Source organism: Schistocerca piceifrons, chromosome 3 (genome assembly GCF_021461385.2).
Source record: "Schistocerca piceifrons isolate TAMUIC-IGC-003096 chromosome 3, iqSchPice1.1, whole genome shotgun sequence".
In the NCBI taxonomy this organism is placed as follows: Eukaryota; Metazoa; Arthropoda; class Insecta; order Orthoptera; family Acrididae; genus Schistocerca; species Schistocerca piceifrons.
The window spans coordinates 344,202,555-344,779,270 of record NC_060140.1 but is presented as its reverse complement, the minus strand read 5'-3'; the positions used below and the strand labels follow the sequence as shown (position 1 = coordinate 344,779,270).

At 42.6% G+C, this 576,716-nt stretch overlaps 1 protein-coding gene and 3 non-coding genes across 4 annotated transcripts; 3 read left to right on the top strand and 1 right to left on the bottom strand.

Moving 5' to 3' along the window:
* Nucleotides 1-208,826: 208,826 nt before the first annotated feature.
* Nucleotides 208,827-487,340, top strand: LOC124788647 (heparan sulfate 2-O-sulfotransferase pipe). The gene is made up of 9 exons (XM_047255922.1): nt 208,827-209,011; nt 296,730-296,872; nt 389,493-389,548; nt 420,098-420,298; nt 439,953-440,032; nt 455,851-456,007; nt 464,643-464,767; nt 469,623-469,777; nt 484,358-487,340. The coding sequence occupies exons 1-9, from the start codon at nt 208,827-208,829 to the stop codon at nt 484,522-484,524; spliced, it is 1,269 nt and encodes a 422-aa protein (XP_047111878.1). The 3' UTR covers nt 484,525-487,340.
* On the bottom strand, nt 222,988-223,062 carry Trnat-cgu. The gene has a single exon. It is a non-coding gene; the product is annotated as a tRNA-Thr (tRNA).
* Trnat-ugu lies at nt 263,606-263,680 on the top strand. The gene has a single exon. It is a non-coding gene; the product is annotated as a tRNA-Thr (tRNA).
* On the top strand, nt 264,954-265,028 carry Trnar-gcg. Its single transcript has one exon. It is a non-coding gene; the product is annotated as a tRNA-Arg (tRNA).
* Nucleotides 487,341-576,716: the final 89,376 nt, after the last annotated feature.

Below are 576,716 nucleotides of genomic sequence, written 5' to 3'. Positions count from 1 at the left end.
AGACTAATTACTGCACGCAGAGAGGTATCTAAACATTCTTCCCGCTCTCCATACGTATACTGAATCGGAAAAAGCCCTAATAACTGGTACAAAAGGACACACTCACTGCCCCGCACATCACAGCGGTTTGCAGAGTACAGATGTAGATGTAGATTTATGTCTGGATACAGAAAAAGAAATTATATCTTGGATGTAGTTTCACAGAGGTGTCGCTTGTGCCTCTTTCGTTTAAAGGTATTCATTTATTCAAATGTAATACTATGATAGTCTACGAAACCGCCCTTCACTGAAACTGCAATATAGCTAAATCTGCAGTTAACTACATTGTGAGATACTAAGGAAAATATCTCTTCGCCGGCTGGAGTGCCCGTGCGGTTCTAGGCGCTACAGTCTGGAACCGCGCGACCGCTACGGTCGCAGGTTCGAATTCTGCCTCGGGCATGGATGTGTGTGATGCACTTTAGTTAGTTAGGTTTAACTAGTTCCAAGTTCTAGGCGATTGATGACCTCAAAAGTTAAGTCACATAGTGCTCAGAGCCATTTTGAACCAATATCTCTGCGGCTACGACAGGTTCAACTTAAGTGTTGACACAATTCAGATAATTTCTTACATAGGTGTGTAAAAGGTGCCAAATTTTAATGCAAACTTTCTCTACTGGCTTGAAAACGGCAGAATGTCCTACCTCAAGTGAAATTGCGACTGTTTTCGTTTCATTCATATTTGGTAGGTATGTGGAAAACCATCATTTACAGCATAATAAATGTTAAGTAAACTACTGTAGTCTTTAAAATATTCTGACTTTTCTTACTTTAGTGTTACGGCTAATTTCGCATCAGGTGTTACTGGATGCATGCATCTATTTGATGCATTGTTCTCGAAAGCTTCTTTGGCCAAATCTAGGAAATAAACTGGGAAAAATTTAACCGGCAGAACTCACAGAACTTTGTCTTCGTTTAATAAATGACGATTGATAAGTGCCGTACATGAAACTTTTGTCAAACCTTGTCTTAAAGATGGGGATATATTTCAACTTTCCCTTTATGCTGCTGTTGGAGAAGAATGTCTTTCATAATTTTCTTCGAACAGTGAGTACAATAATAATTCGCGATCACTAATTTAGAAAGGTGCGTTTATTTCCATGAAATGTTTATGACTGAGCTGCAGGCTATGGTTCTTGCCCGTGGTGCGCTCTGGCAGCGCGCTCGGCGCCAGCGCGCATAGGTAAAGTACTGTAACTTCTATTTTCCAGTAGTGCAGAGAGATATGGCTGTCGTTCCAACTTTTCTGGGTACTCGCGGGGTTCGTACACGATATTAGGCAGGTGTAACAGATTCTTTGGCTCTTCAGTGTACGTTGATTGTTGGTTAAACTATTGCATTACAATTCTGCATTTACTTTTTTATTGCTCGACAAGGCAATAGTTGTGCACTGTAATGGCCACATATGCAAAAAAATAATCCTCCGTCAGCTACTTCAGCAAATGACCACAGAAATGGATGCTACATTACTGCGGAAGGTAAACTGATTGTTAGATTTTTTTTCTTTGCTTCTCACTATGTTTCGGTTGCAGTATCGAGGCCTTACATGAATAAAGAGAAAAAAGGACAGCCTGTTCGCATTACTACGGAATAATTTGTCGCCGCGCATTAATGTAAGAATATTTTGCACTCTTAAGCTGTGGTCTGACGCTGCGGCAAATTCCATCAAAATCAGTCAACTTAATATTGGTGTACGAGCACTTCACTGTAGACGTGTACTTGAGCTCGTCCGGAAAACTCTGCATACAAGATAAAAAACAAAAGAAACGAGGCTGACGCAGCAAATTTGTGTTTTTACTAAGTAGGTTCAATAGGGCTCGTTAGAGTCCATTCACATCTGTGTGTCGTTAACAACGAGGCTGCGTGTCTCTTGCCGTCCATCGATATGGGTGATGCAGAGGCCTACGGAGAGAGTGTACATACGTTCCTTTCAATTAGCCGATCAGGAGAATGCGTAACAATTAAATATCTATTGACACTGATATTTGGCAACAACATGGTACGTTGTCGCTATTTCAGCTTTCAGCATTCGTTCACTGTGTAATACGGGAATCAGCACCTCATATAAGCAAACTACTGGCCGTTTGCGCACTGCTATTTTATTGTTTCACCGTCATCAGTACTACTATCACCAGTCATTAGACATCCATTTCACTCCATGTGCCTTGACTAGTTTGGTTTCTTGACTATCCCGATAATTTTCAGAATGCTTGTCTCCATTACTGGTTGCGTAACCTTCGCTTTTTGATTGGTTTCCTCGTTTAAAGTCCATGTCTCACTGACACTCAAGTGGGAATCTTAGTTTCTTGTCTGAAGCCTATCCGACATATTAACTGCTTTAAAGGTTCTGGAGCGTTGCGTCAGATGAAATTGTCCAAACCGTACAAAATTTATAAGAGATTTGCGGCTATGCCCAGCTGTTGAGGCTCATCAATTGAAAGGTCCTCGGATGTTGTGTAGGATGGTATTGTGGAAACTACACAATATTTCTACGAGAAAGCTATTCGTGTCTTCACCTAAGTGCAAAATCAGTGCTTTTTTCATGTTTATTTACTTATATTTATATATAGCAGCCGAGGTTTGGCATTTCCTTTCTGTCCCAGTGAACTGATGTGCATCAGATGAATTCGCTTCAGGAACCTAGGTCCAGAAACTTCACATAAAATTTAAAAATGCTATACGTGTTAATTAAATAAAAACTCGTGATATATCGTATATTTGCATACCATGATCATGAAAAGAAACATTGTGTGTAATAAAATCAGTTGAAATCTACAATTGTGATTTCACAATACGTGTATACACATTCAAACTTATATCTCTGAATTATTAGTAAGTTATCAATATCGTGCATTACATTACGTAGTAAATTGGCATTTGTGGTTTCCAGTTAATCCAGCGAATGCTATAACTAACACAGCGTGCTTCGTTTAGTTTTTCCTTTCAATAGTAGCGTGTCTTGGTTTCATGTAACGTAAATTAACTCTATTCTCTAGTTTGATAGTGCACATAACCTCAAAAAAGTTTCAGGAAATCAGTAACTTTCAGCCCAGGTTTTTCTGTTGCCTTAGTAGAAATCTCGTTTTGCGTATTAACTGCTTCATTTTTAGGTAAACAGATCCAGACATTAAAACAGGAACCGCGAGCATACAGTTATTTGTTTGCTAATCTGCAAAACATTGCACCAGCCACAGTGCAGCCTCGCTGCTAATGTTATTTTCGGGTACGGAGTGAATTATTTGATGTTCATGAGCAGCCTGAAATCGCCCTGACTACTGTCAAACGATTGGAAGCTCATGTGAATAGGTGTGCTGAGAGGGCTACTGAGAGTCATGTACCTCAAACAGCACCATTTGTTGCCGACCCTGTCTCCTCTACAGTTAATATGGGATCTATCACCTAGTACGGGATCTATCATTGGACTAGGGGCCAGTGCAATGGAGACAGAGACCAGGAAGAACTCAGCACGTTATACTCTCTTCCATAACCAACACAATCATGGTGCTGTCTTCCATTGAAACCGAAACTGAGCCAATGAGACTTAGGCCTCCTTCACCTGTGGGGAAAACCACAGACCCAAGCAGTCACGCAGATGCAGTGCTTATTGACTTCAGTAAAGCATTTGACTCAGTAACACAAGTACGAATGTATATGGTACCAAAGGAAATTTCTGACTGGATTGAGGATTTCTCGGCAGGGAGGCCGTAGCGTGTTATCTTGGACGACAGATGTTGAAGTAACTTCAGGCGTGCGCCATGGGAGTACGTTGGAATGTTGCTGTTCATGTTGTGTATTAATGATTTGTGTATAATATTAACAGTAAATCCGACTTTTCACAGACGATGCGGTTATCTGTAATAAAGTAGTGTCTTAATAAAAGCTACATAGCTATTAAATCGGATCTTTGTAAGGAACATTAATAGTAAGTTCATATTGTTCGCAGCCAGTGCAGTTATCTAGACGATGTGGTTAACTATACTGTCTGAAAGAAGCTACTTACGTATTCAGTCAAGTCATGACAAAATTTCAAAGTATTTCAAAGACTGGCAACTTGCTTTAAATGCTTAGAAATATAAAATTGTTCATTTCACGAAAAAAGCGTAATGTTCTTCGACTACAGTATCAACGAGTCACATCTGAAATCGATCAACTCTTACAAATACATAGGTGCAAAACATTGTACAGATATGAAGTGGAACAATCACATAGACTCAGTCGTAGGTAAAGCAGGTGGCAGACTTCGGTTGACTGGTAGAACACTAGCGAAACGCAAAGAGGCTACAAAGGAAATTGTGTAGAAAATACTCGTGCGACCCAAGCTACATTACTGCTTAAGTGTGAGGGAGCCGGACCGGATGGGATTAACAGGGGATTTGAACGTATACAAGGAAAGGGAACATCACGTAGATGCCGAGGAACCCAATCCGGCAAATGCCTGAGGATAGTCGCAAACTATCCACAGAAAGCCTACGTACTAATTTTCAAGAACCAGCTTTAAGTGAAGAATCTAGGAATACATTACAACGCCATACGTATCGCCCCAGTTTGGCTCGCAAGAAGATTACAGTGCGCCCAGAGTCGTTTAAGCAGGCATTCCTCCCTCGCTCCATACGTGAGTGGAACGGACGTAACTGGTACAACGGGAAATATCCTGTCATGCACTTCACTGTGGTCTGCAGAGTGTGGATGTATACCGTCCATTAACATTAGTGTGACCAGCTGACCACCGCCTATGTTCGACTTCAACGTGCAATAACCACTCACAGACGACAGGTTTTCAGTACTAGCAGTGGGGGGTGTATAATGCATTTCAGGGAGACGCGGAAAACGTTGCAGTAGTTATCACAATGCGGAAACAGAGCGATTTATTTGACGTCCAAAAGGGCTCGTTCATTGGCTTTAGGGCGAATGGTGGAAGCAATTGCGAAACGGATAAGTTTGTAAACTGTTCGCGTGCCACCGTGGTTAAAGTACAGCATGCATGGCAAAATGGTACTATTCAAAACTGGCACAGAGGCAGCTGTGGCACACCACTTCTGCCGCTGCGAGAACAAGCTGTGTTGGCAGCTGCCGTCTGTTAACTGGCCAGCTAGTGCGACGACCACATGCATGTGCCGCAGCGAGCGGCTGGTGCTTTCAACACGGAGGCAACAGAACCTGAGTCGCAAGACAGTACTATCCTTCACCGGAGTGCAACACTGAAATCTATTTAGCAGTATCCTGTTTCATCTAATGCCAACGGCCTTGCCGTAGTGGTAACACCGGTTCCCGTCAGATCATCGAAGTTAAGCGCTGTCGGGCTGGGCTAACACTTGGATGGGTGACCTTCCGGTCTGCCGAACGCTGCTGGCAAGCGAGGTGCACTCAGCCCTTGTGAGGCAAACTGAGGAGCTACTTGATTGAGAAGTAGCGGCTCCGGTCTCGGAAACTGACATACAGCCGAGAGAGATGTGTGCGGACCACATGCCCCTCCGCATCCAGTGACATCTGTGGTCTTAGGATGACATGGCGGCCGGTCGGTACCTTTGGGCCTTCATGGCCTGTTCGGGAGGAGTTATTTCATCTAACTGATTAAGGGTTATGCCAGAGATGTTCTCCAAAGCGCAAGGCCCATACAAAAGTTTCCCTCCTGTTCGTGCTAACAAACAAGTTCAGACAGGTGGAGTGTAAAATATCATGTAAAGAGGGAGAGAAACTATTAGACCAAGACTTCTTGACGCAGCTCGATTATAAAAGGTCGACTCTTTCATGTACGAACCCCAATACATCGAATATTCAAATAACTCGATCAAGTGGTCCGGTCTCTTGAAAAAATCGATATAAATTAGAGAAATTCTGTATCGTTTTTACATTCGATAAATCGAAGCGAGAATGATGACAGATCGCCCTCAAACATCCTTAATTCGATGTCAGAGGCTATCCAATACTCAGTGTTTGTAATTTTTTCGGTGACTGTTTCGTCAGTCAACTCTTCGTGAACTCATTTCTTTAAGAATACATCACCTTCTACATACCATAAATGAGTTGTAACAATGAATTTAAAGCAATGTATCTGTTGGATCTCGCAGAAAAGGAGCAGGTTTTTCGGGCACTGAAATGTGGACGAAAGGAAAAGATGTAGTGAAAACTTTCGGGACCTTGTCACGCAAAGTTTTCGCCAATCGCAAGTAGAAATATAGATTTGCTGAAAACGTATCATACGGGAGTAGGAAGCGTACACGCCAGTGGGAATTCCCGCGTCTTCAAGAATGCTTATTGAAATGGATTAATCAGTTCAGAGGATAAAACATAGTTTTAGAAGGTTATTTGCTTCAAGGAAACGCAAAGCCATTCTCTGATATTCCAAACAATGGAGTGTTCATCATTAGTAAAGGATATTTCCGACTTTGGACACAATGGAAACTCTTTTTCAAATGTTCGAATGTGTGTGAATTCCTAAGGGACCAAACTGCTGGGGTTATCGGTCCCTAGACTTACGCACTACTTAAACTAACTTATGCTAAGAACAACACACACACCCATGCCCAAGGCAGGACTCGAAATTCCGGCGGGAAGGGCCGCGCAATCCGTGACATGGCGCCTCAAACCAAGCGGCTGTTTTCCACCAAGCACACTAGAGGTCGCTAAAGCACAAAAAGATCACTTGCTTCTATGCAAAATGTTACGCATTTTCCGAGACTTGTTTATGACTTTCGTGTGACACTTTAAGGTTAGTAAAATTGATAAAAATTAATTTTCCTTAGGTTCAGTTGTTACTTTTCGCTTGCCTTTGTAAGAAAACAAAAATGTTTTTGAAACTATAGTACCGTCTTTTATCTACATTTGTGTAGGTGATGTCTACATTTCGGATTTTTCTTGATTGCGTCTTCAGCACTAGAACTTTCGTTAAATATATCTGTTACTAGAACTTTTTCTGAGATCCCTTGACCTTCTAATTATACCTGGGGGCCTTTGAAGAAAACTTCTTTGTGATCAAGTTGGTCATTGCTTCATTCTCCGTTACTTAAAGCTGCTACGTCTTCCCAGTGGACTATCAAAGAGTGAGTGAGGCAAGCTCTTTTGGCCTCTTAAATAATTATGATCTTGTCGGCTTCTTCTGCCTCTCGTGAGGCAAAATAACACCCCATGCAGCTTCTCTGCAGAATAAATAAATACAAAAATTCTAAGATGCGACTCCTGTTACAATTACTGTCCGTTTAACATTCGTAATTCCAAAAATTTGAAAAGAGAAGCCCACACGGCCGTCCTTTGTAGCGATCGATGCCACTGATAGTAAATCAGCTTCCAGTGAACTATGAACAACTTAAAGGCAATAATTAAGCGAAATCAGTCCACTTGCTAAGTATTCTGATGTTGACGTTCTTTGCTCTTCTTAAACATCCACAAATTCACAACTGAAATCCAAATGGTTATTAAAGCCGTAAAACAAAATTTAACTACTTCGCTACTTAAGAGCTGTGCAAAAGCTTTACTTTGTGTAATGAATGGATGATTTCTTTCAATGTGGATAAATGAAAGGTAATTCCACACAACAAAAGAATTGTAACTATTTTTTAAGGAATTGTTCTGGAATATGGTTGTGGTTTAAACAACAGTGTTACAGACAGGACTCTTCTCCTAGTCTTGTGGTCAGTCGTCTTATCCGCATAGCTGTAACGGATCGTGCAGCCACGTCTCGATCCCTGAGTCAACAGATGGGGACGTTTTCAAGACAACAACCATTTCCACGAATAGTTCGACGACGTTTGCAGCAGCATGGACTATCAGCTCGGAGACCATGGCTACGGTTACCCTTGACGCTGCATCACAGTCAGGAGCGCCTGCGATGGTGTACTCAACGACGAACTTGGGTGCACGAATGGCAAAACGTCATTTTTTCGGATGAATCCAGGTTCTGTTTACAGCATCATGATGGTCGCATCCGTGTTTGGCGACATCGCGGTGAACGCACTTCGGAAGCGTGTATTCGTCATCGCCATACTGGCGTATCACCCGGCGTGATGGTATGGGGTGCCATTGGTTACACGTCTCGGCCACCTCTTGTTCGCATTGACGGCACTTTGAACAGTGGACGTTACATTTAAGATGTATTCCGACCCGTGGCTGTACCCTTCATTCGATCCTTGCGAAACCCTACATTTCAGCAGGATAATGCACGACCGCATGTAGCAGGTCTTTTACGGGCCTTTCTGGATACAGAAAATGTTCGACTGCTGCCCTGGCCAGCACATTCTCCAGATCTCTCACCAATTGAAAACGTCTGGTCAATGGTGGCCGAGCAACTGGCTCGTCACAATACGCCAGTCACTACTATTGATGTACTGTGGTATCGTGTTGAAGCTGCATGGGCAGCTGTACCTGTACACGCCATCCAAGCTCTGTTTGACTGAATGCCCAAGGGTATCAAGGCCGTTATTACAGCCAGAGGTGGTTGTTCTGGGTACTGATTTCTCAGGATCTATGCACCCAAATTGCGTGAAAATGTAATCACATGTCAGTTCTAGTATAATATATTTGTCCAATGAATACCCGCTTATCATCTGCATTTCTTCTTGGTGTAGCAATTTTAATGGCCAGTAGTGTATGTTTCAGATATCGATCCGGATGAAACTCTATGTCATAGAATGGAGTATAAGCCTCTCGCTGTGTTGTATACTATGATATTTCGAATGTTTTTAATGTATCTGGCTCCGGTAACCAAGAAAATCCCTGAAATAACATGACAGTTTTGATATGAGGCTTATCTGTTTCTCTTCTGTGAAATATTTATTCTGAGCCGTTTTCCACTGCAGACTGTAATAGTCGACTTCTTGTAGCTCGCACTCACTCAGCGCCGAGTTGCATCTAAAGATTGTGTAGATCCTTACACGGTTCATGTTTGCTATGTTATTGGCAGAAATCATAATCCAGAATATTAATTTTAACAATAAAATTTATTTAAGCCAAATGCTCACGAACATTATTTAAGGGGGAACATATATTAAATTGACCTAAAATGTCAATTTTTAGTTTACTTTTTATTTATTAGTAGAACTCATGGACAATAAGTTCCCTCTTTCAGTGATTGAAATCGCATCCGAAGTGCCTGAAAAACATCGAAATGTGTAAATGACCTCCCTGCGACGACCACTTTCTGAAGCAACACTTCAATATTAGCTCTGTGAATAATGATTCCTTGGATTACTTTCAAGAAAACTTGCATGGGATACATGTAGAAGGTTGTGATATATATACTCGTTGGTTTTATAGATCTCTGACTATTCCTTATCTTGTTAACAAACAAACCTGCTTTGTTTATGAAGAAGCACTTGTCGTTTTGCCATATTTCCATCTGTTACATTTGTCAGAACTGCAGCTTATGATGAAGTTCTTTTATTTAATGGTGGTAACGTAGGGTGAATGAATGTATTAGACAGAACTGACTTTAAAATAAGAAAGTTTACATCCTGAGAAAAATAGATTTACAGCGCCTCTCTACGCATGGAAGTTCAGGTGAAGACCTGGTAAAGGAAAGAAGGCAGACAACAAGAAACCAGAAGAGGAGCTTCAAAGGGAAATTCGCCCTTCAGCACAAATATAGGGCTTTCTGAAGAGATGAAACGAGAAAAAACATTAGGTTGAACTTTAATGAGAATTATGTTATTTTAAAGTTTGATAATACAAGCAACTTAACAGGAAACGTGTTAATTTCGTGTAAAGCATGGTACAAAATTTCATTGTGTTTCTTCAGAATTGTGGATTTGGTGCATCTCTTAAATAGTGTGTGGTTTTCATGAACGGTCCCCTTAACGGATGTACTGGATTCGACTAGACACTCGTTATCAGTAGACAAGAAACACTTCTTGACAGGTGGTTGAGTCGAAACATTCTAGGAATCAACGTTTCCTTGAGGTACCTGCTACCGAACTACAATTTTGTACACGCAGTTCCGACACCCAGGTAAGCCCCCTGAGTGCCAGCGAAGCACACAGAAATGATGTCGTCGATCGGAGCCCGTAGCGTCACGCTGGGCTGTACGAGTCGTGGGAACACAATGAGGAGCGTGTCGTTCCCGTTAAAAAGGAAGGATGGTCGTGCGTGGGCGGTGGCGGCGGCCCGTGGGCGGCACGCTTGTGCTTTCTCCGCTACATAGCCTTTCGCCGTGACAACGACGAAGAGCGTTGGAAAGGACAGCTGAGCTCTAAGGTGCCAGTCCTTGCTGAACTTGGTGGCAACGGGTCCTTCGATGTAAAACATTCTCTCGTCAGAGATAATTTGTTCCTATTATTTTGAAGCTGTCTTCAACCCAAAAGCTGTTTTCAACACCATTTGCTTTACTAGAAGTGGATCCTCTAGACCAGAATGACCTGACGTTCCGGAAGATCGGGAATGTCCTGGTTTTTCATCACAATATACGGTGTCCCAAAAAATTGTTTCAAGACACTTAAAAATCCCAGAGTTCAGTTTTTAAATACATATTTAATGAAATTCTGTAAATTTCAGAGATTTCGATCGATTAAACGGAATACGACACAATAAATTGATAAATGTTAGCTTATTTCTCTAACCTCCTTTCAAAGTATCAAAGATGATACACTGGAACAGTAATTTATTCTGAGCAGTACTGTAGCTGGAGAGTAATATTATTAGCATTTCCAGCCGCTGGGAAAATTTGGGAACGGGGATATCCATTCGAACCCGGTTGGTAGTGTCCTGGTTATCTCCGAAAACAATTTGGTGACCCTGTGCTAGAGGTAGTAAGCTCTTGCTTCACTTTAGAACGCTTACCTAATCAGAATTCGCGCGATCTACAGTTTACGACAGACTACATATCACAGTTCAAAAATGCATTTTTCACGTAAATGCATCACCACCAGAGGTGAAAGAAAAATATTATTGTGTGTTCCATAGGTCATTTGAGCGATTCCTGTATTGAAATGTTGTTGAACGAGTCAGTATACACAATAAGTATGCATGATTACTGTTAACATTAGTGAAGAGATTATTTTTTAATCCTACTCACTCCACTAGACTTATGAAATAGGTCTTTTTTTCTCACAAGCTACCAGTTTTACAACAGAAATTCGTCCTTGGAATGAGTGTTGTCCAGGAGAAATCATATTAGGTTAGATTTAAAACTTGCTTTGCTACCTGTAAGATATTTTATGATACTGGGCAAAAGATCAAATATTTTAAATGCTGCATATTGAGCTTCTTCCTGAACCACTGACAGCTTTAATAACGCAAAAGATTGGTCATTTTTTCTGCTAGTATTGTAAGTGTGGACATCACTAGTTCTCTCAAAGTGTATTCGATTATCTATGTCGATTTCATTAGTCAGTAAAGTATGTATTGTGATAATGCAGTAAATAGCCTAACTCTTTGAAGAGGTACCTCCATGACAACCACGGGTGAACACCACGCATTTTTCTTACTGCTCGCTTTGAGAAGAGATTACTTAGTGTAAACACGCACTATACACTGACACAAAAAAATCGCAACGCCAAAAAATAATTTATAGTAAGGAAATTTCAGGAATACATTTGTCTAGGCAACATATTTAACTGATTAACATTTCAAGACCACAGATTAATCTAAGTGTGAGATAAGCCATTGCAAATGTGAAATGGCGGTACATTAATAACCGGTGCAACGGCCAGAATGTTGAATGGAAGCAAGCAAACCTATCTGAATTGCATACCACACGTGCCCGATGTCAGATTGTGGGATGGAGTTCCATGCCAACTGCACTTCCTCGTCAATACAGGGAATGTTAATGTTCTTTTTGGATGATGCTGGAGTTGTCGTCCGATGATGTCCCTTAAACACTCGACTGGAGACAAATGGTGACCGAGCAGGCCAAGGCAGCGTGTCGACATTCTGTACAGCATGTTGGGTTACAACAGCCGTATGTGGGTGAGCGTTATACTGTTGGAGAATACCCCCTGGAATGCGTTCATGTATGGCAGCTCAGCAGGTTGAACAACCGGAGTAACGTACAGATTTGCAGTCAGGGAGCGTAGGATAACAGCGAGAACGCTCCTCCTGTCATACGAAATCGCACCGCAGACCTTCTCCAGGTGTAGGCCCAGTGTGTCTAGCACGCTACCAGATTGGTTGCAAGCCCTGAACTGGTCTCCTCCTAACCAACACGGCTATCACTGGCACCAAGCCAGAATCACCTTTCATCATAAAACACAACAGACCTCCATTCTGTCCTCCAGTAACCTATCGCTTGACACCACTGAAGTCGCAAATGGTTGTGGTTTAGGGTCAATGGAATGCACACTACTGGGCTTCTCCCTCGGAGCTGCCCTTGAAATAACCGATCGGTAACTGTTCGTGGAGTCACTGTGGTTCCAACTGCTGCTCAAACTGCTGTTGCACATGCAGTATGACGCGTCAGTGCTATATCCCGAACACGATGATCTTTCCTCCCGCTAGTGCTACGTGGTCGTCCGAAACCCGGTCTTCTTACGACCGTACATTATCGTGATATTTGCTGCCAGCAGTTATGTACAGCGGCTACATTCCTGCCAAGTCTTTCCGCAATATCACAGAAGGAACATTCAGCTTCTCGTATTCCTATTAGCCGACCCGATTCAAACGCAGTAAGGCGTTGATAATGGCGCCTTTGTCGCCTTAAAGACATTTATGATTAACACCAACTCACTATGTCCAGTCTCAAAGGTAATTAACGCTCACGACTGTTTCACCGTATATTTAAAAAAAAAAAACCTGATTTGCATCTTTATAGTGGCGCTATTAGCACCACTCTTATGCGAAATTTGAACAGACATCATCTTTCAGATGTAGAAACAAGCCTCCCATCTCTAGTTTACGTTGCAGAACTCCTTGGTTTTGCGATTTTTTCCATCAGTGTATGTCAGGAAGTTGATTCGTTTGATATCAAGAGCAGCAGTTATAGGAACAACAAAATTCGCTGAAGTTAATTGTTTTAGGGGCTCAGTAATATGCATATTCCAGTTTAGATTTTCATCACTACGTACACGCAAAAATTTCGAGCATTCTACCCTACTTACGGACTGCTGTTCATGTGCTACGTCAGTTGTTGGTATGACTACTTGTTATACAGAACTGAACATAGTTTTTTCAAACACAAGAAAGAGTGCATTTTCAGAGGACCACTTAATAAATCTTTGAAAAAGCCACTAACACTCTTCTGTTGCTTTCTCTCCAATGGGATTAATTATAACACTGGGATCGTCTGCACTAAGTATCAATTCAGCTTGTTGAATGTTAAATAGGTCATTCACATACATAAGGAATAGAAGTAGACGCCAAAATGAACCCTTTTAAAATCTCTTTGTGTGATTTCTCCCACGTTACAAAATGTTTTCTACCTTTCCAACGTAGTTTAAATCATTCAGCTTAAAGTTTTGCATTCTGTTTGTTAAGTAAGCTGCAAGCAAGTTGTGTGTAAAGCCATCAATTCCATAATACTTAAAATTTTCTAGGAGTGTAACATGATCTGCACGATCAAATGCCTTCGAAAGAAATACCAGCTGGTGATACTTTATTATTTAAGCCTTTTAGTATTTTGCGGATGAATGTATAAACAGAATTCTCAGCAGAGTGACCCTTCTGGAAGCCATACGGTGATATGCTAGGTAAATTGTTTCCACCTAAACGTAAAACTACCCTTGATTACCCCCCCCCCCCCCCCCCCCCCCCTGCGGGTTCAGGGGTTAGAATAGGCCCGCGGTATTCCTGCCTGTCGTAAGAGGCGACTAAAAGGAGTCTCAAATGTTTCGGCCTTATGTGATGGTCCCCTCTCGGGTTTGACCTCCATCTTTCTAAATTATTCTGAAGAGCGAGCCAATTGGGGAAGGGCGCCTTACATGGTGCACTGTATCCGTCGTGCATTGAGACCTTTAGCCGGCTTTTTCGTCGTTGCAATGGTGTCCCGCTCGTTTTCCATCTCTTGGGCGAGGATACGTCCCTGGGTGCGATTACCACGCTGCACTCTGCAGTGTTGCTTTTAACTGCGACGACGACCTTGGACATTTTTGTACCTAAGATCCAGCACAGTAGCCAGTCTGTTGTGGTGGGGCCGCCATGTACCCTGTTGGTTGTAGCCCCCTGACAACACAGGGATCGCTCTACTGATGCCTGCGCCGTTAAATCCCCACGTATGCCAAGGAGTAGACGCCCATCTCCCTGGGGCATCAGGACTCCAGGCAATGGCCATCCTGCCAGGTGGCTATTGCTGCGGCTGGATGGCGCCCGTGGGGAGGGCCCTTGGTCGGAGTAGGTGGCATCAGGGCGGATGACCCGCAATGAAGCGTGGTACATCATCTCTCGCTGGCAGCCAGCCCCCAGCAGTCTCTAAGCGTTCGAGGGCTCATTTTAAAGCTAACGTTTATGACCCCAAATCGTTCCCATCCCTGGCCACACCATGGGAGGAAGGAAAGGCAATGAATGACAGTGACGTGTATTCGCCCAGGTATCTCGTCTGTACCAGAGCTGATGGGGACTCGTTTCTATCCGTGACGCCTCAGTTCTTTGTAGAGCATTTAGAGGACAAGTTTGGGGAGGTGGAGGGCTTTTCCAAAATGCGCTCTGGGTCAGTTTTGATAAAAAACGGCATCCTCTGCCCAGTCACGCAGGTTACTTGCTTGTGACAAGTTGGGGGATGTTCACGTTACCATCACCCCACATAAGAGTTTAAATATGGTCCAGGGTGTTATTTTCCATAGGGACCTCCTTTTGCAGTCTGATGACGAGCTGCGCGCCAGTTTAGAGCGCCGAGGTGTACATTTCGTCCGGCGTGTTCATCGGGGTCCGAGGGACAATCAGGTAGCTACCGGTGCCTTCATCTTGGCCTTCGAAGGTGATACCTTACCAGAGAAGGTCAAGGTGATGGTCTACCAGTGTGACGTCAAACTCTATATCCCTCCCCCGATGCGGTGCTTTAAGTGCTGGAAGTTCGGTCACATGTCCTCTCGCTGTACTTCTAGCCACACATGTCGAGATTGTGGACGCCCATCTCATCCCGATACTCCATGTGCTCCGCCTCCCGTCTGTGTCAACTGTGGAGAGCCTCATTCCCCTTGCTCGCCAGACTGCAGTATCTTACAGAAAGAACGCAAAATCATGGAATATAAGACCCTGGACCGACTGACTTACACCGAGGCTAAGCAGAAATTTGAACGGCTACATCCCGTACGCATGATGTCATCTTATGCCTCCACTGTCACTCCTGCTCCAGCTCCTTCAGCTGCAAGATATACAGTCAGCTCTCAGAGTCACAGGACCTCACCTGCCCCCTTGACGATGGGGGCCCCTTCTCCCGCTGTTGCTCCCACACCATCTACCTCGGGAGCAGCACCCACTAAACCACCGGGGACACCAGTCCCCACTTCTAAGCCAGAGAAGCGTAAGTCTTCTTCGGCTTCTCTCGCTCGGAAGGGATCCCTTGGGTCACTCCCTTCCCAGATTCCTACCAGCGGCACAGCAGACACCAACCAGTGGCTGAAGAAGCCACAGGCCACTGGTCAACGGGCTTCGCGATCCTCGTCGGTCCCAGAGACTGACTCCAATAAGCCCTCTCAACAACAGCAACCAAAGGAACAGTGAGAGAAAACGACTTTGAAGACCCGTAAGTCCAAGACACCTGCGGTGGCACCTACTCCACCGCTACCTAAAAGCTCTGCGTCTGAGGATGAGGTGGAGATCCTTGCGTCCGCTGAGGACCTCGATCTCGCTGATCCCTCAGACGCAATGGATAGCACTTGCACGGGTGCTCCATCAGAGGCAGCAGGTGACCCAGCGGCTTAATCTGCCTTCCCAGTCCCGTCACGCCTTTCTCCGCAGTGGACAATACCATCCTCCAGTGGAACTGCAGCGGTTTCTTCCACCATCTAGCTGAGCTCCGCCAACTTATCAGCCTTCATCCTTTCCTTTGCATTGCTCTGCAGGAAACTTGGTTTCCAGCAATGCGAACCCCCGCCCTCCGTGGCTATCGGGGTTATTATAAGAACCGGGCAGCATATGAAAGGGTGTCTGGTGGCGTCTGCCTCTATGTCCTCCACACTCTCCACAGCGAGTCTGTCCCTCTCCAAACACCTTTAGAGGCTGTCGCTGTTCGGGTGTGGACGCCACAGGCTGTTACCGTCTGCAGTCTTTACCTTCCACCGGATGGTGATGTCTCGCAGCATGTCCTGGCTGCGCTGATAGCCCAATTGCCGCCACATTTCTTGCTATTGGGCGACTTCAACGCCCATAACCCTCTGTGGGGTGGGTTAGTGGCAACAGGTCGAGGCGCCACCGTTGAGCATTTATTGTCGCAGCTCGATCTCTCGATTTTAAATGATGGTGCCTTCACACACTTCAGTGTGGCGCATGGCACATACTCTGCCATTGACCTTTCAATCTGTAGCCCTGGCCTCTTACCATCTGTCCAATGGAGTGTGCATGACGACCTGTGTGGTAGTGACCACTTTCCGATATTTCTGTCACTACCACAGCATCACTCTTCTGGGCGCCCTAGCAGATGGGCTATGAATAAGGCTGACTGGGACTTGTTCTCCTCCACTGCCGCTCTTGAGCCTCTCTCTACTGATGACATTGATGCGGTGGTTCAATTGGTCACCACCGGCATCGTTACTGCCGCCGAATCTGCCATTCCCCGCTCCTCTGGGTCCCCTCGGCGGCGGACTGTGCCTTGGTGGTCGCCTGCGATCGCTGCAGCGATTACAGATCGCCGGCGGGCGCTACAGCGTCACAAGCGACATCCCTGCATTGAACACCTGATCACCTTCAAACGGCTGCGTGCGCAGGCCCGCCGCCTTATCCGCCAAAGCAAGCAGGAGTGCTGGGAGCGGTATGTGTCCACTATTGGCCTCCATGTCACTCCATCGCAGGTCTGGGCCAAGATTCGACGCGTCTACGGCTATCGGACACCTATCAGCGTCCCTTCGCTCTCACTGAATGGAGCAGTTTGTACTGACTCCGACGTCATTGCAAACCACTTAGCAGAGCATTTTGCTACGAGTTCCGCTTCTGCGAATTACCCCCAGGCCTTCCGCTCCATTAAAGAGCGGATGGAACGTCGGAGCCTTTCTTTACGCACCCACACTTCTGAATCCTACAACACTCCATTCAGTGAGTGGGAATTTCACAGTGCCCTTGCCGCTTGCCCTGATACCGCTCCCGGGCCAGATAGCATCCACTGTCAGATGTTCTAAACACCTTTCAGTAGACTGCAAGCGACGCCTCCTCGACCTGTACAACTGTCTCTGGGTCGATGGTGAGTTTCCGTCGCAATGGCGAGAGAGCATTGTCATCCCCGTTTTGAAACCGGGCAAGAGCCCTTTGGAGGTGGACAGCTACCGCCCCATTAGCCTCACCAACGTTCTTTGCAAGCTTCTCGAATGGATGGTGAGCCGGCGCTTGCATTGGGTACTGGAGTCTCGGGGCCTCCTGGCTCCGTCTCAGGGTGGGTTCCGTAAAGGCCGCTCCGCCGCCGATAATCTGGTGAGCCTGGAGTCGGCCATCCGTACTGCCTTTGCCCGCCGTCAGCACCTGGTCTTTTTCGACATGCGGAAGGCGTACGATACGACATGGCGTCATCACATCCTTTCTACGCTTCATGGATGGGTCTTCGGGGCCCTCTGCCGATCTTTATCCGCAATTTCCTGTTGTATCGTACCTTCCGCGTGCAAGTCGCAGCCTCATATAGTTCCTCCCACGTCCAGGAGAACGGCGTCCCACAGGGTTCTGTTTTAAGTGTCTGCCTGTTTTTAATAGCCATTAACGGGCTCGCTGCAGCCGTGGGAAATTCTGTCTCCACTTCCCTGTATGCTGACGACTTCTGCCTATACTACAGCTCTATTGGCATTGCAGCTGCTGAACGTCAGCTACAGGGCGCAATCCGCAAGGCGCAGTCTTGGGCTGCAGCGCATGGTTTTCAGTTTTTGGCTGCCAAGACCCGCGTTGTGCATTTCTGCCGGCGCCGAACGGTCCATCCTGAGCCATGGCTTTCTCTTGACAACGAACTTCTTCCTGTGGTGGAGACCCACAGGTTTTTGGGGGTGGTTTTCAATGCCCGGTTGACTTGGCTGCCTCATATCCGGCAGCTTAAACAGACGTGTTGACGGCTCCTAAACGCTCTGAGATGCTTGAGCCACACCCACTGGGACGCCGACCGATCTACCCTGTTGTGGCTCTACCAGGCGTTAATCCAGTCCCGTCTGGATTATGGGAGCCTGGCTTATGGCTCAGCATCCCCATCTGCGTTGCGGGTGCTGGACCCAATTCTCCACGGCGGGATATGCCTTGCCACTGGTGCTTTCCGCACCAGCCCTGTGGACAGCGTACTAGTGGAGGCAGGTGTCCCTCCACTGCGGTTACGACGCCAACGTTTACTGGCCGCTTATGCTGCCCATGTTTTAAGCTTGCCTGGGCATCCAAACTATCGTCTCCTTTTCCCGCGATCGGTCGTCCATCTGCCAGAACGTCGGCCCCAGTCTGGTTGTACAATCGCGGTCCGTGTCAAAGAGCTTCTCTCTAGTCTTCGGGTTTTCACTGTTCCACCTCCTTTCCGGGCCACTTTGCATACACCCCCATGGTGTGTTCCTCGCCCTTGCCTTCGGATCGACTTGGCACAGGGCCCGAAGGACTCAGTCCCTCCAGAGGCCTTCCGCCGCCGCTTTTATTCCATCCTGGCCATGTATCAGGGCTCTGGCATTGTTTACACTGACGGTTCGATGGTTGCTGGTCGTGTTGGGTATGCGATCACTCTAGGGGACCATTCCGAACAACGTTCCTTGCAGGATGGCTGCAGCGTTTACACTGCTGAGCTGGTCGCCATCTTTCGTGCCCTAGAGTATATCTGCTCCTGCTCAGGTGAGTCCTTCGTTATCTGTAGCGATTCCCTGAGCAGTTTACGAGCTCTCGACCAGTGTTTCCCTCGTTCTCGTCTGGTGATGGCTATCCAAGAGTCCCTGCATACTCTTGCCCGTTGCGGCCGCTCTGTGGTCTTTGTGTGGACCCCCGATCATGTCGGTATCCCGGGCAATGAACATGTTGACTGCCTGGCGAAAGAGGCCACGAGTAAACCATCTCTGGATGTTGGCCTCCCAGAGACTGAATTGCGGGCAGTCCTCCGCCGAAAAGTTTTTTCACTTTGGGATGCTGAGTGGCGCGATCGGATCACGCCCAATAAACTCCGTGCCATTAAGGAGACGACGACTGTGTGGCGGTCATCCATGCGAGCCAACCGCAAGGACTCAGTCATCCTTTGTCGGCTCCGCATTGGCCACTCCCGGCTGACACACAGTTATTTATTGCGCCGGGAGGACCCTCCTCTATGTCACAGCGGGGCGGCTTTGACAGTGGCCCACATTTTGTTGGCCTGCCCCCTTTTAGCTGTGGTCAGGCAGACATTTGCGCTGCCTGATACGCTCCCTGCCCTTTTATCTGATGACCCTGTTATGGCTGGCTTAGTTTTACGTTTTATTCAGGCAGGGGGTTTTTATCGTTTACTCTGAGTGTTTGTTCTGTTATTTTGTGTTAATTCTGGCCATTGGCCTACGATTTTACACTGAGTTATTAATGTGTTCTTGGTAGTTGGCTTTTCCTTTTTATCTCTATGGTCGGCCAACCACCGTCACACTCTGTGTGATTTTAATTTGTTTTGTCTCATCTCTGTAGGAGTATTTCTTGTCCTGTGTCGTCTGACGTCTTTCCTGCTGTTCGTTTTTATTCTCTTTGGGTGGTTTTAATTTTTTGGAAAAAGGGACCGATGACCGTCACAGTCTGGTCCCTTTAATCCCCCAAACCAACCAACCAACCAACTCTTGATTACATTTCTTTTTCGAATATTTTCGAAAAATATGTCACTAATGAATTTGGACAATAGTTATTTGACTTGAAAAATTGTGTATACCAGTGATGCAATACATACATATTCTGAGTACATTACTTATTATGTTGGAGCAAATTTTCTGAGTTCTGTATGAATTCCAATAACACCATTTGAGATTTTGTTTTTTAGAATTTTTATAAGTTTGTGAATCTGAGTGACAGATGTTGGTGCTACTTCTAGCTGCTTAACCTTTTGAGCAATGACATTTTTAATATACTTTCTTCCTTCTTCAATTGAGAGGTTTAATACTATTTTTGTTGCTACATTTAGAAAGTTATTATTAAAAATACTCGCTATTTTTGAATTATCAGTCACAACATTATCATTTAGTTGAATTGTTGTGGTGCCTTGTACACTGACTGGTCGTCCTATCTCCCATTTGACAATATCGCATTTAGTTTTAATTTTACTGTCTGCAATATTTATTAATGTCAGGATGTGCATCATGCTTTTGAACATTTAATAACTTTCCTTAGTTTACAACAACATTTTATGTGTATGCAAGTAATGTCGGATCTTGACTTCCTCTGGCCTTTATACAAATTTCCCTCTTCCTCATACATGAGATTTTAATTTCTACTTATCTACGGCTTACTTGTTATTCAATGGATTTTCTGGATAACTCTTTAGGAAATCTACTTTCAAATATTGACACAAATTCACTAAGAAATAAATTGAATTTGACATTAACATATCTTCCTGTACAGAATGTCTCGAACCTTTTGAGTCAGTTTGAAACAGGTGATAGTCAATCCGCAACCAATTATACTGAGATCGTTAAACAATAGTCGGAATGCATATTTATTGTGTTACCAACATTCACAGTGTACACCGCATGATGACAATGTAGATCGCAGTAATTGTTCAAAGCGACGACCGCCTGCCTGAATGCATATGTTGCAACGCGGCATGCAGTTCTGCTGCACTATCGCAAAGCTTCCATGTGTCTGTTGTGCACTGGAACAGGCAGCGAGTGATAATCAGTGTACATACCTGACCACGAAACAGGTATACGTAGCTCATAGCATGTGTGTCATGTAAAGACAGCACGCATCTCACTGGTATCGCACGCACATCACTAACCCTGGTGTCAGTTGTCCATTGCATCAATCAAGTTGTATGTCCCTGTCGAGGTGTGTTACTGACTACAGAGCATGGTGTATAGTCAAAGATGGAACGCTACTCGTCACAACATTTAGGTGACATGCATCTAATGTATGGTGCGGCAGATTGTAGTGCCCATACAACAGCGCGACTTTACAGAGAACGGTTTCCCAACAGGCGTCATCCAAATTGTGAGAATTTTCCCGGATACCACCTTACGACTGATGGGATCGTTCACATCACAGAGAGCCGGCCAAGGTTCCCCCCAAAGACTTGTCCAAAAACCAGACTTTGAAGAGATGATGTTGGATCGTGTGGCGTCACCACACAGCTGTAAGCATCCGCCAACTTGCTCGTGAAACTTCAAAGGGTACGGTGTTGAGTGTGCAGGTGTAACAGGTATTACACCCCTAGCGTAAAGAAAGTTTGCAAGCACTGGCACCACAGGATTTTGAGTCCTGCGTTAACTTCTGTCAATGGATTATCCACTGCAGTGCTGTAGTGCCGAACATCGTAGAATTTACATTGTTCACGGATGAGGCCTCATTCACCCATATTGTGTCTTCAACAGCCGCAACAGCCATATCTGGAATGAGGACAAGTCCCACGCCACCCATAACGATGGCTACCAACAACGATTCTCCGTCAGGGTATGGACGGACATTGTCGAAGATCATCTAATAGGACCTTATTTGTTGTTTCCCTGGTCACGTTACCTGGTGTTCCTGCGAGATGTGCTGCCACAGTTCTTGGAGACTGTGCCTGTTGCTGTACGCGAAATGATGTGCTTTGAACACGACGGTGCACCAACCCACTTCAATGTTGAAGTATGCGAGCACCTGGAAAACAGGTGCCGTCATCGCTGGATTGGAAGGGAAGGTCCTGCTCCATGGCTAGGCTATTGCTGAGTCTCACAAGTCTTGACTTTTGCCTCTGGGGCTACTTCAAGGCGTTAGTGTACGAAAACACCAGTAGAAATGGATGAAGACCCGATTGCTAGGTTCCAAGCTGCCTGTCTCCTCATACAACAGATACCAGGGATCTTTGAGAGAATGTGGTAGAGTTTCATGGGCCGTTGCCTTGCGTGCACTGAGACTGGCAGTCACAAATACACGATTCTAGATACTGACCTACATAAATACTGTCACTTTCTATGTTCCTAACTAACTGTTACATATTGTGCAACTCCTCCTTTTTCCATTTTAACTCTTCATGAAGATGATGCTAGTCTTTAATCCCTGATATTGAACTTCTCCATCGTTGTGATTACAAGGCTTTTAGAGAGGCATAGAACGTCTGTCACTTCAGAATTTGCACATGTTCTAGACGTACAAAAAGTTCATCTATCTTGTTTTTTCGGCCCTCTAATAGGTGAAGAAACAAATTAATTTTACTTTTCTGGATACTATTAAATAATTGTGGTCGTTTACTGTTAGAACTTTTTTCAGAATTGTCTGTCTATAACCTGACTCTAATCTAAAAAATGTGAGTCTCTGACTCAGTAATCACGAAGATTCTCTCTTGTGGCGTGTACACCCCCGCCCCCCAACCCCTCTTACACTTTCTGCAAGATGCCTGGTTAATCTGTCCTTCTCTCTCCTATTCAGGCGCAGGTCATGATTTGTGCATCCTCACCTCACAACTGTAGCAACAGATACGACACGGATATGAGAGTTCGTTTCAGTCGAAAGCAACCCATCTCTGTTTACGTGACTGACAGCTGTATTAACTCACGGCTGGACATACCACTGTTAAGTGTTAGGAAAGCCCTTGTAGTGTCTGGGAACTGAATCCATAACCTTTAGATCATTAATGTGATACCCTTACAGACACCGAGTCAGTAGTTGCTGTACGTAGCCTACATAATATGCCAGTAACATGAGGCTATGACCGAGCGTGGTGGCGCATTGATTAACACACTGGACTCGCATTCGAGAGTGTGACCGTTCAAACACGCGTCCGGCCATCCAGCTTTAGGTTTTCCGCGATTTCTTTAAATCGCTCTATGCAAATGCCGCGATGGCTCCCTCGAAAGCGCACTGCCGATTTCCTTCCCCATCCTTGACACCATCCGAGCTAGTGTTCCGTCTCTATGAACCCGATGTCGACGGCGCGTTGAACCCAGTCTTCTTTCCTTCTTGCATGAGGCGATGCTTGGGTCACTAATTAGACGCGGAGCTAGCGTTTTGGCCGCCAGAGATTGCTGCTGGCTATGTTGCTGAAATGTGTCACTGGCAATCGGTTTCAGACACGAAGGGAATTGTTGCTCCTAGGCAATGCTGATTCATCTCAATCAGTTTCCTAGTGCATCTTACGATGTGAACTGCAAGAAATGGACATATGGAGTCGGTTGCCTCGCCAAACGCCATTGGTTACAGTGCTACATAAAGCTATACGCCTTTAATGGCCAGAAATACCGGACTAGACAGTAGTTGGCTAGAGACGTGTACAGTGGTCGGGCGAATCCAGATTTTTGCCTTTTTTAAATGACACAAGGCGTCGAATGTACCGTTAATCCATTGACGAATCTAACCTGCAGTGAGTGGAGGGTGTTGTTCAGGCCGAAGGTGGTTCTGTGATCATTTGCGAGTCGGACCTATTCATAAAGGTTGTTGCGAACATGAACTAGAATGATTATTTCCACATCCTCGGTGACGAAATGTTGCCCCTTAGTTGAAACGTTCAAGATCAGTATGCTGTGTACACTTCCATCTTCCAAAATGAGAACACGCGTTTCCACTGGGCTTCACAGACACGTTCCTGGTTTGAGGAATACTCGGGAATCCTATCGGATCTCAAGTGACTCGTCTAATCACGGCATGTTAATAAGGTAGAAAATGCCTGCAACTATTTGGAACGGCAATTTAAACGTAGCAATGAAGGAAAACAGCGATTTATCATCTCTGTGGGATTTAACCACCAATGATTAGATTCAGCTGGATATGATGTACCTGAGTAAATTTAAGGACTATCTTTCTTCCCGGATTGTGGTTGCTATCAAGGTTAGAGGCCGTGTTACCTTCTGGGAATGACTAACGTTTTGTCCGGTTTACTTAACCTCATTCTAGCCTGTTACACGTTCAAGAAAAGTAAGAGGTAACGTAGGCAAGCACCTAAATTAGTGCACACCATTACACTGTAGGTATTTGGAAGCACAGATTTCCCAAAACGTAGTTTTCAACTTGACATAAGAACATGACCTCTAACAAAATGAATGAAAAAGTTATTGGCGCATTATGTCAAAAGACATTTGTTTGTTGAAGGTAACTGAAATTGAGTGAATAGTGTTATCACAAGAGGAAACTTAATATGCGATGTGAGCCATTAAAACCAGAACAGACGAAATAAAGGCAATACAGGATCACTTCTCGGTTGTTAAATATGTCACTGCTTGGAGCGATGCAAATATCATTGGTAATGGATCGTCTTATTTTATTCCACTTTAGAAGTGATATTTGTAGGAGTCTCCGTAGACTCGTCACTATTATTTAATAATCACAAGTCCACAAAGCATTCCAAAATTATTACATCCGAAGTGCAGTCAAGCAAAATGATCCCTTACCAATGACATTCGTACTGCTAAGGAATTGTTCCCAACTTGTGGATAACTCCTGAGCGGTAAAATGAAATTGTCAGGTACTTAGTTACATGTTCCATAGATCATTTGAACGATTCTTTCACTGAAATCATGTGGAACGACTCAGTTTACATGATACGTATACATGATTAATATTAGCATTGAAGAACACATCATTTTAGTCCTACTCATGCAACTACACTTTAAAAAAAAACGTTCTTTTTACTGGGTACCAGTTTTTATGTAGAAATTCATCAGTGGAGAAGAGTAAATTGTCCAGGAAAAATGATTTTTAGATTTAGAACTTGGTTTGCTAAGTGTCAGATATTTTTTGTTATTGGCCAGTTTTTGTTGCTGCCTACTAAACTCCTTTCTGAGCCACTGACAGCTTTAATAACGTGCAATAAAGGTCATTTTTCCCAGTAGTGTTGTAGGTACGGATATCACCGATCTTTTCAAACTGTCGTGGACTATTCACGACGAATTTCACTAGCGCTTATATGTATTGTGACGGTGTAGTAAAAATGCCTACCTCCTTGACGACATTTTAGTAATTACATTTTAGTAATGACTCTAAATTATTTTTTCGAAAGTAATATCAATTACCATTTTTTCAATAGACTCTAGTATTTATTAGATCATCTTCATCAACAAAATCGTCATAATCAGTTGTTCACATCCAATGTTGGACAAAGTCTTTACTAGACTTTTCCATATATTGCGGTTCTCACCGATGCGCAGTCGTGCTGCTCCTTGACTTTTACTAAAGGCATCCACCTACCTTTCATTATGTTCTATACTTTGTATTTTCTTATATCTTGGAATATAGAAAAGAATTTACTTGGCCCATCTACCATTCACTCACCTGGTTACAGGTCTCACCCACCTCAATCTAATTTTCATTAAAATCATAATTATATCTTCAACCCCATTCTTTTCACTGATTCATTTGTTTGTTTTCCTCCTTTCCTAGTAATTCCCGACATGCCTCTCCCCAGTGGTACTTGACGAAACCTCTGTTTTTATAAGGATTTCGTGTTAAAAGTCCGTGTCTCGCTGCCATTAATCAAAACAGTACTTTCAGATACATTGCGAGCTTCGGTCTGAAATCTTAATTAGTTTACCAAAACAGTGCCAGACCATTTTTGTTCTTCTGTCCATTTCTATTATTGTTCACTCATTGTTAGTAGTCATTAGTAACATATTCTGATAGAAACTATTTTCATGGTTTGCACTACGCAAAAGCAGCCACTAATAACAGATTCTGCGCACTATTTCAGCGGAAGTTCAGTGGCTGGTACCAATTGTTACAGGAAAAATGTTTTACAACTACTGCAGGCTAACAGCTGTGAAAGAAGACCTTCGCCTATGTTAAGAGAGAAAGTAAAACTGAGGAACGAAATGATGTTGAATCTACCATGTGCATTGGCCGACGCCAAATACAATTTGTAAAAGATTGTTAACAACAGGCGCCACCAACCGACTGACTGTCTCAAAATACCTTGGTTTAACAAAAGTAAAAAAAATCGTTAGTTTCATTCATTTCGGTACCGATCTGTCTGCACTCACCACAGACCACTGAGAGACTAAATGGGTATACCTAAAAGCTAAACGACTCATGCGCTTACAACATCCACGTGTTATCGCTGCTGATGTAATACCCCTGCCAGCTACGACTCACAGAGAGGTATAATGGTTACGCTGTCGGAAACAAGCCACAACATCTCATCAGAGATATCTACAGCTGCCTTCAAGGTGTGATAATATCTACCACTACATCCGGTAGTTCACAACAAAGCGAAGAGGTGGATATTATTTACATCTTTTCTTTTCTCCGGCATGCAAGGGAGAATGTGCTCACCTAATACAAAACTTGCTCCTTTAAGCTCCTCTTTGTTATTAGGTTGTAACAAAGAGGAGAAAGGAATATACTGTGGCAGAAGCGCACACCGTTTTCTAAGCAAGCAGCAGTACATACAGTAATACCGTTTCATAAACAGTCAAAATAATCTTTCTTATAAACTCAGTGCCATATTTTCAAAATGGTTCAAATAGGCCGGGCGGAGTGGCCGTGCGGTTCTAGGCACTACAGTCTGGAACCGCGAGACCGCTACGGTCGTAGGTTAGAATCCTGCCTCGGGCATGGATGTATGTGATGTCATTAGGTTGGTTAGGTTTAAGTAGTTCTACGTTCTAAGGGACTGATGATCTCAGAAGTTGAGTCCCATAGTGCTCAGAGCACTTACAAGGGAACCTCCCCATCGCACCCCCCTCAGATTTAGTTATAAGTTGGCACAGTGGATAGACCTTGATAAACTGAACACAGATAAATTGAGAAAACAGGAAGTAGTTGTGTGGAACTGTGAAAAAATAAGCAAAATATACAAACTGAGTAGTGCGTGGGCCACATAGGCAACATCAAGAAGAATGTAAGCTCAGGCGCTCCGTGGTCCCGTGGTAGCGTGAGCGGCTGCAGAAGGAGAGGTCCTTGGTTCAAGTCTTCCCTCGAGTGAACATTTTACTTTCTTTATTTTTGCATAGTTATTATCTGTCCGTTCGTTCATTGACGTCTCTGTTCACTGTAATAAGTTTAGTGTCTGTGTTTTGCGACCGCATCGCAAATCCGTGCGATTAGTAGACGAAAGGACGTGCCTCTCCAATGGGAACCGAAAACGTTTCATCGCAAGGTCATAGGTCAACCGATTCCTCCACAGGAAAACACATCTGATGTATTCTATGCGACACTGGTGACGGCATGTGCGTCACATGACAGGAATATGATGTCGACCCACCTAACTTGTACACTTGGCGAATGGGTAAAAAGATTCTTCTACCTTGCCCGATTTAGGTTTTCTTGTGGATGTGATAATCACTCCCAAAAAAGTGATGAAAACATGAGTTTGTCACATAAACTGAAAATAAAAAATTAAACTTTTCACTCGATGGAAGATTCGAACCAAGGACCTTTCGTTCCGCACCTGCGCACGTTACCACGAGACCACGGCGCTCCTGCGTTCCCAATGTCCTTGATGTTGCATATCTTCGCATGACCTACTCAGTTTGTATACTTTTGCTTATTTTTTCACAGTTCCACACAACTTCTTCCTGTTTTCTCAATTGATCTGTGTTCAGTTTTTCAAGGCCTATCCACTGTGCCAACTTATAACTAAATCTGAGGGGGGTGCGATGGGGAGGTTCCCTTGTTAGAAGTACTTAAACCTAACTAACCTAAGGGCATCACAGACATCCATGCCCGAGGCAGGATTCGAACTTGCGACCGTAGCAGCCGCGTGGTCACGGACTGAGGCGTCTATAACCGCTCGACCACAGCGACCTGCACCATATTTTAATCAGTTTGTAATAAACTAGGCAAGTAATACAACTATTTTTGTTAATTATAAACTCAGTAATTCCAACAATTCATAAAAAAAATCACTACCTATAACCCAAGGAACTTAAGAACGATAGTAAGAAAAATGGCAAGGGACCTACAGCTAAACACTGATGAGTCTAAGACAAGCGGACATCATTATCTATAATCCACAAGACACTTTACTGGGTGTGACCTGAGTGTACAGTGACTCAAAAGTCCATTAATATTTGAAAATTCAATGTTTCGCGGAATAATGTAGTCTGAGACATAAAAATTGACACACATGCTTGAAATGACACTAGGTTTTATTGAAACGAAAAAAAAGTGCTCTAAATGATCAACTGATGGCGGTTAATATGATAAAAAATCAATAATTAGCATCACAGTTGATTTTTAGCAAAGACGATACTCTTAATAACGAATGCTCAGCATGTCGGCCGTCATTAATTAAAAATACCTATAGTCGAGGGACAATTTTGTGAACAGCACTGTACAGCATAGCAGTGGGTATGGCGAGAAAGTGCCGTCGGATATTGCCTTTTAGCATCCCTAATGAGGTCGGGCGGTCGCAGTAGACTTGCAGCTCCAGGTAACCCCACAACCAATAATCACACGGATACCTTCTGTGGGACCCGTACCAGATATGACTAACAGGGGATACTGAACGCATACAGATAAGGGCAGTAATAATGGTCACTAAGATACTGAAGGAACTATACTGGCAAACTCTTGAAGACAGACGTAAACAATCCCGAGAAAGTCTATCAACAAAGTTTCAAGAACCGGCTCTAAACGATTACTCTAGGGTTATACTACAACCTCCTACGTATCGTTCAATGGGGATCGTGAGGATAAGATTAGAATAATTATTGTATGCACAGAGGCATTCAAACAATCATTCTTTCCGCGCTCCACACGTGGATGGAACAGGAAGAAACGCTAATAACCGGTACAATGGGACGTGGTTTGCAACATATAGATGTAGGAAGGCCAAGCATAACATACACGATACTTATCACGTGATCCTTATCAGGTGTGCGCATGAGATCTTTCGCACGTGTAGCAATATCGGTTGGGGCCGCATTCCACATAAAAGTCGTATCTTTCAGCAGCTGTTTATCAGCCATGCTAGGTATGAAATGGTTCCCTCGCTCACTGCAACTCAAATTATACGCGATACTCATGCGATGCCCCTGGCGTGTTGCTGCTCAGTGTTATCTGTTGGCCAGTTTTTCTTCTCGTTTTCGGTTTCAATAAAGCCTCATGTCATTTCAGACATGTATGTCAATTTTCATCTCTCTGCTTAAATTAATCCATGAAGTAGTGCATTTTCAAACGAACTTTCGGGTCACTATATACTTCTACGTTCACTGTCCACTCCACGCCCTTTCATGAACTGCACTTTCCAGGAACAACTGTCGAGAAGTCTCCGTACGAGCTCTAATTCCTAATTCCTTTGATTTTATCGTCCTGTGTGCAAGGCAGTATTATCTTCACAGACTCTTCTTGGAACGACGCCCTATAGCCTCAGGAAACTTCAAGCATATCTCCACATTCCTAAGTACTTCCGTATCGCATATCCTTGCGTATTGATTCGTCCTGACTAGTCTCTTAAACTTCAGCCTACTCTTCATTACTAATGAATTGTGATCTGCGTCTACATCTACATCTACATTTACACAGACATTCTGCAAGCCAACGTACGGTGCGTGGCGGAGGTTACTGTGTACAACTACTAGTCATTTCCTGTTCCACACGCAAATTGAGCGAGGGAAAAACGACTCTCTATATGCCTCCGTATGACCCATAATTGGGTTGGGTTGTTTTGGGGAAGGAGACCAGACAGCGAGGTCATCGGTCTCATCGGATTAGGGAAGGACGGGGAAGGAAGTCGGCCGTGCCCTTTGAAAGGAACGATCCCGGCATTTGCCTGGAGCGATTTAGGGAAATCACGGAAAACCTAAATCAGGATGGCTGGACGCGGGATTGAACCGTCGTCCTCCCGAATGCGAGTCCAGTGCCTAACCACTGCGCCACCTCGCTCGGTGAGCCATAATTTCTCGTATGTTCGTGGTCCTTACGCGCAATGCAGAATCGTTCGGTATTCAGCTTCAAATGCTGGTTCTCTAAGTCGCCTTCCCTCCAAGGATTCCCATTTGAGTTCCTGAAGCATCTCCGCAACACTTACGTGTTGTTCGAAGCTAGCAGTAACAAATCTAGCAGCCCGTCTCTGAATTGCTTCGATGTCCTCCTTCAATCCAACCTGGTACGGATCCCAAACACCTCAGTAGTATTCAAGAATAGGTCGTGACAGCACCCTACATGCAGTCTCCTTTACAGGTGAACAACTATTTCCTAAAATTCTTCCAATAAACCGAAGTCGACCATTCGCCTTCCCCGCCACAGTTCTCACATGCTCGTTCAATCCCATATCGCTTTGCAACGTTACGCTCAGATATTTAAGCGGCATGACTGTGTCAAGCAGTACAGTAGTAATGCTGTATCCGAACATACAGATTTTATCTTCCTACTCAGCCGGATTAACTCACATTGTTCCGCATTTAGGACTAGCTACCGTTCATCACACCAACCGAAACTTTGTGTCTTTCTACGTCTGCTCCTGGGTACACCTTACGTTGTGAAATATAGAGACATCAGCCGTGATCAAACGTTATTCACGAGTTCAGCAAGTAACAAAGCTTTTGAAACATTACTGCTGAACACCATCTCGTGCCCAAGTGACATTTCAATAAGAAAACACCTAGTTTGCGTTACTTGGTGAGGCATTTGTTTCTATTTTTTCACCTAGGCGGAAGTTTAAATATGCTGCTTTGTAGTCGTCTTGCACCCAATGAAGACTAACATGACCATATTCTCGGAACACGCTATTAGTTCCCCTACATGAAGAGATATACACTGATCAGGTAGAACAATATGATAATAAACCTAATAGCCTGACGTTCACCTTTGTCACAAATAACAGCGGCGACGCGTCATGGCATGGAAGCAACGAGGCCTTAGTAGGCCGCTAGTGGGAACTGGCACCATATCTGCACTCACAAGTCGCCTAACTCCCATAAATTCGGGTAGTGGGGCAATTAGCTCTGATATCACGTTCAGTCACATCCCAGATGAGCCCACCCGGCTAGCCGCGAGGTCCAACGCGCTGCTTCCCGAGCGGGAAGGTGTGCCGGTCCCCGGCAGGAATCCTCCCGGCAGATTAGTGTCGAGGTCCGGTGTGCCGGACAGACTGTGGATGGTTTTTAAGGCGATTTTTCATGTGCCTCGGCGTCCGCCCCTGGTAGCTGAGTGGTCGGCACGACGGAACGTCATACATAACGGCCAGGGTTCGATTCCCGACTGGGTCGGAGATTTTCTCCGGTGAGAGACTGGGTGTTGTGTTGTCCTTATAATTATTTCATCCGCATCGACACGCAAGTCGCCGAAGTGGCATCAACTCGAAAGACTTGCACCTGGCGAACAGTCTACCCGATGGGAGGCCCTAACCACACGGCATTTTCCATCTGCCTCGGTGAATGCGGGATGGTTACCCTCATTCTGCCTCAGTTACACTATGTCGGCGATTGCTGCGCACACACTGTCTCCATATATGCATGCACCATAATTACACTACCACGCAAACATCTGGGGTTACGCTCGTCTGGTACGAGACGTTCCCGGGGGAGGAGGAGGGGGTCCACTGGCGGCCGAACCGCACAGTAACCGTGGGGCCGGTGGTGGGGTGGGTGGATTGCTGTGGGCTGTTGTGGGGTTGTGAACCACTGAGGGCTACGGCGGGATGAAGCCTCTCCGTCGTTTCTAGGTCCTGGATACAATACACACACATCCCAGATGTGTTCGATCGGGTTCATATTGGTGACCTGGTGGGTCAGCACATGAGTAGGAACTCTTCACTGTGTTCCTCGAACCACTCCCTCTCACTCCTGGCCTTGTGACATGGCGCATTATCTTGTCGGAAAATACCACTGCTATCGGAAAATATGATTTTCATGAAGGGATGTAAGTGGTCTGCAACAAGTGTACGATACTCTTTGGCCGTCATGTTGCCTTGCACGAGCTCCACTGGACCCACGGATGCCCACATGAATGTTCCCAGAGCATAATGGAGCCTCCGCCAACTTGTCTCTGTATCATGGAGTTGTTGCCCTGAAAGACGACGGATTCGCGCCCTCCCATGGGCATGATGAAGAAGGTATCGGGATTCATCAGACCGTGCAACGCTCTGCTACTGCGGCAATGTCCAGTGCTGATGTTCACGTGCCCATTTCAGTGGTAGTTTCCGATGTCGTGGTGTTAACATTGGCACAATCTGCGACGGCCTGTCGTTAAGAGTGTTCGGTGATCTGTGTACTCAGACACACTTTTAATCAGCTTAGCTTTAAAGTCTAAATTTGGTTCCGCCACAGTTCGCCGCCTGTCCTATTTTATCAGTCTGCCCAGTTTACAAGGTCCGGTACCTGTAATGAGGGGTAGCCGTCCAACCCCACGACGTCTGGACGTGGTTTTACCTTGGTTGAAGACACTCACCACAGCACTCCTCAGACACTCAAGTCGTGCAGTTCCCAAAATGCTCGTGCCCTCGGTTAAACTCACAGGTCACGCGCCTTCCTCATTCTACACACGGACAGCACACTTACTGATACTATATGCACCGCGTGTGTGTCTGACCAGCAGTCTTTCCCCGCGAGTTGGCGCTGATATTGCTTGGGCGGGTTATATCGATAGTAGGTCGGTTGTCATCATGTTCTGGCTGATCAATGTAGATTAATTTTAGTCAATCATTAACAGGAGATCACAATATTTACGTCGATGTATTTATCATTACAAGTTGTAGGTAATTCATCTCGCGATAAATTATTTGCAATAAAATTTTAATGTGTGTTTTGCAAGCCCAATGCAAATGGGTAGATAGACGAGTCCGTAATTGAGTGGCCAATGCGACTGACTGCTTTGTGGAGGACCTGGATTCGATTCCCGCTACGGCCGGGGAGTTTTCCTTCGCGAAAAGATTGGAACGGAGTGCACTCACTCTCGTGATGCTAACTCAGGAGCTACTTGATCGAATAATAGCGGCTCCAGGTCACGAAAACTGACAATGGTCGGGAGAGCGGTGCGCCGAGCCCGTGCCCCGCCATACCACATCGAATAGCGCCACTGGGGGAGGATGACACGGCGATAGTTTACGACTTGGTGAAGTTATTATCGATCATTATCGATCGCTGTTTAAATTCGGAGAGTAATCTTACATCTCTTAATTGCATTCCGAGCTACTGACGTCGTCACTGAGACGAGGATAAGGATAATTTTCAGAAGACGTTCCGAAGTCTATAGGAGCTGGGTTATTTCTTATCGGCAGTTGTAGGAGGATGCAAGTTCTCTTTCAGATCTGCCCGCATTAGAACACTGGAGAAAGTTCTCACGGTGCACGTATTCATTTAGTTTCTCGTAGCGTCGCGGAAAATTTACTGTTTATTAGTTGACAGTATCCATGAGACTGTTCGATGACGTTTCTGTATCTATACGAAGGTTGCAAAGCAAGAAGTTATAGAGAATTGGAGGAAGAAGTATAAAGGGAGAACAATTGAACGAACTGGTGTATGGCCGGCCGCCGTCGACGAGCGGTTCTAGGCGCTGCAGTTCGGAACTGCGCTGCTGCTACGGTCGTAGGTTCGAATCCTGCCTCGGGCAGGGATGTGTGTGATGTCCTTAGGTTAGTTAGGTTTAAGTAATTCTAAGTCTAGGGGGCTGATGACCTCAGATGTTAAGTCCCATAGTGGTTAGAGTAATTTGAACCATTTGAACTGGCGGATGATACCGTGAATGTAAGTAAATGTAACGTATTGGTTATAAACAAGCGAAGAGATCCCATTCTACTCCATTATACTGCCCTTACTAGGTCCGATTAATAGAAGAAATAGAGAAGATTCATCCACGAGGTGGGCATTTCGTCAGGGACCGTTTAGTCGTTGAGAGTGTTGCGGTTTTAACAAATTACAGTGACAGACGCCACAAGACAGGCTCAACGTTAGCAATGTTTTTTGCTGTAGGTCCTTTATCATTTTTATTATATTTCTTGAGAATAATCACTGAGAAGTTTATTGTTGAAATTCCGAGGGCGTCGTCCTAAGGGACCAAACTGCTGGAGTCATCGGTCCCTAGACTTATACACTACTTTATTTAAACTATCTTGCGCTAAGGACAACACACACACCCATGCCCTAGGGAGGACTCGAACCTCCGGCTGGAGGCGGTTCTAACCGCGCGGCCCATGAAAAAAGGAAAGAAATCGGAATAGAAATGTTTGTCGGAAGAATGGACTCAGCACATACAAAAGTCAAAACAGCTTTGGGTGAAATTAAAAGCAAGGGTGGTAACATTAAGAGTGAAATGATAATTCCACTGTTAATTGCAGAGAAGAGAGTGGATTGGTGGAAAGAATACATAGGAGGCCTCTTTGAGGGAGAAGACTTGTCTGATGTGATAGAAGAAGAAACTGGAGTCGATATGGAAGAAATAGGGACTTCAATATTAGAATCATAATTTAAAAGTGCTTTGGAAGGCTTAAGATCAAATAGGCGGAAGGTATAGATAACATTACTTCACAATTTATAAAATCGTGGGGGAAGTGGCAAAAAAAAAGACTATTCACGTTGGTGTAAAGAATGTATGAGCCTGGTGACATACCATCTGACTTTCGGAAAAATATCATCCACTCTTTTCCGAAGATTGCAAGAGCTGTCAAGTGAGAGAATTATCGCACAGTCAGCTTAAAAAGCTCATGCACCCAAGTTGCTGGCGAGAATAACTCATAGAAGAATGGAAAACAAAATTCAGAATCTATTAGATGACGATCAGGTCGGATTTAGGAAAGGAAAAGGCATGAGAGAGGCAATTATGACATTGTGGTTAATGATGGAAGCAAGACTAAAGAAAAATCAAGACACGTTCATAGGATTTGTCGACCTGGAAAAAGCGTTCGACAATGTCAAATGGTACAATATGTTAAAACGTCTGAGGAAAATAGGGGTAGGCGGGTAATATACAACACGTACAATAAACAAGAGGAAGTAATAGGAAGCGGAAGGCCAAGAACGAAGTGCCCGGATTAAAAAGTGTACGACAGGGATGCAGTGTTTCGTCCCTAGGTTCAATCTGTACATAGAAGAAGAGGAGGTTCAAGAGCGGAATTAAAATTCAAGGTGAAAGGATATCAATGATACGATTCGCTGATGATATTGCTGTCTTTTTTTGAGTGAAAGTGAAGAGGAATTACATGATCTGCTGAAAGGAATGAACAGTCTAATGAGTACATAATATGGATTGAGAGTAAACCGATGAAAGACGAAATTAATGAGAAGTAGCAGAAATGAGAACTGTGAGAAACTCAACATCAGGATTAATGGTTATGAAGTAGACGAAGTTAAAGAATTCAGCTACCTAGGCAGTAGTAAAACAACTACTAACGCACGGAGAAAGGAGGACATCAAAAGCAGACTAGCAATGGCGGAAAGGGCATTCTTGGTCAAGAGAAGTCTGCTAGTATCAAACATTGGCCTTAATTTGAGGAACAAATTCCTGAGAAGGTACGTTTTTGGAGCTCGCATTGTCTGGTAGTGAAATATGGACAGTGGGAAAACCGGAACAAAAGACAATCGAAGCGTTTGAGATGCGGTGCTGCAGCAGAATGTTGAAAAGTAGGTGGACTGAGAGTAAAGAAGGAGGAGGTTCTGTGTAGAATCGGAGAGGAAAGGAATATATGGAAAACAGTGACAAGAAGAAGGGACTGTGTGACTGGACACCTGTAAAGACATCAGAGAATAACTTCCATGGTACTAGAGGGAGCTGTAGAGAGCAAAATCTGTACTGTAAGACAGGCATTGGAAAACATCCAGCAAATAATTGATACGTAGGTTGCAAAGAGTTGCTCTGAGATGAAAAGGTTGGCACAGGAGAGGAATTCGTGCTGGACGGCACGAATTAATTAGTCAGAGGACTAATTACTCAAGGGGAGAAAAATCTGATTCCTTAAAAGCACACATTAATTCCCTTTACAACTAAGTTACATGCCTCCCACTCCAGTAATCTCCACGTCAACGGGACGTTAATCTCCAAGGTTTATTTTATTATTTTTTTTATTGAAGGATTATCAGATTCAAGCGGTCTAAGGCGCTGCAGTCATGGACTGTGCTGCCGGTCCGGCGGAGGTTCGAGTCCATCCTCGGGAATGGGTGTATGTGTTTGTCCTTAGGATAATTTAGGTTAAGTAGTGTGTGAGCTTCGGGACTGATGGCCTTAGCAGTTAAGTCCCATGAGATTTCACACACATTTGATTATCACATTCGGCCAGAATCTTGCACTGAAGGTCGCAATTAGTTAACAAAACAGGGAATTTATATCAGGAAATGAAGTTTGATTACATTGGACATCATGAAGGCAGTCTGCAGGATACAGAAAGTTGTCGATGGCAATAAATGCGTCATAAAAAGTATTCCTTTCTCGCTTATCTCAGTTGAGAAAGTGTTTGCTGGCGCATTGCCCCCTGAGTTGGTATTACGACGTGAAGGCACGCTACGAACTACGTTGTCAAGTGAAGTACTAAAGCTCTCCAACCACCTCTCTCGTTCAGTGGTAATCAAACTGTAATGTCAACACGGCGCCGTTGAAGGTTTAAGCCTTTACGGCCGTAAACTTCGGCTATAAAGGAGACAATGTAATGGAGCCTCCTAAGCCTACTGTCACGTCCTTTACGAATATGTTTCGCCATTCATTAGCACACTGTGTGTAACTTTGAACATTCTGAACACTCGCACAAGACAGTTTATTGACACAGCAATGAAATGTCTGTTAAACAAAATTAGTGTAATTTCCAAGCCTCGCGAGTTATCACTACTCGAGCAGCTATAACTAACATAACCATTACATCGTAAGCTAAAAAATGGCTCTGAGCACTATGGGACTTAACATCTATGGTCATCAGTCCCCTAGAACTTAGAACTACTTAAACCTAACTAACCTAAGGACAGCACACAACACCCAGCCATCACGAGGCAGAGAAAATCCCTGACCCCGCCGGGAATCGAACCCGGGAACCCGGGCGTGGGAAGCGAGAACGCCACCGCACGACCACGAGATGCGGGCACATCGTAAGCAATCCATATTACAATAAACTAAAGTGATGTCTGTAATAACACAGAGATGAACAGAAAAGAGTCTACAGTTGATTTCACATTGACATGCAATTTTTGAGTGTTTACAAAATCCAAACGTCGTCGCAAGGTCGTATTCTTATGGAGACAGTACTTTCAGTTACCTACTTCTGGAGAGAATAGTGAAGAAATTCACAAGAAAATTTGCACTTGCACCATTTAAGACACAATCTGTGGCTTAACAGGAGCTACTTGTCGATAATTCATCGTTCTGCCATCTTTCCAATCTCTAATGTGGAGCCGGCTGGAGTGGCCGAGCGGTTCTAGGCGCTACAGTCTGGAACCGCGTGACCGCTACGGTCGCAGGTTAGAATCCTGCCTCGGGCATGGATGTGCGTGATGTCCTTAGGTTAGTTAGGTTTAAGTAGTTCTAAATTCTAGGGGACTGATGACCTCAGATGCTAAGTCCCATAGTGTTCAGAGCCATTTGAACCAATTTTTTTTTTTTTTCTAATGTGGAGGAAAGTAGGTAAACGAAGACGACCATTTCCATCCGACATTTCTCCATTCCATGAGTACCATTCTAACATTCTTTTGCGTTTAGCCTTTCCATTTTGTACTGTTCGCATCACTTCTAATCCAGTACTGTCTACCGTAGTTGCCGGCTTTGAGTCACCAGAATTTGATGGACGAGAGGAGAGACGGCAGTAAACAGTTCTTGACCACCACTCTTTTCCATAAGTGTCCGTCAAAAGGTCACACCCGTTCCCTGCAGTCCGACCACCTTGTAGCTTTGGTGCCGCATGTTAACAGAGCAGGTACACGCCATCTAAATGTTCTGCTTTTCCGTGCGATCTCGTGTCTTCACGTGCTGTTTGTCTTCTGTGTGTCTGGTAGTAAGAGAAATGCAGGATCATGGGCCTACGTGTTGTGTTACTCAAGTCGGTGTGCGTGAAGGCATTTGAAAAAAATCTAACATTATCGTATCGAACGTACTGAAGATTTTTTACTGATCCGGCCAACAGTGAAGATGCCAGGAATAATATTAATTTCGCTCAAGTTCATAAAATGATAAAACCTCGTGGTTTTTGGATCTACAGTATTCCATATTAACGGTGCAGTAACTTCGGCAGAATTTCTAGATGTGAGCACCGTTTTTATTCTCCAAAAAAGGGATATATATGAAAGTGGAAATTACGAAATTTGACGATTTTGAAAACAAGTTAGTGCGTAGAACCGTACGTCGATACTACGACAGAGGAGAGTGTCCGATGGATAGAAAAATACAGAGTGATCTCCGCGAAAATATTTCTTCTGGCTCAAAAATCTCCGTTCTTTGTCTTCTCAACACACTTGGTTTTTGGTTATAATGATGGACAAAAAATTTTAATGGGATGCAGAAGCAGTGCAAGAGCAATAATGAAGTTTCGCGTAAAATACCCTTACTGTGTGCTGAGGACAGTAGCCTTGTAATGTAATTCGATACAACTTGGGTTTCACAAAACGATGGACATTTCATAAATAATACACAGGTTGGTATTACTGTGGATTGTGTGATGCAACAATAATGAAAACTACGTCATGCGTAGTTGGGAGCTTGAGGAAGCAGCACAGGTTTTTGTGCTTTCGGTGTTGGACATAAAAAAAATGGCGATAGGCAGAAATGGACCTTGCATGGGTCTCGGGTACTGTCACTGTTGAATACCAGAGGTCGTACATCAAGATCGAAATTGGACACGGCAAAAGCCCGACAGAAATCCACAGTGCGATAAGCGAAGTTTGTGGTGAGTTTTCAGTGGTTCATGGTACAGTTTCACGTTGGCTTAATCGTTTTAGTGGTGGTCGTATGAGCATAGAAGACAATCCAAGACCACGAAGGCCAAAAACGTCAACAGAAGAACGTGAACTGTGAAACTTGCGGCTGATGCTGCTGAAGGATATCGCAGTGCGACTTGTGGGGAACTCTCTGAAGCCACGGGAATTCCCCCATCATCAGTACTCCGTATTCTGAAAAATGATTTGAAAAAGAGAAAAAAATATGAGATGGATCCCACACTGTTTGACTGCCGTAGAAAGGCAGAAACGCTAGGGCACTGCAACTATGCTCAAACAAAGGTTCGACCGTGGAGGTGAAGGATTCTTCTGTCGAATTGTTGCTATTGATGAAACGTGGATTAGAGACTTTGAACAGGAGTTGAAAAACATAGTCGAATAAGTGGAGAGCTTCAGATTCTCCACATCCAAAAAAAAAAATTTCGAGCCGCTCAATCAAAGCTCAAGCAAATGATGATTTTTGCTTGTAATCACCAAGGAATCATCATGACTGATAGTCTCATGTGAAACAAGTGTCATAGCAGTGTATTACCACCGAGTGAAGCGGCTCAGTGCTTAGCACACTGGACTCGCATTCGGGAGGACGACGGCTATCCTGATTTAGGTTTCCGTGATCTCCCTAAATGGCTTCAGGCAAATGCCGGGTTGGTTCTTGTTCTTCTAAAAGGGCAAGACCGATTTCCTTCCCCATCCTTCCCTAACACAAGTTTGTGCTCTGTCTCTAATTACCTCGTTGTCGACGAACGTTAAACACTAATCTTCCTCCTGTTCCTCCTCCAGTGTATTATCGTAACTTCATGCAAAACCTGCGCAGAAAAATACACAAAACCCGACCTCAGTTGCTCGAGGCTGGGCCACTCATACTCCACGACAATGCTCGCCCGCATATTGGTAATGTTGTAGCCCAAAAACTGTGTGAATTCGAACGGGAAGTGTTGCCGTATCTTGCTCGGAAATGAGTACACCAGGCTGATTTCGTCCCGAAGTTGAAAAAATATATGGATGGACGTCATCATGTTTCTCTAGAAGAGCTTTCTACCACCGTTACACGAGCCATTCGACAGATGAACGGAAGTTGTGTCCTGGCTGGAATAATGTAGCTTCAGAGACGTTGGGATTCAGTGATAGAGAAGCAAGGAGACTTTATTGGAGGACTGTAAAGAGACATTGAAAAAAAAAGTGTAAGTAAAAAAAAATATTGTGCATTATTTATGAAATGTCCCTTGTATTTTGCATGACTTCTACGGAAATATTGTCCTGAAATTACCTACAGTTTTGCTTATCCACTACGGATATTTTAGAACCGTGACTGTATACTGAATGTAAATAAGTTATACAAATCTGAAACCAGTCACTTTTTTGAATAATTATGTTTTATTCCATGAACCTGTTTTCGAACCTTTTCAGGTTCGTCTTCAGATGGTTTCAGGAGCTTACATCATACTGTCGGAAGCCAGCACCCAGCATTATGCTAGCAATAATGATGTAAGCTCCTGAAACCATCTGAAGATGAACCTGAAAAGATTCGAAAACCAGTTCATGGAATAAAACATAATCATTCAAAAAAGTGCTGGTTGCAGATCTGTATAACTTATTTACATACTTACAGTTACTTTTGTACAGCGTATATCAGCTATTTGGGTGATGGGTGCAGTGACGAAAGGTCCGTACGAGCTGCAAATAGGAAGTTTTCGGGAGGTACGGAATATTCTCCGTCGCATTTAAGCTATCTAAGTGCGCCGTCTGAACTAAAATCCTGGTGGCGTTATATAAGTACTCGCGCGCTGTCGCGCGCGGAGTCTCTCCTAAATAAAATGCGCTCATACTTGATACGATACAGTAATGACGTCTGAGATGTTAACAAAATTAATTTTATGGTTTTCTTAACAGCTTTTTCACTGGAAGGTGCTACTAGTTCCACAGAACGCAAATTCTTGAGCGACGACATTTCACGTTACACAGGTGAAACAATTTCACACTTCTTATGGTATTTAATTTTTTATCTCTGAATACTTTTATATGTTGACGATAAAGTATGTATCACAACCATCGATAAACATTGAGAATGTTCATATATTATTTTCAGTCCAACTATGTCGATGGTTCTATTTCTTCCGCTGGTTTAAGTAAAAAATATTTTTCTTCAAAATTTCTCGTAACGTTTCTTCTTAGCAACTGGCAAGAACTTTCTTTCAGAAATGATTCTGTCATGTTCTAAACTAAAAATAAATATGTTTAATATTTTTTTCTGAACTTTTACTGACATTTGAAAACATCATTAGCTGACAATGCTGTAGGACGGTGAGATGACCTTGAGGTGCCTATTTTCATCAAGGCCGCTATAGCATTTATCAAACCCAGTAAGAGGTCCGCTTCTTGAGGATTTGGTAAATTTAATATTATTATTTAACTTCGCGGTCCGATGCCCTTCCTGAGGCCACAGCTGTCACGGTAACTCAGGGAGGGAAATTGCGTATCCACCTGCCCGTGAATCGTGTAAACTTTTCTCTGTCATTGTAACTTCAACTATTCTTTTGTTGGTCCGTGTCTGCGTAAAACGTTATGGAATTGTTGGTCTGCCTTGATGAAAACATTTTTATTTAATTCCTGAAACTAACTTCGGCTAGCCGCGTGGAGTGGCCATGCGGTTTGAGGCGGGACGCGGACTACGCGGCCGCTCCCGCCGGAGGTTCGAGTCCTCCCTCAGGCATGGGTGTTTCTGTTGTTCTTAGCATAAGTTAGTTTAAATAGTGTGTAAGTCTAAGGACCGATGACCTAAGCAGTTTGGTCCCTCAGGAATTCATACATATTTGAACATTTAGCTTCGGTTAAATACCGCCATCACCAGTAGGTTTCTTTTTCTTAAACACGCAAAATTAGCATCGTTACAATACGTTACGGAAAAACATTATATATTGTACTGTTTGGATCCAGATATTGTATGAATAATTTTATAGTACCTTTTTATTTTAAAGTCATTGCATAATTTCTACGTTTGTTACAATCTTTTCAGCATACAGCATGTCATCTGGAGAGGCTTGAGCGGCCGTCATTATTGTCATATCCTAGCCAGTAATGCCACCCGAGCCCGCTGCCAAAAGGTTGGCAGCATCAAAGTCCGGACGCCGTCCGCATAAGCAGCGCCAGCGAGACAGGAAATCGCCGCAAGTCTGCGCGCGCCACCGCTGGCTTCTGGGTTCTTAAGCGCTGGAGTCGCGAGCGCTAGGACAGTTCTGTATTCGCCGCTCAGTTGTATACTCGCCACCGAATTGTGTACTTGCTAGTCAGTTGTGTGTTCATTGCAGCAGAGTTGTTGTTGTCGTCAGCCGACGCTGACCTAGCCGCTCCGACTCGAACTAGACAGATTTCTGTAGACACGGAGTTCACTACTGTGTTTCTGTATCTTCGTTAATAAAGATAAGTACCGACTTTTATTTAATCAGAGTGTTTGGGTTTTCATCTTTCTGTTCACTGTTCCAGCGGACAGGTCGGCCCGCTATTAAAAGTGTGGCGGTGACTTCGTAAGCCGTTTCTACAGCGAATTGCTTGTCGCTACGAACGCCGCCACAAAACTGGCGACGAGGACTTCCGAACTCGTGTGCAGGGCTGGTTCAACTTGTTTCTGGTTATACTAATTATAGCGATAAAATTTTGGGGGCTTGTTTAATTTGTGTTCACTATGTCTGCCGAATTACAACAGTTGATCTTGTTACAGAGTCAGCAAATACAAAGTTTGGTGGAAGCAATCGCCAAACAAGCGGCTAATCCTCCAACACAAAAGGAACAAGCACAGGCAGCACCACCTTTCCGTGCTTTTGATGCATCAAGAGAAGAATGGCGAGAATATTTCGCGCAGTTGCAGGCGCACAAGACAGTCTACAAAATCACGGGTACTGAGCGGCAGCTTTATTTAATTTCCACTGCAGGCGTGGAAGTCTATCGACTACTTTGTAAGTTGTTCCCGGAATCCAAGCCAGAAGCTTTAGACTATGACGTTGTTGTTAACAAGCTTGCTGAGTATTTCGAGTCGCGAGTTCATGTGGCAGCAGCCAGATTCAAGTTCTTCAGATTAAAGAAACTGCCACATCAATCTAATAAACAGTGGTTAACAGATTTACGGGGCCTCACCCGTCAGTGCCGATTTAATTGTGTGTGTGGAGCTTCCTACAGTGATGTCATGTTACGAGACGCTATTACTCAAAACATTGCAGATTCTCGTATTCGTGCTGCTATCTTAAAGTTGCCTGACCCGTCATTGGAGACTGTGATGAACATCATTGAAGCCCAAGATACTTTTGACTATGCTGAGTGTGAGTTAGATCAGCCGTGTATTTCTCAAATTGCCTGTGCTAAGCAAGTTATGTCACGCCCGCGGCCCCATCGGCAGAGTCAGACTGTAAACACTAGCCGGCCGCGTCATGTTAAACACATTCGTCAGCCGCGTGTGCAAAATGATAGAGTTAAGTCTTGCCCTAAGTGTGTTCTTGCTCATCCTCGTGAACGTTGTCCGTTGAGAAACGCGGTTTGTCACTTTTGTCAAAGGAAAGGACACATCCAGACTGTTTGTTTGCGTAAACGCAAGAACAATTCTAGTGCTGCCCAGCCCATGGATATTCATGTTCTTTAAAGCCAGCCCGCCCAGAAGGTCGCGTTTAAAGACTCTTCCACGGTTCGTGTGGGTAATAAACTTGTTCGCAATAAGCCGCCCACCCAGCCCTCTGCTATGCGACCCAAGCGTAATTCAAACGCTGTAAAACGTAATGTACAGACTGCAAGTGAAGCGGGAGTTGTTGTTCCACCCGCCCAACCCACGAGTTGTCGTAAGCAGCGAACACGCGCTAAACGCGCTGATTTTGTCTTCCGCCTCCACTGCACCGATCCAGAGACAGTGTAATAAACTATTTGTGAAGCTACGCATCCAGGATAAGACCTTCAATTTTCAATTAGACACTGATGCGTCTGTGACTCTCATAAATAGTGCTACGTATGCGGCTATCGGCCGCCCTAAACTTTCAGTGGCAAAACATTCTTTGGCTACTTATAGTGGAGAACAAATTCCTGTGTTAGGTGTATGTAGCGAGCCAGCCACATTTCGTCGCAATACAAAAACAGTTTCATTCACAGTGCTCCGCGCTACGGACAGTGTAAACATTTTCGGATTAGACTGTTTTGACTTGTTTGGCCTGTCTATCCAAGACAATGTGTTGCAAATTAATTCTGTTGTTGTTCCTCAAGACAGCATAACCGATTTGTGTAAACGATACAGTGACATATTTAAAGATGAACTAGGTTGTGCTGCGAACTTTGCCGCTCATATTACGTTAAAAGATAATGCTCAGCCTCGATTTTTTCGTGCTCGTCCAGTGCCTCACGCCCTCCGGGCACCTGTAGCAGATGAACTTCGTCGTTGGCAAAACAACGGTGTTATTCAACCCGTTTCAGCGAGCCAGTGGGCTTCTCCCTTAGTTATTATAAAGAAGCCGTCTGGCAAGTTACGTTTGTGTGCTGATTTTAAGTCGACAGTTAATCCTCAGACTGTCATTGATTCTTTTCCTTTGCCTAGACCAGACGAGCTGATGGATAAGTTAGGGGAAGCTCGTTTCTTTTCCAAAATTGATCTCCGTGAAGCATATTTGCAATTGCCCCTCGACGAGCAATCACAACAGTATTTTGTCATAAACACGTCGTTGGGGTTGTTCCGTTTTCTGCGTTTGCCTTTTGGTTGTGCGTCAGCTCCAGCTGTTTTTCAGCGTTTTTTGTCACAACTTCTGGCTAATGTGCCATCGTGTTGCAACTATTTAGACGATATTGTTGTGTCCGGTCGGACGCCTGCTGAACATTTCCGTAATTTGGAGTGTTTGTTTACAGTGTTGTCTCAGGCAGGGCTACGTTGCAACATCGATAAATGTTCATTTTTCCTTACGGAGATGGAGTATCTGGGACATGTTATTAATGCTCAAGGCATTCATCCCTCCCAGTCACATTTAGCAGCTATTCGTGATTTGCCCACCCCTCGCAATCTGCATGAATTGCAAGCAGTTCTTGGCAAATTGACATATTATATTAGGTTTATACCTAATGCATCACAGATTGCTGCACCGTTGCATCGTCTCCGCCGTAAGAATGTTCCGTTTGTGTGGTCAGCTGATTGCCAATCAGCCTTTCAGCAGCTTAAAGAGGCTTTATTGAATGATCGTTGTCTGGTCCATTACGACCCTAACAAGCCTCTGGTGTTAGCTTGTGATGCCTCTTCTTTCGGCCTCGGTGCTGTGTTGTCTCACCGAGTCGGTAACACCGAACGTCCTATTGCGTTCGCATCTAAATTGCTAAACAAAGCTCAGTGTAATTATAGCCAATTGGACAAGGAAGCGTTGGCTATTGTGTTCGGTGTCACAAAATTCCATCACTACCTCTATGGTAGACCATTCTATTTAGTAACAGATCACAAGCCCCTGACGTCACTGTTTCATCCGTCTAAACCAGTTCCTCAGCGGACAGCTCAGAGACTACAACGTTGGGCTCTTTTGTTATCACAATACCAGTATGAGATACTGTATCGCCCAACAGCTCAGCATGCAAACGCTGACGCGCTTTCTAGATTGCCGGTTGCTGCGGATGATGTCTTCGATTCCTCTGACGACTCTTGCCATCAGATTGACGCCGATGAGCATCAATCCCTCCGGGATTTTCCGATTGATTATCGTCAGGTGGCACGTGAGACAGCTACGGATCCTCATCTGAGTTTACTATTACGTTTTGTTCAACGTGGTTGGCCGTCCACGGCAAAGGACATATCGGATCCTGTGGTTCATCGCTATTATCCGCAACGTCATCTGTTGTCTGTTTCGCACGGAGTTTTGCTGTTACGCACCGAGAATGACCAGCTTCGTGTAGTGGTTCCCCAAGTGCTCCAATCCAAGGTCCTCGACTTGTTGCATCAAGGTCATTGGGGAGTGGTCCGCACCAAGCAGCTTGCCCGCCGTCATTGTACATGGATCGGCATTGATAAGAAGATTACGCAGATGTCTACAGATTGTTCGACGTGTGCCGAACACCAAGCTGCTCCGCCTCAACGCTATTTTGAGTGGGCACGCCCTTCCGGTCCCTGGCAGCGAGTACATATTGATTTCGCTGGTCCATATTGGCATTCTCGTTGGCTCATCGTGATAGATGCATTTAGTAATTTTCCGTTTGTTGTGCCCATGCAGTCTACAACGTCTGCACAAACTGTACAGGCGTTGACTTCAATTTTTTGTATTGAGGGTCTTCCAGAAGTTTTAGTGTCTGACAATGGTCCACAATTTACCTCTGCTGAATTTGAAAGTTTTTGTTCTGCCAATGGCATTCGCCATGTTCTTACTCCGCCGTTCCACCCTCAATCGAATGGTGCAGCGGAACGTTTTGTACGCACATTCAAGGATCATATGGACCGCCTTCGTGCTACGCACTCTCGTCAGCAGGCCCTCATCACGTTCCTGTCGTCGTACCGGACCACGCCACGCGACGGCCCTTCGCCTGCGGAGCTTCTCCACGGCCGTCGTCATCGCACCCTACTACGGTTGTTGCACCCCCCGGATAGACCCGCCGCTTCTGAGCATCGCACGCGTTTTCAACGCAACGACGCCGTTTTTTTCAGAGTTTATCACGGTCGCCGTCGTTGGGAACGTGGTACCGTGATAAGTGTCCAGGGTCGCGGTTTTTATACTGTTCAAGGTGCTACTGGGGTGAACAGGAGGCATCAGAACCAGTTGCGCCGCGCTGGCCGCCCGGATTCTGCCGCTCGTTCTTTGTCCACAGATTTGGTCCGCGGCGGGTTCCAGCCGCGCCTTCCGACTTCGCTGCCGCCCCCAGGGTAGCAGCAGCAGCCGTCGCCGCTACCACGCCGACAGCCCGTCCCGTTGATGCCTCCCGCGCAGCTTCATCCGGGAGCGCCCCAGGTGGTCGCTCCGGCGCCTGCGGCCCCTCTTCAGTCGCCACCGCCTTCGGAGCTGATGGACGTCGACCCCTCAGCCGGGCCGCCTTCCCCAGGGGTGGCTGTGCAGCCTGTCCTGCAGCCGCTTTTCTTGGGCACCCCCAAGGAGTCTGACACCGCAGCGCCTTGTCCGGCGCCCACTCAGCAGCCGTCGACGCAGCGTCAGGAGACGCTGCCTCTCTTCGTGGGTCTCGACGCCTCGTCGCGTCCAGTACCAGAAGCTGCGCCCGTGGTCACAGCCGTGCACCCTGACCTCGGTTTTCAGTCGGTGTTTCCCGAGGCCCCGCCCACCCAATGCTGGGGTGCGGATCGGGGACTGCCACCGACAACAGTCTCCGCCCCGGTCTCTTCTGCTACGCCTGCGGCCAGACCCCTCCCCCGCCGTCGACGCTCGCCACGTCATTATTCAACGACGGTGCGGCGATTTGGGGGGGGAGGAGTGTTATATCCTAGCCAGTAATGCCACCCGAGCCCGCTGCCAAAAGGTTGGCAGCATCAAAGTCCGGACGCCGTCCGCATAAGCAGCGCCAGCGAGACAGGAAATCGCCGCAAGTCTGCGCGCGCCACCGCTGGCTTCTGGGTTCTTAAGCGCTGGAGTTGCGAGCGCTAGGACAGTTCTGTATTCGCCGCTCAGTTGTATACTCGCCACCGAATTGTGTACTTGCTAGTCAGTTGTGTGTTCATCGCAGCAGAGTTGTTGTTTGTCGTCAGCCGACGCTGACCTAGCCGCTCCGACTCGAACTAGACAGATTTCTGTAGACACGGAGTTCACTACTGTGTTTCTGTATCTTCGTTAATGAAGATAAGTACCGACTTTTATTTAATCAGAGTGTTTGGGTTTTCATCTTTCTGTTCACTGTTCCAGCGGACCGGTCGGCCCGCTATTAAAAGTGTGGCGGTGACTTCGTAAGCCGTTTCTACAGCGAATTGCTTGTCGCTACGAACGCCGCCACAAAAATTATCAAAATATAAAAATAAGAACTTGAAAACGTTTTGGTATTGCAAACAGAATTTGGGATTGTATGATGCGCATACTAATTTGTAACGCATGACAAGTTCTATGGTGAAAAAGCGGCAACAACACACACAAATTATGCAGTGGCCTTAATTTAGAAAGACATTATAAAATTATTCATACGAAATCTGGAACCAAAAAGTACAACATATAATACAAAAACCCACTGATAATGGCGGTATTTAGCAGAAACTTGTTTGAGGAATTAAATAAGCAAAATTGGTTGCATCAAGACGGATTTCTTCTGATTTTACTTGTATGTGTATCGGATTCTCTGACAGTGAGTAGGAATTCGGGAGCTACCCCAGTATTTGCCTGCAGGGGTACGGTAAACCGCAAAAAACGCACACTCAAGATGAACAGTACCAGTTCACCCTCTCTGCTTGACAAGCAACGGCGCTGTGCGTTTCGCTGTACGAGCAGTACCTGGTCTTCTTGCTGTGTACCTAATTTTAAGTCGAATTTTTACTTACTGACAGCGTTTTAGTGAATAAGGGCACGATGCACTGTTGTTGGTGATGCGTCCACCGGAAAAAGATTGAAATTCCGTCGGTTCCTTCGGAGCTATTGGAAAGAAATAAGTTATAAGATTTACGTCTGACGCCTATGATAAGCAGCAAACAACATGAGAACGGCGTTGTACTTTGCCAAATAAACGAGTAAATGAAGACAGGACGATTAGGGTTTAAGGTCTCATCGACGATGACGCCATTAGAGGTGAAGCACACGCACCGGTTACAGAATGATGCAGAAGGATACAGGCCGTACCTTTTTCAAGCACCACCCCAATATTCACTCTAATTGAAATACGTACAACTCTGAAAACCCAAATCTTGGTGGCCAGGCAGGAATTTGATCTCATGCTTGTTACTGTACCACCTCAGTGCTACAGTCTTCTCAGTTTATAGTTATCCTTAAACGACAAGGTTTATTCAAGCAGAAATGCCAATGCGCGTGAGTGTACGGAACAATTCAATGGCCGTTCCGCTTCTCTGTTTATGTGGACGGCGGCTCTCAGCCGCTGCAAACCGTCTACCATCGAGATGTAACTTGACGTCCCGCCTTAGTGCTTCCAACCCAAGCAGCCAGGTAGAGATCACTACGTGGCCCTCTTCCCGATTAAAGAAATTCTAAGACACTCTTATTTCAACCGCTTTCTTAATTACACTGTCCCATAAACCAGTCACTGGATACATAATCAGCTCCTCTTCATAATCGAATGTGTGCTCCGTATTACCATATGATTAGAAAAGAGCTTTTTAATTGTTATAACGTAATGAAGCACCTGAATGAAACTGTAGGACGCAATTACTTGTTTGCCTGAGTCTCAAAATCTTTTAGCAAGCTTTTGACCCATGTTAAACAGTTTCTGGGACAAAAATCTACCAGAAACACGGTATTAATTGAACTACGGTAAGGTCGGCTGAATAGCGTCAAAATTTGTTAAAGTCTACATAAAACACATATTTTCACGTGAACAAATTGTCATTGTAAATACTTAAGAACTGCTTCCTTTTGCCTACAAATTCTAATACGTAACACTATATAAATGTTCATAGCTTCACAAAAATAACGAGAAGAATTAGCTGTGTGACCCTCTTCGTCTTCAAGTAAGGTGAAGCGGGTCATAAGTCCAGCAAATAGTCAGTACAAAGATATATACATTACATTAAAATTGCAACACATTTTCCATAAGCAGATCCCTTCTTCCAAACTGCACCAACAAAATTCCATTCACTGCCATCGCCTTGACACCGAATCCAGTCGCCAAGTGTCGCTGTCACCGGAACGCCATATTTAATCCATCAGAGGTCACAAAATGTATCATTATTTTCATTTGTTTCTTCACAGGATTTTGATGAACCGTTCTGTGATGATTCATGCTGTGAGTATTGTCTGTGCTTGATGTTTATTCAAACTGCTGGGCTACGGAAACCTTTATTTCTTTTCCAACTCTCTCTCTTTTCATTTATTTTATGGGGATGTAAGAACTTTGTTGAGTTATATTGGCTTGACGATGTACAAACCGGCGAGAACACATGTTCAGTCACTGCGTTTTCATTGAACGGAAAAGCGCCAATTAAACGAAATCCATTTTCTACAATCGCTGGTGTTGACTCTCTCATCCATGCAGCATTGAAATTGTTTTCAAATATGCCTACGAGTTCTTTGCTCCTTTTGTGTTGCGCCTGAAGTTCATACATTCATTGTCGTAATATGTTAGTGGCTTAAAAATTGCCTGTATAATGGCTGCATTCAGTGAGCTGTGTTGCTTGGTAGGCATATCATACTTAGGTGATTTTCTTCTCAAAATTGGAGAGCCTGTAAAGTTTTTGAGACGCATGAACATCCACAAGTAAAATGCAGTGCCCAGGAATCTGGCGAAACTAAAATGTTTCGGCAATTTGAGGAATTCTTCTTCATTACTTTATTCGGAATCTGCCATAGTCATCATGGACCCATTCGGAGAACCATCACGAAACACAGGTAAACGTTTGTATCTTTAAATATGCTGGAATAACGTTTCCTACGGCAATAGCGCAAGGTAAGATCTTTAATGATTCTTACTCCCCAAAATTGGTTACAATCAGTAAGCCGCCAGAAACACAGGCTACACGACCGATTTTACAACGCAATAAGACAAGCTCTCCTTTTGCTACTGAAGTCTGTGCGTAAACAGCTTTGCTTCCTTTTTTAACAAAAACTTTTCTTGTGGGCTTGTCGTTCGTTTGGCAGCCTGATTCATTTGCATCATAAATCAGCTGAGGTTTTTCCGGTAAATCAAGATCTTCCATGGTTTTCCTCAACAAGGAAAGAAATCTTTTATTAAAATCATTGCATCTGGTTACGCAAAGCTCTTCCGCTTTTCCCAAAGAACTCGTAGGCAGCCCTCCTTGCCTAATTTTAATCTATTGATAAGCCACGTGCACATAACTGCAGAATTCTTGAAACGAATTCTTTTTCTTGCCCCTAACTAAATATTGACAACATTTTACCTTCTCTGGAAAATTTTTTCTACTTTGCAGTCATCTTTGCCGACAGAATGCGACACTCCAAACAATTCCGTAGTGTGGTGCTGACTTTTACCCTCCCAGTAAGCTGTAATTGCAATTTACGTGTCATCCTCGGTCTAAAAAGACACATTTTTTCATATGTATTTTCCCATCTGCAATACAAAACGAAATAAAAATTATACATAACGAAAACATTATAATAATTGCAATAAACTGAAATAAAAGTATTGACCATTTCACCCACACTGTACTGATTCGGTTCAGTGGAAATCCAGAAATTTTTTTTTCCTACATTGTTAGTGCGCAAGCATATTCACATGCCGGTTGCACCACACCTCTTCTGCAGTATATAAAGTTTTTGTGTAACGAATACCGGTGCTTAACAAATTACTAAACGAATTATAGAGATAAATTAATTTGAATCTAAAGCTATTTCACACACTAGAATGTTTTCAGAACTTACCACAAACAGCACAGCCTTCCACAAACTTTAACACAACAACGAACACACCTGACAACGTTTTCCACTTTCCAACTTACATACCGAGTTCCAACAGTCACCGCTATGTGGCAACACTTCCTATATAACTTCGTATGAGACTGTCAGAAGAAAATTTTTAAAATGGATCCGATTCATCTTCCGACTCCGGCCGACCTTAAGCTGTTGTGTGTTTGTAGCTGAGTGTGTTTTGGGGATTTGTGACCTTTATTTGATGATGTGATTATAATGTTGATGATAATGAGTAGACATAAATTGTTAAGCTCGACTCTGTATCACGTCTCTTCGGTAAATAAAATACGTCTCTCACTGCTGCACTTCCTTCCTTCCCCCACATGGCTCCTGTATGAAATGATCCCCTTCCCCCATCTCCTCCTGTTCCTCCAACGTCTCCGCATCCTTTACATTGTCCGCAGGCTTGATCCACCCCACCCTCTGGTTTCCTCCTTCCTCTCCACCCCCACCCGTTGCCGTGCCTCTATCGCTGTATCCCTCCCTCTCTCCACCTCCACACCCTCCATCTCCTTCATCAGGGCAATTTCCAACGCCTCCCCCTCCCGGATGACGAACTTCGCCGTGACATCTACCCTTCCTTCCAACTATAACCTGGCCTTGTTTCCCCCCCCCCCCTCCCCAGGGCCCCCTTTTTTCCTCTTCCCTCCTTCTCCCAGAGCGGATTTTCCTCCTTCCCCCCACCTCCCCTGAGACCCTGCACCCCATACTTGCCTCTTTCATTCCCACATCCCTCCCTACCTGGCCCTCTTCAGCGTGCCCCCCACTCATCTCCCTCATCTCTTCCCCTTCCTCCCTTCTTCCAGTCTCCCTCATTTCCTTGCGCCTGGCAGATCCTCTGTTTTGATCATCGTCAGCGTGCCACATCAGTGTTGTGTTTAGTGCTGTTTCTCCTGTGCGTCAAGAGGTGTGATTTTAATTGTGTACTGCCTTGAGCTTCGCCGGCAGTGTTTGCTATGTGCTACGCTGTCGATACCTTTTATGCTCCAGTCATACTGTGCCTTGTGTTCTTTTAATTGTCACAGTGTGTGGCTTTTTGTGTGTGCCACTTTTAAACAGTTTTAAGTTTTTTATCTCCATTTTACGGTCACCCCGTTTTTTGTCTATTGCCTTCCATGATGTTCCCCCTTTTTTATATCTATGTTCACCATATTCTCTCCTTTGTTATTTTTAAATGTCTTCTATTGTTTGTTCTATGTCTTTCGGCTGAAGAGCAGCGCATATGCTGCTGCCAGCCCGCCTCGATGGGGAATTGAAATACAATAAAGAAGAAAAAAAAAGCTGCACTTCCATCCATGATGTTTCTTCATCCATTGTTGTCGATTACTTCCGTATCGTATTGTTAATGGAATACAATCTGAATCGAGACGGTGCTTTCCAGTCAGCTTCGAAGGCTCTCTGTAGCAGAGTAGCAATTTGACACCTATTTCAGTGAGTACTGAGAAAGAGGGAGAAATCATGCGTGTTAATAGCTCTTCTCAAGACCTCCCACTGCTCTGGGACGAGAAAACGGTAGTGAAATTGCGCTTTAAGACACACCAATAGCATTTGGTACCTCACGTTGTGAGCGCCCACAAAATGGCTACCAGTGGCCCAATATGACATAGATTCTGATAAATCATAATTCTATAGTACACAATCTCGTATATCTTAGAACTTATTCTAAGCTCAAACGTATCGAGGTATCTCAGACTGAATGACCTCCTACAGCTTTCCACCAGGAATTCCACAGATGATATGAAACTGAACTTGCATTTTTCTCACATGATATCCTGAAAGCCATAAATCAAACAAGTCAAGTATAAGGAGTATTTCTTGTTTTCCAAATAACTTTCGGCTCCATACAACACCTATGTTTATTATTGAAAGTAGGATCGTATGGGATATCAAGCGAAATTTGTGACTGGACAGGGGATTTCTTAGTAGGAAGGACGCAGCATGTTATCTTGGATAGAGTGTCAGCGACAAATTAAATAACTTCAGCTGTGCTCCTGAGAAGTGCGCTGGGAACGTTGCTGTTCATGTTGTATGTTATTGACCCTGTAGATAATATTAACAGTAGCCTCAGACTTCTTGCAGATGATGTCGTCTACATCTACACCACACTCTGGAAACGACATTGAATTGCATGGCAGAGAACACTTCGCGTTTTATCAGTTGCAGTGCTTACAGTGCTATTTCCCGTCCCAGTCATACTGGAGTGCGGAAAGAAATCCTCTGTGGGCCATGCAGTTAGTTTAATTTTGTCTTTACAATACCTATGACAACGAGACATAAGGTGATATAATACATTCCTAGATTCATCACTTAATGCTGTTTCTGGAAACTCTGTATGTGGGCTTTCGTGCGAAATCTGGCATCTGCTTCCAAGCATTTGTCAACTCAGGTTTTGCAGCATCCCGGGACACTCTCCCGTCGGTCAAAGAAACTTGTAACCATCCGTACTGTCCTCCTTTGTATGCATTCAATATCCCCTGTTAGTCGCATTCGGCAGTTTCCGAATACCTGATCAACGTTCTAGAATGTTTGATAGGTAACATCCTTGACAGACTCTTTCCATTTCCCTGTACGAGCCGAAGCCAGTCACCTAACTTACCTACGATTGAGACTACGTGAGCGAACGCTCATGCATCAACAAATTTTTACTCTGAGGTATTTGTATGAGTTGACCGATTCCAGTTGCGACACGTTGATATTGTAGTCAAACGATACCACGGTCTTTTTTTTGTGTGAAATGCGCAGCTTTACACTTCGCTATATTAAAAATATGTTGCCACTCTTGAAATCTGAAACTCTACAAAAATCCGATCGAATCTCTGTACAGCTTTTTTGAGACAGAACTTCGTTATACGTAACTGCAACATCTGCGAAAAGTTTCTAGTTACTATTTCTTGTTACTATTAGTATTTTATGTAAAGTCATTAACATGTAACATGAACATCAAGGGTCAAAACACACTTTTCTAAGGCACACCTAAATTTATTCTCCATTCAGGATAACTTTCTGCGTTCTCCCTCCCCAAACAATCCTCAATCCAGACACAAATTCTGCTTGTTAGTCCATACGTTCGTAATAAGCGTAGGTCTGGTTCATAGGCAAATGCTCTCTGAAACTGCTCTCATCCATAGCTTTCAAGGTGTCTTGTAAGTAAAACGCGAGTTGGACTGGACATGGTAGATGTTTTCGGATTCCTTGCTGGATAACATTGAGTGGTATTTCTGTTGCAGGGACGTAACAGATTTGAGCTCATAATATGTTCTAAACATGTACAAATATGTCAAGATTTTGCAACGGTACTTTTGTGTATCACTTCTGATCCTTTCTTGTAGTCGGTTGTGATATGCGTCTCACCCGAAGTACTGTGCATGGGTTTTATTCGAAGGATTTACGTGTGTTGCGGATAAAAATGAGGTCAAATCAGCCCCAGATTCAATTCAGAATGTGATAGGTATTTGATCTGACCCTGGAACTTTCTTCAGTTTTAATGAGTTCGCCAGTTTCTCAAGGCAACTAATACAAAAATTTATTTCACTCTTCTTTTCAGTGATACGCTAATTAAATTGGGGCAGTATTCCAGAATTTGCCTTTGTAAAAGAACATTTGAAAACGGAGTGCAGCATTTCTATTTTTACTTTATCTTTCATTTCAGTTCCGGCCTCGTCCATGAGTGTCTGGACACTAATTTTGGTCTGTAATGAACTCCTGTTTAGAAAAAAACTGCACATATTTAGTCTCTATCGGGCTTGAGAGTGGAGCAAAGACTGGCAACTTGCTTTACTTGTTCACAAATGTAAAATTGTGCTCTTCACAAAAACGCAGATAAGTAGTATTGCATGGCTACAATATCAACGAGATCTCAACTGGAATCGGTCAACTAATACAAATACATCGTTGTAACAAATTGCGGTAACATGAGAAATGGAACGATTATATGGGGTGAGTCGTATTAAGGCACGTGACATACTTCGGTTCATTGGTATAACACTTGGGAAGTATAGTCAGTCTACAAAGGAGATTGCTTACTAAACACTCGCGTGTTCAGGTGTGCGAGACTTGTATGAAATGTGACTAAAAAGGAAAATTAAACGTACACAAGGAAGTGCAACATGAATGGTACACGGGTCTGTTTGACTCACGGAAGAACGTCTCGGAAAAGCTGACATCTTCAGCTGATTGATGCTTTTAGATATGCGCCAATTATCTCGAAAAACCGGTGTTACAAAATTTTAAGAACCGACATTAAATAATATACATGTGTGCGAAACCACCTATCACTGCTGTAGCGATGCCACGGTTAACGCATTGAGGCAACCGTTTGTCCGTTACTCCTTACGTGAGGAGGACAGGAAGAAACCCTCTTACGCACATCTACATCCACAATGAGCAAACCACTGTGAATTGCATACGTACAACATACCCAGTGACATCTACTTGACACGGGTTCCCCATACCTGAACAGAATTGTAAAATGGGTGACACGAGAGTTTTTTAATCAGTCCCCTAATTGTTACTGTGCGAGAATTCCCGTAAACCTCAGTATCCGTAGACCAACGACCAGAGCACAAGAGAATCCGCTGTGGGGCCGCCTATATCGACGTTTCTCCAGCGTGTGTCGTAATGTTAGAGAGCCATGCGGGCCATGGTTGTGAGAGATAGCACCCGCAGTTTGTGTCTGCCCTGCGTGTTGTTGAGGTTACCTCACATCGCGGAAGGGGAAGCTATGGAGACGGGAGCTGGTCCACTGTTGAGACACCGTTGGGACTATGCACAAGTGGGCGGCAAGTGCAACTGCGGGCCGGTGACCCCGATATGCGACAGACAGAAGTAATTTCTCAATGATTCAGTAAGTTACAGAGGGTCAAAACCTTTGGGGATCAAATTATGCATGTGGAGGTGCGTTCTAGACTACGTAGTTTGCCCTAGCTTGCGTGTCAGGATGCGGACCGAATCCATGTGGTGGTTAAGCGATAGTTAGTCTGCTACTCCAGCCGGTTCTCCACGCTCTTTTAGAAAACACAACGCGAACAAAGTTTACATGTTTCACAGACAGGGAGCGTACACGACATTTCTCCGTTAATGTGCATCCACAACATGTCTTTTTTTCTGTTTAAGTTTGCGCACGTCTTTACATTTCCAACAGCGGCAGCACGTTTTCGTATTTGTGCGGGCGTATTGAGTTCTAATTTGGCGGATGGGCGTCATAGCGCATTGCTTCTCGTGTTTCATGGGAATCTCATATGATATTTATTAGACGACATGCATTTGGTACCGTTGTAAGTCACGTTGTGTACTGTATTTCAGTTATGCTTGAAGGTAATTTATGTTCAGCGATGTCTGTTGACTCTAAAGAAATACGCTGAAAATTATAGATGAAGTAATACGGAAATCCAATTTCTAAATATCATTTGAACAAAAATATCATTTTGTCCTGCGTGCCAAGTATGGACTTGACTTGGCGGGAACTCAAGAGCATCCTACAAATTTATGAAAACTACTAGTATGGGTGATTATTTATGATTTGTCTATTTAACAGGACAATAATTGAAGAGACTAACATCTGAACAACTGAAAAAGACGGCAAACTGGGGAAACTAAATAAACTACTATAAATTAAAAGGAAGGTTGTTTATTGATACAAATAGTAGAAATTTGGAAAAGATGTGAGATGTGGTATCTACGGTCTATGACATTCCCAAATTTATTGAGTGAACTTACATAAACTTTTTTTTATCAAATAACATAATGGAAGACAGTAAGTCTATATTTTACATTTCTACAAAAATTAAATGTCTAGATCGCCCTTTAATTCTTCAAATGGATAACGCGTTTCACTGCCATCATCAGATTTACATAACTTTTAGATATGATAAGAAAACATACAAGTGAGGTAAGGAAAGCCAACAAACTTTCGTATAACCACTAAGAACAAACCTTAAATATTTTCCAGCTTCAGAAACACTCACTCAAATGCTTTATTTAAAAACGCAAAACAAATAGCTCAGACGGGTAGACGACTGTGAAGTTCTCGGCTTGGCAAGCAGAAAATCAAAATCTTACTGTGACATTCTTCTGAAATTTTCAAACAAAATGTTCTGTCAGTTTCTACTTCTCGCATAGTATCTGTTTTTTTTTTTATACTATTTGACCCACAGAGGCATTTCATCCAATAAACGCAGGAGAAACTGCGAGCTAAGAAGCAGATGCTTAGCAGCCTACCAGAATAATGACGCAACGTGTGAATACGACAGCGTGTCATGTCGGCGCCTTCAAAATTCCCGTCCGAATGACAGAAAAGAAGTGCTTGTCGGTGTCTGAACAGTATTCCGTCACACGCCGCCTCACCAATGAGCTTTACATAGACCACGCTACTTGCTGAGGATAAGTGTATTCGCACTAGCACGTCATGCCAGATTTTTACCTAATCCCGTAAATAATGTTTCATCTCGTAAGCCTTCGATCGAGCATATTCGTTAGGAAAACTAGATTTCAGTGTCTATTTGCGGAAGGACAAGGCCATGATTCGTTCCATGCTTCGCCGCTTTACACCGCTACCCACTTAGCGTAAACACCTCGCGCGCTACACGTGCTGCAGGGACGTAAATACCTTCAGAACTAATGCGACGCCAAAGATAGACCGTATACATGCATGTCCAAAGGAACATTTCTGAACAACACAGGCACTGCAATATCGTATTTATCCTCCGACACGAGGTGAGCGACTTTCAATTAAAATGTCCCCCCAGTATGGGAATGTACTTAATGTATACACCAGCGCAGGCTGTAGACACAAGGCTGACGACACATCGAAGTTTGGATCTGGCCGTGAGGCGTACTCAGATAACCTAATGGTAAAGGTTCAAATGGCTCTGAGCACTATGGGACTTAACAGCTGAGGTCATCAGTCCCCTAGAACTTAGAACTACTTAAACCTAACTAACCTAAGGACATCACAAACATCCATGCCCCAGGCAGGATTCGAACGTGCGACCGTAGTGGTCGCGCGGTTCCAGACTGAAGCGCCTAGAAACGCTCGGCCACTCCTGCTGGTACCTAATGGTAAGGCGACAGCTCGCGATAAGCGTGAAATCCGGGTACGAGTTCAGGTCCAGTACAAATTTTCATTTTCGTCATTACATTATATAGCTAAATGTTGTATATATTCGCAAGTGGGAAGATATTTCATATACTCGTAAATCTATTATTTGTTTCTCAATTTTAGACAAAACTTTTCAACATTTTATTTCCCAAAATTTTTACTTCAAAATTATTCTGTTGTCAGTTAAGTATGCCTCCAAACCAAATTTTTTTGCCTCGAAGAAATGAACTTTTTGGCAGTTCATGAACATAGCTAGCAAGAAATGGACGTGAAATGTTTCAGTTATCCTCCAAATTGTGAATTTAGTTTCTCTTAATTATCCTGAATACTTTTTTGATTACTTTGATACCTCATTAGTACATCTGTCACTCTTCGTTTAGCCAAAAAAATTCTGGTATAGATCCATTGCGAAATTTCTATGGAGTCTTGTTTTCGCCCCACTAAAACTTTTGGGCAAGGTGCCTCTCTATCTACTATCATTTTCCTAAAACCTCATTTCGATATTTTGAACTGTTCACAAATAAAACAGGTGCAAGTTTTAGGTGCCTCACCTTGTATGCAGCATGTTACAGGAGGAACAGTAAATATTCCTGGAAGCCGTAGTATTGACTAATTCGAATAAAATATCCCATATAACATATGTGCAACGTTTATTAGTTATAGAGACACAGCTAGTTGCAAATACAACTTTTCATTTCGCATGTTGCTATTTCAGTTGCTATGTGTTGATGTGTTTATTTATCGAGGGTTTTTTATGTCCAACTTGTGAAGCTGTGCTTGAGCTTACATAATTGAATTTTTCAGCTCTGATTGTGATTTGTTGCCTAAATCTACCGTATCGTTTAAGCAAAGCCGCGCTTTCTTCGGCATGCTCATAAGGTATTTGTGTACGGATTTGCAATGGAAACTCTGTGATCGCTTGTAGAGAATACGGTAGACGACTTCCCAACCACAGAATACCAGATTCAAGAGTGTTTACTGGTGTATTCTTTAAACAACGTGAGACTGTTGCAGTGCCAAACATCCATATTTTATCCGAAAGCGCAAGTGAACAGAGTGTTGATGACGTTCAAGGTATTGCTCAGTTGGCGGAAGGCTTTCCTTCAACAAGCACACGCAGAGCTTCAGCACATATCGGTATTCCACATACAAGAATATGGCGGACTTCGCACATGCACGGCGTCTATCCATATTGTTTACTGTGGGTTCATGATCTTCGAGAGGAGATCAACGTGGACGGTTGGAATTTCGTCGCTGACTAATTGCAAATCTTCGAGTAATGCCGCTGTTTACCGATGAAGCGATCCGAAGAAAATCCACATGTCATTGCGGAGACACGTCCTACAACGTCTCTCTGTAAACGTGTGATATACCACGATAAACAATCAGATGACTGGTCCTGTTGTGTTATAGTATCACCGTACAGGGGCCGGCCGAAGTGGCTGTGCGGTTAAAGGCGCTGCAGTCTGGAACCGCAAGACCGCTACGGTCGCAGGTTCGAATCCTGCCTCGGGCATGGATGTTTGTGATGTCCTTAGGTTAGTTAGGTTTAACTAGTTCTAAGTTCTAGGGGACTAATGACCTCAGCAATTGAGTCCCATAGTGCTCAGAGCCATTTGAACCATTTGAACCACCGTACAGGGTCCCGTTATCTAGACTTTCTCTAGAACAAGTTTCCATAATTACTGGAAGAGGTTATTCCTTTGGCTACAAGGATGGGTATGTTCTTTCAGCGTAACGTGGTTCCTGCACATATAATCGTCAGATCTCACATCAACTAAAGCTAACATTTCCCGTAAGATTGCTCGAACGATATGGTCACGTTTGTTGGTCACTGAGACCCTCAGTCCTTGAAATTTTTGTCTGTGTAGATGGTTGAAAAGCGAGTCTATAAAGGAAAAGTAAACACGAGAGAAGTATTGATCATTCGGATCACGAATAATGCCAATACGATTTGAGTGGTGTTCTCAAGAGAATTCTAAAATGCATTGAAGTCGCAGGTGGAATTTATGAAAATCAAATTTCAACTTAAATTATTTGCCTTTGCTTGAAGCCCTCTCTGAGGACTTGCTTGGGTTTGTTTCGAAGATGTGTATATCTGGAACCAATAAAAATTTGACACTTGTTATTTGGAATGTTTAATTCGAATTTGTCTGTACTACCTCCCTGGTGTTAGATGGGCACATATTTATTCCAGACTTTTATTAGTCCACCTCCTCCTTCCCCTTCTCTATGCCTATCTCCTTCTTCCCCATTCCCTGGCTATCTCCTCCACCCCCCTCTCCGTCTATCTCCTCCACTCTCTCTCTTTCTCTCTCTATGTATGTCTACCAACTCCACCCTCCATTCTCTGTCCAACTCCACATGCCCCTTTCTCTGTCCATCTCCTTCTGCCTTATCTCTGTCTATCTGCTCCTCTGGCCTTGTCTATCTCCTCCTTCCCCCCTCCATCCATTTACTCCTCTACCACTCCAACTCTATCTCCTCCTCCCCGTTCTCTTTGTCCACGTCTTCCTCCCCTTCTCTTTGTCCATCTTCTCCTCCCTTACTCTCTGTCTACCTCCTCCTCCCCTACTAGCTGTTCATCACTTTCTCCCCCTTTTCTCTGTCCATCTGTTTCTTCCCCTGTCTGTCCACCACCTCCTTTTTCCTTTCTCTGTCCACCTTCTCCTCTTTCCTTTTTCTGTCTACCACTCCTCTCCCGTCTCTTTCTCCATTCCCCCTCCCCACTCTATGTTCATTTCCTCCTCTCCCTCTGTTTGTGTCCCACATTCTCCTTCCCCCTCTTTGTCTGCCCATTCTTCCTGTCCCCATCAATCTCCATGTTATCACCTCCGTTACAGGAGGAGTCTCTTGGTTCTTACCCCCACGGTATTTATTTGCAGATCGCATGTAACATCTGCACAAAATTTGATTGAAATCGTTCCAAGAGTATAGGATGAGCTTTTTATCCGTGGATTGGCCCGAGTACACACATGTCAAATATGTGTCACATGTAATTGTACACATGTTTCATCTGTATCTGTTACGAATTTCGCTTTGAAGTTTCATTTTCACGTAGCTCAATGTTTACAACGTCGTATCTCCAGAACTATGTGTCGTACAATGATATAAATTTGTAGGTGCACCCAGAGGTATATTTTTCCATTGTGAGCGGGATGCGTTGTGAACAGTTAGTAGTAAAGAAGTAATAAATTAAAATGTCGTGCATGATGCGGCATCTCAGTATTTGACGACATATCTTATAAAAAAATTTGTAGTACAGTGCTACACTTTTGTGGGTACATTCAGTGGTGTATGTGAATACTGTGTGCGAAATGCCTTGTGAATACAACTAGTAGTAAAGAAGTAATAAATCCAAATGTCGCGCCTCACGCACCAGCAGGAAGCGATAAACATTTTTGAGTTCATAATTTTGTGGAGATTGTCAGTGGGAAAAAGATTCGTAAAGGTTTGAAATTATTTATAAAGTTTTCTGCAAGTAACTAAGTGCTCTCACTCTCAAATACTGGGTGAATAAAGTAAGTGTATTCGCGTGTCGTGTGTTACAATGCTTTTTCACCCCAACCCTTTGAAAAGTAGTTGGTTCTATCCCCACAGCTACTTTTTCCAGACAGTAAATGATATGCGCACCATGTTTGGTTGAAATCGGTCCAGCGGTTTACGAGTAGATGTGGAACATACATACATAACGTACATACACTGCTGGCCACCGTAAATGCAACACCAAGAAAGACAAGAGGTAGCACAACAAAATTTATTTTGTAGATAACATGTTGACCAAGTATCAAATGATTACGTTTTCAGACGTCTGTGACATGTGGTTCCTGCCAGAATCAGTAGCCAGAGTAGCCGCCATTGTTGGAGATCACCGCTGCCACACGCCTCGGCATTGAGTCAAAGAGACGTTGGATGTGTTCCTGGGGTACAGCAGCCCAAGCAGCTTCCACACGTTGCCAAAGATCTGGTGTGGCAGCTGGGGATGTAATCTGGGTCACTCGTTGAGCAACCATGGACCACATGTTTTCTATCGGCGAAAGATCCGGAGAGCGAGCCGGCCAGGGAAGCAATTCAATCTGGTTGTTGACGAAGAACCTTTGGACAATGCGTGCCACGTGTGGCCGCGCATTATCCTGTTGAAATATGGCTGTGGCCGAGCCCTGAAGGTAAGGAAGGACACCTGGCTCCAGCACCTCGGAAATGTAGCGCCGGCTATTTAAAGTACCGGCAATGCGTACTAGAGGCGTGCGAGAGTAATATCCAATACCGCCCCATACCATAATACCCGGTGCAAGACCAGTGTGGCGGTGCATAATGCAGCTGTCCAGCATCCTCTCTCCACGGTGTCTCCACACTCGAATCCGACCATCGTGGTGCTGCAGACAGAAGCGTGCCTCGTCAGTAAAGACAACGTCATTCCATTCTGCCGCCACATCCGTCTGTCATCACACCATTGGCGACGGAGACGTCTGTGGTTCTGCGTCAATGGTAGACGAAGCAATGGACGTCTTGCGAACAGACCACTCTGCTGTAAACGGCGTCGAATGGTACGCGCAGACACTGGGTGATGCGTTACAGAGGCAATGTGCTGTGCTATGGTTCGGGATGTCACTGAGCGATCCGTCACTGCCATGCGCACAATTTGCCTATCAGCACGTGCAGTGGTGCACCGAGGTGAATGCGATCGACCACGTCGGTCCGTCGTACCCTCCTGCATCCAACGGTCACATATCCGCATTACAGTTGTTTGGTTTCGTCCAACACGACTAGCGATTTCTCTGTATGATAATCCACAATCTCGGTAAGCCACTATCCTTCCTCTGTCGAACTCGGATGCTTGATCAAAAGATGTTCGCTGTTGTCTACGAGGCATAACTGATCGTCTTGTGAAACAACCACAAGGTAAACACACGTGCCGAACGTACACTCGTCGAAATCGCCAAGCCTTAAATGGCGCTATGAGGTGGCGCCACAAGCGCGCGTGATGTGCGTCTGCGCTGAAATTCTAATCAGTTGCATATCTCATCGGTGCAAACTCATGGTGTAAATTTCACTTGATTCGGATGCTTCCTTCAGGGTGTTGCATTTACGGTGGCCAGCAGTGTACATGCATACTTATACACACACACACACACATACACAGATCAGCCAGAACATTATGACTACCGACCAACTATCGATATAAACCCGTCCAGGCGAGAACTGCGTCACCTGAAGAAGAATGACTGCTGGGCAGGGTACAAATGTGTCTCAACACACAGTGCACAGAACACTCCTAACGATGGGCCTCCGCAGCCGACGACCAATGCGTGTGCCAATGTTAACATCACGACGTCGGCATCTACGACTGAAACGGGCACGTGACTATCGACACTGGGTGTTGGTGAAGTGACAGTGTGTTGCATGATCTATTGAATACCGATACTTTCTTCATAGTGCGCGAATCCGTCTTCTTCCAGGGGAAGCTCCTTGACATCTGTACTCCGGGACGGAGACAAGACGGCGGCGGCTCCGTTATGCTCTGAGGAACATTCACGTGGGCATCCACAGGTTCAGTGGAGCTCGTGAAGGTCACCACGACGGCTAAGGAGTATGGTACCACATAAACCTCTTCATGACGATCATGTTTCCCCACAGCAGTGGCACTTTTCAGCAAGATAATGTACTATGTCACAAGGCTAGGAGTGTGATAGAGTGGTTCGAGGAACACAGTGGCGAGTTCCAATTGATGTGCTGGCCCGCCAACTCACCAATCTGAACCCAATCGAACACATCTCTGATGTGATTGAACGTGTTCATCGCCCCCCCTCCCCGGAATTCACGGGTATTAGGTGAGTCGTACGTGCAGATGTGAGGCCATCTCCCTCCTGCGACCTACAAAGGCCTCACTGCTCTCGTGCCAACACTTGTCGCTGCTGTTATCCGTGCCAAAAATAGAAATAACGGCTATTAGGCAGGTGGTCATAATGTTCTGGAGGACCAGTGTACGTACGTGCATCCATTTTAACAACGTATGGATTCATTCTGAAACACCCTGTACACCAGACTATCGCATTGATTACGGAGTAACTATGCATCTATTGAGCGTGCCACCGAGGTACTTTGTAGAAGACACAGCATCGCTACAGACTAACTGCAGGCTAGAGGACAGCTGAAAAGAGGAGAACCTCAAGTAGTCAGAACCGGCTGCGAACTCAGAACCACACGCAAATCCGCTGCCTAGTCGACACTCAGCACTTTGTCAGACTGAGCGTGGAGCGGCTCTGTGTGCACTGCTAGCCGCCAGATGGCGGGTCGTCCTCTCACTACTGGCTAACTAGCATGTGCGTGTTATTTCAGAATGTCGCGTGCGCAGATTACATGCGAGATGTCTGACTGCACTGCGCGAAACGTAGTTATTAACTAACAAAGTAAGGAAAGTGTACGTTTATTACCAACTGCACATAACAGCTCTTCTGCTCGACAGAAGTTGCGCTGCTACTGTTACGCTCGCTGAGGTCTGTTTCGAGGTGATTCTCTATCCCACACAGAATTGCCAAGCTTGCGCCCACCCTCCTCCCCCTCCCTCCCCCTTCCACGTTCAACTTACAAATTCTATAATTTTGTTAGTACTTACACTAAAAATAAAACACTATCGAAAAATATTACTTAAAGGAATTATACGAACGAAAAATATTAAACACAAAAAACTAAATGTATTGAAAATAATTACTAAGTATGTGAACTTTCTAAAAAATGAAAGTAAAAAGAAACTACACTGAAGTGCCAAAGAAACTGGTATATTCATGCGCATTCAAATACAAGCAGATCGGGGTGGCCGAATGGTTCTAGGTGCTACAGTCTGGAACCACACGACCGCTACGGTCGCAGGTTCGAATCCTGCCTTGGGCATTGATCTGTGTGACCTCCTTAGGTTAGTTAGGTTTAAGTAGTTCTAAGTTCTAGGGAACTCATGACCTTAGAGGTTAAGTCCCATAGTGCTCAGAACCATTTGACCCATTCAAATACAAAGAGATGTAAACAGGCAGAGCGATGGGACGCAGCATCTCCGAGATAGCGAGGACGTGGGGATTTTCCCGTACGACCATTTAACGAGTGTACCGTGAATATCAGGAATCCGGTAAAACATCAAATCTCCCACATCGCTGCGGCCGGAAGAAGATCTTGCAAGAGCGGCACCAACGACGATTGAAGAGAGTTTTTCAACGTGACAGAAGTGCGACCTTCCCGCAAATTGCTGCATATTTCAGTGCTGGGCCATCAACAAGTGTCAGCGTGCGAACCATTGAACGAACCATCATCGATATGGGTTCTCGGAGCCGAAGGCGGACGAGCATCGTTTCAAATTGTATCGAGCAGATAGACATGTCCGGCCATGGATACAACCTCATGAATCCATTTCAGCAGAGGCTCTGTAATGGTGTGGAGCGTGTGCAGTTGGAGTGATATGGGACCCCTGATACGTCTACTCGTAGATACGACTCTGACAGGTGACATGTACTTTAGCACAATGTTTGATCACCAGCATCCATTCATATCCATTGTGCATTCCGACGAACTTGGGCAATTACAGCAGCACGATGCGACATCCCACATGTCCAGAATTGCTACAAAATGGCTCCAGGAGCACTTTTCTGAGTTTAAACATTTACGCTGGCCACCAAACTCCTCAGATACGAACATTATTGAGCATGTTTCCATTATTGAGCATGTCTGGGATGGCTTGCAACGTGCGGTTCAGAAGAGATCTCCACCCTGTCCTACTCTTACGGATTTATGGACAGCCCTGCAGGATTCATGGTGTCAGTTCCCTCCAGCACTACTTACAACATTAGCCGAATCCATGCCATGTCGTGTTGCAGCACGTCTGCGTGCTCGCGGAGGCCTTGCACGATATGATGCAGATGTACCAGTGCCTTTGCCTCTTCAGTGCATATCATACTGTTTGTGGCACCTACTTTGTATTGGCATATCCTAATGAGAAGTCATGTCAATGCCCATCATCAGCTTTTTCACTGGAACTTGAAAGCAGTTAGTTCCACTGTCCCTATACCTCTGTTATAATTGGCGCCAAAATCAGCTGCACACTTGTAAGACAATTTTTGTTTAAGGCGTTTTGTAACAGTAAATTCACATCGGATGAAATTGTACGATATATGCATTTCGCTTATTGTTCTATAAAATACTTTGAAGCATCCAAGCACAAAATTTCTCCGTACATGTTTTCTTAGACGAGGGGTCAACTTAGATGAACCGAGTATAGATGTTCTTCGACACAATGGGCCGGCCGCGGTGGCCGTGGGGTTCTAGACGCTTCAGTCCGGAACCACGCGACTGCTACAGTCGCAGGTTCCAATCCTGCCTCGGGCATGGATGTGTGTGATGTCCTTAGGTTAGTTGGGTTTACGTAGTTCTAAGTTCTAGGGGACTGATGACCTCCGATGTTAAGTCCCATAGTTCTCAGAGCCATTTGAACCATCTTTAGACACAATGGCTACCATACAACTCCAGTTACATTATTAATCAGCCTTGGAAGGCTCAACAACTCCTGCTAGGTTATTAATCAGCCACGGAAAGCTGATTCTTAAATTCTTTTATATTTACACAGCAGATCATACTAACCGAAACTTGTGAGCAGCAGAAGTACTCACTGGAAGGGCGAGTAAATTATATATCGTCTACATCTTTTTTTGCTTGCTTAATCAACCGTCGCGCTCCAGTCCTCGGTCGGCAGAATTAGATAAAAATTGGAAGTCCTCGGTCAGGCAACATGTTTATCTGCTTCGGCAATGAGCCGCCGCAGCGGCAAGAATTGCATTGTTGAATATGAGCGAGCTTGTGAACGAAGCGCACTTTGGCCACGTGAGCAATGTTAGTGATAGACATTTCGTCGGTGCCAGCTGATTCTCTATGATGCTATTTGGATGAAATGATACTGTAGAGGTGACACGATGACGACGGCGTGTGTTTACAGTCGCGGGCTGGGGGAAACGTTTCTTCTCGTAGACAGAAGAGAAGCCAGGGGCCTGGAGAAAGTACGTACCTCTCATGGATAACTGTAAACTGTCTTCCTTCTTTGTTTTGTAAATATGTCATCTTATTAATTAATTGCTCGACAAAACCTGCTTTGTGACAGTATTTAATTTCACCGAACTAGTTTCTGGTATCACCTATCATCAGCGGATCCGTATTACAGAAAAGACACGTTTTTCTTACAATAAGTTACTTATAGTGTATATTGTAGTGTTCTATGTAAATGTGATTTCTCAGTCCATTGCAATTCGACTTGCCTTATGTGATCTTGTCTGGTGTATCCGAATGACAATTTTTTGTAATGTTCACGTAATAATACCGACTCAGTTAAAAATTAAATCATATGATGAATCAAATCTACGTATATGATAATCAACATACAATGAAAAAACTCAGTCGACTTGATACAACAAATTAAAGATGTTCGTATCTCAGAGAATGCAATATTTATTTCCTTAGATATAACCAACATGTACACTAACGTAATAGTTAACGAAACTATTGAAATTATCGAACATAATTTACATGCACATGGTAAAATGCGCACAACTGAAATAGAAGAATTTATAACTGTATTAAAAGTGACACTCTCTCATAACTGTTTTAAATCCAGCCACCAACTACACATACAAGGACACAATTTTGGAAAAGGAAATTGCCTTGCCGGTATATTAGGTAATATTTTTCTTCTCCATAACGACAAAAAATATAAAAAACATCCTGAACGGTCTAATAAAAATCAGTACTACCGCAGTAATGTAGATGACACATTAATTTTATTTGAAGGAACAGTAAACGAAATGGACATCCTCCACTGATAATAAAAGAAACTTTCTTGATCTCAAAATCACAAAAAATGGAACAATGCACAAACTCGGCATTCACTGAAAACAAATAATTACAGGCTGTATACTACATAATAGCTCCTGTCATCCAAAAGCACACAAAGAAGCATGTTTTCGAACGTGTATAGAGAGACTGATAAAGTATCCAAGGCTAAAGAAAACCTAACATCCGAATTAAAGAAACTAAGAAGAATAGCAAAAAATAATGGTCACCAACCCACCATAGTCGACAAAATTTATAAAATAAAATTACACACAATTGAAAAGATAACAGACCGAATTACCTTAACAAGAACAAATTACAGCAAACATGCAATATTCTCTATGGAGGAATTTCGGATAAAATCAATCTTGCACTCCAGAAAAGCAACCTAAAATAGGCTTCAGAACACACAATACACTGTGACCTCAGATTTGTTGAAACGTAGAACAGTTCCGTAAAGTTGCACGTTCGAGTGTTTGTAAGTTAAAATGAGAACTGTGAGAAAATTTGCACGGGACAAATTGGAAGCAGTTTGAGAATAAGTTTGAAAGAACAACTGGACACAACTGACACGAACCTGTCTTCGTTTAGAACACACTTAAAAGAACAAAACCGCAAGCCAGTGATTTAGGTTAAGTGAGCTAGAGAACATCTGATGATGGACAACATCCAAAACTAGTCCGCTGAAATAAATACTACCACAAAGCATTTTTCTTTGAATTATTAATGAATAAGATTACAATTAGAGTTTCTGCAAGCTACGAAGCACCAAACGTACAAGATGCTCTTTTTTGTTTTTCTTTTTCTGGTCAGTTTTTACGTCTCCTCTGTGCCTTCGCCCTTGGCGGGAGCCTATCTCGCCATGGCTTCGGTGCGCCCCTATGCATGCTAGGTTCTTACGATTACACACGATAACAATGAAATGTCAGTTTACTGTACTTTCCAAATGTGCATCGTGCGCTGCAGAAAGACATCTTACAAATACATGCCTTCAGTACCCTAACCAGAAGCGCACACCAGATACTCAAAGAAAAGGAAGATTAGGGTTAATCTCGTAGTCTGATTGGCTAGGAAAAAGTGTGTGTACTTAAGGGACAAGTGGATCACGCCTGGCTCGTAACTGAATTTCAAAGGAATAGTTAAGTAAATTTTCCAAGAAGAAACACTCATAGGTTCACAGTCGGTCAGCTTTTTAATTTTTTTAAGATCTTAAATAAGTTGTATGCTAGAATAGTAGGCATGAAACTGTTTCAGTAGTTGGACAAGGGCAAACAAACTGCATGCAGCTTATTTATTTCCCAAATAATTGGGAAAAGAAGAAAATTTAACCGACAGACACAAATAGTTTTATATACTTTCCCAAGGCTTTTGACAATATCAGCAGAAGCAATCTCCGGTCGCGGTCGATAATGGCACGTATTGGATAGTCTAGACAATTTATAAAATTCATAAAACACAGGAGAAACACAGACTGAAGAAATTTTAGCGAACAAGGCTGTGCGACAAGGGCACGCAGTATTAGGTACACCTTTTAATGTATACGTAGGAGACATAAAACAAAACTGGAGGCACTATGTAAAATGGAAATCAGATTACCACGAGGAAATTGTTCGAAATACTTTAATCTAAGTAGAGTTTTGCAAGAAAGGAAATATTATTTACTACGTGCAATGAACCATTTAAATCATACGTGTAGATAATACGATATTAAGATTTGTAAAGAAAAGACTAAAATAGTAGCTTCTGGGATAACAATTCATTAAGAACTAAAATTGTCTCAGATAAAATTGGAACTTGCTTCATTCTTCAGCTGCCTATGTTCGGTTATTTTGCGTCTAATACTATAGCAACTAAGTTACTCAATTAATTTGTAAGTATAATGCTGTAATGTCCATTGCAAGTTAAAGGCTAAACCATATGGGACACAAGAATGAAATTTCATAAATTTTATAAAATTTTGGCTCTTCCAGTCTTTCTACATCGCAGCGAGTTCAGGGTCGCAAGAGCAGAACAACGAATAGAATACAAAGGTCAGAAATTAAATTCTTGAGAAGAAAAAGAGGTAACTCTAGAGCATATAATATAAAAAACAAAACTTTTTGTCAATAACTGAAAGCAGAGACAAGTGGATGCTTAATAAATATGCAGTGTAACATTTGATATGAACGCGTACAAGGAATACACACCATAAATTTTACGATACTGGTGATAAATTACAAACCAAATAGAAGACTATGGGAAGACCGAAACAGAGGTGGAGGGATGATTTGTAATGACCGAACAAGTCGCAAGGCACAAAATGATGTGCCGAATTCAGTGTGTAAGCTTCGTTTTCACCTGTTGTATCCTGCCATAGGACCAATGACAGAAATAAAAGAAAGATTCTAGAGTAGGATTAAAATTCAAAATGAAAGTTTATCAAGTATGAGATTCGCTGATGACATTGCTATTCTCAGGGAAAACGAAGAATAATGATAGGATTTGTTGAATGAAGTCTGACAAGTACAGAATATGGTTTGAGAGTAAATCGAAGAAAGATGAAAGTAATGAGAAGTAGCAGACGCGGGAGCAGCGATAAACTTAACATCAGAATTCGGGCTCACGAAGCGACCAAGTTAAGAAAATCTGCTACCTAGGCAGCAAAACAACCCATGACGGATGGAGCAAAGAGGACGTCAAAAGTACACTAGCATTGGAAAAAGGACATTTCTGGCCAAGAGAAGCCTACTAGTATCAAACAGTCTTAATTTGAGGAAGAAATTTCTGAGAATATACGTACGGAGCACAGCACTGTATATTATTGAAACATAGACTGAAGATGTGGTGCTACAGAAGAATGTTGAAAATTAAGTGGACTGGTAAAATAAGGAAAAGAAGGCTCTCCGCAGATTCGAAGAGGAAAGGAATATATGGAAAACACAAGAAGAAGGAAAAAAGGTTCAAATGTGTGTGAATTCTTAAGGGACCAAATTGCTGAGGTTATCGTTCCCTAGACTTACACACTACTTAAACTAACTTAGCCTAACGTATCCTGTGAACAACACACGCACACCCATGCCCGAGGGAGGACTCGAACTTCCGGCGGGAGGGGCAGCGCAGTCAGTGACATGGCGCCTCTTAACTGCGCGGCCACTCCGCGTGGCCAAGAAAAGACAGCATGGTAGTACATTTGTTAAGATATCAGAGAATAGCACCTATGGTACCGAGACACAGGCAGAGGTCAAAGACTGTAGAGAAATACAGGGCTTGGAATTCATCTAGCAAAATAAATGAGTATGTAAGGTTGCAATTGCTACTCTGAGATAAAAAGGGTGGCACAGGAGAAGAATAGGTGGTGGTACGCATGGACCATTCAGAATACTGACGACTCAAAGAATATCTTGCCGTACATAAGGACGGACACTGACAGCGAACAATGGAAACTTTTACAGGGTATTACGGGAATGAGATGTAAATTTCTCAGCTTTCACAGACATAGTGTTAATATCAATGACACTTCGTATTTATACGTGCAAAGGCTACCACTACCAGCGAAACGACATGTAAAGAGCGAAAGGGAAATCTGTATGCCATAGCTGCTGTAGGCATTGAAATAATTCAACAGCTGCACTTGAAAATTTGTGCCGCACCAGGACTCCAAACCAGATGCTCCGTTTCTTTAGAACGGTTGCCTTAACCGCATCGGCCATTCGAAGACGCTTCCCTCCCGATCCAAATTCCAAAGTGCTGCTCATCACTGATTTGGTGACCCTGTTCATTTTCCCTCTTTGTTTGAAGCCTCATTGTATTCCCGCATGGGGACGAACGTTGGTATGCATCAGCATTGAAACAGCTGTGTGCTCATTGAGGCGGAGACCACACATACAACAGTAAGCAAAGAGCTATTTTTGTCACCAGTCTTCTGAATGGTTAGATGCTGCTAGACACAATTTCCTGTCCTGCGTCAATCTCTTCGTGTCCTCCATTATTTACTGTATACATCGCAAGGTCTGTCTTCCTCTACGGTGTGGTGATGTAGTGATCCAGTAGATGAACGGTAGAGTGCCCAGGTGTTCGTCGAACGAGGAATGTAAATCACCCGCCCTGTGAACATAGCTGTTGTCATGTTCCCAGACATGAGTCGCAGTAGCATACTTATCATCAGTATTTAGGAGAAAGGGTAACATTTGGTCGCCAAGAACGTTGAAATAAACATCCTGGTTCACGTCGATAGCAACGTGAATGGACCCAAGCCACAAAACATCACAGAACCACCTGTAACCTGAAAGTACCCTCCATAGACAGTAGGTTAAACACTTTTCTGAGCCGTCGATGGACGTGACGCCTTGCATCATTTGAGAAGAGCAAAATCATTACTCGCGCATTGCGCTACATCTCTCCAATTACCTACTGCCCAACTTCTGTACTGTTTGGCCCATTGAAGACATACAACTACGTAGGGTGTAACACACGTTGTGCCTTAATATGTACACACAGAGTGTTGCTTGTTTTTCCCTGCGTCGAACAGTCTTTCCACAAATACATCACAAACTGATGTTTTGTGCATGGCCGTACCTGGGTCGCGAAGTGAATGACGCCTGGCAGTATAGATTAACGGTTTTGTCTTCAGGCATCCACACTTAAACACCTGACCTGCTGTCCAGCTGAAAAGAACCATTAATGCCTTGCTTGTGACATGCATACATGGAGGTAATATCCAACCTAAAAATATACGACTTGTAGTAGCCATAATTATTAGTCTCCAAATGACATTAATGGTGATATAATATTGTTCAGTACACCGTCCTCAATCATCAATGGAAATATTCGCACTTATATCCGTTACACACTCTATGTGCCACTATGGGGGAATGGCCTCTAGCGAGGTGCCAGACCCCAAATGTCCACTGCATGCAGTTCCCTTCGCAGTGTTTGCTACTAATGCGATTGAGATGGACTTGCATTCACTGACAACTGTAACACCTGTCAGATAGGAAACAGATGGCACTGACAAGGCATGACACTTGTCTCTATTCACTGTCGGTCAGAATCTTTTTAAGGCACTGTTCTCTTGCCGTGCGAATAGTGTGCAATTCCTTGTATACATGCTGAGTAATATATGCTGGTACAGCAGTAAATCGGGAACTTCATTCTCGGCACCGTCACGAACTCGTCCAAACACAGCTAATTCCATATAACCGAGTGGCACGTACATATGATTTCACTGCCATGGCTTACGTCACCAGTGAAGGGCCACATGACTGCCTGGTACCAGTTCTAAACCATCTATGGAGCTCCAAAGCGGCCAGTGTACTCTTCTAATGGAACGACTACTACTTTGAGAGATGAGTTTTGGTAACATAGAATTTACATGTGTTACAATGTACACTCCCAGAAAAAGGATAAGAACAGTCTTTTGGGGGCTTCAGTTCACTCAAGATTTGTAGTTGCAGCAGTGCATATGGAGTACATGAAAAGATTACATTTTTAGATCAACAACATAGGCGATTCTGAGGTGCCAAGTGTTCACCCATGCAGGAACACCCATATTAGTACCTGGTGTAGCCTGCATGAGCGGCAATGCAGTCGCTGAATCTGGCATTCAGTCGATCATTCAGATAGTGAGTATTGCCCTAGGATTTGTTATGCTACGCCTGCTCGACTTGTCCACGCAGTTCTGTAAGAATTGTTGGTTGATGAGTCGCACAAGTCACTTCTCCCCCCACTATATCCCGCACGCGCTCGGTTGGAGACAAATTTGGAGATCGTGCTGGCCAGAGAAGATGCTGCACGCCTTGCAGAGCACGTAGGTGAGCATTATCCTGTTGCAACAACACATCACTTCCATGTTGCAAGAACGGCAAAAGAGCGGTCTAGCAACACTCTGTATATACCGAGCGCTGGTTAGAGACCATAACGCATGGGGTGGGGCCAATGTGTTCAAATGGCTCTGAGCACTATGGGACTTAACGTCTGAGGTCATCAGTCCCCTCGAACTTAGAACTACTTAAACTTAACTAACCTAAGGACATCACACACATCCATGCCCGAGGCAGGATTCGAACCTGCGACCATAGCGGTCGCGCGGTTCCAAACTGAAGCGCCTAGAACAGCTCGGCCACAAAGGCCGGCGGCCAATGTGTCTTGCACGTATGCATTTTGCAAGACAACGCTCACCAAGTCTATGTTGTAAGTACAAATGATCGCCACTTGCAAGCAGACAGAATCTGCTTTCATTGCTGAAGGCCAGAGCACGACATTCCATCTACCATCATCAGTCGAGCTGTGGACGTTGATGCTGTGCGGCGTGAGTGAAAGATTGACTAGAGGTGTGTGTGCCGGTAGTCTCACTGCTAATAACCAGTTCACAACAGTTTGGATTGACACGATTGAGCTCACAAGTTCTGTGGTCTCTGTACGATCTGCCGCTACTGCGCTTACAATACGACGATTCTGGTGGGTGTCTTGCCGCGTGGACGTTGAGAACCTCGTCTACAGATGTGAGAATGCTCATTAAAGGGTAGACACAGATAAGGCTCTGATAACTATGTCACTACGCTATCTTTTGCGGGCGACGTTGAACAGCTATCAGTAGATCTGCTATCCCCCACATGACATATGCCATCATAGGATCAAAATCGGCGACGTCTTTCCAGTTATACTATTTTTTCCGGCAATGTATTTCCTTAAAAGTTTCATCTGGAGTGTAGCCTTATACGGAAGCGAAACATTTCAGGTGAGAAATTAGACAAGAAAAGAGTAGATTCTTTTGAAACGTCGTGCTACAGAAGAATGGTGACGATTAGATGCGTAGATCGAATGAGGTGCTGAATCGAATCGCAAAAACAAATAATTTTATGTCGTAAGTTGACGAAAAGGAGAGAGAGAGAGAGAGAGAGAGAGAGAGAGAGGGGATTGAATTCAGTGAAGTGGGTCCAAGTGAATGTAGGCTGCCGCAGATACGCAGTGATGGAGGTACTTCCAGTTCTCCACACTGATCTACCTTACACATCAAACCATTCTACGAAGCGAAGGCTACAATTGTTCTTTTGGTATTCTCACAATCCATGGTTCACATCCATGCAACGCTATGTTCCAGGGGTACATTCTCCGAAATGTGTTGCTCAAGTTAAGGTTATATTTGGTACTAGTAGCGATCCTTTGAGCAAGAATGTTCTTCTTGCCTGAGTTACTTAGGTGCTCTTTGGTTCGTTCGTCTTGCGCTTTTCCATATACACTCCTGGAAATTGAAATAAGAACACCGTGAATTCATTGTCCCAGGAAGGGGAAACTTTATTGACACATTCCTGGGGTCAGATACATCACATGATCACACTGACAGAACCACAGGCACATAGACACAGGCAACAGAGCATGCACAATGTCGGCACTAGTACAGTGTATATCCACCTTTCGCAGCAATGCAGGCTGCTATTCTCCCATGGAGACGATCGTAGAGATGCTGGATGTAGTCCTGTGGAACGGCTTGCCTTGCCATTTCCACCTGGCGCCTCAGTTGGACCAGCGTTCGTGCTGGACGTGCAGACCGCGTGAGACGACGCTTCATCCGGTCCCAAACATGCTCAATGGGGGACAGATCCGGAGATCTTGCTGGCCAGGGTAGTTGACTTACACCTTATAGAGCACGTTGGGTGGCACGGGATACATGCGGACGTGCATTGTCCTGTTGGAACAGCAAGTTCCCTTGCCGGTCTAGGAATGGTAGAACGATGGGTTCGATGACGGTTTGGATGTACCGTGCACTATTCAGTGTCCCCTCGACGATCACCAGTGGTGTACGGCCAGTGTAGGAGATTGCTCCCCACACCATGATGCCGGGTGTTGGCCCTGTGTGCCTCGGTCGTATGCAGTCCTGATTGTGGCGCTCACCTGCACGGCGCCAAACACGCATACGACCATCATTGGCACCAAGGCAGAAGCGACTCTCATCGCTGAAGACGACACGTCTCCATTCGTCCCTCCATTCACGCCTGTCGCGACACCACCGGAGGCGGGCTGCACGATGTTGGGGCGTGAGCGGAAGACGGCCTAACGGTGTGCGGGACCGTAGCCCAGCTTCATGGAGACGGTTGCGAATGGTCCTCGCCGATACCCCAGGAGCAACAGTGTCCCTAATTTGCTGGGAAGTGGCGGTGCGGTCCCCTACGGCACTGCGTAGGATCCTACGGTCTTGGCGTGCATCCGTGCGTCACTGCGGTCCGATCCCAGGTCGACGGGCACGTGCACCTTCCGCCGACCACTGGCGACAACATCGATGTACTGTGGAGACCTCACGCCCCACATGTTGAGCAATTCGGCGGTACGTCCACCCGGCCTCCCGCATGCCCACTATACGCCCTCGCTCAAAGTCCGTCAACTGCACATACGGTTCACGTCCACGCTGTCGCGGCATGCTACCAGTGTTAAAGACTGCGATGGAGCTCCGTATGCCACGGCAAACTGGCTGACACTGACGGCGGCGGTGCACAAATGCTGCGCAGCTAGCGCCATTCGACGGCCAACACCGCGATTCCTGGTGTGTCCGCTGTGCCGTGCGTGTGATCATTGCTTGTACAGCCCTCTCGCAGTATCCGGAGCAAGTATGGTGGGTCTGACACACCGGTGTCAATGTGTTCTTTTTTTCCATTTCCAGGAGTGTATATATTTTCCTTGGAAGGTAGCAACATCTCTTCACAATAAGTCGTTAATTCTGTGGCTAATCCCACTTTTGCTACTGCTCAGTAGTAATGTCTTCCGTCGGTTTCCGCTCTCTCCACGATCTGTCGTCCGTAGGATGATTATTCCATTCAACGGATCACGTCATTCTTCCTTCTTTTTAAAGAGAATAGCAATATCACCAGCGAATTTTATCATTCATACATTTTCATCCTAGACCTCAATCCAACTTTTAAGCCTTTCTTTATTTCCTTGTAAGAGACACCCGACTGAAAGGCCTAGTCCAGCAGTTCCGCATCTCAATCTTGCGTTTTCATATTGACCTGTTACTTAGGACCGCGACGTGTGTTAGACTCTTTTTCTTATCCCTTCCATGGTCGTAAGCAGCTTCACCCAGACTTCCTACTTGTGCCTGAATTAAATTATATTTTAATCTGCACAAACCTGGACTCTAAGTGTTATACACTTCCTGAGATATCTTTCCTATTGATATTACCATTGCGTTTATAATCTCTAACGCTTCGTGATACAGCTGTGGTAGTAATGCATCAAGGAGCACAGCACAACGATCTGTATAAATAGGAAGACTTGGCGGTTTACGAGAACGTACTCTGTTGTATCCATATTGTAGCAATCTTTTCCTGTGCTTCCAAACAAATGCCGTCAGACAACTGATCGTTATCAGCGGAAGAGGGACAGGATTGAGGCACCGAAATACGGCTTTTCTGCTAAATATAAAAAAATTATGATGGATTGTATTTGCAAACTTCTAGAAAAATATTTAATTGAAATAGTTTATATAATGAAAATAAAACTGAAACAGCTACTCACTCAGCGAAAGATAATCAGTATTCATCGATTGGAGCAGGTGTCTACGGAGTTGTGATCGAGTGTGTATTGGACTTACGTCAACAAATAACCGAATATGGCAGACTATGTAAACAATAGAGCATTACTACAGTGTTGAATGCTAATTTTAGAAAGTGTGTTGTCGAATGTCTTACGAATCTGTGGATCGTTGTAAGAAGGAACTAATTCATGCAGCGTTTTGCTGGAGTACATGAGACGTGAATCTACTGTTTCACCCCACAAACGAACCAGTACCGTATTCAGATGGTGAAGTTGATATTAAGTTCCAGTAACGTTATGGGCAGTTTTCTCGGATGTAAATGAGATTAGTTTTAATGATTACTTCGCAGGGGGAAACAATATAGCTGAAGTCATCTGGAGCAAATGTAGGCTGAAATTCAAAATAAAATTTAAAAAATAATAAAGTTTACAATACATGAACGTAATGTCTCTGTAAAATGAGAAGGGTTTGAAGTATTCGTTGCTGGAATATCTCTTAACAGATTTAGTATCATTAGAAATCTAGCTATATCGACTTCTAAACGTATTTGCGGAAGGAAAACGATTTGAGTCCACAGGAGAGACTGGTAACTATAGATTGGTAGCTCACAAGCCTTGCAGAATCACACTTTAGTCATGTAATCTGCTTACTGGACAAACATCGGAGGAAATGTATTGACCTACGAGATGCAAATGGTGAAAACGTTATGAGGTACTACATTTTAGGTAAAAAAATAGATGTTTCTTTTACCTAAAAAGTGCAGTTTCTCACCGCCAAGCCGAGAGTTTTCCATCCTGTCTTCGTAATTCTCGTACAGAAATTGTACTAATAATAACAGACATCCCTGAGAAACGAAGGTATTATCAGCCTTATTTATATAGCTCTCTAACGTAATGGAAGAACCCATTATGTCATTACCACCACCAAGATGTATCTTACTGCGTTACAGCTGAGTTTAACGGAATTAAGAACATTAAAAATGAAGTATATGTTATTCCATCAACCTCCTGTACTTTCTAATTACAAAACACAGGAACACAAATCATTTATAGAAATAACCGAGTATCTTATTATTTTTTAAAAAAAATTTACATGCTAAGTCCAAAGTGAGAAATGAGCAAAGCTGACCACAAAGTGTCTCAGTGCTTAATCCAATACGCTTTTAAACTTGCACGTTGTATTAAGTCACAGTTATTCAATATAATCTTGGTGTCTTATTGTTTATTTTAAAATACGCCTTACCTACAGTTTTTTTAACAATACACAACCAATGTAAATTTTGATTGCAAAATAAATATGTCCGTTTGATGGATTACACCAGACACTGGAGTTCGTCTAGACACGCAAAATATTGCAACGCTGAAAACCACAAGCGCCGTCATAAAAACCTTAGACTCTTCTAAGCATGTTATATATACTCGCAGTTATCAGCATTAAAATCAATTATAGAATCATATATAATTCACGAGCCCCCTCTGTTCTATAGAAATATGTATTTAAATATTAATTTAACTTCACTGTAAGTATAAATGCTAGGAATTCAGGCAGCTGATCAACATGTAACATTATATATACTGGAATGATATACTACCTGTATAAAACAGGTCACACATTTCGTACCATACAGAAATCTAACATAATCCATGGGACACTGAAATAATTAACTAGGGATCACAATTTACATCGCTGCCGAAATTCCCCAATCAATATGAACAGTGTGTGACCCAGGATCGCTAACTCCGACAAAGTGCAACTTCCAGATTTTCTCCAATAAAATTTTTATTTCCTGTTTAGTTACCTCTCCAAATTCATCATCAACTAAGACACATCAGATGCGGAATTTCCCACGATAATTAGGAGAAATACTTTGGAATGGTTTTCTACCTTCTGATAACAGTGCTTTCAACTGTGTGCGCGAACTCCGTCACTCCCAGCCAAGATGCCCAGCAGAGAACCCACCAATAAAGCCGAACATCACTGTGACGGTGGGTACGGGACGACAGCTGCGATACAGTGCCATGTTTTTCAATACACACACTTCCCCAGTTGGGACGTGAGTCACAATCAGAATATCTGATTTCAAACCACACGTTTTCTAGCTTCCATTACACGGTGTTCACTTTGTTTTCAGGTTTGGCACATTTATATGGCCTAAATTCGGTGCTTCCAAGGAAATGAATTGTGTGTCATGAACCAAATGACGTCCAGTCCTCTGACTGGTTTGGTACGGCCCGCCACGAATTTCTCTTTTCTGCCACCTTCTACATCTCACTGTGCCACCTGCACCCAGTGTCCTCAATCATTTGTTGGATGTGTTCCAATCTCTGTCTTCTTCTACAGTTTTTACCTTCTACGTCTTCCTCTGGTACCATAGAAGTTATTCCCTTTCATCTTGTCAACTTCCGGGAAAGGTTCCGTCAATGTGTAAACAATGAAGGACAACATTTACCGGACATGCTTTTAAAACCAGCTAATGTAAAATGGCATCATATTTGTTGTTCACAACTACAAATATTTTCTCTGTATCTTTGTACCTTTGTTTGTAATTACCTTTTGAAGTAAGCAAGGTATTTTTGCGAAGACCGTGTATGATCGTTATGTTCCAGGATTTTCCTTTCAGCTTTCGTAAGACAACTAGATTTCTCAGGTCATCATATTGGCACCGCTCTTCGATGTTTCTTATGAAAACTAGTGGTAGTGTGAGCTGATGTTCTTTCGAATAAAATCTGTCGTTTTTTTACCAATCCAGTAGTTCTTATTAAGAGGGTACGTTAGTTTCGTTAACGTCTCACCAACGGCAAGGTAACTGGAGTAGGAGTACAAGCGCAATCGGAGAAAAAGGAGGGACAAATGGCTGTGAATGAATCGAAGCCTTCAACTTTCGATTTGTTAAAGTGAAATTATGAAATTTATGAAGGTCGAATGGGAATTTGAAGCGTGTTTCTCCCGTATGAGGTTCCAAAACCAGAACCACTGCACCAACACGGTCGCTCTGAACAAGTTCATGAACAATGTCGTTCAGTGTTGTTCTCCTTACTTTCGCTTCTGGTTCTTCGATCCAGGACAACATCCCTGCTTTGAAAAATAACGGTAACATTTCCGCGGTGTAACTACACTCATGAAATTTATTAAACGTGCAGGTTGAATTTCATATTTCCAGAAATAAATGTGCCTGTTGAAATATGTGTATAAAACTTGTTTCTCCGCTAAAAGCATCTTTCTTTTCGATCACAATCAAGGGTATCTGGTAACCACAGAGGCCAGCCACATGAGCTTCTTCTGCAGCCCAGCTCTCGGGTTGAGTGACCGTAGTGAAAGGCAGTCGTCGTGACCCAGTAAGGTCCGGTGTAGCCGCTCACCAAGTGCAAACTTAGCTAAGTTCTCATTTCTCTGGATACTACAACCCCAGTCCGCAGTGTGGACGTAAAGCCCACTGCTTATGCAGAAAGTGAATATCGTTGCTACCTTTCACTTGATATCAGTTTGGCCTTCAGTCTCTCCGCTTGACCACGATCATGTTTGGAAGCGCTAATCGATATGTTGGTGTGAGGTCCGATCTGAAATCTCCATGACTGGAGTGGTTGTGTCTGACGGGACTCGGTGAAGGATGATAAAGTGATGGTGAACAGCTCCAGTTCGTTCACAAATGTACGTGTGTTAATCATTCATTTTTATTGTCACCTAGGAAATAAGAGTATACGTAACTGCTGTTTTGTTTATTTTCAGGCACATGTCTGCAGTCCTGGTAAACAATGAAATCCCCGCGACACAGTACCGTACCACACCGATTGAGGGACCAAAAAAAGTGGCGCAGTCCACCATCTCCACTTTATTTGTGGACCGCGCCATTTCTTTTCGGTTCTTGTAGTGGCGGGATACGGTCATGTGTTGCCTGGATTTCGCCTATTACGAGCATCGAGTACGTATATCTAAGCAGCAAGCATAGGCTACTGCGCATCTTCTCAACGTCAAACCGGACTAGTCACGTAATTATGGGACGACGCTGCTTGTCTACAATTTACAGTAATAGCGAAACGTTAGTATTACGTGTATTACATGTATTCGCCGTGTTTTATAGACTTTTCTGCACATTTGAGTTTTGGTATCAGCTATGCTACAGTACTGTCGTTGCTAAGGATGTAAAGATAAGTATGAGAAAGGAGAACCAGTTACTTTACATGGATATGTGCAACAAATGTATAACTTTCAATGTCATCTGGATATAAGGCATTAATATACGGTATGGCATTTATTAGCCGGGATATCCCCTTCGGGATTCGGCAGCCGTATTGCAAGTCTTTTTAGTGGACGCCACTTCGGTGACTTGCGTGTCATTAATATATGGTTAAAAATATCGAAACACGGTTTCATAAAGTCTTGCATTGTAGGGATGATTTCTGCGATATTATGGCCATGTGCTTACGAGAAAAGCGCTAGATAAATGTGCAAGTGTGTTTGAGTAAACTGCCAGTCAGTGTATACATACCGGTGCTATTGTTACACGCAAATAAGATATATACATGACTGTCTGATTAATTTCTTTCAATTTATATAGGTTCTCATACCACTGTGTGTACGTAAGTAATTATGCATGAGAAACTATTATAAAGAGTCATTGTAACATAATTAATTAAAACAGATTCGACAGTATGAATCAGTACAATGAAACGAAATGCCGTGTGGCTAGGGCCTCCAGTCGGGTAGGCTGGTTGCCTGGTGGAAGTCTTTTGAGTTGACGCCACTTCGGCGACTTGCGTGTCGAGGGGGCTGAGATGAAGATGATGATTAGGACAATATAACACCCAGTCCCTGAGCGGAGAAAATCTCCGACCCAGCCGGGAATCGAACCCAGGCCCCTTGGTATGACAGTCCGTCGCGCTTACCTCTTAGCTATCGGGGCATACAATCAATGCAGTAAACAACCTAAAAAGTATTGTTAACTGTCACTTCTTTTATTACACCAAAATTCGAGCCCTGTATTTTCTATTTTATTGTATGTAGCGTATGGTTTTACTTTTCTGATGAGATGGCGAAAAATATTATAGGTATTTTACTTGCCTGTAAAAATCAGAGAAGTAAATAAAGGAGGAGTAAATAAGTTTCAGATCATCGTTTCTTCATGACACTTCGGCGCCGTCTACAGTGTCATTCTAACGTAATTAATTCGAACAGACTTTCGACAATATAAATAAGTGCAAGAGAAAACAAAAATATATTGTTGGCTGTCAATTCTTATCCCGCTACCAATAAAATGAAAATATAATGGTTGGTTCAAATGGTTCTGAGCGCTATGGGACTTAACATCTGAGGTCATCAGTCCCCTAGAACTTAGAAATACTTTAACCTAACTAACCTAAGGACATTACACACATCCATGCCCGAGACAGGATTCGAACCTGCGACCGTAGCGGTCACGCGGTTCCAGACTGTAGCGCCTCGAACCGCACGGCCACTCCGGCTGCCAAAAATAAAATGGAATATGAGCTATGATACTGTGGTGACAAAGCACAATCTCATTGCTGTTCACATCTTTATGCCAACTTCAGTTCCTAGTATCAAACTGTTAAGAGGTTTGTAAAATGTGTATACAAAGTTTCAAGGTACTCCTGAAGGTGATCGATCTGTTGTAGTGCAGTGTTAACACTCAAAATACGATAAGTGCTATACGGGCTAAAATGCGCCGTACCAAAATCACGTGACTTGAGCTGCTGGAGATGTTGGATATCTGAATGTTCTCTCCATTGATATTTATACACTATGATTACGAGGACTGCAACCATATGCCTACAAACAAACAAACAAAGCAGCAGTTACGTAAATCTCAAATTTCAAGGAGATAATTAAAACTGTATAACTAACTCATATTGTATTCAATTAGAATCTCGGAATGTAGCTGGATACAGGTACCATCATTTTCTATTCCACTTCGGCTTTCCCAAGACATTTACTCTTAATTAAAACAACTAAACACCTGATTTGTACAAACAGGATGCTAAAAATGGATTTAAAGTTCGTCGATCTTTGATGCTGAGCAGCGGATGTTTAGCTCTTACTGTTTTCAAACGTCATGAAGTCCATCCAGCCATATTTTGCTTCTAATGTATTGTCGCAGGAAAACGGAATAAGATTTTCTTCTCCTCAAGACGTAAAGTCATTTGAAGTTTTGGTTCTAAATGGATCTTGAATCCATGCATATGTCGATATTACGGGCTTAAAAGCATTTTTCCGAATATTTCAAAAGCTATCATAGATGATCTTGAAACACAGAGTTTATATTGCAAACAGTCAGATTTATTGGAGATTACAAACTGGTAGAACAACGGAAAACAATTATTGACATCATCTTCACTCTTTTCCATAGCTCTCGATTAATTTTAAAGTGTTCTTGTTGTGCCACTGCAATGAGATATTTAACTTTTCAAAGATGTCACTCAAATATACACATTTGAAAATTGCTAGACAACCAGAATTATAGCGTAAAAGAAACGCGTTTGTTGCATCAGTAATTTGTGTGCGTGTTTTTCACATTTGTTAACAATTCATTTTCTTTGGTGTGCTTTCTTCCGGGCAAATATGTTCAATTTCTTCATCATAATGCTACTGTTCTACAAGCGTCTCGTTCGTTTGGCCCTAAAGGTGGTTTTCATTAATTTTTGCTTCACAACTAACCACAGATTCTCAAATGCATTTATTTTTGGGATGTTTCTAGGTCATGCAGAAGTTTTTACACAGTTTTCAGAGTTTTCAGCCAAGAGTTGTATGATTGACTAGGCTCTATGACATGGTGCTCCAGCGTACACATAATTGTCAGCAAACGACTCATTTAAGGTTTTTTTCTGGAACATGTTTATATTGATTTTGTTTCACTGACTTTAAATAAAATAGAAACTATCTGTTCCAAGACAAGAATTAATGCTGCACACCATAACACAAGCTTGATGCTTCATAGTTTGAGCTGAACATGATAGAAAAATTGTCATCTGTTGCTCTACAAACGTACAGCTCCCTTCATTCACATATGGAGAACATGGACTCGTCTTAAAAGCAAACCTGTAATAACACGGAAATAGCTTTTAGACGGTTGTCTGAATGGATGCTGCAATTCACTCTATTTTTAGTGGTCTCTTGAAGGAAATGTGTATAGATCTTAGAAAAATTTTAATGCTGAGAACGTTCTGAAGTTATAACCTTTAACAATTTATGTGAGTCTGCATTCAGTTCTTGGATTTTTCTCTTTTGCCGACATCTTTGTCGAGTATGAGTGTTATGTCAGTTATTTAATGACTTACTTAGAAGCTTTACGGTTTTAAAAAAAATCAACTATTTTCGTCAGTGAACATTGTTACTCTGGTAATCAGATTCTTGCAATATCAACTTTTCTAGGTGAAAGGTCACCTTGTTCTCCTCTTACCGTTGAAAATCTAAAAGTACGTAAATTCTGTCACAGTCTATCTAAGAAATGGAAACGAAAAGGTAGAGGTTGTGGACAACTTACAGTAGGCCTACTTGGTAGAGTTGTATTTTTGAATAACACAAAACATCAAGATATTTCCAACAGAAAAAAAAACTTCCATGTTTCTACCGTGTACTATAGCAAATATCTAAAAAAATATTTTAAGTTTATTCTGACGTGTGGTTTGGAGCCAGCAATAATTAGATAATCAGCAAAGATAACAGTAATTAAATTTCTTCATTCTTGACCGAACATGTCAAAAATAAATAAAATCAGCTGGAACTGAAACGACGCCTGATGGAGATCCTTTAAGTAAAACCATTAAAGTGTTATAGCCTAGTACTATGCAGACGTTGGTTCCCCACAGAATCCCTCGAGTTAACACTGACCAAAACGTTCCTGGGATGAGACCAAGAGGAAGACTTAGTCTTGGCTAGGGGAAGTAGATCTTGAAAAATCTGAGACTACGCCCAGGGCTAAATATATGAAGAATAACTGTGGATGGACAAAGCATTATGAACGAGGCTCCTGCAGAGCCGTTCCCGTAACGTTAGAGAAAAAGACAATGCTGCTGATGTAGTATGAGTGTTATATCGAATATAACACTGAGACAATTTGAGTCTAACTGCACCTGGCTTCGTGAACTGTATCGAAATTGACTTGGAATGTGGAAATAAAATTGGTCATACTGATGCCACCTCTTAACAAAAAAGAGTTTCTTATAATTTATTCAAGTATTTGAGAGAAATGCACTGATTAACCAAAACATTATAATGACCTGCTTAATAGAGTATTGGTTCAGCTTTCGAAAGCAATACAGCAGCGATTTTGCCTGGCATGGATTCCACGGGTCCTTGGTAATTTTTCGGAGGTACGTGACGCCAGATGCCTACGTACGGGTCATGCAATTACCACAATTACTGGTCAGTAGTTCAGGGCCTGGAACTGGCGCTCAGTTCAATCTCGATGATCCCGTGCCTACTGCAATCGTAACTGACGATGTCGCGTTGGGTCAACATGGGAAAATCTATGTGTCGTATGCTGCGGAGAGCCACGTTCAACAATGTACACTGAACAGTGTGGACCTAAAGACTTGTGCCTGCACCAACATTGTACTCTGTCGTGAGATCTGCCACAGATCGCCGTCCATCCTGCATTACAGAGATGCGTAGACGTACAGGCGCGCACGTCCAACACCTCGTCACCCGCTCGTGGTTTCGCTGTGTATCAACCACTTTCAATTGACGCTCACGACGGTAGCACGAGAACAACCAGCCAGCGTCACCCTTTCCGAGCTGCTCTCACCCAGTCACTGGCTCATAACACTCTGCCCTTTTCCGAAGTCGCTATGTCGGTTTATTTTTCCATTTGCGGCCTGTATCGTCGCCAGAATGGTTCACCATTCGTCTTTGCTCTTCTCCTGTGACGCCACGAGACGGGTTCAGTCAAGCACTGGGCAGTGGTCATGTAGTTTTGGCTAATTAGTGTAGTTTGAAATCCTGATGTTTCGGAATGACACTAAGATTTCCTTAGTACATCCATCCTACCTATGGTACATCCGTTACAACGGTTAACCATATGCTGAATTACAATGGCAAGAGGACAGGTCTACAGGGTAATTCCTTACTGAGAATGGGTCAGTTGCATTTACCTCCTGTTGGAATATTCAGATTCCTTGTAGTACAGCAGTATGTTGACGAGGCTGTACAAGGAACTTGCGTGATACTTACGAAATTCGGGTTAAGGACAACACGTGGCTATAAACACCACACTCGCGCGAAGAACTGCTTCTTGAAGAGGAAACAGCCATTCCCCTTTTGCAATGTAGGTAGTACCAATACACCCTGCTGCTTACATGGTCTATTGACTAAAATTATTTGTCTCCCTCAATCTCATTCAATTACTAGATATTAAATATTAACCGTTGCCCTACTTTTTACGTTGTTCGGTTAGAACTTCCTTGTGGACCTCCTTCTGGAGATACCCATTAAAGCTAGGCTCAATGTGTCAGTTATGCACAGACTGCTATAGCCAGTTGCACTGAAGATGTTGAACACAGTACCAGTATTGGTTCGTCGACGCCGTAGCGTTAATTTGTAATGCTTCAGTTTCGGTATGTGCACAGTTCTGTGAGACAGATGCTACTGACACATCAGTATAAAGTGCTAACAGGCGCCTTGAATTTCCTGGGATTCTTTGCGAGGCCGTTCCTAATACGACTAATTCAGCTAAAACCAATATGCCACCTCCCGACGTACGAAAAGCGAGCCTCAGCGCACGTGGTCACCACAGCATACCTCTCCGGTATTTGCTTCCACTTGGTTACTATGAGAAAGTCTGCACTATTCTTTTCGACATAAACCGGACGAAATAGCAGTAACAGTAATATGAGAGAACTTGCAGCTGACGGAGGACTGCAATAGCCGCTGTTTCCTCGCACCATTCGCTACACGCCATAAGATGGCTTACGTAGTTCAACTGTACATGCAGGTAGATTTATATAGCCTACCGCTTCTCGTAGTAGATGTACATCCAAGATGCGCTTTGGTGTGTTACAAGTTTCCACGTTGTATCAGATGCATGTTTTCGACTTTACTCTGATACGGTATGGAACTTATGATGGTAGGCATGTGGTCCCTTAATAATTTTATTCGTCGTGTGCCGCGAGAAGACTATTTCCTACATTCTTGGCAGAGAAGGAAACAGTAAAGGCTTAATGAGAAGGTTTCAGTGCTGTGAAGGGCCGGACACCACTAAGAGACCGTAAACTGGATATTTTGTTGTAATGGTATCGCGCTTCGCATCGCGTCACACACTTAAGACGTCGGCGGAGCGAGACCCACTTCTCACGGCGCCGTGGCCTGCCTCGCCTTGTGAAGTTTTGCTGCGAGTTAGCGAGCTACACACAAAGAACCGCGCTGCCATGTTAACGAGCCGTCCCAGCGTGGCCCGTGTCCGAGAAAGCTGCTCGCGCTTCGACCAGCGAAGCCCGCTTGTAAGAACTCCACTTTTCTCTCACTTTTTCGAGCAATGAATCATTCTAAATCAACTTCAACTACAAATTACCTGAACGTGACACACACGTGGTTAAATTTAACGGAGCTAAACTTCTAACTGTTGTTATTTATAGATCCCCAGACTCCGATTTCACAACATTTTTGTTAAAGCTAGAGGAGGTTCTTGGTTCACTTTATAGGAAATACAAAAAGTTAGTTATATTTGGTGACTTCAGTATTAATTGTATAAGTGATTGTGCAAGGAAGAGGATGCTGGTAGACCTCTTTAATTCATATGATCTTATGCAAACCGTATTCTTTCCAACGATAGTGCAAGGGAACAATAGAACAACCATAGACAACATTTTTGTTCATTCCTCATTACTAGAAGGGCATTCTGTTAGCAAAAAGGTGAATGGCCTTTCAGATCATGATGCACAGATTTTAACTTTAAAAGATTTTTGTGCTGCAACACGTGTTAAATATAGTCATCAGCTGTTCAGGAAAGCTGATCCAGTTGCTGTAGAGACCTTTGTAAACCTTATAAAGGGACAAGAGTGGCAAGATGTTTATAGCGCTGATACAGTAGACGATAAATATAATGCTTTTCTCAAGACTTTTCTCATGCTCTTTGAAAGTTTCTTTCCGTTAGAACGTTTAAAACAGGGTACTAGCACAAACAGGCAGCATGGGTGGCTGACCAGAGGGATAAGAATATCTTGTAGAACAAAGTGGCAATTATATGAAAACGTTAGAAACAGTCAAAATCTAAATGCAGCAGTCCATTACAAACAGTATTGTAAGGTGCTTAAAAATGTTATTCGGAAGGCAAAAAGTATGTGGTATGCAGATAGAATAGCTAAGTCTCAGGATAAAATTAAAACCATATGGTCAGTCGTAAAGGAAGTTGCTGGTCTACAGAGACAGGTCGAGGATATAGAATCAGTTCGTAGTGGGAATGTCCGTGTTACTGATAAGTCGCATATATGTACAGTATTTAATAATCACTTTCTGAATGTAGCAGGTGAACTGAATAGAAACCTAGTCCCAACCGGGAATCATATAGCGCTCTTAGAAAAAAGTGTTCCGAGACTGTTACCTGAAATGCTCCTCCATGATACTGACAAGAGGGAGATTGAGTTAATAATTAAATAACTAAAGACCAAGAACTCTCATGGATATGACGGGGTATCTAGCAGAATACTGAAGTATTGTTCTATGTATGTTAGCCCAGTTCTCAGCCATATCTGTAACTTTTCCTTTGGGAGTGGTCGGTTTTCTGACCTATTAAAGTACTCGGTAGTGAAGCCACTTTATAAAAAGGGAGACATTGATAATGTTGACAATTTTAGACCTATTTCTTTGCCATCGGTGTTTGCTAAAGTTATCGAGAAGGTTGTATATACAAGGTTACTGCAGCATTTAAATTCACATAATTTGCTATCAAATGTTCAGTTTGGTTTTAGAAATGGTTTAACAACTGAAAATGCTATATTCTCTTTTCTCTGTGAGGTTTTGGACGGATTAAATAAAAGCTTGCGAACGCTAGGTGTTTTCTTTGATTTAACGAAGGCTTTTGACTGTGTTGACTACAAAATATTACTGCAGAAGTTGGACCATTATGGAGTAAGGGGAGTAACTTACAATTGGTTCGCCTCCTACTTTAAGAACAGAAAGTAGAGAATAATTCTCCGCAGTAGTGATGGTAGTGATGTTCAGTCCCAATCGGGCACTGTTAAGTGGGGCGTTCCCCAAGGGTCGCTGCTGGGGCCACTGCTGTTTCTTATTTATATAAATGATATGCCTTCTAGTATACAGGTGATTCAAAAATATTTCTGTTTGCTGATGACACCAGCTTGATAGTGAAGGATCTTGTGTGTAATATTGAAACAGTAATAAATAATGTAGTTCATGAAATAAGTTCGTGGCTTGTGGAAAATAATTTGATGCTTAATCACAGTAAGACTCAGTTTTTACAGTTTCTAACTCACAATTCAACAAGAACCGATATTTTTATCAGACAGAATAGGCATATTATAAGCGAGACGGAACAGTTCAAGTTCCTAGGCGTTCGGATAGATAGTAAGCTGTTGTGGAAAGCCCATGTCCAGGATCTTGTTCAGAAGCTAAATGCTGCTTTATTTACCATTAGAACAGTATCTGAAATATGTGACACTTCAACACGAAAAGTAGTCTACTTCGCATATTTTCATACGCTTATGTCGTATGGTATTATTTTTTGGGGTAATTCTTCTGATTCAAAAAGGGTATTTTTGGCTCAAAAACGGGCTGTTCGAGCTATATGTGATGTAGGTTCGAGAACGTCTTGTCGACCCCTATTCAAAAATCTGGGAATTGTGACATTGCCCTCACAGTATATATTTTCTTTAATGTCGTTTGTTGTTAGCAATATTAGCCTATTCCCAAGAGTTAGCAGCTTTCACTCAGTTAATACTAGGCAGAAATCAAATCTGCATGTAGAATGCACTTCCTTGACTCTTGTGCAGAAAGGAGTGCAGTATTCTGCTGCATCCATTTTCAATAAGCCACCGCAAGAACTCAAAAATCTTAGCAGTAGCCCAAACTCTTTTATGTCTAAACTGAAGAGTTTCCTCATGGCTCACTCCTTCTATTCTGTCGAGGAGCTCCTGGAAGAGCTAAAAAATTAAGCAAATTCCAGTGTTACATTGTTGATTTTCTTCATTTAAACTTACGACTTGTCACCTGAATATGTTTTTATATATTTCATTTTATCTGTTTCTAATATCGTGTTATAATTTCATGTATTGACTCGTGCCAAGACCATGGAGACTTCTCCTTAATTCGGTCCCACGGAACAACAAAAAAATAAATAAATAAATAAATAAATTTTTATTTCCACTACGTTTCCGAGAGTTACAAACCCTTCAGATGGATCTATGCCAGTTAATAAGGCATGGACGTATTGTATGTACGACTTTTGTGTTACCTTTGCCTATGTCTTTCATTAGTTACAGCCTCCTTTTTTGGACGTGATTACATCACATCCACAACAGAAATAATAAATTGTGAATTGTTACAGTAAACTGTACTTTCCATTCATTTTCACAGCTGTCACGATTCAATAACTCTGGGTTCGGTGTGGGGCGGCGGTGAGGTGGGTGGACTGCTGTGGCCTGTTGTGGGATTGTGAATCACTGAGGGCTACGGCGCGACGAAGTCTCTTTGTCGTTTCTAGGTCCCCGGTTTCTTTTTTTAAAAAAAAAAAAAAAAACATACACACACACACACACACTCATAGACAGACAGCATGAAGCCTAACCTAAAATGTTCCCATAAATTATTGTTCAGTAAAATGACGGATATTTAAGAGAGATATCAAAGATGTGACATTTCATGGACTTTCTCCAATATCTAAGCTGTTCGTTGTTTCCTCATCACGTGACATTTTCTTTCAAACGTTTCCAGGAACGCAGAAGGGTGAAATCCTTGAACTCATGACTTCGAGTGATAACAATGTGGCGAATCTCTAACAATTCTCTTTATAAAGTGTGAACATAGCTTACTTGCAACTTTCTTCCCCAAATGTGGTGTACCATGTATCAAAAGCTGTCAGTTGTGGATGATAAAATGTTTTGTGCTTCTGTATGCAGTGTTGTGACTGAGCTGTTACGATTGCCTATCGAAATGAAGTTAGTTTCTTAGCTTTATGTTCCACAAATCATTCATGTAATTAATCTTAAGGATGTGTAATGAGTCATTTTACATTTATTTTGCACGTTCATATGTTAATATAACTACATGCTGGCCATTTACAAAATACTGTTGTGAATTATTAATTCCTGGACACCACGATTTACGCATTTCATAAATAGAAATTCCTCTATGGAATTGAAACAACTGTCAAAGAGAAATATTTTCAGTTTGTTTTCAATTTCAGCTTCATTGTTTGTCAGAGATTTAATACGTTTGGGTAAGTGACAAAACATTTTCGTGGCAACATTGTGCACCGTTTCCTGCACAAAGTCAACGGTATTGTTCCTTGAACTGCCGTGCGTTATTATTGCGAGCTTCACGTGGAAGTAAATACAGGATCTCCCAGGAGGAATGGTCAGTATTCTGGAATGTCACAGAAACGATCACTTTAAGCAAAAAAGTTTATTAAACATGGGCTCTAAAATGCATACCTTAAGCGTTATGGGTACTTGTTCATCTTCGAGACTGTGAAACAAATCTCTTCTAATGGAAGCTCTTTGTTTTCCGTATTTTGGAAGGAAGTAGTATGGACCAAAACAAGAAAAAATTCTAGTAAACATGGGCTCACAAAAGCATACCTTAAGAGCTAGAAGTTCTCGTTTAACAGAAGAGATGTTTCACCGTAGCGAAGATGAACACGTCCCCACAGCTTTTAAAGCATGCACTTTAGAGCCAACGGCGTCGTTGGATGCGGTATGGAGGAGCGTGGAGACACCACACAGCTCTCCTGGCCGCTGTCAGTTTTTGTGATCTGGAGCCGCTACTATTGGGTCCAGTAGCTTCTCAACTGGCATCACGACGTTGAGTGCACCTCGTACCAGGCCTCCCATCAAGCAAAGTCTCTGGCAGTATCGGAACTCGAATTCAGGTCCTCCGCATTTTGGGTCATTGGTGTCAAAAAATGGTGGATTTTGTTTTTTTTTCTTTTTCGGCGTATTTCTAACTTATTTATTTATTTCAGTATGAAGGGTTTTCTCTGCCATTTCACAATTTTTCGACTAGTACTTGTTACTCTCAATTCGAATCAGCATCAGGTCGTCTCTAACACACGTTTCCTGTAGTGAGCAAATGTTCTCTGACAGTTGAGATCCTCTGACCTAAGAAGCTGATGATGTCTATCAGACTATAAGGCCAACTAAAGTAATGTTTTGGAAGTGTAGTTTCTGTAACATTAGTGTCTTTCATCCAAATATAACTCTAGTTATACCAATTTAGTTACTTTTTCTAAGATGGGTATTGCGGGTTTGATGAATTCAGTATAATTTGCCTGCGTCGTTCATTGAAAATTACCCAAATGCTTTGTAACAAACGCGAAGTTCGTTTTTTATATTATGCTAAACTAAAAAGTACATGCCTGAAAGCAGAAGCTTTTCTTTCATACTACGCTTTGTTCGCTCTTCGTTGTATACCACCAGCCACTGAGCCATATTTTTTCCTATTTCAGTCAACTTTTTCCGTAAATTTAGAAAGCCTGTACACTGGAAATGGCCTCAAGTTCTTAGCACATATATCCACACGCTTGTCAGCCACTACGTCATTGTCCTCTTGAAATATTTATGAAGTGAGTAAACTGCTGATCAAATTGACAGGCATGTCGTAACATACTCTAGGTTCCTGAATGAGTGCTTAGTAACTTTTTATACAATTTCCATTGCGGGATACCTACCGATTTATTTGAAGCTACCTTATATAAAAACTTAAACTTTTCTCTCGCAGGACTTGGGCTCTGTTTTGTGAATGATATATATTCAAATGGTTCAAATGGCTCTAAGCACTATGGGACTTAACATCTGCGGTCATCAGTCCGCTAGAACTTAGAACTATTTAAACCTAACTAACCTAAGACATCACACACATACATGCCGGAGGCAGGATTCGAACCTGTGACCGTAGCAGCATCGCGATTCCGGACTGAAGCGCCTAGAACCGCTCGGCCAAAGATATACCGGGTGATCAAAAAGTCATTATAAATTTGAAAACTGAATAAATCACGGAATAATGTAGGTAGAGAGGTACAAATTGACACACATGCTTGGAATGACATGGGGTTTTATTAGAGCCATAAAAATACAGACGTTCATAAATGTTCGACAGATAGCGCTTCATCTGATCACAATAGCAATAATTAGAATACCAAAGTAAGACAAAGCAAAGATGATGTTCTTTACAGGAAATGCTCAATATGTCCACCATCATTCCTCAACCGTAACTGTAGTTGAGGAATAATGTTGTGAACAGCTTTGTAAAGCATGTCCGAAGTAAATGAAATGTCGTGTGGCTAGGGCCTCCCGTCGGGTAGACCGTTCGCCTGGTGCAGGTCTTTTGATTTGACGCCACTTCGGCGACCTGCGCGTCGATGGGGATGAAATGATGATTAGGACAACACAACACCCAGTCCCTGAGCGGAGAAAATCTCCGACCCAGCCGGGAATCGAGCCCGGGCCCTTTGGATTGACAGTCTGTCACGCTGACCACTCAGCTACCAGGGGCATGTCCGAAGTTATGGTGAGGCATTGGCGTCGGATGTTGTCTTTCAGCATCCCTAGAGATGTCGGTCGATCACGACATACTTGTGACTTCAGGTAACCCCAAAGCCAATAATGGTACGGACTGAGGTCTGGGGACGTGGGAGGCTAAGCATGACGAAAGTGGCGGCTGAGCACACGATCACCACCAAACGACGCGCGCAAGAGATCTTTCACGCGTCTAGCAATATGTGATGGAGCGCCATCCTGCATAAACATCGTACGTTCCAGCAGGCGTTTGTCAGCCAGGCTGGGGATGATGCGATTCTGTAACATATCGGCGTACCTCTCGCCCGTCACGGTAGCAGTTTTTCTGCTGTCCAGCGCCATCTGTCGGACATTTTGTGAACTTCGTTTTTTTTGTGTTCTAATAAAACCCCATGTCATCCAAGCATGTGTGTCAATTTTTAACTCTCTATCTACATTATTCCGTGGTTTATTAAGTTTTCATATTTATACTGAGTTTTTGATCACTCTGTCAAGTTCCTTTAGGTTTGGTTTGTTCGTTTTGCTGTTCCAACCGTTCTGGTAAAGGAACTGTCGTGAAACTGCAATACCCAAACATATACCTGGCTAGTCATGTTGGATTGATGGCGCAACCTGCTGTCAGGTGCAGCGGGCTGGAAGGTCTCACGGAACTCGTCAGGCTTCGGGAACCCAAGCTGGCCTGCGTTAACGACTGTGCTCTAGTATAAGTGCACTCTTGTGTCACTATTGTAGCGGGTCGAACTACTTTAACGGTTGCGGTGGAGAGAGAGCTACGCAGGCTAGAAGATTATTGAAGCATGTGGTTCAAATTATGCAAATTTGACCTTTGTTACTTGCCACTTTCATTTTGGTCCAGTTTCAGTGTTCACCATTGCATCTTTCGCAGGTACTGACAGTGAATCAAGCTGCATGACGTAGCTGTATAATTCTGCACAGACGATGGACCTCTCGGGCACTAGACGGTTGGGACCGATGAACTCCTGCCTGGTGTACGGGTCCGACGCGATAGCTGCCACGAGTCAGCCGCTCTGAAATGTGAGGCGAGAACCTCACAGGCAGCGGCCGGCTGAATGTGTGCCGTCGTGGCCCCGGCTCGGTCACGGCCAGGGAGGCCCCGAGGTCGACAGCCGGCCTGTGTCGACACGGCGAAAGCAACCGCGAGGCCGGCGCTCCTCGTCTGCGGAACATCTCCCCACCCCCTGACCTCCGCGGCCAGCTCGCCAGCAATTCGCTGCCTATAAACGGGGCTGCTGCCCCATATCTATCAAGTCCGCATCCGTGGGAAATCTAGAAACTGCGCTAAATCAATTTGTTCATCAAAGCTCAGCAAACCCACATGTGATTGTTGCTCGAACACAATTTAAACGATAATGTTAGGTCGGAGTATAACTTCGTAGCGTTTCTGTTTTGCACGTTGCTATCCTGATTGCTATGGGTCTATTTATCGATTGTCAATTTTTCTTTGTACTTCACTGTTACTATTCGAGTGTACATATTGTCATTTTGTCAATGGGCGATAGTTCGTGGAGCTGTGGACGCTAGAAAATGGGGTGCCAAGTGGAGAAATCTGAACATTTCCGACATTTTCTCTTCTTTCAGTTCAGTAGTGGAGAGACAGCATCGGAGGGAGCCAGCAGCATTTCCAATGTCTACAAGGATAATGCCATTAAACAGAGAACGCCAAGCAAATGATTCTTTTTAAGCAGGATCGTTTCGACATTAGTGACCCTCCACGTTCAGGAAGACCATCGAGGTTTGATGAAGATCGTTTAAACGCATTTATACACGGCGATTCATGTCACTCTACTTTAGAACTGGCAAACGTTATGAACTCTGATCATTTCACCATCGTGCGACATTTGCATGCAATGAGCAAGGTTTAAAGGTCGAGTATATGGGTACCGCATGCTCTAAGCCAAAATCACAGAAATCAATGGGCGACCATATGTGCATCTCTGCTTGTTTGTCATCAATTGGCTCGTGAACAACACCGACCCTTCCCACCCTGTATCGTTAATGGTGACGATAAATGGTGTCTTTATGCTAACAGAAGGAAAAGAAGGGAACGGTCGAGCAGAAACAATACAGCAACTCCCTAAACGAAGGCCTGCGCGCATCCAAAGAAGATAATGTTATGCTTCTGGAGGAACAGTGACAGTGTGTTGCACTACGAACTGTTTTCCCGAGGTTTAACCGTCACTCCTTACATTTATGGTCAACAACTGAGACGTCTTGCAGTCGTAGTTCAAGAACAACGATCAGAAAGACTACGTGAAGTGATGCTACATCACGATAACGCCCGTCCGCATTCTTTTAGACTGACAAAAAACGCTATACTGGGGTTGGGAATTCATTCCTCACCCACTTTATCCACCCGATCTTGAGCCCTCAGATTTTCATCTATTACGCTCTCTGTCAAACAAACTTCAAGGAACTCCCTTCTGGGACAAAAATGCGCTCCGATCGTGGCTCAACGAGTTCTTCGCCTGAAAACCACGTGATTTCTACAGCCGCTGAATCGAAAAGTTAATCCACCGTTGAGAGACTGTTGTAAGTACTCAAGGCGTTACGTGTATCTATTGTGTTTATTAAAATTACGAAAAAACGCTACGAACTTATGCGCCAACCTAATACAATCTCCTGGTGATAAGAGATGCTAGCGACATTATTATGCCATGTGAAAGAGAGAGAGAGAGAGAGAGAGAGAAGGGTGGGACCTGCTGAACGGAATGGACAGTCTAACGAACACAGAATATTGATTCAGGATTAACCAAAGAAACACAAAATAAACTAACCAGAAATGTTAATCATCCGCTTAAACGAGCACGCTGGTCGTCTTGGTGCGCTCTAAATGGTGACGAACTGGTACCAGACGGTCGTGTGACCCTTCACTGCGGAAGTAAGAATCGCAATGAAGTGATGTGTATGTTCCAGTCGGTTCAGTGGAGTCAGCACAGTAGGACGTGTCGACGTGCAGTCGTGACTAAGCGGCAGAAAGGAGATATTACGTTCGGATGTGCCCGCGAACTCACCGTGAATGCAGTTGCTTGGTGTGTTGGTTTATCAACGCGGACTTTCCAAAGTGTTGATTCTCACTTATCCTCTCTCCTCCCCTCCCCCTTCCCCCTTGGGGTGGACAGGAAAGGGCAATATCACTATACCACAATCTTACTAGGGAGAAACGGCGTGATGGACTAGGCGAATTTACGTAGACGTTGCACTTTTCATTAAACATTCATTTCAAAATACTCGAACGGCATTAACCTGAAGGCAATTTTGATAAATATATTCTTCCTTTGTTAAGACACAATGCAATAATTTAACACGTAAACAACACCCAGAGGTCTTAACATCTGCGCAACTAAAGTCAACTAACAAACAAGAAACAGTTGTTAAAACACAGGATCATTTAATCCTAATGTCAGCTAACATGTACTATTTTCGATATTTAGCACAATAATCACCAGTTCTGTAAAATATCTTGTTATGTACAGTTATTAAAATCTTTAGAAATTCAAATTCTTGTAGAATATCAAATAGTTCAAAAACTGAGAGACATCTCCGACATCTCCACTGTGGCCTCCACATAAATACGAACAAATTCTGATCACTGCCATCCATGGTGCACTGCCAAAGACGTTGATCAAAACTTCAATACCATTCAGTCTCCTTGTTCTGTTCCGTTCAGTAATCAATTTCTAAGAAAGGCAAGGCAGATTAACATGTAGATGCAAATCAGAAAATAAACAAGTATTAATTTCGTGCAGCGGTAATATAAATTTGTTATTTACATTAAGTCTCACAGAAGACAGCTTTTAGTCTACACAGCTGATGTCTCCTGTGTGCACTAACATTTAGCGCGCCCACGTAATATGATAGTTTACAAACTACAATACAACCAACTCTACTTAAAAATTCGTCAGGGAGGTTTTGTAATATTTTGTTAAATAACCAGTTATCGTGATGTAGCATCACTGCACGTAATACTCCTGGCCGTTGTTCTTGGACTACGTTTGGAAGACGTCTCAGTTGTTGACCATAAATGTCAGGAGTGATTGTTAAACCTCGGTAAAACAGTTCGTAGCCGGCCGTGGTGGCCGAGCGGTTCTAGGCGCTACAGTCTGGAACTGCGCGACCGCTACGGTCGCAGGATCGAATCCTGTCTCGGGCATGGATGTGTGTGATGTCCATAGGTTAGTTAGTTTTAAGTAGTTCTACGTTCTAGGGGACTGATGACTTTAGAAGTTAAGTCCCATAGTGCTCAGAGCCATTTGAACCATTGTTGAACAGTTCGTAGCACAACACACTGTCACTCTTCCACCAGACGCATAACATTATCTTTGTTGGATGAGCGCAGGCCTTCGTTTAGGGAGTTGCTGCCTTGTTTCTGCTCGACCATTCCCTTCTTTTCGTTATGTTAGCGTACAGACACCATTTGTCGTCAGCACTAACGATACAGGATGGGAATGGTTGGTGTTGTTCACGAGCCAATTGATGACTAGCAAGCAGAGATGCACATTTGGCCACTCACTGATTTCTGTGATTTTGGCTTAGAGCATGCGGTACCCATACACTCTATCTTTGAATCTTTCCCATTGCATGCAAATGTCGCACGATGGTGAAATGATCAGAGTGCATAACGTTTACCAGTTCTAAAGTAGAGTGACATGAATCACTGTGTATTAATGCGTTTAAACGATCTTCATAAAACCCCGAGGGTCTTCCTGAACGTGGAGGGTCACTAATGTCAAAACGATCCTCAAACCGTTAGTGCCACACAACTGCACATGCAGCGTACAACGTCGCCAAGGGCAAATACATTCGGTAAATTGAGAAGTGCGTAATAACCTTCCAATCATAATGTGTTTGCAAAATAAATTATGCACAAATCACTCCTGTGGCTTAATACCCTAATAACATGTTGCATCGTACACCAAGTCTCTAATACATCGCATTACCGGTAGTATGGGTACATTAAACTCCGAACGACTGCAGTCAGCAACCGTTTTTCGATACAGAATTCAAGACGTCGACTTCACTTACGGAAAGTAAAGTATAATAGCAGTTCAATAACATGTAATTTGTAGCCGGAGAATACACCAAATGCCCCATATTTCTTAAGACGTCAACCACAATAAGTACAACAATGTCTTACTCTGGCTCCAGTATCAATAAATCATTCAGTCAATATAATATGGCCGAAACGTTCCTCTTTTCACACACTGGCCACTCTCAGCATCTACAGTATAAACATTAATTGCTACCACACCAAGTTTCAGTTGCTACCCTCCAAAGAAAGTTGCAAACCGCCTCCAAGAACTGGCTCTTTTCAGAAACTCATGACCACTGTCTCCAGTCCGCAGTACACTGGACAAGCCCCATTAGACACACACACACACACACACACACACACACACACACACACACACACACACACACACACACCAGGACCCTTTTACACGTTTCCACTCACAAGAGAGAAGGATCCTTTATTGTATGAGTATATGATAGCGGAACAATCATTGGTAGCAGTTACTTCTGTAAAATATCTGGGAGTATGCGTGCGGAACGATCTGAAGTGGAATGATCATATAAAATTAATTGTTGGTAAGGCGGGTACCAGGTTGAGATTCATTGGGAGAGTCCTTAGAAAATGTAGTCCATCAACAAAGGAGGTGGCTTACAAAACACTCGTTCGACCTATACTTGAGTATTGCTCATCAGTGTGGGATCCGTACCAGATCGGGTCGACGGAGGAGATAGAGAAGATTCAAAGAAGAGCGGCGCGTTTCGTCACAGGGTTATTTGGTAACCGTGATAGCGTTACGGAGATGTTTAACAAACTCAATTGGCAGACTCTACAAGAGAGGCGCTCTGCATCGCGGTGTAGCTTGCTCGCCAGGTTTCGAGAGGGTGCGTTTCTGGATGAGGTATCGAATATATTGCTTCCCCCTACTTATACCTCCCGAGGAGATCACGAATGTAAAATTAGAGAGATTCGAGCGCGCACGGAGGCTTTCAGACTGTCGTTTTTCCCGCGAACCATACGCGACTGGAACAGGAAAGGGAGGTAATGACAGTGGCATGTAAAGTGCCCTCCGCCACACACCGTTGGGTGGCTTGCGGAGAATAAATGTAGATGTAGATGTAGATGTTGTTCCTATACGCGTACGTCAGTTTTTGGTAGATGGCGCGGTACGCCCTTCTCTCTGACTACAGAACCAGCAGCAGATTCGAAATTTGCGGACAACTGGCACAGTGCCTACATGGAATGGTATACCACTTGTAGGCGTCTAACATGGTATAAGAACAGTGTTAGTAAAAATACCCAACGAACACTAACCAAAGACTGTCTTGCGGAGGAACAGCGCCTTGGATCGCGCCTGTTTAAATTGGCCAGCAGACAGCAGACAACTTCACACGTGAGTCATGGTTCCAGCATGACAGATGTGCTTCTGATCCAGCAGCAGTTTTAAGTAGTTTCAGACGGATTTAAACCATACGTAGTTAAACCAGTATATTGTAGAAAAGAAAGTCTATCTTTTGTGAATATCAACTCTTCTGTTAATTATTGCTAACATAATAAATTTAATTATTGGGGTGAATAATGGTGGGAATGGAAAGTAATGTACTAAATTAATATTATTGTGTCAACTGAATATAAGTTAGCGTGAGAACTGTATCTGTACCGAATGAATCCTAGTTTCAGGGGAAATTTGTAAGGTGCAGTTAGTCAGTTTAAGCGACTGGGGAAACAAACATTTTACGATCATATTTGTATTTAAAGAGAGAGTATACGTTGATGATTGTGGATATTCTAAATTTGTTCATTTAATAAATTGTTGATAAAAACTATCAGCTTGTGACGGGTCAAAGGTAAAAAAGCCTAGTATAATATCGGATTGGCTATGACCCACATCAGCCAATGAGAGGACGGTACGTTCCCGCTTATTTTGTGGGCTAAGAGGATTGCTTTGGGAAGACTAGATTACGTGGGTGCTCAGCCATCATAATGTTCGGACACGTACATTAGGATCTCTGAACAGATGTGACAATTTCGCAGAATAATGAGTTAAACTTGATCTTCAAGTGCCGCAAAGTGACCTAGAACGTGAGAGGAAGATGCACGCCCAAATTTCAGATTTTTGTATGTAAACTGTGACTTTTATATTAACTAAAAACCGCGTGACGTATTGTGCAAGTGTGGACCGAGACTGAACGTTCAGAGACATTTATTTGGATAATACTCGTATTAGATGGAGCATTCTGTCAGAGATAATCCGTTTTGCAATTTTTTCTGATTTAAGTTTTGGTTCGATACCATAAGCTGGCTGCTTCGAGTGACTTACTGCGTATGAATGTCGAAACTGTAACTTACGATTAGGACGGGCTTGGCAATGTTTTTGTATCAAACAAGTGATAATTTATCGAAGTTTCCACTCACAAACTACCTTTCAATTTGTCGCTCAGTTAACCTGATATAAGAAAATATTTTATGTAACTTGTAGGGATGTGTAGTGCGGCTTGTTTCCGCTGTAGCTTTCTCTAGCCGACGAACATTACTTATTTTCTAACAGGTAGGGGGTGTGGACAGGACTGCAGAAGAAGAAATCACCGAAAGGTGAGCGGACATTTACTGTAGGACGGACAATTTAAAACCGCGCCGTTGCAACGTGTTGCCGATGACAATCGGTTTCAAGCCCGACAAGAATTGGTGCTTTCAAAGCTCAACCAGTTTCCAAGCAACTATTTTGAAGGGAACTGCACACAGCGAAAATTTCGAGTCAGGAACATCGCTAAGGGCCATTGCTCACAGAGGGACATCAAAGCTCCACGTCTTTAAAGATGCAAACAACACAGAAACTGGATCGTAGTTAACTGGAGGAGTAGAGTGTGATTCACGTATCTTTTCAAATCACAAAAGGAGACTAGTCCACTACTGAGACGTTTAACAAGCAGTATGTGGAAGGTGTAGTTCATGCCAGTCATTCTGTGATCTTTTTAATAAAGTATCGTTCGTACCCAATCATTCAAGTTACACTCAACCTGAAGCAGGTTTATTTAAACATTATCAGTGACCACGCGTTGCCCTTTCTTCTGTATCTTCATGATGAGTATACTCTGTAGACTCCCGTCTACAAGGATGACAGCAGTCGTGTTCAAATGTCTCCAGGTACACATTCCTAGATTGAGGAACACGTAACACTCTATCTCACCTCGACTGGACGGCTAAATTACCCGACCTTAATCCCACAGAAAAGTTCTAGTATTATTTGGAACGGTGGGTGAATAGCAATAAACATTCCCGCAATTCGATAGCTCTACGGAAACTAAGGACCAATAAGTTATTTCAGCTGAACACAGTATACCTGCAGAAACTTGGAAACTTTCTTTCTCGCCATATTGAGGTCATTATCAACGCTGGAGCGTGTTAACACGGGATCAGCACGATGCTTCCCAAGGATGACTAACTTTTTGTCGCGTGCTTATTAAGCAGCGCTTGAATAATAGATGAACTGAAGAAATTACATTACCTTGCGAGCAAAATAACGCAAGGCGAAGTAAGGAGGGTATGAAATGCAGACCAGCACAGGCGAAGGAAGCATTGATCGACAAATGAAGTCCAAAGTATCAACGTAGGCCATTGCTTGAGAAAGAATGTACTGCACGTCTGGAAAACAGTATTGTATGGAAGTCAACAATGAACCGTGCATGTCGTGGGATATGGTGTTTCAGAAGGCCGCTAAAAACTGATTGACATGATTAGAAATGATGGTGTCAGCAGAAGAGGAAAGGAACGTATGGAATAGAAATGTTAGGACGACAGGACGTTTTTAAAGACATCAGGGAGTAACTCGCATGGTACCAGAAGATGCCGCAGTGGGCAAAAACTGTAGGGGAACTGAGTATGTTGACTGTAATCGTTACATTGTAATGAAGAGATCGACACAGGAGAAGACATAGTACTTTCCGCATCAGACCAATCATAAGACTGATAACCCTAAAAGAAGTGTCTTACTCCAGCTAGAAGACATCTCATTTGCTAAGTCGGAGAGCTGAGATGTAGAACACCGCACTTTAAAAGAAGGGAGGAAATGAAATTCCTTCACCACAGAAGACGAAGTAAAGTTTCCAGAATTCGAATCAAGAACAACTGCCAACAGACTTAAAAGTAGATACTCTAGATGCAGTGAAACAGCGCAAATCACTTATAAAGTCAAGTCCTCCGGTCCAGACTTTAGGAGTATGCTCATACAATAGCTCCATATACATAGCGATCGTGTACAACTGCTCGCTCGTCGAAATATTCGTACCTAAAGACTGGAAAGTTGCACAAGTCACACTAATGTCCAAGAAAGGAAATATGAATAATCCGCTGAATTAGAGATCGATATCACTAACGTCGACCTGCAAAAGGATTTTGGAGCATTATGAATCACGTCGAAGAAAACGATTTATTGACGAATAGCCAACACGGATTCAACAAATACTTTTTCTTGTGAACTAGCTCAGACTGTCGTATCCAAGTGAAAAACCAATAAGCCTGAAGAGAGCTGTCGAGGATTTCAGTACTGACCTGTGTGCACTATCAAAATGGGCACAGAATATAGTGTTACAGTTCAACCTATTCAAAAACAAACTGGTGCTGGTTGGTCATTCTAGACTCATTAGCCCTAAATATCAAGAATTCCTGCAGTCTTTAATACTAAATGGGACAAATACCAACTTCTCTCCATCAGCAGATAGTCTAGGAGTAATAATAGACGAAAATCTAAATTCGACTGAGCACGTAATTACAATGTGCAAGAAGGCATCAGCATCTCCTCATGCCCTGCAAAATGGACTTGAAAATGGAACTTGTACAAACACTTGTACTTGCAGTTATTGATTACAGCAATGTTATCTAGCAAGGTATTTCTCAGAAAAGTTCACGGCGCTTGGAACCTGTTATCACTGTCTGTGCTCGTTGTATCTATGATGTTCGACTCTTGGATTGTATTTTACCACACACACAGCTTGCCTGGCTGCGTGCAGAAGAACGCAGAGGTTTCAGTACACTCTCTCTCCTTTATTGCCTTATCAACGGACATTGTCCCGCATATCTGTCCTCAACCTTAATACTCTTGTCAGAACAGCATGACAGAAACATCCGTTCCCATCAGAGCAAAATACTTTCTGTCCCACTTCATCACGCAGGTACTTTCTCGAAGGACTTTTCAGTAGCAGAAACCTGACTCTGGAATAATCTCCCTCATTATATTAGAGAACTGAACAACATCTACTGTTTCAAAAGGCAGTAATGACGTGGCTACTGAAGTAACAATAATGACCACCATTGTTTCTGGCGTACTCGTTGCACCTTTAATTCCTTCTTTCCAGCCAGATCTTCCTCATTTCCGAATGTTCTTAGCTGGTGTATTCTCCTTAAATTATCCTTCCCCGGTACTCGCCGTACCAGAAAGTATTTTGTATACCTATCAGTTTTTTTCTTTCTGACTCTACTATTACTATCATCAGAAAGTTGATAATTTTATCGATTTTCCCCATTACCTTCATTGTGAAGACCTGCACTAAGTAACTATCACTGTCACTGTTCACAAAACAACAGTAAACAGTGATAGTGAAAGTTATTTAGTGCAGGCCTTCATGATAATGGGGAAACCAGATAAAAATGACAAACTGTGAAAGGAAACAACTGCAATCAGAAACATAAAAATCCAGGAAAACCACAGCATGTGGTAACAAGATAATAAAAGCCAACTGATGATGTTGAAACTTCGAGGAAACCTGTCTGGGAAATAAAGGGAAACATAAAAATTGTTTTGCTCAAAGCGGACCCTCTCAAAAATAAACGATTTGTAAGCAAACACGGACAGAAGAGTTTCAACGTCAAGACGATCATAACAGCTACTTTCTTTAGTATAAGTCTAGATGCCGTATAAGAAGCATTAGCGCGTATTTGCATCAAAAAGAGAACTATATGGTATTATCAGGATTTATCTTCTGGTGAAAGCCTTCATACTATTATCAGGATTTCTTTCCAATTTAAACAATTCCAATAATCAACACACCCAACATTAATCCTCTATAGGTGAGCACTTGGCAGAATACTCGTGTGCTCGTTCACCAACCATTTAGCGAATTATACGGAGTGTATTAAGTAAAAACATAAATAAAAGTAACATTTTGGAACCATCTAATATTGTCTCTGGCATTTGAATATATTTTTCGTACAAAAGATAAAGATCCCATGTATCCTTGACATTTTGCTCTCACAAAGTGACAGAGCGTTGTATGACCGTTTCTATGAGAAATTCATATAACTTGACCTACAGAGATCTCAAATATAGCAACATAGGTTCCCGTAATTTCATATAAATATTCGTGGTACAAATAGTTTCATCTCACACCAACCAACTGACTCATTCATAAATTTGGGTTAAAAGCATTATTACACCGAAGCGCCAAAGAAACTGTTATAGGCATGCAGAGATATGTAGACATGGACGATACGGCACTGCGCTCGACAACGCCAATGTAAGACAAGAGTCTGGCGCAATTGTTAGATCGGTTACCGCTGCTACAATGGCAGGTTATCAAGATTTAAGTGAGTTTCAACGTGGTGTTAAAGCCTGCACACGAGCGACGGTACACAGGATCTCCAAGGTAGCGATGAGTGGGGATTTTCCTGCATGACCATTTCACGACTGACCCGCGAATATCATGAATCCGGCTAAACATCAATCTCCGACATCGCTGCGGCCGGAAAAAGAGCCTGCAAGAACGGGACCAACGCCGACTGAAGAGAACCGTTCAACGTGATAGAAGTGCAACCCTTCTGCAAATTACTGCATATTTCAATGCTGGGCCATGAAGAGTCAGCGTTCGAACCATTCAACGAAACATCTTCGATGTGGGCTTTCGGAGCCGAATGCCCACTCGTGTAATCTTGATGAATGCACGACACAAAGCTTTACGCCTCGCCTGGGTACGTCAACTCCGACACTGGACTGTTGATGAATAGAAACATGTTGCCTGGTCGGACGAGTCTCATTTCAAATTGTATAAAGCGGATGGATGTGTACGGGTATGGAGATAACCTCATGAATCCATGGACTTACGGCTCAGAATGGGACTGTTCAAGCTGGTGGCGGCTCAATAATGGTGTGGGGCGTGTGCAGTTGGAGCGATATGGAACGCCTGATACGTCTAGGTACGACTCTGACAGGTGACACGTACGTAAGCATCCTGTCTCATCACCTGCATCCATTTATGTCCATTGTGCATTCCGACGGACTTGGGCAATCCCGGCAGCACAATGCGACATCCCTCACGTCCAAAATTGCTACCGAGTGGCTCCAGGAACACTCTAAGTTTAAACACTTCCGCTGGCCACCAAACTCCCCAGACATGAACATTATTGAGCATACCAGAGATGCCTTGAAACGTGCTGTTCAGAAGAGATCTCCGCCCCCTCGTACTCTTACGGAATTTTGAACAGCCCTGCACGATTAATGGTGTCAATTCCCTCCAACACTACTTCAGACAATAATCGAGTCCATGCCACGTCGTGTTGCGGCACTTCTGCGTTCTCGCGGGGCTCTACATGATATTAAGCAGATGTGCCAGTTTCTTTGGCTCTTCAGTGTGCTTAGTCACTGTTCATCTTTAAGCAATTAAAAAACCAAAGAAGCACCAATTAAGTTTACAGAAACATATTCCGTTAATAATCACATATCGAATGAAATATATGCAACACTAACTGATGATACAAAAATTTTGCAATTTATAATGATAGCTACATGCAAATAATTGCTCATCACTTCGCTACGAAGGCGGTCGTGATTATCTTCTGATAAACCCACTTTACTGTTCACACACGGTTATCCTTAGCTGACTCTAATTTGGTTTTTACTGTAGGGTGCAGAATTACGTCATAAGTGAGTTGATTAGATTTATTTTCTCCCGAAGAATGTGCTGACTTGGCTGTAGTTTATTTGAATAGAGATCCTAATTGTTTGAGAAAACTGTTAGTATTATCTATCAACATTTATATTCATTCTGGCAAAAAATTGTTTTTTTTATTTGAGTTAATAATTTTCATAACCACACAAAATTTCAGTCATTAAAACAAAAAAATGTGTCAAATAAGTATGTCTGTAATGTTCATTTGGTAAGAACATTGCAAATCTGTTGAAAATAACACGAAATAGTCCTTTTAGTCCGGTTTCATGGGGTACCAAAAACAGAATAGTTAGAAGAATATGTAAAACAAAAGTTATGAGATAGAAAAGACAGCAGATTATATCCAGTCTCTGTACGTTGAGGAATTTCGAAACCAATTATCAAATGCATTATACATACATACCAGAATACTCCAGAGCACTTTAATCATCTACTGATGATAATGACTTTAATAAAACAGTCCCAAAAGAATAGGGACAAAAAACGACCTACGCCAACGTATAAAAATTAAAAAAGTTTACTGCCAATGCTTGCAGTGTTCTAATGAATGGAGGATGAAATTGAATCGAAACAGTTGGCCTGGAATCCGAACCATGATTCTGCCATGATTGACAAACATACCGACGTGACGTGAAACACAGAAATAATTAAGATCACGATCGCCCAGGCCAGCTTTACCGCTGAATTATCGTAGCTCCGCATTAGGTTGGTTTCATGCCGGTAACCAATTAACGCAGCGGAATGGTTTTGTCTCATTTGTAGGGACAGCTGCGCACGTTTAATTTCACACCCTGGGACTGTCTGCAACTGACCGTTCACGTATTGCGACGCACGAAAACTTGAAAGGTGAGATGTCATTGGTGAGATTGCTCGGCGGGCACACGTACCCTCCTCTGCTCACGCTTTCTCCTTTCGCTCTGGTATACTGCCCGCTATGTGGATGATGGCCATTTAATGGATTTAACGATGGCGGTCCGGTAGTTATGCAAGACTCATAACGGTGTACAAACTCTTACTGTGAGCAGCTCTCTGATTAAGAAATGCGACGACCTTCTAAAAAAATACGACCCGGGCATCCACTCTCTAAAGATACGAATCAAGTGCACTTGCTCCGGGTGCAGGAGAGAAATTCAGCCTTACGTAACGCAGGGTTTCTGCATCTAAAACACTTTTACGAAAGTGTCATGATAAACAGGTACAACAGCTTCGAGTTTTATAATGAACAATTTACAACAGTATGAGGTAGTCTTTTCCTTTATGACAGAGTAAAAAAGTGAGGTTCCGTTAACCACCTTAGAATCCTTATCGAGTAGGCATGACACTAGACATCGAGAGCATTTTAGAGACGCGCTGCTAGGATGTTAACAGGACGGTATGGCCCATATATATAACAATATCGTTTTAAATAAATTAGAATATTATAGTGTAACAGGAAATGCTGCAAAATGGTTCAAATCTTATATCTCTGGCAGGAAACAAAGGGTTTTATTAGGAAAGAGACATGTATCAAGCTATCAGGCATCATCCAACTGGGAACTAATTACATGTGGGGTTCCACAAGGTTCCATTTTGGAGCCCTTACTTTTTCTTGTGTATATCAATGACCTTTCATCAGTAACATTACCAGATGCCAAGTTCGTTTTGTTTGCCGATTATACAAACATTGCAATAAATAGCAAATCAAGAGTATTCTTCGAAAGATCAGCTAATAAAATATTTGTGTGCCAATTCTTTGTCATTAAACTTCGAAAAAACACACTACATGCAGTTCAGAACTTGTAAAGGGTGTCCCACGAGTATATGCCTGACATATGATGACAAGCAGATAGAAGAAGTGGACAGTGTTAAATTCTTGGGATTACAGCTTGATAATAAATTCATCTGGGAAGAGCACACCACAGAACTGCTGAAGCGTCTTCACAAATCTCTATTTGCAATGCGAATTGTGTCAGACATAGGGGATATAAAAATGAAAAAGCTGGCATACTATGCTTACTTTCATTTCATAATGTCATATGGGATTATTTTTGGGGCCAATTCATTGAGCCAAGCTAAAGTTTTCCAGGCACAAAAACGTGCAGTAAGAGTTATATGTGGTGTGAACTCAAGAACATCCTGCAGAAGCCTGTTTAGGGAACTAGGGACTAGGGACTACTGCTTCCCAATATATTTATTCCTTAATGAAATTTGTCATTAAAAATATCACTTTTTCAAACCAACAGCTCAGTTTATGGAATCAATACTAGAAATAAAAATAATCTTCACAAGGATTTAAAGTCACTTAGTCTTGTACAAAAAAGTGTGCATTATTCAGGAACACACATTTTTAATAACTTGCCAGCAGCCATAAAAGCTTAACAACCAATGAAATTTATCTGATTTGATCCATTATAAATGGTTTATGAAATTTAGTTTAAGAGAAGCCTAAAGGATTTATTGGTGGCGAGCTCCTTCTACTCCATTGATGAATTTCTCAGTAAAACCAACTGATTTGTGTGTGTGTGTGTGTGTGTGTGTAAGTATTATAGTAGTTTTATTACACGTTTATTACCTTATAACTAAATAAAATACTTTTTTATTTTAAATTCGGTGTATTAGTATTCGTAAAATGACTCCTTCTTTCATATAGTGTTCATTAAAAACTGACACTCATTCCACTTGGGACCTGTGGAATGGTACATTAGCTTATTTGTTTTAGTTGTAAATAAGTGCAATGTACTGTTGTTTTTCTGACATGTTCCACATCCTGGAGGACCTCCTCACTACGGATCAAATGGCTAATCTAATATGAAAGTTTAACAAACATGCTCGGGGAACTGAAATGGGAATCCTTGGAAGAAAGACGACGTAGTTTCCACGAAACACTCTGGGTAGATTTAGAAATCAGTTATTCGAGAAACAATGTACGACCAGTATGCTGCCACCAAAGTGCGTCTGCCTTTGGGATCACGAGAATAAGATAGATTATGCGGCTTACAGACGTATATTGAGGGTCAATTTAAGCTCGCCCTTTGCGTGAATGGAATAGGAGAGGGAGTCGCTAATATTGGTACGAGATACTGCTATGCACTGTACAGAGGTTTGCAGAGTATTCACTGAGGATGCAAAACATTAAGTGCGTTGGTCCACATTTGGAGCACAAGACAGCAATGATTTTGCGTGCCACCGGTGTGGCAAGTCCGGAGGAGGTATGTGGTACCAGGCATCTACTCAGAGGTCACGCAATTCCTGTCAGTTATAGGCCTCTGATTTGTGGGTGCAGAACTGTTCCATAGGGTTCACACCAAGTACATTTAGTGCGCAAGACGTCAACCTGAGTTCACTATTACGATCCTCAATCCATTGTTACGCGGTTCTGGTCTTATGACACGGACAGAAATCCTGCTGGAAGATTCCATTGCAGTGCTGTAGGTAGTCCGCAATAATAGTCTTGTAGTTCACAGGTCTCATGATGCCTTAGCTTACTACCACAGATCCCGTGAATGTCCACCATAACATAATACTGTCCCATCAGGTCTGCGTCCGTGGCACGGTGCATGTTCCCAGGAGTCGTTCCCTTGGACATCGGTGTATCTGGACACGATCATCGGCCTGGTGTACCCAGAAACGTGATTCATCGGACAAAGCGACACACGTCCATTCGTTCATGGTCCAATCTCGACGATTCCGTGCCCACTGTGGTCACAATAGACGATGCCGTTGGATGAAATCGAGAACACGTAGGGGCTGTCTACTGAAGAACTCCATGTTCTACAGCTACATCTACATACATACTCCGCAATCCACCGTACGGTGCGTGGCGGAGGGTACCTCGTACCACAACTAGCATCTTCTCTCCCTCTTCCACTCCCAAACAGAACGAGGGAAAATGACTACCTATATGCCTTCTTACGAGCCCTAATCTCTCTTATCTTATCTTTGTGGTCTTTCCGCAAAATATAAGTTGGCGACAGTAAAATTGTACTGCAGTCAGCCTCAAATGCTGGTTCTCTAAATTTCCTCAGTAGCGATTCACGAAAAGAACGCCTCCTTTCCTCCAGAGACTCCCACCCGAGTCCCTGAAGCATTTCCGTAACACTCGCGTGATGAACAAACCTACCAGTAACAAATCTAGCAGCCCGCCTCTGAATTGCTTCTATGTCCTCCCTCAACCCGACCTGATAGGGATCCCAAACGCTCGAGCAGTACTCAAGAATAGGTCATATTAGTGTTTTATAAGCGGTCTCCTTTACAGATGAACCACATCTTCCCAAAATTCTACCAATGAACCGAAGACGACTATCCGCCTTCCCCACAACTGCCATTACATGCTTGTCCCACTTCATATCGCTCTGCAATGTTACGCCCAAATATTTAATCGACGTGACTGTGTCAAGCGCTACAATACTAATGGAGTATTCAAACATTACGGGATTATTTTTCCTATTCATCTGCATTAATTTACATTCATCTATATTTAGAGTTAGCTGCCATTGTTTACACCAATCACAAATCCTGTCGAAGTCATCTTGTGTCCTCCTACAGTCACTCAACGACGACACCTTCCCGTACACCACAGCATCATGAGCAACAGCCGCACATTGCTATCCACGCTATCCAAAAGATCATTTATGTAGATAGAAAACACCAGCGGACCTACCACACTTCCCTGGGGCACTCCAGATGATACCCTCACTTCCGATGAACACTCACCATCGAGGACAACGTAGTGGATTCTATTACTTAAGAAGTCTTCGAGCCACTCACATATTTGGGAACCAATCCCATATGCTCGTACCTTAGTTAGGAGCCTGCAGTGGGACACCGAGTCAAACGCTTTCCGGAAGTCAAGGAATATGGCATCCGTCTGATACCCTTCATCCATGGTTCGCAAGATATCATGTGAAATGTGCTCTGAACGGTGTGTCCCGTAACACTTCTGCCTGCCATAAGCCCTGTTTGGTCAAATCTGCCAGACCCTGCTTCACGGAGCAGACAAGCCTGCAGCCTCCGCTTTCTGTGATGTTACGTGGACGTCCAGCATCTCGTCACCTGCTTGTCGTTTCACGGCCCTCCTCAAGACTGGCACGAGTACAGACAACCAGCTTTTCCATTCCTGAGATGCTCTTTTCGTGACGCCGGCACATAAGTCTCCAACTGCAATCCGTATCGTCGGTTCCCCATTCGCCGCTACTCGGCTATTATACGGGTGTTCAAAAAGTCTTTCCGCAGTGCCGTATGGTTGTTAGCCACGCGTGCCGTGTACCACAGTGAATATACCGAAATGAAGCTCAGTGAAAATGGCTCTGTGCACTATGGGACTTAACATCTGAGGTCATCAGTCCCCTAGAACAGGGGTTCCCAATAAAATTTTCTCGATGACCCCCTCATCGAGCATGATTGGTACCTTGTCATATCACAGTACCAAGTACCTAAAAAGCCAAATTAGGAGTCTTTTTATACGTTTTCTATTTTTGGTACTTAGAAAAAACATTGACATATTCATTATTAACAAAATATTGAGCATAAAACTTTTTCAATTTAGCCATCATTGTTATTGTTAAGTTTCTGATTATTGCTCAAAATCTTTGTCCTCAAATCTGGGTGTTTAGTATAACAAACTCGTTAAAAGAATGAAAATTGAGTAGGAACTGAAGGAAGACGCTAGACGCAGCAGTTAGCGTTCGCTAAAGCTCTGCTCATGCAGGAAGCGGCCAAAACAAAAAATCTGTTATACGAAATATATTTAATATATATTTTTATTCTAATAGCACCTTGTGGACCCCTCTGGCATAGCTCTCGGACCCCTGGTGGTCCGCGGACCACCTGTTGGGAATCACTGCCCTAGACCTTAGAACTACTTACAACCTAATGACATCACACACATCCACGCCCGAGGCAGGATTCGAAGTTGCGACCGTAGCAGTAGCGCCGTTCCTGACTGAAGCGACTTCAACCACTCGGCCATCGCTGCCGGCTGAAGCTCAGTGAAATACAAGTTATTAATTTATTGAATATTCATTTTTACTTACAAATTTTCACATTAAATGTTGAAGGTGTCCCCCCCCCCCCCCCCCCTGTTGTTGAATACACAATTCAATTCGTCTAATCACATTTCCAAACACAAGCTGTAGCATTTCTACTGTAATAGGAGCAGTGAAAGTGGATATTGCAGTTTCCAATTAATCGATGGATTTTGGACGGTTTTTATAGCCAGTTGCTTTCGCTGCACCCCAGAAGAAGAAGTCAGGTGGTGTTGGCCAGGCGATCGTGGAGGCCAAGGTCCCTGTGAAACTATGCGATCACCAAAAACATCAGCAAGCAGTGATACTGAAACGCGAGCTGTATGCACGGTTGCCCATCTTGTTGAAAATAACCGTTCATTATTTCACTTAACACAAGTTCTCCTATGAATGAGTACAGAATATCACTGTAGTATCGTGTGCGTTTATTGTTTCGTTGAAAAACCCAGGCAGGCGAACAATCATACGGCACGCGTGGCTAACAATCATACGGCACGCGTGGCTAACAATCATACGGCACTGCGGAGAGGCTTTTTGAACACACCGTACTTTCCTTAGCGCGTTACGTCCCCGCAACGCCAACAGGCAGCATTCTATCTCGCGGAGGACAGTGATCATAATGTTTTAGCGCATCAGCGTGTATACACCTGCAGCTGTTCATGTACGAGGGGCGTTCAATAAGTAGCGCAACACATTTTTTTCTGAAAGTAGGTTGGTTTTATTTGGGATTCCAATACACCATATTATTCCCCACTCTTCTGGCTACAAAACCCTATTTTTCATCTTCGTTCAATGCGACGGCCTTACGCCACCTTAGGGGTAGGGCTGTATGCCCGCATGACACCACTTTACTGGTCAACATCGGAGCCACCGTCTTGCTGAATCAATAACTTACCTGTTATACACTTACTGCTTCCCCCATAGCGAATCCTTCATTGGAACAAGCAGATGGAAGTCGGACTGTGCGAGATCCGGACTGAAGGTGAATGAGAAAGAGTTGTGTGAGACCTTGCGTTGTCATGTTTGTGGCGACGAACACGCTGAAGTCGTTTCCTCAGTTCCCCGAGGGTAGCGCAGTATACTTCAGAGTTGATCATTGCACCATGAGGGAGGAAATCAAAGAGAATAACCCCTTCAGAGTCCCAGAAGACCATCGATGACTAAACAGGCTGAGGATGCGGCTGTGCACTTCTTTTTGGAGGAGAGGTGGTGTGGCGCCACTCCATGGCTTGCCCTTTTGTTTCCGGTTCGAACTGATGTACCCATGTTTCATCGCCTGTGACTATGTTCGACAAAAAATGGTTACGATCAGCCTCGTTGGGCCTATCCCGCACAGATGATCCTTCGATGCTCTTAATGGTCTTCTGTTTGGCAGTGAGGACCCCAGCAAGCACAAACTATGCGTACTCTAACTGGTGGACGACTGTGCCAGCTCTACCAACAGAGATGTCTACGTGAGCAGCGACGTGATTGATTGCGATCCGCAGATCACTTCGATGAGAGTGTCCACACGCTCCAAAACTGCAGGAGTTCCAGCTGTGTGCAGCCGGCCAGCAAGCGGGAGATGGGACAGGTTTGCGCGACCTCGTTGCAATGATGACAGAGGCCTTGCCGCAACGACTCACCGTGCTTTTGTTCACTGCTAGGTCTCCGTAGACATTCTACAAGCACCCATGAATATCTGCGACGCTGTGGTTTTCCGCCAAAAGAAACTAAATGACAGTTCTCTGCTTGGCACGCTCCTCCGTTACAGACGCCATTTTGAAGGCTACGTACTGCGCCACCACTATCTGAACTTCATGAAACTACAGAGGCTGACGCGGGAATATTCCCCATATTCTGCAACAAATCCGGCATTCTTTTAACGGAAATACGCCGAGAAAAGATGTTACATAATTTTTGAACGCCTTTCGTATGATGCAATCATGTGAAGATGGGCGCCCTACTTATGCTGTCACACACAGTCAATCTATGATAATGTACGGAGGGACCTTGATTTCAGCCTAGCGTAATGCATACAGACTGCTGATCTGCGGAGAGTGGCCACGCAATGGATAAGACACTATTATCGTGTTCTGGATGACCACGTGCAAATCTCCATCGGACCGTTCTTATTTGGATTTACCTCAGTTTCCCCAAATTAATTAAGGTAACATTCAGTAGTGTTTCTTTGAAGAGGCACGACCAATGAAAATATCCTTCCTTGTCAGTATTCGAACCTGAACACCTGCGGCGGCACTGCCGCTGCACTTTTACACTTCAACATTCCCTTCGTGAAATTTAACGTTTCACTCCAAATATGATATCCCACAGGTAACGAATAGGTAGTAATGTTTTCTAGACACCTCATTCTTAAGATGTAAAACAGAAAGATGTAAAAAAATGCTTCCGTAGTCACACGAGGGAATGTACTATGACTCTCCAGAGGTTATTGGCTCAGCACGTGCTGATTCTCCACCCAAGGTAGCACAGTGTTCTGCGTCCGGTCGCTTCCCAAAAAACGAACAGTGCTAGCACATAAATTGGCGTTGGAAGATTAGAGGCCGATGGCCTGGAGCATCGACAATGGCCGTCATTTGCATGTTCAGAACCTGTTCTGCTTCCGCATCAACGACCACCCGGAAGAAGTTTTGGCAGTTTACCTCAGAGTCATCTGCATGACCCAGGAGGCTCAGCAGTCCTATCAACAATAATACAACAGGTGTCGTGTACCGACATCGTCACTGAAAATATAGCTAAGCAGAGGCAATCATAAGCCATAAACCAGAACTTCCCCTCCTAGCGTTTTTTCGTTTTAGCTGGGTCTGCCGTTTTGGATCCAGGAATGTATTTTTCTCGGTCTATTTTATCTTCTGAACGGAAGCCAAGTTTCTTCATGAGAAATATTCGCTGCATTAAATGGGAATTACATTTCGGATTCGTGTTAATAGCACATAATAATAACAATAAAGGTAGAATCCGTAGATGTAATAATATTAATGGAATTGGTGGTAGTATTTGCGGTAGCTACAGTGTTGGTAATATTAATAATAACTTTTCTGTGTTTTTAATCGTATAATTTTCCTTAAACTGTATGTGTAAATGTAACTGTGGGTAAAATACGAACTATTGACAAATATTTGGTTCAAATGGCTCTGAGGTATGGGACTTAACATCTGAGGTTATCAGTCCCCTAGAAGTTAGAACTACTTAAACCTAACTAACCTAAGGACATCACACACATCCATGCCCGAGTCAGGATTCGAACCTGCGACCGTAGCGGTCGCGCGGTTCCAGACTGAAGCGCCTAGAACCGCTCAGCCACTCCGGCCGGCCGACAAATTCTTGATAATAGGCTATAATGTAGAGTAAGTAAATAAATTAATTAATTACAAAGTATTTATGTCATTTAGTTGTCTCTGCTTAGATTGTGCTCATAGTTGCCCAGCATATTGTCTGCCTTCTACGCAGTTCCAATGAAAATCGGAGGCGTAGTTCTCACATTTGGGAAATACAGGATGGTTATAACTAAAGAATCACTACTTGAGCCACTGTAGACAAATACCTGTTTACCGTACGGTAATAAATTTATAGAAATGTTCAGACTGTGTGCTGCAGGATTTGCGTTCTTATTTGTGTTCGTGTCATGACTTGCTGTTAGGCACCGATACTGATATGGCGACGTACTGGATAAGCAGAAGCATCAGTGTGCATTACAGTGGCAGACAGTCAACGTGCGTCTGGATGGCGCTACAGCCTGGAACCGCGCGACAGCTACGGTCGCAGGTTCGGATCCTGCCTCGGGCATGGATGTGTGTGATGTCCTTAGGTTAGTTAGGTTTACGTAGTTCTAAGTTCTAGGGGACTGATGACCTTAGAAATTAAGTCCCACAGGGCTCAGAGCCATTTGAATCATTTTTTGCGTCTGGATGGCGTGAACATAGCTTTACTCGTCAACTTGTTTTATCAAAACTACAGCAATACTGCTGCTGCTCTTGGTAAGGTACTGGTATGCGACGCAGTGGGAAGCAGAAACATCAGTAAGCATTACAATTGCAGGCAGTCAAAGTGGATCTGACAGGACTCATAAACCAGTTTTGTCAAAACTGCAGGAATAGTGCTGCTGCTTTTCGTGAGTATCGACACATTAAAGGAATACAGAGAGGTTGAACATGATTCGGAAGCTTTTATCTGACGATCTGGAAATTGCTCCTGGGAGAGATCGAGAGCCAGTTACGCTATAAATTGTTGAAGAGTTTACTGTAGCCATGACTGAGAATGCTGGACGCTATGTGCCATCATCAAGCGGTGCACGAGCTGTGTCACGACAGCTGAACATTCCATAATGCAACATTGTTTCGGGCAGCAGTAAAAAAGTCTCTAGCGCGGTTCCAGTCTGTCGTGGATGCATACGTCGTCACACTGAGCAACATTTGCAGCCTGGAACGTAAACATGGTTCGCCGATAAGAAATGTTGCCCTCTCACGTGGAAATTAAATTGTCTTTCATTCAACTGTTTTATCGTTATTTCTCTTCCGCATATCCTTACAAATGTTACCGCAAAGTTTCATTAGCCTACGATCACTCGTTTTTCATGGGGGTTCTCTCAAGTAAGTAGCAAAACCGTAATTATAACCAGGCTGTATACCAAATCTCTGCAAGATATTCTCGTAGAGGACATGGGCAAACAGCGAAATTTGGATTATTTAACATAGCATTTGCATTCCTTTAAAATGGCCTTGGCTTTTGTTGGCCAATGTTATTTGGCATCACATAGTGCCATTAACGTTGTAGAGCGAAGCGACTGTCTTTGTGCTTCGGCATTTTTTGCGGCTCAGCAGCTGGTGAAATCGCGACATCGCATCCAGTTTGCTTACCGTCACAGAAACAAAATAAGAGAATTCGGATGATGGCTCTTGGTAACGTCTCTTCAACGAACCATGACAAGTTTATTTGCAGATGTTGAATCCGCTTCATTTCCTGCAGTAACAGATTCACGTACAAGGTTATTTTAAAAATAAATCAAGGACTGCACACCAATCAGATGTGATAAAATCAACTCAAACTTCATAGAAAATACCTCACTCAGAGTTTAAAAAAATGGTTCAAATGGCTCTGAGCACTATGGGACTCAACATCTTAGGTCATAAGTCCCCTAGAACTTAGAACTACTTAAACCTAACTAACCTAAGGACATCACACACACCCATGCCCGAGGAAGGATTCGAACCTGCGTCCGTAGCAGTACTCAGAATTTAAGTTAATTCATAGCAGTAGTTGTTTCCGTTGCCATTTTTAGTCCGAAGATCAGTTCGATACAATTTTTCATGATAATCTATCCCGTGTAACCTCCTTCGTGTGTGCAAAAATCTCTAAACCTACATCCACCTGTCCAGTTAACTATCGCTACGCCTTCGTCCCATTTCCCCCCTCCAACTCAAAACCGTTTCACTTCCCTCTATAATCAAACTGATGATTTCTTGATGTTGCAGGATGTGTCCTGTCAAATTATTCCTTCTTTTATTCAAGATTTACTATAAATTTGTTTTTATCCCATTTCAGTTGTTACCTCTTAATTAATTGTTTGATTTTCCCATCTAATCTTCAGCATTCTTCTGAAGTGCCACATTTCAAACGCTTCTCTTTTCGTCTTGTTTACACTATTTACCGTTCAAGTGTCACTCCCATATAAGGCTACATTCCGCATAAATAATTTCAGAAGAACCTTCCTAATACTTAAATTTATATTAGGTTGTAAAACATTTCTCTTTTTTCAGAACAGCTTATCTTGCTATTACCAGTCTGCATATTTTACCCTCTATCGCGCCCATCACCAGTTATCTTGCTGCTCAGGTAGCAAAAACTGTCTACTAATTTTGTGTCTTATTTCCTATTCTAATTACCTCAATAGCAACTGACTTAATTGTGCAACGCTCCTATATCCTAGATTTATTTTTGTTGACGTTCATTTTATAATCTCTTTTCAAGACGCCAACCATTCCGTTAAACTGATTTTCCAAGTTAATGGCAGAATTACATTGTCATCGGTAGACCTCAAATATTAATTTCTTCTCCCTGAACTTAAATTTCTTTTCGAAATTTCTGTTCGATTTCCTTTACTGCTTGCTCAATGTGCAGTCTGAATGACATGGCGAATGGGCTGCAACCCTGTCTCACTCCTTTCTCAATTAGTGACGCCCATTATGTTCTTCGACTCTTTCTGGTTTCTGTACAATTCGTAATTTACCTTTAGGTCGCCGTATTTTATCCCTGACACCATCATGATTTCAAAGAGTGTATTCGAATCATAGTTGACGAAAGCATTTATGCGTACATGACGTAATGTTCCAGTTCGCCGCTGGGTAGCCTCTATGCTGGATGCAGAGTGCCATCCTGGCGGATATGGAAGCATACAGATAGAAAATGATAGCCCTTCTATATATGCTGAAACTATGTTCAAAAATTGCGTAAGGTATAACGTCACTGAAACGTCCTATGTGATGCTATACGTGTTCTAAGAGCGGCAGGTTGGACAATCTACCACGTTACGAAGACATTGTTAAGATATCCTTGCTAGGCGTAGTGATAACTGCCTTGCTAGAAAATACCTGTTGTAAGCCCTTCGATAAGATACAACACATGCTGCTGCAGGATGCTCTGCACGCACCGCTGCGCCGACAGCATCTTTCTTATCACGACTAGGGGTGACCGCGTGCGGTATGTCACAGTCGCACAGACCTGCACGCTGGTACTTCAAACAGACGCAGGCAGCCGTTCTCACTGCCGGAATGCATCATCGCTAAACACTAACTACAGGTCTTCCCTGGCTAACGTATTGTTTTAAATCACACCTAAGTAGAGGCAACAGAAGGCGTACGCCAATGGTGATAAGCGCAGTATACGCAAGGGTAATAAGTTTACTTCTAGAAAAAAAATGTTCAAATGTGTGTAAAATCTTATGAGACTTAACTGCTAAGGTCATCAGTCCCTAAGCTTACACACTTCATAACCTAAATTATCCTAAGAACAAACACACACACATGTCAGAGGGAGGACTCGAACCTCCGCCGGGACCAGCCGCACAGTCCATGACTGCAGCGCCTAAGACCACTCGGCTAATCCCGCGGGGCTTACTTCTAGAAAGCACCTGTCAATGAAAACGTTAGAATATTGAGGCCTGTGGCGATGTTGTCAAGTTCCCATTAGTTCTCAAACGTTCCTTTTCGAAGGAACAATCCACGAGTATGGCCCCGTTTATTCTCGCACTACTGTAAAGGTGAGTGGCATGGGTATCGTCTGTGGCGCTGCGATACAGCTGAAGGCAATAAAACCGAACCATGTTCCAGGGCCTGATGGAATTTCTATTAAATTCCAAACAGAATTTATGGCTGAATAGCATAAGGTATGGTAGATCCAACGAACAAAAAACAGCACCAAGAAATTGCAAGAAAGCACGCTTCACACGCGTCTACAAGAAGAATAACAAACTTGATCCATAAAATTACCGTCTAGTATCCTTGACAGCCGTTAGCGTAGGTACAACATAACCTCAGTTCAAAGAAAATGGGATATCTAGAACAAAATGACCCCCTGCACGCAACCCAGCATGGATTCCGAAAAAAATGGATCCTGTGAACGGCATTTCATAAATTTCTCACATGACATCCTGGCGGTCTTGAATCCAGTCAGTCAGGTACATGCACTATTTCTTGGCTCCTGGAAAGTATTTGGCTCAGTACTAGATCTGAGTTTATTATGGAAAATACTAACGTGTGGGTTATCAAGCGAAATTTCTGACTGGACTGAGGATTTCTCGGAAAGGAGGACTCAGCCTGTTTTCTTGGATAGACGTCGACAGTAGTATAAGTAACACCAGGTGTGTTCCGTAGAAGTGTGTTGAATCCCTTCCTACTTACGTTATATTTTAATGACGTGAACGCGTTATTAATAACAACTTTATAGTTTTTACAGATAAGGCATAAGTCTATAATGAAGTACCGTCTTATAAAAGCTGCGCTAATAGTAGTCATACCTTAGTAAGATTGCAAAATGAAACAAAGACTGGCAGCTCCCTTTAAACACATACAAATTTAAATTGTGCTCTTCACAAAAACGAGAGACGTTGTATCCTGTGACTGCAGTGTGAATGGCTCAAAATTACAGTCAATTTACACAAATACACTACTGGCCATTAAAATTGTTACACCAAGAAGAAATGCAGATGCTAAACGGGTATTCATTGGACAAATATATTATACTAGAACTGACATGTGATCACATTTTCAGGCAATTTGGGTGCATAGATCCTGAGAAATCAGTACCCAGAACAACAACCTCTGGCCAGTTCGGCGCTAGCGGCCGTGCGAAGCGCAGGTCCACAGAAAAATTACATTACGATTCAATTTCTGCAAAGACTACGAACGACCAAAGGCTTTAGCAGTGGAACGATTCGTTCGAGAGGAAGTCAAGATACTGCCTAACGATATTGTCGGAATTCACCTGTCCATCATTAGTCCCATGGTGTATGTTAAGATGGTAAATGACGCGGCGTGTGAGAGAATTCTACAGGCGACAAAAGCAGGTCTCCGATTTTGCCATAGTGACGGGAATGTCGGCACGGTAACTGTAGAACATGCTGGTCTGGGTGTACGGACGATACGTGCTTTTGAGCTGCCATTTGAGCTCCCGGCTGAACAAGTTATCGAGGCTTTTAAGCCATACGGCACGGTACATGTTCACACGGCAGAACGCTAGACATAATTCGCCACGCACCCCGTTCTTAACGGAGTGCGACAGATCACTATTGAGCTTCAGAGACATGTACCGTCCTATCTGACAATTGGTGGTTGTCGGGCGGTGGCGATTTACGATGGTCAACCAGGTACATGTTCTGGCTGTGGCCAGGAGTGACACCGCAGGTCGAACTGTATGCAACGGCGGATTACGCAGCTGCCTTCAGATGTGCAGGAGCCGTCGCCGGCGATGACAGTACTGCCGATAACCTATAGCAAAGCCCTCACTGCTTCCGCTGATGAACAAAAGGACACAGCCCCGGTGGAAGATCACGATGGCACTCTCCGAAACCTTGTCGCAGACGTCGGGATGACAGAGGATGCTGCTCCATCGAGCATACAATCTACGGCGACAACATCAGATGAGACCGAACTCCCACCAAGCACACCGATAGTACACGAAGCAGTTCCAGCCACTACAGATGCTGTTCCGTCTGGAACGCGCTCTGTGACGACATCAGTTTCGACCGAACTCCCGCCAAGTACAACGATGGGACTCGAAACACTTCCAGTTCCTACGGATGCTTTTCTGTCGGGCAGCCGTGATTCCCTACAATCTGAGGACACGGAAGGAAGATGACGCAGACATCGTTCCCCGAAAAGGAGGAAACGCCGGCGTCGCACGACATCTCCTCGGGATGACTCCCCTTGCCCCGACGACGATGTGCCTGTGGACCAAGACGACACAACAGCCTCTACGAAACAGGATGAGGCAATGGGAACTGTTCGATCAGACCCACAGCGGTCTGTCACATTGACGGTACCGGGACGTGGTGATGCTGAAGAGGAATCGCAGCCAGTTGGCTCTCCAGACGCAGATACTGTGGCTATGGACACGAATATATCACTGCCTGAAAAGATGTGGTATGACGATATTTTGGAGGCGGCGGGCGTCATACAGAGGCAGCAGGCACTCACGAAGACGGTCTAATAATTACTGAAGGGAAAGGGAGAGGGGCGAGAGAACGTCTTCTATCTCAGCCCCCAGCGCCAATGCAGGGAGATGTTGTTGCGCCTCGACAGAGTGGGATTCAACGCCATGCGAACCGTATTGCGACATTAAATATAAATGACGTGCGTTCACCGGCCAAAATACACCTACTGAAGGAAACGATTTGGGCATCTGATGTGGATATTGCTTTGCTGCACTCCCATACATCGCAGGCTACCAATCCTATTCGTCACATGGAGATCACAATGGCAGTGGGGTGGCAGTTTACGTGCGAGATAGCTTCCCAGTGGAAAACGTGTGTTATCTTCCGTCGGCCAGGGGAATGGCATTCACGAGTTTTGGGACACGCATCATCAATCTTTATGCACCGTCAGGAAATAATCGGCGGTGGGAAAGGGCGCGATTTTATGCAGAAGACATTGCCCCACTATTCCATGGACGTTATGAATGTGTAATAATTGGTGGAGATTTAAACTGTGTTCTCAGCCAGAAAGACGAATGGCCGCAAGCAAACATCAGCCAGAAGCTGCGAATCATTGTCAAAGACCTTGTACTTGGTGACACGTGGGAATTACGACATGGAGATGCACCAGGATACACCTATGTGACAAGTCATTCGGCGAGCAGATTAGATCGCATTTATATCTCACGGGCTCATGCAAATGATGTCCAGGACGCGGAACGCTAGCCATTTGCATTTTCCGATCACAGCGCTTACATCTGTACGGTGCTTCTTCCCCGTAGAGAGGTGTGGAACAGTAAGGTCCCGTGGAAACTAAACATTCAACATCTACATGATACTGAATGCCATCAACGGATCCTTGAGACATGGACGATGTGCGAGCGAAGGGTTGGAAGGTATACCACGATGCTTGGTTGGTGGCTGACTTGATCTAAACCGGCGCTTCGCCGTACGTTCATCTCATATAGCAGGGAGATGGTAGAATGGCGCCGCCGTACGACCGACTTTTACTTTGCAGCACTGCGCGACCTGGATATTGGTCCGCCGGGACAGGACATCTGGATCGAACGCAAAAGGATAAAAGCTAAACTAGTGGCTTTAGCTCGGAAACATCTTCAGGGAACCATGGTACGCGCCAGATGTCACGATACGATAAGGCACGAGATTCCTTCCATGCACCACGTCGTGAATGAACGAAAGCACCGACGACGCGTTTTGGTACGGGAATTAATTACCCACGAAGACCGAAGAGTGACGCGTCAAGTGGACATTGTCTCTGCATTCGTCGACCATTACCAACACATCTATCGGGAAGAAGCAGCCCCTGTCGATGACCTCGACCGTATAGCCACGTAAGTCTCCCGTACACTGACGGTGGAAGCCGCGGGAACCTTACTGGAAGCCATTAGCTGTGAGGAAGAACATGATGCGATCGCACAAGGTGCGTTGAATCGGTCCCCAGGCATTGATGGGCTTCCTGCTGAATTTTATCGAGAATTTCGCAACGAAATTACACCACGATGGACGGAAATATACAACGCGATGTTAAATACCGATGCGCCTATTGCACCGGCTTTTATGGAAGGCGCTACGGTTGCAGGTTCGAATCCTGCCTCGGGCATGGATGTTTGTGATGTCCTTAGGTTAGTTAGGTTTAACTAGTTCTAAGTTCTAGGGGACTAATGACCTCAGCAGTTGAGTCCCATAGTGCTCAGAACCATTTTTTTTTTTTATGGAAGGCGTCTTGGTGCCAGTACATAAACCGAAGCCAGGAATTACGGTCACACATTATCGCCCCATCACCCTGCTTAACGCCGACTATAATATCTTTGCACAGTTGCTAGCGTCCCGATGTCGTATGTTAATTCGTAGCGTTCTCTTTCCAGAACAGACGACACCGGGTGGATCGATGAATGTGCAAACAGCTACTGGTGAAAGCCGTGATGTGACAGCGCTGGCGGAGGAGTGCCGGCTTAAACCGGCTATGGTGGCGGTTGATTTTGACAGTGCTTTTGATAAGGTGCGCCACAACTATCTGTACGCTGTACTGGAACAAATGGGATTTCCAGACCGTTTTATTGGTCTCATTAGAAGGATTTACGGGGGCGCACAATCCTTGGTACAGGTTAATGGGCGTATAGCAGGGCCCATTCAAATTCGACCATCCATTCGCCAGGGCTGCCCTCTTTCGATGCTGCTGTTCGCGATAGTGTTGGAACCATTAATTGGGAGGCTAACCAATTCTCTTTCTGGGATGGAACTACAGGGCTACACCTTCAAATGTCGTGCCTATGCGGACGACATCCTGCTGCTCGTTCGTTCGTTCTGAGGAAGAGGTGAAGACGGTCCTTGAACTGTTGTTGGACCACAGTGTGACGGCGGGTAGTGCAGTGGACATGAACAAATGGGCGGCAATGCCCGTTGGAAGGGGCCTTACGCCGGAAGAAATCAGCCCGTTTCCTTATGTGCAACGATTCCGCTATCTCGGCATAGACTTTACCTCATCTGTAAAACATACTGCGGCAGTTAACTACCGACGTATTTTACAGACAACACGTACCATGGTCCGACAACATCTCCTACGGCGCCTTGATCCTTTGCAGCGAGTCGAGTATCTGAACACTTATGTGGTTTCTCGAATGGTGCATATTTCCCAGATCATGCTCCTACCACTCACGCTCTGACGTCGACTTCAATCAGCACTAGGCTATTTTGTGATGATTGGATCGCCCCTCAAGACGCGATACGAAACGCTCACACTCCCTACGGACAAGGGGGCACTCGGACTTACGAATGTTCACTGCCGAGCGACGGCGCTCCTTCTAGCCACGATGTACAGTCGTGCTCAAAAGTATCCGAACGACCTGAATTGCATTTCGCCTGATTCGCATGCAACCCACATAACGCAGCTGTCCAGCAGGTCCTCTAATCGCTCCTTGGTACAGTCGTTTGACTATTGAAAATGGTTCCAACAAGTCCCACTAGGAAACACTGCTCTGTATCGCAATAACTCAAGATGTAACGTAATACTACGATACTACAAATATCAGGGAACACCTTTTCACAGGTAAGACTGTCCTTAAGGCTTGCAAGATCACATTTATTACAATAAAGGACATAGCTGAAATGTTACCACTCTCATTATTACGTCAGATAGGTAATGCACGTAGTAAGTTCGTCGTATTCATGATTTCCTCTTCAAGGTAACATACCGTATTTATTATTTAACACAAAATGACATTAAAAATTTAATTTATTCACGAGCAGCTAGTTGAGAATATGTATGAACTTCAAATGACACGACGAACCGTCTCGTTCTGCATATGCATTCAAACCCAGGTCATGCAGACTAAGCAAAGATTTCGTGACTGACGGAAACTAACAGTCACTCCTGATTAGGCATACAGAGAGTGATATACCTCGATTTTAGACAGTATCAGTTAGCAAATATCAACTTTAAATTACATAACGAAAACATTTTTAACGGACGCGAATTCCTACCCAGCACCTATTGTCCCTGTTAACGAACTACGAGAGATGTTAAATATTGCTTCTTAACAAGTAACTTACTTGAAATGCCGTGAGGTAAAGCTTTGTGTGGGGCAGGGATTCGAACCCAGAACCAAATAAGGTAGATATCGAAGCACAATCAATTGTGACGTATCGCATTTTCTTGGCAGTAGCTGGATGTTTTAACTGAAATGACGAGAGGAAACATTAAATTTTTTCTTCCCAGGACTGCAACCCATCACCTATCACTGTTATATTCTAGAGAAAACGAACGTTAAATACGGGATTGTTGCACCAGCAGCGACATGTGAGCATGTTTGAACTACAAATAATATGACGAAGAATTCGGTGCTGACTGGGAATAGAACTCCACACACATCGTTGTTGACTACACACAAAGAGACGTCAGCTACCGAATTTTTCTCCACTAGCAGCTCGGAATAACGTCTTGAGCTTACAGTGATCTCGCAAATAGTTCTGCCTCACTGTGAGTCAAAAAAGACAAATATCGTTAGTGTTGACAACGAATGATAATACATTACAAATCGAAATTATTATCCACCAGCAGATAGGTGTTCTCATGGTAGATCTTGATAATACATAATGAAATCTGTAGTGCCGGGCCAGGATTCGAACCCATTCACGCGCAATATGTGGAGATGTTGAGGAATCTGCAGTTTTAAACAAACAACAACTTGTAGCCGAGCTGTATTGTCACGAGGGGATCAAATTCCGCGTTAAGGGCGGTCTGAACTGCATTCCCAGTTCAGAACCAATTTTATCGACATACACAGAAGCTCAGATAAAAGATGGAACAAATGTCCTCTGAGCCTACGTAGCGTTTGTTTCGTCACTAGAAAAAAGTAACTAATATAAGAAAGGTTACTGGTGATAGAGTTTCTACATGTCGCCGCTCCAGACTTTATTGTGGCTCAACCTAACGTCTATTTGGTAGAGAAGGAATATCATTTTTAATGTGCATTTCAGACCACAATGCCATTATATCTTCTTCACTTGGTGTAGCCAGAAGAGAATGGAATCTGTCTCTCCCTATCTAAAATCACTGACCGCAGTTAGAATCGAACCCAGACCATAGATATATATGAACCTCTCATCAGCCCAACAGACCACCAAATCCTCCTCTCACCGGCTCGGTTTTCTATCATAACGCCGTTGTGCTACACTTGCTGAGCATTCTGACACACAGTCTCCCTGTATCAATTTGCAGCATGTTCAGTAAATTCATTTACTTGGTTGACCGAATCACCATAAACTAGCTGCCTCGGCTACCCAGTGCATACATTCAACTTTACTTTGTAATCACCGAAATAAAATCACGTAACTACCACCTACACAGAACTGCCAACAGTGTAGGATGCAGAAATTTAAATAGGTAGTGTTCCTTTCCACTTGAGCTACTCTATTGCGCTATCTGTTTGTTGAAAACGTCGTGCAGTGCAAAAGAAAAGGTATAACAGTTTGTCTCTCATAAGTATTGACCTAGCCATATGCATTATCCCACAGCGCTGTGGAATGCAGTAGTTCTGGAGGAATTGTTGTTGACTTCTGGAGCTATCATAGAGACGTGTCAGCTAGTAGCGTAATGGTAAGTATCGCGCACGGTAGATAAGACGTCGCCAGCTCGAGTACATTCGCTGCTATATTTTTTAAAACGCAAATCTGCTGTCTGTTAAAGTTATCAATCTTATTTAACTTGTAACACAATTCCCTTCACTTCTCAATCCAAAATAGTCGTATGTGCAAAAAGGGCCAACTTCTGCGACATTTTGTTCATTTCAGGTTTAACAGACAGCCAGACGGTAGATGCATCTCTAAACTTTTGTACCATGTATGGGTAGAGCGCATCGTGCCAAAATACGTCGGAAAATTATTTTCTACATTAGCTGTCGTCTGGTAGTGGCATTTTATTCTTCTTCAAACCTTGTTTGAGAGCTTTAACTCCGAACAAGTTTTCTACATGCATGTAATCAATAAACCGCATGTGCATTTTCAGACTGTTATAGGTAACATCAGAGAATTCGCATATATCGTTGATAATTAATTTCTCTCCCATGTTTACTATTGTTTTAACAACATTAAAGGAAACCTCACGAAAATTGTGAATTGTATTATAAAAAATGAAATCAAACTACCCACTATAACCTTACGACGAAAGTCTATTTTAATAAAACTGAGTATCTGTACACAAGAGTGCCTCTATCGTCACGAATTGGTAAAATGCTACTCACTTAGTATTTGATTGGGTCTGTGTTTAATTGGTATGCTGTGTCATACTCAAGATGTATGCAAATGTGGCATTTCATAAATAAAGTTATGTATTCCTAGAAACCCAAAATTTGCTTGTCAGCAGCGGAAAGGGGCGTTACCTGTTGTGCAGCATTGTAAGTTTTTCACCATGAGCCGAAAGTATTTTCTTGAGATTTCCTTATCGATGTTTGATCTGACTGCTTGTAGCTCTTTCACAGAAGGGATAAAAAAACGCTACACTCAGAGATACTGGAACTGCGAACCTTAACAGAAGCTTTTTCACAGGTCAGCACGTTACCACAGAGCTGGCGAAGAAGTATGTGTCTTAGCTTCCTCTTAAGAGACCAAGTGGCTAGAACTCGTAAACCGCTATTTGAAGGACGAGATTAGCTGCGATTTCCATGTGCAACGACTTTCCTGGGCTGAAAACCGTAAATTTACAATCTTTTGTTACACCTCAAGCGATAATAACTCAGATTATTCAATGGAAATGACAGGTAAAATCAAGTGAACTTTGAGGCATAATTCTGTGCACACCAGGAAGTAAGTCGTCGATCACAGAGTTGCCAAACGTACATTGTCTTGTTGCCAAATCTCAGTTACAATACCAGCAGGAAGAAGACGAACCGATGTGATCTTACAGCGGGCTGGGGAGTGACCATAGCTGGTGTCTCCAAGTCGCGGCTACTACGGCCTGGAATACGTAATGCGTCTGATTCGCGTTTCTGTAACTAGGTTTAGGGACTGGAGCTTAGTTACTAATAATACTCAGTACTGACTGCAAACTAAGCATCATAAATCAGTAACTCTCATAGTTCTTTTTTATGTTTCTTTCGTAAGTGTACTCTAAATTAAGAAACTCATTCACAGACGTTTTCGTACCTCGCCGATAGTCGAGCACAACAAACAAATAAAAATAAAAAAAGAATATATATATATATATATATATATATATATATATATATATATATATATAGTGTGTGTGTGTGTGTGTGTGTGTGTGTGTGTGTTAGAAAGAAAGAGAGAGAGTAAAAAATTGTAAAGAAATTGAATCGTGGTATGTAAAGAAATCATTCATTAAAATGACACGTTCCACATCATTCCGAAATATCGTATTCATGATCTATGAAACAAGGATTAATCTAATCTAATCTAATCATATAATATTGATGACTAGCCATGAAGAGTCATGAATTATCGACATTTTTGCTAATACCAGTAACCAAATCTAAACTTGAAAATAAGACGACAATTTTTGTAATAAACCGGGATATCTGTCAAGACCCTGTTAATTAGCCACGATAAGTGTCTGATATACCTCTATTCTGAAGTACCAAAGTGTGATTGCATTTAAAGATGAAGTGTATGATGTGAAGTTCTGTGACGGAGTTACGAACCCAACACGGCTCTTTCCCTGTCTACGGAATCCTTTTCATGTTAATATCAAACATCAGCAATTACTCGTAGATTTCATTAAAATTAAAGTAATTGATGAAGACGTTACTTGATAGCAAAAACGCGCTGCCTTTCTTTATTTACTTGCGCCTAAAAATGGCTATCGAGTACTGCCAAACAAAAAGGCAAGAGTCCTTACCGTCTTCCGATATACGTCGCTGTCAGTTCCTCCATATGATTTGGTCGACATGACCTTTTTCAAGTTGTCTATGACAGACAATGTTTTAGAAAATCAACTGTTTTCCTTTGCAATATACAGAAAAATTTTCATTTTAAGCTATCCAAGTACAAAATTTTCACAGTATTAGTTCAAATTTAATATTCGCTACTATAATGTAGGGAAGTATTTCACAGTTGCAAACCTCGCATCCGACTCATTGACCTTACACTTAGTCGCTGACCATAAATTCTAGCTCAGAGTGACACCAGTTTAAGTAACCTAATGTAGCGAAGAATGTTTGTCAGTGCTCTTTCTCACCTGAATATACGCAGTTCACTCATTGGGCTCCACAAGTACACTGTAACAGTAATTTCTGTGTGTATGCAATGCATACGGATTCGAAATTAGTGGTGCTCTCTCTTCCACTACTGCATACAATATGCCTGATCTAAACGGGCCCTTTATCATTACAGGCCCTGAGGCAGTGCAACATCATACGATGTTGGCGTTGACGACGCTGCTGGCGCAATTGAGATTGGTACGACGGGGTCCTGTGCAACCTTGGCGTAGGTGATGGGTAAGGACGTGACCGTCGAAGCGCGGGTCTCTTCACGTAACGGCGTCTGTATTAAACGGCTGTGTAAGCATTCGGAACGTACATGTCCCTCCTGGCCACATCCTGCGTACGTTCGTGGTTGTCCATCGTACATGACGATGGCCCTCACATCGCCAATCAGCAGGTACGATGGGACATGTTTCGTCAGCTCAATTTTTATTTGCCGGACGCCATTTAATACGGGGTAGGTCGTAAATGTTTGCCACTTCTCCGCGACGTGACCCAAGACGGTGCCATATGGTTGGAAGGCGGCAATGACCACATCCTGAGGCACCTCTAACGGGAGCTCAAACACCCGCAATGTCCGGAGACCGAATCCAGCATGGGCGACTGTCACAACACCCATATGTCCATCAGAGTGTTTAAATTTCAGTCCGGTGGCATGACGGTGAATTATGTCATTGGAAATTTCTTCCGTCGACATCTTGATGTAGACAACACTTCCAGTGATGGAAAAATGTATGCCGATTGCGTCCTGGGGGTTCAAACGTAGATCCTCACGTATGAACTATTCGACTTCGAAAGCTCTGGGTCGTGGATGTTCGGCCTGATACGTTACTTTGATCGTTGCACGGCGGTACGAGTGCGCCATGGTGTATGTTAGTGCTGGACTCGATAGACATACACACCGCGACGCGGAAGTAAACACCACCGAGAGCGGAGCGTCGGACGGCGCGCGGAGCAGCTCCGCACGGTAAACACGGCTGCGAGCCGACTCTGATACCACTAGGCAACGGACACGCTGCTGCCTGTGCGCCACTCTCATCATGGTGTAGTGTCACGATGTAAGTTTTGTATAAATGATTTTCTTTTGACATATGACCATGTGCAGACTTCGTCACCAACGTCAGTTACAAAACACTTCAAAATTATTTAAACTCTTTTTTAAAGTTGTCGCTGAATGGTTCTTGAACGAAACTGTAATTAAAACATCATTTGAGTCGTATGCGTAGAATTACGTCACTCAGTCCAATTGGTTTGCGCAAACTTTTTTCAATTTAGATGTCGTTTGTTTCTTCTCAGAAATTATAGTAATGCAAGTTATCTGCTTTAATAAATATTAAAACCACATTGAATAAACTTTCAAGACTCAAACTCGCGAAGACCGTTGTCAAAAATTAATAATCTTGTCAAATAAATTAGTAATACTTCTTCCTTAACATAATTCTTCATATATAAATTCTCAGAACACGTATTTAAACTTTTGTAGTATACACTAGTTTATTATCTTCCTATATACTACATATAGACGTGAACCTGAGCCTTGACAAGATAGGACTGAACATTTACAACATGATTAAACTTTCTATGATGTCATTGTTGTAGAAACATTACAAATTCTTATTTTTTCAGTTTTTAGAAGCACGACGCAACAACTCGGTTTCAGGATCTTTTGTTGCTCTTTGGCTGTCGACCCTCGACGTGTAGTGGCCAGCAATTTTCTCTCTGGTCCCGGCAGTGAAGATGCTGTCTCCGTTCGTTGCGCCGCCCTCTCCGTACATGAAACATAGAAATAAATACAAAACTTTAGGTAATTCACAACCATTACAAATATTACAAAATACATAAACAAAACACTAAATTAAACTTATATTCACCTGCAAACTGGGCTGACACTGGTGGATGGGTGACGTTTCAATTTCGCGCCCCACTACAATGGTATTTGTCGCTCAGCCTCATAACGCATCGTGAAAGATGATAAAAGTTGTCACTTATGTGAAGAATAGCATTTCTTTAGGCAAAAAATTGAATTTTCTGTCTCAATGTCTTAGTTTACATGAGGATTATGTGGAAAGGGAATATCAAGCGAATTTAGCGAGTCAGTTCAGTACCGTAAGCGGAAGTGATTGCACTGTCACATTGTTGCCTAACGGTTGTGACGGTGTTGCCAATTCTCAGCTGTGCTAGGAACAGCTCTGTAGCGGTATGCGAGGAGAATCCCGTGCTCGTGTCATAGGAGGATATGGAGAGGAGACGCGGGGTTTGGTTAATATGCAGCGTTTTCTCCTACCAGTTGTGTCAAACATTCAGGTGTACAATCTTCCATCACGATTACAGTTTCCTACAAAATATATACGAATAAAGCACTTACCTTGTTACTTTGTGGCAAAACATTATTTCAATACAATAAAATGTCTTTGGAAATCACTTATGCCCACTGTAACGAACCTGTTACTACGGGTTATTACGTTATTATTGGGAATGGAAATACTTATTGCTTATGAAATTAACGTGAGAAGATTAGGGTCGCCACCGACTCTAACCATACAACTAATCACAGATTTGGTCGAGTCGGAAAATAAATTGATCACAGACCAAAAACTCACAAAAATGCATACGTTGTGATGTCTCTCATAGGGGATACGATGTAATTAATAGTGTTCCCCGTGCGCTGTTCACGACGATCAAACATTTATAATAAAATAGCACATGCAAGAACACTGTGCAGAAGATGAGCTCCCAGCAACACACCTGAAAATAAGACTTAATCTAAAGCATTTGTTATAAAATACAAAGGGAGACTAACCACTGGGCCTGTGCGTAAGGAAACGCATTGGATGTGCTAACGGGAAAGCTACGAGGTGAGTGGCTTAGGTGCAAAAACCTAATCTCGGAACACAAGACAAAATTGTGGATAAAATCATTTATTCCTAAGATAAGGATGTGAGGCATGTACACGATTCCTGATAACACGTGCTTTGTGGAGACACAATTTCTAGGTATAGTGCCAAATTCCAACAATATCACATCACACAATCATGTTAACATTATCTAAAACAAACATGCGATCGGACAATTAGTGATGACCGTAGCCCAACAAAACTTTAATGTTCAACCACGTGGTCGGCTCCCCACGGACGAAAGATACATTAAGCAAGGAAAATTTACGAAAAGGCAAAGCTATTAATATTTGGAAAAATGAAAGCTTATACAGGCACAGCTGAAGGCAAACAGACATTCATACAGAAGCGAGTGCTCACTTCTTATCGACACCTTTGTGTGGCGCTCTTCCGGTGGATCCAAGTCTGCTATAGAAATTTACTAAGTGAAACATCTGCCGAAGTTTTGCATTCCTTGCTGCGACAAGGCAATGCAATCTTTGGGAGTTGAAAAGCGAGACCAAAAGCTAACAGCTCTCCCCTCGCCAAGTAACATCGCGCCACGCGGTCAGTCTAAAAACTCGCCCTTCTGCGACTGGAGCACAGCTGTGGACGCTTCCCGTACCGGGGGCAGACTGCCCTCCCGCTTCTTCTCCAGCCTCTTCCACGCTCCGCGTGGCCCGGAAAACCCAAAGATGCCATTTCCACCACCAACCTAACGCAGGTGGATTTCTCACAAGTAGAGAAAACCTCTTTGCCGACTTGACCACTACGAGAGTTGGCTATTCTGTGCAGCTGCTGCTGAATCTGTACGACTATCCCAGACTTTCTGCAGCAGACTACGCCACCGTCTAGCAACGTGACACACAACCACATTCATTCAATCACGCCACTATGAGAGAAAAGAGAAACAAGGAAAAGAAAGAGAAATGGTAACGAAAATGGGCTACCGGACTAATGAAAGGTCGCTACAGGACCCTTTCACCACTTGTCACAAAAGTAAGATAACAAACACTTTGCACCTCGAAATCGATTGCACCTATGTGCAGTCTTGTGACGTTTAAATAAATCGTCCTAACGGCACTAAATCCTGGTTTATGAATCATTTGCCGGCCGTACTCTGCCGCATTTCACAGGTTGGAAGGCAAAAAGCTTACTGACAAAATTCACAGGAGGAGAATGGGGACGAAATGTCTCCAACTAGAAGGTCATGTTTTATTTAAATGATTACAAAATCAGGTAAAACGAACAGTCAGGTTGTCAGTATAAGCACATTACTGTTGTCAGTATGATGTTGCACTGCTCAGGGCCTGTAATGATAAAGGGCCCGATTAGGTCAGGCATATTGTATGCAGTAGTGGAAGAGAGAGCACCACTAAATTCTAATTCGTATGCATTGCATACACACAGAAATTACTGTCACAGTGTACTTGTGGAGCCCAATGAGTGAACTGCGTACATTCAGGTGAGAAAGAGCACTGACAAACATTCTTCGCTACATTAGGTTACTTAAACTGGTGTCACTCTGAGCTAGAATTTATGGTCAGCGACTAAGTGTAAGGTTCTGGTATGATTTTTTTTTCCTAGTAATTTAATTGAAAGCTTTGTTGCTTTGGTAAAAATAAAATTGGTTCTTTTTGTCGTGACAGAATAAATTACTATTAATCACACCAGATTTGTCGGAGAACAGCAGCAACATGTGTAATTGACCCAGCTTTAAGAAATTCTATTACCTTTTAGGGAAAATTTGTGCGGTACTCTCCGACGTTAGAAAAGTCGTGGTGTTCCGTTCGGAGCAGGAGGCGGCTGTCTTTTCTCCTTCGCGATATCGAAAATTACTAAAAAAAATGAACAGAAATTTTTTTTCGGAGGAAGATCGCGCGGAGAAAACAGACGGAAGTTACATGAAAGAAACCTAAGGGACCAACTAATTGGATTTGTACGAACATATAAACGGAACTGAAAGAACTTGAAATAAATACTATAACGATGTCGTCACGACAGCCTCCTGTTCCGACAGAACACACGCTGGATCATAAGCTGCATAAATCTTTTAAACAGAAAAGATTATCACAAGTATAATTAATGAAAATAAGGTTGAGAGATTTTCTTTGAAATTAAATAAACTTCAAGGCTTCAAGTATTATATTATGAAACGGAAACTTACATTAACATGGCCACCCATTGTGGCGATGGAGCGAATTTTCACGATACACATTCTCGCTTGTTTGTGGCTACATATATTTTTAATCACTTAAACTCTTAAATTTACAATACAATGATTATATCAGTATGGAGCACAATACTTTTGCGTCCGACTCGCAACACATTCACAGAACAGCTAGACAGCGGCGCGGCTCCCTGAAGAAGTAAAAATTGGCAATTGTTATTTTGAAACATAGGTGCATCGGTTTTTTTTTTTTTTTTTTTTTTTTTTTTTTTACTGATCGATAGCAGCGTATAACAGTTTATAGCTATCGTGATATTCTGCGCTTTTCAGGAGCGCGGCAAAGATATCTGGTTACAACATTCATTCATTGGTATATGTTAGAAGTTCGCACATACTGACGCAAATACAGAAAAAAAAACTTTTACATATTAAAAATCGCAGTGATAAAGGCTGTAATGTCACAATGCCTCCCATGTGAGGCATGATGATTCCGGAAGGATCATCAGGACTCACATGTAGTTTCAAGACATTACTGTGTTTTATCATCTGTTTACTTTAGTTCTAACATAAAATTGGAATGAGTTTGTCATCTAGTTATTTTATGCTTCCAGTACAGTTATGAAAACAAATGTCTTTCAGTGTCTTTTGTGCACTTTGGCACTTCTCTCAGTTCATTGTAATGTGTCCTTGCACTGTCATCTTAATTGCTGTTACTGTGAAACAAAATATGACAAAAAACAATCTTAAGTCTAACACACACAAAGATAAATGAATAATACTCTATATAGGAAACAAAACATGTCAGTAGACAAACATACACAGATACATTGAAATAATTACTTAAGCAGTCCTCTAAAATTGTCTGTGACCTGTTTGATCTCGTAATGTTTTTTATCCGTTTCATTAGATTCTTTTAGAATGTCGTTGTTAATCAGGACGTTTCACTTGACACTACACTGTACACTTTTTTATTTGTCACGCGCTCACTTAACCCGTAACTGGTACACCTGGGTCCCAGGGACCCGAGCGAAATTTCTTTTTTCCAGCTCCGTGATGTGTGTGGTAGCACTGACTTCCCTCTCCCTGTACTCTCCTAACAATCAACTGGCTACCAGCCCACAACATTGTTGCAGGCGTTTCTTTGTTAGTTTTGTTTCTATAAAGGTGATCGGGTCCCGTGGACCCAGGTGTACCGTTAGTGAAAGTTTTCTTTTCGTGGCATTATTTCCGGTATCTTGGATTTACGGTGTAGTGCTTCAGAAAAATGAGCGAGGAAGATACTACAGATAATCTGAACGAACCATTGGACAGTGATATTGAAGACATAAGTGGAAGCGACAGTGACTATGAAATTAGTGAACATGAAACTGGAAGTGATGAAAGTGATGATGGAGACAGTAACAACGAACAATCTGGAACTAATTATATCTATGGAAGAAACAGATTCAAGTGGTCAACAACACCCAGCATACGTGGAAGAACCTCTCAAACCAACATCATTGCTCCAATTCACTTTCCTGGCATACGTAATGCAGCTAGACAGGTAACAGAAAAGACCCCTCTAGCATTTTGGGAACTACTTTTCAGCAAAGAAATGATTGCAGAGGTAGTACTCAGAACCAATGAAAAGATTATGTCATTGCCACCTGAGTCAAAAAAGAATTCTTTTTCAAATCTAACAGACAGTACTGAAATAAAAGCTGTCATAGGTCTTTGTTATTTGTGGGGAGCCTTCAAGTCAAACAACGAAGATCTGAATGGTTTATATGCTACAAACGGCACTGGTAGACCAATTTTTAGGGCAACTATGCCCTTGAAACGTTTGCTGTTTTTATTACGTTGCCTTCGTTTTGATGATGCAGCAACCCGTGACGCAAGGAAACTCACAGATAAACTGTACCACATCTCTTGGCTCTTCAATTCATTGATAGAAGCTTGTCAAGAAAACTATTCAGTCGGAGAGTACGTCACTGTTGACGAAATGCTTGTAGGATTCCGTGGTAGATGTCCATTTAGGATGTACATTCCATCCAAGCCACGGAAATACGGTATAAAAATATTTATTCTAGCTGATGCCAAAATGCACTACTGTTTGAATGCAGAGATATATTCGGGAAAATCAGCTGTAGCCATCCCGCGCCGTGTCCTCTTACCAACAGCTGTTGTCATGCGGTTGGTTGAACCAATCAAGGGAAGTAACAGAAATGTGACAGGGGACAACTGGTTCTCAAGTGTGGAGTTGGTCAATGAGTTGTCGAACTGTAATTTGACTTATATTGGCACCATGAGAAAGAACAAGGCTGAGCTACCACCAAGCTTTTCAACAGCAAAGGGCAGAAATGTGTCTTCTTCAATCTACGGATACTCTGGTTCTGTAACAATACTTTCACACGTCCCCAAAAAGAACAAGGTTGTCAACCTGATATCGACAATGCACCATGGAGAATGTATGGTGGAAAATAAGCCTGAAATAATCCATGACTACAATAAAACAAAAGGTGGAGTTGACGCACTTGACGAAAAGACGCATAATTACACGACTTCTAGAAGAACAAGGCGGTGGCCTATGGCAGTCTTCTACACTATGCTAGATATAGCAGGTGTAAATGCTTTTGTTTTGTACCATGGGAAAGAAGATACTGATGATGTGACACGCAGAGAATTCCTCATTGAACTAGGTACACAACTCATAAGTGATTGTATGAAAAGAAGATTGGATTCTCCATTTTTGAGAAAAGATATCCGAAATTCCATTTGTGATATTCTAGGCATGACCCCCTCCAAGGCATCAGGAACATCCCAGGTTCACAGTGAAGCTGGTGCTACTAAATCGAAGAGGAAAAGATGCTCAGTGTGCCCATCTAAAAAAGACAGGAAAGCATCCCGGGCGTGTGCCAGATGTCGAACACCATTATGTTTGGAATGTTCCACTGCTTTATGTCCAAACTGTTTCGGTAGTCTGGATGAATGAAATAACTGAAATGGACTGGTGAAGATGCTGTATAATTGAAACCTAATATTTTGTCATAATTTCTGCTATTTTCAAAGATCACATAGTCATTTAGCTGAGAAATGTACTAAAATTTATCCAAAAGTTGTGCCTGCAGAAATTTTTATATTGATTTTGAACTTTTCTTCTGGCTTACTGTTGTGAAGCATAGTACATTTTGTGTTTAAACGTGAAGTTTCAGTTGTCTATCTTACTATTTGTAACTGATGTGCAGGACTTTCCAAAAGTATATTTTTCACATTTCGTATTTTATGCAGTTTATTGTCCTTTTTTGTAACATCTTTAAGGTATGACCATAAATGAGGAATGTGGTTTTAAAACATTAGTAACAAAACATTAATAAAAGTTTCATATTTAAATTTCATTTAAATGTGTTTTTTTTACCAAAATATACTCAAAACTTGGGTGGGTCCCGAGGACCCAGATGTACCTTATGTGTTACAATTTATAGGTGTACCAGTTACGGGTTAACCGGAGTCTGCAACGTCTATTCTCGTTCGGTGAGCGGCGTCGTCCGAGAGGTCACGACCCCGGGTAGCGTCATTTTTGTGTTCGCTCGTGTTGCCTCTCTAGTGTCTCGCATCAAGCGTCATGTCGTTTACATGCAAATAAACAGAAAGAAACCTGTGTTAGGTTCGTGCTATAATGTAGGCTTACAGGTAAAGGTTTTATAGGATTCTGGACAGGATTGATAACCTTCCCCTCCAGTTAACGTTTCAGTGCTCAGTAATGCCTTGTCTTTATTTAACTATCTATCGCAAAATACCCGACGTGACTGATTAAATGGAAATTAATTTGAAGCTAAAACTTCTCTTTTTACAGAATAAATAAAGTTCATAATTAAGTTTCACTGTGATAGCTTTAGCAATGTCTCTTGCGTAGTTGTGAGACGGAAAACATTCTAAGGTCAATGACACGCCTCCACAGCGCGCGCGTCGGTTGTGTTTCAAATGTTAATTGTTGAGTCCAACTGCAAGCAGCTCCGAGCTGTTGCCGGTTACTAGTCCAGTGCAACACGCGCTCGTGTATGCTCGTATGAAGTTTAACGTGTGTCACTCGCGCTCTGCTAAAATGAGAACACGCGGAAAACACACGTCTAGTGTCCTTTCTCCATCGTCGATCGGCGAATCGAAAACTTGGGTAGAAAATACCACCGTCTGTTTCGAGGATTTCACACGACAGTCCCTGCGACCTGCCATGCTGCTTACACACAGGTCAGTGAAGCCAACGTTTTACATATAGTTTGCAAAATGTTTTGCTGTGATCGCTGTCACTACCTGCACTTGCGTGTACACATGTCACTGCACACGTATTTTGTACACTTTATCACTCGCATTTTGTTTAGAACGTCTTAGAGTGTCTGCAAATTCACATCTCCCATCTCACATTGTGATTTCACAGTTCAAGTTACTCACAGGTAAATACATTACAAGATTAAACAATGTCCATAAATTACATACATACATACATACATACATACATTTCTTAAGTTTGCTTCCAGTCACAAAATTCTGTTAACCTTTTCAGTCACGCCACGCCGGATTAGCGTATTGAATACCACTACTTGTGCATCAAGGCACGATTATTTCGGTTATTCTCTCCCCCTTTTACAAAGGTAAAAAAATTTTTTTTTAAACAAATCTTTTAAGCAGCTTGTTATTTCGTTTCTCTTCAAAATTTAGTGTCACTGTTTATGTAGAGCACAGATTGAACAAATTCTGTCTCTACTGGTCGACCATACTCATGCATTTCTCTCCGGAAGATTCATGCTTCATAAAGTTACTGGCTGCAAGTACTACTCGCGGAATGTATTATAATCTCTCAACATTGCTACTCGCGATACGCGATTAGAGCAAAACTTTCGCTACCGGATCTCTCCCACAAATTTAGTTTCCACTTCAACCGTCTAAAGAGCACTCAGATGAGCCTGTCAAATTCTAATCCTCACTTCTTTTTAATGGGATAGGATGGGGAAGTGGAAGAGGAGAGGATCAAATATGAACATAAATACACTATATAGATACATATACAAATTCTAGCACAACTACACTAGGATTTTTTTTTTTTTTTTTTTTTTTTTTTTTTTTACCTCAGATGCATGACATGCGTCACGTGTGCGTTCAAGTGGCTATTCTTTAATCTAATATCAGATCTTAGTTTTATTATTATAATGTGAGTCATATCTGGTGACAGCTTTCTAGTTTATCACGCTTCCTTCTGGGCGCTTGTCGGGCTTGGCTGTGAAATAACTAATTACTTTAGTGCACCTTACATGTTTAAAGAAGAAACGTTTACCATCAGGAATACTTCAGGCTTGTCAGTACGACGTATATGTTTCGATGTAGTGGCACTCTCGACTACATGACCTAACAGCTGTTGTAAAACACAATAAAGGAAATGCTTTGTTGCTTAGCTATTAAATCTTTATGAGGCTTACTGTTCGTAGGTGATACTTTGAATCTGAGATTGAATCTCCTGAAAACTATGAAATACTGCTTTTGACAGATCAAACACTTGGCTACACAAATCTGTTTAATTCTAAAGATCGCGCTAACAAAAGGTGTAGTTCATGGCGGTGTTACAATAACGCACAGTTTACACGCAATAGGCTGTAGTCTGTACACTTAAAGACTAACATTCCATCTTGAGGGCTGAAAAAGAAATTGCTTAACCTAATATTTCACATACATATATATTCATTGGAGTTGGAAGGTGGCAATCTGCTACTTCCTTCCGTATCTCCTTTCACCAATAACGGCATTTCTCAATGCCGACAGCCAACTTGGACTGCTTACACCTATGACTAACTTAAAACTAACTGAGAATCTGTCCTCTCAAATGGAATGTGCTTTCTTTTTCGTACGCCATAATAAATCAAATCTTCAATTACCTCCATATTTTTTCGCGAAAGTGTGAGTACTCCTATTGGTGTGTTTGAATACCGAAGTGTTTCACAGGTTAAACCTTAGGCTAATGTTCCTTTGCTTGTTACTTTGCCTCGTTATACTTCTTGAGATCCTGGTGGTGATACAATCCTTTAATTCTGCCAGATGCTGGATCCGCTATTAGATAACATCCTGTATGTGGTTTTCTAATTACTACAAATGGTCCGTCGTACAATAGCCTCCATTTCCGATTTCTCTTCAACTTCGATGGCTTAAAATGTGTCCGTAAAAGCACCTTTAGTTTTCCACTTTCTTGTGATGCGACTGATTTGATTCTTCTGTCACATCACTTGACCATTCTCGCTGGTTTTTTACCCATTGTGTGTGTTGATTTGTATCAAACCCTTGTTGGTACTGCACTTGATTACCAGGCTGAAAAATCGGTACATTACTTGCCTGCGTAAAATATACCGGTGGATTGTATTGTTTTCTTGGTTTATTGTTATTGTACCTAAAGTCCTGTTGTGGTGGCGTGTACTGTTGTTGCATGAATGGTTGTTGCTGAGGCGTGTATTGCTGGTGTTGTGGCTGCCCATAGGGTTGTGGTGGAGGTAGCTGACCTCCGCAATTTTGATTGTTGCAACGTTTACCCTTGTATTTGTTCCCATTCTGGTAGAAGTTACTACCGTTATTGTTTGATTGGTATGGGGCATTCCCGTAATACTGTTATTGCGTGTTGTATACTGGATTGTACCGTTGGTTGCCGTAATGCTTGTTTTTGTGTTTACCATTACGGTAACCATTGTTTCGGCCTCTATTGCGGTTATTGTACTGTTTGTTTCCGTATTGTGTTTCGTGTGAACCATTTCCATTACTACCGTTTCCATTCGAATACGTGCCTGCGTTGTTGTTCTTACGGTTAGCATTCGCACGCGCGTCTTCGTGTATAAGATCGAGCGAATCAAGGACGGATAAAAATGCGTCCTGATCTTCCTCTGACACGTTCACTAATTTTTCGCGTATGGAAATGGGTAGTTTTGACTTAAGGATCATAATAACATCTTTTGTTGTTATGGGAGTGTCCCAATATTGTATCTTTCTCAAGTACTTTTCAAAGTACCGGCGAAGTCCGCCACTGTTCGAATGGAAAGGTTCGGCGTTATAGACCTCTTTGCGTAGGCGTTGCTGAACACCTGCGCTCCAAAATTTGCTTAAAAAGTTTTTCTCAAACTCGCTAAATGTTTTGCACTTATCAACCATCTCGGTTCCCCATATAGCACTTTCTCCTTGTATGTATCCGGTAATGAATTGTATTCTCTGTTTGTCATTCCAGGCAGCTGGAAAGACTCCTGAAAAGTTCTTTAGGAAAACGACTGGATGAATATTTCGCTTTTCCGGTTGGAATGGTTGAAAAACTCTGTGTTTCAATACTCTCTCCTCTTTCATGAGGGTTGTGAGTGTCAATTGTTCAGTGTTGTTGTTGTGTGAATCGTTAAATTCATTTTTCAGTCGCGGAATGTACTGTGGTGTGTTGTGTTGTCTGGTATTGTTGTTCATCTGGCTCAGAAGGTAGTGAGTGTTTCCCGTCGCTCTGGTTATCATACTGTAGTGTTTGAATTTGCTGTTTCAGGTCGGATATCTCATCTGTTACTTGCTTCCGCCATTCCGGCAAATCCCGGGTAAACACTCGTCTAATTTGGCCTAGTTCAGTACAAACAGTGTCTCCTGAACTGCCGGGTGCAGATAATATGTCTAAGGTTGCGGATTTAACAACATCTTTCAAGTCACGTGTAACCTTCTCCTCAACTAGCTTCTCTTGTACATCAATCCATTCTTTGTAATGTTCGGTAAGTGCTTTAGTGTGCGAAGCAACACTACTGTTAACTCTTTCGTCAATAGTTCGGTCCGAAATGTCATTCGCCATTGCACTTACTTTTGATTCTACAGTGGCTACCGCTGTCGCTAACTCGTCTACCTGTCGTGCAACTGTTTTATACGCAAGTTTTACCGAATTGGTTTCTTTGCGACACGCTTCGATTTGAGTTGTGAGATTCTGACCAATGTTATCAATTTTGTTATTCAGAGTGCTTATCTGGGTTGTCAAAGTGGTTACTTGCTCCGTGACGTCACCCTTAACCGAATCTATCTGTGCCGTGACGTCACCCTTAACCGAATCTATCTGTGCTGTGAGAGAGCCTACTTGCGTAGTGAGGGTACCTACTTTCGCATCAATGATGGTATTTACGTCATTCCTAACTGAGTCAATCTGTGTTGTCATATCCGTTTTCAGCTCTGATAAAAACTTGTCTCTGTCTTTCTCACGTTGTTCGCGATCACGTTCGCGCTGTTCCCTCTCCTGTCTGTCTAGTATCAATTCCTGTAACATTTTGACAATGTCAACTGATACCGTTATCGGGGAGGTGGGTGTTTCCTGCTGAGTGTCGTCCACATTAGCTACCTCTTGTCTGTCGTCTGTCCTGGCCGTCGTTCCGCGTGAGCGGAGTCGGTAATGTTTGTTAACAGTGCCGTCGCTTTCGTCTGCAGAGTTCGCGCTCGATTGTCCGTCCGCCATAATGAAATTCAACTATTGCCAACTGAAATTCTGATTGTCAATTATTCTTGCCGCGCAAGTTAAAGTCGCGGCGCGTTCGTCAAATGTCTAATGTTACGTGGGTAATAACTGACACACGTCTGTAGCAAAAAGACAAGATGGAGTCAACGCCGTTGAAACAATTGATTGCCAACGCTGTTACACAGAAAAGACTGAAATGGCATCCATCTTGAACTTACACGAGAATACTAACTACAGTATAAAACAAATAGGCCAAGCAAAAGGTTACAGAAAATGTTCAAATATTTACGTAAAAAAAAAGTAGTTTTTTTTTTTACGTTAAGCTACAGAAAGGATAGAGTGAGGTCGAATTTGAAGGTCAACGAGCTACTCTTTAGACAGAACTATGGCGAACGAAAATTTGGTACTCACTCGGCGTTGTCTTCAAAACTGCAAATCTGCGTCTTATTAAATCCCAAGATATTTGTGTACATACCGCGTCCTTCAAGATTGCGTACATTTATTGCTCATCCGTAATTTTATGCAGCATTGGGCTCCAAAGAGCGATACATGAAATAAGACAATCATATATTAGTACCGTGACACTTTCAATATTTTAGTCAAGTCCCTGTTCGGGCGCCAGATCTGGTATGTTTTTTTTTCCTAGTAATTTAATTGAAAGCTTTGTTGCTTTGGTAAAAATAAAATTGGTTCTTTTTGTCGTGACAGAATAAATTACTATTAATCACACCAGATTTGTCGGAGAACAGCAGCAACATGTGTAATTGACCCAGCTTTAAGAAATTCTATTACCTTTTAGCGGAAAATTTGTGCGGTACTCTCCGACGTTAGAAAAGTCGTGGTGTTCCGTTCGGAGCAGGAGGCGGCTGTCTTTTCTCCTTCGCGATATCGAAAATTACAAAAAAAAATGAACAGAAATTTTTTTCGGAGGAAGATCGCGCGGAGAAAACAGACGGGAGTTACATGAAAGAAACCTAAGGGACCAACTAATTGGATTTGTACGAACATATAAACGGAACTGAAAGAACTTGGAATAAATACTATAACGATGTCGTCACGACAGCCTCCTGTTCCGACAGAACACACGCTGGATCATAAGCTGCATAAATCTTTTAAACAGAAAAGATTATCACAAGTATAATTAATGAAAATAAGGTTGAGAGATTTTCTTTGAAATTAAATAAACTTCAAGGCTTCAAGTATTATATTATGAAACGGAAACTTACATTAACATGGCCACCCATTGTGGCGATGGAGCGAATTTTCACGATACACATTCTCGCTTGTTTGTGGCTACATATATTTTTAATCACTTAAACTCTTAAATTTACAATACAATGATTATATCAGTATGGAGCACAATACTTTTGCGTCCGACTCGCAACACATTCACAGAACAGCTAGACAGCGGCGCGGCTCCCTGAAGAAGTAAAAATTGGCAATTGTTATTTTGAAACATAGGTGCATCGGTTTTTTTTTTTTTTTTTTTTTTTTTTTTTTTTTTTTTTTACTGATCGATAGCAGCGTATAACAGTTTATAGCTATCGTGATATTCTGCGCTTTTCAGGAGCGCGGCAAAGATATCTGGTTACAACATTCATTGGTATACGTTAGAAGTTCGCACATACTGACGCAAATACAGAAAAAAAAACTTTTACATATTAAAAACCGCAGTGATAAAGGCTGTAATGTCACAAGGTCAATGAGTCGGATGCGAGGTTTGCAACTGTGAAACACTTCCCTACATTATAGTAGCGAATATTAAATTTGAACTAATATTGTGAAAATTTTGTACTTGGATAGCTTAAAATGAAAATTTTTCTGTATATTGCAAAGGAAAACAGTTGATTTTCTAAAACATTGTCTGTCATAGACAACTTGAAAAAGGTCATGTCGACCAAATCATATGGAGGAACTGACAGCGACGTATATCGGAAGACGGTAAGGACTCTTGCCTTTTTGTTTGGCAGTACTCGATAGCCATTTTTAGGCGCAAGTAAATAAAGAAAGGCAGCGCGTTTTTGCTATCAAGTAACGTCTTCATCAATTACTTTAATTTTAATGAAATCTACGAGTAATTGCTGATGTTTGATATTAACATGAAAAGGATTCCGTAGACAGGGAAAGAGCCGTGTTGGGTTCGTAACTCCGTCACAGAACTTCACATCATACACTTCATCTTTAAATGCAATCACACTTTGGTACTTCAGAATAGAGGTATATCAGACACTTATCGTGGCTAATTAACAGGGTCTTGACAGATATCCCGGTTTATTACAAAAATTGTCGTCTTATTTTCAAGTTTAGATTTGGTTACTGGTATTAGCAAAAATGTCGATAATTCATGACTCTTCATGGCTAGTCATCAATATTATATGATTAGATTAGATTAATCCTTGTTTCATAGATCATGAATACGATATTTCGTAATGATGTGGAACGTGTCATTTTAATGAATGATTTCTTTACATACCACGATTCAATTTCTTTACAATTTTTTTCTCTCTTTCTTTCTAACACACACACACACACACACACACACACACACACTATATATATATATATATATATATATATATATATATATTCTTTTTTTATTTTTATTTGTTTGTTGTGCTCGACTATCGGCGAGGTACGAAAACGTCTGTGAATGAGTTTCTTAATTTAGAGTACACTTACGAAAGAAACATAAAAAAGAACTATGAGAGTTACTGATTTATGATGCTTAGTTTGCAGTCAGTACTGAGTATTATTAGTAACTAAGCTCCAGTCCCTAAACCTAGTTACAGAAACGCGAATCAGACGCATTACGTATTCCAGGCCGTAGTAGCCGCGACTTGGAGACACCAGCTATGGTCACTCCCCAGCCCGCTGTAAGATCACATCGGTTCGTCTTCTTCCTGCTGGTATTGTAACTGAGATTTGGCAACAAGACAATGTACGTTTGGCAACTCTGTGATCGACGACTTACTTCCTGGTGTGCACAGAATTATGCCTCAAAGTTCACTTGATTTTACCTGTCATTTCCATTGAATAATCTGAGTTATTATCGCTTGAGGTGTAACAAAAGATTGTAAATTTACGGTTTTCAGCCCAGGAAAGTCGTTGCACATGGAAATCGCAGCTAATCTCGTCCTTCAAATAGCGGTTTACGAGTTCTAGCCACTTGGTCTCTTAAGAGGAAGCTAAGACACATACTTCTTCGCCAGCTCTGTGGTAACGTGCTGACCTGTGAAAAAGCTTCTGTTAAGGTTCGCAGTTCCAGTATCTCTGAGTGTAGCGTTTTTTTATCCCTTCTGTGAAAGAGCTACAAGCAGTCAGATCAAACATCGATAAGGAAATCTCAAGAAAATACTTTCGGCTCATGGTGAAAAACTTACAATGCTGCACAACAGGTAACGCCCCTTTCCGCTGCTGACAAGCAAATTTTGGGTTTCTAGGAATACATAACTTTATTTATGAAATGCCACATTTGCATACATCTTGAGTATGACACAGCATACCAATTAAACACAGACCCAATCAAATACTAAGTGAGTAGCATTTTACCAATTCGTGACGATAGAGGCACTCTTGTGTACAGATACTCAGTTTTATTAAAATAGACTTTCGTCGTAAGGTTATAGTGGGTAGTTTGATTTCATTTTTTATAATACAATTCACAATTTTCGTGAGGTTTCCTTTAATGTTGTTAAAACAATAGTAAACATGGGAGAGAAATTAATTATCAACGATATATGCGAATTCTCTGATGTTACCTATAACAGTCTGAAAATGCACATGCGGTTTATTGATTACATGCATGTAGAAAACTTGTTCGGAGTTAAAGCTCTCAAACAAGGTTTGAAGAAGAATAAAATGCCACTACCAGACGACAGCTAATGTAGAAAATAATTTTCCGACGTATTTTGGCACGATGCGCTCTACCCATACATGGTACAAAAGTTTAGAGATGCATCTACCGTCTGGCTGTCTGTTAAACCTGAAATGAACAAAATGTCGCAGAAGTTGGCCCTTTTTGCACATACGACTATTTTGGATTGAGAAGTGAAGGGAATTGTGTTACAAGTTAAATAAGATTGATAACTTTAACAGACAGCAGATTTGCGTTTTAAAAAATATAGCAGCGAATGTACTCGAGCTGGCGACGTCTTATCTACCGTGCGCGATACTTACCACTACGCTACTAGCTGACACGTCTCTATGATAGCTCCAGAAGTCAACAACAATTCCTCCAGAACTACTGCATTCCACAGCGCTGTGGGATAATGCATATGGCTAGGTCAATACTTATGAGAGACAAACTGTTATACCTTTTCTTTTGCACTGCACGACGTTTTCAACAAACAGATAGCGCAATAGAGTAGCTCAAGTGGAAAGGAACACTACCTATTTAAATTTCTGCATCCTACACTGTTGGCAGTTCTGTGTAGGTGGTAGTTACGTGATTTTATTTCGGTGATTACAAAGTAAAGTTGAATGTATGCACTGGGTAGCCGAGGCAGCTAGTTTATGGTGATTCGGTCAACCAAGTAAATGAATTTACTGAACATGCTGCAAATTGATACAGGGAGACTGTGTGTCAGAATGCTCAGCAAGTGTAGCACAACGGCGTTATGATAGAAAACCGAGCCGGTGAGAGGAGGATTTGGTGGTCTGTTGGGCTGATGAGAGGTTCATATATATCTATGGTCTGGGTTCGATTCTAACTGCGGTCAGTGATTTTAGATAGGGAGAGACAGATTCCATTCTCTTCTGGCTACACCAAGTGAAGAAGATATAATGGCATTGTGGTCTGAAATGCACATTAAAAATGATATTCCTTCTCTACCAAATAGACGTTAGGTTGAGCCACAATAAAGTCTGGAGCGGCGACATGTAGAAACTCTATCACCAGTAACCTTTCTTATATTAGTTACTTTTTTCTAGTGACGAAACAAACGCTACGTAGGCTCAGAGGACATTTGTTCCATCTTTTATCTGAGCTTCTGTGTATGTCGATAAAATTGGTTCTGAACTGGGAATGCAGTTCAGACCGCCCTTAACGCGGAATTTGATCCCCTCGTGACAATACAGCTCGGCTACAAGTTGTTGTTTGTTTAAAACTGCAGATTCCTCAACATCTCCACATATTGCGCGTGAATGGGTTCGAATCCTGGCCCGGCACTACAGATTTCATTATGTATTATCAAGATCTACCATGAGAACACCTATCTGCTGGTGGATAATAATTTCGATTTGTAATGTATTATCATTCGTTGTCAACACTAACGATATTTGTCTTTTTTGACTCACAGTGAGGCAGAACTATTTGCGAGATCACTGTAAGCTCAAGACGTTATTCCGAGCTGCTAGTGGAGAAAAATTCGGTAGCTGACGTCTCTTTGTGTGTAGTCAACAACGATGTGTGTGGAGTTCTATTCCCAGTCAGCACCGAATTCTTCGTCATATTATTTGTAGTTCAAACATGCTCACATGTCGCTGCTGGTGCAACAATCCCGTATTTAACGTTCGTTTTCTCTAGAATATAACAGTGATAGGTGATGGGTTGCAGTCCTGGGAAGAAAAAATTTAATGTTTCCTCTCGTCATTTCAGTTAAAACATCCAGCTACTGCCAAGAAAATGCGATACGTCACAATTGATTGTGCTTCGATATCTACCTTATTTGGTTCTGGGTTCGAATCCCTGCCCCACACAAAGCTTTACCTCACGGCATTTCAAGTAAGTTACTTGTTAAGAAGCAATATTTAACATCTCTCGTAGTTCGTTAACAGGGACAATAGGTGCTGGGTAGGAATTCGCGTCCGTTAAAAATGTTTTCGTTATGTAATTTAAAGTTGATATTTGCTAACTGATACTGTCTAAAATCGAGGTATATCACTCTCTGTATGCCTAATCAGGAGTGACTGTTAGTTTCCGTCAGTCACGAAATCTTTGCTTAGTCTGCATGACCTGGGTTTGAATGCATATGCAGAACGAGACGGTTCGTCGTGTCATTTGAAGTTCATACATATTCTCAACTAGCTGCTCGTGAATAAATTAAATTTTTAATGTCATTTTGTGTTAAATAATAAATACGGTATGTTACCTTGAAGAGGAAATCATGAATACGACGAACTTACTACGTGCATTACCTATCTGACGTAATAATGAGAGTGGTAACATTTCAGCTATGTCCTTTATTGTAATAAATGTGATCTTGCAAGCCTTAAGGACAGTCTTACCTGTGAAAAGGTGTTCCCTGATATTTGTAGTATCGTAGTATTACGTTACATCTTGAGTTATTGCGATACATAGCAGTGTTTCCTAGTGGGACTTGTTGGAACCATTTTCAATAGTCAAACGACTGTACCAAGGAGCGATTAGAGGACCTGCTGGACAGCTGCGTTATGTGGGTTGCATGCGAATCAGGCGAAATGCAATTCAGGTCGTTCGGATACTTTTGAGCACGACTGTACATCGTGGCTAGAAGGAGCGCCGTCGCTCGGCAGTGAACATTCGTAAGTCCGAGTGCCCCCTTGTCCGTAGGGAGTGTGAGCGTTTCGTATCGCGTCTTGAGGGGCGATCCAATCATCACAAAATAGCCTAGTGCTGATTGAAGTCGACGTCAGAGCGTGAGTGGTAGGAGCATGATCTGGGAAATATGCACCATTCGAGAAACCACATAAGTGTTCAGATACTCGACTCGCTGCAAAGGATCAAGGCGCCGTAGGAGATGTTGTCGGACCATGGTACGTGTTGTCTGTAAAATACGTCGGTAGTTAACTGCCGCAGTATGTTTTACAGATGAGGTAAAGTCTATGCCGAGATAGGGGAATCGTTGCACATAAGGAAACGGACTGATTTCTTCTCCATGCAATTGGACTAGTGGATACTGCACTCAGCCCGAAATGTCGCCAAGTGGATGACGACCATCACCGCTTAACTTGTATTGCGGTGTACGACGTCTGGCTCCTAGGAAGAGAGATGGTGGCTTGCTACCTCCGTGTGATCCCGCAACATATTACACCCGCTTCCTTCTTACATCCGGAGAGTGACTACTTTCCGGCGACTAAATCACAGTCGATCATCTGGGTCAAAGGTTGGACGATCGTGTACCTCTATGGGGATGCTGCCAAGTCGCGACTTGACTTATGGTATTTCTTGCAGCAACCCACAATGAGGTTCACAGATTATCACACTATCGGAAAACCTTTGCCAACGATCTTCAGGCATTCTCCCTCGACCCCCCACGCAGTTGGGATGTGCCGAGTGCAGTCGGTGTGCACCTTTGACAGCTGATAATGAACCTCACGCTTCTCTCAGCACTCAATATGTAATGCACATACTATACGATGAGATGATCTGCATGTTCCTTTTAACAGAGTGATCTTCATTGAAAATAAATTTAAAAGAACAAGATGGTAGGGCACTTGCCCGCGAGACGCAAAGGTACCGAGTTCGAGTCTCGGTCTCGCACACAGTTTTGATCTGTCAGGAAGTTTCATATCGGCATGCCGGTTGTTTGCCAAAGTAATGCTGGATACGAACGTGGTCAAAATTTCAAAGGACAGTTACAAAAAGTTAAACCTTCAGAACGTAAAGAAACTGTCAGTTACCGGATTCACAATGTAAGAGGTGGGTGGCCGCCTTGCACAGTTCAACGAAACTCCAGACAACTGGTTTGTGCTGAGGTGCTCATTGTCTTACCACAGGATGGTGAGCCTGTAACCCTCCTGCTCCTATAGCCAGCCAATGGTGCACGATCGTTCTAGTACATAGTACAACCACCACTTTAAATCTAAAATGTCCCCCACTCTCTCACATTCCCCCATGCCTCACAGATAAATGGCTTCTCGGAAAGGAGGAAGACAAGCATAGAACCTGTGTCCAGATGTAACATTTAAACAATAGGAACGCTACGCCACCGGCACAAGGAACAGGATTGCTTGTTGACTGGGGCATAATGTTGCTATCATCTCGTTTTGTAGTCAGACATAGCATTTTGATATCTTCACCCTCATTTTAGCTGAACCCAAACTCGTCCCACCTCCATATCAGAAGGTTCCATGCGATTAGCACCAGCACAGCTCTACCACCTATCAGCAACGCTGTCTCCAAGTTGTCGTGCTGCTGTTTTAAAGCGTCACTGAGCCATTCTCTACTTGATTTTGCTGTGTTAGCTAACTATCTTACACTTCTCACACATTATCTCACGCGTGCCCACACTATTACAACAGGTTCTCGTAAGTGCTATTTATTATAGCCACTCTAATCGCACAGACAGCCGTCGTTAGCATTAGCTCGTAAAAGTACTGATGTTTCAACTGGGTTCAAATGGCTCTGAGCACTACGGGACTCAACTGCTGTGGTTATCAGTCCCCTAGAACTGAGAACTACTTAAACCTAACTAACCTAAGGACATCACACACATCCATGCCCGAGGCAGGATTCGAACCTGCGACCGTAGCAGTCGCACGGCTCCGGACTGCGCGCCTAGAACCACGAGACCACCGCGGCCGGCGTTTCAACTGGGTATTCCTTTTAATTGTTTAGTCAGTGTGGTGTGCGTACTGTAAGACCTTTGGTACACACACCATCAGATTATTTGACTTGTCGCTCTAACGAAGTAGGCGAGTGTTAGCAATATGTCTCGTGGTCTTATCGTGGAGTGTTTATCTTCTGCCGTTAGGTCAGAAGATAGAAATGCCACTTGCACGCTTAGAGTAGCAGATTGACGGTGACCAACTTTAACAGAACTTGATTAATTTTCACACACATTTATTAAAATAATAAAAATCATAGAAATTACTTAACTATATTCTGGATGCTGTTTACAATTGACAATCTGAAGTTCCTTTAGTCTTGTTACGTTAATTTTATTCTCACATACCTCTAATACTTGACAAAGTGTCTATACATTTCTCTTCATGGCTATGTACAGGAATATGGTAATCTTATTAGGCGAAGACTGAAACTTGACTATAGACTAATGCAGACTGACTAATCGGAGGTCTGTACACTCGTTATAATACCTCGCGCGTTCAGGTATCACTGCGCGAGTGTGATCCGCGAGGAGAAAAGGTTCTACGTTAGCAGCAATCTCATTGGCTGCGTTACATGTTAATACGCGGATCGGCGGAAGCAGAATTTGGTCCGTCTCTATGACAGCGCCCTCTCGTAGTGCGGAGAGGGACGAGCGCTGCGCCTGCGCTGTTGTGCTTAGCGGGGCGCGCTCTAGTGGGAAAGTTGTGTACGCGCTGACTACGCGGAACTATGTACACAAGTCAGCATGTACATAATCGTTGATATTTTGGAGTACGGTGCACTTCAGTGTAGCATAAAATATTTCAGAAAAGAACATTCTTGCTGGAATACAGATTTATTACCTTTCAACTACGAAAGAACACGTGTATGTGAATATCAGGGACCATCATCTGCTACACGTACGAGGGCTATTTGGAAAGTTAGTTCCGATCGGTCGCAAAATGGAAACCACTGTGAAAATCAAAAATGTTTTGTTTGCAATAGTAAGCTACACCTCGCAGCTGCTTCTCTACACAGTCGTCCCTACGACTTTGACATCTGTCGTAGCGTTGCACCCCTTTCCTATGCGTAGTGATGACTGGGTGATGTGTGATGTCCTTAGGTTAGTTAGGTTTAAGTAGTTCTATGTTTTAGGAGACTGATGACGATAGATGTTAAGTCCCATAGTGCTCAGAGCCATTTGAACCATTTGAACCGCTTTCCTATACCCTCGACAATTCTCTACGCGCGTACAGCTCGTTGTCTGTGCCAAATTGTTGTCTTCACAGCCAGCGGTTCATGTGAGCAGAGATGAAACTCAGGACGAGCCAATTACCGGTTGTGTTGTGGGTGATTAAACACCGCCCATCGAAACGCTGCAGGAGCATCCTCACTGCCCCTGCAGAGTGCGGCCGTGAACTATTATGAAGAACGAAACGCACGACAGTTATATTTTTCCATTTAGCGACGGAGAGGAACTTACTTTCCGAATAGTCCTCGTCATATATTCCGGTGGTGAAATCATTAATTTTTTGGTTGCGACAGAGGCGCAGTCCCTTTTAACTCTTTATTTATATTCGAAAAATGAAACACACAGAAATTATGTTACGGTATTCTGAAAGTGACAACAAAATGACCATGACTTGGTTGCCAGGTTTACGAGTACCCAGAAAACGAATATACTGATAAGGAACACAGATGAGGCGGTATTTTAATGCTGTTGAAACGATTTGTCGTTGATACTTAGGTCATACTGAACCTAAGACATCAACTGCGTCGATTGTTATTCTCACTTTTACGACTGAGCAATTGACCGTGTACTCTTCAAAACAGAACGAATAGCACTTAAATGAGTGTCTGTATGATGCCCAAAAGATTGAAGATTCAATGTCTAAAATGCCTTGCGCCTCCGAGGCTGAGAAAGCCCCTATAACCTGTTGTCGAGGCAAGTACTGGGGCTTTCCAGCTGGGTCAAAGGCCAGATGGGTGGAGCGCATCTCTCTCCTCCCACCCCCCCCCCACCCCCCCCGCTCCACGCCCCTCTCTCGTCACCACTCATCCGCTACATCTCATAACTAGTGGCCAGCACCACACAGCGTTCGTGACCACGAACAGGTCACTACTCTTTCTTTTCGCAGTGGTCTTCAAACAGGCAGTAACAGCCCTTTTTCTTTACCTTCCAAGCTATAATTTAAAGCATATTTTTAAAGTTCTTCGCTCTTTAGACAGAAAACATCAAACGTATGCTTACGCTAAGCTTTCATAACGCATTTTTTTTTTTTTTTTTTTTTTTTTTTTTTTTTTTTTTTTTTTTTTTTTTTTTTTTTTTGCAGTGATAAAGGCGTACTGAATTGTATAAGAGTGATGCCCCTTCTTACCATCTAGTTAAAAGCTGGCGACATGATTGCTCTCTTGGATGACAATCCAGTAACAAAATTCCTGAAAATCCATATACATTCAAGACAATGGTAGTCTCTACGTGAATTCGTTATAAATGGCAGAAGCGCACCTCTGTGAAATTACGTGAGGTTGTGGACGTAACAGAAAGCTCTGTAATGACTTACCTACGAACACTTTAAGTGGAGAAATTCGTCTGCTTCGTTGTTATCACTTGTATTACGCCTTGATAGGGCAATATTTTGTACATTGGAAATATTAACACCGAAACTTCCTTTTGTCACGTTCTCAGAGCTTCCGTGGAGTTGGGCGAAGTATTGCTCCTCAGATTTACTTTGAAACGTTTATTGACAAACTCAGACTGATTCTCCGTACAGCTACACTCTTAAGTCTAAATTAGCTCGCCGCAAGACAGCATTAAGACTCCCACTATCCTCGTATCACTAAAAAGTACCCTGGAGTATTTTAACTATTCCCTGAAAGACCCCAAGATCGAACCACTGTATTGGCAAACATAGTAGGAAAACAGTCACTACATCGCTTTCATTTGGCTCCTACCAGCTCCTGCCGACTAAGCAGAAATACTATTCAAAGTTAGTTCGTCAAAACAAACACAAAAACAGTACATTTCAAGTTTAAACGGAAACAAAAGGAAGACATAGGCTTCAGTTGGCCCTCGCCACGTTCACATCGTTCGTCGAACATCACCTCCACAAACTACTTTGCTCCACAATGTGATAAGAGGCCTCTGCCTAAACAGCAAGTGCACGCCACATTCGCCGAAAAAACCTAAAAAAATAACCGAAATTCAACGCTGTAAAACGGCAGCAGTGTTCTTGGAAATACCATTCCCCATTATAAGGACTGCTCGTTATTCAGTTTAGAGAGACTATACACAAAACAAAATGTGTTTTGGAGTTTAGATAGTCAGGGAGATTCCGTGATAATATTACAGACTTTCAGGGATAATGTAAAAGGGTAAATGTATCAATCTGAGATAAGAAACGCTGGTCCGAAAACGATCGAGTCGAAATTTATAAGCGAAAATCGTTCTAGTACCTCTGACAGTGGATACATGTACCAGAACTGTTGTCACTAAATGCAACATTCAGAGTTGGTATTATGGACAAAACAAAAAGTCTAGTAACAAGGGCTCTAAAATGCGTACCTCAAGAGCTATAACCACTGTTGATCTTCGCTACTGTCAAACACATCTCGTCTAGTGAACAATTTCTCATATGTCTTAAGATATGCATTTTAGACCCCATGTTTATTAGACATTTCTTCTGGTTTTGTCACATACCAGAACCTCTGAAAGTTGCCTACCCTACAGTCTTAGCAACAACAATACCAATCTGTTAGAAGTATCAGAACGGTTTTCGCTTATAACTTTCGACTATGTCATTCGGGAACCAGGGTCCCGCACCTCAGATTGACAGTTTTACTCCTCGTCATCATCCCTTAAAGTTCGTAATATCATCACGGATTCACACTGTTTTCAATTATTGCCAAGAGAATTTTTCAGATTACGTTTTTTGGAATTAATTTTCTTTCTCGTTCCTGCTATGGCGTAATTACAACGTATAGCGTAGTGAATACGCGCGCGACGCACTACGGCCACAGTCCCTTCCGTTACAGCCCAGTGGAGAAAAGGACCATTTCAGTGGTTGACACGTGGGTAGTGGAACAGGTACGTTCGTTAACTGCTTAAAGGCCGCTGTAATGTGCCAATAACCGAGAGTATAGACAGAGAAGGTCATCTGCGCAGGTGGCGGGCCGAAAGTAGATCGTGTTCCCCGCGGTCAGGTTTTCGCGTGTGAGCGCCGGTGGCGGGGAAACGGCCAGACCGCCAGATGAGCCGGCTGCCGCTGGAAGTGGGGCTCCGGCAACGAGACCACACGGCCTCTCAGCCGACCCCCATTACGGAAATATACTCCTAACCGTAAGACCGCTACTTGCCGCGGAACACTGCTGCTAAATTGAGCTCGGCCTCTGCGGTTCAGAGTATGGCATCCCCAAGGAACAAGCGGCACTGTCTTGGATAACAACCTAAGATCCTATTCTTTTACAACCCACATCTAGACTGCTGGTCACAAAATTTTCTACAGCATGAAGACGACATAAGACAAACATTTAATTGGAAAGAACTGTACTATATACTTGGTACGCATATGATTAATACACTACTGGCCATTAAAATTGCTACACCAAGAAGAAATGCAGATGATAAACGGGTATTCATTGGACAAATATATTATACTAGAATTGACATGTGATTCAATTTTCGTGCATTTGGGTGCATAGATCCTGAGAAATCAGTACCCAGAACAACCACCTCTGGCAGTAATAACGGTCTTGATACGCCTGGGCATTCAGTCAAACAGAGCTTGGATGGCGTGTACAGGTACAGCTGCCCATGCAGCTTCAACACGATACCACAGAGCACATCAAGAGTAGTGACTGGCGTATTGTGACGAGCCAGTTGCTCGGCCACCATTGACCAGACGTTTTCAATTGGTGAGAGATATGGAGAGTGTGTTGGCCAGGGCAGCAGTCGAACTTTTTCTGCATCCAGAAAGGTCCGTACAGGACCTGCAACATGCGGTCGTGCATTATCCTGCTGAAATTTATGGTTTCACAGGGATCGAATGAAGGGTAGAGCCACGGGTCGTAACACATCTGAAATGTAACGTCCATTGTTCAAAGTGCCGTCAATGCGAACAAGAGGTGACCGAGACGTGTAACCAATGGCACCCCATACCATCACGCCGGGTGATAAGCCAGTATGGCAATGACGAATACACGCTTCCAATGTGCGTTCACCGCGATGTCGCCAAACACGGATGAGACCATCATGATGCTGTAAACAGAACCTGGATTCATCCGAGAAAATGGCGTTTTGCCATTCGTGCACCCAGGTTCGTCGTTGAGCACACCATCGCAGGCGCTCCTGTCTGTGATGCAGCGTCAAGGGTAACGGCAGCCATGGTCTCCGACCTGATAGTCCATGCTGCTGCAAAGGTCGTCGAACTGTTCGTGCAGATGGTTGTTGTCTTCCGAACGTCCCCATTTGTTGACTCAGGGATCGAGACGTGGCTGCACGATCCGTTACAGCCATGCGGATAAGATGCCTGTCATCTCGAGTGCTAGTGATACGAGGCCGTTGGAATCCAGCATGGCGTTCCGTATTACCCCCCTGAACCCACCGATTCCATATTCTGCTAACAGTCATTGTATCTCGACCAACGCGAGCAGCAATGTCGCGATATGATAAACCCCAATCGCCATCGGCTATAATCCGACCTTTATCAAAGTCGGAAACGTGATGGTACGCATTTCTCCTCCTTACACGAGGCATCACAACAACGTTTCACCAGGCAACGCCTGTCAACTGCTGTTTGTGTATGAGAAATCGATTGGAAACTTTCGTCATGTCATCACGTTGTAGGTGTCGCCACCGGCGCCAACCTTGTGTGAATGCTCTGAAAAGCTAATCATTTGCATATCACAGCATCTTCTTCCTGTCTGTTAAATTTCGCGTCTGTAGCACGTCATCTTCGTGGAGTAGCAATTTTAATGGCCAGTAGTGTATTTCAGCGCTGTCACACGAAACAGGTAAAGTAACACCATTCACATTTTATGTATCAGGTAAGTCAACGCAGTGGGTTTCTCATTCATAAATCTCATTGCATTGTTTGAGCTAATTTTACCTTCATGGTATTTCAGAAGGAATCAATAGATTGATTGGCTCTTCTAGGGATGTACGCTCTCGGAGATTTAATAGTAAATCACATCGCGAGGCACAACGCCAGTGTTGCAGCGTTTGCTAGTGAATGTGAATGAACATCTACTTGAGATTTACTAAACTAACCTATAACGAAACGCGCTACTCGTCTTTGAATAGTCTTTATTTCCTCTATCAATCGCATTTGACACGTATCCCAGACTGACGAGCACTACTGAAATACCGATACTTCGAGGGTTTTATAGCTACCCCCTTCGTGTGTAAACTAGTCTTTCTTAGGCTACATCCAATGAATCTCAGTTTGGATCCTACCTCTCCAACATTATTTTTGTAGGGTCGTTCCACTTTAAATCCCATCGTACACTTGGTCCAACGTATTGAATGGATATGACAGCTTCTAGTAGCTGTTCAGCAACTGCGTAAACATACAATAACAGATCTCTCGGTGTAGTGATGTGCAGTACGCTTGTTCATGTTGAGAATCACCTGCCAATCCCTGCACCAAGCACTGATCCTCTCTATGGCAGTCTGCATTTCGCTATAATTATCTGGAGTTTGCGACTACTTAGCATACAACAGCATGACCTGCGAACAACGTCAAAGAGCTTCCTATGTTATACACTGAGTATAACTTGATTATAACGTCCTGTCGAAGGCGACGTTATTGGAGACGAGGCATAAGCGCGGATTGTGGAGGGATTAACAAGAAATCGGTAGTGCACTTTCAATGTAACGATCTCGAAATTTGCCGTGAACGCGTGATCAGTCTTTCAACGGTTGTCCCCCGGATGCGAATCAAGTGTCATACCAATCCGCCCTCTCTTTCGGTGCCTTTTACTGTAACACTCTCTGCCGACAAGAGGACTTTGATTCGGAACTGGATGAGAATCTACGAGGATTATTAACGAAAATCTGAAGTCTAGTATTTTCTGATTTTCTGCAGACCAAAATACAGCTACAAAAATTGGAGCCATAACTTCAAGCAAATGTCATCGATCATTACAAGGAAATTTCAAATCATCAAACGCGTTCAGATATTTATCTCACTGGAACACGAGACGATCAGTTGCTATTTCCTTGAATGCGATCGACCGCTGACGGATCCACAGCCGTACACACTCTTGCGCTTCTCTGTCAGACTGAAACCGACGTCCACGCATGTCTTTCTTCAGGTCAACAAAAATGTGAAAATCACACGGCGAAAGAACCAGGCTGTTCGAAGTAAGCTGCAGTGTAGCCTTCGTCCGACTGGCAGTGTGGGGGCGTCTTATCGTGCAACAGGAAGATTCGGTCCGACAGCATTCCGGCAGCCAGAGGGCAGTCGGCAAAGTCAACAGTGGAAACAACCCGCATGTCTCCCGCCCAAGGAATCCACACGTTCCGGTAAGGCCATGATGACCTCCTCTTTTGACTACAGGGGCCCTCTGCTCTTCGAGTTCCTCGAGTGTGGAACCACAATCAACTAGCAGCGCTGTGAAGGCACTTCACAAAAGCTGCGACGCCCAGGTATGCTGTCGGACTGAATCATCCGGTTGTACGATAACCAGTACCTACCCCTCCTCCCCCCAACAAACACACTCACACACACACCGAGCGAGGTGGCGCAGTGGTTAGCACACTGGACTCGCATTCGGGAGGACGACGGTTCAATCCCGCATCCGGCCATCCTGATTTAGATTTTCCGTGATTTCCCTAAATCGCTTCAGGCGCTGGCCGAGCGGTTCTAGGCGGTACAGTCTGGAAAACGCGCGGTCGATACGGTCGCAGGCTCGAATCCTGCCTCCGGCATGGATGTGTGCGATGTCCTTAGGTTAGTTAGGTTTAAGTAGTTCTAAGTTCTAGAGGACTGATACCCTCAGAAGTTAATTCCCAAAATGGTCAGAGCCATTTGAACCATTTTTCGCTTCAGGCAAATGCCGGGATGGTTCCTTTGAAAGGCCACGGCCGGCTTCTTTCCCTGTTCTCCCCTAACCCGATGAGACCGATGACCTCGCTGTCTGGTCTCCTCCCCCAAACAACCACAACCCAACACTCACACAATACACACAGTGCCAATTGGACGAAGGCTATACTTCAACAATTTGGTTGGGAAACACTGCAACTTCCTCTGTAAGGTCCGGATCTTTCATCGTGTGATTTTTACATGTTTGTCGACCTAAAGAGAGACATTCGTGGACGTCGGTTTCAGTCGGACGAGGTAGAGCAAGAGTGAATGTGGTTGTGGATTCGTCAGTGGCCTACCCCGTTCTACGAAACAGGAATGGACTGTCTCGTCTCTCAACGGAATAAATGTCTTAACGCGTATGATGCTGACTAACTGTTTCATGGTCCCGTTGTGGTGAGTTTTCGATTTTCATTTGACTGTCAGTTTATCATACAAGGAAGTCACAAATGAAACTGGAAGAAAATTTTCTTGCAATGAAAGACCAGTCGCATCTGTAAGAGAAAATGTCATTCCGTTGAAAGTAGCTGTTAAAATCTCAACATGAGGGAAGCTGATGCCATCACGCCTCTACCGATTAACTACACACATCACACAAAGTTTTGCATCACCCCGGTTCCCAGAACTCCTGAAGATAGACGTTGACTGTTCAGAGATGTCACTAAACCCGCCCAAAGATGTAAACAACCTTGCATGAGAAACGCCTATTAGACGGAGGGGGTCCGACAGCCGATCAGTTTCAGTCATTCCACGAAGAAAGAAGTACACGGCTCGTGTAGTCTGTAGCTCAACCGTGCCTAGGCGGTCAATACCGCGGTTCGATCGCATCCGCATTGTTAATTTGTGCCAGGAAGGGCTCTCAACAAGGAAAGTGTCCAGACGTCTCCGAGTGAATCAAACCGATGTTGTTCCGACATGGAGGAGATACAGAGAGACAGGAACTGTCGATGATATGACTCGGTCAGGTCGTCCTATGGCTACTACTGCAGTGGATGGCCGTTACCTATGGATTACGGCTCGAAGGAACCCTGACAGCAACGCCACCATGTTGAATAATGCTTTTCGTGCATCCACAAGACGTCATGTTACGACTCAAACTGTGTGCAATAGGCTGCATGATTCGCAACTTCACTCCCGACGTCCATGGCGAGTTCCATCTTCGCAACCACGAAACCATGCATCGTGGTACAGATGGGCCCAACAACATGCCGAATGGACCGGTCAGGATTGGATTCACGTTTTCTTCACCGATGAGTGTCGCATACGCCTTCAACCAGACAATCGTAGGAGACGTGTTTGGAGGCAACGCAGTCAGGCTGAACGCCTTAGACACACTGTCCAGCGAGTGCAGCAAGGAGGAGTATCCATGCTGTTTTGGGGTGGCATTATGTGGGGCCGACGTACGCCGCTGGTGGTCATAGAAGGCGCCGTAACGGCTGAAGGATACGTGAATGCCATCCTCCGACCAATAGTGCAACCATATTGGCAGTATATTGGCGAGGCATTCGTCTTCATGGACGACAATTTGCGACCTCATCGTGTACGTCTTGTGAATGACTTCCTTCAGGATAACGACATCGCTCGACTAGAGTGACCAGCATGTTCTCCAGACATGAACCCCATCGAACATGCCTGGGATAGATTGGAAAGGGCTGTTTATGAACGACGTGACCCACCAACCACGCCGAATCGCCGTTGAGGAGTGGGGCAATCTAGACCAACATTGACTTGATTAACTTGTGGATAGTATGCCTCGACGAATACAAGCACGCATCAATGCAAGAGGACGTGCAACTGGGTATTAGAGGTACCGGTGCGTACAGCAATCTGGACCACTACCTCTGAAGGTCTCGCTGTATGGTGGTACAACATGCAATGTATGGTTTTCATGAGCAAATAAAAAGGGCGGAAATTAAGGTTTATGTTGAGCTCTATTCCAGTTTTCTGTACAAGTTCAATAACTCTCGGAACCAAAGTGATGCAAAACTTTTTTTGATGTGTGTACAAGAGGAAGCTAATTACTACTAGATTTTAGTTTATGATTTGTTCTGTTATTAATGATAGGACTGATGATTTAGAAATATATTATTAAAGTGAATAATAATAGTTGTAATTTAACTTAAATGTTGTACATTTTTAATTATCAATTGTTGCTTATTTATTTTAATGTGTAACTATTCTGAGGCCTACTCCCCACACTGATTTTTAACGTAGAAGCTTATGGAGGAGACTATAAAGAAATGTAGTTTATTACTTATAATCAGAGTACATCTTCCTAGAAGGCACATTATAGCCTAACAAAATGACAGAGGCCCTGAAAGAATAGGCCACATCTATGCAAGATGCGAGGTAACCTCTGCCTTTGGCGTAGCGGATACACAGACATGAGCACTGCAAACAATTTATTCCACTCTCGTGGTTTCCTATTTAATTCTTTGGTGGACGAGAACTTGTGAGGCCCGTGCACGACAGCCTGGACCATCTAGACGACAATCATAACGAGAAGTCGAGGAAAGAAATTAGACTGTCACTCGCGCACGCGCACGCACGCACGCACGCACGCACACACACACACACACACACACACACACACAATCACATTTTCCCAGAAAAAATCTATACGTAGTTCCAATCCCACAGTTTTTACCTATGTTTTCCGAAGATTTCCCTTGGTTATAAGATGAATGCAAGGCCTGGAATTGCCCCCACCCCTCCCCGCTCCACCCAAATCTTCTCAATCTGGAATACCTTTGTCTGGTTACCAGACCTACTGGTTCGATTGACACAGCTAACTGCAAAGAGCACCGCTCTTAGTACAGTTGGATGTGAAATGAAGGGGAGAGATAAATGAATGTTTCCTTTGGATCTTTAACACTGAAAATGACTATTAACTGAATGTAAGTGCACTGTCTCTTAAAGATGTAATAGTATCTATGTGGACTGTCTAGCTATAACGTCAGTATCTGTTACGGTGAACATGAATTCTAAGTTTTCGGAAGATTTGCATCGCTTATCGTCAGATATTCTAATTGTTATCGCCTAAAATTTTAGTACAAATCACGTTGGGTGGCGGCTCTAGGGCTGATTGTTGGCGGTGACAGAAAGGGAGGAAACCCCTCCCCCAGGCTGTCCATATATCATCCTTCTCTGGCAATAATGTGGAGGCTTTTCGGCACATACTTGGACGCAAAAAAAAGAAAAAAAATGGGTTCAAATGGCTTTAAGCACTATGGGACTTAACGTCTGAGGTCATCAGTCCCATATACTTAGAACTACTTAAACCTAAGGACATCACACACATCCATGCTCGAGGCAGGTTCGAACCTGCAACCGTAGCAGCAACTTGGTCTCATACGGTCACTTTATATGAAGTGTTAATGACTACAAGAATCAGTGAAATCATATCGCTGTTAACTCTGGAGGAGAGTAACGTCCAGCGTTGCCCACGGCAAGGTGTCTGGAAATAAACTCTCTCATTAGCCGGCAGTTGATGGAGGTAAAAGCTTAGGACATTTCAATATTAGATTGTCTACCGACTTCGAATGCACTTCAGGTAACATATACACCTACCTTAGTTGTATATAATCGTATAGCTTCCCTTTATCTCATCGTTATTTCTTAACGAAAGACTACCAAAGGATTCACCCATTAGTGGTCTGTTAGCCAATATATTCACGAGGAACTTAGAGATCAAGGTTATTACCCACATACTGAAATCAAAAATACACAAAGTTACACTGCCTGACAAAGAAAGTGAAGCATCCAGAAGGAAAGCAAGGAACGAAATGAATTTTTACGCATTGAGGGGGTAAGTGATGATATTCCAGTGACTACAAAATCGACTCAAATTCCCAAAAAACTTGGCAGTGTGAGTCGACATATCAGCAGGTCTTAGACCCATCTGTCCCGGATGCATGCACATATTCGGTTGGAATGGTGCCAAAATCCCGTTCTATCTTCTACCGAGGAAAGCTGGTCCACAACCGTTATGACTGGTCCTTGATATCCTGGATACTGTAACTTGGCCGGAGGTCGCGTCCGAGGTGGTCCCGATTTTCTATCAGGGACAGACCTGGGGTCTAGCTGGCCACAGGATCATGCAAACAGTTCATAGAGACACATGACATGTGTGTACGAGCATTGGCCAGTTGAAAAATGGCATCAAAGTACTGCCACATGAGAGGTAACACATCAGGGCGACGTATTTGTGTGACGTGTTGTTGCGCCGTTGGTGTTTCCCCGATCCCCAGTCGTGACACGAAGTCATGCTCGATGGCTCTTCACGCTACGACGCCAGGAGTAACACCGCTGTGCTTCTCAAAATGATTGGAAGATTGGGACCTTTCTCCAGATCTCCACCATACTCACATACAACAGTATCCGGCGTAGTGCAGAACCGCAGTTAATCAATGGACACGATGCGACACCATTCATCAGTAGTACGTGCTACCTGGTCATGGTACCATTCCAAATACAGCCAGTTACGGTGCAGTGTTAACGGCAGCGTACGCGTGAGAGAGTAATTACCTAGCCCGGTTGCTGCAATTTTCCGCCCAACGGTATGGGATGATAGAGAATGTTACAGGGAGTCCATTACTTGTCCTCAGAGGTGAGGGGTTACAATGTTCTTGATGCGTAACAAGCGATCCTCTCTTGTAGTGGTCAGATGTGGTGGACCGAAACCTTGAAAACGAGTACGCGTGGCCTCACATTCCCGTGCAGCCCAACACTGGACCACAGTCGTGTCTGAATGCCCCACAAATCTGGATACAGCATGACTCGACCAACCAGCCAGAGACCCACAATGCGTCCCCTTCCAAACTATCGGTTGCTGACAGCGGTGTCTCATACGAGTATGCGGCATATCCGCTATCTTCGTTGGGATCACTCAATATCTGGGCCTGTTCTGCAGAGTTTCCTTAATCACCAGTCGTGACGCGAAGTCATATTCGATGACTCCCCTGCATACCTGATCAGTTGAACTTCGCTGCGTCTGTTTCCTGTGTTCCGAGATTTTTTTACGTTGCTTTGTCTGTTCTGCATCCTATTTGGAGTATCTGTCTCCCTAAAATGTCTGTTCTGTAAACTATTTTATTATTGTGAGCGCTTATGTGTCATTTTGTTGTGTGCATGGATTATTTTTCTGTTGTGTCCTTATGTGAAGTGAATTATAGTTTTGTTGGTGCTGGGAGTGACAAGATATCCTGTGAAACATTGCTATATGACTTCTCTGAAAACTACCCAGAATAGATGACTCAGAATGCTACCCATGATGGAACTGTATGAGACCTAATGGCAACAAATAAGCCTGAACTCTTTGAGGATGTGCATCTTCACATTTCCGCGGCGCTTCTCTCATTGCTCTCCTAATTTTCACATCGTTCGATTTTTGTTTGTCAGCTAGGTTTTGACTTCTCTTGAACCTTTGATGAAGCTCTCTTTGTTTACGTAGCAGTTTTCGAACACGGCTACTAAACCACGGCGGGTCTTAACCACGCCTTAAGATCTCCCTCGAAACAACTTTCTAAGGCTTCCTGAACGATGCTTATTTTTTTTTTCCATTTCTGCTCCACATCATCGTCATCAGCACTGTATATTCGATGTTGACTACTCAGATACTTTGCTATTTGTGCCCTGCCGCTCTTGCTAAGCAAAAATATTTTCCTACCTTTCTTAACTTTCCTCGTAAAGCCCGCAGTCGTAGGTGCTATGATCACTGACAAGCCTTTCGCCTATAGTGTTTTAGCAAGTCCGCAGAAAACCCAAACATGGATGGCTGGGCAGGAGTTTGAACTCCGTTTCCCTAATCCAGTGTCTCAACCATAGCGCCACGCCTACCGCTTACAAGGAAGAACTGCTTCCGACGCGAAGAGTCGGTAAATTCAAGACTACAAAGTAACAGGGCCTTTGCAGTGACCAGGAAGCAAAAAGCTGGCAGCTGCGTGTGATGGAACGCGCATTTTGCGAGCGAAGAACGTCCTACATTCAACTACCGGTTCCACTTCAGTGGTTTCCACTTTCCTTAGTTGCTGCACCAGAATGTGGATTACTTCCTGCTCGCAGAGCAGGTTGAAGCCAATTTCTACTTAGTCCATTAAAGAAACAACAAAGCATCTAGGAAACTACGTTTGAATTATTGTATAACTCGCTTTGGTTCCCTATTAGCACCTATTCAACTCCTGTCCATCTGCGTCTACATACACACCGAAGCGCCAAAGAAACTGGTATAGGCCTGCGTATTCAAATACAGAGATATGTAAACAGGCAGAATACGGCACTGTGGTCAGCAACGCCTATATAAGAGAACAAGTGTCTGGCGCAGTTGTCAGATCGGTTACTGCTTCTACAATGAGAGGTTATCAAAATGTAAGTATTACAGTCGGCACACGAGTGATGGGAAACAGTTTCTCCGAGGTAGCAAAGAAGTGGGATTTTCCTGTACGGCCATTTCACGAGTGTTACCGTGAATATACAGGAATCCGGTAAAACATCAAATCTCGACATCGCTGCGGCCGGAAAAAGAGCCTGCAAGAACGGGACCAACGACGACTGAAGAGAATCGTTCAACGTGACAGAAGTGCAACCCTTCCGCAAATTACTGTAGATTTCGATGTTGGGCCATCAGTAAGTGTCAGCGTGCGAACCATTCAACGAAACATCATCGATATGGGCTTTCGGAGCCGAAAGCCCACCCGTGTAACCTTGACGACTGCACGACACGAAGCTTTACTCCTTGCCTGGGCCGGTCAACATCGACATTGGACTGTTGGTGACTGGAAACATGTTGCCTGGTCAAACGAGTCTCGTTTCAAATTGTATCGAGTGGATGGACGTGTACGGGTATGAAGGCAACCTCATGAATCCATGGACCGTGCACGTCAGCACGGAACTGTTCAAGCTGGTGGAGGCTCTGTAGTGGTGTGGGGCTTGTGCAGTTGGAGTGATATTGTAGGCCTGATACATCTAGATACGACTCTGACAGGTGACACGTACGTAAGCACCCTGTCTCATCACCTGCATCCATTCATGTCCATTGTGCATTCAGACGGACTTGGGCAATTCCAGCAGGACAATGCAACACCCCACACGTCCAGAATTGCTAGAGTGGCTCCAGGAACACTGAGTTTACACGCTTCCTCTGGCCACCAAACTCCCCAGACATAACATTATTGAGTATATCTGGGATGCCTTGCAACGTGCTGTTCAGAAGAGATTTCCACTCCCTCGTGCTCTTAGGGATTTATGGGCAGCCCTGCAGGATTTATGGTGTCAATTCCTTCCAGCACTACTTCAGACGTTAGTCGAGTCCATGCTATGTCGTGTCGCAGCACTTTAGCGTGCTCGCGAGGGTTCTGCTCGATATTAGGCAGGTGTACCATTTTCTTTGGCTCTTCAGTGTTTATACTCAGTATGTCTCTGTACAATATATGGTGACGGACATTTCACGACGGTCTTAGCGATTTCTTGTCTTGTTGCTTTCGCGTTCTGGGATTATACTTATCGGTATGAGCGCTAATCTCTCTTATTCCCATGAACCCTACAAGAGATACGCGATGATCCCATTAGAATTACCACACCATCTTTCTCGAATACTTCTCTAAATTTGCCCACTAGTGTTTCGAGAGAACTACATTTCCTTTCTTGCAAATATTGCTTGTTAGGTTCCTTGGGGAACTATGATACCATTTCGTATGGCATATGCCTACCAGTTCCGACCCTAGAGCTCGTTTCTGGATAATTTCGATCTTCAATGACGTGGCTACTTGAAGGGAGCTCGAAACATTGTAACACTACTCAAGTTTCTTGGATGCCATTTCCTTTACAGGTGCGTTTCAGTTCCCCAGAACCCATCTAACAAACTGATGTTTCCCCAACGCTTTTCCTCTCTTTCAGTAAGTAAATGCATTACATCACACTTAAATATGAAGGAGTTATGAATCAGTTTATGTATCACGTTTCCAATTAGCCCATTACCACCTACGTGTGATTTGTAGCAATAAAATAACGTTCACGAAATCAGGTAAGGAAAAGGGTGTGGTTACATCCTGTGCTGGCCCGGCGACTTACGCTGCATTTACACTTGTTCCTACGTGTCCTTCGTGGTACGGCTGCAACTGTCTCTCTTCTTGTTCCACTTTACAATTCTACGGTTCACTATAGGAAAAACCGAGCGAGGTGTCGCAGTAGTTAGCACATTGGGCTCGCATTCGGGAGGACGACGGTTCAAATCCGCGTCCGTCCATCCAGATTTAGGTTTTCCGTGTTATTCCTACATCGCTCCAGGCAAATACCGGTATGGTTCATTTGAAATGGCACCGCCGATTTCTTTCCCCATCTTTGTCACAAGCCGAGGTTGTGGTCAGTCTCTAAAGACCTCGATGTCGACGGGACGTTAAACCCAGTCTTCCTTTTCACTATTTGCAACACAAAGAGACACGGAATTATGACGAAACACAATCAGTTTGACCGGATTCTAACCGGCGCTCGGTGCTCCTACACAGCAAATAGACCTACGTTTGCCCTCGGAACCGAAGGTGCGGCGGTTAATGTACTCGATTGTCATCGGAAAAATGACGATACAAACCCTTGTGAGGTCACCTAGACTTAAATTCTCAGTTCTTTTCCTGAATCGGTTAAGACAAATCCCGAGATGTTTCCTCTGAAAAGGGTATGGCAGAGTTCCTTTCCTATTCCTGCTCAATCTGAGCTTGTGATCGTCGCTAATGAACTTGTCATCGACAGGTCGTTAAAACGTAACCTTCCTTTCTTTGCTGCCCGCTGCGCCAGCTCACTCTATAAGTACACAAGAACTTAACAGATGCTTGCAAGAACTCTCTCCACTCGTACTTCACCTCCAGAAATGCCTCAGTTTAGCTGGTGAGTCCGTAGATGGTGGTATAAGGGGCGTACAGTATAACTGGTCACGCCTTGAGTCCCACGTTTTGCGATAATTAAGCCAGTCCGTACTTGACCAGAGTGAGCCGGCGCGTAGGACTTCTTCCTACCTGTTATGCGGAGATGCTCTCTTAGTTTTATGTCCCCTTGTGGAGCCGTTTCAGCGCTTTCGGATTCTGAAAGTGCAATACTACTGTCTACGTAATGAAACGGGGAGAACTCTTTTTTGTGCAAATAGTTTTTACACGGGGTGTCATTATTAAGCGTTTATTTAAGAAGTACCGTAAAATGAACCTGCTCACACTGATTATAAGCTAACTGTTAACGGTGCGAAAGCATGGTCTACCGCACAACTAGATTGAAAGGCATCCTAACGACGACTGCTGATTGTGGCGCACAGTCTGTAACTTGAGCGTACAATCGTAATAGTTCGTATAATATCGTACATCTTCGATTACGCCAAAGTTATTCATTTATTTATAAATATCAACCTTTCCTGTCATTCCAAAATTACTGGAAGATAGTATTTATGATCCGTAGACTTCTCCTAATGCCTGAGTGGCAAACGACAACTTTTGTTAGCTAATGTTTATTAATAATAATTACTTGATTTGTGCAAAAATAAATGTCCTTTCCCTACGTATCGCTTTGCTAGCATCACGAGAGATTTCTGCGTCGGAACCTCATCCCACTGGCTCTGAAAGCGCCGGATGGCCAACCGCCTCTGCTAACCAGTGTGGGAACCTACTGCTCGCTCCTTACTCCGTAGTTACTGCAGCATTCATACATCCACTTCACGTATGTGAAGCAGCAAACGTGGAAATAAAGCAAAATAATCTTATCTGCAAATAATGGGTACTTTACATGCTATCGAACCTGTAAGTCGTTTGACTCAAGATGAAAGCACAAATTTCTCTAACATTCCTCACAAACTGGCTGATCGCAGAAGGCGAATACGAATAGATATAGTCTTCGTCCTCTCATAACCAGGTCTCATACACCATCTTAGAACATAATCGCGTAAAGTGAGATCTGTGAAATTATTATATCGATATTTTTGTAATTTTTTCCTTTAGAGGTGATTTTTTTTCACTGGGTGCAACGATAAGAAACTACAGCTTATACTGCTGCAGATTTCCACGAATGATTTTAAATGTCTTCTCAGATCAGGAGCATTTCAACAAGGACTACCGCACCGAGAGAATCTTAGTAGAAATGTTAAAATTAAATTCAAAAGTTAAACTCCCGAATGTAGTTCATCTTTTTAAGACTGATGTGCGATTCTTTATCTGTTGTTGTTGTTTTACCTATATGCGTGAAATTCGAACAGTAGTTAACTCAGGACGTCCGATAAGCACATACAATTTTATGAAATGTTTCCCACATGCTGCCATCTCTTCGGATATTTACTGGCGCTGCTAAATAGCAGTACGTTGTCAACGTATACTGAGGTTAGTAATTTATGCATCGCAGGCAGCAGAAAATGCACAAAATTATCCAAATTCCTCTCCAGCGTTTGTGGCATAGTATTACATAGAAATTAATTCCATAAATTGCATATCGAGTACATAACCTACACTCAAGTATGTATTTGCGGGATATTTATAAAGACAAAAAATTCCTTTAGCACTTGTGTGCTCTTTTCTACACCGAAGAACGAGCCCATTATTCTGAAAACTAGAGTCTTTAGTTCTGTTTGTGTGTGCGTGTCGGCCGTACTGGGAGTAGCGCCTCCTGAGGATAAATACATCAAACTGAAATGAAACTTTCAGCAATTTAAATGATTTTACGGAATTAGTGTTTCCATAATCGTAACTGAAGAGGCAGAAGTTTAATGAAAGGAACAGTGAAAGGACAAGGTACCTCGAAGTACTGTGTGCATGGAAAATCGTGCTGTCATATGAAGACAAGAATGGGTGAAAACCTGTGGGGCCATCTTTTATCATATGTACGTAGTAAATGTATGGCATACAGCACAATTCGTAATACTCCGGCTACATTGAACGAAAATTAAAACTGATTCTGAAATTTAACGTAAAACAGGCCATGAACATGTAAGTAGTACACCGGGTGTCCCAAAAACCCTACTAGCCTTAGGGACAGGTTCCTTACAGCAAAACAGAAAAAATGTCAAGTAATCGGACATGCAACAAAGCTACGACACCCCTTGAAAATGTCCTTCGCAGATGGGGACGAAACGTCGGGTTTTAAAGTGAAATCCCTTCGACCACGGCATAAAATCACGGAATATTGTATTAAATGCCAAGTAAACATAGGGTCTAAAATGCATCCCTTAAGACTTATGAGCACTTGCTCATCTTCGATAATTTGAAACAGATCTTTTCTACTGTAAGTACTTTGCTTTCCATATTTTGGGAGAAGGTAGTACGGAAAAAATCAAGAGAAAAATTCCATTAAACATGGGCTCTAAAATGCACACTTTAAGAGCTATGAGCACTTGTTCGTTTTCGCTAGTGTGAAACACTTTCCTTCTACTGAACAGGTGCTCATAGCTCTTAATCCATGCATTTTAGAGCCCAAGAATAACATATAATTTTTCTTATTTTGATGCAAGGAACCTCTCCCTAAACCTTGTCCGTGTCTTTTTGGGACGCTGTCTACATAGTTACTTATTAATGACAACTGCCACGATGGGTAGCCGCGCGGTCTGAGGCGTGTTGTCACGGTTCGCGCGGCTCCCTCCGTCGGAGGTTCGAGTCCTCCCACGGGCGTGGGTGTGTGTGTTATTGATGTGATCATCTACCTCTAACGTTTTTACACTCGCTCATTCCACAACAAATAAAATAAATATCACATTACTACTGCTAAAAACCACCACAAATTCCATTACTATTAAGCAGAGAGTGCATGTACTAATTTTAAGAGACAGAATGTGAACTAATTAACATGTGGACGCATAAAGCACAAGGCATACAAGGAACATCCCGGTTATATGTTCGTTAAAATTTGCAAAACATGTCAAGCATGCAAATGAACCACGAACGCTGAAGGCGTAGGCGTTTACCGAGAATTTCATGAGAGGTTGTTTGTTGTGTTCCGTTAACTCACTTGTCCCTCAAAGTGCAATGTAGTGGCATTTTGCAAACCAGACGGTCAGTTTGTCCAGTATAATCCGCTTCCTGTCAGGAAATATTGTAACTGTGTGTGTGTGTGTGTGTGTGTGTGTGTGTGTGTGTGTGTGTGTGCGGATCTGGACTTTGCAGGTACTTTGTTCGGGTAGGTACTGCCGAGCATCCGTTGACAGCGGATGCCTTAGGTAGCCTCGAGACAGTGCAGCGAACAGACGTACGTCTCCAACAGCCGGAACAAAGTATATTAACATAAAGGTTGTGTTTTGTCTCATCTTTGCGGAGTGGAAATAACGGGAGGACAGAGAGTCCTCTCGTACTACACACTCCAAGTGAACTGCGTACAACGCTTTAAATGTGATCACATACCACAAATTGCAAAAATACTTTATACTGGTCAACTGCCGAAATACCAAATAATTTAGTCTTCAAATATACACTGAAGAACCAAAGAAACTAGCACATCTGCCTAATATCGTGCAGAGCCCCCGCGAGAACGCAGAACTGCTGCAACACGACGTGACATGGACTCGAGTAACGTCTGAAGTAGTGTTAGAAGGAACTGTCACCATGAATCCTGCAAAACTGTTCATAAATCCCTAAGAGCACGAGGAGGGGGAGAATCCTTCTGAACAGCACCTTGCAAGGCATCTCAGATAGGATCAATAATGTTCAAGTCTGGGGAGTTTGGGAGCCAGTGACAATGTTTAAACTCAGGGGAGTGTTCTGTAGCAATTATAGACGTGTGGGGTGTCGCACTGTCCTGTTGGAATTGCCCAAGTCCATCGGAATGCACAATGGACATGAATGGATGCAGGTGATCAGACAGGATGCTTAGGTACGTGTCACCTGTCAGAGTCGTATCTAGACGTATCAGGGGCTCCACGTCACTCCAGCTCCACACGCCCCACACCATCACAGAGCCTCCACCAGCTTGAACAGTCCCCTGCTGACATGCAGGGTCCATTGATTCATGAGGTCTCCATACCCGTACACGTCCATCCGCTCGATACAACTTAAAACGAGACTCGCCCGACCAGACAATATGTTTCCTCTCATCAACAGTTCAATGTCGGTGATAACGGACCCAAGCGAGGCGAAAGCTTTGTGTTGTGCTGTCATCAAGGATACATGAGTGGGCCTTCGGCTCCGAAAGCCCAGATCGATGATGTTTCGGTAAACGGTTCGCACGCTGACATTTTTTGATGGACAAGCACTGAAATCTGCAGCAATTTGCGGAAGGGTTTCACTTCTGTCACGTTGAACGATTCTCTTCAGTCGTCGTTTGTCCCATACTTACAGGATCTTTATCCGCCCGCAGCGACGTCGGATATTCACGTTGCCTTCTTGAAATGGTCGTACGGGAAAATCCCCACATCATCGCTACCTCGGAGATGCTGTGCGCTAGTGCGCCGCTTGTAACACCACATTCAAACTCTCTTTAAGCTTATTAACCTGACATCGTAGCAGCAGTACCCGTTCTAACAACTGCACCAGACACTTGTTTCATATAGGCGTTGCCGACCGCAGTGCCGTATTCTGCCTGTTTACACACATCTGTTTTTGAATTTGCATGCCTATGCCAGTTTCTTTGGCTCTTCAGTGTATAACATATTACGGCTTGAGTAAATTATTTTATTGACACTTGATTCAATCCCTGAAACCCATAATGAAAGAACATCGGTTTACAACGGAAATTTCAATAATATTTAAAAATGAGTTTCGTACAGTACTCGCGCACTGAAGACGTACACATTTACTATGAGTTACCAAAGAATGGTCACATATTCCACCATCAATCAAATGGCAGTGTGGCTGTACGAAGCCACAGACTTTCAAGTTCCAAACTTGAGAACTAATTGAAATTCAAACTCGAGGTTCTCACAGTTCGTTTGATAAATTTACTCTATATTTTTAGAATGAATACACTACCATAGCGGTCTGCGAAACCAAGTCTCTTTTGTTCTACCACACATTTGGAATACAGTTCTTTCACGCACACAGCATTCTTACCAGAATTTAAGAAATGAGACTGCAATTTCACACGAAGTTTATTTCCACGCTAACTAATATGCTTACCCTTGATTCCATAAGAAACTGCATTGAAACGACTGAAAATTCGCACCTTAAATATTTCAAACTTCACCATCCGTGGGATAACTGCAGATCGGTCCACACTCACCAAAATGTAGAGCGAACATTACGCTGAAGTATATTAGTATACGTCTGAAATCCGTGTTATATTGTGTTGGTGCATAAGTTTGTTGCAAGTTTCGTAAACAACAGATACACATTAGAGACTTTTGTCATCAATAATGTATTCTCCTTCTCAGTTTACAACAGTCTCCCAATCCTGGAATATCTTTTTGACTCCCCAATTGTAGAAATCACGTGGTTTTCAGGCGAAGAACTCGTCCAGCCATGTTCGGAGCGCATTTTCATCCGGAAAAAAAGTTCCGTGAAGGTTGTTCGATATAGAGCAGAAAACGTGGTAACCTGTGGGTGAAAGATCAGGTGAATAAAGTAGATGTGGACTGACTTCCCAACTTAACTCCTGTACAGTGCTTTTTGTCAGTCTAGGACAATGTGTTACTTTGGGGTAGCATTTCATACTTTATTCAATCTTCTGGCTCGTTGTTCTCGGATCGTGTTTGCAAGACGTCTCAGTTGTTGACAATGAATGTCGGCAGCGACGATTACACCTCGGGGAAGCAATTAGTAGTACACTATACGGTCGGGTTCCACCAGATGCATAACATTATCTTTTGTAGATGGGTGCAGGTCTTTGTACGGGCAGTTACTGCTTTGCTTGGGTTCAGCCATTCCTTCCTTTTCCTAATTTTAGCATAAAGACACAATTTCTCGTTACCAGTAACGATACAGGATAGGAACGGGCCAATTGATGACAAGCAAGCAGAGATGCACATATGACCACCCGTTGATTTCTGTCATTTTGGCTTAGACCATGTGGTGGTCATAGACCCGATCTTTGAACCTTCACCACTGCGTGCAAATGTCGCAAGATGGTGGAATGATCACAGCTCATCACCCCTGTCAATTCTCGAGTACACTGATGTGGACCACTGTGCATTAATACGTTTGAACGATCTTCATCAAGCCCCGAAGGTCTTACTGATCGTGGAGAGTCACTAATGTCAAATCGATCTCCTTGAAACGGGAAAACTATTTTCTTGTCGTCCTCTATCCAGTGGCATTATCTCCAGACGTGACGCAAATGTTTCTGGTTGCCTGAGCTGCTGTCAGCCCTATATTGAACTCAAATAGAAGATTACGTCGTAAATTTTGCGATTTCTCCTATTGGCACTCCATTTTCTAGAGGCCGAAGCTCCGCTCACTACTTCCGAATGATAAAATGACACTATGTAAACTCAAATAGCAACAATGAACTACAAATAAAAAATGACAGTTGATAAATCGGTAGCAACCGGGATACCAACATGCAAAACAAAAACGTTGCGAACTTATGCACCTACCTAATATATTACTTTCTTTTAATGTCTTCAAAATCCATGGAGAGTTCCTGACTATGAATGTATGGGACAACTAACGTATCTAATCTTCGTAATAAGCGCAGCAGACAATCACCCCCTCTCGAACTGAGACATCACACTAATACCGTGTAACACCGCCTCTAGTCTTGTTAACGGCCTCAGTTTGGCGAAGAATGGAGTTCGCAGTTTTCTTCAGTGATACATATTGAGGTGAAGTTAGTCTTCGATGATTCGATTCCGTATAGCTACCAAACTGTGGGGATGCTGATTGATATGTTTCACTCGCTGTTCCATATAGTCACAGACATTTTCTATGGCGATAAGAGTGGATGATTCAGTGGGTCATTCGAAATCCGTTAGGATGAGTCAATGTTCATTAAACCAGGAACGTATACGTGCAATCCTGCGAACAATATTATCATCTTGGGAGGCGTGAGCGTCCACAGCATATTCATCATGAAAATGCAGCAGAAAGGACAACAAGTGGTCACGGAGAATGTTCAAGTAAACATCATGCGTTATATTCACGGTAACTTGAATGAGCGACTGGTAAAAAGCGCAGGTGACTACTGTATATAAGCAGGATACAAGAACAGTCCCGCAAAATTTCAGATCAATATCCCTAACACTTCGGTTTTCTGCAGTATTCTAGAAAATATTCTGAGCTGTAAAATAATACATTTCCTAGAGACCGATAAGTTATGTCAATAGATCAGCACGGTTTTAGAAAGCGTAGCTGGTGCGAAACTTAGCTTTCCGTTTTCTCACATCATATGCTGCGAACCATGGATGAAAGGCAAGAGGCAAATTCCATGTTTCTACGTTTCCGGAAAGCGTTTGACACGTTGGCCCATCGCAGGCTGTTAAAGAAAGTACGATCATATGGAATAAGTTCATAGGTTTGTGAGTGGCTCGAAGAGTTCTTGAGCAGCTGAACCCAGTTTGTTATCCTGGAAGCTGTCAGTTCATCAGAGACGAGGTTATAGTCAGGATTGCCCCAGGGAGGTATCTTAGGACCGCTCTTATTTTCTGTGTACAGAATTGATGACGTGGAGAGGGTGGGCACCAATCTAGTGTTGCTTACTGATGGTGCTGTGGTGTATAGGAAGGTGTCGAAGTTGAGTGACTGTAGGAGGATACAGGATGTCTTAGACAATTTTTCCTTGTTGGCACAATGAAAGGCAGCTAGCTCTAAATGTAGAGAAATTTAAGTCAAAGCAGATGAGTGGGAAAAATAAAAACCCATAATGTTCAAATACAGTATTAGTAGTGTCCTGTTAGACACAGTCACGTCGTTTAAATATCTGGGCGCAACGTTGCAAAGCGATATGAAATGGAACGAGCACGTGATGACTGTGGTAGGGAAGGTGGATGGTCGACTTCGGTTTACGAGGTGAATGTTATAAAAGTGTGGTTCGTCTGTAAAGGAAACCCCGTATAGTACGCTGGTGCGACCTATCTTTGAGTACTGCTCGAGTGTTTGGGATCCATACTAGGTCGGATTAAGGGTAGGCAGGCCCACCCGGTTAGCCGAGCGGCCGGCAAGGTAGCTAGGCGTGTTTGGTCAGAGGGTTACGTGCCCTCTGTAATAAAAAAACTGAGTCAATCGATCAACAACGAACATAAATGGATGTATTACGAGGTCCGCCCAGAGCAGATGCAACGAACAAAACCGAAAAAAAATTAGATTAAAAAAAAAAAGCGCTCTAACGCACGGCTTTCCGGAGCGGGAAGGAGAGCCTGGTCTCCGGCACGAATCCGCCCGTCGGACTTGTGTCGAGGACCGGTGAGCCGGCCAGTCTGTGGATGGGTTTTAGGCGGTTTTTCATCTGCCTCGGCGAATGCTGGCTGGTTTCCGTTATTCCACCTCAGCTGCACTATGTCGGCGATTGCTGAGCAAACAAGTTCTCCTCGTATGTGTACACCACCATTACTCTACAACGCAAACATCGGGGTTAAACGCGTCTGGTGTGAGACATTGGCGCAGCGTGGGGGGGGGGGGGGGGGGTCCACTTAGGTGCGGAACCACACTATACTGCGGTAGTCGTCTTGGGGTTGTGCACCAATGCGGCTGCGGCGGGGACGGAGCCACTTCGTCGTTTTTAGGTCCCCGGTTAGCATACAACGTACAAGGGTAGGCATCTAAGCAACTCAGAGGCGGGCTGCTAGATTTGTTAGCGGTAGGTTCGAAGAACACGCGAGTGTTACGGAGATGATTCCAGAACTCAAATTGGAATGCCTGGAAGGAAGGCAACACACTTTTCGAAGAACCGTATTGAGAAAACTTAGGGAACTGGCATTATTTGAATCTGACTGCAAAACGATTCTACTGCCACCACGTACATTTCACCTAAGGATCACGGAGATAAAATACAAGAAATTAGGGTTCATACGGAGGCATATAGACAGTCGTTTTTTCCGTCGCTCTGTTTAAGTGTGGAACAGGAAAGGAAATGACTAGTAGTGGTACAGAGTACACACCGCCACGCACCTTGCGATTGGCTGCGGAAAATGTATGTAGATGTAGAAGTGTGGTGAAAAAAAATCCAAAAAATCGTTAAGAGCAAACTCTGGCCCACTATGCACTCCTCACACTGCGGGTTAAAAGCCTTATTCGGTGGTCGGTGCACTCGATGCCTTACATCATTCAAAAAGATGCGAATTCGATATTTCTCGGATCTCACTAGACACCTCGAGTCTGCTAATGTCCTGTTTCTGTGTTTGTCTCAATAAAGACTTATATCTTTATGCACTGCATGCAGTTCTCTTTGCAGTGTTCTCTCGGAAGGTTACTGAGATGGACTTACAGTCACTAGCAGCAGCAGTTCCTGTCGGGTTTGATCATCCTTACAAGGCATTACACTCGTCTCCCGTCCGTGTCGGTTAACGTGTTTTTACGCTTACTGTACTTATGCCGTGTTACATACTGGGGAGCACACCGTTCTGTGTAGACATGCCGGACAGTCAGCACTGATACACCAACAATCGGGTATCTTCATTCTCCATGTAATCACGCACATGTGCAAACATACACTACTGGCCATTAAAATTGATACAGCACGAAGATGATGTGCTACAGACGTGAAATTTAACCGACAGGAAGAAGATGCTGTGATATGCAAATGATTAGCTTTTCAAAGTATTCACACAAGGTTGGCGCCGGTGGCGACACCTGCAAGGTGCTGACAAGAGGAAAGTTTCCAACCGATTTCTCATACACAAACAGCAGTTGACCGGCGTTGCCTGGTGAAACATTGTTGTGATGCCTCGTGTAAGGAGGAGAAATGCGTACCATCAGGTCGGATTGTAGCCTATTGCGATTGCGGTTTATCGTATCGCGACATTGTTGTTCGCGTTGGTCGAGATCCAATGACTGTTAGCAGAATATGGAATCGGTGGGTTCAGGAGGATGATACGGAACGCCGTGCTGGATTCCAATGGCCTCGTATCACTAACACTCGAGATGACAGGCATCTTTTCGGCATGGCTGTAACGGATAGTGCAGCCACGTCTCGATCCCTGAGTCAACAGATGGGGACGTTTGCAAGACAACAACCATCTGCACGAACAGTTCGACGACCTTTGCAGCAGCATGGACTATCACCTCGGAGACCATGGCTGCTGTTACCCTTGACGCTGCATCACAGACAGGAGCGCCTGCGATGATGTACTCAACGACGACCCTGGGTGCATGAATGATAAAACGTCATTTTTTCGGATGAATCCAGGTTCTGTTTACAGCATCATGATGGTCGCATCCGTGTTTGACGACATTGCGGTAAACGCACATTGGAAGCGTGTATTCGTCATCACCATACTGGCGTGCGACCCGGCGTGATGGTATGGAGTACCATTGGTAACACGTCTCGGTCACCTCTTGCTCGCATTGACGGCACTTTGAACAGTGGGCGTTACATTTCAGATGTGTTACGACCCGTGGCTCTACCCTCCATTCAATCCCTGCGAAACCCTACAATTCAACAGGATACTGCACGACCGCATGTTGCAGGTCCTGTACGTGCCTCTCTGGATACAGAAAATGTTCGACTGCTGCCCTGGCCACCACATTCTCCATATATCTCACCAATTGAAAACGTCTGATCAATGGTGGCCGAGCAACTGGCTCGTCATAATACGCCAGTCACTACTCTTGATGAACGGTGGTATCATGCTGAAGCTGCAAGGGCAGCTGTACCTGTAAGTTCCATCCAAGCTCTGTTTGACTCAATGCCCAGGCGTATCAAGGCCGTTATTACGGCCAGAGTTGGCTGTTCTGGGTACTGATTTCTCAGGATCGATGCACCCAAATTGCGTGCAAATGTAATCATATGTCAGTTCTAGTACAATATTTCTGTCCAATGAATGCCCGTTTATCATCTGCAATTCTTCTTGGTGTAGCAGTTTTAATATCCAGTAGTGTATAACTCCTTTCTGTCATTCTGCCACTTTTTCAAGCCGACCCGCCGTACTGCTCTTATTCCATATAGCAAATGGCACATACACCCCACTTACGCCAGTGGTGGAGCGTCGTATGACCTAGTACCAGTTATGCACCATCCACAGAGCTCCCTAGTGACCAGAATGCTCTTTTAAGAGGGTGTCCCTGAAAGGTATTCGCAGTTGGACAATCATCAGCTGTATAATGGAATGACGAAAATAAATATTTGTGCCACACTGGGACTCGAACCCGGATTTCCCGCTTATCGGCGAGCAGTCTCCTTACCATTATGGTATCTAAGAATGACTCACGGCCAAACTTCCATATGTCGTCAATCATGTGTCTACAACCTGCATTCGTACATCCGTTTTAACTCAAAGTCGTTTGCCCAGTGAGTGCGGTTAAATACGATACCGCATGGGCTGTGTTACTCAGAAGTACGATGCAATGTTCTTTCGGACATGCATGCGTGTCCTGAGGAACACTGCATCGTAATACTGAACAACACAGGCACTGAAATATAGTAATATTGTGTCCGTCGAGTTTATACGGAAATGCAGAGAAGCGACTTCGATACTCAGAAGCTCCGTGTGTAAGTAGGCTGTTTAGGTTTTTATGTTGGTAACGTCACTTAGCGCTCTGTATGAAAATCATTGGCTGTGCTGTGTGCAGTCTGTAGGTGGTTGGCATTGTTGGAATATTCGCTATTGTAGTGTTGGGCAGTTGGATGTGAACAGCGCGTAGCGTTGCGCGGTTGGAGGTGAGCCGCCAGCAGTGGTGGATGTGGGAGAGAGATGGCAAAATTTTGAGAGCGGACGATCTGGATGTGTTTCCATCAGAAAGAGTAAATTTGTAATACTGGATATCATGAAGGTAAATACATTGTTTGTTCTCTATCAAAATCTTTCATTTGCATGAAAAGTATTATTGTTAGTCAGGGCCATTCTATTGTAGGGATAATTGAAAGTCAGATTGCGTTGCGCTAAAAATATTGTGTGTCAGTTTAGTGTTGATCAGAATAAGTAAAGAGAGAAATGTCGGAGTACGTTCAGTTCTGCTCAGCTGTTTGAAAATCAAATAACTAAGAAGTTTATCAGCACAGTAACTCACTAATTTTTCTAAGGGGACGTTTCACGCTCATTATTCTTCGTTTCTTCGCTGTAGCAAAAATAATTGTGGCTAAATAAATGTGCCAACAAAGGAATCGACCGCTGTTATTAAGAGAATTGACAAAATGCTCGAAACTGTTTCTCTATGTAAAGAGCTCGTCCTGGAAAAGAAAAATGGGTTGCCAGTATTCAAGAACACAGCGACTGCAGGCAGAGCTGTGCTCGTGTTTAGAGCTCTCACAGAAGTCGTGAGCACCACCAAACACAAGCAACAGTCGCGGCTGCTGACCTCGGGGCAGTATCGAAATTCGTCTGAGATGGCCCGCGGTGCGACCCAGTTAGAACCAGACATCTTATCGCGCTCCTTGGTTCTCTATTTAGTAACCATGCTACGCTGTCCGGTCTTTCGACGAACAGCAGCATATATACTTTACAACACTACCAAACAGATCAAATTATTCTCATAAAATATACAAATAGGCATCCGATTCGTTAAAATCGCTCCAGTTATGGATATCTACGAATTGCATTACACACATCTTATTTCATCACGCGTATTTATGACAGTCCTTGAATTTATTGTAATCGTTGGTGACATTTTAAAAATCCATTCAGTACGTCATCTTCAATTAAATAACCGAGGAAGGACATCGCAGTATTCAGACCAACAACAAAAAATATCGCTAGGTGCAATGTTGCCTTGTCAAGTAAACAACTTGCAAACCATACATCTCTTTTAGGAATTTCTTACCTGATAAACAATACACCAAGAAACTACTTAGCAAAACCACTCAGCCCTATGGACTTTCACATTCACGTCTCAAATTACAATTTTGTTAGTGTGACCTATTATCAAAACACGCTAGAGAGACAGCTTCTGTGCGGCTGATCCCGGCGGAGGTTCGAGTCCTCCCTCGGGCATGGGTGTGTGTGTTTGTCCTTAGGATAATTTAGGTTAAGTAGTGTGTAAGCTTAGGGACTGATGACCTTAGCAGTTAAGTCCCATAAGGTTTCACACACATTTGAACATTTTTTAAGGCAGGTTTCCTGCTACAGATCAATATGAAGTTGGAAACGTTGTTTGGAGATCTTGTCAATCTCCTTCTCAAGAGAGAGAGAAAGAGAGAGAGAGATTGAGCAAACTTAAGTATAAATCACCATCCCTTAGAAAAGTAGTTGGCACAATCAGGTAATTAGTCAACTACTGCCATATTTTTTGCTGATAAAGTGTAGGCACCGAGAGACATCAATTATGATCTGCGGAGCATGCAAATAACTTATAAACACTACAGCAGGAACCAGAAACGGAAATGTTTCAGGACTATAGTGACTCACCTAAATGGAACACTGAAAAACGTGGCTTCCTAATCTTCTGAAGTTCGTTGACATCAAAATCGAAATGTAGATTTGAAGATACAGTAATTTCGTGCACTATGAGTACAATATGTACGGGGTGTTTCATTATTGTATAATAACCCGTCAAGACCAGTTTCATTTGGATTAACGTAAATAGGGAAACAAGTATCTAATATAGGATTATGGGATCATACAGTTAAATACAACGCAAACGGAATGTTAGAAGCAGTTCCAGACATGTGGACCACCCATTTCCTCACATTAAAGTTGGTTCGAGGTTGGTTCCTCCAAGTAATATAATTTCTTTTACGTTGATTGTTACTTTGCAGAAGGTTTAAAAGCGAAAGCGATATTGAAAAAGGAAGCTACAGGAAGGCTGGAGGTAATGCCAAGTCGGTAACGAAGCCACTGGCCACGGAACGCAAGCTCGAATTGAGGAAAGTTTGAGGAGGAAACCGGGCGTGTGGTTTTTGAAGTTGCCAACCCGGTATTTCCTTCAAGTGAGTTAGGAGGACCAAAGAAATCATAAATCTGGAAAGTTGTTCGGGGTAATGCACAGTGCCTTTGCTAACAGCACGACATCGCAGCGCCTCTTCTGGAGTCGTGACCATATCGGTTAGACCCTAGACGAATGGAAAACAATGGCTGATTACGTGAGTCCCGATTTCAGTTTTAAAATCTGGTGCAGATCCCAAGAAGCCATGGACCCAAGTTGTCAACTAGGCTCTGTGCAAGCTGATGGTGGCTCCATAATGGTGTGAACTCTGTTAGATGGAATGGACTAGGTCCTCTTGTCCAACTGAAGTGATCATTGACTGGAAATGGTTATGTTCGGCTACTGTAAGACTATTTGTAGTCATTCATAGATTTCATGTTCCCAAACAACGATGGAATTTTTATGGATGAAGATGTGCCATGTCACTGGGTCACAACTGTTCGCGATTGGCTTGAAGAACATTCTGGACAATGCGAGCAAATGATTTGGTAATCCAGATCTCCCGGCATAAATCCCATCGAACATATATGGGACATAATGGAGATGGCAGTTCGTGCACAAAATCCTGTATCGGCAACACTTTTGCAATTACGATGCGACTGTAGAGGCGGCATGGCTTAATATTTCTGATTATGCTCACGTCTGACAAAGGAAAACGGTAACTGTGACACAAAGTATGCGACTTTTGGCTGTTTTATCTGAAAATTACTGACTACACAAATTAAAACGTCTATGGTATGATAGAATTAAATTAGATGTAAGACTAAATAAAATTTTGTCGAATATTTTACAACATTGAATAATTTAGAAAATGGTGACATCCAGACATTACTAAGTGACAGAAATTAAACAACGAAATACTAAATCAAAATCTCCCAATAAATGAATGTAATTTTCTATACTTGAAAACCGAAAAGTTAACTTATTTTTAAAAGATAGATCTTGTCAGACCAGAGACAGAATGTAACGCTGTCGTTAATCCTATATATGAAGTAACATTGTTTTGTCGTAGCAGATCCCAAAGGTAATTTTCCTAACGATTTTTTGTTGTTGTTGGTAAACTGGACAATACAAAGAACTTGTATTTGATTGAAGTCACTAACCTATAAGAGGAAACCCCTATTACACAATTCAGCGGAGAAGTTTGCGGTCGAAAAGAAACGTTTGTTTTCAGAACTACTAAGAATTTACGTCTGTACACATCAGTCAGTATTAAAGCTTCAATCTGTGATATACGAGAAAGAAACTACTTGTGACTGTCATGTGTGTATTATTAAGGAACTCTGTTTCTACGGTCTAATTAAATATTTCACCCTATCATCTAGTATTGCAGAGAACATCTGGCAAATGTTAGCCGTTGGAGCAACGTGCATTGCAGAATCTGCCTGTAACTACAGTGGCTGATATATCGCGCAAGACATTAAAAAAACCTCTGACTGCCTGATAAATTAAGCATCCCAGCATTTGCAACCTATTTAAATCCCTTCTTTTCGGTGAATGTGTGACAATTGTTGTTCCTACGTCTGCTTCCAGTATGTTGTACCGTACCTTTCATTTCGGGTAAGTAAATTATGTAGCACACAGTAACGACAGTACCTAGAATTTAGCAACGTGCACTTGTTTTCATAAAGTGTAATTTAGACCCACACTTAAAGCAATGGCAACAAAATTTTCTGCGTGTGTACCAGAAAATCAGCTACCAACATTCATGTTTCTCATTATTTACTGTACAAAAGGCATGAGATCACAGTCACATGAACAAAATTGTAGCGGAAGAGTGATCAAGACGGTAGAGAGCCTTCAGAGCCGTTCAGAGTGAGCGAGCACTTACACTTTGTAAAGAAACATAAAGATAGTAAATAAAAACTTTGTGACACAGAATACTTAGGCATCGCGTTTTCTGTCACACAGACTGAGGGAGTGACATAACTTCCTGTTACCACGGCTTGGAGGATGCACTGCGGAGCTCTTATGCTTATGTAGCCTGCTGTGCATGTCGTCCTCACAATGGAAAGCTCACTTCTACCGGGAAAGGACCACTCCCATTTCCTGCTCCAGGCGGCGCTCTTCTCCTTATCTTTAGTCAGACAGTGCTGTAGATCTAGCGCGCAAAGAACCCGCTAGACACAGAGTATAACTTTCAAGATCCCATCGTCGACGCAACGATACACCCAAATGACAAAATGTTAAGGTAGTAATGGATGAGTCTCATTGAGGTACATAACATTGCTGTCCGATTTTAAGAATTTTTTCCGTAATTTATGAAAACCAGTGTAGTTAAAATATCTGTAGAAAATCTCGGTGGATTCGTTAGAAAATTTCTGCGAAGCACAGGAAAAAATGTAGATTAAAACTTTTGGTGGCAACCTACACTCCTCAAACCGAATTGTAACCTAATACCAGGAAATAAGTAAAATCGTCCCATATTATTTGACTGCTCTATTGCAGGCGAATATCCTAAATGAAATATCTAGACTTATCCTTTCTGAGCGGCACACGCTTGAAGTTCGTATAACTCCAATTGTGGGAAGGATGGACACCAAAAAGAGATTCATTTCAAACATCGTAAATGACTTATTCATTCAGGAAGGAGAACTGGTGAAATGGCTGGTCTTCTTTGATATTGGTCACCAGCGTGAAGTTCGTATGAAGGTGGAAGAAGAAATATAGATAGACAATATTCTAAGAATCGTTGCGCTATTACGCAGTTTAGTTGTAGTTGCTGCCAGACCATCACAAAATGATCGACAGCCTCCATCAACAAAGCATTACAACAAAGATGTATATCACGGCATGGCTCACTCTTCATATTTGGAGGGTTAAGTTTGCAGACGAGTCGCGAAACAAAGTGCTTCCTCCCCCTCAGCCTTATAGGGATGCATACAATAAGTCACTCCAACTCGCGCGTTCCACGAAGGGAAAAAGGAGCGAAAACAATATTGATACACCATGTAGAGTCCGCGACATTTCGTTCAGGGCGCAGCGAGTACTTATTTTGAAGCAGGCCCTACACGTAGAAATAGCCACAGAGGTTTGAAGAGTGACTACCTAGGTCTCGGTGTTCGGTGTCTATTGATTTCGCGAGGTAATGAAGGCGACATCGACAGGCTTTTGTAACTTAACATAAATTTGCCCGTTTCTGTGTAATGAACTAATGACGATCTTACACATAAAACTGTTATGTTCTTTAACTTTAAAGGTACGACATGAAGTCATGTAAGAGGCATACGGCCGATACGTAAAATTGAATTTTTATCCACTGCTGAATATGTCACTAAATATTTACTTACTTTTCTGTTCATAGTGATTTATTGGCGCGTTTCGGGCTCTGCCCACCATCAGAAATATAAAAAATTAGAACAGAATCTTCACATAGAGTATGTAGTCATGTGCATCATCCATCATTTAAGTTTGGATGCTGATGGGTGATTCACATGGCTCCATGGCTTGTATGAAGATTTTTTTTTCTGATTTTTTATGTTTCTGATGGTGGACAGAGCCAGAAACGCGCCAGTAAAGCACTTCTGAATACAAAGTGAATAATTATTTAGCGACATATTCAACAGTGGATAAAGATTCAATTTTACATATCGGCCGTATGCCTCTTACATGACTAGTCGGCATAATTCGTGATTATTACAAAAAGACTTGTTCCCTGATCATAAAGCGAGATAATGACTGATTTGTCTAAGGGATGAGTAGAGACTAAACGTGATACCCAGATGGCTGCGGAAGACAAAATGTTTTAGTGATTAAAATTCTTCTTGGTATTATGCCGCGTCATTGCTAAAAACTAACAACAATAATAAACGAAAACCGACGTTTCGGCCGAATTGAAACGGCCTTCCTGAGTCTCTGAGTCGTGCCCTGAGGAAGGCCGTTGCAATTCGGCCGAAACGTCAGTTTTAGTTTATTATTGTTGTTAGTTTTTAGCAATGACGCGGCATAATACCAAGAAGAATTTTAATCACTATGACACCGGCCGCGGAAGCCTACGTTCTTACTCAGTTTGCCGGCCGAAGTGGCCGTGCGGTTAAAGGCGCTGCAGTCTGGAACCGCAAGACCGCTACGGTCGCAGGTTCGAATCCTGCCTCGGGCATGGATGTTTGTGATGTCCTTAGGTTAGTTAGGTTTAACTAGTTCTAAGTTCTAGGGGACTAATGACCTCAGCAGTTGAGTCCCATAGTGCTCAGAGCCATCTTACTCAGTCAAAATGGTTCAAATGGCTCTAAGCACTATGCGACTTAACTTCTGAGGTCATCAGTCGCCTAGAACTTAGAACTAATTAAACCTAACTAACCAAAGTACATCACACACATCCATGCCCGAGGCAGGATTCGAGCCTGCGACCGTAGCGGTCACTCGGCTCCAGACTGTAGCGCCTAGAACTGCACGGTCAGTCAAAATGTTTCAAAATGATTCAAATGGCTCTGAGCACTATGGGACTTAACTGCTGTGGTCATCAGTCCCCTAGAACTTAGAACTACTTAAACCTAACTAACTTAAGGACATCACACACATCCATGCCCGAGGCAGGATTTGAACCTGCGACCGTAGCGGTCTCGCGGTTCCAGACTGTAGCGCCTAGTCAAAATGTTTTTTCGCACAAACAATTGCTAAGTCCCGCTGAACACAACAAACCATCCACCCACAATTACTTTTCGTTGTAAGCCGTAAATCAAATATGATTAGAAAAAATTGCCTCTAGTTACAGGGGCTGGAATGGTTCTGTTACGATTTGCAAACTTCTGTTTTATTTGCAGTGGACTACAATCACCACTACACAAGTCTAAAGAATATGCAGGAAATCAGCTATTACAACACAAAAAGATGGAAAACTAATGCTTGTCCTGCAGACAGACATATCTGCGTTCGCTGCATTAAATTAGTTTTACTGTTTTAATATATCAGTGATATAAGATAAACTAAAATAAGTATACATTGAAGAGTGAATCTGCGCACAGTCAATTTGAACAAAACTCTTTTAGCATGACTGGAAATTGACGTCGTCAACAGTGAGCTAATCAGGAAGTAAGTGTACAGCAATAATAATGGGACTGCGATGGTATATTTATGGCAGGAACACATACAAATGGAGCTCGCCGAAGTATTAGTCACACACAACAAAGAGGTCGCTTGGAGCCTAAAGGACTACTGTACGAGCCGAACACAGCAAAATAGGACGGTACAGAGTTTCGCACAACTCCAAGTACAGCCTTTTCTTCACGTAACATGGTCAGTGCAAGTTGTCCGCAGCTGTATACAGGGTGATTCTGTGATGTTACAAACTTTCAAGGAATGATGAAGAAGGGTAAATGTATCAATCTGAGGCAAGGGTGCCTAGCCCGGAAACGACCGAATCGAAAAGTATAAGTGAAAATTTACTCAAGTTCCGCCTTATCCTAGCGCAACGCTCTTATTAAGGGCCCCATTTTGGCAATGCTGGTCATGAGGCCAAATACCGACTGCGCTTTGTGTGGCCAACGCAGTAAGTAAGTGTCCCTGTCCCTGTTACTCGCTGCAGTGTGTCACTATCTCAGCTTGGCAAGTGCTATGGAAATGTGATCGGCTGGCCAATTTCCTAACTTACTCTAAACATTAATAAACCAACTTTGGCAACAAGAGAGTGGAGACGGTCAAAAAGTGCAAAGCCGCACGTCATATTGGCCGATGCCCGTAAAGTGCTGGTGGATTGATGGACCAACTATAGGAAGAGAGAAATAGTGCGCCGTCCAATTCTTTAAAAAAACAGGCTTTTGTGTACAAAGGAGTTCTCAGTCAGATCGTTGAGACGGCAACCCCGAGCCGCTCGTCGCCAGCCTCCGTGAAGTCTTTCCTTCTCTCTTCCACTGCTGCTCTCAATGTATGCGCGTTACAATGCTACTTGTGACTGATACTTTTGTTAGGCCTCACCACGGAGTCTCAGACACTGACTCTCATTGTGTAACCAGTTGCATCACTTGCTTTTTCTAATGTTTGGAATTATCCTTCAGTGTTGTAGTTGGTCTGAATCCAAATAGTGTTATTCAGACCCCTGAGTTCCTTGAGCTCCTGCTGCGAGTATCCTATCGAGTCCCAGAATCGGCACCTCTCGTAGGTTCCCTGTGACAGTGTTTGGCGCTGATACAAGTAATCAGCCTCCCATCACTGGAAGTCTGTCTTTCTGAATTTGCTGCTAAACGCTCAGGAATTACAGACTGATATGTGAGCCACTTTTTTTCCTCTCCCCTATGCTAGGAAACAACAGTGTGACTGCCATGCGAAGAGTGTAGTTTCGGCTCCCAGTACTGCTAGAGGCTTTCCCCTGTTCTGAGTGCTGGAATGGTATGCACCTTTGGCAGATGATGACACAGCTGTCAGTCAGTAGCGTGCAGAGCTTCATCGTGGAGCTAATTTAGTTCGTGATAAATAATGATACGGAAAGCCTCAATAAAATCAGATTTTATAAGCAAAAGGTTTTCTCAAAATTGACAGAAAAACATTAAAACATGCTATATCGCGCAAAAATTACAAGTCTCCTTTTCTCACTCGTCAACCTCCGTAGCTGAGTGATACCGACTCTTGCTCGTCGTGTTTGATCAGAGCACTGGTCACTCTATGTAATTATAAAAAATAAACACTATGTGAAGTTCTCATAGATGGAATTCGAAAGATGTCATCCGCACTGCCTATAAAACGACGAAGAAACAAAAGAGAAAAAAGTGGGAAGCTGAAAATGAAATGAAATGTGTGGCGAGGGCCTCCCGACGGGTAGACCCGATCGCCTGGTGCAAGTCTTTTTTTGAGGTGACGCCACCTCGGCGACTTGCGCGTCGATGAGGATGAAATGATGATGGTGAAGACGATACAAACACCCAGTACCTGAGCGGAGAAAATCTCCAACCCAGCCGGGAATCGAAACCTGGTGCAGCTGTCCTCGGCATTGGAGTTAGCATGGCTCCACATCCCTGTCAGTACATTTCAAACATAACTGACTCCCTTCCTGCTCTTTTCGAAGCTACCCTTGCTGCAAAATGCGTTTATTCAGGGTTCTGACAGATGGTCAGATTAATGTGACTGGACAGCGTATAAAGGATAAGATGGGGAATAGATTACAACCGTATCACACTTCACTCTCAAAGGACGTGACTTGCTGTAGGATCCTGCACCTCGGAGTGAACAGTATGCGAGGGCTGGATAAAAAATAGTGGCAATACTTCCGTTAGATGAATAATATGCGTCTCTGTTACAGACTCAGTTTCATGTTCTGCGTACCGATAAATAAATAAGACCGATACAAAGTCGCAATGAGTCCGCAGCAGTGATGACGCTAGAGTTCCAATTCAGAAATATGTGCTTAATTTTTAAGCGTTTAATTTACTTCCGAATAACATGTGCATGTAACGCATTATCAGGTGCCACGCAAATTGCTTTTTAACCATTATCGGTGCAACATAATCAACATTTCTCAAGAAACTAAAACAAAAACATCACAGACAATTCTTATTAGATCCTGAGGGTGTTTTAGAACAGGATAATTCTCGCCCACATACCGCTTAGTCAGCAACATGCTCTGCAGGGTGTCGCCATGTTGCCTTTGACTGCTCTATCAAGAAGTCTGTCTCCAGTCGACCACATTGGGACATCATCGGACGACAACTCATCCGCAAGCAGCATTAACCACCCCGCTATTTGTCGACCAAGTGCAACATGTGTGAAACTCCATTCCACAAGCCGACATCCGGCACCTGTATGACACAATGCATGCACTTTTACGTGCATACATTCAACATTCTGGCAGTTCCACCGATTATTAATGTACCAGCATTTCACAAATGTAATGACTTTTCTCGCGCTTACATTAACCTCTGATCTTGCAAAATTAAGCAAACAGACAAATGCATTCTCGAAATTCCATTACTTTACATTAATAATTTCTTGAGGTTGGGATTTTTTGCGCCAGTGTATGTAGAAATGAATTAAAACCTAACACTCGTACTATAAAGGCACAAGTTAAAAGAACAAAAAACAGGATCACGTAGTTAGTACTAAGTGAATCAAAATTTTCACTAACCTTAGCTGTCAGACTTCGGAAGTATTCTGATCATCCGACAGTTTCAGTGAGTAGGCTATGTCGCATGTCGCGAGGGTGTATCTACAATGTTTGCCATTAAAAGAGAAACTTCGGAAAAGGTTGCAAATAACAAAATTTTACTTAGTGTGTGTATGTCGTGTGTTAGTCAATCCTCCAGTCGAACACTCTCCGTATCGTTGTAGGTCAGAGCAGCGCGGGCAATATGTGGTCTTGCGTTATGTTATTCAAAGATTACGTCACAGATACCTTGAAGGTAGGACACACCCCCTGGCCTTTAACGTCAGAACTGTATCGGCTAGTGACTAAATTACCGGCTATGCGATCATAGCTGATGATATTGTGTATCCTGTGGCACTACATACTATCACACGAGATGCTGGGTCCGCATGACGACAAAGAAAGCAATCTTCAACGTTCGTTCTCCTTGGAAACACCACACACGTCCATAGTGCTACTGTACGCGAAACTGGGAACGTCTAAAACGACGAAATGGCGTCACTTTTGTCTCTGGTGTTGTACGGCGCGTCGCTTTCTGCGCGCCTCTCTCTGTTGCCGCATCAAGGAAAACCGCAGCAATGTTCATCTTGCTAACAGCCGTGGTATACTAGATGTCGTCCCATTGTCCGTTTGAATACTTACTTGCTACAAACAAGTCCATTTCCTGATACAACGGACGTGACTTCGTCGCAGGATCCTGCACCTCGAAGTGAACAGTACACGAGGATAAAAAACAGTGGAAATACTGCCGTTAGATGAATGATTTGCGTCAAATGGCATGCCGACTGTTATAGCTGAAATAGTGCAGTGAGCGGCGACGGGTATGTCTGAGACAATTGCAGTGTGTACTGTCTGAGAGTTAGGACGGCCAGTTCAAGCGCCCTAACAGTAAGCTTACGAAAAATGTGCTTGGATCAGCACTGAAGTGACACGTGGACGGGGCCCACAGCAATGTTTTAGGGACTGCGGAGACATAGGGTGACGCACTACCGCCATATCGTACGGTGGCCAGATGGGTGACAGGTTTCCGGGATGGCAGGGATGTCATTTAAGATCAGCCCTGCGGTGGAAACATTGAGTAAAATGTTGACAATTGACAGTTGATGGTTGGAGAGACGCCATCACGGTTACGAGGAGTCTGCGTAAACCGGTTCTTTTAGCCACTGTCGCATCATATATATGGATCAGCATCAACTAAGGGCTGAAGACGGTGCATAGAAAGCGCCGAAACTGGTAGCTACACAATAAATTACATCTTAAGGACGGCTGTAGATGTTTCATTCTCTTAAAACAGTGAACGGCCGTAGTGACCCAGACATCCAAGGATGGACGTACAAAAACTTGAATAAAAAGTTATCGGATTTCCAACCGCTTCAAGTAATTAAAATTGCACGAGCTTTCGGCCAAGTGCTCCTTGGTCATTATCAAGAGGTATGACTGCTCCCCCCCCCTCCCCCCTCCACCCCTCGGACAACATGACAACTGAGCTCCTTGCCTCCCTGTTCTGGTCTTGCATACCATGATCCTTCTTGACAATGCACGATGCAACATGCAACACTTCGAAAATCGTGCAGGATCTCTTATATACATGGGAATTCACGCGGTATGAATACGTGCGATTACGTCCCCCAAAACGATGGAAGCTCTTCGTGGCACGCGCTACAACACAAGAGAAGACGTCATCCGCGCCATAGGACGGTCCTTGTGAGACATCGACAGAGGCGGACTCGCTGACTGTGTACGACACCTACCACCTGCGTGGGGGCGACTACACTGAGGGCATGTAATACGATGAATGTCTGTTAATAAAATGTTGTAGAAATTATCGGGTGGTTATAATTAAACTTTCCCTATTTAACACGTTATAACACGGAAACCAATTACAGTACGAGTACCAAACATGATAGCATTAATGTCCAAAGCATGGGGTGCATGACTTCCGTGCGTCACAGCGCCACCGTCCTGTTCCAACCATGGCCACCAAGTGCTGTGATCAGTCATCGTGATTCATAGTCTCACACACCTAACCAGTCGCAGTGCACTTGTTGACGTGTCAACATGAGCTTGGACGAAATGAGCATGGCATTATTGGTGAAGCTCTATTATCAAAACAACAGTAATGCTGCAGCTGCACTTCGAGAATATCGCAGGCTGAAAGGATTACGGAAGGGTCTTCTTTCTCCACCTGCTGTGCGAAGCATGATGAAGCAGTTCGAATCAACTGGAGAACTGGGCGCCGCTCCGGGAAGAGGCAGACAACTGGTTCACCACAGGTGGTTGATGAAATCGCTGTTGCTATGGCAGACAACGCTGTGTACAATTACCGATCGTCAGGCAGTGCGCATGCCATGTTACGACATTTAAACATCCCGTGGTCCACTGTACGGAAAGTGCGTCAAACCATTCTCACATCTTATCCGTACAAGACCGATATCGTACAGCAGCTTGCACCACGGGAAACACAACGACATGTTGACTTCGTTCTCTACTTTCCTGCAAGGGTTGAAGTTGACGAGGGCTGCCCCTGGACCATCCTATGGACAGGCGAAGCTCATTTTTCTCCAACGGGTGACGTGAGCACACAGAATTAGCGAGTGTGGGAATCTTCATCTCCAGTCACTGCTCATGAAGTACCTCTCTATGGTGAACGTGTCACCTTATGATGTGGCTCCACGGCTACGTTCATCATTGGTCGAGTATTTTTTGAACAGGTTGGCGCTCAAGAACCAAAGACGTGCTGTGTGATTCGCCAGCATGTCATACCCGCCCTACAGGAGAGAGACACATTGAACTCAACGGTTTTCATGCAAGATAGGGCCCCGCGGCACATCGCTCACGAAATTCACCTGCTTCTCCGAAACAAATTAGGGAACGATCGAATTGTCAGCCGATCGTTCCCACTCCTTGTAATTTCTGGTTCTGGAGCTACCTAATGGACGGAGATTAGCAGGGAGACATTGACATATGTGGTGATCTGAAGCGCAGCATACCAAGAGAGTTAGCCAGCATACATACGGAGGCGCTTCGCTCTACTGTGCAGAATGCAGTCCTGCGCTTTCAGACTCTTCTGGACACTGATGGGCGCCTTATTGAGCTCCTTTTGTAGCAATATAATGGTATGATGTACGGTTGCAGCACATTAAAAGCGTTTCATTTCAATTGATTCTGCATTTTTTTTCTCTTCCCAATGTCCTTGACATGTGTGATGCTGGCCGGCCGGTGTGGCCGAGCGGTTCTAGGCGCTTCAGTCTGGAACCGCGCAACCGCTACGGTCGCAGGTTCTAATCCTGCCTCGGGCATAGATGTGTGTGATGGCCTTAGGTTGGTTAGGTTTAAGTAGTTCGAAGTTCTAGGGGACTGATGACCTCAGATGTTAAATATCATACTGCTCAGAGCCATTTGAATTTGATTAATGATACCAAGTTTGTTCTGGTGCGGTAACTAGTTTCCGTGCTATAATGTGTTAAATAGGGAAAGTTTAATTATAAACGCCCGGTATAATAGCGTTACCGCTAGTTTTTATCCAACTCATGTATCTGTCCTTCCGGGCGCTAGTAGCGTGGAGCCGACAAGACCCGTCATGGCGTTGAATAAGTTCCTCGTGAAACTACACATTCGCTTGACAATCATTGGATCCCCACCAATGCGAGTCGCAATATCGCGCTGTCGCGATACATCACTATCCTGCCACTGTAGAATACCGAGACGTTCTGGTAGACGTTTCTCCTTCTTATGCGCCGGCCGGTGTGGCCGTGCGGTTCTAGGCGCTACAGTCTGGACCCGCGTGGCCGCTACGGTCGCAGGTTCGAATCTTGCCTCGGACATGGATGTGTGTGATGTCAATAGGTTAGTTAGGTTTAAGTAGTTCTAAGTTCTAGGGGACTCATGACCGCAGATGTTAAGTCCCATAGAGCTAGAGCCATTTGAATTTTCCTTCTTACGCGACGCATAACAAGATCGCGTCGCCAACGAACAACATTTAAACAGTATTTCTGAATGAGAAATCTGCTCCCTGATCTTTGCTTGTATAAAGAATATACAAAGCATTACTCATAACTAGTTTGTGGGGTTGCACATCAAGCGGCTGGTCCCGGCGGAGGTTCGAGTCCTCCCTCGGGCATGGATGTGTGTAAGCTTAGGGACTCATGACCTTAGCAGTTAAGTCCCATAAGATTTCACACACATTTTGAACATTTTTTGCACATCCAAGCACACAATACCCTTAATTTCACTTCATCTATCTTCATGGTATGAAAATTTGAATGGACAGCAATTTACATAGATTTTTAGGTGAGCTTTGTTAACAATGAAACGTTGTTAAGTAACATATCAGTTTCTAGCCGCGATCGTCATCTAATGGCGGTCGCTATCATGAATTCCAGCACCGGTTTTCGAGTTTTCTTGGGGGATGGGGGCTAGTCTCCACCTCCAGCCTGGACATAATGGGCCGACTTTTAACCCAGCTATATGGTGGGGGTCGGTGTTTACTACAAAGGGTGTTCAAAACGTTTTGCACAGTCGTCTTTAATTTTTTTAATTTTTCAGGAGGAGAATGAATTTTTTGTGAACATACTTAGAACATTTAGCTATACATTGAGCCTACTCACTGTAGCCTCCATCAGTTGTGATGCGTCTGGCCCAACGTTATTACTATAATGTAAATGCACTTAGGTAAAATCCTGTGGATTGACTTTTGCACCATCGCTTGACACAGGCTATGGCTCTGAGCACTATGGGACTCAACTGCTGTGGTCATAAGTCCCCTAGAACTTACAACTACTTAAACCTAACTAACCTAAGAACATCACACACATCCATGCCCGAGGCAGGATTCGAACCTGCGACCGTAGCGGTCGTGCGGTTCCAGACTGTAGCGCCTTTAACCGCTCGGCCACTCCGGCCGGCGCTTGACACAGGGAATAAGGTCTTTCTCAGTATTAAATGTTTTACCGCGTAGGTGGGCCTTCAGACGTCCAGAGAGGTAAAAATCAGACGGAGCCAAGTCTGGACTGTAGAGAGGATGAGGAACAATTGTCCAACCCATTTTCCTGATTTTCTCCTGCGTCATAAGGGCTGTATGGGGTTTGGCATTGTCATGGTGTAATCGGATGAGCTGATCCTGAAGCTCTGGTCTGTTGGTCTTGATGGCACGCCGCAGCTTGTCCAACGACAAACAGTAACGGTCCCGGTTAATTGTGAAGCCAGGTTCCAAAAAGTCAATGAAAATGACACCACACTGATCCCAGAAGAGGGAGACCATCACCTTTCGGCCTGCTGTTCGTGAAAGCCTTGGTTTCTTCTTCCGAGGGGAACCCAGATGACGCCACTTCATGGATTGGGTTTTGCTCTCAGGTTCGGACAAAAACAACCATGTTTCATTCTGGGTAATGACGCCGCCAAAATACTGTTTCCACTCTTCAGTGAAGGTCTTCATGAGACCCTCGCGCACATTACTCCTCATCGTTTTCATTTATCTTGTCAATAATCTAGGCACCCAACGTGCACAGATTTTTCTGTACCCTAGTGGCTGTACCAGTGATACCACACTGCCCAATGACAAATGAGTCATTTCAGCAAGCTGTTGTGTTGTCACACATTTTGGATGATTTGATCAATGGTCTCCTTATTCACATCACTCACATCACTTATTTTGGGTTATGTAGTCAATGGTCTCCTTATTCACATCACTCTCTGCCGTCTATGGTCTACCGCATCGTGAATTGTCAAGTAGAGAGAAATCACCTTCTTTAAACCTCTGCAATCACCGCGGGATACTGCTGCGATCCACTATAAAGAGATGGGGCCCCTCCACGCCCGCACGAACGTGGTGACCAGACCGAAAGTACAACTGTCACCTCCGTCAACATGTTAGTTATCTAATAGGTGGATCACAGGATGCTGGGCTGTGATGTTATCTGTGCATCTGGGTAAGACTACGCATTAACACGGTCCATCAGGTGATAGGTAGTGAACGAAACGCGAATGAGGGTAGCAATTTGAAGAGCAGAGGGAAAAAAAGTGCCTGCGATCCACTGTGTCCTCCCCATAAACAGGGAGCAACTTCCTGTGAATCGATGAGGCAGAGTCATGGCCGGTTTTGAAGAGGACTCCATCACCGACCGTTGTCGCAGCCTGACATCTACTTCACGGTTAATTATGGCTCACCTGTAAATAAAAGAAAATACTTTTATACAGAAACTTATAGCTAAATCTTCCAAGTATGTTCACACAAAATTTCATTCTCCTCCTGCAAAAAATAAAAGAAAATTAGAGACGACTGTGCAAAACTTTTTGAACGTCCTTTGTAATACCCTTTGGAAAAGAAACTTCCCAGAGGGTTGGCAAGAAGCAGCATCGTACGGCAAGTACTTCGAGCGTTGGCAGCAAATGGTAACTGAAGTTCTTGAGGCTGATAGGTGTGCACGTTAAAATAATTTCGAGGGTTTGTTAGCTCGTGAAGTCGGCAGTCAGCTACAAGCCCTCGCGAGGGTAGGAAGATAGTCGTGGTCTCCGTGAGGCGGAGCTGAGATTTGAAAAGTTGAAAGGTGGCTACAGTGAGTCACAGCGCCAGAGACTGCGCCAAAGATTATTATTCCGCCGCCTCCACTGGTGCAGTAGTAGTTCAGAGAATGTCGAGGGCAGTTGTTCTGTTGGGCGAGGGAGTAGATGCTGTTCGGTTGGTGTAATGTAGAGATGGAAGAAGTTGAATTGTCAGAGTGTATTTGAGGAGATGGGCTTCTGATTTATGATGCTGGTGTAATGGAAAATTTTAGTCAATATATAATGAGGTTGTGGTGTGCGTACTGTAAGACCTTCGGTACACACACCATCAGATTATTTGACTTGTCGCTCTAGCGAAGTAGGCGAGCGCCATCTCGTAGTGCGGAGACGGACGAGCGCTGCGCCTGCGCTGTTGTGCTTAGCGGGGCGCGCTCTAGTGGGAAACTTGTGTACGCGCTGACTACGTGGAACTATGAACACAACAGAGGTAAAAAGGTATTACAGTTTTCTTTAATGACAATGCCTCTTGCTCACAGGCACAGTCAACAAAGCATCTGGCTCATGTTCATTTATTAGACTTGTAATTCTGGTTTCTATGTGCAATTATAGTATTTCTGGTTTTCCAATTAGTTCATTGTAAATGGTGTTTAAAATATTTTGTCGTATTGAGAAAGAACCGAGCAAGGTACATGTACGTTGAGTCACACTATCACACACAGAAAGTTACACTTGTGCTTTGTTGTTTCGTAGCTTTTATAGTTGCAGGGGACTTAATTAAACAATTATGTTAGTGCGAATTCCTTGTCATTCTTTATTTTTATTTTACGCAGTCAGATTGCGTGCTAATACTAGTCAGGGCCAACTGGTTACGAGACTTCGTAACCGGTCACACAGCTACTAAAATTATTGCATTTATTCATTAATATTTTTAATTAAGTCCCTATGCAAAGTATGAAGCCGGGAGTGAGAGATCTCCAGTGGTCAATAAAGTACTTTTCTTGGTTTTGCGAGAAAAGGAGTGACTTAGTGAGTGATCATTTGCTAGGTGAACAGATGTGTCACATTAGAATGTGGGCGACATCAGGAAGCTGGAGGTAGTGTTTGATAGCAACGAGGCGCACTTGGCGAGGTCTTATATAAGAAAATAAATCCTGTTTGTTCCATTGGTTTCTTCGGTGTTTTGTGTGTGTCCTTCTCTCTTTCAACTTTAGATTGTAATCCTGTTTTATGTGCGGAGGCGATGCTGTAAACCGATTGTAGACGCTGCAGTGACTGTCAGCGGTGCTCCTTTTCCAGTCCAATGGTCGGATCAGAGTGTCTATGCTTCATTGCTACAAGGCACCTATTAGTGGTACAGATGCGAGGCTAAGAGGCATGGACTGTAGTCGCGGCAGCGTGTGGGTCTTCGCCAGGCGCTACGGAAGCGAGGTGACAGACCAGAAGACACGTTTCAATTATTTCTGTTGACAATACTGTGTTACAAGTTCGTAATAAACCACAGTAGACCATAACAGAAAAGAATATATAAATAAAACTCCAAAAAACTACCCTGTCAATTTGTAACATGTAAATTGCGATCTCGTAAAATAGAATTCCGTCGAATGAATTCTTCCAACGTTCGAAAATACACTTTTTGTCACTGATCTATTATTCCCAGTGCTTCACAAATACCGCACAATCGTGCGCACAAAATCCTAAACAGTGTTATTATTTCCATATCAAAACTTCTAACGGTTAGTTTTCCCGCGAAACAATACCAGTGCTGTGCGGGACTCCTTACTGAGCGAGATTTGTAGTATGTGCTATAAGGATAAACCCCCTTTGCGTATACGGCGGCGCAAAAGTAATTACACACTTAGTATGTCGATATCGTTAGTAGTAAATAGGAAATGACACGACGTGTTAACAAACGAATAGTAACCATAGGAACATAGTCTTAACTACCAAATAAAAGTTTTCACAAAATGTTACGAAAAGAAAAAAATGTTCTCAGTGAAGACCGCTTACCAACGCAGTGTTAAGTGCTATACTGAAAGAATGGAGCGAACATTCGAGTGAAAGCCACCATCATGTACGGCTACCTAGAATTTAATTCATAAATTTTAAAATGAACTTTCTGTTTTGTATGCAACTCACAGTGAGCAACTTAGGACAGAAAACCTGACGACAATGAGCTCACTATCTGTTTGGCTGTTATAATTAGTCCAAAGAAGTTCAGAAGACGATTGGCGGCAGAGTTTACAGAAATATCATGTCGGTAAACAAAGGATATCACTCGTATATTAGCAGAACTTCAAAGTTTACTTTCCATGCCTGATACAGGGGTTGCTGGAAGATGATGCAGCCAAGCCACTAAAACTTTCTGAAATTACACTCTATCAGTATCGAGTTAACCAGAATTTCTTTGGTAACATTTTGTGGTCTGATGTGGGCCACATTCAAACTGTCGGGAGAAGTAAACCGCCATAACAGACCTCAGCGGTACACGGGAAACCACCACGTTGTTTAGGAGCAACAGCTAAACCAACACTGTGTAAATGTGTGGATCGCAACATCATCACGTTATCTAATTGAGACGTACGTTATTGACTTAAATCTCACTGAAGACAAGTACTTGGCCCTACTTCAAGATGTTACACCAGTAATCATTACGCGTGTAGAATGCTCCGCACAACATAAGGACGACATAGGTGAAGCAATATAACATATGAACAACTGACATTAAATGTATTTGCAGTTGTGAATACGGACAACCGTCAGCTGTAGAATGAAATGACGACAATCAAAATTTTTGCAGACCTGAACTCGAACTCATATTTCTCGCTTATCGCATGCGGTCGCCTTACCATTTCGCCATCCGTGCTCGACTTACGGCCAGACCCAAACAACCATATGTAATCTACAACCTGTAGTCGTCCATCCTTTGTATATTCCCGTACAGGTGAGACACTACTGGGAAGTTGCTTCCCCGGTGTCGGCGGATAAAAACGATATTGCAGTACTTGTGTTGTTGACATGCATGCATACATACCCGAAGGATCTTCACATCCTAATTCGGAATAACACAGGCACTGCGATATCTTATTTATCCGTCAACACCGCGCAAATGACATTCAAGTAAAATATGAAGATGGTATCTATTCTTTCAGACATGTCGGGAAGAACAGATACCATCTTCGTATAGTTAAGGCTAACCGGCCATTGACCTTCTTCTGTGCTGGATGCACACACATTGCCCGAACTCTTACGGGACTCGGTAGGATTGTCTACCGCGAGTGATGAGTGTAATGGGCAGGGCCACTACGCATGCAGTGTTCAAAAAATGGTTCAGATGGCTCTGAGCACTATAGAACTTAACATCTGAGGTCATCAGTCCCCTTGAACTTAGAACTACTTAAACCTAACTAACTAAGGACATCACACACATCCATGTCCGAGGCAGGATTCGAACCTGCGACCGTAGCAGTCGCGAGTTTCCGGTCTGAAGCGCCTAGAACCGCTCTACCACCGCGGCCGGCGAATGCAGTGTGTGCACATTAAGTTGGGAATGTGGCTTTCACGGGGTGCGTGCAAGGGACTACTTAAACCTAACTAACCTAAGGACATCACACACATCCATGCCCGAGGCAGGATTCGAACCTGCGACCGTAGCGGTGGCGCGGATCAAGACTGAAGCGCCTAGAACCGCACGGCCACTCCGGCCGGTCCCAGATCCGGCACAAATATTCATTGTCGTCATTGCATTCTGCAGCTGATGGTTGTTCATATTCGCAATTCCGAAAACATTTAACCTATTTCATAACTGTTATAGTCAAATGCATGGCCAAAGGAATTTTGCACCCTAATTCAGAATAAAACAGGCACTGCGATATCGTATTAACAAGTAGGTCAAAATGAATGAAAGTGTCGGAGCATGTTGTGACAGAACGTTGGATGTGACATGGCGTGAGTTCAGCATCGTTATAGTGCCAAATGTAGATGACCCCGCAAAACGAGGAATGCGAAAAGACAGTATGTATCAGTGAGCGAGCAAATGCTGTGCAATGTAGTGGTGTTCGTCATTACAACGTGGCGGGGAACAACATCTAGATGACTTCCCTCGGAGAAAAAAAATCATTGGTTGACTGAAAGAAGGACGAAGTGTCACGAGTGCAGTCCAGTAGGTTGGTATTGCTCACAGCATTGTTTGAAGTGTGTGGGAAGCGTTCGGAAGCGAAGGTACTGCTCTCCAAAGGAGGGGAGGCCGTCGACTAGGTCAACTGCAACAGCAGATGATTGTTACATCGTGCAACAGACAAGAAGGAACCTATGTCAAACAGCGGGTGCAAAAGCAAACACATTTAACAGGTTCCAAGGCACGCAGTCTCACGCTAGATAGTGGCACGGGGACTGCTTGGCGGTGGTGTCTTTGCCCTACGACCGGTACGTCGCGTTGTGGCAGCACCGTTGGCGATGGTGCCAAGAGCGCAGGAACGGGCCAAGGAGGAGCGGGCTCATGTGCTTTTCTCGGATGAGAGCAGATTCAGTACGAGTAGTGATTCTAGACGTACCCTCACATGGCGAGAGGCAGGAACACGTATTACACTCTGGAACATTGTCGAACATGATCATTTTGTAGGTCCAGGTGTTATGGTGCGGATAGACATGACGTTGCGTGGGCTTATTGTTCTCTAAATCTTTGAACACCGCGCACACTCCTTTCAACGCTATGGCGACGCTGTACTCCTTGCCCATTTGTGTGTGCAGGGATGCATTTGGCCCTGACTTTCTTTTTATGGATGACAATGCGCTATCGCATCGAATAGTGCAGGTGGGTGAGCTCCTGGAACGACAGGATATTTGGCGAATCAGCTGGCCTATCAGTTCCCCCGTCTTAAATTGCGTCGACCAGACTGGTGTAGAAATGTAACACCCTACAAATAGAACTGTTGACCAACATTATTACCAGCACGGCATCACCTTGCAGAACATGCATTGCCGTCCACGGTGGTCACACGCGCTAATAAGAGCGATTACCCGTCTTTTGTAAAGTCCTGGGGACCATCATAAATCACAGTGACTTCAGTGTAATTTCTGTCTTTGAATGAAAGTGTCGTTTCTATTCGTCTTATTCCGTATTTCTCTCAGTTACCTTTCTTCTATCTGTGTACGGTCCACGTTCCACTCAGCTATGTTACTTGGCACCAACAGTGAGAAAGTTACTTTCGACCGTAGCCTCTGCACACTAGTGTATGACAAACTCTGCTTACAGCATGATCTAGCTCCTGTGCATTACGCATTATATTACTGCAGTGTTTGTATTTGACAATGTCTGCAATGTTCCTTCGGAAGTGCATGCTTGTCCGAAAGAACATTGCATCGAACTTTACAGACACTGTTGTTGTTGTTTCTGGGGGAGGAGACCAGACAGCGAGGTCATCGGTCACATTAGGGAAGGAAGGGGAAGGAAGTCGGCCGTGCCTTTTCAAAGGAACCATCCCGGCATTTGCCTGGAGCGATTTAGGGGAAATCACGGAAAACCTGAATCAGGATGGCCGGACGCGGGACTGAACCGTCGTCCTCCAGAGCGCGAGTCCAGTGTGTACACACACTGTCCAACACAAACACTGCACTAACGTGTTTCATGCCAAATCCAAGGAAATCTGACGAGAAAACCAAATAAGTCTCTCCCTGTGCAGGAATCACATAATTGTCCGAGCACTAGGGGAAGCAGACACTGGGAAATATGGAAGTTTGGATCTGTCTGTGAAGCATGCTTGGTATCCTAAGCGCTTAAGGGAACAGCTCGCGTAAAGCGGCTAACCCGGATATGATTTGCGGTCCGGCACGAATTTTCATTCGATTCCAGTAAATTTTACAGGGTGAATCCCCTAAAACTAGCAGCGCAAATATCGCGGAAATGGAAAGTAATTTTGATGTTCGGTTTTCACAGAATGGATTGGTAGTCAGGGGCTCGTATTGACAGCCAGCAAACGGATTGTAATCATACTTACAAGGGAACCTCCCCATCGCACCCCCCTCACATTTAGTTATAAGTTGGCACAGTGGATAGGCCTTGAAAAACTGAACACAGATCAATCGAGAAAACAGGAAGAAGTTGTGTGGAACTATGAAAAAAATAAGCAAAATATACAAACCGAGTAGTCCATGAGTAAGATAGGCAACATCAAGGAGAGTCTGAGCTCAGGAGCGCCGTGGTCCCGTGGTTAGCGTGAACAGCTGCGGAACGAGAGGACCTTGGTTCAAGTCTTCCCCCGAGTGAAATGTTTAATTTCTTATTTTCAGACAATTATCAAAGTTCAGGCACTCACACATAATCAACTTCGCTTTTCAAAATTCCAGGACATGTTCAGATTTGCTTGGACATATGCAGTATTAGACGGTCTACACAAGGAAAAATTTGAAAACGTATAAAACATACGTTTTGACAGACCACAGGGAAAACTGTGCGACTGTGAAACGGTTGCATTCATTTGTTGCAGTTTATGTGACAAGTTCTTATGTTTTCATCACTTTTTTGGGAGTGATTATCACATCCACAAGAAAACCTAAATCAGGCAAGGTAGAAAAATCTTTTTACCCATTCGCCAAGTGTACAAGTTAGGTGGGTCGACAACATATTCCTGTCATGTGACGTACATGCCGTCACCAGTGTCGTATAGAATATATCAGACGTGTTTTCCTCTGGAGGAGTCGGTTGACCTACGACCTTGCGGTCAAACGTTTTCGGTTCAATTGGAGAGGCACGTCCTTTCGTCTACTAATCTCATGGTTTTGCGGTGCGGTCGCAAAACGCAGACACTAAACTTATTACAGTGAACAGAGACGTCAATGAACGAACGGACAGATCATAACTTTGCGAAAATAAAGAAAGTAAACTTTTCACTCGAGGGAAGACTTGAACGAAGGACATCTCGTTCCGCAGTTGCTCACGCTAACCACGGGAGCACATCGCTCCTGAGCTCAGACCATCCTTGATGTTGCTTATCTTGTGCATGGACTACTCAGTCTGGATATTTTGCTTATTTTTTTCATAGTTCAACATAACTTCTTCCTGTTTTCTCGATTGATCTGTGTTCGGTTTTTCAAGGCCTATCCACTGTGCCAACTTATAACTAAATCTGAGGGGGGTGCGATGGGGAGGTTCCCTTGTTAGAAAGATTATTTTCTGTGGAAACATAATTTTTTAAATGAAACGATGCCCATTGATACTAATAAACTAAAAGTAGAGTAAATTAGAATGTCAGTGGTGTTTGTTGCAGGAGTCTAGTGCGAGTCCTTTACGAGATATCGTAAACCACACTTACGTAATACCTTTGGTAGCATACACTAAATAACAGTACAAAAATGGTTCAAATGGCTCCGAGCACTATTGGACTTAACATCTGATGTCATCAGTCCCCTTGAACTCAGAACTACCTAAACCTAACTAACCTAAGGACATCACACACATCCATGCCCGCGGTTCCAGACTGAAGCGCCCAGAACCGCTCGGCCACAGCGGCCAGCAAGAACAACACAAATGCATATATTAGTCATGGGGATTCTGACCAGTAACGAGACCACTATCACAGGTTGTGTCGAAAATGACTACCGGCAGTGCCAATACACGTTCCAGTCTGGTATGGAACGACTGCTGCTGTTCGCGTGCTAGCATCTCAGAGAAGATGTCCGAGCTACACTAATACGTCGTTGCTTAGTGAGAATTTCAGCCTGCAGTGGAGTGTGCACTGATATGAAACTTCCTGGCAGATTAAAACTGTGTGCCGGACCGAGATTCGAACTTGAGACCTTTGCCTTTCGCGGGCAAGTACTCTACCAACTGAGCTACCCAAGCACGACTCACGACGCCTCCTCAAAGCTTCAATTCCGCCAGTACCTCGTCTCCTACCTTCAAAACTTCACAGGAGCTCTTCTGCGAGTTCGAGACTCGGTCCGCCACACAGTTCTAATCTGCCAGGAAGTTTCACATCGTTGCATGTCATCGGGTGTAGTCCGAATGTCCTTGTAGACAGCGACTTTCAGCTTTTCCCACAGGAAAAAGTCTACAGGCGTCAAATGCAGGGAAAGGACAGAACAAAGCACAGGTCCTCTTCGTCCAACCCGACGGTTTGAAACAATTCGTGAAGACATGCTGTAGTACTTCCGGCACTATCGGCTGGAAAGCCGTCATGTTGGCACTACAGGTTCCTACTACTCTGCAGAGGAACGTCTTCTAGTATCCGCTGAAGATGGTCTGTTAGCAGGCTGCGATACTTGTGCGCGTTCAGTGTTCTATCTATAAAAGACGGGCCTGTGAGCTGATGGTTCACTATCCCACACCACACGTTTACACTCCAAGGACGCTGACATTCCAACTGAGAAGGCAACTGGGATTGTCAACAGACCAATAGTGCATGTTCCGGCGGTTTGCCCGGCCGTTACTGCTATATGTGACTTCATCACTAAACAAGATACATGATACCCCTGGAGTGTCCTGTCTTAACGCCGATGTACAGAAGTGATTCTCATAATCGATGGAACCTATGTCGATGGAGAACGAGCAAGACACTTGCCGACTCATGTCGCTTACCCGTGCGATTTCGCTGTAGATAACGTTCTTGTCAACTGCAAAAGCAGCGAGAACATTCATTTCCTCTTCTTCTGTCATCACTTGTTTTTTCTGCTACGCTGTCTAGGTCTTACACTACTGCTTTCACGTAACTGGTTGAAGACGTTGATAAATCACTGCCGAGATGGTTGACGTCTATCGGGATATCTTGCCGCATACACCGTACAAAGAACAAACTGTATTCTTCCTACGTTATCCATACACCATGAGCATATCGGCTTCTTCTACATTTCTAAATCCCACCGTCCACCGTCCACTCACGACCTAGTGCTTGGACTGTCACACGCTGACTAGCAAGTCCCATTGCACTCAAGGAACATATTGTACGTGTTTGTATGTGCACCCTGTAACCCTAGCAAGTAGCAACTACACAGGTTGAATGGCGCAAACAAGTGAAGTGTGGAATCTTAAAAAAAAAAAATTACTGTATATCGTAAACGGCTGGCACTACAATCCTGCAAAAAACACCATTGACATTCTAATTTATCCTAATTTTAGTCTGTTAATGTCAACAGGCACTCTTCTTCTTCTTCTTTATCGTCGCCTCGTCCCACATCACGCAGCGTCGGCGTTGCTCTTCCGGATCCTTCTCCTCCATAGTTCTCTATCCATTGCCACTTCCTTCTTCCATCCTTTCTCCCTTAGGTCCCCGGATATCTTATCCTTCCACCTCATCTTCGGTTTTCCTCTCCTTCTTGTTCCTTCAATCTTTATATCTTCAACTCTGTTTCCGATATACTCTTCCCCTTTTCTCTGTAAGTGTCCGTACCGCCTTAGTCTGCTCTCTAGTATCTTTTTTCCCATGGGTCCCACTTTCACAGCTCCTCTAACAAATTCATTTCTAATCCTGTCCTTCCTTGTTACCCCACTCATCCACCTCAGCATCCTCATTTCCGCCACTTCCATCTTCCTTTCCTGGGCTACTGTGATTGGCCATGTCTCTGCGTCGTATATCATAACAGGCCTTACTACCGACTTTTACTCTTTCCCTTCCAACCCAATGATCACCTTCTTGTCACACAACACTCCACTCATTTTCCTCCAGTTGTTCCAACCGCAATTTATTCGGTGTTGTATCTCGCTTTCCAGTCCTCCGTCCCTCTGTAAGTACGACCCCAGGTATTTAAATTTGCATGCCGATTTCGGCTCATCATCCTGGATCTTGCAAGACCTCATCTGCATATTCAGTGCTAAATATTCTGACTTTGTCCTGCTAATTTTCATCCCTCTTTCTTCTAGTGTCTTCCTCCAATCCTCCAGCTTTTACTCAAGTCTGTTAATGTCAATAGGCACTGTTCCATTTACAAAAGTTTGTTTGCACAAAAACATTTCTGCAATATCTACGGTGCAGTTTCAGGTGGTTTATCTTGTGTAACTTTGTTGGTAGCGTATTGGCAATTTTCGAATACATTTCATCATTATGTATTAGATTGTAGGGCGTGCCTTGTACCGTAAATAGTAAAGATACATCAGCCGCTGCAACTGGCAGTGACCGCTGAAGCAAAATCCGTACCGTGTAAAAATGGCCTGAGTAACGCGCGTATCAATGGGGAGGTAGCCGGAAGCGAAGGCCGGCCGCGACGGTCCGTGGCCGGGAGGAGTGGTCTGGCCAAAACAAGGGCGCGATGCGGCTCTGCGCGGTAGCGGGTCACGGGAGCGGCGACTGTCGCTCGCGCATGCGCAGTCCCGTTCCCTGGCAGAAGCGGCGGTGGCGGTGGCGGCTGCGGCCCGGCCGCAGTGTGTGCGCGATGGTCGACACCGCCGGTTCGTTGCGGCCGCGCCGCTTGCTGCAGCTCCACGTGCCCCGCCGGTGAGTGCGCACGCGGCTACACTCGCCAGCCTTCTGCGAATGTCCTCGGCAAGCCACTGCACAGTGCATGGCAGAGGCTAATTCTGACTCACCTTTGCCCCTCTTCTACACATCGCGGCCAAAAATGAGCCTTTATCCCTCTGTACATGCTACGATCTCATCTTGTGCTTACGGTCCTTCTGGAACACACAGTGTGTTTGTGTGTTGACGAGACAAGCCCCTAAGGATGTTGAACACATACAAATGCATCATTTTGATGGAATAAGTAATTTTCATATTTTGGATTCATTCGTCACTTCTTGGGAGAACAATTTCAATGTATTATTTGTTGGCAAACAAATAAACTGCCTTTTTGTTCTGCTAGTACTTATTTCGAACCGGTCTTCGACTTACTGGGCCATCGTCAGGAAAGAATTGAATGGAGGAAATGGAAAACGTTCTAACTGGAATTTTTTCACAAAACGCGTCTTCAGTGCTGTTGCTTTCCCGGTACTCCGTTGCATGTCGCTACACTTGATCCAAGTGCCATACCATGCACAGAATGTTTCAAATCATTACTAGCTCACGTCTGGTCCTTATGTCACGCAATGGTACCCAATTGAGCCCGAGACGATTTCAAGACACAAGTTTCTGGTGAGTGGGCACAGATTTTTGAGTTGCGACGGGATTTTCCAATTGCTAGGAGACGAAGAATCAGAGGTAAGGCTTTTCTTTGTTCCACAAGATTTGCACAAAATTGTTGACTCAGCTACCGCTATGAACCCACTCCACGCAATGCCACTGCAAACAACTGTCGTCTTTTGTTTTAAGGGTGCTGCCGAAATTTGTAGTCATTGCAAGAGTGTAAGATTTCCAAATGCTGTATGATCGAAGTGTGTCGTACTCTTTTCAAATAGCTAGAAAAAATTCTTAATCCAAACAGAAGACTAGAAAAAATGTCAATGTATTCAAAAGAGGAAAGACCATGAGTCATGTATGCCATACCGTACTTCGTCTGAAAGACCAGCCACGTTTATGAAATACGAAACAGAAAGACCTCTTAATGATGTTGCCATTTCTTCCTCAACGGCACAGGGAGTTTTGCAGTAAACTTTGCACCATCTAAACCCAAGAATGGAGTTTTGTATGAAACAGAAGTCAATACTGAGACTTCTTTTCCTGGATTTGTTTTTGTTACTCCCTTCTAAAAAATTTGAAAGAAATGAGACATAGTTGTTGTTGGCTACATTTCTAATAGTAAAATATTACTGCTGTATTTCTGTACTTGTATTATCCAACTAAAAGGTGGTACCTCTGTATTACACATGAAATAAAACTTCTTACTGGCACTAGGAACCAGTCAGTTCCTCGGTATGGCACCTAGAACATTCTTAATAAATTATTTATTTTCTAATTTGCCTCATTATTTTTACAGTAATGAGATGGGCTTGGTGATTCTATTATGTCAGAATACCTTCTCAGTTTCTTTGACACAAACAAGTTATACACAAGAAGGGATACCGTACATTGTTCCTTGATTCTCCTGACAAATGTGAGATTTGGCACTTTGAACTTTTTCCATTTACTCTTCAACTACCTGTCGTTCACAAGAGACACTAGTGTGTGGGAAACCAAACGTTACAAACAAAGATGCTGCCAATACACATAGGCATTAAGCACGTTATTCTACAATTTAAAACTGTAATTTAACACGCCTAACGCACAACATGAGAGAATAACTTTCGATTTGACATCTCTCACATCACGACACGACCGAAGATTCTGTTATGTTGACAATATCTTTGTCTCTAATGCTTGGTTTCCTACATATTAGTGTCTTTCTTGAGCGCTAGTCAGCTGTTTCCTAACGGTGGCCCAACTAGTAGGAAACAGGCTCGAAATAAAGAAATATTAGTGGGACAAAAACGCAGTTTGCTTTTTTTGTTCAACATTTAATAAATGATTTCCCTACCAGAGATTGCTTTCGCTTGAAATAGACAATTTACTTCATTTCATCTGCGCTTAGTCACTGTCGGCCCTTTGGGCACTATCAAGTGACTTCAGACAGTTAAGAAAAAGTAGTATGACACTGTTCGCTAGGACAGACGGAGGCCTTGTTCAGCCACCTTATCGGAAAGGGTTTCCTTTTACAGCGAATAGTGGCCACTCTTTGCCTTCTGTGCGAGAGTAGTGTCTTAAGTGCATTTACTGAGTGTTCGTGATGGTAACGGGTGTTTATAGTGTGGTCTTACGTTTGTCTTTTTCGATGATGAGAGAAGGGAGAGGGGAATATCCGGTGTCGGCTTAGCCTCCCGAGCAGCACCAAGTGAACTGCCGGGTTCTTCTTCCTTGTCCGACGGACAGATCACCATCAATAGTATCGCTTGTCCTCACTTTACGAGGCACTGCGCAGAGATCTGAAAATAAATCAGGACCTTGGTGGAAACTGGTTGTTAGCAACTTTAATCTTAAACCTATCCTCCCCTTGTGGCGAAATACTGACAATGAAAATTTCAACTACCACCAGTATTTGAACTGGCTACCTCCGAGTCGAGCACCACTGGATAGGCGTAAGCTAGCGACCTCGGCTACGTTTGCGACATCAGGAAAAGAGTTTAACATATACATAAGCTTTCTTATTATGGACGGCAATACGAGTTGTTCGTTTCACACTGCTTGCTACGTGCAGCATTAAATGCTATAAGCACGTATGTAATTTCTGTGATCTCGCATGATAAGCCAAAGCGGCAAAATTGGTTAATCTCAGATCAAATGAAATTAAATAAATCCTACATTCCAAATTTTAAAAAGATCTTCACGCAGGAGCTTGACTTCGTTCAAGAAATTTAATACTGCTTTGGGCCCAAGAATAAAAGAAGACAACTGATACATCAATTTGAGATTTTCATGTTCGCCATTAGTTTGCTGGAGACGCTAAAACTGCATGCAGACGCACATTTTTAAAGCTTAATTACCTGAGCAAGGTGCTGTATTCATTGCAGTTCACCAACGTGACGTAACCCTTTTCAGTGCAGACATTACACAGACGCACGAATTTATGTACGACTCGTCGTATCTGGTGGAGTAATGATGAAGCGTGTGCCTGGAAAACGAAAGGCCTTGCCAACAAACCCCGCTCGTACCAGAGAATATGTCGGTCTACCTTTAACTAAATCTTCTGTTCTCAATTATGCGAAGATGCGCTACGAAGGATACGTGGTTTCGCATTAAACTGTAGATGCCCTTTCCCCTGTTGGACTATTGGGGTGGGTTAGGGATACGAAATTCGCCAAAGTGGCGTCCATTCGAAAGAATTACACGAATGAATTGAGACACACGTAATTCATATGTTTTGCTCGTTCGAATGACCGCGGTGTCCTTCGAACAATATCGTCGGCAGCGAGAGCCCCTTCTGTCTCGAAAGGTCTCTCGCAGATAATACTTTACATTTAAATCCACTAGAAAAACGCAAGTGGGGCCAGATGAGAATAACCTAGCCACGCAACAGAACTTCACCTTCATATCCACACTTTAAGGAAAATCTGACTCAGGTGTTTGAGAACAAAATGTGCGGAATAAGCTGGTGCTTTATCATATTGGACTATGCAAGTGCATGGGAATCAAGAAGAATATCTCCGAATCGCAAACTGAGTGCATCTGTCTGTATGAAGAAGAGAGTACACTGAAACTGTTTAAACGTGGAGGAAGCACAGACAAGGCCACAGATAGCCTATTACGCAGTCTATCACTATTTCCGTCAGCAGGTTCAAGGAAAATCAAAGGAAAAACACCACGACAAATTGCAGAATGCATGGGAGATTAAAACTACCAACATACGCATAATGTGGGAAAGAAAACAAATAAAACTCGTACAGACAGCACAGGAAGTGCTGAAACATGTTTGAGTACAGGAAAACTAATCAAGCTGTATTTCGCAAAAAGCGGAATTCACCCCCAATTTTTCTTAGCAAGCACGGAAAATAAGGAGGGCTGCAACATCTATAAGCTTATTACACAATGTCTTCCCAAAAAGTTCCGAGACGGATTTTATGACTGGCGTAAAAGCGACATCATCGCAGTAACTGCGGTGGTAGCTTGAACTAACAAGTTTAAACAACAATTGTGAAATCGATCAGCCCCCATCAGTTGTGAGCAAGCAGTGTTGCGTAGTGCACGTGCGGAGATAGTGTGTCAACGTTGGTGTGTCACAAATCGCAATGGAGCAACAGTTTTAAATCAAGTGTTCAGGACATTCCACATTCTCCAGAACGTTTTGAAGAAGAGAAAAGTGTGTCCAAAGTTTGTCCCTCACACCTTGTCTCCCGAACAAGCGTGGATACGTTCCGAGACTTGACTGAAATTCTGTTCTAGAACCAATGATCAAACTTAACAAGATCTGGCATTATCAATATTAACCCACCGCAAAACGTCAAAGTGCAAAAATTCATATGATGGGTCAATGCTCTGACGACATAACCGACATTCAAGCTAACGTGACGAGCGAGATGAACAACATCCCAAAGGATAATTTTTTCTGACAGCTTCACGTGGTTATATGCTTGTTCTGTGCCTCGTGCTCAAGTTTTCTTTTCTATATTCTTTTGTTTATCCCGTCTTGAAACTCATTTGGACCGTCAAGCGCCGCCATTGCCGTAGACGCTACTATCAGCTCCAGGAATCACTTGTCGTGAGTTTGCATCTGCTGAGCACTCGTGATATTTTTTCAAGTCTGTGAAAGAACAAGAGGTGCTCTAAGATAATTAAACGCTGCGAAGACAGGTGGGTCATAGGAGCCAGTAATACAGTTGGAGGAATTACGTTATACGATTTTATTGAGGGTTCAAATGGCTCTGAGCACTATGAGTCTTGACATCTGAGGCCACCAGTCCCCTAGAACTTAGAACTACACTACTGGCCATTAAAATTGCTACACCACGAAGATGGCGTGCTACAGACGCGATATTTAACCGACAGGAAGAAGATGTTGTGATATGCAAATGATTAGCGTTTCAGAGCATTCACATAAGGTTGGCGCCAGTGGCGACACCTACAACGTGCTGACATGAGGAAAGTTTTCAAACGATTTCTCATACACAAACAGCAGTTGGCCGGCGTTGCCTGGTGAAACGTTGTTGTGATGCCTCGTGTAAGGAGGAGAAATGCGTACCATTACGTTTTCGACTTTGATGAAGGTCGGATTGTAGCCTATCGCCATTGCGGTTTATCGTATCGCGACATTGCTGCTCGCGTTGGTCGAGATCCAATGACTGTTAGCACAATATGGAATCGGTGGGTTCAGGAGGGTGCTGGATCCCAACGGCCTCGTATCACTAGCAGTCGAGATGACAGGCATCTTATCCGCATAGCTGTAACGGATCGTGCAGCCACGTCTCGATCCTTGAGTCAACAGACGGGGACGTTTGCAAGACAACAACCATCTGCACGAACAGTTCGACGACGTTTGCAGCAGCATGGACTATCAGCTCGGAGACCATGGCTGCGGTTAGCCTTGACGCTGCATCGCAGACAGGAGCGCCTGCGATGGTGTACTCAACGACGAACCTGGGTGCACGAATGGGAAAATGTCATTTTTTCGGATGAATCCAGGTTCTGTTTACAGCATCATGATGGTCGCATCGGTGTTTGGCGACATCGCGGTGAACGTACATTGGAAGCGTGTATTCGTCATCGCCATACTGGCGTATCACCTGGCGTGATGGTATGGGGCGCCATTAGTTACACGTCTCGGTCACCTCTTGCTCGCATTGACGGCACTTTGAACAGCGGACGTTACATTTCAGATGTGTTACCACCCGTGGCTGTACCCTTCATTCGATCCCTGCTAAACCCTACATTTCAGCAGGATAATACACGACCGCATATTGCAGGTACTGTAAGGGCCTTTCTGGATAGAGAAAATGTTTGACTGCTGCCCTGGCCAGCACATTCTCCAGATCTCTCACCAACTGAAAACGTCTGGTCAATGGTGGCCGAGCAACTGGCTCGTCACAATACGCCAGTCACTACTCTTGATGAACTGTGGTATCGTGTTGAAGCTGCATGGGCAGCTGTAACTGTACACACCATCCAAACATGATGCTGCTGTGCTTCAGGCCCAAAAAATATACTGTGATTTGTCGTCTGCAGATGCTCTATATTTTTTGTTCTTCGAGGTCACAGCAGTGAACTCATAAACACACTTCACATCTCTCGTGGTAATAATGTGTGGAAGACGGCAGCAGACGTAAGTAGACCGGCAGCGGTTAAGTGTGGTGGCGTGCGTGATCAATCAAAGGTGCTTTATGGCTTATGCAGTGCTGTTAGGTCTTTTGCGCTATCTATGCACCCAAATTGCGTGAAAATGTAATCACATATCAGTTCTAGTACAATATATTTGTCCAACGAATACCCGTTTATCATCTGCATTTGTTCTTGGTGTAGCAATTGTAGTGGCCAGTAGCGTACTTAAACCTAACTAACCTAAGGAAATCATAGACATCCAGGCCCGAGGCAGGACTCGGACCTGCGACCGTAGCAGTTGCGCGGTTCCGGACTGAAGCGCCTAGAACCGCTCGGCCACAGGGGCCGGCTTCATTGAGGGAACCATGCTACCATTGTGCTATAATGTTTTACGCAGGAAAACTGAAAGATTTTGACTGGACGGGTATCTGAACCTTGTTCCTCTCAAAAAAAGTAACTTTTTGATCACTGTGCAATGTTGCCCATTTCGTCACTCCCCCTTTCCCCACCCAACCCCGCGCCATTCTTTCTTCTTGCAGATTTTGTTAAAAATTCTTTTCCTTTTGATCTTCTTATCTTTTTCGTCACTTGCTTATAGATCTTTAGTTACGTTCAGTGATAAGTTAGTTATACTTTTTTTGGGATCATGGAAAAAGGAAACGAGATTCTATGAAATGTTTCCAAAGGTTGTTTACCGTTTACCAGGAATACCCTCTGCTCACGGGATGTACAAAAAGCGATCTCAGACCACGTGGGAGAGGGTGATAAATAAATGATATTTGATTTACTTAACGCTACTTTTGCATCAAAAACAAATTGCATAGTATAGGGGGTCACACCCGTGTCAATAAAACTTGTCAGTACTGGTTCGTAACTAAACTCTAATTTGTTTGTGATCTTGGTGGTCTCAAAATCGCATGAATTTTTAACGACTTGACTCTCACTGAAGTAAGTGAAATTTCAATATGTAATCTGCTTTGCTGCCACTTCCTTCGGAATACGAAACGAAATTGCTTTTAAAATGATTATTGACATACGAGGATATATAGTTTTAATCCCCCAGTAAATGCGCATATATTTATGATGACTAACAGAGTAATAGGTTAACTTCACTCCCACGGAACTGATTTCAATGATGAATTTACATATGCTAAAGAAAAAATGACCATATTAATAATACGTCATAGCAGTTATATGAGTTTGCAGAAATCTTAAGAAATGTGAAAATTAAATTTGTCTTCGTCAAATGCGACGAAAAATGGGTAGTTAATAATGTACTACAAACATTACACATTCACTTCGGCAGTTAAATTTTTGACATCTATAGGGTTATGAAGCCGGTAGTCATAGCACTGGCGTAGCTTACGATTACGGCGACAGACACTAACACTAAACTTTGAGCGCTACACTGAAGCCCATCTGTTCGCCCCGCCAAGTAATCATACGATGTAGTGGCAGGATCAGTCTACAAAAGCATGACTATGGCTTCACCATTTGGGCAGCAGATGTCTGTCTTTTTCATCTGCCTTTTGCATGACGTGCTTCAGTACGCCGACAGCAAACGGTGTAAGTGACGATAGCGCAAAAGACCTAACAGCACTGCATAAGCCATAAAGCACCTTTGATTGATCACGCACGCCACCACACTTAACCGCTGCCGGTCTACTTACGTCTGCTGCCGTCTTCCACACATTATAACCACGAGAGATGTGAAGTGTGTTTATGAGTTCACTGCTGTGACCTCGAAGAACAAAAAATATAGAGCATCTGCAGACGACAAACCACAGTATATTTTTTGGGCCTGAAGCACAGCAGCATCATGTTTCCTACATCAGACCTGCTATCCGCGCATTAGCGTGGTGGGGCCCTTCGTTTGACTCCTACAAAACCGAGCGAGGTGGCGCAGTGGTTAGCACACTGGACTCGCATTCGGGAGGACGACGGTTCAATCCCGTCTCCGGCCATCCTGATTTAGGTTTTCCGTGATTTCCCTAAATCTTTTCAGGCAAATGCCGGGATGGTTCCTTTGAAAGGGCACGGCCGATTTCCTTCCCAATCCTTCCCTAACCCGAGCTTGCGCTCCGTCTCTAATGACCTCGTTGTCGACGGGACGTTAAACACTAACCACCACCACCACCACCACTCCTACAAACTCTAGATCACGCAACACAAATTTAGTTTTCGTGCCGTTTTCTTCACTATCCGAGTGAATGTACGCATCTTCATTATTGAGGACATAACTCTCCAGTATAGTGATGCTCGACGCGGAGACTGTCGCTACGAATCCAGCTGATTTTCCTCACGAATGCTTGAATGGCGAGGGGAGAAGACACATTGACTTAAAGTTTCCGGTCGCAGACTGAGCCAAACTCATGTGTTAAATACCAAATCTCTCTGCATCGAATAAGGTTATGTGGTTCGCCCACAAGATGCAGACGTTAGTCTCAAAGGGTCACTCGTCCACAATTTCTTTGCGTGCTATTCGAAAGGCGCAGGTTACGTGCTCGCACTGGGTGTCACCCTTTCTCCGTCGCCTCTCGTCGTCAACAACGACATAAACTTGAGCCTCTACAAAAGCTCATCAAAGTCATCTGCCCTCAATAGACAAACAAAATGCTCAGAAATCACGTTTTGGAAAGGAAGTCATTGTGTGTGATGAAAGAAAACGTTACCAGTTAGGTGGCTGGAGGCACCACACTATGCTTCCCGATCAACAATTTCATCTTTTAAAATAATTTTCACTCAAATTCGTGGAAAAGTTGATCCTCTTAGGATCTGAGCAATTGTTTCTCATCTGTTATTCGCACAATCTGTCCATAGGTTGCCCGTCCGTGACCATATGTCGTACCGCAGTGATCGACCACTGATCGCTCATATGTCCCAAGTAACTCGACGAATCGCCGAAGATCGTGTGTGGCAACGTGGCTGCTAGCTGCGATACATTGGTTTAGCTATTAAGTGGTTCTGGAGTTTTGTTTTGTTTCGCCATGGCCCTTTGAAGGAAGGATTTTCCGTTTGAATTTATAGAGTTATTCAGGAATCACGGGCCACTGAAAACTGAAGACGAATGAGGAGTTGCCATTTACATTAATAAGGGATACAAAATTTAAAACAAAACCATGTTCAGATCTTACAATGATTACCATCCTGAAATTTATGTCGTAGGTTCGAATCCTGCCTCGGGCATGGATGTGTCTGATGTCCTTAGGTTAGTTACGTTTAAGTAGTTGTAATTACTAGGGGACTGATGACCACAGATGTTAAGTCCCATAGTGCTCAGAGCCATTTGAACCATTTGTGTCGTAGACTAGTGGAAAGTTAATAGTAATAATCAAAACATATAGGCCTCCAGATGGTATTAATGAACAACTTGACGCTTTATTCAACTTTTTAACATCTAAACCGAAGTAGCTAATATTAACTGAGAAAGCTGAGTCAAATTTTTAAAGGTGTGCAGTAGCTACTGCAGAGATAACTTTCGTTTTCTCGCCGTTTCATATAATTTCTCTCTCCGTCACATTAATTACAATAAGTGTTACGGAAACCATAAATACTGTGATTGTTAGAATTTTTATACACACATTGAGATCACAGAAACATAGCGTAAATGCTTGTGGTTACACGACATGAATAATAAATGAGAAAGGAATCGAGGATTTTAAGGTATATTTACAAAATATTACCTTAAAGATAGGCCGGCCGGTGTGGCCGTGCGGTTCTAAGCGCTTCAGTTTGGAACCGCGTGACCGCTACGGTCGCAGGTTCGAATCCTGCCTCGGGCATGGATGTTTGTGATGTCCTTAGGTTAGTTAGGTTTAAGTAGTTCTAAGTTCTAGGGGACTGATGACCTCAGAAGTTAAGTCCCATAGTGCTCAGAGCCATTTGAACCTTAAAGATATTCACAACACACTTGGCGTCCACGAAAAATGTAATATATTCTGTAACATAACCCACAACGTCAAAACGAGTTTGATAAAATGAACTCGCATTTCTTTTATTTTTGTTGCAATTATTAGTCTGTGTACGGATCTCCCCCTAAGTATAACAGTTGATTTTCTATACCGCTTAATGGGTCATCGATATTTGAAATACTGGTTGAAACTGTTTGATACATCGCTCGTGTGTAGCAGGGTGGAAGCGACCGACGGACTGCAGGCGATATCGTTACTGTAATGGCTAGTGATACATCGATCGTTTATGGGCCTTTAGTGATAGTAAACACTTTTCTGTTACCGTTAAATGCAGTCTAGAAGAAATATTGAACAGGAGAGGGTATCTCCCAAATAATTTGAATGAACAAAACATAGTAACTGTGAATACTGTGAGGTTTAGAGGGATGCGGTAATGAGACTGACGGCGCATACGAATCTTAATATGGGACAAAAGTACGTGGAGAATTTGTGTAACGAATTGATGCAACCCTGAGATCGGATTGAGCAGTTCCATAATTACGACCTAACACACCATGTGCAAATATGATTGATGCACAAACAGAATTGTAAACTCACCGAGTTTACATTGTGACCTCCACTTGGTGTTACGAGTACAATGTCTTGACACAATGGTGACAAAACAACGAAACACTTTTTATGTGTTGGAATATGATAGATTTTTATCTGTTACAAGAGTGCAGAACGAATTCAGATGGAATTATGAAAAAGAACCGCCAAGTAAACAGACCACTGTGCGTTGATATCGACAATTGTGGGACACTGATTCTCTGTAAACAGAAAAGTACTGATCGACTAAGTTTTTAGATGCAGCCATGGAAAGGGTGAGTGAAAATTTCGTACGTGTCCAAACCGCAGCAAATTATGTGGAAGATTTTGGGACGGCGGTCACAGTTCAAACCGTACCATCTGCAGGTCATGTAACAATTAAAGTTCGAAGGTTATGGCTGGCGCCTTCAGTTTTGCATCACAATCCAGGAAGCACTTGAGGATGAAAATTTCGTCACCAAGCTTATATTCAGAGACGAAGTAGCCTTCGATTTATTTGGAATGGTTAAAAGCCACACTGTGAGAGTATGGGGCACTGAAAAGCCTAATGGAATTGTAGCGCATAAACGAGAATCGCGGAAGGTTAATGTCAGAGATGAAGCTGTACGGGCCGTTTTTCTGATCTGAGAAGACTGAAACGGTGCAAAATGCAAACTTGGTGAGCATACGGTTCTATTCATGTATCAATCATATTTGCAAATGTAATATTTTGGAAAATATAGAGCTTTGAAAACGAAATAATTATGTACAGTAGCCACCTTATTAAAAAACTGGACCCACGCTAGAAGTGTCTCACCAGTGACGCATTTGCGTGTAAAGTGCTGGAAAATGTGTGTTTCTGAGTACAACTCTTATCACTGTTTTGTAAATTGCACACGACACTGCCAAATTAAGATATTCACTAAGCCTTAGTTAATTTATCGGGTTACGTTGTATGCCTGGTGTACAACAAATAGGAAGTGGCTCGTGGTAATTAGAGTTAAAGGTAGCAGAGTTTGTTATAGCAGTACCACAACAGTGAAGAGTAAGTCACGTTAAGAAGTATGAGTAATATAAGCTGATGAGCCAAAGGAACTGATACACCTGCTTAATATCGCGTAGGGTCCTCGAGAGCACGCAGAAGTGCCGCAACGCAACGTAGCATCGATTCGACTAATGTCTGAAGTAGTGCTGGAAGGAACTGACACCATGAATCCTGCAGGGCTATCCATAAATCCGTAAGAATACGACGGGGTGGAGATCTCTTTTGAACAGCATGTTGCAAAACATCCCAGATATGCTCAATAATGTCCATGTCTGGCGAGTATGGTGGCCAACGGAAGTGTTTACACTCAGAAGAGTATTCCTGGAGCCACTCTATAGCAACTATGGACGTGTGGGTTGTCGCATTGTTCTGTTGGAATTGCCAAAGTCCGTCGTAATACACAGTGCACATGAATGAATGCAGGTGATCAGACAGGATGCTTTAGTACGTGTCACCTGTCAGAGTCGTATCTAGACGTATCAGGGATACCATATCACTCCAACTGCACACGCCCCACACCATTACAGAGCCTCCACCAGCTTGAACAGTCCACTGCTAACATGCAGGGTCCACTGATTCATGAGTTGTCTCCATAGCATTTCACGTCCATCCGCTCGATACAATTTCAAACGAGACTCGTCCGACCAGACAACATGTTTTCAGTCATCAACAGCCAATACCGGTGCTGACGGGCCCAGGAGAAGCGTAAAGCTTTGTGCTGTGCAGTCATCAAGGGTACACGAGCGGGTCTTCGGCTCCAAAAGCCCATTTCGATGTAAGTTCCGTTCAATGGTCCGCACGCTGACACTTGTTGATGGCCCAGCACTGAAATCTGCAGCAATTTGCTGAAGGGTTGCACTTCTGTCAGTTGAACTGTTCTCTTCAATCGACGTTGGTCCCGTTCTTGCAGGATCTTTCTCTAGGCGCAGCGTTGTCGGAGATTTGATGTTTTACCTGATTCCTGATATTCACGGTACACTCATGAAATGGTTGTACAGGAAAATCCCCACTTCATCGCTACCTCGGAAATGTTGTGTCCCATCGCTGGTGCGCCGACTAAACCACCACGTTCAAACTCACTTAAATCTTGATAACCTGCCATTGTAGCAGCAGTAACCGAACTGCGCCAGATACTTGTTGTCTTATATAGGAGTTGCCGACCGCAGCGCTGTATTCTGCCTGCTTACATATTTCTGTATTTGATTAGGCATACCTATTCCAGTTTCTTTCGCGCTTCAGTGCAGCCTATATCTGCAGTCATTTCCATTAAATAGAACACAATTCATAGAAGTCCGGCGAAGCACAAACAAAGCACAACAAAATAAGCAGAACAAAATGTGTATGAAGTATTGGTGCAGGCTTCACGCTACGGAAGTTGCATTTTGAAAGTGAAAGCAAACGGTAGCGTGGGTGTGATTATATACGTTACATAATTTGCAGGACATGCGGGTGCTACGTTATACCCATATGAAATGCTGCTGTGGGTGGAGGACTTTCGATATTTAATATGGCCAGTGGTATACAAAAACAAAGTTTCTAGTAATGAGTGAATCAGCGATTGATATCTATTTGTACAGTGAAATCTCTTGCGTAAAGTGATATACTAATTGCTGATCGCGTACGGCAGTCCGCCACTTTCGAGCATGCTCACTTCTTGTAAATCAGACGCCCTAGTAGAGTACAACAGTTTGTCAGTGAACTTATTATTATTGTTATTACCGTACGACATACAGAAAATTCACAAGTATTTACTTGTTAAGGTTTACATTTGGTAACGAGAGGTTACCATGTGGTATCACTTCATCCAAACCGTTCAGAGCACCTTTAAATGCATGGAATAGACAGTTCTCTTATTGAGATTTCCTTTCCACAACAGTTATATTCAGAACTTTAACAGCAAGCCCCCTTCTTCAGGTTGCGGACATACCTTCCTCTTCAGTTCGGAAGCTGTTGAGTCTCGACCATTCACCGCAGGGAAGATCAAATCCTGTTAGCTAATTTGTTGAATTTTGAAAGAGGTGGAAGTTGTGGCTGATTGCTTGTTCCGGCATTCTTTCCAATTTCTCTGATATCTAAACGATATGAACCCCCAATTTCGAACCATTACGGTTTCCGTAACTTGAGGTGCGTGCCTGGTGGATTATGGAAAACGCTATTTAGAACTCACAATGAAATGAATACCCTTAGCTGCATACAGGAGTTGATATAAGTCAACGGGGACAGTTGAAAATGTGTGCCCCGACCGGGACTCGAACCCGGGATCTCCTGCTTACGTGGCAGACGCTCTATCCATCTGAGCCACCAAGGGCACAGATGATAGTGCGACTCCAAGGACTACCTCGCACACACCTCCCACGAGACCCACATTCTCACCTTATATGTCCACACCCTACATTCATAGTGTCCCTACCCAACACACTGCCGGCCGCTGTGGTAGAGCGGTTCTAGGCGCTTCCGTCCGGAACCGCGCTGCTGCTAAGGCCGCAAGTTCTAATCCTGACTCGGGCATGGATGTATGTGTTGTCCTTAGGTTAATTAGGTTTATGTAGTTCTAAGTCTAGGGGACTGATGACCTCAGATGTCAGGCGCTTCAGTCCGGAACCGCGGAACTTCTACGGTCGCAGGTTCGAATCCTGCCTCGGGCATGGATGTGTGTGATGTTCTTAGGTTAGTTAGGTTTAAGTAGTTCTAAGTTCTAGGGGACTGATGACCTAAGATGTTAAGTCCCATAGTACTCAGAGCCACCTCAGATGTTAAGTCCCATAGTGCTTAGAGCCATTTTAACCCACTATACTCATTACTCGTGGAAGACATTCTTACCAAGTCCCATGAAAGATCTGGAAATATGTGTGCATCCACACAGAAGAGGAAGGTCATGGACGGTATTGCCAAAACTATATACTTATATGGATATGGTGTCTGTTCTTCCGGACATGCCCGAAAGAACAGATACCATCTTCAGATATATATATATATATATATATATATATATATATATATATATATATATATATATATATATATATATTAAGGCTCACCGGCCATTTGACCATATTCTTCTGTGCGGATGCACAAACAGTGCCCGAACTCTTACGGGAATCGGCAGTAAAGCCACGAGTAATTAGTATGAAGGGCAGCGTCACTTTTAATATAGTGCAGGACAATAAGTTGCGAATGTGGGGTCTCATGTGAGGCGTGCCAGAGATAAGTCCCTGCAGTCGCACTATCCTCTGTGTCCTTGGTGGCTCAGATGGATAGAGCGTCTGGCATGTAAGCAGGAGGTCTCGGATTCGAGTCCCGTCGGGGCACACATTTTCAACTGTCCCCGTTGACTTATATCAGCGCCTGTATGCAGCTAAGGGTATTGATTTCATTTCATTGTCAACCAGGGGCTGAACCGCACAATAACGCTGAAAGAGTGGTTCGGTGTGGTCGGTGGAGGGATGCAGTGGACTGCGGTAGTCGTCGTGGGGTTGTGGACGTTTCTAGGCCCCCTGTTTACATACAATACAATACATACTATACAATGGTGAGTTGTACGGAAATGCTACATACAAGGTAACTCTTCTAAACGTTTAAGAAACCCTGAAGCTACGTAGATGGCGCTGAGACAAGTTATTTAGTAGAAGGCACATGGAGCCGCAAATGTCGGGAAACAAACCAAAAGTGCTTGACAAGTACTGAACATGTGACTTCATCAGACGACGTACCCAGCCGCACGTGCAGTGACTCGGCTTGTCGATCCTCCCTCGCCGGTAGGGGGCAGTGACACGCACGCTCCGATAGGCTACTCCGTTTCCGAACACTCTTTGTAGATGTGATCTGTTGTAAACGTAGAAGTTACAAAATTACTGTCCTCGCTGCAACCAATCAAAAGCTGTTCTAATTCTATGTTTCTTCCTTTTGTCCCCTCTTTTTTTTTGTTTCTAGACTTCGTTTAGTAAAGAACACATAGGTCATTTACTGTACTGTACTTTGCAGTTAATCAGCAGAGTTCGTGAGACCGGCAAATAAAATAATAAATCTTATCTCCATGTAAAAACGTGATTCCTTAATGCAATGCAAAGAAATACTGTCTGCCAGACGCAAGACTAGATCCGCGACTCCCGTGCGCTAAAGTCGCGGCTGTATGCCCGGGGCCACACCGAGGTGAAAACTTTACTTGAGTTGGGATGATGAGCTGCGACAGACTTACAGGTGCCACTGCTGCACGTGCAGCGAGCTACGTCATCCGGTGACATCACATGTTCAACATCTGTCATACACTTCTGGCGTATCGCCGGCCATTGTGGCCGAGCGGTTCTAGGCGCTTCAGTCCGGAACCGTGCTGCTGCTACGGTCGCAGGTTCGAATCCTGCCTCGGGCATGGATGTGTGTGATGTCCTTAGGTTAGTTAGGTTTAAGTCGTTCTAAGTTCTAGGGGACTGATGACCTCAGCAGTTAAGTCCCATAGTGCTTAGAGCCATTTGAACCGTTTTTCGGGGTATTTCTCGACATTTGTGGCCCTGCGTGCCTTGTATTCAGTTATTTGTCTCAGTGTCCTCTAAGTCGCTTCGGGGTTTCTTAAACATTAATATGAATCACCCTGTATATTAAGTCGCAACATACAGATTTCAAAATAAGACATGTATTTTCCCTGACAATTAAGCTTCGCAAAGTCACTGTGATCAGTATCTACAAACCTTTGGGACAGTCCTTTCAGTAAGGTCTTAAAGTCAGGCACTACCATATATTGGGAAGCCTCTGCGAGACTGTATAGAACTGACCGATTTCCACCTAGTCTACAATGCTAAACATGCAGATCATTTAGATCTGCTAAATGGCAAAAGAATTAGTCTTCCGATATCTGGATAATGTCTTCATCAACGTACAACACCCGCGTCCGGCCATCCTGATTTAGGTTTTCCGTGATTTCCCTAAATCGCTCCAGGCAAATGCCGGGATGGTTCCTTTCAAAGGGCACGGCCGACTTCCTTCCCTGTCCTTCCCTAATCCGATGAGACCGATGACCTCGCTGTCTGGTCTCCTTCCCCGAAACAACCAACCAACCAACCAACGTACAACAATGAAAGTGTGACACCAAGAAAACTTCTCAAATCATTCCCACACAATCAGTTCAGACCAGCCATCATTCAGTATGGAGTAAACGTTCCACTTATTACCTCAGTGTGTGAGACAAATTTTGTCGATGAATATTGGCAGCGATGGAATTACAATTACCATTCTGCATAAGAGACACACAAAAATTCGTTATTTTGTTTAGGAAGATTCGCCATCTGTATTTAAATATGTGTTATTAAGAGTAATGAGAGATGTAAATAAGGATGAATGTAATCGAAAGGACCGCCGCATGCTATTCGTAGTCTGAACAGTCGAAACATGAAAATCACATCAGGTCAGTTGCGACGAACTACGTGGCATGGGTTAGTGAAGGTGTTTTAATCAGAAGGGTAGTTTGAACACCGCAGTAAGCATTGTTCTGTCGAAGTGGTATGCTCCTGTGGAGTACCTACCAAGATCGCTCTTCTGATACGCAATAGACACGAATGTGTATGTAGTGGTGTTCTTTATGTTAACGACCATTTATATTTCAGTTTTAATGGAAAGAGATATCCGTATTTTTCGACGTGTTCTACATTGAATAGGTAGTTGTCCTTCCGAGAGGTTTCTTATAATGATGATTAAAACATAAGTATGGGATTGAAATCACCCTAAAATCACCCTGATGCTCGCGCATCAAAATAACATTCTTGGACAAATGCGTAAAAAAGAATCATAATCTCTTTCAAGGAAGCTACACCACAGGAAAAAGTTCTTTGATACCTGTCTCAATTAATACGTATTGGGACCATGATAAAACATTCCTTCGTTATTAATGTACCTTTTGTTTCACTGTGACAGCCGCTGCTGTATAGCCAAGAGTTGAGTTTGGCAGTTACGACTGATATGCTTCAAAAGCAGCGAAGAGAACATTCTAACGCTATTATTCGTTCCTTTGTTTTAATCTTCAATGGATCACCAATCTGTTTATGCTGCTATGTAAACTTTCCCAAGAGACTTCCACAAAAAGTACGTTCTTTCCTCTAGTAATTTCCGTGCATGTACCCTTAACAGGTCACTTACAGCTTCAGCACCATACCTAAGATTCTCTATCAGTTACTGGACATTGGAAATATACCAAAACCTTGAGTGTTACCCAATAATAGGTTTCTTTAGTCTTAAACGAGGTTTTAAAGCGTAGGCCTACTAGAGTTACCATAATTCTAGAAATAAATTTTATTTGAAATATTAAAAAACTAAATAACAACTGTGGTTGAGAGAAGACATGAAAAGTAAGAAAAAGTAATCAAGAGGACACCAGGTGGTGAAAACACGTTATCACAGAGGAAGGCAAAATGGGAAGAATAGCCTCGAGTGGCCAAATGACAAAACATGGAAGAGAAAGCCAAAACCTCCACATAGCATAATATTGGGGAACATTTCTAGATTGATAAACAGAAAACACAGGGGGCACACTTCGACTGGGCCTTCTAGTTTCGGTTTTCTCTGTGTTTCTTATATGATAACAGGAGGATGTATGGATGCTAGTTTCGGCAAGATTGTTTCCCTTCCCTGTCCTAATCAAACAGAGGCAGATCTCTATGGTCACACCGTTGTAATAAAATGCTGCTAACATTTCTGCCTTCCGGAAGGCTTACGTGCAGAATATTAGCTCCGAAAAGCAAATGTCTGATTGCGACTACCAGTCCAATACACAAAATTGACTTTCTCCAACATGGCCACTATTGCCCTGATCCCCTGAGATCTGCGATTTTACTGAAAAACTGGTTTAAACTGTATGTATTTGCCATTTATTTTAATGTGGATGTAATACGGCTGGACGAGTAGATTATTAGTAAGTACTTGACGGTAGTGTACAATTTCGTCTGGAATATATAAGGCTCGTTTTGAATTGTAGTCACCATATTCATACTGTACTTAAATACATTCATTATGTACAACGCAATAAGAGCTCGTCGAATGATATTCCTAAATGGGCGCTGAGCAAAGTCAACTTGTTCAATGTAATATGTTGGAATGTTAACTGCTATCATGCCAGTCGTGTGATTACGTAATAAAGCAGCAATAAATATCAGTGTCCTGTCTACGACTTGGAAGTCAACAATAAAATTTTCCAAGGTCTGGCGACATGATTCGTGCACAAGCGTAGAGTACTAGTCAGTGTGTTAGCGGTAAGACCAATACGAAATACCGTGATTCAAAGGAAGAAATAGCATCTTCTCAGCAGTAATCAATACGAATCGTGCTGCTTTTGATTAAAAATGTGGTGCTGGTTCCAGTGTTCGCCAGATTTTGTAGTTGCTGCGTCTTAAGAGAGACTACTAGCTGGCCGCTGGTGCCTGTTTTCAATGAGTGCTCGTCCTTCACGCGTTATCGCGTCGGTCTCTTTTTTTGTCCATTAGTTAGCAGGGAAGCTATGCCTACCAGCTGAACTGTAAGACATTAGGCGGTAGCAGAAGGCTTGTGGAAGGCAATTCCTATTTCGGCTATTTCGGTCTACATACAGCCTCAGTAAAGAGGAAGTTGAAAATAAGAAAGCTACGCTAAATAAGACTCAAACAGCATTAAGTATTTGTGACTTATTAACTTGGTGTACATTTATAACGCATCGTTACTTATTAATTAATAAAATCAGCGTAGCATCAAGACTTTCAAAAGAATTCTAACATTGTAGAACTACTCCTCTTGTTCTCAAACACTCTGCTACCGTTCCTCCGACTGTTGTCGGGAAAAAGGTTTTTCAGCTACGCGTGCTGCCAATTCAGTTACCACTTGAAACTCGCTCAATGTTAGATATGATTTGTTTAATTCGATGCGAACATTCGTAGCCGAAGCAGTGCGACAACTCCTACGCTACACCCAAACAACAGTTCTGTAACCTAGTAAATGAATAAGTTCTCACCGTTCCAAGGCAAGAATTGCTCCTCAGCACCCCTTACAAAATTAGCGTCCGTGTTCTGCGGTAAAAAGTTGAAGATTCATTTTTCTTCGAATATGAATGCGTGTGTAACCATTCTTTTAAGTATCGGTATTCTCGGGTAAGACTGAGCTATCAAACTTCCGTCTGCAGTTCAATAAATGGATATAGAAATTTTCACATTAGCTTCGTACATGACTACAGACATTCTTTCTCTCACTGTCTATTCATAAAACACTCCAGCGGACAATTGCATAAAAAAGAGACGATTTGCACAGGCCCCTCTTTAATATCTGTTGTGCAGCAAGGGGATAACGAAAAATAATGAGCCCCTCCATTGTATAATCATTTCCAATTTGAATTCTATTCGATATGCAACGGAGGAAAGGGATTTATGTTTACAATCAAAATGGATTGTTATTTTATTTAAAAATAGTCTGTGACCCGGAAACGCAGTTCCACAGTTTGCAGTTTCGTATATTTGCTTGGCAATAACTGACGCTTCGATGTTTCTGACGCTGCCTTAAAAAAAAGTCCCTCTCTATCCACTGTCTATGGTGCAGGAGGGTGTAAAGCCTAGAAAGTAAACGAATGAACACAGACAATTTTCACAATATGCCTCATACTAATTGGAAGAAATCTGTCACCATGCTTAGAAACCACGAGAAACTGGCTCGTTCAAACTACAGAGTGCTCGCCAAGGTTCTCAACAAAGATTTGTTTGTGTAATAGACTTTAAGTATGGAAGAATATGCATTAACAAACACTTGTTCACATCGGGTTCCTCACTTTCAACAGATGCTGTGAACTTTAGTGGTCTTATAATGTGTAAATTGTCTGTGTCAGTAAATCTAAATATCCTTATAATTTTGTTCACTATGGACAGTGCTGTTGCAGTAATCGTGTTGCTTTCGTAAAATTGTAAGACAACGATCTGCCGTCTGTCAGTAGTCGTGATTTTCTTCCGATGCACGATGCATTTCGGGCCCTGGGTCCTCATCTTCAAGTGTCTGTCATCAATTTTCCATCATTGTTTCAAAATATGTTAACACTGATCCTTTTAAGTGTACGTGGGCAAATTGCGATGTGATATACACTAAGGTGCCAAAAGTCATGAAATAGTGATATGAAATTATAGAGATGGCGGTAGTAACGCGCGCACAAAGTATAAAAGGGCAGTGCATTGGCGGAGCTGCCATCTGTACTCATGTGATAGATTTCCGACGTGGTTATTGCCGCACGACGGGAATAAATACACTTTGAACGTGGAATGGTTGTTGGAGCTAGACGCATGAGACATTGCCTTCCGGAAATCGTTAGGGAGTTCTATACTGCGACATCCACAGTGTCAAGAGCGTGCCGAGAATACCAAATTTCAGGCACAACGGACAACGCTGTGGCCGACGGCCTTCACTTAACGACCGAGAGCAAAGCGTTTGCTTAGAGTTGTCAGTGCTAACACACAAGCAACACTTCGTGAAATAACCACAGAAATCTATGTGGGACGTACGACGAACGAATCCGTTAGGACTATGTTGTAAAATTTGGCGTTAATAAGCTACGACAGGAGACGACTGACGTGAGTGCCTTCGCTAACAGCAAGACATCGCCTGCAGCGCCTCTCCTGGGCTAGAGATCATACCGGTTGGACCCTAGGCGATTGGAATTCCGTGGCCTGGTCAAATGAATCCCGATTTCAGTTGGTAAGAGCTGATGGTGGGGTTCGAGTGTGGTGCAGACCGCACGAAGCCTTGGACCCAAGTTATCAACAAGGCACTGTGCAAGACGGTGGTGGCTCCATAATGGTGTTGGCCGTGTTGACATGGAATGGACTGGGTCCTCAGGTCCTACTGAACCTTTCATTAACTAGAAATGGTCATGTTCGGCTACTTGGAGACCGTTTGTAGCCTCTCATGAACTTCATGTTCTCAAACAACGATGTCATAACACGGGCACAACGGTTCGCGAGTGGTTTGAAGAACATTCTCGACAATCCGAACGAATGATTTGGCCATCCAAATTGCCCGACAATGAATCCTAATCGAACATTTATGGGACGTAATCGGAGATCAGTTCATGCACATAATTTCCTAAAGCAATTTAAAAAATACCCTTTGAAGATTAGAAGACATACCAGCGCTGTAAAGTACAAAACATTTGATACTTATTAATGGACTCGTTGGTAGTTCAGGATGTGTAATAGGATTGTAATCTGTAAGTCGATAGTTTGAATCTCGCTACTAGCACGTTTTTTTTAAATCTTTTTTGAACTCTGTATTTATTAAGCATGGAAATGTTAATTAATAAATAATGAATTTTAATTTTCAACAAAAATAAAATAGTATTATTTTTAATTACTATTCCCATGAAAATGGAAATAACTCGAAATTTGGTACAAAAATGAGAAACGTCGAATATAAAACCAAATAGTTTTTTATTCCCAGGGATTGAACAGTCTTATTTATGTATACATTTCTTCTCCTTAAACAAAAATAATATCGCTTTCCGGATCAAATTTTAATTTGTTTCTATACCACCAGTAGTTGTGCTTCAGTATTTGTTATTTAACATTTCTATTTGTTAATAAATGTGGAATTTAAAAAAGTGTGCTGTACGGAGATTGGAACCAGTGGTTTTATGACTGTAATTCTATTACGTTATATGCTTCTTTTCTTTTAACACTCAGACCAGTCATCATGACGTTTAAGCTGTAGGTCAATGTTCAATGTTTGGCACTCTAAAGTACGTTTCTATGGTTTAATTGGTTTTTATCTTTCACGTTATCCGAAAACGCAAAAAAATGCGTTATAATAAAGGTTCCATGCGTAATCCCAACTAAACTTCTGAACTTAGTTGCTGAAGAATTCGTTAAGGAAGTCCAAATGTTTTGTAGATAACATCGCTCAGAAATATTACAGTCATCAAATATGATTTTTATTTTTTAGTTTTTTTGTGGGGGACGGGAGATTGTATCGGATTACTTTGGAAACGTTTAAATGCTATAAGTATGAAGAGGGCCAGTCTGTAAAGTCCCATTGTGTTGTAAATGTAGCTGCAATTCTTTAAAAAACTAAGATAAAAAGTAATATTATTTACTGTTCCAGCATTGGTGATGTCGTTTCTAGGTACAGTATGTGTAAAAATATTTACATACATTGAAATAATTTTACCTTCACAGCACATTTTCACAATATTTAAACAAGTCGAAGAGTATCTGAATGTAAAGATGTCACATTTTTATCTTTACACAAATGATACTTGCAACACGAATTTTTTTCCCGCAGATATCAGATGTGACTATGTTGCAAAATGAATAGTTATCACTGTTAAATTCTGGCTTCGTTACATCGTAAGTAACATCTGATAGTAGAAAAAAAATCTGTTTTGCAAGCATCTGTATACAGATAAAATTGTCATATCTTTACATCAAAACACACACACACAGAAATTATAGAGATACCCTTTAACTACTTTAAATTTTGTGCAAACGTGCTGTGAAACCAAAACTGTTTCTACTCGAAACTATATAACTTTTAACAGAAGCAATAAGTAATTCACTTTTAGTTTTGTAAAAGATTGTAACTACATTACATAATTGTACAGCCTTAACAGCACCTGTGGTAACCTGCTTTCAAACAATTATGTTAAACTCGTGGTGACTACCTTAAAGCGACTTTTTGTAAATATTAATTTCCGACCATAGTTTCTTACCTCAACGTACTCAGTTTACAAGCCTCCTCAATGCGCTCAGTTTACAATCCTTCGCCGTCCGTAGAACTTTCAATATAAAATCATAGAACATTCCCAACCCATTTCAAATCGAAATGGCACTCTGTTAAATTTGTTCGTTTTATAGCACACTACTTTACGGTGGCATCATAACTGAGCACTAACTAAATTAAGGTGCTAGCTTTTTCTGGAACTTATACCGACGGATCTTTTATGTGGTATGGAGTCGTTCTGGCATAATATTCAGTAATGATAATGGAAAAATATAAGTTTCCGAAACCGACCAGCAAATAAATTTCAAAAAAATAATTGTAGCTGTTGGTGGAGCTTCTGGTACAAAGCGGATTATGCAGCTCCGGATCCAATCCAAGCATCCATCATGCGGAAACGCATCAGGCAAATCGTATGGCTTGAGACTCGATCAATTACTGCCATCACTACTCATCGATTCGCTTCGCCTATCGTGTATGCGAGTCAGCAAACACGGGTGCGATGCGGCTTGCATACTGGACGTGCGCGTTACCTGCTGCTACCGGTAATGAGCACAGATGTGGAAGGAAGGCCGACTGATATTGTCTGGATGCAGTATGGAATATTATGAAAATAACTCTTCCCTGCGAAATATTTTTAATACCCCATGCGCAACTCTTTTAGTTCAAAGTTATCGAAACAAGAACCTCTAAACTTCACGCGGGAACAGACTTTGCCTGTCCAAAGTGGACAGCGACATATAAAGGTGAGAAACTATATTCGTGTCCTGGCTCTACATAACACATTAACACGAGTTCTTTTCGAAGCTGTTTTTGTTTTTAAATAGTTCCAACAGTTTAGGACCCTCGATTATCAATAGAAGGAAATTTCTTTTCTATCTAAGCGACTCGTGGTCACGAAAAGTGACCTCCGGAATTGCGTCATTACTAGAAACATACGATTGGTATCCCAGGCACCAGTGCTCTATGAAAAATTCCATCAAACTAAGTGCACTTCGCATTCTAGAAACACACCAAGGCGTACATATTGCTTTTCTTGCACACACAGTTCATTTCTCATTGTTTTCAACCGAACAGTATGCGAAGCGATTTTTAATCGTCTCGCAGAGGCAGAGATGCGAGAATAATTCCGTAAAAATGGAAACTTTGGTGGAATAACATATGCGAACCACACCTAGATATTGTGACACTGCGCTGTATTTGTACCAACAATGCAAACATTATCTGCTGCATGGAAATACGCGTAATATTAGCAATAAAAGAGCTGATGAGAAACCATGGCATTATGTTATTTGTAGTAGTGATCAAATTGCGTTCATACCTCACTGAAAAAGTAGCACAGTAGAGAACTTGAAGAATGCAAGTTCTTACATTCATCTGCGATAGATTTCGTTGCCACCGCGTATGGAGCCGAACTTTTCTGGGTTGCTGCGCCAGTGAAAGCGTCAAGTCGCGTGATGTAACTGCACTGGGCAACATTCTCAGCTGGCTAAATGATGTGCCCTCCATCTACAGCCAATTTCCGCATTGAACCAGTAGAACTACTAGCTAGAGCTAGCTCTGTTCGAAAGAAGGCTACGGTTAACCTCCCATCGACATTAGAAACGGAAAAATACCTAAGTTGGATACAACAACTGTAGGAGGAAGGGCGAAGGGAAGGCGGTAAGTCAAGTTAGTTTCACCGTGGATGACAAAGTTTTGATATTTAACGACATAAAACTCTGGGTACACTTGCTTAGTCAGTACCCGTTACATATTCTGGCGTTCTTCAAACTAATACTGAAGTGATACGTCTGTTTGTTTGCCGGCGCAGGATGCAAGATCGAAACCACCACGAATTAACTGGAACTAATATACTGGAATACGCATTATCAGAATAAGAGGTTGGTGATTTGAACCCGTACTGCAGAACTTCGCCCATCAGGAGGAATCAAAGATATAAGATCAGTGGAAAATTGTTTTGATGAGAAACCATGGCATTATGTCATTTGTAGTATTGGTCAAATTGCGCTCATACCACACTTAAATAGTAGCACAGCAGACCACTTGAAGAATGGAAGTTCTTACTTCTCTCACACTTCTTCTGGGTCACTTATTATTTCAACTGCTTTCTTTTAATGTTATGCTGTTTTATTCACAATGTTTTGCTTTTTCCCACAGTCTTTGTAGATTATGTTCTGGGCTGTTTTACTAACACAAGAAACTGTTTTGATAAATGAAGCAAGAAAAATAGAGAAGCGGAACACAAGATCAGACTGGACAACGATGCAGAAGGAAATCGTTAGTCTGCTACTCAAATGACGCACCCCTGCGTCGGTTTAAGCGATGTCAATACACCACCGATGCAAATTTAGCTGGTTAGACGGACACTTGAGCCCATTCCTTCCGGAAGCGAGCGCTTTAATCACTGCGCAAACACACTCGGCAGTTGTCAAAATATCTAAGAACTGATTTGTAAATTAAGCTTTAGAGTTCTACGGATTCTCAGTTACTGTAGCTCACCAGAGCGGTGATTGGCTTTAAGGCTTCTGTCTAGTTTCTACTACACAAGAATGTCGCATCGACTCTTATTGGTTACGTGTAGCTCCTGTTACATCTCTCTGGCAACATTTTCGACCTTTTGGACTTCTGCGATTCTGCCATGTTCTCACGCATGCAGTTATCTCATATGACAGACAAAACTTTCGTTTGCTTATGGTTATGGTTAGATTCTAAATGATAGTTAACAATCCATCTTACTCAGATACACTTCTGCTACTAGTGAGTGAAGCCCATAATTCATATACGTAAAGAGTTCATCTTATAGCCCTGGAATTACAGCCCTGAAATGAATTAACAGCCAAAAACAATCTCTCTATACATTTGTCCCGCATCTCGTAGACTCATACAGGTATAAACTTACCTCAAACGCCGAATGGCATGTTATTTGTGTACTCGTATGTGCAAGGTACATAATCTATAACAAAACGGTGATGTTGTAAGCATATCAAAGATAAGTTGAGGATTACGGAAGCTTATACAGAGGATATGTCAAATAGGTAATAAAGTCTACGAATAAATCTCTATTCAGACGAAAATAGCAACTGCAGTGGGGGACCTCCAATAACAATGTAAGCGCATGGATGACCAAATACTAAAAGCACGTAATGTCTGACCACGTGTTACCCGCTGTGTACACCTCGCAAACTCTTATGATGATGATAATTATAAAAATTCTTTGAAAGAAACAACGCAATGGGATTCGGAATTAGTGAATCTAAAGAACGAAAATGGGAAGCAAGAATGTCTGTGTGTTACAGAACATGTGTAGAATTACCGATTCGTCGTAGTTGCACGTTAAGATTCTCAAAAACCGACTTATCGAAATTCTGCGGCTAAAACCTGCCCAGAATGTGGATTTAATTTTGACTGATCGCACAAGCAACAGGAGTGATAAGAATCATTTCGCTAAACATATATATAAGGATAATGGAGATTTCCTTACCTACTACTTGCAGCGCACCTCATCAGGAGTGAGTCCTCTTTGCCTCTACCCATACAAAGTTTACACGGAAGCATTTGTCACATTCTCCGACCAACTTAACAAATATGGGCGTGTTTCTTGCACCCAAAGAGTTTGCTGCTTCAGAAATATTGATACTGACGGGGGTATCTTCGCTTCAGCAGTTATTTCGTCTGCTGAAGGCTGACTGCTGGAACTGTTGTAACTGAATGTAACTATTAATTCAGCCCAAACATCCACGGTAGAAGGAAAGTAATTCGTATTATTGTTGCATAAAATAAATGGCAATTTTCACGCTAGTATTATTAATTAAACGCTTTCTTGACAGGGCAACAGTAGATCAGAAATGTGGCAAAACAGTAAAAAATAGCCAACAACACTTGTTAAGGGTATTTTACGAAACTTTATTTAAAATGGTAACAGTTTGATGTGTGGCACTGGATGTCTATACCCAATACAATGAAATCTTGGCAGTCTATGATTTTGTCACTATGATTAAAAATAATTATGCAGTCTCTCGTTTCACTGTCCTGTAGGAGGAGTCACGAACGATGGCGATCGAGATTAGACTTGTTCTGCGTACCTACGTCACGCGTTCTCCAACAGCCAACGAGCGTTCAATAGTGTTGTCAGCGCTCTGCTGCGAATATCGTAGCCAAAGCGAGCATTAAACGTGATCGTAGCAAATTATTCGGCGAATTTGTATTCCATTCGTTGCGAATCGTCATGGCTGACGGTGATGGTAAGCGACAAATTCTGCACAAGTAAGCGAGAGAGATAATTTGCGGACCCGCGCTTTCTTCAAGCCCAGAGCGTATCTCCGTACTTACCGCAACCGTCGCTTGGAACCGGCAACAATGCAATCCCCGTCCGCGTCTCGAGCTGCGCGAACCGCTATCGTTCGTGGATCGGACTACAGTTCTCCGTAAATAGTGGCTGGTAAGTTAGAAGTATCGTCCTTTGAACGGAACTAGTGGAACTGTGCTCCAAAGCGTAACTGCGGGAAATGTTAGCATCGTCTGTGCTAGGCGAACAGCAGGAACTGTCTGAGCTGGGTTCAGGCATTGAACTGTATCCTCTGATTGTGGGATCTGAGCTCTCAATGCGTCCGCGCCCCTCGTCGTCTTTTCTAACTGTCGATGGATGGATCACCATCTCCGCCAGCACTACGGGGAAGCAGAACAGTCCCCGGTTGACAACGCTCTCTTTGGCAGCTGGCAACACTATTGGTGGACGAATACGACGCTCAGATGGACGCGGCGCGGAACCAGAAAGATAGTCCCAGTTGGCGAGTGCCATTGCGTGCTGATGCTTGAAACTGAGAAGGAGCGAACGGAGTGGTTGTGACTGTATGGGTAGCAACATCTTGTAGTATTGTTGTGTACCTCTTGAGCTATGTACACAACACTGTCGAAATACTAGAAATGTGGTAAGAACGTATTATGGTTAATGTTTAGTGGCGTAAATATAGTCAACCCAGCCAACTTTACACGATGGTAAAATGTAAATTTGTGAAGCTGGCGCATTCTCTTTAATTGGCAGCAGCTGGAAAAATGGTAAAGGATTCTAACCTGAATACTTTGAGATAAGGAACTAATGGACGGAAATCAATATTTGGTTTTCATTGACATAAATAAATTAGTCCTTGTATTTACAAAATTATCCAATGACACAGAATTACCCGTCAGCTTTAGCCTACGGCGCTAATGCACTGCTTCCTGGACTCGGGAACGCGCGCCGGCGCCGGTTCGAATCCGCTCGGCGGACTAACGACGAGGGCCGGTATGCCGGCCAGCCCGGATGTGGTTTTTAGGCGGTTTTCCACATCCCACTAGGTGAATACTGGGCTGTTCCCTACGGCCAGCCTCAGTTACACGACTCGCAGACATTTGAAAAACGTTCGCATTTCTTCATGGCTTACACTAGATGCAAACAGCTGGGGTACACTAATTCCGTTCCGGGGAGTACGGGGTAGCGAGTGGAAGGGCATCTGGCCACCCTATGCACTCACATCGCCAAACCTGTAGTAACACGACCGATCCCGTGTTGAAGTGGGACAAAGGCCCAAAGAAAATGATGATGATCCAATGACACAGAATTCTGTCATGGTACAGCACTGCCCTTAAGTTACCTCGACAAGGACGAAGGCCTCTGTTATCTGTACATGTCATTGGCCCAAAATCTGACTGACCCATATCCCTGCCGAACCAGTGAACTGCATGCCCGAGAAAAGCATTGTCGCACGGCCTGGACTCGTCGACAAGGAAAACCATGTGCCACTGATCCAAGTCCATTATCAGGTAATGCATTACCTGCAATTTTCGTGTATCTCTGCGCCGGGGAGAGGGGAGTTTGTACTGTTGTTCATACTGAACGCCTTGAAGCCAAATGCATTGTGTGCAACGGTTTAATACTGTCTCATTCGACACAACGTTCCCATTTACTTCCAGAAAGGCAGCGAGCAAGCTGGCCGCGGTGGCCGAGCGTTTCTAGGCGCTTCAGTCTGGAACCGCGCGACCGCTACGGTCGCAGGTTCGAATCCTGCCTCGGGCATGGATGTGTGTGATGTCCTTAGTTAGGTTTAAGTAGTTCTAAGTTCTAGGGGACTGATGACCTCAGATGTTAAGTCCCATAGTGCTCAGAGTCATTTGAACCATTTTTTTGCAACGAGAAATTCTCTTGTATTTTCTTAGGTGTACGTGCGAGTCATAATTTGTAGGGAGCGTTTACAAGCTGGTGTTGTTAGCTGTGGACGACCACTACGAGGCAGCTCTTCAGCGTTTCTAGTATGATAAAAAAAATTAAATATTGATATTTTTCAATTTTTTCAATTTTAATCTAATACTTATAAAGGTGTTGTGTTTCATACTAGAATGTCGTGTTCCCAGATGGCACAGCTTTGCCACGGAAACACGAAATAGGCCGAAGACGTCCGTCTTCTGGTCGGCTCCAGATCGTTGTCAGGAGGAGGCTTTTTTTGATTACGCAAAGGCTCCTATTATTTGGAAGAGAACAACCCGGATTCCTTTACGTAATCAGTATGAATTTTATAATTACCTAAGGGACCTTTAACAATGAACAATAAAAATTGCATTTGCAAATGAAATCATTAATAAATGGGGCGGCTATGAGTTGTATGGAAAACAAGGAATGGCCTTCTGTCTACAACCAGGATGCCGCAGTATTCTCTGTTACAGTAAAGGCTGATTGACATTTATAAAAATAATGTGACATGGAGGTTAAAAAAGGAAAAGAATAGAATAAGAATTTTGGTAAACACTAAATATATTCAAATAATTCTGACCAGCAATTAGGGCTTATTTATAAACAGTATAACTTACATAAGTAATTTTCTGACTATGTTGGTGCGATAAGATTTCAGCTTGTCCTGTGTTCGCTTCTTGGTTCGCGTCTGTATCACAAATTACGCTCATTATCTTTCTGTTTCTTTCGATGCAATTCTTTCACTGTTTAACACTTTTATAACAATAACTTGTCGATTTACGGTATCGAACATAAATTACTTGAATTTTACAAATTAATAACTGTTGTCTGCACGCTGGCAAGACAGCTCATTTTTATGGCTCACAATCGACCTTTTTTAACCTTTCACATTACAAGAAGTAGTGCGATAAAATCTGAAGATCTACAAAAGTTTTTTACTGTCATAGTTTTTTTTAATTTAGATCGAAGCGGAATGCTCAGTTCAGCTTCTGTTAAAATATTTCTCTGACAGCGCAGTCGATGTATTAGCGTTTGCGCTAGATGCGCATCTTTACAGTTACGTAAATTATATAAACCAAATGTCTTTCAAAGACTAGGTCTCATCTTATAAGTTGATCATTTAATACGTAGCTTGGTGAATGCCTTTCCAAGGTTAGTTATAGCTTTCATACGACGGAAAGCGCAAAAATATTACACTTTTATGTCTCATGATAGCGATGGAATCTTCGACTGATGTCGCTGTGTTGTACGCCACTTCGGCCGGCAACTTCCCGCACTGACAAGTCTTCCTCCAGCCCATGACAATGCGCACATAGTATTTTTCTTCTTCATTCTAGCCTTGTACAGTTTGATTACGGGGTCTGCGTTGTTATACGGGTTTTGGAAATGATAGAGACAGTAGGTGACCACCTGACACTACTACACCCGCAGACGGAATTTGTGTAACACCCCCACTCCCCTCCCTGTTTGTGTCTAGCGTAAAGCTGATGTTCAAGAGGGAGATCATTTTCTAAATGGTTGCTTAATGTATCTGAGGCGGGACATGGGAACTAGCCCGGTATTTACCAATTAGGATGTGGGAAACGGACTAAAATCCACATCCACGTTGGTTGGCATGCCGACCTTCGTTGTTAATCCGCCGGGCGGATTCGACCCGGGACTATCGTGTCTCCCCAAATCCTGGAAGTGGCGAATTAATGCACTCAGCTGGTTGGGCGCGTCAATACGTGTACAGTCTGAACACGAAATTTTGAGACTTGACTGTTTGGGCAGTGTACACAAGCCGTATTGTCTCCTTAACTTTGGAGACAGCGTGATCTACTGAAGGGCATTGAGAATGTAGGTTTACCCTTTACTTCCATGACACGGGTGGCTCTACGTAACAATTTCTCGTGGTCAAAACGATATTGCGATGGTTTCCAAAGAAAAGAAAACAAACATCATACAGCCTTGAGTTTAGAACGGAACGCCAAATAAAACATCTTTCAGCCGTCTAATTTCCAAACTGTTATTTTATTGGGCTGCCAATTTCGGCGATTTATTACGCCGTCTTCAGGCTCCCTGACCGACCTGTAGAAAGATTCCAACCTCAGTTCCGGTTGAAATAGGGGGCAGCATTCAAAGATTGATATCTGCAGATTTCTGCTTGATACAGCGATAACTTTAAACATCATCTGCTGACTGTTAGATAAACTTTGAAACGAACCAGTCAAAGATGGATATGATGTTTGAAGTGATGGCTGTATCAAGCAGAAATCTACAGATACCAATCTTTGAATGCTTCCCCCTATTTCAACCGGAACTGAGGTTGGAATCTTCCTAAACGTCGTACACGGGGTCTAAAGATGGGGTAATAAACCGCCGAAACTGCTATCCCAATAAAATAACGGTTTGGAAATTAGACGGCTGAAAGGTGTTTCATTTGACATTCTTTACTGAACAGTCGAGTCCCGCAACCATCACTGAAACGATGGACATACAGAGCCATCCGTTTGATACCAACCTTTTCTCAAGCAGTTTCGTTTTCGTCAGATGCGCTTCAGACGTAACATAACCTTGTGCAGCACCCCGGAAGGCCTCGCAGACACGCCCCCTCGAACGCGCTACTTGTTACGCAATGCGTGGGGGAACGCGGCCATTAGGGATTCTGCAGAACAGGAAGTGCCGGGCCGCAGCGGGGAGCGCGCTCCCAGACCGGTCGCCCGTGACCGCGAACCGCCGCCTCGTTCCTTGAACTCTGCGGGCCGCGCCAACACGGGTACTCGCTCACCCACCAATCATTACGGCGTCGCCGCACCCCACCTGAATCCTCAGCGACCTGCAATAATTCACCTCCGCGCAACCGTTAGGAGCCTCCACGCGAGTGGCTCTACGCCTTCGCACTCCTCAGGCGGAGATCGCCATACAGCAAACAGCACTTCAGCATTACACTTACGGGTGGAACTCATAATGCTGCTGTTTCAATACTTTCACATACAATACAGTTTTAAACGTGGCGTGGCTGTATTTCACCTTGTCTGGTGCCACAGTTCTCTGGTGTTGCTACCTTCTTAGACATCCGCGTCATCCGTGATCGGTTTTAAGGAGTTTCCGACGTCATCTACTAGAACATTTATATATATTGTAAACAATGTCGGTCCTATCACACTTTCTTGGGATACTCCTGAAATGTCCTTTAAATCGGTAGATCTTTTACACTCAAGTTCAGCGTGTTGAATTCTATCTTCGTGGCAGTCTTAAACCCAGACTCAAATCTGGTTCGCTCCTTGACCATTAACAGGAGCAATTGGAGCAATAGTCCTAGTATCAGAATTAGCAAAATGATTTCACCTATTTAACATTAACTTATTTATAATTGGATTCGGAATTACCCTACTAACTATAATTCAATGATGACTCGGTAAGCTCGTATTTTTTCACCAAACAGCAACAGCACTGCGGTCTGTGTCAGATGCCTTTCTGAAGTCTAAGAACATGGAATCAACCTGAGCGACGACACCTACCGCACTTTGTATCTCATGTACAAACAGAGCAAGCTGAGTCACGCAAGATCTCTCTTTGCGGAATCCATGTCAAATTTTATACAGGAGATTTTCTTTCTCCAAAAACGCCGTAATACGTGAGCGTAAAAAGTGTTCCATGATTCTACAACAGATTGATGCCATATAGGAATGTAGTTACGCATATCTGTCCTATGACCCATCTTGTAAACGGGAATAACCTGCACTCTTTATCCAGTCACAAGGTACCTTTGATGTCTCGCGACCTACGATAAACTGTTGCTACAAGGGGAGAAAGTTATTTCGCATAATCTTTGCAGAATCTTATAGATAGGTCATCTGGTACAGATGCCTTTCCCCTGCTAAGCGACTGTAGTTGCTTTTCTATTCCGCAACCAGTTATTTCAATTTCCGCCATTTCGGCGTTCGTGCAGTCATTGAAAGGGGGGATAGTATTACAATATTCTGCGGTGAAACGATTTCGGAAGACCGAATTCTGTATTTCGGCCTTTTCTCTGTCATCTTCCGTTTTGGTGCCGGTATAGTCACTGAATTACTGCATACATGATTTCGAACGGCTTGTTGTGTTTACGTAAGACCAAAACCTCTTAATTTGTATAACGAGATCGGTTGGCAAAATTTTGGTTGCAGAGCTTCCGGTGTTTCGCGTGAGATAAATTACGTATTTTTTTGCATTGCTACTCATGTACTATCGATCTGCACAAGGGTCGCTAGCCCCGCTTTGTCCCTCGAGTCGGGGTTAAAATTCTCATTTCTATAGAATTAATCAGTGCCCTGTAGCAGTCCAATTACTTTCAAAAGAGTCTCAAATCCGGTGAATGAATTGGAAAACAAGCATCGCAGGTAGCCACAACACCTTCTCAAACCAGTTTCTAGCCTCTCCCGTCGATAATCTCCTCCATAAACAAAACAGGATATCATTCCAAAGTTAGAAAGCAGAGCACACACGAAAACGCCACACTTCAAATTTCCTCTGGGACAAACCAAAATACATAATGTCTTTTAGCAGATGCCTCCAAGTCCTCGTTCGGTAAACTACGCATTCCGCTATTTAATGGCTCCGCGCTCTCCTATGCAGCCTCTTCCTGCTGCATACGCATACGCCCACTAAACTGCCCTGAAGACTGGCAATGATTAGCCGTAGTAAAATGCCTGTGCAGAAGAACGCACTGGGGATCTCTTTCGAAATTTCCCACACAGGGAGAACATTTTACTGGTCACTGAGTATCACTGACTATCGACTGCTGAAACACACTCCGTAACATCACCTCCACCACGAAGGGACAAAACTTACCTCCTACATCCCACGAGGGCACGCTGTACGACTTCTTTTCGCCAGCTCCAAAAACCGCGACACGAAATGATTTTAACAATCAGTGATTTCGGGAAATTAGGCTCAGAACGAGAATTAAAACATTTCCATTTGCCATTTCCAACTTCCACTAACCCATAAATGTTTTCCAAAGTTTTTTTTCCAACCAGTGCTGGAAAATCGGTCATCTTTGGAGATGAGGGTAGTCGACCGAGATCACCACCCTGTTACCAAGTTTGGGGAAAACGGGCCCGTTCTATCGAGGCAGGATAAAAATGATTCAAATGGCTCTGAGCACTATGGACATAACATCTGTGGTCATCAGTCCCCTAGAACTTAGAACTACTTAAACCTAACTAACCTATGGACATCACACACACCCATGCCCCAGGCAGGATTCGAACCTGCGACCGTAGCAGTCGCGCGGTTCCGGACTGAGCGCCTAGAACCGCTAGACCACCGCGGCTGGCACATGATAAAAGCTTCCTTCCCTCACATTTCGAAAAGCACCCCTCTCACATATGATAGCCACAGGACAGACACCTACGTGCGGCCAGGAAATGATATGCAACACTCTCCGCTGGCCTTCGTGAATTCACTGGGTTTTCGTTGATAATCTCACCACTCATCCCCGTTTCCGCCTGCGCATTGATGCCTTTCCTGAATACAGCCACCTTGTTAGGAGTGACGTGTCGTAGAGGAGGCGGGATAGATGTTACTAGGATAAGTTGTTTCAGTGTGTTTTACGTGAAGGTATCTTCGAGCACCACTCATCGTGCAATTTAAGAAGACACTCGGTGAAATGGCTGATGGCAGTAGTGAATCGAGAAACATTGCAAGAGCGTTTACTATTTAAGCCTGGTATTAAAGTGTTTCGGGTCGTTACCAAAGTTAACATGTTACGCAGAGTAAACTGATAGTGTTGTCGCCGTTTTATGTTGTGTTTGCAATTCATGGTTTTGTGTCGTGTGTCGTTAACTCGGCGGGCCACGTCTGCTTTCATACACAAAAGCAGACGATAAGATAAACTCAGCGCTGTCTGCTAGCGAAATCAGGCTAGGGTGGCAGAGAGTGAAAGCTATCATTGCCAGTCAGTCATATTCAGTTTGTATCGATTGAGTTAGCTCTCATCACAGACCGCACCGACAATTTTCAGAGAGTGCGCGAATAGTACTTTACGAGTAAGACAGTCACGAAATTATAATTGTTTCCGTCCTCCCCAGTTCCCACAACGCTATGGTATTACAGCGTGTCTTACAACAAGGCCGCTAGCTGCAGAACTTCCTGAACAAGGCAGAGTAACGTGACTGTCATTGTGGCCAACCTCCACAATTCCCGCGGTGTAATTGCCATACAGAAAAATTTTAAATTGTGCTGTCTGCGTTAGATACTTTGTCTTACAGAGCATCCTGTAGCTCCAAGCCGTTACAGACAGCAGTATATATCTAAACAGCAGCAGTATTCTAAACCTATCCTGGAATTGTGTAGTAACGATAGCGCCGGCCGAAGTGGCCGTGCGGTTAAAGGCGCTGCAGTCTGGAACCGCAAGACCGCTACGGTCGCAGGTTCGAATCCTGCCTCGGGCATGGATGTTTGTGATGTCCTTAGGTTAGTTAGGTTTAACTAGTTCTAAGTTCTAGGGGACTAATGACCTCAGCAGTTGAGTCCCATAGTGCACAGAGCAATAGTAACGATAGTGCCACAAAGTGGCGCATATTGCTTCAGTTGACTCTCTGTTCTAATGGAGAGCGGACTGTTACAGGATTAAGACGTCTCGATGTTACACACTCCGTAAGATCTACGTTCACAGCCCAAAGCCAAAGGGCACTGAAAAGCAACTAACCGGAGAATAATGTAATCAACAGTTTTGACTATCTCTCCGATGAAAACAGTGATAGACGCACAGCAATCTAACCGGAAAACTAAAGTACTTCCTGCAAACAACCCGAACTAAAGAAAAACACATCAAAAAAGTGAATCAAAAGCACGTTACCCAAGAAGAACGCATATAGAATTACTTCCTGCAAACGACCAGAACTAAGAGTTCCTTTATTCTCAAAGTAATAAGAACTTGAGAATTACACAGAGTAATGTGTGCCCAAAGTGCCTGAAGCCTTGGCCGGAATCATTGAGTGATCAGTGGGTGCAGTGTACGACGTTCAACAATGCCAATGTGCGAAGAATGACTGTCGAGGCATCAACAGCTCCTGATCGCTATGATATACTGTTTTGTCCCATAAACCAGTTGACGTAGCATGATTTCATAAGTATTCCTGATAATATCAGTCGCAGTTATCGACCCTTGCGATTATGAATGCAACTCGTTCAGTGTATTATGTAGCGTGCCGTCCTCTGTGATTTCATTACTTAGTGGTATCGAACAGGTCGGGTAATCAATAAGTTACGCAATTCATGTCAGACGGAATCAGGTCTTCTAATCTTTGCCTGTGTCCGTGTCCGCAAAATGCTTTAAATCGTCGCTAAGAACCAGATAGTTTTCATTTACATGCGGCATCACTGATGAGAGCGCAAACAAACACAAATCTTCATCTTTCTACAGAGATGTCGTTTGACGTTACTCTTTGCATACGCGTTGATACTATCAGTTAAACATTCATCCAAGCAGACGGGAAGGAACATGTATAATTAAAAGCTCGTAGCTGGCTTGGTACTCCTTCAGATTCCGTGCTACTGCTACTAACTCGACACTGTTGTTTCTAGTATTCAGTCTTATTCAGCATCGCACGATTGTGTATGAAGTTTTTTACTTTCTTGACAGGAAAAGAGTTCAGAAGCCATTCGCGTACCAAGATAAAGTGCTCATACGAAATAAGAATGGAACGCTGTCTCATCACCATGTAGGCTACAAAGTGACAATTATTGAACTATATGAAAAAAAAACCGTAAATTGGTTACAAACTATGGCGTGCACACACTTTATTCAACATGTAAACATCACTAAAGGCATTCGGATTTAGCTTATGACATGTTCGATATTCCAACCATCATTGGCTATATGTGACGCAGACGAATAGCGAAACACTGCATGATCCACTGAAATGTCGGAACATCGATGCTGTCGAAGACCTCCTGACTGGCTGTTTCCAGATCAGCAATGGTTTTGTGGTTATTGCTATACACTTTGTATTCAAATATCCGGAGAATATGGTGGCAAATTGAGGCCCATGTCAGTGGCCTCTGGGTACCCCGGAGCCAGAATGTGGTCTCCAAAGTGCTCCTCCAGGACATCAAACACTCTCCTGCTGCGATGGGGTCGAGCTCCGTCTTGCATAAACCACATCTTGTCGAAATCAGGGTTACTTTAGATAATGGGGATAAATCGTCTCCCAAAACATTCACGTACCGTTCGGCAGTCACCATGCCATCAAGGAATATCGCATCGATTATTCTGTGAGTGGACACTGCACTCTTCATAGTGACCCATTGAGGGTGAAGAGACTTCTCGATCGCGAAACGCGGATTTTCAGTCCCCCAAATGTCCCAATTTTACTTATTAACGAACCCATCCAAATGAAAGTGGGCTCGTAGCTAAACCAAACGGTACAGCGCATACCAATTCCCATCACGCCCCGCGTCCTGACTCAAACCGTTCAGAACTTATTACGATGTCATTTCATATAGTTCAGTAACTGTCACTCTGTTTGTTAACTACGTAGTCCCGACTATCTGCTGCTACGCTTCTCACCAGTTTTGGGTGTCCAGCAATCGAAGTTTGCACGATATTGATGCTTCATAACGAAACAAAGCCGTACACTTCTGCAATAGACAGGGAGAAAATTGAAAGCGCTACACGGACAGGTTTAAGTAACAGCTACCCTCTCTCACATTCAATGTCGTCCACCTCTGACACCGTGCCCTCCCCCCTCCATCCATCCCAACCCCCGCTCTCTCTCTCTCTCTCTCTCTCTCTCTGTCTCACACACACACACACACACACACACACACAACCCGCACGAGGCAAGATGGGATAAAGATACGTGCATAACTTAACACTACAAATAAATTATTTACATAATGTTTTATCTATTTTCAGTCAGTAGTGAGTTTTCTCTGATCACCCTAGTACTAATATATATTGGTAAATGTTATTTTTAGATAAAATTTCCAGAACTAGCTTTATTGGGTGTTCGTATACTTCTCACCGTCCCACGTCTCCTTTGCTCATTCAAAACCTGCTTCCATAATCACCCTGTACAAAAGTGTTGGACAAAATTATGGAAATACTAGAAACCCAACACATTACCATACCTAATACTGTTTAGGGAACCCGTTGTCGTTCAAAACACCTTCTAGTCGTCTCGTAATGTATAAGTACATGCGCTGTATGGTTTTCAAGGAAAAATTTTGCCTTTCTTACAGCATAATAGCGGCAAGTAGGTGACGATGATGGAGGTGGCTAGCGATCACGCGCCCTTCTCTCCAAAGTACACCACAAGGGCTGAATAGTACTGAGATGTGGTGACTGTGGTTGCCAGGGAAGAGGCCTCGTGCTCACAAGACGAGTCCTGGAGGATGCTAGCTATGGGAACAGGGCCCCTGTCTTCTCGGAATAAAGCATCACCATTGGGGAACGCACATTGTCACGTTGTACCATGGGATGGACCTGATCAACCAATATGCTCACATAAACCTTGGCAGAAATGCAACCTTGCGTGGTAGCCATGACGCCCATAGAAAGCGACGATATGGCTCCCAAACCATCATCAAAGCCCCGTCCTGTTTCCTGAATAATCACCTTTTGCAGCGTTTGCAGAGTTACTCACGTTCTGGAAGGTACTGATAGGGATGCTGACCAATGCCGATTTTAGTGCCGTGGCCAGGGGCACTAGGTTTCTCAGTTGAGGATCCATGGCGCGAGCAGCCTGATCGTAGTGGTCCGACAAATACTCGATTGGGTTTAAATCGGAGTGTGGTTCAAATGGTTTAAATGGCTCTGAGCACTATGGGACTTAAGGACTTAACATCTGAGGTCATCAGTCTCCTAGCACTTAGAACTACTTAAACCTAACTAACCTAGGGACATCACACACATCCATGCCCGAGGCAGGATTCGAACCTGCGACCGTAGCAGTCGCGCGGTTCCAGACTGAAGCGCCTAGAACCGCTCGGCCATACCGGCCAGGAGGGGGGTTGGGGGGGGGAGTATAGTAAACTCATCCTGGTGCTCTTCGAACCACGTACACAGCGAGCTTGTCCGGCTGCTAGATGACACGCTGCCGCTGAAAAACAAATTGAATGTAGCGGTTTAACATGATCCACAAGGAATGCCACAAAAACATTTCCCAGATCATAACGCTCCCTCATTCGCCCTGGACCCTTCCAATGATTGTTGTAGAGTGTTTGCTTTCAGATCTTTCACGCCGTGCACGCCAATGGCCATGTCTTCGATGGAGCATAAAACGTGATTCACCTAAAAAGTTCACCTGTCATCACCCAGTGGCCGTCCAACTGCGGTACTAGAGTGCAAGTTACAGACTTCGCAGCCGATGAACAGCAGTCACCATGGGTTCATGAATCAGGCGCCTGCTGGAAAGGCCCATATGAAGCAATATTCGCTGAACGGTCATTGAGGAGACACTGTTGATGTTCTGACGTAACGAAGAAGAAGAACACAAGACCAGAGAAGGCGGTGAAACGAAGTTGGCCAATGGTGTGCTGATTAGGACCGCACCACGATAGGAGCGGCATCTAGCCGAAGCAAATATAAGCACCACTCCTGCCAGCCTCGGCCAGACATTACTGGACAGCATTAGCGCTGCCTAGCAGAGAGTGCTACGAGTCCAGTTATTAGTGGTCCACAAACGGTGTGACAAACTTGCATGAACTCTGACCTAGTTGCATGTCGCCCATCGCTGGCGACACCTTTGTAAATACAAGTTAAGTTAATGGTATTTGCTTGTTGTATAGCATTCCGAGAACGCAATATGCCTTAGGCATCCTATATGACACTAGTGGACAGGACCCCACATTTGGCGACAGGGACTCAACAGTTGGTAGTCCCTTGATTCATCCGGGTGGTCAGTTGCTCAACGGTTGCACTTCTATTCGCGGGTAAACATCTCCGCTGCCATCATTCACCCCCGTCATCTGTGGCCGGCCGCAGTCGCTGAGCGGTTCTAGGCGCTTTAGTCTAGAACCGCGCGACCGCTACGGTCGCAGGTTCGTATCCTGCCTCGGGCATGGATGTGTGTGATGTTCTTAGGTTAGTTAGGTTTAAGTAGTTCTAAGTTATAGGGAACTGATGACTTTAGAAGTTAAGTCCCATAGCGCTCAGAGCCATTTGAGCCATTTTCGTCATCTGTGTTCCGTGGTACACCCAACTGCCTCGGCGTCCGTTTTGGATAGCGCCATTTTTCCATGCAAGGTACAATTTAATCACGGCGGCAAGCGACCGGTTCAAAAATTTCGCGGTTTCTGAAATGCTTCCACCCTTGGCCCGAAAGCTGATGATAATTCCCTTTTGGACGTCAGGTAAGTCCCTCCGTTTTCGCTTTACGACAACGACTGCAGTGTTTACCCGGTAACCCGACACGCTTTATAGACCCTCCTCTGCTGATGCCGTCTCCTGCCGTCCGAGTGGTTGTTGCATGTTGACTTCGAACATAGGCGGTGATCACATTAACGTGACTGGACTGTGTATTGCTCCACTCTCCAGGTGTTACAGCTTCGGCACATCGTTTTCCTGTCAGGGGCATTTGCATTACTGCTGAATAGTTTTCGGGTTCCAGCTCACCCTGCCATTCCCTGTTTATGGTATTCCCTCCGCGATGTTTTGGTGCTCACAGGCTTCGCAAATACGACATTCAGTTCTGCAGTTACTTTTGCAGCTGTCGTCCTCTGTATTTTTCGTCAGAGTCCTGTTCAATGACCGTCTGTCACGACCACACAACACACACACATTCGTTTGCATTGTGACTTAGCGGATGATGTTTTTCCGCTTTCTCTGCATACGCTATAAATCTTCTATATGGTGCTTCTTGTACACTTCAGGTACCTTTGTTGCGGAAGGGTCCACATACGAGTACCAATAATGTGCTCACTTTCGAATTCGCTTAGCACCGACATAATGCACTCACAATTACACGGAGCAATGTTCCGACGACACGCGGATGCTGCGGTCGCAGGTTCGAAGCCTAGCTCGAGCATGGATGTGTGTGATTTCCATAGGTTAGTTAGGTGTAAGTAGCTCTAAGTCTACGGGACTGATGACCTCAAATGTTGTCTCGTAGTGGTTAGAGCCATTTGAACCATTATCCGACGACAACTCACACTTGCAACGTATTGAGGACACTGCACGGGCGGTAGTTCGTTGTCAAATACAACAGCGCAACCTGCAGGCTTGGCTAGCATCAGCATTTATGATCAAGCATGCATTTCTCGCGATGTTTTCATATTTTTGTCCAAACCTTGTGCTTATGGACAGTATGTAAATGTTGACAAACAAAGATGCTAATACACTGATGAAGTATTGACATACCTGCAAAGCCACATCGGGTATGGTGGCTCAATAGTAAGACAGTGAACTTGCATTCTGGAGGATGGTAGTTGAAATCCTCGTCCGGCCATACGGATTTAGGTGTCCCATTGTTTTCCTGAATCTTGTACGGCAAACACCGGGATGGATTCTTTGAGAAATATCTAGCTGATCTTCTTCTCTATTCTTTCACAATCTGAGCTCCTGCTTCGACTCTAATAATCACTTTGTCCACGGGTAGTTAAATCTTAGTCTTCCTTTTCTTTCTTAGTATACAGGGTGGTCCACTGATAGTGACCGGACCAAATATCTCACGAAATAAGCATCAAACGAAATAACTGCAAGGAACGAAACTCGTCTAGCTTGAAGGGGGAACCAGATGGCGCTATGGTTGGCCTGCTAGATGGCGCTGCCATAGGTCAAACTGATATCAACTGCGTTTTTTTTTTAAATAGGAACCCCAATTTTTATTACATATTCGTGTAGCACGTAAAGAAATACGAATGTTTTAGTTGATCCACTTTCTTCGCTTTGTGATAGATGGCGCTGTAATAGTAACAAACATATACGTACGTGGTATCACGTAACATTCCGCCAGTGCGGACGGTATTTGCTTCGTGATACATTACCCGCGTTAAAATGGACCGTTTGCCAATTGCGGAAAAGGTCGATATCGTGTTGATGTATGGATATTGTGATCAAAATGCCCAACGGGCGTGTGTTATGTATGCTGCTCGGTATCCTGGACGACATCATCCAAGTGTCCGGACCGTTCGCCGGATAGTTACGTTATTTAAGGAAACACGAAGTGTTCAGCCACATGTGAAACGTCAACCACGACCTGCAACAAATGATGATGCCCAAGTAGGTGGTTTAGCTGCTGTCACGGCTAATTCGCACATCAGTAGCAGACAAACTGCGCGAGAATTCTGGAATCTCAAAACGTCGGTGTTCAGAATGATACATCAACATCGATTGCACTCGTACCATATTTCTATGCACCAGGAATTGCATGGCGACGACTCTGAACGTTGTGTACAGTTCTGCCACGGGGCACATGATAAATTACGGGACGAAGACCGATTTTTTGCACGCGTTCTATTTAGCGACGAAGCGTCATTCACCAACAGCGGTAACGTAAACCGGCATAATGTGCACTATTGGGCAACGAAAAATCCACGATGGCTGCGACGAGTGAAACATCAGCGACCTTGGCGGGTTATGTATGGTGTGGCATTATGGGAGGAAGGATAATTGGCCCCCATTTTATCGATGGCAATCTAAATGGTGCAATGCATGCTGATTTCTTACGTAATGTTTTACCGATGTTACTACAAGATGATTCACTGTATGACAGAATGGCGATGTACATCCAACATGATGGATGTCCGGCACACAGCTCGCGTGCGGTTGAAGCGGTATTGAATAGCATATTTCATGACAGGTGGATTGGTCGTCGAAGCACCATACCATGGTCCGCACGTTCACCGGATCTGACGTCCCAGCGCATTGTCAATGCACATTGCGAACATTACGGAAGGCGAACTACTCGCTGTTGAGAGGAATGTCGTTACACGTATTGCCAAATGCATTGAGGTTGACGGATATCATTTTGAGCATTTATTGGATTAATGTGGTATTTACAGGTAATCACGCTGTAAGAGCATGCGTTCTCAGGTATTATAAGTTCACAAAGGTACATGTATCACATTGGAACAACCGAAATAAAATGTTCAAACGTACCTACGTTCTGTATTTTAATTTAAAAAACCTACCTGTTACCAACTGTTGGTGTAAAATGTGAGCCATATGTTTGTTACTATTACAGCGCCATCTATCACAAAGTGAAAAAAGTGGTCCAACTAAAACATTCATATTTCTTTACGTACTACACGAATATGTAATAAAAATGGGGTTTCCTTTTTTTAAAAAACACAGTTGATATCCGTTTGACCTATGGCAGCGCCATCTAGCGGGCCAACCATAGCGCCATCTGGTTTCCCCCTTCAAGCTAGACGAGTTCCGATCTTTGTAGTTTTTTCGTTTGATGCTTATTTCGTGAGACATTTGGCCCGGTCACGATCAGTGGACCACCCTGCATACAACAAATTGACAGAGTGTAATAAACAACAAGAAAATGCGGAGAAAATAATAATAATAAAAAACGAAATTGTCAGTTCAGAAGAAAAAGGGGAAGAAGAAGAAAATTAATTTGTCAGTTTTATCAGCAAAGACTCTTCAGCGAAAAATTACTTCTTAGCCTTCCTCCTTATGTGGCCAGTGAAGCAGTAAAATTATTTACGAACCAACGTCTGACTTTTATATGGAAAAATTATGCGGCGGCCGACTAGAGCAGGCAGTATTCAGCAACTACTTGGGGTAGGCTTGCCGGAAGTCGTGCCTTAGATTTGCGAAAGCACGTTTGTCTGCGTCGCGATGTGCGTCGTTAATTCGATATCGCGCTGCGAGTGGGATCGCGGTAACGGTGCCCGCCGGACAACACGGCTATTGCTTTAACCGCCGGCTGCAGAAAAGGACCAACAAGCTGCGCATCCTGCGGGAAGTCCCATGAGTCTTGCAAACGAGTTACGAGCGGCCTGTTTCATGTCGTGGTAAGTAGCCGCGCGACTAAGGACATCCGCAGTAGATTAAGGGCAGAACAGCCGTCGAGCCACGACGCATATACACTCCCTGCCAGTTGAAGATGGGATTCAGGTCGCAGTTGGCCACCGACAGTTTAAAAAGAAAAAAGTTAAATTCTCCATTATGTGTCATTACCGTCCGGGACTAAGTAGGAATACACAGGGTGTTTCAAAAACGACTTTACAATTTTAAAAATTCGTATAAATTTATTGAAAGAAGATATAGAGCTGGGTTTAGCGTTATTTTGTAGGGAAACACATTAAGTTTTTTATCTTAGACTAAAATTGTTCTATGTGGCTTCCATTGGTTATCCTGCACACAGCCCATCGGATGTCAATTCCTCGCCAACTTCCCCGTAGCATTGCCGGTATAACTTGTCAGTGTCGGCGTAAATTCTTGCTCTAAGTTCAGGTAGACAAGCCAGTACAGGAGATACAAACACGATATCCTTGATGAATCCCCGTAAAAAAATGAAAAATAAAAAAATAAAAGCCAGTGGTCTCAGGTCTGGGGAACGTTGGGCCATGCAATTGGCGCGTCACAGCCAACCATTGACCTGGAAAGCTGTTATTGAGAAAATCCCAGACGTCGGCCAGGTAGTGGGGTGGTGCACCAACTTGTATTAAGTAAACATTTCGTTCTTGGTCATCCTCATCGAACTGTGGTATCAAAAATTGTTGTAACACATCCAGGTACACTATCCCACTGATGGTTCTCTTACAGAAAATGCGCAAAAAGTGTCCAGTTTAGGGCTATCATGATTATGTTGCAATGTTCCATGTGGATCTTCACTTCCCTAAATCCTACAGTTATGTGTGTTGGCCTTGCCACTTAAGTGAAAAGTCGATTCACCAGAAAAGATGATTTTGTCCAAGAAATGTTTTTCCTCATGTAGTCGATTTAACACATCCGCACAGAAGTTCTTGAAAGCAATTTTATCAGTGTCTTTTATTGCTTGTACGATCTTCAATCTGTACGGCTTCAAATGCAAACGGTTTCTCAACACACGCCAAACAGTCGTATGTGGGATTTGAAGTTCGTGAGATGCACGCTGGGTCGATTTCGTGGGGCTGTTGACAAAACGTTGGCTCAATCGCTCAACGACGTCATCAGATGTGCTTGGACGACCTGATGATTTCCCCTGTTTTACTGAGCGCCCAGTTTCTACCAAACATTTGTGCCACACATAAACTACTAGGAGGTTCGTTAGCGTACTTGGTACGGAAATAACGAAGAACTGTTCTCGCCGACTTCGATTCTTCAAACCAAAACACACAGCTAGCACGCTTAGAGCCAGTGAAGACAGCCATCTCAGACGTAACTGCCGCTAGCGCACATTACGGTGTAATTCGGCACTAGCGAACTACACGAGACAATACCTAATGTATGAGAGTCATATTTCCCTACAAATAGACACTACAATCACCTCTGTAGGTTGTATGAATTAATTTATATGAATTTTCGAAGTTGTAAAGTCCATTTTCAACAGCCTATAGCATTCTGTTCCGAGAAGTCAGTTTTATTGAGTCTGACACCTACCCGTCACGGAAGTGGGAAAGTGTAGTGTACGTAGCCGAGAGTCGTGTGTTTGGGTATAGTGTCATTTAGCTGCTGTAAATGACTGTCCACTGAACAAGAGGGATGACAAAACTGTTTCATTTCCCTACAATTTACATACAGGATGACGAAACGTTTTATGTTATTCCATCAATCCTCCTGAAAAAAAGAAGCAGTAAACTGCCCAGATTGATATCCTGTCATAAAGCAGGATCACTGCCAATACAGTATTATAACCAAAATTAATACACTTGAGAATGATACTTAACTCTGTCAGAATTGATCGTGAAAATAAAGTTACAAATGAATACTGTAACCTCATTTCATAGGGCCTTATGGAAAGAGCTACCAGTTTATTCAACATTCTCCTTTATTTATGATTTGACGTTCAGGAATTGTACGCCTGTATATCGTTTTCATTCACTGCGTAAGTTCCATTCGTATGACTTTCATCATTGTCTATAATCGTACTGTTTATCCTATGTGCGAAGTGTGTGAGGAAAGTGAGGAGGCTCATTTTTTATCTACCAAAGTTTCTTTCTTTTCTCTTTTTCCCCTTCAAACAACTGCATTGTCCCTTTCAAAGTAGTTCCCTTCGGCAGCTATACATCGGAGTAGTGGTTGTTGCCAGTCTTGGTAGCAGCGCTGAAAGGCCTCAACAGTCAGTGCCTTTTAACATTACTGTCACATTCTTTTGTGTGTTATCTAGAGTACCAAAATGATGTCTTTCAAGACATTTTTCAATTTCGGGACAAAGCAAAAAGTCACAAGGACTCTGGTCAAGTTAATAGGGGGCTGTGGAACAACAGGAATGCCTTCTGAGGTCAAAAATTCGGTGACTGAAGTGGCCCTGTGACACAGGTCATTGTCCTGATGCAGTATCCAGCTGTCTGCAGCGTCTAGTCTCCCTCGATTCATCCTTTTCCTGAGCCTTTCAAGGACATGTTTGTAAAACAATACGTTGACATTTTCTCCTGGGGGAGCAAATTCTTTATGCACGGTACCCCTACTGACAAAAAAGCATATCAGCGTTGTTTTCATCTTTGATTTGCTCATTCAAACTTTTTTCGGTCGAGGAGATTTCTCATTGTACCACTCCTCTCTTCGCCACTTTGTCTCAGGCTCGTACTCCAAATCCCAGGATTCATAGCCTGTGATTACACAACTGAACCATTCGTGGTCATTGGCAATCCTCGCAAGAAGATAAACGCACACATTTCTTCGATTGTCCTTCCGCTTAGTTGTGAGGTTTTACGCCACCATTTTTGCACGAACCTTTCGCATATGCAAATATTTGGTCAAAATTTGATCTTCGGAGAAAGTGTTTAACAGATCACCCATCACCCTCATTGTTAAACTTCGGTCTGATCCCGCAGGAGCACGCACACGTTATTCAAGTTAAAGGTCTCCCTGAGGGAGGCTTATCTTCGACGTGTTCTCGGCCATCCAAAATATATTTGTGCCAGCAAAAAACTTGAGCTCTTGATAATGACTATCCCCCAGGCCTCTTTCAACTTTTCAACTCGGATTCCACAGGTTTAACACAAAACTTGATTGCATAGCGTTGCTCTAAATTCCATTAAATTCCCGCAATACACAACAAGAACACAACTCCACTGACGGTGCTCTCAAAAATCACATGATGGCTGTACAGAATTGAAATTCAGACTGAGCGGCTGGAAGAGATGAACACATCTGTTTACACGAGTAGATTGTCAGATAGCCCGCAGTGTTGCCAGTTTCATTACTTTTCTCACTCAATTCGTATGAGCCATAGATTTACTCATTACAACAATGAAATGCATTCAAGTGAATATACGACTGTGATATTAATAATATTGCCTTCTCTAATTATTTCTTGGAAGCTGATGCCACAACAGACCTTCCAACGAGCGTGCAACTGTGTTCAGGTGTGTTCCCATGAAGAAAGGTATTGTTTGATACAAATACATAACAAGTGGAATCGGATTCGTACACCTTCCAAGGGAACGTTTTTCTCTAAGAATATATACTAAATAAAATCACGTACTAATACTTATTACAAACTAAAGCAGTTATGACCGTAGTCACCAATGCAAACCATTCTTCTAAGGGTTTCTTGAGATTACAACAACAAGTCGCCTTTTGTTTTGTTCCTCAATTTTATTATCCCATTACCGGTTTCAAAAAGCCTAGCAATTCATTTATTGTCTACGGCCGTTGGTGGCGTGGTGTAGCTGTCGAAATATGTATGAACGAAACATGTAGGCACTGAGTGTGGCGAGAATTATTCACATTAGGACATCAAATTTGTTGCGCTATTTACAGTTATTAGTATCCGTTGGTTGGTTGTTGGTGCACACAGTATCCTGGAAAACGTGATGAATATTTTCCAGTGACGTCAATTTTACAGCACTTCACATCCTTAGACAAAGGTAAAACATTCCACGTGCTTTACCAAACGTGTTACTTGTGGCTCAGTGTGTGAAGTGAAGTAAAATTAACGTAACTGGAAGATATTCATTATGTTTGCATAATACTGTGTGCACCAACAACCAGCCAACGGATGCTAATAACTGTAAGTAACGCAACAAAATCGATCTCATAATGTGAATAATTCTCGCCACATTCTCCGCTTACATGGTTCTTTTATACATATTTCCACAGTTACACGACCCCCACACTGCTGCAGACAATCAATAAATATGTACCATCTGATGTTGGATCGCTACGCGGTTCGAAACCGCTAATTGGATAACAAAATTGAAGAACAAAACAAAAGGCGACTGGTTGCAGCAATTCCAAGAAACCTTTAGTCATCACAGTCGCAGCTATCCTCATCCATAATGGATAAAAGTTCCAGTCTTCTTCTTCTTCTTTTTCTGGCCGTATTCAGTAACTTTACGGGGTCGGTGCGTTAATCAAATTTGGCAATGTGAGTGGTAGATGGTGGCCAGATATCTTCCATGTCACCTCTCCTAAGCATTCTTTTTTATCGGTTAAGCCCCTGCGGCACTGTGGGGTATAGGCAGTCTGAGGCATATGTGTGCCTCGTATGTTGCCTAATATCCAGCCATCTGTTTAGTATGAAAATCCTCAGCACAATTAAAGATCCTGATTCTCTTCTATAATGTCTTTCTCCACTTAGACCCACTCATTCTTAAAATTTTGTTGTTAAAAATCATTCTGTCAGTTTACCAGGGTAGGTAGTACGCAGCACACTTCATTAGTGGACCCTGTCAGTTCGGTGAAACCTCTTCGTCCCAGGGCTCGTGAATACTACTTGAAGCACAACGTCGCCGGAAAGCGGGGGAACGCTTTTTCGGTTCCCATGACGTTTTCTATCACCTCTGTACGTTTAATGCAAGGACTTTGAAACATCCTGTATACTTCAACACCTTCATCAGTGTGTTCAATAAATGCCTCTTTAAAGTCTAGACTAATCAGTGAATTAATGTTTTCAGCTATGAGCGTCCATGCTGTTGCGGCGTATTTTCAATTTGCGTTAGGTAGTTGCCCTATTAAGGCATAGTTTTAAATTTTAGACTACCGTAATCCACAAGTGCATTAAAATTATGTGGTTCAGAATAAGAAATCAGAAATCTTTCGGCTACAGTTATTAACTATGCCTCGAAGTCTGCCGGCTGGCGTGGCCGAGCGGTTCTAGGCGCTTCAGTCTGGAACCGCGCGACCGCTACGGTCGCAGGTTCGAATCCTGCCTCGGCCATGGATGTCTGATATCCTTACGTTAGTTAAGTTTATGTAGTTCTAAGTTCTAGGGGACGGATGACCTCAGAAGTCCCATAGTGCTCAGAGCCATTTGAGCCTCGAAGTCTGCATGAAATGAACTCTGCTATTGTGTAAGGGGAAACCATTGTGTGGTCGATTTCTGCCCTAGAAAGGAGTCAGTTTTACTCTGCAGGCCTAACGTCTGTTGTTGTGCACGAGTCCGTTTTGTAGCTCCCACAATAGGCCTGCGCAAGTAAGGCGTATATCTGAACGAATTGTGATGATTTCTGTTACTGCTTGAGTAGCGGTACTACCGTGCCATCTATATTCCTCACTCTTTTGTATTCATTCACCACAGAGGAGAATAATGCAGGCTGTAAAAGCTTATGTCTCGGCTATAGTTTCATTTTCTCTGAGTACATGTATAGTCAGTCTCATCTGCATTCGTCGCCAGCCTTACTAATCGTTCTAATCTGGATGTATATTAACAGTAATTTTTACTGTTGATATCATGACGATCAGCAAGTTGATCTGGTGACTAAAAGGGAAAAAAACTAACTAAATCGGTGTAGGCCACGGCCCAGAGCGTTCAAAAATGGTTCAAATGGCTCTGAGCACTATGGGACTTAACTTCAGAGGTCTTTAGTCCCCTAGAACTTAGAACTACTTAACCCTAACTAACCTAAGAACATCACACACATCCATGCCCGAGGCAGGATTCGAACCTGCGACCGTAGCGGTCGCGCGGTTCCAGACTGTAGCGCGTAGAACCGCTCGGTGACTCAGGCCGGCGCCCAGAGCGTGTCAAGGACCTGAGCTGTGAAGGAGACGTAGACAACTTCTTTCAGTTTCAGGAAGAATAATGAAATAGTTTTGGGATTTTACGTCGAATGATTGTTGGTCTCATTACGTGTTCTGGTTTTCATTAAACTGATAATTAATACATTTGTGTGCTTCATGGGTCAAGGTGCGATTTCGGTTTGCGAACGGGCAAGAGGAGGGAGGGGAAATGCCCTCACTATGCCCCTGGGCTGCAGTCTATTAGCTATCTCTTAGTTTCTGATAGAGGAAGAGTGAGGACCATTCGTTTCCTTTGACTGGAAGAACACGGCAGGTTTCATAACCCGATTTCCCAGAAATTTCTGCCAGTGGAAGAGAGGTCAAAATAAGCGAACACGTTTCTCAGCTTATGCGTAGATACTCGAGCGTTTTTGAGAAAACGGCGGTCAAAGTTGTCGAGGTACTGTATGTGCTTTTGACCTAGGGAATGGTTCAACTGAAGCGGTGGCACAGTTTTGCGTGCCGTGCTCTAATCCAGAATATTATTTTTTATTTTTCGTTTATCTACCCATGTCCGTAAAAGATTACTACACGTATATTTTCCGATGTACACTATGTGATCAAAAGTTCCGGACATCTGGCTGAAAATGACTTACAAGTTCGTGACGCCCTCCATCGGTAATGTTGGAATTCAATATGGTTTTGGCCCACCCTTAGCCTTCATGATAGCTTCCACTCTCGCAGGCATACGTACAATCAGGTGCTGGAAGGTTTCTTGGGGAATGGCAGCCCATTCTTCACGGAGTGCTACACTGAGGAGAGGTATCGATGTCGGCCGGTGAGGCCTGGCACGAAGTCGGCGTTCCAAAACATCCCAAAGGTATTCAATAGGATTCAGGTCAGGACTCTGTGCAAACCAGTCCATTACATGAATGTTATTGTCGTGTAACCTCTCCGTCACAGGCCATGCACTATGAACAGGTACTCGATCGTGTTGAAAGATGCAGTCGCCATCCCCGAATTGCTCTTCGACAGTTGCACATTACGACTCTCTTCAACTATCAGCGGTCTGTCAGTCAATAGACGAGGTCGGCCTGTTCACTTTTGTGCTGTACGTGTCCCTTCACGTTTCCACTTCACTATCACATCGGAAAGAGTGGACCTAGGGATGTTTAGGAGTGTGGAAATCTCGCATACAGACGTATGACACAAGTGGCACCGAATCACCTGACCACGTTCGTAGTCTGTTAGTTCCGCGGAGCGCCCCTCACGATGTCTAATGACTACCGAGGTCGCTGATATGAAGTACCTGAGATTATCGACCGCTAAAACACATCTACATTACATCGAATACTTTGACGGTCGTTTTCTCAGAAGCGATCTAGTATCTACGGATAAGCCGAAAGACGTGCTCGCTTATTTTGCCTCCTCTTCCATTGAGCGAAGTTTCTGTGAAATCAGGTTATGACACTTGGTGCGTTCTCCTCGAGATTTTAACTAAATCCTATGAAGCGCTTCGCGAGACAGCGGTGCGATTTTCACAAACTGTACCCAGGAAGTACGGTCCCTTGCTGCTACAAAGTACCTCGCACGTGACCTCTGTGGACCTTCCGTCTCAATTGTGCGGAATCACAGTGACTGGCTCGTGGACGCGGCCATATTTAAGTGACGGAAGTGCCGTAATACTGTTGCCAAGATTTTATTTGTGTACTGCAACCGCTAACAGCGGCGGACAATGAGCTTGTCAAGCTGTGGACAGCGCAGAGTGGAGAGAGATAAATTTGCAGTGTTGACATCCGCGACTGTGGTTCAGCAACCTCGGCAACAAACCTGTAATGAAGACTGACTAACAGCGGCTACACAGTTTTCATTGATTTGGCTGTGCAAGTCTTTTAAGTGATGTTCGCAAGTTGGATTCTTCAGAAATCTTCAATTTATTCTTTTTAGAGTTCTCTACCTCAATTAGTAAAAATCGACTGCTTATCACTCCGTCGTCGTCTATATGTCCTTCTGTTAAGACCCTTTGTTCTCACAAACGGGTAGAGGCATCAAGTTGAAATTTGTGTCAAATACTAAGGGCTACGGTCAATTGGTGTCGTAAAAAATTTGTAGGGTACTTCCCGTTGACACCGTATCATGAAATTTGGCGAGAAGAAAGGCTTCACCATACAAATAAAGGAAAAATTCCGAAAATTGTTAATTTGTAATTACGTCTCATAAAAAATATTTTTCGCCATTTGTTGTCAGTCTGTCTGTCGATCCTTTTTCTCGTGAACGGGTAAAGGAATCAAATTTAAATTCATATCAATAGAAACGTCTATGGTTCCTTGCTGGCGTAAAACATTTAAGCCTCTCAGCCAAAGCACTCAGAAGATACGGCCATTCATGCTACACACAGGTATTCTGACACATTTATATCTACATCCATACTCTGCAAGCTATTATAAAAAGCGTGTCAGAGGGCACGTTCCATTGTGTCAGTTACTACAGCTTTTTCCCATTCCATTCACGTATGGAGCACATTTACTCATCAAAACCTAAAAACGAAGTAGCGATATACATAATTAAGTTTGCACCTGTACTGACTTGCTAAACCACCCGATGTTACCCCGTTAGAATTCGTATGGAACTACATTGACGAAAAAAATTGCAACACCAAAAAATAATTAATGTCGAGTAATGAAATTTACATATTTAAGTGATTAACATGGCAGGCCCACAGGTTAATGTAAGCACGAGATAAGTCATCGCATATGTGAAATGGTAGCACATTAATAACCGGTGTAGCCGCCCGATTGTTGAATGAAAGCATGCAAATGTGCACGATTGTGTTGTAACGTGCCGAATGTCCGTTTGTGCTATGGAGTTCCGTGCCCATTGCGCCTAATCGTCAGTACGGGGAAGGTTAATGCTGTTTGTGGATGACTCTGGAGTTGTCGTCCGATGATGTCCCAAATGTGCTCGATCGCAGATTGTTTTGGTAATCGAAAAGGCCATAGCAACATGTCGATAGTCTATACAGCATGTTGGGTTACAACAGCGGTATGTGGGCGAACGTTATACTGTTGGAAAACACACCATCGAATGCTTGGCACCATAACAAGTCGAATCACCAGATTGACTTACAAATTTTGAGTCATTGAGCGTGGGATAATCATATAAAATCGCATCCCAGGCCATGACTTCAGGGGTAGTTGCAGTGTGTCTAGCACGCAGACACGTTGTTTGCAGGCCCTCAACTGGCATTCTTCTAATCAACAAACGGGCGTTCCTGGCACCGAGGCAGAACCAGCCTACATCTGACAACACAACAGACCTCCATCCTGCTCTCCAATGAGCTCTCGCGTGACACCACTGAAGTCGCAAATGGCGGTGGTTCGCAACAGGGCATCTAGCTCGGAGTTATCCTTGAAGTAACCAATTTGTAACAGTTAGTTGTGTCACTGTGGTGCTAAGTAGTGCTGAAATTGCTGCTGCAGATGCAGTACGATGCTCCAGAGCCCCTTACATGCCCACTCACTGCATTCGTAGTGTCCCTACCCAACACACTCATTACTCGTGGAAGAGCTTCTTACGAAGTCCCGTAAGAGTTCGGGTAATACGTGTGCATCCGTACAGAAGGAGGAGGTCATGGCCGATATTGCCAGAACTACATACTTATATGGATATGGTGTCCGAAAGAACAGACACCATTGATGACCTGCAGCCGCCTAGAACGAAATTAGAATTATATTAATACCGTCAGCTGCCGACGGGCGTTGATATATATCAACGGGGACAGGTGAAAGTGTGTGCCCCGACCAGGACTCGAACCGGGGATCTTCTGCTTACATGGCAGACGCTCTATCCATCTGAGTCACTGAGGGCACAGAGGATAGCGCGACTGCAGGGACTATCACGGGCACGCCTCTGTGCCCTCGGTGGCTCAGATGGATAGAGCGTCTGCCATGTAAGCACGAGATCCCGGGTTCGAGTCCCGGTCGGGGCACAGTGGTGTCTGTTCTTTCGGACATATCCGAAAGAACAGACACCATATGCATATAAGTATATAACTTTCGTTTATGCCGCACAACTCCTTGGTGCTGTGGTTTTTTTTTCCCGTCAGTGCATCTGGAACAGCGGTGAAACGTAGCAGTAAACATCCCCGCATACGAGCAGCTCTGCGGGATGCAATGATCAATGAATGATTTCATCTGTATGCAGCATACCTGAAGAATCTTATGGACTCTCTTCCTCGCCGATTTGAGGTCATTATCAAAGCTACAGGCGGCGTTGCACGGTGTACCGTGACGTGAGTAACGTTTTGCTCGGTGTGCGGAATTACAGACTGCAACTTAGGTAACTACTCGAATGTATTTTTTTTAATGTGAGGCCCGTCGTTCTCTGGTCTAAGGAGGCGAGTAACGAGCTCTCAGAGGTCGACAGCCGGTGTACTGTCTCTGGAGCGGAAAGAATATTCTTAATTAAATCTTAAGCTGCAGCAAACGACGAGGAGGCAGAGTAATGCAGCGGTGCCCTTCCATTGTCGCGACGGCCGTCACGGAGCAGCTTATTACGTGCCGCAGGGCGTGTAATCAGAGCTGCGCCGCAGCCAGACACCGGTAATTACTCGTCCCACCTAAGCGCTGTTCCCAGGCGTCGGGCTCTGCAACACGACTTCAACTTGATCCTGGTCTGGAAAGGGTGCCACGAATGAGACATAAGTTGTACGTAGTGTTTCCAAGATGACGGGGCAAGCTTCAAAGACGATACAAGCGAACTGCTATACGGAACCTCCTTCAGGAAACATTCCACTCATAAGTCGTATACCAAAATAGTACGAGAATTGCCTCTTAAGATCTTACAAGGGTCTGTTACGTAGCACTAATGGGATGTGACATTACTGCAATTTTTTAATCTGTCTCTTACTGTTCTTCAAACAGTACCAGCTTAGTAATGCAGGGAGTAGTTTGTTTACGAGGGTGGGTCAGACTGCTCTACCAGAGCTGGATACAGTCAGCTGCCAGACTATCTGACGACTTCCCTATTAAAACTTTCCTGGCAGATTAAAACTGTGTGCCAGACCGAGACTCGAACTCGCTGTAGAGTGAAAATTTCATTACAGAAACATCCCCCAGGCTGTGGCTTAGCCATGTCTCCGCGATATCCTTTCTTCCAGGAGTGCTAGTTCTGCAGGTTCGCAGGAGAGCTTCTGTTAAGTTTGGAAGGTAGGAGATGGGGTACTGGCGAAATTAAAGCTGTGAGGACGGGGTGTGAGTCATGTTTGGGTAGCTCAGTTGGTAGAGCACTTGCCTGCGAAATGCAAAGGTCCCGAGTTCGAGTCTCGGTCCGGCACACAGTTTTAATCTGCCAGGAAAGTTTCATATCAGCGCACACTCCGCTGTAGCGTGAAAATTTGATTCTAGATAAAAATGTCCAAATGTGTGTGAAATCTTATGGGACTTAACTGCTAAGGTCATCAGTCCCTAAGCTTACACACTACTTAACCTAAATTATCCTAAGGACAAACATGCACACCCATGCCCGAGGGAGGACTCGAACCTCCGCCGGGACCAGCCGCACAGTCCAAGAATGCAGCGCTTCAGATCGCTCGGCTAATCCCGCGCGGCTTCATTCTAGAGATTTCCCTACTTCCTTGGGAGTTCTTCAAGGATCTGCTCTCTCAACGCTCGTATTTAACATTGTCATGGGTACCGTCACAAGAAACCTGCAGAAAACCTCACCCTGGACGTTACTGTATGCTTATGATGTGCTATTGGCCAGTGAAGATAAGAATGATCTAAAACTTCAAGTCCAACAATGGAATGACCGTCTTGCAGATGTAGGATGTTGGCTCAATGTGTTGAAAACATATTATCTTTCCATATATTTTAATGACTCTGTAACCAACAGAATCAATGGTGTTGACCCCCGAACAACAAGGACTTTTAATTACCTGGGCTTCACAATTGCTGCCGATGGAAATCTCAATGCAGAAATCTCCAACCGCCTTAGCAGCACGTGGCTCAAATGGCATTCCGTTACTGGAGTACTGCGCGACAAGAAAATTCCAAACAGGCTCAGATCAAAAGTATACCGATCGGTAACCCGTTCAGTTGCACTGTGGGGATGAATGCTGGCCTTCAACAAAGGAAGCAGAGCAAAGACTTGCTGTTATGGAGACGATGCATAGGTGGAGATCGGGATTACCATTGCATGACCACGTCACAAATAATGAAGTCCGCAGGCTACACGGTAGGCAGTAGACAAAATCAGGGAAAGTCGTCTACGTTGGTACGGGCATGTACTTAGACCACACGAGACAACAGTGTCAAAGGCTAGTTTCGACCTAAATATAAATGGAAAACGGCCAGCAGGGTGCCCAAGGCAGCAGTGGCTTGAGACCCTGCATGAAGACCTCAAGAACTCAGGCCTTCACCCTGATCAGGCATAAGATCGCAAGAAGTGGCGACAACGAGCCAAAACAGCGGTCCCCGCCAGCACACGGGACAAACGCTAAGGAAGAAGTAGTTAAAAAACAATATAGATGTACACTATATGATTAAAAGAATCCAGGCACCTATTATTACACGTCTTTATGGTGGCTTGAACTCTGCTGGGGACACCTTCAATAAGGTTTCTCAATGTCTCTGGAGGAATGGCAGCCCATTCTTCCTAAAGAGCCGAAATCAGAGAAGGTAGTGATGTTGGATGTTGGGATCTGGAGTGAAGACGTCGATGTTGTAACTTATCCCGAGGACGTTCCGTGCGTCCAGGTTGAGACTCTGGGCAGACCAGCTCCATTTGAGGAACGTTATTGTACACGGACCGTTGTCTCTCAGATGCTGCTCCGTGACAGGGTGGGTTGTCATGCTGGTGCAAACAAGTATCGTTTCCGAATTGTTCCCCTACGAATACAGAAAAGAAGGCTATACACTGTGCTCACATCCTTTCGCATTTAGCGTTTTTTAAACCCAATACAGATATCACACGCTAACCACAAAACACTCGCCCACAGTATAACACCATTAGCGTCGTACCACACGGTTGGCGCTACACATGATGACAGACAACATTCTCCAGGTATTCACCACACTCGAACCATTCCATAGGATTGCCGTACGATGTAGCGTGATTCATCAACGCGAATCACTTGTTCCCAGTCACCCACTGTCCAGTGCCGACGATCTTTTCACCAACTCAATCACTGATTAGCACTGACTACAGAAGTATGTGGCTTGTGAGGAGCTGCTCGATCATTTTACCCCGTACTTTTTAACTTCCTACGCACAGTCACTGTGTTAGATGGACTGTTGGTAGCAGTTTGCAACTCTCAAGTAATTCCTTCCGCTGATTTCATCCGACTTCTTACAAACATCTTCCGTAAACCCAGACTTCCCAGCCCGTCAGTGCATAAGGTCTGCCTGGTGTTGATTTAACTGTGATTGTGGTTCAAAATGGTTCAAATGGCCCTGAGCACTATGGGACTTAACAGCTGAGGTCATCAGTCCCCTAGAACTTAGAACTACCTAAACCTAACTAACCTAAGGACATCACACACATCCATGCCCGAGGCAGGATTCGAACCTGCGACCGTAGCGGTCGCGCGGTTTCAGACTGAAGCGCCTAGAACCGCTCGGCCACTCCGGCCGGCAACTGTGATTGCGGCTTTGCGTTTACACTTCATAACCACATCACCAACTGTCGACTTCGGCAGCTTTAGAAGGGTTCAAATGCCGCGCGGGATTAGCCGAGCGGTCTGAAGCGCTTCAGTCATGGACTGTGCGGCTGGTCCCGGCGGAGGTTCGAGTCCTCCCTCGGGCATGGGTGTGTGTGTTTGTCCTTAGGATAATTTAGGTTAAGTAGTGTGTAAGCTTAGGGACTGATGACCTTAGCAGTTAAGTCCCATAAGATTTCACACACATTTGAACAAGGGTTCAAATGTCCCTGATGAATCTGTTACTCAGGTGACATCCGGTGACTAGTCCACATTCGAAGTCGCTGAGCACTCGTGACCGACGCGTTCTGCTATTTACCTCTACTGTACTGACTCGCAGTACGCCCCGACTCAAAGATGGGTCCGCCTGTCGTAAGATCTAGTGCTTAATTCCACATTACATAGGGGTGTCCAGATACTTTTGATGAGAAAGCGTATGTGTAGATTTAATTGATGTTTTTTACTCTTTTCGCAAATCCCTGATTCAAGATTAATGCGATGAAACTTTTTGTTCAGCTTTTGGTAACTACGCACCTGCTGAAGAGGCTGTTTACAACTGGCTCGTAGAATTTTGCCACTGTTCCGCTGCCGTCGCCAAAATATGCTGTTGGCCTGAGAGACTTCCGCTGGTATATGCGCCTAGAACCGCACGGCCACTAAAGGCCGGCTCCAGTTGGCTCGTATGGGCTACAACGCTAAGCTTCACTTTGTTTTTCCCCTCCGAATGCAAGTCCAGCGCATTATCTATCGCGCCAGACCGTGGTTCAGTTTGGTATTGTCCGTTGCATAAGCTACTTCTCAGTCCCGCCGTTCTGGTTAGTGGATTTCGATACTTTATTGTACTTGGACTTTCGTATTCCAGTTATTGGTTTTCACTTGATGTTCGGCTGTCGACCAATTTGAATTTCTTTGTGGATTACTCCGTCGGACTGTGAGCCGACACAATATAATACAGGTGGTTTTATTTCTGTGCTATTTGAGACTTTTACAACGTAGTAACTGCTTCAGTGGTTCACGGCCGTCGCGTCGGATAATGTCGTGAAAGCTACACAATATGTCTACGAGACAGTTGCTTGTTATCTTCAGGACGTATTGCTGCAGTGGCTCGCCAATATACGCGCTGGCTCGCTAGTAAAGCGCACGCGCCAAGGTGTGCAGTTATAATGACATCATAGACAGAACATAGAGGACGCTGACATACAGTACCCCACGCCAGAGAAACGGGCAACGGCTTTCGCATTCGCGCCACGAGAAAAGCGCTCAGTTTAAGTGTTGGCACTCCTATTTCCCATTCGTATTGTTAACATCGAGTATAGATCTGAGTATCAGGAAGTCGTTTATGAAAGTATTTGTATGGAGTGTAGCCATGTATGGAAATGAAACGTGGACGATAAATAGTTTAGACAAGAAGAGAATAGAAGCTTTCGAAATGTGGTGCTACAGAAGAATGCTGAAGATTAGATGGGTAGATCACATAACTAATGAGGAAGTATTGAATAGGATTGGGGAGAAGAGAAGTTTGTGGCACAACTTGACAAGAAGAAGGGATCGGTTGGTACGAAATATTCTGAGGCATCGAGGGATCACAGATTTAGTATTGGAGGGCAGCGTGGAGGGTAAAAATCGTAGAGGGAGACCAAGAGATGAATACACTAAGCAGATTCAGATGGATGTAGGTTGCAGTAAATACTGGGAGATGAAGAAGCTTGCACAGGATAGAGTAGCATGGAGAGCTACATCAAACCAGTCTCAGGACTGAAGACCACAACAACAACAATTGACTTGCTGGATTCATTTTTTGTGGCCGACGGTGCCTTAGTACCGCCAATGCTGGTTCCCAAGCCTCACTAAGTTGAAATCACGTGTGTCTGTTGATCAGGTCCTTTCTTATGCGTCTGTGATGATCGAGCCCCATACGCGCAGGCAGACGAAAAGATCTTTGCCTCTCCACAGTTTATGCGATGTGCCATGTCAAGACAGCGCTCAGAAACAGCAGACTTTTCTGCCTCCAAGTACTGAGACTCGATCGTTAAAGAAGCAGTCTAAATATATATAATTAACGGCCTGATCAATGGAGACACGGAATTTCGACCCAGCAAGGCATAGGAAGCAGCACTGGCGGTACTAAGGCATTATCGGCCGCAGACTAACGAAACCGAGTCAACATAGACTGCACACTTAAACTGGGCGCCAACACTCCGACCGCGCGCCCTGGGCCGCGATGTACGGCCGCCCTTTTCCCGCGCCGCGCATGCGAAGACCGTAGCCTGTTTCTCCGACAAAGAGCTCTGGATGTCAACGTCATGTACGGTTCGTTTATGATGGCATTATACCCCACACATTAGCGTCTGCGCTTTTCTATCGAGCCAGCGTATATATTGGCGAGCCATTCCAGCAACTCATCAGTAAGCACGTGAAATGACGAGCAGCTGCGCCGTTGAAATATTGTGCAGCTTTCACAATATTATCCGACGCGACATCCATGAACCACTTTTATTTCTGTTCACTGATAGCGTATTGTTCACTTCCATACATCTTCTCCAACGCCCAATTGACACATCGGTGTCGACGAGAGTCATCTCTCCACACGACACGTCCAACGTCAAAGGCCTTGAATCAGCAGGCTGGTGGAGCGGCGTGTGAGTCACGACTCTTCCACCGCGAGCCGAGCACTCGCGGACTGCGGTATGTGTGGCTTAGTCGGCCAGGCTGTGCGGGGTCACGACCGGCCACAATGCCGCCCCGGCCTCCGCCGCCGCTATTAGCCATTTCAAGGCGCTCACCTGCGGACGAGGTAGCAGCCTAGACGGCCGTCTGTGTTTCATTGAGGTGCGAAGCACTGCACGCTTCTCTACTGCGGTCTTCCTCTCGTGTCCAATGCCGTCGTTACCTGTGTCGTACCGTGATGGCTACCGTTATTGAAGTAACCACGTTAACAGTTCAGAGAAATGGAGGTTGGGATGGAACCAGTAATCTTCCGATTCTTCAAACAATCGAACTTTCGTTTGTAAAACAGCTTCAACTTCTGATTACCTTACAATCGAGTTGAATGAGTTGAACTTAAGCACGTAAGCGAGAAAAAGTTTATAAAATCTTTGAAATTATGTTTAAAGTTTGCTGGAAGTCGCTATGAGCTCCCATTCTCAAATACTAGCTCGATATAGTCTGGGTAATTTGCGCGCCGCCAGTTACGATTCCTCAAAACATATACAAAGTTACAAACCTTTAACGTAAGATTATACCTCTTAGTGAGAAAATTATGAAATTAATTAGATTAATACATTACTGGACATTAAAATTGCTACACCACTAAGATGGCGTGCTACAGACGCGAAATTTAACCGACGGGAAGAAGATGCTGTGATATGCAAATGATTAGCTGTTTAGAGCATTCACACAAGGTTGACGCCGGTGGCTACACCTACAACGTGCTGACATGAGGAAAGTTTCCAACCGATTTCTCAAACACAAACACCAGTTGACCGGCGTTGCCTGGTGAAACGTTGTTGTGATGCCTCGTGTAAGGAGGAGAAATGCGTACCATTACGTTTCCGACTTTGATAAAGGTCGGATTGTAGCCTATCGCCATTGCGGTTAATCGTATCGCGACATTGCTGCTCGCGTTGGTCGAGATCCAATGACTGTTAGCACAATATGGAATCGGTGGGTTCAGGAGGGTAATACGGAACGCCGTGATGGATCCCAACGGCCTCGTATCACTAGCAGTCGAGACGACGGGCATCTTATCCGCATGGCTGTAGCGGATCGTGCAGCCACGTCTCGAGTCCTGAGTCAACAGATGGGGACGTTTGCAAGACAACAACCATCTGCACGAACAGTTCGACGACTATCAGCTCGGAGACCATGGCTGCGGTTACCCTTGACGCTGCATCACAGACAGGAGCGCCTGCGATGGTGTACTCAACGACAATCCCTGGGTGCACGAATGGCAAAACGTCATTTTTTCGGATGGATCCAGGTTCTGTTCACAGCATCATGATGGTCGCATCGGTGTTTGGCGACGTCGCGGTGAACGCACATTGGATGCGTATATTCGTCATCGCCATAATGGCGTATCACCCGGCGTGATGGTATGGGGTGCCATTGGTTACACATCTCGGTCACCTCTCGTTCGCATTGACGGCACTGAACAGTGGATGTTACATTTCAGATGTGTTGCGACCCGTGGCTCTACCCTTCATTCGATCCCTGCGAAACCCTACATTTCAGCAGGATAATGCACTACCGCATGTTGCAGGTCCTGTACGGGCCTTTCTGGATACAGAAAATGTTCGACTGCTGCCCTGGCCAGCACATTCTGCAGATCTCTCACCAATTGAAAACGTCTGGTCAATGGTGGCCAAGCAGCTGGCTCGTCGCAATACGCCAGTCACTACTCTTGATGAACTGTGGTATCGTGTTGAAGCTGCATAGGCAGCTGTACCTGTACACGCCATCCAAGCTCTGTTTGACTCAATGCCCAGGCGTATCAAGGCCGTTATTACGGCCAGAGCTGGTTGTTCTGGTCACTGATTTCTCAGGATCTATGCATCCAAATTGCATGAAAATGTAATCATATGTCAGTTCTAGTATAATATATTTGTCCAATGAATACCCGTTTATCATCTGCATTTCTTCTTCGTGTAGCAATTTTAATGACCAGTAGTGTAATTTGTTGGAAATAATCAATAACCAGTAGCACGGAAGATACTTTATCCCTGTACCAGTTTCAGGCACCTAGTTCAGTTTTTTAATTTAAAATCATCGCATTATTTGCGAACCGTTAAAGGAAGAGATGGTTCTAACTCTGTCGACTGAGTGTAAGGAAAGGTAATTAATTCACTTTTGCACTTGTCACAATGACAGCAAATTTCTTGAAGGAATACATTTCACCACAAGTGTTAAAATTTTTGCTTTCCATGACTCGCCAGTATCCACAGAAAATGAAAAAAAAAGCCCATACTATCGACAGTGAAGCCTAACAAGATCTTCTGCAACTGTGAACGTGTGGCACGTAACTTTTGCCTGAAATAACGTGTATAATGAAAATATCGGAGACCCAAAACTACCATTTTGCTAGGAGCGATATATCGATCAGTCGCAAAACTGACGCCAAAATGAAAATCAGATGAAGCTTTGCGCAGAAGTATTGCGCAGTGTCCCTAGTGTACCTGTAGATCGCATCGCCTCGAACTTTTCAGTTCTGAGCGCACAGTGAGCGCCTAAAGATGTCTAGAAAATAGTCTCCCACCGAGTGTGGAGCTCACTTCAGGGGTTCCTCCTGATTTCATGCACCCCATATAAAGTAACTGTCATTCGTTTCCTTCTTCACGACATTTCTCGGCCGCACACTACAGCTGCAACGACGCTCCTGCAGCGTTTTATTCATCTCACTGTAAGGGAAACGAGTCTTAAATTCTGTATGGTAAATAATTATTTTGCGGAGAGATCAAGCTTAACAATTTCCAAGAAATCAGAAAGAAAAAATAATATAAGACAAATTACTTTTACTGAGCTACGTTTGGGCGACGAAACAAAACTCAGTTAATGTTTTCATTCATTGATTTTCCAGAATCAGTGTTCAGAGCGAGTTCAGTTGCACTAAGACAACTGTAACAAGCTGTTAATATTAGTTCACAATCAGTGAGATATGCCAAACAAACTTATTCTAGAAAAGCGAGGCAACTGCTTAAAAAAATCTCACTTCATGATTTACTGTAATTGCCTCATGAGTATTATGTATCAGCTCTGAGATTATAAATCTGATTAGATAACTGAGCAAAGTTTGGTTGCGTTCACAGTTTATACTATGTAGCTTCAAAATTAATTTAGCTGTAAAATCTCTTATTTGCGCTCAACGGCCTTCCTACCGGAGGTTCAAGTCCTCCCTCGGGCATCGGTGTGTGTGTTCTTGTTAATATACGTTAGTTTAAGTTAATTTAAGTAGTATCTAGGGACCGGTGACCTCAGCAGTTTGGTCCCTTAGGAATTCAAACAGCACTCAACGGCTACCCATATTATGCATGTCTACGAAGTTCTGTACAAACACAGCTGCTAGTCGTACTGCTAAATACAGTTTGCTGACGAGAGGATGTTGGGATAGCAAGTTTATCAACTGGGAATCGTGATATCCGTTGAATGATGCATGAGATCCGTTTGTTAAACAGGAATAGGACTTTAATGATATAAATGGCAGACCAAGTTTATGCAGGCTATGTAAATATTTTAACCGGTTACAAATGGTCGAATTAAAGGTAAGAAAAGTTCTTTTTTTTTCCCTTCTACTCGTCACGTCACATGATGCGAATCCATCAACAGATATGAAGCAAATTACATTTTCCACAAATCAAAAGATCCTTTCTCCTTCGAGATCTTAGTGACCAATCGAGCCGTCCACTATGTCCGAGCGGTTCTAGGAGCTTCAGTCCGGAGCCGCGCTGCTGCTACGGTCGCAGGTTCGAATTCTGCCTCGGGCATAGATGTATGTGATGTCCTTAGGTTAGTCAGGTTTAAGTAGGTCTAAGTTCAAGGGAACCGAACACTATGGGACTCAAAAATTTTTCATTTTGACGTAAATTTCGTCCAGTTGCTGGATATCGTATCTTCTTTTAGCATACATTACAAGCAATTTCTGAAAGACTGCCCCGTATACTCGTTGAAAGCTCTAACTCTATTGCAGGGTGGAGAAAAACAACCTGACGATGAGGAAAGACCAGGGTAAGAGGCGTCGAATCGAGCAAAGTTATCTTGACAACCATAGGTCGGGAATGAGCGCTGGGGAGCTACGCCAATAAAATCACGTATAAGTTTGTCCGGTAGGCGAACGTTTTCTGGGCGTGTCTAGCAGTGCAACTAATTATCTTCACTAATTAATTACGTTAAGGAACTTTTTAGCGTCGTTGATATAATAATATAGCTTAATCCAGAAACATCACGGAAAATTCGCGGCTAACGTAACGAGCCATGAATACGAATTTAAAGTTTCTCTAGCTTTAACTGTTCAGCTGGAACACACTCTTTCGCGCGGTCGTCGCTGATTGGCTACCGTTTTATGGACGTAACTCCACAACCATGTGCTTCCGACCTTATGGCTTCGTGCAAAGTTTTATCCCTTACTTTCACCATATTATGAGGGTGTTTTCCTCCACTCTACATAAGCAGCCGAGAGCCATTCATTTTCTAGCTGCGTATAGTTGGCATATATGTAACCAACGTAACAAGTTATTAGTGTATTATGCCTCTTGGCAACTATTGTGTGTCCACATCTCATAAAGTACGCCGTAACCAAAGGAAAAGTTACGAGTGAACCAATCTGGACACCGAAAGCGACTCGCTGAATTGTATTCGGGAGAAAATCCTACCTCGCTCGCCAGAGTGCGTGGGGGCCAATTACGGGAGAGAGCTCGTAAATCCGCAGGTAACAAAAACAGAAACGAGCAAAGGGAACGGACGCTGCCGGAGCCACATTCACCTCCTTTTCGATCCGTGACGGAGTTACCAGCGACCCAGTGAGTTCAATCCAGCAATTGCCCGAATGCCCCGCTTGCTAGAGAGAGGTGCTACCGCCCCTATGCCAAGTTGAAATATCGTCAATGGCGGCGGGAACGAATACTAATGCCCGCATCTCGTGGTCGTGCGGTAGCGTTCTCGCTTCCCACGCCCGGGTTCCCGGGTTCGATTCCCGGCGGGGTCAGGGATTTGCTCTGCCTCGTAATGGCTGGGTGTTGTGTGCTGTCCTTAGGTTAGTTAGGTTTAAGTAGTTCTAAGTTCTAGGGGACTGATGACCATCGATGTTAAGTCTCATAGTGCTCAGAGCCATTTGAACCATTGAATACTAATGACGTTACTGCTGCATCAATGAAACCTTATACAACAAACTTTCAATTTTTGTCTGCCATATTAGTCGACTTTTCTGCTTGAGCTGTAGTCAATTCTCTTTGATTGTGGTATTTTAATTAGTATGTCACCCGGGACAAATGTTCCCATACCGAAAAAGACAGAGGCAAATTTCGAATCTAGAAAGCATGTTTGATGCGACACAGAAGAGACATTTCCATTAAAGATGAGTGGAACGTTTAGTAGGACACAATTATACCCATACCATATGTACACAGGCCAATTGAACTGATGCAGATTCCGATCACTGAACCTCAGGAAATCATATACTTAATTGATTCTTCCCCCTCCCCCCCCCCCCCCGGCCATCTCTCTCTCTCTCTCTCCGTTATTCTTTATTCTGTGACCATACTATCTTCAGTGTACAGCATTTGTATTTTAGAGGAATTATAACACACTTTTCTGTTTTAATCAAACCATTATGTAAACACTAAAATTTCTTTTGAGAGAAAACTGTCCACGAAATCGGAAAGCAGCTAGTACATGTTACCCTTTAGCCACTAACAATCGAATAATTTGGGAACCTTGTTAGTGCTACAGAGAGATTCTTGCCATAAATGTATTCACCAATACATTAGAACAACCGATCCTACCAGACAACATGAAACAAGAGCATAAAACAAATAACGTACCCTAAGCAGATATACTGCGACGTAGCTCACCTTTTATCAACTGATTATAAAATTTAACTTCAGAGCATACAGGTGCGGCAAAACGAACTCCCTTAATTTGAGAATGAATAAAAATAACTTTGAGATACAAAGATTTCCGTTTTCTTAAATAAAAATACATAAAATGCCACTTTCAGGACCAGTTTACATTAACGGATTATGAACAATATATCACTCAAATGGCGGTCCCTATTGTCGATGCAATGATCGAGCCTGTCTCAGGAAGTTTCCGTGACTCTGACAGTCATCTCGTGGGGAATAAACAGCAAATTCGTTTATTAGCACCTCCTTAAAAGCTTCCAAGGTTTTGAGGCGATACTGAAACTTCTTTAGGTATCCCCGCAGGAAAAAGTTGTGTGTCAGGTCAAGCGTGGAGGGCATCCAATATCACATCGTAGGGAAACAACGTGCCCTGGAGACATGTCTCTCAGTATTGTAAGTGAACGACGAGATGGGTGAGATTTTGCACCATCTTGCTGCAACCAAACTATTCTGCTTCGTGTTCATTAATACTCGTAATATCGTCCACTTTTGACCAGAGGAAGTTTTGCAGCGGCTCTCAATAACGATCATCATTTACTGTAACTGTCACACCACCTTCTTCAAAAAAGTAGAAAACCAACACACCATACTGAAAAACTGCACACAAAACTATTGCTTTCGGGCAATAAATCTGTACATTGGTGAAGTTCCCGGAATTTTGTTTATTTATTGCACCTGAAATATGACAATTTCCTTCGACCGTAAAGGTAATGACATCACTACAGCGCATGTTTCGAAGATTGTTTTATCACAATCTCGTAAGAGTTCCAAAGTCTCTGTCACTCATTTCTTGGATCATCACAACCTTATACGAGTACATCTTTAGATCTTGCTGACGAGTTCTGCGAAAACTTCGGCCCGATAAGTGTAGGTCCGTCGCGTGTTTTCTTGATGAGCGCCAGCGGAGAATGCTGAACTGGACGCCTTACTAAAGCCACATTTTCCGGGCCGGCCGAGTGGCCGTGCGGTTCTAGGCGCTACAGTCTGGAACCGCGTGACCGCTACGGTTGCAGGTTCGAATCCTGCCTCGGGCATGGATGTGTGTGATGTTCTTAGGTTAGTTAGCTTTAAGTAGTTCTAAGTTCTAGGGGACTGATGACCACAGCAGTTAAGTCCCATAGTACTCAGAGCCATTTGAACCACATTTCCCGGTCGTGTTGCAGTGCGAATACGACCAGGATATTTTCTTTCAGAAGCAGAGCTTGTTCCTCTAAAATTCCCAGCCCATGTGTAAATCTTTTTTCTTATCCGAAACGGGGTCATGTCGACCAAGCCCAAAGTGGATGCGGAAAGATCGCTGTGTCACCATCGGCGATCCACCAGTTTTAATAAACTCCTCGACTACGTTCAGACGATATTCACGAGACCAAGCCACGACTGACACTGGCTATAGCACATCCACAGGAGTTGAATACCTCTACTCCCACCACTCTACATCCGTCCCTCGCGTATTTGTGTGGTTTGAAAATCGTATAAATCGTATAAACTGAATTTCAAAATGGCTACCTAGATGGAGCGCTGGCCAAGTGTATCCGATCGATACAATGAACAATAAGAGAGATCGATAAGCTCTTATTATTTGGGATATATTTGAAGGTTCCATCGTCAGCACAGATCTTTGCCCAGAAAAGAGAACTGCTACACGATGACCTCTGCATCATCCGAGAAGAGGAAAAATTGCTCATATTAAATACGCTCATCTGAAGAGAAAGCCATTTGTCCACCACGGACTAGTGTAGTATTACAATGTACTGACTTACACTAAATGTAGAGACTTTGTGTGATCTGTGCTGCATTAAGGGTCAGCTGGTATCTAGTATCGATGCCTTGCTTACCGGAAGTTCCGTGTTCTGAAAGACGAGAGATGAGGAGAAATTCACTAACGTGGATTATGACGATAAATGGACTAAGCAAAGAAGTTTCGTTCTATTTTTAACTTATAAATGCGGAAGTAAATCCATTCGGAAGATTTCGTGTAATTACAGTATAATGAGAAGTGGATTCGACGTCTGCCAGTTACGGAAGGGGTCGACTTTTGCACGCAAGTACAGATTTGCGGAGATTGGCGGTATCACGCACCGTTCAGCATTCAGTTCCTCCTTAGATAATGGCGCATATTCTCGCCAACGCGAAACGTATCGACAACTGCTCTCACTGATTTATGTTTCCTGTAATTGTACATTACAAGTATAAAACGAATTTCGGTTGACTGCGTCCGGGGTTACCTTCACTTTACGGAGAAAGTTGAAAGTACGCCTCCTCGGAGTGGCTCGAGATGAATCCCCGAGTGGCCTTTCATTCCAAGTCTGTGAGGAACCAGTACCCCGGTTCACGGAGGGAGGGGCCGTCCAGACCGAGGTGTGGCGAGAAAGTGGCCGCACTCTTACAGCTGAGGAGAGCGCTACACCAAACACTAGCATCTTCATGCCGCAGCGAAAGTCCGCACCATGGAATCACCGCAAAATGGTACACCGCTACCAATCCATCAGGTTCCGCCGCTGTAATGAATCTCAAATTACGGCCGAAGTCACATCTACATCGAAACTCCACCAAGTCGCATTACGGTGAGTGGCAGAGAGTGCTCTCAGTACTACAAGCATGTCTCATTTTTCCTGTTGCAAAAGGTATTTGAGTGCGTGTTTCAATAACTTCCCCGTTATAATCATTTCACGATATGTATGTGAGACGCAGTAACGTGTTGACTGATTATTCTTCTTGGAACGGTCGCTATCAGAATTTTAACAGTAAACCTCTCCACTAACCACAACACTTCTCTTGTAGCGTGTGCCGCTTGGTCAGCACCTCGGCGCCACTTCTCCCGGTTACTAAACGAATCCGTGACGAAATGTGCCGCTCTTCTTTAGATATTCTCTGTCTCCTCTAAGAATCTCACTTGGTAAGATCGAAAGATGGTGAAGCAGTACTCAAGAACCGATTTGACGAAAGGTTTGTAAACAACTTCTTTTGTAGATGAATTAAATTTTCTTAAGATTCTACCAATGAACCGATCAGGATTCTCCTATAATTAGTTATGTAGGGTCGTTCTGTTTTAAGGTGCTCCTTTCGCATACCCCTTGATATATTACGACATTTATCGTCAGTCGTGCAATACAGCAGTAATTTATATTCCTTCCCATTTCTGCGTAATACATTTCACTTATTTACATTCATGGTCAACCGCCAGCCCCTGTTCCAATGATATTTCACAGGTCATTCAGCATTTCTTTAGAATTTAATGGCGTTACGATTTTCCTTCACAGCATAATATTGCCCGCGAATGGTCTAACGGGACACTCTACGTTATCCACCGCGACGTTTACACACGGTTTTTCAGGAGAAACAGTAAATATTTTCGGAAGTAGTAGTCTAGACTAATTCGAATAAAATATTCTATATAACATGCTGGTTACACATAAAAGTTTTCCTTCCATGCGTTGGTACTCCAGTTGCTTTGCTATCGGTTTAATGTTCGAGTGTCAATTTTGTTTTGAAGATGAAGCTGCTTACTTGTGCTTGACTTAAGAAAACTGATTTTTTTCAGGTGTGACTATGATGTATTGGCTAATTCTAGAGTAAAGTTTAAGCCATCCGCACATATTTACAAATGTTAGAAAAAAATGGTTCAAATGGCTCTGAGCACTATGGGACTTAACATCTATGGTCATCAGTCCCCTAGAACTTAGAACTACTTAAACCTAACTAACCTAAGGACATCACTCAACACCCAGTCATCACGAGGCAGAGAAAATCCCTGACCCCGCCGGGAATCGAACCCGGGAACCCGGGCGCGGGAAGCGAGAACGCTACCGCACGACCACGAGCTGCTGACAAACGTCTTTTCCTGAGATGTATTTGCATGAGGAGAGAAAGGTGGTTTCAGCAGAACATGTCTGCCATTGTCTAGTTTCGGGAGGCAAAGTGCTAACTGAATTTGACAAGAGCGAAAGAAAAAAAATGGACCGTAATTTTGATCAGGGAACCAGTCTACCACTCACCTGGGGTAATAAGGAAACTATCGATAACAGTGACTGGGACATCGACTCCGTCGGTGCCACTCACTCTCAGACTCTGGACTTATATTCTGAAATATAGCGTTCCAATCGCCGTCCGGCCATCCAGAGTTTGGTTTCTGTTGATTTCCCTAAATCAGATTAGGTGCAGATCTCTGTTGCTTTCAATAGGTAACAACCTATTTCTAGTCTGCCCCATGACCGCATGAGCTGCTGCTGCTCCATTCATCTACATCTAGATGTTGACGAGACGTTAAACTCTAATATTCCTCCTTCAGTTAAGACTGCTTCTAAACACAAATGCGGTATCTCAATATTGTCCTACACAGCTCTATCCTAATATAAAAGGCTGCTATAATCTAAAACTACGTTTTGGCGTCAAATTCTCAGAGGATCAGAGGAAGTTATATAGATTCTCCGGCACATTGAGATCTATCTAAGGAGATAATGCACACGGAGGTCAAAGTAAAGGAATTGGACACTTCTCCAGTGGTGGGAGAAATAAGACAGCTTTGTGCAAAGCCTTGTGTGTAATCAAGCCCATATAAAGCAGTGATCTTACTCTGTCATGTCTTAAATTTCGCGAAATTTATGAGAGCTATGTCCCGTACACGTTGTCTGTATAAGCACAAAGAACTGAATACTACTGCAAACTGCGTAGAAGGAGAGTCACGAAATTAAAGCAGTCGAACACCTCATGGTTATTTCGAACACTTCAGTATGTAATTAGGCATAGAAATAACACACGCATGCTGTTGTGTTTCTCCGACATGTCAGTCGGCTCGCCCAGACAGGGAGGAACTTGCGGTATTACGTTCAGTCTGAGATTTAAGTAATAAATTAATAAAAAACCACAGGACCTATTGGTTATAAGCTTCGAACCTTCGGGTTTGAGCCCTCACGTCTGACCTCTTAACTGCATTGCCGCGAAAGTTATACAGTAGAATAAATGTTTCGTTAAAGGAACTGAAACAAGAAATCTCTGGTGACAAAAAGCAACCGGTAACAATGACAACATGGTAACTAAATGCGACGGTGAAGTTACATCTGCAATTCACTATGATCTTGAAAGATGATGCCGTTGGCGTAAGAGTTATACTTCGTTTTGAGTTGGTTTATTGTGTTTGCTATGTAGTGTAACGTATTATTGATTCTTTTATGACAACGCAACGGACGAATGAGGTTGAAAGCAGTTGGCAGAATATAGCATACTCGTACACTCATGTTCAGGAAAAAACAGAATACCTGTAACGACTAGAGATAGGAACTTTATATTTTGAAGACATGTACATTAGTATGATCTGCTGAAATGATTAGCATTTGAGACATGTCGGCCCTCGGGCTCAAGGTCAACATCGACATCACTGCGCAATACCACCTACCGGTAAAATGTGCCTACGGCTCTCGTTGTCGCTATAAACCGAAGGTAATGGATCAGTGTGACTTGAGCAGACGTGCAGAATGCCTCGGAGACGCATGCGCGATCCGTACCGTCAAATGAGTGTTTGACAGAGGGAGCATTATTGCATCCATCCGGGAAATTGCTGCTCATGTGGGGCGAAGTGTTTCGCCAGTTCAAAGAGTGTGTGCCGAATGGTTTACGGAAAGCCATAGGACACGACAGGATGGATCAGGTCGCACCACCCAGAACCCCTCCCCCACCCCCCAAGATTTACACCTCATAAAAACAGCATATTAGGACAAATCTGCGTCCTCCTCGACTCTGGCGCATTAGTGGTACAGTGGAACAATCTTCCACTACCAGGAGTGCCAGTCCGTCGCCGTTTATTACGGCATGGGTTACACGTGCGTCGTCCACTTCTCCGCTTATCTTTGACGAATGTGTAGAAACATACTAGACGGCAATGGTGTGTGGAACGACGTCACTGGGGACAGGAATGGCATCAGATAGTGTTTTCGGGCGAATCCAGGTTCTGCTTATTTGAACATGATATCCGCAATTTTGTTCGCCGCAGACAGAGGAAGCGGCAACACAATGACTGCATTCGCACAAGACATACAGCACCAACTCAAGACCTTAAGGCGTGTGCCACCCACGTGAAAGACGTCCTGCTACCCGTAGCCGTACCCTTTCTGCACAACACCCGGACGCCATTTTTCAGCAAGACAATGCACGACCACATGTTGATGCACGAACAAGTGCCTTCTTGGTGTCAGAGGATGTCAGCCTTTGCCCCTGGCCCGCCAGATCACTATACTTGTCGCCAGTCGAAAATGTGTGGAATATGGTGTAACGACGGATGCAGCGCTATGACCCAATGCCAACCATCACAGATGAACTTTGGAACCAGGTGAGTGCAGCATGAATGGTTTTATCACAGGACGCCATTCGCGCCTTATACTGGTCGATGCAGGAACAAGTTATCAGTGCCGATGGCGGTCCCTATGCCTACTAGGTAACAGCAGGACACATGCTGAACCGAGGTCACTGAAAAGCTTATCATTTCTGCAGGACACACTAATGTACATGTTCCGTGAATATGAACGTCCTGTCTCTAGTTGTTCAATGTTTTCTGTTTTTTTTTTCAACATGCGTGTATTTTTCTTGAATAAAAATATGGTCGCACCGAACTTAAGCGCATTTCACAGGTGAAACAGCATTTATCATTGCCACACTCCCTCAGCCTACGAATACATTACGCAGAGGTTTCAAATTTAGCTTAAAATAGTGGTGCACAATATCGTGATCAGAAAGAGTCCGTCAGCACCTATGCTCGATTTGACCAAAAAACAACGCTGATATTCTAGAACGAATTTCCACTCTGCAGTGAAGTCAGGAAAGCTGGTGACGACTTGATGACGCTCCAGTATTAACGAGAGTCAGCTTCCGCTCAACAAGATCGTTAACAGACGGAATAGTAGCACGGCTGAAGGAAGTGGAAAGTGTCGGCTATAGCCTTCACGAAGGACAATGTAGCAGTAAATAAGGAAAAAATTAAGGAAGAGCACTAAACAATAGTTAAGTCGGTGTTCGATCTCCTGCTTCCAGAAATGCAAAGTCCGTGCGTCAGCCGCAGTGTCTTATGCTCGATGCATCCCAGGCCGCACAGAGCACAGAAGCATCTGGAGTGGTGGCCTGTAGGGGGTCAGCTGCAGGTGGACAGGCCGCGTGGTGTGGCCTGGCCGCTTTCACGACACGTGCTCTTGCTCCGTTCACTTTGCCCGTCCTTTCTCCGGCCCGGGCTACACGTCTGGCAGACGCGGAAACGCCGACGGGGAGTGACTCGTCCATCGCTACCTTTCTCTCGGGTCTCGACCATACGGCGGAATAGTTCACGGCGGCAAAAGCGGACCGTGAAATCTCATCCGCGATATGCATACGAACGCCGGACGCAATTTCTTTGTCCTCAACAGCGCTCTGCTTTATCCTCTCCCACACTTAGCTTTCCCAGAACTCGCAACTATTTAACAGTAATACCGCGCTGCTTTTAATTAGATCCCATTGTTGCTTGCATCACACACACACACACACACACACACACACACACACACACAGGAAGAGAGAAAGAAAGAGATAGAGAGGGAGTAAGGTAAGGGATAAAGCTAAAAAATACGGAATCAGTGACCTCATCGTACAGTGATGATCTCGAGGGAACGTTGCAGCGAAATGCGCCACTCTGAAGAAAGGCGACGGGGTCGGACGTCGGGTTTTTGCTTTGTTGATTGTCTTTCCAATTACTGACAGACAAAATGAACGTGTGTTTAATTTTCTTAAGACCTTTACACAACAAGAGTGGTGCATTTTCAGACACCTGATAGATCACTGGGAGCGAATGAAATGTTGTAGGACCTGCAGACGCACCACAAAGATGAGATACGCGAGACAGTACGATACTTGTGACAAAATGTCTAAACTGCACACAGATTCACCGTAAAATTCTGGCAGTATATGGAACAAATGTAATGTCGTGACCAGCAGTAGTGAAATGGTGCGTACAATTTGACAAAGACCGCACTGACGTGGGTATGGCTGATCGAGAAGCAAGGCCATCGACGTCTACCACAAACGACAATGTCAAGACAATGGAGGAAGAGCGTCTGGTGGGAGGAGAGAGAGAGAGAGGGAGACATTTTCCAACCATGAGGACGTTCACAAAATTGTCCTCGGACAGCTCTGTGACCGTGAAGCGGACTTCTATCGCCGACGAACTGAATGATTGGTAGAACGTCCCTAACGTTGTCTACGGAGGTTTGGTAGTAAGCTGAAAAATAGTATTATATAGCTGAGTCACTTTGAAGTATAGTGCAGCATTCAGTGACAGTTACTTGGCCCCCAATGATACTTGCAGATTTTTAATAATCACCTTTGTAGATAGCTAGATAGACAACTAAACCCGATATAACTGATTAAATTTCTGATACCATTTAGTTTAAAAATGAGACCAGTAGGACTTAAAATGGCAAACAAATATGAAATGCTTGTAAATACATTTTCTAACAGTTAATGTTTTTAACCTGCCGGCAGAAGCGAGAAACATAGTGCAGTTAAGTGAAAGTGGTGATCTTAGACTACGACTGAAAAAGGTGGAACGAGATATCACGAAGTTGGCATTTGTTTATGAGCCACTAATGATGTAGATTCATGTCAATTTTGTGAATACGTTACTATTATTATTATTATTACATACATTTCAATGTCTTTGTTACTGCTTTATACAGTAGCTTCCTGAGACCATTAAAGATTGTGCACCATTCATTTAACATTCTACAAAATGGTTCAAATGGCTCTGAGCACTAAGGGACTCAACACCTGAGGTCATCAGCCCATAGAACTTAGAAGTACTTAAACCTAACTAACCTGACATCACACACATCCATGCCCGAGACAGGATTCGAACCTGCGACGGTAGCGGTCGCGCAGTTCCAGACTGAAGCACCTAGAGCCGGCCACGTTGGCCGTGCGGTTCTAGGCGCTGCAGTCCGGAACCGCGGGGCTGCTGCGGTCGCAGGTTCGAATCCTGCCTCGGGCTTGGATGTGTGTGATGTCCTTAGGTTAGTTAGGTTTAAGTAGTTCTAAGTTCTAGGGGACTGATGACCTAAGATGTTAAGTCCCATAGTGCTCAGAGCCATTTGAACCATTTGAAGCACCTAGAACCGCTCGGCCACACCGGCCGGCTAACATTCTACATATCTATCAGATCTATCAAATAGGAATCAAAGTCTGAATTAGTTATTCTTTCCAAAAAATACTATCCCATTAGGGCTTCATTATTAATGTATCCAAATTTCCCTGTTTTTAATTACACAGCTGATTAAAATATGTCTTTGGTTACTTTCATAATTAATTATAAGCTTTTAAGAACTGCAAATTAAAAAATGGCATTCTTTATTTTATTATTATTTTATTAAAAACATGTCCAGTATTATGGAAATATAATTTAGTATAAAAAGTGAACTTGGAACAATTTATTTGAGATTATTAAAAATATTTTTTTGGTTACGAATTACAGTAAATTTAATTTATCATAATTACCGTTTTAATCAAAACGTTCGTGCATTTAAAGCGGTGCTTACGGTAGTACTACGTACATAATAAGGTTTTTAAACAAAGTACAATTTGACTGTGTCTTAGCTGGGGAGACTTGTGGTATTGTGACGAGGAGAGAGAGAAGAAAAGCTGAACACTATTCCAAGGCTGCTAGGAAACTCTGTTATGAAAAAGGTTGAGTACCACTTATGTATACGACATTCCTCATTCTAGGTTAAGAGGTTACACTAAAACGCGTAATAAATATAGCATAATAAAACTGAGGGAACAATTTTTCACTTACAAGGCAGATTGTGATTCATAAGAAGGCTGGATTAGTTTTGTCATTCTGGGCACACCTAAAATTTACCATTCCCTCTCAGTTAAGGAGGTAGTACAGGCGTATCACTATCCGCTAATGTACAGAGCATGTGGGCAAGAGAACCAGTAATCCACCTCTTATCACATGTTCAGCACATAAGCAGGATTCTATTAGCACGTGGCATACTGAAATCACCTCGCAAACATTACTAGTGCTTCTCATGGGATATGGAGGATTAGTTGTAACATCTGTTCGGAAGTTGTCTGAGAGACATCTGTACATTTTAACTGGAGACAATTTTACGTAATCATGGTTTTTTTTTTTGACATTTCATAAGTTATAATTTCCCAGTTATAACCTCTTTTTCCTTGTAGAAGCATAATCGTCTGAATGCAAGCTATACGCTGGAGGTGGGTACATAGTGTGAATGTGTATTTAAGCAGGCTTTCTTAATTGCTAGCATGTCCCAATATTGCGTACTAGACTGGTCATTGCTTCTCACAGGATTCAATACAACCCTCTTACTACACTCCTGGAAATGGAAAAAAGAACACATTGACACCGGTGTGTCAGACCCACCATACTTGCTGCGGACACTGCGAGAGGGCTGTACAAGCAATGATCACACGCACGGCACAGCGGACACACCAGGAACCGCGGTGTTGGCCGTCGAATGGCGCTAGCTGCGCAGCATTTGTGCACCGCCGCCGTCAGTGTCAGCCAGTTTGCCGTGGTATACGGAGCTCCATCGCAGTCTTTAACACTGGTAGCATGCCGCGACAGCGTGGACGTGAACCGTATGTGCAGTTGACGGACTTTGAGCGAGGGCGTATAGTGGACATGCGGGAGGCCGGGTGGACGTACCGCCGAATTGCTCAACACGTGGGGCATGAGGTCTCCACAGTACATCGATGTTGTCGCCAGTGGTCGGCGGAAGGTGCACGTGCCCGTCGACCTGGGACCGGACCGCAGCGACGCACGGATGCACGCCAAGACCGTAGGATCCTACGCAGTGCCGTAGGGGACCGCACCGCCACTTCCCAGCAAATTAGGGACACTGTTGCTCCTGGGGTATCGGCGAGGACCATTCGCAACCGTCTCCATGAAGCTGGGCTACGGTCCCGCACACCGTTAGGCCGTCTTCCGCTCACGCCCCAACATCGTGCAGCCCGCCTCCAGTGGTGTCGCGACAGGCGTGAATGGAGGGACGAATGGAGACGTGTCGTCTTCAGCGATGAGAGTCGCTTCTGCCTTGGTGGCAATGATGGTCGTATGCGTGTTTGGCGCCGTGCAGGTGAGCGCCACAATCAGGACTGCATACGACCGAGGCACACAGGGCCAACACCCTGCATCATGGTGTGGGGAGCGATCTCCTACACTGGCCGTACACCACTGGTGATCGTCGAGGGGACACTGAATAGTGCACGGTACATCCAAACCGTCATCGAACCCATCGTTCTACCATTCCTAGACCGGCAAGGGAACTTGCTGTTCCAACAGGACAATGCACGTCCGCATGTATCCCGTGCCACCCAACGTGCTCTAGAAGGTGTACGTCAACTACCCTGGCCAGCAAGATCTCCGGATCTGTCCCCCATTGAGCATGTTTGGGACTGGATGAAGCGTCGTCTCACGCGGTCTGCACGTCCAGCACGAACGCTGGTCCAACTGAGGCGCCAGGTGGAAATGGCATGGCAAGCCGTTCCACAGGACTACATCCAGCATCTCTACGATCGTCTCCATGGGAGAATAGCAGCCTGCATTGCTGCGAAAGGTGGATATACACTGTACTAGTGCCGACATTGTGCATGCTCTGTTGCCTGTGTCTATGTGCCTGTGGTTCTGTCAGTGTGATCATGTGATGTATCTGACCCCAGGAATGTGTCAATAAAGTTTCCCCTTCCTGGGACAATGAATTCACGGTGTTCTTATTTCAATTTCCAGGAGTGTATTTTTAAACCAGTTCATATGGCCTATGACCACAATCAGTTCGATATTCTAGAGTCTAGTGCAATCCAGTAAAATCCAGTTATAGAAATTTCTCGCAATGTTGCAGGGCGTAATTATTGGCAAGTGATTTGACGACACTGGATACAAGATGCGAAAAATAAATGATGACGTCGACTTCGGACATCATTGAAACATTCGTCAGAGCAGCTGTTGCCAAATATTCAATAAGAGCGTTTTTGTTGTGTGACATTAATCAGAACTGCAGCCTTTTCACAGAGACCATGTCGCGTGCGTGTATAAAAACTCATCGTATTCGTTTTGCAACAGCTCAGCTCGGAAGGACTAAGATCTTGCATACGGCGGTCTAAGTGGCCAAAGACAGTAAGCGAGTAATTTAATTCTCTTCTTCCAACATGTAGTACTATAAACTGTATCTCAGATCTCAGAGTGATAAGTAGGACGGATGGGAAACTGCGCGCAAAAGGGGTGATTGGAATCTTTTGAAGGTCAATTTTACCAGTTGTAGAGATAAGATGAACTAGTCTCAGATGAAGCAGCGGAAATGAAGGTCCATAATATTTATTAATGGAGTGGATTTTGCTTTCAGTAAGTTCTTGCTCATTAATTATGCAACTTTTTCCATACATTCGGATTCATTTATCATAATGAAACTCGCATTCGTCCTGAAAAATTTATTATTTCGTGACAGCTGTCCTGATTTGTCTTCTTCAGGAAGGTAGTACCACGTAAGCAGCATTACGCCAAACATCCTTCCTGATGTCATCAGTTTTATATTAGTAACCCTAAACGCCACCACACGAGATCACAGACCGCACACTGCTGTCGGAAAAGTCATGTAATGAAATAGTGAACGTATCTCTTGACTAGTTCATTGAAACAGTGATTTCGGGTATATTAATCCTTTTTCATTAACACTCTGTTTAAAGGAAATTAACGAAAAAACCACCTTCAGTCAAAAATATGCTTTTATTTATTCTATCGCGCAATACGTGTAGGCTACTGTTAGCCTATGTTCAGGTGCAATACCTTAATTTTTATAGCTTCTTCGCCTCCTGAGGATGTGTAACTTGGCTCTCTAAAAAAGACACAACATCTTTTCTGCAATGTTCGTGTCCAGTAGTTAGGCTCGACAAAAATCATGGAGTTACGTAATTGTAGAAGACATATATAGACGAAATTCATCGAAAGCTTTTACGATCAGTTGTCTTAGCTCCTGGTGAAGCTATCTGATTTTACGATCGTGATCCATCAAACTTTTTTTTTCCAGACTGCGTCGGACATCTTCATACATGCTCCTGTTTCGATTGAATCTTGCCGATTGATGGGTCAGATGTCGGAGAGCGTTATAAATTCTATAAAAAGGGGCGTGGAGGAGTTTACACGTGGTCGGCAGAGATAATCTTCGTCAGAGATAAAACTTTACTACAGAACTGTCGTCTATCAAAGGTGAAACTTATCGATAGATTCTGTAGAGCTATTGTCTATATTACAATTTCACCGCTTCCCCTTCTCTGTTAAAATTGTGCAAATGTTTACAAATTTCGATGGCTTCTTTGTAATATAGCCGTAGATAACGGGTCGTCATTGTAGATAAAATTTTGGTTCCGGGAATGCTCACTTCCTAATTTCCTGACTGAAGAGTATGATTTGCTGCAGCAATTTGTTCTTCTTTTCCTAGTCGGCAAAAACAATTGCGTATCTTTTTTCGTGTATTCACACTTCTCTTTGTAGTTCAGTGTAGAGTTTACAACATGTACCCAGAATTTTATATAGTCCGCAAGCCCACAGACTAGGGCATTTATTGTTCACAGACCTGAGGCTTTGACATATTTTCTTTCTTGGTCTAAAAGAAAAAGATGTTACATTTCTATAAAATCTTAACAATCTGATTAATAACCTTCTTTTAATAAAACGGAGAGATTGTGTTCTTTAACCGTTGTTTTTTATTCTTGTCCTTTAGGCTACCGGCCTACTGTTATTTTGACGTAGAACTCCATTTAATTCATCGTGTTATGTCATAATATACACAAATTTGAAACGAATAGTACTTCTTTTCCTCGTAATGATTTTCTGCGTATGCTATAAGGACACATTTACACAAGAATAAATAAATCTAGGTTAACGCTGCACGTTATTTAAGGGGATGGAAATGGCGGGGAGGTGAAGTAGTGAGGAGGTAGAGCTCTTCGGTTTTCTTGGAGAGGCAGACAGAGTGACGCATTCCCTGTCCTAGATGTGGAGCGCGCGGAGAAATGTCCTGCCAAGGCGGCACGTACGTGGCATTACGCCGGTTTCTCCGATAAACGGCTTACGCGCTCCGCCTAGGAAAGTGGCGGCACGAACACAGAGAGAGAGAGAGCGCCAACCTGCTTAATCGTATCTGGTGGTCCTACACACTTGATAAGGTTGCAACGCCAACACGTTTCTGTTACGACATGTTACTCTTCCAAATAAGATGTTTACAATTACAGTGGACACGACTCAACTGAGTGGTCATCTCGACATGACTGATTGCCACGCGGAGGACCTGTGTTCATTTCCCCGTACTGCTAATAGTTTTACCTTGGTGTGAGGACTGGAAAAATTTGGAAATTTGTGGTAAGTTTCTATGAGACCAAATTGCTAAGGTCATCGGTCCCTAGGCTTACACACTACTTAATCTAACTTAAACTAACTTACGCTAAGGACAACACACACACACCCACGCCCGAGGGAGGACTTGAAATTCCGACGGGGGAAGCCGCGCGAACCGTGGTAAGGTGCCCTAGACCACGCGGCTACCCCGCGCTGCGTGAGGGCAGGAACGGGCTGCACTTAGCCTGGTGATGTTATTTGAGCAGTTGCTTGAATGAGAAGTTGTCTAAGGTCTAGACAGCTGTAACGACCTGGAGAGAGAGTGTGCTAACCTCATGCCTCTCCGCACCGCATCTAAACGAAGCCATGTGGAACAGTGCGACGTGGCGGCGGTCAGGAAAGAGTGGTTCCTTTGAGCCTGATCGCAGAGTTACTTTTACTTTTTACGGCTGGCCGGCCGGTGTGGCCGTGCGGTTCTAGGCGCTTCAGTCTGGAACCGCGTGACCGCTACGGTCGCAGGGTCGAACCCTGCCTCGGGCATAGATGTGTGTGATGTCCTTAGGTTAGTTAGGTTTAAGTAGTTCTAAGTTCTAGGGGACTGATGACCACAGATGTTATGTCCCATAGTGCTCAGATCCATTTGAACCTTTTTTTTTTTTTTTTTTTTTTTTTTTTTTTTTTTTTTTTTTTTTTACGGCTGCACTGGAGTATCTATAAAGGAAACTTGCAGGGCTTTAGGGAAGAATTAATACGTTCCGATCAAAAGTGGATTTTGCGTAACAATACGCCAATGAAGCATTCAGAACAGTATAATTTGCGGGAGGGATTTCATATACCACCTATTAAGCAGCAGTACTGACATAGATCTTTGAATGTGTACATCATCGGGAAAGGTGCATGATGGTAAAATTATTCGTGGTCGATGACGATATCGACCGATGGTAAGTGACGAACGCCTTAACGCGCACGATGAGATAGTGCTGTTACGGTTCGACGAGCATTTAGACTGTAGTTTCGACTCAGTTTGCCTCTAGCCACTTCAGTCAGAAAGTGGAATGAATGATTTCGCAACAAAGCATTCATTTGTTATCAATAAAAAGAGCCATTCAGCGAAAGAAAATCATTGGCAGTGACGAAGGTTGTTCGGAAGCATACAGTCTGTAAAACATGAACTGAAACCTAATACCCCATAAAGAAGAAGGCATTACATAAGGGTGTTATGGTCATTACTATATAATGATAAGCCAAAACATTATGACCACTGCCCACCCCGATGTTGGATGCCGCTTGGTGGCATTGCGGGCACGTGACACGGCAACAGAAGTATGTAAGTGGAGCAAACACGGGCAGGTGATTACCCTTGCCAAGATATGGGCTGCAAATGGAGAAATCCATTGAGATAAGCGACTTTGACAAAGGACAGTTTGTTATTACGCAGAGCCTGTGAACGAGTATCTCAAAGACAGCAAAGCAGGTCGAATGTTCACGTGCAACTGTCGTGAGCATCTACAGAAAGAAGTAGGACAGTAAAACTACCACTAGACGCTAAATAGTTAGAGGTCCACGACTCTTCAGAGAACGTGGGGTTCGAAGGCTTGTCTGCTCTGTAAAGTAGGGCAGATGGTGATCTGTGGCTTCTCTGCCGAAAGAGCACAATGTTTGTGCACGCACAAGTCTTTCGGAGTACTCCTGTTCACATTTTTACTAAACAACGACATCAGTTACGATTACAGTGTGCACGGGAGCATCGGAATTCGACAGTCGATCAATGGAAATGGAAATGAGCGTTTGGCGTCAGTGGTCGGGAGGCTCCTTACGGGGCAGGTCCGGCCGCCTTGGTGCAGGTCTTATTACATTCGACGCCACATTGGGCGATCCGGGCGCCGGATGGAGATGAAATGATGATGAAGACAACACAACACCCAGTCCCTGAGCGGAGAAAATCCCCGACCCAGTCGGGAATCGAACCCGGGCCCCTTAGGACGGCAGTCCGTCACGCTGACTATTCAGCTATCGGGGCGGACAATCGATCAATGAAATCATGTCTGCTCTTAGGGGGGGGGGAGGCTCACATTTTTGCTACACTGGGACACTGGGCCGATGATCGTCTCCACAAACGTCGTCATCGAGGTGAACGGGGGCTCGAAACTTGCAGCGCGCCACGGATACAGGCTGTTGGGAGCAGTATTATGTTATGGGAAACATTCCCCTGCCCATGAATGGGATCTTTTGTAGTACTTGAAAAAACGCTGACTGCTGCGAACCACCTGCATCCCTTCATGCTTGATGTCTTCCCAGACATTGATGTCATCTTTCAGCAGCACTATTGTCGATGTCTCGGGGCCAGAAGCTTGCTACAGTGGCTTGAAGAGCATTATAGTGAACTCACGTTGATGATTCCGCGACCAAATTTGGCTGATGTAAATCCTATGGAACCCATCTGGGTCGCTATCGGGAGCCATCACGGCGTACGCAACTCAGCTGCCGGATACCTGATACGCGGAATCAGTGATTATTTCGTTCCAGAGACAGACAAACAAACTATTAAGCAGGTGGCCATAAATGTTATGGCTCATCAGTGTACAGGAGGAAGGTTTACTTTGTTTCAGCCAGTGGAGAAAGAACGGCAGGCACAAGGTCAGTGTATTGTGAACCTAGAAATCCCAAGCTCTCATAGAGATCAAATGGGACAACTAATGACTTAATGATAATCATATCATTTCTAAACTATATGCTAATGTACACTCCTGGAAATGGAAAAAAGAACACATTGACACCGGTGTGTCAGACCCACCATACTTGCTCCGGACACTGCGAGAGGGCTGTACAAGCAATGATCACACGCACGGCACAGCGGACACACAAGGAACCGCGGTGTTGGCTGTCGAATGGTGCTAGCTGCGCAGCATTTGTGCACCGCCGCCGTCAGTGTCAGCCAGTTTGCCGTGGCATACGGAGCTCCATCGCAGTCTTTAACACTGGTAGCATGCCGCGACAGCGTGGACGTGAACCGTATGTGCAGTTGACGGACTTTGAGCGAGGGCGTATAGTGGGCATGCGGGAGGCCGGGTGGACGTACCGCCGAATTGCTCAACACGTGGGGCGTGAGGTTTCCACAGTACATCGATGTTGTCGCCAGTGGTCGGCGGAAGGTGCACGTGCCCGTCGACCTGGGACCGGACCGCAGCGACGCACGGATGCACGCCAAGACCGTAGGATCCTACGCAGTGCCGTAGGGGACCGCACCGCCACTTCCCAGCAAATTAGGGACACTGTTGCTCCTGTGGTATCGGCGAGGACCATTCGCAACCGTCTCCATGAAGCTGGGCTACGGTCCCGCACACCGTTAGGCCGTCTTCCGCTCACGCCCCAACATCGTGCAGCCCGCCTCCAGTGGTGTCGCGACAGACGTGAATGGAGGGACGAATGGAGACGTGTCGTCTTCAGCGATGAGAGTCGCTTCTGCCTTGGTGGCAATGATGGTCGTATGCGTGTTTGGCGCCGTGCAGGTGAGCGCCACAATCAGGACTGTATACGACCGAGGCACACAGGGCCAACACCCGGCATCATGGTGTGGGGAGCGATCTCCTACACTGGCCGTACACCACTGGTGATCGTCGAGGGGACACTGAATAGTGCACGGTACATCCAAACCGTCATCGAACCCATCGTTCTACCATTCCTAGACCGGCAAGGGAGCTTGCTGTTCCAACAGGAAAATGCACGTCCGCATGTATACCGTGCCACCCAACGTGCTCTAGAAGGTGTAAGTCAACTACCCTGGCCAGCAAGATCTCCGGATCTGTCCCCCATTGAGCATGTTTGGGACTGGATGAAGCGTCGTCTCACGCGGTCTGCACGTCCAGCACGAACGCTGGTCCAACTGAGGCGCCAGGTGGAAATGGCATGGCAAGCCGTTCCACAGGACTACATCCAGCATCTCTACGATCGTCTCCATGGGAGAATAGCAGCCTGCACTGCTGCGAAAGGTGGATATACACTGTACTAGTGCCGACATTGTGCATGCTCTGTTGCTTGTGTCTATGTGCCTGTGGTTCTGTCAGTGTGATCATGTGATGTATCTGACCCCAGGAATGTGTCAATAAAGTTTCCCCTTCCTGGGACAATGAATTCACGGTGTTCTTATTTCAATTTCCAGGAGTGTATCTGATCCCCCACTCTGCTTTCCACACATTTTCTCGACTGTATTTTTATTTATACGTGGCCTCATCTCTTGACATATGCCCTAACATCCTGTCCGTTCTTCTAGCTGGTGGTTTCAGATATTCCCTTCCTTGCCGATTCTGCAGAGAACCTCTTGTTTCCTTATTTTATCAGTTCACTGAATTATTAGCATCCTTCCATAACATAACATCTCAGATGCTTCGATTGTCTTCTTTTCCTATCCTTCAAATGGTTCAAATGGCTCTGAGCACTATGGGACTTAACTTCTGAGGTCATCAGTCCCCTAGACGTTAGAACTACTTAAACCTAACGAACATCAGGACATCACACACATCCATGCCCTCTGCAGGATTTGAACCTGCGACCGTAGCGGTCGCGCGGTTCCAGACTGTGGCGCCTAGAACCGCTCGGTCACCCCGGCCGGCTCCTATCCTTCCACAGTCCATGATTCGTTTCCATCAAATGCTGCATTACGGGAAAACACATTCAGAAATTTCTTGCTCAAGGCCCTGATTTGATACTGGCAGATTTATTTTAGCGAGAAATGCTCCATCCGCCCGTGTTTGCCTGCTTCCTATATCCTCTTTGCATCGTCTATCATGCCTTATTTTGCTTCCAAGGCAGCAAATTTCCTTTACTCCGGGAATTAAGTGATCTCCAATTTTGATATTAACGTTATCACTGATGTCATTTCTGGTACTTCTAATTATTTTTGTCCTAGGTTACTCCCAATTCGGTGATCATTACAGCGTTCTTTCCACTCAACAGATCTCTTATTTCTTCCCCATTTTCATTAAAGGTTGCCATGTCATCACCGAGTATTATCACTAACATCATTTGACCCTGAATTTTAATCCCACTCTTGAAACATTTTGTTTCCTTAATTGCACTGGCAACAATATAGCCTTGTGAAATTGTCTAATAGTTTTTAATCACTTTGCATCCTGTTTCCTGAGATATTCGTAATATTTCGAGACTGGCCGAGCACCAGGGCCCAGTGGAACACTGTCAGATTTTATACCAAATCTGAGGCGGAGTTAGCCCCTCCTCTAACCATATAATATTGAAGATGCTTCAAATAAACACTGTTTCCAGCGGTTAGAAGAAAGGGTGCGTCACACCGGTGTAGAAGAAGGGCCGTCTAATATCTTTGATATCCATCTTGACTAGATATCAGTGACGCAAAGACTAGAAACTTGCTTTACATGTTCAAACACGTAAAACAGTGCACTTCACAAAACGAAAAAACGTAGTTTCTTATGACCGCAGTATAAGTGAGTCATGACTGGAATCGGTCAATTCATACAATGCCTGGGTGTAAAACTTTGCAGGGACATGAAATGGAACGATCACATACGCTCATTCATAGGTAAAACTGGTAGCAGATTATTGGCAGAATACTAGGGAAATGCTATCAGGTGACACAGGAGGTTGCTTACAAATCAGTCGTCCGACCCACGCTAGAATATTGGTCAGTATTGCTGTACCAAAGCCGGCCGGAGTGGCCGAGTGGTTCTAGGCGCTACAGTCTGGAACCGCGCTACCGCTACGGTCGCAGGTTCGAATCCTGCCTCTGGCATGGATGTGTGTGATGTCCTTAGGTTAGTTAGGTTTAAGTAGTTCTTAAGTTCTAGGGGACTGATGACCTCAGATGTTAAGTCCCATAGTGCTCAGAGCCATTTGAACAATTTTTTTGCTGTACCAAATAGGACTAACAGGATATATTGAACGTATGAAGTGAAGGGTAGGACGGATGGTTACACGTTTGTTTGACCAGTGGGAGAATGTCACAAGAGATGCTGGAGAAACTGAACTGGCAGACAGCGTAAGATACACGAAAACTATCTCGAAGGACTTACAAAGTTTCAAGAAACGGTATTAAATGATAACTAGAGGAATATACTACAACCCCCCTGCTTATCCCTTCCTTAGAGATCGTGAGGACAATATTAGATTAATTACAGAGCGCCTAATAGTATTTAAACAGTTATTCATCCCGTGAATGGAACGGGAAGCATCTCTATAAACTGTTACAATGAGAAGTACTCCCTGTCAAGCACTTCGCAGTGGTTTGCAGAGAACATGTGTAGATGGCAGAGAACATGTGTAGATGCAGACGTGGCAGCGCTGCTCTGCCTGCTGTAGAGTGAGCGCGCCCTGACGTGGACGGTGTGTGTTGCAGGACGATCGAGCTGGTGGCCCTGATGGCGGTGTCGAGCACGCTGTTCCTGTTCATGCACACCCGGGACCTGCACACGCGCCTGCGCGCCATGGAGGGACGCCTGCAGACCGCGCCGGCCAGTGGCGGAGACAACCATCTCTCCGGTAAGTCATGCCGCCTAGTCTCCTGGCCATTGCTTCATAATCTGGGGTAATACTAAGGAGTAAAATTAAATTTTCTGAGAGGTAAAGATAAAAGGTTGGATTCTGTTTCGATGACGAAACTAAGTTATTTTTAAAATATTGTTACCATTATCAGTATTTCGTAATACTGTGATAATGATTACATAACCCTCATTTTCTTGCGCCTTCGTCCCGCATTGGCGCAGTGTCAGAATGCCTATCAACGGTTGTGGCATGCTTAATACACTGAAGAGCCAAGGAACTGGTACACATGCCTAATATCGTGTAAGACCGCATGAGCACGCAGCAGTGCAGCAACGTGACGTGGCATGGACTCGACTAATGTCTGAAGTAGTGCTGGAGGGAACTGACACCATGAATCCTGCAGGGATGTCCATAAATCCTAAGAGTACGAGGGGGTGGAGATTTCTTCTGAACAGCACGTTGCAAGGCATCCCAGATATGCAAAACAGTAATATACATGTCTGGGGAGTTTGGTGGCCAGAGGAAGTGTTTAAACTGAGAAGTGCAGTCGGCTGGAGTGGCCGAGCGGTTCTAGGTGCTACAGTCTGGAACCGCGTGACCGCTACGGTCGTAGGTTCGAATCCGGCCTCGGGCATGTATTTGTGTGATGTTCTTAGGTTAGTTAGGTTTAAGTAGTTCTAAGTTCTAGGTGACTGATGACCTCAGAAGTTAAGTCCCATAGTGCTCAGAGCCATTTGAACCATTTGAGAAGTGCATTCCTGGAGAAACTTTGTAGCAGTTCCGGACGTGTGGTGTGTAGCATTGTAATGGTGGAATTGCCAAGTCCGACGGAATGCACAATGGATATGAATGGATGCAGGTGATCAGACATGATGCTTACGTACGTGTCACTCGTCAGAACCGTATCTAAATGTATCAGGTGTCCCATATCACTCCAACTGCACACGCCACACACCATTACTGAACCTCCATCAGCTTGAACTTCCAGGGTCCATGGATTCATGAGGTTATATTCATACCCGTACACCTCCATCCGGTCGATACAATTTCAAAAGAGACTCGTCCGGCCAGGCAACAAGTTTCCTGTCACCAACAGTCCAATGTTGACGGGCCCAGGAGAGGCTAAAGCTTTGTGTCATGCAGTCATCAATGGTAAACGAGTGGGCCTTCGGCTCTGAAAGCCCACATTGATGATGTTTCGTTGAATGGATCGCACACTGACACTTGTTGATGGCCCAGCACGGAACTCTGCAGCAGTTTGCGGAAGGTTTGCACTTCTGTAGCTTTGAACTGTTCTCTTCAGTCGTAGTTGGTCCCGTTCTTGTAGGATCTTCTTCCGGCCGCAGCGAGGTCGGAGATTTGATGTTTTCCCGGATTCCTGATATATACTTACTGTTTTACACAGGCTTTAACGACCGCAGCGCCATATTTTGGCTGTTTCCATATCTCTGTATTTGAATACGCATGCCTATACCAGTTTCTTTCGCGCTTCAATGTGTGTCCTTCCTATAGACACCCCGTTATTTATTATATCTGAATTCATATTTTAGTTCCCATTAGTTCTTGCTTAACGCACGAATAGCACGGGGGATAGGCTACAACCATGCCTCGTTCCACTGTCAACCACTGCTTCCATTTCATGTCTTTCGACTCTTATAGCTGCAGTCTGCTTTCTGCAGAAACTGAAGCCTATCTAAGATAGTTGAAATGTCAGTATAGCCTCAGGTGTTCCTGAATTTCTCCGGAACCCAAAATGGTCTTCCCCGAGGTCGGCATCAACCAGTTTCTCCATTCTTCTATACAGATCTCGTGTCAGTGTTTTGCATCCACGACTTATTAGGTAATAACTCGGTAATATTCATATTTGTCAGCAGCTGCCTTCTTTTGAAGGCTGAGGGTATTTGCCCGGTCTTACATATCTTGGACATCAAGTCGAATATTTTTATCGTGGTATATTCTCCAAAGGATCTCCGTGATTCTGAAGGAAAGTTGCCTACCCCAGGGGTCTTGTTTTGACTTAGATCTTTCAATACTATAAACACAAGACCTCAGGGCCAGTGTAAATTTGAATCAGACCTGGAAATGTGTTCGGAAAACCTAATAATTAACGTGACTCCTCACGGGAAGAAGATAACCCTGCTTTGAGTCCCTCTATTGCGTGAATTTTTAATTGTCACAACGTATTCATTATACTGTAGCTTCAATATTTGTAGACGGTTTTTGCAGATATAATTTCATCTCATAACGTCATTGACTTCATCCCCATTGATATATGATTGAAATTTATAGCTGAAAGTACTAAAAATGACAAAGAATTTTCAAAACTTAATTTTGCCGACAGCAGAACTAGGAAATTGCATGGCCGAGCGGTTCTAGGCGCTTTAGTCCGGAACCGCGCGACTGCTACGGTCGCAGGTTCGAATCCTGCCTCGGGCATGGATATGTGTGATGTCCTTAGGTTAATTAGGTTTGCGTAGTTCTAAGCTCTAGGCGACTGATGACCTCAGATGTTAAGTCCCATAGTGCTCAGAGCCATTTTTAGGAAATTGCAACAAATTAGCTGTAAGATGATAACATGAAAATGTATCATTCGGTGACGGAGGAACTTAGTAAGAGAGAAGGGAAAAGAATTTCCTTTAGAGTAGAAAGAAAGGAAGGAGTTTGGAGATTAATATCGAGGTCATTACGGACAGAGAGGTAGCTCTGAATGTACAACGAGGGAAAGGGAAGCGGCCGTGTCTTTATGTAAGGATGTGGAGTACTTAAACTAGCCAATTGGAATTTGAACTGCCTCCTTCCGTATGCCATTGCCATAAATTTAACAGCGAAAGTTCCGGAGTAGGCCTGAAAATCATGGCCGAAAGTCACGGGAATGGCTGTCCCATTTTCAGATGTTCGTACGGCGCGGGTATAGACACGAAACCTGAGCAGTGCATTACAGTCAGATGTGCAGAGAGCACGGCAACACATTGCGAGTTAACCGATTCGAAATTCTACATTCTAAGAGTTTACTGTTCGTGCAGCTTTAGCATAATCTTCAATTGATTGTATCAGTACTTTTAAGTTTCATGATATATAGTGTAATTTCGAATATTTGTGAGTGCTGCGAACAAGATCGTACTAGATCGTCGGTTGTAAACTTAATTTACGCCTTTTTAGAAACTTTTAGTTACAGTATCCTCCTTGAAAAACAATCGCTTCCTAATTTCATTCTATATTTGTGTGAAAAAAGGCATATTTTTGAGAATTTTCGGACGCTCGCGAACGTATATTTTCGAGAATTTTCGTAAGTTACGAGTGTTGTGCATAATTTATTTCGTAATAAATCGGCGTTTGTGATGTACAGTTACTTTAAGTAAACAACATCGCGTCACATTAATTTGCCCCTTTAACATGAGGGTATATCGTCTGCATTTATCTAATTTGTTAGTTACCATAACCTAGAAAACACTGCAGACTAACATTAAATTTCATATCAAGATTTTCTGTTGTAATGCACTCTCGTCTTTGCTGTTACTCGATTCAGTTCAAAATTCTACTGGTAATACTTACAGCACAACAGATCCATATTAAAAAGGAAGAGCAAGCTTAGTTTAAAGTTATTTGTTTGATTCTGTAAAATATTGCACCTGTCACAATACACCCCCCCCCCCCCCCTGCGTATGTTCACCTAGCACTTGGTACAGAAGAGAGCTGGTTAAAACCTGAAACTGACAGCAGTGAGATTTTTGTGGAAGGAGTACGAGTATTTTGAAACGATAGGCTAACGACATATGTAGTTGGCGTATTTATCGCAGTAGACTAAAACCCGCCAAGACTGAAACTAAAGCTGCATGAGAGATTGTTTGGGCAAGACTCAGTATCGGGTGTGGGCATAAAATTATAACTGGGTCCTTCTGCCGACTCACCTCCTAATGTGACCTAAAGCTGCAGAGAAAACCTCAGTAGGCTAGTTCGTAATTACAGTCACATTGTAATTATCGGAGGAGACTTTAATCATCCAACAATCAACTGGGATAGTAACAGTCATGCAATTGGTGGGCGTGACAAGGCACCCTGCGCAACATTATTAAATTAATGCTTCGTCTGAGACTACCTAGAACAGAAGCCCACTCATTATGGAAATATACTGGATTATTAGCAACAGACAGCCCCGACCTCTTTGAGGATGTTCTCATAGAAACTGACGCCAGTGCCCAAGAGGCAGGTGGAGCAACAATGGTTACCAAAGTACAGCGGGCAATTACAACAAGTAGAAGGATTTATATGTTCAGCAAACTAAGTGAAGAGGCAGAAATGTCTCACCTCAAGAAGAAACTCAAAATATTTAGATCCAGAGAGGAGCAGGTAGAAGAAATATGGCTAAAATTAAAAAAGTAGTTGACCATGCACTGGACAGATATGTACTTAGTAGAACAGTTCATGATGGAATGGACCGTTTATGGTATACAGTCACTGTAAAGAAACTCTTAAAGCAACAGAGACTACTGTATCATGGATGTAAAGCAAAGCATACGACTATAGGTAGAGGGATACTAACTGAAACGCGTTTGGACGTCAGTAGGGCAGTGCGTGAATCTTTGACTTGCGTCCCTTTGCTGAGGTCCCAACAAAGAGCTTAATTTCTGACACAAGCCGTGAATATCATCACTGAGCCATGGAACAATGACGGCTTGCAGCAAGGTCCTTTGAATTCATGTTTCATTTTCACCGAGCTAATGTGTGCTTGAAAGTGTCGCGTTATGCTACGCATCCTGCATGTTTACATCGTTGAGTCCAGGCAGGAGACGGTTCAGTTATGTTCTGGGTTTTGTTCAAATGGTCGCAGTCGGACCTCATTGTCCGGTTGCAGGGACGAATGACAGAGCACATTGTGTGGACATCCTTGCAGACAGTGTGTATTCATTATAGTCATTAGAGTGCCCTGTTGGACATGGCATGTTTGAACATGACAATGTAACATGTCTCCGCTCTTTGCTTGCACACAGGTGACTTGAGGAACACTCCAGTGAATTCCCTACCACGGCTTGGCCACTCAGATCACCAATTATTACGCCAGTTGAACATTTCACGCTGGATGAACTCAGCACCAACTAGATAAAAACCATTTCGGGTGGCACTGCAAGTTGTTTGGATCGGAATCTCTCCAGAAAGATTCCAAAATCTGGTTGAGTCCATATCTCACCATTAGAGTGCACTTCTGAAAGTTCTCGAAGAAGAGGCTCACAAGTACAGGAGATTAAAAAAAAAAATATCCGATCTGTCACGAAATGGAAAGCTCGGTGAAAATGTTTTATTTGCAACAGTTAGCTACGCCTTCCAGCTACTTCCCTACATAAGATTTAGTAGCATGTTACCAGTCTTCCAATTCACTCGTCATTGAAGGCTACCGCCTGTTTTTTCCGACAGTTGCTTAAGATGGTGTGGAGCTTGTTGTCTGTGCCAAAATGCTGTCCTCATAGCTAGCTGTTTATGTGAGTGAAAATATGAAAATCAGAGGGAACCAAATCCGGACTGTATGGTGGGTGAGCAAATACTTCCCATCGTAAAAGCAAAAGAAGCATCTTCGTTGCCCCTGCAGTGTGCGGGCGATCGCTGTCACGAAGGAAACTGATGACAGATACTTATTGTAGGTTGCATCGAATCAGGCGGAATCTGTCAACAGAACTCCCATTTGGCGGGAGACTATTTTACAGCCATCTTTACGGGCTCAGTGGCGCTCAGAACTGAAAAGTGCGACGTGTCGCTATAGAAAGGCATACCAGAGACACTGCGCAACACAACTGCGCAAAGCTTCACCTGGTTTTCATTGTAGTTTTAATTTCGGAGATTGAAAAAAATAGCCCTCGTAACATCACGTCCTGTGCCTTATCACTTATTGCCACTCAGTGTAGTAAGAGGATCAGTTGATAAGTATTTGTATTTAAGGTGGTTAAGTACGACAAGTGTTTGGATAGCAAAAGTAATACACATAAGAATACAAACAGACAATAATTTTGATAAAACAAATAGGTTTATCAGAACCACATTTCCGATGTGACTGAAAGGGAAGTTCACTATCAGTGAGTATTTCGAGTTATGATTTATGGCAGTAAGACATGAAATTTTAATGCGACAACCATTCAAAAACTGATGGTTGTTCATTGAGCAAAAGGGAATTGCATTTGTGAATTGCTGGGGAACACAAAAGAAAAACCGACTCATCAAGGAAGAAGCCGGAGTAGATGGCATTTTTATGGTTATATTGAAAATGAAATGTAAGCGGACAGATTATGTAACAAATGACTGGTAGTGGACGGAGAATTTAAAGAAAGTTCTTTTGTAGAATCGGAGACGTGAGAAAAGACGAGTCGAATATACTTATATAATAAAGCAAAACAAGGATAATGGAATGTAGCCTAATTAAGTCGGGTGATGCTGAGGGAATTAGATTAGGAAATGAGGCACTTAAAGTAGTAAAGGAGTTTTGCTATTTGGGGAGCAAAATAACTGATAATGGTCGAAGTAGAGAGGATATAAAATGTAGGCTGGCAATGGCAAGGAAAGCGTTTCTGAAGAAGAGAAATTTGTTAACATCCAGTATTGATTTAAGTGTCAGGAAGTCATTTCTGAAAGTATTCGTATGGAGTGTAGCCATGTATGGAAGTGAAACATGGACGATAAATAGTTTGGACAAGAAGAGAATAGAAGCTTTCGAAATGTGGTGCTACAGAAGAATGCTGAAGATTAGATGGGTAGATCACATAACTAATGAGGAAGTATTGAATAGGATTGGGGAGAAGAGAAGTTTGTGGCACAACTTGACCAGAAGAAGGGATCGGTTGGTAGGACATGTTCTGAGGCATCAAGGGATCACCAATTTAGTATTGGAGGGCAGCGTGGAGGGTAAAAATCGTAGAGGGAGACCAAGAGATGAATACACTAAGCAGATTCAGAAGGATGTAGGTTGCAGTAGGTACTGGGAGATGAAAAAGCTTGCACAGGATAGAGTAGCATGGAGAGCTGCATCAAACCAGTCTCAGGACTGAAGACCACAACAACAACAACAATAAAAGGTAGGAAGAAGACATCAGAAAAATACAGGAAAACATCGATGCATATAGCTGAAGACTATAACACACGGAAAATATCAGGGTGGCTCTGTACCAAGCACTGGGTGTCTTATGGATGATGTTGGCAATGATCAGCAGTTCATATGTAAGGTAGAAGTAATTCGAAACTACCGGACGATATCAATGGGTTAACAGAAACCCTACGATACGATACTGCCCTGCCTGTGTTATTCAGAAATACGATGCAAAGTTCCTTAGGATATGCATGAATGTCCGAAGGAACTTCCTATCGTATTTTTGAATAACACAGGCGCGGCAATATCTGATTTATCCGCCGACACCGGACAAACGACTTTCAAGTAAAATGTCTCCCCTGTAAGGGAATACACCTAATGGATGTAAGAGTACGTATTATAGACAGATGGTTGACAGCAAATGGAAGTTTGGGTCTGGTCGTGAGTCATGGTCGGGTAGCCGCTCTCGATAAGTGGAAAATCCAGGTTCAAGACCAGGTCTGGCACAAATTTTTACTGTCGTCATTCCATTATACTGCTGATGGTTTCCATATTCGCAACTGGGAATACATTCAATGTACCACAGAAGTCTGGCAAAAGCAGGTTTATACGAATTACAGTTTTCTCCCCGACTCTCTAGGTACCAGGGAGACATGTTGGACATTCCTGTGAAAGCGAAAGGACTAGAGACCTTGTCACAGCTCTGTTAAAAAGGATACAGTGGCTTCGAGAAAGCACAGAAGTTTAAACTCTGAGTGCTGTACTGAATTTCGTGCCGGCTCCTCCCGGCAAAGAGTCCTTGCTTTATCTGGGTGAGAAATCGGCGCTCGTAAAGGACAGATCAGGTGGCTGTAAGCAGAGTGGTGCACGCTGCTGCGCTTTCGCCCAACTGGCTCGGCGGGCGATCTCTGACTTTCGCTCGGGATCCGGTCAGCCTACAGGGATGGTGCAGCCACATTTCTCCAGGTCCAGCGAGAGCACCCGTCGCGTATGACCTCGATACCACTCTGCTGGCCAGGATGCGTAGCGCAGTACACGACCGTGACATACACTACCCTCCATGTGATAGGTGAAAACGCTACAGTTCGATTGACAGAAGGGCCCTTCCTGTCAAGGACAGATGAACACTACTTTCTTCCCCAGCTCAGTTTGTTTGGGTATAGAAGCTTCGTCACAGAGCTTGAGCAAGTACCATTACTCCATAGATATCTACACAATGCGTCAGCCCGGGAAAGTAATGGTAGAATATATCATTCCGTCTGTATCGAGATCGCTGAAAACGGAAGACTAGCTTGAACTGAACAGAATGTGTGCGTGCGTGTGTGCGTGTGTGTGTGTGTGTGTGTGTGTGAGAGAGAGAGAGAGAGAGAGAGAGAGAGAGAGAGAGAGAGAGAGAGTTTGAGGGGGAGGGGAGAGTTGGCAGTCACTTGAAGGAACCAATCCACACGCTTCAGTAAAACCGCGGGTAACCTTAATCAGGCTCGCTAAATGTGAATCATAAGTCGACGCCTTCTGAATACGAATGCGTATTTTTCCAGTATTGCACCACATCGCTCGGCACTAATTAGAATCTTCGATGAAACCAAACAGTATTGAATCATTTCATTTTTCCGGTGTTACGTCCGCATAAAACGCAAGTGAAGCTTCTGTTCATCCTACATTTACGTTTTTCCTCTAAAGCCACCATGCCGCTGTAAAAGCACCGTTTCTCCCATTTTTATTCTAATTGCAGATGGCGCGTGGGAAGTAAGGCTGCTGGTAATCCTAAGGGTAAGCCCGAACATCCATAATGGTGCTGCATTGGTCACAATGTGAGATGTATGGGGAAGGAAGCAATATATTTTACGGTTCGTCCTGGACATATCTTTCCATAATACGTAACGGCTCACTTGCAGTTCACTGAAAATTTCTGTGCACTCTCGAGCTTAACTTAGATTAGCATCCGCAAATTTTTTTGATCGACATGTAGGGGAAACTGAGCTTCCTTTAAAGCCCTTTATTTACTACAATCCTATGCTACCAAATGAACTGCAAAATCTCTCTGCTGAATTACATTCACTGAAATAAAATGAATGGATCGATGGGAATGAAATCAGTGACGATGTAATGACATGAATGATATTAGAGAGCACCAGTCAGCAACACGGAAGGCGCGGTGTAAGAAAAATGTTTCAACTAAGGAAGTTTTATGCATGACCGAGACTCGAATCTGTATTTCCAACTTTTCACGAGTAATCACATTAAGCATTAAGCTATATGCTCACCCCTCAAGGTCTGACACAAAATTTCATTGTCATTGATGTTGCCACCTGTGATTTGAAAACACTTCCGCGAGAACGTCACTGACAAAGAAAGTATTAATCTGACCTGGAGAAGTGTTCAGATATCTCACTTATTAAAGTGATTGCTCCCCAAAAGCTGGAGATCCTAGTCCTCGTCCTAGTCCGACATAAATTTTCATTAGTCACCACATATGCAGAATCTAGCCTTGTTTCATTGCGAGCGAGGTGGCGCAGTGGTTAGCACACTGGACTCGCAATCGGGAGGACGACGGTTCAATCCCGTCTCCGGCCATCCTGATTTAGGTTTTCCGTGATTTCCCTAAATCGTTTCAGGCAAATGCTGGGATGGTTCCTTTTAAAGGGCACGGCCGATTTCCTTCCCAATCCTTCCCTACCCGAGCTTGCGCTCCGTCTCTAATGACCTCATTGTCGACGGGACGTTAAACACTAACCACCACCACCACCTTGTTTCATTGCAATTCACGCCCACAAACGCTTGTTCTCCTCCCTACACTGCTTTACCATTATTTATGTATGTTCATCATATTACAAATGCGTAGAAAATCCTTAATATTCGCTCTCTGGAGCAAAGTAATTTCATTTTCATACGCTTTCCGAAGACATGCAGCGATAATTATTGAAATTTTCCCGTGATTACTTGCTAACTTCTGGTTTCTGATTTTACGTACTTATTTATTTATGGTTTATCTACTTATTACACAATTCTTGCTAGGGACGAAATTATCCCTACTGGATACCCAGTTTGTACAAATATTTTCGTTGAGTAGGAATTTGAAATAATGAATTTTCTCATTTTCCTCGCAGTTAGAGACATTGTCTAGAATGTAACACTAGTCCTGTATTCTAAACATTAACATCAACTGTCAAAGGTATATCCTTCAGAGGCTACTATGAAGCCCGAAATAACAGGAAGATTTAGCAGACGATCTAAAATACCAACAAATTCTCCTCCTTAGCCCCTAGTACACAGCACTGCAATAGTATTGTTAGCAAACTATCTACAGAAAATCTCATGTATTTGTTTCCAGCACAAACGAATAAATGCCGCTTTCCCTTACCTAACATATAACATAAAAAGGAAACGCATAGCTGGTCTGCTAGCTGTAGTTTAGAAAAGACAAACAGCAACCTTTGATGCTATTGCAGAATTCCTCCTTCCATAAATGTTCCTTAGAGCGTGAATGTCCATCGGTTATTGGCGTGTTGACAGAACAATGGGCCAACTCAATTCTATTTTGTAGGTAACACATGGTCCTTCAAACCTAACGAAGAAAGAGGATAAGAAACCTTATCTAAGAAGACACCTTTCGATACGAACATGACATATATATATATATATATATATATATATATATATATATATATATATATATATATATATATATATATATATATACGAATAACTGATGATGACTTACAATTATTGACTTCTGGTACTGTGAACTAAAGTATCAATCTCTGCTAGGTTTCTCCCAAATTTCCTTAGGAGACTCACATTTGTTGTTTCTCGTCGATAGACTCATAATTATCTAGTTTTGACACCTTCTGTAGCACGAGAGTGCTCCAAAAATCAAACTACTAAAGCGGGTATCAGGCCTAGTTGGACTTTTACACGTTCTACAAAACTGTATTTTCATCAACTCGTTTCTACACGAAATTCCTGCGAGGAAGCATACTTCCCGAGAGTGACTGCAGAATAGAGACAGCTTACTGAGCTCTGGTGTATCGGCACCGGTAGCGAACAGCAGTTACCGAGATGAAGCGAGTCACGTTTCTCCGTGAAGCATGATTTATTCGAGAGATAAATATATACATATCTCTGTTTTGCCATCTCGTTCTTGTCGGAAAGATCTTACAGACAGCAGGAACAACACGACTGATCTTTGCATGACCTTGAGGGTGTTTTGTGATTGTTTGCGGTCAGAAAACGCTACTAGGAACATATTGCTAATGTTATCACTGTAAGAACAACGAATCTGTTACTATAACAGTGATCATCTTAATTATTACAGACTGACTATACATTCAAAGATCTTGAAATCGATCCCCTGTTATTTCTAGGATCTGTATTTGTCTCTTCTTATTTCTTTCACCTCTGGAAATAACTGTCAAAAATAAAGAGTCGCACCGTAGATTGGAATCCACGTTAAACTGCTGTAGGTCTTCCTATAAATAGCTGGGTAATTCAGTTCAAAGGCCGGAGGAAGACAACGACATATCACCTCCGCGAGGACCGTGCCTAGTAAGGCACTGTGGTGTTCGAATCAGTCTTCGGATCCATAACAGCTTTACCTTTAGTACGCATTAGCTATCATAAAAAAAAAAGCATTTCTAAGAAAAGTGGATCTGCTGAAATTTCACCGATGAAGGTGGCTCAGTGATAAAAAACTGGATTCGTATTCGGTAGGATAACAGAACAGTTTCCCGTCCGTCCGTCCAGATTTGTTTTTTGCAATTTTCAAAATGGTTCAAATGGCTCTGAGCACTAATTTTTGTTAGATTGCTAAAGTAAGAAAAGCAGTAATCATAGGACGAATACTATATATTAATATTCAGTTGTATAGATACGTGTGAAATCATTTATTTAAGCGTAGGTGATAGAATTTAACTGTGTGACATTGCTTCTACTTGAAATTGACAGAAGCTTAAATTCCCAAAATATTTGTTACAAGATTTACTGACACAATATGGCTCTGAGCACTATCGGACTCAACATCTGAGGTCATCAGTCCCCTAGAACGTAGATTTACTTAAATCTAACTAACCTAAGGACATGACACACACCCATGCCCGAAACAGGATTCGAACCTGCGACCGTAGCGGTCGCGCGGTTCCAGACTGAAGCGCCTAGAAGCGCTCGGCCACAACGTCCGGCTCGCAATTTTCCTAAAGCGATTAAAGCAAATGTCAGGATGGCTCCTTTAAAGGGTACGGTCAGTTTTCTTCCCCATTAGGCGCTTGAGCTCCCTTTCTAATAATACCGTCGTCGACGGGATGTCAAACATTTATTTATTTATTTGTTGCTTCCTACAGACCTACTCTCTTTTACCTACATACTCGTACAATAGGTAGTTTTTTAACATTTTTTGAAGTTGTTACATGTTTTGATTGATTACAAAGTTATGTCTCAGCATAAAAAAACGAACAATAGTATTATTTGTAATATAATAATAATAATAATAATAATAGTGATTATACAAATTACTAAGTAATAGTTGAAGAGAAAAAAGGAAATTTATATCTACATAATAGTGAAGGTACAGGGTGTTTCAAAAAGAACTTTACACCTTTAAAAACTCATACAAATTTATTGAAAGGAAATATCGAGCAGCGTTTAGTGTTATTTTGTAGGGAAACAAGTTTTTTTCCTCAACTTCATAGTTGGATCCATCAGCTAAACCTTTTTCACATTTCAGTGATTCACTTCAGGCTACAACGGAAATGCTGTAACCGTACAAAAAATGAAAAGAATTACAGAAATATTACATGGGTGGTGGACTGACGCAGTTACATACTGATCAACGTCTACTTCTATACTTCGCGAGCCATCTTCAGATGTGCGGCAGGCAATACTTCCCGTACAACTACATACTCCAAATTTTATTTTTTCTCGGTGTTTTAAAATCATGTAATTGCTTTCCTTTACTTTTTCATTCATTTTTCTGCTGATTGTGGTAGTGCACATTGTACGCACTTGCGTTTCGCTTCCAGAACCCTGATTTCGTTGTGGTCTTTCCAGCTGTCCACCTTGGTAGCCGCGAACGCTGTGGTGCTCTTCGAAATCGTGCAGTTCGAATCAGGTTGAATTTCCTAGATGGTGGAAAGGAGTAAGTGACTTTGTAGGACTCCTATTTACTATGTCGGGGACTGAGGTCACCAGTTACTCCGCCAAATACAAAATTGCATTTACGGAATTAAAAATGATGCAGGATATACAGTGGTTCTCTCTTGCATGTGGCCATCATGTTCGAGTGTCCTTCTGCTGCTTTGCGTCAGAATTGTATTATTTAGCGGTACCAGATTTCGCTCCCTCATTTCGCTGGATTATATTGATCGTTCACTAGAAATTAGTGTTACAACATTTTCCATGAAACAAGGAGCAGCGATTACATTTTTCTCCGGTGAACGATGCCTATGTATTTGCTTCTATATCGTGATATTTCACAGCAGTGAATATTTTATTAACTTCCTGACAGATTAGTACTACGTGCCGGATCGAAGGTCGAACGTGGTACCTTCGATTTCGCAGACAAAAATCTTACTAACTGAGCTTCGGGGCAAGAATTACCACACGCCTTCACAGCTCCCGTATTGCCAATACTCCCCTTACTTTTCCAACTTAGAGAAGTTTATTAATGACAGGTGGCACGTACAACTTCCATTGCAGAAGTCCCCAACACTCGTGTCCGAAATTGTATACAGTATTTGAGCAAAAATATCCGGACATCCATATGTAATACGGAATTGACCGCTAGATGTCTTGAGAGGCGGACCCACAAGTATAAAAGAAGGCAGAGACTATTGTGCCGTTAGCAGAGAAAGACTATCATGGAACGGGTCGATCAGGAGAACTCAGTGATTTCGAACGTCGACTACTCATTTCATCTCACCTGAGCAACAAATCGATCAGGGACATTTCAAACCTCCTGTCACTGTCCTAGTCGACGATTTGGTTTTGAAGTGGAAACACGAAGAAACCACAGCTAAATCAAGACCAGCCAGACCGCATATACTGACAGACAGGGACATTCGAACTTAACGGAGGGTGGTTGTAAAAAGTCGTCTGAAATCAGCGGATGAAATCAGTCCTGAGTCCAAAGTGCTGCCACCAGGCCAGCTAGAACAATGATTATTCCTAGGGAGTTAAAAAAATGTAATCGCTGTTCCTTATTTCATGGAAAAAGTTGTAACACAAATTTCTAGGGAACGATCAATAAAATCCAACGAAATGAGGGAGCGAAATCTGGTACTGCTAAATAGTATAATTCTGGAGTGTACAGTGGTCGAGGAGCTCCTCACAAGCCACGCATTTCTGTGGTCAGTGCTAAGCGGCGCATGTTGTGGCGCAAACAGCGACGCCACTGGACAGTGAACGACTGCAAACGAATCTCAGAATTCCTAAACGTGACACTGAGGCTGGATAGTAACGAGACCGAGCTCAACGTGGAATCCGTAGCCTGCCGTTTTCTACGTGCCCTCGTTTCCCTAGCGCTGGTCCCGGCAAGACGCAGCGTCCGCTAAGGCCTCGACAGTTAAGTAACCTCCCTTCTCCATTTACCCAAGCCTGTCACGGCACATGCCTGTCTAACGCGACCTAGTCGCAATCTCTGTGAAAGGCGTGTGAGTCGGTAAGGACGCGTCACTGTATCACCGTGTTTGCGCTTCTTGTTCGCTATTTGAAATAATTTGTTACAGTACTAGTAAGTAATTGTACCCTACACGGAGTAATAAATTTACGAAATCAAATGTTCAAATGTGTGTGAATTCTTAAGGGACCAAACTGCTAGGGCCATCGGTGCCTAGACTTCCACTAACTACCACTAAGGACAACACACACACACCCGTGCCCGAGGGAGGACTCGAACCTCCCGCGGGAGGTTCTTCAATTCAATATCAGAATTACTCCATACCTCTTCATACCGACCGCCGGTTCATTCCTTACACCATTAAATACAGTCATGCTCATAAATTAAGGATACTTGCAAAATGTGGTGCCACTCAACGTGGCACTACACAAAACTGACGCTAATAGCATAAGCACATAGGGAACACACACGACAGAGATCTATAAGTCCACAGTATTGATGATAAGTTGAGAAACCGTCCCGAAACACGTGTGCTACAAAACTCAACTGTTTCCTGCGCATGTACCCCGACATCAATATTTGATATGATCATCATGCACACGTGCACAGTCCTCACAACAGGTTGGCATACCCTGGATCAGGTGGTCAAGCAGCTGCTGGGGTATAGCCTCCCATTCTTGCACCAGTGCCTGTCGGATCTCCTGAAGTGTCGTAGGGGTTTGAAGACGTGCAGCGATACGTCGACCGAGAGCATTCTTTTCAAATGATGAGAGACGTCTGGTGCCCCGACGACGCAATGAGACGTTTAATCCTCAAAGCGTGAAGTATGTAGTTCGTGCTGGAGATGATTCTATGGCGTTTTGGAGGTGTTTTTCGTACAATAACTTGAGCCCTCTCAGTCTGTTACCCTAATCTCAAACTAGGTCGCTTATTTCAGCATCCTTGATGACTAAGCGTTGTCCCTTATTTTACAGGATTTAATCAGATCAGAGACAGCCAGACACAATTACCTAGTAGTAACAATACCTTGGATAGGAAACGAAACAACCACTTAGGCTCCATCGTACTGAGAATCCTGCTGATGGCGAAGTAATCATGAATTATGGCGGATAAGTAGGCAGTATTCTTGTCGTGGCGAAAGAAACAGGTATTGTATACCTTCGACCGTGACTCATCTAACTCTAGCGTGTCGTCCTCTGCAAGGCCGTGTGGTCACGCTGGCCATGAGCGTGGCGCATATGCTGCACGCTGCCTCCCACATATACAAATCATTTCCTTTGATACATTATCTTTTCCTCGATATAGTAACCGGTCTGCGCTAAGTACTAGCGCTCGCTTAAGTTCCTTTTACACAAGCGTCTTCCCTGCGTCAATCAAGTAACTCGTACTACTGTACGTGAGACTACGGCACCTCTGTCGTTTTGCCTCTGTACAGTTTCGCCTATTACGATCGGTTGTTTTCATTTACACATCAACGCCGAAACTAAGTATGTTGTGAGAGACGTTCGTTGTGCAGAAAATGAGGTTATAAGGCGCAATCTTTGCAATAGAAAGTCCAAACATGGTGACAGAATTAGCAGCTAGAAATGAAAATAGTATTTTAATGAACAAAGCAACATTCTTAGCGGATATTCTTGACGAAGGTCGTAAGATAAATTTTCCACACTCCTGAGAACTGAATGAATAGGAAAACTGACGTTCAAACTTTTCAAAACATCTACATTTATTTGCTCGAAAAATAACAATTTCATACTTCCAAACACTTGAAGCTATATGTATAAGGCAATAAATGGCATCTTTCTACTTTACCCTTTGTATCCTGTGTTTTTATCGTTGAACATACCTGAAGTTTCAGTGATGAAACCGTTTTCATTAAAAATCGTTTTTCTATTTACATTTTTATTTATGTGTACATAGATTTGTTCTTTGTCCAGATATTTCAGACTTTTGTACTTTCAGATATTTCGTCTCTTTTGTGAGAGAACGCCAGAAACAAAAATACAAAGCCCTAGAGCAACTTTTGCAGCGTATCACGGAATAAAAGATTAAGAAGACACAAAAGCACAAAATCCATTACCGCGGTCGGAATGGACTAGGAAAGAGTACGTTAACTTCCGACGTTCGGAGACGACGCCACGCTCTTGTTCATGCAGTGTTTACATGGTGATTCTTATTAACGTATAGAAACGTTTGAATCGACGTAGATGACGCTGAGATAAGTAATTTAATATGACAAACTGGACCGCAGATGTCGGGAAATACCCCAAAAGTGGATCAGATATATTGAACAAGTGACGTCAGCAGCTGAGGTACCTCGTCGGCGGTTGAGCTTATCGGTCTGTCACACCCGACATTAGTCAAGTATTCATGTCGGTAAGGCTCTGGGTCCACGTGAGAGACTTTAGCGCATGGTGCTCAGGTATCGAGTCTTACGTCTGGCAGCAAGTTTTTCTTTCCACTGAGTCAGACAATTATGTGATTATGCTGTGGTAATATTTATTATTTTATTTACCGGTCTCGCGGTCTCCGCTGTTTTATTGCAAAGCACAGTACGACAAAACCTACCGTATTGCGTCACAGGTAAGTGAGTATAGCCGGCCGGAGTGACCGTGCGGTTCTAGGCGCTACAGTCTGGAGCCGAGCGACCGCTACGGTCGCAGGTTCGAATCCTGCCTCGGGCATGGATGTGTGTGATGGTCTTAGGTTAGTTAGGTTTAATTAGTTCTAAGTTCTAGGCGACTAATGACCTCAGAAGTTAAGTCGCATAGTGCTCAGAGCCATTTGAACCATAAGTGAGTATGAGATTGTGAACTGCTTTGTTAGCAGTAAATGACTTAAGTTTTGTTTACTAATAGATTTCTATATACCAAAAAGAAGGGGTAAAAGGAAATAAACAAAATAAGAGCAGCTTTTGCTTGGTTACATCGAGGACAATAATTTTTGAACAACAGATCACATTTACAAAAAGTGTTCGAAATTTGCTCCGTGTGTCCGAATGCAAGTACTGCATCGTTTAGTCATCTCTTCACGCCCAACCGCTGCACGTGTGGCGAAGTACGTCTGCTGACGTCAGATGTTCAATATCTGTCATCCACTTTTAGGATATTTCCCAAAATTTATGGCTCCTGTACCTTACATTAATTTAATTTGTCTCAGCGTTATCTACGTCGCTTCAGGTGTTTTTAAACGTTAATGAGAATCATTCTGTATATTAGTAAATAGCTCACCTGGAGCGCAGCCCTAGTTCCAGGTTGCGTATCTAACGGCTTACAGGGGCAACAAAATTTTGATTACCAGTACTTCATACCGTTATTGGCCGAATCTTGAAATTTAAAATGCTCTCAGCTTCTACTCATTAAGAACTGTAATCTTATGTTACAGGCTTAAGATAATAAGTCAAGTGTTATAGTTAGAAAATATGTAACTATCTACTCACCACAAACTGCGAATTGCCCAGACTATACTCAAACAGTATTTGAGAAGGAGAGCAATCGGCGACTTACACATAAATTCAAGGCTTAGCGAAACAGTTTTCCGCTGATACCATCACAAAATGATGAAACGAAAAAAGTTTATCACTCAATAATAGCGGAGAATGAAAGTGTACAACGACAGGACATCTCGAAGTCTGACTCGCAGGAGAGCTCATGGCGGATACCACCGAAAAACAATATTTTCCTGTTGGGGTCTCATCAGTTTTCTTCTGACTGCCTTTCGTCCAACTCCCATGATATATTTGTCGAACATATTCGAATCTCTGTCGTCCCCTAAATTTTTCGCCCCCTACAGCCCCTCAACTATCATGGAACATATTCCTTGATGTCTATCATCCTGTGTCTTCTTGTCAAGAGTTTCCACACGTTCCTATCGTCGCCGATTATGCAGAGAACCCTATCGTTACTTATCAGTCCACCTAATTTTCAACGACCTTCTATAGCACCACATTTCAAACGCTTCGATTCTCTTCTGTTCGCGTTTTCCTACACTCCATGAAACACTAGCATAAAACGCTCTGCTGCAAACGTACGGAATGCACTCACTGCCTGTGCTGGTCTCCTTCTTATGATCTTCTTGCTACGTCCGTCGTGTATTATTTTGCTACCAAGGTAGCACAATTCTTTCATTTCGGATACTTCGTAGTGCCCGACTTTCATGTTAAGTTTATCGCTAATGTCATTACTTTCGTCTTGCTTCGGTTTACTCTGAACGTTCATTCCATTCTACAAGTCCTGCAGTTCTCCCTCACTTTCACTGAGTATGGGAATATCAACGGAAGCGCGGGATTAGCCGAGCGGTCTAAGGCGCTGCAGTCATGACCTGTGCGGCTGATCCCGGCGGAGGTTCGAGTCCTCCCTCGGGCGTGGGTGTGCGTGTTTGTCCTTAGGATAATTTAGGTTAAGTAGTGTGTAAGCTTAGGGACTGATGACCTTAGCAAAACAAATGGTTCAAATGGCACTGAGCACTATGGGACTTATTAACTTTTGAGGTCATCAGTCCCCTAGAACGTAGAACTACTTAAACCTAACCAACCTAAGGACATCACACACATCCATGCCCGAGGCAGGATTCGAACATGCGACCGTAGCGGTCGCACGGTTCCAGGTTGTAGCGCCTAGAACCGCTCGGCCACCCCGGTCGGCGATGACCTTAGCAGTTAAGTCCCATAAGATTTCACACATTTTTTTGAATATCAGCGAATCTTGTCACTAACACCCTTACCTATTTCAATCCCACTGATGAACCTATATTTTATTTCCGTCATTGCTTCTTTGATGTGCAGACCGGACAGTAAGGGTGAAAGACTAGTTCCCTGTGCATACCATTTCCAATGCGAGTTTTTCGTTCTTGGTCTACCACTTCAATTCTTTTCTCTTTTCTTATACATGTCTTATATTAGTCGTCTTTCCCTTTAGCTTACAGGTCAACTATCAGGCGATAGCCTGCTGAGGTACTTTCAAGAACCAGTATTAAATACTACTGTCCCCTAAGCTTCGCTCCTGTGTGGACAAGATTAGACTAATTACTCTTCACTATTCCCGCGCTCCGTACGCGAATAGAACAGGAAAAACCTCTAAAACGTGGTACAATAGCAAGTGCCCTCTGCGTACGCTTTTCAGAGGTTTGCAGAGTGTAGATATAGACGTAGATGTTCCGGCAATGTTAATCACTTTGCATGAGGTAAACAGCAATATTCCCTCACTTCTTTAAGCGTGTAACAGACACGAGGCCTGTCCACGAGCCGGTTGCCGTGCAGTGAACAGTGCTTCTCAGAACGCTGACATGGGAGCACACGCTGGGCTGGGTGCCGCCTGCCTTTTGCTGCCTCCGCGGAGCAGCTGCCGGCCAGGCGGGAAAAACATTGCCGTTCGTAAACAGGGTTACGGCGCCTTGCCGGGAGGGAGGGTGGGGTGAGGGACGGGGGGGGGGGGGGGGGGAGCTGCACCGGAAACGACGGCCGTGCCTCGTGGCAAGCAGCTGGCAGCTACACTCAGCAGGGCGGCCTTCGCCTCTCTCAAAATTTCGCCAGTATGGAGAGGTAATTAAGGTACAGGTAAATCTCATTATACGTAATATTTATGTTGCCATGAATCGTCGAGAATACAGAATTCGAGCGAATCGAGAGTCATTTCATATGTAAGCTATGGGGTTAGATTCTCGTTTACTCAGATATTAAGTTTAAAATACCAGCGTTTCTTAGTATTTATACAAAAACCAACCATTATCATCTTAATAAAACGCATTTTAATGCAGAATTCATGCATTTACGAAATAATAGGTATGGGAAGGGGAGGCTGGCAAAGCTTATAGGTGACAGTGTAGTGGATGCTGGTGGGATCACTCATGGAAAAATTTCTGTATTAACTGGTGATACAGCTGCACTCTTTTTTTTTAGATTGAAATCAGCTGATAGGTATACTTACTGAAAGGAAGTCCCTCTAACTAAGGGCTCACCTTCAGACGACGTCATGTTTCCAAGTAGAGAAAGAATTAGCAGATTTCATCAAAATATAAGAGGTTGGGTTGGATTGTTTGGGGAAGGAGACCAGACAGCGAGGTCATCGGTCAAAATATAAGAGGTATTAGAGATAAAGTTATTGAAATGCTTATGGATGATGACTCTGAAATTATTGTTATGTCATAGCACCACTTAAATAATTTGACAATTCAGAGCCTTCCTTTACCAGCATGCAGATTAGTTGGCTGTTTTCCAGGAGTTTCTTGGTGGGTGGGGGAGTGGCCATGTAGGTAAGAAACAGTATTCCATTTCAGTCCATAGACGTATCACGGCACTGCACTGAACAGATATTTGAATGTTGTGCAGGGGCAGTTGAAATTAGTGAAACTAAACTTCTAATTTTTGTTGTTTATAGGTCCCCTAACTCTGACTTCTGAGCATTTCTGCTCAAGCTAGAGAGGGTTCATGATTCACTTTGTCGGAAGTACCAGAAATTAGTTCAAATGTGTGTGAAATCTTATGGGACTTAACTGCTAAGGTCATCAGTCCCTAAGCTTACACACTACTTCACGTAAATTATCCTAAGGACTAACACACACACCCATGCCCGAGGGAGGACTCTAACCTCCGCCGAGACCAGACGCACAGTCCATGGCTGCAGCGCCTTAGACCGCTCGGCTAATCCCGCGCGGCAGAAATTAGTTGTATGCGGTGACTTCAATATAAATTTCGTATATGATAGTTTAAGGAAAAGGATGTTGGTAGATCTCATAAATTCATATTATCTGATGCAGACTATGGTTTTTTCAAGTAGGCTGCAGGGGAACAGTAGCACAGTTATAGACACTATTTTTATTCATTCTTCATTACTAGATGAGCATTCTGTTAGTAAAAGGGCGGATGGACTTTCAAGCCATGATGCACAAATTTTAACTCCAAAAGGCTTTTGTATTCGAACCAGTGGCACATATAATCAATAGCTATATAGGAAAGTTAATCCAACAGCAATAGAGAGTTTTTTAAACCATGTCAAGGAACAAGAGTGGCAGGATGTTTATAGTGCCGATAACATAGATGATAAATATAAAGCCCGCATCTCGTGGTCGTGCGGTAGCGTTCTCGCTTCCCACGCCCGGGTTCCCGGGTTCGATTCCCGGCGGGGTCAGGGATTTTCTCTGCCTCGTGATGGCTGGGTGTTGTGTGATGTCCTTAGGTTAGTTAGGTTTAAGTAGTTCCAAGTTCTACGGGACTGATGACCATAGATGTTAAGTCCCATAGTGCTCAGAGCCATTTGATAAATATAAAGCTTTCCCTAACACATTTCTCATGCTCTTTGAGAGTTGCTTTCCATTAGAATATTCTAAACGGGGTACTATCAGTAAGAGACAGCCTCGTTGTGGCTGAATAGTGGGATAAGGATATCATGTACAACAAAGCGGGGGAATTACATCAAAATGTTAGAAGTAGTCACAATCAAGCTGCAGTAGCCCATTACAAACAGAACTGTAAGGTTTTTAAAAATTTTATTAAGAAGGCAAAGAGTATGTGGTACGCAAATAGAATAGCTATTTCACAGGATAAAATTAAAACCATATGGTCAGTTGTGAAGGAAGTGTCTGGTCAGCAGCACAAGGTCGACGATAAATTCTCAGTTCGTGGTAAAAAAATTACTGTTACTGATAAATCAGATATATGTACAGTATTTAACAGTCATTTTCTGAGAATTGCTGGTGAATTAAATAAAAATTTAGTTTCTACAGGGAATCATATAACTATCTTGGCAAATGCCTTTGCGAGATTGATGTCTGAAATACTCCTCTGTGATACAGACAAGGGGCAGATTAAGTCAATAATTAAATCACTGAAGACTAAGGACATGATGGAGCACCTAGCATAATATTAAAGTACTGTGTTGCACATGTTAGCCCTGTATTTAACCACATTTTAATTTTTCCTTTAGGAATGACCAATTTCCTAAACGATTAAAGTACTCAGTAGTGAAGCCGCTTTATAAAAAGAGAGAAATGGATAATTTAGACTATTTTAGACCTATTTCTATGCCATAAATGTTTGCTAAAGTTATTGTAAAGGCTATGTATGCAAGGATAATTGACCATTTTATATCACACGATTTGCTATCAAATGTACAGTTCGGCTTTAGAAGTCGTTTAACAACTGAAAATGCTATATTGTCTTTTCTCCCTGAGGTTCTGGATGGGTTAAACAAAAGGTTTAGAACGCTAAGCAAATTTCTTGATTTAACTAAGGCGTTTGACTCTGTTGATCACAAAATATTGATCCAGAAGTTAGACCATACCAGAATACAGGGAGTAGTTCACAATTGGTTCACCTCTTACTTTAGCAACAAACAGAAAAAGGTTTATTTACAGTGTTGAGAATGGCTGTGATGTGGGGTCTGGGTGGGATAAGTCAAATGGGGGGGTGCCTCAGGGATCAGTGTTGGGGCCACTACAGTTCCCTATTTATATAAATGATATGCCCTCTAGTATTACAGGTAACTCTAAAATGTTTGTTTGCTGATGACAATAGCCTGGTAGTAAAGGATGTTGGTTGCAACATTGTCTCGGTTTCAAATAGTGCAGTTTATGACTTAAGCTCATGGCTTGTAGAAAATAAACTAACGCTAAATCACAGTAAGGCTCAGTTTTTACGGTTTCTAACGCACGATTCAACAAAACCTGACGTTTTAATTTCACAGAATCGGCATGATTAGTGAAACTTAGCAGTTCAAAATTCTAGGTGTTCAGACGGATAGTAAACTGTCATGGAAAGCCCATGTTCGGGATCTTCTTCAAAGACTTAATGCTGGCATTTGTACTATTCTAACGGTATCTGAAGTGAGTGATCGTTCGCCACGAAAATTAGTCTACTTTGCTTACTTCCATTCTCTTACGTGGTACGGTATTATATTTTGGGATAACTCTTCCCATTCTAATACTACATTTTTGGCTCAGAAACGGGCGGTTCGGGCAGTAAGTGGTGTAAGTTCACGAACCTCTTGCCGACCCTTGTTCACGAGTCTGGGTGTTTTGACATTGGCCTCTCAGTATACATTTTCCTTGCTGTCATTTCTTGTTTAACATTATTAGCTTATTCCCAAGAATAAACAGCTTTCACTCAGTTAATACTCGGCAGAAATCAAACCTGCATTTGGATCAGAGTTCCTTAACTCTTATGCAGAAAGTTGTGCAGTATACTGCTGCATCCATTTTCAATAAGATACCACAGGTATTCAAAAATCTTAGCAAAAATCCACTCGCTTTCAAATCAAAACCGAAGAGTTTCCTCAGGGGTCACTCCTTCTATTCGGCAGCGGGATTCCTTGTAAAATTAAGCTGATTCTCGTTGTATTGTTGATTGGGTTTACTTAAACTTATGGCTTGACTTTTTCGAGTTCATAAACATTTTATTTTTATCTGTTATTACTTTTATGTTGTAATTTCATGTTCTGACACGTTCCATGACCTTCGAGGTTTGCTCCTCAATTCGGTCCTACGGAACTTGACGTGTAAATAAAAATAAATAAACACTGAAACCCACAATAATGCACTAAAATCATTATTCCATTTCCAATCAACTCCGGGCCTGCTCTTGACGCAAACCTTTAGTGCTCCGGGATTTTGAGAGTTGTAGATAAGATAATAAGATGAACATCAACAAAAGAAGAACAAGGGTAATGTAATGTAATCGAATTAAATCCGGTGATGCTACGAGAATTAGGTTAGGCAACGAGACACTTAAAGTAGTCAATGAGTTTTGTTATTTGGGTAGCAAGATAACTGATGATATATACTGAAGAGCCAAAGGAACTAGTACACCTGCCTAACATCGTGTAGGGCCCCAGCGAGCACGCAGAAGTGCCGCAACACGACGTGCATTGACTCGACTAACTGCGTCTCTGGTGTACTCAATAATGTTCATGTCTGGAGAGTGTGGTGTCCCTTAGAAATGTTTAAACTCAGAAGGGTGTTTCTGGAGCCACTCTGTGGCAATTCTGGACGTGTGGGGTGTCCCATTGTCCTGCTGGAATTGACCAAGTCCGTCAGAATGCACAATGGACATGAATGGATACAAATGATCAGACAGGATGCTTACGTACGTGTGAGCTGTCAGAGTCGTATCTAGACGTATCAGGGGTCCCATATTACTCCAACTGCACACGCCCCAAACCATTATAAAGCCTTCATCAGCTTGAACAGTCCCCCGTTGACATGCAGGGTCCATGGAGTCACGAGGATGTCACCATACCCACAAACTTACATCCGCTCCATTCAATCTGAAACGAGACTCGTCCGACCAGACAACATGTTTCCAATCATCAACAGTCCAGTGTCGGTGTTTACGGACCCAAGCGAGGCGTAAAGCTTTGTGTCGTGCAATGATCAAGGGTACACGAGTGGCCCTTCGGCTCAGAAAGCCCATATCGATTATGTTTCGTTGAATGGTTCGCACGCTGACAATTGTTGATGGCCCAGCACTGAAATCTGCAGCAGTTTGCGGAAGGGTTGCACTTCTGTCACGTTGAAGATACTGTTGGTTTCATTCTTGCAGGATCTTTTTCCGGCCGCAACGATGTCGGAAATTTGATGTTTTACCGAATCCCTGATATTCACGGTACACACGTGAAATGGTCGTACGGGAAAGTCCCCACTTCATCGCTACCTCGGAGATGCTGTGTGCCATCGCTCGTGCGCCAACAATAACACCACGTTCAAACTCACTTAAATCTTGACAATCTGTCATTGCAGCAGCAGTAGCCGACCTAACAACTGTGCCAGACGCTTGTCTTATGTAGGCGTTGCCGACCACAGCGCCGTATTCTGCCTGTTTACATATCTCTGTATTTGAATACGCATGCCTATACCAGTTTCTTTGGCGGTCCAGTGTAGTTATTGATAATTCTCATCCCTCCTTCCGTCAATCACATTCATTTTTAAAGGTTCATGACGGTAGCTTGCCAGCTGCTTCTTTTTGTGCAAACAGCCACTTGACCTATGAAGGTCTGTAGTACCACGAATAAATAGGGGGGAGGGGGGTGTAAACAGCGCTCACGCCACGATTCTGTGTCGAACTGAAGAGAGTCGTGCTGGCCGAAAAATGTTGCACCGAAATTCCAAATGAAACTTCCGGAAAGGAATGAGCAAAGCTGGGACAGAACGACACTTGGACCGCCTGCGACCCACACGAGCTGCACACGTGAAGTATGGCACGCCGTGGCCGGCCCTGCTCTAGACTTTCAGAAAATATCCGTTAACACACAAATTTATATTTGATGTTAAAAGATTTCTCTTTTTCAGAAACTCTTTTGTTGCTATTGTCAGTCTGCATTTTATCTCGTCTATACTTTGGTCATTATCAGTCATTCTGCTGCTCGAATAGCTACTACTTTTAATGCTCTTTTCCTAATTTAAGTAGCACCTGATGTAGTCAGTCTACATTCTGTTACCTTTTTTTAACGTTAATTATTTTTCATATTATAATCAATATTTAGACACTATCCATTCTGTATCCATTCTGTTACACTGATCTTCCAGGTCCCTTCCTATCTGTGACAGAATTACGTCATCGGCCAGTCTTAAAGTTCTTTTCTCTTGTTCCTGACCATTAATTCTCATTCCAAACTTACGTCTCGTTTCTTTTACATCCTGTCCGATGCACATATAGAAAAACAGAGGTCTAGTCTACAACCTTGTCTCACTCCCAAACAGGAGGTATAGGCTACAACCTTGTCTCACTCCCTTCTCAATTACAGTTCCCTTTTCTTGCCTGTCGACTCTTACAACCACTGGTTTCCGTACAAATTGTAGATAACATTTCCCTCTGTGTATTTCCTCTCTGTTAAGTTCAGAGTTTCAAAATGTGTGCGTTCCAGTCAGCATTGATACAACCAATAAATTTTAATCAGCGTATATGGCTTTGAGGCTTTGCAGAGCTTTGATATTGTTTCGTTTGCTCTGTCTCTCAACCACCAATGCCTTTATAATGTTTTCTTGTCTTTGTGTTGCCCGCAAACAGTCCGCGCGTTGCCTGTCGGAACGCGGTGAGAGGGCTTTTAGCACCAGACTACGGCGGCTGGCGCGATGACCTCAGTACGTCGGCATCGTGACGTCATCGGCGCGTTGTGGATAGCGCTAGTCTGGCCGCGGTCATAATCACGCCTCGCCCTCCAGAGTTGAGATGTGTTCTGCTAAATCTTGTAGTATAGGACTGGGACAACAATGGCGTATTCTGGAACGACTATTTTCCTTATCCTTTCGTATTTATTTTCTAGACATGCATCAATTCACACTTAGTGTACAATTCTTCTTTTGTTCTGCCTATGCAAAGAGCTCAACCTGTTTCTTTCCAAATCAAAGGAAAACGTATCCCTTCTCTCTCCCAGCCAACGAAATATCTCGAAAACGACGTATCATAAAAAAAATGTTCTAGGTGAAAAGTTAATATTAGTAAATGGGACATTTGTCAGTGCTACAACAGGCCACCTCCTATCCTCCCACCCCCCTGCTGTGTAGGCGGGGTCAACTTCATATTTTTAATAAGAATTCCCACATTTTTTTGCATATTCGGATTCTGTACCAAAAATAGTTACGGTTTACTCAAACGATTGTTTCCCATTTGTGGTCGATGGCGCTGTAATAGCCAAATATTAAGTGTGCCTGTTTTTGCGACTAATAACCGACGCATCTGATTCTACATTTCATTTACTATCTGAATGTAAATCCTTGTGTTGTAACGCTTGATACTGAGGATAAATCGTCTGTTTAAGCATGTATTGTGAATTACAGTAATGGTGAGTGGCAGGGGACTCACCGAAATGAATCATCCCAATGTTGAGAGGCAAGGGGACTCACCAAAATCAAGCATCATAATGATGAGTGGAAGGGAACTCACCGATATCAAGCATCCCGGTGGAACAGAAAGCTATTACATCCACGATGTTGTTCCTGGAACGCGCTAAACGGAGTTTCTAATGAGACATTGAAAAAGATAATCATATTTTACTGTACAGTCAAAATTTACAGCATTAAAGTAAATTTCAAATACAAATATCAACCGCTAGAACACCAAGTTTTACACTTCCATTGTAAATGAAATGTAGAATGAATGGCGTCGGTTCTTACTTACAAAAACAGGCACACTTATTATTTGTCGATTACAGCGCCATCTACTACAAACGGAAAGCAATGATTTGAGTAAACCGTCCTTGCTTTTTTGGCGTGAAAACCTAATATGCAATTAAAAAGGGAGGATCCCATTTGAAAATGCAAAGTTGACCCGACAACGCTGGAGGGGTGGTTAGGAGGTAACCAGTTGTAGCAGAGACAGAGGTCCCTTTTAGTAATACTATCTTTTCACCTATAATGTTTTTCTCGTACAACGCGTCATTTTCGATATTTAGTTTTCTCAAGCTACAACAAACACCTTATATACCCTACCAGGTCTGGTAACACTACTAAACACGAACAACAGTAATGCACTTTGGTGGCCGTTCTATTGTGAAAGAGAATTGCTACTGTATTCATTTACATACTAGCCCATGATGTTTATATGTATGAAATAGATACCCCTATGATATTTATATGTATGAAATAGACGCCCAACCCTATCACCTAGGTGCTTCACTTTTTGTTTTGTCAGTCAGTGTAGGAGATACCTACTATCTTAAGAGCTTTTCCGCGACGTAATATTTGCTCCGGCGGCGAATCCCCAAGACGCCGGCGTGCCCCGCTGGCGAAGTAACTGCGCGGCCTGGTTGCGCGCTCTCGCGACCAGCGAGCAGCGGACTCCAGTGTTTTTTGCAGCGCGCCGCGGACAGATGCAGCTATCCGGGACACTTCCGTAGTCGCCAAGTCCGAAGGCCGCACCAGACGTTACACAATCTGCCCATTGCAAGGTTTCAGCAGACGCACCTCGCCTTAGGTCGTACAACAAGCATCACACCAAGGGCTTCCAGAGAACAACTGCATCGCACGCCACGTCGTAACAGCTCTTACACAACGCCCGTCTTTACGTATGCCGTACAACTTTATAACAGTAATATTCTCTCTTAGGGTCCTAATACAATATAGCGGGCGACGTAGCTTGGATGCGCCAAATGAAGTGCAAAGTTTCATCAGTAAAAGGATAGCTGCACTCACGTGTTTAAAATACTAGCAAAGCTATCCCTAAATCGAAGGTTTCTTGGAACACTGCAGTGGTTTATTAGTCGTGCCACTATTGAAGCCCTGCCGTTTGGACTGAATAACCCAGCCAGTTATTGGGAGTACTACAGTTTACATATACTCGATACTTTTCACGTTAATAAACATTTCCGAACGTGAGATAAATCATAGGAAAGAGAAAAAAATTGTACGAGTGACCGAGGATATAAACCGAAGCTACTGGACACATGTTTTTGGTCCATTGCCGTCTGGGATATGAAGAAACTACGAACTAGCCACAAAAATAATCTACGGCTCTGCTTAAAATTTGACAGTTTCGTGAAACACTGGAGGAAATAACATTAAATCCAGTCACTGCACTGAGTCCTATTGTGTTTGAACAAATTTGCAATACGAGATCTCATACAGTATTGGTATGTATGGATATTTAAACCATTTATGCTGATTTTTAAATAAAGGCAACAGACTAAGACGAAAATGATCTACTCCAAAGAATATCATTTGACTGAACCCAGCATAATACTTTTATTTGTTTATGAGAGGCGGTAATGATTTAGCAAGTAGGTTGCAAAAGAGCAATTCAGTTCCTGTTCACATTAGAATATCAGGTAAAAAGTTATACGATTTTAATCAGTTTGAAAACAAGACGGTAACATTCAGACGAAACAATCAAGAAAAGTAATCAAGTATGTAATGCCAAACAAACGAAAGATGTCGTTATAAAGTGACTGTAAATTCGATCGTGAGTATGAAATACAGCGGTAAGACCTATCTTGGAAATGGGGACGAGCGAAAGACTGAGAAATGAACAGAATTATAACTACAATCTTTTTTTTTCTGCCGTTGTTACGCATTACCTGAAACATGGAAGATATTTCAGTCCGTGTTTCAGTTATTTTTATTATTAAAACCCATAGTACATTAAAAACGCTAAGACAGATCGTTGTGATAGTAAGAATAAGTCACTAGATCGCACTCCTAGAAACCGTGACGTACACTGTTCGAAAAGTTAGAGTCGTGTTCGAACACAGTCCTGGTTTTAACAAATATCTTACCATCCTCCCCTTCTTCTTGTCAACATTTATCACGTGTTCCTCTCCTCGGCCATTCTGCAGAGAACCTCCTCCTTCCTTACCAGTTCACCTAATTTTCAACATCTTTCTGTAGCACTACATCTCAAATGCTTCGATTTTCTTCCTTTTCTCTTTTTCCACGGTCCTTGAGTCTCTTCCATGCAGTACCGTGCTCCAAACGTATATGCTTAATAATTTCGTCCTCAGCTTAAGCCCAATGTTTGATACTACTAAACTTTCTCGGCCAGGAATATCCTCTTTGTCTACACTAGTCTGTTTTTTTATGTTTTCCTTGCTTCGTCCTTCAAGTGATTACTTGCTTCCAAGGTGTCGGAATTCCTTCACTTCGTCTACTTTCCAGTTTCGATATTAAGCTTATCGCTAATCTCGTTTCTGCTACTCTTCAATACTTTCATCTTTTTTCGGTTTTTTCTCAGTCCATAGTGTGCACGCATTACACTGTTCATTCCATTCAACATTTACAATAGCCCTTCATCACTATCACTAAGAACAGCAATGTCATCAGCAAATCTTACCAGTGATATCTTTTCAGTCTGAATTTTAATCTCACTCTTTGACATTTCTTCTATTTCCGTCATTTTTTCTTCGATGTACATCCCTGTGTTACATCCTTTTAAATTCAAGCATTTCGTTCTTGGTCCTCCATTCTTATTATTCTCCCTTGATTCTTGTACATGTTAATTACCCTATTAACCTGTAGCTAAAAAATATTTTCCTGATAATTTCTAACATCTCGCACCATTTCATTCTGTCGAATGCTTTTTCAAGATAGACAAATCGTATGGAAGTCTTTTGATTTTTCTTAAGTCTTACTTGCATGTAAAAGTGTTGTATGGGACTGTTGGCTGGGACATCCTGCGGTGTGGGTTCGGTCGCCTGTCGTAAAAGATGTTCTTCCTCCAAGTACATTGGCCCTTTTCCTTGTGGATATGTAAGAGCTGTATCGTTAGCGTATTTATAGAGCGGAGGTGAGTAGAAATGAGGAGTGTGTAGTGTCAGACAATCGCATTTAGTAAAATTTCATCCACCACTCGGATTCGAACCGGTGTACTTTCGAGCTGAACTCCACCGCACTGAGTTCCTTTAGCGACCTCGGATACAGGACCAGCTTATAGTCTCAAATATCAGTCGCGACGTCAGATCAGCATCTCTGATGTATTCGCCTTTCCTAAAGCCAAATTAATGGTCATCTAATAGGAACATAGATCTGAAATAATTATATATAACCTCAGGTATAGTTAAGGATTCTTTCCTCGAACGGTGACAAGTAATTGATTCCCAGTGGCGAATAATTTCGAGAGATGACTGAAGAAATGACTGACACAGAAAGCTCTAGAACTCACATGATGGGACACCGAACTTCCGGATTTTTAATCTGACCCCAACTTAGCCGCCAAACCCATAGGATCACTGCCATATTGCAAACAACAAAGACGAAGTTGTATGTCCATGATACATTCATTTAATTATATTTCTCTATCTTAGAATTGTTAAATCTGCCTCCTTGGTCACAGTTTCTAAGACGCTCTAGTAGTGTTGGGCCTAGAATCCTGATCACGGGAGAAACTTTCATTACCCACATTTGGGCAGTGATCAGAAGGACAGGTGCTAAGGCATAATACGCAATGACCGCACCGTGTCCTAACTTCCTAAAATCCCAAATACCTATTCAATGGTATTTCGAGTGGGGGCACATGGTACCGTTGGTGGATGATATGCAACTTGGATGGTGGCAGTAAAAGTGATGGTACACTTTGTAGTTTTCGATGGGGTAGGCTGCACGCTTGAAATTCTCTCTTCCTTTTCATTTCTTAGAAACACAGATATAGCACTCCACTTTTTTCATTAGTCATAAATACAACACAGATGCACACTTGAAGTCTTACAACAGGACGCAAGATGACAGAGACAAATCACCGCCATAAAATTTATCATCAGCGATTGCTGATGAGTGAGTAATAGACTTCTAATCACCCCTCCACAAGTATTACTTGAAAAAAAAGGAGAGAAATGTACTTTCATTATCAAATATTATCAGATACACCGAAAAATATCAAGAATCGAACACAGCCCCGCAGTTTAGTAATCTAACGCTTTGACCGCTCGACCGGCAACGTCGCTGTGCTAGACACGTCGAACGGCGGGTACTCAGGTTACAGTGTGAAAACAGAAAAACTTTAATAACTCGAACATTAGTAACTTCGGACCCCACATTATATTAATAAAAATGTTTGCTTTCATATTTCGATGAACCGCATTTAAAATACAATTTTCTGTCATCAACTTTGACCTAGATTCTTTTCAAAAACTAGGAAGTGTCTAACAAACAATTCTAAACACGTGTCTATTTATTTTCCATATAGAACGCACCTGCAAAATTTTATCAAAAACGGTGACCCGCATCTCAGACCCTCGCCTTGTAAGACATACTGTGTTCGTGGAGTGCTGGACAGTAATAGACTCTTCGCTGAGTATATCACGGTCCACTGTACCGTCAACATCCTACGCTGTTGCAGATTTGAAAACAGTATGAGCTTCCTGACAGAGGTAAACTGGTCATCAAACCGAACAGTTGTTTTATAAGTACAATTTGCAGGTACTATAAGCGGCTTTCTCAATCAGTTGTACGAATACTTACAGTTCAACATGGAATACTATTCACTTGATAGCTTGACTTGAAGATCAAAGATGTAATTTTCATACGCTTGAAATAGGTGCGCTATGGATTTGGCGGTATCAGTCTTAGATAATTATCACTTCCTTTTACGCAAAAATAAATAATCTTCGTTTTTACAGTAAAGCAGTGCAAACATAATGTTTGTATAGCAGTAAAGAACAATAATAACGAACTGTCAGTATTATTATAGCAAAAATGTTCACGTGGTACCCAAGTTTTCCTTTACTCGGAATATCATCTGTTGTCTGGCAGTTTCGCTGATCTGCTTGTACATCAGGACATTCAGTGTTCCTGCAGTGCAGAAAGCTGATTCACTCTTGAATTTTTTAGCGACGAAAAACTTTTGCACCGCTATCGCGTCAATACACTAAAACGTCTAAGATATATACGGTGGCTTTATCTGACATGGGCAGCGTTGAACTGTGCTTCAGCAAGTCACGAAACGATTCTCGCATACACAGGCTCACTTAACCCCACTTATTCCCTCATCACCAAAAGGAGAGCAAGGATCGTCAGCGTGTAGACTCTATTCAGGAACCAGTGGCACTAGCGAACGCAGAACAATAAACTCCGTACCGCACCATATAATATGGTAAAAGCGATTTCTAACTAGTTCCACGTAAGCCGGTGGCGATACAGATTCTCGGTTCTTGTTTTCTTTCTTTCTTTCTTTTTAATGAAATTTACACCATGTTTCATTACTATTTACAGAAAATGAAGAAAGATGTGCTAGTATTGATTGCCACCAATTTTTATTTCTGTCTTGATACAGAGTTCTTCGTCTTCCTGTATTTTTTAAATTTTAGTACCATCTACAAGCTAATTTTAGATACACAATACCTTTTCGCTTTCTTTTTTTGCATACATGTCATTTTTTATGAGAATTTGCTTTTCTTTTCGTATCATAGTTCCTCTTATCTTCAACATTGCCCTGTGCATACTATTTATTTTGGAAATGTATGTAGTGTTCTTTTCAGGATGAAACGGGTAACTCTCTTAACTTTCGCTGTGGAATAACGTCAGGAAATCAAATCCATACTCTTTAGTCTGAACACTGGACTCAAAAGTGCTCATATTTGCCTACAAATGAAGGTGAGTTAGAACGTGTCCGGTTTAAAAATCACTGGACTGGTGCACCTACCAGTTTGTATACATTTTGTACATGGTTTACGACGCTCTTTTAAGCGGATTCCAGGCACTTTTCGTATTTCTACCTCAGAAACAAATTACTTGAACAGCTGCAATGTGTGCTAACACACACAGCAGAATGCGCAGGCAGATGGCGTAAAAGAGTAAAACTTCAACTCTTCCCCTCTCCCCTCGCTAGCTCTTGCGTAATGATAACGCGATCAACTATTGCAGAAAAATTTCGTTTTTAGTTTTCTTTCTGAGGTCACAAAAAAATCATTTTTTCTTGTTTTCATAGACGCTTGCAGACAGTCTAACGACGGGTTCAGTTCAGCTTTTCCACAGTTTCCACTTTCTGCTTTGAGCCTGTCTGAAATGTGCAGATCATGCTATTAGAAAACGTATCAAGATCCCAGAGATCTCAGAACGTGAAAAATATTTCACCTATAGTCGACATAATCGTCTTGAGAGATTCAGCAACTGCCGGCCGGAGTGGCCGTGCGGTTCTAGGCGCTACAGTCTGGAGCCGAGGGACCGCTACGGTCGCAGGTTCGAATCCTACCTCGGGCATGGATGTGTGTGATGTCCTTAGGTTAGTTATATTTAATTAGTTCTAAGTTCTAGGCGACTGATGACATCAGCAGTTAAGTCGCATAGTGCTCAGAGCCATTTGAACCAATTTGATTCAGCAACTGTTTCGATTATTAAAATAATTCTCATGTATTGATCCATGTCAGTTGCACATTTTTTTAAATTAGAGTACATGTTTCGATCACACTGGATCATCTTCACATCTAAGTAGTTGTGGCAGCAACCCGTCTTGTCTATTGAGAGCCACATATCAAAGTACTGTGGTTCCGGGTAGACAAGACGGTTTGCTGGATCTGAAGACGATCCAGTGTGTCGAAGCATGTAATCTAATTAAAAATGTGCAACTGACACGGAACAATAAATGAGAACTATCTTAAATATATCAGCGTTAAACGATGGGGGCCTCATTTTTATAATCAACTAATACCACAACCAACTACAGACACACTAATCAGTTGCAATTCAACAACAGTACTAAGGTTTCCTTATACCCATCAGGAATAGCTAAAGAATCGTAGCGAACTTCCTTTTTTTTATTTTTCTGTTCTGCGTCGTCACTTGGGAAGACTTCCGGCTCACATAAGCTATGAATTTTATGATCTAGCACAGCAAACAAGTTATATCGTTCATAAGATAAGATCCGTACCTTTTTTCCCTCATGAGAAACTTTACACTCTTTGGTATTCCAATTCCGATGACGTGCTATTCTATTTTCTTTGATCTGACCGACAGCGAACAACAGAGACTTTCCTGTCGACTAGACACAAATACAGAAGCCGCAGTATTTGATTCCAGCTGTCCACATAGCGGCGTCTTCCAAGAACGAATGTAAAATTCCTAAGCGTAATTCGAGTCGTGCGTCGCAGCTCCGCAGGACTCTCGGCGATTTACGTCATCAGAGGGGGAGTCAATTATGCATGACGAAAGCTGCACAAAGAAGAGTTTCGTCTTTCTAAGGTCCAGCGATTTCTCTTACTGTTAACGCAGGACTTCCGTCCTCGCTTAAGTAAGCATAAAGTACCGCTACGCAGCTGCTTTAAAAGTGACAATGAGCCTCTTAAACTTAGCTTCATTGAAGACTCAGTAGAATGCTGATACCCAGTTTGAAACCATGATCCTCGCAAGGATATAGCGTTATAACTATGGGCGTTATCCTACCTCCTCCTCCTCCTCCTCCTCCTCCTCCTCCTCCTTCTTCTTCTCCTTCTTGGGGCTCGATGTTGTCAATATGTGTCCGCGTCCGATGTTTATTACAGTATAAACCATGACCCCTGAACTTTTATGTTACCTGTGGCTCCCGGCAGTGCCTACGGTAGAAGGCCAGGGCCTACAGTAGAAGGGTTGAACCCATATGCTTCCGCTTCAGTCTGGAACCGCGCGACTGCTACGGCCGCAGGTTAGAATCCTGCCTCGGGCATGGATGTGTGTGATGTCCTTAGGTTAGTTAGGTTTAAGTAGTTCTAAGTTCTAGGGGACTGATGACCTCAGATGTTAAGTCCCATAGTGCTCAGAGCCATTTGAGCCTATATGCTCCTGTTTATCTTGTAATCACATCCCTGTACATTTTACTTATTTTGGACACTTATGTAACGCAGTTTTAAGGCGAAAATGGAGAAACTGTAACGTTCCCTGTGCGATACTGCCTGAAAACCATACCCATACCTATTACATACTCCGATTAAGTCTTCCGAGTTTTAAGAGTCAGTCATTGAACTCAGTCGCTTATCTGGGAAACAAAGATTTCTCCATTATGTGTAAACAGTACCATTTCTGCAATAACTAGTTACTTAGTTAGTCACATGTTCTAGAGGTCATTTGAGCGATTTTTTTATCGAAGTGATGTGTATCGAGACATTTTATGGAATTGTTCAAATGATCAAAATTTTTTGTTGCTGTACGTGGAACTCCTTTCTAACCCACAGATAGCTTTAATAGTGGGTAATAAAGGTCATTTTTTCCTCTAGCGTTATAGGCACGAACATCACTATTTTTCGCAAGTTGTGAAGGATTATTTATGACGAATTTCACTAGCGAATTATGTATTGTGAAGGTGCAGTTAAAATGCCTAACTCCGTGAAGAGATACCTACAAGAGAACCACAGGTGAACACCACCTATTATTCTTACTGATCACTTTCTTTTACAATCAGTACTTTCTTTTTAAGTTATGCATTACTCCAGAGAATTATTCCATAAGACATTATTCAGTGTAAATATCAAAATAAGTCAGGAGATCGATTCGTTTGTTTCCAAGACCAGCAATTATATGAAGAGAAAAAATAGTTGAAGTTAATTGTTTGAGAAGTTCAATGATATGGTTCTTCCAGTTCAAGTTTGTATCAATATGTACATCCAAAAATTAAGAGCATTTTATCAACGCTATTTACTGACTCCTGCGTATGTTCTACGTCAGTTCTTAGCATGACTCTCTTTGTTGTACAGAACCAAACATAGTGTGTTGTCTCAAAATTTAGGGAGAGTCAGTGTTCAGGAAACCACTTAATAATTCTTCGAAAAATATCATTAAAAATCTCTTCTGTTGTCTTCTCTCTAATAGCGTTTATTATAATACTAGTATCGTTTGCAAATAGTACCAATTCTGCACGTTGAATGTTAAGAGGAAGGACATTTACAAATGTACGGAATGCCAGTGGACCCTGTTGGACTCTCTTCGTGATTTATCTCTAGCCAATAAAACTTTCTACTTTTCCAACATCGTTGGAAATATTCAGCACAATATTTTGCATTCTGTTTGTTAAGCATGGTTCAAACCAGATATATACATAGCCTTCAGTTCCACCAAAATTAACTTTATCTACGACCGTAACATGACCTAGACAGTTAAACTCCTTGTAAAGTTCACAAAAAATAATTGTCGGTCAATTTCGTTAAAGAAGTCTTTTTCCAAAATATTCGAAAAAAGTAATGTACTCAAGAATAGTCTTACTTTTAAGTAGAAAAAAAATTAATCACAACACCACAGTTTGGATTCCAAACGATTTGCTCAATTAAGACTGCTCTCTCATATATGAGAGAGAGAGAGAGCAGTCTTAATTGAGCAATCTCTCTCTCTCTCTCTCTCTCTCTCTCTCTCTCTCTCCTCTCTCTCATATATATATATATATATATATATATATATATATATATATATATATATGAGAGAGAGAGAGAGAGAACAGTCTTAATTGAGCAAATCGTTTGGAATCCAAACTGTGGTGTTGTAATTAATTTTTTCTGCTTAAGACTACTCTTGAGTACATTACTTTTTTCGAATATTTTGGAAAAAGACTTCTTTAACGAAATTGACCGACAATTATGTAAGAATTCATTGTCACCTTTCTTACAAAGGTCTAATAATTGCATATTTTAATTTTTTCTGGAAAAAATTCCCTCTCCCAGTCGCTTCCACTGGTATCAGTTGGAAGGTCTTGAATAGGTCCTGTTATCTCCTTCTCTGTTTTGCTTTGTTATATTGTTCCCACAAGTTGTAGAGATATCTTAATTTGTCTGTCTGTCTCTTGGTGATGACGTTATTACTAGAGTAGACACGAAAATATGTGACACTCAGACATTATAGCAAGTGCTTCTTTCGTGAATTTGTGAAACATAAATTCAAAAGAAAGAAACTTTACTTCCTGTTACGTTTTCATCACCAACTATAGGCTGCTCAGTATCCTGGTATACATTACACAATGTAATGCACCCACAGTGGCGAGCGTGGTGTTGTGGGTAGTAAGACGGCAAGAAGGTGACTAAGTACATATCCACCAGATACCGACAGATCACTCTTTTAACTTTACGAGAAAACATTTTATAGTGACTTGCATTCTCGATCAAAATCATAAATAACAGCGTCAATGTATTAAGTCATGTGCAGGCGATATCAGTTCGACATGTTTCTCCGACGGAGAACCTTGTTATAGGTATACATAGGTAATAAGACAGAGCCAGGTAATTACTTAGTATCATCATAAGACACCGTCCAATAGCTCTCAAAGGCTGACTGGGGTCTGATGTCGGCAGTGGTTGAATACGAGCGACCATACCACTCTTCGAAGAGAGAAAAAAAGACTGATAAAGCTGAATTGTTTGTAGAGACGATTAAATCACTTGTTAACAACGTACTGTGGTAGTCAGCCGGCATTTAAGAGTCACTTAAAGTGCTTTATAGAACTCTTCCCCATTGAGTTACTAGCAGTTGCTTTATAACGAGACCGTAAAACTTCGCACATGCTGTAAACTCGCGTGTCTTGCAAGGAAAGATGTTATTCGCCTATGAAACGTCTTAGAGTTTATCCTCCTTTCCCGAACAATTATTAAATTTACGTTCGTTCGACATCATTTTCACTACAGTCGTTTATTTCTTAGGCAATAACAATTAGTCTGTCTAACAGAGTTCATTGAGGATTGTTGGTTGTCAATTCCAGTGGTCAGTTTCGAGATTCGTGTTGAGCAGTTTCAACAATCCCGTAATGGGAAGCAGCACAACCAAGACCTTGGAGACCCTTTAACGTGTCAGGGCATGCCCTTCATTTCTTTCTACGTGCGCACCTAGATGGATACTCCGCAACCCACCGCATGGTGCGTGACGGAGAGTACCTTGTACCACTAACAGTTATTGTATTTCCTGTTCCGCCCGCTAATAGAGCGATGGAAAAAACTATCTAAATGCCTCCGTCAGAGCCCTAATATTTCTTATCTTCGTGATCCTTAGACACAGTTCCAAATTCCGATTCCCTAAATATTCTCAGTAGTATTCCTCTAAAAGAACTTCGCCTTCCCTCCTGGGATTCATATCTGAATTCCTGAAGCATCTTCTTAATACTTGCATGTGGATCGTGCCTACCGGTGACAAAACTAGCACCCCGCTTATGAATTGCTTCGATGTCTTCCTTTAAACCGACTGGTGAGGATTTCAAATACTCGAACAGTACTCAAGAAAGGGTCGCACTAGTGTTCTACATTCGGTCTCCTTTACAGACGAACCACACTTTTCCAAATTTCTCCCAATAAATCGAAGTCGACCATCGCCTTCCCTACTACAATCCTTGCATGCTCTTTCTCTTTTATAACGCATTATGAAGAATGTGAATAATACGACACGCTGTCTGTAATGACGATAATACCAATAATACTATCCCCGTAGATGGAATCTAGGACTCTCGCAGTCATCTTCTACAGTCAAAGCACTTCACGAATAGTTAACTTACATCTCAAATTATGATACGTAGCATTCGAGTCGTTTAAATCAGAAACTGAGCTAGAAAATAAAATAAATTATGGAATGTTTCAATGTTTTCATGAAGCAAAATTTAACGTTGTACGTCTTTAGCGAACTAACTAGCGTTACAATAGACAAAAATAGTTACACAGGAAAGAACATCCATTAGTACAGCTGAGTCTACATCGTGAAAAAAGTATTTTATCGCTATTCTCTCTCTTTAGGCGACGCTGAAAGGATGTTTCAAGATCTTCATTTTAGCCACATACTCGGTGATTTGAACCAGTTATAATGCAAACTGACGATCGCTTGCTTAGTTTTTCTCAATGTGTAATGTAACGCTGGATTTAAAAGCGTAGAGTCTGTGATACAGCAAGATCTCTGTTCCGATGCTAGTCTATCAATCTTCAGGGGAAGATACGAACTCTAGATTATTAGGGAAGCACCCCATGTCTGATTCGCCCCGCATGACAGATGACGAACTGGAAGTAAAACAGCATTTATTTTTCTTCGGCAATTACAGAATGGAAAATGAAGTAACCTGTCTGTCCACCATGTTATGTCTTGTGGGTAAATCCGTAAATAGAGATGGAGAAACCATATTTATCGCTGTTTGATGCCTGACTGATTGTGAGAATGTGGAAAGATGGAACCACAATGCTGCAAATGGCTGCACTTGTTTGTTGTTTTAAAGTTATCGTAAGTAAAAATTTCATGTATATGTTTGAAATGGATAAGCTTCGAAACGCCAGCATGTGTGTGAGCAGAATTCTCTGTCCATGGATGAACACACTCGTGTGATGCAGGAATTTCCAAAAAGGCATATCATAAGAAAACCAATGGAACGCCTCTCACATTTTGCTCATTTTGGCTGTTTGCTGCTAAATGTCGAGTGTTCTCAATTGCTGTTCTAGATATAATGATGTAAGTATGTGTTTTTACATAATTTTCTTAATAAAATGTTGGTTTTGGCGTTAACGCGATTAGCACTACGGAATTACTGCGTTATATATTTTAATAAACTTCGGGGACACTGCTGGATAGTCATCTGTATTAGTACCATAGAGCACAGTACTAGAAAAATTGAAGCGGTTGTCATAGATACAGAGGAAACGTAACACTATTTTAGCTGGATTCCCTGTCCTGACGACACGGTCAGAGTTACAACGGATTCCGAAAACATCGTGTGATTGATTCCGACACTTCCGCAAGCACATGCATAAGTAGTCCACTTAGCTTGTAGTTAGCTTAGGAGCCGTCTCCGTCCTACGGCATTCTAAACTGATTTACTCAAAAACAATACCAGAATCCCAGCAGGCGGATGAATGGTTTTTATTCTTCTTAGAAATTCTCCAGTGCGACGATATGGGTACGTACATTTCCGTGCTGAATAACTGCCTTGTGCCGGATACGAGAGGGAGTACGGTTACAGACCATCTTCGATACGCTACTGTGCAGTTTAATCGCTTACCTAAAATCTCAATGCTTGGCTAAGCGGCGGAATATACCTCCACGTCCAGTCTCCTACCCCTAAGCCTCGCCGGGTAGCCGCGCGGTCTTGGGCGTCTTGTCACGGCTCGCGCGGCTCCTCCCGTCGGAGGTTCGAGTCCTCTCTCGGGCATGGATGTGTATGTTGTCCTTAGCGTAAGTTAGTTTAAGTAGTGTGTAGGCTTAGGGACCGATGACTTCAGCAGTTTGGTCCCGTAAGATCTTACCACAAATTCCTACCCCTAAAACAATAACCCCGTGTTCCGTTTCTATCTCTAAGCCACAGCATGCTTGGGCTGTCAGCGTCAATACTGAAGCGGATTCGTCAGAAAATACAATACGTCGCCATTCTTGAACCCAGTTACTGGAGTTTCACGCTCCAGTCACGACGTAGCGCCCTGTGATAATCAACGGTTCACTACCCACAGCACGCCGAGCGTGGCGACCGAGATCGTGTACACGCCAACGAACAGTTCTTTTGTATGTCGGCAAATGATCTTTTGTATAACGGCAGATAGTCTCTTAACTGTCTTTAGTATGTCTGGAAGCGGTAGGAGAGGGGAAGACGTAGGTTTTTGGTTTCCGGCACGAATATAATATCACTGGACCCATACAAGAAAGAATCCTGTTACATCAGTGGCTGCACAACCACCCGCATGAAACAGTATACAGCACAGCAAGCGGCCTCGCGCCCCTCGTTAAGATGGCCCTGGTTAGGCACGACTAACTGCTGATAAATCACGTCAGTCCTACGCCACGGCGTACTGTTAACAACGAGCTTCCACCCACGCACCCAGCGAGGTGGCGCAGTGGTCAGCACACTGGACTAGCATTCGGGACGACGATGGTTCAAACCCGCATTCAGCCATCTGCGTTTAAGTTTCATTAGAGTTCCGTAAATCGCCCCAGGTGATTTCCGCGATGATTCCTTTGAAATGGCGCGGCCGATTTCCTTCCTCATCCTCAAACATTCCGAGATTATACTACGTCTCTGTTGACGTCGATTTCGAAATCCTTGTCTTCCTTCTGAACCACGCACGTATATCCCTCTTAAACTACATGTGTGATTTTTTTATGTATTGGAGATTGAAACACGCACGCTCAGCATTTTGCGTTGTGGTGACTTCATTGCGGAGTCCCTTTAATTATCTACAGCTCCCTTTGCTGCAGCGGGTTTAATCTGACTGACACTAGATGAGTCCTTTAGGGAGTACATCAGTGGAAAAATGTTTCAGCTTGATCTTTGCAACTACATACAACAGACAAAGTAGAAGTTTGTGAGGAGTGTCATCTCAATAATCCAATATTCGTCATTTGTCGATTGGGATAATGAATTTACGTCTGGGATAAGGCCGTATTGGAAGTGGTTTGTCATTCTCTGCTGCCAACATGCTATGAAGCAGCAAGATTTCAAAAACGGCTCTGAGCACTATGGGACTTAACAGCTGAGATCATCAGTCCCCTAGAACTTAGAACTACTTAAACCTAACTACGGACATCACACACATCCATGCCCGAGGCAGAATTCGAACCTGCGACCGTAGCGGTAGCGCAGTTCCAGACTAAAGCGCCTAGAACGGCTCGGCCACACCGGCCGGCCAGCAAGATTTATCATTATCTTGTAGATGACTGATCAATACTAGTGCTGTCTCGTGTTGTTTCCCTGTTAGCGATGACTGTTGAGTGACTCTTGATGTCATCACGTAATCTACCCTTTTTGAATAGTAAATAAAGGCTAGAGAGTTTAATGTCTCAATTTTGCAGTGGAACTGTTTACAGAATCCTACATCCGAAAGAGACGAATTCAATGGCATTTCACTCTCCGAAAGTCTGTTAGGTAATTCAGAAATATTATGGTGTTTATAACCTAGGATTCCTCTGTTTTGAAAATCGAAGTCTGTTATTTCGTACCCAAATACAGGAATATATCACATCGCATGAGGAGGAAATGATATGTTACACCACCGCGTTACTGATATAAAATGGTCAGAGGAAATAGAGTTTCGTATTTCCACTCTGTTGTTTATTATTGTTATTATTATTATTATTGTCATTATTATTATAGTGTAGTTCACGAGTTTCGAGTGCTCACACCAAAATGTAACGAACTTCTACGTAAGAGAGTAATTTTTTTAAGCTGAAGTCATAAAATTGTGAGTTCTAAACTCTACAGTTTCTCTGAAATTACTCGGATCTGGGAGAGCGAAACATCGCTGAATTCTCTCTTTCAGATGCACGAAAATAGCAGTAGAAACTATTATAATTCCATTTCACTAAACGAAGTAACTAATACTGCTTTCGAAAGAGATTATACATTGTTTAGCGACGATTTTCTTGCAATTCATTTGAAGACAAAAGATTCCAAAGAGTCATTCTTTACATGACATGAGATCGTACACGACTGATTGGATTATCAGCATACGCAAAAGTGTCCAGATAATACGTTGTTTGGAATGATCCTCTACAATAAGCGGACAAAAGTAACTGAAATAATAATTTGACAACACTAAGATTCTTGTGTAAGTCTTGGCTTATTAGGCTTCCGCATTTACGGAGGCAGCGCGGATTCGTCTGCGTCTTACAAATTTTAACAAAGTCAACAGCTATAAGTTACGCTCGTTGTGAAACCAAGCATTAGGGATAGGTCAGCAGCGACAATGTTAACATAAGCGCGATGCCGAGTGTGGGCGCTCTTACGTTTTGCTGTCGTGAATACTGGCCCCAACCCAGGATACCTGGTCATGGCTAATGTCTTCCGAGCAAACATTTGTTTGTTGTATTTTCTCTTAGCTATCGCAGAACAGCTACGAACTGCTCTTGTGAATTTAAGGTGGAATACACTGACCACTGAGATCATTTCATATAGCGCAGCGGAGGTAAGCCGGATCCGGATCGAAACTGCGCGGCGTGCTAATAGCCGTGGGCTCTTCTCCAGATTCTCTCTCATAAAATACGATACGCAGACAGGTAAAATACGATCCAGAGCGCGCGACTTACCGCCCTTAGGTTGCCCTAGCGTCAGGAAGGGCATCTGGGCACGGGACGATTTTTTCCCGTGTGTAAAAACTCTAGGAATTGATCGATGAGAGGGTACGGAACAAATAAGGTCTAATGAACTTATGTCCGTGAACGCATGATTTCCATGTTAGAGACCATTTATTCAGTCATACATAGTTACGGGGACTGCGGTCTAACGCGCTCTGTTCCATGAAGTCACAGTTACAGCATGCATGGTTTCCTGCTAAAGGGTGGTACTGTTCCTCATAAATTCAGTACACATTCTTCCAATTTTCATGCTTGATCTGTTTTCAGTTTTTGGGCCATTTTACCACTAAATCTGAGGTGGGTGCGAGTGGAGTTCCCACGTCAGTAACCGATACGAAACATCACAGCTAGCTCTTTATTCCTATGAAGTAATGAGTGCTGTCGACAAGGGATCTCAGATCGATTCCATATTTCTAGATTTCCAGAAGGCTTTTGATACCGTTCTTCACAAGCGATTACTAATCAAATTGCGTGCATATGGAGTATTGTCTCAGTTGTGTGACTGGATTCGTGATTTCCTCTCAGAGAGGTCACAGTTTCTTGATAGACGGTAAATCATCGAGTAGAACAGAAGTGATTCTGGCGTTCCGCAAGGTAGTGCCATATGCCCTCTGCTAGTCCTGATTTACATAAATGATCTAGGTGATAATCTGAGCAGCCCCCTTAGATTGTTTGCAGATGACGCTGTAATTTACCATCTAGCAAAATCATCAGACGATCAATTCCAATTACAAAATGATCTAGAGGGAATTTCTGAGTGGTGCGAAAAGTGGAAATTGGCACTAAGCAAAGAAAAGTGCGAGGTCATCCACATGGGTACTAAAAGAAATCCGATTAATTTAGGGTATCTGGAATATTGCTGCGCGGTTTGGGTCCTTACCAGGTAGGATTGACGAAGGACATCGAAAAGTGCAAAGAAGGGCAACTCGTTTCGTTTTATCGCGCAATAGGAGTGAGAGTGTCACTGAGAGTTTGGGGTGGCAGTCTCTGAAACAAAGGCCGGTTTCTTTGCGGCGAGATATATTTACGAAATTTCAATCGGAAACTTTCTCTTCCGAATGCGTAAATACACTCCTGGAAATTGAAATAAGAACACCATGAATTCATTGTCCCAGGAAGGGGAAACTTTATTGACACATTCCTGGGGTCAGATACATCACATGATCACACTGACAGAACCACAGGCACATAGACACAGGCAACAGAGCATGCACAATGTCGGCACTAGTACAGTGTATATCCACCTTTCGCAGCAATGCAGGCTGCTATTCTCCCATGGAGACGATCGTAGAGATGCTGGATGTAGTACTGTGGAATGGCTTGCCATGCCATTTCCACCTGGCGCCTCAGGTGGACCAGCGTTCGTGCTGGACGTGCAGACCGCGTGAGACGACGCTTCATCCAGTCCCAAACATGCTCAATGGGGGACAGATCCGGAGATCTTGCTGGCTAGGGTAGTTGACTTACACCTTCTAGAGCACGTTGGGTGGCACGGGATACATGCGGACGTGCATTGTCCTGTTGGAACAGCAAGTTCCCTTGCCGGTCTAGGAATGGTAGAACGATGGGTTCGATGACGGTTTGGATGTACCGTGCACTATTCAGTGTCCCCTCGACGATCACCAGTGGTGTACGGCCAGTGTAGGAGATCGCTCCCCACACCATGATGCCGGGTGTTGGCCCTCTGTGCCTCGGTCGTATGCAGTCCTGATTGTGGCGCTCACCTGCACGGCGCCAAACACGCATACGACCATCATTGCCACCAAGGCAGAAGCGACTCTCATCGCTGAAGACGACACGTCTCCATTCGTCCCTCCATTCACGCCTGTCGCGACACCACTGGAGGCGGGCTGCACGATGTTGGGGCGTGAGCGGAAGACGGCCTAACGGTGTGCGGGACCGTAGCCCAGCTTCATGGAGACGGTTGCGAATGGTCCTCGCCGATACCCCAGGAGCAACAGTGTCCCTAATTTGCTGGGAAGTGGCGGTGCGGTCCCCTACGGCACTGCGTAGGATCCTACGGTCTTGGCGTGCATCCGTGCGTCGCTGCGGTCCGGTCCCAGGTCGACGGGCACGTGCACCTTCCGCCGACCACAGGCGACAACATCGATGTACTGTGGAGACCTCACGCACCACGTGTTGAGCAATTCGGCGGTACGTCCACCCGGCCTCCCGCATGCCCACTATACGCCCTCGCTCAAAGTCCGTCAACTGCACATACGGTTCACGTCCACGCTGTCGCGGCATGCTACCAGTGTTAAAGACTGCGATGGAGCTCCATATGCCACGGCAAACTGGCTGACACTGACGGTGGCGGTGCACAAATGCTGCGCAGCTAGCGCCATTCGACGGCCAACACCGCGGTTCCTGGTGTGTCCGCTGTGCCGTGCGTGTGATCATTGCTTGTACAGCCCTCTCGCAGTGTCCGGAGCAAGTATGGTGGGTCTGACACACCGGTGTCAATGTGTTCTTTTTTCCATTTCCAGGAGTGTATTTTGTTGACACCCACCTACGTAAGGAGATATGATCATTATGATAAAATAAGAGAAATAAGAACTCGAACGGAAAGATTTAGGTGTTCCTTTTTCCCACGCGCCATTCGAGAGTGGAATGGTAGAGAAGTAGTATGAAAATGGTTCGATGAACCGTCTGCCAGGCACTTTGTGTGAATTGCAGAGTAACCATGTAGATGTAGGTAGATGTAGATGTAGACGGACCGCCGGCCGCGGTGGCCGAGCGGTTTTAGGCGCTTCAGTCCGGAACCGCGAGACTGCTACGGTCGCAGGTTCGAATCCTGCCTCGGGCATGGATGTGTGTGATGTCCTTAGGTTAGTTAGGTTTAAGTAGTTATAAGTGCTAGGGGACTGATGACCTCAGATGTTGAAGTCCCTTAGTGCTCAGAGCCATCTGAACCATATTTTTTATAGATGGACCAAAGAAGAATTTCGAGAAATATGACCGAGACACTGTCGTAACCGATGATGGAAAAGTGGCGTTATAAAACATCCAAGAGTAACATAGATGGGTGTAGCTGAAGGCCGCAAACAGAGAAAAGTCTACAGGATGTCTTTATCTAGTATTGAATGTTGAATGTCGGGTCGTGTTGTAATGAGAGCAACGATTGCCTTCGCGAGTATCCCGCTATACTACAGGCAAGCTACCTGTCGCACGCGGGAGGGAGGGAGGGAAGGAAGGGAGGACAGTGAACCGTGCGCGGCCCCGTAGAAGGGCAACATCTGCGGACGTGCGCACAGCCAGAGGTGTCCGGATTGTAGGCTAGCAGGTCAGCGCGGTAGCCGCTCGCTGGCCTTCGGCGCGGCCGATACACCTGGCTGACACCGCTGCGTCACGGGCGCCGTCAGTGTGCAGTACCTGCACTTCCTGCTAGGCTGCTGGGGACGCACCTCTCCCTGCCAGTCGCTGACCACTGCGTCACGTTCACTGAGGTGTCTCGGACAGAACTCGACCAAGTCCGTGTGTCAGTTTCCTGTCGAGCACATTTCACGGTTCCCAGTGAGGGAAGAGCACAGGGTTCGACAATCAGTCAAGTATTCTCACAACATAGTATTTACATCCACGAGACAGCTGCACGTATGCCGCATAAAGCCGTCGGCACAGGGGCCTTGCTGTCGAACGTTAACGTTGAGCGTGCCAATTTCAAGGTGGTGCTGAACGCTCAGGAACGATGCATACGGTACGTGGGCCCCAACGTGGTATACGCGATCGCAACTCACTCCAGGGCAGTTGAGGGATGTTTCTAGTTCGTAAATCACACTGTTTACTCAATGAGCGCGCGCAAAATTTCCACGTTAGCTCTATTAAAATGCACATTTCCTCCATCGTCCACGAAAAGGAAAGTACCATGTCCAATCAATAAGGACACAGGCTTATAAAAGTTCCATTACAAACAGTGCGGTACAAATTTGGAATACTTCTCAGCATAAGATAAACATTATTTCATCATTCACACATTTTAGGAAAACTCCAAGGTCAGTCTTACTTGATCACTGTTCCTACCCAGTAGCAGAATTCTTGCAACATGTGAATTACGAAGCGTAAAAGAAAAAGGAGAAAAATATATTTATACAAGTAGCGCAAGCTGTCCTGTAGATTAAGCCAATCGAACAAAGCCACCCTTCAAAAAAAGGTGAACTTATATTTACATAACATCAAATATTATAGCATATACTTATATTAAACTAATAATAAAGTATCAGAGCCTAATAAAAACGCGAATGTTAGGAAAAAAAATTTTGAAGTGTTAAGACGCGAACCACTGCTTCAACAAAAACTAATTATCGGACAGAGACGCTACTCATTACGCTAACCCAAGAACATGATATTTGCTTTTAATCATATTGTATTACCCGTTAATGAAAACGTTAATCGTAGATAATTATGTTACTAATTGAAATTTAGTTATAACAAACTGCACCAAGGACAACGCGATTTGGGTGGATCTTCAGCGTGTTTCTGCCTTCAAATAGCCTACTCTCATAATACGCAAGTTACAGTAATTCTTTTGCCACGAATATGATGTTTCTCATTATTGTATTGGAACGAATCACACAACTAACAACGGGTTTTCCAGTGATGCTGAATTTGCTGGTGCTCAGAAACGGCATATATACATAGGCTTTAAATTAATGCCAATATGGCGCCTCATAACTCTGTACTGAAGGGAGACGGCGTGCGTGTGACGTAGGAGGCGTTGTGCCATCTCATTGGTCAACACTCAGAATATATGACGCCAGATATCGCTCTGCACGTTGGGAAAGATTGCCGAACGTGCTATTCCACGCTATGACGTCAGAAACTCGCCACGCTCAACGCTCAACGTTTGGATGCACGGTCCGTGTGCCGACGGCTTAAGGAAACGATACATATTGTAGTTGTAAACAAGGCTGCACGCTAATAATTAAGCAAGTGTAGTACGCAGGTGAGAGATTCTATAAACGCATTTATTTACCAGCATACTTATCGTCTACTTACTAATGAGGTGGTACTGAATCGAAGTGGAGAAAAAACAATTTTATAGTACAAGGTTACAAGATGGCATAAGTTAATAGGACACATCCTGAGACATCAACGAGTGGTCAGTTCAGACTGAAAACAACAACAATAGCAACGACAAACACAACAACTACTACTATTACTTTTTGCCGTTGTTGTGGCGCTGCTTTTTAATGCCGTGGTAGTGTTGCTGTTTCTTGAAAAAGAGGTGCTGGGATCGATATCTGCCTCGGTCATGAGTCGGTTTTGAATCTAATGCTGTACATCTGAAGTAAGTAATATTGTCCTCAACCTAATGGAGCTGGTATGCAGCTGCCTTCCCCCACCTTTGAACTGATTTATCCTGCTAGTTAAAGAGGAATCTACAATTTTAATTTGAGACCGAACCACGGTGCAACATGGCAACAAATCATGAATAGAAGTGAAAGAAGTGATAAGCACAAAAAAAAAAAAATTCTAGGAACTCCTGGGATGGAACTTTGCACCTTTATGTGTACAGGATGAGTTACTTAAAACAAGTGGTTGACGTCTATCTTGCCGCATACATGGTACAGGAACGAACTGCTTTCTTCCTACACTCTCGATACACCATGAGCATGACGGCTTTTCTGCATTGGTACAGCCCATTGTCCATTCACGGCCTACTGCTTGGACTGTCACACGCTGACTGACTAGCAAGACCCACTGCGCTGAAGGAACACACAAGCACATTGTAAGGAAACACGACATCATTATACTTAGCAACTACGAAGGTTGAATGGCACAACAAAGTGTCAGTGTGCGAACTTTTCAAAATACGATATCTCGTAAAAGACTCGCACTAGAATCCTGCAACAAACAACACTGACATTTCAAATTACGAGGGTTGAATGAAGGTAAAGCCTCCACCTTCGTTAATTGGGTTTGGATGGGAATATTCTAATAAATCAAACGCAAAAATAATCCTTAGAATGTGATTTTTAATCACCAATATTCACTTTTCCACATAATCTCCAGCCAATTGTATACATTTCTGCCAACGATGTACAAGTTTTCTGAAGCTGTCACGGAAGAACTCGACTCTCTGTTTCAGCAACCACAGTCTCACAGTTATCTCAACGTCTTCATCAGAAGCATAGTGATGTGCCCGCAGATCGTCTTTCATTATCGGGAACAGATGGAAGTCAGACGGTGCTAATTCTGGACTGTATGGAGGATGCCGTACGGTGATTAGATTCAGTCTCTGAAGTTCTGCTGTGGTGGCACGTGAAGTGTGTGACTTGGCAATGTCATGCTGCAGGAAAACATTTCCCTTTTCCTTTCGGACCTTTGTTAGCCGCCGTTTCAGAGTTCGCAGCGTTGTGATGTAACGCTCTGAATTTACAGTTGTTCCACGACCAAGAAAATCAACATGGATAACACCATCTGCGTCCCAGAGCACTGTGCCCATGATTTTTCCAGCAGACATTTCAGTCAACCCTCGTACATACTTTTAGTTTATTAGTGTCGATAGGCTTTGTTCCATTTAAAAAGTGTTTTTTTTGCACAAAAATGCACTTTCTGAGTATTATTACAACCTGTTTATTGGCTAACAATACGAGCCTCTCACTACCAGTCAATCCTGCGAAAACTGCACATTAACAGACCTTTCCATTTTAGCCATGTTTGCGGTGCAATATGTGTATATAAATATATAATCGCGATGCATGTATGACAATAGGCTGAAACCACTTGGTGCCATTATTAGTGAGTTTACATTTTTCGTATTGGGAGGATGGAAAAAACTGCGAATATGCGTCTATACGAGGACGACTTTCTGTCGTATGTTTCTCAAGATACACACAGGAAATATAGAACGGTGGCAGCACAGATATTAACATACTTTTCTTCGAGTACTCTTTGTTTAAATACAATCAGCAAGTACTGGTGTAAACAATGTCGCCTTTCTTCTACAGACAATAATTTCCTTCCCTGAGAATCTCTGATAAACTTCCGTGTTAATTTCCCAGCAAGCACCTCTATGAATCCGTTCGATGCCTGACGTCATGCATACTTGATGAGGACTCCAATCGTTGAAGGAGCACAATAGAATTACTCTCACCCCTCTAGTATGCCGTTTCCTTTACAGATGTACTTCACTTTCACGCAACTCTCCAATAAATGCGTCTCCTCCATTCTCTTTCCCTACTAACTGTACGTGTTCATCCCATTTCATAGATTTCTTTGTATTACCCCTTTATATTTATTTTGTGTGTCCTACACACTAAAATAGAATTATTATACAGAAATGAAAAATAAAGAAATCAGTAAATACAACGCATGTGCCTGATGAACATATTGTTAAACATTATTTCTTCAGACTTTAAAGGCGACAGTGCTCACAGAACAAAATACTGCGGTTTTTATGGTAAAAAAATTGTCAGTCATCAAGATCTCGAGATCGAACACTGATTTAACGAACCAAACGACTTCACGATTAAAATCTGTTTGTAAGCAACAAAGCTGAAACACAATTAATGCAGCAGTGGAGAGAAGGTGGAGAAATCTTGGTACGATATAAACGTTCCCGCTTCAGCTGCTCATGAGCAGATCCTCTTCTTCTACGTGATCAGGACCAGTGGATTGCACGCTACTACAAGTTTCCTCCTCCACTGTATTCTGTCCATTGTTGCTATTAGCCATCCGTCCACAGCTTTTAATGCTTGGTTTAAATCATTATGGAGGCCATCCCTCCAAACGCTTCTTGGCTCTCCCTGGGGGTCTCTTTCCTGTAGGTGTGAAATCCAGGAGCTTCCGAGGCCATCTGTGATCCTCCATCCGGGCCACATGCCCAGCCCACTGCATTCGTTTGGCTTTGACAGTTCCTGCTGTTTTGGGCTGCTGGTATAGTTCATCAAGCTTTTGGTTGTGTCTGATCCTCCATTCCCCTGTGTCTGCATGCAGAACCGGACCGAAGATCTTCCGAAGCAGATCCATCACTGTTAAATCATTTGAAAATCCATAATGTTCTGAAATATCATGAAATGATTTGATTTTCTTTAACAATGTTTATCAAGTTATTTATACCTGTTACCAGCCACTACACTAATGAAATGTCTCAGTCATATTATTTTTCATTGTCATTACTGGTTTCTGAAAGTCAGTCCATCTCCATAAGACTGGAGTACATTCATGAGAAGTATCACTGATCCAATGTTACGCGTACATCCTTATTTGTGCCAAGGCACAAATAACATTGTCCTAGTTTTCTTTTTCGTTTCTTAAGCCCTTTACGTCGACGTAACAAGAAAATGTGAAGCGGAGACGCATTCATCGTATTTTCTGTTGTAACAGAACTAGAGAATTTTTCAGTTTAAGAATGTTAGGAGGCAGTATTTATATATAAGAACGAACAGCACGATCTCACAACAATTTTTACATGAAAATGTAACACACAAAATGTATCTTCCCAAACTTCTATTCAGAAGTGGCTGTGTAACATGCGTTCTTATCCTCTTCAGTCCCGAGGATGTATTAAAAGTGCAGTGACCTACTACTGCTTTAACTGATTTGTGTTAATGACCCTCAAAAATATCTTTGAAATCATAGTTAATTATTTATACATGGTATCATATATGATACCTCAGTACTTAAGCAGGACAATTACACACACAACTCTGCAGGTTCATGTCGCTTTATTACAGAAAAAGGTCATATATTTCACATATTCCTCAGATTTGCTGTAGATTTCAAGGCAGGTCAAAAGACAGACTTGGTATCAAAGCTTTTAACGATTGCAAGTAAACATTTCAAAATATTTAAACAAAATTCTTCTTCTTCTTCCATTGGTACTACATCCCAGGGTGGGACTTGGCCTCCTTAATAATTTTCTGCCATTCCACTCCGTACTTCGCCGCAAACCTCACGGCAACCGACTCGGGTAGCATCCTCTCCAACCTCGTCACTCCATTTCAACCTAGGTCGTCCTCTTGCTCTTCTTCCTCGGGGTTCACTGCAACAAGCTTTCCTTGCGGGATCTATCTCACCGAGTCGCATTACATGTACAGACCATCTTAGTCTACACAGCTTTATGAACTTGACCACATCATCCTCCTTATAACAGTCATAAAGTTCGTCATTCCTTCGCCTTCTCCGGGTCCCATTTTCATATATAAGTCCAAAAATCATCCTCAATATACTTCTTTCATGTGATCTCAGTTTGTTTTCACCCTGCTTTGTAATTGTCCATGTTTCTGTGCCATAAGTAAGTATTGGGCATATCAGCGATTTGTAAAGTCGGCACTCAGTCCCTCGTGATTGAAGCTTGGATTTAAAATGTCGCTACATTCCAAAGTAGCATCAGTTAGAAGTACTTGTGCGAGCCATAATTTCAGTAAAGGTGGTGCCATCTGCTTCTATCTTTAAGCCCAGATAGATGAAACATTCCACTTGTTCAAATGTCATTCCATCAAGGGTCATTGTGGGCTGTAAGGGTTGGTTAGTGCCGTTATACTTCGTCTTTGCTTTATTAATTCTCAGGCCCATCTTCTCTGCACTCAGTTTTAGAGCTGAAAATGCACTTTGTAGATCTCTAAGTGTTCTGCTCATTAAATCCAATTCATCTGCAAGTCCCAGCAATTGTACAGACTTATATAGATAGCACCTCATGTCTGAATACCCGATTCGCGCACCACTTTTTCAAGTGCAAGGTTGAAAAGCAGGCAGGTAAGAAGGTAAGCCCATGTCCTTGCCTTAGCCCAGCCTGGACTGCACTCGCACGGTACACTGGAGGTACTTTAGGGTGACCCCTATTAAACGCACCAATTTTCCAGACACTCGAAATCCCGCATTGCCTCATAAAGTTTGGCCCGTTTTATTGTGTCAGATTTAAAGTCAATGAAAAGATGGTGCACACCAACGCTGAATTAATTGGTCTTTTCTGCTATTTGTCGGAGAGTAAATATCTGGTTTACAGTTGACTTTCCTGGTCTGAAGCCGCGTTGGTAGCTTCCAATAATGTCTTCTGCCATGGGTGAAAGTCTATTAAACAGGATATTTGATAGTACTTTATATATAATATTAAGAATGCTACGCATCTGTAGTTGCTAGACTCAAATAGATCTCCTTTCTTATGCACCAGACACACTATCCCTACATTCCATTCTTCCGGCAACTCTTCATTTTCCCACCCGAGGCTCACAATCTTGTAGATTTAAACAAAATTACCATAGCAAAATTTTTCAGAGTATTGTTGCTGTTTTTGACTTTATCACATAGATCATTATTAAGTTAATATTACTTGTCATAATTTAATTTTATATTTTGTGGAATGCGTTAAAGGAATTTCCGTCAATAGTGAACCAAAGGAACACGTTGCACCGCTCACATCGTACAGAGGTAAGTCCTCTTCAGTCTTCTGCCCGTATATTGACCTGTTCTTCTGAAAATGGCAGTCGGGCCTGGGAATCAAGCGAAAAAATAAGAAAAACAATTTTAACGACGCAAACGAAGTCATATGTGATATTCAAAAGTTTAAAGCTTATAAATCCGTTGCCGGCCGGGGTGGCCGAGCGGTTATAGGTCCTACAGTCTGGAACCGCGAGACCGCTACGGTCGCAGCTTCGAATACTGCCTCGGGCATGGATGTGTGTGATGTCCTTAAGTTCGTTAGGTTTAAGTAGTTCTAAGTTCTAGGGGATTGATGACCTCAGCAGTTGAGTCCCATAGTGCTCAGAGCCATTATAAATCCGTTATCACATTAATTTGTAGTTAGCTATTAAACGAGAAAAGTGTGTACAGTTTCAGTAAGTTATTAAAGCTTGTGAAAACACTTGTAATAACTAAAAGAAATGCCTGTAACTTTATTTCGCTGAGGCATGTTATGCAGTTGCAAAATCTGAAGTTTAAAATCAGTGTTGCCAACTCGTAGTGCTCGCCAGGACGACGGACAAGTGGGATGTGGCAACCGGGATTTGTATCGTACGTGATACAATAGGCCGGAAAAGATTCAGCTGCTTACACGCCCAAGAATAAAGCCTGAAGGTATCATATATGATACCTCGGGACTGAAGAGGTTATTACTTGACATGTAATGTGGAACGGGAGAGATCTGTGCTTGGATGTGAAACCCCGACAACGGCTGCAGCAGTTCTGAGTGCCTGCAATCAGCGGCGGCTCAGAGTGTTGACCCCACACCCAGCAGCGGCTGCGAAAGCGAGCGATCGCTGTCTCCCGTGGCCTCGATGCCGGTGAAGGGCACGGTCAGTAAGTGACGTAGCAGCACTCAAGCCGGTCGTGCCTTACGACCCACTCTCATTAAGCTGAAACCGTGAAACCGGCGGAAAATGCCTCGTCACCACTCGTGATGGCCTTCTTTGCGCTGAGCGCGGCGCTCGTAACAGCTTTGTCATTTACGTGCCGCATATTTCTGTCCAGGCGATGAATGAGATGGTGTATCATTGAAGACAATGGTTCAAATGGCACTGAGCACTATGGGACTTAGCTTCTGAGGTCATCAGTCCCCTAGAACTTAGAACTACTTAAACCTAACCAACCTAAGGACATCACACACATCCATGCCCGAGGCAGGATTTGAACCTGCGACCGTAGCGGTCGCGCTGCTCCAGACTGTAGCGCCTAAAACCGCTCGGCCACTCCGACAGGCTGAAGACAATGACTCCAGATTAGAGAGAAGAAAGTTTCATCTCTCTGTCAGTATTGCTTCTCCTAAACCAAGTGACGCAAAAGTTGGTAGAGTCTTGAAACACAAACAGTTCGTCTCCAACGAAGCTTGCCCTCTTTGTCTAGCTCTTTTGACGTCTACACACAAAAGGTCGACTCCGATTCCTTGCACCACCATCCTCCGACTAGGTTAATACTTCTCGATGTGGTTGAAACTTAGAATTCGAATCTTAATGACTTCATTTTCTGCTCCATGTAAACTATCGTACTTACTTTCCGATCAAAATATGAGGCACCCTAAATGCATCGTACAAAGTGATAGATGGGTCATCATTTTCAACCCATCCACCCTTTCTTATCTCAAAACGATCTGGTCGTTCTTAAGGAAAGAGCGCAGTGCTGGGGACACTAGCATTCTGAAGGGACGGGGTTCAGACCCCTGTTCGGTGGTCCAAATTAAGGATTAAGGCGTATGTCTTGATGGTTTCTGTGATGCGGAAGCGGCCGATTTCACTTAACAAATCAAATGGCTCTGAGCACTATGGGACTCAACTTTTGAGGTCATCAGACCCCTAGACTCAGAACTACTTAAACCTAACTAACCTAAGGACGTCACACACATCCACGCCGGCCGGTGTGGCCATGCGTTCTAGGCGCTTCAGTCTGGAACCGCGTGACCGCTCCGGTCGCAGGTTCGAATCCTGCCTCGGACATGGATGTGTGTGACGTCCTTAGGTTAGTTAGGTTTAAGTAGTTCTAAGTTCTAGGGGACTAATGACCACAGATGTTAAGTCCCATAGTGCTCAGAGCCACACATCCACGCCCGAGGCAGGATTCGAACCTGCGACCGTAGCAGCAGCGCGGTTCCGGACTGAAGCGCCTAGAATCGCTCGGTCACAGCGGCCGGCTCACCTGACATCCTTGTGTAATCCAAGCCTACGCTTGTCTCGACTGTCCTCGTCGAACAGATGTTAAACCCTAAACTACCATTTTTTTTCTTTCGGGTCTGGGTCATATTCACCAGCAATCGCCACATCTCCTCTTGATGCCCCCAGTAGTGAATTGAGTGCCTTAATTTTCCTAATACCCTGTTTTTGTTGATTTTTTTACCTTATTCAGTATTGGAAACTAAGTTAATATAGCCACTCAAGCGTTTAATCGTATATTAAGTAATGCTTATATCTTTTGGTTATAGAGTTCAGTCAGCTTACGAGGTTTCATTACTTTATAGCACACGTAACAATGAATAAGAGGTTTGTTGGTGTTGTCATTTTTCGCAACAGATATATAGATTTTCCTTTCATAAATCAAGACTCCTTTTTCCTGCTTCAGTTAGCATTTCCTTTTCAGGTTAATTCCATCCTGTGCATTAAGGCATCTTCAGCGGATTTTCTTCTGGGATATCCCGGTTTTCTTTTTAATATGATACTTATAGACCTGAAAAATTTCGCACGATCATTTTACATATATGAAACGTTTTTTCTTCCATCTGGTTATTCGATAGAGTCCGCATTTCTACTTCATTTACGAAAATTCTTCACATGTTCGCTTAGAGTTCATCTAGTTTTCTTCTTCTCACATAGAAAACATGAAAACAAAAGGCATGTATCTGGAAGTGGCATTTTATTTATGTAAAAATTATGAACTGTTTCGAATCTGTAAGTCTCTTATGTAAGAAAATCTACATTATTCTAGAAGAAAATTGATTGAAGTTGCCTTTTACATTAAAGACGAAACAAATATGGGTAAATAATATTATTTCTTTATTTTTTATTACATGCGAGGTGAACACTAAATCTACATCTACATATACATGGATACTCTGCAAATCACATTTAAGTGCCTGGCAGAGGGTTCATCGAACCACCCTCACAATTCTCTATTATTCCAATCTCGTATAGCGCGCCGAAAGAGTGAACACCTATATCTTTGCGTACGAGCTCTGATTTCCATTATTTTATCGTGGTGATCGTTCCTCCCTATGTAGGTCGATGTCACCAAAATATTTTCACATTCGGAGGAGAAACTTAGTGTTTGGAATTTCGTGAGAAGACGCCGTCGCAACGAAAAACGCCTTTCTTTTAATGATGTCCAGCCCAAATCCTGTATCATTTCTGTGACACACTCTCCCATATTTCGCGATAATACAAAAGGTGCTGCCTAAAAGAAGACGGACAAGCGTAGTCTAGGCAGTCTCCTTAGTAGGTCTCAAAAATGGCTCTGAGCACTATGGGACGTAACTTCTGAGGTCATCAGTCCCCTAGAACTTAGAACTACTTAAACCTAACTAACCTAATGACATCACACACAACCATGCCCAAGGCAGGATTCGAACCTGCGACCGTAGTGGTCACGCGGTTCCAGACTGTAGCGCCTAGAACCGCTCAGCCACCCCGGCCGGCTCCTTAGTAGGTCTGTTACATTTTCTAAGAATCTTGCCAATAAAACGCAGTCTTTCGTTAGCCTTCCCCACAACATTTTCTATAGGTTCCTTCCAATTTAAGTTGTTCGTAATTGTAATACCTAGGTATTTAGTTGAATTTATGGCTTTTAGATTAGACTGATTTATCGTGTAACCTAAGCTTAACGAGTTCCTTTTAGCACTCATGTGGATGACCTCGTAGGTCTCGATTCCCCTCGTAGGTCTCGATTCCCCATAGTCTTAATCTCAATAACGCGGGAATACAGAATTAAGCTGCAAGGATTCAGTGATGAAAGTAAGAGACTGTAGTATAGGGATTTAGACACTGTGACATAACAGAAAATTCGATTGGTACAGGAGGCGTCCAAGGTTAGTCTAATGGGATGGCGACCACTCGCGATAAGCGAGAAATCAGGTTCGAGACACTCTTCGGCACAAATTTCTATATCTCACCAACATGTAGAACATCTGTACCTAGTACATCTGACGCCAAGTTATTCGCATTCAGCGACTTTATTTTGATCTAGTAAATATTACACTACAGCAATAAAACATCTGAATTCATAAAACGAATATAACACAGAATTTTTACATCACACGTTAATTCGAAAATTACTTAAATAATTATACATTGTTTCGTAAACTTTTACTTCCATGGAAATCAACAGTGTCCTCACTCAAATTGGTAATTCATAATTCAAGCAGGCAAGCGCTGTTATGCCTATACCCTTTTAAGTTGACAACTACTGTTTGTGAAGCACCCTCTGCAAAACGCGGATCACCGTTGCCGCCAGCAAAGAAATGGTGACAACTTGAACTGTTGTCGGTCTCAACGAGGACTGGTTAGTATCAAATCTCCAGTCTTCGCGTCTTTCTGCCTTTGTTATTTCTGTGCAGGAGGTACAGCCGACATGTTTTGCAATTTGATAAATTTACTTCAGTCGTGAGCTTTGATTTTTTCCATTGAAAATAAAATAATTTTAACTCTTCTTTTTACAATAGCGTTCTACCAGCTCCCCCTCTCCCATTCTTTTAAGGACATCGCAGGTCATGATATTATCAGTCCATTTGATTTTCAGGAAACGCCTATAACACCACATCAAAAAAGAATTCAGTCTTGTCCCTTCTGTAACCAACACAGTCCAGTCTCAGCTATTGAATGCGACACGCCAGATAGATTTTCAGAAACATTTTCCTGATTTGTAGGCTGCTACTATTTGAGGAGTTTCCTTGTCATTGAAGTCGCCTTTTGCTTGGGCTTTCCTCTTTCTTTTTCTTTGCTTCTTCCATCTCTAGTGCTCTTGCTACAAAATAAGTAAATGAGTCAACTTGCTTCAGTCGCTTGTTACTTACATATTCTCGGGATTGTTCGCCATTGTCGCCTATATTTTAGCCTGGTTTACTTTCACGTTATATTCTTTTCTCGTAATTTTTCTCATATCATTTAACATGGCTAAAAGATATTCTTCACTTTCAGCTAATAAAGCTACATTATCAGCATATCTATTCTTTGGTCATTTATTACTACACTTACGTCTAACTGTTCTTTGACTTTTAAAGTGCTTCTTCTTTGTATAGATTAATAATAATTTTCAATACTGCTTATCCCCGTCGGAACCCTTCCCGAATGTGTGCTTCTTCTTGGCAGAGCGCCCACCGGTAGGAGCCATCTCGTTTTCGTAAAGGTTGTCTTGAGTTCTCGGTTACTGTAGTCTAGTCCCAGTTTCTTCCGTACCTCAAACATTTTTCTTACCCATTTTACTTTATCAAGCACTTTATCTATGACTACGAAAGCCATGTACGTTGTTGAATTTCTCTCCAAGCGTTTGTTCATAACTTATCTTAAATCCAATATTTCTTCTCTTTTTCTAAAGCCAAATAAATTTTCTAAGAGAGCGGCTTCAAATTTTTGTTGCATTCAGTTGAGGACGATGTTGGTTATTACTTTCGAAGAATGCACAACTAGCTAACCGTTTGACCCTAAAGAAGCAATGACTCTTTAAAGCTCTGCAATCCGTTTCCGTAACCGAGATCGCTAATGCACAGTGATGTTTGACTTAAAGGTAGCCGCTTAGAATCCTGGTGGCACCGCCACAGTTTAACTTGAAATGTGAGAAAAGATAATAGCGTAATGTTCTTGATCACCAGACAATGTCCGCAGTTAAACTCAAAACCTCTTCGTACTGTCTCATGGAGTACGAGCATGTGATAGTATTGACGGTGATCCATGAGTTGGATGGGACCGTTACGTTGGGGGATCCCCTAGTTGCTATTTGGGAGGAACAGCTGTGTGTCAGCATCGGTCTTCGCCCTCTCCCTTTTCTCTCCCTCTAGACATGGACAATGGAAAAACGACGCGCTCGCCATATGCACCTACACTGGGCAGATATGAAGACATAACACTGCACCGTCGTAGAGGAAATGTGTCAGCGTGCGTGCGGAAGGAAAGTCTTTCCAATTAGTCGACTTAACAATCCCTAGGGTGTCTCCTAGACAACATTGTCGTACACGATTAGTTTAATGCTGCTCGTTTTGTTAAACAGTGGTAACTGTATTAGATGAATATATTGGTAGAATTATTTGGAGTATAGCGCTCGGAACACAATTCATGGTGGCTTGCTAAGTGGTTGTCTTCAATATCTGTGCTAATTCGTCCTGCTGTGGCTGAGGGGGATTTTCTTCTTGCATGGTGTCCGTGTTCTTTTGTGATCAATTGGTCTTGCTCCTTTCTACGTTTTTCTGTTACTGTTGACTGCGCTTTTCGTCGTACTCTCATATGTGAAATGCACCAGCGTTAACACATGGTTTATATTTCCAGTGTGGAGGTGAAAGTGCTTTGATTGAACCTTTAAATGGATATTTTAATGCGGCCCTGTATATCTGACATAAAGAAATCTTTACCCACCAAAACAATGGTAAAGAAATTCCTTTGACTACGAAATTAGACAAGGATCACAATTAACTCAGTTCATTACATATAAAATCAAAAGAAATAGCTTAACAATCATTGAAAATCATAAGCTAATGCCTTGACAAACCTGGGCAAGGAATCTGGAATGTGATTCAAATGAACGCATAGCTGGTTAAAACATTTACATTTGCGAACATCGTATTGTGATTGCCAAAGGTAAGTGCATAGAGGGCGAAAATGCTACAGGGGCTTAAGACAAATGGCGGGTGGTACCTTTGTAAATGGCAATATTGATTGCATTTCCTTGCCTTTCCCAATTCTACTCTTGTCGTGTATCTCTTACCATGACGCATATTTTATGGACATATTTAATACAATTTCATATTGTCCAGTATTTGTCAATTGAGTGTACAGCCAATAGCGTATTACTCTAGTTGAGTTTTGCCTCTCACGAGTGCTCATTTTTGTTTACAAGTGGGAGCCAAAATTGTATATGTGTTGATTATTGTCTGCTGTGCAGCTTGGCGCCAGAATGATGAAAGTGAGGTAATGAGGGACCGTCCTTATAAAAAATTGCAACACAGCAACAGAATCAAGAAACTAGTAATGGTAATAGTTTATTAATGACAAAACTCAGTTACATTGCAGCTGTTCTTGATAAACGTAGTATGGCAAATTCTCCGCGATGTTGAAAAGTCAAAGAATAAGAAAAGTGCACTACAATTCAAATCGTCAGTATTTATTTGCTCAAGGAAATGTATATGTACAAACATACCAAAAAACAGCGCCTTTTTACTTCAACCTTTGTATGTATACCTTGGTTTGTTTCTAAATGCCAACATCAAACAGTATTTTTGTTGATTAACAGATCTCAACTTTGCTAGGTTAAAATAATTTTCATTAAAAAAGTCTATCTATTTGGACTTCTGAAAAGTAATGCCTCCAAATTTATGTGAATACTCTTGAAGTTCTCAGAATCAAATTCTCTCTCAGCAGCGGAGAGTGCGCTGTTATGAAATTTCCTGGCAGATTAAAACTGTGTGCGGGACCGAGACTCGAACTCGGGACCTTTGTCTTTGGCGGGCGAGTGCTCTACCATCTGAGCTACCCAAGCACGACTCACGACCCGCCCTCATAGCTTCAATTCCGCCAGTACCTCGTCTCCTACCTTCCAACCTTCACAGAAGAGGACGAGTCGTGAATCGTGCTTGGGTAGTTGAGATGGTAGAGCACTTGCCCGCGAAAGGCAAAGGTCCAGAGTTCGAGTCTCGGTGTGGCACACTGTTTTAATCCGCCAGGAAATTTCACTTTTGAAGTTTTTTAAGTGAAACTTACGGCATTATCATTATACGTCCTTATTCTTCATGTCTACATATTTCTTTCTCAGCATACTCGCCCTGGCGACAGATACTTTTCTCTTACCGATAGACCAGTTTTTTGATACCGTCACTGTAGAATGATGACAGAGCCACGACCTACCTCCACATGCACAGCTTCATCATTATCAAAGTGAGGTCCTCGAAGGTGGTCTTTTTAAGTTTTGGAAGCAGATGACAATCGATTGGGACCAAGTCGGTACTGTACGGAGGGTGATTGATGACAGTTAACCCAAGTTGTGAGATTATTGCAGATATTGCAAAACTCGTGAGTGGTCTGGCATTGTCATACTGAATGAGAGGGTGCTCCATTCGTGGCCACACTCTTCGAATTCGAAACTCGATTACAGCGATCTGTTTCTCAAATGCCAACATACACTGTTAAGCCAAAACATTATGACCACTTCCCGCCGCGACGCTAGTTGCCGCCTGGTGGTGTTGCAGTCACGTGACACAGTAAGTATTGTAGATACGAGGGGGGTCATCTAGCGAAGATATGGGCTGCAAATGGGGAAATCCACTGAGATATGCGAGTTTTCCAAAAACAGATTATTATGATGCAGAGCGTCTGGACGAGTATCTCGAAAACGGCGAAGATGGTCGGATAGTCACGTGCTGCTGTTGTGAGCATTAAAGGTTAGAGGTAGAAGGACAGTGAAACTACCACTAGGCCGTAAATGGTTGGACGTCCACAACTCTGCCCTGTAAAGTATCTGTGATCTGTGGCATCTCTGCCCGAAAGAGCACAATGCTGGTGCACGCACAAGTGTTTCGGAACACACCGTTCATCGTACGTTGTTGAATATGGAGCTCCTATGTAGACCAGCCCTATGTGTTAAAATGTTTTGAAATGTTGACTCAGTGAGATCGTCAGTTTCGATTGCGATGGGCACAGAACCATCAGTGTCCAAACGTCAGTCAATAGAAACGTGTCGGGGCTTCCGGTGAATGATATTTTTACTACACCAGGTCGATGGCCGTCTCTACAAACGCCGTCATCGAGGCGACTGGCGGCTCGAAACGTTGCAACGCGCCACGGACGCAGGCTGGTGGGAGCAGTATTATGCTACGGGAGACATTCTCCTGTGCTTGAATGGAACCTGTGGTAGTAATCGAAGAAACGCTAGCAGCTGTGAACCACCTGCCTACATGCTTGATGTCTTCCCCGACGGCGATGTCATCTTTCAGCTGTATGATTGTCCGTCTCTCGGAGCCAGAACCTTGCAGCAGTGGTTTGAGGAGCATTATAGCGAACTCACACTGATGTCTCGGAGACCAAATTGGCCTAATGTAAATCTTATGGAACCCATCTGGGATGTGGGTCGCTATCGGGCGCCATCGCCCCGTACGCAAATCAGGGGCGCGTTATTTACGCCAACCAGACATCTACCACCACATACCTCTTCCACCAACCTACCAACAAACTGTCAGATCTCTGATACGCGTGATCAGTGATTTATTTCGTTTCGAAGATGGTCAAGCAAACTATTAAGCAGGTGGTCATGATGTTTCGGCCCATCAGTGTAGTTACATTGCCGGTCGGGGTGGCCGAGCGGTTCTAGGCGCTACAGTCTGGAACCTCGCGACCGCTACGGTCGTAAGTTCGAATCCTGCCTCGGGCATGGATGTGTGTGATGTCCTTAGGTTGGTTAGGGTTAAGTAGTTCTAAGTTCTAGGGGACTGAAGACCTCAGAAGTGAAGTCCCATAGTGCTCAGAACCATTTGTAGTTACATTACACATTGCCATGTTACTCGCAACAGTTCGGAACCCTCTTGCGGCAGAAGGTTGCAAATATGCAGACAAGAAGAACGAAGATGTAGAACGTTAACAATATTTGTTTTAAGTAAACGCTCTGAGTGTTTCCACAAAAAAATTTCGGAGGCATTGCATTTCAGCATGCCCTCGTATTCACGTTCCTAGATAGTGTTTTTATCTATGTATTGTAAAACGTAAATACCTTTTTCCTTCCAGATATTTGCTCTCCCTTGTCGGAGAACACCAGCAGAAAAATTATCGAGTTATATGCAGCCTTTGCAGCGTATAACGAAACCAAAGGAAACAATAAAATAAAGTGAAACCCTCATCTGCCGACAGGTGTTGTTGATCTACTTCGATCGGGACAGCTGAAAATGTGTGCCCCGACCGGGACCCGAGATCTCCTGCTTACATGGCAGACGCTCTATCCATCTGAGCCACAGAGGACACAGATGAATGGCGTGACTGCAGGGACTTATCCCTTGCACGTTTACCGAGAGACCCACATTCCCAACTGTCCACATTATATATACGTAATGTACCTAATAGATATTTGCCCATCCACTCATTACTCGAGCACACTAAGGTGGCGATTCCCGTAACAGTTCGGGCAACCTGTGCGCGTTCGCACAGACGAAGGGCAATGGCTGGGTAGCCTATAACTATATATATGAAGATAGTAACTGTTCTCGAAAGAACAGATACTATGGATGACCGTGCAGCTTCTCTAGAATAAATGCTAATTAATTGAAACCCTCAGCTGCCGACCAGATCCATGGTATCTGTTCTTTCGAGAACAGTTACTATGTTCACATATATAGTTATAGGCTACCCAGCCATTGACCTTCGTCTGTGCGAATGCGCACAGGTTGCCCGAACTCTTACGGGAATCGTCACCTTAGTTGGCGCGAGTAATGAGTGGATGGGCAAATATGTATTAGGAACATTACGTATATAGATTGTGGACAGTTGGGAATGTGGGTCTCACGGGAAACGTGCAAGGGATAAGTCCCTGCAGTCGCGTTATTTATCTGTGTCCTCGGTGGCTCAGATGGACTGATCGTGTGCCATGTAAGCAGGAGATCCCGAGTTCGGGTCCCGGTCGGGGTACATATTTTCAGGTGTCCCGATAGAGGTAGCTCAACAACACCTGTCAGCAGCTGAGGGTTTCAAATAATTATCATTTATTCTAGAGAAGCTGCACGGTCATCCATGGTATCTGTTCTTTCGAGAACAGTTACTATCTTCATATATATAATAAAATAAAGACCAGGAAAACACAAAAACACAAAATCGATTTCAATTACGAAGCGTGCCCAGTGAGAATAAATTTAACTTCCTATGTTATTAGATGACGCCATTTCCCTGTTCCGACTCGTGCGTAGACTGGACCATACTTAGGATTTTAGAACTCTACATTCGGCACAGTCAACTGATCATTGACATCACAGACACAATCACGACGTGGTAGGCGGCTAGTCTACATGCAGGCACGAGACGCGCACCCGCCACAAGTAGTCGCTTTCCAGCAGAAAGTCGCTAGTGTAAAGTGTGTTCTGATGGCCTCGTCGTCCACAGGGCGTTAAACCCTAATCTTCCTTCCTTTTAAATGGCCTGGCTCGGCTGCCTTCTTAGGAGCCAATTCCCCAACGGCTTCTGTCGTGGAAGAGGCACCTTTGCAGGAGATTCAGCCGTGCTTAGCCGGCAGACATCTGCACTCTGGGCGTGCCCGACGGCCATGGAAAATCAGAAATAACCGACGACGGACACGACAGCTCATTACGCGCTCTCGGCGAGAAACAGGCTATTTTCTGTGGCCTGTGGGATACCAGACATTTGAGCTGCTGCCGTCTCGCGCGAGGGGCTTCCGAGAAGACCGCAGCCGTGGAGCGGCGCCCGCTGTGTGCGCAGAATGCGACGCGCGACGTGAAGGGAGCTGCCCCACTTCCACTGAGAGGATTCCTGTCCCGCCGCTCGTGCGGAACCCGTCACACCGGACGGCCGGGGCTATCGCGCAAGTGCTGGCGCGGATCTCTGTTTACCTGTCCACCTCGATCGAGGTCGCCAGCCGCCGTGCCTTTCCGCTCGACATTGACTTTTTAGCGACAAACTGCCCGCGAGTTTCAATGTAAACCGTGTCAGCCCTGGCCGGCAGTGACTAAGCAAAACGGTCAACAACTGAGACAGCTTGTTTTCAGAGGGTTTGTCACAAACTTTTGAGTCCTCCTGCCGGCCGAAGTGGCCGTGCGGTTAAAGGCGCTGCAGTCTGGAACCGCAAGACCGCTACGGTCGCAGGTTCGAATCCTGCCTCGGGCATGGATGTTTGTGATGTCCTTAGGTTAGTTAGGTTTAACTAGTTCTAAGTTCTAGGGGACTAATGACCTCAGCAGTTGAGTCCCATAGTGCTCAGAGCCATTTGAACCATTTTTTGAGTCCTCCTGTTGAAGCAGCAACTGCGTAGTATTCCGAATAATACGAGTATCGTGGGTAGATGATATTTAATGTCTTATTTAATATAATTTCAGTTGTATCACCGCTTACTGTTAAGAATGCTGTAACTGAATGCTGCTATTAATACAGCCCAAACATCCACGGTAGCAGAAAAGTGTATTACTGCCATATTTCTCTAGAGGTGATAGATTGCACTCTATAGCTACACTGAAGCGCCAAAGAAAACGGTGCAGTCATTCGTATTCAAATACAGAGATATGTAAACAGGCAGAATACGGCACTGCTGTCGGCAACGCCTATATAAGGCAACATGTGTCTGGCGCAGTTGTTAGACCGGTTACTGCTGCTACAATGGCAGGTTATTAAGATTTAAGTGAGTTTGAACGTCGTGTTATAGTCGGCGCACGAACGATAGGACACAGCATCTCCGAGGTAGCGATGATGTGGAGATTTTCCCGTACGACCATTTCACGAGTGTACCGTGAATATCAGGAATCCGGTAGAGCATCAAAGCTCCGACACTGATGCGGCCCGGAAAAGATCCTGCAAGAACGGGACCAACGACGACTGAACAGAATCGTACATCGTGACAGAAGTGCAACCCTTCCGAATATTGTTGCAGATTTCAATATCGGGCCATCAACAAGCGTCAACGTGCGAACCATTCAACGAAATATCATCGATAGGGGCTTTTGCAGCCAAATTTCCACCCGTGTACTCTTGATGACTGCACGACACAAAGCTTTACGCCTCGGATAGGCCCGTCAACACTAACATTGGACTGTTGATGACTGGAAACATATTGCCTGGTCGGACGAGTCTCGTTTCAGATTGAATCGGGTGGATCGATGTATACGGGTATGGAAACAGCCTCATGAATCCATGGACCCTGCATGTCAGCAGGAAACTGCTCAAGCTGGTGCAGGCTCTTTAATAGTGTGGGGCATATGCAGCTGGAGTGATACGGGACCCCTGATACATCAAGATACGGCTGTGACAGGTGACACGTACGTAAGCATCCTGTCGGATCAGCTGCATCCATTCATGTCCATTGTGCATTCTGATGGACTTGCGCAATTCCAGCTGAACAATGCGACACACCACATGTTCAGAACTGCTACAGAGTCACTCCAGGAACACTCTTCTGAGTTTAAATGCTTCCGCTGGCCACCAAAAGCCCCAGACATGAACATTATTTAGCATATCTGGGATGTCTTTCAACGTGCTGTTCAGAAGAGATCTCTACCCTCTCGTACTCTTTCGGATATATGGACAGCCCTGCAGGATTCCCTCCAGCACTACTTCGGACATTAGACGAGTTCATGTCATGTCGTGCTGCGGCACTTCTGCGTGCTCTCGGGGGCCCTATACGATATTAGGCAGGTGTACAAGTTTCTTTGGCTCTTCAGCTTTTAAACTTAAACCCTTGCTTGAAATGGCGTCACTAGAACAGATACGTGGCAAACAATAAGAAATGGTAAAATTTATTAAGAGTACCGTAAATCGAGTATACTTTCTTGCAGGCGTATTAACAGTTACAAAGGAGCCTTCGTCTATACACCGATGGTTAATGTATGTATTCCCCAGTTCCACACTGTCTTTGGGCCGGCCGGAGTGGCCAAGCGGTTCTAGGCGCTACAGTCTGGAACCGCGCGACCGCTACGATCGCAGGTTCGAATCCTGCCTCGGGCATGGATGTGTGTGATGTCCTTAGGTTAGTTAGGTTTAAGTAGTTCTAAGTTCTAGGGGACTAATGACCTCAGAAGTTAAGTCCCATAGTGCTCAGAGCCATTTGAACCATTTGAACACTGTCTTTGGCATCAACGCTGTTTAATAAATTATGTATATGTAATCCTGGGGTAACAATGTCCAGTGGTTATAGTAACCCCAAAACAGAGAAATCATGCACATGACCTCAGAAATTGTAATATAATGCCAGATATACACATGTCAACAAAAAACTATCAGTGGTCTGTTTTGCGAATTAATCGAGTAACATACATGATATGGTTTAAAACACGGATCGCTCAGCGGTTTAATAACATCGGTGGATTTTTCACAACCAGATTTAAACACACTTTTTCGTATAAATAAGTTCGCCCACTGTGGGGCAAGAAAATCGGCACCAAAAGTTATACAAGTCTCTGCTGGCTCGCAGTTGGCTGTTCAGTGTATGCCGTTTGGTGGTAAAGTTCCATCAATATACGCTAAATGGTGACATGTAGTGACGATTTTGCTGCACAACAGTTGGCGAACTTGTTTATACGAAAAATTGTGTTAAAATCTGGTTTTGAAAAATCCACCAATATCATTAAACTGCAAAGCGATCTGTGTTTTCAGCTATATCATGTAAGTATGTTACTCAATGAATTCTCAAAACAGGCCACTCATTAGTTTTCTGTTCGCGTGTGTACATCTGCCACTATATTACGATTTCTGAGTCATGTGCATGATTCTCTGTTTTGGCGGTTACCTTAACCACTGGCCATTGTTATGCCAGGTTTACAGATACAAAATTTATTAAACAGTGTTGATTCCAATGACAGTGTAGAACTAAGGAAAACATACATTAACCATCGGTATACAGACGAAGGCTCATTTGTAATTGTTATATCCCTACAACAAAGAAAAACAAATATCAGTCATACATTCCTCGAATTTCAAGTTGTTGTGGTTCAGACAGTGATAAAGCTATAACATACAATGTTCACGTATCTGCAGCAACGAGGACTGAAGTTTGTTTAGGTACAAGTCCCAGATATTGTCTCCATAAATGAAGAACAGATAACGTTAATTCTAAGTGCAATGGATGTTTTGAAACGAGGATTTAGGTCTACGATGGACGATGTTGAAAGTTTTATACTCAGATAAATTGGAGCTATGTATGTGGTACTCCATCCTAGGAGCTTTCATTGTATTTACAATTTCAATGATGGATCACACTGTTATCTGTGTATCGTGCTACGTTTTTTATGAAGCTTTATAAAACATTTAATAAAGCTTTAGACCAATGGATTTATTTCTGGTGCTCAAAGTTTCATTGGGGTTTTGAAATACTGACCGCAAATGGAATGATAGCAGACAGTTGCGGTGGAGGTACAGGCCAGTCAGCGTATCCGAAATCCATGCTAATTTTGACCACCTGCGGTTTTTCCCATTACGTCCTCTGAATTTTAGAAAGTGTATTGTACTAATGAGTATGTGATCCTTTCATACAAATCTCTATGTTCACTAACATATCACGGAAGTTAGAAAAGAACCATCACGATCGCATTTGAATCAGAAAATTTAACTTTTGTACACTTTGATGTCACTTGATGTCCTAAACCTAATACAACGAAATCTAAATAACTTTGCTGTCTCCTGGTAGTATAAGATACGGGGGAAGTCAATTATTAAGTCTATTATTATCCGCAATTTAGTTATAGTTTTGTTTATTTTGGTAGCACTGTCGTTTTATGTTTATGACGCATGCTTCGTTTATTTGTTGTTATGTCTTTGCAATTTTCAAGCTGCTAGGTTAGCTTCGTTATCGCTACCGTGCTGTCTATTTGCACCAAAGAAGAGCAACGTTCAGTGATCCGTTTTTGTGATCAGAACGCGTATCAGGGGCCCAAAATTCATCGAAGACTTTCGGTACGTACGGGAACAGTGTCTACGAATGGACTGAAAAATTCCGAAATTGTAACACAAGTGTTACGCACGATAAAGGAGCCGGACGACCGTTTACCGCCACAAATGAAGAAACCATTGAGCGTTCACGTGAAATGATTCTCTTAGACAGTCGATTAACTATTGACGAAGTGGCACATCATCTGCAAATTAGCCGCGCGGGATTAGCCGAGCGGTCATAGGCGCTGCAGTCATAGACTGTGCGGCTGGTCCCGGCGGAGGTTCGAGTCCTCCCTCGGGCATGGGTGTGTGTGTGTTTGTTCTTAGGATGATTTAGGTGAAGTAGTGTGTAAGCTTAGGGACTGATGACCTTAGCAGTTAAGTCCCACAGGATTTCACACACATTTGAACATTTGCCTGCAAATTAGTCACGGTTGTGGCTACGAAATCATCCACAACGGACTTGGGTTTCATAAAGTTTGTGCAGGATGGGTTCAAACAACTCACACAGTTGCATAAACAAACGCGCTTGGACATCTGCAAAAAACATTTGGATTGTTGTAGTAACGAAGGGGACAACTTCTTATACAGGATCATTACTGGTGACGAAACATGGATCCATCATTACGAGCCAGAGAGTAAACGGCAGAGTATGGAACGGAAACATCCAAATTCGCCGTGCAAGAAAAAGTTCAAGACGCAACCCTCCCCAGGAAAATCGATGCTTACGGTGTTTTGGGACGCACAAGGTCGAGTACTGGAATATTATTGGGAAAGGGCCACAACAATAAACAGTTTACGTTGTAGTGAGATGTTTAATGCCAGGCTAAAGCCTGCAATTCGAAGCAAACACCGAGAATTGCTGTCAAAAGGTGTTGTGTTGTTGTACGACAATGCCCGTCCGTATACGGCTGCCCACACTGTTGAAACGCTCCAGAAACTCAAATTTGAAGTACTGGAGCATCCTCCGTATATTCACCATCTTGCCCCTTCTGACTCTCACTTGTTTGGTCCACTCAAACAGGCATTAAAGGGCCGTCATTTGACTCGGACGAAGGAGTGAAAGAAGCGGTGCATTCCTGGCTCGTAGCCAAACCGAGAATCTTCTTTTATGTGGGCATCAGGAAGCTTGTACAACGATGGACCAAGTGCATTGAAACGCAAGGAGACTGTGTAGAAAAATGATGTTCTCGTAAGTTTCCTATTTGATTACAATACAATTTTATAACTACTTTGCGACAATAATTGACTTACCCTCGTATTACGACCGAATGTAATTTTCAGACACTATCGATTGTGCAATTAATCCATAAACAGCGACTACTAAGAATGTTGTCTTATGCATGGAAATCGCAGAACTGTGCTCCAAGGCATAATTGCAGGATATGTACTGAGCTCGCTGCAGGAGATGAACTGTGCTCTAGTGTCTGCAGGATTGGAACTTCTTGATTGTATGTGGCACATCGTGTTTTGTGCCCATCGGCAGAAGAATTTCCATCTCTGCCGGTGCAAGGCAGAAGCAATGTAGTCCACAGTTGACAGCGCTCCCTTTGGTGCCTGGCAACATTTCCATTGGATGAGAATGATGCACACCGGATGTGGTCCTAACTTATGACATGTGGAGGCTGCTGCTCGGAGCTGAGAAGCGCCGGCCGAGTGCTTGCGCCTGTGTGGTATTTGTTGTGTACCACTAAACATGGTACACAATAGTTACAAAACATGTCTGTAGTGCATATTGTAACATAACAAACGCTCCTCTAATACGACACGTTTGCCAAGTATTTTCGAAACATCGAGGTTAAAAGTTTTACGAGTCTGTTGAATGTTACACGAGAGCGACAGCCAGCAACGTTAACGCAACCGACTAAGATGGCAGACTAGAGATCTGTCCATTTTGTGTTGAAGACTCACTTATTTTTTAAAGTTCCGCCAAATACTTGTAACGACACTACGAATTTTGTTTCTTCATAGAGTAAAAATAGTAATAATAATCTGTATTACTAACTGACTAACTTAGGGCACGATTTTGGTTGCCGTTGTCTAACGGCTTCCAGCGGCAACAAACATTTGCTTTTCACACAAACGGTTACAAGCCGAAATTAAAAATGTAAAATGCTGTCTTAATCTACTCATTAAGAACTACAATCTTCTTTTTAAAGGTTTAGCATAAAAGTCGAGTAACCCAGTGAAAAATTGTATACAAGAGGAGGACAGAAATACGGAAAGACGCACACTTGAACATAAGTGCAGATGCTAGTCAAGCCTGCAGATTGCGTTGTTCTGTCTGACCACAAACGGCACCTGTGCTGTGGCCTCAATACGTTGCAAGTTCAAAACGGTTCAAATGGCTCTGAGCACTATGGGACTTAACATCTGAAGTCATCAGTCCCCTACAACTTAGAACTACTTAAACCTAACTGACCTATGAACATCACTCACATCCATGCCCGAGGCAGGATTCGAACCTGCGACCGTAGCGTTCACGCGGTTCCAGACTGTAGCGCCTAGAACCGCTCGGGCACCTCGGCCGGCGTAGCAAGTGTCAGTCGTGGTCAGAAGAGTATTTGAGTGCATTATGTACAAGCTAAGTAAATTCGAACGTAGGCAAACTGCTGGCTCTCATATGGTGGGGTGCTTCCGTAACAAGGTAACCGAAGCGTGTGGGGATCCACGAGACACCATATGGAAGATTTATGTAATATACAGGGAAGTCGGTAAAACAATATACGCTATGTCGCAACGAAGGGCGAAAGTGTGCGTTGAGTAATCGTAACAGACTATCAATGAAGAGGATTGTGACGAAAAATAGGAGAACGAAATCTGTAAAGGTAACTGCAGAACAGAGAGTCGCCGCCCGCGGTAGCCGAGCGGTTCTAGGCGCTTCAGTTCGGAACCGCGCGACTGCTACGGTCACAGGTTCGAATCCTGCCTTGGGCATGGATATGTGTAATGTCCTTAGGTTAGTTAGGTTTAAGTATTTCTAAGTTCTAGGGGACTGATGACCTCAGCTGTTAAGTCCCATGGTACTCAGAGCCAACAGAGAGTCGCACTCGCAAACTCATCAGCACCAAAACAATACGAGAGAAGCTCCATAAGCAGGGAACTGCAGGGCGAGCTCTGATGCAAATGCCCTTAACAGGAAAAGCTGGTGCCTAAGCCATAAAACATGGACACATGGAGCGATGGAAGAAAGTCATTTGGTCGGATGAATCTTGATTCAACTGTTTCCAACTTTTGGCCTAGTTTATGTCCCAAGAGTGAATCATAGGGAGAGTTCGGTGATGATTTGGGCAGCCATATCGTGGTATTCCATGAGCCCAATGCGCACTCTGCAACGTCGCATTAATGCCACGGATTATGTGAGCGTTTTGGCTCATCAGATAGATCCCGTGGTACAATGTTCGTTCCTCAATGGTGATGCTGTGTGCCAAGATGATAGTGATCCTGTTCTCACAGCTCGCATAATGGAGAACTTATTTTGTGCCGGTCGGGGTGGCCGAGCGGTTCTAGGAGCTACAGTCCGGAACCGGGCGACTGCTACGGCCGCAGGTTCGAATTCTGCCTCGGGCATGGGTGTGTGTGAAGTCCTTAGGTTAGTTAGGTTTAAGTAGTTCTAAGTTCTAGGGGACTGAGGACCTCAGAAGTTAAGTCCCATAGTGCTCAGAGCCATTTGAACCATTTTGAACTTATTTTGTGAGCATCTCTCCTGGCCACCACCGTCATCTGATCTCACGTATCATTGAATCTTTGTGATCTACTTTGGAGACTTCCATATTTTTCTCCTCCCCTGTTGATGTAGAGAGAGAGTGCTGCGTCATTACCCGTCATTTATTGTGCAACAAGTGTTTCGTCTGCGTGTGCCATACAGTTCGCAATGAGCTTCATACAAGAGGAAAAACAAGGCATTTACTTCAGTTCTGAACAGCAACTACATGAAGATGTTTTGCAGCAGCATGTCAACTTTTGTAGTTTCAATATGATGCTTGTATGAAATCGCAACATTTTGCTGCAAAACCTATGTACCAATGAGGCGCCTTCGCAAATCTATGGCTCGTAAAATTACGAAATACATACCACTGAGTGGCGGAGAATATGCATTGTTGGATCCGTAACATGACACACGGCTGCAAAGGGGCGTAAACCCACGAAGCGGAACAGCATGAGATGCAGTGCACAACGTGACACAATGGTGAGACTGCACTCATATTCACAAGGACAGCGATTTAGGTTCCCCGCAACTTCTCAAATTCGTTTAAAGTAAATGGAAGGGTTGGTCCTTTCTAAAGGACACGGCCAGTAGCAGAGTGGGTCCTTTGTAAACGACACGGCCGATTTTCTTGCCCATTCTTTCCCTATCCGAGCTCGTGCTCAGGTTATAATGAGCATGTAGTCGACAGGATGTTCAGCACGCACGTATCACGAACAGGCACTATTTCCAGTGCGATGGAGAATCTTTTGTGTATGATACTTATGCTACAGCATTCAGTTGTATTGGAATACTATTATAGCGCCCGCTGCTTCGCTACCGTAGACGTTGTGATCCGCACAGATTTTTTTTGTCTTTACTCAAATTTTTCTATTGTTTTCAACCTGCAACACCTTCCACTCTTTTCACTTTAATTAAGGCCATGTAAGTATGGTCTCTTCCGAATGTACTTCGCATCAAAAACCGTTTACGGTAGCTCGAATCCAAGATTTTTGTTGATCATGCTTTTTGCGTTCCTGTGGTGATATTTCCTTAGAAACTTTCACTTCCTAACACATATTTCTTTATACCTAACCGAGAAGTAAAACACCAGTTTTAATAGATTTAGCTTCAAAAAATTTTTAATGTAACGAAATATTTTCTTAAAAATTTACATCCCCTGTTTCACCACCTTAGCGTCTTAATTTCCAAAAACAGTGATTTGCGCATTTTTTATTTCTAACAGAGAAGGCAAATACAAATTTTCATAGCTTTAGCTTCAAAAGTGCTTGCGTAATGAAATATTTCCATAAAAACTTTCATCTCCTATTTCAACACCACAAGGCTTGAATTTCCAAAAAGAGTGAAACAGTTCTTTTGTAACCGAGAAGCCAAATACCAGTGTTCATTTATGTACTTTTAAAGCTACTTTAATAGTTCTTTAATAATGCTATACAATGAAGCGCCAAAGAAACAGGTATTGGGGTACGTATACAAATACAGAGACATGAAAACAGGCAGAATACGGCACTGCGGTCGGCAACGCCTATATAAGACAAGTGTCTGGAGCAGTTGTTAGATCGGTTACTGCTGCTATAGTGGTAGATTATCAAGATTTAAGTGAGACTAAACGTCGTGTTATAGTCGACGCACGAGCGATGGGACAGACCATCTCCGGCCGACCGGAGTGACCGAGCGGTTCTAGGCGCTACAGTCTGGAGCCGCGCGACCGCTACGATTGCAGGTTCGAATCCTGCGTCGGGCATGGATGTGTGTGTTGTCCTTAGGTTAGTTAGGTTTAAGTAGTTCCAAGTTCTAGGGGACTGATGACCTCAGCAGTTAAGTCCCATAGTGCTCAGAGCCATTTTTGAACAGACCATCTCCTAGGTAGCGATGAAATGGGGGATTTTCCTGTACAACAATTTCACGAGTGTACCGTAAATATCAGGAATCCGGTAAAACACCAAATTTCCAACATAGCTGCGGCCGGAAAAATATCGTGCAAGAACTGTACCAACGACGACTGAAGATAATCTTTCAACTTGACAAAAGTACAATCATTCCGAAAATTGCTGCAGATTTCAATGCTGGGAAGTCATCAGCAACTGTCAGCGTGCGAAACATGCAACTAAACCTCATCGACATGGGCTTTCGGAGACAAATACCCACTCTTGTACTCTTGCTGGCTGCACGACGACACAAAGCTTTACGCCTCGTCTGGACTCGTCATCACCGACATTAGGCTGTTGATGACTGGAGACACGTTGCCTGATCGAACGAGTCTCGTTTCAAATTATATCGAGCGGATAAACCTGTACGGGTATGGAAACAACCTCATGAATCCGTGAACCCTGCATGTCAGCAGGGGACTGTTCAAGCTGGTGGAGGCTCTGTAATGGGGACGTGTGCAGTTGGAGTGATATGGGATACGTCTAGATACGATTCTGACAAGTGACACGTACGTAAACATCCTGTTAGATCACCTGCATACATTCATGTCCATTGTGCATTCCGACGGACTTGGGCAATTCCAGCAGGACAATGCGACATCCCACACGTCCAGAATCGCTACAGAGTGGCTCCAGGAACACTCTTCTGAGTTTAAACACTTCCGCTGGCCGCAAAACTTCCCATACATGAACATTATTGAGCATATCTTGGATGCATTGCAACGTACTTTTCAGAAGAGATCTCCACCCCGTCGTACTCTTTCAAATTTATGGACAGCCTTGCAGGATTCATGGTGTCAATTCTCTCGAGCACCATTTCAGACAATAGTCGAGTCCATGTCATGTTGTGTTGCGGCACTTCTGCGTGCTCGCGGGGGTCTATATGATATTAGGCAGTTGTACCAGTTTCTTTGACTCTTCAGTGTATTTTCAAGACAACTTTGACCCACAATTTCACCCAATAGGGGTTAAATTTCAGAAAATTCTGAAACGCATATTTCTTCATTTCTGATCGAGAAACCGAATACGAATTTTCGTAGTTCTGGCTTCAAAACTGCCTTAATAACGACATATTTTCAAAAACCCTTTCATCCTCTATTTCACCCTCTTAGGGATGGAATTACGAAAAATCATTTCCTAAACGACGCCTACAATATAAGGTCAACACCCTTTTCAGATTTCAAGTTTCTGTGTTTAGTGGTTTGGTCTGGCCGATGACGAGTCAGTCAGAACATTGCGTTTTAGATATAGAGATGTGGAGAAAAACGAACAAGAATCTGTGCAGAAGTTGCAGATCTGATAGCCATGCTGGCGAAGGCAAGCTTATGATAACTTCTTATTTTATACGAATCGGATCAGCCACTTGTACCTACTTGACTACCAGAGGCAGAGCTTCTTAAAATTTTTAAACGTATGCAAGCGGTCAGAGGTTGTAAATGAACATGAAACATTTTGTTTTATTACGTATAGAGCACTTGACTTATAGTTGGTCTTATAAAGTGTTATCGACAACTGCGGTATACGCCATCACTTTTCCTGTACTCTCGCTCGCTTTTTTCTTTATTTTCACGGAGGAATGTACTGGTAAGTTGTTTTTTCGTTTTTAATGCAGTCATCACATAACGACGTGGATAATTTTAGAGAACTTTTTGAGTCTGCGGCTTATCAGGAAGAATCAGTTAGGTAAAGAAAAATCTCCTTGCAAATTACAAACGCAATAAAGGGCTTTTAATCATTTAAAAAATTGAGACGTTAATGTTAAGCAAAGAAGCGAGAACAGTAAGCAGTAGCAGCAAACAGACCTCTCGGATAGTAATTTTCTATCATGGTTTACGTTCCACAGTGTAGCACTCACTATGAAACTGTAATTTAGAACTTCCATGACAAATAGCGTGTACTCTTTCATTATACATGATTTAATTTTCTTGCTGCAGATATTTCACTTAGCAAAAAAAGTAAATGATGTAAGCATGCACACACAATAACTACTAAAACTTGCAATGTGTGTAAATAAGCGTTAATGCTAAAAGTTTTGTTTTCAATCTATTAGGTACTGTGAGTGGCGAACATTCGTTATAACTGAAATTCTCTTGAGTTTCATATGCATGCGCAAGTGTGTAAATTTGAATGCGAAGTATTTATTTCCTTTTTCTGCGTATCTTACCGTAGCTTACTGTAATTGGAGCACTTATTCTGTCCATGTCTGACGCACAGAGCCGGTGGTTGTTAGTCCAATATTACAGAAGACAGAGCTCGTGAAAACGATTTGTGAAACTAATTGATAAATATTAGACAGGTGTTAAAGCTTTTACTTCCATGCGCGAATGTACTCGTAACAGTCAATTAGTTGACTTCCTCTAATCAGGAAATCATGTTAATTGTAACATGTTTGTGCACAAACTTTCACCCACTGCGTTCTGTCGCCAGCAAAAGTTTGAGCTGGTGACGCTAAGGCACTGTCCTCGCCGTTAAAGAGTGAAAATACAAAAGCCCTCGTAATGCCAGGCAGCGGCCAAATATTAACACAGCTGTCTACACACGCCGAAACCTGCCCCGGGTGACACGGCGGCCGCGGGAGGGAAAGTTGAGCTGTTAAGCCTCGTGACGCCACTCCACAACAATGGCTCTCGGAATAACGGAAAGACTACTCTGCGCCAGAGAGGAAGAAAAAAAGCATCGCTCGGTGATTCAGCCCGATGACGGAGATGTTTCTTCCAGCTGTAATGGGACCTTCTCTTTTTTTGTCAGAGAGACGGCAAGGATTTCGGGCGCAGCGCTAGTACCGGACTTCTCCCTTCATACATGAGCAGCCGCGGCTGAAGCGTAACGGTCCCAAAAGATGTATAAAAACATGTTCTTTCGATAATGTATTAAAGAATTTCAATTATCAGAAAGCGTTTCGAATTTTTTTCATACGGAATGACAGTTCAGATTTTTAGAATTGTCCATATTGATTGATGTTTTTGAGATGGATAGTAGCTAGTCTTAAGTCTGCGCCTTGAAATGACAGTTAGCTCTCTGTAACAGAAGTTTGGTGTCGTGGTTTCTACGGAGTACTTCGTTTATATTCTAGAAGACTGAAGAGGCAGAGTCTAATGGTGTCATACTAACCTTCAAATGATTTTCACTTTCCACTGCTTAAATCAATAGGAATCAGCTTGAGTGGCTGAATGTTCTTCTCTCCTGAATATCTTCTTAGTATGTTTCGATGCGTCATTGATCGGGGTTTAACATTAAAGTATTGACTGTGTTAAAAGATGCTTTCATTTGTTTCTGGCTTTGCAAATTGTATCCACTGTAGTGTAGACTTACTAAAGATGTGAATATCTCGATAAAGTGGATACAATACGGTAACATAAATATCACTACATACCGAGAGCTCCAGGAACGATTCGAGAAAAAGAGGATGCGAAACAGTTGCTAAGTTATTTGCCTGCTAACAGCGTTTGCTTCATGAACTGCGTTACTCAGAAGGTTTCTTTCTTATCTTGAAGCTATTTTGACAGTTTTGCAATGTGTGCGTTAGATATGACTACCAAAAGCTCGTATTTTGAGACAAAACTTGAAGGGGCCAAAAAATAGGTGCCACTCTCCGGTGCCCGAAAAACTGATCACACTGGTAACAAATTCACAGCCTTTCCCAGTATGAAAACGAGCGGCAACTGTACGGTTCAGAATATTGTCAGCAGCTGCGCTAAATTGTCTACTGTGTTTCGTTTGTTCCAAAAAGCCCTCCATTTTTATACACACAGTCTTTCAGCTCAATTATGTGGCTCATTGTCAAATGAAACTTTCATAACTTCCCAAATATTCATTGTATGCAAGTTAAAAGACAACTTCTGTTGGAGTCTAAGGCAAGTTGCAAACGATGCTGTTGCTTATCATGAAGTGTTGTCTAGAAAGAAAAGTAATGTGAGTTCACAGATGGGGCCCCTAGTTAAGAAACTCATAACGAACACAGCGAATAAAGAAGATGGCGTTTTAGGTGCCTTACGTTCTGTAATAATCAGATGATACCTAAACAGAAAAACAGCCTTTACATTACTTACAACCAATTTTGAAACTGCGCTGTGCCAGCACTTATTAACAAATCCCAAAATAAGTCACTGAGAATAATTTTAAATGTTCCTTTGTTTGTTAAAAACTCGACAATCCATAGCGAACCAAAAATTAAAACCATTTCCGAAGAGACTGACTCCTTATCTCCAAGCCTGTACGGCAAACAAACCTACTCGACCAGTATTCAAATTCGTCTAGTATCCAGCATCCAAGATCAAAATAAGCATAAACGTCCAAAATTACAGATTGCAAATAACACGTTACCTTAATTTAAGTATTAACTGTATTTTTCTTACTTGTCACTTCTTCTTCCGTGTGTTTTTGCTTTTAGGAAGCTTTAATTGTCGAGTGCTAGTAATAGTGTTCCATAGATTTCGTGTTTGTTTTGAATACAGTCAGAGACTCCCTTTAGTCAGCCATAGTGCCAGTAGTGTCAGTGTCGTCGTAACTGCCGCCTGCTTCACGTCTGCTGTGCAGCGAGCTATCTTAATTTAAGTATTAACTGTATTTTTTCTTACTTGTCACTTCTTCTTCCGCGTGTTTTTGCTTTTAGGAAGATTTAATTGTCGAGTGCTACTAATAATGTTCCATAGATTTCGTGTTTGTTTTGAATACAGTCAGAGAGAGTCCCTTTAGTCAGCTACAGTGCCAGTAGTGCTAGTGTTTGTTTTGAATACAGTCCAGAGACAGGTAGTGCTATTTTCATTGTTTTCTACAAGAAGTGGCTAGCAATCACAGTTTAGTCAACAATCAGCCGCCTTTAGTGAATTAGCAGTCTAGTTAAAAGTTGATTAACTCTCTACAGTAAATTGATTCCTTAGGATGGATAGGATGTGTGACTGCTGTGTACGGACGCAGAAGGAGCTGGCCACTGTTCGCGAACAGCTGAGCGTGTTGATGGCCGCGGTCAGCCGTCTTCAGGCTGCTGCCTCGGAGTGTAGCGGCAGTGGTGCGTCGCATGGTACACCCCAGGTGTTAAATGCTTCACCCACTGTCCCTGCTGTCGAGACATCTTCGCGGGTACAGGGCGCGGTTGGGCCACCCTCTCCCGAAGGGGAGTGGCGGGTTCAGCGGTGTTCGCGGCGCACGAGGCGGAGGGTAAATGTGGAGGCTGGCCGTGTGGCATCGCCCGCTCTGCCTGTGAGTAGACATGTGGCTGCTCCTTCAGGAAGGTCCGAGCAGGCACACGGGGGGGGGGGGGGGGGAGGAGTTTAATAGTTATTGGGAGCTCCAACGTTAGGCGGGTGACGGAGCCCCTTAGGGAAATAGCGGAAAGGTCGGGGAAGAAGGCCAGTGTTCACTCTGTCTGCTTGCCGGGGGGGTCTCATCCGAGAGGTGGAGGAGGCCCTGCCAGCGGCACCCGACTGCAAATTGTTGCTCATGTCGGCACCAATGACTCCTGCCGTCTGGGTTCAGAGGTTATTCTCAGTTCGTACAGGCGGTTGACGTAATTGGTGAAGGCGGAAAGCCTCGCTCGCGGGGTGGAATCAGAGCTAACTATTTGTAGTATCGTTCCCAGAACCGATAGCAGTCCTCTGGTTTGGAGCCGAGTGGAAGGCTTAAACCAGAGGCTCAGACGATTCTGCGGAGATCTGGGGTGCAAATTTCTCGACCTCCGCTATCGGGTGGAGAAATGTAGGGTCCCCTGAATAGGTCAGACGTGCACTACACGCCGGAAGCGGCTACAATGGTAGCGGAGTACGTGTGGAGTGCACATGGGGGTTTTTTAGGTTAGAGAATTCCCTCCCTAGGCCCGACAAGACGCCTCCTGAGACGCGGCAAGGTAGGAGTAGGCAAAATGCAACAGGGAATAACAATATTAATTTGCTAATAGTAAACTGCAGGAGCGTCTATTGAAAGGTCCCAGAACTACTCTCATTAATAAACGGTCACAACGCCCATATAGTACTAGGGACAGAAAGTTGGCTGAAACCAGACGTAAACAGTAATGAAATCCTAAACTCACACTGGACTGTATACCGCAGAGACAGGCTGGACAGTGAAGGGGAAGGCGTTCAAAAATGGCTCCGAGTACTATGGGACTCAACTGCTGAGGTCATTAGTCCCCAGAACTTAGAACTAGTTAAACCTAACTAACCTAAGGACATCACAAACATCCATGCCCGAGGCAGGATTCGAACCTGCGACCGTAGCGGCCTTGCGGTTCCAGACTGCAGCGCCTTTAACTGCGCGGCCACTTCGGCTGGAAGGGGGAGGCGTGTTTATAGCGATAAGAAGTGCAATAGTATCGAAGGGAACTGACGGAGATCCGAAATGTGAAATGATTTGGGTGAAGGTCACGGTTAAAGTAGTCTCAGACGTGGTAATTGGATGTCTCTACAGGCCCCCTGGCTCAGCAGCTGTTGTGGCTGAGCACCTGAAGGATAATTTGGAAAATATTTCTAGTAGATTTCCCCACCATGTTTTAGTTCTGGGTGGAGATTTTAATTTGCCGGATATAGACTGGGAGACTCAAACGTTCATAACGGGTGGCAGGGACAAAGAATCCAGTGAAATTTTTTTAAGTGCTTTATCTGAAAACTACCTTGAGCAGTTAAACAGAGAACCGACTCGTGGGGATAACATATTAGACCTTCTGGTGACAAACAGACCCGAACAATCTGAAACAGTTAAGGCAGGACAGAGAATCAGCGATCATAAAGCGGTTACGGCATCGATGATTTCAGCCGTAAATAGAAATATTAAAAAAGGTAGGAAGATTTTCTGTTTAGCAAAAGTGACAAAAAGCAGATTACAGAGTACCTGACGGCTCAACACAAAAGTTTTGTCTCAAGTACAGATAGTGTTGAGGATCAGTGGACAAAGTTCAAAACCATCGTACAATATGCGTTAGATGAGTATGTGCCAAGCAATATCGTAAGAGATGGAAAAGAGCCACCGTGGTACAACAAACGAGTTAGAAAACTGCTGCGGAAGCAAAGGGAACTTCACAGCAAACATAAACATAGCCAAAGCCTTGCAGACAAACAAAAATTACGCGAAGCGAAATGTAGTGTGAGGAGGGCTATGCGAGAGGCGTTCAATGAATTCGAAAGTAAAGTTCTATGTACTGACTTGGCAGAAAATCCTAAGAAATTTTGGTCTTATGTCAAAGCAGTAGTTGTATCAAAACAAAATGTCCAGACACTCTGTGACCAAAATGGTACTGAAACGGAGGATGACAGACTAAAGGCCGAAATACTAAATGTCTTTTTCCAAAGCTGTTTCACAGAGGAAGACTGCACTGTAGTTCCTTCTCTAGATTGTCGTACAGATGACAAAATGGTAGATATCGGAATAGACGACAGAGGGATAGAGACACAATTAAAATCGCTCAAAACAGGAAAGGCCGCTGGACCTGATGGGATACCCGTTCGATTTTACACAGAGTAAGCGAAGGAACTTGCCCCCCTTCTTGCAGCGGTGTACCGTAGGTCTCTAGAAGAGCGTAGCGTTCCAAAGGATTGGAAAAGAGCACAGGTCATCCCCGTTTTCAAGAAGGGACGTCGAACAGATGTGCAGAACTATAGACCTATATCCCTAACGTCGATCAGTTGTAGAATTTTGGAACACATATTATGTTCGAGTATAATGACTTTTCTGGAGACTAGAAATCTACTCTGTAGGAATCAGCATTGGTTTCGAAAAAGACGGTCGTGTGAAACCCAGCTCGCGCTATTCGTCCACGAGACTCAGAGGGCCATAGACACGGGTTCACAGGCAGATGCCGTGTTTCTTGACTTCCGCAAGGCGTTCAATACAGTTCTCCACAGTCGTTTAATGAACAAAGTAAGAGCATATGGACTATCAGACCAATTGTGTGATTGGATTGAAGAGTTCCTAGATAACAGAACGCAGCATGTCATTGAATGGAGAGAAGTCTTCCGAAGTAATAGTGATTTCAGGTGTGCCGCAGGGGAGTGTCATAGGAGCGTTGCTATTCACAATATACATAAATGACCTTGTGGATGACATCGGAAGTTCACTGAGGCTTTTTGCAGATGATGCTGTGGTGTATCGAGAGGTTGTAACAATGGAAAGTTGTATTGAAATGCAGGAGGATCTGCAGCGAATTGACGCATGGTGCAGGGAATGGCAATTGAATCTCAATGTAGACAAGTGTAATGTGCTGCGAATACATAGAAAGATAGATCCTTTATCATTTAGCTACAAAATAGCAGGTCAGCAACTGGAAGCAGTTAATTCCGTATATTATCTGGGGGTACGCGTTAGGAGTGATTTAAAATGAAATGATCATATAAAGTTGATCGTCGGTAAAGCAGATGCCAGACTGAGATTCATTGGATGAATCCTAAGGAAATGCAATCCGAAAACAAAGGAAGTAGGTTACAGTACGCTTGTTCGCCCACTGCTTGAATACTGCTCAGCAGTGTGGGATCCGTACCAGATAGTGTTGATAGAAGAGATAGAGAAGATCCAACGGAGAGCAGCGCGCTTCGTTACAGGATCATTTAGTAATCGCGAAAGCGTTACGGAGATGACAGATAAACTCCAGTGGAAGACTCTGCAGGAGAGACGCTCAGTAGCTCGGTACGGGCTTTTGTTAAAGTTTCGAGAACATACCTTCACCGAAGAGTCAAGCAGTATATTGCTCCCTCCTACGTATATCTCGCGAAGAGACCATGAGGATAAAATCAGAGAGATTAGAGCCCACACAGAAGCATACCGACAATCCTTCTTTCCACGAACAATACGAGACTGGAACAGAAGGGAGAACCGATAGAGGTACTCAGGGTACCCTCCGCCACACACCGTCAGGTGGCTTGCGGCGTATGGATGTAGATGTAGATGAAACTTCGTGGATACGGGATCTACCTTCTATGCAAAACACTGTTTTTTCTTGTTACCGAAACAAGTTTCCGCACGATTTGCCATCAAATTTGGTTTTGTTTCTTGAAGAATTGTAAAAAGTGAACATATTTTATGTTGTAACTAATATAACAAAATGAGGCCTAAGGACAATATTTGTTCCTTTTTGTTCTTACCTTTATGTTATACGGTTTTGCAGGACCACCGGTAAGATGTCCTGCACCGACAGCTTGTCATCTGCAAACTAAACGGTGTAAATGTGAATTTATCAGCGAGTTAGAATTTTACCAGCGAGGTAACGCATCCCTCGATTTTTAAAATGATTTTGGTGTTCCAATATGTTTTGCGTATATATCTGTTACTACTCACGTTTTGTTGTGACAGATCCTTCTTCTTTCGCTATCGAAGGGCACCGTATAAATCAAGATAAGAACAAAAACGAACAAAACTGCCTTTAGGCCTCATTTTGTTAGATCAGTTACTGTCAAAAATGTGTTCACTTTTTACAGGTTTTCAATAAACAAAACCCACTGATGATGGCACAGAGGTGCCGAAACATGTTTCGCGAACAAGAAAAGAAAAACAGTGCTTTGCATAAACGGCGGAACCTATATACAAAACACGAAAAAAGTAATGCAACTCATTTTTTTCTCAGCTCATTTCGGTTGAAAAATGCGGAGTTTTTTTGTACCACATCGTGGAATATTCCCGCTGCAGTCCTTATAGTTTCATGAAGCTCCGATTGGTGGCGGCGCTATACGAAGCCTTCTGAATGGCGTCTACAACGGAGGTTGTGTACGAATTAGATAACTGTCACTGAGTTCCTTTACGCGGAAAACAAGACCATCGCAGATACTCATAGGCGCTTGCAGGATGTCGACGAGGGCCTGGCAGAGAACAAAAGCACGTGAGTCGTTGGGCGAGGCGTCTGTCATCATCGCAACAAGATCTCACATTCTGTCCGATCTCCTAAATGCTGGCCGGCAGGATACGACTATGACTCCTGCAGTGTTGGAAAGTGCGGACACTCATTCGTAGTGGTTGACATATCGCAGACGAACACCTCACTCTCTGTTTGTAGTGCTCACACCAGTTGGGGTACTCGAATGTAGCTGCTCGCTGGGTTCTTCGCCGCCTAACAGAAGACCATAAAGAACAACGAAGGACCATCTGTGCGGAATTGCTTGCTCCGTGCAGGGCTGAGCGTGGCAATTTTTGTCGAACATCGTCACAGGTGATGAAACGTGGTTTCATGACTTCGAACCGGAAACAAATTGGCAATTCATGCAGTGGCGCCACACCACCTCTCCTCCAAGGAAAAGTTCAAAGCCGCACCCTCAGCTGGTAAGGTCATAACGACCGTCTTCTCGTACTCTGAAGGGGTTATTCAGTTTGACATCCTCCCTTATGTAGCAAATATCAACTGTGAAATGTACTGTGCTACCCTTAGGAAACTGAAGAACGACTTCAGCGTGCTCGTCACAACAAAAATGCAAACGACGTTCTTCCCCATGGCGCATTCGAGACGAACTCCTAAAACTTCATTGAATTATTTGCCTCATCCAACTATAGTCCGGACCTTGCACTTTCTGACTTCCAACTGTTCGGCCGATAGAATGAGGCAATCCGCGGGAGCAAAAAAGTCCGTGAATGATGGGTGAGGTTATTTATGCACCAATACGTTGGCTCCGACATCGACCATTAGAGTGGAACCATGCGGGCATATAGGTCCTCCTAAGTAAGACGGCGTAATGCCGTCGCATCGAAAGGAGATTATATTGAAAAATAGGGTTCTATAGCCAAAAGAGTGGAGAATAATACGTTTTAATGGTATCCTGAATGAACCCAACCAGCTTTCAGAAAAAAAACATGCGTTGAATTACTTGTCGAACGCACCTCGTATTTAATTACTGAGAATATAAAGGCCATCAAATATCATGGGATAACAGCTCATGGGAAATAAGGCATCGATTCAATCTACATTAGTACATTGAATAATATATATGTAAATACAACAGTTTCACTTGACTTCATCAGAATAGTGACACATTAAAAGTTGAAAGTTTGCTCAGGCAGGGAGATTCCATGTCGCGAAAACTATTCTCTCCTGCGCTGCAGGCGAGTTCCAGTTTTTCTTAAATAAAAATACGGAAAACAAAGAAAGAATAATTATTAGCGGAACATAACTACATCGCATTTTTTCATAACATTGTACTGTTCACGTCTAGTACAGACAAACTTCAACAACTAACGGGAGTACTTCATAGAATACATTTGAATGTAGGCTTGAAAATCAATTATAATGTGATACTGCACTGACAACATAAAGAAAACAGTATAAACTACAATGAAATCAAAGAAACAGTTGACGATTTTTTTAGTTTTTTTATTTAGTGTTGATGTATTTTTGGGAAGTAAAAAGAGATTTCAAAATAAAACTTCATCTTCCTCTTAAAAAAAGAAGCTTAGTATCTGTGTGAAGAGCAGCTTTTGGATTATGGTAGTGAGACATGGACTTGGAAATCGAAAACCCATTCGCAAAGTAAAGCGTTGGCCAACGAGTTATGGAGAGATACATGGTGAGAATTTCTAGGAGAGACGGGGATACAAACATATGGGTCAGGGAACAGATTGGGCAGAGGACGTAATTGTGACCATTTCTTCCTGCCAGTCTTCAGTCCAAAAACTAATTTGGTGTAGCTCTCCGCTCTCTTCTATCTTGTGCAAGCCTCTATATCGCTGCATAACTACTGCAACATACATCCAGTTGAAAGTGCATACTACATTCAAGCCTTCGTTGACTTGTACAGACTTCACCTCCCAAACCTGCTTCCATTACCTGCCTGACGATTTGTTAATGCCTCAGCACGTGTCTTATCAACCTATCCCGTCTGTTAGTCATGTTATGCCATAATGGCGACTTTGTCACCTTACAGGCAATCTTGACCAACATCTACTTATATGTTCAATCTCAAAGATAACTAACGCTCACGAACGCTACAGCGTGTATTTAAAGCAAACCTGACTTGCAGCCTCATAGTGGTGCAACTAGTGTCACTCTTATGAGATTGGCGAGAAATTTTGATAAACATCATCTTTCAGATGTAGAAACACGCCTACCAACTTTTGTTTATGTCCCCGAACTCCTAGTTAGTGTTATGATTTTTTTTTCCATCAGTGTCCTTACAAAATAGTATATGTTCAATTTCAAGTATTACCTTGCGCTCTTTCTAGTTTCTGTGTTTCGTTACTTACGGGAACCAGAGGTATGTATCGTAGGCGGTCATTACTGCACTCCATAGTGATTGGGTTTTGCTGGATAGACGGTCTGTAGGTGTTTTGCTAAAAGTTGCTGTACTATGAACCGTGTAGCCGCTGTTACTATGTACAGTAATCTACGGCGATACCTTTTATCAAAGTGTTGATATACGCATAATTTGACTTCTGCGACGCTGATTCTCCACCGACTGAGGTACTTGCAGGATATCCTTAAAATGTAGGCAAGTGAAAAGGTCGGAGTCTGGATGATGCCGGAACGTTCCATACATCGCGCGCCTTGCCTGTGCTGTGCCGACCGTCATGTCAACATATAATAAAACTTATGATGTCATCCCAGCCCCGTAAAACTCTACAGCCACAGATGAACTGCGCAAGCCACAATACAGTGCGAGGTGGAAACTACTGTTGCTACCACCACTTGATCCTCCCATCCCTGGGGCAAGTGAGAAGAAAACCTCCGTAAGAGTTCTAATTTCTCTTATTTACCCATTGTGGTCCTTTTCCGAGACGTATGTGAGAGACATTAACTGTCCAACTTTTCCAGTGTACTCTCTCGAAATTTCTCTATAATAAGCAGCGCCTCTCCCACAGCGTTTTGTCACTAGAGTGTGTTTTCATCTCCGTAACCCTCTCGCAGCGACTAAACAATTCTGTGATCAAACGCGTCGCTTTTCTTTAAGATCTTCTTTGACAAGGGTCTCACACTGATGCGCAATAATCAAGAATCGGTATAACAAATGTTTTTGTAAGCCACTCCTTTTGTCGATGAATTACACTTCCTTAAGATTTTTCCGCAGGGTGCACTCAACCCTTGTGAGGCAAACTGAGGAGCTAATTGACTGAGAAGTAGCGGCTCCGGTCTCGTAAACTGACATACGGCCGGGAGAGTGGTGTGCTGACCACATGCCCCTCCATATCCGCATCCAGTTAGGACTGTGGGCTGTGGTCCGAGGGTGACACGGCGGCCGGTCGGTACCGTTGGGCCTTCCAAGTCCTGTTCGGACAGAGTTTAGTTTCGTTTAGTTTAAGATTCTTCCAATTAATCACAGGCTGCTATCTCGTTTACCTACAATTATTTTTATGTAGTCATTCCATCTGAAGTCGAGACAGGTGGTTAGGCCTAGCTAATTTACGGCCGTTACTGTTTTTGTATCCCGCCGGGAAGGCGGAGCGTGGGTTGGATCAGGAAAAGGTAAAACACGTCGGTACTGCTGTATGAATTTAAATCCCCTTTACTCGAGCAATATGAATACATAAATTGGAATGAGGTGCGAAGCTGAAGCGAAGTTTCCTGGCTGGCAGCACCTGATGAAATGGGGAGAATCTGCAGCGGAGTTCGTAGAGTGCACAGCATCAGCTAGAGGGCGCTGCTCGTGGTAGTGCCAACCTTTGAAACTATGCGGCATCGCTACTATCGATACAACTGTCTCCAGTAATTTCTTGCTATTAGTGTTCTCAATAAGTAGGGGATTTCTTCACCTATTCATGCATAATACGTTACACTTATTTACGTTCAGTCTCAATTGCCGGTTCCTGCGCGTATCGTCGATCCTCTACGGATTTTCCAGCATTTGCTACATTATTCTGCGGTCCAACATTTTCGAAATACAACAGTATCGTCTTCAACTTTTATCTTCCAGATCATTTATACAGGATGCTTGTCTATCATGGGAACAAATGAAACCGGCGAGGAAAAGACTATGAAACAAGAAGATACACTTTTAAAAAAAGGAAAAAGAAACGACGCACAACGAAGGAATTATCCAAATGGGACGGAGATCGGTAATGTACATGTGTAGACAAACAACTGATAACAGCTTCAGAAACATTAGACGACTTATACAAGGTAAACAGGTTCACAAACTGAGCAATTCAAATGTTCAAATGTGTGAGAATTCCTATGGGGCCAATCTGCATAGGTCGTCGGTCCCTAGACTTACACACTACTTAAACTAACTCATGCTAAGAAGTACACAGACACCCATGCCCGAGGGAGGACTCGAACCTCCGGCGGGAGTGACCGCACAGCCCGTGACAGGACGCTTCAAACCGCGCGGCCACTCCCTGAGCAATTCAATAACGCGTTGGTCCACCTGTAGGCCTTCTGCAAGCTGTTATTCGACTAGATTGATATAATTATTGGATGTCCTCCTGAGGTATATCGTGCCAAGTTCTGTCCAATTTGCGCGCTGGATCGTCAAAATCTCAAGTTGGCTGGAAGGCCGTACCCATAATGCTCCAAATGTTCTTAATTGTCGACAGACCCTGCGACCTTGCTGAGCAAGGTAGGATTTGGCAAGCACGAAGGAAGCAGTAGAAGCTCTCGCCGTGTGGGGCGGGCATTATCTTGCTGAAATGTGAGCCTAACATGGCTTGCCATGAAAGGCAACAAAACGGGACGTCGACGTATCGCTGTGCTGTAAGGACGCCGCGGATGACAACAGAAGTGGTCCTGCTAAGAAATGAAATGCCAACCTATACCAGCACTCCTGGATGTCGGGCGTGTCACATCAACATGGCGACCGCCCATGTTCGACGTCAACGTGCAACAACCACTCACAGACGGCAGGTGGCAGCACTATAAGTGGAGGGTACATAAAAGGGTGTCGGCGGAAAGCTGAAAACAGTGCAGCAGTTGCCGTGATACGGGAAGGGAACGACTTTACTGACGTCCAAAAGGGCGTGATGATTGGGTTTCGGCTAAGGATGCTACATTTGTTAAAGTATACTGTGCATGGCAAAACTGCGCTATCCATCATCGGAGCCGAGGCAACTGTAGTGTATCACGGGTCATGGTTGACAGGGGTAAACGACGGCTGCGGAGATATATACGGACGAATGGGCATGCAACCGTCCAGCAACTGAAAGCTCTGATGAACTATGGGACTACCAATAGTCCCTCTTCAAAGACCGATCGGCGAACGTTGCCGTATGGAGGCCTCCGCAGCGGGCGCCTGGATCATGCACTCACGCCAACTGCTGTTCATCAGCGACAAGGGCTGTAATTTGTCCGCCAGTATCATAACTGGACGCCCAATGAATGGCTGTAGATGGTCGTTTCAGATGAATCTTGTTTTGTGCTCCGTCGGACAAATGGCCGCTGGCGAGTACGGTGTGAAACGTCTGAAAGCAAACACCATGTAACAATCGTCGGAAGGATCCAGCTCGGAGGGCGTTCCTTGGGTGATTTCGTCATTCTGAAAGGCACAATGGATTAATGTGAGTACGCATCTATTCCTGGGACCATGTCCGCCACTGCTTGCAGTTTGTTGTTCCTCGGCACAATGGCATCTATCAGCAGGAGAATGCAGCGCGTCACACAGCTCGGGTGTAGGTGCGTGGTTCAAAGAGCACCACGATGAGATTGCCGTACTCACCCGGCCACCAAATTCTCCGGATTTAAACTCAATCAAGAATTTGTACGCCTACGCATCCATTCCAGAACCTCATTGACTCTCTTCCTGCACATCTCCTAGCAGTCCGAGCTGCAAAAGGTTGTTATTCAGGATTTCGACAGTTGATCGCATCATTGTAACTGTATAGTGTATAAATATCTCATGTAGCTTGCCGAGAATCATATGCCAGCCTTACACATAGATTTTCATAATAACGTTGTCTGTTACAGAACTGTTACGAATGCTGCATACATTTCAACGAACGAAAAGAACAATGAACTTCTAATTAACTTTCCACACCTGCCACTTTTATTGATGTACTCATTTTTAATTATCAGACACCTCACTACATTCAGTAGGGTGCAAAGTGCTAATAGTTTTCTTTTTAATTAATTTACCACTTTATATTTTGACATCATACTCAAGAAACAAGGTTATTTGGTGCAAGAGCGAGCCAAGTTCATTTTTTCTAATTCAATAAATATCAATAAATCTTGATTTCGTTATGTAATAAGCTGTTATGATGTGCTGGTGGCCTAAATAAATGTTGGGAAGAGATAAGACACTTAGCCAACTGTCATTCAGTCGAGATGGTGTACTCAGTAATGAAACAAAGTAGTAGGCTCTGCCAGAAATATCGACTCTTAGACAATGTGCCTAACAGAGTATTTTAATACGACAGTATGCCATCTTAGGCAATTTATAACACATGTAAGTAAGCATTACAAATATGGATTGTTACAAGGTTATATCACTTGTTATGTATTTCACTGCTATTGCCTAACCTGCTTTCAGAAAACACTTGATAATGGCACTTAGAAGCCGAAATCATGATTGTGTAAGTGTAAATGTAACACTGTAAATAAACAACAGTCACTTTAAAGAAATTGAGAAGCTGCTTGATTGAGAAGTAGCGGCCCCGGTCAGGAAAACTGACAACGGCTGGGACAGCGGTGTGCTGGCCACATGGCCCTCCATATCCGCAACCAGTAAATCCTGTCGGTTGAGGATGACACTGCAATCGGTCGGTACCGATGGGCCTTCCGAGGACTGTTCGGACGGAGTTTAGTTAGTTAGACAATTTTTTGTACTTCACTCGAAAATATGTAAAAGTGACCTATCTGATTATTGCAACAATTACGGTTGCATGATGAGTGAGACAGGCTTGTTTGTTACGTTGCAGGTTCGAGCTCCGGGGCGAGCAGCAGCCTGCAGCGGCAGCTCGCCGACTACGGCCTGGTGAGTGACCCACTGACACGCCAGCGCAGCCACTTCGCAGGTACTCGCCACGTTTCCGGAGCACCGCCGTTATGTCAACACGCCGCATCTCCCGCCAGCAGCTGCGCAGCTACCCAACGGCCTACCGTTTCAGATATTTCTTTCCATTCTACGGGCATATCCTCGCAACATGAAACAAAACTTGTGAATGGATTGCAGATTTGTTGGTAGAGAGGACGCAGCACTTTATTTTACGGAAAGTCATTGACAGGTGTAGAAGTAACTTCATGAATGTCTTAGGGAAGTGTGTTGGGGCCCTTGATGATCGAGTCGTATTTCTGATCTGGCAGACAATGTTAATGCTAACCTCAAACTCCCTGCAGTGATGTAGATATCTACCAGGGCTGCCCAGAACGTAATGCAAAACTTTTTTTCTCAGCAACAAGAATGGTACGAATGCATTATTTGAAAGTTCCGGAGTGTGCGCGCAAATTTTCGATTTCCTCCGACAGATAGTGTAGCTTCAGCATTGTTTCAAAATGGCGGCAAAACGACACAGTTACAACCAGCGTGTCGCCATTGAATTTCTCAGTGCGGAGAAAGAAACTGTTCGGAACTTTCAGAAACGTTTGTGTGAAGATTACGGAGCATCTGCAATCGACGGAAGTACGGTTACTCGCTGGGCAAAGAGGGTGATACCATTACGAGAAGACTGTTCGGAAGAGCTCCAAGTTTTGCAGAGTTCAGTGACGCCGTTCACGGCTGTCACACCTGACAAGCTGCAGCTTTCTGGTGCGCTCACTCGCGAATGTCGACACATAACGACTCTGCAGCTGGCACTGAAACTCAAAGGAAGTATGGATGTAATCAATATCCCAGGTGATTGTTAGATTCGACATAATAGCCGTCAGCCTCATACAAGTTTGAGGACTTCGGAACACAGGGTTGGACAGTGTTACACGACCCATCCTACAGCTCTGACCTAGCTCTCTCAGAGTTGCACTTGTTTGGACCACTAAAGTGTAACATTCGCGGAGACGTTTTGAGGATGACGGAGAGGTTATTCGCATAGTGAAGAAATAGCTTCGTGAACATAACAAGGACTGAAGTACTGGTACCGATAGGGCATACACGCCTTGTATCTCGCTGGACGAAGGTCACAGAACGGCAAGGAGATTACGTGAAAAAATAGGGTATGTAGAAGAAACGTCATTCTTTCTTGTGTTTCCGTTTCATTGCGTTCAATAAACAACAGCTGAAGAAACAAAATGCGGTGCGTTACTTTCGGGACGACCTTCGTAGAATGAAGTATTATTTGACAAATATATGCACAAATATCAGGTATTGATAACATTTCAAAATGGTGCAAAGATTGGCAGCTTGCTTTAAATGTTCAGAAATGAGAAAGTATGCACTTCACAAAACGCAGAACAGTAGTATCCTTTGACTTTAATATCAATGACTCACAGTTGCAATCAGTCAACTCATGCAAATACTGAAACTTCCTGGCAGATTAAAACTGTGTGCCGGACCGAGACTCGAACTCGGGACCTTCGCTTTTCGCGGGCAAGTGCTCTACCGACTGAGCTACCCAAGCACGACTCACGCCCCGTCCTCACAGCTTTACTTCTGCCAGTACCTCGTCTCCTACCTTCCAAACTTTACAGAAGCTCTCCTGCGAACCTTGCAGAACTAGCACTCCTGAAAGAAAGGATATTGCGGAGACATGGCTTAGCCACAGCCTGGGGGATGTTTCTAGAATGAAATTTTCACTCTACAGCGGAGTGTGCGCTGATATGAAACTTCCTGGCATATTAAAACTGTGTGCTGGACCGAGACATCCCCCAGGCTGTCGCTAAGCCATGTCTCCGCAATATCCTTTCATTCAGGAGTGCTAGTTCTGCAAGGTTCGCAGGAGAGCTTCTGTTAAGTTTGGAAGGTAGGAGACGAGGTACTGGCAGAAGTAAAGCTGTGAGGACGGGGCGTGAGTCGTGCTTGGGTAGCTCAGTCGGTAGAGCACTTGCCCGCGAAAGGCAAAGGTCCCGAGTTCGAGTCTCGGTTCGGCACACAGTTTTAATCTGCCAGGAAGTTTCATATCAGCGCACACTCCGCTGTAGAGTGAAAATTTCATTCTACATGCAAATACTGTATCTGTGTAACAATTTATGGGAATATGAAGTAGAATAATCAAATAAGCTCAGTCGTGTGTAAAGCAGGTGGTAGACTTGGATTCAGTGACAGGATACTGGAAAAACGTAGTTGTAAACAAAAGGGGATGACTTACGAACCACTCCTGCGTCGCATTTCTGAATATTACTCAAGTGTGTGAGATTTATATCAAATAGCGCTAACAGGAGGTACGGAACGCATACAAAGAAGGACAGAACGAAATGTCACAAGTTTGTTCGATTCAAGGGAGGACATCGCAGAAATTCTGAAAAATTTAGTTGGTGGAAGCTTGAAGATGGACTCCAGCCAACTTACAAAGTTCCAAGAACAAGCGTTGGGTGAAGATTCTGGAGATATACCGGGTGTTTATAATTAAACCGACGGTGTTAAGAGTACTGTAGTGCAGACTGTATACATCGCAAGGCGCTGAAACATTGCAGATATGTTCATTAATCGGCGTGCTCATTGCGTATGCTGAAAAAATAATAATTCCACTTTCTGAGTATGCTGAGAAAATAATAATTCCACTTTCTGCCATCAGGTGAAAATATGGCGTTGTAAGCAGTCAGAATGTAGTGTGTGTGTGTGTGTGTGTGTGTGTGTGTGTGTGTGTGTGTGTGTGTGTGTGTGTGTGTGTATGTGTGCGCGCGTAGAAAAAGGAGAGGAACGATCAAACACATGATAACGGTGTTATGGCACGTTCATTAGGATGCCACATGTGCTTAATATGGCCTCCCGACTCAGGAACGTGCTACATCTGTAACACGGCACGGTCGACAGTTGCTCGCAGCGTATCCGATGTAATCGCAGCGATGTGTCGTCGCATGCTGCCCTTCAATCAGGAAGAGACCGTTTACATCCCTGAGAGGCACGATCTTTCAGATATCCTCACAACCAGAAGTCATATGGATTTAGGTCGGGGCGTCTGGAAGGCCACACATCTTGAAACCGGCTAGAGATGATACAGTCGTTACCGAAGATTTATAGAAACAAATCTGTCACGTGGCAAGCGATATATAGTATCGTCTCATCTTCCCTGAAAATAGTTGTGCGGACACAGTTACGTTCTTGAAAATTTGAATCACATGTTGCCAAACGAGGTTCTCATAACGTGCAAATTTCATTGTAAACCTAACAGGCCCGCAAATTGTCATCTCCTTGAAGAAAAACGGACCGAGAATGAAGGAGTTTGTTAAATCACACGATACAGTCACATAAGCTGTGTATATTGAATGTTCCTGCACAACATGTGACGAGGTAGAGCCCCATGTGAAACAGTTACGTGCATTCACTGAACAGTTCAGAGTAAAATGTGCCTAGTCCGTCCAAAGAAAATTCCCCGGTGCTCAGACGTAATCAATTTCCAAGCTCGCCAGAGCGAAGGGCAAAGTCACGGCGTTATAGCCTTCGGGCTTCATTTGGTGCACATTCTAAATCTTGTACGGATACCAGTGTAAAATGCACCGCAAATTCTTTTGAGCTATTGACTAGGAGAGAGACAATTTCAATGACACGGCTCGAGCACTGGCTGCAGAATTTGAGGCATGTGCTGCACGGTCGGTTGTAACTACAGCAACTTCAACAAAAATTTCTTGATTATATGCTTTAGCCCGTTTATGATAGGGGGCCTCTTCGCAGCTATTTCTGTCGGTGATATTCTCCCAATGCAGCGCTGCTATTGCTGCCGCTCTCATAAACAACTTAACCAGCAATGCATGGTTATTCTTCTTAATAGCCACTGCGTTCAGTGCGGAAAACTATAACTTTCTTAACCCACTTACACCAACAGTCACTTCACAAAAGGCAATCAACACGTGTCGCCAAACATCAAACAGCACTGACGTCAAGACAGGAAACATTTCATATTCACGCTGTTTTCAGCTCCCCATTTTCATATGACTGCAGAAACTGTAACTACCATTTTCTTGGAATACTCCACGAGCGCACCGGTGTTTCAGCGTCCTGCACTGCAGCACTCGGAACACCGTCAGTTTAATTATAACCATACGATATTTCACCTCACTACGAACTTCTTCCGAAGGGGCCACGAAAACAATATTAGGCTGATTACAGCCCACAAAGAGAGATTTAGGCAGCTATTCTTTCCCTTCCGATTGGAACAGGAAAACCCTAATATGTTGGACAATGCAAAGTATGACCTGCCACGCAATTCGCAGTTGTCTCAGAGTATATGCGTAGATGTAGAATCGTAAATACTACGAGGGTTGGTTAAATGGTAAAGATATTTTTTCAAATAAGCTCTCAGTTCAGAAAACGACATTGCAGGTGACAGCATTTCTCAACATAGTCTCCTTCAAGCGCTATGCAGTTGATCCATATGTTGACTAGCTTCCTAATTCCATCCTGGGAGAATCTTACCGACATCGTACCCATCCCCTCTGTTATCGCCTCGACAACTGTAATATTCGACAATAAAATTTACATTCACGCAGGTGCTCCTTCATCAGATCAAAAATGTGTCAATCTACATGGAACTAGGTCCAGATTGTGAGGTGGACACCAAGATTTTGAATACACTGGAATCTTTTCCCAGCTCTGTGAGGGTTGGTATTATCCTGAAGCCAGGTCACACCTCTTGAAAGCTTTTCACTCATCCTCATTCTGAATTTAAGTTTCAGCTCGCAATATCTATGAGTGTTCACTGTCTGGCCTTTAAAACTGTAATAAATCAACAGTGCGCCTCTCACAACCCAAATTACCGCCATCATCAGTTTTCTTGCAGAAACTTGACTTTCGCACATTTTTGTTGTAGGCGAAGATGGATGCTTCCACACTATGTTCTGGGGACTATTCAGTGGTTCGTAGTAATGGACCTACGAAACATCAGCGTTTACTATGCAACTGGAAAGGCAAATTTTGTTTCGTCATTTTCCAACGTTCATATTTGTCAATCAGGTAACGTGGTCCCCAACGAGCACAAACTTTGCGATTATTTAGAGATTCAAGGGCGACTGAAAATGCTTAACCGTAGCTAATGTTCAACTCGTGTGCAATATCACCAGTTCTGTCATGACGATCATCACGCATCATTCTCTCAACCGTTTTAATGTTCCTGTCCGTTTTCTAAGTGCCTACTCGAACACTTTTCGTCGCACTTCTGAAGTATTATACACTCGTACATAATTCGATCAGCAAAACAACTATCACTCTACTGCGGCTGCATTCTGCGAATAATTTCAGGGGACAGTAAACGAATCATTTTCTCCATTTCTCTTTTGATGCATACGGGTAACGTGGTACTCACAATGAAATGCTCTCAAGTCACTATGAATAGAGCTGTTAACTGAAACAACATAACTAACGAACGACAACATAATTGAAATTAAGACATATCATTGTTGAGCCAGAGCTGTCATCCTAAGGAGCAGAAAAAAAAAACTTTACTTACTGACTTGCTCTCGTAAACACTGCAGTTTCAGAACAAAAATACAGAATTATGATTCTTGCTCCAACACAGGGGTTCCAGGAGGAAACAGTGGTACACGCAATTCTACACGAAATTACATGGGCACTTGTTCTGTTCTCAATGTGTTTCAGTATAAAGCTTTTTGAATATGTGAGGAATGGGGACCAGTGCAACATAAAGGTAAACTGACAGATTTCCCTATACGCCTTATGTTCAGAATTGGAAAAACAACTTCAGTGCATATTTGGCAAATCTTCCCACTTTACGCGAAATACTGTCTCCTACTAATATAAAACCCTAACACGTTTGAGAAATTTATAGCGTCTTCAATGGGTCTTTTTATTGAACTTAATTGCGTTTTTGCTAAAACATAAGCACCTGCAGAAAAATATAATGTTTGTGTTTGGTGGATAAGTGGAGGTTGTCACGTTATTTTACTGTTTTCTTGTACTCTACACTAATTCGTCAAAAAAACACGTTTTCTTGTGTGTAAGTCTGTGTTTGGCTGCTATTTAATTGTATGAAGAGGAAATAAACATCTCACACACTGTAGCACATAAGAAACATCTAAAACAAAACAACCGCTGAAGATGTCACAATGGTGCTGAAACACGATAAGGTACCAACATACAATCGTACAATGAAAAATACTTGTCTTTTATGCAAGGACGAATCCTTTTCCCAATATTAAATCATAAATACGGAAACAGAGCTCTCTTCCTCTCACAGTAATAAACTTTAATAGATTCTGCAAGTCCTGTGTGGAGACGTTACGCAGTTAATTTCAGTTACTGTTGACATTCTGCTTTAACTTCCAATAAAATCATTTAAAATAAACCACTTGGTATATGAGCTTCGTGCTTCAATCAACCCCACAAATAATAGTCTAGCGGAGGAAAGTCGAGTGATCTTGGTTGACGCTCAACAACACCGCCGCAATAGATCCAACGCGGAGAATTTGTGTGTACGTTACAGCCACTGTTGGCGGATTACCCTCCACGTCTTCACCAATAAATTATATACAAATTAAAACGAATACGAATAATAACTAAGTCAAGGAATGATAGGTGACGATACCAAACCACATGTTAATTAAGAATCGACGCTGAAAATTAATGTTCACAGTAGCCTACGTAGTAATTTTCACTCGTCCGTGTGGAAGGATACCTACTTTGGCTCATTCTTTTGCACAGCCTTTGTTGTATCAGTTCATAATTAACAATAACGAGTTTATAAATTTACAAAGCGGAATTGTCTCCCCCCTTAGAGTCCTGTTTATCTGGAAGTGGCAGACAGACAAGCTATGCTTTATACTGTGCCCCACATTAGTGTGTTGAAAACCCGGTTGTGTAGAAACTCTGCAGCGGCTTGTCGGGCTGCTACGAATTGCTCGAACTATATTGTCATGTTGTTGGGCTTGACGATCCGAACATTACAGAGACAGAAAACACACACATTTACAAAATGTAAGCTCATCAGTCACAATATTAGTCACTCTCTTATAAGGACACAGTGTTCGCTATGGAGCGTTGTAGATAGGTAGAACTCGTACCAGGCGATAATGTGATCTTCCACCGCTAACGATAAGTCGTGGTAGTGAAGTGATGTGTAAAGAATCAGAGCATTAAGATGGCTCAACGTGGACACGAGTTAGAATGGCAGAGAACAGCTATCGTATTTAGATGCGCCCATCACCATTTCCTGAAGAAGGTTGTCTCATTTGTTCGTGTCTACAAGGAATTTTGGAAATTTGTGGTGAGGTCTTTTGGGACCAAACTGCTGAGGTCATCGGTCCCTAAGCCTACACACTGCTTAATCTAACTTAAACTAACTTACGCTATGGACAACACACACACCCATGCCCATGCCCGTGGGGAGCTGCACGGACCGTGACAAGACCCCCGAGCCCGCACGGCTACCCTACGCGGCCCTACAATGAATGTTGTACCAGTCGCATCCATGTAAACTAACAGAGACCGGAAACGTGTATCATTCCTTGAAAACGACAGTCGAAAGGAATCGCAGCTGTCAGTAAATACAGGCCCTTCTCTACCACCTCCCGAGCGAACGCAAAAAGCCTACTGCAGTGGAGATTTAAAGTCGGGTACCTCACAAGAGGTCATTGCCCACAGCGCCAGTCAAGTTGCACTTCTTGTATGGGCCGAACAACACGAAAACTGGACAGTACTGACTGGAGGAGGAATGTAGTGCGGTCCGAGGAGTCGCGATCTTAGCTCTGTTCAAATGATGCAAGACGTCGAATGCACCAACCGTCCCATCAAACGTCTAACACACATTGTGTTGAGGGTGTAGTTCAGGCAGGACGTGGTTCTGTAATGTTACGAGGATGTTCTTCGTACCATATCTCGAACACATTCACTCAATTTACTGTAAACAGGAACCAGTATGTATATTTCAACACACTTGGTGCCCAAGTGTTGCCGTTTCCTCCACATCTTCATGATGAGTATGTTGTGGACACCTCCGTCTTCCAAGATGCCAACAACCATTTTTACAGAGCCGTACACTTGTGTTCCTGGTCTGAAGAACATTCAGGTACTCTTTCACACATCAATTGGCTCGCTAAATCAACCACACTTAATCCCATAGAAAACAAGGGGGACCACTTGGAACAGCGGGTGAAACGTAGCAATCAACATTCTCCAGTTTGGCAGCTATACATTATCTGACTTCAATGAGTGGCATCATCTGTGTGGACTCTCTTCATCGCCGAATGGTGATCATTTTTTTTCCCTGTGTGCTTCTCGAGACCTTGGCACACACAATTCTACGCTGAATTCTTGTATAAGGAAACTGTCGTTGGAATTCTCAAACAGAAGCCCTAGATTTCCAATGACATGACCTTAGGCATGTACCATTCCACCATCATTGTTGTTCTTGTGGTCTTCAGTCCTGAGACTGGTTTGATGCAGCTCTCCATGCTACTCTATCCTGTGCAAGCTTCTTCATCTCCCAGTACCTACTGCAACCTACATCCTTTTGAATCTCCTTAGCGTATTCATCTCTTGGTCTCCCTCTACGACTTTTACCCTCCACGCTGCCCTCCAATACTAAATTGGTGATCCCTCGATGCTTTAGAATATGTCCTACCAACCGATCCCTTCTTCCAGTCAAGTTGTGCCACAAACTTCTCTTCTCCCCAATCCTATTCAATACCTCCTCATTAGTTATGTGATATACCCATCTAATCTTCAGCATTCTTCTGTAGTACCACATTTTGAAAGCTTCTATTCTCTTCTTGTCCTAAGTATTTATCGTCCATGTTTCACTTCCATACATAGGTACACTCCATACAAATACTTTCAGAAACCACTTCCTGACACTTAAATCTATACCTGATGTTAACAAATTTCTCTTCTTCAGAAACGCTTTCCTTCCAGTTGCAAGTTTACATTTTATATCCTCTCTACTTCGACCATCATCAGTTATTTTGTTCCCCTAATAGCAAAACTCCTTTACTACTTTAAGTGTCTCATTTCCTAATGTAATTCCCTCAGCATCACCCAACTTAATTCGACTACATTCCCTTATCCTCGGTTTGCTTTTGTTGATGTTCATCTTATATCCTCCTTTCAAGACACTATCCATTCCGTTCAACTGCTCTTCCAAGTCCTTTGCTGTCTCTGACAAAGTTATAATGTCATCGGCAAACCTCAAAGTTTTTATTTCTTCTCCATGGATTTTAATACCTACGCCGAATTTTTCTTTTGTTTCCTTCACTGCTTGCTCAAAATATAGATTAAATAACATCGTGGATAGGCTACAACCCTGTCCCACTCCCTTCCCAACCACTGCTTCCCTTACATGCCCCTCGACTCTTATAACTGCCATCTGGTTTCTGTACAAATTGTAAATAGCCTTTCGCTCCCTGTATTTTACCACTGCCATCTTAAGAATTTGAAAGAGAGTATTCCAGTCGACATTGTCAAAAGCTTTCTCTAAGTGTACAAATGCTAGAAACGTTGGTTTGCCTATCCTTAATCTAGCTTCTAAGACAAGTCGTAGGGTCAGTATTGCCTCAGGTGTACCAATATTTCTACGGAATCCAAACTGATCTTCACCGAGATCGGCTTCTACTAGTTTTTCCATTCGTCTGTAAAGAATTCGCGATAGTATTTTGCAGCTGTGGCTTATTAAACTGACAGTTCGGTAATTTTCACATCTGTCAACACCTGCTTTTTTTGGGATTGGAATTATTATATTCTTCTTGAAGTCTGATGGTATTTCGCCTGTTTCATATATCTTGCTCGCCAGATGGTAGAGTTTTGTCAGGATTGGCTCTCCCAAGGCCGTCAGTAGTTCTAATGGAATGTTGTCTAGTCCCGGAGCCTTGTTTCGACTTAGGTCTTTCAGGGCTCTCACGCTCTTCACGCAGTGTCGTATCTCCCATTTCATCTTCATCTACATTCTCTTCCATTTCCATAATATTGTCCTCAAGTACATCACCCTTGTATAGACCCTCTATATACTCCTTCCACCTTTCTGCTTTCCCTTCTTTGCTTAGAACTGGGTTCCCATCTGAGCTCTTGATATTCATACAAGTGGTTCTCTTTTCTTCAAAGGTCTCTTTAATTTTCCTGTAGGCTGTATCTATATTACCCCTAGTGAGATAAGCCTCTACATCCTTACATTTGTCCTCTAGCCATCCCTGCTTAGCCATTTTGCACTTCCTGTCGATCTCATTTTTGAGACGTTTGTAGTCCTTTTTGCCAGCTTCATTTACTGCATTTTTATATTTTCTCCTTTCATCAATTAAATTCAGTATTTCTTCTGTCACCCAAGGATTTCTACTAGCCCTCGTCTTTTTACCTACTTGATCCTCTGCTGCCTTCACCACTTCATCCCTCAAAGCTATCCATTCTTCACCTACTATATTTCTTTCCCGCATTCTTGGCAATTGTTCCTTTATGCTGTTCCCGAAACTCTCTACAACCTCTGGTTCTCTCATCTACATCTATCTACATCTACATTTATACTCCGCAAGCCATCCAACGGTGTGTGGCGGAAGGCACTTTACGTGCCACTGTCATTACCTCCCTTTCCTGTTCCAGTCGCGTATGGTTCGCGGGAAGAACGACTGTCTGAAAGCCTCCGTGCGCGCTCTAATCTCTCTAATTTTACATTCGTGATCTCCTCGGGAGGTATAAGTTGCGGGAAGCAGTATATTCGATACCTCTTCCAGAAACGCACCCTCTCGAAACCTGGAGAGCAAGCTACACCGCGATGCGGAGCGCCTCTCTTGCAGAGTCTGCCACTTGAGTTTGTTAAACATCTCCGTAACGCTATCACGCTCACCAAATAACCTTGTGACGAAACGCGCCGCTCTTCTTTGGATCTTCTCTATCTCCTCCGTCAACCCGATCTGGTACGGATCCCACACTGATGAGCAATATTCAAGTATAGGTCGAACGAGTGTTTTGTAAGCCACCTCCTTCGCTGATGGACTACATTTTCTAAGGACTCTCCCAATGAATCTCAACCTGGTACCCGCCTTACCAACAATTAATTTTATATGATCATTCCACTTCAAATCGTTCCGCACGCATACTCCCAGATATTTTACAGAAGTAACTGCTACCAGTGTTTGTTCCGCTATCATATAATCATACAATAAAGGATCCTTCTTTCTATGTATTCGCAATGCATTACATTTGTCTATGTTAAGGGTCAGTTGCCACTCCCTGCACCAAGTGCCTATCCGCTGCAGATCTTCCTGCATTTCGCTACAATTTTCTAATGCTGCAACTTCTCTGTATACTACAGCATCATCCGCGAAAAGCCGCATGGAACTTCCGACACTATCTACTAGGTCATTTATATATATTGTGAAAAGCAATGGTCCCATAACACTCCCCTGTGGCACGCCAGAGGTTACTTTAACGTCTGTAGACGTCTCTCCATTGATAACAACATGCTGTGTTCTGTTTGCTAAAAACTCTTCAATCCAGCCATACAGCTGACAGCTGGTCTGATATTCCGTAGGCTCTTACTTCGTTTATCAGGCGACAGTGCGGAACTGTATCGAACGCTTCCGGAAGTCAAGAAAAATAGCATCTACCTGGGAGCCTGTATCTAATATTTTCTGGGTCTCATGAACAAATAAAGCGAGTTGGGTCTCACACGATCGCTGTTTCCGGAATCCATGTTGATTCCTACATAGTAGATTCTGGTTTTCCAAAAACGACATGATACTCGAGCAAAAAACATGTTCTAAAATTCTACAACAGATCGACGTCAGAGATATAGGTCTACAGTTTTGCGCATCTGCTCGACGATCCTTCTTGAAGACTGGGACTACCTGTGCTCTTTTCCAATCATTTGGAACCTTCCGTTCCTCTAGAGACTTGCGGTACACGGCTGTTAGAAAGGGGGCAAGTTCTTTCGCGTACTCTGTGTAGAATCGAATTGGTATCCGTCAGGTCCAGTGGACTTTCCTCTGTTGAGTGATTCCAGTTGCTTTTCTATTCCTTGGACACTTATTTCGATGTCAGCCATTTTTTCGTTTGTGCGAGGATTTAGAGAAGGAACTGCAGTGCGGTCTTCCTCTGTGAAACAGCTTTGGAAAAAGGTGTTTAGTATTTCAGCTTTACGCGTGTCATCCTCTGTTTCAATGCCATCATCATCCCGGAGTGTCTGGATGTGCTTTTTCGAGCCACTTACTGATTTAACGTAAGACCAGAACTTCCTAGGATTTTCTGTCAAGTCGGTACATAGAATTTTACTTTCTAATTCACTGAACGCTTCACGCATAGCCCTCCTTACGCTAACTTCGACATCGTTTAGCTTCTGTTTGTCTGAGAGGTTTTGGCTGCGTTTAAACTTGGAGTGAAGCTCTCTTTGCTTTCGCAGTAGTTTCCTAACTTTGTTGTTGTACCACGGTGGGTTTTTCCCGTCCCTCACAGTTTTACTCGGCACGTACCTGTCTAAAACGCATTTTACGATTGCCTTGAACTTTTTCCATAAACACTCAACATTGTCAGTGTCGGAACAGAAATTTTCGTTTTGATCTGTTAGGTAGTCTGAAATCTGCCTTCTATTACTCTTGCTAAACAGATAAACCTTCCTCCCTTTTTTTATATTCCTATTAACTTCCACATTCAGGGATGCTGCAACGGCCTTATGATCACTGATTCCCTGTTCTGCACATACAGAGTCGAAAAGTTCGGGTCTGTTTGTTATCAGTAGGTCCTAAACATCTGAGTGTCCCAGTCTGTATCTGGTAAATTGAAATCTCCACCTAAGACTGTAACATGCTGAGAAAATTTATGTGAAATGTATTCCAAATTTTCTCTCAGTTGTTCTGCCACTAATGCTGCTGAGTCGGGAGGTCGGTAAAAGGAGCCAATTATTAACCTAGCTCGGTTGTTGAGTGTAAGCTCCACCCATAATAATTCACAGGAACTATCCACTTCTACTTCACCACAGGATAAATTACTACTAACAGCGACGAACACTCCACCACCGGTTGCATGCAATCTATCCTTTCTAAACACCGTCTGTACCTTTGTAAAAATTTCGGCAGAATTTATCTCTGGCTTAAGCCAGCTTTCTGTACCGATAACGATTTCAGCTTCGGTGCTTTCTATCAGCGCTTGAAGTTCCGGTACTTTACCAACGCAGCTTCGACAGTTTACAATTACAATACCGATTGCTGCTTGCTCCCCGCATGTCCTGACTTTGCCCCACACCCGTTGAGGCTGTTGCCCTTTCTGTGCTTGCCCAAGGCCATCTAACCTAAAAAACCGCCCAGCCCACGCCACACAGCCCCTGCTACCCGTGTAGCCGCTTGTTGCGTGTACTGGACTCCTGACCTATCCGGCGGAACCCGAAACCCCACCACCCTATGGCGCAAGTCGAGGAATCTGCAGCCCACACGGTCGCACAACCGTCTCTGCCTCTGATTCAGACCCTCCACTCGGTTCTGTACCAAAGGTCCGCAGTCAGTCCTGTCGACGATGCTGCAGATGGTGAGCTCTGCTTTCATCCCGCTAGCGAGACTGGCAGTCTTCACCAAATCAAATAGCCGCCGGAAGCCAGAGAGGATTTCCTCCGATCCATAGCGACACACATCATTGGTGCCGACATGAGCGACCACCTGCAGATGGGTGCACCCTGTACGCTTCATGGCATCCGGAAGGACCCTTTCCACATCTGGAATGACTCCCCACGGTATGCACACGGAGTGCACATTGGTTTTCTTCCCCTCTCTGGCTGCCATATCCCTAAGGGGCCCCATTATGCGCCTGACGTTGGAGCTCCCAACTACCAGTAAGCCCACCCTCTGCGACCGCCCGGATCTTGCAGACTGAGGGGCAACCTCTGGAACAGGACAGGCAGCCATGTCAGGCCGAAGATCAGTATCAGCCTAAGACAGAGCCTGAAACCGGTTCGTCAGACAAACTGGAGAGGCCTTCCGTTCAGCCCTCCGGAATGTCTTTCGCCCCCTGCCACACCTTGAGACGACCTCCCACTCTACCACAGGTGAGGGATCAGCCTCAATGCGGGCAGTATTCCGGGCAATCACAGTCGTAGTCCGATCGGGGGATGCGTCGGACGAGCTGGCCGTCCCCGACAAACCCCCATCCGGACCCCCACAGTGATGCCCATTGGCAACAGCCTCAAGCTGTGTGACCGAAGCCAACACTGCCTGAAGCTGGGAGCGAAGGGATGCCAACTCAGCCTGCATCCGAACACAGCAGATGTGGATCTTTCTGTTTATCCTGGTCCAATCTCCTCAAATTCCCACCTTTTTGCAGTTTATTCAGTTTTAATCTACAGTTCATAACCAATAGATTGTGGTCAGAGTCCACATCTGCCCCTGGAAATGTCTTACAATTTAAAACCTGGTTCCTAAATCTCTGTCTTACCATTATATAATGTATCCGATATCTTCTAGTATCTCCAGGGTTCGTCCATGTATATAACCTTCTTTCATGATTCTTGAACCAAGTGTTAGCTATGATTAAGTTATGCTCTGCGCAAAATTCTACCAGGCGGCTTCGTCTTTCATTTCTTAGCCCCAATCCATATTCACCTACTATGTTTCCTTCTCTCCCTTTTCCTACTCTCGAATTCCAATCACCCATGACTATTAAATTTTCGTCTCCCTTCACTACCTGAATAATTTCTTTTATCTCATCATACATTTCTTCAATTTCTTCGTCATTTGCAGAGCTAGTTGGCATATAAACTTGTACTACTGTAGTAGGCGTGGGCTTCGTGTCTATCTTGGCCACAATAACGCGTTCACTATGCTGTTTGTAGTAGCTTACCCGCACTCCTATTTTTTTATTCATTATTAAAGCTACTCCTGCATTACCCCTATTTGATTTTGTATTTATAATCCTGTATTCGCCTGACGAAAAGCCTTGTTCCTCCTGCCACTGAACTTCACTAATTCCCACTATATCTAACTTTAACCTATCCATTTCCCTTTTTAAATTTTCTAACCTACCTGACATTCCACGCTCCGATCCGTAGAACGCCTGTTTTCTTTCTCCTGATAACGACGTCCTCTTGAGTAATTCCCGCCCGGAGATCCGAATGGGGGACTATTTTACCTCCGGAATATTTTACCCAAGAGGACGCCATCATCTTTTAACCATACAGTAAAGCTGCATGCCCTCGGGAAAAATTACGGCCGTAGTTTCCCCTTGCTTTCAGCCGTTCGCAGTACCAGCACAGCAAGGCTGTTTTGGTTAGTGTGACAAGGCCAGATCAGTCAATCATCCAGACTGTTGCCCCTGCAACTACTGAAAAGGTTGCTGCCCCTCTTCAGGAACCAAGCGTTTGTCTGGCCCCTCAACAGATACCCCTCCGTTGTGGTTGGACCTATGGTACGGCTATCTGTATCGCTGAGGCATGCAAGCCTCCCCACCCACCAACGGCAAGGTCCATGGTTCACGGGGGGGGCTGCACCATCATATGGATGGGTAAACAGTGACGACATCAGAGGGCCGAATACGAATTGCATTAATAAGTTGTACCCCTGTGCACAGGTGATACCGAAACTCTGCCAAAGTGATATGCACAATCAAATGGCCAGGCCGGTGAAAACCTTGTTTTTTAAATATCTCGTACGCTGTAGATATTGCTGCATTATTGTACATGATGTTCGTACTTAGGCATTAGCGGAAGGCCATTCCCTTCTAAAGCACGCGGCACTTTATATAATGGATTTTCTAAGAAAAATAAGTGGCAGTTACTGTCGTTGAAAGCTGTACTACACAGTAAAAGGCTATACAAAGCTCTGAAATCATAGATACATCAAGAGGTCTTTGAGGTTAATGCACAATGTAATGTAACGGTAATGCTTGCACTACTAAGATGGGAGACATCTCACACTCGAGCATTAAATTAAAATTAATGGATACTCAGCAAAGGTGAGCAGGAGGAGGAGATTAGTGATTAACGTCCTGTCGACATTAAGGCCAGTAGAGACGGAGCACAAGCTCGGATTGTGTTAAGGATAGGGAAGGAAATCGACCGTGCCACTTAAAAGGAACCATCCTGGCATTTGCGTGAAGTGGTGTAGGGAAATCACGGAAAACCTAAATCAGGATGGCTGGACGCGGGTCTGAACCGTCGTCCTCTCGAATGCGAGTCCACTGCGCCACCTCTCTCGGTTTGGTATTCACACCAATTGCATAAGATGACATTCTCAACCATAAAATTACTTCTTTTCGACGAGAAAGCGCATACAGTTTACATGCTCTAATTAACCTTCGTTTAGCAGCTAACGTACACATCGATCCAGCTGGTTCCCACATTAACTTTCACATATCCATTTCTCGCGACTTTTTACCCAGACTTCAGGAAGGTAATGATACGCTGTCAGTAGGTTGATATGAGTACAGAGCGTTCAAGTTAGAGTGTATTAGCACGCATTCCAATTTATTGTTGTTCGCGTGCGCTGTAGAACGTAAGCGCTGTCTTTTTGATGTTTTAAAACAACAGCAATAGTAATGAGATAAAATAGCTTTCAATTAAAAGTACAACAATAAAATAAAAATACTTAAAGTTACAATACCGATAAATGTGGTTGATCAACATTATATGCACAAAACATGGTCCCTAATACAGCAAACTATTGACGACTGTGGGAAATATGGTTCTACTAATCTGTCGTGCAACTTTTCTTCTGGATTAGATTTGTAATCGTATAGCACCCTTCGTTGTTCCAGCAACATACGATAAATAGCCCCAGTGTTTCCGCATATTTTCCGGCTGCGGTGGCCGAGCGGTTTTAGGCACTTCAGTCCGGAACCGCGCGACTGCTACGGTCGCAGGTTCGAATCCTGCCTCGGGCATGGGTGTGTGTGATGTCCTTAGATTAGTTAGGTTTAAGTAGTTCTAAGTTCTAGGGGAATTATGACCTCAGATGTTAAGTGCCATAGTGCTCAGAGCCATTTGAACCATTTTTTTCGCATATTTCACATAGAATCGAAGAATCGAACAGGCATCCTATTAAGTCCAATGACTTTTTTTTTTTTGCAACTTAATTTCATTTTCAGATCCATGTTCACATATTTTCACACCTCGTGGGATCATTTGTGCGACGGTCGAAAATTGGCCTGCATCGATGAAGCAGTTCCGAAACAGAATTTATTATTTCAGAATTCATTAGAATCTGCCACTCAGTTTCTTTGTTTTCCTAGTAATTTTCTAAAATTGTTGCTGTACTGTAGTGGTTGCTTCCCGTTACACACTATCTTCCACGGCACTTGTCCAGCATGTGGCCTACAACACGGCAGAATTTGCGACGGTCGAAAATTGGCCTGCATCGATGAAGCAGTTCCGAAACAGAATTTATTATTTCAGAATTCATTAGAATCTGCCACTCAGTTTCTTTGTTTTCCTAGTAATTTTCTAAAATTGTTGCTGTACTGTAGTGGTTGCTTCCCGTTACACACTATCTTCCACGGCACTTGTCCAGCATGTGGCCTACAACACGGCAGAATTTATGCCAAAGATCATCTGCATGCTCCAGAGTTAAGTGTTATTTGCTGTCTGCTCAATTAGTTATTATTTTCGTAACACTTATTAAGTAGATTTCTGGCTTTCTCAGCCTGTGCTCCAGCACCTCTGATTACAACGATAATGCATGATTAATGGACATAAGTGCAGATATTTCTAGTGAACAATATTTCATCAGTATTTACGTCCTTTACAGACTGATAATTATAGCTGTTGGGAGCACAGTCAATCAGGGCAACTTTTTACTGGTCAGGGTATCTTTGTACCACTTATCACTTTGAATTCTGTTGCTGCACCAGCTACTGGCATTATTTCGTACTAAAAGTAACTTTTATTAACTCTGTGGTTTCTATTTGGTAATTCAATTGTCTTTCCAACTTCCTCTAATTGCGCTGACTGTGAAGAGAGCCTTTGGCTTTAGTGATTTAAGTCAAACAGCGCTAGTTCAACAGGTGTTTTTTCTTTATTTTATATTTTTTGAGATTGGTCTAAAGAGATTCTGAATCATAGTGTAACTTTGCACCAGCATCGAAATTGAAATTTTACTCTAATAGAGCTTAGTTAGCATACATTTTCACTTTTCCAAGCATGCAGTAACTATAGATGTAAAATGGTACAATGTCTGTTGTGATCTGTAATTTATTTTATGTGCAGTATTTTTTTTAAATGGTAAAAAGTGGTACAAAGTTACCCAATTGACTTCAGTATGTTTTTAAGGTGGTTAGTATCCGCAAGTACATATAGCAAGAGCAAGCCATTAATCCTTATTTCCCCTAATTGGCAGGTCACATGTTGAAGCGTGGAAAGCCAAGCGGTTAGTCTATATTGGCAGGCACAGTCCACTTAATGGTGCAGTTGCGACCATGCAGAAAACATCAGGCACTAAGGTTTGTGATATGTTTCTAAGACGACTGTTTGATGCAGAGAAAAACCACCAACACACTGAGGTGTGCATTTCTTAAGGTACCACACATAAAAAATTCTGCAATTATACTCGTTTCACTCGTTTTAATACACGCTACGTTCACTGAATCGAGGCGTTTGGGCTTATTTATTTCCAACAATTTATCGTGGATGTGTTTTCTTACAAACGTCGCGAGATTTTTAAAAATTCTCATTTATTTAGTCTCAGTTGTTCACTTTTAGTTGTATGACATATTATGATCTCTTTGGATCATCTTCAGATCTAAAACAAAGTAAAATTATACACTGAAGAGGCAAGGAAAAATGTATAGGCATGCCTATTCAAATACAGAGACATGTACACAGACACAATACGGCGCTGCCGTCGGCAACGCCTATATAAGACAACAAGTGTCTGGCGCAGTTGTTAGATCGGTTACCGATGCTACAACGACAGGTTATCAAGATTTAATTGAGTTTGAACGTGGTGTTACAGCCGGCGCGCGAGCGATGGGACACACCTCTGAGGTAGCGATGACGTGGGGATTTTCTCGTACGACCGTTTGACGAGTGTATCGTGAATACCAGGAATCCGGAAAAACATCAATTCATCGACATTGCTGCGGCCGGAAAAAGATCCTGCAAGATCGGGACCAATGACGGCTTAAGAGAATCGTTCAACGTGACAGAAGTGCACCCTTCCGCAGATTGCTGCAGATTTCAATGCTGGGCCATCAACATGTCAGCGTGCGAACAATTCAAGATACATCATCGATATGGGCTTTTGGAGCCGAAGGCTCACTCGTGTATTCTTGATGACTTCACGACACAAAGCTTCACGCCTCGCCTGGGCCCATCAAAACTAACATTGGACTGTTGATGACTGGGAACATATTGCCTGGTCGGACGAGTCTCGTTTCAAATTGTATCGAGCGGATGGACTTGTACGGGTATGAAGACGACGTCATGAATCCATGGACCCTGCATGTCAGCAGGGGACTGTTCAAGCCGGTGGAGGCTCTGTATTGGTGTGGGGCGTGTGCATTTGGAGTGATTTGGGAGCCCTGATACATCTAGGTACGACTCTAACAGGCGGCACGTACGTAAGCATCCTGTCTGATCGCCTGCATCCATTCATGTCCATTGTGCATTCCGACAGGCTTGGGCAATTCCAGCAGGACAATGCGACACCCCATACGTCCAGAACTGCTGCAGAGTGGCTCCAGGAACACTCTTCTCTGGTTAAACACTTCCGCTGGCCACCAAATTCCCCAGACATGAACATTATTGAGCATATCTGGGATGCCTTGCAACGAGATGTTCAGAAGAGATCTCCAACCCCTCGTACTCTTACGGGTTTATGGACAGCCCTGCTGGATTCATGGTGTCAGTCCCATGTAGCACTACTTCAGACATTAGTCGAGTCCATTCCACGTCGTGTTGCGGCACTTCTGCGTGCTCGCGGGGGCCTTACACGATATCGGGCAGGTGTACCAGTTTCTTTGGCTCTTCAGTGTATATGTACAGTTTAATATTTTAGAATAAGTAGACAAAATGGTATATAAATGTAGAATTTACCTAAGTGCGTGAGCAACACGTCTGAGTCAGAACCTCATATCAGAGTACTGTGTTTTGCAACTGTGGTCAATGTTTTAAACTGGTATCTGGTGTAGGTAGATGAGATGGGAAGAGGGAAAGGAGAAAAGAGGGGTAAATTCGTTGCGACGGTGACTGGTAGAGGGAAAAGGAAGCAGGCATGGGCAGCGGTAGGGGCGTCATGAGTTTAGCAAGAGAGGGTTCTACGCTAGATTTTAAAAATGATAATTAGATAAATATTCTCGTTAAAATGTAAAACAATGGATGTGTGAGTTGTAGACGGCATAAAAAAGCAAAATTATAAAGTGGAGAGAGGCGGAGTGAGGCTGCAGAAAAAAGGCAATGTGGGGAGGGGAGGGACGTTGTTAGAATTTTGGGGGTTTAACAAGAGAGATAGACTTATACTAAAACTGCAAACAGTCAATTATGTAAATTTTTCCATTAAAATATTAGGAGCATAGACCAGTGGACATTTAAATTATAAAGAGCATTAAACAGTAAGTTACAAAAGTGGAACACTGAATTACTGTTTTAAAATAGTAAAAGCATGAAACACTGACAGCACAAAACCATATCGGTGTTGCTCTAATAGTATTAAAAGGAAACGACGGACTTCCTTCCCCAAACCAAGATTTACCTCTACCTCTAACTACCTCGTAATCGACGGGATTTGAACCCTAATTTTTTTTTTCCTTTCTAAGGGACCTGAAGTCGACAAAGAGTAGTTCAGCAAGGCGGAATTCATTATAGTGATGTGTCCTCAGCTGACTTTGTACTAGTTCTTTTATGTTTCTGGGACGTTGCTCCTATCGCGGCTGGAGCACAAGTGGTCCGGTTGTGCAGGTCGCGCCGAGCCCGGGGTCGGCAGAAGTAGGCGTCGTCCTGCGGCCATTGTTCGCTGCTGAATTCATTACGGCAGAATTAATGTCGTCGCGGAGCCTGGGAAACCGCAGCCGGCAACAGACCGCACAATTACGAGGTGAGGCGTGCCGTTCGTTACGCAGTCACGCGACGCGGGGCCCGGGAGCACGGCCGGAAGGAGACTCCCATTAGGCGACGCCCACAGCTCACGGCCACTCGCAGCTAATCATCTCTCTTACCAACATTCACCATATCGATCGGGCGAAGAGGTGTGCTGCTTGAACGCTGCGTGCAGGCTGAGGTGACTTAAGGTCTCCAATATCAATGTTGTTTCACGGAGAACAATAATTTGCGACGGAAATTCTGCTGCAACACGACAGAATTAAGCTCACAGCTGTGTCCACGAAATACATCCTCTTAAAAGACACGTAAGTAATACTGTCCTCAGCTTGAGACCTGGAGAGAACACCGCAGTACTTTTAATAGGCATGGTTGTATTGAAGGTGGTATGGCCAGACCCGTACCTCTGACATCTGAACTGAATTACGCAGGCAGTTGTAACTAAACCTAAACTTTGACTTCGATCCGGAAATGCGATGTAACGTGGCAGGCCTCACCTTAGTTATTAGTTCCAAGAGGTGAAGGAAGCGACAAGTGACGCTAAAAATCCTAGGATCGAATGAGGTTTGACTCTGGAACTTTGCACACTGACGGAAAAAAAATGCAACCCCAGGAAGGAGTTGTGCGACATAAACGAAAGTTTTTGGCATGTTTCTACGAGGTGTAACAATAAAATAATGAGACTGATTTTCATTGCAAGATGTGGCAACCCTGCAGGCTTGCATAGGCACAATATCTTTGACCTTGGTCTATAAGCTGCTTCTAGTCGAAGCGGCACATCGATGCAACTGCTCAGTCATGAGTTGTGCTGTAATAAGTTAACACGTGTTTGTGTCTCTCGTCACGGAAATAGAACCGCATAATATTGCGCAACTGTATGCCATTTCTTTTTGCGTTAAATTGGGTGAAAACGCGACGACAACTTACGGTAAGCTTCAGAAGGCTTTTGGAGAGGAGGTTATGTCAAGAGCTCAAGTTTTTTGTTGGCACAAAATGTTAAGTGAAGGCAGAACGAATGTTGAAAATGAAGACCGCAGTGGACGACCATCAACCTCACGGACGGATGTCAACTTGGCCAGGGTACGTGAACTCGTACGATCTGATCGAAGATTATCCGTCAAAATGACTGCAGAAGAACTGAACATCAATCGAGAAACGGTTCGTCTAATAATAACTGAAGATCTTGGTATGAGAAACATTTGTGCAAAAATGGTCCCCAAAAATCTCCCACCACAGCAGCGAGAAACACGGAAAAATGTGGCAGCCGATCTGTTAGAGCAAACGGAAATCAATCCAAAATTGTTGAGCCGTGTTATCACTGGTGACGAAAGTTGTTTTCTATAGTGCGACCCAGAGACAAAACGCCAAAGTTCGCAGTGGTGCTCAAAGGGATCACCCAGACGATGCATGCTTGTGTGCTTCTTTGATTCCAAGGGAATCGTTTATAAAGAGTGGGTGCCTCCTGGTCAAACAGTTAACCAGTATTACTACAAAGAAATTTTATAAAGGCTTCGTAAAAGAGTTCTTCATGTCCGTGCCAACATTGCTGATAATTGGATTCTGCATCACGATAATGCGCCATCCCATACTGGTCTGTCAGTACAGCAACTTTTAATCTCAAAACAAATTTCAGTACTACCACAGCCACCTTATTCACTAGATATCGCTGCGTGCGACTTTTTTCTATTTCCAAGAGTCAAAACGGCGATCAAGGGACACCATTTTCAAACAACACAAGATGTCCAAAAAGCTGTGACGAAGGTCATGGAGGATATTACAGAAGTTGAGTTCTAGAAATGTTACCATGAATGGCAGAAGCGCTGGAAAAAGTGTGTGCAATCAGAAGGGAACTACTTTGAAAGAGGCAACACTAAACTTGACTAAAACGGTAAGCAACATTTTTTTAACATCAGTCTCATTACTTTATTATCGCACCTCGTACATCTGAAAGATGATGTCCACACAAATTTCGTGCCAGTCGCATACGAGTGGCAGCAGCAACATCACTATGAGGATGCAAATCCGATTTGCTTTGAAAGCACGCTGTAACGGTCGTGAGTGTTAGTTCTCTTTGAGACTGGAGGCGGTGAGATGATGTTAGTCAAGAATACCTTTAAGGCTACAAAGACGCCATTATCAACACCTCACTGAGTTTGTACGAGGTCGTGTAATAGGGCTACTAGAAGCTGGATGTTCCTTCTGGATACTGCGGAAAGACTTGCCAGGAATGTAGACACTGTACATGACTGCTGGCAGCGGCGGTCAGTAGAATTTATGGGCACAAGAAGACCGAGCTCGAGACAGTCACGTGGCCATACCGAGAGGAAACACCATTGTGTTTGGTGTTTGGCGTATGGCTCTGTCGCATCGTAGTTGCATCTGTTGCAACGATTAGAACACCAGTTGGCACCACAGTGACCCAATGAACGGTTATGAATCAGTTACTTCAAGGACGGCTCCGAGCCAAACATCCTATAGCATGAATTTCACTGACCCCAAACCACCGCCATTTGCGAGTTTAGTGGTGTCTAGCAAGACCCCATTGGAGAGAAATCCAATCTTTTGTATTTTTTATGAAAGCTGGTTTTGCCTCGGTGCCTGTGATGGCCGTATGTTGGTTAGAAGGAGGTCAGTTGAACTCCTGCAACCAACATGTCTGCATGCTAGAGTGCTAGATGCAGTGGATCTACACATGGAGTTATGGTGTGGGGTGCGATTTCGTACGACAGCAGGAGCACTCTCGTTGCTATCCCACGTGCTCTGACTGCAAATTTGTACGTCAGTCTGTTTATTCGAGCTCTTGTGCTACCATTCATGAAAAACATTCCAGTGGGTGATTTTCAACAGAATAGCGCTCGCCCACAGAACGATGTTGTAACGCAACATGCTCTACATAGTGTCTCCATGTTGTCTTGCCCTGCTAGGTCACCAGATCTGTCTCCAACGGAGTACATATGGAACATCATCGGACGACTACTGCAGCATCATACCCAAGCAGCATTAACCGCCCGTGTATTGACCAAGTGCAACAGGCATGGAACTTCATCCCACAAACTGACATCCGGCAGCGGTACAACACAATGCCTCTATGTTTGCATGCATGTGTTCAACATTCTGGCGATAACACCGGTTGTTAATATTCCAGAATTACGCATTTACAATGGCTTATCTCGGGCTTACATTAAACTGTGATCTTGCCATCTTAATCACTTAAATATGCTACCTAGAGAAATGTATTTCCTACATTTCATTACTCTACATTAATTATGTTCTGGTGTTGTGGTTTCTTTCCGTCAGTGCCTTTTACTCTGCCATTTAACCTCCGACCTTCGATTCCGTCTAAATAAGAAGATTATGACAGTACGCTACCTTTTGCGAAAATAATCAACTTGCAAACGCATTATGATGTGCGGCGGAGAGTACTTTTTGTACCACTCTTACTCCTCTCCCACCTCCCCCACCCCCTCCCGATTGTTGATAACCTTCCATCTGAGCTCGAATCTCTCCAATTTCACCTTCAGAGAAAGATATTTATTGGTTGACACATCTGGCAACTTTAGCTCTCGATATTTTAATGGTAAGCCACAACATGATTTACAACGCCCCTCTCGTACCATCTGCCCCTTGAGCTGCAGACCATCTCTGCAACATTTTCGCGTTTATCAAGCGAAACAGCGACGAAACGCGCAACTCTTCTTTGGGTTCTTTCTACTTTCTCTATCAATCCTATCTAGTTCGAATTCTAGACTGACGAACAATATAGAAGTATTCATAGAGTGAGGGTTTTGTAAGGTACCTCATTTGTAGGTGGACTACACTTCCTGCGGATTCTTCCAAGGACTATGTCTGGCAACTGCCTTCCCTGCGATTTTTTATCGTGTCGCTCCACTTTAAGTCACTTAGTTTGCTTTACTCCCGGGTTATTAATGATGTGGCTGCTTCTAGTGATTGTTATGCAATAGTGTGATGGCTCTTTTCGCCTCTTTATGAGCAATACGTTATATTTAAGAGTATTTATGTTGGGAGTCAATCCCAGCGACAAGTTTTGATCTTTACAGATCTCCCTGCATTTCGCTACAAATTTTCTACCGTTCCGACCCTTTTTTTTCTTTTTTTCTTTTTTTTTTTGCATACAACAGGATTATTCATGAACAGCCTCAAGGAGCTTCTGACGCTAAGCACTAAGTCGCCTATACAGGATGGTCCATTGATAGTGACCGGGCCAAATATCTCACGAAATAAGAATCAAGCGAAAAAACTATAAAGAATGAAACTCGTCTAGCTTGAAGGGGGAACCCAGATGGCGCTATGGTTGGCCCGCTAGATGGCGCTGCCATAGGTCAAACGGAGATCAACTGCGTTTTTTAAAATGAGAACCCCCATTTTTTATTACATATTCGTGTAGTACGTGAAGAAATATGAATGTTTTGGTTGGACCACTATTTCTCTTTGTGATAGATGGCGCTGTAATACTCACAAACGTATAAGTACGTAGTATCATGTAACATTCCGCCAGTGCGGACGATATTTGCTTCGTGATACATTACCCGTGTTAAAACGGACCGTTTACCAATTGCGGAAAAGGTCGATATCCTGTTGATGTATGGCTATTGTGATCAAAATGCCCAACGGACGTGTGCTATGCATGCTGCTTGGTATCCTGGACGACATCATCCAAGTGTCCGGACCGTTCGCCGTATTGTTACGTTATTTAAGGAAACAGGAAGTGTTCAACCACATGCGAAACGTCATCCACGACTTGCAGGAATTGATGATGCCCGAGTAGGCGTTTTACCTGCTGTCGTGGCTAATCCGCACATCAGAAGCAGAAAAATTGCGCGAGAATCGGGAATCTCAAAAACGTCGGTGTTGAGAATGCTACATCAACATCGATTGCACCCGTACCATATTTCTACGCACCAGTAATTGCATGGCGACGATTCTGAACGTCGTGTACAGTTCTGCCACTGGGCACAAGAGAAATTACGGGACGATGACAGACTTTTTGCACGCGTTCTATTTAGCGACGAAGCGCCATTCACCAACAGCGGTAACTAAATCGGCATAATATGCACTATTGGGCAACGGAAAATCCACGATGGCTGCGGCAAGTGGAACATCAGCGACCTTGGCGGGTTAATGTATGGCGCGGCATTATGGGAGGAAGGATAATTGGCCCCCATTTTATCGATGGCAATCTAAATGGTGCAGTGTATGCTGATTTCCTACGCAATGTTCAACCGATGTTACTACAAGATGTTTCACTGCATGACAGAATGGCGATGAACTTCCAACATGATGGATGTCCGGCACATAGCTCGCGCGGTTGAAGCGGTATCGAATAGCATATTTCATGACAGGTGGATTGGTCGTCGAAGCACCATACCATGGCCCGCACGTTCACCGTATCTGATGTCCCCGGATTTCTTTCTGTGGGGAAAGTTGAAGGATATTTGCTATCATGGTCCACCGACAACGCCTGACAACATGCTTCAGCGCATTGTCAATACATGTGCGAACGCTACGGAAGGCGAACTACTCGCTATTGAGATGAATGTCGTTACAAGTATTGCCAAATGCATTGAGGTTGACGGACATCATTTTGAGCATTTATTGCATTCATGTGGTATTTACAGGTAATCACCCTGTAACAGCATGCGTTCTCAGAAATGATAAGTTCACAAAGGTACATGTATCACATTGGAACAACCGAAATAACATGTTCAAACGTACCTACGTTCTGTATTTTAATTTAAAAAACCTACCTGTTATCAACTGTTGGCCTAAAATTGTGAGTCATATGTTTGTGACTATTACAGCGCCATCTTTCACAAAGCGAAAAAGTGGTTCAACTAAAACATTCATATATCTTTATGTACTTCACGAATATGTAATAAAAACGGGGGTTCCTATTTAGAAAAACGCAGTTAATATCCGTTTGACGTATGGCAGCGCCGTCTAGCGGGCCAACTATAGTGCTATCTGGTTTCCTCCTTCAAGCTAGACAAGTTTCGCTCTTTGTAGTTTTTTCGTTTGACGCTTATATCGTGAGATATTTGGCCCGGTCACGATAAATGGACCACCCTGTATACAAAAGGCTCCCACAAATGATTAATTAGATTTTAAAGTTCTATACTTTCGCAACTATTAAATGCGCCAATATGCTTGATGCATGAGTAGAAGCGTAAACTCAGCGAGTTTGCACTGTGCGCACCATTTGGCGTTACGGGTGCAATGCTTTGACAATATGGCAAAAAGGTTAGAAAAGAGTTTCTGTTCAACGATTCGGAAGTTTATCGTTTAGGTAGCAATGAAGTCGATTCTCTATTGAGATCTTGTTAGAAGATGAAATTCTCGAACTCAGCAGTCAGTTGCGGAAACAACTACAACTACACATACCAAGGTAAGAGGTACTCTTCACAGTCTTGTCGCAGAATAAAAACGGTCCATGCAGCTTCGTCCGTGACACTGCACGGAAAACATTAACCTTCTGCGGATCTCGTTTATGTGCTACAATTTCAGTGCTCCCACACTCACATCGTGGCGATTAACCCCTAAAGGCAAATGGAAGGTTGTTTCGTCGGAATATAGCTTGGAGACAAAATGCTCCTCCTAAAGTGCTTTCTGCATTGTGATGCAAATTGAAGGCGCCGCCCATTATCTTCCGCTTTAATTGTTGCACGAGCTGCAACTGTCCGATCTGAAATTCAACCGAAGTTGCAAAATCATTCAAACAGTATACTTCTACGACTGTGCGTTATATATAGCCTTTAAGCATGATTTGATTGCATTTCCACTTATCGGCAGTGTTCAGTTCTGTATCCAACACCATACAGGTGGCCGTTTCGTCTGCGCAACGAGTAAGGCAAAATTATGTTTACAACGACTGAAATCAGCGGCGGCTCATAATACACATTCGCAGTTATCTCGTCAACAACTCATTTGCTGACAAATGTTTGCTAGAAAGTTTTCGTTTTTGCTATTTTGTTGTTTGCCATGTTGTTGTTTTCTTCAGTCCTGAGACTGGTTTGATGCAGCTCTCCATGCTACTCTATCCTGTGCAAGCGTCTTCATCTCCCAGTACTTACTGCAACCTACATCCTTCTGAATCTGTTTAGTGTATTGATCTTTTGGCCTCCCTCTAAAATTTTTACCCTCCACGCTGCCCTCCAATACTAAATTGGTGATCCCTTGATGCCTCAGAACATGTCCTACCAACCGATCCCTTCTTCTAGTCGAGTTGTGCCACAAACTTCTCTTCTCCCCAATCCTATTCAATACCTCCTCATTAGTTACGTGATCTACCCATCTAATCTTCAGCATTCTTCTGTAGCACCACATTTCGAAAGCTTCTATTCTCTTCTTGTCCAAACTATTTATCGTCCATGTTTCACTTCCATACATGGCTACAATCTATACAAATACTTTCAGAAACGATTTCCTGACACTTAAATCTATACTCGATGTTAGCAAATTTCTCTTCTTCAGAAGCACTTTCCTCGCCATTGCCAGTCTACATTTTATATCCTCTCTATTTCGACCACCATCAGTTATTTTGCTCCCCAAATAGCAAAACTCCTTTACTACTATAAGTGTCTCATTTCCTAATCTAATAGTGTATCTTCTTTTATGAAAGTTTTGATGGCTGTTATTCTGCTCTTCACTTCTTCTGTGTCACGAGGTAAAGGGGATACGAACACACGTTCCTTCACATATCCACACAAGAAAAAATCCTATGGGGTCAAGAATGCATGGCAGTGTCTCAAACCCTGTGAACACTATCCAGCCGAGCGGTTCTAGGCGCTTCAGTCTAGTGCCGCGAGACCGCTACGGTCGCAGGTTCGAATCCTGCCTCGGGCATGGATGTGTGTGACGTCCTTAGGTTAGTTAGGTTTAAGCAGTTCTAAGTTCTAGGGGTCTGATGACCTTAGAAGTTAAGTCCCATAGTGAACAGAGCCATTTGAACCATTTGAACTATCCAGTTTTGAGAGAGTGTCATTGAGAAACTGACGGACGTTGTTGTTTCAGTGTGTTGGAGCTCCACCCTGTTGAAAAATGAAGTCATGGGAGTCCTGCTGAAGTTGTGAGAGAAGCCAATTCTGCAGCTCATTCCAGTCACTGTGTTTTCCTAAAAAAGGAAGAGACCGTACACTTTTTCACGAGAAATAGCGCAAAAAGTGTTCACTTTCGCCGAGTCTCTTTCGTGCTCAATAACGTCATGAGGATTCCTGAGTACCCACATGCGCGCATTATGTCGATTTATTTTACTAATAACGTTAAATGTTACTTCATCACTGAAAATTAACTGTGGTAAAAATGCATCGTCTTCCATGTCCTCTAGTACACCACTGCTGAAGTCAACCCGTTTCCTTTTATCACCAACCCGAAGACCTGGCACTAATTGTATTCTGTATGGTTTATAGATGTGGTGTTACAGAAGAATGCTGAAGATTGGATGGGTAGACGACATAAGTAATGAGGAAGTATTGAATAGAACTGAAGAGAAGAGAAATTTGTGGCCCAACTCGACTAGAAGAAGGAATCGGTTGGTAGGACATGTTCTGAGGCATCAAGGGATCACCAATTTAGTATTGGAGGGCAGCGTGGAGGGTAAAAATCGTAGAGGGAGACCAAGAGATGAATACACCAAGCAGATTCAGAAGGATGTAGATTGCAGTAGGTACTGGGAGAGGAAGAAGCTTGCACAGGATAGAGTAGCATGGAGAGCTGCATCAAACCAGTCTCAGGACTGAAGACCACAACAATGACAACAACAACAACAACAACATGGTTTATAGACCAAATGACGCATTATCAGCCGCCAGACTGTCGTATGAGCCATTGCCAGTTCTCTGCTTCCACTACGAGTAGCCTTTCATGGACTCCGCTGAATTTTTTCCATCATTGCATCAAAGGTGCGAGATCGACCTGGAGTCTTACCTTTGCACAAGCACCTTGTCTCTTCAAATTGGCGATACCAAAGAGGACTGTTTTTGCCTGCAGGCTGACCAATGCAAAAGCAGTTGGACCGAAATCACTGCCCACTCTTTGTAAACTGCAGCACACGGAACGTCTTCTGTTGAGCGGACTCTATCTGACTGCAAACTGAGAAGACTCATTGACTGACACCTAACGGCGATTTTCTGAAACTCTAGGCCACAGCCATTCAAACAACACACATTTCACTGTCGGCAAGTCCCATGTTTCGTAATTATTTATGTCCAAAATCAGGGAATTCTTTTTGAAACACCCTGTATATCTTACCAGCATCAGTTTTGGCTATTAATTGCTAATCACCCTATACAAGGTAGAGGAGTGTACCTAAGATTTATCCCTGTGGTTCCCTATAATGATTTCTCTGTAGGAACAAGATTTTATCTCCTTCCCGCATAGTTTGCTTTGTTCAACACCAATTTTTCGTTACCTGTGTTACGTATGGTTGTCGCAGTTCAGTAACGCACACAGTTTTTGAAGTAGTTCATCGTATTGTGTTTCAGTCTGAGGCAGACCTGGACTTGGAGCAGCTGAACAACACGCGGCGCGCAGCTGTTGACCTGGTGTTCTTCAACCGGGTGCCCAAGGTGGGCAGCCAGACGTTCATGGAGCTGCTTCGCAGGCTCGCACTGCGCAACGGCTTCGCCTTCCACCGTGACCAGATACAACGCGTCGAGACCATCCGGCTGGCGCCGCCAGACCAGGTCAGCTGCCTGCACTACTAATCAAACTAAGTACACCGGACAAAAACTCCTTACTCCCCGGAGACATTACGCTAATGACACCTTCTCTAGCCTTGATAATGGCCTCAGTGCGGCGAGGAAGACACACAACAGGTTTCTTCAGGTATGCCTTATCAAGCTCAGACCACTCACTGGTAACCAAATCCCGTACAGCTACGTAATAAGGTGGATGATAATTGCTACGTTTCATTCGTTGCTCCTGCGTATAATTTTCACCGTACCTGTAATAAGTAACAACGGATGTAGGTTTTGAAGAGTTTATGCACATTTGAGACTGTTTGTTTTGGTCTTCAAGCGGAGATTGCTTGGATGATACAGTCATTCGTTGTAAGTTATATTACTTTTTTAAGATAATGTTTAATACCTTCCCAGACAACCGTTACATTAGGCAGTAAACAAATTCATTTAACAATATCATTGGCCACGTATACAGATGTTTTTATTTCTGTGTTTAATATTCTCCACATCACTTAAAACTTCCGGGCTAATAGGCCGTGGTTGATGTATAAAACCTTCTCCTAACGTTTCCTCTCCGACTGCGGGAGACATCTCCGGAGCTAAAGTGACGAAGTGCAACGAGAACTCGAAGGAGCGCCGAATATATAGGCAATGAAGAGGGCACCACAGTCCATCACGTGACGTGAGATTATCTCTGGTAGTGCCAACATTTTCGATAGAAAGTAATCGATCGTCATTCTTACGTTGCAATGTTGACATCCTAATTTTGTCTAAATTACACACTTTCCTCTTTTCTGTTAAACTTACATCTCAATAGCCTCTCTACACATACGAGCATGACAATGCAATGTTTTCGATATGACACTCATCTCACTGAATTTTATTTCATGATCACCCTCATGCTAAAGATGTTCCGTTACGACCGATTTATCCGTATGTCCCAGGAGGCAATTCCTCTTGTGTTCAACCAGACGCCGCGCCAGGTAGCCGTGCGGTCTTGGTCGCCTTGCCACGGCTCGCGTGGCTACCCCCTTCGGAGATTCGAGTCCTCCCTCGGACATGGATGTGTGTGTTGTCCTTAGCGTAAGTTAGTTTTAGATTAAGTAGTCTGTAAGCCTAGCGACCAATGACCTTAGCAGTTTGGTCCCATAGGATCTTACCACACATTCCCAGTTTTCAACCAGACGGGTGTTAACACACCATTCGACAACTACAAGAAATTTTGTATACACTGGGAGAAAGCCAAAGGATGTCGTACGTCTTTTGCTGGTCTTAAATTTTATCTTTCTGCATTGTCTGAAGGAAGTTTACACACCATACCTGCTCAACACATTCCCAATGCGATCTGTAATCGTACTGACGAACGAAAGAAAAACTTTCCCTTGCGGCGGCCGTCGTTCTTCGTCGATACTGATTCTCTTTAGGTCGAAATGCTCGATCGATCTCCTTGTTAAAAGAACCATTCTTCTTGAATGTCGACACAGAAGCTGTTAAAGGTCATCTCTTAAATAAGTCGCTTCACAAATTTTGTGCGCCCCGTTCACCAAGGTAGCTTTACCGTATACCCTACGGCCCAAAGTCCCGTCTCCTCGCTTGCTAACAGACACATCCAAGAAATTCAGTTTGCCATTATTCTCCGTCTCCATAACGAACTGTATTTTTGGGTTGATGCTGTTGAGATGTACCAGGAAGGCACCCAATACCTCTGCATCGTGTGTCCAGACTACGAAAGTATCATGGGCATACCGGTACCAACTAGCTAGTCTTTTACTGGTAGTCTGCAACGCCTGTTGTTCAAAGTTCTCCATAAACAAATTGGCCACAGCCGGACTAAGAGGACTGCCCATGGCCAACCCCGCCAATGTGTTCATAAAAATCATTATTGTATTGAAAATAGGTGTTGATGAGACAGTGTCTAAATAACCCAATAACATTGCTGGAAAAATATCCGCTATAAATGAGATACCTTTGTTCACTGGAATCATGGTAAATAACGACACAACATCAAAGCTAACGAGGATATCACCTTGGCCCACGTTAGTTTTGATGTTGTGTCGTTATTTACCATGATTCCAGGGAGCGAAGCTATCTCATGTATAGCGCATATTTTCCAGCAGATAGTATTCCGTTATTCAGATACTGCCTCACCACGATCTATTTTCATTACAATAATGATTTTTATGAACACATTGTCGGGGTTGGCTATGGGCAGTGCTCTTAGTCCGGCTGTGACCAATTTGTTTATGGAGGACTTTGATTAACAGGCGTTGCGTACAGTCAGTAAAAGACCAGCCAGGTGGTACCGCTATGTTGATGATACTTTCTTAGTATGGGCACACGATGCAGAAGAATTGGATACCTTCTTGATACATGTCAACAGTGTCAATCCAAAAATACAATTTGTTATGAACACGGAGAATAATGGCCAACTGAATTTCTTGGATGTGTCTCTTATCAAGGGAGAGGACGGAAAGTTGTGCCATAGAGTATATAGTAAAGCCACGCATACTGACAGTTACCTGCATAAAGATTCTAACCATCATCCCCGACAAAAATGAGGTGTGATTAAAACCTTGGTGGACAGGGCGCACAAAATGTGTGAGCCGACTTATTTAAAAGGTGAGCTTGAAGATATACCGTCGACGTTCAAGAAGGATGGGAATTCTAACAAGGAGACAGATCGAGCACTTCGACTCAGGGAGAGAATCAGGATCGCCGAGGACCGACGGGCGCCCAAAGGGAAAGTTTCCTTCATTCATCATTACAATTACAGACCGCATTGGGTAAGTGTTGAGCAAGCACGGTGTGGGAATTACGTTCAGACCCACCAAAATATAAAAGAATGTTTAAGATCAGCAAATGAAACACGACATCCTTCGGCTACACCGTGTGTATATAACATTCCTTATAGTTGTGGACTGGCTTATATAGGTAACATAAAAAGAAGCGTTAACATCCGCCTGGGTGAAAACAAGAGGAATTGTCACCTGGGACGTACGGATAAATCGGTCGTAGCGGAACATCTTTACCAAGAGGGCGGTCATGAAATAAAATTTACTGAGACGAGTGTCATATAGAAAACATCGCATTATCATGCTCGTATGTATAGAGAGGCTATTGAGTTTTATAAACACCGTAATAATTTTAACAGAAAAGAGGAAGGTGTTCAGTCAGATAAAATTTGGATGGCAACATTGCAACGTAAGAATGACGATCGATTTCGTTCAATCGAGAATGTTAGCACAATCAGAGATAATCTCGTTGCCGACGTCACGTTATGGACTGTGGTGCCCTCTACACTGCCCATACATTCGACGCTCCCTCAAGTTCTGGTTGCAGTTCGCCACTTTACTTCTTAAAATGTCTCCCGCAGTCGGAGAAGAAACCTTAAGAGAATGATTTATACGTCGACCACGGCCTATTAGCTCGGAAGTTTTAAGCGATGTCAGTACCTGGTGTGAAAGCTCATATTGCTTAATGTTCTCCATTTAGAATGCATTATGCCAAAAGAACATTCAATTGTTGTTCATGCTCGTGATATCCTATTGTTCAAGCATTCTTCGTCAGCATCTAACTGATGCCTTCTGTCAGTTCTTAACAAATTGGATAAAAGAGGATACACGTCATAGCGTAGAATAAGAGGACGTTTACACCACAGTTTGGAAAAGCTTAGACATTAGATATTTTTGTTCTTCCCCCTGAAAAATGCAGAAATAAAACTATAGACCTAAATTTTCTGTAGCCCTAAATGTTCTAGCACCGCTTTGTTTCCCGTAAGCAGCAAAATAATTTTTACGAATAAACTGACCGCGGTAGTGAATGCTGTGCAGCACCATTGTAGGAACGAAACACTATAAGGAAATTAGATAAGCGGAGCAGAGACGAATGGGGAATCATTCTAGCCGTGATACTGGTCAAAGCCGGTAAAATCCACTGACATAAGTTGCTCTGATAGAATGTTATAGACCGGCACCTTGGGACGAGATACTCGGAAACGGTGAAGTTGCTCGGCTTTTCGCTATCTATGGAAAGTGGTTGGAGGATGTTGAGGCCATGAGTAGGCGACAAGGTGTTTTACGTCTACAGCAGAATGTTGAGGCCGAAGGCTTGCCGACCCTGTACAACAACGTAGACGAAGATCTGTGGCGAATCTGACGACAGAGGTCAGTGCTGGTACAGGTGCTCCGGAGCACACTGTTCAGCTCAAATAACTAATGTGGGGCTCCACAGCAGACGACCCCTACGTCCGAACTGCATCGCCAGTTACGTTTACAGTGGTTACACGATGATCGAGATTGGACTGTGGATCAGTGGAAACGTGTCCACTTGTATAAATCACGCTTCTTGCTACACCTAATCGGAGGTCATGTCTCGATACGCCGTCATCCAGGCGGACACCGCTGCTCGAAACATGCACCATGCCACAGACGCAAACCGGTATATGTAGTATTATCCTGTGAGGGACACTGACCTAGGCTTTCAAAGGCCTGTGGTAGTAAACGTGTAAGTAGGCTGTTTAGGTTTTCTTATTGGTAATGCCACGTAGCGCTCTGTATGAAAATCACTGGCTGTGCTGTGTGCAGTCTGTGGCTGGGTGGCATTGTTGTAATATTCGCTATTGTAGTGTTGGGCTGTTGGCTGTTAACAGCGCGTAGCGTTGCGCAGTTGGAGGTGAGCCGCGAGCAGTGGTGGATGTGAGGAGAGATGGCGGAGTTTTGAAATTTGTAAGACTGGATGTCATGAACTGCTATATATATTATGACTTTTGAACACTATTAAGATCTATTAAATAATTACTTTATGATCCACATTCTTCGAAAAAGGAGCTCTTGGGATGGAAAAAACAATAAGAAGGGACTAATAACAGCAACTGCATATATAATTTTCTTTTCAAGTACTTGGTAATTTTTTGTAGAATTAGTTTTTGTGGTGCACCACTTTAATTACATAGACATTAAGATGTGAATAATCATTCCCCTTATCTGATTGAGCTTTGTCATGTTTAGATATAAGTTATTGCATTTGCTGCTGCTGTTTGCCAGGCATAGTGCTACTAAATTTCACTTTACATTACTCTGTTAAGCCAGTTTTACTACGAATTTATTTTTCTTGTTTGCTGCGCATTGCCTTATATTAGTTGTAATATTGCATTTGCTTTGCTAATTTATGCTGCTTGCTTTGCCATTTGTATTTTTTGTGATTGCTGTTTGTGTTAATTGTTTTGTGCTGCTGCATTGCCTCGTTCCTTAGTTTAGCATCTGAGCTCAGTAGATTTAAGTTAGCTTAAGAGGGGCTAGACTATATAAGAGAATGAGTTGCGATGAATTGGAAGAAATGCATTGAGAAGCTATAAGAAAATGGTTTGGCCAAAAAAGTATTTTGAAAGAGGATATGAACAAAAAAAGTAGGGTTTAGGGACAACAGGTTTAGGTAGGAATTTCTTAGAAATAAATGATGAGATAAGATAATGGAAAACAAATAATGAGGTAAGAAATTTGTAAACACATAAATACAGAAGGCATGCTTGGATAGAATTTTTTTGGTGGAAACAAATGTTGAAATAAGAGGAAAGATATATGGAATGAAGTTTTGGGGTGGACTGCACTACCAAATGTCACACTGAAAACAAACCCTGTGCTGTATTTTTGTGTTATTACACTATGTGAATTTGTGTTTTTCCTGTCTTAATGTGTTTAGCTAGTAAGAGTTATGTTGTAGAATTTTTCTAATAATATGTTATTTTCTTTGTAAAGATGTTTAGACATTATTTATTCTGTTCTGTTTTAATGCTCATATGTGAAGTTGATGTTTCGAAAGTTATTCTGATCTTTTATGTATGTACTCATGTCATAATTCCTGTAACACTGATGTATATGTTATTTCGATTCTTTTGTAAAGCTTGTACTACAAATGTTATCTGTATTGTTATGTTCTTTAATGATGTATTTTGTACCTTTGTTATTGTATTCTCATGTTGTAAATTTATAATTGTATAGACACCAGTTCTTCAAATTAAGTTACATTTCACTGCACACGTTTCTGTTGGTCATAGTATATGGACAATATGTGAGAAGTAGGGACTGTTAGTGTTTGCATGTGTGTTAATAATTCAGCAAGGGACTGGATAACAGCATTGCTGGTTCTAAGGACAATTCCAAAAACTTTGTGAGTGCACAAGTGGTGGTTATGGACTTGCTATATTATCCGCAAGACTCTTCAGTGGTGATTGTCCACCTGCGCAGTCACAACAGATGGCTGCTGGCCATCTCTACAAGGGCTACTGTGGGTTTGCATCTTTGATGGCCCAACAATACCACTATTTCTACAAGGAGTACAGTGGATCTGCACGTTTGATGGCCCACCAATACCATTATCTCTACAAGGACTGCAGTGGATCTCCACCTCTGGTGGCCCACCAATACCATATTCTCTACCAGGACTACAGTGGGTCTGCACTGTGATGACCTACCTACCAATATTCTTCAAAGCTTCGACTGACTCTGCTGTGGGTTTGCTCTGTTGTGGCCCATTACCTGTCGGCATGTCGAGAGTCAGCACTGTCATCCGTTGGAAGGACAACACTACTTCTTCAAGACTGCATGGAAATCCACTACTTCCGTGTGCATTTTCTTCTACTGCTCAGACTTTGAGAAAAACACTGCAATTTTACTGTGATGAATGATCAGGACTGTCTTTATGGACTGTGAGAAAATTTTAGCTTTTGACCAACATTGTATCAGTAAGTGTGTGCATTTGATCTCTTTGTTATTGTAATTATGAAAAAATTTTTCAAATCTGTATTGGCCACTGCCCAAAACAATTTGTAAAATTTTTTGTGGGGAGCATGGGGGCCATGTAAGTAGGCTGTTTAGATTTTCTTATTAGTAATGCCACGTAGCGCTCTGTATGAAAATCACTGGCTGTGCTGTGTGCAGTCTGTGGCTGGGTGGCATTGTTGTAATATTCGCTATTGTAGTGTTGGGCTGTTGGCTGTTAACAGCACGTAGCGTTGCGCAGTTGGAGGTGAGCCGCCAGCAGTGGTGGATGTGAGGAGAGATGGCGGAGTTTTGAAATTTGTAAGACTGGATGTCATGAACTGCTATGTATATTATGACTATTAAGGTAAATACATTGTTTGTTCTCTATTAAAATCTTTCATTTGCCAACTATGCCTATCAGTAGGTAGTGCCTTCCATAGTTTGAATCTTTTATTTAGCTGGCAGTAGTGGCGCTCGCTGTATTGCAGTAGTTAGAGTAACGAAGATTTTTGTGAGGTAAGTGATTTGTGAAAGGTATAGGTTAATGTTAGTCAGGGCCATTCTTTTGTAGGGATTATTGAAAGTCTGGTTGCGTTGCGCTAAAAAATATTGTGTGTCAGTTTAAGCACAGTCTTGTATAATTGTTCAAAGGGGACGTTTCAAACGGAGGCACCATAGCTGTGAACTACATGAACATTATTGTGAATCACCTGCAGCCCTCAGCGCTTGATATCTTCCCCAAAGACGAGGGTATTTATCAGCTGGATAACTGTCCATATGACAAAGTCAGAATCGTGCTACAGTAGTTTGAAGAGCATGTTAGTCAACTAACGCTGATGTCTTAGCCATAAAATTCGCCTGATCTGAACACAATGTGGGACGCTATTGGACGCCAGTTCCACAAACCACTGGCCTGTAGTTCACGGGAACTGTGTGAGCTGTACATAGACATCTGGTGTCACATACTTCCGGAAATCTATCAAAGACATGTCGAATCCATGACAGTCAGAACCGCTGTTGAAGTGGGTTCCAGAGGTTAACCAATAAGCTATTAAGAAAGTGGACACAATCTTTTGGGTCAGCAGTCTATATGATGACCATCAATCACTTCTTGTAAGACAATATAACATAATCTAGAGTGAAATTTTCACTCTGCAGCGGAGTGTGCGCTGATATGAAACTTCCTGACAGATTAAAACTGTGTGCCGGAACGAGACTCGAACTCGGGACCTTTGCCTTTCTCAGGCAAGTGCTCTACCAACTGAGCTACCCAAGCACGACTCACGCCCCGTCCTCACCGTTTTAATTCCGCCAGTACCTCGTCTCCTACCTCCCAAACTTCACAGAAGCTCTCCTGCGAACCTTGCAAAACTAGCACTCCTGAAGAAAGGATACTGCAGAGACATGGCTTAGCCACAGCCTGGGGAATGTTTGTAGGATGAAATTTTCACTCTACAGCGGAGTGTGCGCTGATATGAAAATTCCTGACAGATTAAAACTGTGTACCGGACCGAGACTCGAACTCGGGACCTTTGCCTTTCGCGGGCAAGTGCTCTACCAACTGAGCTACCCAAGCACGACTCACGCCCCGTCCTCACAGTTTTAATTCCGCCAGTACCTCGTCTCCTACCTTATAAGCCATGTCTCCGCATTATCGTTTCTTCCAGGAGCACTAGTTCTGCAAGGTTCGCAGGAGAGCTTCTGTGAAGTTTGAAAGGTAGGAGACGAGGTACTGGCGGAATTAAAACTGTGAGGACGGGGCGTGAGTCGTGCTTGGGTAGCTCAGTTGGCAGAGCACTTGCCCGCGAAAGGCAAAAGGTCCCGAGTTCTTGTCTCGGTCCGGCACACAGTTTTAATCTGTCAGGAAGTTTAATATAACATAATGTTTGAACAGAGAGTCAGAATGGACAAGATGAATAACTGAAACAAATTTTTCTTCCACATTTCCTAAGCAGTTGAAAAAGTTCAAATATTTGGGGTTGGGTTGTTCGAGGGAGGAGACCAGACAGCGAGATCATCGGTCTCATCGGATTAGGAAAGGAAGTCGGCTGTGCCCTTTCAAAGGAATCATCTCGGCATTTACCTGGAGCGATTCAGGGAAATCACGGAAAACCTAAATCAGGATGACCGGATGCGGGATTGAACCGTCGTCCTCCCGAATGCGAGTCCAGTGTGCTAGCCACTGCGCCACCTCGCTCGGTTTCAAATATTGCATAGGGTGCGGAGGCAGTTGTCAGTCGCTGTTTTGATGAAATCATCGACTTCGAAGTTTTCACTTTTCACAATCTGATAATCCTCCCGTATAATTCCAATCACCTGTCTTACGATTTTCGCTTAAGTTACAACTCAGACGCAAAAAGAAAACGCTGGGCTTCTCAGTGAATGACCCGTAGACACATTTAAAAAAAATTGTAATCCAGTTAAGCCCATTCGTTTTCCTTTGTATTTATCGTGTATTATAGTCAAGTAGTGTGATTTTGAAGGGTAAAGTATTGTCAATCGCACAGCATTTTCTTTTTCAACAACTACAATATGAAATAAATGGAAGGCGTTATGTGGTAAATTTAGGACTACCCTGACTTGATCTGCTCGACGCTCAGCTCCGCACTGTTATCAAAGCTTATAAAAGTTGAGAGTCACACTTTTCATTATTCGCTGCTCCTATCGAGGGTCTTATCATTTATCACAGCTCCATCGCAAACGTTCCCCAAGTCACAATAGACTATTGGTGCCCTGAATGGGTCTGCAGAGGCGATGTGACGCCTTTTTGTCAAACACTTGTGGTCATCTTGTGCGGCGGTTTACGGTTGTCGAAACGTTCTCTTTGCAATATTGAAAATCCACTCCGTCCACTGTTCACCTGGGAAACCAGAATTCTTGTGTGATCTCCGATATGCTACGACCCATGTATATTACACTGGTTATCATAATATGTTCAAAGTCGGTTAACTCGCGGCGTGTTTCCATGCTCACTACGCACTTATCTGTAACAGACTGCTCAGATATCGTGGCTGCATTCGCGCCATATGCCGCGTCAGCTACAGTATTTGGGCGCCACACATGGCTCATCTTCGAATCGTCAAGATGACGTTTGACCTCAAAGCTTATAACCAAAACCATAGAAGAAAAAAAAATGGAACGAGCATCAGATTCAAAGATAAAGCTGTGCTCGACTCGAAGGTTAGTTTGAACACAAGTCTTTTATTAGATGTGGTCCTTTAGAGGGAGGTTGTCGTGTACATAGTTCTGCGTAGTCAGCGCGTACACAACTTTCCCAATAGAGTGCGCCCCGCTAAGCACAACAGCGCAGGTGCAGCGCTCGTCCGTCTCCGCACTACGAGATGGCGCTGTCTTAGAGACGGACCAAATTCTGCTTCCGCCGATCCGCGTATTAACATGTAACGCAGCCAATGAGATTGCTGCTAACGTAGAACCTTTTCTCCTCGCGGATCACACTCGCGCGGTGATACCTGAACCCGTGAGGTATTATAACGAGTGTACAGACCTCCGATTAGTCAGTTTGCATTAGTCTACACCGGTCTGCATTAGTCTGTGCCAGTCTATAGTCAAATTTCAGTCTGCGCCTAGTAAGATTATCATATTGCTGTACATAGCCATGAAGAGAAATGTATAGACACTTTGTCAAGTATCAGAGATATGTGAGAATAAGATTAACGTACCAAGACCAAAGGAACTTCAGATTGTCAATTGTAAATAGCATCCAGAAACAAGTTGAGTTATTTTTACGCTTGTTATTATTTTAATAAATGTGTGTGAAAATTAATCAAGTTCTGTTTAAAGTTGGTCACCGTCAATCTGTTACTCTAAGCGTGCAAGTAACATTTCTATCGTCTGACCTAACGGCAGAAGATAAACACGCCACGATAAGACCACGAGACATATTGCTGACACTCGCCTACTTCGTTAGAGCGACAAGTCAAATAATCTGATGGTGTGTGTACCGAAGGTCTTACAGTACGCACACCACAGAGGTATAGTTCTTCCGACCTTCCAACTGATTTACCCAACCAGATATAGGAGTGCCTGCAGTTTTATGTAGTTTCTGAACGACGTCGCAGCTTGGCATTTGTAACCTTAAAAAATAATTGCCACGGATGAAAATAGCGGTAAGTGACATAAATTGTGGTACCGACAGCATATGCAACCACGGAGCTATGGATTTTTGGTCTGCTCTTATCAACAGAGGCACATTTCAAATTAGAAACGTAACGAAACTTCTTGGTAGATTAATACCTTGTGCCAGACCGGGGTTCGAACTGGGGACCTTTGTCTTAAGCCGGCAAGTGCTCTACCACTTGAGCTACCCGAGCACGACTCGTGCACCGTCTTCACAGGTGTACTGCAGCCAATATCTCTTCTCCTATCTAAACTTCACAGAAGTTCTCCCTCAAAACTAGCAGAATTAGCACCCGTGGAAGAAAGCACATTGCGCAAACATGGCTTAACCACAGCCTGTAGGACTGTTTCCAGAATGAATTTTCATTCTGCAGCGGGTGTGCATTGATATAAAACTTCCTGGCAGATGAAAAGTGTGTGCGCTACTGGACTCGAAGCCCAGTTTTAATCCGCCAGAAAGGTTCATATCAGCGCACTCTCCGCTGCAGAGTGAAAATTTCATTCCAGAATCATTATGTTTTAAGATCAAAGGCTCTCTACATAAAGATCTTCTCGATCGGATATGGATATGACCTCATATTGTAAATTGCTGAATCAACGTGTCCATCTATATTGTAGGTGATTTTCATCAGGTTATGTAGTACAGTTAGAATAACAGCACTCATATACTTACGTCTCTCCTTCCACAAAAATTTCGTAAAAGGAGAGGAATAAAATTCATTGTTTAAGTTACGTCGGTAGAAAGGAGCGTAGTAACGTTGGTTATACGCCTGTCCGTAATGGAGATTATGATGCCTGTGGTTCTTTATTAATTGTATTATTTGTTAACGTTGTACCAGACAACATTTTCAAATCAAAGGGGACGAGCCTTTCTGATGCCGCTGCCATTGCTTTCAGTAGCGGTTAGGACAAATCAGAAAGTTGTGTGCTTTCTAAGGAAATGTTTACGACCGCCCTTGATTGGGTATCCTCAAGAGTGCATTCTGAGGGTATGCCTAGCTACTGCTACAGCCAAGAAGACCGAAGTCTGCACTAAACATCACAGTACTTGGCGTGCCGCTTGACTATCGCAATCACCTCCCCAGCGAGGTTATCATGCACGCCTCCTTAACCGTACGTGTTTAACGGACGGATTAATTTTTGTATTTGGCAGCAACCAGTTAAGAAACTATTATGCACTAGCAGGTGACCTCAACTCCCGCCGTTGCAGAGTGTCGATAGCAGCTCTGATGGACACAAGCATATCACTAACATTGTTGTTACTGTGAGAGATCGCTCAATACAATCTCACCACGGAATTGCGTCACAAGCCACTTCCCAAAGTTGCAGCAAAATTGGCCCATCATTGAACAAACGAGAACAACTTCACGGAAACCGACTCTGTCCGCGAAAGCATACGAACATACATTAGGCCATGTATTTTAATTCATTCCTATTACAGACCATTTTCATCGCCAAATAAAGTAGCACGATGCGTTTCAGCACCAAACAGTCGTCGTCATGTGCATAAATGGCGTTAAATCAGTATTTTTAGGTTGCCAGCGTAGTTATCGCGTTAAACGAGTGCGTTTTTATTTGAAACTTAGGTTATGTAACTAAGTACTTTCGTCCCATTACCTGTAATTTGTATGGAAGAGCAATACTTGCTGGGTAATTTATATATGCATTCTTTATTAAAATTAGATAAAGAATATATTTGATGGTTGAAATTATCACCTATTTGTTTTACACTATTCGTTTAAAATTTTCATTTCGTATTGAAACCTTTGAAGTCCTCGGGCGAAGGAAGGTTGGGAGCTTCTATATTTTATAGTTTTATCTCTACCTAACAATTTTTCACTCTGTGTCAAATGTATAAATGAAGTCAACAATCAGCATTACCTGTCCGCAGTTTTCTGGCAGCTAATTCATGTTAAGTCAGATATATGAAATATTAACGCGTAGGCACTAACAAGTTTGTTGAAGTAGATGGAGAATGTTTAAGAACATTTATTGTTGCGAAACATGGCCAACCAGGAAATAAGACTTCTAATGGAACAAAGAGAACTGGTTGCACCCAGAATGAATCTTTCGCTCTGGAATGGGCGTTGTTTTAGAACTCCTAGAACATTAAAAACACATCCTGGACAAGGACTCGAACCGGGAACCTTGTCTTTCGTGGACATTACTCTTATCGACTTCTTTTACCGTCTGAGCTCTCCTCCAGACATGACTCAGGATCCGTTCTCGTGGCTTCACAGTTCCACTTCTGCCACTGCTCTTCTTCTGTTTCTCACGCTTCAACTTTCAGCCTGCATGAATCTCGACACGAAGTAACTATCTCGACGATCCAGGAACGTCATATGGAAGGATTTATTCTAGGGATTTGAAGATGGAACCTAAAATGTATATACACTGCAGGACATCCAAAACGCAGCACCAAGACGGACCGGAGATATCACAGCCAAATTGACTTGTGAGATAACACGTTGTACAAAGGTCACATGAATGACAGTACAGTCCCATGTGAAGTGAGGAAGAGGATGAAATCAGTACTGAGTGTTGCCGCCGCTACTGGCTATAACCGCTGCTACACGCCTAGGCACTGTATCAAAGACGCTCTGTATTTGTTTTTGGGGAATAGCAGTCCATGCTGCTTCCAGGGGAACAGGGAGGTCAAGCCAGCAATACAATCCGATGGGCAACGAAGAAGTCTTGAACACTGCGTGCCACGTGTGGTCGCGCAGTATCCTGTTGCAATGTGGCCGTCGGCAAGCTCCAAAGGTATAAGAGGACAAGAGGCTGGTTGGTTACTGTACCGGCAGTGTGTACCAAGGAGGTGCGAGAATGGAGTGGCTCTGAGCACTATGCGACGTAACTTCTGAGGTCATCAGTCGCCTAGAACTTAGAACTAATTAAACCTAACTAACCTAAGGACATCTCAAACATCCATGCCCGAGGCAGGATTCGAACCTGCGACCGTAGCGATCGCTCGGTTCCAGACTGTAGCGCCTAGAACCACACGGCCACTCCGGCCGGCTGCGAGAATGGACTCCAATACCACCCCAAACCATAACACCGGTTGAAGAACCGCTATATCGACGCATAAGGCACCAGTTCAACAATCTCTCACCATGGTGTCTAGAGACCCTAATCCAACCATCGTGGTGTTGCAGGCAGAATCGGGATTCGCCGTAAAAACAATATCGCTTCATTCGGTAGTCCATGTCCGTCGTTCATCACACCATTGCCGGCGCAAACGCCTGTGGCGTTGACTCAGTGGCAAAGGCAGCAAAGAGCGCCTTGAGGACGGTCCACTCTGCCGCAAACGACGCCGAATGATACGCACGGACACTGCTCGTTGTGTAGCTGACCGAATTTGTTGTGATGTGGCTCGTGATGCGGCAGAGCGATTCCATACTGTCGTACACACAATATGCCTGTCATCATGGTTAGTGGTGCAACGAGGTGAGTGTAATCGATTCCGTCGATTCGTCGTTCTCTCCTGCATCCGGCGATTACAGATCCGCATCACAGTTGCTAGGTTCCGTCCGACACGTTCACCTATTTCTCTGAAGGATATCTGCAATCCCTATAAGGAATTATTCTTCCTCGCTCGAACTCCGACACGTGCTCTAAAGACTCTCGCTGTCTTCTACGAGGCACACAGATGCGACTTACGCAGAACAACCGCACGAAAGAACAATTCCAGGACGTCCACACGGCCTTCTGTTCCCCATTTTCGAGAGTGAGTCAACTGAAAACCTTAAATTTGTAATAACAAATCGAAATTTCGTGCCGATATCCCGTAAGTTGCTAAGCGTGCTACAAACAGCGTGCAGAATGGCCTGTAGGTGGCAGCATAGTGCAGATGCACACATACCGTCGCAGTATCAGTATAAAGATGGCTGCCCCACTTGCGACTTGCACCAGGGAAGAACAGCGTTCTGTTATCCGGTTTTTGCGTAGTGAAGGTGTGAAACGTATTGAAATTCATCGACGAATGAAGGTTCAGTACGGTGATGCATGTTTGTCACAGCAGCAAGTCTACGAATGGAGTAGGAAGTTCGCAAATGGTGTGACTTCAGTGGAAGTTGCTCCTCGTCCAGGTCAGACACAGCGAGTTATGACTCCACAAAACATTGCAGCAGTTGGAGCCATAGTGAAGGAAAACAGCCGAGTGACACTGAATGACACTGCAGCATGTTTATACATTATTCATGGGTCAGCACACCACATTGTGCATGATGTGCTCAAGTTTCACGAAGTGTTTGCAAGATGGGTGCCATGGCAGCTGACTCCTGAAATGAGAAAACGACGTGTTGATGCTTGTGAAGAACTTCTTCGACGCTTTGAACGAGAAGGTGATGGCTTTCTTGCAAGAATAGTTACTGGGGACGAAACCTGGGTTCACTTCCACCAACCGGAAACGAAGAGAGCGAGCAAGGAATGGCGCCATTTGTCATCACCAAAACCAAAGAAGTTTCGAACAGAACTATCAGCAGGGAAGATTATGCTGACTCTCTTTTGGGACGAAAAAGGCGTAATTTTGGAGCATTACATGCCTAGAGTGACCGCTGTCACCAGTGAATCATACACAGGTCTCCTAAAAAATCATCTGCAGCCTGCAATCAAATCAAAGCGACTTGGATTGCTGTTAGCAGGTGTCCTTTTGCAACATGACAATGCAAGGCCCCACACTGCCTGTACAACAGTTGCAACAATCTCAGACCTGCATTTTGAGTGTCTTCCTCATCCACCTTACTCACCAGACCTTGCCCCAAGTGATTTCCATGTGTTTGGACCACCCAAAAACGCGATGGGAGGAAAGAAGTTCCGTTCTGATGAAGAGGTACGCCACGCGGTGCATGAGTGGTTGTGTGGACTACCAAAAGAATTTTTTTCTAAAACAATTTGTGTACTTTGTAAGCGCTGGAGGACTTGCATTGAGCGTGGGGGAGATTATGTTGAAAAGTGATACAGCTTTGTAACACTTCTGCACAATAAATAATATTTTTTAAAAAATTCAAGGTTTTCATTTGACTCACCCTCGTATATTGCGTTTGCAGGTAACGCTCCTGGCGCTCATGATGTGCACCTGCGCTGGAATGCTAAACATGAGCATCTCTTGTCACCGCAAAAGCATACTGCAAATTTCACTGATTTGGATGCTTCCTTCAGGGTGTTGCATTTTGGTTGGCCAGCAGTGTATGTAACGTCTTGGAAACATCGGAATTCACATCAGCATGATGAAGCCATGTCGTATACTGTCGAAATGTATTTTTATTTTCGTGAACGAGGTGCATTTTGTCACTAAGTCAGTCAGGCTGTTATGTGCTATAGACGCGGATTCCCACTTTCCACTGCTCTGTGTAGATAACACGGGATTTGCGACCGAGACAACAGCGGCCGCTCTGAAGCCCGTTGTCTTCACTGTGGCCGCTGTAGGCGTTCCGGGGCGGAGAAGATGGCGTGTCTAAACACACGCCGGAAGCCGCCGTCCCTGCCTTTGTGGTGCGCTGTGCTCTCGGCCCCAACACGCCACGCAGTCGGAGCTCCGATGTTAACATACCAGTCAACTACAAAATGCCACAACCGCTATGTGAGATAAACATTTCAGCATCCTGCAACTATTTTAACGCTGCTGTGACGACACCCGTAACTGTGACTGGCGAAATTCTCCAACTGAAAGCAAAAACAGGTAGCTCTGCTTCATTGCCTCTGTCTCTGACGTCAATCACGAAAAACCGGCGGGCCATGAAGGCAAATAGCTGTTCTCCTGCGTAGGTCAAGGTAACCACACTTCCAGATGCGCTCTTCAAGTACTACCTCATTGCTGATGTCAAGTTTTTGCCTATTTTTTATTCTTAAATTAATGTTGTGCAATTACTACCTCCATAATCGTGTATATACGACGTATCAGAGAGATACTTTTACAAACTTTGGGAGCTGATTCGTCACACCAAACAAGGAAAAAAGTCGATGTAAACACACGTCAGAAAATCCTTCAGTTTTGAATGCTTGTTGAGATAATATTTTAAAGCATCTTCGCTTCGGAAACTCGTAACGTATGTTTAAAATTTCCTCCTAGCTTCTACACATTCATGCACTCGTCTGACGGCGGGCAGCATCGCTGTTTCGAACACCCCCAGATAGTGGGTAACGTTTTCACAGCTTTTCATGACTCGTTCATGAAGCGTCTCTGCACTAGTATTGTATGCTGAATGAACCAGTTACTTTAGATGGCCTCCCAAATAATAACCCAAATGATTTAGGTCGGGGCAACATTCATACCATGAAACTGGGCCTCCACTGCCTATCCATCTGCATGGTAAATGTCAGACAGGCCATCAGGAACAAACTGACTGAAATATTATGGAGCCCCTCCATGCATAAACTACATGCTTCTTTTTATTTGGAAGATCTCATATTATAGCAAGTCTGGAACAGTATTTCGAATAAAGTCAATCTAGGCAGTATCGGTCAGACGAGCCGTGAGAATATACGGACGTATCAAAAAGCCTCTTACAGTTCCAGCCACACATTAATCTTAAGCTGCTGCTGATGTCTGACCAGAATCGACGATTTGCAGTCGCCCTCAAAGTTTGCAAAAGTGTGTCTGACGCAACCTATATGTCGGGGCCATACTGAGTGGTATCTTGTAATCTCGGTTTTGGTACTAACAATACACATTCACATTAACATTATCCCTGAGCAGCTTGCGTTGAACATCACTGTTCGACCACCTACATGATGAGATCGTCCCTACCAGCATGGTGCTGACTTTGCTGTAAGATTTTTTCTTAGTAAAATGTGATATTTAATAGTGACTGTCCTGTCGCAGTGGATCCTTCACATAAAAGGGGCATTCAAAAAGAAACGAGCCGGAGGCATAATTACAGAAACCACTACCTATGTGTTAGAAGTATTGACCCTGGCTGTTGATACACTTGTCCCACTGTGACACAAGGAGGTGAATGGCTGTCTCATAAAATTTACGAGGCTGCGATGTTAACCAGTTCCGCACTTACAGCTGGACGTCGTCGTCGTCCAGACGAGTTCAGGAAAGGTTACGCCGATGTTCTTCTTTGAGCAAAATGGACCCGTTCTGGGACAACAGTGAATGCCCAGCGTTACTCACAAACCTTGACCACCCTTCGCCAATCGATCAAATCAAAACGACCAGGCAATCTCACCCGTGGGGTCATTCTGCTCTACGACAACGCAAAGCCTCATACAGCCAACACAGTCACGGCACTCCGGCAGAAATTCAAATGGGAGGTTCTCGGCCACCCTCTATACAGTACGGAGCTCTCTCCCTGTGGTTACGCCATTTTTGGTCCACTTAAAAAGGCTCTGAGGGGCAAACGATTCACTTCGGACGACGACGTCCAGCTGTACGTGCGGAACTGGTTGACATCACAGCCCCGGGAATTTTATGAGACAGCCATTCACCGCCTTGTGCCACAGTGGGACAAGTGTCTCAACAGCCTGGGTCAACAATTCTAACATACAAGTACTGGTTTATGTAATTATGCCTCCGGCTCGTATCTTTTTGAACGTCCCTTATACGTAGAAGATGGCATTAAATCACTATTTATTGCAACCACAATGACAATGAATTATCCAACGAAAATTTCTTATAGTTAACTAGTAACGCATACTGCCTCCCACAAGTACGTTACTTGACACACACCTGGAGCCTGTCATGCTACAACAATTTCTATTAAAAATGTTCGAGTGTGTGAACTAAAAATGAAATACCTTATCTTGTGAAGTTTTCTTAATATGAGAAGAGAGCAGTTTTTTAAACAGTCGCCGGCCGAAGTGGCCGTGTGGTTAAAGGCGCTGCAGTCTGGAACCGCAAGACCGCTACGGTCGCAGGTTCGAATCCTGCCTCGGGCATGGATGTTTGTGATGTCCTTAGGTTAGTTAGGTTTAACTAGTTCTAAGTTCTAGGGGACTAATGACCTCAGCAGTTGAGTCCCATAGTGCTCAGCGCCATTTGAACCATTTTTAAACAGTCCGTCATTTGATACAATGCGCTGAGGAAAAGCGAGAGATTCTTACTCTCCATTTCTGTAGATCCCACAAACACCGAAAATACGCCGCAGATAACTGGAACGCCACACCACACACTGTGACCAATCACTGCATAAAACATGTATCTACAAATCGATAGAGGATGAGCGCATCATTTCACAGGTGAGGTGGTGTCGAGAATTTTTCTCGTGTGGCTCATGGGCACATGTTATGCCAAGGGAATCAAGTTACTAAAAGTTTCCGAAGCGTAATAATACGTTGCGAGTAGCAACGTATGACTGCCAATTTCTCTGAACAATCGTCGTCTAAAGGTCTAGGATTTTAAATGGTCTAAGTATAAATCAGTCACGTTGCTTTGGCTTCAAAAGCCTAATCCGTTCTACATCAGTAACGTTTAAGGTCTATGAAGACGTCCAAATAATCGAGTTTAGTACATTTAGGTCATTAGGAATCTCTCATGAATACTTCGTAGGCTCTTAACTGCGGCAGAACGACTTGCTCTGCTGGCTACTCTTACTTTATCACTAATAATAGCTCATTTCCTACGTCCATCCACTACATTATTCTCACGCAGTGGTCCTTTCATTTTTATCACACACTCTTTCAAATATGTTGATAAATTTAAGCACAAAGATATTAGTGATGTAGAGTTCTTATAGAATGAAGTAACAAATATATTTACCAATAACACCTCATATGAAATATGGTGGTGTTCTTACGTGATGTTTAACTGTCGGCAGGCGGCGCTGGCGGCTCACGTCAACAGCTTCGAGCCTCCTGCAGTCTACGTCAAACATGTCTGCTTCACCAATTTCTCGCAGTAAGTAACGTTTCTGAACTCACTCCTCTTGTATAAAATAAGTAAATATAACTAGAGAAATTGTTATTTACTTTTCTCGTGGGAGCCATACAGGCTGTTCTTGGCAAACTTAAATCCGTCTATTGACTTTTCATGGCGTCCTTACTATGGCAATGTAAGTACGTTTCCAAGTCACAACATAGGCGTCGGACCTTTAGTTGTTATATACGGGCCATCGTTGCTATGTAAAAACTTCAAAAATGCCTATCTGACCTTAACGGGGAAGTCAACCCGCCAAAAATGCATATCTGCGAATTTTGTTGATTTGATATGAAGTCAGTATGAAGTACCTCCTACAGGTTAACATTCACAGTTTTCAAAGATGACAGGGACATATGGGAGTTATTTCACAGTGGTCTCATAGTAAATCAACAACATCGGCTTGTTAACATCCCAATGAAGGTAATTACATAACAGTTGACGTCCTGACCATGGATCTGGAAGTTCTAAATGTACATTAATATATTGAAAACGCTATGAAAAGAGAGTATATGGATTTTATTATTAAGATTTCCATTCTTTATTTTCTTTCCCAGGTTCTTATCATTCGGTAGTGTAGTGAAACACGAAGGCTTTGTAAGGTTACCGGACAAAATATTAGCACAGACGAATCGTTAAACCTTTACAGACGACGCAGCGATCGAGTCACGTGCTCTACCGCTCGCGAATTGCCTCTTCGTGAGCATAAGGAAGAAGCGATCACTGAAATATTTATGTTTCATGCGAACATTGTACGTAAACGTGTGTAAATGTGAGGATGTGACAGTAGCAAAAAGGGGCAATCTTGTTTGCCCGCGACCATGATCATGCAGCGTGGAAGTTGCTGAACTGTTGGTGTTTCGCGGCGGGCTGTTTAACGAGTCTACAAGTAGTGCTGTAACACACGTGGCAGCGAAACACGACGTCAAAATTGTGGCCGGAAAAATGTCCTGACTCAGAGGGACCAGAGACGCGTTTCACAACTTGTGAATTAAAATAGCCTCCAAAGACGACAGGAATAGTTGTAAGCAGTGACTGAAGGTTTTTCCCAACCTGTTAGCGTGAGAAAGTGCAATGAACGTTTGGAGTCGGTCACTTTGCAAGGGGTCATTGATCACACAGGCACATAAAGACAACAACAGCAAAATTCATCGGTCTGGAAGAATATGTGACGGGTTTTCAGAACAGTCTCCCACACTACTGCACCCCGACTGGCTTGTAAAATCACCTGACTCGAACCTCACAGAAAATCGATGGGGCATGTTGCAGGAGAGGGTAAAACGCTGACATCGTCAGCATCCCCAAAATTTGGTGCAATTGCGCGATTAGGTAGTCAAAGAGTGGCTTAACCTGAATGTGACGTACCTGCACAGTCGTGTGCACTCACTTCCTAATGGAATCCAGGTGTTTATCAAATCCAGTGCCGGAATTACATGGTAGCAAATGATGTTTGTAATAATTTCTCTAGGGGTGACTAATTTTTTGTTCGATGAGCTAAACATTGCTGTAGTCTCCATTGCCGCACAGCGGTAGTCATTTCAGCAGAACCAGTATCTTCTAAACATTAATAAATAATTTACTTCGTAAGTTGTTCTCTTCTAAAATTAAATGAGAGCACAGTCTTCTCTCCCTCTTTCACAAACACACACGCACACACACACACACACACACACACACACACACACACACACACACACACACACACACACACACACACACACAGACAGATATTACAGTCTCGTTAGCATAGGCCATATGAGCATTTGATAGCAGAGCTTTTATGAACAATGTTTTCAAATCACGAAGTTTGTACAGTCTTTTTGACACTTCCTATAAATTATGTGCTGTAAAATAGTGACGCCTACTTGTTGACTGATCGTAGTAGACCTTTAAATCATAACAATCCGCCCCCCTCCCTACCATGACAGTGCGTAGTAAATATGTCGTATTGGAATAGTATAATCGCATTAATTTAGCAAGAGTAAAAGTAATGGACTTTGACGTACTTTATATGTAACTAGCATATCAAAACTGTGTGCCGGAGCGGGACTCGAACGTGCAACCCAGGTAGACCTGCGTCCCAAGGTCGAGTCCCTGGCCGGTACACAGTTTTAATCTGATTGAAAGTTAAAAGTCACCGCACACTCCGATGAACAGTGTAAATACGTTCTGTTTATGGTGACTAGTTTAACGTTTGATTAGTGCTGGTCACTTAGCGGTATTTCCTAGGCGAAGGTTTCACGTCGTTTCAGTCGTAGTCTCAGACATCTTCTGGTTGACCAGGAAGCGAGGGAGCTTCAAACAGATAGTTCATCTGAATGCGTAATAAATCATTGATACATTTTCAAACAAAAATCTCTCGAATTTTTCGTAATATTGCGTGGGATTAAAAACCCAGAGGAAAATAAAGTGTTTTCCACTGCTTTCTTACGAATGTAAGGAAATTCAGCATAACGTGTCCTGTATACAAATGATTTGGTCCTTAGCAGGAAACATGCTCTTTTTCTGTTTAAGAGGATGAAACTCTTAGAAAGGCGTGGAAAAATGTTGATACCGATGAAATCAAATAAATGACGATATCGTGCATTTTGATTCGAGAACAGAAGAAAGCAACAGAGAGTAAGGCGAGTAAATTAAGAACAATGAAATACATATTTAGGTTTGTGACAAGAAAAATACTGTTCGGTTCTACGCTTTAAAAAGAAATATATTATGCAGCTGATGTCTATTTTGACAAAATTACAAATAACTTATTTTCCAATAGCAATCGTAATACAGAAATATATATAAAACACACAGTGTAAAAGCTCTTTGCCTGGCTTTAGTCAATCGACAATCTTCTTCGTTTCCTCATGATTTGATGAGGTATTACCGGAAACTCCGCTAACCCGTCATCTCACCGCATCCTCTTGATGACCCCGATTTTTGGTGCGTTTAACTTCACGCTTAGTTACCTTAAACAGTCACTAATTCTGAGGCACACTAAGAAATCTGCGTGATTTACTACGGAGCACGCACATGAGGATTTGCTGGAGCGGAGCTGTATAAGCAATGTAAGAGTTAGACATTCCCAATAAATTGATTGCGTGAGTCAAGCAACTATGGAGAACATTCAGATTCAAATTAAAATACAGAATATGTTATCAAGTGCTGTGATCGCAAAAAAGGAGTAAGGCAAGGGAGACGAATTATCCTGACTTCTGTTTAATATGGCCTTGGAAAAGGTTCTGGGAGATACGAGCATCAATACGGAAGGGACAAATCAGTTCAGGTGTTGGGATATGCAGATGATATTGATACAATTGCAAGAACGCCAAGACCAATGAAACAAACCTTTACAAGTATTCAAAGAGCTGCTAGAAATATGTACCTACAGAAAAAGGAAGGAAAAACTAAGCATTTGCCTGTAACTAAGAAAGATTATTCAAATGAGCCCGAACCAAAAGAAACTTGTTCTATAAGTCTGATGTCGTAAGGAGTTTCACTTACCTTGGATCAAAAGTAAACTGTAAGAACAACGCCAGCTCTGAAACTCAAAAACGAATATTGTCCAACAAGTGCTACCATGACCTCAGAAAATATCTGGAATCTAAGCTGCTGTTCAGGAAAACTAAACTTATGATGCATAAAGTTTTAGGAAGGCTTTTGCTAACATATGGTGCTGAAACACGGACATTAAAAAAATTAATGAAAGACAACAGGGCCGGCCAGAGTGGCCGAGCGGTTCTAGGCGCTACAGTCTGGAACCGCGCGACCGCTACGGTCGCAGGTTCGAATCCTGCCTCGGGCATGGATGTGTGTGATGTCCTTAGGCTAGTTAGGTTTAAGTAGTTCTAAGTTCTAGGGGACTGATGACCTCACAAGTTAAGTCCCATTGTGCTCAGAGCCATTTGAACCAAAGACAACTGGGCATATTTGAAGGAAAGATTTTGAGACAGATTCTTAGGTCATTGGAAGAAAATGGTGACTGGAGGAGGAAATTTAACTATAAATTACATAATCTGTATAATTAACCAGACATTGTCAGCTGCATTAAGATTGAAAGGCTGGAATGGGCAGGACATGTGCTGAGAGCAAACGATAGAATAGTTATGAACGTATTCAGCGCATTGCCTGGAGGAACCAGGAGAGTAGGAAGACCAAAGCTAAAATAGAAGGAAGGTGTCAGAAAGGACATAACGAAAATTGCAGTTCGGCACCCAATGGAGAAGAATGGAATAATCTTCTACAGAAGGCCAAAGTTCACACAGGGCTCTTGCGCCGATGACGGTGATGACACATGTGTAGTATTGCCGCTGGTGAATTTCACGTTAAGTATCTGATAAATTCTATGGTCGTTAGAAGGTCGAACAAAAACCTTCAGATTTGTAACGTGAAATTCGGTCGCATATCCGCGATATCAAAACTTCAAGCTGCGGCTAATAACAAAGCAATGATAAGTTGTATACCGATACTCATGCACAGAGGAAGTGATTCGAACGAGGGCGGTGATTCTGATAAGTTCGAAGCCCTTAAAATTTTTTCTCAATTTATTCGCCTCATAAAACAAACAAAATATTACAAAATTTCTTAATTTGTATTTATAACGTATTCCTGCCAGCTCAGAACGTCACATCCTCTAAAGAGTAAAACGTATCTACCTCTTTGAAGAAAGTATTCTTTAGAACTTTCGCTTAGTGCTCTCCGTCGGGAAGCGTAGATCGAGTGGGCAATGCACCGAGGCATTCTTGTCACACTGCCCACGGGTCTCCGAGGCACTTTCACCGCTTTCCTGCTACGGAGGACATAAATTCTCCAGAAACAGTCAGAGCACCGGAGACATGCCACTGGAGAAAGGCGTTCCATCTCTGGTCATGCAGCCCGTAACATGTTTATTTCCGCACTACGTTAGTCGCATCTCGTTTGTACTGTAACTTATAGTTATGTGGCTTGGCCATTTATTCCACTTGTTTTGTACAGTCCTAAGTTGTTGTGATGATGACACGAGACACACGAAACGTTATGTTTCTTAATTGCTTGATATCAGTGGCCACACCATAGAAGGTACGTGATCAATACTACGAAAATAATGTTTTTTTCTCAATATTTTTGTACAAATCCTTGTTGATAACTTCAGAAACGTTCTGTAAAGTCTGAGGAAAATCAACAAACAAAATGGTAATACTTTACTAAGTGTCTGTAATTGAAAATATGGGAGGTATAAAACCAGTTAAAAGAGGGGCGGAGTGTAATAGATCTTCCGATATTGTGATCTGTTTGCGGTATTAATTCGTTTAATTGATTTATTATTTACCTTGGGTTGTAGGTATTACTTACATGTATAGATGCATAGTTAAACTAAGGTTCACAGTCATTTACAAGAATCAGTTAGTATTACAACATTCACAACTCTGACGTAACAACGTACGATTTCGTAGGTCTCGAAATGGAGACATCCAGCGCCGTGGCGCGTCGTAAGACGCCGACGTACGAAACGCAGTAGCACCCACCAAATGTTCGTGGTGTAATTCGAATTTCAAGAACTACGTTTGCAATACTGACAGTTAATTTCATACCTATGCCCACGATGGTCTCATTAACAATTGGATCTAGATGTCCGCATAGTAACTAATCAAGAGGAACGGCATCGGTTGACGTGGCAGGCCATAAAAAGGAAATAGTCATTGGGAGAGTCCTTAGAAAATATAGTCCATCAATTAAGGAGGTGCCTTACAAAACACTCGTTCGACCTATACTTAAGTATTGCTCATCAGTGTGGGATCCGTACCAGGTCAGGTTGACAGAAGAGATAGAGAAGATCCCAAGAAGAGCGGCGAGTTTCGTCACAGGGTTATTTGGTGAGCGTGATAGCGTTACGGAGATGTTTAGCAAACTCAAGTGGCAGACTCTGCAAGAGAAACACTCTGCATCGCGGTGTAGCTTGCTGTCCAGGTTTCGAGAGGGTGCGTTTCTGGATGAGGTACCGAATATATTGCTTCCCCCTACTTATACCTCCCGAGGAGATCGCGAATGTAAAATTAGAGAGATTGGAGCGCGCACGGAGACTTTCCAGCGTCGTTCTTCCCGCGAACCATACGCGACTGGAACAGGAAAGGGAGGTAATGACAGTGGCACGTAAAGTGCCCTCCGCCACACACCGTTGGGTGGCTTGCGGAGTATAAATGTAGATGTAGACTCCAGCTAAGACCGAATACCTTCTTCTTATGTCTGGGTCTTTACGTTATTTTAATGCTTTTTATTGGCACCCTCCAAGTGAGGCCAAATGGGACAGAATGACATGTAATAGAGATACCTTCAGGACGATAGGTCAAAATAATCCATTCCTGCCAAAGTCGATTCGCGGACACAAGTTACCTCTCTAAAAATATTCAGTAGACCGTTTTCTACTTCCTCCGTTTTTTTAGATTCATACGGAATCACATTGTATGCGGCCGGTATATAAAGTCTTCTCGAGAATTAACACCTGCTAAGTTTTCGTTAATTTTTTGTGCGGCTATTAAAAATGTATGTACAATAAGTATGTTTCTGGGCCATGTATATGTGCTTACGTCTTTTTTCAAAAATGGGATATGCAGCTAAATCTAAATAATGTTGAACACATAATTTAAAAAAAAGCAAAATAGCATTTCACAACGTGTGATGTCTAGTGTATTCATACAATTACTATTACTGTGGTGTACGTGAACTAATACAAAATCGACAAGGAAATTGACGGGCCAGAGCAAAAAATTAAACAATTAGATGTACACTGATTAATTATAAAAGAAAGTCAGCTATTGTAGCAAAAAGCGTGGTAACATTAAACATTATACACTATACTAACATATAGGAATACAATATGGCATCGACATGTGACGATTTAAAATACGCAATGAACGATTAAAAGCCGTAAATATGCCTATATGTCAGCAAAATTCCAAAGTTAAACGTACATTATAATAAAGTAGACGATGAAATTGGGTCACCCCCCGAGAAGGAGAAAACACAGGTGGTGGAATATAATATGTGACCAAGCAATAGAAGAAAGGACCAATGCCTGGAAAAACTTCAATAGTCACAAAACATCAGAAAAATGGCAACGATTTCTAGTAATCCGAAAACAAACATCGAAAAGCCGGCCAAAGTGGCCGTGCGGTTCTAGGCGCTGCAGTCTGGAACCGCGAGACCGCTACGGTCGCAGGTTCGAATCCTGCCTCGGGCATGGGTGTGTGTGATGTCCTTAGGTTAGTTAGGTTTAACTATTTCTAAATTGTATGGGACTGATGACCTCAGAAGTTGAGTCCCATAGTGCTCAGAGCCAAAAAAAAAAAAAAAACCCATCGAAAACTATTCGGAGGGAAAAAAGAAATTATGACTAACGGCGACTAGATGAGATGAAACAAGATTTTAAGAAGAACAACACCAGGAATTTTTATAAGACGTTTAAAGAACATATTGCAGGATACCAGCCACCCAATCTTTGTTTCAAGAAACCGGATGGTTCACTAGAAACTAACACGAAGAATAACTGCCAAATCCTCGCAGACTATTTCAACAAACTTCTCAACTGCGAAAAACCTACAGAGGATATTCACTACGAGACGTCTACACCAAATCCTGACGCTAAACCGCCAACCATCAACGAAATAGTAGAAAATATCAAGACACTGATAAACAATAGAGCCCCAGGAGAAGATGGAATTATTGCAGAACTATGGAAACTAAATGATGAAAGATTAACAGGAAAAATTCACAAAATCATATTAAACATTTGGGAAACAGAACAGATCCCTTCTGAATGGAAATGCGCACTCATCCATCCACTCCACAAAAAAGGGGACAAAACTGAACCAAATAATTACAGGGGTATCTCACTCGTACCGGTTACATATAAAATCCTATCAAAAGTTCTCATGAATAGATTAGAAGAACAAGCTGGCCCACAAATAGAAGAATACCAGGCTGGTTTTCGCAAGGGACGATCATGCATAGAGCAGATCTGGAATCTGAAAATGATTCTCCAGATGAGAAACACCCGAAACACAGTGGTTACTTTTGTAGATTTTAAAAAGGCCTACGACTCAATAGACAGAGTAGCGCTCTGCAAGACTCTGGAAGAATTCAGCATTGACAGAAAGACAAGAGCAATCATTCGGGAAACATTAACTGACACAGTCACCAAGGTTAAATTTATGGGGGATATCTCGGAACTATTTGAAATCCAAACTGGAGTGCGACAGGGTGATGGACTTTCACCATTACTCTTTAATATCATTCTTGAAAAAATTATCAGGCCATGGGAAAAAGAAGTCAAAGGAATCCAAATTGGCATTAGAAAAGATAATAAATTCTATGTGAAGTGTTTAGCTTTTGCGGATGACCTTGCAATCCTCACAAATAATAGAAAAGATGCCACTAACACCATAGAGAAGTTACAGGAAATTGCACAAAGAATTGGCCTGCAAATCTCATATGAGAAAACCCAGTACATAGAAAGAGTGTCACAAGACAAATTGCCTATTGTGACAACCCATGGGAAAATCGTACATGTACCACATTTTAAGTACCTGGGAGAAATCATCCAGCCATCAGGGATCAACCTAAAGGCCAATGAGGAAAGAACAAAAAAAACTACAGAAAGCATATAAACTCACGTGGAACTATTATAACAAAAAGTCCATATCCATTAACGCAAAATTGAGGCACTACAACACTGTCGTACTTCCGGAGGCACTGTATGCACCTGAAACAACACAAATAGGTGGGCAAACTAAAATCAAAGAAATAGAGAAACAAGAAAGGAAAATTCTCAGGAAAATTTTTGGCCCGATACAAGAGCAAGGAATCTGGAAGAAGAGACCAACATCAGAATTATATAAATACACAGACAAGATTACGGATACATTAAGGAAAAGAAGAATGCAGTTCTACGGACATATTCACAGGATGAATGAAAACAGAATTTCAAAGCGAATTCTTAAAGTCATTAACTCAGGCAGGGGATAAACGAAATGGATAAAAGAAGTTGAAGAGGACCTCAGACAAGCACACATAACAGTAAACGATGCAGAAAATAGAACTGAATTCAGGAACATCATCAAAAAACATAAATTTGACACCACAACACAGAAGAGACCAGGATGCAAATGGACAGCGGAGCGAAAGAAACAACACAGTGAACACATGAAGAAAATTTGGGCTCAGATAAATCATAAACAATCATCATAAATGAATTCAAGTTCAAACGCTCTCTTAAATGGGAATAATCGAAAATAATAATAGTAAAGTAGACCAACAACTGGAACGTGTCAAGTGATTCGATGGACGAACAAAGCGGTTTGCTGAAGATACATAGTTTCATAAGTAACTACGGTGAATAGTTGAAGAAAGGATTCAGCCTCAGTAATCACAAATGCTAAAATTTTATAGCAATGATAAAGTATTTTAAATAACATAAAAGAAGAAAATATCATACAGAAATAGATAAAATCGGGAATATTTAGTAACGTGCCATTTCTAAAGCATGCAATGACAAATTTTGTCTGCAGAAGTAGCAAGACAGAGAAAAATTACAGAACAGCTAAGAATGTACCGGGTAATCAAAAAGTCAGTATAAATTTGAAAATTTAATAAAACACGGAATAATGTAGATAGGGAGGTAAAAATTGACAGACATGCTTGGAATGACATGAGGTTTTAGTAGAACAAGAAAAACCACCCCATATTGCTAGACGCGTGAAAGATCTCTTGCGCGTCGTTTGGTGATGATCGTGTGCTCAGCCGCCACTTTCGTCATGCTTAGCCTCCCAGGTCCCCAGACCTCAGTCCGTGCGATTATTGGCTTTGGGGTTACCTGAAGTCGCAAGTGTATCTTGATCGACCGACATCTCTAGGGATGCTGAAAGACAACGTCCGACGCCAATGCCTCACCATAACTCCGGACATGCTTTACAGTGCTGTTCACAACATTATTCCTCGATTACGGCTATTGTTGAGGAATGACGATGGACATATTGAGCATTTCCTGTAAAGATCATCATCTTTGCTTTGTCTTACTTTGTTATGCTAATTATCGCTATTCTGATCAGATGAAGCGCCAGCTGTCGAACATTTTTTGAACGTTTGTATTTTTTTGGTTCTAATAAAACCCCATGTCATTCCAAACATGTGTATCAATTTGTACCACTTTATGTACATTATTCCGTGATTTATTCAGTTTTCAAATTTATATTGACATTTGGGATGTTAGGTGAAGTACCTGTACTGAGACTGTGACTACAAAGTACAGACAAAATGTATAAATAAACTGAGATATTACACTAAAACTTTTTACGGGTTTCTTCAATCGGCGTTTTCCAATCGAGACTGTTGTCACTAAAAAACTGTCCCAAAATACTGCATCTTCACATGTAATCGCTTGACAATGTGCCTTCATTCAAATGTATACTATATTGTCTGGAATACTGAATATTGCCTGAATAACAAGAAAGGAAGAAAAATAATTAAAGGTATGCATTTTTCTGTTCCTTTTCTTCTAGATTTCATTTTTTCGCAAACAAACTGTGATATCTCTGCTGTTATGTTGTTGACGATACGTTCTTCCAATGTCAGAACCTCTGCCATGATCACCGACAGAAAAACACGAAAGGAAATGAAGTTAGATTAGATTTTAAGGAACCACAACAATGACCACATTACACCAGCTCGGACTGGAGACGAAAATCGACTCAATACTTTCTCAAAATAACCATTCTCGCGTTAATCGATTCAGGGAACGCAGGAAAAATGTAACACTGCTTACTCAGTCTCAAGTTGACTCCCAATCCTCCCGAATGCGAGTCCAGCGTCCTAACCGCAGTGCCACCAAAGAAAGTGAACTTTATATATCTTATACTTTACTGTAATTTTCGATCAGACTTCTGTAGTTTCTTTTACATGTCATAAATTACCTGTGAGTCTTTCCAATATAACACAGTAATATTATGATACGTTTATCCACTTTTAAAATAATTTTGAATAATATTTCGAAAAGTAATTGTAATTTCGGTGTAGCACCGTATTGTAAAGTATGTAGAAATGTTACACTAGATGTCTGCGGTGTCATTGAGAGCCCCTGCTGTACAGCGCAATCATAGCCAGTGCCGCTCTCGTGTGTCAACGGCTGCCTAAAAGGAAGGCGTAAGAGAAACGGAACGCGGCCAATCAGACGTATAAAAGCAGTTAATGACAAAACAACGATAGAAGGAAATACGTTTACTTATCAGATTGATCTTATTTGTAATTAAGAATTGTGGGCCAATGATATAGAAAAATTATTCAGAGGCACGACATTGAAAAAAGTGATTTGTAGAGGAAATAAATTAAGAAATAGACCCTCATCGATTAAAATACGTACTGCGTAGAGAAAATTTAACCACAGCCGAACAATTTCTAATGCAATGATCACAATCTTTGAATAGTCAAGTATAAGAAAATTGTAGTTAACTGCGGATGTAATTCATTTTACAATACGGCTGACACTGCAAATAAAATCAAACAACGAGAGAACAGAGTAGCAAAGATAGAACAAAAAAGTTACGTTATCATTATTAAACAAACAACGGGAGAACAGAGTAGCAAAGATAAAACAAAAAAAGCTACGTTATCATTTACGAAAACAGTATAAGAGAGAGTCGCCTAAGTAAATAAAGTAAAATCATACTAAGAAAGGATAATTTATTTTTTAAAGTTATCTTAATGTTATACTTTCTGGGTTGAGAACTCACAGATTTAGTTGAAGAGTTGTAAGAGATCTGCGCCCCACAACGTAGATTGGCTCGTTCTTTTTATCCTTGTCTGTAGAAAACCCAATTTTAAAAAGATTGACATACAATTTACAAATCTCTGGATGTAATAAATAACGCAGTACTAACTTGCATAGCTCTTCAGTTAAAACGAATGCCTGCTGTAAAGACGGGTTAAAACTATTGCCTTCTTTCTAATGTACTATTACAACCACAATATGCTAACAACTTTTTTTTTTTTTTGTGGTGTAGTAGCAACGATCTACTCGATCACGAGTAATACACAGTAAATAAGAAAGTTTACATAGTATTTCTCATTCTTTAATGCTTCATTTTAATTCCGTTTCGCTACAACACGTAATTTGAGTGCATCAGTGAGCTGTTAGAACCATCCATTAGGAGCTTTTATTCAGTAGAATAGCTACGTTTATATTTTCACTTCAGCCCGTTTAACCTGATATGAGATATGTTCTTGGTTAAATGTTTCAACATTGTTGCACCCTCTCTGTAAACAAGTGACAGTTACGGTTACAGTAGCTGCTGAGACAAAAATTTTCTCGTTGAACACTATGTACACCAAACAACCTTTACTGATGATCGCAGAGGCACATCTTTTGTGTCACGATTGCACTAGGGTTACCTCAAATATTGTTATGAGTGAATGGGAGAAAAGAGTTTGTGAGTTTAGTTACATAAAAATCTGGCATTAATTAGACACTCCAGCGTTTAACAAAAAATGTACAAAGTGAAGAAATGATCTGTTCTAAACACATTTTACTTCGGATGTGATTATTGAGCTTCTCCCACCGTACTTCATGACGAAATAGCTCAAAGTATTTCGGTAAGCGACCACGTTATCGTCGTCAGGCGCACAGATGTAGTGATCGCTTGGGGGCAGACTATTTTATCTCTCCTCTCCCTCTTCACCCTTCCTCACAGCTATCTTCCGTTGTATCAGACATTGGCGCCCAGCATCTCATCTCTGACTCCTTCCACCGACACATTACTCCGTCCTAGGCTCGCGTTTTGGTGGCACCTCTTCTGTTCCTGCGCCTACACCTGAAATCAGTTCGTCGGGTGATATCACCTTCCTCATGGCGGGTCCCAAAGCCTTACTAAGGGTGTATCTGTTATCACAATCGACCAGCGGTACCCTTACTTGAGTCTGGATAGATTTTTTAATGACACAGTCCCAGAAGTTAGATATCTGTGTCAGAACCTTAGTATGGTCGTTTTACTTCCTCCGACTCATCTAATAATGAACCAATGAAAAACTTTTTCAAACGATTAACACAAGAAACTGAAGGTTTCATGTATATGACATCAAAATTTCCTGTGTTAAGTCATACAAAACTGAAAGACGTCATCTTGTTTGGCATACAGTTTAGGATACTTTTACAGGATAATTAGTTCTATGACGTTCTTCAAACTGACAAGGAGTAGATTAGTTTTAAGAATGTTTATCCAGAATTTTTCGAAAACAACGAAGCGCCCAATTACACGTGCTCGTACATGATCTGCCCACCTACAGCCACAAACTTGAAGCTTGGATGTCTCTGAAGATTTACTTTTAGCCATGTCCAAAGATTTTAAGCACTCAACGATGAACAAAACACGAGGTGCTATAAGGACATTGCTGCCAGTGCGAAAAGGTTTAAATGAGAAGGAAGGCTGGAAGTACTAGTGGACAATTGCTGGACACACAGATACTGTGAAATATGTGATTCATTAATTTCATTTTCACACATTCCATAATTTAAATATAAGAACTAATGCTTATCAGTGTGGTGACATTCCCTTCCCTTTTGAATACTGAAATGTAAAAACCTCATTTGAATAAATTTACGAAGACATGAAAAATCTGTCGAACAGTTATTATTATTTTTACTGTTCCCTCTTTATTGCGTCAGTAATTTTTGTAACAAATTTTTTGGGAATTTTAGCTTCTGTCAATTTCAAGTAGAAGCAATGTCACACAGTTACGCAGTATCTATACTACTGAATATTAAGATATAGTATTCGTCCTGCGATTATTGCTCTTCTTGCTTTAGCAATGTAACTAAAATTTAATGTACTTTGTTTTATAGACGTTTCTTTAGTAGTATAGTAGCACGTAGGCGACTCAGAATACATGACAGCACAATAAGAGTGAATGTTTGGTGGGGAGTTTCTCCGGAGTCGGTGTATTGGATTAGTTCCCGTGCGTTCATTCGTCACATTCTGGACATTGTGCTCTTTTCTGTTAATTTCCTTTTAAAAACAAATTAAATACATATCGCTAATTCACATTTTCCAAAAACCCCTAGGCCTTGCATTTTTTCTTTTTCTATAGTCTGAGCCACTTTCGAAGACTTTCCCCTGGATCCTTCAAATTTCAGAACCTCGCGACTTAAATACGGTTCTCGACACAAATTTCAAGTAGTTGGTGCCTTAACGAAGGTAAGCAGTCTGCTCTTCATATCGGCATCACTTAGCGAACGGGGAGAAGTCTGGCAAATAGAACATGTAAGATAACGTTTCGCTTTGAAAGATGGTATATCTCTTTTCATACCTGCCTACCTTGCAAGTCTGCATTCTCGTTGTTCCAAACTGATGCCAATCGATCATAAAAATATGTAAATCACAGAGAATTGTGATTTGCAGTAGATATCATAATCCTAAAAGCAGTGGAACGGCAGATAGAGACTAATACTAACGCGATGGTATTTTTCGTCCATTTTCATACAGTGTATGACTATCGAAAACATAAGTGAAGGTGACGACGATAGACTCTAGTGGAAGAACTATTCAAACTTCCTAGTCTCCAGATGTCTAGGCAGTATGTAACTAGACAGACAACAGTCTCTGAAATTATGAGCTAAGTATATTGCTCTATGAAATTTTAAAATTATCCACAATGTGAAAGGCAAAGTCTATCAGTATTGTAACTCATTGTACATGTTGGTAAAAGTTATCAACTTCAATTCACTGCAAGAACACGTAAACTAAGTTTTGTATAAAATAATATTTAAAAGTCGACATTCTGTACGTCGTTCTTTTTCTTCCCTCGAGACCCACACTAAAGTAAGTTGATATCATGCTAGGGAATAGTTTGTATGCTTTTCTGTCCATTTTGTTAACAGTTAGCCATAAGAGCACTTGCCCGCGAAAGGCAAAGGTCCCGAGTTCGAGTCTCGGTCCGGCACACAGTTTTAATCTGCCAGGAAGTTTCAGTTAGCCATAAGGTGGAATAATTATTATGTTTTGCATATTGTGAGAAAAGATTCGAGTACATGTAAATGATGAAGCAGAAATAAGTAATGTGTTTTTGAGCAGTCTGTGAAATCAGACGCTGTTTGTTGCATTTGGAACAAAGACCGTTAATTTAGGGACAGATTCCTTCTTTGAAATGGTAAATGGGTTTTCTATTACTTATCAACTGTCACGAGCAATTATTTGATATTTGTTCAACTTATTTCTTTTCTTAAAAGAAAATCAATGACCAGATTTTCAGCTTTACGCTAACCTGGCGAAATTATGAGCTATTCATTAAAAGAAAGATATAATAACAGATATTTTGCTATGAAGTGAGCCTAAGTGCATTTTTTGTGAATAAACTAGGATAGTGAGTTGTAGAAAGATACATTCCATTCTCAAATTACGAAATGTTCATTCTTTGTGGGAACAGTCTAATGTCTGACCTCAGGCAATCTTTACACGAACTTATTATTGGATTTTTACCTCTTCAATAAGAATATTTAATGTGCAGGGAGGGCAGATATTATTTAGGGATAAGTAAATAATTTCCAGTCAGTTACAATAATTTGAAATAACTGATCTGACCAAAAGAGCCGTCTGTAATCCATATTTAATACATACTGAAAGACGTAAAACTGTTTTGATGATGTACTTAGAAGTGTGGACAAGCAAAATTTTGTGACACACACACACACACACACACACACACACACACACACACACACAAGCCCACGTGCCTTTATTTTGTTTAGGTATTTCAGTTGGCATACTGGTGATTTGCGTGTGCCTTTTGCCCACAAGGTACGGCCTGCCGGAGCCCATCTACGTGAACCTGGTCCGTGACCCGGTGGAGCGCGTCATCTCGTGGTACTACTACGTGCGTGCGCCCTGGTACTACGTGGAGCGCAAGCAGGCATTCCCTGACATCCCACTGCCGGACCCGCGCTGGCTCAAAAAGGTAACATGCCTCTCTGTCTCACATGTGGCTTACAAACACACCAAAAGTGGTCGCTGGTTATCGAATAGAAAAATATACATTTCTATTTTTTTTAAATACGTCTACCTGCGCGACCGACTGTAACACGTATTTTGGAGGTCCAATAAATGGTCATTCGCTTAGTGTAGGTTACGATTCCAGGAAATAAAGCTTTGTTTGACAATTATTAGTACACAGGGTGTTTCACAATTCATGTTACACACTTCTAGAGTTTGTAGAGAGGACTTAATAGATAAAGTTTTACATAGGAACCCATGTCCGGAAACGTCATCTAACGTCGTTACAGTGCGTCAAAATTATAGGCGAAGGCACCTCTGAATGCATGTATATTCAGGGTGATTTCGTGATGGTGTTACAAACTTTCTACAATGATGGAGAGGGATAACTGTATCAATTTGAGATAAGCGTCCTTGTACCGGAAACGAGTGAGTCGCAAGTTACAAGCGATAACCGTTTCGATACCTCTGACAGTGGAATACATGTACTGGTACCGTTGTTGCTAAGATTGCACGGAAGGAAACTTTCGAGGTGTTGGAATGCGCGGAAACGAGAAAATATGTCTAGTAAACAAAGGCTCTAAACTGCGTACCTGAGGAGAAATGAGCACTTGTTCAATAGAGGAGATATTTCACAATAGCGAAGATGAACAAGTGCTCATAGCTCCCCAGGTATGCATTTTAGAGTCCACATTTACTGGACATTTTTCCTTGTTTTGGTCAATACTACCATCTCTGAAAGTTGCCTATATCAGAGGTATCAGAACGGTTTTTGCTCATAACTTTCGACTCGTTCATTTCTGGTGCAGGGACCCTTATCTCAAATTGATACAGTTATCCTTCTCCATCATCCTGGAAAGTCTGTAATATCGTCACGGAATCTTATATATATATATATATATATATATATATATATATATATATATATATATATATATATATATATATATATATATATATATATGCGCTCTGTAGAATCGTTGGATGACATTGCCGGACATGGATTCCTATGTATAACTTTATCTACTAAGTCCCCTCTACAGCCTCTAGAAGTGTGTAACATGAATTATGAAACACTCCTTTATATAAGGTGTTTAACAAAAAGTATCCTACTCTCTTGCAGCACTAGTTCCAATTAGAAAAAAGTTCTACAAACTTACATTCAGAAATACACTATCTGGCAAAAGAAGCGAAGCCTCCAGAATGGGAGGAGGAAACGAAATAAAACTATATAGGCTGAGAGGAAATAAGATGTTCTTTCAGTAATTACAAAATTGAGTCAAATAACTTGGCACTGTGAGCCTATTTATCAGTATAACGCTGCATCCCCTCTGGCCTGGATGCATGCACTGTTTCAGTTGGGAAGGGTAACAATAAGCCATTGTATCTTCTACTGATGCAAGCTGGTCCATAACTGTTGTAGCCGGTCCTGGATATCCCGAATATTGGCACTGGGATGGCGTTGACATCAGAGCTAATTCCATTCATGCTTTATCGGGGACATATCTGGTGCTCTTGCTGGCCACCAGAGTACCTCAGCGTCACACAGACACTACACAGAGAGACGAACCATCTGTGGACGAGCATCGTCCTGGTGAGAAATGGCACAACGGTACGGCCGCATGGGTGGTTAGGAACGCGGATGCAGGAGTTTCGTGATATACTTTTGTGATCTGAGTTGCGTCCATCACTACCAGTCGTGACATTAAATCATCCCCAATCACTCCCCACAGTATGACACCAGCAGTGTAGTGCGCGCAAAATACCATGGACGCTAGATGCGCGTTCGGGTGGGGAAGTGCGGGGAGAATGGTAGTGGTGGGGGGTCGCTAGAGCGCTGTAGGGGAAACACTGAGCGCTGGAGGGAAGTGCTGTTCTAAACTGAAGCTTACGTTCACATCTTTTGTAAATATGTGGGCCCTTCCAAGCCCACACTTGCACGGTGACCATTCAAAATTGTCTACTGTCACCTCTGCTTTCGTTAGTATCTAAAAAAGATCCGCCGAAAATGCAGCAATTCGTTTTCTACCGGTTTTTAAACCATTTGTAACTTACAGAGAAGCGTCATGAGTGGCGAATTTTGAATAAAACCTACGCATTTCTCTGACTGCTATGTCAAAATTTGCTTCTTTTGCCAAGACACAGCGGAGTTTACAATGTCTCAGCCCACTAACAGACACAATTGCAAGGGAATTCTGAAACAGTGGTTTATTAAGTTTTTATGTGAGGAACTGACGAAAGGAAAGTCAAGGGGGGGGGGGGGGGGTGGTCCACCAGGGGCCGAACCGCACAATAACCCTGAAAGAGTGGTTCGGTGTGGGGCGGCGGAGGGGTGAAGCGGACTGCGGTAGTCGTCGTGGTGTTGTGGACCACTGCGGCTGCGGTGGGGACGGAGCCTCTCAGTCATTTCTAGGACCCCGGTTAACATACAATACAGTACCTCCATATCACTCGTATGGATCACTTAAGGTCTGACGCTGTTCGTATTCTTTATATACTTCACCAGATCTGGTAACCCACTAACTACGGGTACAAACAACACTAATAAACTCCGGTGGTATTTCTATCCAACTGTGACTCCAATCATTTACATATCCGCCAGTGGTTTGTACATGTGCGAAGTTACGTTGACCTACGTCTACATCTACATGGATACTCTGCAAATCACACTTGATTGCCTGGCAGAGGTTTCAATGAACCACCTTCACAATAGTTCTCTCTTATTCCACTCTCAAACAGAGTGCGGAAAAAAAGAACATCTATGTCTTTTCATGCGAGCTATGGTTTCCCTTATTTTATTATGATGATCGTTTCTTCCCTTGTATAACTACTTTTCGAAACGCCAGAAATCACTTCTACTTTGCTCGATGACTTTCCGTCAGTTACTACAAACTATGATTTCTCTGACAGGAAATGTCCGTCCATATCATTTTCGTGCTTCAATTTCTTTGTGTGATAGTGTACTTTTTGGGATATGGGTTGTTTTACATAACGCTTTCCATCCTGAACACATTTCAGTGAATGGTAAATGAAATGAAATTATCTGAATAATTTTTGGTTTATGTCGCAGAGTGGCAACAGAAAGAAAAGGAACAGAATGTGTAGAACTTGTAAAAACGTTGCACGCTGGTTCAGAGCGAAGCATGGGTCTAACTCGGCGTCAAAAAATAAAATTCGTACCAGTACGGTCGTGTAAGCTAGGTCGAAGAATGGCGAAACGGTGATTACTCTGTCGTTTAGCTTGTTTCTCTTTTGACGTTCATTGCCGGTTTATTATTGGTTGTGTTTGTCTCTGTATCTCGTCTTTTACTTTGGTGCTATTAACAGACATTGCACTTCCAACTGTGTCCTACATCAGTCACATCATTATTTAGCAGCTACACTGGTGTCAGGACAAGGTTAGTGATTCCGTGCAATATGAACAAAACACGGCATTCTGTTATGGCTTAGCCAACGACATATTTCGTGTTATACACATCGAATGACATCCTCAGGGCCGTATTACATAAAAAAAATGTTCAACAGGCTGTTCCACCTACTTTTACAAGCTGGAATGAATCGCAGCAAGGACAAGGAATAGCGGTTGACGTCATACAGAACGCATGCCAGATATGAGAGAACGCTTGTTGTGACGAGATGATGCTGAAGCAAGTAAATTGGCAAGTTAGTGCAGACAATTAGTCTTATAGGTGTAAGACAAGAGAAAGTGAAGTTTCGTGGCAAAAATGTAGGAATAGTAAATACTACACGGTAGCAGATCGGAATGAAAGACGTCATCGACGTATGTGACTATTTAAGCTGCACTGCGCAACCCAGTTAGAGAGTCAGTCTTTGAAACCCTGTAACTATCCCCCCCCCCCCCCCCAATGTGACGCAAAAGTTGGAAATGTGGCTCAAAGGTACCTACAACTTGCTTGCTGGCATGCGGAATCTTGTCGTGGCGAAGAGATTGCCTACCTTCAGGCACTACAGCAGCCGCAGAGTGCCACACAGCCGAATGGATGTCGAAGTCGCTGTGCAGGTGCATTTTTAAAATGCTCAAAAAAGTTGTGCGGGTGACATCGAGGGTATTGCCGAACAGAGCAGAGTCTTAGTGGGACCCTTTCCCATTTTTTCATGCACGTGTCAATGTTGCCGCCCCGCCCCCCTTCTCCCTTTTGATAACGTCGCAGGAGAGCTGTCAAAGCATAAACTCCCCTTTCTGCTTCGCATCAGTTTCAACCGACGTGGAATGGTTTCGAAAGATCCCTAGTAGTGATCCACCTGTATACCAGAGAAAAACTGCGGTCGTGCTTCACTTCAAAGTAATCAGATCATGTTCAATGGTGTTGCAGTTCAAGAATGGTTCAAATGGCTCTGAGCGCTATGGGACTTTACATCTATGGTCATCAGTCCCCTAGAACTTAGAACTACTTAAACCCAACTAACCTAAGGACACCACACAACACCCAGTCATCGGTGTTGCAGTCCCACGATGTCCGTAGAGATGGGTTGAATCGCCTGGGAATTGGCAGCAATGTCGAACGATCTCAAAACATCGTCTTGTTGCTCGTCGCAATGCAAACCGTTGTTTTCGACCACGAAATGTGTGGAAATCAACGCCCTAAGGGATGGGGTGGTTTCATTGACGCCATTTATGTCACCTCTCGAGGCCTCTGCGTGTCTCTGAGCGGTGGTGCATCTGAAATGTTACCCCCGTCCACCCACAAGAAAACCGTATCATTTCAATGCTGGGCGTCCCGTTTCTGTCCTCCAACGCAGAGGAGTCAAAAGAAGAGTGAAAAGTGGGTAAGAGAGAGGATGACAACCTTCCCGTAGTGTGAAATTTGATGCCACCTTACCAATGACATGAAGTTCTGGGTCTGACCTCTTTTTCGCATGAAGCACCACCGAGCCACGGTGTGGCGTCGCAGGGCGCCACGCTTCTTCACCATTACACTGGAAATTTGTGGTCACCTTTGAGCTAAATTTCGAGCTTCTGTGTCACAATGGAGACAATTATGGGGTTTCCAATGTGACACTTTAATTGTGTTACCCATTGTAGTTCCAATCATAGTATTTAAAAACTGAAACATTACAACCCCTATAATATTGGAGCTGCTGAAGGGATAAACAACGCTCTTGCGTGATCAGCTTTGGACGAACAGCAAGTTCCTCCAGATTACCGCGCTGTACTACACTTCTGTCAACGCTTTAAGACGGTGTGCTGAACATCCGCACTTAACAGCTTCCATGTTATTGAGGGATGAGACAAGATTCACACAGAATACGATAGTAAATTACCACAATAACGACGTTTGGGAGCATGAAAATTCTCCAGCGCTCATGAAAACAAGACATCAAATTCGGTTTAATAACAGTATGTGAACAGCAATTGTGGACCATAAATGATACCAAACAAATCAACTGGTATCGTTTACTTTCAATTTATGGGCGCCAATTTTTCGTGTATTGGAGAATGTTACCCTTGCAGAAAGACACCAGATGTGGTCTATGCACAAATGGGCACCACTCGACTTTCTACGTGTCATACGATAGTGTTGAATACAAACGTTTAATGAGCGATGGTTAACATAGAGGTGGCCAAGTAGCGTGGCCTCCCCGCTCATCTGACCGGAATCGTTCAGATTTCTGGATATGGAGGCACGTAAAGGCATTTGTGTAACGTAGACACATTACACGAGCATATGTCGCATGCAATGACCAACACCTCATGCAGCAAGATTTATTCGCGTGATTTCAGAATTCTTTGAGGGAGGCTGAAGGACGTATGTGAATGAGTGCCAATCAAATTGAGCACCTCATGTAGCGTCAAGTAACATCTATCAGATGAGGGACTGGTCCATACGTCAACAGGTATTTGTTTCCAGACGTGAGTTTACAGGCCCTTTTTTCCTCTAGTACTATCTCCGGTAGGAATACAGGACGTTTAAAAGACCTTTGTACGTAGTCTAATACTAAATAAAAAAGGCTGTTCGCACTTGCAAGGAACTATTGGTCGTAGCGTATTAGTGTCCGCCTGTTTTCGACTTTGAACTGCCATTTGAACGGAAAATTTTCATAAAAATCGATCGACTCAGTAGAAGTGACTAAACAGTTTACTACTTTAAGGCATCTTCAGTAGTATCTATAACGATACAGTTTTGTTATTATTTTACGCGAGTCTTTAGCCCTTTTGGCCGTTCTGTACTAATGTTGGACCATGCCTCTTTAGACAGTTTGTAGTTTTGTATGTTCCGAAAAAGGCGTGGTTATCCGTGCCGAAACCTAGGTGAGCATCCGGTTTCAGTTTGCAACCGAGGCGGATTCTTTATAATCATTAAATTACATTAACTTTGTAATCGGATCGTATCAAATTTTTTCTCTTTCGTTTAGGCATTACCCTGGATTTATCAGAATTGAGAGAGAACTTCCAGTCATTATGTTTGTTGTTGTTGTGGTCTTCAGTCCTAAGGCTGGTTTGATGCAGCTCTCCATGCTACTCTATCCTGTGCAAGCTTCTTCATCTCCCAGTACCTACTGCAACCTACATCCTTCTGAAACTGCTTAGTGTATTCATCTCTTGGTCGCCCTCTACGATTTTTACCCTCCACGCTGCCCTCCAGTACTAAATTGGTGATCCCTTGATGCCTCAGAACATGTCCTACCAACCGATCCCTTCTTCTAGTCAAGTTGTGCCACAAACTCCCCTTCTCCCCAATTATATTCAATACCTCCTCATTAGTTATGTGATCTATCCATCTAATCTTCAGCATTCTTCTGTAGCACCACATTTCGAAAGCTTCTATTCTCTTCTTGTCCAAACTATTTATCGTCCACGTTTCACTTCCATACATGGCTACACTCCATACAAATACTTTCAGAAACGACTTCCTGACACTTAAATCAATACTCGATGTTAACAAATTTCTCTTCTTCAGAAACCCTTTCCTTGCCATAGCCTGTCTACATTTTATATCCTATCTACTTCAACCATCATCAGTTATTTTACTCCCCAAATAGCAAAACTCCTTTACTACTTTAAGTGTCTCATTTCCTAATCTAATTCCCTCAGCATCACCGGACTTAATTCGACTACATTCCACTATCCTCGTTTTGCGTATGTTGATGTTCATCTTATACCCTCCTTTCAAGACACTGTCCAGTCCGTTCAACTGCTCTTCCAAGTTCTTTGCTGTCTCCGACAGAATTACAATGTCATCGGCGAACCTCAAAGTTTTTATTTCTTGTCCATGGATTTTAATACCTACTCTGAACTTTTCTTTTGTTTCCTTTACTGCTTGCTCAGTATACAGATTGAATAGCATCGGGGATAGGCTACAAACCTGTCTCACTCCCTTCCCAACCACTGCTTCCCTTTCATACCCCTCGACTCTTATAACTGCCATCTGCTTTCTGTACAAATTGTAAATAGCCTTTCGCTCCCTGTATTTTACCCCTGCCATCTTCAGAATTTGAAAGAGCGTATTCCAATCAACATTGTCAAAAGCTTTCTCTAAGTCTACAAATGCTAGAAACGTAGGTTTGCCTTTCCTTAATCTTTCTTCTAAGATAAATCGTAGGGTCAGTATTGCCTCACGTGTTCCAACATTTCTACGGAATCCAAACTGATCTTCCCCGAGGTCGGCTTCTACCAGTTTTTCCATTCGTCTGTAAAGAATTCGCGTTAGTATTTTGCAGCTGTGTCTTATTAAACTGATAGTTCGGTAATTTTCACATCTGTCAACACCTGCTTTCTTTGGGATTGGAATTATTATATTCTTCTTGAAGTCTGAGTGAATTTCTCCTGTCTCATACATCTTGCTCACCAGATGGTAGAGTTTTGTCAGGTCTGGCTCTCCCAATATCAAGCAGAAATTTATTCCAAATCTTTCCGCATTTCATTGCGATCGTCCGTCCCGGCCCACGACAGCATCGTCGGGGAATAATTTGGTTATGCTGCTGACCCCTAGCAAGAGAAGTTTCTGCATTTCCTCATACCATTGCAAATGAAATGGATAGGGCAGTATTATTTACTGCCAGATTCGCCATCTGAATTGCTTTATGTGAGGGTAACTAAAATCCTTATCTACTACTTCTTGTCGGCCGGAGTGGCCGAGCGGATCTAGGCGCTTCAGTCTGGAACCGCGCGACCGCTACGGTCTCAGGTTCGAATCCTGCCTCGAGCATGGGTGTGTGTGATGTCCTTAGGTTTAAGTAGTTCTAAGTTCTAGGGGACTGATGGCCTCAGATGTTAGGTCCCATAGTGCTCAGAGCCATTTGAACCATTTGAATCTACTACTTCTTCAGACGAACTCAGGCACTGTTCTGTAAATTGGCAGCAGGTCGGTCATCTTTGAGATTATTCACACCTCTGTGGCGTTGTGCTATTTCATTTTTTTTCTATTGAGTACGCGTTAGGCATCTACACAATCTGAAAGATTTCTTTCGATAATTTTCCGTAGCTACCAAGTTAAGAAAAGCAGATAGTGTCTATAACCAAACCAAGTCAGGGCACAGTTAGCAAATCATCAGTGATTGTGATGACTATACTTCCGATCTCTGTATAAGGACTAAGAAATGAAAAAAATGTGTGGCTATCGACAGTGTTTCTATTACAGGACTTCGAGACGTGTGTGCTGCGCGGCGACCGAGAGTGCCGATATCTGGAGGGAGAGACGCGAGAGGGCATAGGCGACCACCGAAGACAGTCGCTCTTCTTCTGCGGACACGCCGACGCTTGCACGTGAGTATATAGTCACAATGTAGTCTCTGACCAAGACATATCATCGTGTCAATCACGATTTATAAGAGAAAATCTTACATTTTATGGAACTGATAATTTTAAACTATTTGTTTAAATCACACCTCACAAAAAGAATGTAAAAACTTGTACTAAATAATCCAAGCATTGCTAGAAGGAATGAAATTTTGCTAACAGGCGTTAAATCACGAAAGGAGTCCTATAGGGTTCAATTTTAGGTCAAGTCCTCTTCCTTATATGTGTGAAGTGGATCCGGCCACACAGCTAAAATAAAACAGATTTGCCAAATCGTGAAAGCTTTGACGTTACCATCCCTTGCAGTCCATCCTACCCTCTATTAATCCCAACGAATCCCCCAGCTCCACTTAGACAGCTTCACTTCTAGATGCAGCCAGTGTTACATTTCCATCAACCCCGCAAAAACCGAAGCAACAATTATAAGAAAAAAGTCACTTGAGTAATGTGTCCCAGAAAATTTTTCCTGATAATCTACAGCTGCCCAATCCAGCTAACTAAAACTCTAAAATATTTTGAGCTAACATTCGATCAAAAATTAATCTGGAACCCACACTTAGCAATCATCCAAAAGAAAGCCTGCAATAGGCTAAAACTGCTAATGTCCAAAAACTGGGCTTCAATCTCACGACCATCATCCATACACATGAAACCCTCATCTGCTCCAACCTTACCTACCCCTATGAAGCACAGACTAAGGCTCCTTCCGAGTTTTATCGCACTACAACGCCTTGTTTTCTGAAACTCTTCCAGTCCATCTGTGGGATGAATCAGCAAACCAGTGTTTAATAGTACTAGTTGAAAACAGTCTTGGTTGCAGTTTTAGTTTTTTTATTTATCAACTACGCGTTTCACCTTATTTAGGCATCTTCAGGCTGATCTTAATCTGGTATTTCTTAGGACGATCCTTTAGACAGTGCAGCTTTACTGAGGTTAACGAAGGCGATGTTGGCCTGATGTACTCGACGGCGCCCTTTAGCTACACTGTCTAAAGGATCGTCCTAAGAAATACCAGATTAAGATCAGCCTCAAGATGCCTAAATAGGGTGACACGCGTAGTTGATAAATAAAAAAACTAAAATTGCTACCAAGACTGTTTTCAACTAATACCTTGTTTTCTGTATTCGATTACGTACTCATACTCGTATCCTACACCAGTTTATAAAGCTTACATGCCACCTCAAACGCCTAGAACACCTTCGCATCTCCCACACCTCAAGTAAACTTCAGCCCGAACACCCTAAAGTCTTTTTCCATCCTTGGGAGACCTGATCTGCTGCTACACCTGTATGAATACGTCCGCCCTTCCTTTCATTTCTATACACTTTCTCTCCTTTTCCAGTGTAATTTCAGTCGCCTTCGTCTTGCAGATCATCAACTAAAACCTGAAATCTACCCTTCATACTATAACGAGCCCTACTCATGAAGGCTCCAGCTCTGTCTTTCCTTGTCCTCTTCCATCCCAGTCATATTTTTATGTCTTAATCCCACCTATCAGTTTCTTCCGACATATACGGTCCACATCCATTTTCGTATAACATCATCTCCCACATTTCCCACATCACTGTCCCCCACCCAAAGCTACCAGGAGCATCTATCACACCATCCTCTCCATGAAAGATGCTACAGCACACCAATATAATCGCGACAAAAACATCTGTTTTAATCTGTTAAATTATTTTGCATTAAGTTTTATAATCAAACTGTCGAAACGTGAAAATATGGCCGCTGAAAGCTTTCCTCCAGTAGGAGGGGCATAAATAACGATTAAATAATTTTAAAATGTTACTAACCCTTTACCTACCATCGGGCCTCAAGAGGTCCATCCGTGATGTTTAGTATCTTCTCTATTAGTAACTATATATTGTATTTTAATGAAATTTTGTGAATTTTCCTAATTTTCAAGTTAGTCATAATTTTGGAAAAAAATTATAAAAATTTACCTGCGGCTTTGTGCTAAAGTGTTGGTACACGTTTCCTCCCGTACGGCTCCCGCTGGCCCGTGCGATTAGGAAAAATTTTTCAACAACCACATGTCTGTCCTCGCGTCTGTTACGTCATTTACCACTGTTGACTCGTGCTGTTATTCTTTCAGTATTCAACAGTCTTCCTTGTGATAAGCACATGTTTATTCCGGTGCATTATTTCATAAAGGTTGTCTGTTCTCAAACCGAAAAATGTTGCGGAGAAGAGGACTATCAGATGAGGAGATAAGGGAATTGTTGGAGAAGTCTTCTGATTCTGAAAACCCATCTAGTGAACGTGAATCTTCCAGTGATGATAATAATGAGGTAGAACTACACGAAGATGATGATAATGAAGAACCCTTTAACGATCAAAAATTTAGCGCAAATTCTGTTGAGTGTGAGTTATTGTTTTCACGTAATGGGAATGAAATATGGGCTACAGCTCCTCAAGCTGGAATTTCTGGAAGGCGGAGCAAAAAGAGTGTACTGAAAGAATACCAGACACCTACAAGCTATTCGATTAGGAACTGTGATCATGAAGAATCTTGTTTTGTGTTGCTCTTTCGCGTACCACTCTATGAGAAAGTGAGTATGTGGACAAACAGGGAAGATCGAATCGTATACGAGGACTGGGTGGATACAGATATTCATGAAACGGAAAAGTTTCTTGATTTTATGGTCCTGACTGGAGTTTACAAGTCAAGAAATGAAAATATCAGGTAGCTTTGAAGTGTTGAGAATGGCTGACTACTGTTCAATGAAATTATGTCTCGCAACTGCTTCCATGCTATTCCGAGGGTGTTGCGCTTTGACAATGCAGCAACTCAACGTGAACATAGGTCAAGTGACAAATCTGAAACAATTAGAGAAGTTTCTGAGCTGTGGGAAGTTACCCTTAGGAACGCCTACATTCCAGGATGGTGAATGACCGTGGATGAACAGTTGGTGACCTTTCGAGGTCGCTGTCCATTTGACAGTATATTCCATTAAAACTTGGTAGATACGGAATAAAGTTCTGGCCAATTTGTGGCAGTGCGACAAGCTACTGCTGGAAGGTGAAAGTGTGTTTGGGAAAGCAGGAAGAAACCAGAGCCGGCCGGGGTGGCCAAGCGGTTCTAGGCACTACAGTCTGGAACCGTGCAACCGCTACGGTCGCAGGTTCGAATCCGGTCTCGGGCATGGATGTGTGTGTTGTCCTTAGGTTAGTTAGCTTTAAGTAGTTCTAAGTTCTAGGGGACTGATGACCTCAGAAGTTAAGTCCCACAGTGCTCAGAGCCATTTGAACCAAGAAACCAGAGCCATACGACTTGGAGAGAATGTAGCGAAAACCCTGGTGACTGAACTTGAAAAGTATAGATATAATATCACCTGTGATAATTTTTTTTACATCTCTGGATTTAGCTCATCATTTGTGTTCAAAAGGTCTGACACTATTCGGTACTACCAAAGGAAACAAGGGTGAACTGCCTGCCCACTTTATTACACCTAAATGACGTGAAGTATACTCTATATTATTTGGTTTTCAACCAGATGTGATGATATCCTCTTATGTTCCTAAGGTTCATAAGAAAAAAAAGTTATTACAACTCTCTTCATGAACGACCAACGGCGTCATTATCACAAGTAAAAAAGCCTGAGGTTATAACAACATTCGGTGTCACAAAGGGGGGAATTGACACCATCAACCAGAAGACGCGATGCTACAATGTGAAGGGAAAAACAAGGCGCTGGCCATTGGCGTTTTTCTTCAACATGATCGATGTAAGTGTAATGAATGCATACTTAATTTGGATAATGATGGTTACCATTAAAAAAATGAGCCGTCGAACTTTCATCATCAATTTGGGAAAGCAACTAGCAGGGGTAAAGAAATCAATGACCTCATTACTAGCACCGTGTCCAGGAAAGGCAGTGAAACTATCAGCTAAGAAAAGGAGAAGATGCGCATACTGTGTAGAGAAGGAAGACAGAAAAAGTCAAACTACATGTTATAAGTGCACCAACCCTGAATGCTCGAAACATTCTGCGATTGCCTGTAAACACTGCGCAAATTTGCAATAAGAATAAAAGCCATCAGTAAAAGTATAAAAATTATGTTTTTAAAATGTAAATTTTGAATAATTAAAAGCAAACAGTGGAAAATACAGGATGGAATGTAACAATATTGTGAAAAGGGAAGTTGCTATTCACCATATAGCGGAGATGCTGAGTCGCAGATAGGCACAACAAAAAGACTGTCACAAATAAAACTTTCGACCAGTAAGGCCTTCGTCGAAAACACACACACACACACACACACACACACACACACACTCACGCAAACGCAACTCACACACACATGACACACACACATACACACACACGTGACTGCAGTCTCAGGCAACTGAAGCCGCAGATGGCTGAGACTGCAGTCATGTGTGCGTGAGATTCGTTTGCGTGCGTGTGTGTGTGTGTGTGTGTGTGTGTGTGTGTGTCTTCGACGAAGGCCTTACTGGTCGAAAGCTTTATTGCTGACAATCATTTTGTTGGCCTATCTGCGACTCAGCATCTGCGCTATATGGTGAGTAGCAACTTTCCTTTTCATAATATTGTTAAATAAATAAAATTCTTTTAAAAGTATTATACCTCAAAAGTAATTTACATCATAAGTGGTCAAAACAATGTCAATTTATGTCAGTATACCAGCACGGGTCTGAGAGGCGCGACTGGTAGGCAACGCTATACAGATTTTGTGGTAAGCAGAGTGTTGAAACGACCTTGCCCCCTTACGACGGGATAAAAGCTAGGAAAGAGAGCTGTTTACAATACTGCTGCGGCGCCTGGCAGGCCGTTAACTGCGGCGTGTGTGTGCGCAGGCCGTTCAACACGGTGGGCGCCCTGCAGCTGGCGAAGCGCGCCGTGGAGCGCCACTACGCCGTCGTGGGCGTGCTCGAGGAGCTCAACACGACGCTGGCCGTGCTCGAGCACTACGTGCCGCGCTTCTTCCGCGGCGCCGCCGACGTCTACTGGGGTAAGCGCGCACACTTTATCTGCTTACTCCGCCATGCGGAGGTTACTTTGGACCATTCCTTCTCTAATCTATTCGCAAAGGGTGTTGTTATCTTCAGTCCGTAGACTGCTTTGTTGCATCACTCCGGGCTAAACACTGTACAATCACGACGGTAGTCATTTATTATTTATCAACTCGAAAAAATCGACCTGTGACCATGAATCTTTGTATTTGTCTTTCACATCGACTCGCTAATGCGATACATTTTTCCCAACGATGGGTCACGTGGTGCAAACTTTGCTTGTGGAAGCCTGCACTTCCGGCTGTTCGGGTAGAATTCCACCTCGAAAATCACCTCGCCGTTATTCTGGAAGTGCCTGCCACGCAGTGGTTTCTTCATCCAAGGAAAGGGATAGAAGTTACCGAGTACCATGTTAGGAAAATACGGGAATGCGACAAATTTCGAAATTCTAAAGAAGCGGTAGTAGCAGTATTTTCACTCATCCGTAGATCACATTTGCAAGAATACTAGACATGTCTTGGTATTACAATTTAAGAACAATGGAAATAACGTAATACAAGTACTTACGGATCGAGTTCAAGGATGGGACAGATGGTCGGCCTTGGCCTTATTGTATGAACCATACCGGCATTTGCTTGAAGTGATTTAGAGAAATCACGGAAAACTTAACCTACCTACCACAAAGTGGTAACGCATCCGATACGTCTCGTCTGTTTTCGTTTGCACAGAAAACAGCGCTAGTGTGTGTTATGTGTGTAAACCAAATGAACCTGATTTATAAGAAGAAAACTGTTTTTTATCTAAGTGTCATCAACGACACGGTCATGTGACATGTGTCCTGAAATTCCACCTTGTTGTCGGAAGGTTAAATCAGGATGGCCGGATGAAAATTGGAAGCTCCAGTCTCTTTAAAACTGTGCTACATCATTCAGTTTATCCCATGTGTACAATACCGATTTCTAAAGAGGTTATTTTAATAATGTAACAGGCTAGTGCTACACTGTTCATTCAGTTCTCACTCTAAGTCAGTGCACACACGCTGATTCATAAAGTAACACTACATACACTATTAGCTGACGTCAGGGCCAAAGCAACGAAGTATCGTTTCCCCTGTGTGTGCCGCAGCTAGTCATTTGCTAGCCTGAAAAATTGAGTCAGCATCCGTCCATAATTAGTGAGATGTTGATGGCTTCCCAAGTTTCTCCGGAAAAAAGAAGGAAAAAACATCGTGTGACAGTATTATGTGAAATGACAGACGTTTTATTGGAATTATTAGTCTTATGTGTCAAATTTTTTAACAACCCCTACTCAGTTTTATCTAAAAGTAACCCGTCACTCTACAGAATATAATGCTTAACAGCTTCTTTTTAAGTGGCTTGTTTTAGTAATGTCTTTAAGAGAAGCAGCGTGTATGACTGTCATGTGCAGAACGAGCTGGACCGTTGCCGTAGATCATAAGCACACCTTCAGACAGCTTCTCGCGACAGTGCGTCTTGACAGCCTCCCATAACCTCGATAGGAGATTTTAGTAGCATGTTCATGTGACAGATTTCTCCTTTCGAGCATAATCTGTTAGCATCACGTCATGGCAGTCCAAAAAACACTCAGCATCATCTTGGCTGATGACGGTTGCCTCTTCGCCCTTTTTCAACGGTGGTAACTCCACTCGTTTCAACTGGTTCTTTTGCTCCGTTTTCTCGGAGTCACAGTAACGGTACTCGTCCACGTAGATTAGGCGCTTAAGGATTTGGATTGGCTTGACAGAGCTGCAAAAACTCCGCTTTGCAAGATGACTAAAACTGATCTATGGCTTTTTCCATAACTGCCTCAATTATGACACGCCGGGCTTCGAAAACCAGCGCCTCCTCTTCTCTCATGATTCCCGATTCTTCGCAAATGGTGTGCTAACATCGTTTTTCGTCATTAAGACTTATCTGACCACACAGGAAACGTCTGCGCTGTCAACTGTGCCGTATGAGGGTATATTGTTGCAGTCCAGTCACACTAGCCTGCTTGGATAAATGTAGCATTGTTGCCTTTGTCAAGAGATTTCATTGTGTACCTGCACTGCAAGCACATACCCGCAAATAAACAAAAAAGTTGATTACGTAGCTTTACTTTTTCGAAACGATAATTAAAAATTTATGACTGCCCCCCCCCCCCCTGTCTTCTTATTCGTTCGAACTTGTCTACTGTAGTCAAGCCTTGACTTCGTTCTACAATTTTAACCCCCCCGCCCCCGTTCCACAAATGAACAATTCCTTGATGTCTCACGATGTGACCTGCCAATCAACTCTTTCTCTTAGGAAAGTTGCGGCATAAATTTCCTTCCTCTTCGATTCGATTCATTACCTCTTCATTATTTCGATTTTCTCATCTAATCTTCAGCATTTTTCTATAGTACCGCTTTTGAATAGCTTATATTGTCTTCCGAAAATAGGGGGTACAGCAGAAATCCCCGGATCACACATGACATAAGGAGTTTAACTAAATGCAAAGGCAAATTATAAAAAAAAGGAAATGAAGCAGGAAAGGTCAATACAAACATCTAAAACTCAGACTGGTGGGAAATGCAAATTGGCAAAGCAGGTATGGGTAGAGGAGAAATGCTAAACTGTGAAGTATGAATGTCTATAGAAATGATGTAAATTTGAAGACGACCTTATGGAAATGCAGGAGGAAGTAGCTGAGGATGAGGTAAGAGGTACGATGGCGTGAGAATAATTTAGCTGCCTATTTACTCCAGTCATACAAAGTAGGCGATAACCCGCCAGGATAGGCGTACCGGCCAGCCTGGATGTGGTTTTTAGGCGGTTTCCCACATCCTACTAGATGAATACCGGGCTGGTCCCCACGTCCCGCCTCAGTTACACGACTCGCAGACATTTGAAACACATTCACACTCTTTCAAGATTTACACTAGTAGCAGACAGCTAGGGTACACTACTTCCGTCCCAGGGGGCAGGAAGGGCATTCGGCCATCCCTTAACTTAACCATGTCAAATCCGTCCTTAACCCTGCCGACCCTGCGTCCAATACGGGATAAAGGCAGTAGCGAAAGAAAGAATACTAAGTAGGCGATAAGACAAACAGTTTTAACGTGTAACAAACATTCGAAGACCTTAAATTTTGACGATGGTCATAGATGAGGCTCTCGAATTCTTTCTGTAGTTGGTAGTCAGCATTGCGTTCCGTATTTGTAATTGACTTTTGTCGTGTCTTTAGCTTTCATTGCTGTTTTATAAAGTACATCATCTTAAATTTTTAAGCTCTGTGATCGTTCCTTTCTTTTCAAAATTTTCACATGTTCCACCAAGTCATTCGCTTGAATTTTATTTTACCAAGGGTTGTTTAGGAACCGTAAATACCTTTGAAAATGACTCGAAAGTCAATGACCACCGTAAGGAGGCAACAGATATCATACTTCCGGAAAGAGAGCAACATACCGTTGAGAATGAAGTTCATAAGGATAATTATAACTGTGGCTAGTAATTGCATCCTGCTGTGCACTGTGCGAATTTCAACGAATTACCGCTGTGCTGTCGCAGGTAATTAAAATAATGCTGCAAACAAACTGTAACCGTTGCGGAAAACCAAGCAGTCTGAAAATTTTTAACCTTGTCTGTTATCTGAAGGGCAATTGAATTGACTTCATTACTTCCACTTCATTTAAGCACCAGTTGCGAATTATGTCGTAAATTCACTAGGAACATCGGTTTTACGTAAAACCAAAGTTTTTTTCCTGAGGAGACTTTTTTTTTCTTATTCACTATGGAACTGACTGGTGACTTTGTGACCACGAACGTAACACAGCAAAACAATTGCAACATTAGACCTCACTTTTTCAGGCAGGTTCGTCATTTTCCAGCAATAGAATCCACGTTTATTTGATTCAGCATTCTCGGCAGGTGGTATGATCTCGAAACAGACAGACAGTATAAGGGTTGAATATGAAAGAGAGAGTCCTGAGCAGACTATCCTGTATGTGGCCCATTAGTATCATATTAGAGTGTCGCACCAGAACTATGGACTGCAGCATTTTATCCACACAATGATGGCTTGCGTTCTGATGCAACTAACAAGGAGATGTAGCCTATTGTGCGTCACGCAGTTGGATAAAATTTCGCACAGAAGTCGATCAGAGGGAAACTACCCATATTCTGGGTTTTAACTCAATAATTCAGTTTTGTAGAAAATCTGTGCATCAGCTGTAATGACTGTACCCTCCCGTTAAGCAGATTCCGTGGAATAGAGGTGAATGTGTCTTGCTCCGGATATGCGGATTCAGATTCAAATCCCTACATGAAATATTTTTAACAAAAAAAAAAAACAACGTTTCAGTATCATGGTTTTATTCATTTATGTGGAAGAACTAATGCGAGTCATTCATTTGCTTTGTTGCTGCTTTCACAAGTTCCAGCCGAACCATTTCGAAATGCAAAACGTGCGGGTGGAATTAGTTCATGGTATAACGCAGTTTTTTGTTTTATTCACAACTTCAGATTCGTGGTACCGGTATATAATGATTTCGTGAAATCAATATTAACTGCTAATTAAATAAAAGTTCGTCAGTATTTACAATTTCTTCCGTATGAAATGAATTAATCTAGTTAAGATATTTAAATGCTGATTCCTCAGTGATAAACAATATTACACATTCAAAAAATCGTCAAAATTGACTTGAATGAAACCCCACCATTGGCCCACATGAACTGATCGCCAAGTGTTTATTTGGGAAATGTAGATTTTTCTGCGTAGATTTTCTCAAAAACGTCGAAGAGTTGAACGAAAAGCTGGAATAGGTGCAATTTCTTTTACTCAAAACGATTATCAGTGCGACATTTCGTTCAAATCTGACACGATTGGAGAAATTCTCTTTTGAGATACCAGTACGACTGTATGAGACAATGCTCCCATCTCTTGTACCTCTTCTGAACTGGAAAAGCCGGCCGGAGTGGCCGAGCGGTTCTAGGCGCTACAGTCTGGAACCGCGCGACCGCTACGGTCGCAGGTTCGAATCCTGCCTCGGGCATGGATGTGTGTGATGTCCTTAAGTTAGTTAGGTTTAAGTAGTTCTAAGTTCTAGGGGACTGATGACCTCAGCAGTTAAATCCCATAGTGCTCAGAGCCATTTTTTGAACTGGAAAATGTACTACAATACTGGGAAATTTCAATTCTTCAGTGGCAATTACTGAATTGCTGTGATGGTCAGCAGATCTTTAATTACGACATGGTCATCATCTTTCAGGAAAGAAATGTTTCTTCACTTTACTACGTGCTTCTCCCAATGTAAACGGAGTAGCTGACATTCCAGTTCATAGGAAGGACGAAACCATCGTGGATCCACCACCTCGGCCCGTACTGTAATCGTGATCGCACACACGCAAGTTCCAGCAAGTGCCTGTATATTACACAGATCGACTGGGAACGCAAACATGCTTGCCGCACGATCTTACACTCCTCTCAAGTTGAGGTCTGTCTTGTTAGTAAGATCTCTATAAGGACTATAATCGCGTCCCAGTTCTTAACACCACCACATGGTATGGTCACAGTGAGTTTGCTGAAATGTCAGTCATACGTTGTCTTCAGTCGGATGATAAGACTCTTTCGATTCACATCCACGCTTTCTATCTGCCACTGTCCACTATACATCTACGTGACCACTTTGCAATTCACGCTTAAGCGTTTGGCAGAGGATTCATAGAACCACTTTCGAACTGTTGCTTAACATCGAGCGATCGTTGCATTCGTCGGCCGTAGATGTATTACCGTTGTGATATTATCAACGATTCCAGTAGGTAATGCGTTGTCACTCCTGACATACTTATTCACTGATACCGCATCGACCTGCAACACCTTCAACAGGAAGAAACTTTATTGAACAGCTATTTCGAAAATAGCTAACAGATTTCGAAATCCACAAAAATTATTTCATAACATACACGTAATAGAGATGCTAGGAAAACTGTTGCTTATTTTCAAATCTTATATCCAAATACGTATTTTAAACAGGTACCACATTATAAAGTGGAACATTTCTTGAAACATTACATACAGTATTTCAAACTTCTACAACATGATAAAGTGAAACATTTCTTGAAAACTTACATGCAGGTATGCTACGTGATTAAACATCGCCACACATGAGAAAGTATTATAGCGTCAAATGGAACCGTCTACTGTACAGAGATGTCCAGAGGTATAACTCACTTCCTGAGTAATTTCATCGTTTTTATAGGCACAAATTTCGTTGCAAGTGATTGTAGTCAGCGTGGCACTTCTTCAATCAAAAACATTCCCTTTCATACAGTTATTCTGTAACACACAGCGTAAGCAATGTGATATGGGTGAATGGAGGCGACCGTCCAGGTTGTGAACAGAAACTACTGTGTCATTTTCAACAATTGGCTCTCAGGTAAGACAGCCACGCCACGAAAAGCGATACATTCTTGTTACGAAAGATAGCCCCAGAACATGGCTTCTTTCAGAAGACTAGATGAGTCATTGTTCATACTACTGCACCTATTTCCCAACCAACTTTCTATCAATGACTGCACGTTGTGGTGTTTCTTTTTTTTTCGATGACTAGCATTAAAAAAATTTCTGCAAAAGGTTAAAAAATATCACGATGTGTCCTACGTGCTGGCATTTGGGCATGCAAAACGGATAAGTCAGTTTAATCTGCAAAAGAGGTTATGGCCAGATTATATAGAACGCAAAAGCGATTCTTCTTACTGATTACCTTCGAAAGGCTGTGCTCAGTTAGGTGGGATGCGACTGGATAGGCGACAGGATTTTCATACTTTCCATTTTCTTTAGCTTTTGCTTAATCTCTGGTGTCTTCATTACCTCTCCTCGCATGTCACGTATCCATTACTACAATAAAAGATCTGATACTTGCACTATGCACAACACTAAATCTCTCTCCATCTCCTTCTCCATTTCATCTGACTCTGGAAGAGACTAAACCAAGCTGCTTTCAAAAGGAGATTAAAACTTTACCTGTTATCTTCGACGTAGACTCTTTCTCGACTAGCTATCCAACTGCGAACCAGTATCTCTGCCACATTGTTTATGCTGTGCGTGCGTGCTATACCCATTTCCGTTTTCTGTCCTCCGTTTCCTTTACTAACATTGCCCTATTAGTTCTCGCTCTTCTCCAGACCAGCAAATATCTTTTCCAGATTTGATTCCTTCTTAACCGCTGTCAAACATTTCTATTAGATGTCATTACTCTTTTTCGGAAAAAAATGTTATGGGAAGATTACTTAACACAGTGTTAGTCTGACTTTACTAAAATACCAAACTTCCATTCATCTAGATCTACATCACACTCCGCAAACCACGTAACGGTGGGCGGCAGGGGTTATTTCTGGTACCACTAACTGATCACCTTTCCATCTTCCAATCGCGAATGTGGCGTTGGGATAATGATTGTCGGTAACCGCTGTATTAGCTCTAATTTCTCGAATTTTCTCGTCGTGATCTTGGCCGTGAGATGTATGTAGAAGGAAGTAACATGTTGCTCGACTCTTTGCGAAAAGTCTTCTAGCGAAATTTCAATAGTAAACCTCGCTGTGATGCACAACGCCTCTCTTGTAACGTGTGCCACTGGAGCTTGTTGAGCACCTCTGTAACGCTCTCGCACCGACTAAGAGATCCAGGGACGAAACACACCTCCTCGTTGGATCTTCTCCATCTCTTCTGTCAGTCCTACCACGAAAGGATCCCATGCTGATGAACAGGATTCAAGAATCGGTCAGACAAGCGCCTTACAAGTAACTTCCTTCGTGGATGAGTTGCATTTCATTCAGGTTCCTCCCGTGAAATTGCCGGCCATCTGCTTTTCCTACTATTAGTTTATGTGGTCATTCTACTCAAGGTCGCTCTGGATAATTACTCCTAGATATTTTAAGGTACATACTGTTTTCAGCAGGTCGTCATCAATACTGCAGTTGATGTTCCATTTACACACATCAAAAAAAGTTTTGCATCATCCCGGTTCCCAGAGCTCCTGAAGACAGACATTAACTGTGGGTATTGTATCACAGACACAGTCCTTTTGAGATGTCACTAGACCCGCCCAAAGAGATAAACAACCATGCATCAACCTCTTAGACGGAGGGGGTCCGACAGCCGATCAGTTCCAGTCATTCCACGAGGAAGGAGGTACACAGCGGTTCGATCGCGTCCGCATTGATGCTTTGTGTCAGGAAGGGGTCTCAACAAGAGAAGTGTCCAGACGTCTCAGAGTGAACCAAAGCGATGTCGCTTTGGCATGGAGGAAATGCAGAGAGACAGGAACTGTCGATGACATGCCTCGCTCAGGCCGCCCAAGGACTACTACTGCAGTAGATGACCGCTACCTACGGATTATGAGTCGGAGGAACCTTAAAAGCAATACCACCATGTTGAATAATGCTTTTCGTGCAGCCACAGGACGTTGTGGTATGACTCAAACTGTGCGCGATAGGCTGAATGATGCGGCTCTTCACTCCCGACGTCAATGGCGAAGTCCATCTTTGCAACCACGACATCATGCAGCGTGGTACAGATGGGCCCAACAACATGCCGAATGGACCGCTCAGGACTGGCATCACGTTCTCTTCACCGACGAGTGTCGCATATGCCTTTAACCAGACAATCGTCGGAGACGTGTCTGAAGGCAACCCGGTCAGGCTGAACGTCTTAGACACATTGTCCACCGAGTGCAGCAAGGTGGAGGTTTCCTGCTGTTTTGGGGTGGCATTACGTGGGGCCGACGCACGCCGCTGGTGGTCATGGAAGGCGCCATAACGGCTATACGATATGTGAATGCCATCCTCCGACCGATAGTGAAACCATATCGGTAGCATAATGGCGAGGCAGTCGTCTTCATGGACGACAATTCGCGCCCCTATCGTGCACATCTTGTGAATGACTTCCTTCAGGATAACGACATCGCTCGACAACAGTGACCAGCATGTTCTCCAGACATGAACCCTATCGAGCATGCCTGGGATAGACTGGAAAGGGCTGTTTATGACGACGTGACCCATCAACCACTTTGAGGGATCTACGCCGAATCGCCGTTGAGGTGTGGGACAATCTGGACCAACAGTGCCTTGATGGACTTGTGGATAGTATGCCACGACGAATACAGGCATGCGCCAATGCAAGAGGATACCCAGTAGCACATCCTCTTGCACGTGCTACTGGGCATTAGAGGTACTGGTGTGTACAGCAATTTGGGCCACCATCTCTGAAGGTCTAGCTGTAAGGAGGTACAACATGCAATGTGTGGTTTTCATGAGCAATAAAGAGGGCGGAAATGATGTTTAAGTCGATCTCTATCCCAATTTTCTGTACAGGTTCCGGAACTGTCGGAACCGAGGTGATGCAAAACTTTTTTTGATGTGTGTATTTACGTTCAGTGTCAATTGCCAGAGCCTACATCGTATATCAATCCTCTGCAGGCCATTCGGCAAATCGATACTGTCTCCTGCCTGGCGTTGCTATTTTCCTATAGACAACCACATCATCTGCAAACAGTATTTAAAGGGATTCCGACGCATTCTACTAGATTATTTATACACACTGTAAATAGTAACTTCCTTGGGCTACTCCGGAAATTGCCTTTACATCTGTCGATTCTGTTCCGTTAAGGACGACTTGTTGGGTTTCACAGGCTAGACGAAAAATGTGGTCCGATAATGATAAGCTCTTGCGGGACGGTGTCAAATGCCTTCCTGAAGTCAAGGAACACGGCGCCAGCCTCAGCTTCGTTGTCTACAGCGCAATGGATCTCATGGAAGAACAGTTTCGCAAGATCTCCGCTTGCATAATCCATTTTGATTGTTATAGAGGAGGTTTTCAGCCTCCAAAAAGTCATAATTCTTGAGCATAAAACTTGTTACATAATTGTACAATAGATTGACGTAAAATGATATAGGTCTATAATTATGTGCATCTGACCTACGACTGTTCTCGAAAACGGAATAACTTGAGCCTTTTTCCAGTCGCTAGGTATCCTTATTTGCTTCATCGATCTATGATAAACTGCTGCTAAAAGGGAAGCAAGTTCTTTCTCATAGGTATCTCATCCAGTCCTGTTGCCTTTCCACTACTAAGCGATTGTAGTTCCATTTCTACTCCGCGATCAGTTATCGCAATATCTGCCATTTCGGCGTTCGTACGACGACAGAGGGAGCGTATAACAGTCTTCGGCGATGAAACAATTTCAGAAGACCGAATTTAGTATTTCGGCATTCTCTCTGTTATCTTCCGTTTCCGTGCCTGTATGGTCACTGAGTGACTGAATAGACGTTTTCGAAGAGCTTACTGATTTTTACATATGACCAAAACATCTCAGTGTTTTTACTCAGATCGGTTGACAAAATTTTGCTGTCAAAGATTGAACGCTTCTCTCATATTCTCCTTGTGCTCAATTTCGCGTCGTTCAACTTTTCTCAGCTAGGTTTTGATTTATCTTGAAATGGTGATGAAGATCTCTTTGTTTACGTAGCAGTTTTTTAACACCGCTATTAAACCACAGTGGGCGTTTCGCATCCTTTAAGACCTTGCTCGGAACGGTGCTTTTGAATTTTTTTCATTTTTGCTCCACATCTTTGTCCTCAACACTGAGTATTTACTGTTGATCAATCAGATATTATACAATTTGTATCGTGTCACTCGAGCTAAGCAAATTCAAGCTGAACATTAATAAAACCGGCAAACTGCAGGGACGGATTCCTGACTGAAAACGAAAGAAAAAAGATCCTATGAACAAGTGTCTGGAAATGGACAGTGAGCGTGCAACAACAACAAATCGTCCCGGAACACAGTACAGACCTTTATCGTACCCATGTCACAACAGATTTTGGCTTCCATGGGACGCAGTGCACGCATTCACAAATAGCACCATGGATTGCCGCACTCTTTCGCAGGTTCCGGTCTCTCTCCGGATAGCGTCACAGACATCACAGGCACGCTGGTGAAGGGTCTGCACACAATGCTTTGCAGATGCTCCCAGAGGTAAAAATCCAGAGAGTTTAAGTCCCATCATCTAGCAGACCACGCTACAGGGCCTCCGCTTTCTACACAACATCCGAGGAAGATGATGTTGAAGTGCTGGCGAACCGTAATGCGGAAGTGGAGTGCTACTCTATCATGCAGAAACCACATAACCTGTGGTATCGGTAAAGGCACATTCTCAACGAGCCTCGGCAGAGTATTCAGCAGGAATAATAACCAGTCCGAGTATGTGGTCGCCAATAATCCCTGCCCGCACATTGGTGCTGAACCGATGCTGATGAGAAGCCCGATGACTGTAGCCCACATATTGATGATATCGGTTCTGGTAAAAGTTGCTTTGTCTGTAAAGAGGACTGATGACAGAAATCCCATAACTATGTTGGTCTCGTGCATAAACCATCTATAAAATCCTTCCTGTAGAGGGAAATCCTTTGCTGATAATCTTTGCACTCGTTGCAGGTGACAGGGATAGTAGCGGTTGTCATGTAGGATACGCATAATCGCACTTTGGCTTACAGTATGTTGGCAGGCCACTTCCTTGGAACTTCTACTAGGATTGTAGCCCCATGGAATTAATCTGGGCAAAGGGTTAAGGCTATATGGGAGAAAAAAAAAAAAACAAAACATTCAAGATAACGTACACGGAATCTCTTGTGCATGAGGGGAAAGAAAATATCCCACCTATAACGTGGGCACAGTCTGTGTGGCATGCTGAGAAGCTTCAGAAAGAAGAATTTGACAGGGAACTGCTGAGGGATATAAGCCTTTAATCTATCATCGTAAATTTACAATCATATTGTTCGGAAACAGACTCAAATAGAAGTTACGATGGTATTACGATGTAGACCTTGGAACAAAGTAATCATATTTCTTAGTTTTAAAGACTCGCGCTTTAAACAACATGTTTGTCAACTTATCAGTTGCATACACAATAATTAGAACTTCCTAGCCTTTTTGTTTAGGACTTTGTATCCTTTGAATTATGCAGAGTGTAATGTTCAACATATTGCCCAAACATAAGTTAAGCTATATATGAAGGTAGTATCTGTTCCCGAAAGAACAGATACCATTGATGACCGTGCAGCTTCTCTAGAATGAAAACCCTAGCTGCAACCAGGCGCTGATACACATAATTGGGGACATGTTGAAAATGTGTGCCCCGACCAGGACTCGAACCCAGGATCTCCTGCTTACATGGCAGACGCTCTATCCATCTGAGCCACCGAGGTCACAGAGGATAGTGCCCCTGCAGGGACTTATCCCTTGCACGCTCCCTGTGAGATCCACATTCCCAACATGTCCACACCACTACATTCGTGGTGTGCCTAATATGTTTACCCATCACACTCATTAGAAGTTAAGCTTATCCCACCATGTTGTATGATCTAATAACATGAGAGAATGCAACTGGATAAATTCGTCAGAAGTCTGACATTTCCACACGTAAGCCCCTATCATTTGCAAGGCACGAACTAGATGATGCCCTGAAATGACAGTATAACTCTTACTTGTCGAAGTATTGGTGGTTTTCGATGTTATGGGTCAGCATTACCTGGAGTTATTCGGATGATGGTTAACTGTTTGCTTGTTCAATGGATTATAAATGCAGTCTCTCATTGTAATGTCTAACGAGTTAGTTTACACTCATAATGCCCATTTACAGCGAAAAACATGACAACTTACTGACCATTTTTACGATAGTCTTTTACATTAGTCTCTTCTACCACTAATTCTTTTTTACGCACAGTGATTACACTTAACTATAGCCAAACACATCCACGCACACGACTTACACATTTTTAAAAATTCTGTTGAGTATAAGTGGTTGTCAAGTAAATATGATTATTTTGGTTTGTGCTCGAAGGTAATTTTGTTATGTATTAAATTTTTACTTATAATACGGTTCAAATCGCAATAAATGATAATTATTGCAAGCAGCTTCAATGATCTTGTCATTAGACAATTGTCATTTTGAGAAAAATTGTACTTCATGTCTCCACAAAGCTGCGTCAGCTGTTCGCGACTCCCGGTGTCGTGAAGAGTAAATCTGTGGAGCAGTGGACGCAACATCGTCAAGATGTGAACTAATATTTCTCTTATGACAATTGATCGAAATTAGTTTTAATATCCACTATTCCCTTCATAGATTTGAACGTATAATGCGATGTACCATAGGCAAACGAGACTGATGTTGTTCGCAGCAACGCAGTTCGCCACGTGGACTTTTCCCGCTCTTTGCTACCCCGCATGCGCGTTTCGCATTCCCTCACGCTTCCTTTCAGCTCCGCCTGTATGCGCGCAAACCCCGTCCTACGTGACGCGGGCTATAGTCAGGTTGTGGTTGATTTTGGGAGATTTTCCATAGTCACCTTGTTGTATACTGGCCCCAACTTACACTTCAGCCAATCAACCCAAAAAATGTAGCTTACAAAATACACTTTGCTCAGCTTTAGTTAAGCCAGTTTAAATGAAAGAAATAGAAATCATGAAAATAATATAATAAATCCTTTAACACGATCAGCTACCAAATTATGTGGACAAACAAAGTATCATCAGAGTGGAAAAAGTGTTTTTGTATTTATTTATTCTCTGTTTCTCCACTTCGAGGAACTTCATTCTGACATATCTTGCTGGTTACTTTTGAAGATATTCAACAGAATTTTCTCAGTCGTTCCATATTAAATTTTAGATTTTTAACTTTCACTGGCAATCTAACATTAATAGAATGTGAATAGTCTGTCTGTGAATATTTTCTAGATACATTTTAGCTCGTTGGATACCATGTATTTAATCATATGAGAATTTAAGGCTGTTGAAATAAAATGGTGGCACGCATATTTGTGCTAATAATATTAAAGTTGTGCTTTGGATGTGCTACTGAAATATGCTTATTCTTTAGATATCAAAATAATCTTGAGACATCAAAGTAATGTACAGTAGTGGATGACTATCAGCTGTCAGAGAATAAGCAAGTTTTGTTACATCCTGTTAGCATTAGTTTTTAGGCAGAAGACGTTTTCAAACTTACCGAATCAATTATATAATAAAATCGAACAAGTGCGTAACTTTTGATTGCATTGACTAAGAAGCTTAATTTTTTTTACATCGCCAAAAAACCGCAGACCTTAGTATTTGGCATAATCTCCAACTCGACACTTCAAACCGTTTTTGAGAAAAAGTGATCATCACAGACGGAGGAACAGACAGAGAGACTGACAACAAAATGTTCCCACAGGAGTTCAGTTTTTACCGCTTGAGGTACGGAACCGTAAGATATGCCAGTTCTATAATCTTACTCTTTCCCGAATAAGTCTATGGGGAAGCCCATGGCTACGCCATTTTGTTTTGCCTCGTTTAGTGACGAACTGCGGTACCGTGATACAAGGATTGCAATGTGTATCAAGACTGCAGACATGTACCTCCAAACAATTACACAACTTTATTTTTTCGAGGTGATAAATAAAAATTTGTGACAACCCCTCGTACATCCTGTCGCCAGATTTTGATAGCTGTTTATTACCGCAAACCTTTATTTCTACGGCTTCCATTTTGAAAACATGTTGCAGGTGAGATGGAGCGTTTCATCCGCATAAATCGCAACATGTTCAAACCGCCGGTGCGCGAGGAGGTGAAGGATTTGGTGCGCGCCAACTTCACGCGCGAGACGGAGTTCTACCAGTTCTGCAGGCAGCGGCTGCACCGCCAGCTGCTCGCGCTGCGCCTCCCCTCCTGACGGGCCGGCTTCCCCCACCACCGCCACCGACGCCGCCCCCCGCCAACGCCACGGGTCGCCGAGCGCCGCCTGCGGGGGGGCGCCCGGAGCCAGCCTCAAGACTGATCTGCCGCTCGTGGACTGTGCCTCCCTCCCATGCACGTGTGTCCAGGCACACGGTCTGACTTCTTCCGCTGTGCGGATTTCATTCAACGTTCATGTATCCATTAAAGTGACGTCGGTGTGTCCAGATCACCCAGAGACAGTGTGTACCATAGCAGTGTGCTCGTAACAAACGTGTGCAGAGAGAAAACGAGAATACTCCACAATGTGAAATCTTCACCTATATTCCGTACGCTACCTTGCACTGTGTGGTGGGGGGCACTTCTAGTGTCACTATCACATGCTTAATTATTCTTGAGACATAGACTCTTGAAATTTCAATAGTAAACTTCTCCATAATGAACAAATCCTCTCTGGTGGTGTCTACCACTGCAGTTTGTTGAGCATCTTCATAATTCTCTCGCACTTACAATCGTAACAAAACATGCCACACACTGTTTGATATTCCCCCTGACCCTCCCCCCACACTCTCCTATTAATCCAGCTTGTTAAATGTCCCAAACTTACAAGCAATACTCAAAACACAGTCACTTGTTTTGTAGATAAATTACATTTCCTTGGGATTCTTCCAATGACTGTCAGCTTGACATCTGCTCCAGTTTTGTGATCATTCCACTTTAGGTCACTCCAGATGGTTACTGCTTCTATGATTTATGACCAATATTTTAATCCAAAAGTAATGGACCTCTTCACCTACTTATGCACAATAGATGTAACATTTAATTACATTCAGAATCAACTGCTGTCCCCACACCAGTTATTAATTCTCTGCAAGTATTTCTGGATTTCTCTGCAATTTTTGGGTGTTGCAGTCTTCCTGCAGATGACAGTGTTGACCAAAACCAGCCTCACAGAGATTATGATATTATCCACTAGACCATTTAGACACATTGCAAATAGTAACAGCTTTATAATGCTCACTTGGAGTACTCGTGAAATTATTTTTATGCACACTGATTTTGTCTCATTAAGAACAATGTACCGAGTTCTGTATCTGAGGAACTCCAAAATGCCATCACAAATCTAATCCAGTACTCAGTAAGCTCATATTTCGGTCATTAATTGATAGTGCAGGACTTCTCCAATTGTTCTTTCTGCTGACTGCCAGTTCTGGGGCCATTTTTTCAGACTGGGAAGGGGGGGAGGGGGGTACTGTTTCCACTTTTGGTTCTCTCTTTACAAGCTGATATACTCAGAACACTACCGCTATCAATTACTCATGCAATTTGTTATTTCCTTTGTCACCCACAATAAAATCTACAATGGCAAAATAACCATCAGTGTATCTGCACTAGAAGAAAAATCAACATGAAATTTTTAGTGTTTATCAATGTGTTCATAGCCATCATTTACACTGTTGGCTAGTGCATCACATCATATACTGCCCCTTGCTATTGGCATTGCCCCATCAATAGCCTCATGAGTTGCACACCACTCTTAATGAATGTCCATATTGATAACCAACTGCATATTTTTTATCTTCATTGTTCTTAAATGTGTACTGTTGTATCTACTTCATTGGTAACTTACAGTATCTTGTACAAGCAAATGAAACATGATACTGATTGACAACAATGTAAAAAGTGCTGGTTTTGGTATCTGGTATCTACCTACATGTTTTCAATAGCAATGTGGCAAGGAATAAAAGCACCACAATTCCTCCTATGTAATAGGTTAAAGATAGTGATAGTTCTATCATTCAGCAGCCTTTAGGTAAGGTGATAAATCAGTGCAGTTGCTTATCTTCACAGACTTCTTAGAGTGCAAGAAAGCATTAGTAAAGGCTTTTCTGGAAACAAAATAGGAGTGAAAAAGTCCTACTGATCAAGGCTGTTTATTGAGCCAGAGCCCCAACCTGGAAACTTGCCTTTTGCAAGCAATGCTCTTAATCAACTGAACTATCTCAGCACAACCTACAACTTCATATCCACAATTCTATTTTTAGTGAACACATAAAAAACAAATTCATAAAGCCTTGTTCTCAAATTTTCAACCCCAGCGTATTTATAATTATTTGCAATACAATGAACTTCTGTGCAGCATTAATCATGTGAAAGAAATAATTAAGAGGCAATGCTAAAGCATCAGGAAAGAAATATACAACTGCCATAAGGAGTTCAATTGTCTCACTGAAGACTATCAGCATTTCAGACACTAGTTTCATGGAAATGATAAATAAAGGCATTCCAAAATAAATGAATATGTTAAGTACTGTATCTTCTACTGGTTATAATTTGTTTGACCACACTGCATTATTAGTGTTAACAGACATCAATTGAATGTTGTTTAAGTATATAAAGACACCTATATCACTATAACTTTCATTACTCTAAGATCTTTCAGAAACTCAGCAAAGATGCTCATACCAAAATGAAGATACACAGTGTGTGAAATAAAGTTGTTGACTATCTTTTCTGTATATGTATTCATGTCCACATGATGAATGGCAGAGGAACAAACAGAAAATGATAAATAATTCAATGTACTTGTGATCTTTCGTACTGATAAGAAAATGTGCCGAACAAATTGATGACAGGATTTACACAATATCAAAAACCAATACATATTGTGCACAAGAAGACAAATATATTCATTGTTGAAGTTATGGGTAGTAATGGTCACTATAAAATTCATAACATTCCATTATTCAACATATTCACAAAACAATGCCTACATTTCATTGATGAGAAATTATCCATTGTTTTTTTAACAAAGAAGAGAAAGTTTGTAAATTATCATAAATGTATTTTTTAGAAACAAAATAAATTTTTTAAGAAAAAGTCTCATTAATTGGTTTTTAAGATTTTGGTGTTTTAACTTCACAAACTCTTTTAATGCTACATGAAAGTATTGAAAGAATAGTGCTGCATACTCTCTCATCCATTCCTTCCAGACTATGAGACAGGCTATCAAAGTATGACAAAATGGCACAAGTACACAAAATATTCCAACAGAAAATATTCACTCATGAAGGTTTGGAATAACAACAAAGAAGGAATGAAAATCTCATAGGTGTTGCTATCACTCCTTAAATCACAGGGAAATCCAGATTTCAAGCACTCAGTATGATACATCACAGAACCACAGATCATAACTCAGGCAAAAAAAAAAAAAAAAAAAAATAATATACAGTTAGTCTCTACTTTAAGAAACTGAACTCGTTTCTGAGATGGATCAGGTTTAACAACCAGTCCAGCAACATTTTTATAGGATTTTTGAAAGTCATTTCTGGTGAAATCTGCAAATATTATTTTGGAAAGGCATGGACTAATATCTTCCCTTTGCCCAACAGATCTAAGCTACAGTACCATCTCCTATGGCTTTGCTGACAGTTGTACAAGAAGACTGATATTAACTCTGTAGCAGTATGTACTACATCAAAAACACTTTGTCTGCAAATGCAGAATAATCAATTTGCCAGAAAGAATGTTTTCATAACTGAGAGAAAACTGTTAATTTAATTTCAGGACACTCATGTACATCCTGAGCACACAGAAGTTATGGTGACAGCCATAGTTTTTACCTTAGCACTGCTGCATATCCCAATGGTCCTATATAAGTCAGTTAGTTTTACATCTCATCTACATCTGTACCCATATCTGCATCTACATACATACTCTGCAGGCCACCATATATGGTGCATGGTAAAGGGTATTTTGTAACACTGCTAATCATTTTCCATCCTGTTCCACATATAAATAGAGTGAGGGAAAGACAACTGTCTATGTGCCTCCATACAAGCCATAATTCCTCTTATCTTACTTGCATGGTCCTTACTAGGAATGTACATTGGAAGCATAGAATTGTTCAGCAGTCAGCTTCAAATGCCAGTTCTCCAAATTTTCTCAACAGCTTTCAGCATAAAGAATGTTGCATTCCTTCCAGGGATTTCCATTTGAGTTCACAAAGTATCCCCGTTAAACCCAAATTCTGACAAAACATACCAGTAACAAATCCATCAGGGTCATTCCATGTCAAGTAGCCTAAGGGTCCCCACCTGACCATCTCCCAATTTCAATGAAATTTTTTCAGGATGTACATATAGACCTTACATGAAGCACTGCCAAATTACAGCTTCACAAGTAGCATGGTGAGGCCACTAGTCACCTTTTCGTAAAGGCTCATTTTTTGACACTGCAACTGAAACGAATAAATGATCAACTTTGTTTTACCATTGTTAGGGATCTAAGAGACCTGTCATGCTGAAACTTTGTAATCCTGTTCAACTTTTTAAGTACAATAGCTTAGTTGTATTACAAAAGGTCAGACTATCGTAAATTCATCATAGTGTGCTATCAAAGTGGCTCATAAATCTTGTCGTATCAAAGTTTGGCTATACTTTATTGCCTTGAGAGTAACTTTCTGAAGCTGATACTTTAATCATCTGCAGCCTGCCAGCGTGTCATAAAGCTCTACAAGTGGCACCCAGATTGCTCAAATAATAACTGAGTTATCGAAGTTCGAAGTGTGCTAAAAAATTTAATCAGTCAATTTTGGCTCACTTTCTAAAGTCATACCTCAAAAGGGATCACTCAGATTTGATTTTTCTCAGCACCATTGAAAAGAGCTCACCTGTTTGATCAGAAAAAGTTATTTTTATTTTGGAGACTTTGCATTTAAGAACAAATAAACTTATATTTTCATTACATAACATTTCTTGAAATTGCAACTTAAATGAATAAGTGATCAATTTTGACTTACCATTACTCAGGATCTAAGAGACCTGTCATGCTGAAACTTTGTGATCCTGTTCAACTTTTTGGGTACAATATCTTAGATGTAAAATGAAAGGTCAGACTATGGTAAATTCACCATAGTGTGCTATCAAAGTGGCCCATAAATCTTGTCATACCAAATAAACTTACATTTATATTACATTAAAAAACGTAACTCTTTCAGTAGATACAAGGCAATAAAGTACAGTCAGAATTTGGTATGACAAGATTTATGAGCCACTTTGATAGCACACTATGATGAATTTACCATAGTTTGACCTTTTGTACTACAACCAAGTTATTGTACCCAAAACGTTGAACAGGATCACAAAGTTTCAGCCCGACAGGTCTCTTAGATCCTGAACAATGGCAAAACAAAGTTGATCATTTATTCATTTCAGTCGCAAGGTCAAAAAACAAGCCTTTACAAAAAGGCGGCTAGTGCCCCCCCCCCCCCCCCCCATACTACTTATGAAGCTGTAATTTGGCAGTGCTTTGAGTAAGGTCTATATGTACATCCGGTAAAAATTTCATCACAATTGGAGATGGTTGAGTGGGGAGCATGTCTAAATTTAGGCCACTTAACATGGAATGACCCATAAGCATGTTTCTGAATTGCTTTGTTGTCTTCCTTCAATCCAAACCAGTTAGGATCCCAAACACTTGAGCAGTAGACAAGAATGGGTCGCTCTGCTGTTCTATGGAGTCTCCTTTATGGATGAACCACAATTTCCTAGAACTCTCCCAATAAACTGAAAAACATAAGCCTTCCCCATTGCCATCCTTATGCAATCACTCTATTTCATATCACAAAATATATTTATTTAAAAAAGTAGTTAAAACTTGGTTGATTCCTTCCTACAAGACAGTCTCCACTACTTCCAATCTGACTGCACAAGCATAGATTTGATGTGGTTTAAATTCAAAGAAATAATATCAACAGCAATTCAGAGATGTTTACCAAATAAATTAATAAGAGATAGGACTGATCCACCAGGGTACATAGAAGAGGCCAGAGCATTGGTGAAGCAGCAATGAAAAAAGGATGCCAAATTTAAAACAATACAACTTCCCCAACATTGACAAAATTTTACAGAAACTCAAAATTGAGTGAAATACTTTTAACAGCTTGTTCAACAAAACCCTGCCTCACAACCTGGCAGAAAACCAAGAGAGATTCTTGTCATATATAAAGTACACCAGCAGCAAGGAGCAGTCAATACTTTCACTGCACTGCACTGGAAATACTGTTGATGACTGTGCCACTAAAGCAGAGTTACTAAACACAGTTTCTGAAATTTCTTCACCAAACAAGATCTAGTAAATATTTCAGAATTTGAATCAAGAACAGTTGCCAATGTGTGTAACTTGAAAGTAGCTTAAATAACTTAATGTCTCCAATCCAGACTGTATGCCAGTTAAGTTTCTTTCACAGTATGTGGATACAGTAGCTCCATACTTAGCTACCATACACAATTGCTAGCAGCCGGCCGCAATGGCCGAGCGGTTCTAGGTGCTTCAGTCTGGAACCACACGACTGCTACGGTCATAGTTTCGAATCCTGCCTTGGGCATGGATGTGTGTGATGTCCTTAGGTTAGTTAGGTTTAAGTAGTTCTAAGTTCTAGGGGACTGATGACCTCAGATGTTAAGTCCCATAGTGCTCAGAGCCACAACTGCTAGCTCCATAGAATGATCTGTATCTAAAGACTGGAAAGTTGCATGAATAATACAGATACTCAAGAAAGGAAATAGGAGTAATCTGCTGAATTACAGACCCATATCGCTAAAGGCAGTTTGCAGGAGGGTTTCAAAAAATCTACTGTGTTCAAACATAATGAATTACCTTGAAAAAAACAACTTATTGACAAATGGCCAACATGGATTCAGAAAATCTCATTCTTATTAAACACACCTAGCTCTTTATTTTACACAAAGTAATGAGTGCTATTGATGGGGGATCTCAAATTGATTACATATTTTTAGGTTTTCAGAGGGCTTTTCACACATTCTAATCAAATTGCTTGCCTACAGAGCATGGTCTCAGTTGTGGGACTAGATGTATGATTTCCTACCAGAAAGGTAGGTTGGAGTAGCTGCTGGCAGACACAGAGTAAAACACAAGTGATATCTAGTATTCCCAAGGGAAGTGTTATAGGTCCTCTGCTGTTCCTGATCTATATAAATTATTTAAGATACAGTTTCGGCAGCCCTCTTAGATTTTTACAGATTATGCTGTCATTTACCATCTTGTAAAATCATTGATGAGCAAAACCAGCTCCAAACTGATTTAGATAAGATATGTGTATAATGCAAAAAGTGGCAGCTGACTCTAAATAATGAAAAGAGTGAAGTCATTACTAAAAGGAATCCACTAAATTTTGGTTATGAAATAAATTGCACAGATCTAAAGGATGTGAATACAACTAACTGCCTAGGAATTTTAATTACAAATAACTTTAATTGGAAAGATGACATACATAATTTTGTGAGGAAAGTGTAAAAAAACAAACTGTGATTTATTGGCAGAACAGTTAGAAGATGGAAAAGGTCTACTAAAAAGACTAGATACACTACATTTCTCCAACCTCTCCTGGATTATTGCAGTGTGGTGTGGGATCTCCATCAGGTAGGACTGAAGAGGGACATTAAAAAAGTTCAAAGAAGGGCAACTTATTTCTTATTATTTTGAAATAGGGGAGGGAATGCTATGGATATGATTTGCAAATTGGGGTGGCAATCATTAAAACAAAGGCATTTTTCATTGTGGCAGAATCTCCTCATGAAATTTCAAACAAAAACTTTCTCAACCAAATGTGAAAATATTTACTCAGGGAGCAAGGAAAGATTTAAGTGTTTGGTTTTCCCACGCACTGTTCAGTAGTGGAATGTTAAAGAAATAACGTGAAGATGATAAAATGAACCCAGTGCCAGGTACTTAAGTGTGAATTGCAGAGTAATTATGTATATGTAGATGTACTAATATACATTAACTTACTCACTACTCTGGCAGCAGTGTACTTGCATGGGGCATTTCGTGTGTGTTTTTTTTTTTTTTTTTTTTTTTTTTTTTTTTTTTTTTTTAAGACTAGGTGGTAGTTTGAGGTCCTCTGGTGAATGCTTGCCGGTCAGTATCCAGAGAGCAAAATCAGACCATGTGCACAGTACATATACTTTGAATGACAAAATTTTAACAGTAAATTGTCAAAATACACCCTAAGAAAAAAATATGCCATGAAGGTATTATCTGAATGGGACAAATATCAGCAGATAAGATGTATATATGCAGATATACAATTGATTACAATTTCAGAAAATTTGAATGGTTTATTCAAAAGAAATAGCTTCACAGATTGAGCAAGTCAATAATGTGTTGATCCGTCTCTGGTCCTTACTCAAGCAGTTATTTGGCCTGACATTGACAGACATAATTTTTGGATGTCCTCCTGAGGTATATCATGTCAAATTCTGTCCAACTGGCTTGTTAGATTGTAAATCCTGGACTGGTTGGAGGTACATGCCCGCAATGCTCTCTGTCCATTGGGGCTAAATTTGAAGTGCGACTCATCACTGACGCCAATTCAATTACACTCAATGAGATTCCAGACTGAAATGTGCCTCGAGATGCCATGGACAGCAGTTGGATACCAACCCGTCAGTCACCACCATACAACCCAACATCCAGGAGTGACAATTTTGGGTGCCATTTATTTTCACGGCAAGATCCCTTTGGTTGTCATCCACCATACCCCTACAGCACAAGGGTGCATCGACAATTTTCTATGCCCCCTTTCGTTGCCCTACATGGAAAGCCATCCTGGTCTTAAATTTCAGTAAGGTAATTCCTGCCCGCACATGGCGAGAATTTCTACAGTTTTTCTTCATGCTTGCCAAATCCTACCTCGGCCAGCAAGGTTGCTGGACCTCTCGTCAACTGAGAACATTTTGAGTGTTATGGGCAAGGCCCTCCAACCAGCTTGGGATTCTGACAGTCTAACACACCAGTTGGACAGAATTTGGCTTGATATACCTTAGAAGTGCATCCAATAAGTCTTATCAATCAATCCCAAGCCAAATAACTGCTTGTGTAAGAGCCAGAGATGGAATAACATGTTACTGACTCACTAAATTTATGAAGCTCTTTCTCTTGAATAAATCATCTGATTTTTCTGAAATTGTAGCTATTTTTCTGTCTGAAAATGACATCTTCTGATTTCTACCCCATTCAGATAATTCCTTCATGAATCAGTTTCTTCTTTTTTTAATGCGTCCTTGGCAAAGTTCCTAAATTTACTGCCCATCAGGAAAGTTATTGTGTTCAAATTATTCTTGGAACCAAAATCTGGCTCAAACCAGTAGTAGAAAGCTCTGAAATATTTAGCAGGACGTGGAACATGCATGAAAAAAGCAAATTAGATGCCGTAGGAGGGGAGGTGTTTATTGCAGTTTGCAAAAATATTGTGTCTAATAAAGACAAAATTGAGTCTAACTTAGATGTTATCTGGAGATGTATAATAGAGCTAGGTGAAGTCAAGGTAATTACAGGCTGTTTATATTGGCCACCTGATAACACCATGATGATTTTAGAGTCATTTAAATAAATTCAATGTTCAGTAGTGAAGAAATACCCAGATCATGCAATGTTAGTTGAAGGCGACTTTAACCTACTGAGTATAACTGGGGTACCTGTGGATTTTATCACAGGTGGTGGAGACAAGCAGTCTTGTGAAGTTCTTTTGAACATATTTTCTGAAAACTGTCTTGAGCAGCTAATTCAACAGCTCACAGGAAATGAAAATATTTTAGATCTTGTAGTGTCAAACTGGCACGATCTCATCAACAGTGTCAGTATAGAGACAGGGATTAGTGACTTTGAAGTCATATAGCGACAAACATTACTAAAGTTAATAAATCAATCAAGAAGTCTAGGCAAGTATTTTTGCTAGGAAGAGCAGGTAAGCAGTTGTTGGCATCATTTAGTTCCAGCATGATGGACACAGACAAATTATGTGCAAAGTTTAAATGGAGCACAAATCAAGCTCTGGAGAATTATGTGCAGAGTAAGTGGTTTAAGGATGAGAAAGATCCCCCATTGTTTACTAAAAAACATTGGATATTACTGAGTAAGCAGAGAATGTTGCACTTTCAGTTCAAAAAAGAATGTGCAAATGATGACATGCTGAAGTTAGAAGTAATTCATGCATCTGTAAAAATCTCAATACATGAAGTGTATAACAAGTACCACCATCACACCTTAGCAGAATGTCTCTCCCAGAACCAAGACTATTCTGCGTAAAATCCTGAGCCAAGTGAAAGGCTTCTAGCCAATCACTCATTGACTGGACTGGTGTGGCAACAGAAGATAGCAAAAAGAAAGCAAAAGAAGATAGCAAAAGGAAAGCCAAAGTTTTAACTTTCACATTCAAGACATCATTTCTGCAAGAGGATCATACAAACATACTGTTGGTTGCCCATTGTAGAGACTCCTGTGTGGGGACATAGTTGCAGGCATCCCAACCATAGAGAAGCAACTGAAAGAGTTGAAAACAAATAAGTCATTAAGTCCAAATGGAATCCCAATTTGGTTTTGCAGAGAGTACTCTACAGCGCTGGCTCCTTACTTAGCTCACATTTACTGGCAATGTCTTGTCCAGGGCAGAGTCCCCAGCAACTGGAAAATAGTGCAGAGTACTTCTATTATAAAAAGGGTAAAAGAAATGATCAGTAAAATTACGGATCAATATCTCTAACATTGGTTTGCTGCAGAGTTCTTGAACATACCCTCAATTCGAATGTAATAAATTTCCTTGAGACAGAAAAGATTCTGCCCTCAAATCAACACAGATTTAGAAAGTATTGCTTGTGCAAAACTCAGGTGGCCCTTTTCTCATATGATATCCTGTGAACTGTGGATGAAAGGCAACATGCAGATTCCACATTCTTAGATTTTCAGAAAGTGTTTGATATGGTCCTCTGTTGCAGGCTACTAACGAAGGTCTGAGCATATGAAAGAGGTTCCCAGATATGTGACTGGCTTGAAGACTTCTATCTATCTATCTGTCTATTCAATACCTCATGTTTGCTCTTGCAATACCCATAAAATCATGAACAAATTATAGTCTAAATTAATTAATATCATTACTAGCCACAAGTACTTTTTTATCTCTAATTAACATAATTCTGATGTGATGATAAAAGTTGGCCACCCCTGGAAAGTGAGACATAACACCAGGGAAAAAGAAACACAAGTCAATGAGGCCCTGAATGACACAACAAATACAAAATCTTATATAGGAAACAAAAAGATTTACAGAAACAGATTTTGACCAATATAATGGAGGAGGAGGATATTAGTGTTTAACGTCCTGTCGACAACGAGGTCATTAGAGACGGAGCGCAAGCTCGGGTGAGGGAAGGATGGGGAACGAAATTGGCCATGCCCTTTCAAAGGAACCATCCCAGCATTTGCCTGAAGCGAATTAGGGAAATCACGGAAAACCTAAATCAGGATGGCCGGAGACGGGATTGAACCGTCGTCCTCCCGAATGCGAGTCCAGTGTGCTAACCACTGCGCCACCTTGCTCGGTCAGCCAATATAATGAACTCAGTACCCAAATGTCTATTAAACATCTCAAAGAATGAAAGAAAAAATAAGTAGTGATATATGCAACAACCTTCTACATGCTTACTAAGTCCTGAAACCCAAGAACCCCATTGTTGTCAGTTACTGTGCCCCTCTAACAGAGTCTCTACTCTTATGGGCAAACATCTGCCTATTACCCATAACCTATCCTCCTATGTAAAAGAAACTAACCATTTCCTCCACCAACACTCTACAGCTCCTGTTCCTTTACCATCCAGCACCTTGCTCATCACTAACATCCGCAATGTTCATGGCCTTGCTGATAAACTGAACACCACCTTTCCAAATGCTTGACTGACTCCAAACCTACAACCCTCTCCCAGTCACCATGACCTATTACTTCCCCACCCACAGTTACTTCTCCATTGAAGGCCTCACCTACAAACAAATACCTGGTACAGCAATGGGCACCCACATGGTACCTTTCTACACCAATATATGCATGGCCCATTTAGAGGAATCTTTACTAACCAGCCAGATTCCCAAGCCCCACACCTGGTTCAGGTTCACTACTAACATCTTCATGATCTGAACCAAGGGTGAGGACACCCTGTCCACATTTACACAGAACCTCAACATGTTTTCCATAATTCACTCCACGTGGTCCTCCTTAACCCACATTTCTCAATATTGATCTCTACCTCAAGGAAGGCTATAGCAGCACTTCTATCCACATAAGACCACCAAGCACCAACAATACCTCCAGTTTGACAGCTACTGTAGAGCTTTGAAAATTTCGGAGGAAATTCTAGAATCACTCGGCCTTCCACCATTTTAAACAGCCGATATTTTAGATATGAGTAGGAAAAATGAATCAGCTGACTGCACATAGTTTATTTGTATGTGCAGGTCAAAAAGAGTGGCCGCAGAAAAAGATGGACATGGTGCCCAAATGGCTACAGACAAGTACTTGCTATACAGTCCACAGAGTTTTGTGTACAGGCAAAGAAGAACAAGAAAAGTTTATGTAGTATTCTGTGATCTTTAATGTCTGTGATGAATGTAAAAAGACTAGTGGACAGTTGAAAGTAGCTTCCTAAGGACACTCATGAATTGGACTTGTTTTGAGACTAGAGATTATCGAATTACTCTATGTCTTGGTTATAATCAAAGTGACACGCTTGTAAGCTATTTTGAAGAAGTGTAAATGATTCTAATGTTCGAAGAATGAGTTAGCTTGCCAAAGTTATTGTTTATGAACATTGAAAATATATTGTGGTTGAACTGAAAAGTATTCTACAAGTACACAAATTATTTCAAGAATAGAAAAGTAGTTCATAAATTCCTTTAACCAGCACCATATCTTTGGAGAAGAAGCTTTCGGGAGATTGACGCGGTGGATTAGCCAGAGAAGAGGATTGGCTACACACAACGGCCAAGTTAACTGAGTTGAGAGATGTGTGAGTATTTACCCCAGCACCACACTGTCTCTTGATGTCATCCACAGAACGTTAGACTACCAAGCTTTCCGTACAAAGACATTCCATATAGCATAGCTACCTGAGTTTGCTGCATCTGTAGTGGTAAGTAGTTTTTCTCCAAATATTCCAGTAGTCTCACTGACGCCATGTTGTTGTTGTTGTGGTCTTCAGTCCTGAGACTGGTTTGATGCAGCTCTCCATGCTACTCTAACCTGTGCAAGCTGCTTCATCTCCCAGTACCTACTGCAACCTACATCCTTCTGAATCTGCTTAGTGTATTCATCTCTTGGTCTCCCCCTACGATTTTTACCCTCCACGCTGCCCTCCAATACTAAGTTGGTGACCCCTTGATGCCTCAGAACATGTCCTACCAACTGATCCCTTCTTCTGGTCAAGTTGTGCCACAAACTTCTCTTCTCCCCAATCCTATTCAATACTTCCTCATTAGTTATGTGATCTACCCATCTAATCTTCAGCATTCTTCTGTAGCACCACATTTCGAAAGCTTCTATTCTCTTCTTGTCCAAACTATTTACCGTCCATGTTTCACTTCCATACATGGCTACACTCCATACAAATACTTTCAGAAATGACTTCCTGACTCTTAAATCTATACTTGATGTCAACAAATTTCTCTTCTTCAGAAACGCTTTCCTTGCCATTGCCAGTCTACATTTTATATCCTCTCTACTTCAACCATCATCAGTTATTTTGCTCCCCAAATAGCAAAACTCCTTTACTACTTTAAGTGTCTCATTTCCTAATCTAATACCCTCGACATCACCCGACTTAATTCGACTACATTCCATTATCCTCATTTTGCTTTTGTTGATGTTCATCTTATATGCTCCCTTCAAGACACCATCCATTCTGTTCAACTGCTCTTCCAAGTCCTTTGCTGTCTCTGACAGAATTACAATGTCATCGGCAAACCTCAAAGTTTTTATTTCTTCTCCATGGATTTTAATACCTACTCCAAATTTTTCTTTTGTTTCCTTCACTGCTTGCTCAATATACAGATTGAATAACATCGGGGAGAGGCTACAACCCTGTCTTACTCCCTTCCCAACTGCTGCTTCCCTTTCATGCCCCTCGACTCTTATAACTGCCATCTGGTTTCTGTACAAACTGTAAATAGCCTTTCGCTCCCTGTATTTTACCCCTGCCACCTTTAGAATTTGAAAGAGAGTATTCCAGTCAACATTGTCAAAAGCTTTCTCTAAGTCTACAAATGCTAGAAATGTAGGTTTGCCTTTCCTTAATTTTTCTTCTAAGATAAGTCGTAAGGTCAGTATTGCCTCACGTGTTACAGTATTTCTACAGAATCCAAACTGATCTTCCCCGAGGTCGGCTTCTACTAGTTTTTCCATTCGTCTGTAAAGAATTCGTGTTAGTATTTTGCATCTGTGGCTTATTAAACTGGTTGTTCGGTAATTTTCACATGTGTCAACACCTGCTTTCTTTGGGATTGGAATTATTATATTATTCTTGAAGTCTGAGGGTATTTGACCTGTTTCATACATCTTGCTCACCAGATGGTAGAGTTTTGTCAGGACTGGCTCTCCCAAGGCCGTCAGTAGTTCCAATGGAATGTTGTCTACTCCGAGGGCCTTGTTTCGACTCAGATCTTTCAGTGCTCTGTCAAACTCTTCACGCAGTATCATATCTCCCATTTCATCTTCATCTACATCCTCTTCTATTTCCATAATATTGTCCTCAAGTACATCGCCCTTGTATAGACCCTCTATATACTCCTTCCACCTTTCTGCTTTCCCTTCTTTGCTTAGAACTGGGTTTCCATCTGAGCTCTTGATGTTCATACAAGTGGTTCTCTTATCTCCAAAGGTCTCTTTAATTTTCCTGTAGGCAGTATCTATCTTACCGCTAGTGAGATAAGCCTCTACATCCTTACATTTGTCCTCTAGCCAACCCTGCTTAGCCATTTTGCACTTCCTGTCGATCTCATTTTTGAGACGTTTGTATTCCTTTTTGCCTGCTTCATTTACTGCATTTTTATATTTTCTCCTTTCATCAATTAAATTCAATATTTCTTCTGTTACCCAAGGATTTCTACTAGCCCTCGTCTGTTTAGCAACTTGATCCTCTGCTGCCTTCACTTCTTCATCCCTCAAAGCTACCCATTCCTCTTCTACTGTATTTCTTTCCCCCATTCCTGTCAATTGTTCCCTTATGCTCTCCCTGAAACTCTGTACAACCTCTGGTTTAGTCAGTTTATCCAGGTCCCATCTCCTTAAATTCCCACCTTTTTGCAGTTTCTTCAGTTTTAATCTACAGTTCATAACCAATAGATTGTGATCAGAGTCCACATCTGCCCCTGGAAATGTCTTACAATTTAAAACCTGGTTCCTAAATCTCTGTCTTACCATTATATAATCTATCTGATACCTTTTAGTATCTCCAGGGTTCTTCCATGTATACAACCTTCTATCATGATTCTTAAACCAAGTGTTAGCTATGATTAAGTTGTGCTCTGTGCAAAATTCTACCAGGACTGACGCCATCACAGACCAAAATTGTTGTCCCAACCTTGTCCAGAATCAGATCTCTCATCCCTTGTCTCTCCAGTCACCTGCCATCCCCTATATAACCACTGTCCAGCCATAAAGGAGCACTCCTCTCATGTCTCAGTACTGCCAAGACTGGAGAAACTGAATCACATTCTCTGCAAAGATTTCGACTACCTCTCCTCATGCCATGATGTAGGGAATATTCTCCCCACTATCCTCCCCAACCCTCTTACAGTGTTATTCCACCACCCATTGAACATACACAATATCCTTGTCCATCCCTATTCCACCCCTGCTGTCAGCCCGTCAGCTCATGGCTCACATCCCTGCAATAGACCTAGATCAAGACCTGTCCTACACATCCTCCCACTAATACCTACTCCAGTCCTTTCACAGACATCTCCTACCACATCAAAGGCTGGGCTACCTGTGAAAGCAACCTTGTGAGCCATGTGGTCAACAAACTAAGCTGCAACCATTGTGGCACTTTCTACATGAGCATGACAATGAACAAGCTGTCTGTTAACATGGATGCGAACTGCCAAATTATGGCCAAGAGACAGGTGGACCACTCAGTTGTTGAACATGCTGCCCAACATGATGTGCTTCACTTCATGACTTTTTCACAGCCTGTGTCATCTGGATTTTTTCCTGACAACGCCAGCTTTTACGAACTTCACAGGTGGGAACTCTCCCTTCATTCCCATAAGCTCCTGATCTCAACCTTCACAAGCTTCTGTCCTCCAGTTATCTATCCTTTTCCCTGCTCCCACTCCAGCACTCCACACACCTTTCCTACCTAAACATCAACTAGCCTTTTCCCCTTCTCTACTTTTCTGCCCCTCCCCCCCTCCCCTCCCACACACACATCAGCAAACTTCCTGACTCTTCTGCATTTAGCAGCCTGTCCTATCCCCAATACATCGCTGCACACTCCCACAGGGTGCACAGCATCTTCCCTCACTCTTACCCTCCTATCCCTCCCACTACCCATCCTATGTCCCCTCTTTATCCTCTCCACCCACCCCAGCAGAATGCTGCTCACATCACAGAGTCACAGACTGCATTTGGGCCACAGTGGCCATGTATATGTGAGAGTTGTGCTTCTGTGTGTGTGTGTGTGTGTGTGTGTGTGTGTGTGTGTGTGTGTGTGTGTGTGTGCATGATAGACAAAATGTTAATTATGTCCTGAGTTATGTAAGTACAACAGATTGCCACAAATCATTTAAAGATAAAGCCTGGGAAAATTCTTTTTAAAAGCAGACAGTGGATATCCTTCCAATTCCTAGACTATTACACCTTCTTTAATGATCTCACTGGCAGTGGTATATTAAATTCTAAAATTTCTCCTACAACAGAAGAGCTGGAAAAATAATTCACCACTTAACAGACTAGGATTCAGTAGTGGTTTAATATTTTGAACAACAATAAAGTGAAAGGGACAAAAAATAACCCTGCTGAGGCAGTATAAAATGCTGAAGATAAAGTCAAAGAACAATGTGCAAAGTTTCGTGTTTGTTTTATGAGGATGGAACATGGAAAGTGTTAAAATTGTAAACCCTGGTATTACCCTTACATATGTCAAAGTTCATTAAACCTCAAATATCACCAACAAATCGTTAAAAGTTAAGATTAACTAACATTCAAGAGAAGGTCAATTTGAACTTAGAAAAGGAAAAAGAACAATGGGGACCAAACGATTTATGGTATTTTACAGAGTAATCCAGAAGTTAATGTTCAGGCCTTTCGAAAGAGGCAAAGGTAAGATGAGGCACCTTACATGGCCTTCTCTCTCTACCTATTTGCAATGGAAACAATGAAAAGTAATACAAAAAATTAAATTAATGACAAGTTAATTTAGAGAAATCTTCAAATGATTGTCTTGGAGGCTGAGACTGGTGGTTCTAAAACTAATTTAGTATGGAAGTTCTTCTTTCTTGGTTGTATAATTACAGATCATCATAGATGTTTCAACAAAATGAAGAAAATTATATCACTAGCAAAACTAGCATTTATATTTATGATAAATATTCTTACATGAAAAGACATCACTGAAGAAATATGGAAATCCTTGAAAAAAATCACTTGTGGGGAGTTTACTTTTCTATGGATGTCAAAGCTGGACACATGAATGAGAAAATTGGAGGTAAAAAATACATGTATATGAAAGAAAATTTACAGAACAAACTGGTTAGCAAAAAATAAATAAATCTAGAAGTTCTGCAGAAAGTAAAAGAGAGCAGAATCCTAATTAGAGGAATAGAAATAATTAAGATTAAAATACATGACACATCCTTGATCACAACACTATTTTCATAAATGTAAGATGGCCATAAGGTGTGAAATTATCCTTATAATGCAGGATGTTCCACATAAAACTATTTCAAATCAAGTAACTGGTTAATCATCTCTACTCAAATTGCTTGTGAAGTGGTAACACTATCTTGAAAGTTGGCTGCACAGCATCTTATCAAAAAGTCGAGTGCAGAGGTGTGTTTGTGTGTCAGTTGTTGTGAGAAGCTCATATTGTTGAGTTGTTACAGAGATAATGCAGTTTGCATAGAACAGTGGATTGATATTGTGGAGTGTTATGTAAAGACAGGCTCTGTCAAGGAATGAAAATAAATGCTTCAAGCAAAGTATCCTGGTAGGAAACTCCTCGTGACCAGCATTATTCAAGATCTGTACAAGAAATGGAGGGCTGTAGAATCCATTCAGAATGTACAGAGGAATAAGTTACTGACAGTGAGTACCCCTGAAACTATAGCCAGGATTTGCAAGGACATTACAAGCAGTCCCTGCAAGTCGGTAAAGATGCTTATCACAGCAGGTTGATGTATCTTGTACATTCTGTCATTATGTACTATAAGATATGCAATTAAAAGGTTCATTAATGAAACTGGCTATTGATGTCAATTGCTAATGATTACTTTGACCCCTTGTTTTACTTCACATCAGTTCAAGCCTGGTTTCATTTGACAAGATATGTAAAATCCAAGAATTGCAGATACTGGTCACAGGATAATCCATACCCTCTGCATGAAGAACCTCTCCATTCAGAGCAGATAAGTGTTTGGTGTGCATTGTCTGGTATGCACATCATTGGCCCCATATCTTTCAATTATACCTTAAACAGAATCAGATATCTAGAGATCTTTGATTCTATCTATGCACAATTAACAGATGCAGAGAAGCTGTATACAGCATTCCAACAAGATGAAGCAACCACTCACATATCCAACCAAAGTATGGCCTTATCATCAACATATTCCCCATTTGTCAGTAGAGGTCTCTGGCCCCCAAGGTCTCTGGACTTAACATCATGTGATTTATATTTGTGGGGCAAACTAAAAAGCAAAGTGGATACTGACAGTCCTCCCCAACAGACAAACTTAAATTGACCATTACTAGAGAGTCTGTCAACATCACACCTGCAGAATTATGGCATATTGCTGGTAACATCATCACCTGAAGTCGGCGATGCTTGGATGCTCATGGCTACTTCCAGCAGCTCTTATAAACAGGTAACTACACTTCTTTTTACAATTCTGTTACATATTTTTTTTAGTTAGTTCATTGTTATGTGAATCTCAAGCATGGGATGTACCGAACGTCCAGCACACTGGAATAGCTGTTGGTCAGCAACTTCTGTTAATCAGTACAACGAAAAACCAGTCCAAATTTGCAAATTTTACTTTTTTTTATTTGAGTTATCTGTATGTGCTGTTACTGTTCATTGCACGTTTTTGACATAGTTTTCACATTTTCAGAAATATCATTTTTGACTATGTTACAATGATCTGAAAATGGGTCTTGGCTCGAAACTAGTCATCGAGTGAATATTAAAATAATAAGAATAATAATAATTATGTAAAATTTGCAACTTTGGACAGATTTTTCATTGTACTGGTGAGGTGTACTAGTTTTATGTGGGACACCTTATAAAAACACAGGTGTTTGAACAGAAACTTAAAGCTAAGCAGTATGAGATGGGAAAGGGGGAAATGCAAGGCTTTTATGCTTTGCTCTATCATATAGATAAGAAAAAATCCCATGTTTTGCAAGTGAATGCTTTATTTGTTACTACCAAACATGTTTTCACCTATTCATCAGCTAGGTGTTATCAGTGGTATATAATATGAAGAAAATTATTTAATTATAGATATTTTGTTGGCAATCTGCTGTGATTTTTGATAGCTATTTACAAACATACGGTTGTGTTTTCCTACACTCACATTCATTTTTTGCCCTTTTCTTATATCCATGTACTCTTCCATAGGTACTAGATCCACATAGTACACGTTTCTAATTGATTGGTCACATTTAAACATTTCATTGCTCTCAGCTAGTCATACAGCTTGTAAGACCAAGTGCAGTATACAGCAGGACAGGTTATGTGTAATTAAATGTTTAAATGGGACTTATCAATTGGAAACCTGTAATAGGTGTATTTAGTACCTACAGGAGAACATATGGATATGTGGAAAGGACAGAAAAATTAATACGTGTGTAAAAGAACACAACCATATACTCATAAGCAGATAATTTAAATGGGCTGCCAAGAATCACTACAGATCTCCTAACAAAATATGTATAATTAAATAATTGTATTTAAGTTATAGACCACACTGATGCCTAGCATGTATAGATGACATGTTTTGTAGACACAAATAAAATATTTAGTTGCAAAACACAGAAGAATATTTTTCTTATCTGTTTCATAAAGCATAATTGAAGCAGCAACTGAGGGAAAATGGCTTCAAGTATCAGCAGTATATGAAACTATGCTACCAGCATGACAGTCATTTAGAAAGCTGTTATCTTGCATACAACTCATAATTTTCAAAATGAAAGGAGGTAATGTGACTTATCAGAATGATAGAAAATTACACAAGAAAAAGATGGTGCCTTTCAATTAAAGACAGTTTTATTCATACTTTAATTATGTTACATTTTATACAGAACAAGGTAAATGCTGATGATAACCCATAAAACTTACAAAATATGCTCGACATATTGCCTAGCACAGTTGAGATTGTTGTTATCTGCTCTCCTGTTCCTCATGGACTTTAAACAACATATTACCAGAATGCAAGCACAGCATCAACAATCCACTAAGGTGTGCAAGCTTCCTGATCTTCATTGTGTACACAACTGCTTTCACATGCCCCCACAAACAGGTCACAGTTTCCTGTGAGATGCAATAATTACTGTGCTCTGGACTCTTATTGTGTGATGCCAGAATAGTGGTTGATGTGCCTCATACACAGCCATTTCCAATCATCCAGCTATCGGTATATTTGTGACGGAGCCATTTTCATGGAATTTTGTGAGAAATTTCAGCACTACACTGTGATTAATAGGTGGTCTGACTGCGCATTATGGGTTGAAACGCAGGTGCTCATCTCTCCTGATATCAAGATGATCTCAATGTGTTCAGCTAGTGTTAACACCATCATTCATGTAACCTGCAATGAAGAAACAAAAGTCATACCTCAAAAATGAATGAAGCTCTTCTCAAATGAGACATCATTGTTTTTCCAGTGTAGTTCTATATTTGCTTGACATGTCACATGATCCCCTTTCCACTCAAAAATTATGAGTTGCACCCAAGATGGCAGCTTTTAAAATTGCTGCCATGTTGGTAACATGGTATCAAAGCCCCTCCCCCCCTTTCCATCTAATACTATTTTTTAAAGAGTGGTTCTGTAACTATTGACCCCCTGTATATTTGATGATGATGCACAGGGCTGCAGCGGAGTGTGCACTGATATGAAACTTCCTGGCAGATTGAAACTGTGTGCCGCGCCGAGATTCAAACTCAGGACCTTTGCCTTGGTAGAGCACTTGCCCGTGAAAGGCAAAGGTCCTGAGGTCGAGTCTCGGTCTGGCACTCAGTTTTAATCTGCCAGGAAGTTTCACGTACCCTGGATATTTTCTGTAGTGTCGGTAGCTGGACCGACACCGTGATGTGGATTGCTGAAAAGGAATGCTAAACTAACGCTGTGGCCGATGGTGCACGAACGGCAATAAGCAGACGGGCGTGAAGTCTGGAACATGAGAACTTATGAATGAATAAGAAGAAAAGTATGTAGATGCTTTTTACTTAACTTTTAATAATTCCTTGGAATACATCTCTCTTGATTACTCGTAAGCTATAGGCACTGATACAAATGGCTCCTTGCTAGTTCGTAGCCATTAACTTTGCTGATGGCTATTCTGTCTCTCGGCTAATGAGAGAGAAAGGCTTCGTAAAACTGGGCGATAGCTAGGTTCGCGTACAACTGGGCGGTAGCTTGGTTCTCGTACAACTGGGGTCGAGTCCACTCTCGTATCACGAGACCTGCCTTGGTGGTGGCGCTAGGTCTGCGATCACAGTGGCGACACGCGGGTCCGACATGTACTACATGGACCACGGCCGATTTAAACTACCACCTAGCAAGTGTGGTGTCTGGCGGTGACACCACATTTTCATCTTACGATACGTTGCATATTTTCGTATTACGAAAGTATAAATTTAATCCCACCAAAAAAAGCACGTTAGTTTCCGAAGCATTGAAATTGAGATTGTGACGTGCTTTTATAAGCCAATCATAGTTCTTGTCACATGATCTTGCTAAGCGATGACAACAGATATTCATAGCATACGGCAACACCACTGTTAAGTAGCGCAAATGCACAAATAGGAAAAGTTAATGATTTAAATTAATATACATAGCACAGCTACAAGCAAAGCTAAACTTTAGCATATAATATTCGTCTCAAAGATTAATAAGCTACAAGAGAAGCTAAGCTTTTACATTCGATACTGGTCTTTTTTTGCATGTGTTACACTAACTGTGCTCAATTGCTGCCAGCAGCAGAATGTCATCCAGATTTTCTGGCGAAAAGCTTGGGCCTCCCATTGAAGTTTGTACATTAAATAAAGCATATTTAGATGATTCTCATCCTAATAAATCTAATTTAACAATAGGAGGCCCATGTCATTGTGTATTTCCTTGTATCATGAAAAATATCAGATACACCAGTCTGTGCATGTATATCTTACTAGACGAACATGTGCGACAAAAATATTTTGAAGCAGTGAGGCATAATAAACTTATGAGCCAGTTATAGAAACAGAATACTGGAGAAGTGATTGAGATTGTAACCTGCACTTTTGTTAAATATGAAAAAAATTAATTTGTTTAAGTTTCTAAGTTAGCAGTACCGCATGTTTCTGGCGCACAATGGTAAATGCTGAAATGAAATTATTTCCAACACATAGCAGGAAAATATTGTGAATGGTGGTTTGAAAAACGTTACTTTCAAAGCAATTTTCCTTTTACGCAAGATGAATTATGTTACATGTGAGCATGCACGATGAATTTCTTAAATCACAGAGCATTTAATTTTCATTTAAAATTTAATACTTTGAGGGCCAGCCACATAGAAGAATCTCAAGCCCAGAAGAGCAGACTTTTATGTCATCATTTAGAATTTTACTGGCACTTTTGTGTGATGTGTCTCTTAACAGAGGCTACTAGATCAGCTTAAGTAAAAATTCTGCTATATTTCAGTTTTGAGTTTTTCCCAGTTTTCTACCGGATGATAAAATTCCTAGGTTTTTCCCAGTTCTCCTGAGGCCTGTACGCCCTGATTTACGTTTAGATTTATATGTGGTCGGGCAAGCACTGTAGATGAAGCATACTCTGACCACCCAATTAAGGCCACCGCAAAGGAAACCATTGACAAAGTCCATGATAAGGTAATGCAAGACTGCCAAATAAAAATTAATGAGATTACTGAGACTGTAGGTATCCCAACCGAGTGAGTGCATTATATCTTGAATGAAGAATTGGGTGTGAAGAAGCTGTGTGCAAGGTGAGTGCACTTGCGCTGGCTGCAAGAAGGGCGAGGCTGGCATGCAAAAACCTGCTCTTCCACCAGGATACTGCACTGTGCCACGTGTCAGCAATAACAATGCTCACAGTCAACCAAAAGATCATCCAGCACAACACTACAATACAACGTCTGGTGAAGTTCAGTCACAATCTGCAAGACTTTTTGTGTTGATTTGTGACTGTTGATGAAACTTGGATCCCTCATTACACACCAGTCAAGCTGCAGTCAAAACCTTGGAAAAAGGCTGGTGAAAGTGCACCAAAAAAGGCAAAGTCAATTTTGTCAACTGGTCAAGTGGTGACCACTGTTTTTGGGTTCCCAAAGAATAATCCTTGTAGATTACTTGGAAAGAGGCAAAACCATGACTGTACCCTATTATGCTTCAATGCTGAATCTTTTGAAACTTGCGTTGGCTGTAAAAATGGTGCGGCTGGCATGTAAAAAACTGCTCTTCCACCAGGATACTGCACCGTGCCATGTGTCAGCAATAACAATGGTAAGAGAACATGAATTAGGTTTTTAAGTGTTCCTTATGCTTACTATTCATGAGAGTGACTCCTTCCTGTTCCCTAACTTGAAAGTTTGGTGTGCTAGGAAGAAATTTTCATTAAAAGAGGAAGCGATAGTTGCAGTCAACGAGTATTGTGCAGAGTTTGACAGAACTTATTTTATCTATGGAATGAAAAAGTTGGAGGATCATTGGAACAAGTGGATATCACTTAAAGAAGGCTACATCGAGAAGAAAGGCAAGTAGTTTACAAACAATTTTCTTGCATCTTTACCACACTTATGGAACCACCTTCACATAATTTTTGGACAACAGATGTATAAATAGCATCTATGACCAAAAAACTTTGGAAAAAAAGTGAATAAGCTGCCTGGAACATCCATGCTGCACAGTATGCTTAGTGGAATAAACTATGATGATACAAAGAAATGATAGACATGGAGAAAGACATAGAAGGATGTTTACAACATGGCATTGCCTTTAGTGAATTATTGTGTTTGCACTGACCATGAAAGTGCAGAAAAAATTTACAAAAATTGAAAATCTCAGATGGAACAAGATATGACTAAACACACACACACACACACACACACACACACATACACACATGGCCACTGCTTGGATTTCAGATCTAAGTCCTTTCACTGCAGTCACTGATACAGTCTATTCAGCTACTAAGAACAAATATGTTACAAATTATGGATGCTTTTGTGACAAAGCAAAATGGGATCTCTTTGCTCCCTCTCTTGTTTTGCCATCTGTCTCCTTAAATTCATTTCATTTTCATTTTTGTCTAATTACCATGAACATGCATGAGTATAATCTCATTTCCAGAAAAGAGAAAGGTTGACTGTCAGTCTTAAGTACCTTTATTTATTAAGCACCTTAAGCCTATAGCACCAGGTCTAATTTTGTGCTTTGTTTTGTGTAAGCAATTAATTTCCTGTGTGTTTTATGTCAGCACACACTCCGCTGCTGAGTGAAAATCTCATTCTGGAAACATCTCCCAGGCTGTGGCTAAGCCATGTCTCCACAATATCCTTTCTTTCAGAAGTGCTAGTTCTGCAAGGTTCGCAGGAGAGCTCCTGTAAATTTTGGAAGGTAGGAGATAAAGTACTGGAGAAAGTAAAGCTGTGAGGACGGGGTGTGAGTCATGCTTGGGTAGCTCAGATGGTAGAGCACTTGCCCACGAAAGGCACCCTGGTCGGATGTTACTTATTGGGGATAGCCAAAACATGAAATCCAACCACTGGTGAAGGCATGTGCCACGTTCTCAGCTGTCTGCGTTTCCAGTGGAAATACTTCTGGCCACCTGCTGTACCTGTCGATTGCTGTGAGGCAGTACCGGTAGTTACGGGCGACTGGAAGTGGTCCTACCAAGTCCAGGTGGATGTGTGAGAACCAAGCCTCTGGGATGTCAAATCTTCCTAGTGGAGCTCATACGTGCCACGTTATTTGCACTTTTGGCAGGGAATACAGGTCTGAGTCCATGTACGGCAGTCCCTCTGTATACCAGGCCACACAAAATGCTGTGTTACTAGTGCCCTCGTAGCACAGATTCCTGGGTGGCTGAGTCCATGTAGGGAATCGCAAACCCTTCATTGTAGGGGGCAGGTACATATGGCCGCTGTCGGCCTGCTGACTCATCACAATATAGCAGTTCCTCAGTGCAAGTGCAAAGCCATCTTGCCTTTCAGCAAGTCCTTTAACTCTTTGTCGCTATTTTGTGCTGCTGCTAGTTTGGCGAAAAGTGGTACACAACACAAGTGCAAAGCCATCTTGCCTTTCAGCAAGTCCTTTAACTCTTTGTCACTATTTTGTGCTACTGCTAGTTTGGCGAAAATAAGAGGTGCGGAAATGTTTTGACTCTAGACAAGGCGTCAGCAGTGACGTTTTTCAAACCACTTACATGGCGGATGTCTGTTGTGAATTGCGAAATAAAATTTAGTTGGTTGGTTAGCACTGGGGGATAGTCATTTCTTGTCTGTGAAAATGTGAAAGTCAATGGCCCTTGATCTGTGTATATAGTAAAAGCATGCCCTTCCACCATGAATCAGAATTACCTGACTGCCTCACAGGCTGGTAACAGTACAGCATAAAATGGTGGCCAAGGGCACTGTTTCTCCGTGATCTTCTCGGAGAAGAAACTCAATGGTTGCCAGCACGTTTTTACCTTCTGTTGTAAGACAGCGCCGACAGCACGGGATGAGGCATCTGAGAAAATAGCTAATCGGGCATCAATGTTTGGGTGTGCAAGGAGAGTGGCCTGCTTGAGGCTTGTCTGGCAGGTTTCAAATGCTGCCTGCAATTCATCAGTCCACATGACAGGTGTGGAGCCACGCACTTTGGGGCCAGTGAGGGTGGCATGGAGCGGTGCCTGCACTTCAGCAGCTCGGGGTAAAAAGCGACGGTAGAAGTTGATCATCCCCGGGTAACAACACAATTCACACACTGTTTTTGGAATTGGATAAGTTGTGAGTGCAGTGATGCGCTCAGCTGGTGGATACGTACCAGTCACAGAAACCTGAAATCCGAGGAATGTCACTTCCTTAGCCCCAATAACGCATTTGGCCGGATTTATGAGGATTCCGTACTCATCAAATCTTTGGAAAACCTTGCGTAGGTGTCTTTCATGTTCTTCTGTGGGTTATGATGCTACCAACACATCATCGATGTATGTGTAGCAGAAGTCCAATCAATGCAAAACTGCATCAATAAAATGCTGAAAGGTCCGTGCTGCATTTTGGAGGCCATATGACATGTATGGGAATTCAAACAGTCCAAAGGGCATAGTTATTGCAGTTTTGTGGACATCCTCTGTGGCCACTGGTATTTGGTTGTAGGCTTTTATTAGGTCTAAAGTCGAGAAAACCTAGCAACCCACCAATAGGCAAGTGAAAGCTCTGATGTGGCACATGGGGTATCGGTCAGCAATTGTACAGGCATTGAGTCCTCTATAGTCACCACAGGGACACCAGCCATCTGGTTTCTTTAGTACCATGTGCAGAGCAGACGCCCAGTGGCTTTCCAATGGTCGTTCTGTGCCTGCTTGGATCATTGCGTCGAATTCTGCTTCTGTGGTGTGCAGTTTGTTGGGGCCACGAGAAAACTGGAGCACCAGGAGTGGTCCTGATGTGTTGCACTGTCAAGTGTCAGGGCGATCACGGCACTCTGGTGGGTCATGTGACTGTCGGAAACTCATTTAGTAGTTGCACTAATGGCACTGGCGCCACAAGGAAGTGTATCGACAACTCACTGCACGGCATAGGCTGGCATGCCAACTTCAGTGACGTAACACGGTCCAAAAGGGAAACATTCCTTACATCCAGTATGAGGTCATAATAGTACAGGAAATACAACCCAATTATACCACAGGACATGTCTGCAACCATAAATCGCCACTCAAATGACCTCCATAACCCAATGTTCAGATTTAGTCACAAGTCCATATGTACATATGACATTTGCAGCTGCTAAGTCATAATTTGTGCGTGGTCACGGTATGCCACAGCAGGCACTTAGTAAATACGCATACACCTGAGCTGGTGTTCATTAAAAATTGCATCTTATTTGTCTTGTCTGTTACCACTAAACATCATGATGGTTGCCGGGCTGGAGCTACTAGCAGACCCGCCCGTCAGGCGTAGGGCACTGCCATTTGCGTTTCCTGCCCAGGAACATGGCGACCTGCATCTACGTGCTCTGTTTCTGAAATGACAATGGTAAAAGCACTAGCTCCAGTTCAGCAAGGGTGAGGAGCACCACACTGTGTCATCCATGTGATGGTGTGCGGTCTCACCGTTTGTATATGCCGAGAGCTGCGACCTGCTGCGTCAACTCGTTGAGGCATGAAGTCATGTCATCCAGCCGTCTTTGGTGGGTGTTTGTAGTGAAAACCTGTGGAGCCACTGCCTCAGTTACTGGTGTCCATGATCTCTACCAGCTTGCTCAAGTTCTCCTCTTGCATCACTGTGAGCATGGTGTGATGCATTTCCAGCAAGCACAACATCCATATGGATCGAAGCAGAGGGTCCAGGACGTCCCGGTTCAGCCAAGGTGCAGAGATGTCGCAGAAACTGTGACGGCTTCCTCATCACCAATTTACTCCCTACGCAACAACTGTCTTAAGTGCTGCATGTTAGAGAAGGATAGATGCCAAATGACCTCGCCTTTCAAAATTTCGTACTTCCCAGAAACCGGCAGGTTGGTGATCACATCACTGACCTTGCTGGTGGAGCAGCTGTCCAGTAGTGCCACCACATGTGCATATTTTGTGGCAGCTTGCATATATCCCAGTAGTGACGAAATGGCATTCAATGTATGTGAAACCAAAGTGACGGACACTCTGTCCAGAGGGCTGGTGCTTTGAAAGCCACATGCTTCACTTGAACAGCTGAGGTGGTGGGGGGGGGGGGGGGGGGGGGGGGTGCCAGGGAGGCCAGACACGAACTTTCCCAGCAGCATGCTTGCGTAGTGCTCTTCTTGTTCCGTGGTAGGCAGTCCCCTTTCTTCCAGCCACATCTTGAAGCTGCTCCTCGTGTCGCTGTTGTAGCGCGGCCATGTCTCTCCACGTGTTTGTACCGATGATTTCGCAGTAGCTGCTGCTGCTGTTGTATAAGTTGTTCCTGACGGCGTATTGTTGCTGCAGGTGCTTCATCTCTTCTTGTTGCTGTCCTAACTGTTGTTGTAACTGCTCCATGATACTTTCATCAGGTTCACCACTTTGTAGGTATTTATTAACTGTACACTTCACTTTAGAGCACTGATACTTTATTTCCTCAATCATCTACAATACAAAATGACCGACAACCAAATTAATGTGGTTATTACATGTAGCATGTTTCCGACAACCACACACACTGATGCTATGTGCCGTGATAGGTAGAGGCCGACTGGCCACTGGAGAGTGTGGTCTTCTGGTGTTGGTCTTTCACGATGTTGCTGGACTGGTTAGAATGGAGTGGCCAGCGAGCTTGGGTTGCTACACCTACAAGCAAATAAGGGGTTCAACATTCTGTGTTGGATTCAATTATGTTGGCGACAATCCTTTACCCCAGCTGTCTGTCTCATTTTTTTGTGTTTGCTGAGGCAGTCATATTCTTCTCCTATCCTGTTTGTAGTTTATAAAGTGAATCAGAAAACACTCTATCTTTGACTTTCATGTGATTTTGTGCAGCAGGATACTTTAGTACAGGAATATTTTAGAAAGGGTTTCTCCATTGTTATCTATATATATTATGTTGCGGTAGTGATAAGTTGTGGAATAATAAGAGGATGAAAGAAAGGTCAATAAAAAAGGAAAAAACAGCAGTGGAATTTGGTAAAAATTGTGAGATCTGTGTTTATTCCGGTTTTATGAAATATGATGAAAATAAATTGGTGTCATGGTTAAAGAATTTCTGTCGAACAAAGAGCTAAGGTAAACACGAAAATGAAAGGTGTCAGCAACGAAAATGAAAGGTGTCAGCATGTGTGGAGGAGAAGGTGCAGATTATCTGAAAACCTATTATTAACATCTGAAGTAATCAGCTTCATGTGTGAAAGTAGTATAATTTGATACAGCAGCAGAGGCAATATACAGTAAAAACCATCCTGAATGCTAGGTCTTAATATTAATTGTGGTATAATAGAAGTGTTTGTGTTCACTGCAGTCAGTACATGGAGATAAGTATCTATCTATAGAAGTGTGTCATGGTATAGCCTCTTCTAACATTAAGGAAATAAAACTTTAAACAGAGTTGCCTGAAGTAATGTGTGTGGAAAGAATAAGCAAATTTTGTATGTACTTCACCCATCAGGCTAGAATCTCAAGCAATTTTGATGGAATACAGTGAAATAAAAGTTTTTTTAAGTGATAATTTCATGTGATCAGTGATGAGAGTTAAGTTTGCCTTAGCATAAGGATCTGTTACTGTGGAGTGTTTTTCAGTACAATCAATTTTGCATCGGATAAGTGGAGCAGGTGTTTATTTATTAGATAATGAAGCAGTAATCAAATAATAAAAAAAAATGAATAATGTTCTGGTCTTAATGGTTAGGGAGCCTGTCCTCTGCAGTAGGGATATTTGTTGAGAACGTACTCCACTAGCTAATGAGGTAAGAAATGTAAGTAAAATAATGGAGCTGACAGACATGATTGAGTAATGAAAAAGATAACTGTATACATATTGTGTAGCTATACTGATTGATCTATTTTTGAACTACGTAACATTGGGTACTGCATATACTGTGCAATTCATGACACTGCAGCTGGGATGAGAACTTAACAGAAAGAGCAATATTTTAGTGAGGTACAAGTCATATAATGCTGCATTATCAGATCTATACATTATCTGAAAACTTCTATTTGTGTTCTGAGGAATTATGAGCTTAAAGTGGTAATACTGCAACAATGAAAAGTAATTTGGCTGATAACTGATATCTGTAGTGCTAGAGTGATGTTAATATTTTGACAGGCCACTATTTGGTAACATTTTATGATTTTGCAAGGATTTAAATATCTGGTTGAATGAGGATAGTACTCAGAGTTGAGAGGAGAAGTAGGGCAATGATTTGGTACAGCTTCCATCTCCTTAATTTTGATTTGAGTAGTAATTAAGTTGTGTTGGTGACTCTATTCTTTTTTCATAATATAATGATTAGTAAATCTATGCTACTCCACATCTTGAGTTTTTCTAGGGTAATGTACATATTTTGCACATTAATGTGATATGAGTCCATAAATGATATGAGTTTCAAACCAGGACTTGGCATTTTAGTGATTTTGCAAATGGAAAGAAACCCAAATCTTTCTGTTTGAGACAGAGCTATGACCTAGAGTAATGTCTTGTAGTGTAATGTGCACTTGATTTTAAAATTTTTACTAGTACCCATCTGTCATTCTATAGCTAATTTTAGTGCTAATTATTGTGATGTGTAATTTATTTATATATGAAGTAATGACTGTTATTTGCCATTTGTGTGAAACATTTTTTCCTTATACTTAGAAGTAAAAGTGAGTGTACTAAAGTTGGGTATTTTGTCTAATTTTTTTACTGTAGCAGAGGAGTACCACCTCCAAGGGAACTGATAGCAGTGCATTTCCTTACTAACTGCCACTTGGACCTGTTGAAGGCATGGACGACTTGGTAAGAAAATGTCTTAAAACTCATTAAAAGAGTGAAAGTGCTTGTGCAAAATACTAAACTTTGAAAAGTAAAATTTTCTGTCTGAAATGAACTGCAAGATGCAGTGCAATTTAACTTTTTGCAACTCATGATCTTATTCTTTGAAGCAAGACAGGATTTGTATAAAGTGATATGTATCTTAGAATGTGATCTTTGTTTATCCAAAAGCGCCTCACTTATTGATGAAGATGCCTATTTTTATTAAAAATATAATTTGTGGATATTTTGTGCCATTGTGCAATACACTATATGTAAATATTTTGTATGGGGAGTTTTCATATGACCAGTTCATAAATGTAGAAATTTTAAAACACTAAGGTACTGTAGTTTTTGTTAAGGAGATTTCTTTTGCAACATTCTCATGTATGTAGAATGTTAATCACACTTTCTGGAGTCACTTGTGGTCATTGAATCGCCCAGTTAGCTATTTGCAATACTTATCTGGTCAAACCAGTGAGGGGATAATGTGACAAAGCAAGCTGGGATCTCTTTAATTCCTCTCTTGTTTCGCCATCTGCCTCCTTAAATTCATTTCATTTTCATTTTTGCCTAATTACCATTAACCCTGAATGAGTATAATCTGCATATCTGTAAAAGAGAAAGGTTGGGCCCTCAGTCTTAAGGAGTATAGCACCAGGTCTAAATTTTGTGCTTTGTTTTGTGTACTGTAGTAAATTTCCTAATTTATTTTGGCCATGTCCTAGTTAATCTCTTTTCGCTACATATCATTATGGGGTGAAATCAGATTTTTTTGTGATTTAGGTTCTACTGTTGACTTATAAACAAATATAAATTCTGTACTTATTATAAACATCTGGAAGAAGAACTACTAGGATTCTTAAAGTATTTACTTGGCTCTATTCAAATACATATTAGCAAAGCCAGCCCTTAATTCCAAAATAATTACCAGGTTTGTCAAAAGTATTGTTTGTATAACTATGTCTGTTAATTTCATTATTTAAACACAAATAATTCAGCCTAACCTTTGTGTGTAGGAAGGAACTGTTAAAAAGAAGGAATTTTTCAGCGTATTCACTTAATTGAGTGGAGGTTGTTTTAATTGTAATTTCTGTAACTTAAACATCAAACAATGTATAGTTTCAGTGCCTATTATTGTGAGGATATGTAAAGGACCGATTTTTGGTCCTGAGGACCGTCAGTCCATGGCCAATTTTCCAGATGTGAAACATGTATTGGTTAGATTAACAACAATGCATCAACTTAGCAGTGGAATAAGTGTAACACAAATAGGCTGCATGTTAGAACAATTAATGACAATGTGTGTTTAATTTATTTGAAAAATGTGTCACATGTCCAAATAATTATGCAAGAACTGTGAACTGTGTGGTTAGGTTTTTACTGCTCATTGATGTTCAACAGAAAATATTGTAGCAGTATGCTTATGTTCGCCCGCAACCTATTAATGAGGCTTATCGACATTTACCAATAATGAAGTGGGCATATAATTATGCAATATTGGGGGGTTAAGAACAGTGAAAGTAAATAACTGTGAAACACAATTTTGCAACTATTGGCTGTATCATTTAAAGTAGTCAGTATTGAACTTCCACACCCATTTTTCAGCCTGTATAACAATGTAGTACGTCGACAACAAGGACTATCAACGAAGAAATAAAGCAAGCGAACATCACAGGGCTTCATTATGTAACTTCAAGCAAGTAACAATGATCAGCTGACTCAAAACTAGACACACATGTCCACATGCTGAATAACGCACTAACAGCAACTAGCTAAAATATGACGAACATGGCAGATGAATATAATAAAGCTGAGGGATCACCAGCTTTTCCAAATTAATAATTTTACTGCAACTTCATTTTGATAAAATCAGGCAGTGGAAGCACAAATAGTTTACAGTAGTTTAATGTTAGTTAATTATTAATACAGGTTCTAGCAGTTACTTGTGTTTTTGAATGTATACAATGATTTGTTCCGCATTCTGATAGTTTCTCCTTCATACAACTTACTCACAATTTTTCAAAGTAGTTAAGGAGCAAAATATATTACCTGTTTCATTTTAATGTATTTGTTTGTTTTTCCAGTATGTACTTTGTAAATATTTCTTGAATTCCAAAACCTTCACTGTTCTTGTGACTTTCCACTTTGTTATATTACTTATGCCCACCTCCACAACATTGAACATTAGTAGATGGTTATCATTTTCTTAAAAATAGTTAACTATTTTGCAGACTGGAAGTGTAACTGAAAATCTTGTCAATAACAGTATTTCTAGTTCCAGTAAGCACGCTAATAAACTGAACAAATGGTGTGAGGCTATTTGAAATGGTAAGAGATTCTACTACAGCTCTAGAAGACCAAAATCTACATTCAGTACATTCTGTTTAGAAGCATCATGTTATAAATACCTTTAACTTAGTACCTGAAGCCCTCTATTGGTCAGCACATGACACTGCATGGTGCCTATACTTTCCAAAAAGCCACACATGAAAATGTGATTTTTCAAGGGTTGTATCTAGGGTCCTATTGATTGCAGAGATAAGAATTCCAATGGTTTCAGTACCCCTTGGCCTAGTTGCCATTTGTATACCTATTGAAAGAAGAGGCGTACTATGGCTATCCTATAGCAAAGGGTCAAAATTTAAACACTACACTTTCTCCAAACCAGCCAAATTTAACAAATTAGTTGGTTCTTTTGCACTAGATGTGACCTAGTGTGGGCCATAGGCAGCTAATAAAAGCACAATATGTAAATGGGCAGTTCCTGAGAAAACCCCAAATGATTCTTGGGTAAGAAAAGTGCCCATTGCAGGTATGGCCATTCCTACAATTTCTGCTCCTGACAGATTGCCAAAATTTTCATCATATGGTGTTAAAATGATATTCACAGGGAACCTTGGAACTTTTTTGATATTGTTATCTGTTACTGAAATCCAGAGATTCAAAGTTACCATAATAATACAGAAAACCACAAAAACTGATTTTTAGTTGTCTTTGCACCATGGGCCACAATTATCAAAATGGCTAATGAAACCAAATGCCTCAAATTTTAACTGCACATTCTTTAGACATCCATGTAGAAACATTATTTTCCCATTTTTAAAAATAAAATCAGCATTAGTTATCAAAATACAGCTCCCCCCCCCCCCCCCACACACACACACACAAACACACAAAAAAAAACATGATTTTCGGGTACAAAGGGTATCAATTCGGGGGACGGGGGTGGACGGGGGGGGGGGGGGGGGGGGGGGGGGAGGCCATTTCAATAATTTCTATTAATAGCAAGTTGTCAAAATTTTTGCTGTATGTTCTTAAGATAATGTTTGCTGGGAACCTTGACACTTGTTTCGGTATCATTATCCATTACTGAGATCTGGAGTTTCAAAGTTACCATACTCATGCACTTAAAATGTGGACCTAATATCTGGTTTAAAATGCAAATGTAGCTTTAACCGACATAGTGATCAAAAGGCAACGATTCTAGGGTCATCACAAGGGCTGTGAGGTCACCAAACTATGATTTTAGTCAGTATTCTTTCACCAATAAGACTTTATAATGCACTATCCTGTATAAAGGGCCTTTCATGCCTATAAAAATATACCCAAATTGGTATTGCAGTAACAAAATATGAGCTAAAAATGGTCTTAACACGCCTGAAAATAGCTTAAAATTTCTATCAAATATTATGTAAAACTAGAAAGACTGCAAATTCCATAAAATATTTCTAAAAACATTTTTACTCTGTAAAAATTATGTTCAATTTAAAAGAGCCTGACAGATACATGGAGAACCAGCTGTCTCAGATGTCATTCTGCCATCCTCATAAAAAATTGGCTTGCAAACATATTCACAGTTTTTTGTACTGCAAGAGAGTAGGGGGTGACAGTGATGGTGGAAGAGAGTGCCATCGGGAGAGAAAGAGAGAGGAGACAGTGATGGTGGGAGAGAGAAAGTGGCAGTAAAAGAGAAGAGATATGGATGAAGACAACAGCAATGGGAGCCGGCAGAGAAAGGAGATACTGAAAGTCAGTGACAGACAGTGGCAGTAAAAGAGGAAGAGAGATGGATGGAGATAGAGGCAGCAGGAGCAAAAGAGAGAGGAAACAGTGCAAATGAAAAAAATATGAGTGTCAAAATTTTAAACATGCAGGTATAGGGGAAAAGATAAGTTGGACCCTCATAAATTTTAGCTGCTGACATATGGTGATGACAGTGGCAGAGGGAAAAAAAGACAAAAGGAGACAGTGCAATTGAGAGAGGAGACAGTGGCAGTGGGATACACTATAAATCAATGGGAGAAAACAGAGACAGTGGGAGAGAGACATATGTAGACAGTGACAGTGACAGGGAGATGTTGAGTATGAAGGCTTAACTACAAAGAGAGACCAGGTGAAACGATTTAAGATGTTCTGTGTTAAAAGAGCATGAACTTGTTATTGGTGAGAAAGACAGAATGAAGATTGGGGCACCTGGTTGCCCACTTTTCTGTCAGAGTCTTTTAAATAGGAGGGTATTCACCTTTTTTGTGATCTGACAGGAACATTTTTCTGCTGGTTCATTGTTGACTTTTATTATTGCCTTTCCACAATTTTCTATTTGTGAAGTATAAGTTTCAAAATTGTTATTTAATAGGCAGAAAATTCAATAATCATAAAGTTTCAGCAGCTATTTCTATTGTTGTGTATTGGAACCTGCCATGGTAGCATGGCTTGCATGCCTCAGTGATACAGATAGCTGTACAGTAGGGGCAACTGCAATGAAGAGATTTCTGTAGAATGGCCAGACTAACCCATGGTTCCTGAAAAGGAGTAGCAGCCTAATCAGTAGTTGCAGGGGCAACAGTCTACACCTACATCTACATCTACACTCCATAAATGACTGTAAACTCCATGGTAGAGGGTACATTCCATATCACTAGCTCTTAGGGTTTTTTCTGATTTTATTCATTTATGGAGTACAGGAAGAAAGATTGTTCAAATACCTCTGCATGTGGTGTAATTAGATTAATAATTAATGAGAGTAGATTAAGCTCACAATATTCCAGTAACCTTGTTTTTACAATGTGCTCTTCAAAGACCTCCAGACATGCTTGCATGTTTGAAGGAACTGCCACTGCTGACACTGACATATGTATGGAATGCAAGAAATGTATTCACAATTTGTAATATATTCAGACACCACTGCATTGGTGACAGTGAAAATTTTTGCCAGACCAGGACTCAAACCTGGGTTTCCTGCTTTAGGCAAGTGATAACCTTAGCCACCTTGGCCATCTGAACATACCTCCTGGATTGACCAAATCTTCCACATTTCACCATATCTCTACATTCTGCATTAGCACCAATACATTGAGCAGCTGGAGTCTGATCATATTTACAGTCATTAATATATTTCTTGTAATCTAATCTTGTCCTCATGATTCATATGGGAGCAGTACACAGGGGAATAGTGGATACCTAGAGTCAGGATTTAAAGTTGGTTGTTGAAACTTTGTAAGTAAGCTTTCTCAGGATAGATTACATCTCTCTTCAGGAGTGTGCTAGTTCTATTTTTTTCTGTGACACTTTCCCACAGGCCAAAAAACCTGTGACCTTTTGTGCTGCCATTGTCTGCATAAATTCAATATCCCTGCTATTCCTATTCAATAGGGGTGTCCCACATTTGAATAATATTCTAGGATGGGTCACACGAGTGATTTCATTTCCCCAGTATTCTGTCAATAAACTATAGTCTTGTGAAATGACATCACTGCACCTGAAATTGTTTTAAATAAAGGGAAGTTTTCCGATGTATGAAATCTATTTGCTGGAAAACATTGTGGTGTTCTGTAGGAAATTTTAACTTGTGGGATGATTTACCAAGATGAACACGTGTGAACCTTAGCCTGCTGTGGAATTCCTGCAAGAGAAAAGATGTTATCTCAGTGTCACTTAGCTGTGGATTCTTGATACATCTAACAGGAGCTCAGCATGGTGTGTAGAGGATTTTATGTGTTTATGGATCAAAACAGGAACATTCAGTCATGGATAGTTAAGTGTTGCCTATTGTACTGAGCTGGAACAGAATGGATTAGTGGTGAGCACTGAGCAGTGCAGGTCTACTGCTATGGCCAACAAGCTGAGAAACACCCATGTGAGAATGTACGAGGACTTTCAGGGAGCAGCTAAATTTAAGATTACAAAGGTGGAAATTCCACTCAAATACACTGAAAAATATACAAAAATACATCATGGCATGCAAAATTAGAAATCTCATTACCCATATCCATTAGACAAAATATGACCTGTGCAGAATTACTCCATAAATGGCTAATTATACTTCTAAATTAAGAAATGCTGCAGACAAAATAAATGATAAATCGAACCTTACATTCCACCTTAGTAGTAAGTTACATCGATAAGTTTTTATAGTATAATTTACTTGGTGTGAGAGGACTAACAACACTGTAATACATCAAATTAATACCAAATAACTTAATTGGATAGATAAAAAATATACTCACTATGCAGCAGCAGAACACACACATGAAAGAGGGTTGTAATTAGGCAGGCTTTCGAAGCTAGGGGCTCCTTCTTCAGGAAGAAGGGTTAAAGGGGACGGAATAGGCATGAAGGAAAAGGACTGAAGAGGTCTAAGAAAAGAGGTAGATTTCAGAGAAGTCACCCAGAACCATGGGTCAGGGAGACTTATCGCACTGTGTGAGAAGGAAATAATGATTGTTAGGGACTGCATCAGATGAGATTTGAAAACATGAGAGCTTGAAGGTGGAAGACAGAGTGATATGCAAGACAGAGATTACTGCTGAAACATCAAGCATGAGTTAATAAGAGTGAAAATATAAGGGCATTGTACGTAACTGAAATGGAGCAAAGAAAAGAGTAGTTACTGTGAAGAAATACTGAGACAAAAGAAATCAATATAAATAAAGGCCAGGTGGGTAGTGAGAACAAAGGACATGTTGTAGCACTGGTACCACTCCCAGGAGTTCTGAGAAACTGGTCTCTGGGGAAGAATGCAGGAGGCACGTGTGGTGGAACAGCCACCGATGTCAAGATTGTCATGTTGTAGAGCATGCTCGGCAACAGGGCATTGTAAGTTGCCAGTATACACCCTCTGCCTATGCCCATTCATCCTGATTAGTAATTTGGTTGTAGTCATGCTGATGTAGAAGGGTGAACAGTGCTTAGTAAAAGCTGGTAAATGACCTGTGTCATTTCACAGGTGAAAATAGTATTTGTTTTGCCAATTACATGGGTGCTGTAGGTGGTGGTAGGTGTGTGCTAGGGCAAGTCTTGCAGCAGAGACGGTCACAGAGGTAGGAGCCATAGGGTAGGGAGTTGGGTGCAGAAGGGTCATAGGGCCTGACAAGAATATTGCGGAGATTGGGAGGGCAATAAAAAGCTACTCTAGGTGTGGTGGGCAAGATTTCAGACAGAATGGATCCAATTTCAGAGCATGATTTTAGGAGGTCATGGCCCTGTTGAAGTAGCTGATTAATAAATTCCAGCCAGGATAGCACTGGTACACCAGTGCTGTGGATTGAAGTTGTTTTTTGGAGGGATCAGCAGTACCAGGATTGGATGTGATGGCCAGTGGAATCTACTTTTGAACGAGGCTGGTGGGGTAATTATGTCCAGTGAAGGCTGAGGTGAGAATGGTGATGTATTGCTGTAAAAAGTCTGCATCTGAACAAATACGTTTACCTCGGATGCCAAGGCTGTATGGGAGGGAACATTTGTCAAAGAAAGTATGGCAACTGTCAAGATGTAAGTACTGTTGTTTGTTGGTAGGTTTAATGTGAACAGAAGTGTGCAGCTGGCCTTTGGTGAGGACAAGATCAACATCAAGGAAAGTGGCATGTTATTCAGAGTAAGACCATGCAAAATTTAAACGGAAGAAGGTTTTCAGAGATTCCAAGAATTTTAACAGGTCAGTTTCATGATGAGTCCATATGGTAAAGACGTTATCAATGTACCTAAACCAAACTTGGGGCTGAACACTTATAGATCCCAGGAAAGCCCCCTCCAAGCAACCCAAGAAAAGTTTGGCATATGAAGGAGCTATCCTGGTTCCCGTGGCCATATCCCTGACCTGCCTGTAAGTCTGCCCTTCAGAGGTCAAGTAGTTGTTGGTAAGTATAAAGTTGATTAAGGTAAGTAGGAAGGATGTCATAGGTTTGCACTCAGGTGGGTGCTGACTGTGGAAATGTACAGCAGCATACAGACCATGTATGTGGGGGATGTTGGTATAGATAGTAGTGCCATCAATGGTGAGAACAAGGTGTGTGGTGGGAGTGGGATGGGCAGCTTTTATGTAAACACTGTTTGGCCCTCTAAATTGGCATGACTAGCACCAAATTATCAATTAGGATGAATGGGCATAGGCAGAGGTATACTAGCAAACACAGTATCCTGTTGCAGAGCATGCTATTCAACATGACAATCATGACCTCAGTGCCTGTTTCACCACACATGCCATCTGGATTCTTCCCCCTGTGACCAGTTTCTCTGAACTCTACAGGGTGGTACCAGCACTACAACATGTCCTTATTTCTCACCACCCACTTTGCCTTAATTTATGTTAATTTCTTACATCTCAGCATTTCTTCAGAGTAACTACTCTTTTCTTATTTTAGTTTTCTATATCTTTCATTGTCTTACCCATCTATTTTTCACTGCACCCCCTCTCCCCCCCCCCTCCCCCCCCCCACCTCTGTTATGTACAAACACTTGGCTTTTCACTCTTATTAACTTATGCATGACGTTTAAGCAGTAATATCTGTCTTGCATATTGCCCCGTGTTCCACCTTTAAGATCTCAGGTTTTAAATCTCGTCCGATGCAGTCCCCAATAATCAGTCTTTTATTTTATCAACGTGCTATAAGTCTCCCCTGTCCCACTGTTCTGGGTGACTTTCCCAAAATCTACCAGTTTTCATAGACCTCTCCAGTCCTTTTCCTTCACCCCTCTTCCTTCCCCTTGAATCATTGTTCCTGAAGAAGGAGCCACTGCCTCCAAAAACTTGCCTAATTAGAACCCTCTTTTATGCATGCGTTCTGCCACCACCTGGTGGGTAGATTTTTTATCTATCCAATTAAATTATTTCATCAAAAATTGATTGTTTTTGTTGTGATATTAGCCCATGTGGCCACATTCCCCAAAGCCTGTCATCTGTTTCCTACCTTACTTGCTAATCCGTTGTTTTATTTATCTGTATCATTAAGATTAATCAACACATTGCTCCTACATCATTTCTAGTACTGATTTCTGTGCATGTCGATGGGTCAATTGTATTTGTATATTACGATTACATTTTTATTTATGAATTTGCATACAACAATTTACAGTTCATTACACTGCATGGCCTTCTCCCGATTGTCTTTTGCCAATTCATTTGCAAATTTGACAGCTATTTTCTTTCTCACCCTCCACTTATCTTGTTCATACATAATTCTTTCACATTTTTATGAGTTTGTTTTTTGGCAAACTGTTGATTGACTTTTATTGACGTCTCTTATGTCACTTTAATTGCCAAGCTATATAGTTTATATTTTTTCTCCTATGACTTTCGCTTTCTGTTTATCCAGTTTTCAAAAATTATGTCTGCTTATTTATTTATTTATTGAAACTCTCATGATTTCCAACTCTTCAAACTGTCCTCTCATATTACATCTCTTCTTTCCCAAAACATGCTTTTGCACTATCAAACTAAAGTCCCACATTATGTTGCTGCTTGTCCATTGGAGTTACTCCAAAAGGCGTAACATTGAAAGTCCCTGTCTCTCGAAGTAATCCTAATCTACACCAGGCTCTTTTACAGTTTCAAATGCAGCAATCTCTTGCTCTTACCAATTAATCTGTAACCTATGTGCCTCATCAGCCAATTTCCAATCCACCAGACTCCCCCCCTTCTACAAAATCCTGCAGCTAGCTGCCACTCATGTCTCCTTGGATGTATCATCCTCCAAATCAACTTCACACTGCAACAACAGGCCAGACTTCACCTTAAAAAGCTATCCCATCTACTTCTAAACAACCTGAAAGAGGGTGTTTCCATTCCTGTCCCTCTGCAGCTCCCTAAAAGCCACACTGTCAACTACCACACCTCTCCTACAAACCAAGCATGGCCAACCTCCTCAACATCCCACAGCCTTCACCACTGCCTCCCAGACCAAGAATAACCCATAATCACAGAACCAGTCACAACAGAACAGTGTTCTTAGCCTCTCTTCTAAAGCATTCCCCACTAAAATCTGTATTACTTAAGGGTCTCACCTTCAGGCCTAAACCTGCATTTGATTATGCTGCTCTGGTTAAGGACCTACTTCCTTTCACGCATAACATCAACTGGAAATATCACTTTGCAAACCTAATCCCAAAGCCTTTACAACCGCAAACCTGACATTGAACAGTTCAGACCATGATCCCAACTTAACCCACCAGCACTACCTCAAAATCATCCCTTACAAGCATTCCCAGAATCCCTCATATCCAGAATTGCTTCACAACCCTTCCTCAGCTCCCTACAACATGACCATAATCTATCCTCTGAAGAACTCCATGCTCTACATACCCTGAAAGTTGATAACTCCATCATTATCCTCCCAGCAGACAAAAGGATCTACCACTGTAGTAGTTGAATATGTTAGTGAATGTCTACCCCAGCTGTCTGACACCTCTACATACAGTGTCTGCCATCAAGGTCCCATCCCTTGTTATTCAAACTGACCTGCAGTCCCTCCTTAAAACCACAGACCCCTACAAGGACTAACACCTCAGTCCATAGAACTTCTCCCCCCCCCCCCCCCCCCTCCCCAACCACACACCCCCACCTTTTACCTTATTCCTAAGATCCACAAACCCAATCATCGTAGCTGTTCTATAGTTACTGGCTTCAGAGCACCCATCGGATGTATATCTGCCTTAACTGATCAGCACCTGCAACCCATAGCACAAAGACTCCCCTCCTATATCAATGATACCAACCATTTCCTACATCGTCTGAAATCTGTGCCCATCCGGCTCCAACCACATACCTGGTTTGTCACCATTGATGCCACCTCCCTCTATACCAACATCCCCCACATACATGGTCTGTCTGCTGCTAAACATTTCCTCAGTCAGTGCCCACCTGATTCCAAACCTATGACATCCTTCCTACTTACCTTAATCAACTTTATACTTACCCACAATACTTCACCTCTGAGAGACAGACTTACAAACCAGGATGGCTCCTTCCTATGCCAACATTTTCATGGGTTGCTTGGAGAGGGCTATCTTGGGATCCAAAGTTTTCAGTCCTACGTTTGGTTTAGATACACTGATGACATCTTTATCATATGGACTCATCATGAGACTGACCTGTTAAAATTCCTGGAATCTCTGAATACCTTCTTCCAATTAAATTTCGCATGGTCTTACTCTGAATAACATGCCACTTTACTTGATGTTGATCTTGTCCTCACCAAAGGCTAGCTACACACTTCCGTTCACATTAAACCCACAAACAAACAACAGTACTTACATCTTGACAGTTGCCATACTTTCTATGACAAATGTTCCCTCCCATGCAGCCTTGGCATTCAAGGTAAACATATTTGTTCAGATGCAGACTTTTTACAGCAACACATCACCATTCTCACCTCAGCCTTCACTGGACATAATTACCCCACCAGCCTAGTTCAAAAGCAGATTTACTGGGCCATCACAATCAATCCTGGTACTGCTGATCCCTCCAAAACACCACTTCAGAGCACACCACTAGTGACTTAGTATTATCCTGGCTGGAATGTTTAAAACAGCTACTTCAATAGGGCCATGACTTCCTAAAATCATTGACTGAAATGAGATTCATTCTGTCTGAAATCTTGCCCACCACACCTATGCCCCTTCTGCACCCATCTCCCTACCCTATGGCTCCTACCCCTGTTACCACTCCTGCTGCAAGACTTGCCCTATGCACACTCCTACCACTACCTACAGCACCTCTGTAATTGGCAAAACATGTACTATCAAAGGGCGAGCCACTTGTGAAATGACACATGTAATTTACCAGCTTTTATTTAAACACTGTTCAGCCTTCTACATCGGCATGACTACCACCAAATTATCAATCAGGATGAATGGGCGTAGGCAGAGGGTGTATACTGGCAACTTACAATACCCTGTTGCCGAGCATGCTCTACAACATGACAATCTTGACCTCGGTGGCTGTTTCACCACACGTGCCATCTGCATTCTTCCCCCAGAGACCAGTTTCTCAGAACTCCACAGAGTGGTACCAGTGCTACAACATGTCCTTCATTCTCGCCACCCACCTGGCTATAATTTATGTTAATTTCTTTTGTCTCAGCATTTTTTCACAGTAACTGCTCTTTTCTTCACTCCATTTCAGTTTACTACAACTTTCACTGTCTTACCCATCTATTTTTCACCACGCCCCTCAAACCTCTGTTACATATAATGCACTTAGCTTTTCACTCTTATTAACTCATGCTTGATGTATAAGCAGTAATCTCTGTCTTGCATATTTCTCTGTCTTCCACCTTTAAGCTTTCACGTTTTCAAATCTCATCTGATGCAGTCCCCAACAATCATTCCTTCCTTCTCACCCTGACTCATTGGTTCTGGGTGACTTTTCAAAAATCTACTCCTTTTCCTAGGCCTCTCCAGTATTTTTCCTCCATCCTGTCCTTTTCTCTTCAGCTCTTCTGGCTGAGGAAATAGCCACTGGCTCCAAAGCTTATCTGTGTCCTGACACCACTTGATGAGTAGATTTTTTTATCTAATCAATTAAATTATTTTGTTAAAAATTGATTGTTTTTGTTATCAGATTAACACAGCCAGTTGAGTTTCCCTTGGGGCCTGAACATGACTGTCAGAGCATTGGAATATAAACAGAGCAACAAGCAGGAATAGCAATGATGCAACTTCAGTAGGCCCTTGCATTTCCTTACAGTGTCATGGAGCCTTTGATTCATTACAAAGAATAACATGTCTAATTCTGAAGCGGGGAAAGTGGTGCGTGATTCAGCTAGACATCTGCCTGTGCTCTCACTGTAGTTATCCCAGATTCATCACAGAGTCAAGAAGCATACGCTGTTTGAGATGCACATCAGTGACCTTTGTATCTTTAAAATGTCTCTTGGACAGCATAAAAGAATTTTGAAAGTGAGCAGATCAATGATGATGAAGAAGTACGCTTTAGATGAAAAGGGATAAATAGAATTTCATCCGGTTCTTCTCTCAATACAGGGGTATCATATGCAAGTGAAGACCTTGATGGCATGATTGAAGAAGTTGCTGCAGACAAAGAAGAGGAACTGAACTATGTTGATATTCAGTGGACAATATCCAGTCCAACAAATTCACTAACGGGCTACAGACATTTCCATTCAGCGGAAAAGGTGAGCTTTTGATGGATTTGCCATCTAATATTAGTGCAGATGAATTGCTTTTGGTATTCTTAGATGACAAAGACTAATAGATACGCGGAGCAAAAATTGCATCAGTATGAAATGACTGAACATGTTTGACTAAATAGATGGAAACCCACCACATCTGAGAAAATTACAAACATTACTGGACAGCTGATTTGGATGGGTCTAGTACAGACACTGTTCATCAGAGTTGGTCAGTGGACCCTATTTAGAACTTTACACTTCCACACAGCAGGATGTCCCATAATTTTTCTGAATTACTGTTGCCAAATTTATATTTTATAAATAACAAAACTATAGATGGGAGTAGCAGACTTGGAAAAGTTTCACCACTCCTAAACATATTGACAGACAATTATCAAAAAGTCTTTTCACCAAGCGAAGATATTATAGTGGATGAGACAATGGTGCCTAGGAGGGGACAGCTAAGGTTCAAGCAATACATACCCACAAAATTGCATAAGTATGGTATCAAGCTTTTCAACCTGTGCTCCACAGAATGCAATATATGATCTGCAAAAGTATATTCTGGATGAGATACCAGTGGAACAAAGCAAGCTGCACAGCCAAAAACATGTGCATTGAACTAGCAGCTAGAGTGCTAAGTGAAGGACAAACTTTGTTTATCAACAACTTTCAGTGAAGCAGTCATATGTCTAAAAATCAAAACAAATGTCATTGGAATTGTACAGTACAGAAAAAAGTTTATGCCATGTTTTGGAATGTTGCACGCATTGAAAAGAGGTGAAATGATTGCACGTGAAGATGACAATGGTATTGTGGTGCTAAAATGGAGGGATGTTCATAATGTTACGATGCTATTAACAAAACATGGAACATTATGATGTTAAGTTTGGATTCTACATATTATGGTCATGCTCTGAAACAGAAACCTTTGGCAGTACTGGCTTATAATAATGGAAAAAATGGTATCATCAGAAGCAACCAGATGGTGACATATGCCACAACAATGTGGAAGGGTAGCAACTGGTATCATAAATTAACACTACATTAGCTTTTAGAACAAGTATGTATAGTAAATGCTCACATCATGTATCAGAGGTCCACAAATACAAAAACAGAAATAAGAAAATTTCTGGGGCATCTTGTTGCCGCATTATTGTCCACTGAAAATGCTGTACCCAACAGTAATAGAAATAAAAAGAAGGAACATGTCTTACCATTTATTGATTCATAAGAATCAACAGGACAAGCCTATATGAAGGACGTGTGCCCTTTATTCTCAGAAGAAAAGGCACACTGCCAAATACCAAGAAAAGAATAAAAATTGAGAAAAAATTACAACTTATTGTTCCAATTGTCCAAAACCACCTCAGATATGTTTAGCATGTTTTAACAAACACCATGTGACATAGAATAATGTAATGTGTTATCCTAAATATAAGAATAAAATGTATAGTATCATGTGTATGTTGTTTGTATGTTTACATTGTATACTCTGTAGTTATATTTCAGAGCTTATTCCATCAAATTCCTTTGAAAATTCCAACTGCAAATACTATTAACTTAAAAAAGAAGAGAGTCACCAAGATGTGGGTGACATGGTCACCGTGGGAGCTTACTCATCAGCCAGATATGGATGACACTGTGACGGACATGTTAATGTGTGTGTTAGCAAACTTCATATAAGATGTCATTTCCATAAATCAGTCAATTGGCTTGAAAATTGTAAATTTTATATTGCATACAGATACATCACTAGTGACAGTGTGACTAGAAAGGAGATAGTAAAAAGTGTCACCTGAAAACAGGCTAGGGTGCTGTGGTACTGGGGGAGCATGTATGATGGAAGGGTTGTACAAGACTTGTTGTTTGGAGATAAACAAGGAGATGTTAGTGTGAACTGTTTGTTCTGGGAGATGGTTCAGTGAAGACTTTGTGAGAGGACAGTACAGACAAATTGGTCTTCTTAGTTTCTGGGTGGCATAAGCCACATATTCTAAGTAATTTTATGAGAGAATTCAGTGTGAGATTTAAATATTTTCATGATACATTATAAGTTGTGAACTCTTTAAAATTTTCTTCAAGTGTCATGATAAAAGAAGTAATAAGTGTAGAAAATGAGCTTTGGTTTTCATTTAGTGGGATATTAACGAAGCCCCGTATTCATTCGCTGACAACTTGCATTGCTGTCTCAAGAGTTTTTAGCGACAAAAGGGCTCTTTAATACACATTTTGATCTGAAGCTATAAACAACAGTGCTGTTTAATTGAACGAATGATTTTGACTCCGCTCACTTACATTCATTTTGTGCTGCAATTAACAAGCTCTACAAATAAACATTGCTTCAAAAAAGGAACTGGTTTAAACTAAGTTTGCGATAAGTCCCTAATTATTTTTTGAGCCGAAGAAGAGAAAGCTGGAAGATAGAAGGAATACTATGCAGAGGCTCTATATAACGGAAGTAAGCTTGGGGATAATATTATAAAAGGATAGTTGCTACTCACCAAATAGCGCAGGTGCTGAGCTGCAGATAAGCACAACAAAAAGATTGTCACAAAATGAGCTTTCAGCCAACAAGACCTTTGTCAAAATAAGACAACAGACACACACACACACACACACACACACACACACACACACACACATGCATATGCACGATTGCAGTCTCTGGCAGCTGAAGCCAGACCAAGAATCCTCTCAGAATTCTTGATATCCTTGGGAGAGCACCATGATATAATTTTTCTATATAGTATGGAAGATACATGAAATAGGGGAAATACCCTCACACTTCATGAAGAATGTAATAATTCCATTTAAAAAGAAGGCAAGTGATACTAGGTGTGAAACTACTGAACCATCAGTTTAATAAATCATGGTTCCAAAATATTAACACACATTATTTACAGAAAAATGGAAAACTCATAAAAGTCAACCTTGGCAAAGATCAGTCTGAGTTCCAAAAAAGGGTGGGAGCACATGAGGTGATCCTCACCACATGTCTTATCTTCGAAGAGAGGATGAAGAAAGGCAAACCTACATTAAGGCATTTATAAATTTAGACAAAACTTTTGACAATGTTAACTGGATTACATTCTTTAAAATGTCGAAGGTAAGCAAGGACGAAATACCAGGAGTGAAAGATTATCTACAACATGTAGAGGAATTAGGATGCAGCTATATGTGTTGAAGGATGTGAAAGAGAAGTCATATTGAAGAGTAAATGAGACAGGGTTGTAGCCTATCCTTGATACTCAAACTGTACATTATGCAAGGAATAAAAGAAACCAAAATGAAGAATTTGGAAAGAAAATTAAAGTTCAGAGAGAATAAATAAAAACTTTTTCCTGATGGCATTGTAGTTCTGTCAGAGACCGTGAAGAACATGGAAAAGCAGCTGAACAGAATGTATAGTGTCTTGAAAAGAGATTATAAGATGAATATCAATAAAAATAAAATAAGAATAATAGAAAGTAATTGAATTAAATGTTGAGAGAATTAGATTAGAAAGTGAGACATTAAAAGTAGTAGATGAGTTTAGTTATTTGGGGAGAAGAAAAACTGATGGTGACTGAAGTGGAGAGGATATAAAATGCAGACTGGGAAATTGCAAGAAAAGCAACTCTGAAAAAGAGGACTTTGTCAGCACCTAATATAAAATTAAGCGTTAGGAAGTCTTTTCTGGTGGTATTTGTTTGGAGTGTAGTCTTGAATGGAAGTGAAACAGGGACAATCAGCAGTTCAGACTAGAAGAGAAGAGAGTTTTCTGAAAAGTGATACTACAGAAGACTGCTGAAGATTAAATGGTACACTGGATAACCAATGAGGATGTACATAGCTAAATAGGAGAGAAAATAAATTTTTGACACAACTTGATTAAAAGAAGAGATCGATTGATGAATAGTCAGTTTGGTAATGGACAGAAGTGTGGGACATGAATACAGTAAGTAGTTCAAATGGATATGGGTTGTAGTAGTTATTTAGAAATGAGGAAGCTTGCATAAGATAGCCTAACAAGGAGAGCGTCAATGAACCATTCTTCAGGCTGAAAACCACAACAACCACAAACAGTTTCCATATCTGAGTAGTCCTCTTACTTCCCTCATTGCCTCTTCAACAGAAAAATTAAATGTCACTATTGACAATGAACAATTCTGCCTTACACATTTCCTGATTTTAACTTCTTGTATGATTCCATCAATTCAGACTATTCCAGTCCACTTGTCATAATGAGAGTGAATTACTTTTCTATTCCTGTAGTTGATACCACAATGTGCAAGAATAAAAAATAAGGAAATATTTATTCCTTCTCAGGTAACTGAAAATCTCAAAATTCCAATGCATTTGTCCTTGTTTTTCTAAATTTTCTTTATTTTATTAATAGCAGCAGTGCTAAAATAGTTTCTCAAATGTCCATCACCCCTGCTCCTCCTTAGTATTGTGTCCATGGATAATTTTATGATTTATTGTGGTTATGTTGATTAACTCATTTTAGATTCGTATTACACATTCCTATGTAAATACAGCTACAGGACTGTCAGACATTTTGTATCACTATGTAAGTGATTAAAAATTTTGGTGGCAGCATTGTGCAACCATTTTTGTAATAAAGACAATCTTAATGAGGAATGATGAATGTCATTTTTTTCTTCAGGTATGGTATTGTAATTATCCATATCATTGTTCCTTTTTAACCGTAGTGATGATGAACTTCATGAGGGAATATGTTGGAACTAGCACAGCAAAATAAGTGATTCTGAATATAAAAATGGAGGAATAGGAGAGCTATATTTTGACATTCATCATTATGTAGAACAATCATTAATAACACCACAGAGAATACAAAAAATAGTCATGAAGGTCTATTGCACTCCATGGAGTATATTTTGCTGCACACACACACACACATAAAAAATATACTGTTCATATATCCCCACACCCCGCTCTTAGCACATATTTTTGATGTCACTTTCACAAGACAAACAATACTGTTTCATTATATTCTGAAATTTCTCTTTGTTCAATGATTTGGTTAGTACATATCTTCCATGCATAAACAATATACTCCAATATGTCCTTGCTCTATGTACTTTGTATCGATGTGTTTGGTTCAAGCACTAGTAACATCATGTTTGGTTAAGTTTATAGGTCCCTTGTTATCACAGAATACCTTGGTGGGTTCCATACTGATATTGGACTCTATCTCACTTCTAGAGTAATAACCTACAAACTTCTCGAATTGTTACAGCTCTAATCCACAATATTGCTTGAACTGGGTGTGACAAAACCATGTACTCACCTTCCATATTGCTCAAGGCTACCATTTTCAGTCTGTTATAGGACCAGGATATAAGTCCTCCGACTAATCTAAAACATCTACTAATGGAATGTATGTTCTCTAACTCACTTCCCCTGTCTGTATCACTATAGCCCTGGAGTTTTATAGTTCCATTTTTATAATATCTTAATTTATATTCTACTCTACCCTTTAGATATCTAAACACCCTTTTAACAGCTTTCCATTGTTTCTCTCTTCAGGCTCTGTAAATCTGCTTTCAGGATTTCTGGCCAAAGCAAGATCATGCCTAGATTTTTGTGACAAACACAAAAGTCTCCCTACTGCCCCCAGATATGGTACATTTTTATTGCACCCTGTATCTTATTCATTAGTCACTAACTTGACTCCTGGTTCCACCAGTGTAGAAATAGGTTAACACTCACTCATACCAAGCTTTTTCAAAATTTACTCTGTGTATGACAATTTGTCTGTGCTCTAAGTCTTCTGTTTTTGTATTTTTAACAGTCTTCATACTGATATATTGCTTCACCTCTCCTATGTCATGCATGTTAAACTTGGTTTTTAACTGCCTTTAAAATTGTTAATCAATTCTTCTCCTTTAGTGACAGTGAATGAATCATCCATGCAGATACTAAAATCCACCTTGGTTAGTTTCATACACATGTTTATCAACATTTTATGTATGTATGTTCCAGCAGAGGCCAGTCTGTTCCTAAAATACTTTTCTTTGATTGCCAAGTCTTCTCTTTTTTTTGGATGAGTTTTTCTAGCTTCTTCTGGTGGGGTCACATATATTTCTTCATCCAATTTTCCGTTTTTAAGTATCCTGTTTTCACACCCATTTAGTGATTTAGTAAATCTCCTGTAATAGCCAGGCTGAAAGGTATCTAAGTGATTCGTATTGTAACACAGGTGAAAACATTTTGACGTAGTCTATCCCTTCTTTTTGTGAATATCCCTTGACTTTGTAGTTTGGTGCTCCACTCTCAGGATTTTTTAAGTTAATCATCCATTGCTCCTTTAACAATTTTTGCTTTCTGGCATTTCAACCCATTTGAAAGTTCCATTTTGATAAAAGCACTCTAATTCTCTTTCCATAGCTTTTCTCCGCTGTTGAGTATTCGAACAACTCATTGCCTCTTCAACTGTTGTAGGTTCATCATTAAAAAGTTGACTACACACATACCACAACCAGAGTACTCTTTAGGTTTAGGTACATGACAAAATTATCTTAAAATACTTTCTTCCTCTTCTTCATCATCTAGCACTTCATCTACATAGAATGAATCTGTGTGTTTGTTGCCATATACTGCTTCCTCTTCTTTGATTTCTATTTTGCTTTCGAGACTTAATATTTCTTAAACTTGACTATGTTGAAGAAATGGTTGATTCTCTTGACACGCCTCTTTTATTTTATTTTTATAATTGTCAAGGCATTCTAGATCTGTACCAGTCAATGTCTTGTTATTCATAGAATTCATGAATTGGCAACCCTTTGAATTTTCACAATAGTCTACAAAAATATATTTCTTAGACTTTGGGTTCCATTTTCCAGTTGTTTCATGATCTGTACCATAGCACTGCATCCTAAAAGGCTTAGATTTGGCTTCTTCCCAGTCCACACTTCATAGTGGGTTAAATTTTTTACCACTCTGGTAGGTGATTGATTGATCAAATACATCACTATCAACTCACCTCTGTCCCAAAACAGTTAGGTAACACAGCGTCAATTAACATACTTCTCACTTCTTCAAGAATAGCCCTATTTGCTCACTCTCTGGAACTCCAGTCTGGGAAGACTGTATCTGATGCTAGTTTGTTGTGTAGCTCCTACTCCCTCCAAATGTTATTTGAATTTTTGATTGGTATATCCTTTTCTGTTATCAGATCTGACAATTTTAATCTTCTTTCCAGTTTCTCTTTCTTCCATATTGTAAAAGTTCTCAAAAATATCATTCACTTGATCTTTAAAACTTGAAAAATAAATAGGGTTATGTCTTGAGAAGTCATTTACAAATGTAAGACCTCCTCTACGCCCACGCTCCATCACTCCACTAATACCTATATGTATTACTGCAAGATATCTGTGGTCCTACTTTTACTAGGCTTAAAGGGTAATCTAGTTTGTTTCCCTTGTATAGGTAGTTCACAGAGTTCCTCCCATTTATTGCAGTCTCCCATTTCTGTTACCATATCCTTTAATAATGATGTGCCTTTTCTGTTTAGATGCCCATGTCTTCCATGCCATAAGAAACTTTGCTAGCTGCATGTTATGGTGCTATGGCATACCTAGGTAGTCATACCACCATAACAGGAAACGGATGGTCTGTTAAAAAACTATACCACAAGAGTAAAACTATATTCAGAATTAGGGACCATAAAATGTGGAGTCCCAAGGGATTTAGTATTGGGTTTGCTTTCATTCTTAATAGACATAAACAACATTCCAGTGACTACAGGAGTATTCAAGAATTGTAATGCTTGCTGACGACATTAGCATACTAATCATGGTCTCAAACTTACCCTTAACATAGCCCAGATGATATCTGATTAGGATCACAAATGATTCACAAACTCATATTATTCACTTTCTATCAAATAAAAATTGCTAGAATATCACTATAGAGTGACACAAATGGTGTTGGCTGTCACTCACCATCTTTAGATAATAAGAAGCATGCAGTAATTCATTCCCAAACACTGTATAAATAACACTGCCAATCAAAATACTTTTCAACAATCACTAATATCTCCGAAATGACCAAATTGTTGTTCTTTACAAAATAAAATATATTTAACATGAATATCAGACTAAGTGGAATTTATGACCATGAATCCAAATATTTTGATAAACTGTAGAAGGGGTGGCTAATAAAGTATTCTTCTACTTCATTTTTCAATATGTGGCAAGGGTTTACCATCTTGGTAATACTTGCAAGAAACCTGTTATAGAGTATTGCACCAGAACACGAAACTTAATTTGGAACCCTAGATAGAGATGCACATACTATATGGAAATGATTTTTACTTCATGCACTGCGATTGTTTCACAATTCATATTAAATTTATTCTTATTATTATCCACAATATACCAACAGGAAGTAAATGTACTGACAAGTTTGTGTAAGAACTCCAAGGCACCTGAAGAGGCTTCTGCAAGATGTAAAGTTACCAACTTCACACAAAATCTTTATTGTACCTTTCCGTAGAATAAATATTTATTTACCTGAGCTGTCTCATCTAATGTGTGCCTCCTGGTCTCTAATTTTAGTACCCGTAAGTCTTGTTTATTTGTCTGGAAATGCACAATATGAGTCTCTGTAAGATTAAGGTTTAAAGCTGTTTGCTGTGAACCAGTTGTAAGCCTGTTCCATTATTCTCCTAACTGAGTCTAGTATGGAAGAGGTTGAGTCCTTTACTTGTACACTTGTGTGATCGGCAAACATCAGAATTTTCGAAGAGTCAACCAATTTCCTGGGCTGGAGGACCAAGAACAGGGGCATGTTAAGCACTGAATCTTGCAGAATTCCATATTTAATGGTTCTCCACTTTGAATTTAGTTCACATTCCAGTGACACCATTTGTTAATGTGATTCTCTGATTTCTGTTCTCAATATATTATTTCACCTTTGCACTGGGAGTGGCATAATGAAATGAATATTTTAGCTTTTCTAACGGAATTTTATTATCTACAAAATAAACACACTATTGGTGAAATAATAGAAAATGCCTCCAGGGTAATTTTTTTTTGTAGAGTTCTACCAGGATAGGGCTTGTGAGATCAAATCTTGCTTTCTCTGTAGAGAAACTTCTACAGAAACCAAACTCAGGTGTTATTAAAAATTTGTTGTGAGAAAAATCATTCATTATCCTGCAATAAAATACTTCCTCGAAAATTTTTGAGCCTATGGGAAGGAGGGCGACTGGTAGACATCACTTGCTACTCTAAAAATCAGTGTGAACTGCATGGATAAGGGTACTTCCCACTGAGCATGGGACCACAATCAATGTGTAATGCTATGAAGACAATTTACAGATACTGTGATGACCCCTAAAATCAAAACATCTAGAAACACCATTGGACAGAATCATCTTTCTGGACAGTAATACCTGCCCCAGATTGCCAATCAGACAAAGACTATGCTTCATTCATTTGTTTCAGAAACATTGAAACATCCTCTGTGCAACCTGGATCATTTAGTAGGTAATTTTCACGTCATTGGTGACCTAAGAAAGACTGGCATGGACATCAGTTTCAGCTGGACAACAAAATGCAAAAGTGGACATGATTGTGGGACTAGCACTTCCAGGAATGCTAGTCCTGCGAGTTTTGCAGAAGAACTTCTGTGAAGTCTGAAAGGTAGGAGATGGGGTACTGGTGGAAGTAAAGTTTTGAGGATGGGTCGTGAGTCATACTTGAGTAGCTCAGGTGGTAAAGCACTTGCCTGCGAAAGGCAAAGGTCCCAGGGTTTGGGTACTAGTATGGAACACAGTTATAATCTGCCTGGAAGTTTGATATCAGTGCACTCTCCAGAGAGATAATTCATTCTGAACAGACTAATTTGTCACAGCTTGTAGCCACACACACAAACAAATGAGATATGTGTAGCCTATAAAATGCATCATTCTACATCAATTTGAAAGAAATTGGGTAATTGATACATGAAACACAAAATTTACTAACTCACAAGTCAAATTTCCTTGAGTTCAAAACATATCTGAAACAGAAAGTTTCCATCAGATGAAGGCATCAGTTTTGGCATTAAGAGATAAGATGAAGGGAAAATTCCTGATGAGACAGTTACAGAACTTGCACTGGTAAGGCACTGTCAAGTTAAGAAAAAATGCAGAAATTTCATTGCATTTAAAAGATTTCTTTACAAAAGCCTTATAAAGTTTGCAGATATTTGTGCACTATAATGATGGCTTGTTGTCTTATTAGTGAGATATGCTCAAGATTTTATTCAGTCCAAGCAACCTGTGAAACTCTACAGCTTATGTAATGGTTTATGTCACTGGAATAACCCCTGCCATACTCTGAGGGAGGGAGTGTGATCATTCTGCTTGCTGATCAGGACAACAGCACACATTTTCCACATATATTTGATCAGTTACTTTTGACTAATCTGTATAAGGCCATATCTGTAGCCATCCAGGCAGAGTTTGTGGGGTGGACTGTACCAGGGGAAATTTTGCGATAATTAATCTTCAAAATTAGCATTTTAGGACAATTCACAAATTAAAATCCTATTTTATAAAATTTAAGATAAATTATTTAATTTTACAAAATTTTACTGGATGATTTTTGATGTAGTCATTCATGAGATTAAAAACTAAAATCATTAAAGTATCAAATTTATTGATGTCATGACATTTATTTTCTACAGCTAAAAATCATTATTTTGATTTTAAAAGTGACATAAGTTATTGCAGCTACAAGCAAATATGTTCCTTAGGCAAATTCAACATAACGAACCGAATTTAGCAACCAAACAAATTTTACCTATTTTTAATTCAAACCTAATGCTTTCTCAAATAATCAGCCTTAAATTGAAAGTTTTAAATACCACAAATGCAGGAAAAGGCAGATTACTACTCACAGTAAAGAAGGTAAGTCAAGTTGCAGACAGGCAGAATTAAAAGACATTCACATAAAACTTTCAGCCACAGCCTTTGCAAGTAAAAGACAAACACACACACACACACACAGACACACACACACACACACAAATGGTTCAAATGGCTCTGAGCACTAAGCGACTTAACTTCTGAGGCTGTCAGTCACCTAGAACTTAGAACTAATTAAACCTAACTAACCTAAGGACATCACACACATCCATGCCCGAGGCAGGATTCGAACCTGCGACCGTAGCGGTCACGCGGTTCCAGACTGTAGCGCCTAGAACTGCACGGTCACTCTGGCCGGCACACACACACACACACACACACACACACACACACACACACACACACACACACACACACACACCACCTCTCTTTTACTGATGAACCTGATAATATTCCTACCTGGAGTTTCCATTGCATGATTTAAAGTTTTAAATAATATTTTTAGCTAATTTGTGAATACAATTCATAGTAATGGTCTACAGGTACTTATAACATTGCTGGAACCCAGTCATCTTAAAATATAACTTTCAGAACAGAGTGAAGTAAAATTGTTGAAACTGTCTTCTAATGTGGAGGTTCAAAGTCTGTTTCTGAATAATTACAGTACTGAAAATAACCTTTTTTCCTTGCTATTTTTAAGCATAAGTGACTGATCCCAATAATAGGTAAACATCTTTGATATTTTATGGATCCTAGTTCAGATGTAATGAAGTGTGGAAGACATCAGTTATTTACTGAACTCATTTCAAGCTGCGGAAATTCCATTAACCATTGTTTTAAAAGTCTTTGAGATTTTACCAACTGAATTTGGGAACTGACATGAGGGAGCCAGAGGTTCCAGAGATGAATGCTAACTTAATTCATTTCAGCAGTCAACTGAAAAACTCAGACACACAAGCCCATACAAAATAATCACATTCACCTCTTTAACACTTAAACATCTCTTTTTTAGTTTTTGCAATATGAGCTTCATAGTACTGCAGGCACCTAGGCAGTAGCCTAAATAGTCTGTGTGTAAATGTCATCTTGTATCTGTAAGACATTTAAACTGGTACTAGCCATAGAAGCCCAGGACATCAGTTAAAGATAGGTAATTCTCAATACAATTAACTCACAGCTAGAGTCAAAGCTCTTGACTACTCTTCTTTAACCATAAACTTGCCTTGTGTGAATCTAATGGACAAAGTGCTCATGTAGTTGTGAGATGATGAATGTGCTCCCTTTGTTATGTAGCATTGCCACTATTTTTTGAGCATTACTTTGAAGCCATAGCAGTGCAGTATTTGCAGAAGCCATAGGCAGCTGGTGAATGCAGGGTTTTGGCACACCAGTTACAGCAAAGTGGCTGTTTATGCATTGCAAGACAGACCAACCATTGCACCACCATCCTGCCAGCATAGGAGCAAGACGGGGTTCTTACGGGATGGGCCAAGTGGATTCTCCAGAGGGGTCACAGAAATGTTGTCAGGAACATGACTGGAAGGAGTACAGTAACACAACAAATGAGCCACTGTACTGTATAAATAGCTGTCACTTTTAAGAAGATATTTTCACAGCCTGCCGGACTTGTTATGGCGAGGAGACAACACCAGCCACTAACTACAATACGGGTCAGCAAGCAGCTTCCACCACACCATCTTCTAGTACCAAGCCCTCTTTCTTGGCCTTGTGCTTCGCCACTGGTGGGCCACTTTCAAGCTCACTATAGCAGACAGTGGGTCGTGATTGGCATGGTACAGCCATTTTCCCTCCTATGCTGGTGCAGCTACCATGGCATCTTGTGGCATCACTCACAGAAACAGTATTTCCCACTGGAACCCTCTGAAAGTGTTTCAGTCATCTTCCATATACATGACAATACCCACAAAGAGCTGCAACATGCCTAATTATGTCGCACACATAGCTGACCAGAGGGTGTCATCATCCCAGGGTGTATACCTCATGGTCTAGTGGCCTATGAGTGTCACATGAATTATAACAAAGTGACTGATTTTTAAAATTGTTTCACTAAGCTACCATCAGTATGCTCCTTGCATGATCCTCCACTGCTGCCCAGTGCTGTTCAGAAGTGGCCCATCACCCCCCCTCCCCCCCCCCCCCGCCCCCCCCCCCCCCCCCTCCGCAGTGGCAATTGAGTTAAAAGACTGTGGAAAAAATGATTGGGTTAGTAGTTTGAAGAAAATGAAGAGACTCAATTAGCTTAATGGAAATTAAGCTGTAAAAGCAAAATTACTGAGATATGCCTAGAACCCTTCCACCACAGAAACTACCCTTCACCTCCACAAGCTAAGGTGTCAGAGACTCCCTAACTTGTTCATGTGACTCAGCATCAGAAGTTACTTTGAATCACATTCTTTTTTGTGTGAGTGATAACACATTCAACAAATTACTATGACCACTATGAGCAACACACCAGACATTAAAACATAAATTTCCCATTATTTTTACTGTAAACATAGCTGAACCAAGGTGCTTCATCATTTCTAGACATTGTGTTTCCCAGTTGAGCTCGTGATTCATCCGTAGTCCCAAAAACTTGACACTTTCTAGTCCTTGTATTTGATCGGTCCATAACTTATTTTTATACCTTCTGGCCTGCTCTGTGGGAAGTTCTGAATTCACTGTACTGAATCTTGCCAAAATTCACTGATAATCCATTTGCATTTAATTACCTGTTGATGTTTTTAAATATTTCATTAGTTGCCTTTTCAGTAATCAGACTAGTATTATTTTATATTCCAAGCTTGTAGCATCTCAAAAACTGCACAATTTGCATCTTCTGAAATCTCTAACTGGAAGATCAGTTATGTATATCAGAAACAATAGAGGACAAAAAAATTGAACCTTGTGGTATACAACGTCTGAATGCTTCACATTCTGAGTGCCTGACAGGTAAACATTGCTTTCTGTCATTTAGTTATTATAATGACCACACACCTGCTGTGCCTACTATTCCATAACAGCCCAACTTTTGCATTAGTAGGCTATAATGGTTCACACAATCAAAAACCTTAGCCATCACAAAAAAATTCTAACGCTAGTAGTGGGTGATTTATTGATTCCAATATACTATATTTCAAAGTAAATAAGCCTATACCATATTCAAGTGATAGTCTTTTTTGAAATGTGAACTGTTTATTACTGATGAATTTGTTTTCCCGTACTATGCATGTACAGTGTCTATTATAAATTATAGAAGTTTTAGGAAATATTGGCAGTAATCAAATGAGTCGGTAAATTTTTTACTAACGTTCTGCCTCATTCTTTGTGAAATTGCTTCACAACAGCATGCTTAAATCTGTCTGGGAAGGTACCACTGTGAAAAGATTCATTACACAAGTAGCTCAATATATTACTATGTTCATCTGAACCACATTTCATTATTTTACCACATGCTAAAACCTTACCATAACCCTCCCTACGTTAGTTAAATTTTGCCAAACTTGTTTTTGAAGGCATTTCTTAGCCACCTCTTGCTATCTGCTAAGGAAGCAATCACACACAACTTATCTGCTACTGACACACTGACTGCAAAATATATTAAAAGTGTCTTCATTTTTGGGCTATTTGATGAGTTTATTATCTACTGGTAGCTTCAAAGAAAGTTCTCCATTTTATTGATTCATTTTTCCTGTCCGACTTTTTGCTATGTTCCAAACAATTTTTGTCTATTTCCTGAGAAGAACACTCTCTTTTATACATTTAGAAACTCTGCCAATTCGTCGTAGAGGTCGTCATGTAGCTATTGCACCTTGTATGGTACAGTAAGTGCATCGGATGTCCACTGTACTTATTTTCTACATACAAAATCCGTTTTCTATGGCATTGGTAGTTGACTTAAAGTCTGTGAATTCATTGACTTAATGGAAGATGGTTGCCACAGAAACAAAAGCTTCCAATTCAGACCGCATAAAATATATGCGGAAATATGATACACATATTGAACAGGCCGCAATACAATGGACGTCCTTCTACTGCACTCTTAGTCACACATTGTTGATATTGCCAACAATAGGTTAGATTAGGGGCAGATGTGGACTCTGACCACAATCTATTGGTTATGACCTGTAGATTAAAACTGAAGAAACTGCAAAAAGGTGGGAATTTAAGGAGATTCGACCTGGATAAACTGACTAAACCAGAGGTTGTACAGAGTTTCAGGGACAGCATAAGGGAACAATTGACAGGAATGGGGGAAAGGAGTACAGTAGAAGAGGAATGGGTAGCTCTGAGGGATGAAGTAGTGAAGACAGTAGAGACTCAAATAGATAAAAAGATGAGGGCTAGTAGAAATCCTTGGGTAACAGAAGAAATATTGAATTTAATTGATGAAAGGAGAAAATATAAAATGCAGTAAATGAAGCAGGCAAAAAGGAATACAAATGTCTCAAAAATGAGATCGACAGGAAGTGCAAAATGGCTAAGCAGGCATGGCTAGAGGACAAATGTAGAGGCTTATCTCACTAGGGGTAAGATAGATACAGCCTACAGGAAAATTAAAAAGACCTTTGGAGAGAAGAGAGCCACTTGCATGAATATCAAGAGCTCAGATGGAAACCCAGTTCTAAGCAAAGAGGGGAGAGCAGAAAGGTGGAACTAGTATATAGAGGGTCTATACAAGGGCGATGAATTGAGGACAATATTATGGAAATGGAAGAGGATGTAGATGAAGATGAAATGGGAGATACGATACTGCGTGAAGAGTTTGACAGAGCACTGAAAGACCTGAGTCGAAACAAGGCCCCGGGAGTAGACAACATTCCATTAGAACTACTGACGGCCTTGGGAGAGCCAGTCCTGACAAAACTCTACCATCCGGTGAGGAAGATGTACGAGACAGGCGAAATACCCTCAGACTTCAAGAAGAATATAATAATTCCAATCCCGAAGAAGGTGTTGACAGATGTGAAAATTACCGAACTATCAGATTAATAAGTCACAGCTGCAAAATACTAACGCGAATCCTTTACAGACGAATGGAAAAGCTGGTAGATGCCGACTTCGGGGAAGATCAGTTTGGATTCCGTAGAAATGTTGGAACACGTGTGGCAATACTGACCTTACGACTTATCTTAGAAGAAAAATTAAGGAAAGGCAAACCTACATTTCTAGCATTTGTAGACTTAGAGAAAGCTTTTGACAATGTTGACTGGAATACTCTCTTTCAAATTCTAAAGGTGGCAGGGGTAAAATACAGGGAGCAAAAGGCTATTTACAATTTTTACAGAAACCAGATGGCAGTTATAAGAGTCGAAGGGTATGAAAGGGAAGCAGTGGTTGGGAAGGGAGTGAGACAGGGTTGTAGCCTCTCCCCGATGTTATTCAATCTGTATATTGAGCAAGCAGTAAAGGAAACAAAAGAAGAATTTGGCGTAGGTATTAAAATCCAGGGAGAAGAAATAAAAACTTTGAGGTTTGCCGATGACATTGTAATTCTGTCAGAGACGGCAAAGGACTTGGAAGAGTGTTGAACGGAATGGACAGTGTCTTGAAAGGAGGATATAAGATGAACACCAACAAAAGTAAAACGAGTATAATGGAATGTAGTCGAATTAAGTCGGGTGATGCTGAGGGAAGTAGATTAGGAAATGAGACACTTAAAGCAGTAAAGGAGTTTTGCTATTTGGGGAGAAAAAAAACTGATGATGGTCGAAGTAGAGTGGATACAAAATGTAGGCTGGCAATGGCAAGCAAAGCGTTTCTGAAGAAGAAAAATTTGTTAACATCGAGTACAGATTTAAGTGTCAGGAAGTCGTTCATGAAAGTATTTGTATGGAGCGTAGCCATGTATGGAAGTAAACATGGACAATAAATAGTTTGGACAAGAAGAGAATAGAAGCTTTCGAAATGTGGTGCTACAGAAATATGTTGAAGATTAGATGGGTAGATCACGTAACTAATGAAGAGGTATTGAATAGGATTGGGGAGAAGAGAAGTTTGTGGCCCAACTTCACTAGATGAAGGGATCGGTTGGTAGGACATGTTCTGAGGCATCAAGGGATCACCAATTTAGTACTGGAGGGCAGCGTGGAGGGTAAAAATCGTAGAGGGAGACCAAGAGATGAATACACTAAGCAGATTCAGAAGGATGTAGGTTGCAGTAGGTACTGGGAGATGAAGAAGCTTGCACAGGATAGTTTAGCTGCATCAAACCAGTCTCAGGACTGAAGAACACAACATCAGATTAGATTTGCTGCTGCGATTTCGTATGGCAGTGCAGTAATGAAGGCGAAACCAGTCATTCTCATGATTATCAACGAGACAATCGTTAAGTGGTACGCAGTAGTTTTTGTAAAAGTAATATGCGTGCATGACTTATCCTTAAATCTTCCTCTTGGGTCTACCGCAACAGATTGGACTAATAACGAATTCAAAATCTAGGCAGATCCTAGGGGTGAATGCGTTCGGATAACTTAGTCTACAGCATACATCTATATCGCGTATGTTTAAACATCCTGTTCACGCCCCATCGACGAATGAATTGCAAGGAACACTTAGCAATTGATAATGCAATAATAAGTAGCTTAAAGGCTCCGGTACGGTTCTTCCGCGCTTGTTCAGGTACACGCCACGCAAGCAATTAAATACATCGTATTTTTGTGCTGGGTGATCCAGAAAGTATAAAAAAGTGGATTCGGTAACACGAAAAATAGTGTTGCATTATTTGGCGGTCCTCAGGTTTTCTTAAACACCCACCGGTACTTATCTGTACCCGCATGATACTTATGTTCATTACATTTCACATTTCATTGTAAACATTTTTATAATATTTTTAAAAACTTTTACTCTCCATACATCCAAAAGACATATACCGGTACCGGTAGTCGGTAACTCCTCGCACGATTTGAGTATGATAGCTCAACAAGAATGCATTGAAACGTATGAAATTTTTTAATCGACGGGAAATCATCTGCTATTTCAGTTAAAAGGTGAAAAACAGTTCTTTAAGACAATAAGACTGAAAATCCAACGATCAATAATCAAAACTTTGTGATTTCAGTTAGATCTGCCGCGCTTTCTACCGAAACGACATTGTTTTGCAACAGTTACACACTCTTGCATGAGGTACAACCGCAGCCTTCAGTAAACATCTTGAACAATAACCGCTTGGCTGCTCTTGTAAATAATTTATTCAACGACTGGCTTCGTACTTTAGAAGAAATATCATCAGGTTAGATCTGTTAAATTAAAAAAAAAATCGTTTGCGGTCTGTTATAGTGACAACCCATAGTGAGAAACAGAGCGAATTACTTAGACGCTAAACCATGACATTAAATCTGTGACATGGACATGACCGCACATTCCTGGTCTATGAATAAATGACGCAATTAGCGATTCGTCAGGCAAGCAAAAAGCATGGGTTCAGTTCCGTCCGTGTCCCAAGTAAATTTTAAGATTTAATTTGCTCCATTTCTCACTATTTATTGCAACGCTTTTTCTAATTTAACAGATCTAACCTGATAATTAGTTTCTAGGCTACGAAACCGGTCGCTACAAGAGCAGCCGAGAGGTTGTTATTTAAGATGATTGCCGAGTTGATGATTTTTTCGAAAACAGCTTAACTGTCCAGAAATGAAAATGAGGTTTCAGTCTAAAATAACCAAGATTCCGTGTATGACGAACAGATATGGGATGAAAATTAATGACGATAGTACGTTAACCAGTAACACAATCTTTATGAGTTCGCTAAGAAAATGTCTACAGTGACAGAAGTATCGAAATACTAGCTTCTAAATATTGTATTATATGTCTCAATCATTCTTAATTGATGTTTAGCACTATTAATAGTTTCTATACGCAGAGAGAAAGATACACATATATGTCACTATTCCTTCGAAACATCATTTTATTAAACTTCATTGGGTACCGTATATTTTCGCGTTATCTGTCTTCGACAGAGACAAACTCTTAATCTGTTGATATGCGCTTGTTGCTATTCAGGAACTCCAAATTACTAGAAAAATTATTTGTATATTTGTCTTTAGATGTCTACTCGGGTAACTGCACTGCAAATATTACTCGCAATTAGTCAGTACCGTAATTCAATATTTGTCCTACCTGTTGGACGCTCTGACATCTCTTCGGAAATCTTGCTTTCTTCGTTTAGCGTAGACTAAAAAAATCTGTTTTAAAACTTTTGCTTATATTGAAACTTAACTGAAACACACAGCAACAATGACTTGTCATAGACGTTTTAACGCCTGCCCGTCGTTTGCATCAGTTTTTATCGTTGAACCATGCGCATTTGCGGCTGCGGAATCTGCGGTCCCAGTGAGTTAAAGCTGCAATGTCAGTTTTAAACCGCTAGCTTCTAAATATTGTATTATATGTCTCAATCATTCTTAACTGATGTTTAGCACCATTAATAGTTTCTATACGCAGAGAGAAAGATATACATATATGTCACTATCTGCGACAACATGCAGAGATAATTCTATTTATTTAGACTACAAACTGACCTGCCTTATCCGTAATACTGTTTCCACAGCACGCAATAATCGCTAAACCCTTTGGGAAGGAAATCAACCCTTTTCAGTAGTTATATTATTTTTCAGCGTATTTTATAATTTTACGAGTTGGACGATGCTGTATGCTGTTCATATTATTGAGAACTAGATTGTTGATACAATAGAGACTGTCGGATAATATCAGAAGGCCTTGTTTTACTTCGCAAACTTTCGAACTTGTGCAAACTTATTAGCTTTTCTTATTACGTTCTGAAAGAGGGAAATCTGAAATTTTTGCATTGACTTTAGACACAGTTATTGTGAAAACTTAGTATAAGGCATGGAAGACACCGAGACGATATGATTTTGTAGAATACGACACGCTTTAATAAAGGCCGAACGACACGGTGCTAACCGATGCGACATTTGTATTCCCACTGCAGCGAGCGGTACAAGCAAAACGACATCACGAATCACGTTTCTGCCTCAGTTGCAATCACGAGCCTTTTACTCAAGAGGATGTTACTATGGCTCATCCTTGTTTGCAACTCATAAAACTGAAAAAGAAAAGGATGTGGTTGGTGCACCCGTACAGTGCTATAATATCGAACATAGTTAGACTGTGGTTCCTCGTGAGCTTTTTAAACATACCATAAAATCCACGGATTCTATCGAATGAGTCCAGACAGTTCCCAATTTTTGGATCACGTAGTATCAGCTACTCTGAGAAAGCAGGACACAAAGTTTTGGCTTGCTAGTTCTCCTGCTGAGAATCCATTCATTACAAATAATTTAAGTTGGCCCAAGTGTTTGAGTGATGTTAAGAATGCCATTGTTGTTGTTGTGGTCTTCAGTCCTGAGACTGGTTTGATGCAGCTCTCCATGCTACTCTATCCTGTGCAAGCTTCTTCATCTTCCAGTACCTACTGCAGCCTACATCCTTCTGAATCTGCTTAGTGTATTCATCTCTTGGTCTCCCTCTACGATTTTTACCCTCCACGCTGCCCTCCAGTACTAAATTGGTGATCCGTTGATGCCTCAGAACATGTCTTACCAACCGATCCCTTCTTCTAGTCAAGTTGTGCCACAAATTTCACTTCTCCCCAATTCTATTCAATACCTCCTCATTAGTTACGTGATCTACCCATCTAATCTTCAGCATTCTTCTGTAGCACCACATTTCGAAAGCTTCTATTCTCTTCTTGTCTAAACTATGTATCGTCCATGTTTCACTTCCATACATGGTTACACTCCATACAAATACTTTCAGAATCGACTTCCTGACACTTAGATCTATACTCGATGTTAACAAATTCCTCTTCTTCAGAAACGCTTTGCTTGCCATTGCCAGTCTACATTTTATATCCTCTCTACTTCGACCATCATCAGTTATTTTGCTCCCCAAATAGCAAAACTCCTTTACTAGGTTAGCACACTGGACTCGCATTCGGGAGGACGACGGTTCAATCCCGCGTCCGGCCATCCTGATTTAGGTTTTCCGTGATTTCCCTAGATCACTCCAGGCAATGCCGGGATGGTTCCTTTGAAAGGGCACGGCCGACTTCCTTCCCCATCCTTCCCTAATCCGAGCTTGTGCTCCGTCTCTAATGACCTCGTTGTCGACGGGACGTTAAACATCAATATCCTCCTCCTCCTCCTTTACTACTTTAAGTGTCTCATTTCCTAATCTAATTCCCTCAGCATCACCAGAGTTAATTCGACTACATTCCATTATCCTCGTTTTGCTTTTGTTGATGTTCATCCTATACCCTCCTTTCAAGATACTGTCCATTCCGTTCAACTGCTCTACCAGGTCCTTTGCTGTCTCTGACAGAATTACAATGTCATCGGCGAACCTCAAAGTTTTTGTTTCTTCGCCGTGGATTTTAATTCCTACTCCATTTATTTATTTATTTATTTATTTATTTATTTATTTATTTTACTGCTTGCTCAATATACAGATTGAATAACATCGGGGAGAGGCTACAACTCTGTCTCACTCCCTTCCCATCCACTGCTTCCCTTTATGTCCCTCGACTCTTATAACTGCCATCTGCTTTCTGTACAAATTGTAAATAGCCTTTCGCTCCCTGTGTTTTACCCCGACCACCTACAGAATGTGAAAGAGAGTATTCCAGTCAGCATTGTCAAATACTTTCTCTAAGTCTACAAATGCTAGAGACGTAGGTTTGCCTTTTCTTAATCTAGCTTCTAAGATAAGTCGTGGGGTCAGTATAGCGTCACGTGTTCCAACATTTCTACGGAATCCAAACTGAGCTTCCCCGAGGTCGGCTTCTACCAGTTTTTCCATTCGTCTGTAAAGAATTCGCGTTAGTATTTTGCAGCTGTGACTTATTAAACTGATTGTTCGGTAATTTTAACATCTGTCAACACCTGCGTTCTTTGGGATTGGAATTATTATATTCTTCTTGAAGTCTGAGGGAATTTCGCCTGTCTCATACATCTTGCTCATCAGGTTGTAGTTCTGTCAGGACTGGCTCTCCCAAGGCCGTTAGTAGTTCTAATGGAATGTTGTCTACTCCCGGGGTCTTGTTTCGACTTAGGTCTTTCAGTGCTCTGTCAAACTCTTCACGCAATATCATATCTCCCATGTCATCTTCATCTACATCCTCTTCCATTTCCATAATGTTGTCCTCAAGAACATCGCCCCTATATAGACCCTCTATATACTCTTTCCACTTTTCTGCTTTCCCTTCTTTGCTTAGAACTGGGTTTCCATCTGAGCTCTAGATATTCATGCAAGTGGTTCTCTTTTCTCCAAAGGTCTCTTTAATTTTCCTGTAGGCAGTATCTATCTTACCCCTTGTGAGATTAGCCTCTACATCCTTACATTTGTCCTCTAGCCATCCCTGCTTAGCCATTTTGCACTTCCTGTCGATCTCATTTTTGAGACGTTTGTATTCCTTTTTGCCTGCTTCATTTTCTGCATTTTTATATTTTCTCCTTTCATCCTTTAAATTCAGTATCTCTTCTGTTACCCAAGGATTTCTACTAGCCCTCGGCTTTTTACCCACTTGATCTTCTGCTTCCTTCACTACTTCATCCCTCAAAGCTACCCATTCATCTTCTACTGTATTTCTTTCCCCCATTCCGTCAATTGTTCCCTTTGCTCTCCCTGAAACTCTGTACAACCTCTGGTTCTTTCAGTTTATCCAGGTTCCATCTCCTTAAATTCCCTCCTTTTTGCATCTTTTAAATTTTTAATCTACAGTTCATAACCAATAGATTGTGGTCAGAGTCCACATCTGCCCCTGGAAATGTCTTGCAATTTAAAACCTGGTTCCTAAATCTCTGTCTTACCATTATATAATCTATCTGAAACCTTCTAGTATCTCCAGGGTTCTTCCATGTATACGACCTTCTTTCTTGATTCTTGAACCAAGTGTTAGCTATGATTAAGTTATGCTCTGTGCAAAATTTTACCAGGCGGCTCCCTCTTTCATTTCTTAGCCCTAATCCATGTTCTCCTACTACGTTTCCTTCTCTTCCTTTTCCTACTGTTGAATTCCAGACACCCATGACTATTAAATTTTCGTGTCCCTTCACTACCTGAATAATTTCTTTTATCTCATTATACGAGGTGCGTTCAAGTTCTAAGGCCTCCGATTTTTTTTCTAATTAACTACTCACCCGATATCGATGAAACTGACGTTACTTCTCGACGTAATCGACCTGCAGACGTACACATTTTTCACAACGCAGACGCCATGATTCCATGGCAGCGGCGAAGGCTTCTTTAAGAGTCTGTTTCGACCACTGGAAAATCGCTGAGGCAATAGCAGCACGGCTGGTGAATGTGCGGCCACGGAGAGTGTCTTTCATTGTTGGAAAAAGCCAAAAGTCACTAGGAGCCAGGTCAGGTGAGTAGGGAGCATGAGGAATCACTTCAAAGTTGTTATCACGAAGAAACTGTTGCGTAACGTTAGCTCGATTTGCGGGTGCGTTGTCTTGGTGAAACAGCACACACGCAGCCCTTCCCGGGCGTTTTTGTTGCAGTGCAGGAAGGAATTTGTTCTTCAAAACATTTTCGTAGGATGCACCTGTTACCGTAGTGCCCTTTGGAACGCAATGGGTAAGGATTACGCCCTCGCTGTCCCAGAACATGGACACCACCATTTTTTCAGCACTGGCGGTTACCCAAAATTTTTTTGGTGGCGGTGAATCTGTGTGCTTCCATTGAGCTGACTGGCGCTTTGTTTCTGGATTGAAAAATGGCATCCACGTCTCATCCATTGTCACAACCGACGAAAAGAAAGTCCCGTTCGTGCTGTCGTTGCGCGTCAACATTGCTTGGCAACATGCCACACGGGCAGCCATGTGGTCGTCCGTCAGCATTCGTGGCACCCACCTGGATGACCCTTTTCGCATTTTCAGGTCGTCATGCAGGATTGTGTGCACAGAACCCACAGAAATGCCAACTCTGGAGGCGATCTGTTCAACAGTCATTCGGCGATCCCCCAAAACAATTCTCTCCATTTTCTCGCTCGTGTAGTCAGACCGGCTTGTGTGAGCCCGAGGTTTTTTCGGTTTGTTGTCACACGATGTTCTGTCTTCATTAAACTGTCACACCTACGAACGCACTTTCGACACATCCATAACTCCATCACCACATATCTCCTTCAACTGTCGATGAATTGGTTTCACACCAGGCAAATTCAGAAAACGAATGATTGCACGCTGTTCAAGTAAGGAAAACGTCGCCATTTTAAGTATTTAAAACAGTTCTCGTTCTCGCCGCTGGCGGTAAAATTCCATCTGCCGTACGGTGCTGCCATCTCTGGGATGTATTGACAATGAACGTGGCCTCATTTTAAAACAATGCACATGTTTCTATCTCTTTCCAGTCCAGAGAAAAAAAATCGGAGGCCTTAGAACTTGAATGCACCTCGTATATTTCTTCAAATTCTTCGTCATCTGCAGAGCTAGTTGGCATATAAACTTGTACTACTGTAGTAGGCCTAGGCTTCATGTCTATCTTGGCCACAATAATGCGTTCACTATGCTGTTTGTAGTAGCTTACCCGCACTCCTATTTTCCTGTTCATTATTAAACCTTCTCCTGCATTACCCCTATTTGATTTTGTATTTATAGCCCTGTATTCACCTGACCAAATGTCTTGTTCCTCCTGCCACCGAACTTCACTAATTCCCACTATATCTAACTTTAACCTACCCATTTCCCTTTTTAAATTTTCTAACCTACCTGCCCGATTAAGGGATCTGACATTCCACGCTCTGATCCGTAGAACGCCAGTTTTCTTTCTCCTGATAACGACGTCCTCCTGAGTAGTCCCCGCCCGGAGATCCGAATGGGGGACTATTTTACCTCTGGAATAGTTTACCCAAGAGGATTCCATCATCATTTAATCATACAATAAAGCTGCATGCCCTCAGGAAAAATTACGGCTGTAGTTTCCTCTTGCTTTCAGCCGTTTGCAGTACCACAACAGCAAGGCCGCTTTGGTTAGTGTTACAAGGCCAGATCAGTCAATCATCCAGACTGTTGCCCCTGCAACTACTGAAAAGGCTGCTGCCCCTCTTCAGGTACCACACGTTTGTTTGGCCTCTCAACAGATATCCCTCCGTTGTCGTTGCACCTACAGTACGGCTATCTGTATCGTTGAGGCACGCAAGCCTCCCCAGCAACGGCAAGGTCCATGGTTCATGGGGGGGGGGGGAGAATGCCATTATGAAAAGTTTGCAAACCATACTGAATAAAGTACCATCCTGGGTGGTGTTACTAAGAATCAACTTTTTAAAGAATGCCATTATGAAAAGTTTATTCTTAGTAACACCACCCAGGATGGTACTTTATTCAGTATGGCTCATGTATAAGTAATGGTTACAAATTAATAAAGCTGAGATAGTATTTCTACAACTGCGGAATTTCACAAAGTTGTATATGATGAAAGTTGAGGAGTATTCGGAAGAAACTTTGTCGGTTTTAAAACGAAATCAGTCACGATCAATGGCGTAGCAGTGGGTGCTGAACTCTGCGTTGGGGTAGACAATGTGGTTGGAAAAATGGAAAAATCCCATGATGATAAGGAAAATCCTGACGTATCTTCTCAGCTTATCCGGCGTTTCTTTCAGAGGTAACAGAAAATTATGTTTCAGATCTTTGTCATGCCTGTCACAATGTTTCCTGAAATCATGGAGGACTGAGTAAAAAAACATTCAGTCAGTGTCGCCACCTAATGACTCCCGGTGTCTTTCCATTTCAGCAAGCATTTTCAGTTCCAGCTTCAGCTTATATCCGCTGCATACGAAAAAGAGAGATACGGTGCGCTTCTGAACACATTATAGGTAGTAGCAGATGGCAATAGCCTTGCGAGTGGCGTGTAGCTGCCAACCCCGCCGTATTTTCTCAGGAATGGAAAGCGGTATGGCTCTCCTTACATCGTCAAAAACATTTCCGACATATTACCTGTATTTAAATGCAGCAATGTATGGCCTAAAACACACCAGATCTAAACTGGCTAGCGACTACATTCTCTAATGCAAACTTTTCGATATATGGTTGGTGTTTTACTTATAACGAAAAGAAAACCATTCATTATCGAGTTGTGATGTCGGACTATAAGACACACAAAAAACAATTTTCCTTAGAATCGAATGAGAAAATCTGCAGAGTGGAGAACACATTTAATCTAAAGACCGTGATTTTTACTTCTTTATTCAAAAAGTAAAAGCTTTACTAAGAAATCAAGTAGAAGGTTGTAGCTTTGCTTCATTTATATAAAACAGTTTTTTTAGGCACATCTGATGACTCGAAATTGGTATCGTAGACAAAGTTGCGTGGAAAAATCAGCACTCTCTGTTGTTTCCATACCATTGTGAACCAATTAAGTGGTTTCAACTACTTTTCCATGCGCTTCACCAATGCCGGTTGCTTCTGCATTGTACACTGGTGTTCAAAATTAAAACAACAAACTGTTATATCCCCTTCCTGTATTTAATTCACGATATAATCACGATAATCGGATCAACGGACAATAACGCCAGCAATGAAGCCAGGGCACCTACCGAGAGGGGTAGTGATTGCAGGGTAGTCCCATATCCACAAAAGCTGTGTACACCGTCACAGACGATGCAGTACGGCAGAGAGAAGACCCCTACAGACTCTCTGCTGTGGAGGGCCATACTAAGAATGGAAGCAGGAGAGTCGCAAACTGATGTGACCCTACGGGTTTATGTGAATCGTTCTGTTCTCCCTCGGATGAGTCGACGGTTTATAGAGAATGAAACTGTATCCCTGAGACCAGGACAGAGCCGACCACGTGTGACATCAGAAAGAGTGGACCGTTATTTGACTGTAAGGGCACGACGGTACCGCCTTAGCACTGCACTGCAGCTGGCGTTTGACCTCACAGCATCCCCTGAACGTGTTGTATCGAGGCAAGTGGTGTACAGAAGACTTCAGCAGAGTGGCCTTTATCGTTGGAGACCTGCAGCTCATCTTGGCGAGTCTTCACAGAATGCGACGTCTAGAGTCGAGCTGTCAACACGCCACCTGGACAGTCAATAGGTGGGCCAATGTTCTTTTCGCAGATAAGTCCCGGTTTTGTCTGGAGAGTAATTCTCGACGGTTTCGCATCTGGACGGCACTTGGAGCACGATTTCGGGACCCATACTTCGCGGAAAGAGACCTATATCGAGGAAGATTCCCAATGGTGTTATTAAGGATTATGTTGATCACTCGAACACCTCTTCATGAAATTGTATGGGTTAATCAGCAAGATTTAACTGCGGTCTGTATCCTGAGCAGATCGTAGAATCTGATGCACGGTTGTTGCGAAGTGCGATGAGCCCAAACTTGATGTTGGTGGATGATAATGCTTAACCTCATAGAGCACGAGTGGTTGATTTTTTATTTTTATTTTTTGGAACAGAAGATTTGCACACATCGCGTGGCCTGCTCGCTGTCCCGATTTGGATCCCACAGAGCATGCACTAGGGAGTTGGGTTGCATCAGGTCAGCATCCACCAACCACTCTCCAAGACTTGTGAGCAGCTCTGCGGGAAGAATGGGCGTTATTGCCTCAACATGAGATTGATGACAATGTCCAGTCGTTGTCAGGCCTGTATTGGTGCCGAAGGTGGTCACTCGCCATACTGAGCAGATTAACCAGTTGTCAGAATGTGTGTGCAAATCCGTGAAGTTAGAAGAAAACGAAGAACATTTTCGTCTACCGTTAAGCATGTTACAGTTGACTGTTTTCTGTTCTTTGCATAGTTTATATTTTACTATCACCTGTTTATACTGTTTTGTGGCAAAATAAACGCAATCTTGCAAAATACCCGTTTGTTGCTTTAATTTTGGACACCAATGTATCTTTAGTCACATCGCTTATCGTATTTCATATCTTTTGACTCAGTGAGAACCGCGCCTAATGCTACAGGCATCTAATCCACAGTCACATTTTCAGTACACTCTCTCATGCAGACGCGCTGCTATTGGAGGCCGCAAGAGTTCTTCAAATCTGTGTTTGAAGGGTGTGGGTAAACAACGTGATAAAAAGTTCGCCTCTTTAGAATAATGACATCTGCAGGATTGTGGCGAGTAATGTTACGAGGGACAATGGGTGATGTAGAATATGCGAAAGAATGAAGGTTACGGCTTAACGTCTCGTCAGCAACGAGGTCATTAAAGATGGAAGGAAATTGATAATGCCGTTTCGAAAGAACCATCTTGGCTAATGCATAGATCAATAACCTCACAGGTATCGATTTAGTTACACGTGATGACACCCCAGCCTAGCGACGCAAAGGAACACAGTTGCGTCATCACAGTTGGTAGCTGGAGTATATGATACGTCAAAGACACCCACTTTCACTTTTGAGATGAGATTGCTGACGAAAGTAGTTGGCACTCGGAAGTGTGCAGTGTGAACAAGATTTTACATCAGCATCAACACAATTATGATATAATCCCTTCTTACGTAGCTACATCGACTTCGTCACTGTACTGGTCTATACCTGTACAGCCCTCTGTATCATCCTCCATTCTTAAATGCATCATTCTTCCTTTCCACTCTCATCAGCTGATCTTCCGAGAATCAAGACTAGTACCTATAATCAGCTACACCCCCAGTCAATACGTGGGGCATCACACACAGTTCATCACATCACATACCTACGTTTCCCTACAGACCTCTCCCAGATCCATCACCAAAACCTGCAGCACTGCAATACCACATATTTTCAGACTACCGTCTAAGCAACCACCAGCACTTCCAGCACTGCCATTCCATTCTCTTGCCTCCACATTGATATTGGTGCCAGTATCAGTACCAGCAAACAGACATGCAAGCACACACACCATCATACGGATCTATTTGACTGCCATGACCTACAACCTGAGGAACAATGCTTCCACCAACAGTAACAGTAAACACACTGCTAACAGCTCCCGTAGAGAGCTTCACCAATATACAGTCCAAGAATTCTGACAAATTCCCATTCACAATCCTCCAACCACCATCCAGTGTGGAGGGCACCAAAAAGCTTTTGAAGCGCCATTATGTGGACAAATTCCAATATCTGATCCGAATACAATACACACTAACTACCTCAAATCAGACCCATAGAAACCATTTTCATTAAGAAATCTCTCACTCAGTCACATTCGTAAACGATTTTTGAAAGTTATCTCAAGCAGAATAGCTATGAGGGACCTAGCCCACAGCACACGCGGCCGCCGCTAGTCGGCACTTCAGTAGCAAGAGAGCCTAAGGTGACAGTGGCGAATAGTTAAAAAATGCATGATGGCGTTGGTGGGAAATTAAAAAAAGTGAGTGTTTTATACCAAATACAATAATGAGAGATGGATCAGATCCGCCATAAAACAGGTCAGAACACAGTTGCGAAAATAACGAAACAGCATGTCATATTCAAAAGAACACAAAAGCTTTAAAATTGGCAACATTTTACAGAAACACAAAATTTAGTACGGAACTCAGTGCGAGATGCTTCTAATAGTTTCTACAACGGAAGTCTGTCTCAAAATCTGGCAGACAATCTGAGGAGATTCCTGCAGTATATTCTGGTATTCGAACCAAGAACAGCTGTCAACATGGGGAAATTAGAAGCACATACCCTGAATAAAGATAAGTCTTCCAATACAGATTATATACCGGTTAAGCTTCTATCAGAGATTCCTGACGTAATAAATAAATACTCAGCAATGATACACAACCGTTCTCTAGACGAGATATCTGTAACTAAGGTCTGGAAAGTTTCACAGGTTATAGTGTACCAAACTCGTGTAGACACCATCTTGTTGGCATGGCCAATTCAGTGTGTGGCACCTCTCGTTTATTTTTGTCGATTTCATTGAGAGAATCGCATATGCTCTGCGCTTGTTATCAGAATTGTATAAGTATCTGTTACTGCAGAAGCAGGCATCGTTTTTCTGTTTCACCTCGCTGGCTAACGAAAGCAATACACAGCATATTGCAGGAGTGACCAAGACCATGTGTACCTGGCCGCCATTCAGTGCGAACCTTAAAGCTGCCATGACTCTGAGGTGAGCACACGTTTTCCACGGAATTCACGCAAGCTATTATTCAGAGGAGTCTAAAACTGTTACGCGAACTTCCATTTTCACCACTGACAAGACTGTCTTAATGCTTGGTCATACTCTTCATCATTATACATGATGTTACACTACTGGCCATTAAAACTGCAACACCACGAAGATGACTTGCTACAAACGCGAAATTTAACCGACAGGAAGAAGATGCTGTGTTATGCAAATGCAAGGTTGGCGCCGGTGGCGCACCTACAACGTGCTGACATGAGGAAAGTTTCCAAACGATTTCTCATGCACAAACAGCAGTTGACCGGCGTTGCCTGAGGACACGTTGTTGTGATGCCTCGTGTAAGGAGGAGAAATGCGTACCATCACGTTTCCGACTTTGATAAAGGTCGGATCGTAGCCTATCGCGATTGCGGTTTATCGTATCGCGACATTGCTCCTCGCGTTGGTCGAGATCCAATGACTGTTAGCAGAATATGGAATCGGTGCGTTCAGGAGGGTAATACGGAACGCCGTGGTGGAGCCCAACGGCCTCGTATCACTAGCAGTCGAGATGACAGGCATCTTATCCGCATGGCTGTAACGGATCGTGCAGCCACGTCTCGGTCCCTGAGTCAACAGATGGGGACGTTTGCAAGACAACAACCATCTGCACGAACAGTTCGACGACATTTTCAGCAGCAGGGATTATCAGCTCCGAGACCATGGCTGCGGTTACCCTTGACGCTGCATCACAGACAGGAGCGCCTGCGATGGTGTACTCAACGACGAACCTGGGTGCACGAATGACAAAACGTCATTTTTTCGGATGAATCCAGGTTCTGTTTACAGCATCATGATGGTCTCATCCGTGTTTGGCGACATCGCAGTGAACGCACATTGGAAGCGTGTATTCGTCATCGTCATACTGGCGTATTACCCTGCGTGATGGTATGGGTTGCCATTGGTTACACGTCTCGGTCACCTCTTGTTCGCATTGACGGCACTTTGAACAGTGCTCGTTACATTTCAGATGTGTTACGCCTCGTGGCTCTTCCCTTCATTCGATCCCTGCGAAACCCTACATTTCAGCAGGATGACCGCATGTTGCAGGTCCTGTACAGGCCTTTCTGGATACAGGAAATGTTCGACTGCTGCCCTGGCCAGCACATTCTCCAGATCTCTCACCAATTGAAAACGTCTCGTCAATGGTGGCCGAGCAACTGGCTCGTCACAATACGCCAGTCACTACTCTTGATGAACTGTGGTATCGTGTTGAAGCTGCCCTCAGTGGTTCACAAATCCACAACAGGCTGTAACAGTCCACTCGCCCCACCACCATCCCACAACGAACCCAGGGTTATCGTGTGGTTCAGCACCCTGCGAAATTATTTTGTTGACACCCATCTACAAAATTATCATCGTAATAAAAGAAGAGAAATGAGAGAATGAACAGAAAGAGTTAAGTGTTCGTTATTCCCACACGCTGTTCTAGATTGTAACTATAGATAAATAGTCTGAAGGTGATGTAATCAACCCTCTGCTAAGCACTCAAGTATGAACTGAAAAATGGCGGCAGCAGGAAATTAATAAATGCAAGATGGCACTGGGTGGAAAATTAAAAAAAAACATCGCTTTAGTGGAACTAACCCAGTTGCGTTAAGTTTAAAATGACAGAAAATTTAAGAAGGTGGAACTAATCCAGTTATGCTTTGCAAGCCCACTGAACTTACAATCCAATATGGTGGCGTGTTCGAAGGTATATCAACGATATGAATCGCACCTTCAGACACACTGAGGAGTCTTTTGCGTTGCACCAACTAAAATACAGTGTAATATCGTTGCCTAGATTCTTGTACATTATTTACGAGGTAGAATTCGACCAATTATTGTACTGCCTCATCGGTAAATTTCATCTCATTCTGTTTTATACATCACTAAAAATGTTTATGTCAAATACTCTAGTGCCTTATCAGTTAATTTCATTGCTTTGGAAAGCAAGTGTGAAGTACAGTGCTTAATTTCTAAAATTTTATATGCCAGAACGCTCTTCCTCAACCATACAAACCCTTTCCACCCACCCCCTACCCCAAATTTCCATTTTTGAAAATTGAATGTATGTTGTAGCAGTGGTGTGGGACAGGAAAAGAAGAAAGGATGTTGAGTGCCGCGGTCACAGTGACGTGAGGGGAAGGATGTTTACGTATCCGCTCGAAATCCTGCCAACTTTTAGCCATGCATGCGCCATGCGCGCAGTTGATCTGGAGCTATGGCATAAATTATGACATGGTGATATAGAAGAAACAAGATTTCGTGAAAGCACATTATACAGCAGACTCTCATGTTCAAACATTCCTCAAGCTATTTATGTCCCATTGACGCACATACCGCGAGAAATTGCTGATGATGCTGGCAGTTCTAAACAAAAGGCGATATGTACCAATCACAACTTCGGATCGAAGCTCAACGTAACTTTGGAATATTGCACACACACACACACACTACCTCGCCTAACGCTCCTGCCCATCGCATCACGCTGGTCACCTGTTGTAAAGTGCACATAACTCGAAGATCCATCATTGCACTTGCAAAGTGTGTAAAATCTTTCACATTTTGAGATATAATACAATTCTATTTTGCTTGTATTTTTGTAAAGGTCTGTAATTATAATTACATATCATGATAAACAAGCCAATTGTGTGTCTGTGCATGAATGCATACGTGTGTGTTTTGTTGTGTACGACTTCATACACAACGGTAAGGAGAGGTGGGCTACAGAGCGGTGCAGTAGCTGTCATTGTAGGAAAGCTGGACAGGGGCAAAAATAATTAGCAGACAAGTAAATACAGTAAACAGAAGCTTCCTCCAAACGTAGGAAGACTCTTTACAAATGAACATGTAGCAAAAGTTGCAGCTAATACAATAGCAACAAGATCGTCACAGGGGAGGTACTCTTAACTTATACATGACCGATAGTCAGGGCTACGACTCTATTGCGATTAGGTCACCCCTCATTGACAGTGGGTCTTGTGGCTGCCGCCGACCGTCCTACACTGCGGTGGCAAAGACTGTTCATGGTACAAAGACTCTGGAGGTATGGCTCATCGGATGTATTCCATTGGATCCGACAGATCCTGCACAACTGCTTTTTTCATCTGACTGAAACTTGCGTTTCCATAACCAACTGTGGGATGACAGTGGAGTAGTATCGATCTATGATACCACACGTTTGTGCTTGATAAATGGCAAATAATATTGTCAAAGTGTTTATTTTTGAGATAATGACCCTGTGTTGTTGCACCATTTTCTTTAGAAATGTCTCAACTCTGTCATCGTCTTTGGCTATGCTATGTGTCCAAACTAGCATATCTATACTACCTGAATGTACGAGGTTTGGAACTTTCATAGTGGCAACTATTTATTCACAACCGATACAAAAGAGTTACATGTTTGCACCTGTTATTGTCCTTCAAAATAATCACCAGCGTTGTGTAGAACCCGTTGCCAGCGAATAAATAGTTGCCACTATTTAAGTTTCAACCCTCGTATAACTCTGGTCTGTGAGTAGATAATTTCATCACACCTGCAGATTCATGAGCTTCGCATTGTGCACTATGTTGAAATTTGGCAAACAAATTTATATCAGTTTGTATGTGACAAAGAATTGTTTACTTATTTCTTCTTTAGAACTTTATGTCAGCATGTGATGTAATAGGCTGATGTGGGAATGGAATGGAAAAATATTTTCTTTTTGTGTTCAACTGACGTTTTGTAGCAGCCATGTTGTATTTGGCAAGTATAAAATTTTGAGCATCCAATGCTGGCGTGACCAGACAGCTAGAAATCAACATCCAGGTAGTATACTTGTAGAGATGACTGGTGCGAGCATAAGACAGATTCTCGTTATGTATTATGGAATATGAAGTTCAAGTGTTACATTACAATGAAATCATCAAAACACCTTCTCCCTTCCATCCTAGCTGCTTAATATTGTGTTTCTTTAGTTCGTTTGTCCTTTGGATATGTTCATGTTTTCATATAATGTATTTTTGTCAGATATTATTGTTATCTAATGACTGATTACAGGAAATACAGTCTAAAAACGTTTAGAGAGCCTTGGCATCACAGTTAAAGTTGGTTAATGTTGGAACATTAGTCAAAACTTATTACTGTACACAACAGTTAGTAGCCCTGAGTCATTAGTAAACAAGGCTGCAATTGCCCATCAGTATCACTGATTACATTTTTCTAGTGTATAATATCATGCATTACCCTTGTCCCTCCTAAAATGCTGCTTGAGGAAAATTTAGACATGTAAATATTTAATTTGAGGATATCTTGTTATTTACATCAAGAGTAGGTCTAATTAATTACATTCTTCCAGTAAATCAGACTGCTTGTTTGTTTGTGTGTGCTTACCTCATTTGTGTAGTATTTTAGCTAATATGGATTTCCTGTAGTTATGAGACTGGCAAGGTTAGTTTTACTACAGCAGGCTCTTACAACAGATTTCTAATGTCAACAGTTTCTTTATATGTTATTTGTAACATTTTAGGCATGGAAATAGAATTGAAGTATTTACTTTTGAGCTGACAATCATGTTTTAAGTACTAATTTGTGTATGTGGAAAATAACATTGTGTTATGTGATCTAAACTTTGTATATTTTTACTTTTCTGGCGTATTTTTACAGACGTTTTAGATTTGGAAAGAACATTACGATACTTGATATTGAAAAACAATTAATTTCAGGCTCTGTTGTGTCTCAAACGATACATACTACTCAGATCGAACTATGAATGCCACACCTGTTAGCGATGACAAGCAACAGAAGCTTAAGCCAGTAGATTATTTTATTTCCCGTTTTTTAAGTTTAACAGAATAGGATTTACAGTAAAACTCATCTTTGACAACTACACAATACAATTCGTTAATTACCCTGCATAAGCAAACACTGGGTTTTAACTATTTATGTAGAGTGTTTCACCCTGGTTCTCATATCACATTATATAAGCAAAGGTTGCCTTTTAACTATTTATGGAGACAATGTTTTATAGTCATTCTCATATACTATAAGAAGCTTACCTGCCATTTTAGAAGACCACGTGTGTTTCGCATGAAAACAACATTTGGTACTTACTCTAAAGTTTGCAGTCATGTTCTTGAAACCAATTTGTTGTAAACATTGCACTTTTTTACCTTGTTGATGCATGTTTACAGACTTGGAAAGATTATTGTGACATTTGATAAGTATCATAGATACGGTAAATAATTAATTTCAGACTCCGTTGTATCTTGGGATACACTTATCCAACTTTGAATATATTCTCAGTGCAGCCATTTATTGACAAAGATAAGCAACAGTAGCATAAAACCAGCAGGTGAGTTTACTTCTCGTTTTTGAAATTTTATTGAATGATATGTAAAGTAAACCTCCTGTTTGACAACTTTGTATTCCTACTTCGGTAGTTACATTGAATAAGCAAATGCTAGTTTTTAAATATTTGTGGTGAGTGTGCTATTCTACTAATATTTAACAGGAAATAATATATCGCTTCCAGTGAAACTTACCAATGCGAATAGTGAGCCTGTAGATATAAACGAATTTTGAAGTCAGTAATGAAAACATATTTGACAAAATTTTCGTTATTTTATGCAGTAAGATTCATTTTTACGTTTTTGACATATATTTTGATAAATAAGTCAGATAGTTCAGATATGGTTGAGCACAGCCCAGATGGGGCTACACTGTAATTGGCTCTTTCATTTCAGTAGGCACTAAAATACTAGCCTCTGATTGGAGAAGAGAAGAAGGAGGTAGTACATTATTGATTATTCAGTGTGTGTGTGTGTGTGTGTGTGTGTGTGTGTGTGTGTGTGTGTGTTTGTGTGTGTGTGCCTTCTTGTGTAATTGAGTCAATTATCTTTGCCATTTTACGTGAACTTGTCATTTTTACACACCACAGTGAGAGAAAGAGGGGGAGGGGTGAAAGAAGCGCCACTTATTTTATTTTTTTACTTTTATTATTTTTTTTTCAAATTTTTCCACTAGCACAATTGAGCGAGTTCCACTGCACACTGCCTTGGATTTTTGTTTGTTTCATTTTAATACTATCCTGTGATTGGCTGGAGAGAGGGAGAAGAAAGGTAAGAGAGGGAGAGGGAAGGGAAAGAGAGGGAATGGATGTGGCTTGATATCATGTATTCAAGGTCATTGTACCTGCCCCTGCATGTGTGCGACCTGCACTAACGCTCGCACATTTCAAGGTGAAGTGGACGCTACCTTGGTTTGTGACATGTCTGGTGTCACATATTTCAATACCATATTTGAATGCCAAGGATCGTCACAGACATATAGCTAGAGGACTTCTTGAAAGCGGGTAAAAATTTTGAGAAAAAGGTCAAGTATTTTGTAAAATGATTTGTATAAAAGTAAGAAATAAAAGAGATGACAGAGACACTTGAGGTGCCCCTTTTAATTAAGAAGCGTTTTTTTTCTTTTCTTTTTTTTTTTAACTCGATACATACATAATTCTGTCAGAGGCAGCAAAGGACCTGGAAGAGCAGCTGAATGGAATGGACAGTGTCTTGAAAGGAGGATATAATATGAACATCAACAAATGCAAAACGAGGGTAATGGAATATAGTCGAATTAAATCGGGTGGAGCTGCGGGAATTAGATTAGGAAATGAGACGCTTAAAGTAGCAAAGGAGTTTTGCTCTTTGTGGAGCAAAATAACTGATGATGGTCGAAGTAGAGAGGATATAAAGTGTAGGCTGGCAATGGCAAGCAAAGCGTTTCTGAAGAAGAGAAGTTTGTTAACATCGAGTATAGATTTAAGTGTCAGGAAGTCGTTTATGAAAGTATTTGTATGGAGTGTAGCCATGTATGGAAGTGAAACATGGACCATAAATAGCTTGGACAAGAAGAGAATAGAAGCTTCCGAAATGTGGTGCTACAGAAGAATGCTGAAGATTAGATGGGTAGATCACATAACTAATGAGGAGGTATTGAATAGAATTGGGGAGAAGAGAAATTTGTGGCACAACTTGACTAGAAGAAGGGATCGGTTGGTAGGACATATTCTGAGGCATCAAAGGATCACCAATTTAGTATTGGAGGGCAGCGTGGAGGGTAAAAATCGTAGAGGGAGACCAAGAGATGAATACACTAAACAGATTCAGAAGGATGTAGGTTGCAGTAGGTACTGGGAGATGAAGAAGCTTGCACAGGATACATTAGCATGGAGAGCCGCATCAAACCAGTCTCAGGACTAAAGACCACAACATCAACAACATGCAAAATGAAATCAAAATTTATTTAGGCACCTGAACCAAGTTTAAGCCAAAGTCGACAGTTACAGCAAAAGTCGACAAATGCAATATAATTACTCTCTTGCGTCTCGGTTGTGGATTATACTGGTTGCTTTAAGCGATGATACTCATTGTTGTAACAATATTTACTGCCGGGAATAGTGTTGCAACCAGACTTCATTGTCATCGGAACACCTGCAGCTTACTTTAGGCAAGTACTCACTTGACTGTCAGGTGTACGTCTACAAAGAAGTATTGCAATCGGAAACAGAATCGATGATCATTCTTGTGATTCTGAAAATGGCGTACAGGTCAAAGAATATTCCTGTGGGAGTAAATCCCCTTTCAAGAAGGGCTTCCATCGGCCTGAAACTGAAAGCAAAAAGTTTAAAAAATAATCTATCATTAAATGGAATCACGGGCTTGAGGTTTCGCAATCGAAAGCTAAAGGAATGAGAAAATGCAAAGCTACTGAACTCTGCTATGATGATATTTCCCATTTGCATCATCATTTCACATCATTAAATAAAATGGAGCAAGATAAATTTCTGTTAAAATTCTTGACATTTCTTCACCTCAGCGCAAAGCAGTCGATACTCTGAATGTAAAAAAGAAGAAAACAGCCACAATGAAGTAGATCATCAGAAAAAGATATGAAGAAGTAGTGTCTGTTTGTGCTGTCAGTTTTTAAGGAGTATCTGGCATGTCAAGATGATGCAGTCAAATTTCTTTGGCTTTGCTGGACTTTCTTTCCGACTTAGATAAGAAACAACCAAATGATGGCACCAGTACTGTACAACTATTCTCAGATTCCTGCAGCATCCAAAATAAAAACAGTTGTACGATGGTGATGCTTAAAGTGTTCTTGGAAAAGAGCACAAAATTCAATAATATTCGTCACTTCTTCCCTGTTCGTGGCTGTAGCTACATGACTCAAAAAGAAGCATTTGGTAGAATTGAGAAGTCTTACAGATAAGAGAAAGCAACTTGTCTCCTAAAGAATATTATGATATTTGTGAAAAGCATGATATTCTCAAGGGTCATGCTGAGACGAAAGAAACCATGTAATGTTAAGCAACGGAAAGAAGAAAGATTTGTCTGCCTCGCTACAGTGTTTTCATATTCCAGGTGATGCAAAGGAGTTTTATAAATGTGTCCTAGACGGATAATGTATAGGTGTAAGAGGGAAAACTTGACAATAACAATGTGATTGCAACATCCAATACTTTTTGTGTTATTCATTTTATATTTCATGTAGTGTTGATAATAATGATGCAAGCTAAACAATTATATTAAAATGGTTATCATTGTTATTATTGTATTATACCACCATATTTCTATTATTATTGTTTGTATTCTCAACAAAAACAAATCTATAAATTCAAAAAAATCAGTATTTAATAATATAGCACAAGTACGAATTTTATAACAATGTAGGCATATACTAAAAGTATACCACTTATAAAAATTAGTTGTGGATAAAAATACATGGAATTAAAGAAGGCAACATAAGCGGTACATACAGTAATAATAAGCATTTATCGACATCTGAAAAAACTGGAAAAATCACATCTTAGTTGTTGTGATGGTCTTCAGTCCGAAGATAGGTTTGATGCATCTCCCCATGCTACTATATCCTGTGAAAGCCTCTTGATCTCCGAATAACTACTGCAACCCACATCCATCTGAATCTGCTTACTGTATTCATCTCTTGGTCTCCCTCTACATATCTTACCAGACAGTCTCCCCCCCCCTCCTCCGACACCCCACACACTTCCCCCAGGAGGAAACTGCTGATACCTCGATGTCTCAGAATGTGTCCTGTCAACCAATCCCTTCTTCTAGTCACGTTGTATCACAAATTTCTTTTCTCCTCATTTCTGATCTGGGCCTTCTCATTTGTTACTTAATCTACCCATATAATCTTCAGCATTCTTTCATAGCAGCATATTTCAAAAGCTTCTATTCCCTTCTTGTCTAAACTGTTAACCGTCCATGTTTCACTTCCATACATGGCTACATTACAAAAAATGGTTCAAATGGCTCTGAGCACTATGGGACTTAACAACTGATGTCATCAGTCCCCTAGAACTTAGAAATACTTAAACCTAACTAACCTAAGGACATCACACTCATCCATGCCCGAGGCAGGATTCGAGCCTGCGACCGTAGCAGTCGCACAGGTCCGGACTGAGCACCTAGAACCACTTGGCCACCGCGGCCGTCGGCTACATTACATACAAATACTCCCAGGCCGGACTTCCTTTCGCTTAAATTTGTATTCGCTGATAACAAATTCCTGTTCTTCAGAAACGCTTTTCTTGTCATTGCCAGTCCACATTTTGTATTCTCTGTGCTTCGGCCATCATCAGTTATTTTACTGCCCAGATAGAGAAACTCATCTATCACTTTTAGTGACTCGTTTCTCAATCTAATTCTTTCAGCATCGCTTGATTTAATTCAACTACATTCTGTTATCCTTGTTTTGCTTTAGTTGATGTTGATCTTATATTCTCCTTTCAAGACACTGTCCATTCCGTTCAACTACTCTTCCAGTCCTTTGCTGTTGCTGACAGAATTACGGTGTCATTGGCAAACTTCGAAGTATTTACTTCATCTCCCTGAACTTTAATTCCTATTCCAAATTTTTTTTTATTTGCTTTACTGCTTGCTCAGTGTACAGATTGAATAACATAGGGGATAGGCTGCAAAGCTGTCTCACTCCCTTCTCAACCACTGCTTCCCTTTGGTGTCCCTCGACTCTTATAACTGTCGTGTGGTTTCTGTAGAAGTTGTAAATAGCTTTCATCTGTCTGTATTTTACCTATAGACTGTTGTGAAAATTAAATTTTAATATATTTCATAACAACGATTTATTAATGTCAGTGGGATCAAACAGTCACTTAAAAATTCAAACGCTCAAACATATCCTTCTAGGTGAAAAAAGAAAAACTCATTTTGTGAAAAAACTGCATCTATTGCATTATCGAGTTTTGAAAAAACTCTCCTCAGTTATGTTCATGAACATGTTATAAAAAAAATCTTAACACTTTTTGTTTAAAACGTTTTTTTATTGACAGTTACATATCAAACCATCGTAGCTTTTTATGCACAAAGTAGGTAGGCCTTAAAGAGATGTTTTGACAGTTCATTTACATATTTAGCAGCTCTTCATGAAATATTTTAGTTTTCCCTCAAATTACTACCCCCCCCCCCCCCCCCCGAACCATGGACCTTGCCGTTGGTGGGGAGGCTTGCGTGCCTCAGCGATACAGATAGCCGTACCGTAGGTGCAACCATAACGGAGGGGTATCTGTTGAGCAGCCTTTTCAATAGTTGAAAGGGCAACAGTCTGGATGATTGACTGATCTGGCCTTGTAACAATAACCAAAACGGCCTTGCTGTGCTGGTACTGCGAACGGCTGAAAGCAAGGGGAAACTACGGCCGTAATTTTTCCCGAGGACATGCAGCTTTACTGTATGATTAAATGATGATGGCGTCCTCTTGGGTAAAATATTCCGGAGGTAAAATAGTCCCCCATTCGGATCTCCGGGCGGGGACTACTCAAGAGTATGTCGTTATCAGGAGAAAGAAAACTGGCGTTCTACGGATCAGAGCGTGGAATGTCAGATCCCTTACTCGGGCAGATAGGTTAGAAAATTTAAAAAGGGAAATGGATAGGTTGAAGTTAGATATAGTGGGAATTAGTGAAGTTCGGTGGCAGGAGGAACAAGACTTCTCGTCAGAGGTGACTACAGGGCTATAAACACAAAGTCAAATAGGGGTAATGCAGGAGTAGGTTTAATAATGAATAGGAAAATAGGAATGCGGGTAAGCTACTACAAACCGCATAGTGAACGCATTATTGTGGCCAAGATAGATACGAAGCCCACACCTACTACAGTAGTACAAGTTTATATGCCAACTAGCTCTGCAGATGACGAAGAAATTGAAGAAATGTATGATGAAATAAAAGAAATTATTCAGATAGTGAAGGGAGACGAAAATTTAATAGTCATGGGTGACTGGAATTCGAGTGTAGGAAAAGGGAGAGAAGGAAACGTAGTAGGTGAATATGGATTGGGACTAAGAAATGAAAGAGGAAGCTGCCTGGTAGAATTCTGCACAGAGCACAACTTAATCATAGCTAACACTTGGTTTAAGAATCATGATAGAAGGTTGTATACATGGAAGAACCCTGGAGATACTAAAAGGTATCAGATAGATTATATAATGGTAAGACAGAGATTTCGGAACCAGGTTTTAAATTGTAAGACATTTCCAGGGGCAGATGTGGACTCTGACCACAATCTATTGGTTATGACCTGTAGATTAAAACTGAAGAAACTGCAAAAAGGTGGGAATTTAAGGAGATGGGACCTGGATAAACTGACTAAACCAGAAGTTGTACAGAGTTTCAGGGAGAGCATAAGGAAACAATTGACAGGAATGGGGGAACGAAATACAGTAGAAGAAGAATGGGTAGCTCTGAGGGATGAAGTAGTGAAGGCAGCAGAGGATCAAGTAGGTAAAAAGACGAGGGCTAGTGGAAATCCTTGGGTAACAGAAGAAATATTGAATTTAATTGATGAAAGGAGAAAATATAAAAATTCAGTAAATGAAGCAGGCAAAAAGGAATACAAACGTCTCAAAAATGAGATCGACAGGAAGTGCAAAATGGCTAAGCAGGGGTGGCTAGAGGACAAATGTAAGGATGTAGAGGCTTATCTCACTAGGGGTAAGATAGATACTGCCTACAGGAAAATCAAAGAGACGTTTAGAGAAAAGAGAACCACTTGTATGAACATCAAGAGCTCAGATGGAAACCCAGTTCTAAGCAAAGAAGGGAAAGCAGAAAGGTGGAAGGAGTATATAGAGGGTCTATACAAGGGCGATGTACTTGAGGACAATATTATGGAAATAGAAGAGGATGTAGATGAAGATGAAATGGGAGATACGATACTGCGTGAAGAGTTTGACAGAGCACTGAAAGACCTGAGTCGAAACAAGGCCCCCGGAGTAGACAACATTCCATTGGAACTACTGACGGCCTTGGGAGAGCCAGTCAAGACAAAACTCTACCATCTGGTGAGCAAGATGTATGAGACAGGCGAAATACCCTCAGACTTCAAGAAGAATATAATAATTCCAATCCCGAAGAAAGCAGGTGTTGACAGATGTGAAAATTACCGAACTATCAGTTTAATAAGCCACAGCTGCAAAATACTAACACGAATTCTTTACAGACGAATGGAAAAACTAGTAGAAGCCGACCTCAGGGAAGATCAGTTTGGATTCCGAAGAAATACTGGAACACGTGAGGCAATACTGACCTTATGACTTATCTTAGAAGAAAGATTAAGGAAAGGCAAAACTACGTTTCTAGCATTTGTAGACTTGGAGAAAGCTTTTGACAATGTTGACTGGAATACTCTCTTTCAAATTCTAAAGGTGGCAGGGGTAAAATACAGGGAGCGAAAGGCTATTTACAATTTGTACAGAAACCAGATGGCAGTTATAAGAGTCGAGGGACATGAAAGGGAAGCAGTGGTTGGGAAGGGAGTAAGACAGGGTTGTAGCCTCTCTCCGATGTTATTCAATCTGTATATTGAGCAAGCAGTAAAGGAAACAAAAGAAAAATTCGGTGTAGGTATCAAAATCCATGGAGAAGAAATAAAAACTTTGAGGTTCGCCGATGACATTGTAATTCTGTCAGAGGCAGCAAAGGACTTGGAAGAGCAGTTGAACGGAATGGATGGTGTCTTGAAGGGAGCATGTAAGATGAACATCAACAAAAGCAAAACGAGGATAATGGAATGTAGTCGAATTAAGTCGGGTGATGTTGAGGGTATTAGATTAGGAAATGAGACACTTAAAGTAGTAAAGGAGTTTTGCTATTTGGGGAGAAAAATAACTGATGATGGTCGAAGTAGAGAGGATATAAAATGTAGACTGGCAATGGCAAGGAAAGCGTTTCTGAAGAAGAGAAATTTGTTAACATCGAGTATAGATTTAAGTGTCAGGAAGTCATTTCCGAAAGTATTTGTATGGAGTGTAGCCATGTATGGAAGTGAAACATGGACGGTAAATAGTTTGGACAAGAAGAGAATAGAAGCTTTCGAAATGTGGTTCTACAGAAGAATGCTGAAGATTAGATGGGTAGATCACAAAACTAATGAGGAAGTATTGAATAGGATTGGGGAGGGGCGAAGTTTGTGGCACAACTTGACCAGAAGAAGGGATCGGTTGGTAGGACATGTTCTGAGGCATCAAGGGATCACCAATTTAGTATTGGAGGGCAGCGTGGAGGGTAAAAATCTTAGGGGGAGACCAAGAGATGAATACACTAAGCAGATTCAGAAGGATGTAGGTTGCAGTAAGTACTGGGAGATGAAGAAGCTTGCACAGGATAGAGTAGCATGGAGAGCTGCATCAGGCCAGTCTCAGGACTGAAGACCACAACAACAACAACAACAAATTACTAATTAAATTTTTTTGAATTACCCTGATTACTTTCAAGAAATATTATTTTGGAATACGAGACTTCATGTAGGTTAGTTTGATACCCCGTCTGTCCGTTTTCCACTCTTCGTTTGGCTATGAAAATCCGGACAAAAATCCATTTTATTCTTTTAATGTAGTTTTGTTTTCACTCCGCTCAATCATTTGAGGAAAAGTTGTTTGTTAGGGTTGTTGGTAGCAGGCGTATGAAAGTTCTGGTGGTCGCCAAGAAAGAGATTCATCTCGTAAACTTTAAGGTTCTATTCTCAGTCATGGCACTGGATTCGATTTCTGGAAGAATGAAATTCAATTTTTCGTCCAGTCATCGATAATTAGGGTTCTGTAATTTCGCTGAGGCAAGCACTGGGCTGTCTCATTGGAAAGTACGAGGCCGATTTCCTTCTTCATACTTTTGCCATCCAAAGTTGTACCCCCTAATGACTTTGTCGTCTACGGGAATTCAAGGCTTAACTTTCGTTTTCTTTTTTCTTCAACATACGAACGAAGGCATTTCCACAAGGTTTTTCGCTTAAAGTATCTGCTTTGTTTAGCACAACTGGCCAGTTTTGCGGCAGGAGGACTCTCAAAGAATTTATTAACACTAAATAAATAACTTATTTCTAACCACGCAGCCTCGTGGTAACGTCTTACTTTAATATTATCGAGGGAATGGTACCAACACAGAACAAAACAATTCTTCCAGATAAACTGAGCATTCCTTGTTCCAAATCGACGACAGCCGGAAAATTCTCTCCCTTCCCCCGCCCCCTCTCTCCCGACACACATACAAATGGACTCACACGTTGATGAAGAACATTTTTCTGGTCTGACAATGAGTACGACATTAACTTATTTCCCACGTGCTGTATGACGTCTGCACACATCAAGTTATATGGTCATGTTATCGCCAGGTGACATACAGCAAATCAAAGCAACTGGCAGTTTCGCAACATGTAATTAAATCGTCGATACTGACATTAAAGAGTCCGCTATATGCAAAAACTCGAAGGTATTTCAGAAATAAATAATATCATGGAAAGAAATAATTGTGAGTGGGAAAGAATAGCTTCAGACCAACATTTAACACACGCAAGTTTTCAAGTTCATGAATATCAGTTTAACATTTAAACGGAAGATTTTTAGTACTCATATCTTGCCTTCTCCAGTCTCGTGCCCAACCACCACCTTTTTTTTCATTTTCTGCTCTGTACCAAATGACGTAGAAGAGCACAGTGTTATATGGGTAATTACGATTCTCTGGCGGGCTAATGATAATTTTCTGTCACTCGTCGCTGCTTTCACCTCCTCCGGTACTAATTATGAAAAATGGCAAGGGGGCATACCACCTTCCGCAGACCATGTCTGGTAAAGAGCTGCGCTGTTCAAACCAACCTTCGGGCTGAGAAGAGGATTACTTTAGGGATAGGTTACGAGTAATTATGACGTTGTAGCTACAACTAGGTAATACAGTCCAGAAGCCTGTTAATTATTTGAAAGGTTCAGTATAGTCCAGAGAGCACAGTCATAAAGGAAGCTAGGTAATTCACTCGGAGCTGTAAACTGACTCGGGCAGATTAACTGCTTCCGAAGGAATCCAATATGCTCTAGGCACGAATACTCCGGCCACGCGCAGTTGTGTGCGCGACGTTACCCCGCAGCTGTTAAAGTAAAGCGACAGAGGCGCTGACGGTTTTGTTTCGTATTAATAACTGAAACTGAAACAGTAAAAAGAACATAGTTATAATAAAAACTTAGTAATTTGTAATTAGCTGTAAACAAGGAAAATGTCGAAAACTTGTTTTTTTGTTAGCGAATCACACGCCATTAAAATTTAATAGTTTCTGGCGAGGAACTTTTCTTTTTTTTTCTTTTTTTTTTTTTTTTGCTTAGTGGTTAAGATTCGCTAACAATAACACTTTATGAGTAATGTTAAATATTGCCCATACCTATATCGAGTAAGTTTCAACCACATTACATAGTTTCATTACTTTATCTATCTAAATAAAAATGTGAATGTTCGTTTGCCCAAAATCGTCTATTTCCGCAAGTTCTTCGCCGATTGCTTTGAAATTTTGACACAACAATGCATTCTAATAGTCACAAGTTTTTGTATACCTACTGGATATATGAAATAAAAGGGAAAACTTTATAACAACGCGTATGTTGGTTTGTTCAAAACATTGAATTCTAACACAAGCAGAGACAATTCCCAAATTGTTGGATTGGACTCGGAGGAGATGTGTCGTGGCTGGCTTGTTCTCGAGACTTGACGCCTCTGGGTTTTTTCATGTGAGGATTCGTAAAAGACATTGTTTATAAAGACGTTCCAACTACACCTGAAGATATACGAGAGCGAATTGTCAGAGCATGTGCTTCGTTAAGTGCCGATGTGGTATGGAATACCACTCAGTCCATGATAAGAAGATTGCAGCACTGCATTGATACCAATGGCCATCACTTCGAACACCTTCTGTAAGTGAAAACTCATACCACCTTTTTGACCTTCGTTGGCCTTCAAAGACCTTACTGTTACACATCATTGGATTCGTCTCGATAGTCGCTATCAGGAAATAAGAACCAAACTATAGCATCCCATTAAAAAAAAACAAAGTTGACATTCATATCTCTGACATGATCCCACCTAGCAACAAAAAACCAACGTCATATTATGACCCCTGTTGTCCCATGCAACTTTTCAGCTCCTATTCTAGGTGGCAATAGTCTGTGACTCACCCTATATACATATATATATATATATAGGGTGAGTCACAGATTAGCTGTGTGTGAGTCTGTGACTCACCTATATATATATATATATATATATATATATATATATATATATATATATATATATATATATAGGGTGAGTCACAGACTATTGCCACCTAGAATATATATATATATATATATATATATATATGTGTGTGTGTGTGTGTATGTGTGTGTGTGTGTGTGTGTGTGTGTCTGTGTACGCCTTTTTTATAAACCAAAGTTATGTCAAAATCCGGAAAGCAATCGATAAAGAACTTTCGTAGATTAATGATTTGGAAAAAACCCAACATATACATTTGAGTTTTTATATATATAAAAGAAAAACATTGTTACCAAAAATCTCGAAATGCATCTTTCAGTACAGTATATAATGTACAATAGTCAAACGTTGACAGCAAACAAATAGGCAGTATTTATAGCTTATTGGTTTATGATCAGAATGCAATTACAGAATCGGAATTTGCAATAATAACAAACAAGGCTGAAGATCAGAGAGAGGGGGAAGAGGAGATGGACAGAGAGAGGGAGGAGGAGAAGGAGGACAGAGAGAGGAAATGGGAGATGGTGGATTGAGATATCTAAGTCCCATACATGTTAGGAACGTGTGGTTTCTCTTTTCTTTCGTTTCTGTTAAGCAGACAGAGCCACAGGAAAGCGTGGCGCGTACATCAAGTAATGTAATAATTGAATGTTCTTCATCATGGGTCAATTGCACTGTTGCTTAAATGAGTACATTTCTGGAAAGCGATAATTTCCTCGGCCAGGGTAACAGAATTTGTAAGTTTATTGATTTCTATTGAAAAATTATTACACATAAATAAGGCGTGATTTATATCTTCTTCTTCGCCGCAAGAGGACTCTGACGTATCCACCGTGCCTATTCGGAACAAGCGATGTACAGTATCCTTGACTGAATTTCAGTCTCTAGCCACCCACCTCACGAAACGATTACGTGGAAACTAGTAATCAAATTTACCAGTGCAAGTGTAAAGACTGAAGTAATGTTATGACGAAGCAAAAAATAACTACAGCAACTTTATAGCCTCAGAGTGTTAAGAAAGTCTATAAAACTGAGAGTTGTGCAATATACTACGACCGTAAGAAGGCAGATTCGACGTATTCGGCTGTGTCGCGTGAACTAATTTACACTGTTAACGATGCAGTTGCGACAGTATTCACTATCAGAAAATATGTACAGTATTTCCCAGAATTCACTACAATCATTTTCTAATGCCCTTTAGTAAGAACCAGGCTACTGGAACTGGATTGTGGTTACACTGTATTGCAGTGATGTAGTTTTTGGGCAGAATGAATGACGGTGACAGTACGAACGAACAACGGGTA

What these genes read in the sequence shown, in the direction of transcription:
- LOC124788647 (XM_047255922.1), top strand. Translation starts at nt 208,827, where the DNA reads ATGCGGCTCTGCGCGGTAGCGGGTCACGGGAGCGGCGACTGTCGCTCG. An exon ending in CAGCTCCACGTGCCCCGCCG is followed by an intron (nt 209,012 to 296,729) that starts GTGAGTGCGCAC and finishes TGTGTGTTGCAG; the next exon opens with GACGATCGAGCTGGTGGCCC. An exon ending in GGACACGCCGACGCTTGCAC is followed by an intron (nt 464,768 to 469,622) that starts GTGAGTATATAG and finishes GTGTGTGCGCAG; the next exon opens with GCCGTTCAACACGGTGGGCG.